A 490,151-nucleotide genomic window follows, 5' to 3' on the forward strand; every position below is an offset into this window, starting at 1 on the left:
CCCTCCGGCCGCCTTTGGGCACCCCGAGGGGCTCGGCGGGCGGAGGGGGGGCCCTGGTCCGGCTGCGGGAGCTTGGCCGAGCCCGCGCGGCGGACGGCCTGCCCGGGTGCTGCACTCGGGTTCCCGTGAGACCCTGCCCGCCGATGGCAGGAGTGTGAGCCTTGTCCCAGAGCCCAGCCTCTCTGGGGCGACCCTGGCCTGTAGCAAGGGTGCACAAACACTGCACGTTGCGTGGGGGAGGAAATGCGCGGGGGTAGTTGGGGCCCGAAGAAAAAGAGCGTTTGGGCCAGCTGTAAGCTGAACTGCCAGGGGATGCTAAGCCTCTCCTGTGTGGGTCAGCAGCTACAGTTTTGTGACTCACTGTAAGGATCTGCTCGGTCATGACACTGATTTTTCACCGTTTTTATCCAGTGATCCTTGAGCCAGAGGCACCCCTTGAAGGGACAGCCGTGCAGGAGCAGTCTTCGTCACCTTCTTTCTTTTGCTTGCATCTTTGTGTCTCCTGCTTCTCTCTCCACATCCTCTCTCTTTCTGCCTCCTTCCCCGTTTTCTGGACACACCTCGTCTCTCCTGGACTGCTCCTCAGACTACTTACCCTCTACACAGGTTTGCTGCCCAGCCTCCTGTGTGGCCGAGCTGTGCAGCGTGTTGGATTGGTACACAACGACCCCGTGGGAGTCACCATGACAAAGCAATTCCACTGCAGTGGAGTTCTTGGTCTTTGGGTGGGGTTTTGGGGGTTTTAATTTTGCTAACCCTCTTCTTTGGTCTTTATTACCTGTGGCAGCCTGTGTTAGGCCTCAGTGAACTGTTCTCCAAATACATCTTTCAGACAAAGCCAACCTGTCTAGTTTGACCCAGGGGAATGACACTTGGGAAGCTATGGTCATCTTTCCCTCCAGCAGCTGTGGAGACTTGGAATCTCTGCCAGAGAAAACAGCTTCCAAACCATACCTTTAATGAAAGCTGTCATTTAGGTAAAAATGGGTGATCTGATCATATCAAAAGCCCCTCACTGACAAAAGTGGAGGGGCAGAATTCATCTTATAGGTACCTAACAGCAACCGTGTCTGTATTCTCCAAACCAACTTCTGCAGAGTGGGTCAGGCAGTATAGTTCTATATGCCAGGTAACATGCAAATGGTGAGAGGACACAGAGCAAAGTGACCAGGCTTCACAGATGTCACTGCTGGTAGAACTTTGGGTGTGTTTATCTTTTTTTTTTTTCAAACAGAAAATACTCACTTTCACCACAAACCTCCAGCCCTTTCCTGTCATCACAGGAAACCCGTGCTGAAGCTAAATGAGATGATTGGTATTAATAATGAAAGCCTTCTATTTCTGTAATAAGGGGCAGGGAAAACGTTTCTAGATTGTTAGAGAATTACACACACACTTCTTCCTTATTTGTAACCTTGTCAGAGACTAACCTTTTCTGCAATCCTTGGTAACCCTGTTCCAAGTAACAATATGATAACCACCAGCCACAGTTATTACATTGAAGCCTACCCAAAAATGCATTTACTGAAAGCATCTACTAGTGCAAACACTTGAGCAGATGTTAGGGTGGCAGTTCCCTTTTTATTGACTCGCCTGCTAGGTCATGGCTAGGGCCAGGCAATGGCCTGTTCTTCTGTTCTAGCCATTATGTCCCCATAGCTCTGGAGAGAGAGGAAGCCAGGGAACTGGCTTCTATGCCCAGAAATGTTTGTGCAGTTTGCCTTAATCTCACCCATGATTGGTGAGATGGATTGCCCTATATAGACACCAAAGAACAGGAAAGGTGTAGAATATGATCATTTTTTCCAGCAAATAGCAGAACTGCCTCCTTTAATCCAATTTCTTCCCATCTTGGGATTTCTGACAAAACCTCACTGATTTGCTGCTATTTCTTTTCTCTAAAGTGTGAGCTGCTTCTTGCTCTCTCCTTTCCCCTTGTTTTCTTTCTTTTGGCCAAGTTGTGCAGAGGAAAACTGACCCAGGTTATTCATTTTCCCTATGCCTCGAGTTTTGTTTTTTTAACTGATGGCATTAGCTGAGTGTAGCAGCTGAATGGGACTAGTCACTTTTCCCTCTGGGTTGAGTTTGGAGGAGGCTGCAAAACTAGATGACTAGAATCCAGTTGCCTTTGATGCTCTGAGCTTAATTCACAACAGAAGCTAGCCTACTGAAATCGCTCTGAGCCTCCTGCTAAAGGAAGGTGACTGAGATTAGTTGCTTTGTACCATCTCAGCTCCGGTTACATTTTCAGCATTATTCCTGTCTGGTCTGTTGAGTCTGAGCCAAAGCCCCTTATATTTCCACCAGTTCCCTTGAGTTTTGAGTTAGGCCTTTTGTGGGGAGCAGAAAGTTATATCTGGCTTCCATCATATAATTTCTCTGGTAATGTCATGCTTGCAAGTGACAGCAGCACAACTAGAAACATGATGATATCTCACACAGATGACATGCCTTGTCCTTTTTGTGTGACCCTGTGATACAAGATGATGTAGCAAGGGAAAGCTACAACTTGTGGCACAACTGTTTGAATAAAGCTAGGCAGAAACCCTGGCCCAAGGAGGAGGGAACTGCATTCAGATGAGAAAAACTGTAGCACAGAAAAGACAAGTACCTCGTTTATGCGACATAAGGGTAGTGAATTTACCAACGCACCCTTTGCTTTCATGCTCTCAACTACCTTGCCATAAATTAAGGATACAGTCCAACTTCCCTTGCTGTAATTTTCTCACACAATACAGCTCTTAGTCCTTCGAGTTATATCTTTTTCAGTTCTTTACAAAAGAGTGAAAGGGTCCACAAGCAGAAAAAGACTTATTTTCTTTCCTTTTATTCCTGTGCCAAAGAGGACTTAGTTGCTGAAGGAAAAGTTCAGGTTTCATTGTCAGCCCCCTGCTATTTGCTGCTTGGTTTTGGTTTTGTTTGAGACTAGTCCAGAGAGCTCTCTGAAGGCATTGCAGAGAGAGTGTTGTGTGGGCAGAAAGACTTGAGACCTGTTACATGTTTTTGCCTTATTAAAGTCCTGGCTGACCTCCCACAGATATAACGAGTAGCTGGCAATTAATCCCAAAAGCGTAAGCAGAGAAGTACAGCTGCATATAACTATGCACATCTACCTGTACTGTGCTGCCTCTGTGCCTCTTCTGGTATGTAGTCTGCTCCACTTTGGTAGCTCAAGAAGTAAGTTGCTTAGATCAAGTCAGTTTCACAGCATCATAAGAAGTTTCTTGAGATATATTTCCTGGGGGTTCTGCCTTGCTCTCAGGCGATGACACTGAGCTTTAAAATTACTTTACATTGAACATATGATGTTTCACTGCTTTGTCAGTTTGCTCAATCTATAGCTAGAAGTTAGCAATCAGAGAGATGTTGAGATGCTGGAATGTGTCCAGAGAAAGGCAATGAAGCTGGTGAGGGGCCTGAAGCACAGCCCTGTGAGGAGAGGCTGAGGGAGCTGGGGGTGTGCAGCCTGCAGCAGAGGAGGCTCAGGGCAGAGCTCATTGCTGGCTACAGCTACCTGAAGGGAGGCTATAGCCAGGTGGGGTTGGGATCTGCTGCCAGGCAAGCAGCAACAGAACAAGGGGACACAGTCTCAAGCTGTGCCAGGGCAGGTCTAGGCTGGATGTTAGGAGGAAGTTGTTGTCAGAGAGAGTGATTGGCATTGGAATGGGCTGCCCAGGGAGGTGGTGGAGTCGCTGTGCCTGGAGGTGTTCCAGAAAAGTCTGTCTGGGGCACTTAGTGCCATGGTCTGGTTGCTTGGCTAGGGCTTGGTGCTAGGTTGGTCTGGCTGAGCTTGGAGGTCTCTTCCAGCCTGCTTGATTCTATGATTCTATAATTCTATGATCAAGACCCATGACTCAGGACTGAGAGAAACATGATGCTTCTCCTGTCTGTATCTCTAGCAGTGACTCTGGGACCCCATATTTCTGATCCTTGTTTTATTTTCTGTGAAAGAAAAGAGTGATGTTAATTGGGAGTTAGAATGAAAGTCTAAATAGAAGGGCACTTACATTCTTCATCCCCAAGCCACTCGTTAGACTTTTTTGTTGCTTCCTTTTTGTGCCTGATGGATCTGCTTTTCTGCAGAATGATGCCTTCTCAGTGGTGTGTTCTCTTTGGGCTTTGCAGTATCTGGCGTTGCTTTTCTTCTGTCTTTGCCACGCACAGGTTCCTTGGATTGCTGCATTCCAGGCTTCTTGACTTCTTGCCTCCTGGCACTGCATGGTCCCATAGTTCAGATGATTTTCCTGCTTCTATCTCTTTTTCAGTTTACAGAAAACTTAATCAGCCACCATCTCCATTTCTACACACTACTTCTCCTTAGTAGCAGTACCCAGGTCCTGAAGAATCTCAGAAAGAGGAGTGATTATACTAGATTAAGCAATAGATGGCCTACTACCAATCAGTCCTGCTCTAGGAAAGCCTCCAGGGCAACTGTGGTACTCTTGGCAAGAGCCCTGTGAGAGGTGGAAAGTACTGGCCAACATGACCCAGGCAAAAGGACTCCTGGAAGCAATAGATCAAACAGCAGCAAATGTGCTCTTTGGCACTCTCCTCCTGCTATAGAATCATAGAATAGAATCAACCAGGTTGGAAGAGACCTCCAAGATCATCCAGTCCAACCTATCTTGCAGGGAATTTCAATTCAGCGTTTAAACTTGTGTTTGGTTTTTAATTATCACCACCAAATGGCCACTGTTGGACCAAATCTGTAGTGCAAGCTTTTCACCACAGTAATAAATCATAGAATGGTTTAGGTTGGAAAGGACCTGAAGGACCATCCAGTTCCAACCCCCTGCCATAGGCAGGGACACCTCCCACTAGAACAGGTCACTCAAGGCCTCATCCAACCTGGCCTTGAACACCTCCAGGCAGGGAGCAGCCACAACCTCCCTGTGCCAGTGTCTCACCACCCTCACTGCAAACAACCCTTTCCTAACAGCCAGTTTCAATCTCCCCTCTGCCACTTTAAACGCATTACTCCTCATCCTGTCATTACAAAACCTTGCAAATAGTCCCTCCCCAGCCTTCCTGTAAGTCCGCTTCAGATACTGGAAGACCACTATGAGGTCTTCCCAAAGCCTTCTCTTTTCCAAGCTGCAGAGTCCCGACACTTGTAGCCTGTCCTCATAGCAGAGCTGCTGCAGCCCTCTGAGCATCTTTGTGGCCTCCTCTGGACTCTGTCTAAAGTTCCATGTCCTTCTTGTGTTAGGGGCTCCAGAACTGCACCCAGGACTGCAGGTGGGGTCTGAGGAGAGCAGAGTAAAGAGGCAGAATCCTCTCCCTTGCCCTGCTGCCCACACTGCTCTTGCTGCAGCCCAGGACATAGTTGGCTGTCTGGGCCAGCCAACCATGGTTAGGTTGTGACATTCCTATGCTGCATATTACCAGGTAGGTCCCAGGAAAAGCCAGTCTGCAAGACTGTTTTGCCAACACAATCTGCATGCCCTGGTGTTGTTTTGATTGTACAACTGTCTTGTCTGTTCAGCTATCCCAAGAGCTCTTTCTCTTGGCATGACCTTAACCCCTGAGTGCCTTTGTCTTGCAACAGAATAGTCAGAGAGGAGAGCCACTGAGCATGTCTTATGAGTGTATGCTCACAGTTTACGCTGCTGCCTTGTAGAGTTCTTTGATAAATCCATGTGAAGAGGACAGTATTTTCCATATGGTCCCCAGAATGTTACAAGCTGGCAGCAGAATCCAAAGGCTTGCCCTGGAAAAGCACTCATTTTGGAGATGCAGATCTGCATTAAGCTGTAGAATGTCAGTCAGCTGTACTGAATGGGCCATTTAAAAATTCATCACTAAATGGACAAAATAATCTTCCTACTATCCAAGACAAAAGGGTTCCTCACTGTATTGATGTTGCTTACACCAACAGTGCTTTCTCTCCACCCTTTCAAATATTTCTCCTTGCCACAACATGTGTCACTCTGGCTCAGATGGGCTAGCACAAGACAATTTGCTTTGCTTGCTCAGACACTGAATTGGTAATATTCTTATTCTAGTTAATTCTTTCTACTAAAAACATGAATGATTTCCTGTCTGCTCCAGTTCTGTGGATTTGTACATCCATGTGGGGAAAAAATCCACATGTCCTTACTTCTCAGAAAATGTATTTAGTGAGGATTTCAATTGAGGCTTTCAACCTCTGCATCCTCATCTAACAAAGGTTCTCCTCAGCAGAGAAGGATCAGGAGAGATGTTCAGGGCTCAGTAATTTAACTCTGTGGCTTGACTACAGTTGAAGACTTCAATAGCCTTCAACTGCATTTTTGCCCCCCTAGGCCTCCTTGTTATTAGAGCTCTTCAAAAGGAAGCAGTAGAAGCACTCAGACTTTACAGATCCCTGGTGCAGCATTCTTGAGAAATCAGGGCATAGCACTTTTTATTTCCTTTTCTGTCTGACCATCCCATGGAAGCAAAAAATAGAAGCTGCATCTGCTTGTTAACCATTGCTTATAATTATCAGTTTAATGATATAATTTTTGTATTTATTGAGGGATAAAGCTTTCTTAATTTTCCATGTCAAATCTGTAGTTAAAACAAACAAACAAAAAAGTGTGTACTATTAAAAACCCCAGCATTACAGTGTGCTAGTTGGAGCCTGGCTGGGCTATGCAGGTGAGAGGAATTAGATTCTAGGCTGTGGAAAGGAGACACTGGTGATGGCTGCTGCACTCATAGGATTGCTGAGATGGATAAGAACAAGAACACAAATATACATAAGGGAGTCTCTCTCTGGGCTTTTTGGGCTGCACTTCTCTCTCTAACCTGCCTGACTAATCTTTCTGCTTCCTAACTCCCCCTGGCTGACCCTCCAAACTACCTTGAGCATAAGACAAAGTCTGGAGTAAGGTAGAGAGGTGGGGAGAAGGTGGAAGGGTGGTTGGGAGCCCCTCCTGGGGACTCAGGTTTCTGGGAGGGCTGTTGTGTTTCTGCATTGCCTGAGCTGCACTTCTCTCCAGCCTCTCTGCCATCTCTCTGACTAATCCACTTTGCTTCCTACCCCCCTGCCCAAACCTCCATTCTTCCTTGGGACTGGGGTAAGGTTGAGAGGGGTGGGAGAAGGTGGAAGGGTGGTTGGGAGCCCCTTCTGGAGACTCAGGTTTCTGGGAGGGCTGCTGTGTTTCTGTATTACTTTTTAACTTGTATATTTCTGTATCTATTGTAACTGTCTGCTTTATATTGTGCTGAGCTGTAAATATAAAGCTTCATTCAATGTGCAAATCGACTGAGCCCAGTCTGGGTGATTTTCACAAGGGGGGGGGGGTGGGGGGGGGGGGGGTGGGTGGGGCAAGGAACACTCAAACCATCACACAGAACACTTCATTTCAAAACTTCTGAAACAACATGGTCTGGTTTTTAACTTCTGGTGTAGCCCGTGGGACCTCTCAGATTATGCCAAAGGTTGTAGAAGAAGTCTTCAGAGCATGGAATAAAATTTCATACACCTGCTCCTTATCCTTTCACACATTTGTGATCACCAAACTACTTCCATGTAACATCTGCAGCAATTGCTTAGGAATAAGTTTAGGAAACCTGAACATTTCTGAATACCTGTGAAAAAACTTTTGTTGTTGTTTGTGGTTGTGGGTGGATTTTGTTTGTTTGTCTGTTTGTTAAATGACCTTTGCTCTTTTCTTTTCCCCTACAGTCATAAAAGGTGCCTTTGACATGTGGCTTCTTGCTGAGCTAAGGAGTGACACATCTATGTCCTGGAGGACAGCTTGGTCCACAAAGGCACATTTCAGCCTTCACATCAGAACGATTACACAGATCCAGTTAAACATACAGAAACCTGGCCACGAATTCCTCACATGGCATAAAAATGATGTCTCCACTTCAACTCAAACTCCTTCCAGAGCAATCTAAGTCAACACTGGAAATAGACTCACTTCTGGAGTGTTGGCATGAGGAACTCTAGTGGTGTAATTATATAACATTTGATAATACAAAAAGCTCTTTTGTTGCACAGACATGCTCTGGGAAACTTTATCCATCGGGTAACAAAGTTGCTCTGCCAATCTTTTCATTTATGTTTCCGTGGAGTTAGAACTGAAGCACAGCCTTACTTTGATGCTGTGTTTATGGGCCTTTCTCAAAGAATTCATTGCACCTTTTCTCCTTCTTTGGCCTTTTCTTTTCTTCCCATAGCCTGAAGCACTGTCTGTCTCCATACTTGACTGGACATGGTTCTGTGCTTCTTTTTTACCACTTTTTCTTCTTTACACCCTTTCCTTGTTTCTGGCTCTTTTGAAGTCCCTGTAGATGACTCCCTGAATTTTGTCCAGTGTGTCCAGTCAGCCATTTTTTATCCCTTCCATTTTCTCCAAGCATGGAAAATGGAAAATTAGTTCCTTCATGCCCTTCCTTCCAGGTGTTATGGTCGTTACTCACCTAGAGGATGCTACTGTATTTGTTCCCTCTCTTTATTTCCTGTTGCTTCCAGCTGCTCTTGAAGTGCCTTGGAAATGGCCATGGAAGCAGCTTTCTTTCATTGGACCAGTAACATGGCAAATCATAGAATCATAGAATCAAGCAGGTTGGAAGAGACCTCCAGGCTCATCCAGTCCAACCTAGCACCCAGCCCAAGCCAACATTTGGACCATGGCACTAAGTGCCTCATCCAGTCTTGAACACCTGCTGCAGCCTTACTGGTGCACAATGTAGTTTGAGAGATGCTAACTATTGCATCGATTAGCATGATAAATACAGAATCATAGAATCAACCAGGTTGGAAGAGACCTCCAAGCTCATCCAGTCCAACCTAGCACCCAGCCCTAGCCAACCAACCAGACATGGCACTAAGTGCTTCATTCAGGCTTTTCTTAGGAGCCCTCTGGACATGAACTTTTCCTTCTCATAGCATAACTGGGCTTTAGGTATTACAACATCACGGACAGGACATATTAATAACTGCAGATGTTTAATTGCTGTTTCAAGAGGTGGGGTTTTTTTTTTTTTTTTAATACAATACCCCAAGTGAAAAATTATTTATATTGAGCCTGATTTAGTAAGATATTTACCAGACATGGGAGGCATGGCTGGAAAGAATCCAGTCGTGTGTATATATGCTTAAAGCCAATCAGAAAGACGTGCCTCCTATACAGAATATCATGTTCAAGGTGTGCTGGCTTGAGGCTAATTGGAATATTTTACTGAGAGAAGAAAGGGAAAAAAGACAACAGTAGCCTGTATCCCTCATTCTTCTGCTGAGAAACTCAACGAGTCAAAATAGAGATAAGACACTCACTGCTCACACACTGCTCAGCTCTCACTTCTGTTCCTTCTCTCTAGCGGTCTGTGTGGCTGTATCTGCTTTAACTCTTTAATCCGACCTAACACTTTTCCCCCCTCTCACCTCCTTGTTGTCCTTTTTGACATCTCACCTCAGATCTCTCCACATTTATCACATAAGATATACAGGGGTTGATCTGGTTATTTATGAAGGGAGGGAAAGAGGGGAAGAAGGGGAAAGGAGGTTTGGGTTGGGAGCCTCCTGGGGAGTGTGATTTCTGGGAGGGGTATTGTGTTTCTATATTACTTTTAACTTGTACATAACTGTAGATATTGTAAATATCTGGTTTTACATTGTGCTAAGCTGTAAATATAGCTTCATTCCTTAACTTCCAGCTGAGTCTAGTCTGGGTGATTTTCTTAAGTGTGGGAGGCAGATAACTCCCAAACCATCACACAAGGTATCAGTAAAACAGCTCTGTGGCACATTGGGTGACAATTGTACCACACCCTGGAAGGATGGTTTTCAACAGAGGTTGACACTGAACAACAGATGTGAAGAGTACTTCTTAGAATCGTAGAATCAACCAGGTTGGGAGAGACCTCCAAGCTCATCCAGTCCAACCTAGCACTCAGCTCTAGCCAATCAACTAGACCATGACACAAAGTGCCCCATCTAGGCTTTTCTTGGTTGTTATTATAATTGTTGTTATTATCATTATAATAATTATGATTATAGTTGTTATTATTTGAGTATGTAGAATAAGAATCTAAGATTTCTTCAACTCTTCCAGCCTCTATTTTCCCTCTCCTATGTGGAAATAAATGATGGAAGAGAAAACTGAAGCCTATCTGGAAAGAAAGAACAATTTAACCACATTATTATTATATAGAGTGTACTACCCTTCTGAGCAGCATGTAATAGAAGCTTTTTAATGACAGGTCATTCTCCAGATGACTCCCTCTTTGGTATTTTATGGTCAGCACTGAACACCTTCAATTTCCATTCTTAAATAAGTTCCTGTGTCAATGAAGGATGCTCACAGTCCTTGTATGCAGGCAGTTTAGGAGGGACATTGAGATGCTTGAGCGTGTCCAGAGAAGGGCGACGAGGCTGGGGAGAGGCCTTGAGCACAGCCCTACGAGGAGAGGCTGAGGGAGCTGGGATTGGTTAGCCTGGAGAAGAGGAGGCTCAGGGGTGACCTTATTGCTGTCTACAACTACCTGAGGGGTGGTTGTGGCCAGGAGGAGGTTGCTCTCTCCTCTCAGGTGGCCAGCACCAGAACGAGAGGACACAGCCTCAAGCTGTGCCAGGGGAGATTTAGGCTGGAGGTGAGGAGAAAGTTCTTCCCTGAGAGAGTCATTGGACACTGGAATGGGCTGCCCTGGGAGGTGGTGGAGTCGCCGTCCCTGGGGCTGTTCAAGGCAGGACTGGACGTGGCACTTGGTGCCATGGTCTGGCCTTGAGCTCTGTGGTAAAGGGTTGGACTTGATGGTCTGTGAGGTCTCTTCCAACCCTGATGGATGTGATGATACTGGGATACTGGTGATACAGTGCTTACCTTTAATTGCACGTGGTCTGGGTGAGCTTATAGGTGTAAAATGCATTGAAATTGTTTACAAGAGAGAAGTTCCACTAAGTTCTTCCACCAGGTACAGTCAGGAGAAAAATCTCCTCAACTGCTCTGTGAAGATTTGCACAAAACCTGCTGCATCCTCAAAAATTTGCATTTCAGATCTAAGAAATTATGTATTGAGACTACAAACTACAGTGGTGGACTGATATGAAAGACACATTCAAGTGGTTTTTTTTTAACTCAAAACAGAATATTGCCATTTTTTTCTCCTAGGGTTCTGTTGGCAAAGAAATCTGAGATGTTCCAAACAGCAGAGGCAGGACTAACACCTTTCCAATGCCCCTTCTAAATTCTGCCCTTGCTTTTGTTTTAAGCTTCTGCTAACCTCAAACGGTGCTCATTTAGTTTTTGTTGATGTCATAGGAAGATGTCACTCCCTTCTAGCATACAGTGCCACACAGGGCACCACAGTCACCTGCACTCCAGGAATCTGGGATCATTTATGGACACTTCTTCACCGCTTTATGTTTGAACCTGGGTTTGGGGTGAAATGCAATGAGGCTGATGTAAAAGTTATTAAATGATTTATGAATATATGCAGAGAAAACTTCCCCAGACTTATTTCCAGCTAAGCCACACAAATGCTATGATGTGTTTGGTAGGACTGTTTTTGCACAAGGTCTGTATACAACCAGATCATGCCATTTGGGAGAGGGTTTGGAAATGTTTCTAATTAGAGAATCTTACAGCACAAACTGCTGCTGCTAAGGTTAATCACAGTCTTTTAGCAACTTGAATAAAGAGAGTTCAGATCCTCACTGGTTGGAAGCCTTAATAGCTGCGTTCCAAGAGCATACGCAGGAATATATATGGCATCCTGGGCTGGCTCAGGAGCAGTGTGGCCAGCAGGACAAGGGAGGTTATTCTGCCCCTGTGCTCAGCACTGCTCAGGCCATTCCTTGAGTGCTGTGTCCAGTTCTGGGCTCCTCAATTCAAGAGAGATGTTGAGGTGCTGGAAGGTGTCCAGAGAAGGGCAGCAAGGCTGGGGATGGGCCTGGAGCAGAGCCCTGTGAGGAGAGGCTGAGGGAGCTGGGGGTGTGCAGCCTGCAGAAGAGGAGACTCAGGGCAGAGCTCATTGCTGTCTGCAGCTCCCTGAAGGGAGGCTGTAGCCAGGTGGGGTTGGTCTCTTCTGCCAGGCAAGCAGCAACAGAACAAGGGGACGCAGTCTCAAGTTGTGCCAGGGGAGGTCTAGGCTGGCTGTTAGGAAGAAGTTGTTGTCAGAGAGAGTGATTGGCATTGGAATGAGCTGTCCAGGGAGGTGGTGGAGTCACTGTCCCTGGAGCTGTTCAAGCAAAGCCTGGCTGAGGCACTTAGTGCCATGGTCTGGTTGACTGGCTAGGGCTGGGTGCTAGGTTGGACTGGATGAGCTTGGAGCTCTCTTCCAACCTGGTTGATTCTATGATTCTATGATATATATATCTATGGTGAGAGCCGTGTGGCTGGGGCTTTGCCTGTGTGGCTGCTGCCATGTGCCTTGCTGCCAGTTCAGTCCAGACTGGGGCACACCGTCTGAGGATGGCTCATGGACACCAGAGGGATCCTCCATGGCTCTCAGGAGGTCATCGGGTGGTCAGCAGCCGGCTGGGCAAAGCAGGGTCTGGGCTGGCAGGCTGGGCATGCTCCGGCGGGGTGCTGTGTCCAGGGGGTTGGGCAGCTCCGCGGCCGGCGCGGCAGCGGGGCAGGAACGCCTGGTTCCACCGTCCGCTGGGTCATTGCCGGTGTCCGGGACGGTTACGGTGCACAGTGCCATGGCACACAGGAGCACCCAAAGCGAGGGCAGCGGCAAGCAAGCAAAGGCAGCAGCAGGCAGCCAACGAGCAGGGAGAGGTGAGCAGCTTGTTTGCCTGCATCCTCCTCTTTATCAGCTGTGTGCCGAGAGGAATGGTCCTGGGGCCACCATAGCATCAATCAGCTTTGCAGTGGGTCCAAACACACCAAACCAGGCAGGGTCTGCAGGCCTGGCCCCCCAGAGCCGGGCAGAGCAGGGCCCTGTGCCCGGCAGGCCATACGCTGGGCGCCTGGGCTGACCCCACAGCCACACACACCCCGGCAGGCCAGGCCCCATGGCACCAGCCCTTTGTGTCCCTTCGTGTCGTTTTTTCCCTTCCGTCTGGTTTGGCAGGTAGGTGAACGTGTCCGGGCAAGGCAGAACGTCCACAAGCCTGCTCTGGGCCCGTGGGCCCTCTATGGCACCTTACCTTCTGTTTGAACCCATCAGGCCTCCTGTGCTGGCTGATGAAGTCAAGGAGATGCTTTTCATTACTTTCATCTGTTTCCAGCCAAGGCAACCAATTGGAGCAGGTTTGTGGAAGGAACTCATTAGTGGAGGAGCTGCTGCTTGCTGCTTTCCACAGCTCCAAGACTGCCACCAGGAGAATCCTTTTGCTGCCTTAATGCCTCCCCTGCAGCCATGTGCTGTACGGTGGCCGTGCTGCTACCCAGATATTGTGGGTTTAATTCAGCTGCCTTGATCCCCATTCAGCTGCTTTTTACCCCTGCTGTGAAATATGACCTATTTCCTCCTCTTCCAGTTTCTGTGCCATTGGCAGCCCCTCCTCTGATCAGAAAAGTGACTGATGGAATGATTCTGTTACAGGGCTGGGATATGCTGCCACTGGGAGACACTGAAGGGTTCACAGGAAGATACAATCAGAGAATGGTTTAGGTTGGAAGGGACCTCAAGGATCAGCCAGTTCCAACCCCTGCCATAGGCAGCGACACCTCCCACTAGAACAGGTCACTCAAGGACTCATCCAACCTGGCCTTGAACATCTCCGGGGAGGTTGTGGAGCACAGAATCACCCAATGTGACCAAAGATCACATTGGGTGATTCTGTGCTCCACAACCTCCCTGGGCAACCTGTGCCAGTGTCTCACCACACTCACTGGAAGGAACCCTTTCCTAACATCCAGTTTCAATCTCCCCTCTGCCACTTCAAACCCATTCCCCCTTCTTCTGTCATTACAAGACCTTGTCAATAGTCCCTCCCCAGCCTTCCTGCAGGTCCCCTTCAGATACTGGAAGGCCACTCCAAGGTCTCCTGGAAGCCTTCTCCTCTCCAGGCTGCAGAGTCCCAACTCTTGTAGCCTGTCCTCAGAGCAGAGCTGCTGCAGCCCTCTGAGCATCTTTGTGGCCTCCTCTGGACTGGCTCCAACAGTTCCATGTCCTTCTCACGTTGGAGGCTCCAGACCCCAGGACTGCAGGTGGGGTCTGAGGAGAGCAGAGGTAGCTTGGCCAATGGAGTTTGCATACACAGATGTTTTGTTGCAGCTGTGGGATTAGCTAGCACAGTTGAGGAGAACAAAGCAAAGAGGGTGATTTGTATTTTGCCTTGAACTCCACTGAGCTCAGCAGGCTTGCTCCAGAGTTGTACTGCAATAAAGGGAGTTCGAAGTCATGTCCAATGGCTCAGTTTACAGTGCTTTTGGAGGCATCAATTTGCTCAGTCCCTTGGAAAATCTTCCTCCCTTACTGCCAAAGTTCTGGGACAAGTAACAATTCTCATATAGTCAGGGGTCTGTCCTGTGGTGTGTAGATGTGTTTGCTGATAGAATTAGGAATCTGTAAAGTATACTTTGTGCAGCAAGTCCTGCCCTGTCTTGTGCATGAAGGCAGAGTAGAAAATAAGAGGCACAGGGGATTGCCTGTCCCTGACAGGACACAAAACTCGTGCATGCTGGCCTTTAACAGACCTGCATGCAGTCTTCCAGATAGTGATTGCTTACACAGCCTTCTGTGACTCTAGTTGGACATCTGAGTGCTCCCATTCATGGGAAAAAGGCTGCCAACAGCCTGCTGTGAGAAGTCCTGTCCTGACAGACAGTGTTTCTGACAGCAGAGCCCACGCTGGAGAGCACCTTTGCTCCCCTTCATTGCACAGACAGGATTCTAGTCCCACCACTAAAGGGTTTAATGTACTGCCCTTGTCCTGTGATGAGACAGGTTTAAACAAGCTTGTAGGTGTGGGGGAAAAGGCTGTTTTCTTTTGGTACCAGCCACAGTTACATCAAGTAAACCTACTGACCCTGACCACACACCAGCACTAGGATTTTTCTTTCAAGAAAAAAGATTCTGTGGAAAACAAACCCAGAGAAATGCTGCTGGTTTGGAGCGTTGGTGACAGATTAAAAACCCCCTCCTTCCCAAGGTGTGAGATCACCCTTGGCAAAAAGTACCTGAACACTGGAATGTGTCATTTAGTGCCCTAACCAGCCCTGTGAGGAGAGGCTGAGGGAGCTGGAGGTGTGCAGCCTGCAGAAGAGGAGGCTCAGGGGTGACCTCATTGCTGTCTACAACTCCCTGAAGGGAGGCTGTAGCCAGGTGGGGTTGGGCTCTTCTGCCAGGCAAGCAGCACCAGAAGAAGGGGACACAGCCTCAAGCTGTGCCAGGGGAGGTCTAGGCTGGATGTTGTTAGGAAGTTGTTGTCAGAGAGAGTGATTGGCATTGGAATGGGCTGCCCAGGGAGGTGGTGGAGTCGCTGTGCCTGGAGGTGTTCCAGAAAAGTCTGGCTGGGGCACTTAGTGCCATGGTCTGGTTGACTGGATAGGGCTGGGTGTTAGGCTGGGCTGGATGATCTTGGAGGTCTCTTCCAACCTTCTTGATTCTCTGATTCCATAATTCTATATCCAAATTTCTACCAATTGTGACACAAGATGCTGCAAGAACAACAACAAAAATCTGCTGGGTGGAACCTGAACTGGGTTCCTAACTTGCACCTGTGCACTGGCAGACAAGCAGCCATCCATACCAGAGCCCCATGCAACCTGAGTATGGTGCTATAGGCGGGGCTGAAAACATTTGTCTGAGTGCTGATGGCAGGATAAGATTGTGGGAGGGGATGGAAAGGTAAGAAAGATAAGTAAGAAAGAAAGGGTAATGCAATTGCAGGAAACAGGACTGGAGAGGATGCCAGGAGACTGGATTGATTATACTTGTGCAATTCCTGACAGATGTGATAACAAAAATATCTGTTTTAAATGCATTACAGCCACAGAGCCACAGACACAGTTTCTTAGAAACAAATCTGTGTCCAGTTCTGGGCTCCTCAATTCAAGGGAGATGCTGAGGTGCTGGAAGGTGTCCAGAGAAGGGCAATGAAGCTGGGGAGGGGCCTGGAGCAGAGCCCTGTGAGGAGAGGCTGAGGGAGCTGGGAGTGTGCAGCCTGCAGAAGAGGAGGCTCAGGGCAGAGCTCACTGCTGTCTTCAGCTACCTGAAGGGAGGCTGTAGCCAGGTGGGGTTGGGCTCTGCTGCCAGGCAAGCAGCACCAGAAGAAGGGGACACATTCTCAAGCTGTGCCAGAGGAGGTCTAGGCTGGATGTTAGGAGGAAGTTGTTGTCAGAGAGTGATTGGCATTGGAATGGGCTGCCCAGGGAGGTGGTGGAGTCGCTGTCCGTGGAGGTGTTGAAGCCAATCCTGGCTGAGGCACTTAGTGCCATGGTCTGGTTGATTGGCTAGGGCTGGGTTGGACTGGATGAGCTTGGAGGTCCATTCCAACCTGGCTGATTCTATGATTCTATAATTTTTCTACATCTGCTAGATCTTAAAATGCCATTCTGAAGTGGCAGGCAGCAGTTTGAACTGCAGAAGTTCCTATCTCTTATTTGAGTATGCATAAAATATCTGTCTAAAATATTTGTGTACAGAATGGGGGATTAGGTGTGTGTACCATAGAACAAGACTTGTGGAACACACTTGCAATTGGGTTCATAACCAGCTTGTACAGCTGTCAGTTTTCTGGGTGGGTATTGTTTGTAAGAAGTAGAAATAAATAAGAGAAGAAAAAAATATGAACTCCTCTGCATCTAAATCATCTCTAGATTGGCATCAAGGCCAGGTCTCCTCATTAGTTTCTTTCTTCATTAGCATTAGAAGAACAATGAACAGCATTCACTTTATGTTCTAAAGATTAATTGGAGGATGAAACACTGAAATTGAATTAGTAAATTAATAACCAATTTCTAAGCACTAAGAAATAATCTCTCGTGGAGTCCCTCCATCTAGAGATCTGTCTTAAGCATTTGGAAGGAATAAAGGGACACAGACTGGAAACAATCCATCAGGTCACCTGCTGGAACATTCATAATGAAGACCTGTGAACTTGGCAGATCTTCCAGATACCAATAACTGTGATTTACAAATTGTCCCAGAGTTGCTACTTACTCTAACGACCTGGTTTTTAACACACCTCCCCCCATGTGATTAGAAATGCTCCCATTGCAATCTCAGGAGTTGACAGCAAAAGCAACAGTTAAACCCCAAATCTGGCACCATGTTAGCTCAGGAACCCCTCCAACCTGCAGATACAACTCCATTCACTTAGGTGTTCAGGAGAGGAGTCTGCTGCCAAGGCAGCTCTGGCAAAGGCAGCGATGGGAGAAGTGGAGATTCTGGCTTCTTCCATTCCTAAGGCTGCCTGTGAACAACCAGGTTCTTTCTTCCCTTCCGAGTTAAACCTCACTTTGACAGCTGGAAGGTTTTCCCATCACTTATGTCTAAGATTAAAACTCCAGTTTACTTGTAGAAACTGTAATAAGTGACAAGAGTGTCCAACTGAAACCAGCAAACACCCTCGTGTAGCGTTCTGGCTAAAAGGAAGGGTCTGCTCTCACTATGAATACTTCTCAATGTCCTTGTGGCATAGAAGTGTTTTGAAGCAGCTCAAAGAGGTGAAGTTTGAATCTCTTGGTCCCTCCTGGCCCCCATATAAGGGATGTACTTGCAGCACATGTGAAAATACTGAAAGGGGGGGGGGGGGGGGGGGGGGGAAGTTGTATGTGGTACAGGAAGAGGAATAATAAACTGCAGCAGTACAGGCTAGGAGGTGACTGCTGGAGAGCAGCCCTGTGGAGAGGGACCTGGGGGTGCTGGTGGCTAACAAGTTCCCCATGGCACAGCAATGTGCCCTTGTGGCCAAGAAGGCCAATGGGATCCTGGGGTGTATTAGGAGGAGTGTGTCCAGCAGATCAAGGGAGGTTCTCCTGCCCCTCTACTCTGCCCTGCTGAGACCTCATCTTGAATACTGTTTTCAGTTTTGGGTTCCCCAGTTGAAGAGGGACAGGGATCTGCTGGAGCGGGTCCAGCAGAGGGCTACAAGGATGATGAGGGGACTGGAGGGCACTGCCTGATGAGGAGAGGCTGAGGGACCTGGGAACTTTCTAGTCTGGAAAAGAGAAGACTGAGAGGGGATTTGATAAATGTTTATAAGTATCTGAGGGCTGCCAGGAGGGGAGGGACAGGCTCTGCTCACTGCTCCCTTGGATAGGACAAGGAGCAAGGGGTGTGGGTTGCAGCACAGGAGGTTCTGTCTCAACACAAGGGGGAACTTCTTTAGTGTAAGGGTCTCAGAGCAGTGGAACAGGCTCCCCAGGGAGGTTGTGGAGTCTCCTTCTCTGGAGACTCTCAAGGCCTGTCTGGATGTGTTCCTCTGTGATCTGTGTTAGACTGTGTGGTCCTGCTCTGGCAGAGGGGTTGGACTCGATCATCTCCTTGGGTCCCTTCTAACTCCTAACATCCTGTGAGCCTGTGATACTCACAACCACTTCCACCCACAGCTGCCCATTGGAGGTCACGTCTGTTTCAAGCTGTGTCAGCTGGAGCCCTGGGAAGGGTTGAAGCCAGGTGTAAAGCTCTACCCCTTTCTGCCTATATGGTAGTCTCGTGGCTCATCTCATGGCTCCAGCCCACAGTATTTTACATTCAGACATACATACACAGTTTCTGTTCACAAGAACAAATGTGTTTTGTCCTACAGTCTAACTGTTCCATAGCCTATATGGCCTCAATAAAAAAATCCTTCCTTAGCTCTGATGGGTTTCAGAGATGGAATGGAGGAGGAGAGAAGCAGGATTTTGTTGAAAACTACCCCGCAGTATCCAAGCTGTGCCAGACTTCCTTGGCTGGGCTGCAAGCTGCAAACACACATTGCTCTCTCAGAGTTTTGCCTAGGCTTTGGTGAAAGCCCGCAAGTAAGGCACTAAATTCTTTACTCTCACCTCCAACTTCAAATGAGTAGCTCCCTGACTCATTGTACTCTATGCACAGCATTAAGAAATGACTTCATGTCCACGAGTGAGCCTTTCTCCTCAGCCTGTTTTCCCTGGTGTCAACAGCACAGCTTCCTCCCTACCCTAGCCCAATGACTTAGAACATCCTCCAAGCACTTCTAGGGCCTGCCAGCAGTAGGAAGCAGCAGGAGGACACAGGTGAAGTTGTTCTGTACCCAGGCTCTCTTTCACCCCTGAAAATGCTGCTCTTGTTCCATTTTAGCTAAAGCTCTCAGCTTACATACAAGTGGCCTGAATCCAATCTCTCCCTTCCCCTCCCTCCCCCCAGAGGAGTGTTGGCTCTGGTTTGTAAAAGCTACAGAGTTAGTTGCTCTAACTGCCTCTGAGAAACTGAGAGGAGGCTCCTGGATTGTTCTGCTCAGCATCCCTGTTTTATTGGGCTCCAAACCACATCAGACCCAAGGGCAGGCCTGCAGTGACTGCCTGTGTCGCCGTTTGAGTTTCCAGGGCTCAAACCCACGGGGCAGAATGTAGGTTGTCCCCTCTCTCCCCCCTCCCACCCACTCCCCTTGCAGGGGAAAGGCAGGCAGGGGAAGTAAAAGGGTAAACCAAAGACCTGAGCAGGGATTGTGAGCTAAGAAAGTCATTAAAAAAAAAAAAAAAAAAAGGTGTTCCAGGAAAAAGGAGGAGCAGAGATAGAAGTGAAGGGGATAAACGCAGAGCCAGCTTGCCGATGGCAGTGGACTCTTCGGATGTAGGTCTTGACACATGGAGGTCGGACAGGACCGTGTGGCAGGCCTGACTGCATGGCAGCAGCTCCCACGCATACAGGGAGGCACAGGGCAAGAGAGCAGACTGGAAATCCCTCCTCCTTCCATAGAGGGTAGGGAGGAAACGGGAGGGAATAATATCACCTGGGGACGCCTCCCCGTGGGGGTTCGGGTTTCCCATCCACCTAGGGGGTTTGGGTGCCCACCCTCCCACCTGGTAGCTCTCGAACAGCAGCAGCCTGTTGTCTGGCAGCACTGGCTGCTGATTTCTCAGCAGAGCTTTCACCTGGAAAACCTCATTCCTTAGAATGTTCTCAAGACGCTGTGTGTGGAGATGAACTTCGGCAGCACCGACAGCAAATGTGCGCCTGCCTCTCCCGTTGCCCGTGCCCGCTGCGTGCCGTGCAGGGCTCTGCCTGCCTTCTCGCTCGATAAGCATGTGCCGCACCCAGAGAGCACGAATGGGGAGAGCCTGGGCAAAACCGTGCTGACTGCAACGCCCCCTCTCAACGCTGCTCGCTGCTCGCTTTCCCTCTGCCCCAGGCGCAGGCTTACAGGCTCTCTTCTCTCCTTAGGTCCCAAGCCCTCTGAGTAAAACCGTTATAAAAGCAGGCTCAGAGATAGCAAAGAAACAAGGCGGGGGGTGGGGTAGTTATGTCTTGTGATTTTAGCATTTATTTCCTTCTTAATGATGCAGTCGTTTAAAATAAGTGATGTCCTGGCTAGCGTTACAGCAGGACAGACAACTGTGTCATCGCAGCCCGTGAGGGCTCTAGTGTCCAACATAAAGCGCTTTGCTTTCCAGCATGCCGGTTCCGCAGTGCCAGGCCCCGCTCGGCAGTGCCCTGTTCCTCGCCGGACTTTGCTTTGCTCAAAATTAGCATCCAGCACCCCCATGCCCTCCTGCAGGTACCGCTGCTGCCGAGCTGGAGCCCTGCGGCTCGGCTCGGCGCGGCTCGGCTCGGCTGGGCTGGGCTGGGCTCGGCTCGGCTGGGCTCGGTGCGGCTCAGCGCGGCTCGGTGCGGCTGGGCTGGGCTGGGCTCGGCTCAGCTCGGCTCGGCTGGGCTCGGCTCGGCTCGGCTCGGCTCGGCTGGGCTGGGCTCGGCTCGGCTGGGCTCGGTGCGGCTCGGCGCGGCTCGGCGCGGCTCGGCTCGGCTGGGCTCGGCGCTGCTCGGCGCGGCTCGGCTCGGTGCGGCGCGGCTGGGCTCGGCTCGGCTGGGCTCGGCGCTGCTCGGCGAGGCTCGGCTCGGTGCGGCGCGGCTGGGCTCGGCTCGGCTCGGCTCGGCTCGGCTCGGCTCGGCTGGGCTCGGCTGGGCTCGGCTGGGCTCGGCTGGGCTCGGCGAGGCTCGGCGAGGCTCGGTGCGGCTCGATGACAGGAGGGGGAGCTCGCGGCGCGCCGGTTTTAATCAAGGGCTTAATTTAGCGGCGCTGCAAAATCACCACTGCGGCAGAGGTGCCCACAAGGCTGCTGTCGACTCCCCTCCAAGGAGAAAAGGAGTTTTAGTTCGAGGTTGAATGCAAGGATGGAGAATTGATCTAAAGGGGAGCTGAGAGGTGATGCGGCTGCCGGGAAGCGATGGAGCAGGTGGATCTTAGTGTGTATGTCTGACTCTAGCAGCGATGAATAAGATGCTTCCAGTAATAAATAACACCTTTAGAGTGCCAGTCTGGGGTGGGCTCACTGCTGGTGTGAGCTTCTCCATTCAGCTGAAGTATAAAGGGCTTTACCTGCTGAGTTTAGCTGTATAGCTCCTGGGAGACCTGTGGAAGGGGCAGTGCCATACCAGAAGAAAAGTTTTTCTTTCCAAAAGTGAGACAGAAAAGCATCCACCATCAGCCTCATCATGAAATCACAAAAGCAAAGGTTTGGTGTCTCTCCAGCATAAATTAATGAGAAGAACATTCAAGTCTGTGCTGTTGCATGAAGCAACAGGGACAGAAGTCAGCCTCCATGTACAAGCTTTCTGCCCCAGCTTTGGGCCTGGTGAAAGGCTCAGGCTCAACGAAAGGCTCAAGCACCATGAAATGAGGACACTCTCCCAAAATGCTCCTCTTGAACTCAGAGGCACCACACTTTTTTTTTTTTTAAACTTTTTATTTTCTTTTGCTTTTTTGTCCTTTTCTCTAAGTCAGCTGAGGACAGAACCAGAGAAAAGTTGCCAACCTGTCAAAGCACCTTCCTGAAGTCGTCGCTCCCTAAAGATGCAGGGGAAATCACAGCTTTCACACTGCCTTCAGCAAGAGAAAACTAACATCAGCCTCTGTGCTGCTAAGCCACAAGGAAAACTGCTCTTGGTTTCACAGCAGCATAGAATCATAGAACCATAGAATGGTCTAGGTTGGAATGGACCTCAAGGATCATCCAGTTCCAACCCCCTGACAGAGGCAGGGACACCTCCCACTGGACCCTCATCCAACCTGGCCTTGAACACCTCCAGGGAGGTTGTGGAGCACAGAATCACCCAATGTGACCAAAGATCACATTGGGTGATTCTGTGCTCCACAACCTCCCTGGGCAACCTGTGCCAGTGTCTCATCACCCTCACTGCAAAGAACCCTTTCCTAACAGCTAGTTTCAGTCTCCCCTCTGCCAGATAAAACCCATTCCCCCTTGTCCTGTCATTAGTCCCTCCCCAGCCTTCCTGTAGCCCTCTTCAGATACTGGAAGGCCACTCTAAGGTCTCCTGGAAGCCTTCTCTTCTCCAGGCTGCAGAACCCCAACTCTTGTAGCCTGTCCTCAGAGCAGAGCTGCTGCAGCCCTCTGAGCATCTTTGTGGCCTCCTCTGGACTGGCTCCAACAGTTCCATGTCCCTCTTGTGTTAGGGGCTCCAGAACTGTACACAGGACTGCAGGTTGGAGATTTTGACGACAAAACTTGACCAAATCCTGTCTACCTCTGTGAGCAGCCTACTTGTGTGGTGCTGCAGCTGAGCTAGTCTTTAGAATAGGCACTATTTTTCTTAGTGTAGGCAGCCCTCTAGAAAGCTAATCTTTAAATGCATTTGAAAGAGATTTGTTCTACTATTCCTTAAGTGCTTGCATGATCCTCCTGTATAAATTCAATGAAAATTCCCAAGTCTGGAATCCAGCAATCTCTCGTGAGATATCTTTCTGAGGTGAAATATCCTTCTCCTTGTGTCTAAGCTCATGAGCATCATTATTAGTGCAAGCTGGGCCTATGATTAGAAAGAAAGAGCATTCCACTTGAGCTGTAGGAGAAAATATCTTGACTGGATTAAAAATATTCACTGCCAAATTAAAGAATTTGCTGAGGAGCTCTCCCAGAGAGGGTACTGTGTATCAGTGAGTTTGCAGATGACACCAAGCTAGGAGCAGGGGTGGATCTGCTGGAGGGAAGGAGAGACCTGCAGAGAGACCTGGCCAGGCTGGATGGGTGGGCAGAGGCCAATTGGATGAGACTGAACAAGGCCAAGTGCAGGGTTCTACACTTTGGCCACAACAACCCCAAGCAGCACTACAGGCTGGGGCCAGAGTGGCTGAGAGCAGCCAGGCAGAGAGGGAGCTGGGGGTGCTGGTAGAGAGGAGCTGAAGATGAGGCAGCAGTGCCCAGGTGGGCAGCAGAGCCAATGGCATCCTGGGCTGGCTCAGGAGCAGTGTAGGCAGCAGGACAAGGGAGGTTCTTGTGCCCCTGTGCTCAGCACTGCTCAGGCCACCCCTTGAGTGCTGTGTCCAGTTCTGGGCTCCTCCATTGCAGAGAGATGTTGAGGTGCTGGAAGGTGTTTGGAGAAGGGCAATAAAGCTGGTGAGGAGCCTGGAGCAGAGCCCTGTGAGGAGAGGCTGAGGGAGCTGGGGGTGTGCAGCCTGCAGCAGAGGAGGCTCAGGGCAGAGCTCATTGCTGTCTGCAACTACCTGAAGGGAGGTTGTAGCCAGGTGGGGTTGGGCTCTGCTGCCAGGCAAGCAGCAACAGAACAAGGGGACACAGCCTCAAGCTGTGCCAGGGGAGGTCTAGGTTGGATGTTAGGAGGAAGTTGTTGTCAGAGAGAGTGATTGGCATTGGAATGGGCTGCCCAGGGAGGTGGTGGAGTCACCGTGGGTGGAGGTGTTGAAGCTAAGCCTGGCTGGGGCACTTAGTGCCATGGTCTGGTTGATTGGCTTGGGCTGGGTGCTAGGTTGGACTGGATGATCTTGGAGCTCTCTTCTGGCCTGGTTGATTCTAGGATTCTATGTCTTCCCTTGCTATGGAATAGGAGCAGGCTGTGCAGGCACAGGTGGATTTCTACAGATGCAGCTCTGTGATACATTTAAACAAAATGAGCCTCATTCTTAAACCTGTCAGAAATGTTAGTGGAGTCATGAGCACTGACCTTACAATGAGAAATGATTTGCAACCTTTGTAGAGGTGTCTTTATCATAGTGCCATAACTTAAAGCATTGTATCCACTCAGCTACACAATTCACCATTCAGTTGCAGTTGTCATTTTCCCTACAAAGTCCTAACCTAATATTCCCCAAAGCAAAAGAAACCTACAGAGTGTTACAAGGGGGAAATTATTACATTATATAGCATATTATATAGAAAAGCTGTAAAGTTCAGAGGGAGCTGTGTGTGCACATCTGGGTCAAGGCAATCCCAAGCACCAATCCAGGCTGGGCAGTGAGTAGCTGGAGAGCAGCCCTGGGGAGAGGGACTTGGGGGTGCTGCTGTTGGACGAGAAGCTCAACAGGAGCCAGCAGTGTGCACTTGCAGCCCAGAAAGCCAAGCAGAGCTTGGGCTGCAGTAACAGAAGTGTGGCCAGCAGGGCCAGGGAGGGGATTCTCCCCCTCTGCTCCGCTCTGCTGAGACCCCACCTGGAGTACTGCCTCCAGCTCTGGAGCCTCTGGGACAAGAGAGATGTGGAGATGCTGGAGAGTGTCCAGAGCAGGGCCAGGAGGATGCTGAGAGGGCTGCAGCAGCTCTGCTGTGAGCACAGACTGAAAGAGTTGGGGCTGTGCAGTTTGGAGAAGAGGAGGCTCCCAGGTGACCTTCTTGTGGCCTTTCAGCATCTGAAGGGGGCCTACAAAAATGCTGGGGAGGGACTTTTCAGGATATCAGGGAGTGGCAGGAGTGGGAGGAATGGAGCAAAGCTGGAGGTGGGGAGTGGTGAGAGGCTGGCATGGGTTGCCCAGGGAGGTGGTTGAGGCCCCATGGCTGGAGGTGTTTAAGGCCAGGCTGGCTGAGGCTGTGTGCAACCTGATCCAGGGTAGGGTGTCCCTGGGCATGGAAGGGGGATTGGAAGTGGATGGTCTTTGTGGTCTCTTCCAACCCTGACTGATTCTATGAAATTATGCTTAATAGTTAAACACTGCCTTTTATTTTGCCTCCTGAATAAAAATATCCCTTTGGTTGTTTTTCTAATGATCTAAGTAACTTTGGGAAACTACTTAAGGCAAGTCACCAGTGTGTCTCTTTAGCTGCCTACATCAAGTGGCATGATTTTCAAGTATTGACTGCTGAAGCTATAGTAGATCCTTCCATTTCTCCCTGCATGGAGTCACTGCCCCTGGAGGTGTTGAAGCCAAGCCTGGCTGGAGCACTTAGTGCCATGGTCTGGTTGATTGGACAGGACTGGGTGCTAGGTTGGACTGGATGAGCTTGGAGCTCTCTTCCAACCTGGTTGATTGTATGATTCTATGACCATTTTTAAGTAGTCAGTACAAATTCTGAGCCCCAGGTGAGCAGCCTGTGTGATCTTTGTGGTCAAATTATTTTAAATGTAGATCCATAACTGATGGTAAGAAAATGAAGCCTGAGAAGCATTCTGCTGAATTTATTTCACCTCTCCCTTTTCCCAACCTTTCCCACTCAGCTGTAGGAAAAGATACTACAAGACTTACAATGTAAAGGTGTTTCTGTAGCTACAGGAAAATGCTGATATTACTTAGAATCATAGACTCAAGCAGGTTGGAAGAGACCTCCAAGCTCATCCAGCCCAACCTAGCACCCAGCCCTAGCCAAGCAACCAGACCATGGCACTAAGTGCCCCAGCCAGGATTGTCTTCAACACCTCCAGGCACAGTGACTCCACCACCTCCCTGGGCAGCCCATTTCAATGCCAATCACTCTCTCTGACAACAACTTCCTCCTAACAGTCAGCCTAGACCTGCCCTGGCACAGCTTGAGACTGTGTCCCCTTGTTCTGTTGCTGGTTGCCTGGCAGAAGAGTCCAACCCCACCTGGCTACAGCCTCCCTGCAGGGAGCTGTAGACAGCAATGAGCTCTGCCCTGAGCCTCCTCTTCTGCAGGCTGCACACCCCCAGCTCCCTCAGCCTCTCCTCACAGGGCTCTGCTCCAGGCCTCTGACCAGCTTCATCACCCACTTCTTGATTGCCAAAGGACCATGTGATGTGTAATTAATCTACACATGGATAAGAGCATCTGCCAAGTCTGGAAATGGAAAACTAATCAGGAGCATATATGACACACTAAAGCCAATACACGCGCTTCACTCAGTCTTTTTGGCTGCCTCACATCTGTCTGGCTTGGAGCACTGGCAGAGTTGCACGTGGCTGTATGTCCTCTTTCATGGGGATGAACACTGAACTGAAAGCTGGCTTTGCCTGCAAGGCTTCAGTTTCATGATCTTGGTGAATGTTTGAAGTGTGGTTTATCTTGCCTGGACTGGAGTTCTGAATTTATTAACTTGCTTTTAGCAAACTAGCACCATGCAGTAGGGATGTTTGAATCCTAAACCTTTGGTGTGAACTATCGACAGATGTACCACCGATGTAGTACAAAAATCTCTGCATGATTTGTGGTGCTTTTGGTTTTTATTCAGGGACATCTGCCACAGAAGTAAATTCCTACTGGCAAATGACTTGAAAGCTGTACCCTCTGAGTCGCTGTCCCTGAAGGTGTTCAAGCAAGGCCTGGATGAGGCACTTAGTGCCATAATCTTGTTGATTGTCTAGAGCTGGGTGCTAGGTTGGACTGGCTGAGCTTGGAGGTCTCTTCCAACCTGGTCAATTCTATGATTCTGTATTGATACCTATTTTGAAAGGCCAAACTGTCTGCTGATTATAGAATCAGTCAGGGTTGGAAGGGACCACAAAGATCGTCCACTTCCAACCCCCCTGCCATGGGCAGGGATACCCTACCCTAGAGCAGGCTGCACACAGCCTCAGCCATCCTGGTCACAAACACCTCCATCCATGGGACCTCAACCACCTCCCTGGGCAACCCAGTCCAGCCTCTCACCACTCTCATGCTCAATAACTTCCTCCTCACCTCCAGGCTGACTCTCCCCACCTCCAGCTCTGCTCCATTGCCCCCAGTCCTGTCACTCCCTGAGAGTCTAAAAAGTCCCTCCTCAACTTTTTTGTAGCCTCTTCAGATACTGAAAGACCACAATAAGATCACCACCTGGGAGCCTCCTCTTCTCCAGCCTGCGCAGCCCCAACTCTTTCAGTCTGTGCTCACAGCAGAGCTGCTGCAGCCCTCTGAGCATCCTCCTGCCCCTGCTCTGGATGTGCTCCAGCATCTCCACATCCCTCTTGTAATGGGGGCTCCAGAACTGGATGCAGATTTCCCTCTGATACAGAGGGAAAAGTCTCATTAAGTGTAATGGGACATCTGCCTCAGAAAGGACAGCGGGACCATGTTTTACATCACTGTGCTGGCCTCTGGAAGCAGCTGTGCTTTCCAGTCACATGGAGGTTACTGAGGTCTCAAACATGATGCTGAAGATTCCATAGTTAAGCACCTGCAGAAAGGCTCAGACTTGATCCACTGGGAACCTATTTCTTTCCTTCAACTGCAGATGGGTATGATGACTAATTCTTCAGGCACAGAGGCCATACATCATAAAAAGAGTTACAAAGCCATTTATATCTGGGGCTTTGGCTCTGCTGTTTGCTGCTTCTAAGAGAGATCAAGTTGTGTTTTTGTGTTCCTCCACTATAACATTTAATGATACATGCTGATGCTTCGAGCCACGACTATTTGCTGCAGTTTTGCACTCTAATCTGGTGTCCAACTTCAATGCTTACTATTATGAGACGCTGTTAGGAGGCAGTGGTCCTTGCCATATGATCTGACATAACACAGAGAACAGTGTGCTGCTTTGAGGCTAATTAGAATATTTTACTGAGAGAAATTAGATCCTTAGCTGTGAGAAGAAAGGGAAAAACTCAAGAGTAGCCTGTGTCCCTCATTCTCATGATGAGAAATACAACTAGGCAAAATAGAGATAAGGCACTCACTGCTTGCACACTGCTCAGCTCTCACTTCTCTTCTGTTCCCTCTTTGTCTGGTTGCCTCTGCCCTAACTCTTTAATCTGCCCTAACTCTTTTCCCCTCTAATCTCCTTGTTGTCCTTTTGACATCTCACCTTAGATCTCTCCAGATTTATCACGTGAGATATACAGGGATTGATCTGCTGTGATGGTTTGGGTGTTCCACACTTTGGAAATCACCCAGACTAGAGTCAGCCAGCTCTGGAATTTGAATGAAGCTTCTATTTACAGCTAGCACAATATACAAGCAGATATTTACAGTATATGCAGATAGAGATAGAAATAGACAAGGTAAAAGGTAATACAGAAACACAACAGCCTCCCAGAAACCTGAGTCCCCAGGAGGGGCTCCCAACCACCCTTCCACCTTCTCCCACCTCTCTCAACTTTACCCCAGTCCCAAGGAAGAATGGAGGTTTGGCCAGGGGGTTAGGAAGCAAAGTGGATTAATCAGAGAGACAGCAGAGAGGCTAGAGAGAAGTGCAGCTCAGAGCTCTCAGGCAGAAGTGCCTTATCTGTGTTCGGGTTCTTCTTCTTATAGCCTATGAGTGAAGTAGACATCACCACTGTTTTCCTTTCACAGCCTGCAGTCTAGTTCTCACCAAAACATTCTAGCTATCTCCAAACTAGCACCTCTGGTTATTTCTGAAGGGAGGGAAAGAGGGAGAGGGAGGAGGTTTGGGTTGGAGCCCTCCTGGCAGTCTGATTGTTCTAGGAGGGATGTTGTGTTTCTGTGTCACTTTTAACTTGTTTGTAGCTGTAAATATTGTGTATATATCTGCTTGCAGATCGTGCTAAGCTGTAAATATAGCTTCATTCCTTAACTTCCAGCCAGCTGACTGAGTCTAGTCTGGGTGATTTTCTTAAGTGTGGGGGGGCTGGGTAAGTCCCAAACCATCACAAACAGTTATGGTTTAGGAGACTAGGAAGGCCTGTGAGTGTTAGCAGCTGTCTCAGTTCTGGTTTAAATCTCCCAAAGACTCAAATATAGTTAATTGAACCAATAACAATTTATAGGATGCCTTTCCCTCTTCCCTCCCCTCTTTTTCAAATGAAGGCAATTAGATGTAGAGAGGAGAAGGTAAAACACACCCAAATAAAATAGTCTCACTCTGATTTGGAAGCTAAAAGAGAAAACTTCAACTATAAATATAAGGTATTTGAGGTAGGGGAGTTACAAAGAGGAATAGGGAAGGGAAAACAAGACACAAAATACATATAGACAACCAGATTGATGGCAATGGTTTGTCCACCTCGTGGACTGATGGCCACAGGGTAAAACAAAGAGCAGCAGGAACAGGAGGGTGATGCTGTCAAGCAGGGAGGCAGAGCAAGAGAGAGCAAAACACCCAGTTCCTCTGGTTTCATAGGGGGCTAGAGAGGAAGCGGGAGTGGGCTAAGCACTATTCCTGCAGCCAGCTTCAGACCCATCCCCTGGGGGGAGTCAAGAGGACCTGGGGTCAGGGTCAAGACCACTCCCCTAGATGGTTAACCATTTGCAGTAGTGAATTATGAAACTGCTGGGGGTTTGTGTCCTGAACCTGAAGAGCAGCCAACCAAAGCCCTGTGCCAAATGCATATAAACGATGCAGTTACAGAGACAAAATGAACCTCTCTAAGTATGCTCTGAATCAAATACCCTAAAAGAGACCTCAACAACATTGTTTCAAAAGCTGTGTGGCACAGGCGACTTGCTAGAGGGCAGGGATCCATCCAGAGGGACCCGGACAGGCTGCAGAGGTGGGACCAGGCCAACCTCATGACATTCAACAAGGCCAAGTGTAAGGTCCTGCACCTGGGTGGGTGCAATCCCAAGCACAGCTCCAGGCTGGGTGGGGAATGGCTGAGAGCAGCCCTGAGGAACAGGACCTGGGGGCCTGGGCTGATGAAAAGCTCCACAGGAGCCTGCAGTGTGAGTGCAGCCCAGACACAGCCCTGTGCTGGGCTGCAGCAAGAGCAGTGTGGGCAGCAGGGCAAGGGAGGGGATTCTGCCCCTTGGCTCTGCTCTCCTCAGACCCCACCTGCAGTCCTGGGTGCAGTTCTGGAGCCCCCAGCACAAGAACATGGAACTGTTGGAGCCAGTGCAGAGGAGGCCACCAAGATGCTGAGAGGGCTGCAGCAGCTCTGCTATGAGCACAGGCTGAGAGAGTTGTGGCTGTGCAGCCTGGAGAGGAGAAGGCTTTGAGCAGACCTTAGAGTGGCCTTCCAGTATCTGAAGGAGGCTGCAGGAAGGCTGGGGAGGGACTACTGACAAGGTCTGGTAATGACAGGACAAGGGGGAATGGGTTTCAGGTGGCAGAGGGGAGACTGAAACTGGCTGTTAGGAAAGGGTTCCTTGCAGTGAGGGTGGTGAGACACTGGCACAGGTTGCCCAGGGAGGTTGTCACAACCTCCCTGGAGGTGTTCAAGGCCAGGTTGGATGAGGCCTTGAGTGACCTGTTCTAGTGGGAGGTGTCCCTGCCCATGGCAGGAGGTTGGAACTGGATGATCCTTGAGGTCTCTTCCCACCTAGACCATTCTGTGATTCTATGAGTCTAAGTGCCCCACAAAGAAGTGGTCAGAAACATTTGGCCCTGCTTGCAAGGTGCCATGGGTTGGCTGCTCTGTAGTTCCTCAAGTGAAGTATCTCCCCATCAGCCATACCACATAACGGGTTGAGGGATGGACCCAGGCCCCCATTTCGTGGGTGGCTCTTTATGTGGCTCCCTAAGGCAGGCAGGAGTCTGAGCTCTGTTTTGGAAGGTTTTAATTCTTCCCATGGAAAGATGATGAGCAGAAAGCAGAGAGTCACAATGCTCATGCATGGTCCATGCAGAGGGTGTCATGCCAAGGAAACTAAGTCAGGGCAAACCCCTCAACACCAGCTTTCATGGCAGCTTTCTCTGGGAGAGCTGATCTCCAAGAGGGGTGTCTGGAGGCTGTGTCACACGATTCACTGGAGAGAAGTTATCACTGAAAGAGAGGCAAGGATTTTTTTTTTTTAAGTTCAATTTCCACTTCCCATTTTGTCATAGGCTGTCAGGAAGTGTTCCACAGTGCTCTTAAACATCTGTTGCCTTTTGCCTTAAAGGCACATGAAGTAGTGCTGGTAGAGAGAGCCCTGCTCTCAGCAGGTCCCTGAAGCACGATGGCAATTCCCCTAACGGCCAGCTCACAACAGTCTCAGTTGGCCTGGGTGATGTTACTGCCTGAGCTCAACACATCCCACTTCTGTTCTCTACACTGCTTCTGGGCTAGACCTGGCTGTGTTGTCACCAACTACTGCCACTTTGCATGGTGCCAGGTATGGGTGAGGAGGCAGCATAGAAACAGGAAAGAGAATAGTTGAATGTGCCCAGAAAAGGGCAAAAGGCTGGTGAGGGGCCTGGAGCAGAGCCCTGTGAGGAGAGGCTGAGGGAGCTGGGGGTGTGCAGCCTGCAGCAGAGGAGGCTCAGGGCAGAGCTCATTGCTGTCTGCAGCTCCCTGAAGGGAGGCTGTAGCCAGGTGGGGTTGGGCTCTGCTGCCAGGCAGCCAGCAACAGAACAAGGGGACACAGTCTCAAGCTGTGCCAGGGGAGGTCTAGGCTGGATGTTAGGAGGAAGTTGTTGTCAGAGAGAGTGATTGGCATTGGAATGGGCTGCCCAGGGAGGTGGTGGAGTCGCTGTGCCTGGAGGTGTTGAAGCCAAGCCTGGCTGGGGCACTCAGTGCCATGGTCTGGTGGTTTGGCTAGGGCTGGGTGCTAGGTTGGTCTGGATGAGCTTGGAGGTCTCTTCCAACCTGCTTGAGTCTATGATTCTATGATTCTGTGTTGAATTGTTGCTAGTCATGCCTTGAGTTGCCTCGGTCCAGTCATTCCTCTGTATACTGTTTTCATGCCTGCTGCACAGGCCAACTGTCATCAGCAATGAGGGGCAGGCGGTGAGAGTCCTGGATGTCCCAATTAACAGACAACATTAATTGGGAGAAATACCACCTCCCATTAATTAATCCCCTCTGTTACAGATAGCTACACTGAATTCCTCAGGGCTCACCCCTGTACAGGTGCCCAGCTCGCACTGTGAATCTTGTATACCTTAGGCACTGTCAGTGCTGTCATCCCACTGGAACGGGATTGCCTCCAGAGAATGGCCCTGCCCAGGCTGCCCTCCCTGCGCGTTGCTAAAGGACGTCTTTTGTTGTAAGGCATCACTAGATACATGTGGGGGGAGTGTCTCTTATAGAACATGTCTTTAGTGGTGGAAAACTGCTGTGAACAGATGAGTTCTTTAACAATGTCATTATCTTCTTGGTTCGTGCTCTGAGAGGACAATTTTATGCCTGCATGCAAATATTAGGCAATACTTCCCCAGAGTTTGTATTTGAATGTCTTACAGTCTTTAGTTCATATGGACTATCTGGAGCCCCCAGCACAAGCAGGACATGGACGTGTTGGAGCCAGTCCAGAGGAGGCCACCAAGATGAGGACAGGCTGAGAGAGTTGGGGTTCTGCAGCCTGGAGAAGAGAAGGCTTCCAGGAGGCCTTGGAGTGGCCTTCCAGTACCTGAAGTGGGCTCCAGGAAGGCTGGGGAGGGACTACTGACAAGAACTGGTAATTACAGGACAAAGGGTGGTGGGTTTAAAGTGGCAGAGGGGAGATTCAAAGTAGAGGTCAGGAAAGGGTTGTTTGCAGTGAGGGTGGTGAGACACTGGCACAGGTTGCCCAGGGAGGCTGTGGCTGCTCCCTGCCTGGAGGTGTTCAAGGCCAGGCTGGATGAGGCCTTGAGTGACCTGTTCTGGTGGGAGGTGTCCCTGCCTATGTTGGGGGGTTGGAACTGGATGATCCTTGAGGTCCCTTCCAACCTAAACCATTTGTAAAAGGTTAACCCTCCGAGGGTGTGGTCTTGAATCTGCCCCCAGGTCCTCCTGACTCCTCCCTGGGGTGGGTCTAGACCTGTCCCCAGGTGTAGTGCTTAGCCCACTCCCACTTCCTATCTGCCCCCTATAAAAACAGAGGAACTTCCTCCTTTGCTCTCTTGCCCTGCCTGCCTGCCAGCACCACCCTCCTGTTCCTGCTGCTCTTTGTTTTACTGCATGACCATCCTCCCATGAGGTGGGCACAGCGACTCCACCACCTCCCTGGGCAGCCCACTCCAATGCCAATCACTCTCTCTGACAACAACTTCCTCCTCACATCCAGCCTAGACCTGCCCTGGCACAGCTTGAGACTGTGTCCCCTTGTTCTGTTACAGTAGTCTTCTCCATGAGAGTGCTTCAAGACCCCCTCAAGCTTAACCCTCCTCCTTTGTGTGTGTCTGATTGATGATGCTTTATGTCAATGCTCACAGTTAATGATTTAACTAGGCTGCTACACTCTGTGTTCTCTATCCCTTTTCCCATCTCAGGGGAGGGGAGAAGACATCCTGTAACTGTATTGGTTCTGTTAGCTGTATATGTTTTCAGGTCTCTGGGAAGTTTAAACTAGAGCTGAGGTACCATGCTATGTTTCTGTATATTAATGTACCAGTTCTGCATTTGGTGCTTCTTTAATCATGTATGACCTCTGGCCCTGAACCAGAACGAAGCGAGCCCAGCAGTGGACTATGCAAGCTTAGCCTCCTAAGATGGAAGAGCCAGGCCCACTCACAGTCATTGAAGACAGCCTCTCTTTGCACAGTGTAAGGGACCAAAGGCCAGTGGGAAGGATCCTGCGTTTTCAGGCTTCTCAGAGCCTGTTTAGAAATGTCCTGGAGTCCTGTACCCCTAAATTCCTCTCCTGCCCGGACTTCGGGGGGGAAGGGGAAAAGCCGCCTGGTTTCCCCCCCCCTCGCCTGCCCTGCAGCCGAGAAGGGGGCGGGGACTGCCCCGTGAGTTCCCGCGCTGGAGCCGGGCTGGGATTGGCCGTGCGCTTTCGCGCCTAAAGTGTGGTAACTCTGCCCTTTGTCTAGCGAAGGGTATAAATATTGGGGGTCTTCCCGCCTTTGGGGTTCCCGCTTTTGGATTTTGCCTGTGCCTGGACGAGTTCGCTCACTCTCCTGTGCCTGCACTGCAGAGAGACCAAAGGACTTGCCTTGGTGTTAGGCACACCTTTGTCTGCCTAACGACCCTTAACGACCCTTAACGACTCCTGTAGCCGCTGGAGGAGGAAGACCGACCGCACGAGCCAGCCTGAGTGAGTTATTTGGCTTAGCTTAATTTAGTAAGAAACCGCTATTAATTAATAGCAGAGTCCTTTTCCAAAAACTGACTTCCAAATATATATAGTCAGATTATTAATGGTATCCTCGTAGAATTCTCATGCAACTTAACCTGTTTATTAAACGAAATTAATCTTTGTATATATAGTTGTGGGGGCGGGTTTTGTAAAAAATAAAAAATATCTATTTTTGATAAATTTTCTTCTCGGCCACGTATTTCTGCCCTCCGCAACATTATGGCGCAGTGTATGCAGGGTAGTTCAATCATAGAATTTCTACAAGAAAAGGGATGCCTAATCACAGGTCTTGATTTAATTTGGGCTCAGAAAAATTGTAAAAATCCGGAGAAAATCCTGGAGAAATTAGCTGAGCGCTCAGACCCTGTGATTACAGAGTCTCCAATGGAGCATTTCTCTGTTGTTCTGGGGTCAGTCGTGACCCAGACTCTGGCCGAATTTGAAAATTATGAAAAAAGAATTCAGGCCTTGGAAAAGGATTTATTAGCCGAAAAAGCTAAATGCCAAAGTATCTGGGAAAGCATGCTGGCGCAGACAAAGAGCCTGACCGCGGCACTGACTGCCCAGATGAAAGAAAGGCTTGTAACGCCTGCAGACACCACCTCTTCGGTCTCCGTGTCTGAATTTGAATGGAGTGATTCGCGGGAATCGGGGAGAAAGGCAGAGAATGCCCCGAGGGGCTCTTCGGGGGAGAGGAGTTCCCCGAAACCAGGCACAAAAGACTCTGCTAGAGACTCAGAGAATTCCTCTGCACATGCCTCTGCGCGGCAGAAAGCCTCAAAGCCACGCAGAAAGCGCAGGGCCCGACCGGACTCTCCCGTAGCTAGCGGCGAAGAGAGCTCCGGTGAGGAGGGCGCCATGGTGCAGAGGCACGTGTTGCCTGTGATCAGGACTGAGTCCGTGAAGGGCAGAAAAGGCGGTGCAGGGACCACCGTGATCAAAAAGCAGTTCACAGACGCACAGCTCAGTGACTTACAAGTCAAATATGCGAGAGATCCTGGGGACTCAGTCGCTGACTATGTGTATCGAGTGTCCCGAGCCGGTGGGGACCGGGTCCTTCTAGACTCGCAGGAAGCTGCTGGAGACTGGGGGGACGATGTGTTCCTGACACGTGAACCCGAGGGGACACACAGCCTCACCGCTCGGATAGCCTACTGGGCAAGCAGTGTCCGCCCAGCCTACCGGGGGGAGCCGACGGAACTAAAGGTCACCAGCTCCTCTGAGCTCATCACTGCTCTCCGCAGACTTGCCTGTGTCCAGGCTATCTATGATAAGGGACATTACGATTGCCCGTTTTATGCCCCTGTGGACCCGGAGAGACTGCACCCTATTATGAAGGGTTTGCCAGCAACTCTGCAAATCCAACTAATGAAGAACGTTGAGAAAATTGAACGTGTGCTTGGAGAAAATGCAGAGAACGATGGTGCTAAAGAGCACGTAATGACTTGGGCTGAACTGTTAACTGACTTGAATGCCCACGGGCTGCAGTTTGGGTTTGGGTCTCCTGAAGGAAAAGGGACTGGGGAGAGACAGTCTCGTGCTTCTCCCCCAGAAAATCCCAGGACTCTGCGCAGGCAGGTCCGGCCAGTGCAGGACTGCCCCCGCAGGGGGACCGGTCCTTCAGGCTTCTCCCCGAGGGGAAGGGGCAGAGACCAACAGAGTGACTGGAGACCCAGAGAAAAGAACAGCTGGTATAGACAAGCCCTGACTTTAGGGGTACCAAAAACTGTTTTAAGGCAGCTGGCAGACTGGCAACTGAAGGATCTAGTGCGGTGCCTTCAGCAATCGGCTGCAAAATCCAGAGGCAGCCGCCAGAAGCCTAGGGCCAGCAGCAGCGGCACACCCAGCGGTGGCTCCCAGAGCGGCTCGCCCAGAAGCGGCAGCCCCCCCGCTGGGAACTGCAGCTCGTCCCCAGACAGAAAGGTTAACCCTTTCTCGTCTCCCACACGGGAGACAAAACACTGAATTACCGTAATAGTGGCTCGGCAGCTTTTAATGGTCAGCAGTCACGGGGAGAGCTACAGAAGCCCCCAGAATAAAGACCTGCTGCCTAGGTGAGCCACGTGGTCACTGACCACCTGCCCCAGTACAAAAGGCCAACCTATAGGGGTAGTGCCAATGGCATGGGGTAAACCCAGAGGCTTATATGCCTGGGAAGCCCTAGATGCAAATGGAAAAGGCCACCGGATCAGTGCACGGTGGATCGTCCCCAATTATTAATTGTCAAGCCTGGCCTTTATAGGCCGAGGCAGATTTTGTCTCCTTACAGGTTAAGGTCGAGGCAGAGGACCAGTTCCTGACCACCTGACCAGCACCTGGGAAAGGGAGAACCAGCTACACAAGGGATGGAGTCATATCACCGGGGTGGCCAGTGGATGATGGCATCAGGACCCACGGACTGTGACCTCCAGCCATGGACTCAGAGCATCCAAGGCTCTGCCATGAACTTGGTTGCTCTACCAGGAACAGAGCAATCTTCAAATTGACTGTGTAGCTTTATTTAATACTGTTTGGGCTATTGTTAAGCCTTGTTAAGTATTGTTAAATATTGTTGGGGCGATTAATATATTACCTATTGTTAATGTTGGAAAAGGCTAAGCCATATATATATATTAATAGGTTCCTAAATTGAAGGGGGATCACCTCTCACTCAAGTTCTAGACAAAGATGCTCATTACCACCGGGGTGGGATGTCCTGGAGTCCTGTACCCCTAAATTCCTCTCCTGCCCGGACTTCGGGGGGGAAGGGGAAAAGCCGCCTGGTTTCCCCCCCCCTCGCCTGCCCTGCAGCCGAGAAGGGGGCGGGGACTGCCCCGTGAGTTCCCGCGCTGGAGCCGGGCTGGGATTGGCCGTGCGCTTTCGCGCCTAAAGTGTGGTAACTCTGCCCTTTGTCTAGCGAAGGGTATAAATATTGGGGGTCTTCCCGCCTTTGGGGTTCCCGCTTTTGGATTTTGCCTGTGCCTGGACGAGTTCGCTCACTCTCCTGTGCCTGCACTGCAGAGAGACCAAAGGACTTGCCTTGGTGTTAGGCACACCTTTGTCTGCCTAACGACCCTTAACGACCCTTAACGACTCCTGTAGCCGCTGGAGGAGGAAGACCGACCGCACGAGCCAGCCTGAGTGAGTTATTTGGCTTAGCTTAATTTAGTAAGAAACCGCTATTAATTAATAGCAGAGTCCTTTTCCAAAAACTGACTTCCAAATATATATAGTCAGATTATTAATGGTATCCTCGTAGAATTCTCATGCAACTTAACCTGTTTATTAAACGAAATTAATCTTTGTATATATAGTTGTGGGGGCGGGTTTTGTAAAAAATAAAAAATATCTATTTTTGATAAATTTTCTTCTCGGCCACGTATTTCTGCCCTCCGCAACAAGAAACAAAGCAGTGTAAAAGGAAAGGGGTCTAAAATGTCTTGACAGTGCCTTTTGAGTCATCACACGTTATTTTAGCCAGCTCTTTTGTTCATTTCTACTGAATGCTCTGTGCTAAAGGTCTCAAAGCTGCTGGCAATACTCAGTGGAGTAATTTTAGAGCAACCTTAATAGAATGAGCAGAATAAAGGATTGTTCAAATACATTGCAGCAAGATAGCTTTTTAATAGAACAAGTTATCCAGAGCACTGATGGCTAGGGCTTGTGAATGGAAAAATCTCCCCTGTGTTTCATCACCCCAGCCTGTCTCTTCTCCTTCCTACAGTTCTAAACACTGCTCATTTCTGTTGGACACAGTCCAGCGACATCGTTGTACTTGATCAATGGTACGTTGGGTTCACAGGCTGGCTGTCCAAAGAGGATGACTAGGGCCAACCATCCCATCTGACCTCCTGCATAATACAGGTTGTGGCATTCCACTCTGCAAGGCCTGTAGTGGAAGGAATTTCTCTTTGTTGCTATTCTGGAGCCAGAAAAGCATTTCTATTTAGAGCAGTACTTAAGCGCACACTTTAATAATGCAGTTAAGTATGGTCCATTAGCTGGGTCGTGCTGGAAAGGGTACTTTATGGCTTAGAGTCACAGTGAAATCTTAAGAGTTTGTTCATAAAGGTCATCTGGCTTGCTAATGTCTCTCCAGCCAGCAGGGGACCTCCAGAGAGGCTTGATTTGCCTGGGGATTTTCAGGCTTACAGGAGTCCAGTGGTATCCCCAGTGGCAGTACGTAGCTGCCGCAGGAAAGAAAAGTGATATCCCTTTCCATTTCACTTGTTGGAATGGATACATGGAACCAATGGCATTTCATTAATCCAGGAGCAACCTTTGCTAAACCTCTCAGAAGACCAAAAAAGAAAAGACTTCGCCTTAATTTCCAAGTTCTTTCTCACCTCCTTGGGGAAGGGAGGAAATCTCTGCTGCACTGTAATACTTTACCTAATTGAGCTCTTAGATTAATGTTTAAACTTCATTTGCAAGTCCATTACCAAATCTCATCAGTTACAAAGGTACCATTAAGGAAGGCAAGTGGTTTTTTTTCTTTGCAAATCAACTTTTAGTTCACATTTCCCTCCCAACAACTGTCCACAGCCCTGGCAGTGGCTCCAAGTAGTGCATATATATTGTACTTAGACCAGGAGGGAAAAAGCAACCACTTAGTATTTTCAGAGCATCTCATAAGGTATAAAATTACACAGGGGTCATATGCTGGTGTAAGCCAAAAAAGGAGTTGGTTAAACCTTGAATCTGAAACTGGAGCCTTGAAACTGAAGTTTTTAGTTATAAAAGGAAAATAATCCTGAAGTTTGGCCTCTGTTAAAGTGTTGGTGCCACCTTGGAGAAGATGCTAAATGGCTTTTAGAATCATAAAATGGTTTAGGTTAGAAGGGACCTCAAAGCTCATCCAGTTCCAACCTCCTGCCATAGGCAGGGACATCCTCCACTAGAACAGGTTGCTCAAGGCCTCATTCAACCTGGCCTTGAACACCACCAGGGAGGTTGTGGAGCACAGAATGGCCCAATGTGATCTGTGATCACATTGGGCCATTCTGTGCTCCACAACCTCCCTGGGCAACCTGTGCTTCATTACAGTGCAAGTAAAATGTTCCTTTTGAGCTACACATCAGAGTAACCCACCAGCTTCTCAGTACATGGGGGTGACAGATGCTTACAGACAGCTAACCCAACTATAGCTCAATGGATGACTTCAAGCCAAAGACTCTATCTCCCATTACCTAACCCCTGAGACATCCATAGAGTCAACCAGTTTGGCAGAGAGCTCCAAGCTCATCCAGTCCAACCTAGCACCCAGCCCTGGCCTATCAACCAGACCATGGCACTGAGTGCCCCAGACAGGCTTGGCTTCAACACCTCCAGGCACGGTGACTCCACCACCTCCCTGGGCAGCCCATTCCAATGCCAATCACTCTCTCTGACAACAACTTCCTCCTAACATCCAACCTGAATCTGCCCTGGCACAGCTTGAGACTGTGTCCCCTTGTTCTGTTGCTGGTTGCCTGAGAGAAGAGCCCAACCCCACCTGGCTACAGCCTCCCTTCAGGTAGCTGCAGACAGCAATGAGCTCTGCCCTGAGCCTCCTCTGCTGCAGGCTGCACACCCCCAGCTCCCTCAGCCTCTCCTCACAGGGCTGTGCTCCAGGCTCCTCACCAGCTTTATTGCCCTTCTCTGGACACCTTCCAGCACCTCAACATCTCTCTTGAATTGAGGAGCCCAGAAATGGACACAGCACTCAAGGGGTGGCCTGAGCAGTGCAGAGCACAGGGGCACAAGAACCTCCCTTGTCCTGCTGCCTACACTGCTCCTGATGCAGGCCAGGATGCCATTGGCTCTGCTGCCCACCTGGGCACTGCTGCCTCAGCTTCAGCTACTCTCTCCCATCACCCCCAGCTCCCTCTCTGCCTGGCTGCTCTCAGCCACTCTGTCCCCAGCCTGTAGTGCTGCTTGGGGTTGTTGTGGCCAAAGTTTTCTGTGGTTTAACAAATTGTGGGGCTAAAGTTCTTTGGCTTAACTGAATGTGAGTGGAAAGCTCTGCTTACTTGCCTCATGCTGTTTCTACTTGCTCTACTGCCCATATTACTGGGACTGTGCCTTGATGAAAGGAGTTAAAGTGCTCTGCTGTATAGCATGGTCTGTAACACTGTGCTAACAGTATGTTTAGGGCCATTACTTAAGTGATAATCTCACTGCTCCTTTGTTTTATGAGGCAATAATCTGGTTCCCATGTGCATAAAATAAGACCAAAGGGTATGTGCTTTATTTTAATGAGAGCACAACATTAAAGCTGATGAAAAGTAGAGGTCACTGTTGTTATTTCTGTGATGACACCAGTTCATTTAATAATGCCTGTGTTCCTAGCCCAGTGCCAGGGATCCCTGCTCTGGCTCCTCAAGGCAATCTCTCTCCTCTCATACAGGAAGGTATGATCCTGCTGTCTCTCAACTAAGCTGGTCCTCAGTGTGGTTCCTCATTGCAGTCAGATCTGAGAGACTCACAACATGGCTGCGTGGTGAAGAACTACTGGAGAGGGAGCAGAGACACTGAACTTCCTCTGAGTGACCTCAAGGTATTGGTGACAGGTTATGAAATCATCACAGTATCCCAGTATCACAGTGTCACAGTATCATCAGGGTTGGAAGAGACCTCACAGATCATCAAGTCCAACCCTTTACCACAGAGCTCAAGGCCAGACCATGGCACCAAGTGCCACGTCCAGTCCTGCCTTGAACAGCTCCAGGGATGGCGACTCCACCACCTCCCCGGGCAGCCCATTCCAGTGTCCAATGACTCTCTCAGGGAAGAACTTTCTGCTCACCTCCAGCCTAAATCTCCCCTGGCACAGCCTGAGGCTGTGTCCTCTTGTTCTGGTGCTGGCCACCTGAGAGAAGAGAGCAACCTCCTCCTGGCCACAACCACCCCTCAGGTAGCTGTAGACAGCAATAAGGTCACCCCTGAGCCTCCTCTTCTCCAGGCTAACCAATCCCAGCTCCCTCAGCCTCTCCTCGTAGGGCTGTGCTCAAGGCCTCTCCCCAGCCTCGTCGCCCTTCTCTGGACACGCTCAAGCATCTCAATGTCCCTCCTAAACTAGGGGGCCCAGAACTGAACACAGCACTCAAGGTGTGGTCTAACCAGAGCAGAGTACAGGGGCAGAATGACCTCCCTGCTCCTGCTGGCCACACCATTGCTGATGCAGGCCAGGATGCAGGTTATCTAATCAGTGAGGAGCTTCCAGCTTTGTGGCCCCTCCCTCCTCTCTGTTGTATCTTTCCTCCCCACTCTCACAGTACCTACTCTCCACTGATAGTTTGTCATTCCCAGCTGAGAAGATATTGCCAGTAAGCTCCTCAGGGATGCTTTTTCTGTGGGCCTGCCTTTGGTTTGGTGGTTTTCTGGGAGACAACAAAAGCTTCAGATGCTTTGCTTGGAGTGGATGTGAACATAGCAATGTTACATGGCTTTATTAATTGCAGAATGAAATCAGTGGTGCCAGGCTTAATGAAGGGGCAACATTTTCATATCTGTTACACACTCTGTGACATTCATAGAACCATGGAATTGGTCAGGGTTAGAAGGGACCACAAGGATCAGCCAGCTACAACCCCCCTGCCATGCCCAGGGACACCCTACCCTAGAGCAGGCTGCACACAGCCTCAGCCAGCCTGGCCTCAAACACCTCCATCCATGGGACCTCAACCACCTCCCTGGGCAACCCATTCCAGCCTCTCACCACTCTCCTGCTCAACAACTTCCTCCTCAGCTCCGGGCTGACTCTCCCCACCTCCAGCTTTGCTCCATTGCCCCCACTCCTGGCACTCTGATCTCCTCAAAAGTCCCTCCCCAGCTTTTTTGTAGCCCACTTCAGATGCTGGAAGGTCACAAGAAGGTCACCTGGGAGCCTCCTCTGCTCCAGCCTGCACAGCCCCAACTCTTTCACTCTGTGCTCACAGCAGAGATGCTGCAGCCTCTGAGCATCCTCCTGGCCCTGCTCTGGACACACTCCAGCATCTCCACAGCCCTCTTGTCTCATAGGAGCTCCAGAGCTGGATGCAGTACTCCAGGTACTTGCTCTCCTGAGACCTCACCTCGAGTACTGCATCCAGGTCTGGAGCTCTCAGTACAGAAAAGGCATGGACCTGATGGAGCAGGTCTGGAGGACCTCAAGGAGCAGGTCCTTGAGAACAAAGGGGTCCAGGATGGTTGGACCTACTTTAAACAGGAGCTCTTGAAGGCACAGGAGCTGGCAGTTCCCATGTGCCGACAGATGAGCCGCAGGGGGAGGCGACCAGCCTGGATGAGCAAAGAGCTCCTGAAGGAACTGGGGGAAAAAAAGAGGGTGTATCACCTCTGGAAGGAGGGGAAGGCTTCTCCTGATGTGTTTAAGGAGGTAGCCAGATTATGCAGGAGAAAAATGAGAGAGGCTAAGGCCCAGCTAGAACTTAGGCTGCCACCTCTGTGAAGGATAACAAAAAGCACTGTTATAAATGTATCAGTGCTAAAAAGAAGGGCAAGAAGAGCCTCCACTGCTTACTGTGCCAGGAGGGGAACACTATAACTGATGATGAAGAAAAGGCTGAGGCCCTGAATGCCTTCTTCACCTCAGTTTTCAACAGCAAGGAGGGAGGAGTTCAGGGCAAGTGGCCTCTTGAACTGGGGGATGGGGTCGGGGAGCAGTGTGTTCCCCTGGAAATTCATGAGGAATTAGTTCAGGACCTGCTGAGCCACCTGGACACCCACAAGTCCATGGGACCAGATGGGATCCATCCCAGGGTGCTGAGAGAGCTGGCAGCTGAGCTGGCCAAGCTGCTCTCCATCATTTTCCAGCAGTCCTGGCTCACCAGAGAGGTCCCAGGAGACTGGAAACTGCCAACGTGGTCCCCATCCACAAGAAGGGTGGGATGGAGGAACCTGGGAACTACAGACCTGTCAGCCTGACCTCAGTGCCAGGGAAACTGATGGAGCAGGTTAGCTTGGGGGTGATAAGAGCACACCTGAGGGATGGCAAAGAGCTCAGGTCCAGCCAGCATGGGTTTAGGAAGGGCAGATCCTGCCTCTCCAACCTGATCTCCTTCTATGATCAGGTGACTGCTTGGTGGATGTGGGGAGGCCTGTGGATGTGCTCTGTCTGGACTTCAGCAAGGCCTTGGACACTGTCCCCCACAGCAAACTGCTGGCTAAGCTGTCAGCCCATGGCTTGGATGGCAACACTCTGTGCTGGGTTAGGAACTGGCTGGAGGGCTGGACCCAGAGAGTGGTGGTGAATGGAGCCACATCCAGCTGGCAGCTGTCACTAGTGGTGTCCCTCAGGGATCTGTGCTGGGCCCCATCCTCTTTAACATCTTCATAGATGATCTGGATGAGGGCATGGAGTCAGTCATCAGCAAGTGTGCAGATGACACCAAGCTGGGGGCAGATGTGACTGGGATGTGAATACCAGAAAACTGTATAATGACTGAATGTCAGTGGAACTGATAAAACTTCCAGGGGAAAAACTCTGTGGTCTTTGATCTAGGATTTATATTAGCTATTTTTCACAAATGACAGAACCCCCAGATGATTTGCTTCATTTGAGTCCCCTGTACTCAGCACCTTGAGTGCTGTGTCCAGTTCTGGGCTCCTCAATTCAAGAGAGATGCTGATATGCTGGAATGTGTCTAGAGAAGGGCAATGAAGCTGGAGAGGAGCACTGTGAGGAGAGGGAGAAGGAGCTGGGGGTGTGCAGCCTGGAGACAGCCCATTGCTGTCTACAACTACCTGAAGGGAGGCTGTAGCCAGGTGGAATTGGGCTCTGCTGCCAGGTAGAAGAACAAGGGGACACAGTCTCAAGTTGTGTCTAGGCTGGATGTTAGTAGGAAGTTGTTGTCAGAGAGAGTGATTGGCATTGGAATGGGCTGCCCAGGGAGGTGGTGGAGTCGCTGTCCCTGGAGGTGTTGAAACAAATTCTGGCTGGGGCACTTAGTGCCATGGTCTGGTTGATTGGTCAGGGCTGGGTGCTAGGTTGGGCTGGCTGAGCTTGGAGGTCTCTTCCAGCCTGCTTGTTTCTAGGATTCTATGATTTGCTTTGCAAATGGAGCCATTCATTTGCTGAAATGGATGTACTGAGAGCTTACATTTAGAGGGAAGGAAATAAAGATTTCTTTTTTCTAAGCCTGCTGCTAGGAAAGAATTTACCAATGAGAATCCCAACAGAAGTATATTAATTTCTTGTACTCTAACAAAGAGGTTATAATTAAATAAAAAGCTTCTGATTGTTGGAAATATCCTCCACTCCTCTCTGAATTCCAAAAGCACAAGTTCATAGGATCACAGGATGTTAGGGGTTGGAAGAGACCCAAGGAGATGATCGAGTCCAACCTCCCTGCCAGAGCAGGACAATCCTATCTAACACAGGTAACAGAGGAACACAGCCAGACAGGCCTTGAAAGGCTCCAGAGAAGGAGACTCCACAACCTCTCTGGGCAGCCTGTGCCAGTGCTCTGGGACTCTTACACTAAAGAAGTTCTCCCTTGTGTTGAGACAGAACCTCCTGTGCTGCAACCCACATCCCTTGCTCCTTGTCCTATCCCAGGCAGCAGTGAGCAGAGCCTGTCCCCCCACTCCTGGCAGCCCTCAGATACTTACAAACATTTATCAAATCCCCTCTCAGTCTTCTCTTTTCCAGACTAGAAAGTACCCAGGTCCCTCAGCCTCTCCTCATCAGGCAGTGCCCTCCAGTCCCCTCATAATCCTCATAGCCCTCTGCTGGACCCACTCCAGCAGATCCCTGTCCCTCTTCAACTGGGGAGCCCAAAACTGAACACAGTATCCAAGATGAGGTCTCAGCAGGGCAGAGTAGAGGGGCAGGAGAACCTCCCTTGGTCTGCTGGACACAATCTTCCTAATACACTCCAGGACCCCATTGGCCTTCTTGGCCACAAGGGCACGTTGCTGTGCCATGGGGAACTTGTTCTTTCTTTCCCAGTTGGCAATATCTATAGTAACAGAATTAATTCCTTTGATTCATTGATGCACAGAGGTTAAGGTGAAAGGAGATCATCAGGTTGTCTGTTGTAGCCTCTCGCACATCTCAGGCCATTGAATTCCTTGCAGTGGTGTCTGTAATGAAGGCAGTAACGTGCATTTGGCTGTGGTACATCCTGATTTGAGGGTGCCATGAGATAGAGAAGGAGGCGTTCCTTTGGTCATGTGTTCTGGTGCTCTAGCACCCGCACTGTAAAAAAATCCCCAAACAAAAGAGAGCAAACAAAACCCCTCAGTTTTCTGATTTGAATCTGCCCTGCCTTAGTTCCCCTCCCTTAGTCCTTGCTATGTTTTCACAGAATGTTACACAGGATCACAGAAGGTTAGAGGTCAGGAGGGGCCTCAAAAGATCATCGAGGAACCTTCTATTTTCTGCCTACAACAAAGGGAGAGGCTGAGGGACCTGGGGCTGCCTAGTCTGGAGAGGAGAAGACTGAGAGGGGCTTTAATGAATGTCTGTAAATATCTAGGGGCTGCCTGTCAGGAGTGGGGGGACAGGCTCTGCTCACTTGTTCCCCGGGATAGGACAAGGAGCAGTGGGTGTAAGCTGCAGCACAGGAGGTTCCAGCTCAACACAAGGGGGAACTTCTTGACCATAAGGGTCCCAGAGCCCTGGCACAGGCTGCCCAGAGAGGCTGTGGAGTCTCTGTGGTGCACAGGGCAGCATGTTCGGCTGTTAACTGAAAGGTTTGGTGGTTCAAACCCACCCAGGGACAAGGTTAGCTTCCCCTCATTGTGGCAGTGGGGTTGGAGCTGGGTGGGCCTGGCCTTTTGTTTGTATCCCTTGCCAGATTGGATATGAAGGTTTTAAGTTCATCCTTCAGTTGTCCTGCTCTGTTTACTGAACCTCTACTATTTCCCAACCAGGTAGCTTGTGCTAAATGTTTGTCCCAGTCTCTCAGAGTTCCACACCCCATGGCTCTTAGGGTGGTTTTCAGCAAACCATTGTAGTGCTCCATCTTCCCTGCAGCTGGAGCACAGTAGGGTATGTGGCAGATCCACTCAATGCCCTGCTCTTTGGCCCAGTTTGACACAAGATTGTTCTTGAAATGAGTGCCATTGTCTGACTCGATTCTCTCTGGAGTTCCATGTCTCCACATGATCTGTCTCTGCAATCCTAAGCTGGCCGGTGAGATGCTGTACTATTGGTGCAAATGCCCTACAGGTAGGAGACAAGTCTGCAAAGCAGTCTGGAGTCCTACCAGGAGAGTTACCCAAGCGAGAGATGGCGAAGGAGAATCCAGTCAGTTCGCTGAGGTAAAAGCTGTTCAACTTGCTCTTGATGTGGCTGAACGTGAGAATTGGCCTATCCTTTACCTCTACACCGACTCGTGGATGGTAGCCAATGCTCTGTGGGGTTGGCTGAAGGACTGGAAGAAGCATGGTTGGCAGAGGAAAGGAAAGCCTATTTGGTGTGCTGATCTATGGCAGGACATTGATGCACGGCTGGAGAGAACTCCAGTGAAGGTGCGGCACGTAGACGCACACATGCCTAAGAGCAGAGCTACTGAGGAACATCAACATAACCAGCAGGCAGATCAAGCTGCTAAGATTGCTCAGGTTGATACCAACTCTGATCTTGACATTGACCTTGATTGGAAGCACCGAGGTGAGCTGTTCTTAGCTCGGTGGGCCCATGACTCATCTGGACATCAAGGCAGAGATGGAACATACCGATGGGCTCGTGATAGGTCAATTGACTTGTCCATGGACGCTATCACCCAAGTCATCTATGACTGTGACATTTGTGCTGCTATTAAGCAGGCTAAGCGAATCAAGCCCTTATGGTATGGTGATAGATGGTCAAAGTACAAGTATGGTGAAGCCTGGCAGATTGACTACATCACTTTACCTCGATCTCGTTCTGGCAAGCAGTATGTGCTAACGATGGTAGAGGCCAGCACTGGATGGCTGGAAACCTATCCAGTTCCACAAGTCTCCTGCTCTGGAGACTTTCAAGGCCTGTCTGGATGCATTCCTCTGCGACTGCCAGCGTTGCACCCTGGGATAAAGTGACTTTTGGTCCAGCAATATGGTTAGATAATTTTTCTCCAATTTATTTCCATCTTACAGTGACTTATATGCTTACTTGGAAGAGGTGTGCACACTTTAGTTTGAGATTGGTACATGTGGAAAGTACAGATTGGACCAGGGTTATGTGTGAGGTACAGATAGGTTAACATTACAATAACAACCTGTAGAGTCCGTCCCCTGCAGCTGGCAGGCTCTGCCATGCAGCTGCGTGTGGGGGGTGCCACTCACTGCCTGGTTCCCTGCCTCTGAGATGGACTCATGGACACTCTGCAGCACAGGTTTGCTCGTTCATATCAGTTCATGTCTGTTAGCAAGAAATCCTTCCACATGTGACCTCAGCTGGATTGTGTGGTCCTGCTCTGGCAGGGGGGTTGGACTCACAGAATCACAGAATTAACCAGGTTGGAAAAGACCTCTAAGGATCATTGAGTCCAGCCTATCACTTAACCCTTTTAATTAACTAACCCATGGCTCTAAGTGCCTCATCCAGCCTCCTTTTAAACCTCCTTTTAAACACCTCCAGGGATGGTGACTCCACCACCTCCCTGGGCAGCCCATTCCAATGCCAATCACTCTTCCCATAAAGAATCACTTCTTAATGTCCAGCCTAAACCTGCCCTGCAGCAGGACTGTGTCCTCTTGTTCTGTCACTGGTTGCCTGGGAGAAGAGGCCAACCCCACCTGGCCACAACCTCCTTTCAGGTGGGTGTAAAGAGCAAAAAGGTCTCTCCTGAGCCTCCTCTTCTCCAGGGTGAACAACCCCAGCTCCCTCAGACTCTCCTCACAGGGCTGTGCTCCAGCCCCTTCACCAGCCTCACTCGGTGATCTATTTGGGTCCCTTCCAACCCCTGACATCCTGTGATCTTGTAATTATATGAACACGTGGGGATTCAGCCAGGGCTGTGGCATACATGGTCTGGGATGCTTGCAGTGACACAGACCCATGTTGCAAGTGGGACAGACTCTTCTGTATTATATTAGGACCCTCTACAGCATCTGAAACAGGCAAGAGCAGCAGAGCATTCAGGTAGTTCTGTCTTCCTATAGCAAGAAGTCCTGTGCAGCTCCTTTCAGAACACCTCAGGCAGGTTTTTCTCTTCCTATAGACAAGAAGTCCTGTGCAGCTCCTTTCAGAACACCTCAGGCAGGTTTTTCTCTTCCTATAGACAAGAAGTCCTGTGCAGCTCCTTTCAGAACACCTCAGGCAGGTTTTTCTCTTCCTATAGACAAGAAGTCCTGTGCAGCTCCTTTCAGAACACCTCAGGCAGGTTTTGCTGCCTCTGTACTGCTTGACACAGAGATGCATTAAGTCTTTGTTTTCATGGTTATTACTCTGGCAGTTTTCACAAGGACTAATGTGATGTTCCCTCTCATTCCTTCATCCCAAAAATAAGTGACACAAAGAGTTAGCATTAAAAATGACAAGATGCCCAAAGATGTTAAAGCCTTTCTGTGCTAGTTGGAGCCTTGCTGGGATATTTTGGTGAGAAGAATTAGATTCTAGGCTGTGGAAAGGAGACACTGGTGATGGCTGCTGCACTCATAGTCTTGCTGAGATGGATAAGAACAAGAACATAAATATAGATAAGGGAGTCTCTCTCTGGGCTTTTTGGGCTGCACTTCTCTCTCTAACCTGCCTGACTAATCCTTCTGCTTCCTAACCCCCCATAGTCGACCCTCCAAACTACCTTGAGCATAAGGCAAAGTCTGAGATAAGGTAGAGGGGTGGGAGAAGGTGGAAGGGTGGTTGGGAGCCCCTCCTGGGGACTCAGGTTTCTGGGAGGCTGCTGTGTTTCTGTATCACTTTTTAACTTGTCTATTTCTGTATCTATTGTAACTCTCTCCTTGTATATTGTGCTGAGCTGTAAATATAAAGTTTCATTCAGTGTCCAGATTGACTGAGCTCAGTCTGGGTGATTTCCAAAGTGAGGGGGGGTGGGGAACACCCACACCATCACATTTTCCAAAGCCTTATAGGGACCACACAAGCACTATCACTGGCAGCTGGCATATTTTGCCTGGTCCTGTCTATGGGAGATTTTATTTCTGAGCCTTGAGTTCCCCACTTTCTGTGTTCCCAACTGTTCCAGAGCACTCCAAATTCCTTTCTTCTCCCCCCCCAGGTTTGAATGGGGAGAAGAAGGCATAAAAACTGCTTTCATCCCTGCAGGCTTGAGGGGGGAATGGCAGGAGGCCTTTCTGCACCTGTGTGGGAGTGCAGGCTGCAGTCGGGCTGGTGCTCTGCCTCAGGCCTCAATATCTTGGGTTTCAGAAGAAGGGATGGGGAGAAGCAAGCTTAGTGCAAGCCAGTCCAAATCCATCTATTGCATTCCAAACAGGTGTTTTCATACCTTGCATCAGAAGGCTACAAACTGCACTGAGCTGCAGTTGGCTACATGTGCCTGCGGTAGGAGTGCGTTAGGACTGCACACTGATTAGCGTAGCCATTCTTCATGCTCCCTCAGCAGCCTGTGCCCTGTGTCTGAGCACCCTGCCAGCAGAGACAGCCTTACCCTTGCTTACATTTGTTACACCATTCTCTGAGGCCATTCCAACCTTCCAGCACTTCTGAGCTCGTGCACTCTTGCCTCTCCATGGCTTGTGTTCCACTGCATGATATTCCAGTAGCTGTACCACTGCCAGACAGCTCTATAAAGTCATTGCATTTAACATGACTATACCAAACAGTGCCTGGCTGGGGTTTGTGCCCAGTACAAAAGGGCAAATGGACACTTGGTCTAGAAAAGCACAAATAGAGCAAGGGAGGAGGCTCCAGGGGGTTCCTGCCTTGAAAGAGTTCCAGACAGGACAGAGATCCCAACAAGACAGATTCCTGCAGTGACAGAATTCCCATTCTGGGCCATGCCTGCTTTTGGACAGCTCCTACCTTTTCACATGGCTCTCGGTTTTACACCACCCCTGCCTTTGGGCAGCTCTCCCCACTCTGCACCATTCTGTCCAGCTTGCAAGCCTGGCAAGCCCTGGGGTCCTTTTGAGAGAGCTGCCAGCAGCACCCAGACCTGGCTACCCTTGGACCACATCACAGCCAACTTCCTGACTGCCTTCCCGACTGGGGAGACCTCAGCAGTTTGGCTGTCCCCTGCCACTGCTGTGGCAGTGTCACTCCCATGAATCCCTGTCTTGTGGCAGCTGTGTCCAGAGACATTTCTGAGTCTGGCAGCTTTGCCAACACCTTGGGCTGCTGCTGTGTGGAGCCAGACTATTGGGTATTGCTTGCAGTGTCAGGAGGTAGCTGGGAGCAGAGGAATCCAGCAAGGGATCACTGCCAAATGTCTATCTCACCTCTGTGAGTAAAGCCTGCTGCTCCCTGAATTCCCTGCTCAGCCTTATTGCTAGTGGGGTAAAGCTGTGTTTGTAGCTTAGCCTTTCCCATTGCCTGACTTCCTAAATCTCTACATTTGCCCATAACATCCTTTGAATAATTCCTGATTGAATTAGAATCTGTAAATAAGCCTAAACTAGTTCTGTAGATAGTTTGGGTCAGAGATGTTCAGGAGAAGAAAATAATTCTGTTTTTATAATTCCTGACTCAGCCACATTCATTCATTCATTCATTCATTCATTCATTCATTCATTCATTCATTCATTCCCTGCCTCCACGACCCCAGTGAACACCCATTAGCATTTGAGCTATTTTAATTATTCACTTGAGAGCAAAAATGTAGTGAAAAAAAAATCCACACTAAGAAATAAACACTGATGTTATGTAGTGTATCCAGCAGAACCAGAACGCATCAGAGCCCATTCCAATATGGACAGCTGATGTACCAAGAATACATTGCAAGCCTCCTTGAGCTCAGTCAGGGCTTTCCTAGCTTAGCTGTAAAGAGCAAAGCCTCCCCTGTACTCAGCACTGCTCAGGCCACCCCTTGAGTGCTGTGTCCAGTTCTGGGCTCCTCAATTCAAGAGAGATGTTGAGGTGCTGGAAGGTGTCCAGTGAAAAGCAATGAAGCTGGTGAGGGGCCTGGAGCAGAGCCCTGTGAGGAGAGGCTGAGGGAGCTGGGGGTGTGCAGCCTGCAGCAGAGGAGGCTCAGGGCAGAGCTCATTGCTGTCTGCAACTCCCTGAAGGGAGGCTGTAGCCAGGTGGGGTTGGGCTCTGCTGCCAGGCAAGCAGCAACAGAACAAGGGGACACAGCCTCAAGCTGTGGATGGGGAGGTCTAGGCTGGATGTTAGGAAGAAGTTGTTGGCAGAGATAGTGATTGGCATTGGAATGGGCTGCCCAGGGAGGTGGTGGAGTCGCTGTGGCTGGAGGTGTTGAAGCCAATCCTGGCTGAGGCACTTAGTGCCATGGTCTGGTTGATTGGCCAGGGCTGGGTGCTAGGTTGATCTGGATGAGCTTGGAGCTCTCTTCCAACCTGCTTGATTCTGTGATTCTTTTTAATTTAATTTAACCTTTATTTCTATGAAGATCCAATTAAAATTGCTTGAATCAGGACTCTGGTATGTTTGAGGTGCCACTGATGGAGAATCGCTAACTTGCATGGTGGTAGGGACCAGCACACACCTCCTGGGAAGCTGTGTGGTAGCAGGAGTATAACAAAGTGCTGTATGTAGCTCCACAGATGGAGCAAAAGAAAGCTCAGTGGTTCAGGTCAAAGGGTTAGAAAACTGTGTGGCTGATGACAAAGAGATGTATTTTGCTGTCAATGCCATAGTGTGTGCTCCAGAAGACGACGAACACAACAAGAAGGCAAGAGGAGAGCTTTGTCTGAAAGCTGATATTCTACTCATTGACCTTGCTGCCCGAGGTGCTGTGAGGTTGTTTCTCCAGCCCCAGTCTCATTTGCAATAGGCCATAGAGCTTTTTGTACTGCCAAAGCAGATACAAGCAGCAATATGGTATCACCAGGTCAGCCGTAGCCGTGTGTGTTATCAGTGGTTATCTGGAACCCCCAGGGGACAAAAATCTCTCTCCTCACACCAGCTCTGCACTGCCTTCTTGCAGAGCAACAGCCTGCAGCTGAGGAGCTGAGCATGGCTTTAGATCTCTTCCCCTCTATGCAGCTCTTTAATGACTTCCACAGCCCCATGGCCTTGAAAAGCAGCTCCGAAGCTCGTTGGCTCCCGGGATGGCTTAGGAAGGCAGTGGGAGCAGATGTGCTGCTGCGGAAGCACATCCACGCTCCTCTGGCAGCCGTCAAGGGGAACACTGGAGCGAGAGCTGCACAGGGACAGAGAAAGGAGTGCTGGTGACCTTCCCAGATCCTCCATGGCTTCTTCAAGACCCACAGCAGGATGACAGTAGGACCAACTGCCAGGCAAGCTGTGGACCAGATCTATTTAGTGTTGGCCCAAGACTGTCTCCAAACAGCAGGAATGCTCTCTTACCTCAGTGTCCTTGCTTCAGCAGATTGACAACACCCAAAACTTCAGCAAGTGGCCAGCTCCAGAACGAGAGGACACAGCCTCAGGCTGCGCCAGGGGAAATTTCGTCTCGAGGTGAGGAGAAAGTTCTTCACTGAGAGAGTCATTGGGCACTGGAATGGGCTGCCTGGGGAGGTGGTGGAGTTGTCGTCCCTGGGGCAGTTCAAGGCAAGGTTGGATGTGGCACTTGGTGCCATGGTCTAGCCTTGGGCACTGTGGTAAAGGGTTGGACTTGATGATCTGTGAGGTCTCTTCCAACCTTGGTGATACTGTGATACTGTGATACTGTGAAGTGTGCATGAAGCCTCACATCTGTAGCAGCTCTGCTTCTGCTGACCCATGGCTGTCAGAGGATCACAGGCTCACAGGGTCAGAAGGGACCCAAGGAGATCATCCAGTCCAACCCCCTTGTCAGAGCAGGACCACACAATCTAACACAGATCACAGAGGAACACATCCAGACAGGCCTTGAAAGGCTCCAGAGAAGGAGACTCCACAACCTCTCTGGGCAGCCTGTGCCAGGGCTCTGGGACCCTTACAGTCAAGTTCTCCCTTGTCTTGAGCTGGAACCTCCTGTGCTGCAGCTTACACCCATTGCTGCTTGTCCTATCCCAGGGAGCAGTGAGCAAAGCCTGTCCCCCTGCTCCTGGCCAACCCTCAGATACTTATAAACATTTATCAAATCCCCTCTCAGTCTTCTCATTTCCAGACTAAGCAGCCCCAGGTCCCTCAGCCTCTCCTCATCAGGCAGTGCCCTCCAGTCCCCTAATAATCCTCACAGCTGGACCCTCTCCAGCAGATCCCTGTCCCTCTTCAACTGGGGAGCCCAAAGCTGAATGCAGTATTCCAGATGAGTTCTCAGCAGGGCAGAGTAGAGGGGCAGGAGAACCTCCCTTTGATCTGCTGGACACACTCCTCCTAATACACCCCAGGATCCCATTGGCCTTCTTGGCCACAAGGGCACATTGCTGTGCCATGGATGTTCTCCACCAGCACTCCCAGGTCCCTCTCCTTGGGGCTGCTCTCCAGCAGATCACCTCCCAGCCTGTCCTGGTGCAGTTTATTATTCCTCCCCAGGTTGAGCCTCATTTGTCTCCTCTGTGCTCAGCTCTCAGTCTGTCCAGGTCTCGCTGGGTATCTCGCTTGCTGTCCCTGAGGGTTAGGCAGGTGGCAGATGCTGGTGCTGCCAGTGTGGGCAGCCTGTGGTTTCTGTAGGGGTACAGTTTGTGCTGGGACTGCTGCAGTGAATTCGTGTCCTGGGAGGGACAGGCAAAGGTGTGTCTGTAGTGCAGTGGAAAGCACACCATTTACTGCTGTCACAGTTTCATCTCCTCACAAGTAAGATCTTTGTTTATAGGCTTGTCTTTGGAGTTCTGTGAGAACTGCAGAGTTCTGCTCTCAGAAAAGCATTAATGATTGACTATGAATAAGTGAACAGTGAAGAAGGACATGGAACTGTTGGAGCCAATCCAGAGGAGGGCCACAAAGATGCTCAGAGGGCTGCAGCAGGTCTGCTCTGAGGACAGGCTGAGAGAGTTGGGGCTCTGCAGCCTGGAGAAGAGAAGGCTTTGAGGAGACCTTAGAGTGGCCTTGCAGTATGTGAAGGGGGCTACAGGAAGGCTGGGGAGGGACTATTGACAAGGTCTGGTAATGACAGGACAAGGGGGAATGGGTTTAAAGTGGCAGAGGGGAGATTGAAACTGGATGTTAGGGAGAAGTTGTTTGCAGTGAGAGTGGTGAGACACTGGCACAGGTTGCCCAGGGAGGTTGTGGAGCACAGAATCACCCAATGTGATCTTTGATTCTGCCATCCACAGCCTCCCTGGAGGTGCTCAAGGCCAGGTTAGATGAGGGCTTGAGTGACCTGTTCTAGTGGGAGGTGTCCCTGCCTATGGCAGGAGGTTGGAAGTGGATGATCCTTGAGGTCCCTTCCAACCTAAACCATTGTATGAGACCTTTCTGGTGTCTGCTGAGAGGTAGCAGTACTTTGTGATAGCTGGTAGGAGTATGCCAAGCCTGTGGATGCCTGCACCAAACTTCCACTTACTCAGAAACAAGGTGCTCACCACACAGTTCATCTCCAGACTTGCCCAGAAAACTTCCTGCCTTCACAATATATAAACCTTGGATATTCTTCCCTCCAGCCTCCTCTGTCCACTGCATCAGAACAAGGGGTAAGACTCAGAGATTTGCCAGGTTCCAGTGAAAGTCTACAGTAAACTGTATCAAGGCACTAAGGAATTAGTACCTGCTCTTCTTCCTCCTTCCTCGCCCGCCAGCACCAGCTGCTGCAATGCCTATTGCCCTATAAAACACCTTCTGTTCACTCTGGTGCCCTCAGGTGCCCTGCTGCTCCCCCCTTTTCCCAGATGAACACCTGTGAGAGGCAGATGGTACAGATAATCCAGAATAGATTTCTTGAGTCCGTGTAGAAAGCTGCCAAGCTGCTGATTTTTTGGCAGCATGCCCCGTGGCACCCAGAGCTGGTGAGAGGCACAGATGCTGCCTGAAAATAGCTGAAGAGGAAGTTCTCCCAGTGTCTCTTGAGGTCCAGGGCAGGTGGCTGTTGCTGCATCCCACTGGCACCCCTGCAAGGAGTGCCTTGTAAGCACAGCTCACGTCTTAATCAGTCCTTCCTCTGTCTCCTTTTCAGTAGGCTTCATGGGCACTGCCTTACCTTTCTGTAGGGCTAGGAAGAGGCTGTTTTCAGGCAGACATGGCAAAGGGAGGAGATACGTCTGAGGGACCTGGGAGCTGTTGTTTCTGCCAGCAGGCTTCACCTCCATACATATTCAGAAGCTGCAGGAACAGACACCTCTGCTCACTGTTTTCATAAAGATAAGCACCAGCACATATTCCTATCTGCCTGCACCCTCTTAACTGCTGAGCTCTCTTCAGCTGGTTGCATGGGAAGGCTGTGGAGGTGTCTAGCCATGAAGGTGAGAGAGGACTCCCAGCACAAGCCTACACCAGCTGTATCCTCCAACAGCTAGTACCAGGAGCCCTCTGAAAGGCTGTGGAGGCATCCCTGGCACAAAGGACCTCCGTTAGCAGCTCAGCTATTCCCTGACAAGAAAGTGGTTTCTAACATGCGATCGTCCCTGCCAAGTAGCCTGGCTTAGGGGTGAAGAAATTAGCTTGGGGATAGGAGTCACAGACAGCCACAGCACTCCCCTTAGATTCAGATATTCCTCAGGGCCTATCCCAGCTGAAGGTAGGTTATTCCACAGCAGTCACCAGGAAGAGGAGCTGAGGCCAGCTTACAGCACATAAGACTAACACTATCAAATACTGAAGGGTTACCACACTGTGCTCCTCCTATTGTGTGGGGTTTCGAGGCAGTGTCAATCCTGGCACTGCTTGGCCAGTTTTGAGAGACACATTCTTGTTGCCCAGGGTCTGCCAAACACCTTTCAGGCATGGAGAGCACAGGGGCTAATGGCCAGTGGCAGGCTATCAGAGAGGAAAGGGAACAAGTAAGCTGAGCATGGGCAACTGTGTGGTTTGTCCTAGCATATTTTGAGAAGCTGGGGAAAAATGAGGTGTGGTGGTTCTGGAGTTTCCCCCTCCCTCACAATTCACCAGACTGACTCAGGCAGCTGGAGGTTAAGGAATGGAGCTATATTTGTGGCAAGGCAAAGTTAACAAGTATATATGCACAATATATACAGGTATTTACACCTCTGTGAGGCTGTATTACAGTTACAGGCTGCACCAAGCAGCGCTACAGGCTGGGGACAGAGTGGCTGAGAGCAGCCAGGCAGAAAGGGAGCTGGGGGTGCTGGTAGAGAGGAGCTGAAGATGAGCCAGCAGTGTGCCCATGTGGGCAGCAGAGCCAATGGCATCCTGGGCTGGCTCAGGAGCAGTGTGGGCAGCAGGACAAGGGCGGTTCTTCTGCCCCTGTACACAGCACTGCTCAGGCCACTCCTTGAGTGATGCATCCACTTTGGGTCTCCTCAACTCAAGAGGTGCTGGAAGGTGTTTGGAGAAGGGCATCAAGGCTGGGGAGGGGCCTGGAGCAGAGCCCTGTGAGGAGAGGCTGAGGGAGCTGGGGGTGTGCAGCCTGCAGCAGAGGAGGCTCAGGGCAGAGCTCATTGCTGTCTGCAGATGCCTGCAGGGAGGCTGTAGCCAGGTGGGGTTGGGCTGTGCTGCCAGGCACCCAGCAACAGAACAAGGGGACACAGTCTCAAGCTGTGCCAGGGGAGGTCTAGGCTGGATGTTAGGAGGAAGTTGTTGGCAGAGAGAGTGATTGGCATTGGAATGGGCTGCCCAGGGGGATGGTGGAGTCACCATCCCTGGAGGTGTTGAAGCCAAGCCTGGCTGGGGCACTTAGTGCCATGGTCTGGTTGATTGTCTAGGGCTGGGTGCTAGGTTGGGCTGGATGAGCTTGGAGCTCTCTTCCAACCTGGCTGATTCTATGATTCTGTGATTCTATGTACAAGTTGAAAGTAATACAGAACTACAAAACCCCTCCCAAACAGAAGAACCACCCAGGAGGGCTTTCAAAGTAACTCACCTCCTTCTTTCCACCCCCACCCTTATACCAGCAGTGTTACCTGCAGGGCTGAGATTGCCAGAGAAGGAATTAGAAGGAAGTGTTTAGATCAGGTCACACAGATTCAGGTAGAGAGAGTCAATACAGCAGCATTAACTCACACTGACTTTGTGTTTCTAGCTTTTATCTCTCTCAGCAGAACCAATGAATGATACAGACATCACTATTATTTTCTTTTCACAGCCAGCACTCTAATTTCTCTCATTAAAATATTCCAATTAGCCTCAAACCAGCATAAGAAGGAAACTTTAATTTTCTTTCTACTGTCTATTAGGTTGGGCAGGATGATCTTGAAGGTCTCTTCCAATCTGGTTGATTCTATGATTCTATTCTTTGTTGTTTCTAAAGCCATCAGATCTGTAATTCAGGATCTAACATCCTTCGTTCCCAGTATTCAGTCTTCTTATGCACATTTTGCAGCAAATATGCCTCTTGCTCCTTGCACCCTTTTCCTCCTACCCAAAACTAGGACACAATGCCCAGTGCCTTAAAAACATTGGGGTACCTAACTTCACTGGGGTCAAATTGGCTTAACTAGACTTAGGTGCCTAAATACCTTTCAGGATCTAGGCTTTAATCAGCTCATTTAATGAGATCCTGAAGTTAAAATGCACAAACAATATTTAGAAGCCAGCGTCTCTGAGACCCAGTGCAGAACAGGCTCTCCAAATGCAGGCACTGAAGTAAAGGATCAGTGAAGGTCCCAGGAAGTAGTGCTGAAGCTGAGGCAGGCATCATGCTCCTCAGGCAGCTACACTGTCTCTGCATCAGGTCGTGTAGCAGTGGTCCAAAAAAATCATGGAATCAGTCAGGATTGGAAGGGGCCACAAGGAGCAGCCAGTTCCAACCCCCCTGCCATGCCCAGGGACACCCTACCCTAGAGCAGGCTGTACACAGCCTCAGCCAGCCTGGCCTGAAACACCTCCAGGGATGGGGCCTCAACATGCAGTGTTTGTGCAGACCTGCTCTCTACACTCCCAGCAAGCAGTCCCTTCTGCTCCTGCTTTTGGAAGCAACCTGATTTCTCACAAGAACCACCTGTTCCTAAGATGCAGCCAAATCCTGCTGGATGACCTATGTCCTTGTTGTGGAGACAGGAATTAAAGTGTGGCTGAGTCGGGAATTTATACAAAAATAGTTATTTTATTTTCCCAAAAACCTGCCCCCAAAACGATATATACAAAGATTAATTTAGTTTAGTTAGCAGATTCAGTCGCATGAGAGTTACCTACAGGGATAGCATCAATAATCTGACTATTGTTGAAGTCAGAAGTTGGAAAAGGCTTTAGCTATGAAATTATAGCGTTTTCTTACTAACAAAGTTGAGCCAAAATAACTCATGGCCAGGCTGGCTTGCTCGGGTCTGTCTCTCTCTCGCTCCCTTTTCAGCGGCTGTAGGTGGACCATTAAGTCGTTAAGCTTGCAAAGGTGTCGATGGCTGCAGCAATCCTTTGAAGCTTTCTGTATTCAGCTTAGGCAACCAAGGAGGGAGAACTCTCAGGCAGGCACGAACATCCAGGCAGGGACAAACTCCAAGGTGGGAACCTCAAAGGCAGGAAGTCCCCCAGTTTATACCCTCTCTAGACAAAGGGCAGAGTTACCACCCCTTAGGCGCGAAAGCGCACAGCCAATCCCAGCCCGATCCCAGCGCGGGCACTGCACAGGCACCCCTGGTGCGGGCAGGACCCCTTTGCTCACCCCCTTCATGCCTGCAGGGCAGGCAAGGGGGGGGAACCAGGCTGCTTTCCCCCTCCCATTCAAGCCACAGAGAGAGAGGAATTTAGGGGTATACAGGACTTCCAGGACAGTCCTGCTTGCTGGGGAGGGTTTCTCTTGTTAGAATGGTCCCTGAAGAGCCACTGAGGCACTTCTGAAAATTCTGCATGGTGTTGATGCAGAAGCAAAGGTGAACTCCTGCAGAGGTGCTTTTGGAGTGGAGTTACTCTAAATACATGTCCTGTCTGCATTTTCAGGAGACTAAACACACTTCAGCATCTGCCTCTGTGGTTTCTTTATTGCTCTAGCAGTGCTCAAGGCATTGTTGGGGAAGGGAAATTAATTGATGTGAGATGATATTTGCCAAAATTACTGTTGTTTGTTGCTACTCAGAACTCCAATTTCCCAAAATTACTGTTGTTGCCACTCAGAACTCTCCTCACCCCCAACCACTCATTTTAATAATATTTTGGTTCTTACAGGGCCATGGAAACATTCTCTGGATAATATCTACAGCTAATGGAACCAGCAAAATACAGAAACAGCAACTGAACTGGCAGGGACTATTCCTGTGGGCAGTGCTGCTTGCCCAGTAGCTGGGCCCAAGCTCTTTCTGCTCTCTGGCAGCAGGCAGCAGAGAATTACAAAGAGGCATTGAGCATTTACTCACAGATTATTGTTATTACCCTCGTGGGGGCTGGCCACAGTCCAGACAGTGCCCAGATGCTGTCAGGGGAATCTGTCTGGTTGGATGTTGAGGCTTGAATCTTCCCAGCTTCTGGGGACAGGACACAGACAATCTCTGACCTTGTTCTCCTGGCTCCTTCTGGATGATCTGTGTATGTGTGCAGGGACTCTAGGCAGGACCTGCAGGTGCAGAGGCAGATGTGGTGCAGTCTCAGCACGATGTCAGCTGGCCACACAGGCTGATTGTGTGCAGGCATCCAGGGTCTGCTCCTGGTAACTGGTGGCAGTGGAGTTCAGCAGGCAGCACTAAGGCAGTGTGCAGTAGCAGCAGGGCTGGGCACAGCAGAGAGAGCAGGCACAGAGCAGGGGAGCAGAGCAGCAAAGCAAAAGCAGGTTGTTCACCTGCCTATCTCCTTTGATTCATGTGGGCTGAGATTCATTGCCCTTTGGACACAGAACAGGCACTCAGGATGGCAGTTAGCCAAACCTTACCCTATCAGGCAAAGCCACAGGCTCACTTTTCCCTAATTTGGGAACAGCACAGGCCTTGCACTAGGCAGGCACAGGCTAAGTGTGTGCACCTTACACCACAGGACCCTGGGCAGGCCAGGCTCAGTGGCTTCAGGTCCTTTTGTGTCCATTTCCTGCGCTTGCCTCTCTGGTGGAGCAGGAAAACATGCCTAGGCATGGCAGGACATGTGTAAGCCTATTCTGGGCCTATCAGGCCTACCACAGCAAGTGTTAGGCAAATGGCATAGTATTTTCAGTGAAAAAAGGCACTAGTGCAAATCATAATCCAGCCTGAGCATCCAAATCCTCCCTCCCGTTACCCTGACTCCAGCAGCATATCACTCCAGGCATGACCTGTCAAGATGGATTAGGGATTCCACTCAAGCTCTGCACAGCTGCCCTGTAATTGACAGGAGAGTCCCTGCGAGTGCCTTTGGTTAGCTTTCACTGTTACTAATTCCCTTTTATCCCATTTCAAGTGTGCCAGAGCAGCACCAGGTTCTCAGCTGGCACAAACCACAAGCACACCACTGATGTTAAGGGTGTGCCATTGTTTTGCAGCAGTTGAGGCCCTCAGCTGTTAGTTTTGTTTTGCTCCTCTCTCTTGAAGGGAACAATCTCTTTTGGAATTTGAGACTACATAAAAAAGTCAGCCCTTGTGCAGTGGGTTAGAGTGGATCCCTCCCTCAGGAGAGTAAATTCACTGCAACTCAGAAAAAAAAGGCAATTGTATTTTTTAACAGTATAAGGAGAGTGAACTACTGCAGAATATAATAACCTTAAAGAAGATGAGAATGGGGTCAAGCAGTGGCAAAGCAGCACCAGAAGAGCAGCAGGGGAAGAGAGCAGTGGGTGCAGCAGAAGCAGCAAGGGGAAGATTCAAGCTCTGCTTCCAGATGTAAAGCTTTTGATGCACCAATGAAAGGATATTAACTTATCCATTGCTGGAATTTTATGCCCTATCTCTGGAATGTTCACCTCTTCATTCAGAGACTCAAATACTCTTAGAATCATAGAATCAACCAGGTTGGAAGAAACCTCCAAGCTCATCCAGTCCAACCTAGCACCCAGCCCTAGCCAATCAACCAGACCATGGCACTAAGTGCCCCAGCCAGGCTTGGCTTCAACACCTCCAGGCACAGCCACTCCATCACCTCCCTGGGCAGCCCATTCCAATGCCAATCACTCTCTCTGACAACAACTTCCTCCTAACATCCAGCCTAGACCTGCCCTGGCACAGCTTGAGACTGTGTTCTTTGGGTGTTTTTACCCCTTTTACTCTCTGCATCTAATTCCTTTCTTTCCAAAGCAAGGGAGAGGGGTAGGCATCCTATTGTTGCATTATTGGTTCTTTTAACTGTACTTTGAGTCTCTGGGAAGATTAAACTAGAGCAAATACAACATCTCCCTGAGCTCATACCCCAGCTTTGGTTGAGTTATGCCTGGCAAAGCTGCAGCTTGCTTGCATGTGTCTTTAGGCTTCTCTTCACTGTGCCTCTGCTTGCTTTGTGGCACAGCTGAGAGCATTTGGAGTTTGTGCTGACTCATGTCACTCAGAGTGATTTTTAAAGCCTCCTTAACTTATCTGCCTTGTCATAGCCGTGACCAGCCTGGCACTAATCAAAGATGTTCAAGAAATATCAGCCACTTAGTTACACACAGTCCTCTGAAGCAGTGAGGAGCAGAAAGTTTTCTCATTTTAAGTAGTCTCTGTATGTCTTACAGAAACTATACCTGATGAGGTACCAGCATTGATCCACTATGAGGTACCAGCATTGACCCATTCGATGCATTTAAGGGCAAGTGTTTTAGAGCAACATATCAAGTTAATGTAGAAGAATTGGATTCTGACTTGCTGTTTCACTTCTCCATGAATGAGAACACCTTTGCCTTTTGTTGTGGAGGGGAGAAATTAATTGGTGCGAGATGACATTCTATAAAAACATATAATTCATTGATTTCAATATTCTGAACTCTCACCACCGCCAGCCACTCAATTTTAACATTAATATTTGTTCTTACATGGTTATGGAAGACATTCCAGGAATGACATCAAACAGTAACTTGTTAATAACTAGCAAACATTCAAACTGTAAAAGGAGAGAAGAATTTCCACACGGTCAATAGGCCACCTGGGGTCAATATGCTGTTTGCCCAGTAGCTGGGCCCAAGCTCTTTCTGCAATGGCAGGAGGCAATAGAAATTACAGAGGCATTAAAGCATTTACTCACAAATTCTGGTTAATTATCAGTCACCCTCTGGGGCTATGTCACAGCCTATACAAGTGTCCAATCTTCAGGGAATTCTGCCTGTGGACATTGAGGCTGAGGATCTCCTGGCTTCAGGGGACAGGATGCAGACACGCAGACAATCTCTGACCTTGTTCTCCTGGCTTCTTCTGGGTGATCTCTACATATGTCCAGGGATTCTTAGGCAGGACCTTCAGGTACAGAAGCAGGATGTGGTGCAGTCTCAGCACGATGTCAGCTGGCCACACAGGCTGATTGTGTGCAGGCATCCAGGGTCTGCTCCTGGTAACTTGCAGCAGTGGAGCTTACCAGGCAGTGATAAGGCAGCAATAAGGCAGGGGGCATGCAGTGGGGTGCACGGCTGCACGGGAGACTGAGCTCCATACATAAAGGCAGGCAATACAGGATCTAGTGCTGGTAACTCACCACAGTGGCGTGCAGGTGTGCACAGCTGGCTGGGAGGCTGAGCTCCCTAGGTAAAGGCAGGCAATACAGGATCTAGTGCTGGTAACTCACCACAGTGGCGTGCAGGTGTGCAGGGCTGCACGGGAGACTGAGCTCCCTAGGTAAAGGCAGGCAATACAGGATCTAGTGCTGGTAACTCACTGCAGTGGTGTGCAGGTGTGCGTGGCTGCATGGGAGACTGAGCTCCCTAAGTAAAGGCAGGCAATACAGGATCTAGTGCTGGTAACTCACCGCAGTGGCGTGCAGGTGTGCAGGGCTGCATGGGAGACTGAGCTCCCTAGGTAAAGGCAGGCAATACAGGATCTAGTGCTGGTAACTCACTGCAGTGGTGTGCAATGGGGAGCACAGCTGGCTGGGAGCCCATGGGAGACTCTGTCTCGGTAGAGAAAAGTAGATAGTACAGGCAAATAGCAGCAAAGCAAGAAGGCAGGCAGGCATTAGAGTGAGCACTGCGGGTGAGCAAGCAGGCAGGCAAGCAGGCAGGCAAGCAGGCAAGCAGGCAGGCAAGCAGGCAGGCAAGCAGGCAGGCAAGCAGGCAAGCAGGCAGGCATGAGCCCTTTGCTCACCTGTGTACCTCCTATTTATCAGATGTGGGCTGAGATTAATGGCCCCTTGGCCACCAGAGTGACCAGTCAGCTTGGCAGTTAACCAAAGCATGCCACAGTAGGCAAGGGCCACAGGCCTGCTTTTGCCTAATCTGGGAGAAGCAGAGGCCTTGCACTGGGCAGGCACAAGCCAAGTGTGTGTCTTACACAGCCTGGGCCCTGGGCAGGCCAGACTCCATGGCGCCAGGTCTGCTGTGTCCCTTTTGTGTTCGTTGATGTGCTTACCGCTGGTGTGGGCACAAAAACACGTCCAGGCAAAGCAGGTATAGCCTATTTTGGGCCCATGGCCCCCCCACGACACCTTGTACATTATTTGCTGTTCATTGCAGCAGAGTCACTATGAAAAAGCAAAGTGATCTGCAGAGCCCTGCCAGCTCTTTTTATATCTCCTTTGCTGACTCAGAAACCATTTGACACTCCAGCACTATAACTAAGTACTGTGCTGATTCTTCCCTCATTGAAAACACCTTTCTAGGAGAAAGGAACTCTTCTGCTTCTGCTAAAATTTGGTTCTTGTGCTGAAGCATTTGTAAAGTCTCCCCCCCCCTACAGTGTTACTCTGGCAGTTGAGAGAAGTCAGACATACAGAGTAACTTGGGAAGCTATCTGCAACCTTCTGCTGTGCAAATGTACTGTTGTGTATAGGTTAAAGAAGAACTATGGTTGCATAAACCAGACTTTTCATACAGTCATAGAATGGACCAGATTGGAAGAGACCTCCAAGCTCAACTAGCCCAACCTAGCACCCAGCCCTGGCCAAGCAACCAGACCATGGCACTAAGTGCCCCAGCCAGGCTTGGCTTCAGCACCTCCAGCCACAGCCACTCCACCACCTCCCTGGGCAGCCCATTCCAATGCCAATCACTCTCTCTGCCAACAACTTCCTCCTAACATCATGCCTAGACCTCCCCTGGCACAGCTTGAGGCTGTGTCCCCTTGTTCTGTTGCTGGTTGCCTGGCAGAAGAGCCCAACCCCACCTGGCTACAGCCTCCCTGCAGGTAGCTGTAGAGAGCAATGAGCTCTGCCCTGAGCCTCCTCTGCTGCAGGCTGCACACCCCCAGCTCCCTCAGCCTCTCCTCACAGGTTTGTGTTCCAGCCCCCCCCCCCCAAGCCTTGCTGCCCTTCTCTGGACACCTTCCAGCACCTCAACATCTCTCTAGAATAGAGGAGCCCAGAACTGGACACAGCACTCAAGGTGTGGCCTGAGCAGTGCTGAGCACAGGGGCACAAGAACCTCCCTTGTCCTGCTGCCCGCACTGCTCCTGAGCCAGCCCAGGATGCCATTGGCTCTGCTGCCCACCTGGGCACTGCTGCCTCATCTTCAGCTACTCTCTGCCAGCACCCCCAGCTCCCTCTCTGCCTGGCTGCTCTCAGCCACTCTGTCCCCAGTCTGGAGTGCTGCTTGGGGTTGTTGTGGCCAAAGTGCAGAACCCTGCACTTGGCCTTGTTCAGTCTCATCCCATTGGCCTCTGCCCACCCATCCAGCCTGGCCAGGTCCCTCTGCAGGGCTCTCCTACCCTCCAACAGATCAACACCTGCTCCTAGCTTGGTGTCATCTGCAAACTCACTGATGCTGGACTCAATCCCCTGTCCAGGTGAATAAAGTCATTGAACAGGACTGTGCCCAACACTGATCCCTGGGGCACACCACCAGTGCCAGCTGCCAACTGGATGTGACACCATTCACCACCACTGTGGGCCCAGCCCTGCAGCCAGTTCTTTCGTTAATGAGTAATTCCCTTACATTCTATTTTGAAATAAAACTTCATTTTGGAAAATGATATGAAGTAATTATTCCCTCCCAAAACCCTTGGGGGCTGATCCTGAGTTCAGACCCCTCCTGCCAAAGGCTAATTCTGTTTCTCTCAGTACAGTCACGTTTAAATAAAACAGAGCAGGACTGAAGCCAAAGGACTGGAGCAAAATACAGCAAGGGAAGATGCTCTGGTAGAAGATGGTAAGGACAGGGCATTTCACTACTCCACTGTCACCTGACAGAATCAAATTGCATAGATTCCCCTATGAAAAAGAAAGACAGCCTTCCAGTCTGGAGAGGACATCTTGCATCTGATCCTGACCTGCCCTTGGGTCCAGATCCATGAAGCGAAGAGACAGTAGGTGTGCTGCTTTGAGGCTGATTGGAATTGAATCATAGAATCAGTCAGGGTTAGAAGGGACCACAAGGAGCAGCCACTTCCAACCTCCGTGCCGAGCCCAGGGACACCCTACCCTAGAGCAGGCTGCACACAGCCTCATCCAGCCTGGCCTCAAACACCTCCAGCCATGGGGCCTCAACCACCTCCCTGGGCAACCCATTCCAGCCTCTCACCACTCTCAGGCTCAACAACTTCCTCCTCACCTCCAGGCTGCCTTTCCCCATCTCCAGCTTTGCTCCATTCCTCCCCAGCCCTGACACTCCCTGACAGCCTAAAAAGTCCCTCCCCAGCTTTTTTGTAGGCCCCTTCAGATCCTGGAAGGCCACAAGAAGGTCACCTGGGAGCCTCCTCTGCTCCAGCCTGCACAGCCCCAACTCTTTCAGTCTGTGCTCACAGCAGAGCTGCTGCAGCCTCTGAGCATCCTCCTGGCCCTGCTCTGGACACTCTCCAGCATCTCCACAGCCCTCTTGTCCCAGGGGCTCCAGAGCTGGATGCAGGACTCCAGGTGGGGTCTCAGCAGAGCAGAGCAGAGCAGAGGGGGAGAATCACCTCCCTGACCTGCTGGCCACACTTCTGCTGCTGCAGCCCAGGCTCTGATTTTACTGCAAGAAATTAAATCTTTAGCTGTGAGAAGAAAGGAAAAACCCAAGAGTAGCCAATATCCCCCATTGTTGTGCTGAGAAATGCAACTAGGCAGAGTATAGATAAGACACTCACTGCTCACACACTGCTCAGCTCTGCTCTGCTCCTTCTTTCTGCTGGCCTGGTCTCTGCGGTTGCCACTGCCTTAACTCTTTAATCCAACCTAACCCGTTTTGGTTTTAGCCTCCTCCTCATTGTCTTTTTGACATCTCACCTCAGATCTCTCCAGATTTGTCATGTGAGATATGTGGGGATTGGTCTGGTTATTTCTGAAGGGAGGGAAAGAAGGGGAAGTGGGGAGGGGGTTTGGGCTGGGAACCTCCTGGCAGTCTGATTGTTTTGGGAGGGAGTTTCTGTTTCTGTACTACTTTTATCTTGTATATAATTGTATATATTTGTGTATATACATGCTTAGAAATTGTGCTAAGCTGTAAATAGAGCTTCATTCCTTAACCTCCAGCTGGCTGAGTCTAGTCTGGGTGACTGGGTGTGCAGGGTGGGTAACTCTCAAATCATCACAATAGGAAAGCAACTTAATGCAACTCCACTATGGTGTTCTTGAACGCCAGCCAGGGGCAAGTCTTCCAGGTAAGCATACAACACAAAGCAGTTTATAAGCCCATAAATCATAGCAGCTGCAGATGGGAAAGGCCACTGGAGGACAAGTCAGTGCAGGCCTGTTTCCTGCAGAGAATTTCTCAGTTGACAGTTTTAAGAACTTTGAACAATAGCTCTGCTCTGGAAGAAACTCAAGGTCATTGGGTACCTGGTTGAACCTTTCAGTATGGCAGTGCACTTCACCAGACTGACCCAATGCAGATTCCTATCAGCTCTTGCTGCAACTCATTGCATTCATATCCCAGGTTTATTCTATAATGGAGAAAATCCATCATTGCCATTAGGGGTAATCACTCTGAGCTTGCCTACACTGTGGGTTTCCCCAGACTTCCTTCTAGGGCAAGCAACAAGAAGTGCAGTTTTGAAAAGCTCCCTGGGTGGACAATGTGGGTTTGGGTGACAAGGAAGAGGGAAAATGCATTAAAATAATGGCCCAAGGAAGCCTGTGTGCAGCACTGGTGTGGGAGAGCTGCAGTGTGTTACAGATACAGCCTAGCACACAGCAGAATGTCCTCTGCACAGTCAGGTCCCCAGGATGTGAGCCACTTCCACAAGTTCCTAGAAACTAGATTGAGTTTCAATAACAGATCAGGTCTTCAAATGGCTTTGTTGGTTTCATAGAATCACAGAATCAACAAGGCTGGAACAGAGCTCCAAGCTCACCCAGCCCAACCTAGCACCCAGCCCTGGCCAAGCAACCAGGCCACAGCACTAATGCCTCAGTCAGGCTTGGCTTCAACACCTCCAGGGACAGCAACTCCACCACCTCCCTGGGCAGCCCATTCCAATGCAAATCACTCTCTCTGGCAACAACTTCCTCCTAACAGTCAGCCTCAACCTGCCCTGCCACAGCTTCAGCCTGTGGCCCCTTCTGCTGCTGTTGGTTGCCTGGCAGAAGAGCCCAACCCCACCTGGCTACAGCCTCCCTTCAGGTAGGTGTAGAGAGCAATGAGGTCACTCCTGAGCCTCCTCTTCTCCAGGCTAAGGTTTGCATTGCTAAGGTTCTCCAGGCTAGGTTTGCATTAGGGAAGGTTGTGCATCAGCAGCTGCTTCATAACAATTTCCCAAAGAAGATCTAAAGACAGAATGGGCACACAGAAAGATCAAGGCAACTGCCTCTGCCCCTAACATCTGTGAGTAAGGCTGATGGAGCAAGAACAGAGACCTGATAAAATGCTAAAACACTTGGGGACATACTACAGGGAACTCTGAGTACATCCACAAAGCCATGCAAATGGACAGCATCAGTGCTAGAAGCACCACAAGGCTGTAACCTCTGTGCACTCTATTGGCACTCCATGGGACCAGATGGGATCCATCCCAGGGTGCTGAGAGAGCTGGCAGCTGAGCTGGCCAAGCTGCTCTCCATCATTTTCCAGCAGTCCTGGCTCACCAGAGAGGTCCCAGGAGACTGGAAACTGCCAACGTGGTCCCCATCCACAAGAAGGGTGGGATGGAGGAACCTGGGAACTACAGACCTGTCAGCCTGACCTCAGTGCCAGGGAAACTGATGGAGCAGGTTAGCTTGGGGGTGATAAGAGCGCACCTGAGGGATGGCAAAGAGCTCAGGTCCAGCCAGCATGGGTTTAGGAAGGGCAGATCCTGCCTTTCTAACCTGATCTCCTTCTATGATCAGGTGACTGCTTGGTGGCTGTGGGGAGGCCTGTGGATGTGGTCTGTCTGGACTTCAGCAAGGCCTTTGACACTGTCCCCCACAGCACACTGCTGGCTAAGCTGTCAGCCCATGGCTTGGATGGCAACACTCTGTGCTGGGTTAGGAACTGGCTGGAGGGCCGGACCCAGAGAGGGGTGGTGAATGGTGCCACATCCAGCTGGCAGCTGTCACTAGTGGTGTCCCTCAGGGATCAGTGCTGGGCCCCATCCTCTTTAACATCTTCATAGATGATCTGGATGAGGGCATGGACTCAGTCATCAGCAAGTGTGCAGATGACACTAAGCTGGGGGCAGATGTGGCTGGGTTGGAGGGCAGAAGGGCTCTGCAGCAGGACCTTGACCGCCTGGACAGATGGGCAGAGTCCAATGGGATGGGGTTCAATAGCTCCAAGTGCAGGGTGCTGCACTTTGGCTACAACAACCCCATGGAGAGATACAGGCTAGGGTCAGAGTGGCTGAGAGCAGCCAGACAGAGAGGGATCTGGGGGTGCTGACTGATACCTGCCTGAACATGAGCCAGCAGTGTGCCCAGGTGGCCAAGAGAGCCAGTGGCATCCTGGCCTGCATCAGGAATGGTGTGGTCAGCAGGAGCAGGGAGGTCATTCTGCCCCTGTACTCTGCACTGGTTAGACCACACCTTGAGTGCTGTGCTCAGTTCTGAGCCCCCCAGTTTAGGAGGGACATTGAGATGCTTGAGCGTGTCCAGAGAAGGGCGATGAGGCTGGGGAGAGGCCTTGAGCACAGCCCTACGAGGAGAGGCTGAGGGAGCTGGGGTTGTTTAGCCTGGAGAAGAGGAGGCTCAGGGGAGACCTTATTGCTGTCTACAACTGCCTGAGGGGTGGTTGTGGCCAGGAGGAGGTTGCTCTCTTCTCTCAGGTGGCCAGCACCAGAACAAGAGGACACAGCCTCAGGCTGTGCCAGGGGAGATTTAGGCTGGAGGTGAGGAGAAAGTTCTTCCCTGAGAGAGTCATTGGACACTGGAATGGGCTGCCCGGGGAGGTGGTGGAGTCGCCGTCCCTGGAGCTGTTCAAGGCAGGACTGGACGTGGCACTTGGTGCCATGGTCTGGCCTTGAGCTCTGTAGTAAAGGGTTGGATTTGATGATCTGTGAGGTCTCTTCCAACCCTGATGATACTGTGATACTGTGATACTATGGCCTAAGTAGAGGAGTAACAAATCTAAACAGCACCCAGCATTCAAAGACTGTGTGGCCATTGGATGGTGCCACTTTTCTACCCACTTTGCTAAGAGTGTTAAAGAGGTGGTTGGCCAAAATATGCAGGTTAGCATAGTGGAAGAAGTGAGGGAATAACATAACAGGTGCAGAGGAAAGAAAGGGTGGAGAGCAGGTGAGAGCAGTGGTGGTGGGGTGATGGGAGACCAACAGAAGGCTTCCACAGCAGCAATGTGCTTAATTATTTCCTCTTGCCCTGGGCTGGATACTTGGGTTTGGCATGTGAAAAGGGAAGACTGTGGTGTGCCAGATGAGAGTCAGGAAGGGAGGAGGCGCAGGGAGTGTGGTGTGTGTGTGATTAGCCACATCTGGCGGAAGAAATTTTGTTAGCCTGTGGCTTCTCTGAATCGATCACCACCCTTCACTGTCCCTTTCACATTGGTCTCACCACCATTTCCTTATTAAAATGCCAATAGAATGTAAAGAAGGACAAACACTTGATATTGAGGTGCCTTGCCCTGAGCTGGCAATCTGCACATCTGTGCACATGCAGTCTGCCCATTCCCTGCACCTTCTATCTTATAGAGATGCTCCTGGGGCTCAGCTACAGAGGCAACTCCCTGAGACTGTGGCTACTCGAGGGGAGAGAGGCAGTGTACTTTAGCTAAGGTACTAAGCAGTAAATACATCCTGTGGTGAAATGGAGGAAGAGAGGAGCCTAACTCCCAGCTTCCCCCCTCACTAGATAGTTAGATCTTCCTTACCAAATATCCCACCAGCACCAAAGTATTCAGCAGTCTTGACTAACTTGAGGGAATGATAATAAAACACCCATGACAATGCCTCTCCTCACCCACTGGAGTCTGGCAGGTAACACAAACCCTGCCAGAGTCTGGCTGCCTTCCTTGCAAAGCACTTTGGCTTCAAGCTCTTGATTGAAAGTTGCAAGGTGCCCTGACATGCTTCTGCTCTGACGATTCATTAGCTGTGGCTCTTTGTAATGATTGCCATATTGCAGTATTTCTTCAGGGCTTCCTGGCTCCCCCCAGGAGACAAGATGCAGGATCAGAGAGGGGGTGGAGCATCAAGCAGTGCAGTCGTGTCCACAGTGGAGCTTTGCTTCTGATTCCAGCAGTTTGCAAGTGGGAGCAAGCTGCTCTCGAGTGCAAGCCTGCACTGAAACACAGCTTGGCCATCTGGTGACCATGACTGCACGGGGGGAGAACGTGCAGGTACTGGCACCACGCAGGACACAGACCCAGTGGGAGGGCGGCTGGAGGCCTCTCTCGCTGTGTGCTCTTAGGAAGCAGAGCACAGATTGTCTCCAGTGTTAGTACCCACTGGAGATGGTGCTGTGTGGGTGCAAGAACGTAGCTGTGCCTGTTGGGAGTCCTGAGTGTACAGGCTCTGAGAGTAATAGCAGGTGTGGGAGTTGTGAGGCACGGGTTTGATTTCTGTGTGATTCCTGGGGCAAGGGTCCTTCCTCTTGGCCTCTCACCTTCCTTCCTGGCACTGGGAAGTGATGAGGCCTTTGGAGCAGGGGCTGTCTCTTCAAAGGGCTGTGGACATAGTAGGTGCAAGGTCTGGTTTGGGTACCTTCATCTGAATGCAAGTTCAAATAGTGAGGTCCTCCCTTGCTAATTGCTAACGGTGCCTAAACTCGCTGCCCAAGTACCTGTGTCACAGCTGCTGAGAAAGGTGTGGCAGCAAAGGGTTACTACGTTAAGAGTGCAGGGGAGAGTGCAGGCAGAAAGGAGGAGCAGGAGAGCATTTCTGGATTAACATGCAGCTGAATAGCCCTGGCTCATCTGTTACCTTCCTCAAAGCCAGTGGCAAATGGTGGAAAAGCGTGGCAATATCTATTAAAAGTTAGTGGAAGGGGTCTGCTCGGTGGGAGCTTTTCTCACACACAAGTGATGGTTTAGAAGAAAGAAAGACCCCCCCAGGGGGATTTTGTGAACCGCAGGATGCTAATTAACTCCATTGTTGCGTTTTGTTTTGAACAGAAGAGTCCCTCTGGGATTGCAGCACTCTTCCCTCCCGCGACAGGCTTCCATTTTGCACTGCTGCATGGAATCTCCTCCACATCTCAGCAGCAAAAGGGATTAACAATGTGCATAGTTTTGTGGGGTTCTAGGGAGGAATGTCTCTCCTTTTGCCTTCTAGATGTGTCCTCCCTAGGGGGCACTCTGCACCTCTTGCTTTCGCTGTTTCTTTTACCTTGAGTTAAAAATGAGTGCACATCGAGTGCTGGGCAGCACGTCCCTTCCATCCTCAGCACATCCAAACCACTTCTGAACACGCTGCCTTGGAGTTTGTTTTAGTGGTTGGGTTAAGAATGGAGAAAAAACCCCAAAACCTCCAAATCCAACTCCCAACAAAAGGCTGCCCACACCAGGAGTGGAAGCACTGGTGACAGCCTTGGTTAGCTCATTTACAGCTCATCCCAAATGGAAAGCAAGCTAATCTTTCACTCTGCTTTCATCTGTTTGAAGCAAAGTTAGGAAGAAACTTGACTGCCCCTGTGCTGGATCTGCTCTTCATTTTCCAGAGTTCTGGTGTTCCATGTTGGCTTTCCTAGGCAAAATCCTCTCTGCTCACTCCCTTTTTGTTCAGTAAAATGGATCCTGACTTGCCCTCAAGCTCTGGCTACTGCAATGCAGCATCACCTTCAGTAAAGTCAGACCAAGGACAAGAACAAGAAGTATCAAGTCTTTCAGGTGAATTAAATGGCTCCTTATTCCTTCAGCTGCAGTGTCTGACCTCCATCAACTCTGAGAAAGCCTAGATCTCCATAGAATGTCTTGGACAGCCTTGTCTGCAACCTTAAGATTCAGCTCTGCACAGGCCAGTGTTTGCAGAGTGTTGATGTCCACCCTCCTGGTTTAGACAATCTGGTTGTTTCATGGGAAGAAATAGAATCACAGAATGGTTTAGGTTGGAAGTGACCTCAAGGATCATCCAGTTCCAACATCCTGCCATAGGCAGGGACACCTCCCACTAGAACAGGTTGCTCAAAGCCTCATCCAGCCTGGCCTTGAACACCTCCAGGGTGGTTGCTTTCACAGTTGCTGAGCTTTCTTCCAGCCACTTTCTGAGCGTTTCAGCACCACATGAACGTTTCTGCCTGTCGGTAGAAGGGTAGCTGTTGGAGAAATTCTTGTTAGCAGAGCATGCAAGAATTGATAAACAATGAGCAACCCATGCTGGGAATGTCCTTGAATCCATCTTGGGAGTTTAGATAGCAGGCACAGGGTGGCTTCCCCCCACATGCAGCTGCAGGGGGTGGAGTGCAGACAGCAATGAGCTCTGCCCTGAGCCTCCTCTTCTGCAGGCTGCACCCCCCCAGCTTGCTCAGCCTCTCCTCATAGGGTTTGTGTTCCAGGCCCCTCCCCAGCTTCATTGCTCTTCACTGGACACCTTCCAGCACCTCAACATCTCTCTTGAATTGAGGAGCCCAGAACTGGACACAGCACTCAAGGAGTGGCCTGAGCAGTGCTGAGTACATCTCACAGAAAAGATGCCTGTGACTTCAGAGCTGCATGCAGCAGCAGACAGAGACATTTGCAGCATTTGGGGCAGCAGGAGGAAAATGTTGCAAGAATGAAAGGAATTCTTTGTCTGATGACTCACAAGTACATTCCATCCAGTTCTCATTGCAGTGCCCTACAACTGATCACATCAGGCTATAATGAGGGCTGGAATGGACAGGCAGGTGAGCAGAGCAGTCACAGGAGATCTCACCCCACAGCTCATTAGATGAAGCTCCTGCAGCATGTGATGTGTTGGCACCACTGGGATGCCTGGGCCTGGATTCACTCTTCACCCTCTCCTCCCCATGGCAGCTGCAGTCAGGCTATTGATCTCTCTCACTAATCAGGTTCATTTTGAAACATCCTGTTCGCTATCAATTCTTCCCCCTCCCCTCAGGTAGTTGTAGACAGAAATGAGGTCACAGGCTCACAGGATGTTAGGGGTTGGAAGGGACCCAAGGAGATCATCCAGTCCAACCCCCTGCCAGAGCAGGACCACACAATCTAACACAGATCACAGAGGAACACATCCAGACAGGCCTTGAAAGGCTCCAGAGAAGGAGACTCCACAACCTCTCTGGGGAGCCTGTGCCAGTGCTCTGGGACTCTTACAGTAAAGAAGTTCCCCCTTGTGTTGAGCTGGAACCTCCTGTGCTGCAGCTTACACCCATTGCTCCTTGTCCTATCCCAGGCAGCAGTGAGCAGAGCCTGTCCCCCCACTCCTGGCCAGCCCTCAGATACTTATAAACATTCATCAAATCCCCTCTCAGTCTTCTCTTCTCCAGACTAAACAGCTCCATGTCCCTCAGCCTCTCCTCATCAGCCATGCCCTCCAGTCCCCTCATCATCCTCGTAGCCCTCTCCTGGACCCTCTCCAGCAGATCCCTGTCCCTCTGAAACTGGGGAGCCCAAAACTGAGCACAGTATTCAAGATGAGGTCTCAGCAGGGCAGAGCAGAGGGGCAGGAGAACCTCCCTTGATCTGCTGGACACACTTCCTCCTAAAACACCCCAGGGTCCCATTGGCCTTCTTGGCTGCTTTTCTCCCCCAGGCTGGGGCAATGACCTGTGGCTCTTTGGCAAGAAAGCAACACATTTTAACATTTTTTCTGCAAACATTCAGAGTCAGTCCCAAACCCATGGGGGTTTGTTTATAATTGCTGCAAGGCTGATAAATCCTGTAGAAAAAGGCATCTATATAAAGAGAACTCTTCCCAGTAGCACAGGAGAAGTGTGCAATACCAAGCTATCATCACCTGCTGATAGACAAAACACTTCTAGTGCATTGGCAGTGGGACTCTGGCTGAAAAGCGTTTGCTCCAGCCAGAATGGACTGACCTTGTGCAGTAGGCACAGTTAAACACCCCTGAGCAAGCAGAACTTCTGCAGTAAATCCATCCCCCTTCTGATCAATGGAATCAAAAAGCACACAGCTTCCACCACCTCCCAGGAATGCCTGTGACCTCCATGGGGCCTTACTGATTGGCTCTATAGTTTGAGAACTAGATGCAGTGCCTGCACCCAGGGGCAGAACAAGAGGACACAGCCTCCAGCTGTGCCAGGGCTGTGCTGGTTTGAGGCTAATTGGAATAACTTAGTGAGAAAAATTAGATTCTAGCCCATGAAATGGAAACAGTGGTGATGGCTGCTGCACTCAGAGGCTTGCTGGGATGGATAAAAGCAGGAACACAAACACAGATAAGACAGTGTGTGTGTCTGTCTGTCTGTCTCTCAGCATCTGTGTTTCTCCCTGGGCTGCTTCTGTGTAATCCTTCTTCTTCTAATGCCCCTGGCTGATCCTCTAAACTCACCTTGCACATAAGGTAACCTCTGGGCGAAGGTAGAGGAGTGGAAAGAAGGTGCAAGAGTGGCTGGGAGCCCCTTCTGGGGACTCTGGTTTCTGGGAGGGCTGCTGTGTTTCTGTATTGCCTTCAACTTGTCTATTTGGGTTTATAGCTGTAACTATTGTAACTCTCTGCTTGTACACTGTGCTGAGCTGTGAACATAAAGCTTCATTCCTTAACTTCCAGCTGGCTGAGTCTAGTCTGGGTGACTTCATTGTAGCAGGGTGGGGAACTCCCAAACCCTCACAAGGGCAGGTTCAGGCTGGTCATTACGAAGAATGGAATGGGCTGCCCCAGAGAGGTGCTGGTCACCATCCCTGGAGGTGTTCAAGAGGAGGCTGGATGAGGCACTTAGTGCCAAGGTTTAGTTCATTAGCAGGGTTAGGTGATAGGTTGGACTTGATGATTCTAGAGGTCTTTTCCAACCTGGCTGATTCTGTGATTCTGTGACATCAGCCTTTTTTTCTCCTCTGGATCAGTGCTTAGCAATTTCAAATCACATTCCCTAACTGCAGCTTCAGAGAGAGAGTTTTAATTTCCTATCCTGCTGTCAGTGCCAAGTGGCTCTGTCGTGGAGGGGCATTCTGCTGCCTGCGCCAATTGTGGCAGAGGGGAGAAATTAATTGGTGTGAGATACTGTTCTATAAAAATGCACAGTTAATTAACTTCAGTATTCTGAGCTCTCACCACCCCCAAACACTCAATTTAAATATTCATATCTGATCTACACAGTTATGGATGACATTCTAGGAATAATATCAAACTGTAACTTGTTAATAACTAGCAGACATTCAAACTATAAACAGAGAGGACTTTCCCCACAGCTTAATGCTGCCTGGGGTCAATATGCTGCTTGCCCAGCAGGTGGGCTGAAGCTCTTCCTGCAATGGCAGGAGGCAATAGAAACTACAGAGGCATTAAAGCATTCACTCACAAATTCTGATTGATTATCAATCACCCTCCAGGGCTACGTCACAGCCTATATCAGTGTCCAAACTTCAGGGGAGCCTTTGCCCATGGACTTTGAGGCTGGAATCTTCCCAGCTTCAGGGGAAAGGAGAATCTTCCTGGCTTCTGGGGAAGGACAGGCTCTGACCCTGTTCTCCTGGCGAAGGATGCAATCTCTGCCCTTGTCTCCTGGCTTCTCCTGGATGCTCTGTGCAGGGATTCTTAGGCAGGACCTCAGGTGCAGAGGGAGTACGATGCCGTGCAGTGTCAGCACAGTGTGACGCTGGCCATGCAGGCCAATCGCATGCAGACAGTGCAGAGTCTGCTCCTGGTAGCTGGCGGCAGTGGCGCAGCAGGCGGTGATGCGGCAGCAGGCGTGCAAGGGGGCACATGGCTGCACGGGAGCCTGAGCTCTGCAAAGGCAGGCTCCAGCATAACACTGAGAGCGAGCGAGTGAGCCCTGCGGGGCAGCCTGAGCTGTGAACCTGTGTGCCTCTATTTATCAGATGTGGGCTGAGATTAATGGCCCTTTGGCCACTAGAATGGCCAATCAGGTTGGCAGTTAGCCAAACCTTACCATACTAGGCACAAGCCACAGGCCTGGAGCTCCCAAATATGGGGATGGCATGGGCCTAGCACCTGGTAAGCACGAGCTGGGCGCGTGGGCTTGCACAACCATGTTTACACAACCAGGGGTCCTGGGCAGCCCAGACTTCACAGCACCAGGCCTCTTGTGTCCCTTTGTGCTCGTTATGTGTTCACCTCTGGTTATGGGCACAAAAACATGTCCAGGCAGGGCAAGGCATAAATAAGCCTATTTCCAGGCCTTTGGGCTCTCCACACCAGGCTCCCTCAGGGGTCAGGCTGGCACCAGTGCTGTTTAACATCTTTGTCAGTGACACAGACAGAGGAATCAGTGCACCCTCAGCAGGTCTGCAGATGGCACCAAGCTGTGTGGCACAGTTGACTTGCCAGAGGGCAGGGATCCATCCAGAGGGACCTGGACAGGCTGCAGAGCTGTGCCCAGGCCAATCTCATGATGTTCAATAAGGCCAAGTGTAAGGTCCTGCACCTGGGCTGGTGCAATCCCAAGCACAACTCCAGGCTGGGTGGGGAATGGCTGAGAGCAGCCCTGAGGAACAGGCCCTGGGGGTCTGGGGTGATGCAAAGCTCAACAGGAGCCTGCAGTGTGAGTGCAGCCCAGACACAACCCTGTGCTGGGCTGCAGCCAGAGCAGTGTGGGCAGCAGGGCAAGGGAGGGGATTCTGCCCCTTGGCTCTGCTCTCCTCAGACCCCACCTGCAGCCCTGGGGGCAGTTCTGGAGCCCCCAGCACAAGCAGGACATGGATGGAAGTGTTGGAGCCAGTCCAGAGGAGGCCACCAAGATGCTGAGAGGGCTGCAGCAGCTCTGCTGTGAGCACAGGCTGAGAGAGTTGTGGCTGTGCAGCTACAGGAAGGCTGGGGAGGGACTATTGACAAGGTCTGGTAATGACAGGACAAGGAGGAATGGGTTTCAGGTGGCAGAGGGGAGACTGAAACTGGCTGTTAGGAAAGGGTTGTTTGCAGTGAGGGTGGTGAGACACTGGCACAGGTTGCCCAGGGAGGTTGTGGCTGCTCCCTGCCTGGAGGTGTTCAAGGCCAGGTTGGATGAGGCCTTGAGTGACCTGTTCTAGTGGAAAGTGTCTCTGCTTATGGCAGGGGTTGGAACTGGATGATCCTTGAGGTCCCTTCCAGCCTAAGCCATTCTGTGGTTCTATCCTAATTTGACCCATCAATATTACAGCAGCAAAAAGCTCAACAGCTTCCCCATAACCATCCCTGCTTTGTGCTCGGTGTTTAATGCCATGCTGCATGTTTTACAAACTCTGGGAATCTGGTTGCAACCATGTGGTCAGAAATGGTTTGCTGACCAGGAGTCAAAGGGCAGGCTGCTTACTTCTAACACCTTGAGACTCACTAGTTAATACAAATACAACCCAGAGAAGGCTCCAAACAAACCCAAACCGGGCACAATTCCTCTTAATTTTCTATGGTGTGCGTACACTTTATCACAGCATGGGCTGCACTGACTGGTCTGTCAGCATACCTAGGCTACTGCAGCACCAGGAGCAGCAGTCTGCTCAAGTCTCCTGCTCAGTTTGCATTAAAGGGGGACAATTATTTTTATGTCATAAAGATTCATTGAAAGGGAGAGGGGAAAGAAATTCATCAGCCTTGGGTGGTGGGCTTGAAACAAAAGCCCACATTTAAAACTAAAAGGTGCCTAAAACACAGCACACCTTCAGCTGTCAGCTCCAGGAGGTGAAAAATCAAAAGGAGATTTAAGTTTTTCAGGTTTAACTCCTATTTCAATTGATTCAAATAGGCAGGTGGGTTTCACAGACTCCTGAAAGCCTCTCAATGCTCACTGCATGAGGCTGCTCAGCATCTTCCTTAGACAAAGCCCCTTCCTGTGCTTCAGCCATTCCTCCACCTATGTGAGAGTGCTTTGCAAGACCACAGAATCATAGAATCAGCCAGGTTGGGAGAGACCTCCAAGCTCATCCACTCCAACCTAGCACCCAGCCCTAGCCAATCAACCAGATCATGGCTCTAAGTGCCTCATCCAGGCTTGGCTTCAACACCTCCTGGGGGGGGCCACTCCACCACCTCCCTGGGCAGCCCATTCCAATGCCAATCACTCTCTCTGCCAACAGCTTCCTCCTAACATCCAGCCTAGACCACTCTGAGCACAAAACAAATACAGCCTCTGGATCCAAGAAGGAAGTTCTTCCCAGTGCCTTTGATTCAGGCAGTGGAATCCTAAGTAGAAGGCAGGACTCTTTGTTTCACCTCTTTTATTTTGCTGGCAAAGTAGAAAATTCTCCACTCTCAGCATGCAGATTTGCTGCAGTTTGCTTAGACACCAAGCCCCCATCTGCTCTGTCAGGGTTGTATACCTTGCATCTGACTTCTGCTAGTCCTTTGCCTCCCTTGCCTTCTCTCTTTAGCTGAAGAGAAGGCATGACACGGAGACAAGAGCATTTCCTTGCTGCTCAGGAGGGCTGCAAAGCTATTTAAAGATTCTAAGGTTGGAGTGAAAGGAGAGGTATCAGTCCCCTAGACAGATGCACGTATTCTCATTGAAAAATGTGAACTCCAGAGATGACTTTAACAGTGTCACAGAATCATAGAATCATAGAATTAACCAGGCTGGAAGACACCTTTTAGTTTAAAAAAAGAAGAGTATAATTTTTTTTTGTCTTAACTTTTTTCTTTCTTAACTTTTTTTTTTTTCTCAAATGGTAGAAAACAAACTTCTCCAGTCCTCCAGAAATGCTTATTTTAATGCCTTCCTAACCCCTGCTCAAGTACTTGTGAGTGGAATAGCATATGTTGATATGTTGTCAGATACCCAGCAAAAGAAGTATATAGGATCATAGAATCAACCAGGTTGTAAGAGAACTCCAAGATCATCCAGTCCAACCTACCCAACCTATCCATCCAGCCCAACCTATCCAACCAAGATCACCCAGTCCAGCCAACCCAACCTATCCAATCGAGATCACCCAGTCCAACCTACCCAACCTATCTATCCAATCCAACCTACCCAACCTATCCATCTACTCCAGCCTATCCAACCAAGATCATCCAGTCCAACCTACCCAACCTCTCCATCCAGTCCAGCCTATCCAACCAAGATCATCCAGTCAAGCCCTATTCAATCAACCAGACCATGGCACTAAGAGCCCCAACCAGTCTTTTGTTGAACACCTCCAGGGATGGTGACTCCACCACCTTCCTGGGTAGCCCATTCCAATGCCAATCACTCTCTCAAGTTTCCCTGCTCCACTCCAGACAACTGACTCCATTTACTTGGAGTTTGATCAAATTACAGCAGAGCAAATCTCATGCAAAAGGCAGAGCCCTCCTCCCTCCCTTTTTACTGTCAGCTCAATGCTTCACAAAGCAAAACTCTAGAGGCTTTGTCAGTCACATGACACCACCAGATAAGAAGCAGTCATTGAATGGAGTCTTGTCAAGGAGGCAAGAAACAGGAAAATCTCAAAAGAAAGCTGTTTGTAAATAAAAGAAATAAGAGGGAGAATTGATAGGGAACAGGACGCTTCAAAATGGTCCTGATTAATGAGAGAGATCAATAGCCTGACTGCAGCTGCCATGGGGAGGAGAGGGTGAAGAGTGAATCCAGGCCCAGGCATCCCAGTGGTGCCAACACATCACATGCTGCAGGAGCTTCATCTAATGAGCTGTGGGGTGAGATCTCCTGTGACTGCTCTGCTCACCTGCCTGTCCATTCCAGTCCTCATTATAGCTTGATGTGATCAGTTGTAGGGCACTGCAATGAGAACTGGATGGAATGTACTTGTGAGTCATCAGACAAAGAATTCCTTTCATTCTTGCAACATTTTCCTCCTGCTGCCCCAAATGCTGCAAATGTCTCTGTCTGCTGCTGCATGCAGCTCTGAAGTCACAGGCATCTTTTCCATGAGATGTACTCAGCACTGCTCAGGCCATTCCTTGAGTGCTGTGTCCAGTTCTGGACTCCTCAATTCAAGAGAGATGTTGAGGTGCTGGAAGGTGTCCAGAGAAGGGCAGCAAGGCTGGGGAGGGGCCTGGAGCAGAGCCCTGTGAGGAGAGGCTGAGGGAGCTGGGGGTGTGCAGCCTGCAGCAGAGGAGGCTCAGGGCAGAGCTCATTGCTGTCTGCAGCTACCTGAAGGGAGTCTGTAGCCAGGTGGGGTTGGGCTCTGCTGCCAGGCAAGCAGCAACAGAACAAGGGGACACAGTCTCACGCTGTGGGAGGAGAGGTCTAGGCTGGATGTTAGGAGGAAGTTGCTGGCAGAGAGAGTGATTGGCATTGGAATGGGCTGCCCAGGGAGGTGGTGGAGTCACTGTGCCTGGAGGTGTTGAAGCCAAGCCTGGCTGGGACACTTAGTGCCATGGTCTGGTTGATTTGCCAGGGCTGGGTGCTAGGTTGGTCTGGGTGAGTTTGCAGGTCTCTTCCAACCTGGTTGATTCTATGATTCTATGCTTCCATATGGTAAATCCCAGGCTGGTTGCCTGATATTGAAAGCAACAAAAGATTCCCACTGACACTTTAAAAAATGTTGGTTCTAAACTACCCCTAAATGAAATCCTTCAGACACTGCTGCTTCCTTTATCAGTGTTTAGCTTGGGAACTTCATCATTATGCTTGGCAAATGATGGTTAACAGCTTTTGTGAGCCAGTGGATTTCTAGGCACAAGGACCTGGCAGGTCCCTGAAGCCATTCCCTCTGGTCCTGGAGCACTGTGCATGGAGAGAATGACTGTTATTTGGATGGAGACCCTGGATGCAATGAAAGAAGGTCTCCTGCTCCCATCCCCTCTGCCTTACCTCAGCGACTGGGAGAAAGTACTCAGTGCTGTTTCCCTAAGGTCTTTGGCTGTTCCTTAACAGCCCTGGTGGCAGATAGAGGCACAAAGGAAGCACTTTTCCCATCTGTGGCCATTCATTCATAGATCTACCACAAGATCAATCCACACTGCCATGAGAGATAAGACACTGGGCTTCAGAGATTACAGCAGCCAGGATGTGCTCCGAGGGCCAATGCACAACCATAGACAGGTGCTCTACTTTTGAGCATAGCCCAGAATAGCCTCTGCAGAGAGCTGATGGACATCAGCACTCAGATGTGATTCCTCCTTTTTACACCACCTGGGAATATAAAAAGCAACACACAGAGCAAAGCTATTGCCAAAAGCCATTACCAATCTGCATTTGTAAGAGAAAACTCTACTTCCACTGCCAGCTCTCCAGAGGACATGAGCTTCTCTCTGGCATTACCCTGCCCCACACAGAGTCAAAGAGCTTTTACCAGAGACCTCTTAGCAAAAAGCACCATTCCCACAGCCACAGCAGCTAATGGGGTCCAGCTAAAGAGATGCCTCCTTGGCTACAAATAAACACAACATTTAACAACAGTCCATGGGAGTAGCTGTGAAATCAAGAGAACCAGCTACATGATGAGCACAGTTAGCCTTACTGAGGAAACTGCACTCAGCACTGCTCAGGCCACACCTTGAGTGCTGTGTCCAGTTCTGGGCTCCTCAAATCAAGAGAGATGTTGAGATACTGGAAGGTGTCCAGAGAAGGGCAGCAAGGCTGGGGAGGGGCCTGGAGCAGAGCCCTGTGAGGAGAGGCTGAGGGAGCTGGGGGGGTGCAGCCTGCAGCAGAGGAGGCTCAGGGCAGAGCTCATTGCTGTCTACAACTGCCTGAAGGGAGGCTGTAGCCAGGTGGGGTTGGGCTCTTCTGCCATGCAACCAGCAACAGAACAAGGGGACACAGCCTCAAGCTGTGCTGGGGGAGGTCTGGGCTGGATGTTAGGAGGAAGTTGTTGTCAGAGAGAGTGGTTGGCATTGGAATGGGCTGCCCAGGGAGGTGGTGGAGTTGCTGTGCCTGGAGGTGTTGAAGCAAAGCCTGGCTGAGGCATTTAGTGCCATGGTCTGGTTGACTGGCTAGGGCTGGGTGCTAGGTTGGGCTGGATGAGCTTGGAGGTCTCTTCCAACCTGCCTGGTTCTATGATTCTATGAAAATGCTTTCATTTAGTAGAGCACTTAACTGTGTCCTTACACTTGAGCTTAAACTGCCCCTAACATTGGATGAGGCTGCAATTCCATGCCCCTTGCCACTCCTGGTTGCACATTTTCTGTCTCCTGTCAGCTCTGGTGCTCATCTAACCCTGCTCTGAGCCATTTGTAAATGCAAGCCAGGCACACACTGTCAAAACCCCAAACACCAGACTTTTTCTACTGATTTAGCGTGCCAGAGTCTAACCTCAGATGCCTACTAGAGCCAGTGTAAAGAAAGGGCTGGAATTGCTCATTTGAGGCAGGGTGGGACCATGAGGCTTAGACATGAGTTCAGAAATCTGGCAGCTCGTTGCTGTGGTCCTGTCACCCCCACGCTGTTTATTCCCACCCCGTGCCGAGTTCACAGGATCACAAGCTCATAGGATGTTAGGGGTTGGAAGGGACCCAAGGAGATGATCGAGTCCAACCCCCCTGCCAGAGCAGGACCACACAATCTAACACAGATCACAGAGGAACACATCCAGACAGGCCTTGAAAGGCTCCAGAGAAGGAGACTCCACAACCTCTCTGGGCAGCCTGTGCCAGTGCTCTGGGACACTTACAGGAAAGAAGTTCTCCCTTGTGTTGAGGTGGAACCTCCTGTGCTGCAGCTTACACCCACTGCTCCTTGTCCTATCCCAGGGAGCAATGATCAGAGCCTGTCCCCCTGCTCCTGGCAGCCTTCAGATACTCATAAACATTTATCAAATCCCCTCTCAGTCTTCTCTTCTCCAGACTAAGCAGCCCCAGGTCCCTCAGCCTCTTCTCATCAGGCAGTGCCCTCCAGTCCCCTCATCATCCTCGTAGCTCTCCACTGGACCCTCTCCAGCAGATCCCTGTCCTTCTTCAACTGGGGAGCCCAAAACTGAACACAGTATTCAAGATGAGGTCTCAGGTCTTTGGAGTTATCCAAACCTTAACCTGAGCCTCCCTCCACATAGACACACATACATACATACATTTGGCTTCTGCAAGGTCAGTGCATTGAATCAGCTCAGCAAGAGCCCTCACCAGCATGGAAATGCATGACTGGAGGTGAGAAGGGCTGCCCCTGTCAACACCAGGGAGCCATTAGATCAGAGAAGTGATGCTGTCAGGCTGCACCCTCAGGCTTCCGCAAGTGCTTGAGCCCCTGTTCCCTTAAGGCTCTGCAGAACTGGAGACAAAGCTTTGCAGTGAAGCAGGCAAGGCACTTGCTGCAGCAAGGAGCTGCTCAGTGGCCACGCTTCCCTGGGCAGGCTCCAGCAGCTTTGGCTGCTCCTTGCCTCAGCAGTCCTCGGTCATCCCAACAGCCCTGCTCTGAGGGGCTTGGTCATCCCAGTAGTCCTGTTTTGAGATAAGAATACCAAGGATTAGCTCAGGTATTTCAGGAAGGTCACTTTAAAGGAAATTCAAAGACACTGATGTAACCAGAACCTAACCAAAACACCTGGAAAAAGAGGATGGGAGGGGGTGTGGGGAGGAAGCAGCAGGAAGAGAGCTGAGATTCCTGGCAGGACACTCTTCCCTCAGTGCTGAGCTCCCAATGTCCCCTGGCACAGACTGGTAAAGAGCAGGGTGGGTGCTCGTCTCCAATGCAGTTTGCTGCAGACATTATGCAGCACTGTCTCTTCCACAGCTCCTACACAGCTCTCTCTGGCTGTACACAGACATGGTGCCTGGCTTGTGCTAGCCTCTGCTGCGTGGTGTGAGCGAGGGGAGCGCTGTGCTCCGCCTGGGCACACACACTTGCCTTGGCAAGCCAGCCTCGGGCGAGCCTGTGCTGTGAGACAGCCCAGAGCCAAAGCAAAACAGCAAGGGAATAGACAGTGAAACCCGAGGCTGTACTGAATGACAGGACAAAAGAACAAGGAACCTCGTGGAGAAGCTAAGATACCCAAAAAATTCCTTGTCTGCTTCCAAGTGAAGTATTGCACAAAGCAGCATGGCAAAAACAGGGGGAAGCAGAATAAACAGGCCAGAGCAGGTCTGCTGGGTCAGAAGGAAGACAACCAGGTTGGGAGAGACCTCCAAGCTCATCCAGCCCAACCTAGCACCCAGCCCTGGCCAATCAACCAGACCATGGCACTAAGTGCCCCAGCCAGGCTTGGCTTCAACACCTCCATATACGGTGACTCCAGCACCTCCCTGGGCAGCCCATTCCAGTGCCAATCACTCTCTCTGCCAACAACTTCCTCCTAACATCCAGCCTAGACCTGCCCTGGCACAGCTTGAGACTGTGTCCCCTTGTTCTGTTGCTGCTTGCCTGTCAGCAGAGCCCAATCCCACCTGGCTACAGCCTCCCTTCAGGTAGTTGTAGACAGCAATGAGGTCACCCTGAGCCGAGATCAAAGCCAGAATTGAGACCTGACTCTCTGCTAGAGATGGGAGGTAAGTGCTGGGGCTGCTCATCTCTTTCACCTTTGCCTCGTTGGGGGTTGCATTTGCCTTTTTTCCCCTTCAGAAATTCCTCTTCATGCTCACACATTTTATGAACTGATGAAATACCTTGGGGACTGTTCCCTGGGCCTGACCACTGTGCCTCGGGGGCTAACGAGCTGTGACTCACAAGACAGTTAAAGAGGATTAGATGTCATTCTAGCAGACAAAAGTGCTTCAGTTAAATGGCAAGACAGCTGTTGTAAGGCAGGATCCCATACCCCATAGACAGAACTAAGTCTTTTGATAGGAAAAAAAAAGTGCCATGCCCAAGGGGTGGGGAAATTCAGGTTCAACTCTTGGCTCTAACAGATTTCTCACCGAGGGCATTACTTTGGGCCAAAAGCTTGTTTTGCCTTGCCTTTTGGAAGACATGAAGAGTTGGAGCTCAGCCTCCCAGGAACTTCCTGGCTATATTTTTTACTACAGAGGGCCAAGGAGACTCCTCACTGCTTAGCATCAGAATCACTTCCTTTTTCTCTCCACAAAACTGTGTAAAACTTGAGAGATCAGTCATGGAAAGGCTGAGATGCAGCTGATCTAGCCAGATTTGCATTGCAAACAACAAGATTTATACTAATTAATTCTCACACTCACCTTGTTGAGGCTTAAACGAGCAGAAAAAGCTTGGTTTGACTTTGCCAAGAGTAAAATTAAAGCCTCCAAATTGGTTATTTTTAATCAACCTCAAGTCAACTCTCATCAGCTTTGATAGCAGTGTAGTTATGAGCAACACCTGATTCACAGAATCAGTCAGGGTTGGAAGGGACCACAAGGAGCAGCCACTTCCAACCCCCCTGCCATGCCCAGGGACACCCTACCCTAGAGCAGGCTGCACACAGCCTCAGCCAGCCTGCCCTGAAACACCTCAAGCCATGGGGCCTCAACCACCTCCCTGGGCAACCCATTCCAGCCTCTCACCACCCTCAGGATGAACAACTTCCTCCTCACCTGCAGTCTGACTCTCCCCACAACAAGGTCTATACCTCCGCAGTTGTAGTTAGCAGTAACGATGTCTATGCCTCTGCAGTTGTAGTCAGCAGTAACAATGTCTACACCTCCGCAGCTGTAGTCAGCAGTAACAATGTCTACACCTCTGCAGTTGTAGTCAGCAGTGACAATGTCTACACCTCCGCAGTTGTAGTCAGCAGTAACAATGTCTACACCTCTGCAGTTGTAGTCAGCAGTGACAATGTCTACACCTTTGCAGTTGTAGTCAGCAGTAACAATGTCTACACCTCCGCAGCTGTAGTCAGCAGTAACCATGTCTACACCTTTGCAGCTGTAGTCAGCAGTAACAATGTCTACACCTCCGCAGCTGTAGTCAGCAGTAACCATGTCTACACCTTTGCAGCTGTAGTCAGCAGTGACAATGTCTACACCTCTGCGGCTGTAGTCAGCAGTAACCATGTCTACACCTTTGCAGTTGTAGTCAGCAGTGACAATGTCTACACCTCTGCGGCTGTAGTCAGCAGTGACAATGTCTACACCTCCGCAGCTGTAGTCAGCAGTAACCATGTCTACACCTTTGCAGTTGTAGTCAGCAGTGACAGTGTCTACACCTCTGCGGCTGTAGTCAGCAGTAACAATGTCTACACCTTTGCAGTTGTAGTCAGCAGTAACAATGTCTACACCTCCGCAGCTGTAGTCAGCAGTGACAATGTCTACACCTTTGCAGTTGTAGTCAGCAGTAACCATGTCTACACCTCCGCAGTTGTAGTCAGCAGTAACAATGTCTACACCTCTGCGGCTGTAGTCAGCAGTAACAATGTCTACACCTTTGCAGCTGTAGTCAGCAGTGACAATGTCTACACCTCCGCAGTTGTAGTCAGCAGTAACCATGTCTACACCTTTGCAGTTGTAGTCAGCAGTGACAATGTCTACACCTCCGCAGCTGTAGTCAGCAGTAACCATGTCTACACCTTTGCAGTTGTAGTCAGCAGTAACAATGTCTACACCTCTGCAGTTGTAGTTAGCAGTGACAATGTCTACACCTCCGCAGTAGTAGTTAGCAGTGACAATGTCTACACCTCCGCAGTAGTAGTTAGCAGTGACAATGTCTACACCTCCGCAGTTGTAGTCAGCAGTAACAATGTCTACACCTCTGCAGTAGTATTCAGCAGTGACAATGTCTACACCTCTCAGTTGTAGTTAACAGTAACAACGTCTACACCTCTGCAGTTGTGACAGTATAATTTCTGAGGGTCAGAAGCATTGGTTACCACAGTAGGTTGCCTCCCAGACACCACAGGGAGAAGTCAAGTGTGAGGCAAACCTGGCTTCCCCACCTCTCCTTGTGAAGGTGTCCCTCAGCAGCTGGGTAACTGCAGCAGCTCCTGAATGGCAAAAGGTAAGTTTCCTTCAGCACATGCCTCTAAGATGGCCCAAGGCATGCAAATTGACAACCTCTGGTGACAGTCCTACAAATACACTACCAATAAAACAACCTCTCCCCCCCCCCTCCAAAAAAGGAGCTTCTTAAAGCTTACAGGCAAATTTCCTCATGCTGCTAGGCAGCTTTCCTTAACCACAACTAAAAGTCCTACCTACCCTGGCTCCAAGTGTGTGATGGATTACACAAATTAACAATCTGTGTTAATTCTGATATCCATGCCAAGATTGTTAATAACCATGAAAACTGTTTATTAACAGTTATTAATTCTCACCAGAAAAGTTATTCACAAGGTGCAAAATGCAGGGTTTGGAAATTTATATACACAGGGAACAGGCAGAACCAGAACACTTATTCCTTAAAGTGGCAAATACAAACATTATACTGGAAGAGAAGATTCTTGTGGTTCATTGTACTGCTTACCCACAAGAGTCCTTGCTGCTTGTGGCAGAAGGCAGTTAGTGAATTACAAGAGACTTTAAGTATTTACTCACAAAATAGTATTGGACAGTGCTCAAAGCATGTGGAGGGGCTGCTGTTGGTGGTCTCGAAGCCATTAGAGGCTTTAAAGTTTCCCAGGCTCTTTTCTCAGAAACTGGGAGTCTGTAGCATAGTCTCTGAGCTGCTTCCTCTTGATTCCCCATTCAGCAGAAGCCTTGCAGAGGGGCAGGCAGGATGCAATGCACTGTGCAGCCTTGGCACAATGTCACAGTGGCTGTGCAGGCTGATTGCATGCAGGCATTTAGAGCCTGGTCCTGGTAAACTCGAGGCAGTGCAGTTCCCAGGCAGTTCAGGATGCAATAAGGCAGCAGCAGCAGCATTGTGCTACCTGCTCATCCCTTTCTATCAATACAGCCCAAGACTAATGGGCCTTTGGACATAGATTAACCAATCAGAATGGCACTTTGCCAAGCTTGACCATATTAGATGAAGCCAGGGCTTTACTTTTCCTTTCCCATGGTTGCTTCCCCCAGCACAGAAGGAGGGGGAGCAGGGGAACAAGTCTGGATAAGCCAGGGTTCTCTTTCTCACACTTGTTTCTCCCCACAGCAGAAGGGGTGTGATGGTTTGGGGGTTACCCCGCCCCCCCACACTTTTGAATTTGCCCCAGCTAACTCAGACGGACCCTGGGAATATAGATGAAGCAATTTATTTACAGCTAGCAGAATTTACAAGCAGCTATTTACAATATATACACCTATATACAATTATATACAGAAATATACAAAGGATAAACAATACAAAAGCACAACTCCCCTCCCAGAAACCAAGGTCCCCAGGAGGGGCTCTCAAACCACCCCAACACCTCCCCCCGGCCCTCTCAACCTTACCCCAGTTCTCAGGAAGAAGAGAGGTGCAGCCAAGAGGTTAGGGAGCAAGGTTAGTAGGAGCAGGGTTAATGAGATGTGACCAGGTCTAAGGCAAAAGCAAGAGTGAGAAACAAAATGGAGAAAAAGTCTTTCTTCTTCCCAGAGTTCTCAGCGTGACTGTGAGAGAAGTAGACACAATTGTTTTTCATTTCACTGCCCGTTATCTAGTTCTTCTACCAAAACATTCCAGCTTGCTTCAAACTAGCACAATCCACCCCTGTCTACTTCGCTCAGAGTATCGCTGAGAATTATCCAATCTAATCTAAACCAATATTTACACTAAAACAATATATACAAGTTCAGTTCACACTTCAATCAGATGTAGGTGATTCAAAAGCTCAGAACAGGGACTCCCAGGTGACATTGGGTTCGTGCTCACATACTGTAGATTCTATCGTAGATTCTCTCAGTGTTGGGCGCCGATGTTACCTAGAACAGAAAACTCCTAACAGCTTGAATTTAAACTCTCTCAGCTAAGGTTAAATTTCTCTGTGGAATACACTGGATTTCACCATTCTCCTGCATTACCCAGTAGGTATGACCAGGACCTTCAGCAGAAACCACCCCTCGGACAGGTTTCCCTTCGCCTGAAGGAGAAAATACCCAAACAGTTTTCCCTAACAGATTCTTCTCACGTACAACAGGAACTTTATCACCGTCTACTGTTTGGACCAAGTCTGATTGTGCAGGTCCTGCTCTGTTTACTGAACCTCTACTATTTACCAACCAGGTAGCTTGTGCTAAATGTTTGTCCCAGTTTTTCAGAGTTCCACCCCCCATGGCTTTTAGGGTGGTTTTCAGCAAACCATTGTAGCGTTCAATCTTCCCTGAAGCTGGTGCATAGTAGGGTATGTGATAGATCCATTCAATACCATGCTCTTTGGCCCAGTTTTTCACAAGATTGTTCTTGAAATGAGTACCATTGTCTGACTCGATTCTCTCTGGAGTTCCATGTCTCCACAAGATTTGTCTCTCCAAACCAACAATGGTGTTACGTGCAGTAGCATGTGGAACTGGATAGGTTTCCAGCCATCCAGTGCTGGCTTCTACCATCGTCAGCACATACTGCTTACCAGAACGAGATCGAGGTAAAGTGATGTAGTCAATCTGCCAGGCTTCACCATACTTGTACTTTGACCATCTATCACCATACCATAAGGGCTTGATTCGCTTAGCCTGCTTAATAGCAGCACAAATGTCACAGTCATAGATGACTTGGGTGATAGCGTCCATGGACAAGTCAATTGACCTATCACGAGCCCATCGGTATGTTCCATCTCTGCCTTGATGTCCAGATGAGTCATGGGCCCACCGAGCTAAGAACAGCTCACCTCGGTGTTTCCAATCAAGGTCAATGTCAAGATCAGAGTTGGTATCAACTTGAGCAATCTTAGCAGCTTGGTCTGCCTTCTGGTTGTGTTGATGTTCCTCAGTGGCTCTGCTCTTAGGCATGTGTGCATCTACGTGCCGCACCTTCACTGGAGTTCTCTCCAGCCGTGCATCAATGTCCTGCCATAGATCAGCACACCAAATAGGCTTTCCTTTCCTCTGCCAACCATTCTTCTTCCAGTCCTTCAGCCAACCCCATAGAGCATTGGCTACCATCCACGAGTCGGTGTAGAGGTAAAGGATAGGCCAATTCTCACGTTCAGCCACATCAAGAGCAAGTTGGGCAGCTTTTACCTCAGCGAACTGACTGGATTCTCCTTCGCCATCTTTCGTTTCGGTAACTCTCCTGGTTGGACTCCAGACTGCTGACTTCCATATTCGCTTGCTCCCAACAAGACGACAGGAACCGTCTGTGAACAAAGCATAGTTCTTTTCCTGATCAGAGAGATCACCATAGGGAGGAGCTTCCTCAGCACGAGTTATTTTCTCCTCTGGAGGTTTGGAACAGTCTGTGCCTTCCGGCCAGTTGGTGATCACCTCCACCAGACCAGGTCGGTCAAGATTACCCATTCGTGCTCGTTGGGTTATCAAAGCCATCCATTTAGACCAGGTTGCATCTGTGGCATGATGTGGTGATGAACCTTTGCCTTTGAACATCCAATTAAGAACTGGCAGTCTAGGAGCTAAAAGCAATTGTGACTCAGTTCCAATCACTCCAGAAGCTGCTTTCACTCCTTCATAGGCTGCTAGAATCTCTTTCTCTGTTGCAGTGTAATTTGTCTCTGAACCTCTGTAACAACGTCCCCAGAAACCAAGAGGACGTCCACGTGTCTCATTTGGAGCTCTCTGCCAAAGACTCCAAGTTGGACCATTGTCACTGGCAGCCGTGTACAGAATGTTTTTAATGTCTGGACCAGATCTCACAGGTCCTAAGCCCACTGCATGGACTACTTCTCGTTTGATCTGATCAAAGGCTGCTTGTTGTTCAGGTCCCCACTCGAAATTGTTTCTCTTACGAGTCACATCATGCAGAGGTTTGACAATCTGACTGAAACCAGGAATGTGTAGTCTCCAAAATCCCACCACACCAAGGAAAGAAAGTGTGTCCTTCTTACTGGTGGGAACTGCCATGGTAGAGACTTTGTTGATCACATCCTGAGGAATGTAACGGCGACCATCCTGCCACCGCACTCCCAGAAACTGAATTTCTTTGGCAGGTCCTTTGACCTTGTCTCTCTTAATGGCAAAACCTGCTTGCAACAGAATGTCAATGATTTTGTTACCTTTCTCAAAGACTTCCTTAGCAGTTTGGCCCCACACAATGATGTCGTCGATGTACTGGATGTGCTCTGGAGCTTTACCTTTCTCCAGTGCATTGTGGATGACTGAGTGACAGATGGTTGAGCTGTGCTTCCACCCCTGAGGCAAACGGTTGAACTGGTACTGGATTCCTCTCCAGGTGAATGCAAACTGAGGCCTGCACTCCTTTGCTATGGGGATAGAGAAGAAAGCATTAGCAATGTCTATGGTTGCATACCATTTAGCCTCCTTCGATTCCAGCTCGTACTGGAGTTCCAGCATGTCCGGCACAGCTGCACTCATGGGTGGCGTCACCTCGTTGAGGGCACGAAAGTCAACTGTGAGTCTCCAGTCGCCCGTAGGTTTACGCACAGGCCAGATGGGACTGTTGAAAGGTGAATGAGCTTTCTCGATGACAGCCTGACTCTCCAATTGACGAATCAGCTGATGAATGGGCAACAAAGAGTCACGGTTAGTTCTGTACTGCCTATGATGAACAGTTTGAGTTGCAATTGGCACTTCCAGGTCCTCTATGTCATGATGTCCCACAACTGCAGATTCATCAGAAAGTTCTGGTCTAACAGACAATTTCAATTTATCATCCTCAATCTCTACAGATGCTATTCCAAAAGCCCATTTATGACCCTTAGGATCTTTGAAACAACCTTGTCTCAAAAAATCAATTCCCAGAATGCAAGGCGCATCAGGACCAGTTACAATAGTATGTGTCTTCCACTCTTTACCAGTTAAACTGATCTCAGCCTGTACCTTAGTTAACTCTTGAGATCCACCTGAGAGCAGAAAAACATGCCTGGGCAAACCAGGACATGGATAGCTCATTTTTGGCCTAGCAGGCCTACCAAGACAAACTGCTGATCCAGTACCCAACTTTTTTGGTAGACCCCTAAGCCTTATCTATTCTGCACACGTTTTCACCCCCTGCCTGCTGCCCTTCCAGCTCACTCTGCTCACTCTGCAGCTCGCTGCCCGTGGCAGAGCGCTGGTTTGAAGCTAACCGGAATATTTTAACGAGAGAAAGAAAACAATGTGGTATTGTATAGGGTTAACTCTCCAGGGGAAGTAACCCTGAACCTGGCTCTAGGGGTCTTGACCTCTCCCCAGGGGTGGGTCTGAACACCACCAGGTGATGGTTAGCTCACTCCCCCCCTTCCTGTCCCACAAAAGCAGGGGGACTGCCTGTTCTTCTCTCTCTCTGCTTGTTGCTCTGTACCTCTCTCCATCTCTCCGCATCACTCCGCTCCCTGTGTGCCACCACACCATGTGGCAGACACGAAGCAGACAAAGTCACCATCACACACTCGGGTTGTGTTTATGCCTTTTCTATTTTGTTTTTCCCTCCCCATACCTTTGTGACCTCCCTACCCCAGATACCTCTTTCTAAGTTATTGCTGAACTTTCCCTTTTCACTTCCAAATCGAGTGAGATCGATTTATTTGGGTGTGTTCACCTTTCCTCTCTGCTCCTAACTCCTTTCTTTTGGGAAGGGAGGGAGGAGGGGGGAGGGCACTCTACAGTTTGTTATTGGTTCTACCAAATGTATTAGAGTCTCTGGGAATTTAGATTAGAAGCGAGACAGGAATCTATTCCACTCATAGGTTTGCTTAGACCTATAAAAGCAAGGCCAGAAACACAGATAAGTCAGTTGGTGTCTCTCCCTGGCTTCTGCCATATTAACTGCTTCTGCCTGACCCTGCACACAGCCCAACTCATGATTTCCTTCTCACACTGCCTTGACAATTCTTCCAACACACTTTGCATGTAAGGCAGATTCTGGGATAAGGTAGAGGGGTGGAAAGAAGGTGGAAGGGTGGTTGGGAGCCCCTCCTGGGGACTCTGGTTTGTGGGAGGGCTGCTGTGTTTCTGTATTACTTTTAACTTGTCTGTTTGAGTCTATAGCTGTAACTGCTATAACTATCTGCTTGTATCTTGTGCTGAGCTGTGGATAGAAAGCTTCATTCCTTAACCTCCAGCCAGCTGAGTCTAGTCTGGGTGAATTAACTGTGTGTGGGGGCAGGTAGCTCCCAGAACCACTACAGGTGGCCATCAGCCTCTGAGTACAGGCTACTGAAATATCTCAGCAGCTCACTTCTTCGCTTCTAGGTTCCTCTCTTCTGGCAGAACAGAGCTGCTCAGAACACCAGGGTGAGGCTGAAACAACACGTGGTAAATCAAAACCTTTCTTTGCTTATGCTCCTAATGACAGCTCAGATTACTAGTACCTGGATTTACTTTTCAGTATGTTTATTACCTTTAGTTTTTCTATCTTCTGAGACAATAAAAATCAATTCCTGTAGGGCAATTCTATTTAGGTTTATGTGGTGGTTTATATCCAAATTTTCCCTGCTGCAACATTTGAGTGACTAATCCACAGAGGACTACTTTTAAAGTACTTCCATGAAATTAAAGCAGACCCCTACTGATGACAGGCATTGTAACAAGCAAAAGACACTAAAAACAAGTAAGTATGAAGCAAAAAAACCCAATATCCTGCAGAAAAGTTACTGAGTGACCTGAGGCAAATTCATCACAGAAATCTCACATACCTGCACTTACATGCAGAAAGACACAGAGGATCAGTGAGACAGAGAAGTGGTTCTTTAATTATTTTGCCTGTTGATTTTTACATTAGATTTGATACAAAATACTGCTAAAATCTTCCCCCCAGGCAAAACTACCTGCTGGATGAAAGGGCTTGATGGTGAAAAAAGGAGGCCTCGTCCAACCTGGTAGTTTCTATGATGCCATGAACTTCATGGATAAAGGGCAGTTGTATGTAACTCACAGTGCATGAATGTAACCATGGGACAGGTCAGCTGAGACTGCACAAGACTTGTTCAGGCACAGCAGAGCAGTGTGAGAACTGCAAAAGAGATTCTGCCTCAACACAAGGGGAACTTCTTGACTGTAAGGGTCCCAGAGCCCTGGCACAGGCTGCCCAGAGAGGTTGTGGAGTCTCCTTCTCTGGAGACTTTCAAGGCCTGTCTGGATGTGTTCCTGTGTGATCTGTGTTAGATTGTGTGGTCCTGCTCTGGCAGAGGGTTGGACTTGATGAGCTCCTTGGGTCCCTTCCAGCCCCTAACAACCTGTGATCCTGTGATTCCGTGATCTGGGAAGTAAGGGAAGGCATCTCAGACATGAGGTAGTATCTTAACTCTTCCCTTGTGACTTAGTTTAGTGATTGGCATTGGAATGGGCTGCCCAGGGAGGTGGTGGAGTTGCCATCCCTGGAGGTGTTGAAGCCAAGCCTGGCTGGGGCACTTAGTGCCATGGTCTGGTTGATTGGCCAGGGCTGGGTGCTAGGTTGGACTGGATGAGCTTGGAGCTCTCTTCCAACCTGCTTGATTCTATGATTCTATGATTCTACTTTTCTCATGTGATTTAATGAAGAGCTGGACATTCCCCTCCCCTGCCCCTGCCCCTTTTGGACTTCCTTGCTTTTGTTTTGCTGTAAGCAGGGTGCTGTGGCATGTATCCATGGCTGCAGGGAATGTGTAGCACCAGAGCTGTGCTTATTTCTGGCTTTTTTTTTTTTTTTTTTAATGTCTTAGTAAGTTTTGCCTGCACCACTTGTCCTGCCTCCAGAGCTTGGGTGCCACTCTTTGGAAATCAGACAGAATCACAGAATCATAGAACCAGTCAGGGTTGGAAGGGACCACAAGGAGCAGCCAGTTCCAACCCCCCTGCCATGCCCAGGGACACCCTACCCTAGAGCAGGCTGCACACAGCCTCAGCCAGCCTGGCCTTAAACACCTCCAGCCATGGGGCCTTAACCACCTCCCTGGGCAACTCATTCCAGCCTCTCACCACTCTCATCACCAACAACTTCCTCCTCTTCAGCCTCACTCTCCCCACCTCCAGCTTTGCTCCATTCCCCCCACTCCTGCCACTCTCTCACAGCCTCAAAAGTCCCTCCCCAGCATTTTTGTAGCCCCCTTCAGATCCTGGCAGGCCACAAGAAGGTCACCTGGGAGCCTCCTCTGCTCCAGCCTGCACAGCCCCAACTCTTTCAGTCTGTGCTCACAGCAGAGCTGCTGCAGCCTCTGAGCATCCTCCTGGCCCTGCTCTGGATACTCTCCAGCATCTCCACATCCCTCTTGTCCCAGGGGCTCCAGAGCTGGATGCAGTACTCCAGGTGAGGTCTCAGCAGAGTGCAGTAGAGGGGGAGAATCCCCTCCCTGGCCCTGCTGGCCACACTTCTCCAGGCTCTGCTTGGCTTTCTGGGCTGCAAGTGCACACTGCTGGCTCCTGTTGAGCTACTGGTCCAGCATCACCCCCAAGTCCCTCCCCTCAGGGCTGCTCTCCAGCCACTCACTGCCCAGCCTGGACTGGGGCTTGGGATAGCCTCAACCCAGATGCAGGACCTTGCACTTGGTCTTGCTGGAGCTCCTGAGGTTAGCTTGTGCCTGCCTGTCCAGATCCCAGCTCACTACCCCTGACAGATCCAGACAGCATCTTAGCTGGGCTCAAGTGACTGCTGCCATTTTTTTGCTGGCAGATGTTGTTCAATCTTTTATACAAAGTGAAAGAAAAAGTTACCTACGTTAAGGAGTGAACATGAACTAGGAATATTCATTTTGGTATGACTATTAATTTTTATTACTCATAGTAAAAAAATCAGGAGAATTCCCTAAGATTCTTTTGGATCCTTGGTTGACAGGAAGTAATTGCACAAAGGGTGTTTATTAATTCAGAATTAATCAGGTTAAACAATCAGAACTTGGAAAATAGGGAAGCAAACCAGGAAAAATCCAAAGCTACACTGCAGGCACACATACTCACAACCCGCTGGCTCCCTGGGGCTGTTTCCAGTATAAAGATGCTTCCAAAACTGTGCTTAAGATCCTGGGGGTAAAAAACAAAATATTCCAGGCAGAGAAAAGAAGAGAAGAACTGAATTGCTGCTAAGCTGCTGCTGCAAGCTGCAAACGTGCCTGCTGTGCTTCCCAGTTAAAATGAGCAGCGAATGAGGTGCTCCTCGGGTGGAGAGTCAGCACTGCAAGGCCTGGCTTCTACACCACATACAGCCCTGTGGCCAGGGGGGGTTGGGCTCTGCTGCCAGGCAAGCAGCAACAGAACAAGGGGACACAGCCTCAAGCTGTGGCAGGGCAGGTCTAGGCTGGATGTTAGGAGGAAGTTGTTGTCAGAGAGAGTGATTGGCATTGGAATGGGCTGCCCAGGGAGGTGGTGGAGTCAACACCATCCCTGGGAGTGTTGAAGCCAAGCCTGGCTGGGGCACTTAGTGCCATGGTCTGGTTGATTGGCTAGGGCTGGGTTGGACTGGATGAGCTTGGAGGTCCATTCCAACCTGGCTGATTCTATGATTCTATAATTCTTCTGCATGTGCTAGATCTTAAAATGCCATTCTGAAGTGGCAGGCAGCAGTTTGAACTGCAGAAGTTCCTATCTCTTATTTGAGTATGCATAAAATACCTGTCTAAAATATTTGTGTACAGAATGGGGGATTAGGTGTGTGTACCATAGAACAAGACTTGTGGAACACACTTGCAATTGGGTTCATAACCAGCTTGTACAGCTGTCAGTTTTCTGGGTGGGCATTGTTTGTAAGAAGTAGAAATAAATAAGAGAAGAAAAAAATATGAATGGGCTGCCCAGGGAGGTGGTGGAGTCACCATCCTTGGAGGTGTTGATGCTGAGCCTGGCTGGGGCACTTAGTGCCATGGTCTGGTTGGCTGGATAGGGCTGGGTGCTAGGTTGGATCTTGGAGGTCTCTTCCAACTTGGGCAATTCTATGATTCTATGCTCTTCCAAATGGAAGTGGCCAATAGGCACTAGCAGCAGTGTTCTGGCCAATGCATTCAGAGCTGCGTGCCTCGTGTGGCTACACAGGCATGCTGAGGGGCAGCACCACATGGCTCCAGGCACAGCTTTGCAGGGGCCAAAGCTCCATTTCTCTGCTCATCCACTTCACTTTGGGACCTGTGACGGTGACAGGAGGAGGAGAGCAAGGGCCAAAAGCAGCTCAGCAGGATTTGTGCCCTGCCAGGACAACAGGGTTACGGGTTTCTTTAGGACTATTCAGTCCACAAAGTACTAAGCTATGCAAGACACAGCCTTCTTTTTTTCTATAGGGAACTGTTAATTCAAGTTGTTGAAGTGTTTATTTTAGGTAGGCAAAATGGCAAATGTACACAACACTAGAGTATTGCATGCTGTATATTATGACATAAAGAATGAGATTATTTCTTTAAGCCTATCTGTCATTAAGTGGTTATCAGAATGTAAGTACATGACTAACTCAGTGAGCCTTTCTGATTAGATTACCTTGATATGACAGAGCATGGTTTGATTATTCTTTGATGCTTTGCAATACAGATTTAAATCCTAAGCAGATTTCAGGAAGATTCTCTTTCTAAAGTGCATCAAGTGATACATAATGAAGCAGAACAGGAAGCAGGAGAGACTTTCCAATTCACACACTTCTTTTCCTGTGTAAAAGATGATGAAATTCCCACTGCACACAGAATTTATTTTGAAATGTGAATTCTATTTATTAGCTATGTAACATTCAGGGCATTTAATATGAATCATTTTGCCACTACTTAACAATGCTACTGGAATGGTGAACTTGGAGAGCAGGAGATCTGCAGAGAGTCTTTGTGCCTTAGTGAGAGTGCTGGGAGTATTCTCACATAAGGGAGAATGAAGTGGGTTTTTGTTTCTCTTTACAAAGAGGGCAGCAATCTCAGCACTGGAGTGAGCTTTCTCTTCCTCAGAGAGATGTCACTGTGCTGTGGTGACACGATGAGGGGCTGCAAGGAGCCTGGACCAGGGGTGACTCTCATGTTTGGTGTCTCGGTGGGCTTAGCAAGGGGTTTGGGGTCCTGAAGTCTGATTGAAGAAGATTTAATACATGGGGAGCAGCAGAGAAGGAGCGGGGATGAAGGCTGCATGCAGTCCAAAATAAGTCCTTGGTGTTGAGGTGTGACTGCTTGTAACTGAGAGATGTCAGAGGAAAGTAAATGGGCAGAGTTTGAAGGGGGGGCAGGAGCAATGTTAGGCTTTGCTGCAAGCACAACGAAGGAGGTGTTTCAAAAGCAGGGTGGGCAAAAGCACTTCCTCTGCCCCATTTATGACAAGCAGAGAAAGAGGCAAGACTATTGAAATCTGTGTGGTGGGAGCTCCATTTATGTGAATTAACTGTTCGTGGATGAATTTCTTGCTAACAGAGGGCATGAACTGAAAAGCATGAGCAACCCGTGCTGCAGTGTCCTTGAGTCCATCCTGGAGGCAGGATCTAAGGCGGCAATAGCAGCCCCCCACCTGCAGCTGCAGGAGGCAGGGTCTGCTGGCCGCAGGAGGCTGACCCCCCAAGGTGTTTATATAGGTTTAACCTCTCTGTTCCTCACACATAGCCTTAAGCCTGTCTGTACCTTCCCCATGTAGCAGTCGTAACTAAGCTAGCTGTGCACACCTCTTCCAAGCTGGCATACAGGTGGCTGTGCCCCGGCAATGAGCCCATTGGAGAGCAATGATCTAACCATGCTGCTGGCACGATCTGTCGTCTGCGGCGCGACGCCGGCAGCCGCTCATGGCCTCACAAAGGTGGGAGTCAACTGCAAAGAAAGGAGGCATTTCACAGAGACCTTTGTTTTTCTTGACCCCAAGATCCTCAGCAACACGCAGGGGGACCCCAGCACTGATTCTGCAGCCACAAATGTAAGTGAGTGTGCAACAGTAGGGAATGACGCGAGGTGCTTGTTTCCAGCCCTTGTTTTGCCTAAGGGACTGCCAAGAAGGAGTCCTGCTTGTGGCCTGATAGAGGAGGAGGAGATGAGGCTGCTGGAAAGCCTTTCCCTAGAAATACTCTCCTGAAACACATGGTCCACATTTCCTACTGGGACCCCTGGACAGTGGGTGTTTGGATTCATTTCCTCAAAACATGAAGAAGTAAACAGAGCATTTACTTAGCCATTACACCAAGTGGGATTTTTCCAGTTTAGGACTGACAAGGGATTAAAATGGTTTAGTAGCTTTGTCTTTATATCAACCATCACCCTGTGACTACTTCCTTTCATGAAGCAGACATGAAAGGGATCTTTTGCTCTACTCTTTTCATTATCATGAAGTCTTGCAGGTCCCTATTAAAGTTCATAGTGGAATTAGACTGCAAAATGATGAATTTAAAGATATCATAACACTCTTCCTGCTAAAGAGTACTGCCAGATATATTCTAGTTGTGGCCAGAGAGAGGCTGCTGGAAGTGTCCCAAGAAGCCAAGCTTTGGTTCTGTGGATAGCTTGAGCTGAAGAAAGCATTTGCATATGGATGTCATGCTAAGGAGGTAGGCCAGACTGGATTTCATTACAGCTAATGATGTGTGTAGGAGAAACTATTTCATTCATAGCCAGTGCCAGGCGTGGCACAATGAGCAATTAGGTGATTCATACAGAGCACTTTCTTGTTTCTGAGACCTAAAAGTCAGGGGATTTAAAGCAGTTGTAGGAGGTCCAATGTTATGTGACATGGTCTTGTTAACATGGGGAAGGACAAAGCCATAACTGAGGTGAGGGAAGGGGGGAAAAGGAAGCTTCGAGCTTTAGTGTTGATACAGTGAATGATAGGAAGAAAAACTAAAGGGAATGAGAAGGAGAGGGGAGTCAGAAACTGAAGAGGGAAAACCAGTAGGCAGGGCTGGCTTTGCAAAGAGCGTGGCTGCCAAGGCTGGCTAGCTGGACTTTGGAGGTGCCAGAGGTTTGACTTGCTTTAATCTGTCCAAGTCAAAGTGTAGGCATGTGCACTGGGCCTGGGGCAAGACAGCCAGCTCCAGAGATAGAGAAGCTTCTGAGAAAAGGAGAAAAGGGACCCTAGGATAATGCTGGAGTGGAGTCACTGGGAGCTGCTGCACTGTCACATGGCAGCTTCATACTCCAGTGGAGCCATCTCGGCACTGCCTCAGGAAAGGGGGAGCACAGAGGGGTCTGCAGGCACATGCTGGCCACATCCTTCGAGCAGCAAGAAATTACTATGCTCAGGCAATTCAAGGAAGAGCCATTTCACCTGGGACTGGTATCATGGTGGCCTGTCATCTGGGAGGGGGGAATCAGTCAAGCAGATGAAAGCAGCCAGAGAGAAGCAAAGGGTGAATGAGCAGCAGTAAGTCAAGGGCATTAATGCTGGAGGTAAGAGGAGCCTGCTGTAACAGCACACTGGAAGAGCAGCCCAGAGCATGCATTACACCCAGAGCAGGCATCGGGCCAGAAATTAAAAGGGCTTTGAAGAGGGGCCCCTTTTTGGGGCTTATGGAGCCTGGCACTTCTGGTGTTTTATTCTTACATTGGTGCTGCCACACAGGGCAGCAGGGAAAAAGTCTCTGAGCTGCTGCCCATTGTTCAGACCTGGGATACGACTGTGTACCCAGCTGCAGCTCACGATACAAAACCTGAGGAAAGAGCTTTCAAAAGGAGTGATTTCTTCCTCATTCACAGCAGAGCAGCTGGTTTGAGTGGATTGTGTTTGGCTGCAATCACCCACAACACATGTAATCAAAATAAGATGTTACAGCTCCCCCCCGAGCAGTCTGGAAATGCTGTCTTTGGCAATACAGAGTGGTTTGGGGTACCTTAATTTAAGCTATCTTGTTCTGCAGTTTTCTGGAGAGGTCAGATGAACAGGGGGGTGTGAAAGCCACTTCAATAATTTGTGACCAGGTAAACACAGTTTGAAGAGCCTCTGATTTCTGCTTAATCTGAGTTTCACTCAAAGGGTATGGGAGAGTGATATACAGCTGGGGTTACTGGAAAGTAAATACTGCTTGCTCGACTTGCAATTGAATTCAAGACAGTTGCTAAGGTGTCTTTATAGAACAAAACCAAGTTCTAGCACCTGCGTGTCCCCCCCAAAAATGCAGAGGTCTGCTGAAGTGATGGCCTTCATAGGTTGTTTTAGGACAGATGGATGCTATTGAATGTTTGATCACGTGCAAGACACTTGAATGCATCCCAGAATCAGTTGTAGAAGGGCAGAATGTGGACTTCACCAGCCAGAAGCCAGAAAAGTGATTTGTCATAAAAAGGGAAGCAGGAAGCAGTGAGCTTTGCAGAGCATCTGATGAACAAGGGTGAGACAGAATAATGTGTTTCTAGATTTGGGAAAAAGGGGGCACAAAAAGCCCATTATTGTTCACTGGAGATCTGCTGGCAGACAGAACTCTGCTGGGGACAGCTCATTTCTTCCCAGTGACACCAGCAGGCTTCACATAACGCTGCGTATTCGCCACGTTCAGCAGCTGAAGAAAGAGATGACTTGGGAGGGAAACAGAGCAGAGTTGCTTTATGGCCAGGCTCGCAAACATTTGGCTCCTGCAGACGCCAGAAAACTCTGCCTCTGCTTTAATCAATGTGGCTTGGTCCTTTCTGATCCTTTCTTTGAGATGCCTGTGGTTCTTAAGGCAGGAGCTTTATATTATCTAGGACAAAGCAACTGTTGGGCTTCACACAGAGGGCAACCCACCTGTGCAGCTTTTGATGGGTACGAGAAGCAAGTGAGAGCTGATGAACTCAGAATAGACATCACTGAAGAATTCTCTGCTTCCCCCTCCGAGGTACCTCAGCTGGCTTTCAGTTACATCTTCATCTGAGAGTCCACAGGCCCTTCTGTTTATAATGTATTTGTGGTTTGGGGGAGTGAAGAGGGAAAAGTAGTAGGAATTAAATCATGTTTAAAATGTACCTGTGTCATGCTCAGCTGCATGTAAATACAGGCTGCAGAGAGGCAGGCACTTAAAGGAATTCATAAGAAACCTGAACTTGCCCATTAATAGCTGTCTGAGGGGACAGAGACCTTTTATGGCAGTGTGCAGGGTTAAGCCTCCTAGGGGAGTGATCTTCAACCTGACCCCAGGTGGTCTTGACCCCTCCCCAGGGGTGGGTCTGAACACTACCAGGGAACACAAACCCTATGAGGAGAGGCTGAGAGAGCTGAGAGAGCTGGGTTTGTTTAGCCTGGAGAAGAGGAGGCTGAGGGGGGACCTCATTGCTGTCTACAACTACCTGAAGGGAGGCTGTAGCCAGGTGGGGTTGGGCTCTGCTTCCAGGCAACCATCAATAGAACAAGGGGACACAGTCTCAAGCTGTGGCAGGGCAGGTCTAGGCTGGATGTTAGGAGAAAGTTGTTGGCAGAGAGAGTGATTGGCATTGGAATGGGCTGCCCAGGGAGGTGGTGGAGTCGCTGTGCCTGGAGGTCTTGAAGCAAAGCCTGGCTGGGGCACTTCGTGCCATGGTCTGGTTGGTTGGCCAGGGCTGGGTGCTAGGTTGGACTGGATGAGTTTGGAGATCTCTTCCAACCTGCTTGATTCTATGATGGTGGTTAGCCCACTCCTCCTTCCTGTCCAAGATCCATAAATCAGGGGGACTTCCTCTTTGTCTCTCCCTGCCTCTCCTGCTTGCCAGCAATCAACCACCATCCAGTTCCTGCTGCTCTTTGTTTCATGACACTGCCATCACCCACGAGGTGGACAAACCACTGCCATCAAATCTGGTTTTATATTTACATACTTTGTATCTTGTTTTCCCTTCCCTATATCTTTGTAGCTTCCCTACCTCATATACTTTTTATTTATCGTTAAACTTTTCTTCTTTTAAGTTCCAAAGTGCAGTGAGATTATTTATTTGGTTGTGCTTTACCTTTCCTCTCTCTCCATCCAATTCCTTTTCTTTTGGGAAAGAAGGGGGAAGAGGGAAGGGCATCCTATAAATTGTTATTGGTTCTATCAACTATACTTGAGTCTCTGGGAAATTTAGATTAGAACCTAGACAGTGAGTTATCTCTTCAGCAGACGAGACAAAAGAAGCAATGCAGTAACCACAGTGTGCAAGATACTGTTGTTGTTCTGTTAAATCAGCTTTTCAACTACCTCTTTGTTGTATTGTTACAGCAGAAAGATTCCCCTTCAGACGTGGAGGTACTTCATGGTAAGTTGCACTTCCAAGAGTCGCACACGTAACAGTTGTCCTGAGAACGTGTTCTGGCTCAGAGAAGCCTTGGGGTTGAGTTTAAGCTTTGAACTGTTAGTGTTCTTCCACGCCTATACTTAGGATCTGTTGGCCTCGAAACGTCGTGTGGCTGGGCTGGTAACAGTTAGCTCCTGCGGGCACCAGAAGACTCTCCATTCCCTTTCATCCAAACAGACTGGCTGTTCCTTTGGAATCCATGTGGTTGTTGGAGCTGTAGTTCTATAGCATAAAACAAACTCAATGTGCATGCCACACAGAGGACAACTTGCCAGCTGATCCAAGTGGTATGTCAAGTTATCAGCAAATGGCTGAGACAAAGTCCACGCTGAGCAGTGCAGCGGTCATAGAGATCCTGCGGTGTCACCTTGACTGCTTCAGTTTTCAGGACAGTTGACCTGGGTTGGAGGGTAATGGGATTGGGTCTCCCTTTATGCTTACACTGTCTCTATTGTAATGCATCTTCTTTAAGATAAGATCTTCTTTAAACATAAGAGGTGAGGAGAGAGGAGAGAGGTCAGGCAAGCAGTGTACACAGCATCTGTAACGTTTAATTCTGTAAGACAGGAATTTTCCACTATGCATTGTAACACAAAGAACATTTAGATATCAGCATCACAGCATATATTTTCTAAATCACAACACCCACACATTTCCTTAGCCAAGCAAAAGTTTTCCTTCTATGCCTGCACATCTAAAATTAGCCCGAAGGTCAAATCCCAGCAGAAACATCCTTGGGGTACGATGGGTGCAGCAGGCTCAATTTTCCCTGCAAAACCTTTAGTTGATTATTATTTTTTTAAAATAACAAATGGTTGCTTTTACAATGGAGGAGCTTGGAGAAAGGCAAAACGAGGCCTGCTGTACAAAACCATCATCCATATTCTGCTTTCACTGCAAGGCTATTTTTATAGCCGACTATTTTAAACCTAACGAGATGGGTATAGTGAAGCCACAGCATAAAAGACGCAGCAAGAGGCTTCCTAATAGCTGAGCCAAGCACTGTCCTGTGAAAGAAAAGCTTTAAAGTGTGGAAGATGTTTGTATATGAAAAAGAGACACAAAGGAGAACGCTAGGTTGAGAAATGCACTGTTGAGAAGAAACAAAGAGCTGAGAAGAAACTAAAAGTAGCTGCTTAACCTGCAGCTGCATGATGCGAGGACTACGCAGCCTGCGCTACAGAAGCACTGTCTGGCAAGATGTGCATTGATCAGCCACAGTGTTTTATTGAGTGCTTTAATAATACAAGTGTACATCAACTGCTCCACAGTCAGAAGTGGCAGGTCCCTTAGAAATTTACAAGCACTTTTTTTTTTTTTTTGTTTTGGTTTGTTTTTTTTTTAAAGTAAATCAAAATACATAATTCATTTGTTCAATGCAGTAGCCTTTTGCGTGGTAGACAGAAGGCCAGTGATAAACACAGTTTTAGTAATGCACAGTGATTCTTGATTTGAAGCTTTTATACAAAACTTGTTCCCAGTAGCATGCACCCACCATTAAAGACTTCAGTACAAAAAAATAACCCTAAACACTACATTTAAGTAGAAACGAGATAGAATTCTGAATTGGTTTGTTTTCCCCAGAAAACACATCAAAAGAAAAAGAAAACCAAACCCAAAACAACACACATTAATACAAAGCTTTGTGACAAAGCTCTATACTATTACAGATCCAACATTCTTTGCACTGGTAACCAAAATTCCCTGTCTACATTTGAGGGAAACAACTTTCAGGTTAACAGAACAAAAAAAAACAAAACAAAACCAAAAGCCCAACCCAAACCCCCAAACAAACAAATAAAACCCCCAAAGAAAGTAAGGGCAACCTTTTGTCACAAAATGGTTTAAAATTTAATAAAAAATAAGAATGAAGGGAAGGGTTATTGATGCACTTAGTGAATGTGCTTGCACAGGTCCAGCAAATCCTAGGGTAGGTTCCTATGTGGCATATCGCTTGGTCCACTGTCTGGCCATTCTGTCATGCTCTGCTCTGTTAGTCATATACTGAGTGGCAATGCTTCCAACCAGGGGGTCAGCTGCAAAGGAAACACAAACCATCAAATACTCATCAGCTTTGGAAGAAAACAGAAGCCCTCTTCTCAGGTTCACATCTGTTCAGTTCTCTTACATTACACAAAGAGGTTCAACTGCAAGAAGAAGGTGTCCAGATGTACCAGTCCTGCTTGGAAAGTGCACACAAACATAGAGGGAATGGGAAGATGGGGTGCAGTTGGCTGGCCATTAGCTCTCCAGCTCTGATAAACACAGAAATCAAATGATCTTCTGAAGTTCTGCCTTACAAGCAGGTGTGCCAGTAATTCTGTGAGTTGTTCCTTTCAGTTCACAGAATCAACCACGTTGGAAGAGAGCTCCAAGCTCATCCAGCCCAACCTAGCACCCAGCCCTGGCCAATCAACCAGACCATGGCACTAAGTGCCCCAGCCAGGCTTGGCTTCAGCACCTCCAGGCACAGTGACTCCACCACCTCCCTGGGCAGCCCATTCCAATGCCAATCACTCTCTCTGCCAACAACTTCCTCCTAACATCCAGCCTAGAGCTGCCCTGGCTGTGTCCCCTTGTTCTATTGCAGGTTGCCTGGCAGAAGAGCCCAACCCCACCTGGCTACAGCCTCCCTTCAGGTAGCTGTCCAATTCAGGCAGACTGTATGTCCTGCACTTTCAGGGAGAATCTCTGGTCTGAATCTTAAGGTAGCACTTCCTAAACTAGCAAGGCAAAGTGATCACTGTGTTTGGGGTGCACCAAGTCACCACAGCCTGAGTGTTGCAAATGCTTACTGGGCATGCTAACCTTTAATAGCCTAACATATCCAGAGGAGGTCACTGAGGCCTGAGTGCACGAGTGTTAAAGAAACATATCCGACCTAAGATCCATTTCAAAAGCTTCAGAGCAGAAAGTGCATCACCTTTAACTCCTCAGCCAAGGAAAAGAACTACAGAGGGGATTACCAGAAGGACTTGGTTCTGTGCAAACAGAAGGTCATGGCTATTTAAGGAGCTGGAATGAGGTTTGAGAAGCATTGCAGGACAAATGGGGAACTTGGGCAATGGGAAAGGGCAAAATTCCTCATGGCAAAACATTTAGGGAGTAGGAGACATTGTCACAGTGTAATGAAGCTCAGGGTGAGCCCAAAAGCATTGCTGAGAATTCCCACACTCTCCTTGGACGAAACACCACTGGGAGAACTTCCACGGACTCGTGGGCAAATGGAGACTAAGGACTGAACTTTTAAGGAGTCCCTGCAGAAAAATGTCACGAATGTGCTGGTTTTCTTGCTGTAGGGGAAGGTGTGACTTGGCCTCTGAGGTATCTGGCTGTGGTAGGTTGCGAGAATACCACGGTGCTATCGTCTAGAATGGGGCAAGTGGTCAATGAGTTTTAGCTGTATTTGAAGTGCTGCTGCCAAGACCTTTATAAAACCTTCTGTGAGTCAGTGAAAAGTGATGTGCTGTGGTAAAGGTTTAAGCAGTTCAAATCTGAAAGCCTTTTATGTGCAGGATAAACATCTCTGTCTTTCACATGGAGACCTGTGAGTCAATTTCCTTGACACACTGAAAGAGTCCTGAGGGTGGTACCATCATCTCCAACTCTGGAACACAGGTCACCACTGCTGCTTTCCTGGTTCTGAGCTTCCTTATATAGCTCCTTTTGGAAACAAACATGCATATTTGGAAGGAACAGGCTCTTTCTCTCACCTTCCCACATTGCAGGAGGTTGTTTAAGCCCAGTAGTGTAAAGAATTGTCCTCTTTGTTTATTTATATGCTCAAGCCTTTGGTTTTACAGTACTTGACAGCTGTGGAAAGAGTGGAGCTGTCAGGCTGCAGGATCACAGCTCACAGGATGTTAGGGGTTGGAAGGGACCCAAGGAGATCACTGAATCCAACCCCCCTGCCAGAGCAGGACAATCCTATCTAACACAGATCACAGAGGAACACAGCCAGACAGATGTCTGAGGTCTACACAGCACTTGTCATAGGTGTGTAAAATCCCACCAAGAGAGCAGTCTGGGAATTGACTATCATCTTGGGGTGCTGCCCTCCAGTCAGTGCTTTGCTCCATTGGCAAAACAGGACTGCTGAAGCAAGGAGAAGTCCTTGGCTGCCATAGCACGAGCAGGAGCAGCTGCATCCATAATGACACTGAACAAAAGAACAAATACACAGTTTGGCAAAGCCACTTGCTTGGTTGAGACTCCAAAGTGAAGAACCAGAAAAACAGTTATTTCCAGAGAGGCTCAGCTATTTCACACCCCTATCAGAAGGTCTGGAGGTGTGTTGGCACTGCACGGCATTACTTGTGGGGATTTTAACAAGGCTCCCTCAGCAGATGTTTGAAGAGGAAGCTTCTTTTAGCAGCTCCTGTGAAGCCAAACAACCACCAGGAGGCATAAGTGCTTTGTTTCGTTTGAGAAGTCATCACAGGTGGTGAGGAGGGAAATATTAACTTCAGATCAGAGCCATCCAACCAGTGGCACACTGGCAGGTCAATGCAGAACACTGCACTTGTGCTGGAAGACCTAAGGAGCACATCTAAACTCTGCAAATGCCATTGGCTCTGCTGCCCACCTGGGCATGCTGCTGCTTCACCTTCAGCTCCTCTCTCCCAGCACCCACAGCTCCCTCTCTGCCTGCCTGCTCTCAGCCACTCAGTCCCCAGCCTGTAGTGCTGCTTGGGGTTGTTGTGGCCAAAGTGCAGAACCCTGCACTTGGCCTTGTTCAGTCTCATCCCATTGGCCTCTGCTCACCCATCCAGCCTGGCCAGGTCCCTCTGCAGGGCTCTCCAACAGCTCCACAGCTGCTCCTAGCTTGGTGTCATCTGCAAACTTACTGATGCTGGACTCAATCTCCTGGTCCAGATCATCGATAAAGATCTAAAATGGAACAGTGCATCTCAAGACTCATCATGGTACTTTTCCTATGTTTCTATGGCTCCTTATTATAAACCCCTTTCTTATTGTCCATTTGTATGTATCTGTGTTCTTATTCTCAATGCCACAAGTTTGTTTCTGTAGCTAGTAGACTCCTCCAGCTTTTTCTTTGGTTTTTGTTTCAGACAGAGTGTGCCTCCTCAGTCCATCAGACATTCAATCCAAACGGGACTGCGTTCAAACGATCACCAGAGCCAGGTGAGTGCAACAGAGCTACCCAGAACTGTGCTAGCACAACAACCCAGTGAAAGCAATGAAAACAAACCCACCAGAAGTTAATAGCAACAGCAAAACGATGCAACTCCTGGCCTGGCAGGAGGAATCTACTTTGGACTTGATGATCTGTGAGGTCTCTTCCAACCCTGATGATGATACTATGACTGCTCAGCTCTCTAGAAGCATGGTGGGTGCCCTGTCAAGGTGCTAGCATCTGCAGAGGCTGGGACGAAGCAGAGCACTTCTGCCTGGTGCTCGGCAGCACTGAGGCCTGGGAACAGTGCTGTGGGTGCTGCTGGCTATGACAGCCATGCATGTGCACAGTGAGGAATTGTGCTCTGCTGCACACCATTGGCTCACCAGAGAAGCTGCTGCAGCTCTGAGAGCCTAGAAACCTCTAAGGTTTCATAATTAAAATAAGGTCCTGCACCTGGGCTGGTGCAATCCCAAGCACAGCTCCAGGCTGGGTGGGGAATGGCTGAGAGCAGCCCTGAGGAACAGGACCTTGGGGCCTGGGCTGGTGCAAAGCTCAACAGGAGCCTGCAGTGGGAGTGCAGCCCAGACACAACCCTGTGCTGGGCTGCAGCAAGAGCAGTGTGGGCTGCAGGGCAAGGGAGGGGATTCTGCCCCTTGGCTCTGCTCTCCTCAGACCCCACCTGCAGTCCTGGGGGCAGTTCTGGAGCCCCCAGCACAAGCAGGACATGGAAGTGTTGGAGCCAGTCTAGAGGAGGGGCACGAAGGTGCTCAGAGGGCTGCAGCAGCTCTGCTATGAGGACAGGCTGAGAGAGTTGGGTCTTTGCAGCCTGGAGAAGAAGAGATGTTAGAGTGGCCTTGCAGTGTCTGAAGGGGGCTACAGGAAGGCTGGGGAGGGACTATTTGCAAGGTCTTGTACAACAGGGACATGAGTTTCAAGTGGCAGAGGAGAGATTCAAACTAGCTATTAGGAAAGGGTTGTTTGCAGTGAGGGTGGTGAGACACTGGCACAGGTTGCCCAGGGAGGTGTTCAAAGCCAGGTTGGATGAGGCCTTGAGCTACCTGTCCAGTGGGAGGTGTCCCTGCCTATGGCAGGGGGCTGGAACTTGATGACCCTTGAGATCCCTTCCAACCTAAACCATTCTATGATTCTATGAAAATTTACTCTCCCTTCTAGTCCCTGAGTGCCACATCTAGAATCCCACCCTAGGATGCCTCTATAACATCCAGCATGTTTCAATAAGGAAATTTTAGGTAATCCTGTGAGCAGTTCCATGTACATCTGGTACATACTAGGATCTACAGCAAAAGGAGAGTGCTAATGAAAATATATAAAACCAAAGGCACTTAGTGCCATGGTCTGGTTGATTGGCCAGGGCTGGGTGCTAGGTTGGACTGGATGAGCTTGGAGCTCTCTTCCAGCCTGGTTGATTCTATGGCTGCTGGGGCTTTGGCAGAACTGAATAGTCTGAGAAAACAAGGAGAGTAAGCAGGATTGAGTAACTGAACTGATAAGGAGGCACAGCTGCCGATGGGTGGCCTTGGGAGGCTGGCAGAGGTGAGGGAGTCCAATGGGATGGGGTTCAATAGCTCCAAGTGCTGGGTGCTGCACTTTGGCCACAACAACCCCATGCAGAGATACAGGCTGGGGTCGGAGTGGCTGAGAGCAGCCAGACAGAGAGGGATCTGGGGGTGCTGATTGATACCCACCTGAACATGAGCCAGCAGTGTGCCCAGGTGGCCAAGAGAGCCAGTGGCATCCTGGCCTGCATCAGCAATGGTGTGGTCAGCAGGAGCAGGGAGGTCATTCTGCCCCTGTACTCTGCACTGGTTAGACCACACCTTGAGTACTGTGTTCAGTTCTGGGCCCCCCAGTTTAGGAGGAACATTGAGATGCTTGAGCGTGTCCAGAGAAGGGCGATGAGGCTGGGGAGAGGCCTTGAGCACAGCCCTAAGAGGAGAGGCTGAGGGAGCTGGGATTGGTTAGCCTGGAGAAGAGGAGGCTCAGGGGAGACCTTATTGCTGTCTACAACTACCTGAGGGGTGGTTGTGGCCAGGAGGAGGTTGCTCTCTTCTCTCAGGTGGCCAGCACCAGAACAAGGGGACACAGCCTCAGGCTGCACCAGGGGAGATTTAGGCTGGAGGTGAGGAGAAAGTTCTTCCCTGAGAGAGTCATTGGACACTGGAATGGGCTGCCCGGGGAGGTGGTGGAGTCGCCGTCCCTGGAGCTGTTCAAGGCAGGACTGGACGTGGCACTTGGTGCCATGGTCTGGCCTTGAGCTCTGTGGTAAAGGGTTGGACTTGATGATCTGTGAGGTCTCTTCCAACCCTGATGATACTGGGATACTGAATTCTGAGCTGTGTGAGAAGAGAGGCTGCTCAGCCCTGGGAACAAGCAATGTTATGGCGAAGTTTTTGCAAAGGGGGACTAAGTGGGGTAGTTGGTCAGGTCTGCCTCTGTGCCTGTGCACAGCCCATCTCTGCTCTGCAAGCCTCTCAGAGCACATGCCCCTCTGCTGAGCTCCGCTATATAGGCACAAGGCTTAGCTTCAATAAACAGATTGACCATTATGCATCACACTGGTGTAAGGCTGGTGTCTCATCCTCTCCTGCATGGCCTAGGAGAGAGGCCAACCCAGCCTGTGCCTCTAAGTTAAACAAGAATGAATAAGAGCTTAGGTGCAGGGATGTAACTTACACAGAAAATGTCAGTCAAGAGAACTAAAGGATGAAGAAAAGCATCTGGACTATTTATAGGAAGACTGCAGTTGCTAAATCCCCTCTCACCTTGCCATAGGTAATCCTCATGTTATGGCACAATTCATGCCAAATAACCTGTATTTAACTGTAGTTTGGGAAGCTGGCTGAGCTGCAGCTTGTCCCTAGCTTAAAAAGGTTGGATGAGCTGTCTTGTCATCTTTTGCAGCCACTTCATACGACTATATAAAGAAGAACGCTTGTGTCTCATGTCTGTCGTAAGGGTAATCAGATTCACAGCCCATTTCTAGGGAGTTAATGTTATTGGGGATTTGGATGAGCTGAGGTTTGGTCATGACAAAGTTTCAGCTGTGTTTAATGCTAGTTACACTGCTTTATCACTCAGAAGACAGACTATAATTCTTCTTTAAAACGATTTCCCCCCCAAAGAAATGCAAACATACTTCTGTATTCTTCTCTGCTTGTATTTTTACTGCCATTGCTATGTCAGCAAATGGCAATTTGAGAGCAGAATTCATCTCATGGGCTTTTCATTGCTCCTTTGAAAATACAGCAAACATACTCCAGTGAAATATGAAATGGTAATGGTGTGTTTAACAGCTTGCTTTCCATGTGCCTCCTCCATCAGCTGCATGATATGCACAGAAATTCCAACTGGTAGTGCCAACATGGTTAGAGAGCCACACATTTACACTTAAAATGTACACTAGGAGTGTTTGTATGCATTGTGAGGTTCTTAATAAGTACTTGTAAAGTAGGATTATATTTCTGCTGCAGTATGTTACCATTTTCATAGAATCACAGAATCAAGCAGGTTGGAAGAGACCTCCAAGATCATCCAGCACAACCTAGCACCCAGTCCTAGCCAATCTGCCAGACCATGGCACTAAGTGCCCCAGACAGGCTTGGCTTCAACACCTCCAGGTACAGCAAATTCCTTGGGAGGCTCATTCCAAAGCCAATCACTCTCTCTGCCAACAACTTCCTCCTAACATCCAGCCTAGACCTCCCCTGGCACAGCTTGAGACTGTGTCCCCTTCTTCTGTTGCTGCTTGCATGGCAGAAGAGCCCAACCCCACCTGGCTACAGCTTCCCTTCAGGTATTTTAGTAGTAGATAACAGCTGATGGAGCCAATTATTACACCATGACAAGTGGGTTCTCAGAAAGATATCTGGAGCATCCTAAAAACTGAAAAACAACTTGTCCTGGCAGGCTGACAGGCCTATTAGATGTCCAGGCTTGTCCCATCCTTCTGCTGATGGGGGAAGTAAGGGCAGGAGGGAAACAAAGGCTTGGGCCATTATGTCCCCTCCCAAAGTGTACCCACAGGTGTTTAGGTACTTGTTGGTGTCTTGCCCAAATGAGGGTGAGCAAGTCCTGGTTTCACTTAATATGGTCAGTTTGGCAAATGCCATCTGATTGGTGAATCTCTGTGGCCAAAGGAGCCTTTGCACTTGGGCAAGTAATAGAAATGGAGCTAAGTGGCAGGCAGTTGTGCTGCTTCTGCCTCACTGCTCTGCCTCAGTGTGTGCTGCTTCTGCCTCACAGAGCTGCCTCTGCCTCACTGCTCTTGGACATGTTCTGCTCTGTCTCGTGCTTCAGACCAGATTAGCCCTGATGTTTTAGGCTTGAACTACCTGGAAACTGAAGTGGCTCAAGTTTCCCAGGAGAAAGCATTTCAGTGCCTCATGACTTGGCAAGAAGTGTCACTGACACCATGCTCTCTGCATCTCTGCAAGAGATGCTGCCTGCACCTCTGCAAACTCTGTGCCAAGAGGTACCAGGATCAGGTCAGAGATCATCTTTCTCTTTCCCAGCACTCTGGGAAGGTCTGGAAGCCTCTCAATGGCAGAGCAGTTCCAACACTGCCACAGAGGAGCCAGGGACTACCTTGAACTTCCTACTCCCCCGCAGTGAGTAGCACAGACTTGCCCTAGGGCTCCAGGCTGCCTATTTGTAAGTGAGGCAAAGCCATTTTGTGGCCAAACCTTTTCCAGTTCTTCTGATTCTCCAAAAGGAATGAATTGTCCAAAAGCATCCTTGGGAAGAGTCTCCTGACCAAATTGGAGCCCAAATGTAACTCATTTGTATGGAGTTGTGAGTGAGGCTTTCCAGAAATGAAATTAACTACATATTTTATAATCCCTGCCTCCTTAATTGCCCAAACTAAATCACCACCCCACAGCCCTATACAAAAAGTCACACTTGATTCAGGCATTCATTTTTGTTGTCCAGCTTTAGATTTGGCTCTAGATGCAGGGGAATTTGGAAGAGGCAGCCTCCAGCTGACAAAGTGTAGCTAAGCTGGAAGAATTTCCCAAGGTTAGATGCGATTTGAGAGGTCTTATTCTGTCTCCTGAGCTTTAATCGACTCCTTTCTTGTTGCTGGTGAGAGGCATCCCATTGAGAGGCTCTGAGTAACTACTTGTACTGAAACATCAGCCACTAAAAATGAAATCTGCTTCTTTTTGTTTGGACAGACTGTGTCAAACGGAGAGGAAAACAAACAAGTACTATTTTGGTTACATGTATTTCAGTTACACATTTAGGAGAGTTTTTTGTTTATGGAATGCTATGTTTTTTTAGAGGGCCACCTCTCTTTCCAAATGTTCTGCTGTATTTCTTTTTCAAGTGAAAAATGGGAAGTGCTTGGGTTTTCTGAGCTTCTCATTGGGGAAGGCTACAGGTCTACTCCATGTCGTGTAAAGCTGCTTCGGAGTTGTCCCTACACAGCAGCACAAGCAGAACTGGTTACCCTGAAATTATTGCTCCTCAAGATAGAAGTTCATATTTTCACAGAATCATAGAATCAAGCAGGCTGGAAGAGAGCTCCAAGCTCACCCAGTCCAACCTAGCACCCAGCCCTGGCCAATCAACCAGACCATGGCACTAAGTGCCCCAGCCAGGTTTGGCTTCAACACCTCCAGGAATGACAACTCCACCACCTCCCTGGGCAGCCCATTCCAATGCCAATCACTCTCTCTGCCAACAACTTCCTCCTAACAGCCAGCCTAGATCTGCCCTGGCACAGCTTGAGACTGTGTCCCCTTCTTCTGTTGCTGCTTGCCTGTCAGCAGAGCCCAACCCCACCTGGCTACAGCCTCCCTTCAGGTAGCTGCAGACAGCAATGAGCTCTGCCCTGAGCCTCCTCTGCTGCAGGCTGCACACCCCCAGCTCCCTCAGCCTCTCCTCACAGGGCTGGTGATTTCAATGCCAATATGAGAGCAGGACAGAATACATCCCCTGGCTTGCAGTGAAATCCAAGTTTTCCAAATCCCATTTCTGCTCATTTTAATATCCTACCAATCATTTACAAAGAGGTTCCAAAAAGCAAACTTAAAAAAATAAATAAAAAAGATAAGATGGAGGAAGAATTAGAAATGAATACTCCACTGAACTACTGCTCTCTTAAAGCATATGCTGACAGTTTGATGCACACCAAAACACTCTTCAACGTAAAGAATTATTTCGTGCCTAATTATATATTCTCATGTTGTTTGCATCCAGGTTAGTGTCATAAGAAGAGAAGTCAGTGCAAACTGCAGACAAAAGCAGTATGTGAAAAGCTATTCCACATGTGTGAAAGAAATATTTACCACTCTGAAAGGAAGGCATTAGAAGAAAATGAATTGTTTACAAGAAATGTTATTGGTAGTGCCCCTTTGCCTCAGGCAGTTTCCATCGTTAGCCATGTGCCACCTGCTTTACACTTAATGAACTCCCAGAAAAGTACAGTCTTAAGTTGTGCCAGGGCAGGTCTAGGCTGGATGTCAGGAGGAAGTTGTTGTCAGAGAGAGTGATTGGCATTGGAATGGGCTGCCCAGGGAGGTGGTGGAGGCACCGTCCCTGGAGGTCTTCAAGCAAAGCCTGGATGAGGCACTTAGAATCAAAGAATCATAGAATCAACCAGGTTGGAAGAGACCTCCAAGATCATCCATTCCAACCTATCCCCTGGCCCTATCCAGTGAACTAGACCATGGCACTAAGTGCCTCATCCACTTAGTGCCATGGTCTGGTTGATTGGCCAGGGCTGGGTGCCAGGTTGGACTGGCTGAGCTTGGAGCTCTCTTCCAGCCTGCTTGACTCTATGACTCTGTATTTTTTAAAGCAGGAAGGTCTCTCTGCAGCCCAGTCTGAGCACAGAGCTTGCCAGTGTGCATGCTTAGCTGACAGTGAGTGAGTGTGACTCTGCAAAATCCCATCTAGGCCTGGGAATAAACATCTGATTTCTTATGCACATACTGAGTTACTTGGTGAGTGTGATTAGATATTGCCAGGGCACATTCATCTGCTCCTGTGCACTTAAACCTGTTGCTCTCTTTAGGTGCCAGCATGACACCAGGGAGATACACTGATTGCTCAAGTGAGGCTTCTTCCTCTTGACTTTGAGAAACTCCATAGCAGTCACTCCACAGTAGTTGTATTTGGTTCTGTGAGGGCCAGGATGAATGGAGCTCTTCCAACCTGGTTGATTCTATGACTGTGTCAAGAATATTGTGAGTCTTGATGTGATGCAGCATAGTATCCTCCAGCAATCTTACAGCAGCAGTGTTGCTCTCTTTTGCTCTCAGTAATAATCATAGAATCAGCCAGCTTGGAAGAGACCTCCAAGCTCATCCAGTCCAACCTAGCACCCAGCCCTGGCTAAGCAACCAGACCATGGCACTAAGTGCCCCAGCCAGGCTTGGCTTCAACACCTCCAGGGACGGCGACTCACAGCTCACAGGATGTTAGGGGTTGGGAGGGACCCATCGAGTCCAACCCCCCTGCCAGGGCAGCACCACACAATCAAGCATGGATCACAGAGGAACACATCCCGACAGGCCTTGAAAGTCTCCATAGAAGGAGACTCCACAACCTCTCTGGTGAGCCTGTGCCAGTGCTCTGGGACCCTTACAGTCAGGAAGTTCCCCCTTAGGCTGAGATTCCAGCACCTCCCTGGGCAGCCCATTCCAAAGACAAATCACTCTCTCTGTGAAGAACAATACTTGGAAGGGATGGAAAGGAAAAATTCATTCATGTGCTTTCTCTTAGCTTATATTTTTTCCTGCTGCCCCTCCAAATGTATTTGGAAGGGAATAGAGTTGTTGGTGGCAGGGCTGGCTCACTGTCATTTGCACTCCTCTCCTTCCAGTGTTCTCATACAAAGTCCATCCCTACCCAAACCAACCAATCAAAAACCCAGATCTCTACTATATCCAGCTTCTCCTTACAAACATCTCCATAGAGATGTAAAGTGAAAACACCGAGGAGTTTACAAGCAAGCAGAATCAGAGCTTGATTTTTGTACAGTGTGAGCAATCCTCCAGTACTGGGGAATGGCCGGTGGGGGAGCAGGACCAGATGCCATCTGTGCCTACACACAACACAGGTTCCAGCCCAGCACAAAGACAAGGCTGAAGTGAGTGGTTTTGTTACAGAGGAATTATTTGGAGGCAGACATATGTGAAGTGGCACACTGAATGACTCCACTGGCCTTTCAGCCTTGAAAAGAGTGCTCAGAATGAGGGAACAAGTGAAAATGAGTGCAGTGCAGCTCTAATCCCTGCTTGTGTGGCAACAGAACTGGCCTCGCAGTTGGAAGTCTGATCAACACATGCATATGAGCTGGAACAACAGAGTGATTCAAGTCAGAACAAAGGGTGGTAGCAGGGCTCTGAATTGCTTTACACACCCTACAAGCTGAGCTGCAATTTCTTTCTGACTTTCATAAAATCAAAGTTCCAGCTCCTCATATAGAATCCACACAATCCTCTGCGAGGTGCTTTGGATGGAAGCTGTACAGCAGAATGATAAAGTGATCAATAAACACTGTATTAAAAAAGAGAGAGAGAGAGCACACAAACAAAATGAATTGTTTCAGTGAAGAAAAAAAGGAAATCCTTAGAGGAGTAAGAGAGAAATTCTAGAAAGGTCCAATGTTTGCTAAGGGAAAGTCAGTGAAGGCAGGATTAAACTTTAGCTGTTGTAGTTTAGAGCAGAAATCACAGAGAGTCATAGAACGGTTTAGGTTGGAAGGGACCTCAAAGATCATCCAGTTCCAACCCCTTGACAGGGACACCTCCCACTAGAACAGGTTGCTCAAGGCCTCATCCAACCTGGCCTTGAACACCTCCCTGGGCAACCTGTGCCAGTGTCTCACCAACCTCATTGCAAAGAACATTTTCCTAACATCCAGTTTGAATCTCCCCTCTGTCACTTGAAACCCATTCCCCCTTGTCCTGTCATTACAAGACTCTATCAACAGTCCCTCCTCAGCCCTCCTTATAATGGGGGCTCCAGCACTGGATGCAGTACTCCAGGTGGGGTCTCAGCAGAGTGGAGCAGAGGAGGAGAATCCCCTCCCTGGCCCTGCTGGCCACACTTCTGCTGCCCAGAGTCTCCCAGCCAGCTGTGCACACCTGCACGCCACTGCGGTGAGTTATCAGGACCAGATCCTGTGTAGCCATGCATCCTATTGCACACCTGCTGCCTTATGATTGCCTGGTGTGTGCCATTGCCACAGGTTGCCAGGAGCAGACTCACTGTCTGCACACAACCAGCCTGAGTAGCCAGCGTTAGACCGTGCTGAGACAGCACGGCATCCTGCCTCTGCACCTGAGATCCTGCCTAAGAGTCCCTGGAGAGAGCAGCCAGAAGAATCCAGCAGCACAAGGTCAGAGACTATTCCCCCTGAAACCAGGAGGATTCCAGCCTCAAAGTCCATGGGCAAAGACTCCCCTGAAGTTTGGACATTAGTAATAGGCTGTGACGTAGCCCCAGAGGGTGATTGATGATTAATCAAAACTTGTGAGTAAATGCTTTAATGCCTCTGTAATATCTATTGCCTTTCCATAGAGCAGAAGGAGCTTTCAGCCCTCTCTGCTGGGCAAACAGTGCATAGACCCCAAGAAGCATTGAGTCCTGGGGAAAAATCCTCTCTCTGTTTGTAGTTTGAATGTTTGCTAGTAATGAACAAGTTATGGTTGGATATTAATCCTAGAATGTTTCCATGACCATGTAGAACCCTTCTAATATTAAATGCAGTGGTTGGGGGTGGTGAGAGTTCAGAATATTGAGTTTAATGAATATATATTTTTATAGAACATTATCTGGCACCAATTAATTTCTCCCCTCCACCAAAATCAGCGTAGGCAGCAGAATGCCCCTCCAGGACAAGAAAAAAGGGAGGGTGAGATAAAGTATGGAAGACCATCAAGGTACACTAATGGATGCAGTATGGGTAATAAACAAGAGGAGCTGGAAAGCTTGGTACAGCAGCAAAGTTATCACATAGTTGCCATCACAGAAACATGGTGGGATGAGTCACACAGCTGGAGCACTGCAATGGATGGCTACAAGCTCTTCAGGACAGACAGGCAAGGGAGAAGGGGTGGAGGGGTGGCCCTGTACGTTAGGAAGGCTCTTGACCTCATGGAACTTGATATTAAGAATGATTACATTGAGTGCCTGTGAGGAAGAGTCAGAGGCAAGGCCAACAAGACTAACATCCTGTTTGGAGTCTGTTATAGATCACCCCAAACCAGGATGAAGAACCATAGAATCAGTCAGGGTTGGAAGAGACCAGAAGGATCACCCAGCTACAATCCCCCTGCCATGCCCAGGGACACCCTACCCTAGAGCAGGCTGCACACAGCCTCAGCCAGCCTGGCCTCAAACACCTCCAGCCATGGGGCCTCAACCACCTCCCTAGGCAACCCATTCCAGCCTCTCACCACTCTCATCACCAACAACTTCCTCCTCACCTCCAATCTGACTCTCCCCACCTCCAGCTTTGCTCCATTCCCCCCACTCCTGCCACTCCCTCACCTAAAAAGTCCCTCCTCAGATTGTTTGTAGCCCCCTTCAGATCCTGCAAGGCCACAAGAAGGTCACCTGGGAGCCTTCTCTGCTCCAGAATGAGTGGCCTCATCTCCCTCAGTCTGTCCTCACAGCAGAGCTGCTGCAGCCCTCTCAACATCCTCCTGGCCCTGCTCTGGACACTCTCCAGCATCTCCACATCCCTCTTGTCAGTAGGGACTCCAGAACTGGATGCAGTACTCCAGGTGGGGTCTCAGCAGAGTGGAGCAGAGGGGGAGAATCACTTCCCTGGCCCTGCTGGCCACACTTCTCCTGCTGCAGCCCATGCTCTGGTTGTCTTTCTGGGCTGCAAGTGCACACTGCTGGCTCCTGTTGAGCTTCTGGTCCAGCAGCACCAAGAAGTAGAGTGTTACTCTATAACCACCTGGAGGATGTCTCAAGAGCATCAGTCTTTGCTCTTGTAGGTGACTTTAACCTGCCAGATATCTACTGGGAACTTAACACAGCAGAGAGAAGGCAGCCTAGAAGGTTCTTAGTATAGAGAATAGCTTCTTGACACAGCTGCTGTGCCAGCCTACCAGGGGTGAGGCTCTGCTCACCCTGCTGTTCACAAATAGAGAAGGGCTGGTGGGAGATGTGCTGGTTGGAGGCTGCCTGGGGTGCAGTGACCAGGAAATAATAGAGTTTTCAATATGTAGTGAAACAAGGGGGGACATCAACAAAACTTCCACACTGGACTGCTGGAGTGTGTACTTCAGCTTGTTCTAAGGGCTAAATTGGAGAGTACCTTGGCAAACAACCCTAAAGACCAAAGGAGTCCAGGAAGGACACCTCGTGAAGGTGCAGGAACAGGCTGTGCCGATGTGCCGGAAGAGCAGCCGATGGGGCAGCCAACCTGCCTGGCTGGGTGAGGGACTGGTGAAGGGACTGAGGGAAAGAAAGAGGGCAGAGCACCTTTGGAAAGAGGGGGAGGGAACTCAGGTAATGTTTAAAGATGTTGCCAGGTTGTGTAGGAAGAAAATCAGAGAGGCAAAAGCCCAGCTAGAACTGGGCACTGCTTGGAAGAATAATTAAAAGTACTCTAATAAATACATTAATGACAAAAAGAGGGGCAGGGATAACCTCCACTCTTTGTTGGACAAGGAGGGGAATGTAGTAACTAAAGATCAGGAAAAGGCAGAGGTACTCAACATCTGCTTTGCCTCAATTTTCAACAGCAAGACAGGTGGTCCTCGGGATAGCTGCCTCCTGAGCTGATAGGTGGGGTCAGGAAGCAGAGCAGCCACCCTGTAATCCAGAAGGAAGCAGTTAGAGACCTGCTGAGCCACTTGGATCCTCACAAGTCTATGGGACTGGATAGGATCCATCCTAGGGTGCTGAGAGAGCTGGCAGATGAGCTGACCAAGCTGCTCTCCATCATTTATCAACAGTCCTGGCTCATCGGAGAGGTCCCCAAAGACTGGAAGCTGCCAACGTGGTGCCCATCCATGAGAAGGGCTAGAAGGAGGACCTGGGAAATTCCAGACCTGAAGGGAGGCTGTAGCCAGGTGGGGTTGGTCTCTTCTGTCAGGCAAGCAGCAACAGAAGAAGGGGACACAGTCTCAAGTTGTGCCAGGGGAGGTTCAGGATGGATGTTAGGAAAAATTCTTCACAGCAAGAGTGATTGGCCCTGGAATGGGCTGCCCAGGGAGGTGGTGGAGTCACCATCCCCAGAGGTGTTTAAAAGGAGACTGGATGAGGCACTTAGTACCACGGTCTGGTTAATTAGTTTGTGTTGGGTAATAGGTTGGACTGGATGATCTGGAAAGTCTTTGATGATCTTGAAAGTCTTTTCCAAGCTGGTTAATTCTGTGATTCTCTGATTTGAATGCTACCTACCACAGATCTGTGTGAAATATGAGGCTGCCTGAGAAAGAGATGTTTCAGGACTAAGGAGTATTATCTGGCTCAGTTTTATTAACATGGCTTTCAAACCAAAGTGTTGGCAGTGACTCATCTCTGTACCTTGCCAAGGAAAATCATTCTTGGTTAAACTGTATGGGTTTTTTTCAGTCTTCAGTCTTTAGCAGCATCTCTATAAAGTTCCCTGGCTGACAGGGAATTAGCTGAGGCAGTCATGGATCAACAAGGCAGAGTGTACTGATCTTGAAGAGTTGTCTTTAATTAAGGAAGAGCATGCACCTATTAGAAGTGCCAGCATGCTGGAACAATTAAGGTTCTGAAGGAACATGCTTCACTTTGATGCTTGGATGCGCCTCAAAATTAAAAGCACAGATACATTAGCAGTGTATCTGTTCATAATAACGAGCTCAACTGGGAAACACTCCTGCTCTTAGGGAAAAAACATAAAGGGGTGTAAGGAGATAAGAAATTGACATGAAAGACACTACATGGCACATGGCTGGGTAATGCTAGCAGAAAATGATGCAGCAGTATCTGTTTATCCTGTGGAAGGATGTCCCTGAGTGGGTACTAACCAAACCACAGCACTCAGAGCTCACAGTGCTGGTCTGTGTCCATGGGGTCAGAGCTGCCTTTTCAGTGCAGGGTTTTTTTGGTCTGAACTTCTATAGGAAGTTCAGCACACTTAGAATCAGCCAGGTGGGAAGAGACCTCCAAGCTCATCCAGCCCAACCTAGCACCCAGCCCTAGACAATCAACCAGACCATGGCACTAAGTGCCTCAGCCAGGCTTGGCTTCAACACCTCCATATACTGTGACTCCAGCACCTCCCTGGCAGCCCATTCCAATGCCAATCACTCTCTCTGACAACAACTTCCTAATAACATCCAGCCTAGACCTCCCCTGGCACAGCTTGAGACTGTATCCCCCTCTTCTGCTGCTGGGTGCCTGGCAGCAGAGCTCAACCCCACCTGGCTACAGCCTCCCTGCAGGTAGCTGCAGACAGCAGTGAGCTCTGCCCTGAGCCTCCTCTGCTGCAGGCTGCACACCCCCAGCTCCCTCAGCCTCTCCTCACAGGGTTGTGCTCCAAGCCCCTCCCCAGCCTTGCTGCCCTTCTCTGGACACCTTCCAGCATCTCAACATCTCTCTGCAATGGAGGAGCCCAGAACTGGACACAGCACTCAAGGTGTGGCCAGAGCAGTGCTGAGCACGGGGGCAGAAGAACCTCCCTTGTCCTGCTGCCCACACTGCTCCTGAGCCACCTCTTCCATTTAAAGAAAATAGAATCATTTTTCTTCTGGATTTGTCTCTTTTCACTTCACATTAATCACCATCTCCAGGCAAAGGAGCAGACCTACAGGTCTTACACATCCCAAATTGCTTAATCTTATAGCAACTGAATGTAAAGGCATTCATTCTGACCATGCTTTGTGCACTGTTAGACATGTTATAATCACAGGTACTAAAAGTAGATGACTGCAAGAAAACCAGGAGGTTCAACAGGATCCACTTAACACGTGGATTCCCAGGAGACAGAATGGGAAGGAAGTGCAGCTTACACCCATTGCTCCTTGTCCTATCCCAGGCAGCAGTGAGCAGAGCCTGTCCCTCCCCTCCTGGCAGCCTTCAGATACTTATAAACATTTATCAAATCCTCTCTCAGTCTTCTCTTCTCCAGACTAAGCAGCCTCAGGTCCCTCAGCCTCTCCTCATCAGCCATGCCCTCCTGTCCCCTCATTCTCGTAGCTCTCCACTGGACCCTCTCCAGCAGATCCCTGTCCCTCTTCAACTGGGGAGCCCAAAACTGAACACAGTATTCAAGATGAGTTCTCAGCAGGGCAGAGTAGAGGGGGAGGAGAACCTCCTTTGATCTGCTGGACACACTCTTGCTAATACTTGGTCTGGTCTTTGGTGGCATTTAGACACTGAGAGGAAAACGAGTCCTAAACACCTAGATTTTTAGTAGAATAGTTTGGATGCAAATGGTTTGAATCTCTCCCTTTGCTCCTTTATTGAAAGGAATCCCTGGAGTGACCAGAAAAATCTCCATGTGCTACGAATGCTGCTTGCTTTGGTCAAATGTGATTTTCTCCTTATGCCCCTGTTACACCTCAGCATCAGTGTGATGCATCTACACCCAAGACTGGTACTAGCAATCCCATGCAAAACGTGAAAGCAATGCAAGTGGCTTTCGTGTACAAAAGGGCAGTGGTGAAGAAGGTCAACAGGACTCCTTGAAATCTCCACAAGTTGAGCATCCCCTGGAACAGGCAATGGCACACCTCACACTGCCACCCAGTCACAACTCAAACACCAAGCAGGCCTCCCCACCCCCTCTCTGCACTTCCCTTTCTCCCAGGGAACACACTGAAGGACGCTGCAGGCTGTGGCTGGCTCAGACGTGTCCGAGATTGTATCTACAGCAAGAGACATTGGCAAGAAAATGCCTGGAAAGGACCAGGTTTGGGATTTTTGTCAGCATAGCCCAGATGCTCTCTTTGGTGAGCTTTTCTGGATTGCAGGCATGGGTTATTTGAGCCTGACTGTGTGGTAGCACATTGGCACTGTGCCTCATGTTTCCATCTGCCTACGTGGTCCATGTGGTTCTTGAGCAGGCATCCCAAAATGTCACTGCACTGTAACAATTAGCAATAAATGCAAGTATCAGCAGAGCATGGCCCAGGGACTTCTGCAATCAGTCTCACTGCCACTAAGAGCACTTGACAGGCTTCTGACAGCTCGGAGTGATGAAGTCTGACCCCACCAGTGCTGCAGAATTTGCAGCAAGACTGCTCTGACAAAGGAGGCATCCAAGGGAGATGCTTGCACCAGCACACAGTAGCTTAAGAAAGCATGAAAACTGAAGTGTCATCTTGCCCTGATGACACTGGCACAGGTTGCCCAGGGAGGTTGTGGAGCACAGAATCACCCAATGTGATCGGGGATCGAAGATCACATTGGGTGATTCTGTGCTCCACAACCTCCGTGGACATGTTCAAGGCCAGGTTGGATGAAGCCTTGAGCAACCTGTTCTAGTGGGAGGTGGGAGGTGTCCCTGCCTATGGCAGGGGTTTAGAACTGGATGAGGTTTGAGGTGCCTTCCAACCTAACCCATTCTATGATTCTCTGATTCTGTAACAGATGAGAAAGAATAGAGTAAAAGCACATGTGATTGGTTATCTGGAGCTGATGACTGTTTTATGCCTTGGATACCACAAAATGAAGGCTGCCCTTTAATTTCTAATGGAGTAATCTCTACTGTTCACTTTGTAAATGACATAAGCCCACTAATTTTCTTACCTAAATAGCTCCTGATATTTCTCAGAGAAAAAAATGATTTAAAGACTGAAGACTTCAGAAACCATAAGAGATGGTTTAAAATTAAGTATTTGTAAGCAATCCTACTTCTCTAGTTGTGTTAATCATTTTTAATGATGTCATGTGAGCTTTGAATAGCCTAAATCTAAACACACAAAGAGCCTCTATGCTAATCAGCAACACTCATCTACCCATAAGGTGTTGTCAATGTGCAAGTGAAAAGAGCAAAGGTTTAGGCCAACAAAAATAGCAGTCCTGATCCAAACCTTCCTCCTCTACCTGAAGGGAGGCTGTAGCCAGGTGGGGTTGGGCTCTTCTGCCAGGCACCCAGCAACAGAACAAGGGGACACAGCCTCAAGCTGTGCCAGGGCAGGTCTAGGCTGGATGTTGTTAGGAAGTTGTTGTCAGAGAGAGTGATTGGCATTGGAATGGGCTGCCCAGGGAGGTGGTGGAGTCTGTGTGGCTGGAGGTGTTGAAGCAAAGCCTGGCTGGGGCACTTAGTGCCATGGTCTGGTTGATTGTGTAGGGCTGGGTGCTAGGTTAGACTGGATGAGCTTGGAGGTCTCTTCCAACCTGCTTGATTCTATGATTCTAAATCCCAAGCAAAGTACTGCAAACCCTGCTGGCTGTCTGCTGTCACCTTTAGGTGCCTAAATGCCTTTAATATATTGGTAATGTGCCTCCAGCTCAGGAACTGTAAGTGATTGCTGTAGAATAGCAGTGAATATTGCATATGTACAATAATATGGGCTTGAACTGGCAGAGGAGAAATTCAAACTAGCTGTTAGGAAAGGATGATGAGATACTAGTACAGGTGGAGGGTGGTGAGACACTGGCACAGGTTGCCCAGGGACGTTGTGGAGCACAGCATCACCTAATGTGATCAAAGATCACATTGGGTGGTTCTGTGTGCCACAACCTCCCTGGAAGTGTTCAAGGCCAGGCTGGATGAGGCCTTGAGTGACCTGCTCTAGTGGGAGGTGTCCCTGCCTATGGCAGGGGGTTGGAACTGGCTGATCCTTGAGGTCCCTCCTAACCTGAACCATTCTGTGATTCTATTCTATATAGACAGTGTAGTGCAAAATCTTGTACAAGGTATGGAAAGAGGAAGCACTGAAAAGACTATCAAGAATTTGTGAATATCAGTTCTAAAATATATGTTATGATCAGTCCAAATAGGTACATATTAGTTCAGTAAGCACAGAGTGGGTACTGCAGAACTGGCAGGGGAACACAGAGCACTGAAAGATGAATAGATGCTGCCTAGCAAAAAGAACTTGGTTTCAACTCATTGTTTTGTTCAGCTGAGTAAAGCTGATGGTTATGGGTTTATGGTCACAGGCTTTTCCTGAGGCAATCCCCTCTCTGATGTTGTTGTTCTGCACTCACTGATTTTATGCTGAATTTTCCTTCTGTGCACTTTTAGGACAAACTATGATGATCATAGAATCATAGAATCAAGCAGGTTGGAAGAGACCTCCAAGCTCATCCAGTCCAACCTAGCACCCAGCCCTGGCCAATCAACCAGACCATGGCACTAAGTGCCCCAGCCAGGATTGGCTTCAGCACCTCCAGCCACACAGACTCCACCACCTCCCTGGGCAGCCCATTCCAATGCCAATCACTCTCTCTGACAACAACTTCCTAACAACATCCAGCCTAGACCTGCCCTGGCACAGCTTGAGACTTGGTCCCCTTCTTCTGTTGCTGCTTGCCTGGCAGCAGAGCCCAACCCCACCTGGCTACAGCCTCCCTGCAGGTAGCTGCAGACAGCAATGAGCTCTGCCCTGAGCCTCCTCTGCTGCAGGCTGCACACCCCCAGCTCCCTCAGCCTCTCCTCACAGGGCTCTGCTCCAGGCCCCTCCCCAGCCTTGCTGCCCTTCTCTGGACACCTTCCAGCACCTCAACATCTCTCTGCAATGGAGGAGCCCAGAACTGGACACAGCATTCAAGGTGTGGCCTGATCAGTGCTGAGCACAGGGACAGAAGAACCTCCCTTGTCCTGCTGCCCACACTGCTCCTGAGTCAGCCCAGGATGCCACTGGCTCTGCTGCCCACCTGGGCACACTGCTTATTTTCAGCCATGATGACCTTTATTTAAAGCACCCTTTAAAGCACTCTGCTCCAAACCCAGCAGCCCCAGCGTAGCAGAGTAACCACACACTGCATTTTGTATTTGCTAAGCAAGCCTCCAAAATGAGCTCATTTCATTTGGAGTCGACCCAAGGCAGCAATCTAAAGAGACCAAATGGTTATGTGGGAACTTAGAACAACCCAAAACATGTTACTATACAAACTGATTTCTTGCTGCTCTGGCTTTTGTTTACTGTCTCTTCCTTGCTGCCATGCTGAGCGACTGGCATACTTTCCTGCTCCAGGTACAAAGAAAGCATTTTCCATTGTGCTGAGAGAGCCCAGAACCCTGCCCATTTCTGGAGGGAGCACAGTACACAAACTCTGAAGAAAATGGAAAAGCAGCTCCAAGCTAAAGGATATAAATAATCTCAGCAGAGCTGTTTCATTGCTTACATGATCCTCTGCTGCTTACAGCAAAGACACATAGCAAGACAAGATGATTTTGTTGTATGTCTGACAGTACAACACTGTGATGTTGTGCCTGGTAGCCTCTGGGTGTCCAGGAAGAATCAAAATAGCAAGGGTGAGCCAGCCTCATAAAACAAGGCCAATTAAATATTGCTCTGCCAACTTCCAAGTATTTCAGTGGTTTTCCAGAATACTCACCACCTTTAACAAATCTACTCAAATATTGACCTGGGGGTGCTGGTAGAGAGGAGCTGAAGAGGCAGCAGTGCCCAGGTGGGCAGCAGAGCCAATGGCATCCTGGGCTGGCTCAGGAGCAGTGTGGGCAGCAGGACAAGAGAGGTGCTTGTGGCCCTGTGCTCAGCACTGGGCAGGGCACACCTTGAGTGCTGTGTCCAGTTCTGGGCTCCTCTATTTAAGAGAGATGTTGAGATGCTGGAAGGTGTCCAGAGAAGGGCAGCAAGGCTGGGGAGGGGCCTGGAGCACAGCCCTGTGAGGAGAGGCTGAGGGAGCTGGGGGTGTGCAGCCTGCAGCAGAGGAAGCTCAGGGCAGAGCTCATTGCTGTCTGCAGCTACCTGCAGGGAGGCTGTAGCCAGGTGGGGTTGGGCTCTGCTGACAGGCAACCAGCAACAGAAGAAGGGGACAGAGTCTCAAGCTGTGCCAGGGGAGGTCTAGGCTGGATGTTGTTAGGAAGTTGTTGTCAGAGAGAGTGATTGGCATTGGAATGGGCTGCCCAGGGAGGTGGTGGAGTTGCCATCCCTGGAGGTGTTGAAGCCAATCCTGGCTGCCATGGTCTGGTTGATTGGCTGGGGCTGGGTGCTAGGTTGGGCTGGATGAGCTTGGAGGTCTCTTCCAACCTGGCTGATTCTGTGGTTCTGTGATTCTTCCAACTTAGTCTGGGATTCCTTTCTTTCTACAAAGCAGGACCCCAGTCCTGTAAATACCTTGACATGTCCATGAGTAACCCTACAAAAGCTGCTAGACACATTCCTCTGCAGGAAGCTGAGTAAGTGCTCACAGGCTCTGTGCCTCATCACTGAAAATACTTCCTTCCAGTGCTAGCTGCCAGGGCTTGCCTACGTGGGTAGTCAGTTCTTCCAGAGCAACTCCACGTGCAGACACTGCCCTCTTTGAAAGTATCTGAAGTCACTAAAAGCTGTTTTCCTTGGAGCAGAGGTCAGGTGTATCTTAAGCATTCAAGTGGAGCCCAGGAGTGTAAATTCCCACACAGCCCTAATCCAAAGGAAGGATGTTTTTACTTTTACTGTGTTTGAAGTGCAGAACCAAGTTATTTGCTTTTATATTTAGAGAGCTGGCAATGCTAATCTGGATTAAAATGCTTCCTGTTCTCAGCTGGTCACTGCCACCCCAACCCTGCCAAAGGTTCTTAAGCTCCAGGAAAATTCTCATCTGCAAACTCTTCTAAGAAACTAAATTTTCCAACCAGGTGAGACTGCACAGCAATGCTTTTCTTTGTGTGGCCTTCATATGTTCAAAGTCTGGAATTGGTTGGCCTGATTATCCCTGGTATCTGAACAGTCTACCATGTCAAACCATGTCTGCTTAGTAACACATGGCTAAGCCTTCATTACAACATCAAAATCAGCCTGCTATGTCTTCATCACACCACTCAATTCCCTTTTGGTGTCATCCTCTACCTCTAGCTCCTTACCATTTCTCCCACACTCAGCTGCCAGTCCATGGGGATTTTGTCCCTCTAATTGATGTTTCCAAGCCAAATGCTTCAGCACTGCTCCTTGTCCTCTTCACGGTGGCAGGCTGTGCCTGGCTACAGTCTCCATTGATGAGGCAGGCAGGCAGTGCAGGGAGTCCGCGGTGGCGCAGAGGGGTAAGGGGAGCAACCCGAGACAGGGAGCAGCCACAGCATTGCTTGCCCACGAACGTGCCTGCTGAGGCTTAGCCCTTGGCTGGCAGCTGTAACCAAAGTAGCTGCTGAGGGGCTTCACAGAGCCTCACTTGCTTTGCTCTTTGGAAACCTCATCCTGGTTTCTAGCCTGAACTGGCTCACAGAAGTTTTATACCCTCCTGGTTTTAAGCAACTGTTATCCTTTATCTTAAGTGACCAGTTTCCTGTTTTCCATTCCTGATGTATTAGTGAAGAACCATCCTCCTTCCTCCTGGTCTTCCTTTGCTGCACAGTGTGTCTGTTAGCCCCCTTCTGTAAGAGAGGATCCCCATTGCCCTGCTCATTCTTAAAGCCCTCTCATGTGCCCATCCTTCCTGAATGTGCCTGACTTTTGTGGAGGTCATCAAAGCACGAGGCACACTTAGACAGACTCATCATCTGGTGTTCCTATCTCATTGGCAGCCCTGCCAAAGGTTATTTCTTTCTTAGCCCTGTTGTTTTCACTGCTTACCAGTTTTCTATCCCAATTTATTGACATGATGTAGAAACAAAAAGGAAAGGGGAAAAGGGAAAGGAAAAGAGAAAAAATGAGTAAGAGAGAGCAAAAGGAAGAAGGAATTTTTGCTAGAAAAGGCCACTAGCCTTTGGCAAAGGAAATGCATAAGGAACTGCCAGCAGCACCCACTTCACCTGGGTCAGCACTAGCCAGGTTAGTTGGCCTGGTGATGCTCTCAGACACTCCAGTGGCATATTGTACTGGCAGTGTAAAGCTGTTTGTCTCTTGTTGTTCATCAAACCCACCAGAAAGTGGGCAACAGTTTGTTCAGAGCCTACTGTGTGTAGCTTACTGTGAATACCATTTGAGACTGAAGTGTACATGTCCTCAGAGTAAATGTGCTTGCAAGAGTCAGTGAGATGGGCAAATGCTACCACATTACTTTAATGTGAATGTCCATGGGAGTTGCAGAGGCTCAGCATGTCTGAAAAGCAGACTGCTTATGTTAAAAACCTTTGCAGCACATCCTGTGGCTTTCAAACACCATGTACCTCTGTTAGCAGTTATCTGCTAGTTGTTGCAAGCACTGCCTTGGATCATGAATTTACTACATGGTTCCATATTTGTTAACCTATATTAAGTAACATGGATGTGAATGTCCATGACTTACATTTATCTAAGCATAAACAAAGACAAACAAGATCCTAAGATCATGGGGATCTTGTCTCACTAAGTAAGGTGCATGAGACATGCTTTCAAGCTGGCCTTGTAGAATCATAGAATCAACCAGGCTCATCTAGTCCAACCTATCCAGAATTGGACACAGCACTCAAGGTGTGGCCTGAGCAGTGCTGAGCACAGGGGCAGAATAACCTCCCTTGTCCTGCTGGCCACACTGCTCCTGATCCAGGTCAGGATGCCACTGGATCTCCTGGCCACCTGGGCACATTGCTGGCTCATTTTCAGCACCCCCAGGTCCCTTTCTGCCTGGCTGCTCTCTGGCCACTCTGTCCCCAGCCTGTAGCACCACCTTGAAGAAAAACATGAACATGAGCCAGCAGTGTGCCCAGGTGGCCAAGAGGGCCAGTGGCATCCTGGCCTGCATCAGGAATGGTGTGGCCAGCAGGAGCAGGGAGGTCATTCTGCCCCTGTACTCTGCACTGGTTAGACCTCACCTTGAGTGCTGTGTTCAGTTCTGGGCCCCCCAGTTTAGGAGGGACATTGAGATGCTTGAGCATGTCCAGAGAAGGGCAACGAGGCTGGGGAGAGGCCTTGAGCACAGCCCTACGAGGAGAGGCTGAGGGAGCTGGGATTGGTTAGCCTGGAGAAGAGGAGGCTCAGGGATGACCTTATTGCTGTCTACAACTACCTGAAGGGTGGTTGTGGCCAGGAGGAGGTTGCTCTCCTCTCTCAGGTGGCCAGCACCAGAACAAGAGGACACAGCCTCAGGCTGCACCAGGGGAGATTTAGGCTGGAGGTGAGGAGAAAGTTCTTCCCTGAGAGAGTCATTGGACACTGGAATGGGCTGCCCGGGGAGGTGGTGGAGTCGCCGTCCCTGGAGCTGTTCAAGGCAGGACTGGACGTGGCACTTGGTGCCATGGTCTGGCCTTGAGCTCTGTGGTAAAGGGTTGGACTTGATGATCTGTGAGGTCTCTTCCAACCCTGATGATACTGTGACACTGTGACACATGAACTCCTGGATTGAACGCTACCGTACATTGCATCATGGCTCCCATCTTGCTGATACCATTCCTGCTGCCTTCCTCACCCCCAGACAGACTACAGTTGTTCACTGATACATAAACCTTAGAGCACCTTTTTGCCCCTGACAAAAGCCAGCCAGCTGTTACACAGCTCCCTCATCTCATTAACACACTTTGCTGGCTGATACTGCCAAGCAAAACAGAGACAATTAACAATAATTAAGACTGAGAGGTCTGAGACAGCTTAGGAGTAAAGGACTGAATTAGTTGTTTAAAAAGGACAAACTGGCTCCTGCCTGGAGTGGTAGGGAACAAAGGGCAGTGATGTGTAACCGGGGAGGGAAGAGACTTTCTCCACGGCTTTTGTAGGTCACTGTGTGAGTGACAGGAGCGGCAGGAGCATTTGCTCAGCCTGCTGGGGAAGAAGAGCAGCGCTCGCCAGAGAGGCTGCAGCTGTGCTCCAGCTCCATCTAATCACCGTGTGCGACTGAGGGTTAATTAGCTGCCATTTACTGCTAGGAAGATTTGCATATATGTAAGGGCAGGGGGGGACTGACACTTGATTCTTCCCTTCAGAGAGGCTAGGGGGGAAAACTCACCAATGCCAAGTGTTTGTGTTTGTGGGAGATTCTGGTCTGCTTCTGGCTGATGAATGGTGAACAAAGAGTTCAAAGCTGCTTATCAAACTGAGACCCCTCTTGGGATTCTGCCTTTAGAAAGGGTCAGACAAGTTAGATGAAGACAGGACTGGGGGATGAGAAAATGACCCCATTTGACAGACAGGAGAACACACATCCCTGCGAGCAGAGGGCTGCAGCAGCTCTGCTCTGAGCACAGGCTGAGAGAGTTGGGGCTCTGCAGCCTGGAGAGGAGAAGGCTTCCAGGAGACCTTGGAGTGGCCTTGCAGTATCTGAAGAGGGCTCCAGGAAGGCTGGGGAGGGACTATTGACAAGGTCTTGTAATGCCAGGACAAGGGGGAATGGGTTTAAGCAGGCAGAGGGGAGATTGAAACTGGCTGTTAGGAAAGGGTTGTTTGCAGTGAGGGTGGTGAGACACTGGCACAGGTTGCCCAGGGAGGTTGTGGCTGCTCCCTGCCTGGAGGTGTTCAAGGCCAGGTTGGATGAGGCCTTGAGTGACCTGTTCTAGTGGGAGGTGTCCCTGCCTATGGCAGGGGGTTGGAACTGGCTGAGCTTTGAGGTCCCTTCCAACCTGAACCATTCTATGATTCTATGATTTTCCTTCCTTCTGGTACATTTATGAGAGGGCTGCTATGCCATGTTGGTCTGTAGCAGAAGGATATCACATTAAAGAGAGAACAGCTGATTCCTATTTTACAGTGGAATTGAAAGAGAAGTGTCTATAAATAGTTGGAACTGGATGATCCTTGAGGCCCCTTCCAACCTGAACTATTCTATGACTCTATGTTTCTGTATTGCTACGTATACATATTTATATGTATGCTATATTTCAGTGTTAGGTCTCTCAGTGATATATATGAGGGATGTATCTAGCTCTTTATCTGTTCAATCTGGATGGCAAGGAACCAGAAATCCCCTCTACTCTGCCCTAGTGAGACCACACCTGGAATACTGTGTCCATTTTGAGCTCCCCAGTTCAAGAGAGACAGGGACCTGATGGACAGAGACCAGCAGAGAGGCATGAGGATGACTGAGGGACTTGAGCATCTCCCATACAAAGACAGACTGAGAAACCTGGGGCTGGTTAGTCTGGAGAAGAGGAGATGGAGAGGAAATCTTATCAATGTATCTTACACAATCATAAAATCATAGAATGGTTTAGGTTGGAAGGGACCTCAAGGATCATCCAGTTTCAACCCATGCCACAGGCAGGGACACCTCCCACTAGAACAGGTCACTCAAGGCCTCATCCAACCTGGCCTTGAACATCTCCAGGCAGGGAGCAGCCACAACCTCCCTGGGCAACCTGTGCCAGTGTCTCACCAAATATCTGAGGGGTGGCTGTCAAGTGGCTGGGCCAATCACTTTTTGGTGGTCAGCAGCAATAAGATAAGGGGCAATGGCTACAAACTTCATCACAGAAGGCTGTACCTCAACATGAGGAGAAACTTCTTTACAATGAGGGTGACAGAGCACTGGAACAGGCTATCCAGAGAGGTTGTGGAGTCTCCTTCTCTGGCAACTTCCAAACCCCTCCTGGATGCATTCCCGTGCAAACTACCCTAGAGGATCCTGCCTTGGCAGGGAGTTGGACCCCATGATCTCTGGGGGTCCCTTCCAACCTCTAAAGTTCTGTGATTCTGTGATTTTGTTAAGGATCAAAAGTTATAAAAAAGAATGGGCTAGGCAGCACAATCAAAAAAAGCTGTAGTACAGTAAGCAATATGCTGAACTGTAGGAGCCTCAAAGTTTTTGCAAGCCTTCTGTTGTACATCACTAGCATTAAAAGCTCACTTCTTAACAGAAAAAGTATCTGAAAATGAAATAGGCAATTTCAGTAGGTAATTCTGCCCCTGTGCACAGCACTGCTCAGGCCACACCTGGAGTGCTGTGTCCAGTTCTGGGCCCCTGAATTCAAGAGAGATGTTGAGGTACTGGAACATGTCCAGAGAAGAGCAGCAAAGCTGTGAGGGGTCTGGAGCAGAGCCCTGTGAGGAGAGGCTGAGGGAGCTGGGGGTGTGCAGCCTGCAGAAGAGGAGGCTCAGGGCAGAGCTCATTGCTGTCTGCAGCTGCCTGCAGGGAGGCTGTAGCCAGGTGGGGTTGGGCTCTGCTGCCAGGCAACCAGCAACAGAAGAAGGGGACACAGTCTCAAGCTGTGCCAGGGAAGGTCCAGGCTGGATGTTAGGAGGAAGTTGTTGTCAGAGAGAGTGATTGGCATTGGAATGGGCTGCCCAGGGAGGTGGTGGAGTCTGTGTGGCTGGAGGTGTTGAAGCCAAGCCTGGCTGGGCACTTAGTGCCATGGTCTGGTTGATTTGCTACAGTTGGGTGCTAGGTTGGACTGGATGAGCTTGGAGGTCTCTTCCAACCTGTTTGATTCCATGATTCCAAGGTAACAGTGACTCAGGGGTTCACAGCTACCTGCCATCAGTGCCTTGGGAGAGGAGAATTCACAATGCAAGTTAAGAAATTGCACTGATTCCTCAAAAATCCATCAGAACATTTTCAAAAGAAGCAGTAACAAAATCAAAAGAAAAGGTTTGGAAATGAGATGTCACAAAGCTCTGCTATTTACTGTGGCAATGGCAACGCTTACAGCTGCTAGCTGAAAGCAACTGCAGAGAAGCACAACCTCCATTTGCAGTGTGACCTGTTGCATGTGGTAATATTCTGTGAGTGACATTTTTCAGCATTCCTCTCACACACTTGGTCAGCTAAAACAGCTGTTTGACAGCACCTGCAGGAGCTTGGGGGATAAAATCTGAGTAGGCAGAAGTAGTAGGTTTGAAATTTCAAACTGCTTCTGGCAAGTGGCCAGCCTTCAGGCTTGCCATAGCACCCCGAGACAAGGGGACCACCCATGAGCACATAGTCAAGTGCACTTTCTCAATCCCAACACTACCTTGCAGTGTTTTTACCTTGGTACCTGGTCTCTAAGACACGTGAGCAAAGAGTCATTTGCTTTTCTTCACACTTCTGTCATCCATCTGCCTCACTTCCTGCAGATGTCTCACCAATCTGATCTCCTTTTATGATCAGGTTCCTGCCTGGTGAATGTGGGGCAGGCTGTGGATGTAGTCTACTTGGACTTCAGCAAAGCCTCTGACACTGTCTGCCACAAGCAGCTCCTAGCCAAGCTGGCAGCTCATGGTTTGGACAGATTCACTCTGTGCTGGATCAAGAACTGTCAGGATGGCAGAGCTCAGAGAGTGGTGGTGAATGGTGCCACATCCAGCTGGCAGCTGTCACTGGTGGTGTTCCCCAGGGATCAGTGCTGGGCACAGTCCTGTTCAATATCTTTATTGATGATCTGGATGAGGGGATTGAGTCCAGCATCAGTAAGTTTGCAGATGACACCAACCTAGGAGCAGATGTTGATCTGTTGGAGGGTAGGAGAGCCCTGCAGAGGGACCTGGCCTGGCTGGATGGGTGGGCAGAGGCCAATGGGATGAGATTGAACAAGGCCAAGTGCAGGGTTCTGCAGTTTGGCCACAACAACCCCAAGCAGCACTACAGGCTGGGGACAGAGTGGCTGAGAGCAGCCAGGAGGAAAGGGACCTGGGGGTACTGATAGATAGTAGCTGAAGATGAGCCAGCAGTGTGCCCAGGTGGCCAAGAGAGCCAATGGCATCCTGGCCTGCATCAGGAGCAGTGTGGCCAGTAGGACAAGGGAGGTTATTCTGCCCCTGTACTCAGCATGGCTCAGGCCACACCTTTAGTGCTGTGTCCAGTTCTGGGCCCCTCAATTCAAGAGAGATGTTGAGGTGCTGGAACATGTCCAGAGAAGGGCAACAAAGCTGGTGAGGGGCCTGGAACACAAATCCTATGAGGAGAGGTTGAGGGAGCTGGGCCTGTTCAGCCTGGAGAAGAGGAGGCTCAGAGGTGATCTTATTACTGTCTACAACTACCTGAAGGGGCATTGTAGCCAGGTGGGGGGTGGCCTCTTCTCCCAGGCAACCAGCAATAGAACAAGGGGACACAGTCTCAAGTTGTGCCAGGGTAGGTCTAGGCTGGATGTTGTTAGGAAGTTGTTGTCAGAGAGAGTGATTGGCATTGGAATGGGCTGCCCAGGGAGGTGGTGGAGTTGCTGTCCCTGGAGGTCTTCAAGAAAAGCCTGGATGAGGCACTTAGTGCCATGGTCTGGTTGATTGGCCAGGGCTGGGTGCTAGGTTGGGCTGGATGATCTTGGAGGTCTCTTCCAACCTGCTTGATTCTATGATTCTATTAAGCTGGCTGGGCTTGTTGAGAGGGCTTTAAACTAGAATGGAAGAGGGAGGGGGTTAAACATGACAGCACCAGAGACAAATCAAAGGGAATTGAGGATGGTAGGGTAGAGCTAGGGGTAAAAGCAGCAGCCCAGCTGAAGTGCATGTACACTAATGCACGCAGTATGGGTAACAAACAAGAGGAGCTGGAAGCTCTGGTGCTGGAGGAAAACTATGTCTCTGCCTGTTTTGAAGTGGAGCCTAACAGAAGTCAATCCTTCAGTGGCATGAACAGAAAGCATACAACACACCTGGAATAACTATGTCTGAAATGCTACCACATGGCTCCTCTGCTGCTCCAGCTCTTAACTGCCATGGATTTCAAGGCCCTATACATTAGCAAGCCTATACAAAAATAAAACCAGGCAATTGAACTTTTGTCTGCTTCTGTTATTTTCAGCTCTGAAATAATTCAGTCTCATTTACAGCTTTTGACCCAGCTCCAGATCACACAACAATATCACCTTCTGCCTTTTGCAAAGCAGTTTTTAGCCCTTTCTTTGGGGAAAAAAAATAAACCAGGAAACATAAAGATTCAAAAATTAGAATAATAGAATCATGTCAGCATTTCCTTCATTATCATAGTAGTATCATCAGGGTTGGAGAGACCTCACAGATCATCAAGTCCAAACCTTTACCACAGAGCTCTAGGCTAGACCATGGCACCAAGTGCCACGTCCAACCTTGCCTTGAAGTGCCCCATAGAATCACAGAATCAAGCAGGTTGGGAGAGAGCTCCAAGCTCATCCAGCCCAACCTAGCACCCAGCCCTAGACAATCAACCAGACCATGGCACTAAGTGCCCCAGCCAGGATTGGCTTCAACACCTCCAGGCACAGTGACTCCACCACCTCCCTGGGCAGCCCATTCCAATGCCAATCACTCTCTCTGACAACAACTTCCTCCTAACATCCAGCCTAGACCTCCCCTGCCACAGCTTGTGACTGTGTCCCCTTGTTCTGTTGCTGGTTGCCTGGCAGCAGAGCCCAACCCCACCTGGCTGCAGCCTCCCTGCAGGGAGTTGTAGACAGCAATGAGCTCTGCCCTGAGCCTCCTCTGCTGCAGGCTGCACACCCCCAGCTCCCTCAGCCTCTCCTCACAGGGCTGTGCTCCAGGCCTCTCCCCAGCCTTGCTGCCCTTCTCCAAACACCTTCCAGCACCTCAACATCTCTCTGCAATGGAGGAGTCCAGGTGGCAAATGAAAGAAAATAAACCCCCACAATAAACAACCCCCAGCAAGAACCCTCACAATCTGTATCTAGAGCACTTACTCTTTCTTTAACGAGTCATTAATTATTTCCTAAGCTGCAGTTTCTCTAAAGCTACACTCAGAATAATCCCTAAGTAAACAGGCTAAGAGCAAGTGGAAATTACAGACCTAATGGTCAGTTGCAGAAAACAAATCTAACAGAGCTGAGGGAAGAGGTTAAGTGCTATGCTAGTTAAGAAGAATGACAGCTTGCTTTGAGTACTTATAGAGGCTGTCCAGGATATTGAATAAACCTCATTTAAATTAATTTTCATCATTTGTAGAGTCTGTGTGAGACATCCATCACTACCAGTACTGTTAATAGTCTTTTCAGGGACCCTACTATCAGCATATTTAAATGAAAGCTTTCCTTTTCAATATTTAGTAACTCATTAATATTTCTTGGTATTAATATCCTGGCTGTAATATCCAAATCAGTGCCTAATGCAAGGTCTGATCATAGAACAGAATCAGTCAGGGTTGGAAGGGACCACAAGGATCATCTAGTTCCAACCCCCTTGCCCTGCCCAGGGACACCCTACACTAGAGCAGGCTTGCCACAGCTTCATCCAGCCTGGCCTTAAACACCTCCAGGGACGGGGCCTCAACCACTGTGAGAAGAACAATAACAATGGAGTGCTGGCCTTGATCTCCCACAGCTGCTGGCTACCTTATCAGAGTAAGGATAGGTAAGTGGACATCTCCTTAATGAGAACAACAAGGCAGGGTTTATGCAAAGGGCTGCATTATGCTAATGTGTGTGTGCTCCATGCTCAAAGACTATTCAGTGAGAGTCAGAACAATCAATGAAGAGTCTCTGGTATCATTCACATTGAATGGCCTGGAGTCCATGTGGCATTGCTCCTGACCACACTGACCTGTGAGGGCTCTGACCACGTTTCCACAGCAGCAACCAGATAGCTGCAACAAACCCACTCCCTGAGCAACCCACTCCGGGCTCTCATCACTCTCATGCTGAACAACTTCCTCCTCACATCCAGGCTGATGATATCTTTTGGATTAGGAGATTCTTACTCTGAAGTGCTAAAAATGTACTCGAGCTCCTGAAACTCTGCTTTCCTTCTATATGTTGTCCTAATTTAAATAAATGGCTTGAAAAAATGCATTTGTGTAGCTTCTTAAAAGCAAAACAGTGCACTGACCACATATGGCCCTGTTTGAGGCATGGCAGGGTCCATGTGAACCTGAGGAAGAACTTCTTCCCTGTGAGGGTGACAGAGCACTGGAACAGGCTGCCCAGGGAGGCTGTGGAATCTCACTCTCTGGAGATACTCAAGAACCATCTGGATGTGTTCCTGTGTGATCTGCTCTGGGTGACGCTGCTCTGGCAGGGGGGCTGGACCAGATGAGCTTTCCAGGTCCCTTCCAGCCCCTGACATCCTGTGATTCTATGATGCTGGCTGACCAAATATAAAGTGTGAATGAACACCAATGTGAATGTTCATGTGTCTTACCCGGGTTGCAGTCTGTGAGGAGGGAGCAGATGGAGAGGAGAACTTTAGAAATGGTTAATGCTGGACTCCAGTTGTCTTTTAAAATGTCCAGGCAGATGACACCTTGGCTGTTAATGTTACAGTGGTAGATTCTTGTCCGAAACGTTACCTAGAAAAGACAGCACAACTGAATACAAGAGTGGGCACTACTTACACCATTGCTAAGCCATGACAAGATCATACAAACTAACACTTTGCTTTCCTGCTTGCAACAACACTGCTCTGCTACTGCCACTTAAAGAATGGACAAAACAGGCAGATTCATGGGAAAATAAAGAAAAGAAGGTCTGCTTCTCCCACCTCTGAACTGCCATGGAACTGGTTTGGGCAATGTGATGCCAGGTCACATTTGCCAAGCTTCCTCTTGCCTTGAGCTCATCAATCCTGTTATTTTCAGGTGGGGCCAAAAATTGCTATTTCAGCCTCTTTCCTGGACAACGTTTGTAGCTCAGGCCCACAGGTACTTTGTAGTTTGAAGTGAGGCAGAAAGGCAACAGATTCTTCCACTGTTGTCTTCTGTTTATTGTTTGACCCAATAGAGTAAGTGGGGAATAAAATGAGGAGACATCCCACACTAACTCCTGGGAAATGCAAAGTGAAGTATCTCTGAGAAAGGCTGTTCAAATATAATGCTTTTATTCCCATAGGAGAAGGAGGAGGAGAAGAAAGAGAAGAACGTGAAGGTCAAGGCAAAGGCGAAGAAGAAGGTGAAGGAGAAGAAGAAGGAGATGGAGAAGAAGAATGTGAAGGTGAAGGCAAAGGAGATGGAGGAGAAGAATGTGAAGGTGAAGGTGAAGGAGATGGAGGAGAAGAATGTGAAGGTGAAGGCAAAGGAGATGGAGGAGAAAAACATGAAGGTGAAGGCGAAGGAGATGGAGGAGAAGAACATGAAGGTGAAGGCGAAGGAGATGGAGGAGAAGAACATGAAGGTGAAGGCGAAGGAGATGGAGGAGAACATGAAAGTGAAGGCAAAGCTGAAGGCGAAGGAGGTGGAGGAGAAATACATGAAGGTGAAGGTGAAGAAGGTGAAGGAGATGGAGACAAACATGAAGGAGAAGGCGAAGGGGAAGGTGAAGGAGGTGGAGAAGTACATGAAGGTAAAGGAGAAGGCGAAGGTGAAGGAGGTGAAGGAGAAGAACATGAAGGTGAAGGCAAAGGAGATGGAGGAGAAGAATGTGAATGTGAAGGTGAAGGTGAAGGAGATGGAGGAGAAGAATGTAAAGGCAAAGGCGAAGGCAAAGGCAAAGGAGAAGGAGGAGAAGAGGGTGAAGGTGAAAGAAGGAGAAGAGGGTGAAGGTGAAAGAAGGAGAAGGTGAAGGTGAAGGTGAAAGAAGGAGAAGGAATAGGAGTAAGGGGAGCAGGAGAAGTTATAGCTGAACCTGGAGAGCTGTTTATGAAGCCCTTTATTTTGAGCTGCTTTTGACACAAAGGATCTCTCTCTCCACCGAGCGATTCTGCCCTTTTGGATTAAATCCAGCAGCTTTGGCAAAACCAAGGCAAAGCAAGGGTAGGGCATCAGTGGTATCAAAACACTACATTCAATAGGAAATACTTTCCCTCATAACTACTTTCCCACCTAAATCTGGGCATGCTTGGAGCCCTCTGTCACACACCAGTCAGCTCTTCAACAAGAAAGTGAGTTTGTCAGGTTTCAAACACACTGTGGCTAAAGCTAGTGCCAATTAATAGGATCATTTGATAGTTTTCCACTCCATACCCTACCCATTCCCAGGGTCTTTCACTTCTTCCCTCCACAGTTGTGGTTTTTTTTTGTGTGTTCCTGCCTTAGTGCTTCACTTCTGGAACTTTTATGCCAAATTAAAATGCCTTTGGCACGATGAGCTCAATCCATCTAAAAACTATAGCCAGATGATCTATTTCCCCCACCCCTCATTAGGAAACCAAGCACATTCAGCATTTGGAAGGAAAGAAGTCACCTGTAAGATCAGGAGAACACTATTTAGTGATAAATACAAATGTCCATTACAAAGGGAAGTGATTTAGAATGAGTAAGGACACAAAAACACACAAGTGGTAAACTACCTTACACAAAATGCATATCAAAACAGTCCCTATTGGGAGCTGGTGTGGAGGAGCATCCTTGGAATCTTAACTCAGTGCTCATTAAGTCTCCAGCTAGAGTAACTCGCAGTATTCTTGGGCTTGACATGAAAGTGAATCATCTAACCCTCCTGAGCATGGTGTGACAGAATGGTTCAGGTTGGTAGGGATCTCAAGGATCAGCCAGTTCCAACCCCTGCCATAGGCACAGACAACTCCCACTAGAACAGGTTGCTCAAGGCCTCATCCAACCTGGCCTTGAACACCTTCAGGGAGGTTGTGAAGCACAGAATCACTCAATGTGATCTTTGATTCTGTGCTCCACAACCTCCCTGGGCAACCTGTGCCAGTGTCTCACCACCCTCACTGCAAAGAACCCTTTCCTAACAGTCAGTTTCAGTCTCCCCTCTGCCACTTTAAACCCATTCCCCCTTGTCCTCTCATTACAAGACCTTGTCAGTAGTCCCTCCCCAGCCTTCCTGTAGGTCCCCTTCAGATACTGGAAGGTCACTCCAAGGCCTCCTCCAAGCCTTCTCTTCTCCAGGCTGCAGAGCCACAACTCTCTCAGCCTGTGCTCACAGCAGAGCTGCTGCAGCCCTCTCAGCATCTTGGTGGCCTCCTCTGCACTGGCTCCAACACTTCCATGTCCCTCTTGTGCTGGGGGCTGCAGAAGTGCACCCAGGACTGCAGGTGGGGTGTGAGGAGAGCAGAGCCATGGGGCAGAATCCCCTCCCTTGCCCTGCTGCCCACACTGCTCTTGCTGCAGCCCAGCACAGGGTTGTGTCTGGGCTGCACTCACACTGCAGGCTCCTGTTGAGCTTTGCATCAGCCCAGACCCCCAGGTCCTGTTCCTCAGGGCTGCTCTCAGCCATTCCCCACCCAGCCTAGAGCTGTGCTTGGGATTGCACCAGCCCAGGTGCAGGACCTTACACTTGGCCTTGTTGAATGTCCTGAGGTTGACCTGGGCCCACCAAGTACTCCAGGCACTCATGACCCTATCAAACATTTTAGCATCTGCTTAATTTAAAGTGTTAAATGCTTGACACTCAGTACATGATTGGAACAAAGTATCTGCTTAATTCTTTTTTCCTGGACAGAAGTGCTCTGCTGTGCTTCCACAGTAACAAGGTTCAGGACTTTATTCAGTAGAAGCTGAGTTTGTCAAGTAGGTAAGACACACCTGGGCTCACCAACCCTGTGGCAAACACACTGAATGCATGGCAGAGATTAAATAGTGGTCTCTAAATTATTTGTAGACAGGTCAGAGATCATAACCTGCTTAACACAAGGCCATCGAATCCAGCCTTCTCAACCCTGGAACTGCTTTGCTGCCACCTAGTAGGACACATTGCCACATGCTACCTGTGTCTCAGCTGCTTCTGAAGCACTGAAGCAAAGACAGAGGGGATCTGGCAGGATTCAGAAAGCAGCCCAATGGAAGAGTAGCAGTCAGTCACTAATGGTGTGCCCCAGGGACCAGTGCTGGGCACAGCCCTGTTCAATGTCTTCACTGATGATCTGGAGCAGGGGATTGAGTCTAGCATCAGTAAGTTTGCAGACAACAAGCAGGTGTGGAGCTGTTGGAGAGCCCTGCAGAGGGACCTGGCCAGGCTGGATGGGTGGGCAGAGGCCAATGGAAGAGACTGAACAAGGCCAAGTGCAGGGTTCTGCACTTTGGCCACAACAACCCCAAGCAGTGCTACAGGCTGGGGACAGAGTGGCTGAGAGCAGCCAGGCAGAGAGGGAGCTGGGGGTGCTGGTAGAGAGGAGCTGAAGATGAGGCAGCAGTGTGCCCAGGTGGGCAGCAGAGCCAATGGCATCCTGGGCTGGCTCAGGAGCAGTGTGGGCAGCAGGACAAGGGAGGTTCTTGTGCCCCTGTGCACAGCACTGATCAGGCCACACCTGGAGTGCTGTGTCCAGTTCTGGGCTCCTCTATTCAAGAGAGATGTTGAGGTGCTGGAAGGTGTCCAGAGAAGGGCAGCAAGGCTGGGGAGGGGCCTGGAACACAAACCCTGTGAGGAGAGGCTGAGGGAGCTGGGGGTGTGCAGCCTGCAGCAGAGGAGGCTCAGGGCAGAGCTCATTGCTGTCTGCAGCTGCCTGCAGGGAGGCTGTAGCCAGGTGGGGTTGGGCTCTGCTGCCAGGCAAGCAGCAACAGAACAAGGGGACACAGTCTCAAGCTGTGGCAGGGGAGATCTAAGCTGGAAGTGAGGAGGAAGTTGTCAGAGAGAGTGATTGGCATTGGAATGGGCTGCCCAAGGAGGTGGTGGAGTCTGTGTGGCTGGGGGTGTTGAAGCCAAGCCTGGCTGGGGCACTTAGTGAAATGGTCTGGTTGGTTGGCCAGGGCTGGGTGCTAGGTTGGGCTGGATGAGTGTCCCAGGTTGAGACCATAGGGTTAAAAGTCTTCTGGGGACTAGAAGATTGTTATTTAATCCCATCATTCTGCTATCTCTTTATAGACTCACAACAATGTCAGTTCATTCTCCTTTCCTCCTCCTCCTGCCCTGTGTCTGTCGGGAGTCACTTTATGGGGAAGAAGATGCAAGCAGTAGGCCTGTTTTGGGGCCTCCAGAGGCTTCTTTAGGTCTCTTGGATGGTGGAGGCATTGGGGGAGGGGGAGGATTGGAGCACTGGGGAGTACAGATTTAGTTTTTGAGTTGGGGGAAAATTCAGGGGGGTTTGCCAGGGACGTGGTAACTGCTTCCTAATGTCTATCTCTCTATTTCTCTCCAAATATAACTCTGTGGGGTTTTTTCTCCAATTTCATTTGAGAGCTTAATTTCTGTTGGCTATCTTTAAAAACCATGACAGTGAGCTTGGAGGTCAACCTGGCCGGCTCTGTGATTGTAAGGTAACGTGGGAAATGCTGGCATGTAACTTTGCGGATGCTGCGCTTATCTCTCCCACACTGAACAGCTGTGCAGTGTCGCCCCTGTTAGGAAAGCAGAGAGAAGCTAAGTGACAATACCATGCCAGAGGAACTACATCTTCTTCATTAGTCACATTTCTACCTTTGATGGCTATTAAGTGGTTCCCAGAAATGGTCTACTGTAACTCTATTGATCCTCTAAGGAAAACACCTCAAGAATGCCATGCAGGGGTTCAAGGGGGTGTGTGGCTGTATAGGGGAAGCTGCCCTCTGATGACTGAGTGGTGGAGGAATAGTCTTTTATGGATGGTAAGCATCCTTTATGGGTTTTCTCTCTGATTCTGCAGTTTTAAGATGGTATCACATTTTCATTGAATAAAAGTGCAGGTCAGAGAGAGGAGAATGACAGGAAATAAGGAGAAATGAGGCTGTCTTCTGGGAGCTGTAAGAGCAACAGAAACAAGCTTTTGAAAGGCAATGATAAGGGATTTGTACTCAATGGGTCTTGGAATGAGACAATAATAAACCAATCTGTTTATTTTCTGCTGAATGTCAAATCCTTCCAAACACTGTAAAACAAAAGGACCCTTTATATGGTCTCTAAGAAGAAAAGAAGTTATCTCCTCAAAAGGGAGAGAAAAATGGTCTGCTAGTTTGAAGCTGGCTACAGTGTTTTGGTGAGAAGAACCAGATAACAGTTCTGATGTCTACCTCACTCATAGGCTTGCTGAGAGGTATAAGAACAAGAATCCAAACATAGATAAGGGAGTAGCACTTCTTCTGCTGGGGAGCTCAGAGATGCATTTTCCCCCTCTCTAGCCTCTCTGCCACCTCTCTGACTTTGCTTCCTAACCCCCTGGCCCAACCTCCATTCTTCCTTGGGCCTGGGGTAAGATTGAGAGGGGTGGGTGAAGGTGGAAGGGTGGTTGGGAGCCCCTCCTGGGGACTCAGGTTTCTGGGAGGGGAGTTGTGTTTCTGTATTACCTTTTACCTTGTCTATTGCTGTCTATAACTGTATATACTGTAACTATCTACCTGTATATTGTGCCAGCTGTAAATAGAAGCTTCATTCAATTTCCAGAGCTGGCTGAGTCTAGTCTGGGTGATTTCCAAAGTGTGGGGGGGTGAGGAACACCCAAACCATCACAAATGGTCAGGGAGAAAAGAAGTAAATGTATAAGCTCTGGCTGGCTCCTCACTGAGCTAGCTTTAAGGACTGAAAAAAGATAGATTTCAGCTGAGTGATTGCAGGCAACTGGCTGTAGGCAAGGTCACTCCTGGATCTCACTCTCTCTCTTTCACACTAAATGTTCCTATGTTAGGTGTAGTCCCAGGCAGGCACTGAGGTGTTGGCATCTGCGTGTGTGACTTGAAATGGTGAGTTCCACAAACACACCTCCAGCACATTCAGACCCCACAGAACTCAGCCACAGAACTCAGCCACAGAAATCTGCCTGGAGGAAGAAATGATTGTTCAGTTTTTCATACAGGGATGCAAGGAGATGCAGTGTGAACTGAGCAATTGCTCTCTTCAGACTGCTTGGGTTCAAACCCTTACCTCCTATTCCTCATTCCTTCCACTAAAGCCTGGTGACTATGCAGAGATGGAGGAAAGATTCCTGGGATCAGCAGGAGGATAACAGGAGGATTTAACAAGGCCAAGTGCAGGCTTCTACACAACCCCACCCCAAGCAGCACTACAGACTGGGGACAGAGTGGCTGAGAGCAACCAGGCAGAGAGGGATCTGGGGGTGCTAGTTTAGAGTAGTTGAACATGAGCCAGCAGTGTGCCCAGGTGGGCAGCAGAGCCAATGGCATCCTGGGCTGGCTCAGGAGCAGTGTGGGCAGCAGGACAAGGGAGGTTCTTCTGCCCCTGTGCTCAGCACTGCTCAGACCACACCTTGAGTGCTGTGTCTAGTTCTGGGCTCCTCAATTCAAAAGAGATGTTGAGGTACTGGAAGGTCTTTGGAGAAGGGCAGCAAGGCTGGGGAGGGGCCTGGAGCAGAGCCCTGTGAGGAGAGGCTGAGGGAGCTGGGGGTGTGCAGCCTGCAGCAGAGGAGGCTCAGGGCAGAGCTCATTGCTGTCTGCAGCTGCCTGCAGGGAGGTTGTAGCCAGGTGGGGTTGGGCTCTTCTCCCAGGCAAGCAGCAACAGAACAAGGGGACACAGCCTCAAGCTGTGCCAGGGCAGGTCTGGGCTGGATGTGAGGAGGAAGTTGTTGTCAGAGAGAGTGATTGGCACTGGAATGGGCTGCCCAGGGAGGTGGTGGAGTCGCTGTGCCTGGAGGTGTTGAAGCCAAGCCTGGCTGGGGCACTTAGTGCCATGGTCTGGTTGATTGTCTAGGGCTGGGTGCTAGGTTGGGCTGGATGAGCTTGGAGCTCTCTTCCAACCTGGTTGATTCTATGATTGTATGGCAAGCAAAACCAATTTGTTTTTGCTCAGCCAACAGTTGAAGCAGGGCACACTCAGGGCTCCATTTTTGGACAGCTCCTTTTGAGCTCCCCAACTTCCTCTCAGGGTGCCATTCTGTATGCCTGCCTGCAGCTGCTTGAGCTGATTTTCTGGCTCAGACATAGTGGAGAGGTGAACATTCCAGGGACAGGCCATATAATGGCAACAGTGGATAAGTTAACATCATTTCATTGGAGCATCAAGAGCTTTATGTCTAGAAGCACAGCTTGTTCTTCCCCTTGCTGGCTTCTGCTGCTTCAGCTGCACCTGCTGCTATCTTCCCCTCTGCTGTTTTGGCTGCTGCTGCTTTTGCTGCTTTGCTGCCACTTGACTCCTTCCCAATCTTCCTTAAGGTTATTACATTTCTCTCTAGTAGTTTATTTCTCCTTACACTGTTAAACTATAAGAAATACAATTTCATCTTTCCCTGCCTTTCCAAAAAACTCCACCTTGTGGTGAGTTTACTCTACTGGGGGAGGGATCCAGCCTAACCTGGGACACTGCCTGAGATGAAACTTCTATCTTGCTCAAGCTTTGCCCAGGAGCTCTGTTCTAATAAAACCTCAGCAGCACTACCTGAAGTGGCAGCAGCTGTACTGCAGACAGAAAAGGTTATACATATGTTAAAAAATATGATGCCATTTACGATGATGTTCACAGAGCTCAGGAGGGAATAAGTAGCTCCCATCTCAGTTTGCCAGACTTTATGAGCAATTGATTTGTCTGCTCAGATAGGGAGAATAATAAACCCCAAACTGTTCCTGCACTTTTTAGTTGTATTAGAGAAGCACTGTCAAACAAAAATGTCTGTGCTGCAGTGTGGCACAATGGTCACACAGTAGCCTATGGCTTCTTACAGAGTGCACTTCATTTCACCTGTACACAGCACCAAGGCTGTGGCCCACCTCTGGTACTGCATTGGGTTTGGGCTGAGCTGGAGTTGACTCAAAGCATCTCTCTAGTGCTGTGCTTTGTAGTGCTGTAGCTGTGTGTTGCTAACACAGCAGTGTTTTGGCTGCTGCTAAGCTGAGCGCCCAGGCTGTGCTTCTCCAACATTTCCCTGCCACAAGAGCCTGAGGGGACACAGCCAAGCCAGCTGACCCAAACTGGCCAAAGGGATATCCCATGCCATGTGATGTCAGCTCAGATACAAGAACCAAGTGGAAGAAGGAAGTCTGGGAGAGTTGCCCATGCTGTCTGTTCCCCAGGGGAACCATCACATGTAGAGAGCTCTGCTTCCTGAGACCAACCATCGTCCTGCTGGTGGGGAGCAGAGAGTCATAGAATGGTTTAGGTTGGGAGGGACCTCAAGGACCATCCAGTTCCAACATCCTGCCATAGGCAGGGACACCTCCCACTAGGACAGGTCACTCAAGGCCTCATCCAACCTAGCCTTGAACACCTCCAGGGAGGTTGTGGAGCACAGAATCAAAGATCAAAGATCACATTGGGTGATTCTGTGCTCCACAACCTCCCTGGGCAACCTGTGCCAGTGTCTCACCACCCTCACTGTAAAGAGCTTCTCCCTAAGATCTACTTTGAATCTCCCCTCTGCCAGTTTAAACCCATTACTCCTTGTCCTGTTGACCTTGTCAATAGTCCCTCCCCAGCCTTCCTGTAGGTCCCCTTCAGATACTGGAAGGCCACTAAAAGGTCTCCTCAAATCCTTCTCTTCTCCAGGCTGAAGAGCCCCAATTGCTGTAGCCTGTCCTCATAGCAGAGCTGCTGCAGCCCTCATGATTCTAATTCTCCCTACAGGAGGAGTTCCAGGCAGACTGACTTCAGGCCCATAGTTTTCTGTCCTAATCATAGAATCACAGAATCAGCCAGGTTGGAAGAGATCCCCAAGATCATCCAGCTCAACCTATCCCCCAGCCCTATCCAGTCAACCAGACCATGGCACTAAGTGCCTCATCCAGGCTTTTCTTGAACACCTCCAGGGACAGTGGCTCCACCACCTCCCTGGGCAGCCCATTCCAATGGCAAATCAATCAGCTCATCTCTTCTCATGTCATGGTAACAATGTCCATAGCATTATTTCCCTCACATCTGTGTATATATATCTGTGTAGGTGTGGAAGAGGACCAGAAAGAACACTGATCTATGCTGTATGTTTAGATCATGTGCACTTTATGCAGCATTAAAACATATGTGATATGGCAGAATTACAGCTTCTGAAACATCCAATACACACCAGAACAGCTGCTTTGATAATATATTTGACAGGCAGCAGGCAAACCACTGCTGTGAGACTACTCCCTATAAGATGCCCTTTTGAGAAGAATCAAGTACTGGATATTTACAGGAAACAGAAGAAATGAAGAACCACACGTTTTAGAGAGGGAAAACAGGAAGATATTAGTTGGATATGGACATTTTCATCAGTACCAGATAAATCAATACCATCAACTGATATAAATTCTACATTAAAAGCAGAGTGAAAAAGAAAGTTAATCACCAAGAGAAATAGCAATTCAGTTTGGTAGTTGCTAGAAGAATTATCAGGTAACTGAATTCAAAGGAAAACTCAGAGATTTACATGGTATTGTTCCTTTAAAAAATGACATTTGCATTTATTCATAATAAAATGTAGTTATTGATTCTCTCCTCAGCCTGACCTATAACTGCTTGCAGCTCTGCTGTCCACATTATGGCTTTCTGATTCACAGAATCACAGAATTAACCAGGTTGGGAAAGACCTTTGAGATCATCACATCCAAACTATTACCCAAATCTTGCCTGTTCCTTGCTTGGGAGAAGAGCCTGGAGCAGAGCCCTGTGAGGAGAGGCTGAGGGAGCTGGGGGTGTGCAGCCTGCAGAAGAGGAGGCTCAGGGCAGAGCTCATTGCTCTCTACAGCTGCCTGAAGGGAGGCTGTAGCCAGGTGGGGTTGGGCTCTTCTGCCAGGCAAGCAGCAACAGAAGAAGGGGACACAGTCTCAAGCTGTGCCAGGGGAGGTCTAGGCTGGATGTTGTTAGGAAGTTGTTGTCAGAGAGAGTGATTGGCATTGGAATGGGCTGCCCAGGGAAGTGGTGGAGTTGCCATCCCTGGAGGTGTTGAAGCCAATCCTGGCTGGGGCACTTAGTGCCATGGTCTGGTTGATTGTCTAGGGCTGGGTGCTAGGTTGGGCTGGCTGAGCTTGGAGCTCTCTTCCAACCTGCTTGATTTTGTGATTCCATGATTCCAGTTACCAAGGAAAAAGACTCTGTAGTCAAGTACAGAAGTTTAAACAGCTAAGCTCTCAAATACTGAGAAAGAAAAATGTCAGTCAACAGACATATGAGATTTAAAAGGAGGAAATGGAGGTTTTAACTTTGCTTTAGAGGTGATTTAGCATACTGCAGCTTTCAAGGCCTGTGAACCTTTCAGTCAGCTGAGATTAACCTCCCAATTAAGATTAACTGTAGAGTTGGGATTAAGAGATTTTATCAATCACTCATATTCAAACTAAAGGTAGCAGAGTACTAGGATAGTGATAGACATATCTATATTGTATCAGCACCAGCTGAATTGAATTGATGCTGTAATAGACTGAATGCAGTCAAATGTGAGAGTAGAAGTTATTAGTAAAGATTATTCTTGATGAAAATGCAGACATCACTGCAGTGACCATTCCTGGGGGTAGAGTTCTTTTTAGAGCATTCCTTTATCTGTAAACACCTGTGCTGGTTGGAGGCTAATCAGAGCATTCTAATGAGAGACATTAGATCATTGGTTGGAAAAAGAAATAATCATAGAATCACAGAATGTCAGGGGCTGGAAAGGACCTTGAAAGCTCATCTGGTCCAGCCTCCCCTGCCAGAGCAGGATCACCCAGAGCAGATCACACAGGAACACATCCAGATGTTTTTTGAGTATCTCCAGAGGGGGAAACTCCACAACCCCCCTGGGCAGCCTGTTCCAGTGCTCTGTCACCCTCACAGGGAAAAAAATCCTCCTCAGGTTCACATGGAGCCTCCTATGCCTCAACTTCCAACCAGTGCCTCTTGTCCTGTCCCTGGGCATCACCCAGCAGAGCCTGGCTCCAGCCTCCTGGCACTCACCCTGCACATCTTTATCAGCATGACTGAGGTCACCCCTTAGTTGTCTCCTCTCCAAGCCCCAGCTCCCTCAGGCTCTCCTCATAAGGAAGATGTTCAACTTCCTTAATCATTTTTGTGGCTCTGCACTGGACTCTCCCCTGTCCTTGAACTGGGGGCCCCAGAACTGGACGCAATACTCCAGATGAGGCCTCACCAGGGCAGAGGAGAGGGGCAGGAGAAGCTCTATTGACCTGCTAATCACAGCCCTTCTAATGCACCCCAGGATGGCATTGGCCTTCTGGCCACAAGAGCACACTGTTGGCTCATGTCCATCCTTCCATCCATCAGCACTCCCAAGTCTTTTCTTCGCTGCTCTCTAGCAGGTCAGTCCCCAACCTATACTGATCCCTGGGGTTGCTCTTCCCCAGGTGCACAACTCTACACTTGCCCTTGTTGACCTTCATTCAGTTTCTCCCAGCCCAGCTCTCAGCCTGTCCAAGTCTCTGAACAGCAGCACAACTCTGCTGTGGCAGCCACTCCACCCAGCTTGGAGCAAACTTGCTGACAGTGCACTCTGTGCCCTCATCCAGGTCATTAATGAACACACTGAATAACAGTGGTCCCAGTGCTGACCTCTGAGGGACTCCACTAAATCTCCTATTTAAATTTACAACAGTGATAAAGTCTCATTCACTCACTGGTTTGCCAGAAGGGGTAAAAAGCTAAAATGCAAGCAGCCTGTCCCCTGTGCTCTGGGACCCTTGCTCCTTCCACCTCTCCTTTGCTCTGCTCTAGTACCTTCCACTAACAGACACCAAGTCAGCTTTGCTGGGTTTGTTTTCTGTCCAGGAAAGAGAGGGAGAGAGACAGAGAGAGGCTTTTTGTCCCTTCTGGGCAGTTTCTTTGTCCAGGAGGGAGTCTGGATTTCTGTATCATTTCTAATTTGTATCTAACTGTAAATCTTTGTAAACATATTCTGTACACATGCTTGTAAATTTAGCTTTGCTGTAAAGAGAGATTCATCTTACTGCCAACCCATCTGAGCTGGTCAAACACTTCAGGGGAGTTCCTTAATCCACCACAACACCTCTATGACACAAACTGCTAGGGCTTCCTGGGTTGTGAAGGCTCCTGGCTCTGGAGGGAGAGCATGCAGGAGAGTGAAATCACTGCTTGCCTTCAGTAACTACACCGTGCACCGAGAGGAACTGCTCATTTGTAGTGACAGGCACTCTTTAAAGCATCTCAGAGCAGACATTTGCATGCTTGCACAAGAAATTCACTGACTTCTTACGTGCACTGAGGACAGAAACTGAGCTGAAGCTGAAGTTCTTTCTGCCAGACCAGGCTGTGCTACCTCTATTCACATGCACATCTATATGTGAGTGAGACCCTATCTGCTTGCAGGGTACTGACAGGGAGGTAATCCTGTGGACACTCAGGAATATGTTTTATGTCTTTCTCAGTAGAATCATAGAATCAAGCAGGTTGGAAGAGACCTCCAAGCTCATCCAGTCCAACCTAGTACCCAGCCCTGGCCAAGCAACCAGACCATGGCACTGAGTGCCCCAGCCAGGCTTGGCTTCAACATCTCCAGGACAGTGACTCCACCACCTCCCTGGGCAGCCCATTCCAATGCCAATCACTCTCTCTGCCAACAACTTCCTCCTAACATCCAGCCTACATCTATCCATGCATAGCTGCATCTCTAAGTCAACACCCCAAAGAAAGAGGCAGAGCATGAGAGAGCTTTTGGCTGTTAAAGCCCAGGGCTGACCTATCGGAATCCGTTATGGATGAAAGTAAGAGAGTTAGTAGGAAAATAAAATGGCAGAGGGATCTCTAAAAATGCTGAGGAGTCATTAAGGCACTAGGGGAGGCTAAGGCTACTTCCCTGGCAGGCCATCTAAGTATTTGTATTCATTTCTTTAAGTGGCTGCTCTGAACAGGGCACAGCTTTCTCTATTCTTCAGCCCACTGCACTACAAAGGAGATGCTGTATTTTGGGACTGAAGTGCAACCTCACCTTGTGACCAAGACTGAAGCTGCAGCAGCATCTGGCCTTTAGTAGAAGGTGAGATCACCTCTGCATTTATGCCTTGCATTGTCTGTTCCATTCATTCCTGCTGCCTGGCATCTCTTAAACCCAGGATGCAGCTGAAGAGAGAACTGCAGTTCTGCAGGCTGGCTGCTTTCTTGCTGACTCAGCCCACTGGGTGCTCAGCTCATTCCTTCACTGCTACAGAAGCTTCCTTACAGTGGAGGAGAGGAAATGTTTTTAGTTGATTAGAGCCTCCCAGAAAGTTGAAGCTAATTTGTCAGTTCTCAGATGAGCTGTTCTAAACGTTGTGCTGTCTGGTTGTAGAGATAAATTGGAGACAAACTGGGATGGCTGCTCAGGCTGCAGCACTCACGTCAAGTGCTCTGGGGAAGAACAGCTCCCTCTTTTGCACGACTGTGCTGCACTTGTGAGTGAAGCCAAGTGCCACAGATTTGAAGGGAAAGCAGAGCTGAAAGGGTCACTGACCTTTGGCTCAGGGAGTATGGAGGCCAATTTCAAGGCATGAGACTAAGCTGAAGGAATGAAACAGTCTGGTGTCAAAGGGGGACACAATGAATACCAATGACAGCAAACTGTACTCTGACTTACTCCATGGTGAACAAATACTTAAAAATGGTATTGTGCTGTGCCTCATCTTTAGAGAGATGCTGACAGGGAAGGACAGACGAAAAGGAAACTAGGGACATGAAGCAGGAACTCTGCTTGGTGTCAGCCTGGAAGGGAAACCTGAAGCTAGGCTACACAAAACTAGAAAAGTGATGTGGACCACACAGCAGAATAAGAACCATAGAATGGTTTAGGCTGGAAGTGATCTCAAAGCTCAGCCAGTTCCAACCCCCTGCCATAGGCAGGGACACCTCCCACTAGAACAGGTCACTCAAGGCCTCATCCAACCTGGTCTTGAACACCTCCAGGCAGGGAGCAGCCACAACCTCCCTGGGCAACCTGTGCCAGTGTCTCACCACCCTCACTGCAAGCAACCCTTTCCTAACAGCTAGTTTAAATCTCCCCTCTGCCACTTTAAACCCATTCCCCCTCATCCTGTCCTTAGAAGACCTTGTCAGTAGTCCCTTCCCAGTCTTTCTGTAGGTCCCCTTCAGATACTGGAAGGCCACTATAAGGTCTCCTCTTCTCTAGGCTGAAGAGCCACACTTCTCTCTGCCTGTCTTCATAGCAGAGATGTAAAGAATCATAGAATCAAGCAGGTTGGAAGAGACCTCCAAGATCATCCAGCCCAACCTAGCACCCAGCCCTGCCCAACCAACCAGACCATGGCACTAAGTGCCCCAGCCAGGCTTGGCTTCAACACCTCCAGGCACGGCAACTCCACCACCTCCCTGGGCAGCCCATTCCAATGCCAATCACTCTCTCTGACAACAACTTCATCCTAACATCCAGCCTAGACCTCCCCGGGCACAGCTTGAGGCTGTGTCCCCTTCTTCTGTTGCTGCTTGCCTGGCAGAAGAGCCCAACCCCACCTGGCTACAGCCTCCCTGCAGGCAGCTGCAGACAGCAATGAGGTCTGCCCTGAGCCTCCTCTTCTGCAGGCTGCACACCCCCAGCTCCCTCAGCCTCTTCTCACAGGGCTGTGCTCCAGGCCCCTCCCCAGCCTTGCTGCCCTGCTCTGCACATGTTCCAGTGTCTCAACATCTCTCTTGAATTGTGATAAAAGTTTAAAATCATAAGATGATGTAGCATTGGAGGCTACAGAGGTATAAAAAGTGAAGCAATAAATAGAAATGAAAGTTTTGGACAGATCTTTCTCTTTATCTCAATGTAACCTGCAAGAACAAATGGTTTTGTTTTATTTATACCATAAAGTCAAGGTGGGAAAATGGCAGAACTGTGGGAATGCAGAGTGAAGAAGGCTAATAACCGGCGGGTGCTGAGCTTGGCTCCCAGCAGCTGCTGGCTGCCTTATCTCAGAAGGGACAGATAACAGACACCTTGTTAATGAGGAAAACAAGGCATGGTTTATGCTGATGGAGTGGGTTCTCCTTGACTAACTATGCCCTGAGGGTATTTATTGAGAGCCAAAATGATCAATAAAGGTCTCTGGCATAATTCACGTTGATCTGTGAGGGCCTTGACCACGTTTCCCGTGGCAAGCTGATCAGGGGTGTTGCAACACCTGAGCTGGAATCAGGCTGCTCTGCAACAAAGAACCATTTAGAATAATAGAATCATAAAATGGTTTGTGTTGGAAGAGACCTGCAAAGGTCATGCAGTCCAACCTCTCCTGCCATGAGCAGGGACATCCTTCACTGGATCAGGTTGCCCAGAGCCTTGTGGAGCCTGATCTTGAATATCTCCAGGTACTTGGCCTCAACTACCCCTCTGGGCAGCCTGTTTGAGTGTTCCACCACCACCCTCATGAGAACGAGCTTGTTCCTAAGATCCCATCTAAATCTACTCTTGTCTAATTTCAATTCAAGAGAGATGTTGAGGTGCTGGAAGGTGTCCAGAGAAGGGCAACAAAGCTGGTGAGTGGCCTGGAACACAAACCCTATGAGGAGAGGCTGAGGGAGCTGGGGGTGTGCAGCCTGGAGAGGAGGAGGCTCAGAGGTGACCTCATTGATGTCTACAACTACCTGAAGGGAGGTTGTAGCCAGGTGGGGGGTGGCCTCTTCTCCCAGGCACCCAGCAACAGAACAAGGGGACACAGTCTCAAGTTGTGCCAGGGAAAGTATAGGCTGGAATTTAGGAGGAAGTTGTTGTCAGAGAGAGTGATTGGCATTGGAATGGGCTGCCCAGGGAGGTGGTGGAGTCACTGTCCCTGGAGGTGTTGAAGCAAAGCCTGGCTGGGGCACTTAGTGCCATGGTCTGGTTGAGTGGATAGGGCTGGGTGCTAGGTTGGACTGGATGAGCTTGGAGGTCTCTTCCAACCTGGTTGATTCTATGATTCTAACCCATTTCTGGCAGCGTTGCACCTGGGCTCAAAGGACTCCTGGCTCACCAGCATGGTCAGATGGCCATTCCCCGCTTTACTGCCGCCTTACAGTGAGGTTTATGCTCTCGGCAGCGGCGTGCACAGCTCGCTGAGTCTAGGATTGCTGCATCTGGATAGCTCACGGTTGGTCCAGGGCTACTGGCATGGCACACAGAGCTGACATCACCATAACAATCTATGGGGGCAGCCCTGGGCTGGCCAACCCTGCCCCCTGCAGCTGCATGTGGAATGCTATCACTTACCGCCTGGTATCTTATGCCCAAGATGGACTCAAGGACACTTCCCAGCATGGGTGCTCATATTTATCATTTCATGTCCTGTTAGCAAAAATCTCTCCACACATTTCCCCTTGTGCTATCACTGCAGGCCTTCATAAACAGTCCCTTTCCACCCTTCTTGTAGGCCCTCTTTGGGTGCTGGAAGGCTGCTGTTAGGTCACCCTGGAGCCTCCTCTTCTCCAGGATGAACAACTCCAGCTCCTTCAGCCTGTCCTCCTAGCAGAGGTGTTCCAGCCTCCTGATCGCTTTTGTGGCCCTCCTCTGGACCTGCTCCATTAGGTCCACATCCTTCCTATATTGAGGGCTCCGGACCTGGATGCAGTAGTCCAGGTGAGGTCCCACCAGAGCAGAACAAAGTGGCAGAACCACCTCTCTGGACATGCTGGCCACACTTCTTTTGATGCAGCCCAAGATGTGAATGGCCTTCTAGGCTGCAAGTGCACACTGTCCAGGCAGGGCATGAATCCTGCTGGACTAGTTTGGCCACTGCCTCTCCTCTTGCCCTTGTAGGTTCCAGGATTTGAGTTGAAGAGCAGACAAAACAATGGGGAGTTGGCTCCAGTAGGGCTGCCCTGGGGGGCAGGAGCCCAGCACCATGGTCAGGTGTGTGGCTCAAGTCCATTTTGGGAATGCATGTAGAGCTCACACCTGGCATGGCACTTGGAATTTATTGCCCCAGACTTCTGATGCCTGTGCCCATTGGCCAGTTTGATTCTGAAAACCTGTATTTAATAGGGAATGGTTTGAAAAGCTTGCCTTTCTCCAGCCTTTCTCCAGCCTTTCTTGGACTGGAATGTTAGGGTGATGCCCTCTGTGCCTCCCCCGGGACTTACCCCATGTGGGGCTCATTAACTGAATTCCTGCCTGCAGAAAAGCTATTCACAGCAGCTACCAGGCAGAGAGGCAGAGCAGCAGCAGCTTACAGAGACTCAGTTTTCCTCTCCTTCCCTCCACCTTGGAATATTTGGTATTTTTGCCTCAGGATTACAGCTGTGGTTTTTGGAAGCATCTTTCTGCAGCAAACACAGCCAGGAAAACAGCATGTCCTGAGTATGTGGGCTACCTTGGGCTCCTCACTGCACAAGTGTGTTTGCTCTGCCTTGTGACCATAGCTGCCAATGGCTGTTGCCTGGTTAGAATTGTCCTGTTTGCAGCGTTCCTATTTTCCAGGTTCTGAGTGTTTAAACTGCTAAATTCTGTGGTTAGAAATGCCCTTTGTGTAAATACTTGATGTCAACTCAGAACCCAAACAAATTTAGAATCATCAAATCAACCAGGTTGGAGGAGACTTCCAAGATCATCCAGCCCAACCTGGCACCAAGCTCTGTCCAGTCAACTAGACCATGTCACTAAGTGCCCCAGCCAGGCTTGGCTTCAACACCTCCAGGGATGGCAAATTCACCACCTCCCTGGGCAGCCCATTCCAATGCCAATCACTCTCTCTGACAACAACTTCCTCCTAACATCCAGCCTAGACCTCCTCTGGCACAACTCCAGACTGTGTCCCCTGTGATTCAGTGAAATTGTTAATATTAATACATCATAATTAATATTAATATGGGAAAATTAATATTCATCTCCTCTCATGATATTGATCATAACACATACTGTCTGCTCATAGAATCATAGAAGCAACCAGGTTGGAAGAGACCTCCAAGATCATCCAGTCTAACCTGGCACCCAGCCCTGTCCAGTCAACCAGACCATGGTACTAAGTGACTCATCCAGTCTTGAACTGTGTTCAGTTCTGGGCCCCCCAGTTTAGGAGGGACATTGAGATGCTTGAGCGTGTCCAGAGAAGGGCAATGAGGCTGGGGAGAGGACTTGAGCACAGCCCTACGAGGAGAGGCTGAGGGAGCTGGGATTGGTTAGCCTGGAGAAGAGGAGGCTCAGGGGAGACCTTATTGCTGTCTACAGCTACCTGAGGGGTGGTTGTGGCCAGGAGGAGGTTGCTCTCTTCTCTCAGGTGGCCAGCACCAGAACAAGCGGACACAGCCTCAGGCTGCACCAGGGGAGATTTAGGCTGGAGGTGAGGAGAAAGTTCTTCCCTGAGAGAGTCATTGGACACTGGAATGGGCTGCCCGGGGAGGTGGTGGAGTCGCCGTCCCTGGAGCTGTTCAAGGCAGGATTGGACGTGGCACTTGGTGCCATGGTCTGGCCTTGAGCTCTGTGGTAAAGGGTTGGACTTGATGATCTGTGAGGTCTCTTCCAACCTTGGTAATACTGTGATACTGTGATACCTCCAGGGATGGTGACTCCACCACCTCCCTGGGCAGTGCATTCCAATGCCAATCACTCTCTCTAGCAAGAACCTCAGTTTCTCATTCACCAAGTCCTTTTCTGCAGGACTGCTCTCAATCTCATCATCCCCCAGCCTGTACTGATATCTAGGATTGTCCCTTACACTTTGCCTTATTGAACCTCAGCCCACTCCTCCAGCCTCTCCAGGTCCCTCTGCATGGCATCTCCTCCTTCAGACTTATCAACCACACCACAGCTTGGCATCACCTGCAAGCTTGCTGAGGGTGCACACAATCTCACTGCCAATATCATTGACGAAGATATTGAACAGCCTTGGTCCAAATACAGACCCTTGAGGGACACCACTTGTCACCTATCTCCATCTGCCCATTGAACCACTGATCACCACGCTTCAGATGTGATCTTCTGACCAGTTCCTTATCCACTGGACAGTCCACCCATGAAATCTGTACCTCTCCATCTGAGAGAGAAGGGTGTTGTGGGGGACTATGTCAAAGAACAAGGGAAACGTCAAGAAGAACAAATGCAAACTACTTAAATGTGTTAAACTGCCTCACAAACAACTTTCCTTCAGGTGCAAATGTGCTCTTAGACATTAAATGATATTTTAATTCATGTCTTCCAATATGCAGTAGAGTGCCCAATGATCAGCACAGGCATCCAGAGTGTTTATGGAAGCAGCCTGCATCTTTGGAGAACACTGAGAGCTTTGTACAACCCAAACCAGAGAATGCTTAGACCACAAACATGTCGACTGCAACGACAAGAAGGCAACAGCAAGTATTCAGAAGCCACTTCCAATGCATTCCTTGTGCTTTAAATATTATTTCAGCCTTCCCAACATCCATGTGCAACACACACAGAGTGCATGAAAACATCTGGGGGAAAGGGACTGTGGAAATCTTTCTGCAGATTTGATTTTAAAATCAGTTTGGATTAGTGCTTTTGGCAGTAACTCTGTTATGTGCCAGGGGCATTTACCTTCCAAACCTCAGGCTGGGTCAGGTAATTGCATCTGGGAAACAGAGCTTCTGTTTCTTCCCAGGGCTCACACGGGCACAGTATTGGACAATCCATTTTGACAGTATTCATTTAAATGTTTTCTTACTTCAGAGTAAAAAAAGAGATGAAAATGGAGCAGAGAAATCTCAGGAGTGATGTATGAACTTGATCATGATAAAAAATGTGAATGAGACCCTTTCTGTTATGTACTTACAGAGAGGTAATATTGAGAACACTCAGGAATACATTTTATGTCTTTCTCAGTAGAACCATAGAATCAAACAGGTTGGAAGAGACCTCCAAGAGCATTCAGGCCAACCTAGCACCCAGCCCTAGACAATCACCAGACCATGGCACTAAGTGCCCCAGCCAGGATTGGCTTCAACACCTCCAGGGACAGCAACTCCACCACCTCCCTGGGCAGCCCATTCCAATGCCAATCACTCTCTCTGACGACAACTTCCTAGCAACATCCAGCCTAGACCTGCCCTGGCACAACTTGAGACTTGCTGGTTGCCTGGCAGCAGAGCCCAACCCCACCTGGCTACAGCCTCCCTTCAGGTAGTTGTAGACAGCAATGAGGTCTGCCCTGAGCCTCCTCTTCTCCCTGCTGCTCACCCCCAGCTCCCTCAGCCTCTCCTCATCTTCAGCTCCTCCCTCCCAGCACCCCCAGCTCCCTCTCTGCCTGGCTGCTCTCAGCCACTCTGTCCCCAGTCTGTAGTGCTGCTTGGGGTTGTTGTGGCCAAAGTGCAGAACCCTGCACTGGGCCTTGTTCAGTGTCATCCCATTGGCCTCTGCCCACCCATCCAGCCTGGCCAGGACCCTCTGCAGGGCTCTCCTATCCTCCAACAGATCAACACCTGCTCCTAGCTTGGTGTCATCTGCAAACTCACTGATGCTGGACTCAATCCCCTGTCCAGGTGAATAAAGTTATTGAACAGGACTGTGCCCAACACTGAACCCTGGGGCACACCACCAGTGCCAGCTGCCAGCTAGATGTGGCACCATTCACCACCACTCTCTGGGCCAGGCCATCCAGCCAGCTCCTGACCCATTTCAGAGTGAACCTGTCCAAGCCAGGAGCTGCCAGCTGTGCCAGGAGCTGCCTGTGGCAGATGGTGTCAAGCACATTCCACAGCCTCTCTAGATTTTTCCAGATGACAGAGCCATGAGGAGAGGGACTGTACTCAGAAAAAAAATCTCAGGTGATCTGTTCCAATAGCCCTAGGATCCATGCCTTTGAGAACAGCACCAAATATCACACGTCCTGTGATGACAGAAGCCAACATGCAGTGACACAAACAGCCAGCATCAGGCTGTGGTAAGCTCTGTGTACTCACTACCTTTCTTTTCACAGAATCACTCAACTTTAGGGGCTGTAGGGGACCTTGAACGATCATCTAGGCTGATCCCCCTGCCAGAGCATCACCTAGAGCAGATCACACAGGAACACATTCAGGAGAGTTTTGAATGTGTCCAGACTCCACAACCTCTCTGAGCAGCCTGTTCCAGTGTTTTGCCACCCTCACAGTGAAGAAGACTTTCCTTGCCTTTAGGCAGAAGCTCCTGTGCTCCAGCTTGCACCCCCTGCCTCTCATTCTATCCTTGGGCACCACTGAGAAGAGCCTGGCTCCATCCTCCTGGCACTCTTCATGTAGTTATGAACATTGAAGAGAGCACTCAGTCTCTCTCCAAGCTATGGAGCCCCAGCTCTAAGCCTTTCCTCATAAGGGAGATCATCTTTGTGCCTGTGCTGGACTCCTTCAAGCAGTAACCTGTCCTTCTTGAACTGAGGGGCCCAGAACTGGGCGCTACATTTCAGGTGCCCCACCAGGGCAGAGCAGAGTGGGAGGAGAATCTCTCTTGACCTAATAAGCACATCCCTTCTAATGCACCCCAGGGTACCATTGGCCTTCTTGGCCACAAGGACACATTGCTGGCTCATGGTCATCCTGTTGTCCACCAGGACTCCCAGATCCTTTTCCCCAGAGCTGCTCTCCAACCTGCACGGGTCCATGGAGTTCTTTCCCAGACACAAGACTCTACACTTGGCCTTGTTGTATTTTACTACATTTCTCCCTGCCCACCCCTCCAGCCTGTCTAGGTCGTGCTGAATGGCAGCACAGCAGCCACTGCACCCAGTTTGGTGCCAACAGCAAACTTGCTGACAGTGCACTCTGTGCCCTCAGCCAGGTCATCGATGAATATATTGAATAGTATTGGTCCCAGTACTGACCCCTGAGGGACTCCACTAGTCACAGGCCTCCAGTTAGACTCTGTCCCATTGACCACAACTATGTTGACTTCTTCCCTTCAACCATTCCACAATCCACCTCACTACTCAAAGATCCAGACCACAGTTCCTCAGCTGAGCTGCGAGAGACAGTGTCAAATGCTTTACTGAAGTCAAGCTAAGTCAGAGATTAGCACATGAACTGACTTAGCCATTAGTCCCCAGCAGTACTGATTGGCAGCATTTACCTTGTGACAAGCACTCACCTTCCCCCACTGCTTCGTTCGAGGGATTTCCCAAACTACTTTTAACCTATGAATCAGCTTCATAGGGCTTGGAAAATAGATGTAATGAAATAGCAGCAGTTTGAGAGATCCTACAGCAGGAGTGAAAATAGAGGTCATTTATAGAGGCTGAGTAGAATAAGAAACCACATGTACAAAATAGGCTCAGGACACAGCAGTTGTATCTGACACTGGTCCACTGTGCACATGTACTCATTATCTTCTCCTTCTCTTCACCCAAAGCACTGGCCTTTCAGTAACAAATATGGCATCATCATTTCTCTCATCCTCTACCAGGCAGCACCTTTCTGTGTGATTTGTACACACACATTTCTTACAATGACAACTGGCACCGAGGTAAATGCAGGCAGAAAACTCTGCTGCAAAGCAAGGCAAGAAGCATCTCTTCACTCGGTATCTCGGTAATAAGCAGTGCCTTATGTGTGTCTCAGAGTAAGAGTGGGCAAAGTGTGAACTGAAGAAGTCTTTCCTTCACGGTGAAACAGCAAACTGGACCTTCACCTTCTGTTTTAAAAGGATGACTACTGCAGATATTGCCTCAAGACTCCACAGACTCTGCAGCACCAAGGACAGAAGATACCATTCCAACCTGTATTTCAGGTCTAGTTCAGTACCAGTTTGGATCTCAGAGAGAACTTACAGCTCTATTTTACACTAAGTAAATCCATGTCATACTCTCATTAGCTGGGGGAGCTGAATGCAACCCTTGATTGCAGCTATTACAAACAGCTTAAGTGCAGCAAAGAAGTAAAGAAAAGAGATTGCTGAGACAGACCTTGCATGGGATATAAGAAGCCTGGACTGGCTTGGGCAGGAAAAACAGGACAGCAGTGCCCAAAGCTTTAACTAACTAGAGGAGAAACTTTACAGTTTCAAATTCTTTCTTTGCTATGTAACCAGAAAATGTGCAGGCAGCAATCTCTGTACAGCCTCACTGTGACCTGTCACTGACTGCAGAGCTTCCCTAAACTGGGATGCTAAGAGTGGGAAACAAAGTGAGACCATCTCCAACAGAATCACAGACTCATAGAATCAGTCAGGCTGGAAGGGACCACAAGGAGCAGCCAGTCCCAACCCCCCTGCCATGCCCAGGACACCCTACCCTAGAGCAGGCTGCCCACAGCCTCTGCCAGCCTGGCCTCAAACACCTCCAGCCATAGGGCCTCAACCACCTCCCTGGGCAACCCATTCCAGCCTCTCACCACTCTCCTGCTCAACAACTTCCTCCTCACATCTGGTCTCAATCTTCCCACCTCCAGCTTTGCTCCATTACCCCCAGTCCTGTCACAGCCCCAACTCTTTCAGTCTGTCCTCACAGCAGAGCTGCTGCAGCCTCTGAGCATCCTCCTGGCCCTGCTCTGGACACACTCCAGCATCTCCACAGCCCTCTTGTCCCAGGGACTCCAGACTGGATGCATTACTTCAGCTGGGGTCTCAGCAGAGCAGAGGGGCAGAATCACCTCCCTGGCCCTGCTGGCCACACTTCTGCTGCTGCAGCCCAGGCTCTGCTTGGCTTTCTGGGCTGCAAGTGCACACTGCTGGCTCCTGTTGAGCTTCTCATCCACCAGCACCCCCATGTCCCTCTGCTCAGGGCTGCTCTCCAGCCACTCACTGCCCAGCAAATACTGCTCTACTGACCCATCCTTACCTCGCTGCCTGGGAAAGCCCAATTTACAGATAAGAACTTTGAATTCAAATCTCCCTGATCAGTGTTAAGTACCAAAACCATTACTACTGTGGCATTAAAATATTATTTATAGACACTTCTCTTTCAATTCCACTGTAAAATAGGAATCAGCTGTTCTCTCTTTAATGTGATATCCTTCTGCTACAGACCAACATGGCATAGCAGCCCTCTCATAAATGTACCAGAAGGAAGGAAAATCATAGAATCATAGAATGGTTCAGGTTGGAAGGGACCTCAAAGCTCAGCCAGTTCCAACCCCCTGCCACAGGCAGGGACACCTCCCACTAGAACAGGTCACTCAAGGCCTCAGCCAACCTGGCCTTGAACACCTCCAGGCAGGGAGCAGCCACAGCCTCCCTGGGCAACCTGTGCCAGTGTCTCACCACCCTCACTGCAAACAACCCTTTCCTAACAGCCAGTTTCAATCTCCCCTCTGCCTGCTTAAACCCATTCCCCCTTGTCCTGGCATTACAAGACCTTGTCAGTAGTCCCTCCCCAGCCTTCCTGTAGGTCCCCTTCAGATACTGGAAGCCCACTCTAAGGCCTCCTCAAAGCCTTCTCCTCTCCAGGCTGCAGAGCCCCAACTCTTGTAGCCTGTCCTCAGAGCAGAGCTGCTGCAGACCTCTCAGCATCCTGGTGGCCTCCTCTGGACTGGCTCAAACAGTTCCATGTTCTTGTGCTGGGGGCTGCAGAACTGCCCCCAGGACTGCAGGTGGGGTCTGAGGAGAGCAGAGCCAAGGACTTGAGGGTACTGATGGACAAAAAGATCAACATGAGCCAGCAGTGTGCACTTGCAGCCCAGAGAGCCAACCAGATCCTGGGCTGCATCAGGAGAAGTGTGGCCAGCAGGTCAAGAGAGGTGATTCTCCTTGTCTACTCGGCTCTGCTGAGACCCCACCTGGAGTACTGCATCCAGTTCTGGAGCCCTCCTTACAAGGAGGATGTGGAGATGCTGGAGTGTGTCTAGAGAAGGGCCACAAGGATGCTCAGAGGGCTGCAGCAGCTCTGCTATGAGGAGACACTGAAAGAGTTGGGAATGTTCAGTCTGGAGAAGAGGAGGCTCCGAGCTGACCTTACTGTGGCCTTTCAGTCTCTGAAGGGGGCTGTGATGGTTTGGGCATTAACCTGCCCCCCTCCACTTTGAATTTGCCCCAGCTAACTCAGAAGGGCTCCTGGAATATAAATGAAGCTATTTATTTTACAGCAGCACAATATACAAGCAGCTATTTACAATATATACAGTTATATACAAAGAAAAAGTAATACAGAAACACAACTCCCCTCCCAGAAACCTGAGTCCCCAGGAGGGGCTCTCAGCCACCCCTGCACCTTCCCCCTGCCCCTCTCAACCTTACCCCAGTCCTGAGAAAGAATAGAGGTGCAGCCAAGAGGTTAAGAAGGAAGGTTAGTGGCAGTGAGGTTAGGGAGATGTGGCTCGGTCTGAAGACAAAGGCAGAGTGAGAACAAAATGGAGAATGTTATCTAATGTTTACCCTTCTTGTTGCCAGAGCTCTCAGCAAGACTGATGAGGGAAGGAGACACAACTGTTTTCCTTTTCACAGCCTATTATCTAGTTCTCTTCACCAAAACATTCCAGCCTGCTTCAAACTAGCACAGGGGCCTAGAAAAAAGCTGGGGTATCAGGGAGTGTGAGGACTAGAGGGAATGGAGCGCAGCTGAAGATGGGTAGGTTCAGGCTGGATGTGAGGAGGAAGTTTTTCAGTGTGAGAGTGGTGAGAGCCTGGAAAGGGTTACCCAGGGAGGTGTTTGAGGCCCCATCCTGGAGGTGTTTAAGGCCAGGCTGGATGAGTTTCGGTCCAGACTGATGTAGGGTAGGATGTCCCTGCCTGTGGCAGGGGGGTTGGAACTACATGATCTATAAGGTCTCTTCCAACCTTGGTGACACTGTGAAGGGGCAGAATCCCCTCCCTTGCCCTGCTGCCCACACTGCTCTTGCTGCAGCCCAGCACAGGGTTGTGTCTGGGCTGTACTCACACTGCAGGCTCCTGTTGAGCTTTGCATCAGCCCAGACCCCCCAGGGCCTGTTCCTCAGGGCTGCTCCCAGCCATTCCCCACCAGCCTGCAGTTGTGCTTGGGATTGTAAACACTTTTGCTACCATAGCAAATCCTTCCAGATCCTCACCCTGGCAAGGAGAAAAAAAAAACCACTATTTTATTCACTTTGCTCCATAAAAGACAGACCAGACAATTTATTTTCTGCTACTAACAGCTCTGCAGGTTAAATTTTCCCAGTTTCTGTTCCTGTTAGTGAAGATGTGTGTTAAGAATTGCACTCACTCTTCCTGATAAGGTGTTACAAGTGTCTTGTTTCTGACATTGGTAATTCCTTATCTCTACAGGCAATGCCAGAGGATACACCTTAGGAGTGTATTTGCCTTTTTTACAGATGCATTAGGTGGGTGGTTTGTAATAATTCCCATTTGGATATCCCCCTGCAGCACTGCTGGCTACTGATGGGACTCCATTCTGTCACATTTCATCCCACTGATGGTTTCTCAATCTCCACAATCACTAGATTTTTTCCTGTTTGACATTAGAATCACAGAATCAGTCAGGGCTGGAAGGGATCACAAGGAGCAGCCAGTTCCAGCCCCCATGCCATGGATGGGGACACCCTACCCTAGAGCAGGCTGCACACAGCCTCAGCCAGCCTGGCCTCAAACACCTCCAGCCATGGGGCCTCAACCACCTCCTGGGCAACCCATTCCAGCCTCTCACCACTCTCATGCTCAACAACTTCCTCCTCACATCTGGTCTCAATCTTCCCACCTCCAGCTTTGCTCCATTCCCCCCACTCCTGTCACTCCCTCACAGCCTCAAAAGTCCCTCCCCAGCTTTTTTGTAGCCCCCTTCAGATCCTGGAAGGCCACAAGAAGGTCACCTGGGAGCCTCCTCTGCTCCAGCCTGCACAGCCCCAACTCTTTCAGTCTGTGCTCACAGCAGAGCTGCTGCAGCCTCTGAGCATCCTCCTGGCCCTGCCCTGGACACACTCCAGCATCTCCACATCCCTTTTGTCCCAGGGGCTCCAGCGCTGGATGCAGGACTCCAGGTGGGGTCTCACCTATTCTGAACCAACTTGATCACAGTAATGATTTGCCACATTTGTATCATTGGTAGTTCTGTGTTTGTGACTGGTGTCATTATGGACATCATTAGATAGTGAATCCATATTAATTCTCTATGTCTCTGTCTTTCATGTCAGACTCTTGCCTTTGCTGTTGTATTTTCACACTCTTCCAGAATCATAGAATGGTTTAGGTTGGAAGGGACCTCAAGGATCATCCAGCTCCAGCCCCCTGCTATAGTCCAGGACACCTCCCACTAGAACAGGTCACTCAAGGCCTCATCCAACCTGGCCTTGAACACCTCCAGGGAGGCTGTGGAGCACAGAATCACCCAATGTGATCAAAGATTCTGTGCTCCACAACCTCCCTGGGCAACCTGTGCCAGTGTCTTACCCCCCACACTGCAAACAACCCTTTCCTAACAGCCAGTTTAAATCCATCCCTCTTGTCCTGTCATGACAAGACCTTGTCAGTAGTCCCTCCCCAGCCTTCCTTTAGGCCCCCTTCAGATACTGGAAGGCAGAAAACTGATGTAAAAGGAATTACTTGTAACTTCATGAACAGTCTTGCATCTGCAGAAGACATTTCTAGGGGCAATGCCAAAGCTCTATTTTTGTCAGACTGCCAGAGACCTCTGGTGAATATTATGGGTCAACAGGAAAGATCAAGTATCTTCAGATGCTTTCAAGAGGTTCTGTGCTGGTTTGAGGTTGATTGGAATGTTTTACTGAGAGAAACTGAATCCTGAACTGTGAGAAAAGAAAAAAGCCAACAGCAGCCTCTGTCCCTTGTTCTTCTGCTGAGAAATGCAACCAGGCAAAATAGAGAGAAGACACTCACTGCTCACACACTGCTCAGTTAGCTCTCACTTCTGCTCCTTCTCTCTCTGGTGGTCTGGTCTCTGCAGTTGCCTCTGCCTTAACTCCTTAATCCAACCTAACCCTTTTCCCTCTACCCTCCTCATTGTCTTTGTGACTTCTCACCTCTGATCTCCAGATTTAGCATGTGAGATATCCGAGGACTGATCTGGTTATTTCTGAAGAGAGGGAAAGAGGGTGGTGGGGGGGAGGAGGTTTGGGTTGGGAGTCCTTCTGGGGACTGATTTCTGGGAGGGGTGTTGTGCTTCTGTATTACTTTAACTTGTACATAACTGTAAATATTGTGTATATATCTGCTTGTTTATTGTGCTAAGCTGTAACTATAGCTTCGTTCCTTAACTTCCAGCTGGCTGATTTCACTGTGTGTGAGGTGGGTAACTCCCAAACCATCAGAGGTTCAAGTCAAATATAAATGCATTCATATTAGGAACAAATAATAGAATCATAGAATGGTTTAGGTTGGAAGGGACCTGTGCTAGTTTGAGGCTAATTGGAATATTTTAGCGAGAGCAATTAGATTCTAGGCTGTGAAAAGGTAACACTGGTGATGGCTGCTGCACTCGTAGGCTTGCTGGGATGTGTGAAAACAAGAACACAAACACAGATCACAGAATCATAGAATCAGTCAGGGTTGGAAGGGACCACAAGAATCACCTAGTTCTAATCCCCCTGCCATGGCCAGGGACACCCTGCCCTAGAGCAGGCTGCACACAGCCTCATCCAGCCTGGCCTTAAACACCTCCAGCCATGGGGCCTCAACCACCTCCCTGGGCAACCCATGCCAGGCTCTCACCACTCCCATGCTTAAGAACATAGACTCACAGATACCAGGGGGGGTTGCTGTCGCAGCTGGTGCCTGTACTTTCTCCCCTGACCTACTTTCTGTGTAACTAATCCTTCTGCTTCCTACCCCCCTGGCCAATCTTCAAAACTCACCTTGCACATAAGGCAAACACTGGGATAAGGTAGAGGGGTGGAAAGAAGGTGGAAGGGTGGTTGGGAGCCCCTCCTGGGGACTCTGGTTTCTGGCAGGGCTGTTGTGTTTCTGTATTACCTTTAACTTGTCTATGTCTGTCTATAGCTGTAACTATTGTAACTCAATGCTTGTATCTTGTGCTGAGCTGTGACTATAAAGCTTCATTCCTTAACTTCCAGCTGGCTGAGTCTAGTCTGGGTGATTTCATAAGAGTGAGGGGGTGGGTAACAGCCAAACCATGACAGGACCTCAAAGATCATCCAGCTCCAACCCCCCTGCCATAGGCAGGGACACCTGCCCCTGGAATCCAAATGAAACAAATAATTGCTAAATGAACCCATGCCCACCCAGCCATACTGATGACATGCAGCAAATTTTAGACAGTTATTGTTTTTTTCCCCAACAAAATAGTTTAAATATTCATTATTGCCTTGAAAATTTTATATTTCATCCTACAGTGATACACCTAAAAAAAAAATAAATTAGGAGAGGATTTCTGTCCTAATTTTAATGTTCTCCTACTCACCTTAGGTGGTTTAAAGGGGTAGTCTGGTGAAAAGGTAATGTCCAGGAAGAAAACACCACCTTCATAAACAGACCCTGGAGGCCCCAGTATAGTTGATCTCCATTCATAAATGTTGTCTCCTTTGGGTCCAGCACTAAAATGGGAAACAAAAGGACAATGTCATGAGCACGTAGCATGAAGAAGGTACTGCACCACTGATACTTCACCAGCAGCACTGTTCACTGCTGGCTTTGCAGTAACACTACAAGTTACAAACTGGTTATCACATTCAATCAGTTAGTCTTGGACTAAAGATGTAACAGGTGGCCTGAGCTCTGTCAGTGAAATGATACATTCAGCCAGAAGGAAGTATTAAAGTTGCATTATAAATTATTCAGATCAGCACAGAGAAATTCCCAACTGTCTCATTTCAAATACTGTAGTGGGCAGATGGGAGGCATTTACCATGCAGCAGCACAGGAAGTCTTGCCATGCTCTTGCCTCACCAGCCATCCCATAGAATCATAGAATAGAATCAAACAGGTTGGAAGAGACCTCCAAGCTCAGCCAGCCCAACCTAGCACCCAGCCCTATCCAGTCAACCAGACCATAGCACTAAGTGCCCCAGCCAAGCTTGGCTTCAACACCTCCAGGGACAGCGACTCCACCACCTCCCTGGGCAGCCCATTCCAATGCCAATCACTCTCTCTGACAACAACTTCCTAACATCCAGCCTAGACCTGCCCTGGCACAGCTTGAGACTGTGTCCCCTTGTTCTGTTGCTGGGTGCCTGGCAGCAGAGCCCAACCCCACCTGGCTACAGCCTCCCTGCAGGTAGCTGCAGACAGCAATGAGCTCTGCCCTGAGCCTCCTCTGCTGCAGGCTGCACACCCCCAGCTCCCTCAGCCTCTCCTCATAGGGTTTGTGTTCCAGGCCCCTCCCCAGCCTTGCTGCCCTTCTCTGGACATCTTCCAGCACCTCAACATCTCTCTTGAATTGAAGGGCCCTATTTTCATCTACCTCCTCATCCATCTACCTCACCAGGCAGAAGCAGTGTAATTACACACATTATTATACAGCACAGGCTGCATGAAAGATTAAGCAGGGGAAAAACAACCTTGCAGCTGCACTTTCCAAATTACTACCCTAAGGTCCCCAGTCACTAGTAGAGAAAGCTACTTTGCTCTGCAATTGTTACCCTGCCTTAAACATATTATAAACAGAAAGTGGCTTAAGTTGTTGGATTATGTTGATTCAAAGTCCTTGTTTAAAAACACAGTACTGAAACAGTATTAAAATGTACAAAACAGGGAAACAAGAAAAATCTCTCCCCCACATGGTGATTTCCTAAACAGAAGCTAATTAAAAACACATAAAAGTTCTTGTATGTGCCTCTGTCCTGGCAGGCTGAGAGGCCTCTTGGATGTCCTGCCTTGCCCCATCCTTCTGCTGATGGGGGAAGCAAGGGCAGGAGGGAACAAAGGCTTGGGCCATTATGTCTCCTCCCAAAGTGTACCCACAGGTGTTTAGGTACTTGTTGGTGTCTTGCCCAAATGAGGGTGAGCAAGTCCTGGTTTCACCTAATATGGTCAGTTTGGCAAATGCCATCTGATTGGTGAATCTCTGTGGCCAAAGGAGCCTTTGCACTCAGGCAAGTAATAGAAATGGAGCTAAGTGGCAGGCAGTTGTGCTGCTTCTCCCTGTTGCCTCTGCCTGACAGAGCTGCCCCTGCCTCACTGCACTGCCTCTGCCTCACTGCACTGCCTCTGCCTCACTGCTCTTGGACAATGTGTTCTGCTCTGCCTTGTGCTTCAGACCAGCTTAGCCCTGATGTTTTGGGCTTGACTTCCTAGAAACTGAAGTGGCTCAAGTTTCCCAGGAGAATGCATTTCAGTGCCTCACGACGTGGCAAGAAGTGCCACTGACATCATGCTCCCTGCACCTCTGCAAACTCTGTGCCAAGAGGAATCAAGATCAGGTCAGAGATCATCTGCCTCTGTCCCAGCACCCTGGGAAGGTCTGGAAGCCTCTCAATGGCAGAGCCATTTTGTGGCCAAACCTTTTCTATTTCTTTTCCTGATTCTCCAAAAGGAATGAATTGTCCAAAAGCATCCTTGGGAAGAGTCTCCTGACTGATTTGGAGCCCAAATGTGACTCATTTGTATGGAGTTGTGAGTGAGGTTTCCAGAAATGAAATTAACTACATATTTTATAATCCCTGCCTCCTTAATTGCCCAAACTAAATCAGCCTCCTCCAAAAGCCAACACAGCCTCCTTTCAAACAACATCATGTTTGTCCATAAAAATACATACTTTACTTAGGGTGGCCTCTTAAGGAATGTGAAGACTTTCCTTCCCCCCTCCCCAGTTCACAGCCTGCTGATAGCAGTCACTGATTTTAATCAGATCAGTTGGGATGGTGACTGCTAGACATCTGATTAATAGTTTTCAGGGGAAAGAAGTGTTGGCAGATATTTCAAACAAGTGATGTGGTATTGTCTTAAGGCATTTCTAGCAAAACAGTTCTTGTGCTGTTTGCAATAAAGGTTTCCACAGCATGCCAGGGTTTGTGAAGTAACTCTCTGTGTAGAAGAGATGAAAGCTTTTGGCTACGCTCCATGTCTCATCGTGTACCCACGGCACGCAATTATTGCACGACATCATGTCATGTTCACTGCTCACCTATTCATTTTGTTCACTGGGATTTAATAAAACCCTCCCTCACCTGAAATTCCTTTGGCTCCCTTCATTAAAACTTCTAACTGCACACTGTCACCCGGACAGATGGGCAGAGGCCAATGAGATGGTGTTCAATAGCTCCAAGTGCAGGGTGCTGCACTTTGGCCACAACAACCCCACGCAGAGATACAGGCTGGGGTCGGAGTGGTTGAGAGCAGCCAGACAGAGAGGGATCTGGGGGTGCTGATTGATACCACCTGAACATGAGCCAACAGTGTGCCCAGTTGGGCAGGAGAGCCAGTGGCATCCTGGCCTGGCTCAGGAGCAGTGTAGCTATGTGGGTTGGTCTCTTCTTGCAGGCAACCAGCAACAGAACAAGGGGATACTGTCTCAAGTTGTGCCAGGGCAGGTTCAGGATGGATGTTAGAAGGAAGTTCTTGCTAGAGAGTGTAATTGGCATTGGAATGGGCTGCCCAGGGATGTGGTGGAGTTGCCTGAGTGAGGCATTTAGTGCCATGGTCTGGTTGATTGTCTAGGGCTGGGGGCTAGGTTGGACTGGATGAGTTTGGAGGTCTCTTCCAGCCTGCTTGATTCTATGATTCTCTGATCAATAAGGGGTGACCTTATTGCTGTCTACAACTACCTGAGGGGTGGTTGTGGCCAGGAGGAGGTTGCTCTCTTCTCTCAGGTGGCCAGCACCAGAACGAGAGGACACAGCCTCAAGCTGTGCCAGGGGAAATTTAGGCTGGAGGTGAGGAGAAAGTTCTTCCCTGAGAGAGTCATTGGACACTGGAATGGGCTGCCCGGGGAGGTGGTGGAGTCACCGTCCCTGGAGCTGTTCAAGGCAGGACTGGATGTGGCACTTGGTGCCATGGTCTGGCCTTGAGCTCTGTGGTAAAGGGTTGGACTTGATGATCTGTGAGGTCTCTTCCAACCTTGGTGATACTGTGATACTGTGATACAGTGGGTTACAGACTCTATAGCACTCATTTTACATCAGCCATAGTACAAAATTAGCAGTTGTTTTAAAGATAAAATCTGGCTTTTGAAGCATCACAACAGCAGAAGTGTTGCCATCCATCTTTCACAGTCTCTATAATCATAGAATCATAGAATCAAGCAGGCTGGAAGAGATCTCCAAGCTCATTCAGTCCAACCTAGCCCCCAGCCCTAAACAATCAACCAGGCCACGGCACTAAATGCCTCATTCAGGCAACTCCACCACGTCCCTGGGCAGCCCATTCCAATGCCAATTACACTCTCTAGCAAGAACTTCCTTCTAACATCCATCCTGAACCTGCCCTGGCACAACTTGAGACAGTATCCCCTTGTTCTGTTGCTGGTTGCCTGCAAGAAGAGACCAACCCACATAGCTACACTGCTCCTGAGCCAGGCCAGGATGCCATTGGCTCTCCTGCCCAACTGAGCACCCTGCTGCTTCATCTTCAGTTACTCTCTACCAGCACTCCCAGGTCCTTCTCTGCCTGGCTGCTCTCCACTGCTTGAGGTTGTTACAACCAAAGTGTAGAACTCTGCACTTGGCCTTGCTCAATCTCATCCCATTGGCTTCTGCCCACCCACACAGCCTCGCAAGGTCCCTCTGCAGGGCTCTCCTATCCTCCACAGATCCACAGCTGCTCCTAGCTCTGTGTCATCTGCAAACTCATTGATGCTTGACTCAATCCCCTCGTCCAGGTGAATAAAGATATTGAACAGGACTGTGCCCAGCACTGATCCCTGGGGCACACCACTAGTTGCAGCTGCCAGCTGGATGTGGCACCATTCACCACCACTCTCTGTGCCCAGCCCTCCAGCCAGTTCCTGACCCATATCAGAGTGAATCTGTCCAAGCCAGGAGCTGCAGCTGTGCCAGGAGCTGCTTGTGGCAGACAGTGTCAAAGGCTTGGCTGAAGTCCAGGCAGACTCCATCCACAGCCTGCCCCACATTCACCAGGCAGGAACCTGATCATAAAAGGAGATCAGGTTGGTCACCTGTCCTTCCTAAACCCATGCTGGCTGGGCTGATCTTTTTGATCAGAGCTCTCTCTGACAGTGGCATTTTCATAATGTATATTATTTTTATTTGTTTTGCTTACATGTTTAATTGCTCTAACATTTGAAGTGAGCAGTCATTAATTAGTACAGTTGGAAAGTGCTCCATCTGCTAGCTGAACTGTTTCAGCATGTCCAGCTACGACCCAAGCCTGATCACATTCTGAGGATGCTGATTAACATTAATTGAAGGTTTTCTTTGCAAATGAGAGATGAAGCTTTATTAAGTGCTATTATTAATTTGCAGAATAGCTGGAATTCTATGAAGTGTGAGCAGAGTGCTGTTATGGATGCTGCCTGCTAGAGTGCTTGCTGGCAGCAAGGCTGCTAAGCCAATGTGGAATACTGATCCATGTGCACAGCTAACAGCTGGAATTAAGGGCAACAGCAGGCACAAGCAGAACATTTTTTTCACTTGCACATTAATAACACACAAAGTTTGACAAGTGTATGATCTTTGTCTTTCTTCTTTCCTAATTATCAGCCCTCTATTTATCCACACTACTGGCAACCGGAATGATGATTCATCAGTCTTCACCAGAGAAAATTCCCACATGCATGAGACCTCAGCCAGAAACTTTCTCTATAGGGTTTACAATGCAAGAGGATTTAATTGCCCTTCTCTCTAGATGGATATTTGCCCAGCACACTGAAACCCAAATATTTTGCATTTGGTTTGATTTATATTCCAGCTCTATTAATGTTACTGGCAACTTAAACCACAGCTCTCTAAGAAAGCAAACCAAACATCCCAGTGCCAGAATCAGAGAATCATAGAATCAAGCAGGCTGGAAGAGACCTCCAAGCTCATCCAGTCCAACCTAGCACCCAGCCCTGGCCAATCAACCAGACCATGGCACTAAGTGCCCCAGCCAGGCTTTAAGTTCTTCATCCAGAAGTTCTGTTACCTTTGCAGAGACAGATTCAGATATGCACCTGCTGGGTGGAGGGCAGACTGAATCTGTCCTGAACTCTACTGACCCAGGGCCAGAGCATATGCATGCTGCCTGCTACTAACCCACTGCCACACCAGTCAGCCTCAGGGCAGAAACAGTAGGGGCTGCAGCAGCTCCGGGTGAAAGTGGCTGGACACTAAGGATGTGGCGGTTAGCAGATGGGCAGGTTTCCTGCCAGGCCATCAGAACAGCCCCCCAGTTTGAGCTGTGATGCTGAAAGCCCAGTGAAGCTGCAGGACGAGGCAGAGCAGGGGCCCAGTGAGGAGCCATGCTGTGTGACTCTGGAGCTGCCACTCCCCACGCTTCCAGCGTTACTTCCCAGGTTGAGGTGGTGCAGCTGAGCACAAAGGCCCTGGACACCTGATGCTCCCAACAGCTTGTCAAGAGCTAGCTCTCTACTGCCATTATTCCACTATAGCTGATGAGCCAGAATATTGTCTGGTTTACCTGCTGGGGAGGCTTTGCCCACTGGAAGAGCTGCAGTGGGTGGGCAAAGAGCCAGCCTTCTTCCTCTTCCAGAGTGACATCAGTATAGGGGTATGAAATTCAGGACAAAGGGGTCAAGATATGTAAAATGGTCTCCTTTGTATTCCACTGTCCTTTCCCACTCCTTACATACCTTCATTCTGCTGCTGCTTCCCACATACACACTTGCAGGTCAAATGTATGCACATCAGTTACAGTTAGCAGCAAAAGACTTTAAAAGCGACTCTAAGTGACTCAACTCTGCCAAATTGCCACGAGTGTGCTCAATGCACTACTTCCTACTCTCCCAATGTGTCTCAAGCAGGCAGTCACTTCAAAGCAGTGCTGCTAAAACCTGCTTGTCCAGTACAGCCCATTCTGAACACTAAGCTTTCCCAGCATTCAGAACATCCTCAGACACTGACTGTAAAACCACGCAGCTGGAGAGCTGCATGGAGCCAACAGTGCACATGCCACATGCCAGATGAGAACCTACCTGCAGAGCTTAAGAAAGCACAGTCAAGGTTTAGTTTTATCAGAGCTGTAATTTGTACACAAATGTACTTAATTAACAGACAACTCCAAAAAGTTAAAACACAGAAATGGAAAGAAACAAGAAGGAATTGTATGGAGTAAGTTAGCCAAAACAACATGATTGTTTTCTAATCTAGCTGAGGGTAGATGATGCTCTCCCAGGGCCTATACATGGAATTAGCATAACCTTGTACTGTAGAAAACGAGGACTAAATTCACTGTATTCCCTTCCAGTCTTGGTCTTTGAATCCACCTTTAAAGTGGAACTGCACTCTTTAACACAAAGGAAAGGTGAGCTCACGGCACAAAACAAAGGAGTAGGAAAAGCAGCTGTAACAGAAATTGCCTTCTGGTTCCAACATGTTAACAGTGCACGTGGGAAAGTGATCAGGCCAAATAAAAGACCTGTCAGTCTGGCCTCAGTGCAGGCAAGGGCATGGAACAGGTCATCTTGGGTGCCATCACACAGCACCTACAGAATGGCCAAGGGATCAGGCCCAGCCAGCATGGGTTTGGGAAGGGCAGGTCCTGCCTCACCAACCTGATCTCCTTTTATGATCAGGTACTTCCCTGGTGAATGTGGGGAGGCTGTGGATGTAGTCTGCCTGGACTGCAGCAAAGCCTTTGACACTGTCTGCCAAAACAAGCAGGGCAGACCTCATTGCTGTCTGCAGCTACCTGAAGGGAGGCTGTAGCCAGGTGGGGTTGGGCTCTTCTGCCAGGCAAGCAGCAACAGAACAAGGGGACACAGTGTGAAGTTGTGCCAGGGGAGGTCTACGCTGGATGTTGTTAGGAAGTTGTTGTCAGAGAGAGTGATTGGCATTGGAATGGGCTGCCCAGGGAGGTGGTGGAGTTGCTGTGCCTGAAGGTGTTGAAGCCAAGCCTGGCTGGGGCACTTAGTGCCATGGTCTGGTTGATTGGCTAGGGCTGGGTGCTAGGTTGGGCTGGATGAGCTTGGAGGTCTGTTGCAGCCTGGTTGATTCTATGACTCTATGTCTGGAAGGCCATCTTCAGGACTCAGATTCTTCTGGATTGTGTGAGCTTAATTTCATTTTTATTCTCATCCTTTATAGCGAGTCAGAATAAATCATGACCAGGATATGTCCATGGCATTGTCTATGGCAATTAATGCTTATTACTGCATGATCCAGTATGAATTGCCTTAGCACACAGAAACACCCTTCACAACTGGGGTACTCCTGCACTGAATGCAGACCATGAAGGATGCAGACCTGTTGAGCTATCTTCAGTAGCATTTGACAGCAGAAAGAAGAGGGACACACTCCAGTCTCTTCCTTTGCTTCTATTACACAGAGTCTTGACTTTGCTATTGAAGAGGTTTCCCTCTGAGAAGTTCATTCCAAGATGACTCCATTTATAAGACATGTAACACTTTTTTCTTGCAATCCTGTTTCTTGCACATCTAACAGCTCTGCTGGAGCAGCTCCTGCCTCTAGCTGCTCTTTGTGAGTGCTTCTGGGAAGCCAGCTGTGCAAAGGGCAAAGTGCATAGAGAAGTATTGCAAGTTTGGCAAAGTGATTTAAGAGCACAGCTGGTGAGAGACGAGGATGGATGTGACAAAACAGTGAAATATGCCCCCTGAGAAGCAAATATGAAATCACATTAAGATGAACTTCTGTTTTGAACATGGTGACAGTACAAAAACTGGTCCTAAAGAGAAGTGTTACTTTGGCCTGTACCACAGACTTGAGCATGGGAACAGCCACAAGACCAGCATTAGGGCTGAGCTGGCAGAGGGGTTGCTCAACAATTTCAGTCAGGGAAGAAGAAAGTCAACAGGAGTTATGCTGATGCTAACATCAGCAGGTGGCTCAGACCTACCTGCACATCCAGCCCAACCTGCTCAACAAAATGCAAAAAGAGTGCCCCTGAGAAGCACTGGCACCACAGCTCCATGAGCAGCCAGAGTTCTTGGCCATGCTCTCCCACTGCTCTGTGTCTGGCTTTGGAATGGACACAGCACTCATCATCTCTTGAACTTCTGCTCTTCACCTAGTTCTCACTCATTTCCATTCTGGAAGCCTACCTGATCCATCACCTGCCGAACCTCCACCCTTCCTCTTCATAGAATCAAGCAGGTTGGAAGAGAGCTCCAAGCTCATCCAGTCCAACCTAGCACCCAGCCCTGGCCAATCAACCAGACCATGGCACTAAGTGCGCCAGCCAGGATTGGCTTCAACACCTCCAGGCACAGCGACTCCACCACCTCCCTGGGCAGCCCATTCCAATACCAATCACTCTCTCTGACAACAACTTCCTCCTAACATCCAGCCTAGACCTCCCCTCCCACAGCTTGAGACTGTGTCCCCTTGTTCTGTTGCTGGGTGCCTGGCAGAAGAGCCCAACCCCACCTGGCTAGAGCCTCCCTTCAGGTAGCTGTAGACAGCAATGAGCTCCTCTTCTGCAGGCTGCACACCCCCAGCTCCCTCAGCCCCTCCTCACAGGCCTGTGCTCCAGGCCCCTCCCCAGCCTTGCTGCCCTTCTCTCAACACCTTCCAGCACCTCAACATCTCTCTTGAATTGAGGGGCCCAGAACTGGACACAGCACTCAAGGTGTGGCCTGAGCAGTGCAGAGCACAGGGGCAGAAGAACCTCCCTTGTCCTGCTGCCCACACTGCTCCTTTGTCACTGATAATTCTTCTTCATAGAACCTGTATTTTCCATTTTCTGCTTGAGGGTGGCATCCTTCCCACCCACTCTTTGCATGGTGACAATTCATTGCTCCTTCATAGTGGGTCCCTCCTCCCTTCAGGTACATGTAGATCCCTGAACACCTCTTTCATCTTTCTCTCATCAACAGCCATCAATACCCCACAATTTTTTTATCTTTCTCCAGGAGGGAGGAGGGGGTGGAAAATGGTGCAGAGTAGTTTTGTTACAGCACAGCAGTTACTCTTTTTGTTTCTTTTCTTCCCTTCTTAGAAATGTAGGAAATGGAGAGCAAGCAGAGTGGGTGCTGCAGCATCGGCAGCCTGCCCAGCTGCGGCACCGAGATCAGCAGGTACTGTTATGAGCAGTGGCTACAGCAGCCAAGGGAACAGAGCTCTACAAAACAAACCCAAAGAGATAGCAGCAAGCACTGCGACTGCCTGTGGCAACAGGCACAGCTGTATGGTTAATGACACCTCTGCCAGGAATAAAATTAGCAGCCTGGCCTCTAAGAAGCAGAATCCAAGGCCAGTTAAAGAAATGAACCTCTTCAGAACTGCAGAGAAGTGCTTAGTCTGCCTACAATACTGATGACTTAAACTCTCATTAGTAACTGAACCCTTCCCAAATTTGTATGTGCATATATATTTTTTTTCTCTCCCCTCCCCTAAAAGTCTTCCATCTGGATGCCATCAAAAGCCCCATTATCAAACACTGCCAGATACTCATGGTTCTTACTTGTTATTACCTACAATAACATGTAGAAGATTTTCAGCATCAGATCTGAGGCCCAAGAAACCTACATTGTTCTAAGAGAACTACCAAAATGAACCAAAGGAGAGCTTTAGTTTGCTTTAGACACTGCAGGCAAGAAAAGGCTTGGCTTTCCATAACCATAGAATCATAGAATCATAGAATCAAGCAGGTTGGAAGAGACCTCCAAGATCAGCCAAGTCCAACCTAGCACCCAGCCCTGGCCAATCAACCAGACCATGGCACTAAGTGCCCCAGACAGGCTTTAAGACCTGCCCTGGTGCAGCCTCAGATTGTGTCCCCTTCTTCTGATGCTGCTTGCCTGGCAGAAGAGCCCAACCCCACCTGGCTGCAGCCTCCCTTCAGGGAGTTGCAGACAGCAATGAGCTCTGCCCTGAGCCTCCTCTGCTGCAGGCTGCACACCCCCAGCTCCCTCAGCCTCTCCTCACAGGGCTCTGCTCCAGGCCCCTCCCCAGCCTTGATGCCCTTCTCTGGACACCTTCCAGCACCTCAACATCTCTCTTCAATTGGGCAGCCCAGAAATGGACACAGCACTCAAGGTGTGGCCTGAGCAGTGCTGAGCACAGGGACAGAAGAACCTCCCCTGTCCTGCTGGCCACACTTCTCCTGATCCAGCCCAGGATGCCATTGGCTCTGCTGCCTCATGTTCATGTTTTTTCCTGTATTTAACTTCCTCTGCCCTCCTGTCAATGCAGCCATTAGAAATGAGTGACTGAAGCTGTTGAATCTGTGTTGTCTTTGTAATTAGTAAGGTTTAGCTGCAGTAAAACTAACAAGTTGAGACCACAGCAAGTGTCACATATTTGATTTTATTTGTTTCTAAATGATACCACTAAAAATGATTAAAATTATCCCAGCACTTTAGCAGTCTGGTGTTGTTCAAAGAGCACTTTGATGCTTTCATTCTCTACAGCCCTGCTTGGGAGCGTTCCTGAGATGATCAGGAAGAGAGCTGCTTCTTAATGCGGTAATAGTTATTTATATGATACTATCTGCAGCAATTTATGCCTTGCAAACACCATTAACAGTGCATGCTCACAGCATGCTGAGCAGGCACAATGAGACTTTAAAAATGGCAATTTTGCTAAGTGTCCTCTGCTTTGTTCAGCCACACACAACTGCACAAAGCCCTTCGCAGGAGGCTCTCCTCCTTCGGCACCAGAAGCAACTGTTGGCCTCCTCCTCCTCATCTCTGCCTTCGACTCTCTTTTGCCACATCTTTTGTTTCTGTTTCTTTTTCTTTTACAGTAATGCTGCTAACTGCAGTTCCACCTCTTTTATACCACCACAAATGAAATGCATAGTTTAAATAAGATAAAATATTCATCAGCTTCATTTGCATCTATTGTAAATTCCATCAAGCTTGATTTCATAGAATCACGAGGGCCACAAGGGTGATCTAGGGCCAGGAGGATGCTCAGAGGCTGCAGCAGCTCTGCTGTGAGCACAGACTGAAAGGGTTGGGGCTGTGCAGGCTGGAGCAGAGGAGGCTCCCAGGTGACCTTCTTGTGGCCTTCCAGGATCTGAAGGGGGCTATAAAAAAGCTGGGGAGGGACTTTTGAGGCTGCCAGGGAGTGCCAGGAGTTGGGGGGAATGGAGCAAAGCTGGAGGTGGGAAGATTCAGATTGGAGGTGAGGAGGAAGTTGTTGAGCATGAGAGTGGTGAGAGGCTGGAATGGGTTGCCCAGGGAGGTGGTTGAGGCCCCATGGCTGGAGGTGTTTAAGGCCAGGCTGGCTGAGGCTGTGTGCAGCCTGCTCCACGGTAGGTTATCCCTGGGCATGGCAGGGGGGTTGGGTTAGATGATCCTTGTGGTCCATTTCAACTCTGACTGATTCTATGTTTCTGATTCTATGAATCATAGAATCAAGCAGGTTGGAAGAGACCTCCAAGATCATCCAGACCAACCTAGCACCCAGCCTTGGCCAATCAACCAGACCATGGCACTAAGTGCCCCAGCCAGGATTGGCTTCAACACCTCCAGCCACACAGACTCCACCACCTCCCTGGGCAGCCCATTCCAATGCCAATCACTCTCTCTAGCAGGAATTTCCTCCTAACATCCAGCCTAGACTTGCCCTGGCACAGCTTGAGACTGTGTCCCCTTCTTCTGTTGCTGGCTGCCTGGCAGCAGAGCCCAACCCCACCTGGCTACAGCCTCCTTGCAGGTAGCTGCAGACAGCAATGAGGTCTGCCCTGAGCCTCCTCTGCTGCAGGCTGCACACCCCCAGCTCCCTCAGCCTCTCCTCACAGGGCTCTGCTCCAGGCCCCTCCCCAGCCTTGCTGCCCTTCTCTGGACATGTTCCAGTACCTCAACATCTCTCTTGAATAGAGGAGCCCAGAACTGGACACAGCACTCAAGGTGTGGCCTGACCAGTGCTGAGTACAGGGACAGAATTACCTCCCCTGTCCTGCTGGCCACACTGTTTCTTGTCTAATGAAGAATCAACATTTACAATGAGTAGGGAAGAACTCCATTCTAATCTGCAAGTCATAATCAGCTCTGTTATAGAAGAATTAAACTTCACCCAAATAAGACCTGTTTGTTTGTTTGCTATTTTTACACAGCCCCAGTGTCTGTTCCCAGATACAACAACAACAACAACAACAACAGTTGAAATTGCAATTATAATTTCCTTGGCAACAGCAACTTGGAATCCTTACTCCACACAAATGTTTTTTGCATGACAAAAATCATATCTGTGTGATTTGATTTCCCATTCTCCTTAGTTCGGCTGCTGGTGACAGTCTCTCATCACTGCTAATTCCCTCCTAACATGACTGGGAGCATGCATGAACTGACAAATGGCCAGGCTGAGTCAGAGCTCCAGAGCAGAACCCAGAGCACAAGGAAAAATGGCTCAACCTACACAGACCAGAGTCACCTTACTTCTCTTTATCATGTGTTGTTATTTATCTTCATTATTCTAAGCAGGCTTGGGTACGTTTTGTGTACTCAGAGAAGAGGTTGGAGCAAATGGCTATGAGCTACAGAAAGGTTCATCTTGTGGTCCCTGGTTCACTGCCAGCCTTGAAGGCTTCTGTTCAAATTGTTTGTACTTGGAGGTCCTTTGTGGTCTGCATCTAATGAATAGGAGTTTTTATGAATGCATTTCTTAGTGGACAAATGTCCCAAAACGTAAGATTATCATAGACTCATAGAATGGTTCAGGTTGGAAGGGACCTCAAAGCTCAGCCAGTTCCAACCCCCTGCCACAGGCAGGGACACCTCCCACTAGAACAGGTCACTCAAGGCCTCATCCAACCTGGTCTTGAACACCTCCAGGCAGGGAGCAGCCACAGCCTCCCTGGGCAACCTGTGCCAGTGTCTCACCACCCTCACTGCAAACAACCCTTTCCTAACAGCCAGTTTCAATCTCCCCTCTGCCAGTTCAAACCCATTACCTCTTGTCCTATCATTACAAGACCTTGTCAGTAGTCCCTCCCCAGCCTTCCTGTAGGTCCCCTTCAGACACTCTAAGGTCTCCTGGAAGCCTTCTCCTCTCCAGGCTGCACAGCCACAACTCTCTCAGCCTGTCCTCACAGCAGAGCTGCTGCAGCCCTCTCAGCATCTTGGTGGCCTCCTCTGCACTGGCTCCAACACTTCCATGTCCCTCTTGAGCTGGGGGCTCCAGAACTGCCCCCAGGACTGCAGGTGGGGTCTGAGGAGAGCAGAGCCAAGGGGCAGAATCCCCTCCCTTGCCCTGCTGCCCACACTGCTCTTGCTGCAGCCCAGCACAGGGTTGTGTCTGGGCTGCACTCACACTGCAGGCTCCTGTTGAGCTTTGCATCAGCCCAGGCCCCAAGGTCCTGTTCCTCAGGGCTGCTCTCAGCCATTCCCCACCCAGCCTGGAGTTGTGCAGGACCTTACACTTGGCCTTATTGAATGCCATGAGGTTGGCCTGGGCACAGCTCTGCAGCCTGTCCAGGTCCCTCTGGATGGATCCCTGCCCTCTAGAAAGTTAGCTGTGCCACACAGTTTGGTGCCATCTGCAGACTTGCTGGGGGTGCACTGATTCCTCTGTCCATGTCACTGACAAAGATGTTAAACAGCACTGGTGCCAGCCTGACCCCCAAGGGATGCCACTTGGTCTCCAGTCCCCTTGATCAGCACTCTCTGTGTGCCACCTTCCAGCCAATTCCTTACCCAGCAGTGCTCCACACATCAAGTCCATGTTTTTCCAGTTTGGTGACCAGGATGTCCTGTGGGACAGAGTTAAACACCTTACTCAGGTCCAGGTAGATATCACTGCTGAACTCAGTCCTGTTGGCAACTCTTACTGCACGGGGTGGGGGGGAAATCCTCTTAGGCTGCATGTGCAAGCTCTCAGCTGAGGCCTTCAGAATGCTGTGTGAGCACAAGCCTGGCATTTCTAAGGTAACAAGGTCCCAGTCCTCTCTAATGCAGACAGAGGCATATGCCATGTTTCAAGCCATATTAGTGCTTAATTGACTTGGCGGAGTGGTTTGGGTGTTACCTGCCCCCCTGCCCCTGGTTAGGGATTCACCCAGACGAAACTCAGCCAGCTGGAAGTGAAGGAACAAAGCAGTATTTATAGCTTTGCACAATTTACAAGGGGAATATATACACTATATAGAGATCTATCTACAAATATAGGCAGTAATGTGCAAGTAAAGAGTAACACAGAGATACAAAACCCCTACCAGCAGCAAACTGCCTGGGAGGGGCTACCAACCAACCCCACTCCTTCCTTCCACCCTTTCCACCCTCTCCCTTATCTCAGCATCTCCCTTATGTGCAGAGTGAGCTGGAAAGGGTCAGCAAGAGGGGTTAGAAACAGAGTGATTAGTTGAGAACATGCAGGTTCAGGGAGAAGAGTTAATACCATGACAGCCAGGCAGAGACTGACTTTATCTTTCATAGCATCAACCAGGTTGGAAGAGACCTCCAAGCTCATCCAGCCCAAACTAGCACCCAGCCCTGGCCAATCAACCAGACCATGGCGCTAAGTGCCCCAGCCAGGATTGGCTTCAACACCTCCAGGCACGGCAACTCCACCACCTCCCTGGGCAGCCCATTCCAATGCCAATCACTCTCTCTGACAACAACTTCCTAATAACATCCAGCCTAGACCTGCCCTGGCACAGCTTGAGACTGTGTCCCCTTGTTCTGTTGCTGGGTGCCTGGCAGCAGAGCCCAACCCCACCTGGCTACAGCCTCCCTGCAGGCAGCTGCAGACAGCAATGAGCTCTGCCCTGAGCCTCCTCTGCTGCAGGCTGCACACCCCCAGCTCCCTCAGCCTCTCCTCACAGGGCTCTGCTCCAGGCCCCTCCCCAGCCTTGCTGCCCTTCTCTCAACACCTTCCAGCACCTCAACCTCTCTCTTGAATTGGGGAGCCCAGAACTGGACACAGAACTCAAGGCTCTTTGTGTCCTTGTTTTCACATGTCCCAGCAGAGTGAATAGGCAATACAGACATCACTGTTATTTTCCTTTTGCAGCCAATAATCTAATTTCTCTCATTAAAATATTTCCATTAACCCCAAAGCAGCACACTTGGATATGATCAGAATGAGCAACGGCTCGCCCGTGCTGCTTGCCATCACTGAGGAGAAATCCAGTAACCCCAGGAGCATTTACATACAACACCTGATGTATTAAGAAGGAAAAGTGTCCCCCTGTCAGATCAGGCTGAGCCACGACAGTGTGCATGTGTACACCTGCCACAGTTCCTGCACTTGCACTGCTTTGGATGCCTGCAAAATCACCCTCTTACAGTGAATGCTCTCGCCCATTGTCTGTTCTGGAAGAGAGGGCAGCTGCCTCCCCACAGTGCTGCACACAGCCTTTGGAAGCAAGTGCTGCTTGCTAAGGGTAAGCTGTTTTCCACAGCTTTGCAATTCTTAGAGAATAGGGAAAATCACAATTTCCCTTTCACATTCTCTGCATACTGAAGAGACAGATGCACTTGAGAGGGACTGCTTCCACTGAGGGAAAGACTTAGGACTGCTGAACGTGACTTCATGAGTGAAAAATGAGTATCAGGTAAAGATGACATCTGGTACTCTAGCCAGGCAGAGAGGGACCTGGGGGTGCTGGTAGAGAGGAGCTGAAGAGGAGGCAGCAGTGTGCCCAGGTGGGCAGCAGAGCCAATGGCATCCTGGGCTGGCTCAGGAGCAGTGTGGGCAGCAGGACAAGGGAGGTTCTTGTGCCCCTGTGCTCAGCACTGCTCAGGCCACCCCTTGAGTGCTGTGTCCAGTTCTGGGCTCCTCTATTTAAGAGAGATGTTGAGGTGCTGGAAGGTGTTGAGAGAAGGGCAGCAAGGCTGGGGAGGGGCCTGGAGCAGAGCCCTGTGAGGAGAGGCTGAGGGAGCTGGGGGTGTGCAGCCTGCAGCAGAGGAGGCTCAGGGCAGAGCTCATTGCTGTCTGCAGCTGTCTGCAGGGAGGCTGTAGCCAGGTGGGGTTGGGCTCTTCTGCCAGGCAACCAGCAACAGAACAAGGGGACACAGCCTCAAGCTGTGCCAGGGGAGGTCTAGGCTGGATGTTAGGAGGAAGTTCCTGCTAGAGAGAGTGATTGGCATTGGAATGGGCTGCCCAGGGAGGTGGTGGAGTTGCTATGCCTGGAGGTGTTGAAGAAAAACCTGGCTGAGGCACTTAGTGCCATGGTCTGGTTGATTGGCCAGGGCTGGGTGCTAGGTTGGACTGGATGAGCTTGGAGGTCTCTTCCAACCTGGTTGAGTCTATGATTCCACTCAACTAAGATATTATTATGGTCACTGATTACTCTTCCTTGCCTGTTAGCAAAAGAATTTGGAATTAAATCTGTTTTTATTTATTTCACTTGTACCAAAAAAGCACTCTGAAAGTAACCAAAGTAACCACATAAGTAACAAAAACGGGACTTAGTCCTTGCTCTTAGTGCCTTTCTTGACAGAAGCTCATGAGTAACAATACATATTTTGACTTGACACACAGAACTAAGAGAAGAAGAGAAATGAAACCCCAGGCCTGCAGAAATGCTATTTTATAGCTACACAGAACGTAAACACCTCCAGGAACTTTGCTTAATAAGGCCAACTACTTTCCGCTATCACTCCCTGGCCCATGACAATCTCTGCAGGAAAGCATTTATTCCTCCCCCAGGCAACACTATCAAGTTAGCAGCTCCCCCAGAATACACAAATGCTGTATTTAAAGATGAATGTATGGCATATGGAGCACTGCAGCTGCAGAGCACCCCTCTCACCCACCCTGACAGGGAAAGTGCTGGAACACAGACTTCTCCTGCAGGTTTTAACTCATGTCAAAGAGATACTCGAGTAAGAAATACCACTGGGTCCACAACTGATCTTGAATTACCTGAAGACATGATGTACACAGTGAAGGAGTGAGCTCAGCAGCATTTAGTGTACAGCTACCATTTCCCTTATGGGATATGCAATCTCAAGCACCAATCCAGCCTGGGAAGTGAGTGGCTGGAGAACAGCCCTGAGGAGAGGGACTTGGGGATGCTGCTGGACAAGAGCTCAACGTGAGCCAGCAGTGTGCACTTGCAGCCCAGAGAGCCAAGCAGAGCCTGGGCTGCAGCAGCAGCAGAAGTGTGGCCAGCAGGGCCAGGGAGGTGATTCTCCTCCTCTGCTTTGCTCTGCTGAGACCTCACCTGGAGTATTGCATCCAGTGCTGGAGCCCCTGGGACAAGAGGGATGTGGAGATGCTGGGAGTCAGGGGTTGTGCTGACTCCCAGGGTCAGGAGGATGCTCAGAGGGCTGCAGCAGCTCTGCTGTGAGGACAGACTGAAAGAGTTGGGGCTGTGCAGGCTGGAGCAGAGGAGGCTCCCAGGTGACCTTCTTGTGGCCTGCCAGGATCTGAAGGGGACTACAAAAAAGCTGGGGAGGGACTTTTTAGGCTGTCAGGGAGTGACAGGAGTTGGGGGGAATGGAGAAAAGCTGGAGGTGGGGAGGAAGTTGTTGAGCCTGAGAGTGGTGAGAGGCTGGAATGGGTTGCCCAGGGAGGTGGTTGAGGCCCCATGGCTGGAGGTGTTTGAGGCCAGGCTGGCTGAGGCTGTGTGCAGCCTGCTCTAGGGTAGGGTGTCCCTGGGCATGGCAGGGCAGTTGGAACTGCCTGCTCCTTGTGGTCCCTTCCAACCCTGACTGGTTCTGTGGTTCTATGATTCTGTGATTCTATGTTATTGAGGTTTTCCTGAAGACAGCAAAGTTATTTACATGTTTCTTTACCATATGAGGTCTACTCAACCCTGGCACAGAGAAGTTGTAACAACCAACTTTGCTGGGAGTGAAGCCTCAATCCAGCGCACTCAGGAATGGACTCAGCGCTCGGCGATGCCCGCTGATACAGCTCCCACTGACTCCAGTACGCTGAAGTGCAGAGTACTTAAAAACCACTTGGGAGCACATAAAATGTGCATGAGGTTGTGCTTGCCATTTCAGAGTCTCCTGCTTGTAGGGAGCTTTTTGTCTTGCACATGCAGTGGCACAGTCAAACTTATGTTGACCTACTTTAAATCATGTTAGGAAACATATTCTAAAGCTGTATCCTCCCATGTGTGCTGGGCTGCAGCAAGAGCAGTGTGGCCAGCAGGGCAAGGGAGGGGATTCTGCCTATTTACTCCTGTGGTCAAAACTGACACTGCTGCCTTGTTTTGTTTCTCTTATTTTACACACAAAATAAACATATTTTACTTCACAAGTTGAGGAAAACCTGAAGGAAAAAAAAGCAACTTTTCTTTTTAAGTTTTCAAGCTTTAGGGAATCACTCTAAACCCCTCAGAAGCCAGACCTTGCTGTACAAATAATTTCAGATCTGAACTTCCATGTATTTCCAAAACACTCCAGGAGAGATTTGGTGCAGGCAGAGGCTGCTGCTGCAGATGCCATTTCCAGCTGGGGTTATCAGTGCAGGCAGATTGGGATTTCCCAGCAACGTTAATTACAAGGTTTCAGTATCACAGTGTCACAGTGTCACCAAGGTTGGAAGAGACCTCACAGATCATCAAGTCCAACCCTTTACCACAGAGCTCAAGGCCAGACCATGGCACCAAGTGCCACGTCCAGTCCTGCCTTGAACAGCTCCAGGGACGGCGACTCCACCACCTCCCCGGGCAGCCCATTCCAGTGGCCAATGACTCTCTCAGGGAAGAACTTTCTCCTCACCTCCAGCCTAAATCTCCCCTGGCACAGCCTGAGGCTGTGTCCTCTTGTTCTGGTGCTGGCCACCTGAGAGAAGAGAGCAACCTCCTCCTGGCCACAACCACCCCTCAGGTAGTTGCAGACAGCAATAAGGTCACCCCTGAGCCTCCTCTGCTCCAGGCTAACCAATCCCAGCTCCCTCAGCCTCTCCTCGTAGGGCTGTGCTCAAGGCCTCTCCCCAGCCTCGTTGCCCTTCTCTGGACACGCTCAAGCATCTCAGTGTCCCTCCTAAACTGGGGGGCCCAGAACTGAACACAGTACTCAAGGTGAGGTCTAACCAGTGCAGAGTACAGGGGCAGAATGACCTCCCTGCTCCTGCTGACCACACCATTGCTGATGCAGGCCAGGATGCCACTGGCTCTCTTGGCCACCTGGGCACACTGCTGGCTCATGTTCAGGCAGGTATCAATCAGCACCCCCAGATCCCAAACCCCCTGTTTGGCTGCTCTCCAGCCACTCTGACCCCAACCTGTAGCTCTGCATGGGGTTGCTGTGGCCAAAGTTTGCATTGATATCTCTTCTCCAAAAAATCAGATACTGCTCTCATCCCTTTTCAGCTGTTTCCCTGTAATAGCCACAAGTATTTCTCATCTGTGGGCTATAAAACATGGTAGTTATTCATTACATACAGCATTGGCATAGTTGATACAGCTACTCAGTGTACATTTCAATAGCAAAATACATTTCTCTGGTTAATACACTGCTAATAAATCAAATAAAGTTCAAATGGTTTGGGGCTTCTACTGACACTTTAACTCATTACTCCATAATCATATCATGAGCAGAAGTGGCCCTTATACCTCTCAGCCGTGGAAACTGCTGTGAAACTCACCACAATGTTCTTGCTCTGTGGTTTGGAATTTAGCATTTCAGGAAATGTATTTGCATGGCTGTCCCAGTAGGGCACAAACCCTGCCAGGCAGGTTTAACTCTTGCTCTCCTCCTCCTGTTGTGGGTCTGGGAGTGGAGAATGAGCAAACAATGAAGGGTTTGGCCCCAGCAAAGCCGTGAGGGCCAGGGGCTCAGCACCATGTGCCAGGTGCCCTGTGTTGCCCCCCAATGTGCCTGCATGCTCACACGAGGCACAAAGCTTTGAATTCCTTGCCAGAGCAATGCTGCCAGTGCCTTTGGCCAGTTTCACTTTCAAAATGGTGTATTTAATGGGGGATGATTTAGCAACTGCCTTTCTGCCTTCCTGCCCTGACCCTCCGCTGGCAGCAGCGCCTCATTCGCATCTTGTTACCTGGGAATCACGGTGGCCAAGGGTTTGCAGCTTGCACTAGGAGCTCAGCAGCAGCAGCAGCAGCAGCTCAGTCCTTCTCTCCTCCCCTCTGCCTGCACTATTTGGTATTTCAGCCCAGGATCATTATCATGAGTTTTGGAAGTGTCTTTGTACAGGAAACTTCCTCAGGGACCAAAGCGTCGTGAGTTCACCTGCTGGAATCACTGCTAAGGCTCCAGAAGCAGAGTTAGAGTTCTCCTGCTTTCACCTCCCTATTTTCCAAGTTCTGCTTGGTTAAACTGTTTAATTCTGTGTTTATAAGTACTCTTTGAGCAACTACTTCCTGTCGACCAAACATCCAAAGAACCTCAGGGGATTTTCCTGAATCTTTGAATATTAATAATAATAAAAAATATTCATATTACAGAATCCCAGACTCACAGAAGTGCTTAGACTGGCAAAGCCCTTCAAGATCATTGAGTCCAATCATTAGTTTCACACTGACAAGTCCTTGCCTAAACCAAATCCCTCGGCACATCTAATCACTGTGAGTCACTACGGTTGGAAAGGACCACCAGCATCATCCAGTCCAACCTTCAGCACCAGACCACAGCCTCAAGCACCTCATCTACTCTCCTTTTAAACACCTCCAGGGATGGTGACTCCACCACCTCCCTGGGCAGCCTGTGCCAGTGCCTGACCATCTGCTCAGGAAAGAACTTCCTCCAACATCCAACCTAAACCTCCCCTGACACAACTTGAGGCCATTTCCTCTTGTCCTGTCATAGTAACTGGGGAGAAGAGACCAGCTCCAGCCTCACTGCAGCCTCCTTTTAGGTAGTTGTAGAGGGCAATAAGGTCCCCTCTCAGCCTCCTCTTCTCCAGACTAAACAACCCCAGCTCCCTCAGCCGCTCCTTGAAATTAAGATTCATCATTCATAAGAGGTTCTCAGTTTCCACCACGATGCCCACTGATACTATTTTCTCAGGAGGAAAATGACAATGGATGTTGCAAAATAAACATCCAAGCCCACTCATATTCAAGTGCATAGCCAAAGTTGTTTGGTTTAGCAATTTAAAGGTTACAATATTTCATATCAGCTCTTCTCATCAGAGTCTGACTCAGAACCAGAAACTCTTGACTGGGGGAGTGGGAGTGTGAAGCTGTTCCCTTGCCAAATAGACCTTCAAACAGGCCTCCAAACTCTGTGATAACTGAATCTTAAGGCATTCTTCATCCATTCAATAACACAATGTCCACCTGCAGACCAGTGCCGAGTGGCATCCCTCAGGGGTCAGGCTGGCACCAGTGCTAACATCTTTGTCAGTGACATGGACAGAGGAATCAGTGCACCCTCAGCAAGTCTGCAAATGGCACCGAGCTATGTGGCACAGTAGACTTGCTAGAGGGCAGGGATCCATCCAGAGGGACCTGGACAGGCTGCAGAGCTGTGCCCAGGCCAACCTCATGGCATTCAACAAGGCCAAGTGTAAGGTCCTGCACAACTCCAGGCTGGGTGGGGAATGGCTGAGAGCAGCCCTGAGGAACAGGACCTGGGGGTCTGGGAGGATGAAAAGCTCAGCAGGAGCCTGCAGTGTGAGTGCAGCCCAGACACAACCCTGTGCTGGGCTCCAGCAAGAGCAGTGTGGGCAGCAGGGCAAGGGAGGGGATTCTGCCCCTTGGCTCTGGTCTCCTCAGACCCCACCTGCAGTCCTGGGGGCAGTTCTGGAGCCCCCAGCACAAGAAGGACATGGAAGTGTTGGAGCCAGTCCAGAGGAGGCCACCAAGATGCTGAGAGGGCTGCAGCAGCTCTGCTGTGAGGACAGGCTGAGAGAGTTGGGGCTCTGCAGCCTGGAGAGGAGAAGGCTTCCAGGAGACCTTGGAGTGGCCTTGCAGTATCTGAAAAGGGCTACAGGAAAGCTGGGGAGGGACTATTGACAAGGTCTTGTAATGACAGGACAAGGGGGAATGGGTTTAAAGAGGCAGAGGGGAGATTCAAAGCAGATGTTAGAAAGGGTTGTTTGCAGTGAGGGTGGTGAGACACTGGCACAGGTTGCCCAGGGAGGTTGTGGCTGCTCCCTGCCTGGAGGTGTTCAAGGCCAGGTTGGATGAGGCCCTGAGTGACCTGTTCTAGTGGGAGGTGTCCCTACCTATGGCAGGGGTTGGAACTGGATGAGCTTTGAGGTCCCTTCCAACCTAAACCATTCTATGAGTCTATGGTTATTTATGCAGGCATATGGAATAAAAGAAGCAAGGTTTGTAGCCATGCCCAGTCCCCTGCTGTGGGCTCACCAGCACCACCAAGACCTGGACTCTATCTGTCAGGCAGTGGTTTATGAAGCTCCTTCTGTACAATCACATGTAGGACATCTTGCACTGATTGAACAATGGTATTTAAAACACAGTACTGCAGCTACTTTCTGCTGGGTGGTGCCAGTGAAAATATTCCCACTAACAGGGACTTACTACCTTTGGGTCTCACAAAATATTAGAACCTGACATAATAAAATATATGTACAGATGTGAGCAACATTTTGTGTGCATGAAGGTACCTAAGCACAAAAGCTCCTCAGGACTCACTTCGCAGCAGCAGCTTGCTGGTTTTGACAGGAAAGTGAAGCAGCAGTCCTTGAGAACAAAGGGGTCCAGGATGGTTGGACCTACTTTAAACAGGAGCTCCTGAAGGCACAGGAGCTGGCAGTTCCCATGTGCCAAAAGATGAGCCGCAGGGGGAGGGTACCAGCCTGGATGAGCAAAGAGCTCCTGAAGGAAGTGGGGGAGAAAAAGAGGGTGTATCACCTCTGGAAGGAGGGGAAGGCTTCTCCTGACGTGTTTAAGGAGGTAGCCAGATTATGCAGGAGAAAAATGAGAGAGGCTAAGGCCCAGCTAGAACTTAGGCTGCCACCTCTGTGAAGGATAATAGAAAGCACTTTTATAAATGTATCAGTGCTAAAAGGAAGGGCAAGAAGAGCCTCCACTGCTTACTGCACCAGGAGGGGAACACTATAACTGATGATGAAGCAAAGGCAGAGGTCTTGAATGCCTTCTTTGCCTCAGTTTTCAACAGTAAGGAGGGAGGAGTTCAGGGCAAGTGGCCTCTTGAACTGGGGGATGGGGTCGGGGAGCAGTGTGTTCCCCTGGAAATCCATGAGGAATTAGTTCAGGACCTGCTGAGCCACCTGGACACCCACAAGTCCATGGGACCAGATGGGATCCATCCCAGGGTGCTGAGAGAGCTGGCAGCTGAGCTGGCCAAGCCACTCTCCATCATTTTCCAGCAGTCCTGGCTCACCGGAGAGGTCCCAGGAGACTGGAAACTGCCAACGTGGTCCCCATCCACAAGAAGGGTGGGATGGAGGAACCTGGGAACTACAGACCTGTCAGCCTGACCTCAGTGCCAGGGAAACTGATGGAGCAGGTTAGCTTGGGGGTGATAAGAGTGCACCTGAGGGATGGCAAAGGGCTCAGGTCCAGCCAGCATGGGTTTAGGAAGGGCAGATCCTGCCTCTCCAACCTGATCTCCTTCTATGATCAGGTGACTGCTTGGTGGCTGTGGGGAGGCCTGTGGATGTGGTCTGTCTGGACTTCAGCAAGGCCTTTGACACTGTCCCCCACAGCAAACTGCTGGCTAAGCTGTCAGCCCATGGCTTGGATGGCAACACTCTGTGCTGGGTTAGGAACTGGCTGGAGGGCCAGACCCAGAGAGTGGTGGTGAATGGTGCCACATCCAGCTGGCAGCTGTCACTAGTGGTGTCCCTCAGGGATCAGTGCTGGGCCCCATCCTCTTTAACATCTTCATAGATGATCTGGATGAGGGCATGGAGTCAGTCATCAGCAAGTGTGCAGATGACACTAAGCTGGGAGCAGATGTGTCTGAGTTGGAGGGCAGAAGGGCTCTGCAGCGGGACCTTGACTGCCTGCACAGATGGGCAGAGTCCAAGGGGATGGGGTTCAATAGCTCCAAGTGCTGGGTGCTGCACTTTGGCTACAACAACCCCATGCAGAGATACAGGCTGGGGTTGGAGTGGCTGGAGAGCAGCCAGACAGAGAGGGATCTGGGGGTGCTGATTGATACCTGCCTGAACATGAGCCAGCAGTGTGCCCAGGTGGCCAAGAGAGCCAGTGGCATCCTGGCCTGCATCAGCAATGGTGTGGTCAGCAGGAGCAGGGAGGTCATTCTGCCCCTGTACTCTGCACTGGTTAGACCACACCTTGAGTCTTGTGTCCAGTTCTGGGGCCCCCAGTTTAGAAGGGACATTGAGATGCTTGAGTGTGTCCAGAGAAGGGCGACGAGGCTGGGGAGAGGCCTTGAGCACAGCCCTACGAGGAGAGGCTGAGGGAGCTGGGGTTGGTTAGCCTGGAGAAGAGGAGGCTCAGGGGAGACCTTATTGCTGTCTACAACTACCTGAGGGGTGGTTGTGGCCAGGGGGAGGTTGCTCTCTTCTCTCAGGTGGCCAGCACCAGAATGAGAGGACACAGCCTCAGGCTGCGCCAGGGGAGATTTAGGCTGGAGGTGAGGAGAAAGTTCTTCCCTGAGAGAGTCATTGGACACTGGAATGGGCTGCCCGGGGAGGTGGTGGAGTCGCCGTCCCTGGAGCTGTTCAAGGCAGGACTGGACGTGGCACTTGGTGCCATGGTCTGGCCTTGAGCTCTGTGGTAAAGGGTTGGACTTGATGATCTGTGAGGTCTCTTTCAACCTTGGTGACACTGTGATACTGTGTCACTGTGATACTGTGATACTGTGCATTGCTGGAGCTCAAATGCATTACTTTTATAGTGCTGTTTTTCAGCCAGTACCTCACCAGGAAGTATTAATAAGCAAGGCCTACTTAGTTTTGCTGGGCAATACATAAACCAACTTATTGAAGCATGCAATATTTCAGACCAAGTCCTGCAAGTTTTGCAGTGGATCTCACATTTTCTTTGTGTTAGTGGTGCTGCTTTTTGCGGTTACAGAGCATGAGATGAGTACCCAGAGCAGGCACAGAGCACAAGGCTTGTTCCAGCTCAGGGGAATGTTATAATTGGGTTTTCATCTGTTCAGCATGAGTTCAAGTCCAGGATGTTCTGTGCTGGACATCTGCATCTGCTGAACCACAGGACAGTAGGAAACAGGTTCTAGAGCTTGAGATGAAGGGACTGAAACTCCTTGCTACAACAGTTTGGTCTGCTTGAGGCTGTCACAGTATCACTGAATACATCTGGTTGGCAGAGACCAGCCAGAGATCATTCAGCCCAACCTCTGACCCAGCACTGAAGGGTCAACACCAAACTATGTCCCTAAGCTTGAACATCTCCAGGGATGGTGACTCCACCACTGCCCCAGGCAGACCATTCCAATGTCTGATAACCCAGTCAGTGAAGAAGTATTTCCTAACATCCAGCCCAAACTTCCCCGGGTGCAGCTTGTAATCATTTCATAGATTCACAGAATCATAGGATCAAGCAGGTTGGAAGAGACCTCCAAGATCATCCAGCCCAACCTAGCACCCAGCCTTGTCCAATGAACCAGACCATGGCACAAGTGCCCCAGCCAGGCTTTGCTTCAACACCTCCAGGGACGGTGACTCTTTGCTCCAGGCAGTGCTTTGCTCTTGAAGCTGGCATGAAGCAGGATGGTATGGATAGCAGCAGACTAACACTCAACCTGTGGCAATATGAAAGACCAGCAACAGAACAAGGGGACACAGTCTCAAGTTGTGCCAGGGGAGGTCTAGGCTGGATATTAGGAAGAAGTTCTTCACAGAGAGAGTGATTGGCATTGGAATGGGCTGCCCAGGGAGGTGGTGGAGGCACTGTCCCTGGGGGTCTTCAAGAAAAGCCTGGATGAGGCACTTAGTGCCATGGTCTGGTTGACTGGATGGGGTTGGGTGCTAGGTTGGACTGGATGATCTTGGAGGTCTCTTCCAACCTGGTTGATTCTATGATTCTATGAAGAGCTTTTTTTTTACCAGGGCCTACAGCAGTTTTAAACTGAAAGAAGGTAGGTCAGTATGGTATGGAAGGAAGATTTTTTTAGCATGGTAGTGAACTCAAATAGGTTACCCATAGAAGCTGTGGATGCTCCACCTCTGTAAGCGTTTAAGGGCAGGTTGGATGGGGCTTTGAGCAATTGGATCTGGCAATGTCCCTCCTCATGTCCCTAGTCCAGGAGCTGCACTAGATGGTCTTTACAGAACCTACTCAGTCCAAATCATTCTTTTGTGATCCTTCACCTTGCTCTATATTAAAAACAAACCGCACAATCATAACACATCACTAGAGGACATACACACTTCCAAGGTTTCATTTTCACTGAATATCTCATATTTTCTGCTCACTGTAGAGTTTACCAGTACCAACTAGAGCTGCTTGTAACAAGGTGAAAAGAAACCTTGCTTCTAACACATGCATATGTAAAAAAGCTCTCATAAATTAAAGCAATAGGCCAAACATTGCCATGATACAATTCACTGACTTCAGGGGAGTGGCATTAGCTTACTTAAAGATTAAAGTCAGTAAGATCACTGGGAAAATAAAGGACTGCAGAATTACTTTCTTTAAAGATTGTGCAAGACCATAATAGAGTAAAAATGCAAAGAGCAGGTTAATGACTCAAGAGTCCATATAGGCACCCAAACCAATACTGCCAGAATGTGTTCTGATGCAAAGAAACACACACACACTCCCACAGAGCCATGGATAATGGTTCAATGCAAAAGACATTTTCCCCTTAGAGAAAACCTTATAAAAGGTTTCTCTTCAGAGAGGGCAGCAGAATGGAAGGGAATGAAAGGTGGCAGGCAAAACCTCTGCATCTCCAGAGATGATTCAAGGCTGGAAAATGAAAATGTTTCATTAGAAGCTGAGGAAAGAGACATGGCTGATCAAAATCAGCCAACTTGCTTATGCACACCTCAGCAAACAGCTCCTGCCTGCACCTGGGCAGTCTGAAGAAAAGATTTTTCTAACCCCATCAGCTGGCAAGAAATCATTTGTGTACAGACCTGTTCAGCACAGCAAGTACCGAGCACTGTTCATCCTGGCCCTCACAGAACCAAACACAACTACTGTGGAGTGACTGCTATGGAGTTTCTCAAAGTCAAGAGGAAAAAGCCTCACTTGAGCAATCAGTGTGTCTCCCTGGTGTCACGCTGGCACCTAAAGAGAACAGCAGGTTTAAGTGCACAGGAGCAGATGAATGTGCCCTGGCAATATCTAATCACACTCACCAAGTAACTCAGTATGTGCATAAGAAATCAGATGTTTATTCCCAGGCCTAAATGGGATTTTGCAGAGTCACACTCACTGTCAGCTAAGCATGCACACTGGCAAGCTCTGTGCTCAGACTGGGCTGCAGAGAGACCTTCCTGCTTTAAAAAATACAGAATCATAGAGTCAAGCAGGCTGGAAGAGAGCTCCAAGCTCATCCAGCCCAACCTAGCACCCAGCCCTGGCCAACCAACCAGACCATGGCACTAAGTGCCCCAGCCAGGTTTTTCTTCAGCACCTCCAGGGATGGTGACTCCACCACCTCCCTGGGCAGCCCATTCCAATGCCAATCACTCTCTCTGACAACAACTTCCTAACAACATCCAGCCTAGACCTCCCCCAGCACAACTTGAGGCTGTGTCCCCTTGTTCTGTTGCTGGTTGCCTGGCAGAAAAGCCCAACCCCACCTGGCTACAGCCTCCCTTCAGGTAGCTGCAGACAGCAATGAGCTCTGCCCTGAGCCTCCTCTGCTGCAGGCTGCACACCCCCAGCTCCCTCAGCCTCTCCTCACAGGGCTGTGCTTCAGGCTCCTCCCCAGCCTTGCTGCCCTTCTCTGGACACCTTCCAGCACCTCAACATCTCTCTTGAATTGAGGGGCCCAGAACTGGACACAGCACTCAAGCTGTGGCCTGTGCACTGTTGAGTCCAGGGGCAGAATAACCTCCCTTGTCCTGCTGCCCACACTGCTCCTGAGCCAGCCCAGGATGCCATTGGCTCTGCTGCCCACCTAAGCACACTGCTGGCTCATCTTCAGCTAGTATCCACCAGCATCCCCAGGTCCCTCTCTGCCTGGCTGCTCTCAGCCACTCTGGCCCCAGCCTGTAGTGCTGCTTGGGGTTGTTGTGGTCAAAGTGCAGAACCCTGCACTTGGCCTTGTTCAATCTCATCCCATTGGCCTCTGCCCACCCATGCAGCCTGTTCAGGTCCCTCTGCAGGGCTCTCCTACCCTCCAACAGCTCCACAGCTGCTCCTAGCTTGGTGTCATCTGCAAACATGGATTAAATACGCTGATTCTGTGATAAAGAGGTAGGAGGAACTGTGGCCAGTTTGCTGCAAAAAGGTTACATGGCAGTTTCTGGAAAAAGCTGGAGTTAATCTCTTCAAAGAAGGTATTCTGACCTCTGTGGTCCCTGGATGTATTAACACATTCCAGAACTGGACTGAAATCTGAGAGATCTGAGTTCAGTTTGTGCCTGTCATGGGCTCCTGGGTTTTCAAACAGGGCAGAAGAGTCAATTAACTCTGCTGTGTGTGATTTGCACTTGTAACATGAAGACATAAATCTGCTTTATGAGGTGAGAGAGAACAATCACAAATACATCTGAGTAACTGAAATCCTTCTGTAACACCAGGTTAATGCACTTGCAGGAAAAGGAAAATAAAAAGCTTTTGATTCATTAAAGGAAACAGAAGAAATCAGCACAGAGACATTTCCCAGAAAAAAACTGATGAATTGAAAAAATAGTTAGAAAAGGAATGACTGGAAAGTTTCCCCCAGTTCTGCTCACTGAGGATTCCCTACTGGCTGTAGGAAGTGGAAAAAATACACCTGTAGTCTTGACTTTGCTTCACTCTCAGGCTCCAGCTGTGTAACTTCACCTTATGTACTGAGTACAGAAATCCTGCCCTGCCCATTGGCCGTGGTGGAGTGCTCCAGTGCCCTTGTTTGTGCTGGCATCAGAGCTTGGGCAGCTGTGCAGCTGCACCGAACACTAATCTGACCAGCTGGAATAGCTCCCTGAGCTGGCAAGCCCTGTGCTGACACGGAGAAGGGCAGCAGGGAATGGCTGAAGGGCATAGCAGAGGGAGGGACAACCATTTTCAGTGACCCCGGGGTTTTAAACAGGCTTAAATTCATCATGAAACCACTTCCCAGCCTTATCCCCACTGGCCAGAGGATCTTTTTATACTTTGGTGAGGGAGAGCACCTCTGCACAGACAGAAGGCTGACAAGTTACCTCACACAGATGCTGTCGGGGCATATGGAGGAAGTGCAAAGCTCTTCAAGACAATCTGTCCTGGAATAAACCAGTGGTAAGTGACACTGCATTTACCATGGCACAGATTGCCATCACCACTGCACTGCATGTTCTTGCCTTAGGTCCCTTTTGGCAGCACACTTTTTTTTCCCTGAGTAAAAAATAGCTGGTATCAGGAGCAGTGTGGGCAGCAGGAAGAGGGAGCTTCTTCTGCCCCTCTGCTCAGCACTGCTCAGGCCACACCTTGAGTGCTGTGTCCAGTTCTGGGCTCCTCCATTCAAGAGAGATGTTGAGGTGCTGGAAGGTGTCCAGAGAAGGGCAGCAAGGCTGGGGAGGGGCCTGGAGCACAGCCCTGTGAGGAGAGGCTGAGGGAGCTGGGGGTGTGCAGCCTGCAGCAGAGGAGGCTCAGGGCAGAGCTCATTGCTGTCTGCAACTCCCTGCAGGGAGGCTGTAGCCAGGTGGGGTTGGGCTCTTCTCTCAGGCAAGCAGCAACAGAAGAAGGGGGACACAGTCTCAAGTTGTGGCAGGGCAGGTCTAGGCTGGATGTTAGGAGGACGTTGCTGTCAGAGAGAGTGATTGGCATTGGAATGAGCTGCCCAGGGAGGTGGTGGAGTCGCTGTGCCTGGAGGTGCTGAAGAAAAAGCTGGATGAGGCACTTAGTGCCATGGTCTGGTTGGTTGGCCAGGGCTGGGTGCTAGGTTGGGCTGGCTGAGCTTGGAAGTCTCTTCCAACCTGGCTGATTCTATGATTCTCTGATAATTTCACTGAAAGTCAGAACACAACCAGTAATGTCCTCAATGCCCAAATGCAGTGTTGTCAGTATCAGATCACAAAATCATAGAATCAACCAGGTTGGAAGCTCAGTCTTGTGTTGATTACATTTCTAACACTCTTTCATGAACAGATTAAAAAACAAGTGTAAGAACTTTCCTTGTGTGATTCAAAACCACCACCAAGTGAAATTAATGTGTGTAGCCATGCTTAAACCGATGCAGTATATTCAGATCTGAGAGAAGTTCTCCAATTATAGACTTCAATTATTACCCAGGCTTTAAAAAAATACAGGAAGAGAAAGAAAAAGGTCTTAGTTATCAGGTGTTTCATCTTCCTTATTGCTTCAAGTATGCAATGTTAAAAGGCATTGTATGTTAAAAGACACCAATAATGAGTTTTTCATTTATGCAAAGTGAGATAATTTTCTCATGATGAAAGCATGTCTCTGAGCAGTAACACTTACTTAGATGGAAATATTCACCCTCTTCCTCTCCAGCTAATTAAAAGCACTTGGTCTGATTAAACACAAACCTGAACTGTTTTCCATCCCTACCTCTCCCTATTCCATTGCACATCAGTGCTCTCGAGTGAGTTTCAGGTACTCTCCTATACTAATCTCATTTGTATTATTTCAAGAGGTCTTAAAAAAATGAGCTTAAGTGAAACATGAAAGTATGAAGTCTTTGCATGAAGGTCTAACAGATACTTACTTGCTAGTTTACTGTTTCTAACACTTCAGTGAAGGACCACTTCCATAAAAGCAGGGAATCACAGAATTAACCAGGTTGGAAAAGACCTCTAGTATCATTGAGTCCAACTTATCCCCTACCCCTGCTAATTAACTAACCCATGGCACTAATCGCCTCATCCAGCCTCCTCTTGAACACCTCCAGGGATGGTGACTCCACCACCTCCCTGGGCAGCCCATTCCAATACCAATCACTCTCTCCTACGAGGAGAGGCTGAGGGAGCTGGGATTGGTTAGCCTGGAGAAGAGGAGGCTCAGGGGTGACCTTATTGCTGTCTACAACTACCTGAGGGGTGGTTGTGGCCAGGAGGAGGTTGCTCTCTTCTCTCAGGTGGCCAGCACCAGAACAAGAGGACACAGCCTCAAGCTATGCCAGGGGAAATTTAGGCTGGAGGTGAGGAGAAAGTTCTTCCCTGAGAGAGTCATTGGACACTGGAATGGGCTGCCCAGGGAGGTGGTGGAGTCGCCGTCCCTGGAGCTGTTCAAGGCAGGACTGGACGTGGCACTTGGTGCCATGGTCTGGCCTTGAGCTCTGTGGTAAAGGGTTGGACTTGATGACCTGTGAGGTCTCTTCCAACCTTGGTGATACTGTGATACTGTGATACTGTGAAGTCCTCTCCTATACTGCCATGGTTCAAAACTATGCTTCTTAGTTACTGGCAGAATGTTCCAACGCCATTCTGCTGAGCAAAATGCAGAGGTGGGAGAGAACAAAGGATCACTGGCCCCTTTCTGCCTAAATTGTGCCAGTATTGCAATGACAGTGTTGTGGTAGGCCTCAAAGGCCCCAAATAGGCTTACACATGTCCTGCCTTGCCTAGGCATGTTCTTCTGCTCCACCAGAAAGGCAAGCACAGGAAACACACAAAAGGACCTGAAGCCACTGAGCCTGGCCTGCCCAGGGTCCTGTGGTGTAAGGTGCACACACTTAGCCTGTGTCTGCCTAGTGCAAGGCCTGTGCTGTTCCCAAATTAGGGAAAAGTGAGCCTGTGGCTTTGCCTGATAGGGTAAGGTTTGGCTAACTGCCATCCTGAGTGGCTGTTCTGTGTCCAAAGGGCAATGAATCTCAGCCCACACTGACCAAAGGAGATAGGCAGGTGAACAACCTGCTTCTGCTTCCCTGCTTTGCTCCCCTGCTCTGTGCCTGCTCTCTCTGCTGTGCCCAGCCCTGCTGCTACTGCACACTGCCTTAGTGCTGCCTGCTGAACTCCACTGCTGCCAGTTACCAGGAGCAGACCCTGGATGCCTGCACACAATCAGCCTGTGTGGCCAGCTGACATCGTGCTGAGACTGCACCACATCTGCCTCTGCACCTGCAGGTCCTGCCTAGAGTCCCTGCACACGTACACAGATCATCCAGAAGCAGCCAGGAGAACAAGGTCAGAGATTGTCTGTGTCCTGTCCCCAGAAGCTGGGAAGATTCAAACCTCAATGTCCAACCAGACAGAGTCCCCTGACAGCATTTGGGCACTGTCTGGACTGTGGCCAGCCCCCACGAGGGTGATAACAATAATCTGTGAGTAAATGCTCAATGCCTCTTTGTAATTCTCTGCTGCCTGCTGCCAGAGAGCAGAAAGAGCTTGGGCCCAGCTACTGGGCAAGCAGCATACTGACCACGAGCAGCACTGACCGTTGGAATAGTCTCTTCCAGTTCAATTAATGTTTATATATATATTGCTGGTTATTACTAGATCTGGATATTATCCATAGAATGTTTCCATGACTGTGTAGGAACCAAAATATTACTAAAATTAGTGGTCAGGGGTGGCAGAGTTCTGAATAGCAACAGTAATAAACAGTAGTAATTTGGGAAAATATCATCTCGCATCAATTCATTTCCCCTCCCCAACAGACAGCAATTTACTTGGCTAGGGCAAAAGTTAGATTACAGCAGTCTGCTGCTTTCTGGACAAGAGGCTGAAGCCTACTTTGGTTTATATTACCCATCAGTCCCATACTCTTACTCCCTCAGTATGTGGCATTCTCTTGGGACTCTACACACTGCTGTTTAAATCCAGGGACACAGTGCTTAGCAGTGACATTCAATTAATTCCCCACTTCATAAATAACTGCATATAATTGAATACCTTTTCTAAGTGTTAAAACCAGGATACATTCCTGGTTGAAAATTTAAATATCTAGTTACATGCTTAGAGCTTTGTTCACACTAAATTAAAGCCAAAGATTCAGAACACAATGCTTACATTTAGAAAGGGCTCATTTGCAATTTCAGCAAATAGGTAATTCACAAAGTTTAAAATAAACTGTGTGATTGCATTGTTCTAAGCACTGAGGGGCTGAACAAAAGGCTGCATGAATGAGTACCAGTAATAAGGAAGGTGACTGAATCACTACTAAGCTTTTTTTCTTGAGTCTCTACATTTTCACTTCATTAAAAATAACATTTTAATAAAAGATTAGATCCTAATTCCTCTAAAAGCTACAAATAAAAACCACAGAGCTTAGTCTGTGGTAATTACTAAGAAGAAGATACAGACAATCTCTCTATAGAATCAGAGAGAGAATTGTTTGGGTTGGAAGGAAGGGACCTTTACGATCATTTAGTTCCCAGCCACTGCCATGGGCAGGGATGGGTCCTGCTAGACTGGGTTGCTCAAAACCCCATCCAACCTTGCCCTAAACACTTTCAGGGCTGAAGACTCCACAACATCTCATAGAATCAACCAGGCTGGAAGAGACCTCCAAGCTCAGCCAGTCCAACCTAGCACCCAGCCCTAGCCAAGCGACCAGACCATGGCACTAAGTGCCCCAGCCAGGATTGGCTTCAACACCTCCAGGCACAGCCACTCCACCACCTCCCTGGGCAGCCCATTCCAATGCCAATCACTCTCTCTGACAACAACTTCCTAACAACATCCAGCCTAGACCTGCCCTGGCACGACTTGAGACTGTGTCCCCTTGTTCTGTTGCTGGTGGCCTGGCAGAAGAGATCAACCCCACCTGGCTACAGCCTCCCTGCAGGTAGCTGTAGAGAGCAATGAGCTCTGCCCTGAGCCTCCTCTTCTGCAGGTTGCACCCCCCCAGCTCCCTCAGCCTCTCCTCACAGGGCTCTGCTCCAGGCCCCTCATCCCTCCCTTTGTTGCCCTGCTTTGGACACATTCCAGTATCTCAACACCTCTCCTGAACTGAGGAGCCCAGAAAGAGAAGCTGACCTCCTGTTGGGACTGTGTTACAGGACAACTGCACAGCATCTGGTGGGAGTACAGAAATTGTGATAAGTGTGTCTGAGACATAACCAGGCTGGGCATTACAGCCTTTTAATGCAGGAGATGAGAGGAAGAGTGATCAGTTCTGTATTAATCATGGAGGCAGCAGCTAATATTTCTGTTGTTAGGAAGATGACTTGAAACGGTGACAGCAAAAAATAACTACCATATAAACACTACACATTTTAATACATTTCAAATGTGAGCCTTGATTTGGACCAGGAAAAAGATGAGATTAAAAGAAGCCTGCACTTGAAGCATATCATGATTGATCATGCAGAAAAAAATGCTTGCTGGTATGTACTGTGCTCCTTACATGCTCTTTGAAGGCAGATCAGATGAAACATGTGTTTAAATATGTCAAACACATCCAAGGAACACTTTATACAGCTATTGTACACCAAGATGTCTTAAGGAATGGGCTCATGGGACCACAGACTTGGGCCTTCATTTCAAAGTGGTTTATACTGAGAGGTTGCACAAACCACTCCACACATGTACACATGGGGTCCAGGGACTGCAGTGCAGCCATTCTGCTACATTTTCAAAGCACAAAGGTGTTCAGCACACAGAATGCAGCAAGAAGCAATGTGACACCATGTTTGATAAGCAGGTTTCTCTTCATGCTTGTGCAGTTAACTCTCTAATGATTATCTTTAGTGAGGTGTTCTTTAGGAGTGCTTCAACTGGTCAAGAAGAGCTCACTTTTCCTGCTCTCTGATGTCTGCTATTGATACACATAAACCATTAAACAAAATCTCATGAAGGGCAATTCAAAGGTTCAAGTGTAAACACCTGCAGGAGACACAGAGATTTATCAGGGTTTCCCTGGCTCAAACAAAGGTATCTTCAGACCACACCTTGAGTACTTCAGACCACACCTTGAGTGCTGTGTCCAGTTCTGGGCCCCTCAATTTCAAGAAGGATGTTGAGGTGCTGGAACATGTCCAGAGAAGGGCAACAAAGCTGGTGAGGGGCCTGGAGCACAAACCCTATGAGGAGAGGTTGAGGGAGCTGGGCCTGTTTAGCCTGGAGAAGAGGAGGCTCAGGGGTGATCTTATTACTGTCTACAACTACCTGAAGGGGCATCGTAGCCAGGTGGGGGGTGGCCTCTTCTCCCAGGCAACCAGCAAGAGAACAAGGGGACACAGTCTCAAGTTGTGCCAGGGTAAGTATAGGCTGGATGTTAGGAGGAAGTTCGTCACAGAGAGAGTGATTGGCATTGGAATGGGCTGCCCAGGGAGGTGGTGGAGGCACCGTCCCTGGGGGTCTTCAAGAAAAGCCTGGATGAGGCACTTAGTGCCATGGTCTGGTTGATTGGTTAGGGCTGGGTGCTAGGTTGGACTGGATGATTTGGAGGTCTCTTCCAACCTGGTTGATTCTATGAGTAGTTCATTGGAATAAATTTCATTGCAGTGGAAAGATTTGTGAGACAAAAAAATATTTGTTACTATTACAAGGAGTAGCTTTTTTATCACATAAAAATGACTGACAAAGTAAGTCAGGTTTCCTGCTTTACTCAAATGAGAGCAAAAAGTTGCATGATTACTTCCAAAACCAGTTTTGTATAAAGGCTCCAAATTTCTTTACCCCACACAAAAGGGTAAAGCAGCCAAGGTGAGCAGTCAGACTCATCCACTCCTGGAGGTGTTCAAGCAAAGCCTGGATGAGGTACTCAGTGCCATGGTCTGGTTGATGGGATAGGGCTGGGTGCTAGGTTGGACTGGATGAGCTTGGAGGTCTCTTCCAACCTGGTTGATTCTATAATCCTATGATCCAGGCCTGTCTGGAAACACCTCCAGGGTTGGCGACTCCACCACCTCCCTGGGCAGCCCATTCCAATGCCAATCACTCTCTCTGCCAAGAACTTGCTCCTAACATCCATCCTCCCCCTGGCACAACTTGAAACTGTGTCCCCTTGTTCTGTTGCTGGTTGCTGGCTACAACTTCCCTTCAGATAGTTGGAGACAGCAATGAGGTCTCCCCTGAGCCTACTGTTTTCCAGGCTAGACACCTCCAGTTCCTTCAGCTTCTCCTCGGTTCTGTTGTACACCCTAACATCGACACTGTGCCTGATGGTTGGAACAACTGCATAAATAAACACAGTGACAAGCAGTCAACTTTCAATATTCCAGTTTGCCTCAAACCAGCTCAATGTCGAACAGGTGTTTCTGAAATGCCCAGTTCAGATGTGAGATAGACTCCAGAGTTTTAAAATAGAACATTACTTTTTTGTTAAAGTTTTCCACAAGATACTTATTTTTCATAAAGTCATCATGAGATACTGGGACATGTCCAGAGAAGGGCAATGAAACTGGTGCTGTGCCTGGAGCAGAGCCCTGTGAGGAGAGGCTGAGGGAGCTGGGGGTGTGCAGCCTGCAGCAGAGGAGGCTCAGGGCAGACCTCATTGCTGTCTGCAGCTGCCTGAAGGGAGGTTGTAGCCAGGTGGGGTTGGGCTCTGCTGCCAGGCAACCAGCAACAGAACAAGGGGACACAGTCTCAGTTTGTGCCAGGTCTAGGCTGGATGTGAGGAGGAAGTTGTTGTCAGAGAGAGTGATTGGCATTGGAATGGGCTGCCCAGGGAGATGGTGGAGCCACTGTTCCTGGAGGTGTTGATTCAAAGCCTGGCTGGGGCACTTAGTGCCATGATCTGGTTGATTGTCTAGGGCTGGGTGCTAGGTTGGTCTGGCTGATCTTGGAGGTCTCTTCCAACCTGGTTGATTCTATGATTCCCAGGGAAATTGTTTGTTTCAGAAACTCAAATGATGGTATGCTGGCGTTGCACCCCAGAGTACCAACTGTAACACCAACGTGGTCAGACCATTGTTCCTCAGCTCCTCTTCATTGCCGTGATACAGCGACATATATGCTAACCTGGAAGAGGTGTGCACAGCTAGCTTAGTTAGGATTGGTACATGTGGAAGGTACAGATAGGCTTAAGGTCAGGTGTGAGGTACAGAGAGGTTAACTTATGTAAACAACTTGTAGGGCCAGCAGACCCTGCCTCCTCACAGCTGCATGTGGGGGGCTGTTATTCACCGCCTTAGTTCCTGCCTCCAGGATGGACTCAGGGACACTTTGCAGCACGGGTAGCTCATGCTTATCAACTCATGTCCTCTGTTAACAAGAAATTCATCCAAAATGGTTGTGGGATGTTAAAATATAATCTACTTTTTCTACACCCTTTTGCTGAGGTGGATTTACCCTAAGGGTTGGATGGACTGCCCTTGAACATCCAGAGGCAGTGGTGCAGGGTCATGCTCTCCAGAGTGCTGCTCCCATGTGTCTGGGCTCTCTGGTACTGAACATGACACAAGTGCTTCCTAAGCCTCCTAGTGTGTACCTGCTCTGACATCTGCCTGCCGAGCCATGCCTCCCCTTTGTCGTACCTTGCTTGTGCAACTTTATCTGGGCTTGTTCATTTGCACTGCAGCCTTTGTAGGCTGGGATCAATGGCTGCTATACAAGCAGGAAGGCTCTTTATGGAGGATACCTTTTCTGATACTGCTTCCCACTAGTTTGTCTGCACACAAAATTACAGCCAAGCTGTGTAATTCTGTATTTGTGAGCTACATGAAGAGCTTTTTCCAACTGTAAGGATCCACTCTTTCCTTGAACTTGTAAAAGTACCAGCTTTTTAAAACACATTTTTCACAACAGTTATTTAAGAAGGACTTTAGAAATTGCTGGCCAGCTTCAGCCCAGAGCACAAATACTTAACTACACAAAGGTACCTAAGGCTGAGAGCAGCCCTGAGGAACAGGCCCTGGGGGTCTGGGGTAATGAAAATCTCAACAGGAGCCTGCAGTGTGAGTGCAGCCCAGACACAACCCTGTGTTGGGCTGCAGCAAGAGCAGTGTGGGCAGCAGGGCAAGGGAGGGGATTCTGCCCCTTGGCTCTGCTCTCCTCAGACCCCACCTGCAGTCCTGGGTGCACTTCTGGAGCCCCCAGCACAAGCAGGACATGGAAGTGTTGGAGCCAGTCCAGAGGAGGCCACCAAGATGCTGAGAGGGCTGCAGCAGCTCTGCTCTGAGGACAGGCTACAAGAGTTGGGGCTCTGCAGCCAGGAGAAGAGAAGGCCTGGAGGAGACCTTAGAGTGGCCTTCCAGGATCTGAAGGGGACCTACAGGAAGGCTGGGGAGGGACTACTGACAAGGTCTTGTAATGACAGAACAAGGGGGAATGCGTTTAAAGTGGTAGAGGGGAGACTGAAACTGGCTGTTAGGAAAGGGTTGTTTGCAGTGAAGGTGGTGAGACACTGGCACAGGTTGCCCACGGAGGTTGTGATCAAAGATCACAACCTCCCTGGAGGTGTTCAAGGCCAGGTTGAATGAGGACTTGAGCGACCTGTTTTAGTGGGAGGTGTCCCTGCCTATGGCAGGGGTTGGAACTGGATGATCCTTGAGGTCACCTAAACCATTCTGTGATTCATTCTATGATTCTCTAAGGAAGAAAACACTTAAGTACACAAAGATATCTGAGCACAGCCATCTCTGTCAGAGGACTTGGATGGGGATGAGGCACAGGTGCCATGACTCTTAACCCTCTATATTGCCAAGCAGGTGGACCTGGTCCTTGTGAGCCCATGGAGGCACCATACCATGCCAGCGAGTCAGTGTAGGTCCATGTGCTTGCTATAGGCTCTCCTGCTTTCTTAGCAGTGTCAATGGTTTGTCCATGATGCTCAAGTTGGCACTACAACACAGATAGTCATGAAACTTTTAGCACGAATCCATGCACTTCAGTTCTTAGTTGGAGCATTCTTTCTTGTGTAAATGCAGTGCAAAATCTCTCTCGTTTGGATGCAATACATTTTAAAGAATAGCCTCTGCTAATGCTAAACACAACTGCACCTGTGCTAGTGTGAGGCTAGCTGGAATATTTTACTGAGAGAGATTTGGTTCTAGGCTGTGAGAAGGAAACACTGGTGATGGCTGCTGCACTCAGAGGCTTGCTGAGATGGATAAAAACAAGAACACAAATACAGATAAGACAGAGCAGGAGAATCAGTGTGGGTCTCGGTTGCAGCTGTGTCTGTGCTGTCTTCCTGGGCTGCTCCTGTGTAACTAATGCTTCTGCTTTTAACCCCCCATGCCGATCCCTGCAGTTCACCTTGCACGTAAGGCAAACTCTGGATAAGGTAGAGGGGTGGGAAGAAGGTGGAAGGGTGGTTGGGAGCCCCTAATTTGGACTCTGGTTTCTGGGAGGGCTGTTGTGTTTCTGTATCACTTTAAAGTTGTCTATTGCTGTCTGTAGATGTAAGTATTGTAAATATCTGCTTGTATATTGTGCTGAGCTGTGAATGTAAAGAAATATTTATATACTCTATTTATATATTTTAAATACTTTATATCTATACACTTTTAATGCTTTATATTTATATACTTGCATATTTCTGTGTATAGCTGTAAATATATTGTAAATATCTGCTCATATGTTGTGCTAAGCTGTAAATATAATATTTACATATCACTTTATACACTTTAAATACATTATATTTATATTCTTTAAATGTTTTATGTTTATATACTTGTATATTTCTTGTATATAGCTGTAAATATATTGCAAATATCTGCTTGTATATTGTGCTAAGCTGCAAATATAAAAGGAAATGTATATATTCCTTCATATACTTTAAATACTTTATATACTTTAAATACTTTATATTTATACACTTGTATATTTCTGTATATAACTGTAAATATATTGTCAATATCTGCTTGTATATTGAGCTGAGCTGTAAATATAAAGGGAAATGTATATATTCCCTTATATACTTTAAATACTTTATATTTATATAAAAATAATACTTACATATTCCTTTATATACTGTAAATGCTTTACATTTATATACTTTAAATACTTCATATTTATACACTTGTATATTTCTGTCTATAGCTGTAAATATATTGTATATATCTGCTTGTATATTGTACTAAGCTGCAAATCTAAAGGAATATTGATAATATTCCTTTACACACTTTAAATACTTTATATACTTGTATAGTTCTGTCTATAGCTGTACATATTGTAAATACCTGCTTGTATATTGTGCTGAGCTGTAAATCTAATGGGAAATGTATATATTCCTTTATATACTTTAAGTACTTTATCACAGTATCACAGATGTACTTAAAACTCTTCATATTTATACACTTGTGTATTTGTCTATAGCTGCAAATATACTGTCAATATCTGCTTGTATGTTGAGCTAAGCTGTAAATATAAAGGGAAATGTATATATTCCTTTATATACTTTAAATACTTTCTAATTATACACTTGTATATTTCTGTCTATAGCTGTAAGTATATTGTCAATATCTGCTTGTATATTGTGCTGAGCTGTAAATATAAAGAATATTTATATATTCCTTTACACACTTTAAATACTTTATATACTTGTATAGTTCTGTGTATAGCTGTACATACTGTAAATACCTGATCGTATATTGTGCTAAGCTGTAAATCTAAAGGGAAATGTATATATTCCTTTATATACTTTGAATACATCATATTTATATACTTTAAATACTTCATATTTATGCACTTGTGTATTTCTGTCTATGGCTGGATATATACATTGTCAATATCTGCTTGTATATTGTGCTAAGCTGTAAATGTAAAGGAATATTGATATATTCCTTTATATACTTTAAATACTTAATATTTATACACTTGTATATTTGTGTATATAACTGTAAATATATTGTAAATATCTGCTTGTATATTGAGCTAATTGTACATATAAAACAATATTTATATATTCCTTTATATACTTTAAATACATTATATTTATATAAAATAATACTTATATATTCCTTTATGTGCTTTAAACACTTTCTATTTATATGCTTTAAATGCTTTATATTTATATACTTTAAATACTTCGTATTTATACACTTGTGTATTTCTGTCTAAAGCTGCAAATATATTGTCAATATCTGCTTGTATATTGTGCTGAGCTGTAAATTTAAAGGGAAATGTATATATTCCTTTATATACTTTAAATACATTATGTTTATATAAAATAATACTTATATATTCCTTTATGTGCTTTAAACACTTTCTATTTATATGCTTTAAATGCTTTATATTTATATACTTCGTATTTATACACTTTTGTATTTCTGTCTAAAGCTGCAAATATATTGTCAAAGTCTGCTTGTATATTGTGCTGTGAATTTAAAGGGAAATGTATATATTCCTTTATATACTTTAAATACTTTATGTACTTCAAATACTTCATATTTATACACTTGCGTATTTCTGTCTATAGCTGTAAACATATTGTCAATATCTGCTTGTATATTGTGCTGAGCTGTAAATATAAAGGGAAATGTTTATATTCCTTTACATACTTTAAATACATTGGCTACTGGAATGGGCTGCCCGGGGAGGTGGTGGAGTCGCCATCCCTGGAGCTGTTCAAGGCAGGACTGGACGTGGCACTTGGTGCCATGGTCTAGCCTTGAGCTCTGTGGTAACAGGTTGGACTTGATGATCTGTGAGGTCTCTTCCAACCTTGGTGATTCTGTGATATTTATATACTTCAAATACTTCATATATATTGTCAATATCTGCTTGTATATTGTGCTGAGCTGTAAATATAAAGGAATATTGATATACTCCTTTATATACTTCTTTATGTACTTTAAATGCTTCATATTTATACACTTGTGTATTTCTGTCTATAGCTGTAAATATAATGTCAATATCTGCTTGTATATTGGCTAAGCTGTAAATATAAAAGGAAATGCACATATTCCTTTATATACTTTAAATACTTTATATACTTTATATGTGTACACATATATTTCTGTCTATAGCTGTAAATATATTGTCAATATCTGCTTGTATATTGTGCTGAGCTGTAAATGTAAAGAAATATTGATATATTCCTTTATATACTTTAAATACTTTATACACCTGTATATTTGTGTATATAACTGTAACTATATTGTCAACATCTGCTTGTATATTCTGCTAAGCTGAAGATATAAAGGAATAGATATATTCTTTTACACACTTTAAATACTTTATATGTATATAAAATAATATATATTCCTTTATGCTTTAAATGCTTTACATTTATATACTTTAAATGCTTCATATTTATACACTTGTGTATTTCTGTCTATAGCTGTAAATATATTGTCAATATCTGCTTGTATATTCTGCTAAGCTGAAGATATAAAGGAATAGATATATTCCTTTACACACTTTAAATACTTTATATACTTTAAATACTTCATATTTATACACTTGTGTATTTCTGTCTATAGCTGTAAATATATTATCAATATCTGCTTGTATATTCTGCTAAACTGAAGATATAAAGGAATAGATATATTCCTTTACACACTTTATATACTTTAAATACTTCACATTTATACACTTGTGTATTTCTGTCTATAGCTGTAAATATATTGCCAATATCTGCTTGTATATTCTGCTAAGCTGAAGATATAAAGGAATATTGATATATTCCTTTACACACTTTAAATACTTTAACTACTTCATACTTATACACTTGTGTTTTTCTGTCTATAGCTGCAAATATACTGTCAATGTCTGCTTGTATATTGAGCTAAGCTGTAAATATAAAGGGAAATGTATACATTCCTTTATACACTTCAAACACTTTATCTACTTTAAATACCTTATATTTGTACACTTGTATATTTCTGTCTATAGCTGTAAGTATACTATCAATATCTGCTTGTATATTGTGCTAAGCAGTAAGTCTAAAGGCACATTGATATGTTCCTTTATATTTAGGAATGTAATATATTCCTTATGATAGAAGGAAGTTAAGGAAGCTGAACTTGCAGCTGGCTGAGCCCAGTCTGGGTGATTTCACAGTATCACAGTATCCCAGTATCATCAGGGTTGGAAGAGACCTCACAGATCATCAAGTCCAACCCTTTACCACAGAGCTCAAGGCCAGACCATGGCACCAAGTGCCACGTCCAGTCCTGCCTTGAACAGCTCCAGGGATGGCGACTCCACCACCTCCCCGGGCAGCCCATTCCAGTGTCCAATGACTCTCTCAGTGAAGAACTTTCTCCTCACCTCCAGCCTAAATCTCCCCTGGCACAGCCTGAGGCTGTGTCCTCTTGTTCTGGTGCTGGCCACCTGAGAGAAGAGAGCAACCTCCTCCTGGCCACAACCACCCCTCAGGCAGTTGTAGACAGCAATAAGGTCACCCCTGAGCCTCCTCTTCTCCAGGCTAACCAATCCCAGCTCCCTCAGCCTCTCCTCGTAGGGCTGTGCTCAAGGCCTCTCCCCAGCCTCGTTGCCCTTCTCTGGACACGCTCAAGCATCTCAATGTCCCTCCTAAACTGGGGGGCCCAGAACTGAACACAGCACTCAAGGTGTGGTCTAACCAGTGCATAGGAGCGGAGGGCACCGCCACAGTCCCACACCTCCTCATCACCGCTTGCCACACCAAGATGTCACCTGGGTTGTGTTTTGCATCCATTCCTTTGCCCTAACTTTTTCACCGCTAGGCTCAGCAAGCACCGAAGCGCGGGCACGAGGTGGATTATTGTTACAGATGCTGCAGGGAAATTGCAGAGTGCTACAGCCTGCAGTCAAAACAAGCAGAACGCCCACTGTTGAGACACTGTAGTTAAGTGTATTAGCTGTTTGCAAAAGCATTAACTCCCACGCAAATAGCAATGCTGCTCTGTCCAATATGTTATTATCAGGCAGCAAAAATCAACTGGGGACTATCTAAAGCCTTTATGCCCATATGTGTTAAAAGAAAATGCTTTCAGAAAGCTAGGAAACCGTGTGGGGACAGCACTTAAGATTTTATTGGGTGTAAACAAATAATACTAATAAAAAATTATGAAATTACACACTAGTCATAGACTCTTCTCTTTCCTCCACCTGCTATTCAGAATCAGTGAAAAAAGCCATCCTTTTTGCCTCTGCTGTTTGCTTTTTATTGTATTTTCTGTCTCATTAGCCAGTAAAACACCAGAAATGTGGAGCACTTATACTTTGCCATTTCCAGTGTGGGAAAACAAACACTGGATACAAATGATACATAAGAAGCATCACTTGTTAATGATCCTAATGCAGCAGTGCAAGCTCTTCCTGAATTTACTGATGATTCTTTTGTTTCTACTTGCAGTTCATCTGTCTCAGCACTGACATCATGAAAATACTAATAATTTGCACCCAGATTCTTAAAGTGGTTTGCAAATATTAATTAACTGCAAAACTAATTAAGCCTTTGAGACAGATGTTATGGTCCTATTATGCTCTGGAGACCTACCATGCATCTCTCCTTAAAGCATGCTTTTTTTCCTTACAGGGCTCTTCAAACCCCTCTGTAGTTAAAAGGGGAAATTAAGGGGCGGAAGAAAGGGAGAGAGGAAAGTGGGGAGCAGAGGAGGGAGAGAGGGGAAGAGAATTCCTTTTATTTTACTAGGCACTGTACTGGGCTCCACCTGGCTGATAGAACAATACTGGTACCATGGCATTTTCTGTTAGCAGTAATGTCAGGATTTGGTCCTGAAGTGCCTCTATATGACTAAAAGCAAAACCACAACTAAAATGGTAAACCCCATCAACCTGACCATCACCTGGCACCAAGCAAAGCTCTGCTCCACACCTAGTGCGGGTTTGGCTTTGGGCTGAGCTGCAGGAGAGTGCCGCCACAGAGTCAGGGCACACTGTCACACAGCAGGTGTAAGCCCTGTCACATCTCCTTTCTGGTGACAAACTATCACAAGCTCAATTAACTTTTCAAATACAACAACTACACAGAAAGTCTTGAAATGCATTTTCTAGAGAAGGTACTGAGGATTGTCCCTCCTTTTGGGATGAGACATAACAAGGCCAAGGGCAGTGTTATACACTTTGGCCACAGCAACCCCAAGCACTGCTACAAGCTGGGGACAGAGTGGCTGAGAGCAGCCAGGAAAAAAAGGGACCTGGGGGTGCTGGGAGAGAGTAGCTGAAGATGAAGCAGCAGTGTGCCCAGGTGGGCAGCAGAGCCAAAGGCATCCTGGCTTGGCTCAGGAGCAGTGTGAGCAGCAGGACAAGGGAGGTTCTTGTGCCCCTGTGCTCAGCACTGATCAGGCCACACCTTGAGAGCTGTGTCCAGTTCTGGGCTCCTCAATTCAAGAGAGATGTTGAGGTGCTGGAAAGTGTCCAGAGAAGAGCAACAAAGCTGGAGAGGGGCCTGGAGCAGAGCCCTGTGAGGAGAGGCTGAGGGAGCTGGGGGTGTGCAGCCTACAGCAGAGAAGGCTCAGGGCAGAGCTCATTGCTGTCTGCAGCTGCCTGCAGGGAGGCTGTAGCCAGGTGGGGTTGGGCTCTGCTGCCAGGCAAGCAGCAACAGAACAAGGGGACACAGTCTCAAGCTGTGGCAGGGGAGCTTCAGGCTGGATATTAGGGGGAAGCTGTTGGCAGAGAGAGTGATTGGCATTGGAATAGGCTGCCCAGGGAGGTGATGGAGTGGCTGTGCCTGGAGGTGTTGAAGCCAAGCCTGGCTGGGGCACTTAGTGCCATGGTCTGGTTGCTTGGGCAGGGCTGGGTGCTAGGTTGGACTGGGTGAGCTTGCAGGTCTCTTCCAATTTTGTTGATTCTATGATTCTGTGAACTTGTACCCCTTGGAATAACTATTACAAGAAATATTTTGGTTTTGTTAATGTACTCCTCTTTTTCAGAAAATTCAACATCACTCCAAGGAATCAAACACAGAAAACACTTCAGGTTACCTTTAACATCACCTGTAATTCTGCCCTAGACAGCTGGTGCCAAAGTTCCACTTCCAACCCCCTGCCATAGGCAGGGACACCTCCCACTAGAACAGGTCACTCAAGGCCTCATCCAACCTGGCCTTGAACACCTCCAGGCAGGGAGCAGCCACAACCTCCCTGGGCAACCTGTGCCAGTGTCTCACCACCCTCACTGCAAACAACCCTTTCCTAACAGCCAGTTTCAATCTCCCCTCTGCCACTTTAAACCCATTCCCCCTTGTCCTGTCATTACAAGACCTTGTCAATAGTCCCTCCCCAGCCTTCCTGTAGGCCCCTTCAGACACTGCAAGGCCACTCCAAGGTTTCCTCAAAGCCTTCTCCTCTCCAGGCTGCAGAGCCACAACTCTCTCAGCCTGTCCTCACAGCAGAGCTGCTGCAGCCCTCTCAGCATCTTGGTGGCCTCCTCTGCACTGGCTCCAACACTTCCATGTCCTGCTTGTGCTGGGGGCTCCAGAAGTGCACCCAGGACTGCAGGTGGGGTGTGAGGAGAGCAGAGCCAAGGGGCAGAATCCCCTCCCTTGCCCTGCTGCCCACACTGCTCTTGCTGGAGCCCAGCACAGGGTTGTGTCTGGGCTGCACTCACACTGCAGGCTCCTGTTGAGCTTTTCATTACTCCAGACTTTCAGATCCTGTTCCTCAGGGCTGCTCTCAGCCATTCCCCACCCAGCCTGGAGCTGTGCTTGAGATTGCACCAGCTCAGGTGCAGGATCTTACAGTTGGCCTTGTGGGATGTCACGAGTTTGGCCTGGGCCAAGCAAAACAGCTTGTAGCTTTCCTACCTAATCATTCCATAAATATTTGAATCCATTTTTAAAGTAATAAACAACCTGCAGACTTACAAACCAGAACATAGTGCTTTATAAGCTGAAAGCATGGGATGTGAAGCTGCAATATGCTGGCAGCGATCTCTAGAGCAGCAGACAGCAAGAGTAACTCTCTCACATTTCTTCCTCTTATGTCATTTGCCTGTATTTATGTAGCACAAAGCAATATAAGCCAACACACACAACTATAGCTCTTCAGTGCATATCATCCCCTCATGTTTTTGCTGTTCTAGTGAGCCAGTTTTGTCCTCATTTCTCCTCCACGCATGACCTGCTTTATGCTTCTGCACCCCTGCAAAATGCACATACTGCAAACTGTCAAAGCTGTACTTTTCCCACCTGGCTGAGTAAACACAGCTGATTCCAGAAGAGGAGGGAAGACCTGGAGAAAGGGTCAAGGCATTTCAGGTCATGATAATTCAACAGGTGGCAACTTTCTGTCTCGGTAAGAATCTGTAGTGCCAGACAGTGCAAGAACACCCTCACTTGAGAGGGTTTCTTCTGGCTGATCACTGCAGAGACCAGCCAGGTGAGCATCAGATCAGCTCTCCATGCACCCTACACATCCTTACTCAACAGCTTGCTTCCTTTCTCCAAACATGAGCCTTTGTCCTTCCCATCTCCTCCAGCAGCACTCCTGCTCACCTCCACGGCAGCACTGCTGGCCCACAACGGGCTCAGTGCTGCCTGCCCCACTGCAAGGCATGGCAATGCCCCAGGCCTCCTGCCCAGCCACCCACTGCACCATGGCAGTGAGAAAACAGCTGGCAGGGGTGAACAGAGAAGTGGGCATGTCTCTCTGCTTTGGGTCAGATCTTTAAGATGTGTGTTTGAACACACAGTCATGCATTCAGCCAAACTCCACTGAGCCCAGCAGCCTGTCTCGGGCACCCTCGAGGCTGCTGCTATGGAGCTCAGGAACACCATCCTCTGTGGAGTTCTCCTTGGGCAGGCTTTTCATTTGTATCATGGGCTCTGTAAGAAAACTGTGACTGGCCTGTAAATCAGAGGTCAAATCTCTTCTGCTTCACTCTGACCTGATCTTCTTATTTCCCTCAGTGAGGTAAGGATAATCCTCACCATGCTGATGAAGTCTCCACCAATGTCAGTTACAGCCTGCAGTCAGCTGCACCAGACTGAAGGGCCTTGGCATTTGTCAGTGAATCTATGTTGTGGAAGGCTGCTAGGCCTAAAACATGTCCTGGTTTGCCCCATCCTTTTGCTGATGGGGGAAGCAAGGGCGGAGGAAAATGAAGGCTTGGGCCATTATGTCCCCTTCCAAAGTGATACAGGTGTTTATGCACTTGTTAGTGTCTTGCTCAAGTAAGGGTAAGCAAGCTCTGGTTACACCATGGTCAGCTTTGGCAGAGTGCCATTCTGATTGGGGAATCTCTGTGGCCAAAGGAGCCACACTTGGGCAAATAACCTAAATGGAGCTAAGTTGCAAGCAGTTGCTCTGCTCTGACTCACTGCTCTGCTTGGACAATGTACCCTGCTCTGCCTCTGTGTGTTTTGCTCTGCCTTGTGCTTCAGACCATCCTAGCTTTGATGTATAAGCTTTGGCTACCTGGAAACTTGCCATGTCTCCAGTTTCCCAGGAGAAGGCATTAAGTGCCTCACAACATGGTGAGAAGTGTCACTGGCATCGTGCTGCCTGCACATCTGCAAGACATCCTGCCTGCACCTCTGCCAACCTCTGCACCAAGTCTGCAGTTCAAGAGGGAGCAGGATCAGGTCTATCTCTTTCTCAGCACTCTGTTTAAGCCTGGGAAGACCTGGAAACCTCTCAGCAGCTATCAAGACACTGACAGAACTTCTTTCCAGTGTTTGAGTACTGTCTGGAAACTGTAGTTAGCCCCAGGAATCCAGAGATAATATTCTATGAGTAAATATTAATAAGCCTCTCTATAACTGAATTCCATTGTGCCTTCTGCCTTAGCAGAAAGAAGCCTCTCAGGTCTCCCTCGAGGGTGATTGGCATACTGGCTGCAAGATCCTCTTTCCAAAATAGTTTAATGTTTGTTATGTTTCTGCTAGTCTGAAGCTAGCTAGAATGTTTTGGTGAGAAGGATTAGATCACAGGCTGTGAAAGAGAAACAATGGTGATGTCTACTTCACTCATGGGCTTGCTGAGATGTATAAGAACAAGAATGCAAAGATAGATAGAAGAGTTGCTCTTTGGGCTGTGGGCTGCATTTTTCTCTCTAACCTCACCCTCCGTCTCTCTGATTAATTCTCCTGCTTCCTACCCACCCTGGCCAAACCTCCATTCTTCCTTGGGGTACAAGGCAATGTCTGGGGTAAGGCAGGGGAGTGGGAGAAGGTGGAAGGGTGGTTGGGAGCCCCTCCTGGGGACTCAGGTTTCTGGGAGGCTGCTGTGTTTCTGTATTACCTTTTACCTTGTGTATTTCTGTCTATAGCTGTATGTACTGTAACTATCTGCTTGTATATTGTGCCAGCTGTAAATGGAAGCTTCATTCAATTTCCAGAGTCTAGTCTGGGTGATTCCCAAAGTGTGTGTGGGGAATACCCAAGCCACCACATGTTATTGCTGGTTATTTCTTAAGTGTTCTAGATTTCCTCTTTTCCCCTCTGTGTAATACTTGCCATGACTGTGCAAAGACCCTATTCTTAAACAGCACAGTCTGTAGTGAGGTTTCTGAATATCAAAATTAATACATGATATTAATTTTGGAATAGATCCCACCCACACTGTTAGAATATAGGAAAACTGGAGACTGTTGGGCTGGGTGTAGGGAGAAGGCAGCAGGCTGTAAGAAATGCGGGAGGAAGACATCAGATATCCAGCCATCTGATTCTATTTAAACCAGGCAAAACATTGCTCTTCAGTGAGCTAAGAGTGCTCTGCAAAACTAACAGCTAGCAAACTGGGAATGGCTGGAGCCAGTGACTGCAGCTATGGAGATCTCCTCAGTTTGACTTCATCATGGATTTACCATCTGCATCAGCTGACAGGTGTCACTCACTGTACAAACTGTTCCTAATACCTTCAGGTCACTATCTTTGTCTTGATATCTTCCCAGACTGAAGATATTTTATTCCTTCATCTACAGTTACTCTGAAAGTATTTAGAGATGATAATTGGGTCCCTTCCTTCCATCCTACTGAGTTTTCTCCAGGCTCTGAGACTGTCTTATCACTTGTTGTATTATTCTGTCCTTCAATCACATTGATACTTAAAAAAAAGGCATTTTCAGCTCTAAAGGCAGTAAGAAACAGGTAGGATCCAATGTTGTCAAATACAGGTTTGTAAACTGCAGAAAATAAAGTCTAAAAAGAGACAGCAAAATAAAATGCTGTCCCTCCACACTGAAGGATTTTCTGGAAGGGGTCTGGGAATATTCATCATACAGGCTGAAATTTCTGTTAGCTTATGCCAATAAAATACATCAATGAAAAAATAGCACAGATTTTACTAGCACTCAGAAATAAACTCAAGAAAGCTTCTGCTACTTATTAAACCATTTGTGGGCTTTTTAGAAAATATTCCAGGTTACTTAAGCACACAGCTGAAATAGTGCATCAGGATGTCCTGCCAAGCAGAGAATCACAGAATCAACCAGGTTGCAAGAGACCTCCAAGCTCATCCAGCCCAACCTAGCAGCCAGCACTAGCCAGTCAAACAGACCATGGCACTAAGTGCCCCAGCCAGGCTTGGCTTCAACACCTCCAGGGATGGTGACTCCATCACCTCCCTGGGCAGCCCATTCCAATGCCAATCACTCTCTCTCCCAATAACTTCCTCCTAACATCCAGCCCAAACCTCCCCTCCCACAGCTTGAGACTGTGTCCCCTTGTTCTGTTGCTGGGTGCCTGGCAGCAGAGCCCAACCCCACCTGGCTACATCCTCCCTTCAGGTAGCTGTAGACAGCAATGAGGTCACTCCTGAGCCTCCTCTTCTGCAGGCTGCACACCCCCAGCTCCCTCAGCCTCTCCTCACAGGGCTGTGCTCCGAGCCCCTCACAAGCTTCATTTCCCTTCTCTGGACACCTTCCAGCACCTCAACATCTCTCTTGAACTGAGGAGCCCAGAACTGGACACAGCACTCCAGGTGTGGCTTGAGCAGTGCTGAGGACAGGGGCAGAAGAACCTCCCTTGCAAGTATATGTTTTACTAACTGTGCTATCAAGGCCCAAGCACTACAAGTCCTGTAAAATGTAGATGTCTCTTTAAAGAGGTGCTAACTCTTTAATCTCACTTCTATATTGCCAGGCATATTTTGACAAATTAGCATTTGCAAAGATCAAGTATTGATTTGGATAGGATGAAATCTGGCACTTGGGAGAAATGAACACAGTGATTATAGGAGAAATGAATACTGTGATTGTAATGTACAACCTCATGGTTGCTTTAAAAATTCATGGAAATCCTACATCAGTACAGGCTGCTGTTCACTCAGTGCATCCTTTAGCATCTCTGTGTCAGTGGGAAGGCAGCCAGAGTCACGATGCCATAGCAATGAGGTTAAAGTCGTGCTCCAGTTTATTGCAGTGATACAGTGTCTCTTATCCTAACTTGGACGAGGCATATTCAGCTCGCTTAGTTAAGCTTGGAACACAAACCCTTATGAGGAGAGGCTGAGGGAGCTGGAGTTGGTTAGCCTGGATAAGAGGAGGCTCAGGGGTGACCTCATTGCTGTCTACAACTACCTGAAGAGAGGTTGTAGCCAGGTGGGGGGTGGCCTCTTGTCCCAGGCAACCACCAACAGAACACAGTATCACAGTATCATCAGGGTTGGAAGAGACCTCACAGATCATCAAGTCCAACCCTTTAGCACAGAGCTCAAGGCCAGACCATGGCACCAAGTGCCACATCCAATCCTGCCTTGAACAGCTCCAGGGACGGCGACTCCACCACCTCCCCGGGCAGCCCATTCCAGTGTCCAATGACTCTCTCAGGGAAGAACTTTCTCCTCACCTCCAGCCTAAATTTCCCCTGGCGTAGTCTCAAGTTGTGCCAGGGCAGGTCTAGGCTGGATGTTAGGAGGAAGTTGTTGGCAGAGAGAGTGACTGGCATTGGAATGGGCTGCCCAGGGAGGTGGTGGAGTCACTGTCCCTGGAGGTGTTCAAGAAAAGACTGTCTGAGGCACTTAGTGCCATGGTGCAGTTGACTGGCTAGGGCTGGGTGCTAGGTTGGGCTGGATGATCTTGGAGGTCTCTTCCAACCTGGTTGATTCTATGATTCTAAGTTTGGTACATTTGGAAGACACAGATAGGCTTAAGGCCATGTGTAAGGCACAGAAAGGGTAAGGTTTATATAACCAATTTGAGGGTCAGCCTCCAGCAGCCAGCAGATCCTGCCCTGCTTGCAGCTGGACCTGGGGTTGTTTCATCGCCTTAGTTCCTGCCTCTGGGATGGGCTCAAGAACTGTCTTCACAGCATGGATTGCTCATGTTTAGCAAATCACATCCTCTGTCAGCAAGAAATCCTTCCACATCTATGTGTGCATGATCTTTGGGCAAGTTCTTGGCTACATTTCTATCAGACACAGTCAAAGAATTCAAAACATAAATAACAAAGTTGATTATTTAAACCACGAGGTATTATGCTAAACATATTCTAAGTGCTTTCATTTCCTTTGCTGTGGTAGGCCTCAAAGGCCCCAAATAGGCTTACACATGTCCTGCCTTGCCTAGGCATGTTTTCCTGCTCCACCAGAGAGACAAGCAAGGGAAATGGGCACAAAAGGACCTGGTACCACTGAGCCTGGCCTGCCCAGGGCCCTGTGGTGTAAGGTGCACACACTTAGCTTGTGCCTGCCTAGTGCAAGGCCTGTGCTGTTCCCAAATTAGGGAAAAGTGAGCCTGTGGCTTTGCCTAATAGGGTAAGGTTTGGCTAACTGCCATCCTGAGTGGCTGTTCTGTGTCCAAAGGGCAATGAATCTCAGCCCACATGGATCAAAGGAGATAGGCAGGTGAACAACCTGCTTTTGCTTCCCTGCTTTGCTCCCCTGCTCTGTGCCTGCTCTCTCTGCTGTGCCCAGCCCTGCTGCTACTGCACACTGCCTTAGTGCTGCCTGCTGAACTCCACTGCCGCCAGTTACCAGGAGCAGACCCTGGATGCCTGCACACAATCAGCCTGTGTGGCCAGCTGACATCGTGCTGAGACTGCACCACATCTGCCTCTGCACCTGCAGGTCCTGCCTAGAGTCCCTGCACACGTACACAGATCATCCAGAAGCAGCCAGGAGAACAAGGTCAGAGATTGTCTGCGTCCTGTCCCCAGAAGCTGGGAAGATTCAAGCCTCAATGTCCAACCAGACAGAGTCCCCTGACAGCATTTGGGCACTGTCTGGACTGTGGCCAGCCCCCACGAGGGTAATAACAATAATCTGTGAGTAAATGCTCAATGCCTCTTTGTAATTCTCTGCTGCCTGCTGCCAGAGAGCAGAAAGAGCTTGGGCCCAGCTACTGGGCAAGCAGCATTGACCACAGGAATAGTCTCTGCCAGCTCAGTTGCTGTTTCTGTATTTTGCTGGTTCCATTAGCTGCAAATATTATTCAGAGAATGTTCCCATGGCCCTGTAAGAACCAAAATATTATTAAAATGAGTGGTTGGGGGTGGGGAGAGTTCTGAGTGGCAACATTTAGGAACAATATTAATTTTGGAAAAATATCATCTCACATCAATTAATTTCCTCTCCACAACACCCTTGGAGATTGTAGAGTTGCAGGTGTTGGTCTCTTCACCCAAGTAACTAGCAAGAGGGTGAGAGGAAATGGGTTTCAGTTGTGCTGGGGGAGGTTTAGATTGGACTCTAAGAAAACAAAGTCTTTACTGAGAGAGTGGTGAGGCATTGAAACAGGCTGCCCAGGGAGGTCGTGGAGTCGCCATCCCTGGAGGTGTTCATGAAGCATGTAGACAGGACATGGTTTAGTGGTCATAGCAGCTGGGTTATGGTTGGACTTTATGATCTTAAAGGTCTTTTCCAACTGTAATGACTCATATGATTTGATTCCTAAATGGCAGGTATAGTCCTGAAAATAGTAAATAAAAAGATTGAAATATTGAAATAATATTAACTTCTATCTCGTTTGCACATAAGTGGGTAATAACTGGGCAATAATTTTGGAGATTAAATATCTTGGGAAATTGTCTTTAACCTTCTAGTGAGAAAATATTCAAGGCATTTTGGAACATTTCTGTAATATCCAACTGGTACAACTCAAATACTTAGGCTTGGATATTAGGAGGAAGTTGTTGCCAGAGAGAGTGATTGGCATTGGAATGGGCTGCCCAGGGAGGTGGTGGAGTTGCTGTGCCTGGAGGTGTTGAAGCAAAGCCTGGCTGGGGCACTTTATGCCATGGTCTGGTTGATTGGCCAGGGCTGGGTGCTAGGTTGGACTGGATGAGTTTGGAGCTCTCTTCCAATCTGGTTGATCTGATTGGCTAGGGCTGGGTGCTAGGTTGGACTGGATGAGCTTGGAGGTCTCTTCCAACCTGCTTGATTCTATGATTCTACTTCTAGCATGAGAAATCAAAAGAGTGGCCATTCAAAAGACTGAGTTCTAGGTTAGTTAGACACATTCAGTTCAATGTATCAGAAGCAGAGGGATGGGTATCAGTTTATTCCATTGCACAATCAGTTATTTCAGCCATTCTCTACATATGTCCTGCTTGCTCCTGTAAAGACATCATCTCCAGTTCCCTGATAATCACAAACTTCTTTACACAGCGATCCTCATGGGGAAGCTTAAACATCTGTGCTAAAGACCCTCCTGCAGAAAGGAGCCTTATGAAATGAAATTACTACAAGATTTGCCAGAAACATAAACTGTGTTTTGTGGACTATGGCTACTTTACATCCTACTGATCAAGCCAATAGCTTCCTAAAGCTTTTAATAGTAGTTGCAATTGAAGCAGCTCCTCCAGAGCTCTGTTTTCAGGCTACGAAGCCAACCAGCCATCTCTGGTCTGGATTTTGAAAGGCATTGATGGAAAAGGCAATTTTCAGTTTTCTAAGATGACAGATGTATCATCTTTATTGATGATCTGGATGAGGGCACTGAGTCCAGCATCAGTAAGTTTGCAGATGACACCAAGCTAGGAGCAGGTGTGGAGCTGTTGGAAGGTAGGAGAGCCCTGCAGAGGGACCTGGACAGGCTGCATGGGTGGGCAGAGGCCAATGGGATGAGACTGAACAAGGCCAAGTGCAGGCCACAACAACCCCAAGCAGCACTATAGGCTGGGGACTGAGTGGCTGAGAGCAGCCAGGAGGAAAGGGACCTGGGGGTACTGATAGACAGTAGCTGAAGATGAGCCAGCAGTGTGCCCAGGTGGCCAAGAGAGCCAATGGCATCCTGGGCTGGCTCAGGAACAGTGTGGCCAGCAGGACAAGGGAGGTTATTCTGCCCCTGTACTCAGCACTGCTCAGGCCACACCTTGAGTGCTGTGTCCAGTTCTGGGCCCCTCAATTCAAGAAAGATGTTGAGGTGCTGGAAGGTGTCCAGAGAAGGGCAACAAAGCTGGTGAGGGGCCTGGAGCACAAATCCTATGAGGAGAGGTTGAGGGAGCTGGGCCTGTTTAGCCTGGAGAAGAGGAGGCTCAGGGGTGATCTTATTACTGTCTACAGCTACCTGAAGGGGCATTGTAGCCAGGTGGGGGGTGGCCTCTTCTGCCAGGCAACCAGCAATAGAACAAGGGGACACAGTCTCAAGTTGTGCCAGGGGAGGTCTAGGCTGGATGTTAGGAAGAAGTTCTTCACAGAGAGAGTGATTGGCATTGGAATGGGCTGCCCAGGGAGGTGGTGGAGGCACCGTCCCTGGGGGTCTTCAAGAAAAGCCTGGCTGAGGCACTTAGTGCCATGGTCTGGTTGATTGGTTAGGGCTGGGTGCTAGGTTGGACTGGATGATCTTGGAGGTCTCTTCCAACCTGGCTGATTCTATGATTCTATGTAGAAATTGAAAAGCTGTAAATCACTGAAGACACAAGCCCAACCTCACCATATATGACAGTGTCTTCCCTGCTAAGACACTGCATGAAAAGGCATGGTTCAGAAAAAGCAGGACTAAATATGTTTTTAAACAAGGCAGCTTATTTCAGAGAAGGGATCACAGTGAATAACACAGATCTGAACACATGGCATGAGAAATTGCTTAGCCACAACAAACAACTACACAAAAGACAACTCCTGCATGTACAAATACTGAAGAAAAGAATGTATTTAAAAATGCCTACATGTGGAGCCTGTGCTGCCCTCTCCCCTTCACAACTTTTTTCCCTGCTTTTTTCCCCCCACTAATTTTTAACAAGCAAAGCTGTTAAGGAAGTTGTTGCTATGTGGTACTTATTCTACCTGCTCGCTGTAGGCAAACACACAAAGCTACAGAGATGGGCAACCTCTTCTAGGGGGAGGTGTCCCTGCCTATGGCAGGGGGTTGGAACTGGATGATCCCTGAGGTGCCTCCCAACCTAAACCATTCTGTGGTTCTGTGATAATCCAGGAGCTAAACTTGGCTGCATGGTGAATGCCAATTGCTTAGTTTAACCTGTTTTTTCTTTCTAGTCCCATTAGAACCTATTGAGGTTCCTTCCAACCTAAACCATTCTATGATTCAATGGGCAATGCCATCACATACCCAGAAGCTTAGCTCTCCATAGCTTCCAAAATCTGTGCTACTAGGAATGATTATTTTTTCTCTGAAGCATCCTCTTAGGTAGACTTGATTGATGTCATAGAATCATAGAATCATAGTATTAACTGGTTTGGAAGAGACCTCCAAGCTCATCCAGTCCAACCTAGCACCCAGCTCTAGCCAGTCAACCAGACCACGACATTAAGTGTCCATCCAGGCTTTGCTTGAACACCTCCAGGGATGGTGACTCCACCACCTCCCTGGGCAGCCCATTCCAATGTCAATCACTCTCTCTGACAACAAATTCCTAACAACATCCAGCCTGAACCTCCCCTGGCACAGCTTGAGACTGTGTCCCCTTGTTCTGTTCCAGGTTGCCTGGCAGCAGAGCCCAACTCCCACCTGGCTACAGCCTCCCTTCAGGTAGCTGCAGACAGCAATGAGGTCTGCCCTGAGCCTCCTCTGCTGCAGGCTGCACACCCCCAGCTCCCTCAGCCTCTCCTCACAGGGCTGTGCTCCAGGCCCCTCCCCAGCCTTGCTGCCCTTCTCTGGACACCTTCCAGCACCTCAACATCTCTCTTGAACTGCCGTCCTTGGAGGTGTTCAAGCAAAGCCTGGATGAGGCACTTAGTGCCATGGTCTAGCTCACTGGACAGGGCTGGGTGCTAGGTTGGACTGGATGAGCTTGGAGGTCTCTTCCAACCTGGTTCTTCTATGATTCTACGAGGAGCCCATCAGGCTTAATTTGCCACTTGAACTGAAACTGTCATTCTGATATAAGTGTTATTTCCTTTTTTCCAGTGCACAACTAAAATTCAAGACCATTGACACAGGTGCTTCTTTTTCCCAGACTTTAATGAAACTGGACTTTCTGGTTGCCCATGGTCACACTGCTGGAATCTCATTAGTCACAAACACAGGACTCATATTTTTATGAGTCTACTAAGCTATAAAAGTATTTCTCAGCCTGCTTAAGTCACACAGCTGTTCATCAGCAAAAAGAGGACAGCTGTTATGGCACAACTGTGGTTACAAAAAATGAGTAAGTAAAATCAGCAATGTTTTCTCTCAGCAGTTTTACTCTCTGAATGAGTTTGCAACCCATTGAGTCTTGCAGCAAATCCACAATCTTTATCCATTAATACCACATCAGAAGTACAGGCAGGAGAGGCAGGGATCAGTAACTATTACCACCTCACATTCTACCAAGTAGGTGGCAACCATCTCCCAATATGTCTTTGAGCTGCAAAACATGAAGGTGAGGGAAGTGCTTTAAAAGGATTACTGTTTTGTCTGCTACATCCCACTGAAACACTTAAGTGAGAATCTGCACAGGAGTGGTGCAGGAACTATAAGAATAGCCTTCTTTTTTTAACCAACTGACTATGCTACTCCCTAGGTAAGTAGAAGTTGACCATTCTGAATGTTTAAAATACTACTGTGCTAGCTTGAGCCTAGCTGGGATATTTTGGTGAGAAGAATTAGACTCTAGGCTGTGAAAAGGAAACAGTGGTGATGGCTGCTGCACTCATAGGCTTGCTGAGATGAGTAAGAGCAAGAACACAAAGAAAGATGACAGCACTGCTCTCTGGCTTTGGGGCTGCACTTCTCTCTCTAACCCAACTTGCTGTCTGACTAATCCCTTTGCTTCCTAAGAGCCCTGGCTGACCCTCCAAACTCACTGTGCATGTAAGGCAAAGTCTGGGGTAAGGTAGAGGGGTGGAAAGAAGGTGGAAGGGTGGTTGGGAGCCCTCCTGGGGCCTCTGGTTTCTGGGAGGGCTGCTGTGTTTCTGCAATTACCTTTAACTTGTCTATTTCTGTCTATAGCTGTATAGATTGTAACTCTCTGCTTGTCTATTGAGCTAAGCTGTGACTATAAAGCTTCATTCAATTTCCAGCTCAGCTGAATCTAGGCTGGGTGATTTTCTTAAGTGTGGGGGGGGGCAGGGAAGACCCAAACCATCACAACTGTTTTTCACATTTACAAGCACCACTGCAAGGCCATGACATACTCAGATGACACTGCAGTGGGCTTTTTTGGTGGTGTTCTTACACCATTAATAGCTGTTTTATGGAAAGACATTGGGCAGCTATTTTTGACAGCACTTTTCAAACTGTGGCACCTTTATTAAACTGACCATGAATAGCTCAGAGTAGACAATGCTAAGCTACTTCTGTTCATGATCATTTCCTAAAGATAACCTGAATGTCCTGGAGTACTATTCACCAGTTTTTCTCCTCTTTAGAATCCCAGCCTACTTTGCTAAAGCAGGTCAGCAATCTGCTTTAAAATGCTAACTACAACACACAGATGCCTTCCTTCTCCTGCCTTTCCAAACTTAATTAGGCTATCTTTAGTTGTCTTTCTCTCTGTCTTGGCCATTACTGAGATGGACAGGTAGTGTAACTGTGGCAGATGTTCAGGCTGCATGGGTAAGGTTTAGAGCTGACATTCCAAAATAACATGGGAACATTGAGTTTAATGAGAAATGACAGCAGAAAAAGGTAGATAAAAGACATTTATTTTTTACCTACTTACAGATCTCAGGCTTTCAGACATCAAGGAAATCTAATGCTTCACAGGCTTTAAAAAGTATACCCATGGAGAATCATAGAATCACAGAATCAGCCAGGTTGGAAGAGCTCATCCAGTCCAACCTAGCACCAAGCCCTAGCCAGTCAACCAGACCATGGCACTAAGTGCCTCATTCAGGCTTTGCTTCAACACCTCCAGGCACAGCAACTCCACCACCTCCCTGGGCAGCCCATTCCAATGCCAATCACTCTCTCTGACAACAACTTCCTCCTAACATCCAGCCTAGACCTCCCCTGCCACAGCTTGACTTGAGTCACAGTCACAGCTGTGACTTGAGACTGTGTCCCCTTGTTCTGTTGCTGCTTGCCTGGCAGAAGAGAAGAGCCCAACCCCACCTGGCTACAGCCTCCCTTCAGGCAGCTGCAGACAGCAATGAGCTCTGCCCTGAGCCTCCTCTTCTGCAGGCTGCACACCCCCAGCTCCCTCAGCCTCTCCTCACAGGGCTCTGCTCCAGGCCCCTCCCCAGCCTTGCTGCCCTTCTCCAAACACCTTCCAGTACCTCAACATCTCTCTGCAATGGAGGAGCCCAGAACTGGACACAGCACTCAAGCTGTGGCCTGAGCAGTGCTGAGCACAGGGGCAGAAGAACCTCCCTTGTCCTGCTGCCCACACTGCTCCTGATTGAGGCCAGAATGCCATTGGCTCTGCTGCCCACCTGGGCACACTGCTGCCTCATCTTCAGCCTACTTCATTTGTCAGGTAATGTTCTTGTACCTTTCTCCCTGTACCTCAGCAGCAGAGCCCTGGCTCCCCACCGTGGCTGCCCGTACGCTTTGGAGCCGCGGAGCAGCGTCAGACACTGAGCAGTGCTGGTAAGGATGTTAAATACTGCTGTGACACTGAGGAGCTCACCGACTTTAAGGATCTGAACTACTTTCACTCAGTTTTTTACTGTGTGATAATATCTGCAGATCGAGTGGGAAATCCACTGTGGCAGATGTTATGAGTGCAGAGATGATGAAGTGCTGCCTTTTCCTGGGAGTTTATGGTTGCAGTTTGAAATGAATGGATGCTGTTTATGGTCCTTATGAAAACAGAAGTAGCTCAAATGAAATAGGCATTAAAATTTCAACAGCTATGGAAATATTTGTCCATAACATTTATTGTCATTGCTCTGTTACTGAAATATTTTGTTTATTACTTGATTGGACATTAAAGGCTTTACCTTTTCTCCTTAGGGTTGAGAACTATAAACTATGCACATTTTCTCCCAACAGTTTGGGTACAAAACCTTCTGTTCTGCTAGTCCATATAAATACTACATAGCCACATGTGATTTTCTCCCTTTCATTTTTATTTCCCTCTATCCCTTGTGGCATGTAATAGTACAGACATTTGGATGGAAAGGTGGAAATCAGTAATAATTTTATTGAGTAGAGTAAGACATCCTTAACAAAATCAATCCAAATCACTCCCCACTATTTTCATAGAATCAACCAGGTTGGAAGAGACCTTTGGAGATCACCCAGTCCTGTCCAATCAACTAGACCATGGCATTGTTGCTATACCAGTGCAATTTGGACAATATACTTGAAGATCACAGTATCACAGTCTCACAGTATCACAGTGTCACAGTATCACCAAGTTTGGAAGAGACCTCACAGGTCATCAAGTCCAACCCTTTAGCACAGAGCTCAAGGCCAGACCATGGCACCAAGTGCCACGTCCAGTCCTGCCTTGAACAGCTCCAGGGACGGCGACTCCACCACCTCCCCGGGCAGCCCATTCCAGTGTCCAATGACTCTCTCAGGGAAGAACTTTCTCCTCACCTCCAGCCTAAATCTCCCCTGGCACAGCCTGAGGCTGTGTCCTCTTGTTCTGGTGCTGGCCACCTGAGAGAAGAGAGCAACCTCCTCCTGGCCACAACCTCCCCTCAGGTAGTTGTAGACAGCAATAAGGTCTCCCCTGAGCCTCCTCTTCTCCAGGCTAACCAATCCCAGCTCCCTCAGCCTCTCCTCGTAGGGCTGTGCTCAAGGCCTCTCCCCAGCCTCGTCGCCCTTCTCTGGACACGCTCAAGCATCTCAATGTCCCTCCTAAACTGGGGGGCCCAGAACTGAACACAGCACTCAAGGTGAGGTCTAACCAGTGCAGAGTACAGGGACAGAATGACCTCCCTGCTCCTGATGGCCACACCATTAATGATGCAGGCCAGGATGCCACTGTCTCTCTTGGCCACCTGGGCACACTGTTGGCTAAATCTGCCATTTAAAGCATCCCATAATACACTTGCTAGTCTATGAAATATTTAGACTACTAAGAAGATCCCAAAGCCATGGTTATTTAGTAAACAATCTATTTTAATATCTTGATTTGGGGAAATAAGGGGGAAAAAAAACTCCACTGATTGCCTGTGTTGGAAGGTGATTCTCCCCCTCTACTGTGCTCTGCTGAGACCCCAGCTGGAGTACTGCATTCAGCTCTGGAGCCCCTGGGACAAGAGGGATGTGGAGATGCTGGAGAGTGTCCAGAGCAGGGCCAGGAGGATGCTGAGAGGACTGCAGCAGCTCTGCTGTGAGGACAGACTGAGGGAGATGGGGCCACTCATTCTGGAGCAGAGGAGGCTCCCAGGTGACTTTCTTGTGGCCTTCCAGGATCTGAAGGGGACTACAAAAAAGCTGGGGAGGGACTTTTGAGGCTGTGAGGGAGTGACAGGACTGGGGGGAATGGAGCAAAGCTGGAGGTGGGGAGAGTGAGACTGGAGGTGAGGAGGAAGTTGTTGAGCAGGAGAGTGGTGAGAGGCTGGGAGGTGGTTGAGGCCCCATGGCTGGAGGTGTTTGAGGCCAGGCTGGCTGAGGCTGTGTGCAGCCTGCTCTAGGGTAGGGTGTCCCTGGGCATGGCAGGGGGGTTGGAACTGGCTGCTCCTTGTGGTCCCTTCCAACCCTGACCAATCCTGTGACTCTATGATTCTATTCTATCATTCTGTGTTGTGATACCAGAAGGTTCGTTAAAGCTCTCTAAAAACCAAATCCAGTGAATGGCATAAAAGTGCCAGGTGTAGAAGGCATATCTCAGGGGAGAACAAGCCATATTTTACTGCACATATAAGCTGTTTTTTTTCCCAATACCAGCAACAAAAACGTTTCAGTTAATCTGAAAAGGCACAGTGCTTGTAAAAGTTAAGCACAGCTCAAGTATTATCTAGGACAACCTTTTTTTCCAATGAACAAAAGTACAAAATCAACTGACTGCAGACTGTGGCTAGTGACACAGTGGAACAGCTGGTTTGAACAACCCAGGAGTTCACAGAATCACAGAATCAAGCAGGTTGGAAGAGACCTCCAAGCTCAGCCAGCCCAACCTAGCACCCAGCCCTGGCCAATCAACCAGACTAAGTGCTCCATCCAGGCTTTGCTTCAACACCTCCAGGCATGGAAACTCCACCACCTCCCTGGGCAGCCCATTCCAATGCCAATCACTCTCTCTGCCAACAACTTCCTCCTCACATCCAGCCTAGACTTGCCCTGGCACAGCTTGAGACTGTGTCCCCATCAGTTCTTCTAGGCAACCTTACACACTCAACAAAGCTGAAGGAGAAAAAGCAGAGGTGGAATCCCAGCCCTTTTAGCAGAAAGGCAACTTGGACACCCAGGGAAGAATGATGGTGAAAACTCAGAGTCTGTTAGCATAGGCAATAAGTCTAAGCAATCACTACCTGCCACAGCAGCACTCTATTGATTCTGCTACTTAACTTTGATAAATAGGTGTCACGTAGCAGAAACCATAAGGAAGAAGCTCATAATGCTGGCACTGAATCTTAATTGCAGGCATGTCAAAGCCAGTGTTTAACCCCCCCCAAGTGTTTGTGCTACTGCAGGCTTTCCTCACATGCCACACTCCTCTCCCCAGCATGGCAAAATGTCACAAGCGTTCACATTTCCTCCCAAACAGCTCCTCCTGCCAGAGAAGTTGCAACACACACCACAGGATTGTCTGCAATCCAGAAAACAAAATAATGCTGCTTCTGCTTCTGAATCTTCATATTATCTGCTGGCAGCAACAATACCCACATGCCAGCTGCCTGTCACATCTTCAGTTTACTTCTTCTTCTGTGATTCACTAGACAGAATTTACATGCTCAAAGCACTACACCACAAGGAAAACGTCCTGCCAGTAGTAGGAACTCATTGCAAATGTTTTCATCAGCAATCTGACTGACAGCCATAGAATCACAGAATCAGCCAGGTTGGAAGAGACCTCCAAGCTCATCCAGCCCAACCTAGCACCCAGCCCTGGCCAATCAACCAGACCATGGCACTAAGTGCCCCAGCCAGGCTTTTCTTGAAGACCCCCAGGGACGGTGCCTCCACCACCTCCCTGGGCAGCCCATTCCAGTGCCAATCACTCTCTCTAACAACAACTTCCTAACAACATCCAGCCTAGACCTGCCCTGGCACAGCTTGAGACTGTGTCCCCTTCTTCTGTTGCTGGTTGCCTGGCAGAAGAGCCCAACCCCACCTGGCTACAGCCTCCCTTCAGGTAGCTGTAGACAGCAATGAGCTCTGCCCTGAGCCTCCTCTGCTGCAGGCTGCACATCCCCAGCTCCCTCAGCCTCTCCTCATAGGGTTTGTGTTCCAGGCCTTTCACCATCTTTGTTGCCCTTCTCTGGACACCTTCCAGCACCTCAACATCTCTCTTGAACTGAGGAGCCCAGAACTGGACACAGCACTCAAGGTGTGGCCTGAGCAGTGCTGAGCACAGGGGCAGAAGAACCTCCCTTGTCCTGCTGCCCACACTGCTCCTGAGCCAGCCCAGGATGCCATTGGCTCTGCTGCCCACCTGGGCACACTGCTGCCTCATCTTCAGCTCCTCTCTCCCAGCACGCCCAGGTCCCTTTTTTTCCTGGCTGCTCTCAGCCACTCTGGCCCCAGCCTGTAGTGCTGCTTGGGGTTGTTGTGGCCAAAGTGCAGAACCCTGCACTTGGCCTTGTTCAATCTCATCCCATTGGCCTCTGCCCACCCATCCAGCCTGTCCAGGTTCCTCTGCAGGGCTCTCCTACCTTCCAACAGATCAACACCTGCTCCTAGCTTGGTGTCATCTGCAAACTTACTGATGCTGGACTCAATCCCCTCATCCAGGTCATCAATAAAGATATTGAAGAGGACTGGGCCCAGCACTGATCCTTGGGGAACACCACCAGTGACAGCTGCCAGCTGGATGTGGCACCATTCACCACCACTCTCTGGGCTCTGCCTTCCAGCCAGTTCTTGATCCAGCACAGAGTGAATCTGTCCAAGCCATGAGCTGCCAGCTTGGCTAGGAGCTTCTTGTCGCAGACAGTGTCAAAGGCTTTGCTGAAGTCCAGGTAGACTACATCCACAGCCTGCCCCACACTCACCAGGCAGGAACCTGATCATAAAAGGAGATCAGGTTGGTGAGGCAGGACCTGCCCTTCCTAAACCCATGCTGGCTGGGCCTGATCCCTTGGCCATCCTGTAGGTGCTGTGTGATGGCACCCAAGATGACCTGTTCCATGACCTTGCCTGGCACTGAGGTCAGGCTGACAGGTCTGTAGTTTTCTGGCTCCTCCTTATGACCCTTCTTGTGGATGGTATCACATTGGCAGCTTCCAGTCTTCAGGGACCTCTCCAGTGACCCAGGACTGCTGATAAATGATGGAGAGTGGCTTGGCCAGCTCAGCTGCCAGCTCTCTTAGCACCCTAGGGTGGATCCCATTTGGTCCCATGGACTTGTGAGGAAATCCCTTTCAAGTTTTCCAGTGGTGCTGCCACTGCTGTAGGCCACCTCACATGTGATCTACTGCAGAAATCATAGAATCAACCGAGTTGGAAGAGACCTCCAAGCTCATCCAGTCCAACCTAGCACCCAGCCCTATCCAATCATAGAATCAACCAGGTTGGAAGAGACCTCCAAGTTCATCCAGTCCAACCTAGCACCCAGCCCTGGCCAATCAACCAGACCATGGCACTAAGTACTCCAGCCAGGCTTGGCTTCAACACCAAGCATGAGATCAGTCCTTTACTTCAGTGGTGAAGTAAGTGGTGGAAAGGAGAGCCTGTGATAAACAGGAGGTGAAGCTGGCTCTTATTCTCTCCTCTGTCATGAATACTGTGAATGTCAAAGAGTGAAAAGCAGGTAACAGTAGCATAACATCTTCCTGTATCCTTTCATGTAGCAGTTATAGTTTCCAGTATTGATCCCACCCCTCCTCTGGAGAGAAATGGATCAATAGAACAGGCTCACAGAAAGAAACACTAAGTTTGACTCTAAAATTGGTACCTACATCTGAAAGTAACAAGCTGGCTTCTGTGTTTTGGCCAAGACCACATTCCACACTTGTAAAGCCTAACAAAACAAGAAGAGACATGGAACTTAGGGCTGCTATTTACAGGTGCCTTGAGGCAAACTCAAGGGATTTTGGGGCTCAGCAATGCAGTGAAATTATTCTACACAGAATTTAACTGCTAGACCAGAAAAAGGAACATGACTCTCAGACTGGTCACTGAGCCAGGGCATTATTTCACAGTGCTGCACAACACTGTGAGGGTTGCCTAAGAACTGGAAAACAAATAGCCAGAATGAGAGAGGGGAACAATGGACAGATGCAGCAGTGAGGTATTGCTTCATTGATAGCCAGAGGTCAACAGTTCCATGGAAAATCCGTAAGCAGTGTCACACAAGAGGTGAGAGAGGAAATGAGACATGATTAATAGTCCTGTTTCTGCACACTGTGTGAAAGGCCTGTCCATTTGCCAGCTCAGACAAAGCTGTGGAGGCTATGTGCTGGTCTGAGGCTCATTTGTACCGAGAGAAATTAGATCCTTAGCTGCGAGAAGAAAGAAACAAACCCACATGTGCCCTATATGCCTCATTCTTCTGCTGAGTGTGCTAGTTTGAAGCAGGCTGGAATGTTTTGGTGAGAAGAACTAGATTAGAGGCTGTGAAAGGAAAACAGTGGTGATGTCTACTTCACTCATAGGCTTGCTGAGATAAATAAAAACATAAGTCAAAACATAGATAACTCACTTGGCACCTCTCACTGGGGCTGCTGGCTGAGCTGCACCTCTCTAACCTCACCCTCCATTCTGGACTAATCCACTGTGCTTCCTAACCCCCTGGCTGAACCTCCATTCTTCCTTGGGACTGGGGTAGGGTTGAGAGGGGTAGGGGGAAGGTGGAAGGGTGGTTGAGAGCCCCTCCTGGGGACTCAGGTTTCTGGGAGGGGAGTTGTGTTTCTGTATTACCTTTTCCCTTGTACATTGCTGTCTATAACTGTATGTACTGTAACTGCACCAGAACAAGAGGACACAGCCTCAGGCTGTGCCAGGGGAGATTTAGGCTGGAGGTGAGGAGAAAGTTCTTCCCTGAGAGAGTCATTGGACACTGGAATGGGCTGCCCGGGGAGGTGGTGGAGTCGCCGTCCCTGGAGCTGTTCAAGGCAGGACTGGACGTGGCACTTGGTGCCATGGTCTGGCCTTGAGCTCTGTGGTAAAGGGTTGGACTTGATGAGCTGTGAGGTCTCTTCCAATCCTAATAATACTGTGATACTGTGATACCTGCTTGTATATTGTGCCAGCTGTTAATATAAGCTTCATTCATATTTCCAGAGCTGACTGAGTCTAGTCTGGGTGGTTTCTAAAGTGGAGGGGGGGAACACCCAAACCATCACACTGAGAAACGCAACTAGGCAAAATACAGCTCAGACAGGCACTTCACACACACTGCTCAGCTCTCACCTGGGGCTGGGCCCTCTTGCTGGCAGTCTGCTCTCTGGCTGACTCTGCCTTTAACTCTCTAATCCACCTAACCCCTTTTTCCTCCAACCTCCTCCCAGCCCCATTGCCACACACTTACTTTATTGCATGTAGCACAGAAGAGTTCATCTTGTTCTTCTCTGGTTTTGAAAAACCATGAAACAAACCAGTGCAGCTCTGCACTCATGACTTTGATTTGCACTGTGCCTCTTTATTATTGCTGCCCCTGTGCTGTTGGTGAGCTCCAGACTCTCAACAAGCTCTTGCAGTGGTGAATCGCTTTGACCTCATCGACCCAGAACTGAGAAACAGTTTGAGCACTGTAAGTGTGAAACCTTTTATGCTAGACAGGTCTCTTAGTCATATTTTTTTAAAGGGAAGGAAAAACAAACAACCAAACACAATCTGTAATTTAAGTGTTTTTTCTATTGTCATGCACAAATGTGAGCCTGGAATGGGTTGCTCAGGGAGGTGGTTGAGCCCCCATCCCTGCAGGTGTTTAAGGCCAGGCTGGATGGAGCTCTGGATCTAGGGTAGGGTGTCCCTGCCCATGGCAGGGGGTTGGAACTGGATGATCTTTGTGGTCCCTTCCAACCCTGACTGATTCTGTGATTCTATGATTCTATCTCCAGGTTTATCACGTGAGATATAAGTGAGTTGATCTGCTTATTTCTGAAGGGAGGGAAAGAGGGAAGGGGGAGGGGGTGTGAGCCGGGAGCCCTCCTGGGGACTTTGTTTCTGGGAGGGGCGTTGTGTTCTGTGTTACTTTTAACTAGTGTATAACTGTACATACTTGTGTATATGTGCTAGTTTGAACCAGGGTAGAATGTTTTGGTGAGAGGAACTAGACCATAGGCTGTGAAAGGAAAACAAAGGTGCTGTCTACTCCTCTCACAGTCTCGCTGAGACATATGGGAACAAGAAAGAAAAACATTAGATAACACTCTTGCCATTTTCTTCACTCTGCTTCTGGTTTCTGACTGAGCTGCAGCTCCCTAACCTCACTGCCACTCACCTTTGCTCCTTACCCTCTTGGCTGAACCTCCATTCTTCCTTAGGACTGGGGTGAGGTTGAGAGGGGCAGGGGGAAGGTGCAGGGGTGGTTGAGAGCCCCTCCTGGGGACTCAGGTTTCTGGGAGGGGAGTTGTGCTTCTGTATTACCTTTTACCTTGTCTATCTCTGTATATACTGTAACTATCTGCTTGTGTATTGTGCTAGCTGTAAATAAATAGCTTCATTTATATTCCCAGATCTGGCTGAGTCTAGTGGGGTACCTTCTAAAGTGTGTGTGGGGTGGGTAACACCCAAACCACCACAGTATATCTGCCTGTATATTGTGCTAAGCTGTAAATATAGCTTCATTCTTTAATTTCCAGGCAGCTGAGTCTACTCTGGGTGATTTTTCTTAAGTGTGTGTGGGCAGGTAACTCTCAAACCATCACATTATAGAAAGGTCCTTTTAGAGAATTACAGTTCTGATTCACACCTAATGACTACTGCTCCACGTGCCTATACTAACCACATGGCCACTAGAAAATGCAGTGACATTAATGAGTCTTGCAAACTCATCATCTCATGCAGGTAGTTTTCCCTCCATAGATTTTATGTCTGGTTTTCCATACAGATCAGCAGGACAGCCCTCACTCCAGAGCACTTTTCAGATGTGGAATGCCATTCTGACCTAGCCAGAGGAGGGTATTAAGGTGGTCCCCTCCCCGGGATGCCATAAGAAGGCCAGAGCAGTAGCTGGAACTCAAAGTTGTGCCTAAAGTAAAGTTCAATTTCTTCCCACAAGGATATAAAGCCTTACACTGAGCTCCTGGAAGAGCCACTATGCATGTATTCACAGTGAGATGAAGAGTGCATGGCCCTCACCATGATGGCAGGTGTATCAGAACACCAGAATATGCATATCAGAAACACCAATGTTCTCCTCACAGCATTTGATATGCAACTGAAACCAGCAGAACATCTTCTATGTGCCTCTAATTTGACTGAAAGTAGGATGGATTTCCATACTCATGTCAAGACTTCCAAAACCCAATTGTGGCTGTTTAACAACTCCCACCACCACCACCACCAGCAGGGTGGTTTGTGAAATCCTGGGGATTTCCTTCTCACTGGCACAACACTAAGTTCTTCCATTAAGCACTTTAGTAAAGGAAAAAAATTGATTGACTTCAAGAGATTTTTGTGTCAGCTCAGTATTTGTACCTCAAAGGACACTCGCTGCTTAGCTCCTGCACCCAGACATGGAAGGAGCACTAATGTCATCAGGAAATGTATCCCTGAAGTGCAGAGGAAGAGGACAAGCAAGCCCTGTGTTCTAGGAAGAAGTGACACTACAATGAGAGAGGCCTTTTCTGTAAGAGTCTCACTCCCAGCAGGAGTGAGAGACAACTCATGAAATCCTGAGAGGTAGGCATCTGCATCCTAAAACTGTCCTGAGCCCAGAATTAACCTCAGCATCTCAGGATTACTCCTTTGGATTACCTTTCTCCATTCGGTTGTATGTTTTTGTTCCTAAGCATTCTCAGAAGGCAAAGCATTGTTCAGTTGGTGTTTAGATGACTTTAGTGGCATTGCTCCACCTTCTCCACTGACAGACAGAGCACCACAGGCTCACAGAAGTGCTTAGATTGGCAAAGCCCTTCGAGCTCCTCCAGTCCAGTCATTAGTTTCACACTGACAAGTCCCTGACTAACCCAAATCCCTCAGCACAACATCTCATCACTATGAATTGCTATGCTTGGAAAGGACCATCAGGACCAAGCACCAAGACATTCTGGTCCATGCTGCAGCTGATGTTCTCCAGGATATTGAAAGGAAGCCCTGAAATGTTTCACCACAAGAGTGGTGAGAGCCTGGAATGGGTTGCCCAGGGAGGTGGTTGAGGCCCCATCCCTGGAGGTGCTTAAGGCCAGGCTGGCTGAGGCTGTGTGCAGCCTGCTCTAGGGTAGGGTGTCCCTGGGCATGGCAGGGGGGTTGGAACTGGATGATCCTCGTGGTCCCTTCCAACCTGACTGATTCTGTGATTCAATGATTACCTAATGCCAATGTTTTTCTCAGTAGTTTTCTGTGGAACAAAGCAGATCACATCCTCACAGGAATTCCTTTGCTTTCATTCCATAATACATCAGCAGTAGCTGTTAAAAATTATCTGTACTTGAGTGCAGCTTTTCTTTTTTTAAAGAGCTGATTTTCACTGGCAAATGGGAAAAGTGACTGAAATAGCACAGACTTACTCTCAGATTTGTGATGCTGGGGTTTTTGCTTGGAAGTATTATTATGTTCAAGGGAGCAATTAAAATTGTTCCACTGTGTAGTAAAAAAGAAATTGATGCTGAAGTCACAGTCCCAGCCAAAAAGGTTTCATAAACTAAGAGAACATTGAATTTCTGGATGCTACAGTATTCTCTGCAGATAATTAGTCTGAAAACAATACCTTCCACTGTAGTTTCAAAGTTTTGGCCAAAAAATCAGAAGAGAATTTAAGTAGTGTCCATAATAGTAGTGTGCCCAGGTGGGCAGCAGAGCCAATGGCATCCTGGCCCGGATGAGGAGCAGTGTGGGCAGCAGGACAAGGGAGGTTATTCTGCCCCATGTGCTCAGCACTGCTCAGGCCACACCTTGAGTGCTGTGTCCAGTTCTGGGCTCCTCAATTCAAGAGAGATGTTGAGGTGCTGGAAGGTGCCCAGAGAAGGGCAGCAAGGCTGGGGAAGGGCCTGGAGCAGAGCCCTGTGAGGAGAGGCTGAGGGAGCTGGGGGTGTGCAGCCTGCAGCAGAGGAGGCTCAGGGCAGAGCTCATTGCTGTCTACAGCTACCTGAAGGGAGGCTGTAGCCAGGTGGGGTTGGGCTCTTCTCCCAGGCAAGCAGCAACAGAACAAGGGGACACAGTTTCAAGTTGTGCTGGGGGAGGTTCAGGCTGGATGTTGTTAGGAAGTTGTTGTCAGAGAGAGTGATTGGCATTGGAATGGCCTGCCCAGGGAGGTGATGGAGTCGCTGTGCCTGGAGGTGTTCCTAGAAATCAGAGTTTGTAGGAGGGGCTCCCAACCACCCTTCCACCTTCTTTCCACCCCCTGTTCCTATCCCAGACTCTGCCTTACAAGCAAGGTGGGTTGGGAGGATTGGCAAGGGGAGGTTAGAAGCAGAATGATTAGTTGGGTTACACAGACTCAAGCAGAGCAAAAACCAAGGGAGAAAACACAGACACTGACTCCAACAGATAGAGACTTTGACTTATGTATGTTTGTGTTCTTGTTTTGTACATCTCAGTGTGGCCATTTGAGTGCAGAAGGCATCACCACTGTTTCCGTTTCACAGCCTATCATCTAACTTCTCTCATTAAAATATTCCAATTAGCTTCAAATGAGCACAGTAACTGTGTCTCAGAATGTGCAGCCTGGGCACAGAGCACACCCACTGGGAGCATGGATCATTTCACTTTACTTCAGCAAGGCACTCAGAAACAGAATCACAGAGTCAACTAGGTTGGAAGAGACCTCCAAGCTCATCCAGTCCAACCTAGCACCCAGCCCTGGCCAATCAACCAGACCATGGCACCAAGTGCCCCAGCCAGGCTTGGCTTCAACACCTCCAGGCACAGCCACTCCACCACCTCCCTGGGCAGCCCATTCCAATGCCAATCACTCTCTCTGCCAACAACTTCCTCCTAACATCCAGCCTAGACCTCCCACAGCAGAACTTGAGACTGTGTCCCCTTGTTCTGTTGCTGGGTGCCTGGCAGCAGAGACCAACCCCACCTGGCAACAGCCTCTCTTCAGTCCTCAATATTGTGCTTAACAGCTATAGGCTTAGCCTACATATCCAGCTCAACACTCCTCTGCCTGGGGCTAGCAGGTTGCTCCAAGTTCTAGACACCATGACAGAACCATACACACTTGTACTGCTCTCTCCTAGTTTGGAATGGGGGGAGAAAGGGGAGTAGCCTGAGGAACACCAGCAGCTACTCTGCTCTCTTTTCTTTGAATTTGTGAGCAGGAATCCCTGGCAGTGGGCGTGAGGATGGGCACCACAGTATGAGAGGGATTACACCATAAAGAGAAAACGTGAGGCTATTTTCTTTCTGGCATTTTGTTTTGAAATAATGGTCTCTAAATGAGAGCTTGGAAGAATCATTCCATGCAAATGAAAGGTAATACCCTGAAAAGACTCATTTCTATTAAATTACTTGTGAAAGTAAAAATTAGGGTATCAATTGAGGCTCTGAACACAGTGATGGTATGCCCCTACTAAGAATACACATAAACTACATAGGTACAGGACATTGCATTGTAGTTTGGCAGAGAGATCAGAATTCCTCAACTCTGGATCAAAAGGTGAGGATTTGAACATCTGGCTGATGGTGGGAGAGGAGACAGTTGAAGTTTCCACTCTCTTCAAGCCAATATGTCAAGCTGCATTTTCAGCACAGTAATTGATCTCTTGATTAAAACAAACTGCTCCAGATTTCAAGGGAAAAGAAAAAGGAGAAAAATAAAGGAGACAAAATCTCATATATAAAAAAAGGGATTAAGGAAGAAACATTTACAACTCCAAATGCACACATATTTTTGTGTCTAACCAAGCTCAACTGGAAAATTAAAATGAACCTGGGTCGAGGCAATGCCAAGCACCAATCCAGGCTGGGCAGTGTCTAGCTAGAGAACAGCCCTGAGCAGAGGGACTTGGGGGTGCTGCTGGACAAGAGCTCAATGTGAGCCAGCAGTGTGCACTTGCAGCCCAGAAAGCCAAGCAGAGCCTGGGCTGCAGCAGCAGAAGTGTGGCCAGCAGGGCCAGGGAGGGGATTCTCCCCCTATGCTGTGCTCTGCTGAGACCTCACCTGGAGTATTGCATCCAGTGCTGGAGCCCCTGGGACAAGAGAGATGTGGAGATGCTGGAGAGTGTCCAGAGCAGGGCCAGGAGGATGCTCAGAGGCTGCAGCAGCTCTGCTGTGAGCACAGACTGAAAGAGTTGGGGCTGTGCAGGCTGGAGCAGAGGAGGCTCCCAGGTGACCTTCTTGTGGCCTTGCAGGATCTGAAGTAGGCTATAAAAAAGCTGGGGAGGGACTTTTTAGCATATCAGGGAGTGACAGGACTGGGGGGAATGGAGCAGAGCTGGAGGTGAGGAGAGTCAGCCTGAAGGTGAGGAGGAAGTTGTTGAGCATGAGAGTGGTGAGAGGCTGGAATGGGTTGCCCAGGGAGGGGGATGAGGCCCCATGGCTGGAGGTGTTTGAGGCCAGGCTGGCTGAGGCTGTGTGCAGCCTGCTCTAGGGTAGGGTGTCCCTGGGCATGGCAGGGGGGCTGGAACTGGCTGCTCCTTGTGGTCCCTTCCAACCCTGACTGATTCTAAGATTCTATGAAGTTGACAGTGTAATTTTTATTTATATCTTTCAGGTGAATTTAATAAGTGTCCCTCAATTCAAAAAGTAGAAAGCATTGTTTAATGTTTCTACTATTTTGTTTATAAAAGACCTAAATCTGTGAGTCCAACAATCCTCTAACTCGGCCAGGTCCGGTGCTAACGCATGGACCTCAGCACCACGTCTTTTAAAACACACCTCCTGGGATGGGGACTCCACTGCCTCCCTGGGGAGCCTATTGCAGTGTTTGAGAACCCTTTCAGTCAAGAAGATTCTTCCAATATTGCCACAGAGAAAGCTCCAACTGAATGTATATTAGAGCCATTTCACACCACCTCGTTACCAGTTTCACGCTGGGTCAGATAACAGTGGGCGAGCAAGCAACACCTCCCACCGAAGAATGCAGTGGTAAAGAAGTGAGGCTTTCATCTCTTCCTTTATACTCTTCCTTTGTGATTTATGGCTGTATGAAAGAGGTGTCAGAATAGTTGCTGTGCAAACCAAAATAGTATCTAATTCTCCCTCAAACAAAACAAACAAGAGTTGCATGAAAAAGTACCCTATGCTGTGGGCAATGGCTAAAATGGGATAGGAAAACCCAAGCATTTAAAGATCCTAAGCTCTCAGTTGGCATACAAATAAAATCTGAGTGATAACTCATTACTAACAGCACAGGTGGAGCAGCACAAACAGAGATTTGGTTCTCTAACATCCTTCAGACAGCAATGAATTCCATGCTTTTTCAGTGGAGGATCCTAAGCATTTTGAGTGGTGCTTTACCACTATGCAGAGGGTAACCAAAGCAATAAGAGGTCCTCTGCCTTCTCCAAGGCCATGCAAGCAACTAGCTTAAGCAAATAAAACCTGTCATAGAATCACAGACTCATAGAATCACAGAATTGACCAGCTTCTAAGAGACCTCCAAGCTCATCCAGCCCAACCTAGCACCCAGCCATCGACAATCCACCAGACCATGGCACTAAATGCCCCAGCCAGGCTTGGCTTCAACACCTCCAGGAACAGCGACTCCACCACCTCCCTGGGCAGCCCATTCCAATGCCAATCACTCTCTCTGACAACAACTTCCTCCTAATACCCAGCTTAGACCTGCCCTGGTACAGCTTGAGACTGTGTCCCCTTGTTCTGTTGCTGGTTGCCTGGCAGCAGAGCCCAACCCCACCTGGCTACAGCCTCCCTTCAGGCAGCTGCAGACAGCAATGAGCTCTGCCCTGAGCCTCCTCTTCTGCAGGCTGCACACCCCCAGCTCCCTCAGCCTCTCCTCACAGGGCTCTGCTCCAGGCCCCTCCCCAGCCTTGCTGCCGTTCTCCAAACACCTTCCAGTACCTCAACATCTCTCTTGAATGGACAAGCCCAGAACTGGACACAGCACTCAAGGTGTGTCCCGAGCAGTGCTGAGTAGAGGGGCAGAAGAACCTCCCTTGTCCTGCTGCCCACACTGCTCCTGAGCCAGCCTAGGATGCCATTGGCTCTCTTGGCCACCTGGGCACACTGCTGGCTCATCTTCAGCTACTCTCTACCATCACCCTCAGCTCCCTCTCTGCCTGGCTGCTCTCAGCCACTCAGTCCCCAGCCTGTAGTGCTGCTTGGGGTTGTTGTGGCCAAAGTGTAGAACCCTGCACTTGGCCTTGTTCATTCTCATCCCATTGGCCTCTGCCCACCCATCCAGTCTGTCTAGGTCCCTCTGCAGGGTTCTCCTACTCTTCAACAGCTCCATAGCTGCTCCTAGCTTGGTGTCATCTGCAAACTTACTGATGCTGGACTCAATCCCCTGGTCCAGATCATCGATAAAGACATTGAACAGGACTGTGTCACAGCTCTCCTGGCCTCCTCCTGTGCTCTCTGGTTGTGTGCTACTCCACCCCACTTTTCAACACATATTACAGTTTGTTTAAACCAGTCTGTCAGAATGAACAGGATGAACTCTTGAGGCTGCCTCCAGAGAATGTAAGTTTCATAGCCACAAACACAGTTGAATGCTGCAGGTAAGACAGAAAAGCAAACAGAGCAAAACAAACCCTAAATAATGAGTTACATTAGGTTGTGCTGCTGGAAAGTTGAACCTGGTTAGGATCTGTCCTCCTGTCTGTTTCAGAGTCAGTGAAGCTCTACATCAGTCTGCTGTGTCCCACAGCATCCTTGTGGAGAAAATGGTTGTTCATGGCTTGGACAGGTAGATATTTTGCTGGGTAAAAAACATGACTAGGTGTCTGGGCCCAAAGAGTTGTGGTGAATGGAGTCAAACCCAGTTTTCAGCTGGTCACAGTGGTGCTCCCCAGCGCTCAGTATTGGGGCCAGTCCTCATCAGTAAGTGCATCATCAGTAAGTTTGCAGATGACACTAAGCAGGGAAGGAGTGGTGATCTGCCTGAGGCTAGGAAGGCTCTACAGAGGGACCTGGGCAGGCTGCATCAATGGGCCCAGACCATTTGTATGGCACACAACAAGGCCAAACACTGGGTCCTGCACTCGGGATACAACAACCTCACGCAACACTACAGGCTTGGGGCAGAACAGCTGGGAAGCTGTGCAGTAGAGAAGGACCTGGAGCTGGTGATCAACAGCTGGCTGAACACAAGCCACAAGTTTGTTCAGGTGTCCAAGCAGGTCAACAGCATCCTGAAAGTGTCAACAACAGGACCAAGGAAGAGATTGTCCTCCTGCACTCTGCCCTGGTGAGGCCACACCTTCAGTACTATGTTAAGGTTTGGGTCCTCATTACAAGAAAGACAATGAAGTACTGGAGCGGGTCCAGAAGGGCAATGATGCCACTGAAGGGTCCAAAGATGACATCTTGTGAGAAGCAGCTGAGGGAACTGGGGCTGTTTAGTCAGGAGAAAGGGAAGCTAAGGGGAGACCTACTTGCTCTCTACAAGTACCAGACTTGAGAGTTAGGTAACTGTCAGTGTGATGATCATAAAGGTCTCTTCCAACCAAAGCCATTCTATGATGAATGTCCCACACTTATCAAAGTCAGGAAAACAGTGATGAGAAGAAGCTTAGATTCTTATTAACACTGCAATATACAAAGGGCATAGCAAATGCTTCAAGAAAATGACTTCATCTGAGATGTGGCAAAACAAAGAGAAGAGGGCACCTGCTTGAAAAAAATGATCAGGGTGCTGGTTTAATTTTCATTTTGCTCTTTTAAGAAAATTAAGCCCTAATTAAAAAAGTATTTTTTGTTGCAGATAACTGTGATAAGAAGGATTTCCATTTCTTCAATACAACTGAGATCTCTGCTTTGCTTTATTCAGTTCCTTTATTCTAATCTTCAAGTGACTCCTACAGTCTTTGGTTTGTTTTGTTTACAGAGTCTGGATATAAGCAATGGAAAGATTTACAAATAAACTGTCAGTAGAGGAAACCAGAAATCCAGAACTCAGATTACTCAGACTGCAAAAGGCTTCCCTTTATACTTGGAGACTTCTTTGTGCAGCTACAAATTACAGGAGAATAAAATTCCAGGTGAAATATGAAAAATGGTAACAGAAAATAATTGCTTAATACATGCACACAAGTATGATCTGACTAGTAATGATGTCATTACATTTACAGCCTGGGTAAATGCTCGGCTTCTGTGGTGGTTTGGAAAGCACCTGCCCCTACTCTTATGAAATCACCCAGACTAGACTCAGCCAGCTGGAAATTAAGGGATGAAGCTTTATATTCACAATATAAAGCTTAGCATAATATAGAAGCAGACAGTTACAATAATCACAGCTATAGACAGAAATTGACAAGTTAAAGGTGATACAGAAACACAACAGCCCTCCCAGAAACCAGAGTCCCCAGGAGGGGCTCCCAACCACCCTTCCACCTTCTTTCCACCCCTCTACCTTATCCCAGAGTTTGCCTTGTGTGCAAGCTGAGTTTGGAGGACTGGCAGTGGGAGTTTGAAGCAGAACTAGTTGGGTTACTGAGCAAAGGCCCTGGGAGAAAGCACAGACAGCAACTCTGACAGATAGACTCTCTCTCTCACACACACTCTCTCTCTCTCACACACTCTCTCTCTCTCTTATCTATGTTTGTGTTCTTGTTTTTATACATCTCAGCATGCCTATGAGTAGCCACCACCACTGTTTTCTTTTCACAGCCTACATTCTAATTTTTCTCATTAAAATATTCCAACTAGCCTCAAACTAGCACAGCTTTAAGGTAAAGAGATTCTCTCCAAAGATATGCCCATAACTCCAAGTCGTTAGAAACAAGTGTTGTACAAGTCCTTAGAAAACATCACACACAACTAAGCTGCTTCTGCAGCTAACACAGAGCAGAGCCTTACAGGCCCCTGGCACAGACTGCACCAAAAATGTTTTTCTCTTCCTGAATTCCTTTAAAAATACGATACCTCTCTGGGAGTCATCCTCTTTCTTCCTCTCACATGCTGGAGAGAGGACAGGGTGGGTGGTAGCGGTGGCGGGAGGACAGCGGAGGCAGGATCGGGGTGCTGAGGAGCCAGCTCGGGCTGAGCTGCTGCATGTAGCACAGTACACTTTATTGAGGCTTATGTGCTACTTGGAAGAGCTGTGCACAACCACCTTGGTTTGAGATTGGTACATGTGGAAAGCACAGATTGGTCCAAGGTTATGTGTGTGCCACAGATAGGTCAATCTAGATCAACAACCTGTAAAGTCCATCCCCTGCAGCTGGCAGACTCAGCCTCCTTAGCCAGGTGGGGTTGGTCTCTTCTGCCAGGCACCCAGCAACAGAACAAGGGGACACAGTCTCAAGCTGTGCCAGGGCAGGTCTAGGCTGGATGCTAGGAGGAAGTTGTTGTCAGAGAGAGTGAGTGGCATTGGAATGGGCTGCCCAGGGAGGTGGTGGAGTGGCTGTGCCTGGAGACGTTGAAGCAAAGCCTGGATGAGGCACTTGGTGCCATGTTCTAGTTGACTGTCTAGGGCTGGGTGCCAGGTTGGACTGGGTGAGCTTGGAGGTTTCTCCCAGCCTGCTTGATTCTATTCTATGATTCTAGGGTGCCACTCACTGCCTGGCTTCCTGCTTCTGAGATGGACTCAAGGACACTTCGGAGCACGGGTTTGCTTACTGCTTACCAGCTCATGTCCTGTTTAGCAAGAAATCCTTCCACAGGTGATAGCTTTGGAGTACCTGAACACCAACTCGCCATAACTTTGGTAAAACAGCTGTAATAAACAACTGTGACTATGTGAAAAGAAATGCATCACTTTATGCTGCCTACACAAACACATCTTGGTAACTCATCTTTTACTTTGAACTGTAACACTTTGGTTACTTTCAGTTAATTCTGAGCAGGATGCTCTCAGGAGCCACAAACTCCATTTATAATGGCACCTACAGGTTCAAATTTATCTTCTTCCATATACAATACCTTACACTGACCATTAAACAAAAGTTACATCCAGAGATTTCTCACATGCTTCAACAGACCAGGGTGACCTCTGCATGGCAGTTTGTATATTGCCATCTTTACTGCAGCTTCTCTGGGTTGTTTCTTCCTTTAACAGTGTCCAGACAACTAAAAGATGTATGCCTGAGTCAGCTTAGATATCACAAAACAAACTGTGGGATATGCTCTGGGGTCTTTGGAAGGAAAGTGAGTAATGCCTGAGAAACATCAGGAAAGTTGCAATACTTGAAGCACTCTGGGGAATTTGGTAGCAAGCTGGTTGATTCTATGATTCTATGACTCATGCTAATTTCATTCCAAGCTTGGGAGTTGTAATTTGATTGATTTTGGATTAAAGTCAAAATCAGAAGGATCCTTGAACTCTGAAATACTACATGGGCAGAGCTTTCATAGAATCACAGAATCATAGAATCAACCAGGTTGGAAGAGACCTCCAAGATCATCCAGGCCAACCTAGCACCCAGCCCTATCCAGTCAACCAGACCATGGCACTAAGTGCCCCAGCCAGGATTGGCTTCAACACCTCCAGCCACACAGACTCCACCACCTCCCTGGGCAGCCCATTCCAATGCCAATCACTCTCTCTGAAAACAACTTCCTCCTAACATCCAGCCTAGACCTGCCCTGGCACAACTTGAGACTGTGTCCCCTTGTTCTGTTGCTGCTTGCCCGGCAGAAGAGCCCAACCCTACCTGGCTACAGCCTCCCTTCAGGTAGTTGTAGACAGCAATGAGCTCTGCCCTGAGCCTCCTCTGCTGCAGGCTGCACACTCCCAGCTCCCTCAGCCTCTCCTCATAGGGTTTGTGCTCCAGGCCCCTCACCAGCTTCACTGCCCTTCTCCAAACACCTTCCAGCACCTCAACGTCTCTCTTGAATGGACAAGCCCAGAACTGGACACAGCACTCAAGCTGTGGCCTGAGCAGTGCTGAGCACAGGGGCAGAAGAACCTCCCTTGTCCTGCTGCCCACACTGCTCCTGAGCCAGCCCAGGATGCCATTGGCTCTGCTGCCCACCTGGGCACACTGCTGCCTCATCTTCAGCTACTCTCTATCGGCATCTCCAGGTCCCTCTCTGCCTGGCTGCTCTCAGCCACTCTGTCCCCAGCCTGTAGCACTGCTTGGGGTTGTTGTGGCCAAAGTGCAGAACCCTGCACTTGGCCTTGTTCAATCTCATCCCATTGGCCTCTGTCCACCCATCCAGCCTGGCCAGGTCCCTCTGCAGGGCTCTCCTACCCTCCAACAGATCCACACCTGCTCCTAGCTTGGTGTCATCTGCAAACTCACTGATGCTGGACTCAATCCCCTCATCCAGATCATCAATAAAGATATTGAACAGGACTGGGCCCAACACTGATCCTTGGGGAACACCACCAGTGACAGCTGCCAACTGGATGTGGCACCATTCACCACCACTAATTTTGCTAAATTAGAACTCAAATCTTCATGAGTTGGACAGAAACATGTTGTACAACAGATATGTTTTACAACCAGAATGTTATTTTAAACACATGCAGCATAAAATACAGTTAATTATTTAAGTAAAACTTACATTTAACAACCACAAAGAATCAGAAAAAATCTGTAAAATACTCACAGGGGCATGGTTCAAATAACAGAAAAGAAGAAATTAAAGTGATTGAGCCTTGGAACTATCACAAAATTAGAACAGAATAGAATAGAATAGGATCAACCAGGTTGGAGTCCTCCTGTGGGAATGCAGAGTGAAGAAGAGCGGATGCTGAGCTTGGCTCCCACCAGCTGCTGGCTGCCTTATCTCAGAAGAGATAGATAACAGACACCTCGTTAATGAGGAAAACAAGGCATGGTTTATGCTGATGGAGTGGGTTGTCCTTGAGTAATTATGCTAATGTGTAGGTCTGTGCCTTGTGCCCTGAGGGCATTTATTGAGAGCCAAATGATCAATAAATGTCTTTGGCATAATTCACATTGAATCGTCTGGAGTCCATGTGGCATCACCTTTGATCTGTGAGGCCTCGACCACGTTTCCCATGGGCAAGCAAGCAAGCAAGCAGCTAATTCTGCAACATCCTCCAAGCTCATCCAGCCCAACCTAGCACCCAGCCCTGGCCAGTCAACCACACCATGGCACTGCCTCATCCAGGCTTTACTTCAACACCTCCAGGCATGGCAACTCCATCACCTCCCTGGGCAGCTCATTCCAATGTCAATCACTCTCTCTGACAACAGCTTCCTCCTAACATCCAGCCTAGACCTGCCCTGGCACAGCTTGAGACTGTGTCCCCTTGTTCTGTTGCTGGGTGCCTGGCAGAAGTGCCCAACTCCACCTGGCTACAGCCTCCCTTCAAATTGTTAAAACAACAGGAATTTCATGGAATTAAAAGGAGGTTCCAGTCCAGACTTTGAACTGGGGATATCTGTCACTAAGAAACAGGTCACTAACAGCATTTAAAACTAATCTTCGTGTGAACATGTTAATATTTGTAGCTCCACAACACTACATAAAAGCAACCAAGGGCAAATTGGATGTTTTCATTTATGAAACGCCAGCTGGAAATCCTGCTTTGCTTCTGCACCTGACCTTGCTATGTTCACAGCATCTCTTTGCTAAACTGCTGAATACTAATTTTTAAGCATGCTGTCCTTCAAGTGCTGTTTTATGCATCCCCTACTACAGCAACAGATGAAGCAAACTGTGGACGAGCTGCAGAGCGTGTAACACATGCAGTGTGGTTCACAAACAGCGCTCAGGAAAACCACAAAGGCCAACAAAGACTGACTGAGTCAAGTGAAATCAGTATTGTTACACTAGGAGCCTGTTTACATCTAACTTCTTCAGTTTTAGGCATTTCTAAGTATTCAAACAGATGTCTTGAAGAATTTCTTTCTCCTTGAAAATATGAGACAAAACTAAGGCTGACCTTGGTGAAAATTTGTAGTAGGGGAATAAAGCAGTGATTAACCCCTCAGACCTGCACTCTCGTTTTCTATCCTAAATCCTCTCATTGCTGACTCTGTTATTCCTTTAAGAGCATGAAGATTTTCTGAATTTCTAGTCCACCACCAACAGCTCTTAGACACTAAGAATCAGGCAGGAGAAATCATATTAAAATTAGGTTTTGTTAAGGAAGGACAACATAGAAAATGCTGCAAAGAACTGCACAGAAAGGAAGATAATCATAGAATCATAGAATCAACCAGGTTGGAAGAGACCTCCAAGCTCATCCAGTCCAACCTAGCACCCAGCCCAATCAACCAGACCATGGCACTAAGTGCCCCAGCCAGGCTTTGACTGAACACCTCCAGGGACAGCGACTCCACCACCTCCCTGGGCAGCCCATTCCAATGCCAATCACTCTCTCTGACAACAACTTCCTAACAACATCCAGCCTAGACCTCCCCCAGAACAACTTGAGACTGTGTCCCCTTCTTCTGTTGCTGCTTGCCTGGGAGAAGAGCCCAACCCCACCTGGCTACAGCCTCCCTTCAGGTAGCTGTAGACAGCAATGAGCTCTGTCCTGAGCCTCCTCTTCTCCAGGCTGCACACCAGAACTGGACAATCAGATCAAGTAATAATCTGAAGGTTTTTGAAGTATTCAAGGATGTTTCTGTAGGTTTTGGAGTGCTGTTGTTAAGCAGGACTACTTCCAGCAGAATTTCTACTTTGCCCTGAAGAGATAAAACACATTATTTATACAATAATCACAGAGCCATTCTCAATATCTGATCCTGGCATGATTTACCTGGACCTCTCTTTGTCCACTCAGTTTGGTTTAGGTGTGAAATCACAGATTCCCAACAACATTTCTACCTGTGTTAACTTTTGCATCAGTAATTCTGAGTGGTCACATTGCCTGCATATTAAAGTAGAGCACAAATGTCCTAAGCCTCATCCAAGGCTCACATCCCTGGAGTTCAAGTTTAAAATCTTGTTTTTCATTAAATGATCAAATATGCACATGCAGCCCAGACAGCATCGTGTGCTGTGCTGCAGCAAGAGCAGTGTGGGCAGCAGGGCAAGGGAGGGGATTCTGCCCCTTGGCTCTGCTCTCCTCACACCCCACCTGCAGTCCTGGGTGCAGTTCTGGAGCCCCCAACACAAGAGGGACATGGAACTGTTGGAGCCAGTCCAGAGGAGGCCACCAAGATGCTGAGAGGGCTGCAGCAGCTCTGCTGTGAAGACAGGCTGAGAGAGCGCAGCCTGGAGAAGACTTCCAGGAGACCTTGGAGTGGCCTTGCAGTATCTGAAGAGGGCTACAGGAAGGCTGGGGAGGGACTATTGACAAGGTCTGGTAATGACAGGACAAGGGGGAATGGGTTTAAAGTGGCAGAGGGGAGATTGAAACTGGCTGTTAGGAAAGGGTTGTTTGCAGTGAGGGCGGTGAGACACTGGCACAGGTTGCCCAGGGAGGCTGTGGCTGCTCCCTGCCTGGAGGTGTTCAAGGCCAGGCTGGATGAGGCCTTGAGTGACCTGTTCTAGTGGGAGGTGTCCCTGCCTAGGGGGGTCCCTTCCAACCTGAACAATTCCATGATTCTATTTCTTTCCCCACTCTCACAAAAGGGAGCTGCAGAGTGTTTGTAAATTGAAGCAAAGCCACAAAAAGTGCAGGTTGCAGCTTTGTGGATGCTAATTCCAAGCCCCCATTCCCTAGGGAATCTCGTTAGAGCATGAGCAAGCAGCTATATATGTGCCAGGAGATTAAGTACAAACTCCCCTGCTACCTATAGCTGGAGATACATTTCACCTGCTACATTAGCACTTAGAAGGTTTGCTTTGCATACATACCTGCTTAAGGAAGTCTGCCTTTTCCAAGGAGAGCAGCCTGGTGCTCTAGCAGATGCAAAGACAAAATCTCACAATCATACAACACTTCGGGTTGGAAGTGACCTCCAAAGGTTATCTAGTTCAAGCCCCCTGCAGTGAGCAGGGACATCCTCCACTAGATCCCCTTGCCACTGTCTCTGTCTTACACTGAGAGTCTCACAGCAGCTCTTGTGTGATTAAAACAACCATGAAGCAGAGGCTGGTCTTAAGACTGCCTGATTAGAATCACAGAATCAACCAGCTTGGAAGAGACCTCCAAGATCATCCAGCCCAACCTAGCACCCAGCCCTACACAGTCATCTAGACCATGGCACCAAGTGCCTCTTCCAGTCTTTTCTTGAACACCTCCAGGGATGGCAACTCCACCACCTCCCTGGGCAGCCCATTCCAATGGCAAATCATTAACCCTGAGTCCCTTCACTGCTTCTTCTGTCTTTATGACCCACAGATCTGACAAAGTACTTCCAACCTCCTTCCATACCTCCATAAGACTCTGTAAGACGGCCTCTGGTTGTGTCACTCTTGTCAAATCAATCTAAGTGCTTTTATAGGGGTATCTGTTGCTTGGTTTTGCGACGCCAATGATCACATTACCACACAAATGAGACTGCCAAAGCAAAGTGCAGTTTTGGAAGCCTCTGAAACATCTTTGTTTGGCATACAGACACAAAGCTACACAAGACAGAGGGTATCATCTTCCCCCTCCCCAGCTTCTGTTGCTCAAATAGGGAGAAGTTCATAGATCTCTCCCTGCTCTCTTTTTCAAAGCAGAAGAGAGCAAGATACAGTTTTTGTTCCTTGACCATACTTGAATGGAGAAAAATCATCAGCTGGATTCACATTGCTCAAACCCACTGCCTACAGCAAGAACATTGCTGTTTTTATCAACCTGAGACAACCACAACCTGGAAGATTAATAGCAAGATAACATTAAGCAGTGAAGCTACAGACCGAGGGGCACTTATCTACCTACTTATCCTCTGGCTCAATAAATACTGGAGGTTATACATCCCTGTCACAGAGCGATTTCTCCATGAGAAGATTCATGTTACTCATTTAGTCACACATTTCTTCAGCTTGCTAAATTCCAGGAGGCACTTACAGAGATGCATACAAATATGCCATTTATCTATCAAGAAAGGACTAAAGCAAACACAGAGTGGTTTTAAATGCTATAGTATGTACTGTATTATGCAACTGAAGAACACTGTATCAATCTCACTGTCCTCCTAGTTGAATATAAATGTAGTACTTGTATAACCCAACCATTCCTATGTCAGACAAATAATGTAACAGCTTACTGTGCCTATGCTGTTCTGCAGTATCTTATAGCAGGAGGACATCACTTACAACAAGGGGCACGATACAGGCAGTTATAAATGTCACCTTTGGAACGTGTACATACAGCATGGTTTGGGGAATCATTCTTAACAGAAACTGGGAGGCTCACCTTGCCAGCTCAGCCTAGGGGAAAGGAGCAGAAGACTCTAGATTATGAGATATGACATAGTCATCACCATTATGGCTGTGAAGAAAATGAGGAAGGACGAACTGTCAGTGGAGATGCCACAGAAGGTGCTCAGTAATAGGGTATCATGTGTAGGCAAAAGTGAATTAAAAGCAGCAGTGAGCGCTCAGTGAATCCTTGTGAAGTCAAGAAACTGAGCATTTGAAAGCTGACCAGTGTCAATGCATGGTTCATTTATGCCTGGATCTTCTACTCATTGTGCAGTGTACTCCTGTACCACAGAAAGATAACCTACCTGTCTCCCCACTTTACCTGAGGACTATCTCAAGTATGCCTCTGTTCACATGTTCAGGATATTGCTATCAGTTCCCTTGATTTTTTCCTGCATTTATTAACTGAGAGCAATGTCTTGATGATAATCTAAGGACTTTTAGATATGGACAGGAAAGAAAGGAATGCAAGAACTGCACAATCTCAGAAACATCTCACACTTTATGCTTTCTTTTTTCTCTCTCAAGTGGATTGGAACTGCAGTAAGGATTTAGTAAAGGCACACACTGTTCTAAGATGAATTGTTTTGCCTCACTCTCAAACCCAGTTAGCAACATGTTAGCTGGAGAGAACAGATAACAGGCATCTCATCTGCCAAATGCTGCATCCACAGAGACCCATCTATCTGACCTGTGTGGTGTTTGGGGAAAACCTGGACAGATTGTGATGCCCTTAGAGAAGACTGCCTTTGTATCAGACATGACCTTCATCTTCTGAACCACCGGGTTTAAGGTTCAAGCACCAAATATCTAGGTACAAAATACAGAGCTCTGACATAACATGGAAAGTGCACACTGTAATATGTAACAGTGATAACAAAAAAACCCAAAATTAGCTTGTCACTTGGAAACCATTACTACCATTATCTCATAAAAGTGATTAATGTCTTCAGAAAATCCTGGGAACTCTGCTGGTTTAACACAGCCTGCTTTCCCCCAACACAGAAGTGAGGGAAAGAAACACAACCCCCCCTTCAGGTTTAGATAAAGAGCTGAGACAAAAAGAGTTTACTATAAATGAGATAATACAATGCACAAATACCTTAGCCTACTTTGCAGGAACATGCAGCAAAAAGCAGAAGCTGCAGAAGAAGTGAATGATATCAGCAGTGTGCCCAGGTGGGCAGCAGAGCCAATGGCATCCTGGCCTGGCTCAGGAGCAGTGTGGCCAGCAGGACAAGGGAGGTTATTCTGCCCCTGTACTCAGCACTGCTCAGGCCACAGCTTGAGTGCTGTGTCCAGTTCTGGGCTTGTCCATTCAAGAGAGATGTTGAGGTGCTGGAAGGTGTCCAGAGAAGAGTGACAAAGCTGGTGAGGGGCCTGGAGCACAAACTCTATGAGGAGAGGCTGAGGGAGCTGGGGGTGTGCAGCCTGGAGAAGAGGAGGCTCAGGGGACCTCATTGCTGTCTGCAGCTACCTGAAGGGAGGCTGTAGCCAGGTGGGGTTGGGCTCTGCTGCCAGGCAAGCAGTAACAGAACAAGGGGACACAGTCTCAAGTTGTGCCAGGGCAGGTCTAGGCTGGATATTAGGAGGAAGTTGTTGTCAGCGAGAGTGATTGGCATTGGAATGGGCTGCCCAGGGAGGTGGTGGAGTTGCCGTGCCTGGAGGTGTTGAAGCCAAGCCTGGCTGGGGCACTTTATGCCATGGTCTGGTTGATTGGCCAGGGCTGGGTGCTAGGTTGAACTGGATGAGCTTGGAGGTCTCTTCCAACCTGGTTGATTCTACGATCTCACCCCTCTGTGACCTGCACCAGCCTGAGACCCCAAACCTAGAGATTAGAGGAAGCCTCTTAAATTACAATCTGAACTTAAATCATAGAACCATAGAATCAACCCCATAATACTTCACTCCAGCCAGCACTGTCATTTTAAAGCTGGCATGACAGCAGCATGGTATTGAATATCAGCAGCAGATTCAACTCAACCCAGGACATTCTCCATCCCTTCTTCTATACCATCTGTGTCATGCCGAGCAGCAATTAATACCATACATGATTCACTGTCCATTCTCACTCAAAATGAGACCACCTTGCAGTATCCCTAAGATTTCTCACTGCAGGTGCTCTGGAGACCCACCCTCTTCCAGTACAGTCTGGGTCAGTCCATGACCAGCCCAAGTGGTGGGGCTGTGCTTCCACCCCCTGAGGTGGTCCTTCCACCCTTCCAAGTGAAAGCAAACTGTGGCTTGCACTCCAGTGCTCTGCTTCAAACACATCCAGGTGTGGGGATCCCTGTCACACCAGAAACACAGGTGGGTTCCACCCCTTGTAGTCTGATGGCAGCACACTACCCTGGGCACCTGTATCCACTAAAGGCCTATACTCCTGTGTGTGCAGTTTGCCAAGCCATCGGTTCCAAGCAGTCCAATAAACCCAGTTGCTCCTCTCCTCCATCTGGTTGGGGGCAGAGCCCTCTAATTCCGACTGGAATCATTTGCATCTTGTGAAGATGCTTTGGGAGTCCCTCCACAAGGGTCAGAAGCAGTACTGGCTCCTAGGATTTTTGGGTGCCTTTCCACTGGAAAGTGGGGCAGTGTTCTTCAGGGGAGAATCTCCTTGCGCAGGTAGGGCTGAGGTGTCCTCCCTGTGGCCACAGAAGTAAAACCAGAGGGTATGATGTGGTGGGTACCTCCTCATGTTCTCCCTCAGACAGGGAAGGACCTGCTTCCCACGGCTGAAACGTGAGACCACACAGATGGGGACCAGAACATGTTCTGTTTGAGTTAATGGCCCTCCCAGGCCAGTTCCTTCAGAGCTGAACACAGACCTGCACAGATGAAGTGAGATCTCCCTTGCACTGCTGGGGCCTGCTGCTCATTTCATCCCCTCTTTGTCCTTGGCCATCTTCCAAACCCAGAGATAAAAACTGCACGAGCAGCCTTGGATCTTCCTCTGGTTCCCGTGATGGCCTTGACTCATCCTCTGCCAGAGGAGCTGCTTTCCCTGTGTGCTTCTTTTTCCAGACAGGGACAGCTGATAGCAGCACAGGCTGGTTCTCTGCTGCAGCTGCCATGCCTGCTGGTCTGTCTGTAGGCCCAGAGACCTTCTGCTGCCCCTGAGCACTCTGAACAGTGATGAGAAGGGTTCAGTGGGCACAGGCCAGTCCCCAGCACTTCACAGTCATTGCTGTTGCTGAGGAATTTCCAGGCTGACAACAGACTTTTCCCAAGTATTTTTACAAGTATTTCACCAGCTTGTCAGGACTTTGCACTTGTTCAGGGATGAAATCTCAGAGAAGTTTGCAGATGACACCCAGCTAGGAGCAGCTGTGGGTCTGCTGGAGGGCAGGAGAGCCCTGCAGAGGGACCTTGACAGGCTGGATGGGTGGGCAGAGGCCAATGGGATGAGACTGAACAAGGCCAAGGGCAGGGTTCTACACTTCGGCCACAGTCCCAGGCAGCACTACAGGCTGGGGACTGAGTGGCTGAGAGGCAAAGAGGGCCCTGGGGGTGCTGGTAGAGAGTAGCTGAAGCTGAGGCAGCAGTGCCCAGGTGGCCAGCAGAGCCAATGGTATCCTGGGCTGGCTCAGGAGCAGTGTGGCCAGCAGCACAAGGGAGGTTCGTCTGCCCCTGTGCTCAGCACTGCTCAGGCCACAGCTTGAGTGCTGTGTCCAGTTCTGGGCTCCTCTATTCTAGAGAGCTGTTGAGGTGCTGGAAGGTGTTTGGAGAAGGGCAGCAAGGCTGGGGAGGGGCCTGGAGCACAGCCCTGTGAGGAGAGGCTGAGGGAGCTGGGGGTGTGCAGCCTGCAGCAGAGGAGGCTCAGGGCAGAGCTCATTGCTGTCTGCAGCTCCCTGAAGGGAGGCTGTAGCCAGCTGGGGTTGGGCTCTGCTGCCAGGCAAGCAGCAGTAGAACAAGAGGACACAGTCTCAAGCTGTGCCAGGGCAGGTCTAGGCTGGATGTTAGGAGGAAGTTGTTTTCAGAGAGAGTGATTGGCATTGGAATGGGCTGCCCAGGGAGGTGGTGGAGTCATTTTCCCTGGAGATGTTCAAGCAAAGCCTGGATGAGGCACTTAGTGCCATGTTCAGTTGATTGTCTAGGGCTGGGTGCTAGGTTGGGCTGGATGACCTTCGAGGTCTCTTCCAACCTGGTTGATTCTATGATTCTATGCCAGAAACAGAACTGTGTTGAAAGTAACAGTCCAAGGGGCATATGAGACCAACAGCAGGAACTGCTGATATGCACTGGGAGCTCATTAGCTGCTAATAGCAGCCCATTTCAATGACTATGAGATACTTAACTGAATCTGACCATGGAAAGGGCAAAGCAAGAGATTCTAATAAAAAGAGAGCTTTCACACCACTGCATAGCCTCTACCATGACCTCAGTTGAAGTATTTTGTATAGCTTCACTTATACATGTTTAAAAAAACAAATGACTTAAAACTGGAAGAGGCTGCTGAACAGGATTATTAGAGAGATTAACTGCAAATGTCTTATGGCAGGAGAGCGAGGAGACTTGCTTTCTGAGGCTGGAAAAGACAGCAGGGTCAGAGGATTGCTTACAGGAAGGCACTGTGGGCAAAGGCAGGCTAAGCCTGTAAGAGAATGCTGGTACTAGAATAAATGCTAGAAACTGGTCAGGAATAAATTATGGATGGAAACTGGAATCATTTTGTAATCATTGTTACAGGAATCTGCACAACCTTCCAGAAAGAGAGACTGTGGAAGGAAAATCTATTAGGTGAGAAAGACTTTGTAACATTGCATGCCATGGCAGAGGACTGTATTTGGTGAGACCAGAAGTTCCTTAACACCCAGTGCTTCTATTGCCTTAGCTGAAAGCCCTCACCTTTCTAAAGATCATAGAATCCTAGAATCAAGCAGGTTGGAAGAGACCTCCAAGATCACCCAGCCCAACCTAGCACCCAGCCCTGGCCAAGCAACCAGACCATGGCACTAAGTGCCCCAGCCAGGCTTGGCTTCAACACCTCCAGGCACAGCAACTCCACCACCTCCCTGGGCAGCCCATTCCAATGCCAATCACTCTCTGCCAACAACTTCCTCCTAATATCCAGCCTTGACCTCCCTTGGCACAACTTGAGACTATGTTCCCTTGTTCACAGCACATACAGTGACTACATTTATTTTAAAGACCCTTTTAAATTCTCAACTCTATTTATACTTTAAAATAAGCATTGGTAAAACCTCAATGAGCCCAACTGCTCAGTCATACCTTCAGCACCCGTGGCAGAATTACAGTCATGTAGTTCAGGAGTGGATTCGATGTCACAAGCTATCTGTGTCTAAAGTGTACAAGTTGGAAGTGCTCTGCATCTAGTGGGTATGCTTGGCTTCTAAATCTGATACCTGGTTTAAAGCAGCCAGTCCATCCCACAGAAAACTGAGACCTTAAAAGCGAATGCATTCTAACCTCTAAATGGGAAGATGCCAATAGCTAGGACAATGAGTCATAGAATCAGTTGGGGTTGGAAGGGACCACAAGGAGCAGCCAGTTCCGACCACCCTGCAATGCTCAGGAACACCCTACCCTAGAGCAGGCTGCACACAGCCTCAGCCAGCCTGGCCTCAAACACCTCCAGCCATGGGGCCTCAACCACCTCCCTGGGCAACCCATTCCAGCCTCTCACCACTCTCATGCTCAACAACTTCTTCTTTACTTCCACTCTGACTCTCCCCACCTCCAGCTTTCCTCCATTCCCCCCACTCCTCTCGCTCTCTGATATCCTAAAATGTCCCTCTCCAGCTTTTTTGTAGCCTCCCTTCATAAACTGAAAGGCCACAAGAAGGTCACCTGGGAGCCTCCTCTGCTCCAGCCTGCACAGCCCCAACTCTTTCAGTCTGTGCTCACAGCAGAGCTGCTCCAGCCCTCTGAGCATCCCCGCGGCCCTTCTCATGACTTCCGTGTATCTATTCTCTATTTAACTGTTTACTAAACAAAGCCTCTAAATAAACCACAAGCGAGACAACCCCCAAATTCTGCCAGCATGATATATGCTAAACAATAATTGCAGAGTAAATCACTGCCATCAGTCTGCTCTTGCCTCCAGCAGGTGTGCTTCCAGGCTCGTGTCTTCCAAGCTGAGCATTCTATATATAACTAAAAATTGATGACTGCCAGTTTGAAGACTCTCTGCCTTTTTGTCTCACTAGCACAGCTTTCTGTGATTTTCTATTTCTGCTGCATGAAAGTTCTTCCAGATAAAACATGGGATCTCAAGACAGAAAGAGATTTGCAAAAGCATTAAATGGACTGATCTGCTCAGCTATGAGTTTAAATATAAGAGGGAGAAAGTAGCATCCTTACCTCCTGTAATACTAAGATTTTCAAATGAGCATTTCTATAATGTTGACTGAACCTTCTAAGTATTTAAAGATGTGAACAGTTCATGCTGCAATGTTTAAAAGGCATAAATTAGTCAGTGTTCAAATTCAGAGATGATTACTGAACTGCTTGCTCTTGTAGAAGAAGATTAATGGCAGCCTAAGTAATTTATCAGGATCCATGGCTTTACTAAAGAGTTGTTCAAACTGTCGTGCTGTCTGCACAAGACTTATATAAACACAACAGGAGAAGATAAGCACTCAATAATTCAGTTCAACAACAGTGTAATTCCTTCTAAACCAGCTTGTTTGACACATTCTGATTTCAACTCTATGGGAAGAGCTTGTCACTCCATTATTAAGCCCTGCCTGAATACAATAAACAACGAAGCATAGGGTAGAGTTCTTCATATTATACATGTAAATTTTCAGTAAAATTGTTATCTACTCAAAGAGCAATTCCCATTTTTTACATGAAGAAACCACATTTTTCATGCAGCACAAAACACTTTGATTTCTGTTCTAAGCACAAAGCCAGCTGGTGCCACCAAAACGTGAGGCCACATCAGACAGCTTCAGGACATGCTTGGTTCAAGAGAGATGTTGAGATACTGGAAGGTGTCCAGAGAAGGGCAGCAAGGCTGGGGAGGGGCATGGAGCACAGCCCTGTGAGAAGAGGCTGAGGGAGCTGGGGAGGGTGCAGCCTGCAGAAGAGGAGGCTCAGGGCAGAGCTCATTGCTGTCTACAACTACCTGCAGGGAGGCTGTAGCCAGGTGGGGTTGGGCTCTGCTGCCAGGCAACCAGCAACAGAACAAGGGGACACAGTCTCAAGTTGTGGCAGGGGAGGTCTAGGCTGGATGTTAGGAGGAAGTTGTTGTCAGAGAGAGTGATTGGCATTGGAATGGGCTGCCCAGGGAGGTGGTGGAGTCACTGTCCCTGGAGGTGTTGAAGCCAAGCCTAGCTGGGGCACTTAGTGCCATGGTCTGGTTGCTTGGGCAGGGCTGGGTGCTAGGTTGGCCTGGATGATCTTGGAGGTCTCTTCCGACCTGGTTAACTCTATGATTCTATGCTCTGAAGACACATTCAGAGCTTTACCCAAAACAGAACTGTGGATACACAGCCTGTCACTTTCTTGCTGGGGCAATCAATGTTTCAATTAATCAGAACACAGTAAAACATTTAAAAACAGTAAATTACTGAGCAAATACTAAAAGTACAGCAAAATCATATCTAATTTATTGCCTTTGAGGACTATAACTAATATCTAATTTCTTGCTAGATGAAGCCTTTGAGGACTTTCTGAACCAAGGACATGTGTCTGTTAGACAAGGAGGCAAATCACATCTGCTAATTGCTGTATGTACTCCAGTGCTCACCACGAATATTTTTAGGTGCCAAAAGATGTGCACATCTGGTGAAACTTCGTCATAGACACAGGAGTGTGGAGATGGCTGCGACTGCAATGAGCCAGGTGTACTTTTACATGAGACCAAACTGTTACACTGGGAAAGCTGCAGTTACATCTGTTAGATTTGACCAACTAAGGAAACTACAACATCGAGTCAGAGTTTGCAATTGTACAGACAACTGTGCTAGTTTGAAGCAGGCTAGAATGTTTTGGTGAGAAGAACTAGATCACAGGCTGTGAAAGGAAAACAATGGTGATGTCTACTTCCCTCAGAGTCTTGCTAAGGAGTATGGGAAGAAGAAATGAAAGCATTAGATAACACTCTTGCCACTTTCACTCTCGCTTGGCCTCTGGCTGAGCAACATCTTACTCTCTAACCTCACCTTCCATTTGGCCTAGCCCACTTAGCTGCTTAACCTCTGGCTGAGCCTCCATTCTTCCTTGGGACTGGGGTAATGTTGAGAGGGGCAGGGGGAAGGTGCAGGGGTGGTTGAGAGCCCCTCCTGGGGACACAGGTTTCTGGGAGGGGAGTTGTGTTTCTGTCTATTGCTGTCTATAACTGTAGATACTGTAACTATCTGCTTGTATATTGTGCCAGCTGTAAATAGAAGCTTCATTCATATTTCCAGAGCTGGCTGCGTCTAGTCTGGGTGATTTCTAAAGTGTGGGGGGGCAGGGAACACCCAAACCATTACAAGTAGGGTTTCTAGGAACGCTCTGCTGTGTTTATTTTGTTGTTTGTGGTCAAAATGACTTCATCCTTACAATGCAATTTGCATTTATTTCTTATCTCTGCTCATTTTTTCTTTTCATGCCTGAGGTTTTTTTCTCTGTTTTAATTTTAAGGCACAGCAGGGTTCCTGCTCTGCTCCTAATAGCTCTCACTGACAAAAGAACACTTGCCCACACTACAATGGCAAAAAATGATAAGCAGAAAGCAAGCAGACTAACCCCATACCCAAACACGCACACGTATCAGCTGGGGAATTCTTGCCAACTTCAGCTGCTTAAAACCTTTTCTTTCACAGCTTTCCATTTCCCTGAACAGCTCCAATGTCTTTAAAACCTAGCAGAGTACATGCAGCAGTAGTTCCACTTTCTGTGAGTTTTCAGTGGCTGATACCAAGGTTCTCCCATACAGACGTCTGGAAACCCTGCAGTAGCCCAAGGCATGACTTTCAATGCACTTAAGGGATTGGTCCTGCAATAAGTCACGTTCAAGTCCCTAAGACAATGGTGCCCAAAACAAAGAGGCAAAGAGATAAAACCTCCCTTACACCACAGGGCAGAAAAGTGACCAAAAGAGTTTCTATGTCAGCTGCCCTTCAGAAGAGAGGATTTGTCTGTAGAGGAAGATAATTCACTGACTCCTCCAGAAAGTTTAAGTCCCATTGTTGTGTTCATGCAGCACAAGGAAGCTACAGCAGACTGAGTAGTGCCACTTGTACATTCTGCCACTCAGTTACCATACATCTACAGTACACAAAGAGCTGGAAATGTTATACTGCAGTGGTGTACCCTGACAAACAAAAGAAAAATCACAGAATCATAGACTCAAGCAGGTTGGAAGACACCTCCAAGCTCATCCACTCCAACCTAGCACCCAGCCCTCGCCAATCAAAGGGACAATGGTGCTAAGTGCCTCATCCAGGCTTTGTTTGAACACCTTCACGGATGGCAACTCCACCACCTCCCTGGGCAGCCCATTCCAATGCCAATCACTCTCTCTGACAACAACTTCCTCCTAACAGCCAGCCTAGACCTCCCCCAGCACAACTTGAGGCTGTGTCCCCTTGTTCTGTTGCTGGTTGCCTGGCAGAAGAGACCAACCCCACCTGGCTACAACCTCCTTCAGGTAGTTGTAGACAGTCTTTTCTTGAACACCTAAAAATGTGTGTTTCCATGTGAGCTGCATCTATTCTGGTAACAAAATGTATGGTGCATGGTCTACATCAGCCATTTCTCAGTCAGTTGTCATAAAGGCACAGATTTTGATCAGCCTGAAACACCTGCACTTGAAATTCCATGTCAGCAGCAAGTTGATAACATAAGAGGAAGGGAATTTTTCATGTTGATAAACGCTGTAATGGAACTGATACAATGTGTGGCTATTGTCCTTACAAGTTGTTTTGAGAACACCTACATAAGTTAAATGCTTCTTTTTTCTTCATTATCTAATCTCTGAGGTTCTGCTGTGCTGTGTTGCATTAGTTCAGCAGCCTCATTCAAGCAGTAGCTATCTAACACCACACTTGCAATTACTACCTTATGCACACTCTTGCACTAAATTCCTCCTCTGGGGTTTAAAGAAAGCCCAGGGTCTCATCCAAGCCTCTCTTGCAATTCAGCTACATGCTACACTTTTACAGCTATGCAAATTAGCTTCAAAGAAAGCTCTGATGTACAGCAAAGGAAGAGATCTGACAATTAAAATCCTACAGGAGAGAAAATATTGAAAATTTCCTTCAAATTTTTTCTTTTGTTCAGCTAATCCCTAAAGGCATTAGGGCAGCATGTTTCATCTTGGAAGTCCCTCCAGAAGCATGTACTGTTGAGCATAACTACAAATGAGCAGGCAGATAATGGTTTTTAATTGGCTTATCATTGCAGCTCCAGCCCAAAAGCACAGAAATGAATTTAGAACCAATATTAACAGGTGATAATTAAATTATGGAGTCCACATGCTTAATACCTTGGAATAAGGCAGATGAGGCAACTAAGACCATTAACTTTAATAATGGAAATCAGTAGCCACCTTAAGTAGTATTTCACAGCACATCATGATTTAACACCAAGCAAGCACTGCTGAAGTAAATGTTGTTTTCTTAGCAAAGCTTCTTTTCACTTCTACTCTGCACTCATGCATAGACACTAAAGATGCCTCTTCAAACCATTGGGCAAATCAGAAACCACCACAAACAAACCAGGAAATTAACTGAGCACTTTGTAACACGAACAAGTTATTTAACACCACTTAATAGTGAAGCCTAACTAGACATAAGGAGCATTGCTTTAAAGCACACATTCTGCCTTGGAGAAGCAGAACTATCCGAGTGCACTCCTCCTAACGCTGTGAGAAGCGATGCGATGCACAGCTAATCCCTGGGCTTCCTTGACTCTGACGATGTCTCAGCAGCACTTGAACTCCACAAACCATAGTCCTATTTTATCCTTTATTCCCATGTTATCTTTTCCATGCCTTTACACCCAAGGAAAGCAGCAGGCTTCTTCAGCTGGGCACTTGGCTAGACATCTATTCCTTCACCTCTGTGCTCCATTCAATTTACCTTATCTAATGCAGCATCATTTCCTCCATCTCGCAAACCTCTGCATCATCACCTACTCTGGCTGCTGTCTCCAAATGAAAGCTTTCATGCTGCTTGCCCTTTTGCTCCTACCTATATTCTTTTGTCTTTTCTGCAGTCTATCCTGTCGACTCACTCTTTCTCTTTATGCCAGACTGCTAGGGTTCTTTTTACTGCTTCTGCCTCTTCAGCTTGAGCTCAGCTATCAACTTCCCCTGCTTCCACTTGTAGACTGTGAGCTAGCAAGTGCTATAGGAAACCCACTTTTGCTGAGACCTCTTCATATGGGAAGTCTCTCATTTCTCTTCCTTCTGCCCAAGCTTAATTTTGCTCAGCATTTTTACGTTCTTTGCTGTTGAGGAATTTTCACATTCAGCCTTCATCTGAAATAACCTTCAAAATTCAGCTGGTTTATTGATTATTTTCCCCTGTCTATTGAGTTTTTATATCCTTCATCTGAATGGACATACATGAAATCCCTTCTTCCTCCCCATAAAAACCAACATTAAAATGGTCTGTGAAACTACAGACTAAAGCAGCATCAGTAAGTTTGCAGAAGACACCAAGCTAGGAGCAGCTGTGGATCTGCTAGAGGGTAGAAAAACCCTGCAGAGGGACCTGAACAGGCTGGATGGGTGGGCAGAGGCCAACGGGATGAGACTGAGTAAGGCCAAGTGCAGAGTTCTGTGCTTTGGCCACAACAACCCCAAGCAGCACTACAGGCTAGGGATAGAGTGGCTGAGAGCAGGCAGGCAGAGAGGGCCCTGGAGGTGATGGTAGAGAGTAGCTGAAGATGAGCCAGCAGTGTGCCCAGGTGGGCAGCAGAGTCAATGGCATCCTGGGCTGGCTCAGGAGCAGTGTGGCCAGCAGGACAAGGGAGGTTCTTCTGCCCCTGTGCTCAGCACTGCTCAGGCCACACCTTGAGTGCTGTGTCCAGTTCTGGGCTCCTCTATTCTAGAGAGATGTTGAGGTGCTGGAAGGTGTCCAGAGAAGGGCAGCAAGGCTGGGGAGGGGCCTGGAGCAGAGCCCTGTGAGGAGAGGCTGAGGGAGCTGGGGGTGTGCAGCCTGCAAACGAGGGGGCTCAGGGCAGAGCTCACTGCTGTCTGCAGCTGCCTGAAGGGAGGATGTAGTCAGGTGGGGGTTGGGCTCTTCTGCCAGGCACCCAGCAACAGAACAAGGGGACACAGTCTCAAGCTGTGCCAGGGCAGGTTCAGGCTGGGTGTTAGGAGGAAGTTGTTGTCAGAGAGAGTGATTGGCATTGGAATGGGCTGCCCAGGGAGGTGGTGGAGTCGCCGTTCCTGGAGGTGTTGAAGCCAGGCCTGTCTGGGGCACTTAGTGCCATGGTCTGGTTGCTTGGGCAGGGCTGGGTGCTAGGTTGGGCTAGTTGAGCTTGGAGGTCTCTTCCAGCCTGCTTGATTCTAGGATTCTGTGAACTCCCCAGAAGTCAAACGCGATCTGCACAGGGTACTTTAACATCGTTGCTGCTCTGGAGTTAATGTCAAATTCCAAAGGAGTGGCATTAAGCAACTGAACAAAAACTGAGCAAAGATTAAACAACTGACCTAAGGGAACGAGTCTTCAAAAAACAATAACTCCTTTTGAACTGAAAGTCAAATTTCCTACCCAGACAAGATGAACTGGTTGTGACACCTACGATTTCACTGAGTGAAGTACAACAAAGGCTCAATACAATCGATGTAGATGTGGTGAAGGCTAAAAATAGAGCAGAACCTGAATGAGAAATGAAGTTTTTCAGTTATATAACAAAAGATAGGTATACAGATACAGAGGCTCCTGTAACACACCCTCATGGCCATACACTGCTAGTCACTGCCACAAATTGCACAGATGCAATTTTACCCTATATGAGCCCAGTGATATTGCAGTATATCATCCCAAGGCAGTGCTCCTACTAGCTTGGTTTTGCACCACTGTTTATCATATTTATAATGCACATGTTGCAGACAATCTACTTTAGATGTCTCAGAGGCATTTCCCTTTTTAGTGATAATATTTCTTAGATATCTACACGTAAGGCCACTGGGTTTTATTCTCATGAGGTCAACTTTATAGGCCTTAAAGAAAGAATAAAATTATAATGAGTACATTTCAATAACTATGAAAATTATTAAAATATATTCCCTGTAAGTCATGGCACTGCAGTTTTAACATCTAATGACACAGAATCCACCACGAAATTAATGTCCTCCAATACCAGAAAATAGAATTTTCAGCTCTATTGATTAAGCTTTTAATGGCTCATAAAATACTGACTCCTAGATCACCAAGTAAAGCAGAATCATAGAATCATAGAATCAAGCAGGTTGGCAGAGAGCTTCAAGCTCATCCAGTCCAACCTAACAACCCAGCCCTGGCCAATCAACCAGACCATGGCACTAAGTGCCCCAGCCAGCATTGGCTTCAACACCTCCAGGGACAGCGACTCCACCACCTCCCTGGGCAGCCCATTCCAATGCCAATCACTCTCTCTGACAACAACTTCCTAAAAACATCCAGCCTAGACCTCCCCCAGCACAACTTGAGACTGTGTCCCCTTGTTCTGTTGCTGGTTGCCTGGCAGAAGAGCCCAACCCCACCTGGCTACAGCCTCCCTGCAGGTAGTTGTAGACAGCAATGAGCTCTGCCCTGAGCCTCCTCTGCTGCAGGCTGCACACCCCCAGCTCCCTCAGCCTCTCCTCACAGGGCTCTGCTCCAGGCCCCTCCCCAGCCTTGCTGCCCTTCTCTGGACACCTTCCAGCACCTCAACATCTCTCTTGAATTAACAGAAGCTGTTTTTTGGTTTGTTTTTTTTTTTTTAAGTCACAGAATCAGAGAAACATTCATGTTGGAAAAGACCCTCAGGATCACCAAGTGCAACTGATAACCCTACTCTACAAGGTGCACTCTAAGCCATGTGCCCAAGCACCTCATCAAGATGATTTTTAAACACATCCAGGTTTGATGGCTCAACCACCTCCCTGAGCAGCCCATTCCAGTGCCTGAACACTCTTTCTGGGGAAACGTTTTTCCTAATATCTAGTCTGAACCTAATCAGTCACAGCTTGAGGCTGATCCCTCTTGCTCTATCGCTACTTACCTGTGAGAAGAGACCAGACAAGTCAACTATAGAGGTGGGGCCAACTTTATAAATGCTGAATGCAAGAGTCTAAGTTGCCAACTCTCTGCCTACACAGTTTTAGTTTTTTAAATAACCAGTGCTACAGAATGCAAAGCAATTATTTACACTGATTTGAGTTTATAACAAAACTGGTAGATAGTGTACCATTTTCTATTAATTTTGGACTATGAATCCAGCCTTAGTTAGATGAACCAAAGGATTATTGTTGTGTCACCTCAGTCCTGTTTGGAGTCGGTTTTAATTGAGTGATGATTTGCGGGTCAGGTTTTAGAGAATATGCTTCTCCAATTTAATTTAGATGCAATCAGGATTGGTAATACTCTCACCTACTAAATCACTTTCAAGAAAGTTTGAGATTGGCAGCATGTATATGGTGCAGGGAAAATAAATATTTCTATTTTACTCAGTGATACTTACACATAACAACAGGTATGAGTCAACATGAATAGCGATGAGGATGAAGGTGAGGCAGTTCAGCATGCACTGTAAACAAAATGGATCCACAATACATCACAAAACCTCCACTGTCAAACATACAGTGAAACACAGACCATGTCCAGAGTAGCTCTCATAACACCAGCAATACCCAGCACTGATGTAGTATTTACATCCAAGGTGTACAGATGCACACCAGAGAAAATTAATGCTAGGAAAGTATTTAGATGTCATAGACTCATAGAATGGTTTAGGTTGGAAAGGACCTCAAGGATCATCTAGTTCCAACCTAAACCCCCATAGGCAGGGACACCTCCCACTAGAATAGGTTGCTCAAGGCCTCATCCAACCTGGCCTTGGACACCTCCAGGGAGGTTGTGGAGAACAAAATCAGTGCTCTACAACCTCCCCGGGCAACCTGTGCCAGTGTCTCACCACCCTCACTGCAAACAACCCTTTCCTAACAGCCAGTTTCAGTCTCCCCTCTGCCACTTTAAACCCATTACTCCTCATCCTCTCATTACAAGTCCCTCCTCAGCATTCCTGTAGGTCCCCTTCAGACACTGCAAGGCCACTCCAAGGTCTCCTCAAAGCCTTCTCCTCTCCAGGCTGCAGAGCCACAACTCTCTCAGCCTGTCCTCAGAGCAGAGCTGCTGCAGCCCTCTCAGCATCCTCATGGCTCTCCTCTGGACTGGCTCCAACAGTTCCATGTTCTTCTTGTGCTGGGGGCTCCAGAACTGCACCCAGGACTGCAGGTGGGGTCTGAGGAGAGCAGAGCCAAGGGGCAGAATCCCCTCCCTTGCCCTGCTGCCCACACTGCTCTCGCTGCAGCCCAGCACAGGGTTGTGTCTGGGCTGCATTCACACTGCAGGCTCCTGTTGAGCTTTTCACCAGCCCAGACCCCCAGGGCCTGTTCCTCAGGGCTGCTCTCAGCCACTCCCCACCCAGCCTGGATCTGTGCTTGGGATTGCTCCCACCCAGGTGCAGGACCTTACACTTGGCCTCGTTGAATGCCATGAGGTTGGCCTGGGCCCTGTCCATGTCCCTTTGGATGGCATCCCTGCCCTCTATCTTTCAAAGTGGATCAGTAAAATCTTTGAACTTCCAGCAGCAGGATTTAAGGTTCCTGCAGTGGCTCTGTAGCCATTGTACCAACCATACACAGTTTCTTACATGCCACCATTTACGACCTGTTAAGGAGTAACAGCATTATGGGGCCAATAATACTTACGTGATGTGACAGCAACACAGAACTCACTGAATTCTTCTGGAGCTTTCAGCTATTTTGACAGCTCTGTCATCTATGCTACTGAGAGACACAAATATCTATTTGTTGCATGGGTTTTAAAGTTCTCTTCTATTTTCACTTTGTAGAAGTCCTAAGCACACAAACATTATTCAACACAGCATTACCAACTCCAAGGGCTCAACTAGAAATGATAATGAGTCATAGAATCATAGTCAGGGTTGGAAGGGACCACAAGAAGCAGCCAGTTCCAACCCCCTGCAATGGGCAGGGACACTCTACCCTAGAGCAGGCTGCCCACAGCCTCAGCCAGCCTGGCCTTAAACACCTCCAGCCATGGGGCCTCAACCACCTCCCTGGGCAACCCATTCCAGGAGCTCATAGAGATGTTTAAAGAGTTCAGGCAGACCTCTGTTTGCACAGAAGTACCCATGAGTGCAGGCAGGTTTTCATTCTTGAGACCAGCTTTCCAAGCTATACCTTGGGTGGCTCAGTAACTCTTGCAATCTTTCTGCTGCCTTGCTGCCTGCATTTCTTGTGGGGGATGCTATTAACCTTCAAAGTTTAGGAAAATGAACTGTGACGGTGTCCTGGTGTCCTGTACACCCAAAAATTCCTCTCCTTCTGTGGTCTGAATGGGGGAGGAAAAGGCACGAAAAGACCTGTTTCCCCCCCCTGCCCTGCAGGTGTGAAGGGGGCAGCAAGGGGCCCTTCTGGCATGAGTGGTGCCTGTGCAGTGCCCGCGCTGGGATCGGGCTGGGATTGGCTGTGGTCTTCACACCTAGGCAGTGGTAACTCTGCCCTTTGTCTAGGGAGGGTATAAATACTGGGGGGGTTCCCACCTTGGGGTTCTCCCCTGCCTGGATAGATTCTACAAGAAAGAGTCCACTGGTGCTCCAAAGGACAAGCTCCTGAGGGACAGAGCTGTCTCTGCTTTGGACTGCTTCCACCATTAGCACCCTTTATGCTGGCTCAGCAGCCCTTAACGATCCTTGGATGGCTTCTGAAAGAGAGGAGGGGACAAGCATCTGGACCGCCCTCCTTTCAGCCAGCCTGGCTCACCTGTGAGCAAACCCTTTGGCTCAGTGTGATTAATAGTGGGGGATGCTATATTTCAGAGCTTAGCCTTTTCCAACTGCTGACTTCCCAAACAGCCAAAATGACCTATGGTATCCTTGTAGATCTTCTCAATCAACTGAATCTGCTAAATTAATTTCTGTATCTAGTTTTGGGGGCGGGTTTCAGGAAAACAAAACAACTCTATTTTTCAATACATTCCTGACCCATCCCCCTTAATTCCCTGCCCCCACAACAGACACTCAGCCGCTGTGCGAGGCTGAGCCCAAGCGCTTGTATATGGCATTCAGATGGTAAAGTAGGATAAAATAATGTCTCTTCTGCCAGGCAACCAGCAACAGAACAAGGGGACACACCCTCAAGTTGTGCCAGGGCAGGTCTAGGCTGGATCTTAGAAGGAAGTTGTTGTCAGAGAGAGTGATTGGCATTGGAATGGGCTGCCCAGGGAGGTGGTGGAGGCACTGTCCCTGGAGGTGTTCAAACAAAGCCTGGATGAGGCACTCAGTGCCATGGTCTAGTTGGCTGGATAGGGCTGGGTGCTAGGCTGGACTGGATGAGCTTGGAGGTCTCTTCCAACCTGCTTGATTCTATGATTCTAAACATTTCATTGCAGATTCCTCTACAAAAGATCTTCCATGCAAAACTGTGAGGAACACAGATTGATCCCAAAGCTGCACAGCTCCTAGCAGGGACGAGTAAGCAGCTATAAGGAAATCAGAGTAGCAAACAGAAGAAGAGCTAAGGGATGCACTTAGAAAAACAGTTCACATATAAATTATCACAGGAGGAATTAAAACCTAGGTGTTTGTGCTAGTTTGAAGCAAGCTGGAATGTTTTGGTACAAGAACTAGATAACAGGCAGTGAAATGAAAACAATTGATGTCAACTTCTCTCACAGTCACGCTGAGAACTCTGGGAAGAAGAAGAAAACATTCTCCATTTTGTTTCTCACTCTTGCTTTTGCCTTAGACCTGGTCACATCTCATTAACCCTGCTCCTACTAACCTTGCTCCCTAACCTCTTGGCTGCACCTCTCTTCTTCCTGAGAACTGGGGTAAGGTTGAGAGGGCCGGGGGGAGGTGTTGGGGTGGTTTGAGAGCCCCTCCTGGGGACTCAGGTTTCTGGGAGGGGAGTTGTGCTTTCATATCGTTTATCCTTTGTATATTTCTGTATATAATTGTATATAACTGTATATATTGTAAATAGCTGCTTGTAAATTCTGCTAGCTGTAAATAAATTGCTTCATCTATATTCCCAGAGGCCGTCTGAGTTAGCTGGGGCAAATACAAAGTGTGGGAGGGGCGGGGTAACCCCCAAACCATCACATTTTTTAATTGGCGCCCAACGTGGGGCTAGTTATTTGAGTGACTGGAAAATTAGCTCTGGGAATTAAGATGAAGCTAATCAAGCAGCTATTGTACTTGGTGGGGATTGCTGTGTGGCCTGTTTTCTGGTTTTTTGTGTACAACTGGATCAAAGATCAAATTGGTTATTTCTTGCTTCATGTAGTTTTTAAGAAGGTCAAAGTTAAGCTTTCAAACATGTTCTGGAGCTGGGGTGATTTTATTCTTGGTTATGCTGGTTTTAGTGTCACTGAGAATATTACTAGTGATATTACAAGAGTTTTTGTCAATAATGTTACAATCAATCGAGAGTCTGCTTTATCTACTGCTCTCATGAGGGTCATCCAGCCCCAAACTGAAATGCCAAATCCATGCAAGGATTTCTACTCGAAACAGAGCATGGCAGGGATGCTGGGCATTATACTGGCTCTTGTAGTTTTAAATTTCATATTAATTTTGGCATTATTGGTGAAAAATTCAAAACCAGCTTCTGTAAGAGCTAGGAAAATTTCTGTGTCTCAGAAGCAGTCTCTTTCACAGCAAAACAAGGGAACACAGTTATCGGCTTCCCCCATGCCAGCCTCTCCACCCTCCTCTGTAGGTTCTGGGAACACAGCCAGCGTTCCCGCCACTAACGTAAACAATGATAAGGATAACCAAAACAAGCCGCAGAGTTTAGCAGGAGCCTCAGGAGGACAGGCAGGTACCCAAAATCAGAATGTTCCTAGTAAAAATGAAAACAAGTCAGGGTTGGCAGGCATCCCAGGAGGACAGGCAAACAATCCTACTAATGCTGGTAACGCTAGCCCAGTCAGTCCAAATCCTAATGACACCAGCTCAGCCAATTTGAAACCCCAGCCAGCAGACCAGAACCAAAATCCTCCTGTTAAAAGCAAGGCAGATTTGAACTCACAAGCTCCAGGTCAGACCCCTAAGGATTCAAATCCTCCAGCAGACACATCCAAGTCTGTTGCTGCTCAGGCTCTTCTGGCACCTGCTAAGGCAAAAGCTAAGACAAAGAGTGGTTCGCAGGAGGATGTAAGACAGGGGACCTCTGGTGATCAGCAGCAAGAGGAGGAAGAGGAGGCAGTTAGTCTGCGAGACCTTGTAGATGTGCTGAGACAACAATACTCAAGTGAGAGGAGTGCTGTGAGGTTAGCTGCCAGGAGAGAGGATGGTTCCAATGAGTTTAGGAATGCTATGAGGAAGATTGTGTTAGGCCCAGCACCACCAGAACAACAGGAAGAAGAGGAGGAAGATGACATCCAAGGCTCCAAGGATCCACTCAGAGAGGTCAGGGAAGTTAGGAAGGAATACACAAGGGAATCAGGTGAGCCAATCCTAAGCTGGCTAGTGAGATGCCGTGGCATTGGTGCTAATGCTCTGCAGGTAGGAGACAAGTCTGCCAAGCAGCTGGGACCACTCACTAAGGAGAGTGGAGTGGACAAACACCTAGCAAGTCCTCTTGGTAGGGTTAGCTTGTGGACACGCCTTCTGTTGGCTGTGGCTATGAGATATCCTTCCCGAGATGATTTGCCATGGGCTGCCAAGAAGTGGAACACTGTTGAGCAGGGAATTAAGCTTCTGAAGGAGTTTGCTGTGAAGGAAGTGCTTTATGGAGATCATGGCACTCATGAGCCTGACGATATTCCTTTGGGAACAGGTCTCATGAAGAAGCTGATTAAGCTTGCTCCTTCATCCTATGCTAACATCTTGGCCAGTAAGTTCCTAGCAAGGAGTGATAATGGAAGATCTTTCACTGTTGGTGAATTCACTGACCAGCTCAGGCAGATAGAGGATAGCTTGTCACATTCTGGTATAATCTGTGCCATAAAGACTATGACTACAGAGCTTAAAGATGGTTTTCAGGAGAGCATGAAAGAACTGAAGGAGGACCTTAAAACCTCAATTTCCAATCTGGCAAAGGATACCGTTCCTGCATCATCTGAATGGGTGCATGTTTCTGCAGTCAGGAACAGACGCCCACCTCCTGCAAGGCAATTCCAGCCTAGGAGGAGACAAATTCCACCCAGACATCAGCAATCACGTGCGTCACTGTGGATACTTCTGCGTGACACATATGGGGAGAACATGAACAAATGGGATGGTAAACCTACTTCAGCTCTTTCAAAGAGAGTCAGGGATCTGCAGAGTGGCAGAAACAGAGGCAGCAATGCCAGAAAAGTAGCTGTCACTTCTTCAGCTCCTGAGAGCAACTGCAATTGTTCCAACAGTTGCAATTTCTCTCGCAACAACACTAATCACTGTGTACACCCTACATGCCATGTTCAGCATTAGGGGTGCCCTGCCTCCAGCCAGGAGGAGGAAAGGGATAGTGGAGAGAACCGAATCTATTGGAATGTATTCATTAGGTGGCCTGGCAGTTCAAGAGTTCGGAAATACAGGGCTTTAGTTGACACAGGTGCTCAGTGTACTTTATTGCCATCTAATTGTAAAGGGACAGAGTCCATTTCTATTTTTGGAATCACTGGTGGATCTCAAGAGTTAACTAAGATACAGGCTGAGATCAGTTTAACTGGTAAAGAGTGGAAGACACATACTATTGTAACTGGTCCTGATGCGCCTTGCATTTTGGGAATTGACTTTTTGAGACAAGGTTGTTTCAAAGATCCTAAGGGTCACAAATGGGCTTTTGGAATAGCATCTGTAGAGATTGAGGATGATAAATTGAAATTGTCTGTTAGACCTGAACTTTCTGATGAATCTGCAGTTGTGGGACATCATGACATAGAGGACCTGGAAGTGCCAATTGCAACTCAAACTGTTCATTACAGGCAGTACAGAACTAACCGTGACTCTTTGTTGCCCATTCATCAGCTGATTCGTCAATTGGAGAGTCAGGCTGTCATGGAGAAAGCTCATTCACCTTTCAACAGTCCCATCTGGCCTGTGCGTAAACCTACGGGCGACTGGAGACTGACAGTTGACTTTCGTGCCCTCAACGAGGTGACTCCACCCATGAGTGCAGCTGTGCCGGACATGCTGGAACTCCAGTACGAGCTGGAATCGAAGGAGGCTAAATGGTATGCAACCATAGACATTGCTAATGCTTTCTTCTCTATTCCCATAGCAAAGGAGTGCAGGCCTCAGTTTGCATTCACCTGGAGAGGAATCCAGTACCAGTTCAACCGTTTGCCTCAGGGGTGGAAACACAGCTCAACCATCTGTCACTCAGTCATCCACAATGCACTGGAGAAAGGTAAAGCTCCAGAGCACATCCAGTACATCGACGACATCATTGTGTGGGGCCAAACTGCTGAGGAAGTCTTCGAGAAAGGTAACAAAATCATTGACATTCTGTTGCAAGCAGGTTTTGCCATTAAGAGAGACAAGGTCAAAGGACCTGCCAGAGAAATTCAGTTTCTGGGAGTGCGGCGGCAGGATGGTCGCCGTTACATTCCTCAGGATGTGATCAACAAAGTCTCTACCATGGCTGTTCCCACCAGTAAGAAGGACACACTTTCTTTTCTTGGTGTGGTGGGATTTTGGAGACTACACATTCCTGGTTTCAGTCAGATTGTCAAACCTCTGCACGATGTGACTCGTAAGAGAAACAATTTTGAGTGGGGACCTGAACAACAAGCAGCCTTTGATCAAATCAAACGAGAAGTAGTCCATGCAGTGGGCTTAGGACCTGTGAGATCTGGTCCAGACATTAAAAACATTCTGTACACGGCTGCCAGTGACAATGGTCCAACTTGGAGTCTTTGGCAGAGAGCTCCGAATGAGACACGTGGTCGTCCTCTTGGTTTCTGGGGACGTTGTTACAGAGGTTCAGAGACAAATTACACTGCAACTGAGAAAGAGATTCTAGCAGCCTATGAGGGAGTGAAAGCAGCTTCTGAAGTGATTGGAACTGAGTCACAATTGCTTTTAGCTCCTAGACTGCCAGTTCTTAACTGGATGTTCAAAGGTAAAGGTTCATCACCACATCATGCCACAGATGCAACCTGGTCTAAATGGATGGCTTTGATAACCCAACGAGCACGAATGGGTAATCTTGACCGACCTGGTCTGGTGGAGGTGATCACCAACTGGCCGGAAGGCACAGACTGTTCCAAACCTCCAGAGGAGAAAATAACTCGTGCTGAGGAAGCTCCTCCCTATGGTGATCTCTCTGATCAGGAAAAGAACTATGCTTTGTTCACAGATGGTTCCTGTCGTCTTGTTGGGAACAAGCGAATATGGAAGTCAGCAGTTTGGAGTCCAACCAGGAGAGTTACCGAAACGAAAGATGGAGAAGGAGAATCCAGTCAGTTCGCTGAGGTAAAAGCTGTTCAACTTGCTCTTGATGTGGCTGAACGTGAGAATTGGCCTATCCTTTACCTCTACACCGACTCGTGGATGGTAGCCAATGCTCTATGGGGTTGGCTGAAGGACTGGAAGAAGAATGGTTGGCAGAGGAAAGGAAAGCCTATTTGGTGTGCTGATCTATGGCAGGACATTGATGCACGGCTGGAGAAAACTCCAGTGAAGGTGCGGCACATAGATGCACACATGCCTAAGAGCAGAGCAACTGAGGAACATCAACATAATCAGAAGGCAGATCAAGCTGCTAAGATTGCTCAAGTTGATACCAACTCTGAACTTGACATTGACCTTGATTGGAAACACCAAGGTGAGCTGTTCTTAGCTCGGTGGGCCCATGACTCATCTGGACATCAAGGCAGAGATGGAACATACCGATGGGCTCGTGATAGGTCAATTGACTTGTCCATGGATGCTATCACCCAAGTCATCTATGACTGTGACATTTGTGCTGCTATTAAGCAGGCTAAGCGAATCAAGCCCTTATGGTATGGTGAGAGATGGTCAAAGTACAAGTATGGAGAAGCCTGGCAGATTGACTACATCACTTTACCTCGATCTCGTTCTGGCAAGCAGTATGTGCTAACGATGGTAGAAGCCAGCACTGGATGGTTGGAAACCTATCCAGTTCCACATGCAGCTGCACGTAACACCATTGTTGGTTTGGAGAGACAGATCTTGTGGAGACATGGAACTCCAGAGAGAATCGAGTCAGACAATGGTACTCATTTCAAGAACAATCTAGTGAAAAACTGGGCCAAAGAGCATGGTATTGAATGGATCTATCACATACCCTACTATGCACCAGCTTCAGGGAAGATTGAACGCTACAACGGTTTGCTGAAAACCACCCTAAAAGCCATGGGGGGTGGAACTCTGAAAAACTGGGACAAACATTTAGCACAAGCTACTTGGTTGGTAAATAGTAGAGGTTCAGTAAATAGAGCAGGACCTGCACAATCAGATTTGGTCCAAACAGTAGACGGTGATAAAGTTCCTGTTGTACATGAGAAGAATCTGTTAGGGAAAACTGTTTGGGTATTTTCTCCTTCGGGCGAAGGGAAACCTGTCCGAGGGGTGGTTTCTGCTGAAGGTCCTGGTCATACATACTGGGTAATGCAGGAGAATGGTGAAATCCAGTGTATTCCACAGAGAAATTTAACCTTAGCTGAGAGAGTTTAAATTCAGAGTGTCTAATATAAGCTGTTAGGAGTTTTCTGTTCTAGGTAACATCGGCGCCCAACACTGAGAGAATCTACGATAGAATCTACAGTACGTGAGCACGAACCAAATATCACCTGGGAGTCCCTGTTCTGAGCTTTTGAATCACCTACATCTGATTGAAGTGTGAACTGAACTTGTATATATTGTTTTAGTGTAAATATTGGTTTAGATTAGATTGGATAATTCTCAGCAATACTCTGAGCGAAGTAGACAGGGGTGGATTGTGCTAGTTTGAAGCAAGCTGGAATGTTTTGGTACAAGAACTAGATAACAGGCAGTGAAATGAAAACAATTGATGTCAACTTCTCTCACAGTCACGCTGAGAACTCTGGGAAGAAGAAGAAAACATTCTCCATTTTGTTTCTCACTCTTGCTTTTGCCTTAGACCTGGTCACATCTCATTAACCCTGCTCCTACTAACCTTGCTCCCTAACCTCTTGGCTGCACCTCTCTTCTTCCTGAGAACTGGGGTAAGGTTGAGAGGGCCGGGGGGAGGTGTTGGGGTGGTTTGAGAGCCCCTCCTGGGGACTCAGGTTTCTGGGAGGGGAGTTGTGCTTTCATATCGTTTATCCTTTGTATATTTCTGTATATAATTGTATATAACTGTATATATTGTAAATAGCTGCTTGTAAATTCTGCTAGCTGTAAATAAATTGCTTCATCTATATTCCCAGAGGCCGTCTGAGTTAGCTGGGGCAAATACAAAGTGTGGGAGGGGCGGGGTAACCCCCAAACCATCACAGTGTTGAATCAAGAGATCTTACTGTACACAGAGAATTATTTCCTCTGTGGAGCTTTGTACTTCAGATCCCAACAATCTGTGATTCATACTCCTATAACTACTTAATACTACTATTAATGATTTATATAGCACTGCCAGATGGAGTTTAACAGATGGAGCTGATCTCAAGAAAAGCTTTTATTAAAGTGAATTATAAAATAAAATCAAAGTTTTTCATTTTAAAATATTAAGCAAATAGAAAATGAAGAATTCCTGTATATGCAAAGCAGGAGGCTGCAGTTAATACACAAAAGCTTTGCAAGTCATTACACTCCTAACTTTAGAACTGGAGAATCCCTGGCAGCAAAATGTGTGAGGATAGAATGTTTATTTATTAGTGTTCATTTTAAAAGGATATTCCAAGTCAAACTTGGCAGCTTGTTTACAGCAGGGTCCTGCCCAAGGCTGGCCTAAAAGACATTAAACAGGCAAACAACCCAAGTACTGTACAAGATAGAAGTCTGCCTGTGGCTTGATTTTACTGTCACTGCTTTAGCAGTTTCTTACTCCTCAGGAACCACTAATCTGTTCTAGCTTCCCTCACCTCTGAAGAGAAAAAGAAATGAAAGAGTTGGGGCTGTGCAGGCTGGAGAAGAGGAGGCTCCCAGGGGACCTTCTTGTGGCATTCTGGTATCTGGAGGGGGCCTACAAAAAACCTGGGGAGGGACTTTTTAGGCTGTCAGGGAGTGACAGCAATGGGGGGAATGGAGCAAAGCTGGAGGTGGGGAGAGTCAGCTTGGATGTGAGAGTGGTGAGAGGCTGGAATGGGTTGCCCAGGAAGGTGGTTGAGGCCCCATGGCTGGAGGTGTTTAAGGCCAGGCTGGATGAGGCTGTGGGCAGTCTGCTCTAGAGTAGGGTGTCCCTGCCCATTGCAGGGAGTTGGAACTGGCTGCTCCTTGTGGTCCCTTCCAACCCTGACTGATTCTATGACTCTAAAGACAAAACTCTAAATGTATATAGCAGATCCATAAAGCATATCCCCCTAGAATCAATAGCATATGCACACATATTTGTGTTCTGTATGGCTGAACTAATGGGATGATCATAGCATCCCTGCCAAGTGCTGCTACTGTTTCTGGGTGCTGGCTTTCACAGAATCACAGAATGTCAGGGGCTGGAAGGGACCCCCAAAGCTCATCCAGTCCAGCCCCCCTGCCAGAGCAGGATCACCTAGACCAGACCACACAGGAATGCATCCAGGTGGGTTTTGAATATCTCCAGAGAAGGAGTCTCCACAGCTCCCCTGGGCAGCTGTTCCAGCCTGTTGCTTTACAGAACATTAACCTTTTCATATCTGTAATCATTCTATGGGAAAACACAGCTTTTGAAGACTTCTTGATTTGCAGTATAGGTCTTCATAGACGTTGATTTCATTACAGAATGGTCAATGTTTGACACCCACATAGGTTTGGAAAGCTTTGAGAAGGGGTGGATCTCCAGCAGGCAGGAATATCACCCAGGTTAGAATTCTTCTGGGAAGGCAGCAGCTGCCTCAGAGGGCAGGAACACCAAGTCAGAGACTGAGGGGGGGCTAATGGGAAACTACCAGGGCAAATCTGAGAGAGTAACCTTACTTCAGAAAAACTTGTCTTCAGGGAACACTTAAGTCATCCCCCCACCCCAATTTTACACAAATAAAAGGTTTGTCAGAGCGCTAACAGTCAGATTCTCACCAGGAAAAAGAAAACTGTCTCTAGAAGATACCTCCCTGACATCAAGATTTCTGATCTAAACTGACCTCAGCTTCAATCCTTTTTGAGCTGCAACTGCTGAGCCGTCGTTGGCTGAGCAGAGCTTAATTAATAGAGGCTGACTGCTAAACTCCCACAACCTCTTCCAAACCTGAGAACGTTTCATGCTGACATGCCACGTGATGCTAGCTGAACTCTCAGATAAGACACAGGCAAAGTCTTCTGGCACAGTGTTAGTCCTTTCCCATTTTTTGAGATGTGCTTATATAAAATTAAAGTTTAATTAATAGAGATGATATTATACATGACATGTGCCAGGTCATTCTTGTGTGCACACATGCATATAGCAGCAGCATGCAGAATGCAGCCGTGTACAGAAGGCAAAAGGTGGGAAGGAAATAGAAGAGACCTCCAAGCTCACCCAGCCCAACCCAGCACCCAGCCCTAGACAACCAGACCATGGCACTAAGTGCCCCAGCCAGGCTTGGCTTCAACACCTCCAGGCACAGCCACTCCACCACCTCCCTGGGCAGCCCATTCCAATGCCAATCACTCTCTCTGACAACAACTTCCTAACAACATCCAGCACAGACCTCCCCTGGCACAACTTGAGACTGTGTCCCCTTCTTCTGTTGCTGCTTGCCTGGCAGAAGAGCCCAACCCCACCTGGCTACAGCCTCCCTTCAGGTAGCTGTAGACAGCAATGAGCTCTGCCCTGAGCCTCCTCTTCTGCAGGCTGCACACCCCCAGCTCCCTTAGCCTGCCTGCACAGGGCTGTGCTCCTGGCCCCTCACCAGCTTTGACACCCTTCTCTGGACACATAGGAGTCTATGGAGGAGTTTCATAAAGGTTAGCTTCAGAATACAGAGGGAAATTTCCCTTTCCAATTTGTGGTTAAGGATTTCAAGAGAGCAATCATTTCAGACACATATTCTGTAACTGCATTTTGGATGTATCTGTCTTTTCACATGTTCAAGCGAAAGACCAAAGGATAAACCACCCAAGAAAGGCAACTCATTGTCCACCATCATGTCACCCTGTGCTGTGTTATGGAGCAAGTGCTGTCAGAAGGCTCAACAGCTCACCTAGCAATCACAGTCATAGAATCATAGAGTCAGTCAGGGTTGGAAGGGACCACAAGGAGCAGCCAGTTCCAACCCCCCTGCCATGCCCAGGGACATCCTACCCTAGAGCAGGCTGCCCACAGCCTCATCCAGCCTGGCCTCAAACACCTCCAGCCATGGGGCCTCAACCACCTCCCTGGGCAACCCATTCCAGCCTCTCACCACTCTCATGCTCAACAACTTCCTCCTCATGGCCACTCTGACTCTCCCCACCTCCAGCTTTGCTCCATTCCCCCCACTCCTGTCACTCCCTGACAGCCTAAAAAGTCCCTCCCCAGCTTTTTTGTAAGCCCCTTCAGATCCTGGAAGTCCACAAGAAGGTCACCTGGGAGCCTCCTCTTCTCCAGACTCAAAAACCCCAACTCCAGCCCTCTGAGCATCCTCCTGGCCCTGCTCTGGACACGCCTTTACATGTCCACATCCCTCTTACAATGGGGACTCCAGAACTGGATGCAGTACTCCAGGTGGAGTCTCAGCAGAGTGGAGCAGAGGAGGAGAATCACCTCCTTGCCCTTCTGGCCACACTTCTGCTGCTGCAGCCCAGGCTCTGCTTGGCTTTCTAGGCTACAAGTGCACACTGCTGGCTCCTGTTGAGCTTCTGGTCCAGCAGCACCCCCAAGTCCCTCTCCTCAGGGCTGCTCTCCAGCCAGTCACTGGCAAATAATCTTAGGGCCCAAAGTAACAGGAAAGGAATGACAGAGTCCTCACTCTTGAAAAAGGGAATGGCCTCTTCTCTGCAGGGCCAGCAATGTATGCTCTGTGAACTGCAGGACACCAGGCAAATCCACGCTGGTAGCTGTGCACTGAGCCAATCATGTAAACTGCAGTGCCCATACAGCCTGCCAGGAAATGTGCACATTCACAACCTCAGCTACTGTGCATGGGTCCCAAACTGCTGTCAGCAGCACAAGACAGGGAGCCCGAGCAAGGCAGATCACCTCTCCAAAACTGCCTGCTCCAGCAGCCAGAACAGCACAGCACTTCAGCGCTGTGCACCCAGGTCAAAGCTGCTGGGTTTAGTGTAGATATTATCTGCTCTGCCTGTGTTGGGTGTGTATGACAGACATGGATCTGAACACTGTGTTTTTCCTTTCATAAATCCATCCTCTCTGTAGTGTGCATTTTCTCAGTCTAAACCCATCACAGGCACTACCTCTCTGCTAGTGTCAAACACCAGAGACAAGACTCACCATGCCTTACTTTAATGCCACTCGTCAGAAACCTGCAGAGGTTAGAAACTGTAAGAAAACATTGATGGACATTTCCAAGTTTTCTGGAGTAGTTTGGGATTAAACACCAGTGGCTTGCTTCCTTTGGCAACTCTTTTACAGTTGGGCCCAGACAGATGACATAACACCAGGAGCAGTGAGATTCTGTTCAGTCGTTGGTTCGCACCTGATTCGTAAGATGTTCTTCACTCCTACCACACATCTGCTGCTGTGTCATTTGCAATGTACATTTTGCTTTTTATTGGTTGAAGTTCTGTGTCTCCTGAAACCCTTATTTTATTGCTTCCTGATCCCTTTCCTGAAACTTAAAGAGGATGAATTTGGGCATTGGATTATTTTACTGTGGATTTCTTTTAAGTACTTCAGTTCTCCCTCTCGGACACAGAAGACTTTTACACTACCAATAAAACTATAATATTGAAACTTAAAATGTAATACATTACTTCCCTAAGGACAAAATCTGACTCTACAAGTAGCCTGACTTTCAAAGCATGTGTGCCTTTCCTAATGGTACATGTGTATGGATCACGAGAACAGGGCATTTTCTTTTACCCATTTGCATCTCTTCTCCAGGGTACTTCTCTCTCTCCTTTGCCTCACACTGCAGTTGTTACATTTGTAACCCTTTGTGAAATAATTTGAATAGAAAAATTAAAGACTCTGTTCAGAAAAGAGCTGTTTCTTAAACCTGCTCTTATTCCATAGCTCCAAGTGACTTCAGAAATCATTCATGCCCAGTGTTTTCCTGAGGCTTTGCTGATTCCTCATTTAAGTCCAGCTATCTCTCTACGAGGTTTTTTGCTAGAAGCCCTTTCTTTAGCCAGGATGACAAGATGCTACTGTTCTTCTGCTAAAAAAGGGAGGTGGCTGCTTAAGACAGTGGAAGACTTTTCCTGATGTGCATTGGAGTATTTTTATAGCCCAAGACCTACTCTTAGCAGTACCTTGCCATACTTGCAGGACAAGCTCAGTGAGAAATGTGGTGGACACCAGAGAGGGCAGCAAGTGCAGTGAAGAGCTTCTCAGCCCAGGTGAAAGCAGCAGAATCCTTCAAGAGGTGTCACATCTCTAGTAAGCAAAAGGACTAAAGGTAATGCTGAATCTGAACCTGTGCATTTTCCTGCAGTGGAGCTCTCTGCACTCACAGAGCCTTGGTTTGGTCTTAGCTCTTACTCCTTCAATGAGACACAGATGACATTACTTTTGAAGGTCTTTGCCATGCTTTCTGCTGATACATTGGATGTAATATTATTCTGAACTGATAAATAAAGGTAGAAAGAAGAATGGAGAGAGTGCTAAATGGATATGAAATGGAATATTCAGAAAACATCCCCAGGCAATCAGAACAGGGCAAGGCTGAGTGAACAAAAGAACAAGGCTATCTACTCTCATATGTTAAAAATTCTCAGGGGGCTCTGTGTCAGCCTTTAAAAAATAAATCAGAACAATGCAGAAACAAGGGAGAAAAGAAGCTGTCTCCAGCTCCTTCTTGTCTGCAAATGTTACTTCATCTTCCAGTGCAGCAATGGAAGCCTTTACAAGAAGTATGGGTAGATTTTATACAAGTAAACAGTTACATAACTGGGTTTTAAACATGTTTTTCTAAAGGTGATTCAAGTTTCTTAATACATGGCACTTAACTGCAATAATACAGAGAACAATGCAGCTACAGCACAGTTTGAGGACCAAGACTCTTTTCACTTGAAGCTGGTAAGCAAAGTCATTCTGCAGAGCAGCCTACCTGAGTAGGAAAACAGGCAGCTCTCGCAGTGCAGAGGGGAAATGGGGGGAGAGAAGAACCCCAATGGTACAGGGAGCTAGGCCAGCTGTACTAGCCCAACCATGTCCTGCAGAAAACGCTTGCTGACACCAATAGAAGCTCCATATGTATAACTGAGAAGATGTTTTGGCATCATTTTGCAGCTGATGGAAAGTGTTTACGTCATTTTTGTCACACCTGATACATTCGTGGCAGATATGGCTTCCAAGGCACATATAAATCAAGACTAATGAGTGCTGGGTGTGACACTTCAAAGAAGGGGATTAATAAGTGGGATCAATGCACAACTAAATTTAAGTAGCTTGGCCTTTCTTTTTAATGAAGAGAGAAAATGCAAGGTTCAGCAAACAGCATTTTTATCCGACTAACATTAGCTTTAAATGGAATGTGTTGCTAGCAATGGCATTTAAGAAATGGGCAAAACCAGAGTTAGTGAGCCTTAAAACCAGCAAGGGAGTAGAATATGTTCCAGCAAGAAAGCATATGAATCACAGTGAACTGCTTTCTGTTACAGCAACAAGATCAATTAGATCTGCAACAGCTGAAAACCATTAACTGCTGCTGGCTGCTGTTAGCCTAATGGGTTTTATTCTGCTCACTATTCTGGTGTCAGTTTATCACTTTACTACCCAAACAGCTCTGCCTGGAGCCCTGGTAATCTTAAATATAGAATTGTTAGGAACAAAAGAAAATCTCCCAGCATACAAATTGCAGTATTAAATATTACTAACCTGTTTATAGATTAAACACAGCTTCAGCTGCCAGAAGTGTTCTGTACCGTGTCAGAGATGTCTTTGTTGATGTACTCTTTTTTACTTTGTGAGAGGCAGAGACAGTTGCCTAATGTTAGTCTGCTTCATTAATTTATGGCCAGATGATGTAGAAAGGGAAAAAGAAAACATTGGGGCAAGAAAAGCTTGCCTAGCCAGCAAATATACTTCCTCCCACTTCAAAATCAAGTTTGTGGGATTGCTGTTCTTACTGTCCCAGGCTCCTGCACTGTCCCCAAAGTTCTGTACCAACTGTGCTTAGTATTTTCCTCTTTCAGATTAGTGATACATAACCTTCTTTAAAACCATGGCATCTTTCTACATCGTATAGAATCATAGAATCAAGCAGGTTGGAAGAGACCTCCAAGATCATCCAGTCCAACCTAGCACCCAGCCCTGGCCAATCAACCAGACCATGGCACTAAGTGCCCCAGCCAGGCTTTGCTTCAACATCCCCAGGGATGGTGACTCCACCACCTCTCTGGGCAGCCCATTCCAATGCCAATCACTCTCTCTGACAACAACTTCCTCCTAATATCCACCCTGAACCTGCCCTGGTACAACTTGAGACTGTGTCCCTTTGTCTGCTGCTGGTTGCCTGGCAGAAGATCCCAACCCCACCTGGATACAGCCTCCCTTCAGGTAGTTGTAGCCAGCAATGAAGTCTGCCCTGGGCCTCCTCTTCTCCAGGCTAAACAACCTATCACCAGCACAATTTGTTTCTGAATTTCAGAAAAGAAGAAGTGCATGTCTTTTTCATGTTTTCATTTAAATATTAATAGAATAACATTCAAAATGAAAAGCAGTCATCTTCTAGATGAGGTTTGTTTTCTTTTGCTCCTAATGGCTCAGCCTCACAGAGCACTATTTCTGTAACTTGTCAACTCAGTTTTCTCTCAGTTTTCATTGCTACCCCTTTTTCTTCATCATCTTGGTGGCTGCTTTACAGGCTTTCAAATTGTTGGGTGGGAAATATCAGGAACACCACTGCTTACCTTGGGCTAAATTAATGCCTCCCATATAAGGAGCCACAAAAGCTCCTGGTACTGAGGGGTAAGGGAAATGAAATGTCAACACTAATTTAAGTTCACAGGGTTCAGTTGAGAAACTATGTGGATGAAGAACAACAGACTCCAACGTTGACTAAGAGGCAGCACAGCTAAGGTTAGTGTGGTGCCATGCAGAAATTAACAGGCTGTGTCTTTTGGACTCCTCAGTGTAGGTACCTACCCTGCCTGCACTTTGGAGTAGGTCACCAGCAGTTTGTACAGCCCTCTAGAACCCAGCACAGATGTGCTTGGGTGATAGTTGCCTATCTCTGTCTAGGACATGATTACATTATGACTCACACTTATTTGAGGGGCAATTAAAAGCTATTTCCTTTACAGTCATCATCAAAATTCTTTCCACTCTATTCTTGTGCCTCAGACAAAGCTTTCTGGTTAAGATGGGACTGAGAAATATAAACATCTGAGGTGTTCAAGCTCTTAAAATGTAAGTGTTTAAAGGAACATTCTGTAGCCTCTCCTCCACTACATCATTTGACTGCTTGGCATCATCAGACTATCTGAGTACTTGTAACTCAGCAGAAACTGTATGAACTCATAGGAAATCATATTCCCAAGCACCACTCATAAACACAAAGAGGAAATTGGTAGTGAAAGGCTCCACTGTACCCTTCTGTGCATTAATAATGTCAAATAATAAAGAAAGAATTGTGATATTTCATGGTAACTTATATAGCAGCTAACACTTTCTCTTGGCTCTCCTAACTTAGAGTCAAACTGAGAATGCTATGGTTTCACACCTCAATGCCAGCTAGCAGCTGCCTGTGTCTTAGAAGAGAAAACAGGGCTGAGGCAGTTGGGAGTCAGAATAAAGCAACTGCTCATCTGCAGACGAATTAGTGTCGAGTTGTGTTCACCTCTCACACGTGCACTCGTGGCACTTAACGGAGCATGCATTTTCTGTAGCCATCCAGAAGTGCCAACAGCTTTCAGTTTTTCCCTCTTCTGCATGGGTATGGATTTGTTGGTAAAAATAGGAGTCCTTTCAAAGCCACCAAAATGTAACTCCCAAAACTTGCCCTTAGTGCACAAGCCAGTCCTGGGGAAGGAACCTGTGCTTGCTCCAGTATCAGAAGCGCTAGGTGTGATAACATGAACTAGGGCTTTCTGCAAGCCACAAGATCCCCATTACCACAGCCTACAAGTCTGAACCTAGATGGATAAACACATTTAATACCCCCCTGTGCTAGTTTGAGCCTAGCTAGAATATTCTGGTGAGAAGAATTAGATTGTAGGCTGTGGAAAGGGAACACTGGTGATGGCTGCTGCTTGCTGAGATGTGTAAGAACAAGAACACAAACATAGATAGGGGAGTCTCTCTCTGGGCTTTTTGGGCTGCACTTCTCTCTCTAACCTGCCTGACTAATCCATCTGCTTCCTAATCCACCTGGCCGACCCTCCAAACTACCTTGAAGCATAAGGCAAAGTCTTGGGTAAGGTAGAGGGGTGGAAAGAAGGTGGAAGGGTGGTTGGGAGCACCTCCTGGGGACTCAGGTTTCTGGGAGGGCTGCTTTGTTTCTGTATTACTTTTTAACTCGTATGTTTCTGTACATATTGTAACTATCTGCTTGTCTATTGTGCTAAGATGTAAATATAAAGCTTCATCCTTCGACTTCCAGATCAACTGAGTCTAGTCTGGGTGACTTCCACAAGTGTGGGGGAGTGGGGAACACCCAAACCATCACATCTCCCGAAGCATCCTAACTTCAAAATGCAGTTTGGGAGCTTAATAAACATGCATCCCTAGAGCATTTGGAATTGTCCCAAATGGGTGATTTTCATCTTTTCTGGAGGGCACTGAAGAAAGGCTTCTGTAGATTTTCTGTGTCAGAGTCTTAAAGTAATGGTATGTGTACCTACAAGAATATCACAGACAGCCTCGCAGAATCTCAGGTATTCCAGTTCAGCTCATTTCAGAGAGCTCCTGCCACTAAATTCTGCAAAGAAAAGCAACAGTACTTGAGAGACAAAATACTGTTCTTTTTTTAAAAGAACTACTAATGGTACAAATTCCAAAGAAGCTAAGCAAGAGGCTGTAAAAGCCTTTTGGGGGGCTGGAGGGGCAAGTCACAATTTCCCACATGCACTCCCAACGCAGGAAAAGCTCTTTGGTTCAGCTGGTGTGAGCAGAGGCTTGAACCTGAGACCTTTTTTGGCAGTGATGTAACATAAAACACTACATTTTTTTTGCTCTAAAAATATTATTTATTGTTTAATATTGAAGGGTAAAAGTAAGGGGAAACAAAAAAAGTCCAAGAAGCAATCACAACCTTCACGTGCAGGTTTAAATAAACTGCGATTAAAACCAAACCCAACCCCCACCCTAACGCCAGTGTTACACAGACAGCTCAGTGACTTCTTCCCTCAATGGAATTCAGTCTATCCTAAATTAATTTTGAGGGGGGTTGGTGTTGTTGTGGGGGGGGGTTTAGATTTGAATCTGAAATCTAAGAGGCCCTCCTTAAAATTCTGATGATGGGCAGGGCTTTCAAGGCGATGAACTACTGTGAAAGGGCTGATAACTACATGCCTATAAATTCCCATGAAACAGCAATCCCTCTGCTAGCCAGTGCACACTGAGATGTTCCTTTACACTGCAGCTGTTAAGTAGATACTTGAATGGCAAGGCATAAAACCAGGGAAGATACTGTCCAGAGAAACTGGCTCATGATGGCCTGGTTTTAAATCAAAGATTAAATCTATAATGGCAGAACAGTCACAGGGAAAAATACAGACCCCTGCCTGGCACTCTAATGCAAAATGGAAATCATACTTTCACTTTTATTCTGATTAAGAAGAAAATAGCAGGTTACCTTAGGAAATGTGTGGTCAGGGTACAGAAGCATCCTCTCCTATAACAAACCTTGTGTTGAGGCAGAACCTCTTTTGCTGCAGCCTACACCCATAAGATCGAGAAGCAGACAGGCACATCCATAATTAGAGTTCTACTGAAGCACTACTAAGCCTTCTATTTTAAGAGACACATTCTTGTAACTCTTCTTTTTCCCAATGTAAAGGATTAACCCCCTTGGAAGGTGGTCTTGAACCTGACCCCAGGTCCCCCTGACTCCTCCCCAGGGGTGGATCTGAACCTGACCCCAGGTGTAGTGGTCAGCCCACTCCCACTTCCAGTCTAGTCCCCTACAAAACCAGAGGAACTTGCTGTTTGTGCCTCTGTTTTGCCTCCCTGCCTGCTAGCAACACCCTTTACTCTTGCTGCTCCCATGTCTACCACATGGCCATCCTTCCACGTGGCAAACAAATCCTGATTCTGCCTCCATCCATTGCCATCTATCTGGTTGTGTATATATATATATATTTTGTATCTTGTTCCTCTTCCCTATACCTCTTTGTAACTCCCCTCCCCCAAATACCTTTTATAAATTGTCAAAGGTTTTTTTCCTTTCAACTTCCAAATCAAGCAAGGCTTGTTTTATTTGGGTAAACTATTTCATTTGGGTGGGGTGTTTTACCCTCTTCCTTTCCACATCTAATTCCTTTCTTTCCAAAAGTTGGGACGTGGGGGGAGAGGGGAAGGCATCCTGTTATTGTATTGGTTCTGTTAGATATATTTTGAGTCTCTGGGAAATTTAAACTAGGACCAAGACACCCAAACACATAAGTACCATCTCATCAAAGCCCAAACTTTTTCTCTTTTTATTCTTAGTGTTACCAGGAACAGAATAAAACAAAGAATTCCATTTGGAAGAAGCTGTTTTAAGATTTGAGGGAGCTGGGGGTGTGCAGCCTGCAGAAGAGGAGGCTCAGGGTAGACCTCATTGATGTCTACAACTACCTGCAGGGAGGCTGTAGTCAGGTGGGGTTGGGCTCTCCTGCCAGGCAAGCAGCAACAGAACAAGGGGACACAGTCTCAAGCTGTGCCAGGGGAGGTTCGGGCTGGATGTTAGGAGGAAGTTGTTGTCAGAGAGAGTGATTGGCATTGGAATGGGCTGCCCAGGGAGGTGGTGGAGTCGCTGTGCCTGGAGGTGTTGAAGCAAAACCTGGATGAGGCACTTAGTGCCATGGTCTGGTTGATTGTCTAGGGCTGAGTGCTAGGTTGGACTGGGTGATCTTGGAGGTGTCTACCAACCTGGTTGAGTCTATGATTTGCATCATTGTTAGCAAGATACTTCTTAAGTCAAACAATTACATTTTTGAATGCCCCTTGCTCGTGAGGCAAAGTGTAAGTAAGAAATAAAGCAAGTGCAGACAAGCACATTTTCTCAGGGAAATGTTGCAATGTGAGTCTTGGCCTTTGCAGCCCTGGCAGCTCACAGGCTAATGCTGCCCAGGTCACAGAGTGCTGATGCCTCTGCTCTTGGTACAAAGAAAGAGACACTACAATATTTCCACAGACTCTTTACCCTCTTTGTCACCCCCAGTAATACCCACTGACTGACTGATCTGGTAAACTATGCACCTTGATCTGATACACATGATGTATATGATCAGAAGGTTAGATAAATATGACAACTGCTGTGGAACTTGCAGAGTTGGCATCCCTTCATGCACAGCGTTTCAACTCATGCTGCCAAGATAACAACAGTGTAGACTGAATAATATCAAAGTACTTTGGACATGAATTTAATCTTCAGTTCACAACTGAGGTTCAATGTAAGCTGCTGTTTGGGGAGAAATCCAAACTTCAGCCCACAGTAATGCTACCTTACCTCTATATAAAGGTTCATATTGCTGTACAGTTAGTTTACACTTTTGGCACAGGGGTTGATGATGCAGGGCACAGGTTATAAAAGAAAGAAATCACACCCATGTCTCTGTTCACAGCCACTGTGAGAAATTTGTGTGTGATGTCATTAAGAGAAAATTACCTTATCTTAGAATCATAGACTCATAGAATCAAGCAGGTTGGAAGAGACCTCCAAGCTCATCCAGTCCAGCCTAGCACCCAGCCCTAGCCAGTCAACCAGACCATGGCACTAAGTGCCCCAGCCAGGCTTTTCTGGAAGACCCCCAGGGATGGTGCCTCCACCACCTCCCTGGGCAGCCCATTCCAATGCCAATCACTCTCTCTGACAACAACTTCCTAACAACATCCAGCCTAGACCTCCCCTGGCACAACTTGAGGCTGTGTCCCCTTGTTCTGTTGCTGCTTGCCTGGGAAAAAATATGGAACGCTTCACAAATTTGCATGTCATCTTTGTCACTTTGAAATAGCTTCCTCTAAAGTAAACAGTTTGGGTGTCAAATTCTATATTCCCGTAGCAAAGAACATATTAAGAAGGCAGTGGAAACAACTGTGTAAACATAGTAACTTTCAAAGTAAGGAAAGGAGAATTAGTTCATTTGATGAAAGACAGCACACAGACATATAGAATCATAGAATCAACCAGGTTGGAAGAGACCTCGAAGATCACCCAGTTCAACCTAGCACCCAGCCCTATCCAATCAACCAGACCATGGCACCAAGTGCCCAATCCAGGCTTTGCTTCAACACCTCCAGGGGCAGCGACTCCACCACCTCCCTGGGCAGCCCATTCCAATGGCAAATCACTCTCTGTGAAGAGCTTCCTGAACTTACTGCCCTGTGCTAATGGCAGTAGGGGTCACAGAACACTGGAATAGGCTCCTCAGAGAGGTTGTGGAGTCTCCAAAACCCACCTGGATGCATCCCTGTGTGACTTGTGCTCAATTCTACAGCCCTGCTCTGGCAGCGAGTTTGGACTCGACCTCCAGAGGTCCCTTCCAAACCCTAATGTCCTGTGATCCTAACCTGGGACAGCAGAGCAAAGAACACAATTTTCAACTGCTCTCCTTGTACCCAAAAGATTCTAATACAAAAGGAAGAAGAGACAAGCTTGTTGAGGAAGGCAGAAATTGTAACCTAACAAAGAGACAACCCACGGCTGCCAGTCAGGAGCCAGACTGGGAAATATTCTGTTCTATTACTGTTTTCTGCAAGGTTTGTTTTTGGGAAAGTGAAGATAATCTCAATGCCTACAATGCTGGGTACAGACACCAGAAATAAGGCATTAAATGACAGTTAAAGTATAATAGCTGAAAAAAAAAACCCTGTGACAGTCACCTTGTCACATTCACCTCCTCACATTTTTCAAGTCTACACTCCAGATGTAAAAGCAAATGGATTAAGCACAGTGCCAAAGCCCTCTTAAGTGTATAGATTAAACCCACCCTAATCTTGGCTACCTCCCCCTTTATAAGATTTGAAAAGTCTCCTGCAATCACAGAAGATTCTCTAAGTCCCAGCCTGTGACAAGGGTAGGGAACACCTTTATTCTAAGCAATGCCATTGCCATTTAAGGACTTGATGATATTACTCTTTGCTTTTTTTACTGTCTGGCTTCATGAAGCACCTCTTGACAAAAATCCTTAGTGGGCTTCTCACACAATCACAGAAACATCCAGGTTGGAAAAGACCCTCAGGACTGCCAAGTCCAACCTATAACCCTTCTCTACAAGATTCTGTCTACTCACCCTCTGCCAAATCTACCCAGCTCTCTACTGCATCAGGTAAAGGGATTGAAATTCCCACTGCTTTCTGGATTCCGTAGGTACCAACAACATCACCTGGAGTCACTTGCTGTGTTAGCTCTTTATGGTTACTGGTTACTTTCTCCACCAAGTGCAGATCTCTGTTAGATGGACTCAGAAGGCAAATCACATTAGCATCATAGAATCATAGGATGTCAGGGGCTGGAAAGGACCTGGAAACATCATCTGGTCCAGCCCCCCTGCCAGAGCAGCATCACCCAGAGCAGATCACACAGGAACACATCCAGACGGCGTTTGAATAACTCCAGAGACTCCACAGCCTCCTTGGGCAGCTTGTTCCAGTGCTCTGTCATCCTCAAAGGGAAAATATTCCTCCTCAGGTTCACATGGAGCCTCCTATGCCTCAACTTCCACCAATTGTCCCTTCTCTTGTCACTGGGCATCACCAAAAATTAGACATTAGGTGGTGGTTTTGTACTGAGTTGTTCATTTTGAGCATCCTGGAGCTCTCTAAGAAGTTTTCTTGTTTCATCAAGTTTCCTCTGGAAGATTTCAGCCTCCTTGGTATTAAACTCTTCTGCAGGCATGCCAAAACATCACCTAGCATTTATCCCCTTCTAAAAAAACCAAACCAACCAACCAACCCTTGCCAAGAGTATTCTTACCAATTCCCTCTGCTGCCTGTTAAAAAGGCAGGCAACTTTCTTGCCCGTAAAGTTCTGCGGCAGGAGAGGCTGAGGGAGCTGGGGGTGTGCAGCCTGCAGAAGAGGAGGCTCAGGGCAGAGCTCATTGCTCTCTACAGCTTCCTGAAGGGAGGCTGTAGCCAGGTGGGGTTGGGATCTTCTGCCAAGCAACCAGCAACAGAACAAGGGGACACAGCCTCAAGTTGTGCCAGGGCAGGTCTAGGCTGGATGTTGTTAGGAAGTTGTTGTCAGAGAGAGTGATTGGCATTGGAATGGGCTGCCCAGGGAGGTGGTGGAGTCGCCATCCCTGGGGGTGTTCAAGAAAAGCCTGGCTGAGGCACTTAGTGCCATGGTCTGGTTGACTGGCTAGGGCTGGGGGATAGGTTGGACTGGATGATGTCAGAGGTCTCTTCCCACCTGGTTGATCCTATGACTCTGAAGAGTGTTGTTTTTGCAAAGCCCTTCCCAAGGGTGTTTATATTCTTGCTTCATGCAGTTACTCAGGAATGTTTATTTATGGAGACTGGTTGGTGGAAGTCTTAAGCTCCACTTCTCGCATGCTTTGTCTTGGGTATTGTCCCAGTTAAAAATCATCACTTGATTGTTTATCACCTTATTGAAGTTGTCACCTGAGATAAAGTACATCCACACTTGAGAGACTACAGCTTTAAGAGAGAAAGCTTTAAGGAGGAAAGGAAAGCTTTTGTTTTTCCTGGCTTTTACACCAATATCTTTGATGAGATACAGCACTTCATCAAAGACAGAGAGCTGCTTTTAAACGGCCTTAGCTCCATCTCAGCCAAGAGGCTTTTGCCTTTGGAGCTGTGCCTGGTGCTGGTTAACGATTTTCCACCTTATGAGTGAAATGATCACAATGGCAGAACTTAAAAGCATAAACCAGCCTGAGTCCCATGAATGAGATCAAAGTCACACCTTTTTTTTTCCTCTCCCTTTTTGTTTCTCGCTCAAGGGCTTTTTTCTAATAGTAACAGTCAGCAGAAAAGTAGAACACCCTGATGATTACTCTGTTTTTTAACAGATGACTCATCCTTTGATGAATCTTGAGGGAAAAGAGCAGTGGGTTTGCTTATGTCTTTCCTCCAGTAGCTTCAGGCCTTAGTGAGTCAAACCTCTTGTGCTTAAAAGCACAAGCCTACAGCCTTTAGCACGGTGTTAGTAACGAGCACGTTTTGCAGCAGCTAGAACACATTCCTTCTTGGGGCACATATTTAAACCATATTACTTCAGCAAACAGGAGATAATTTGTGGTTCTTAGTTCTAGTTCTATTTCTTACCTTTTCCTTTCCGTTTGAAAATGCTAGCAGAAATAAAAGCTGTTTCAGGACTTCAGAGTTGTTCCATCTTCCACTACTCCAGCAAAAATATCTGTTACAAACCCAGTTACAATGTTTTGCAAGTTCCTCCCTGGAGTACAAAAAAGTGAAGTAACCAAGCCAAAAAGCCATCAATGGAAATGCTACACTGATTTGCACCATGGAACTGGGTATTTACAGATGTTCTGAGCACTAAGAACATAAGATACAATTGGGCCAGGCAACAAGTAAGGTTTAATCCTACAGCTCACTGCCTTCAGCTCTCTAACATATGTGGGCACACAGCATACAATTGCATCACTGCTCTCTTGACAGTCTAGGCCAGCTCAGATTTGGTTATTAAGTACATATGGTTTGAGTAGGGAACATAGATTTTTACAGTGAGGAGTTGTTCCTTGTACTAATTAGGCTCTCACATGTTGAAGATGTTTTTGTGATTCAGTTACCTAACATGAAAGTTCCTTTTGTGTCCTACACAAAAGATGCCAGGGAGGTGGTGGAGTCACCATGCCTGGAGGTGTTCAAGAAAAGCCTGGATGAGGCACTTAGTGCCACGGTGTAATTGATTGGACAGGGCTGGGTGCTAGGTTGGAGTGGATGAGATTGAAGGTCTCTTCCAACCTGGCTGATTCTATTCTTTTCTGATAGTTCCATTCAGTATATTCATTAAAGACTGCCAGCAAATCCGGAGTAGTGACTTGAAACCAGAGGGTTGTGCTGCCGTGCAGTGAGACTTAAGACAGTCTGGAGAGTTGGGCAGGGAGAAATTTAATGCTGTACAATAATGCTAGGTGCAGAGTCTTGCATCTGTGGAATAACAGCCCCAAGTACCAGTATAGGTTGGAGACTGACTGAAGTTGTTGCCAGAGAGAGTGATTGGCATTGGAATGGGCTGCCCAGGGAGGTGGTGGACTTGCCATCCCTGGAGGTGTTGAAGCCAAGCCTGGCTGGGGCACTTAGTGCCATGGTCTGGTTGATTGGCCAGGGCTGGGTGCTAGGTTGGGCTGGATGAGCTTGGAGGTCTCTTCCAACCTGCTTGATTCTGTGATTCTATGATTCTATGAAAAGTGAAGAAATGCAGGGGAAAAGTTTCAGTCACTCTAAGTTTCTACTACTGTATTTGAATGTTAAAATTATTTCCCCCACTTTGGATTGTACCAATCTAACAAACCATTTTAATTGACACTTTATTCTATTGAGTGCATATTTCAGTTGTAGTGGAATTTTTTCTGCACATTTCCATGTACCAGTGAACACTAAAGTATACTGTTAGGTATTCCTGTAAAATCAGTTGCTGATTTGTTTGCTTCTTAAAGATGGCAAATAAAACCCTCTGGTTTATAGGTTTTAAAAAGCAGACAGCAAAGGATCTGAAGATATTTTTAATATTAAATATTACGTCCCACACCACATCCTGCTCTCCAAGCTGGTGACACAGGGGTTTGATGGGTGGACCTCAAGATGGCTAAAGAAGTGGCTTGAGGGCCACACCCAAAGGGTGGCTGTCAATGGCTCCATGGCCAAGTGGGGGCCAGGGACAAGCAGAGTCCCTCAGGGATCAGTCCTGGCACCAGTCTTGTTCAACATCTTTGTGGGTGCCATGAGCAGAGGCACTGAGTGCAGCCTCAGCAAGTTTGCTGCCCACACCAAGCTGTGTGGTGCAGCAGCCAGGCTGGAGGGCAGGGATCCATCCAGAGGGACCTGGACAGGCTGCAGATGTGGACACAAGCCAACCTCAGGAGGCTCAACAAGACCAAGTGCAAGGTCAAAGCACTCTCAAGCACAAATGCAGGCTGGGCAGTGACTGTCTGGAGAGCAGCCCTGAGGGTGCTGCTGGACCAGAAGCTCAACAGAAGCCAGCAGTGTGCACTTGCAGCCCAGAAAGCCAAGCAGAGCCTGGGCTGCAGCAGCAGAAGTGTGGCCAGCAGGGCCAAGGAGGTGATTCTCCTCCTCTGCTCTGCTGAGACCCCACCTGGAGTACTGCATCCAGTGCTGGAGTCCCCATTACAAGAAGGCTGTGGAGATGCTGGAGAGTGTCCAGAGCAGGGCCAGGAGGATGCTCAGAGGCTGCAGCAGCTCTACTGTGAGCACAGGCTGAAAGAGTTGGGGCTGTGCAGTCTGGAGCAGAGGAGGCTCCCAGGTGACCTTCTTGTGGCCTTCCAGGATCTGAAAAGGGAGGTCTCTTCCAACCTGATTGATTCTATGATTCTATGTACAGTTGAGTGAATACTGATTGGCAGATGTTAGCCCTCCCTCCTTTACTACTGTATCAATGCAGACCTGTATCAGCCTTTGCACTACTTCACCTAGCAGTGATGTCAAGGACAGGCTATAATCACACCAGTGTTTTTTGTTACATACTGCCAGCTGACAGAGCAAGACATCAACTTCCAGCTAACTTACAAAGGAGGGGTGATGGTAAGACCTAAGTAGCAGCTTGCTGGAGGCAAGAAGCTGACATTCAATAGCAGCTTCTGAATGTCAGCTTCTAATCACAAACTAGTTTCCCCATTTCTCCAGAAAATGAAGAAGTGCCTTAAACAAGGAATACAGAGCAAGATTTTGGTCACAGTCATTTCTGATGCTGCCAAAATGGTGCAGGGAATTGTCTGAAGAGGGAAGGAGGGATGAAAAAGGAGAAAGGCAAAGGGGGTGTGCTAGTTTGAAGCTAGCTAGAATGTTTGGATGAGAAGAGCTAGATCACAGGCTGTGAAAGGAAAACAAGGGCAATGTCTACTTCACTCATAGGCTTGCTGAGAGGTGGAAGAAGAAGAATCCAAACACAGATAAGGCACTTCTGCCTGAGAGCTCTGAGCTGCACTCCTCTCTAGCCTCTCTGTTGTCTCTCTGATTAATCCACTCTGCTTCCTAACCCACTCACCAAACCTCCATTCTTCCTTGGGACTGGGGTAAGGTTGAGAGGGGTGGGAGAAGGTGGAAGGGCAGTTGGGAGCCTCTCCTGGGGTCTCAGGTTTCTGGGAGGGCTGTTGTGTTTCTGTATTACCTTTTACCTTGTATATTGCTGTCTATAACTGTATATACTGTAACTATCTGCTTGTAGATTGAGCCAAGCTGTAAATATAAGGTTCATTCAATTTCCAGAGCTGGCTGAGTCTAGTCTGGGTGATTTCCAAAGTGTGGGGGTGGGGAACACCCAAACCACCACAGGGGGTAGAACTCAGGACATGGAAGAGAGGACCTAGAGACAGGTTCTTTAACAACTCTGTAGAACAATGTGCTGAGTTAAGCCCATCTAAGGTTGGGGAGTGGACTGGAAACTTGACCCCTCCTGGGGAGGGGAGGACTCCTAGGGTCAAAGTTTATTCCACTCCCATTTCCTGTGCATGATGCTATTTAAGAGGCAGCCAATAGTCTGCTCCCTCTCTTGCCTCTGCACCGTCTCCTTGCCGCTGCTGCTCCTGCTGATGGTGTGGCTGCCTAACCTCAGGGCCAGACCTGCTACCTTGTGTTGGAGCCTGCACCCGAGCAGAATCCATTTCCATCCAGACAATCCACTGCCATGGACCCTCGTGCTGTATGTATATCTGTATCTATTCCCTTCCCTCACCTCTCTGTACCCTTCCTGTCCCTTAAATACCTTGTATTCACTTCCAAATCAGTGCAAGGCTGGTTTTGGGTTGTTTTACCCCTTTTACTCTTCTTTTTTTTTTTTTTTTTTTCCCATAAGGGGAGAGGGGAAGCATCCTAAATTCTGCTCCATTAGGCCTGTGGGCTCTGGCAAAGCTTAAATGGCAACAAACAATAAGGTACCAGGTTGAAAAAGTGAAGACTGCCTTCAAATCAGCTGTGTGTGCAAAATACATTCTCTAGAAACTCTTCTACACAGAAAAAATGCACAGACCTACTTGTGCTAAACAGAAGAGAAACAAAACCCTGTGATGGTTTGGGCTGTTACCCACCCCCCCCACTTTTGAAATTGCCCCAGCTAACTCAGAAGGGCTCCGGGAATATAAATGAAGCTATTTATTTACAGCTAGCAGAATATACAAGCAGCTATTTACAATATATCACAGTGTCACAGTATCACCAGGGTTGGAAGAGACCTCACAGATCATCAAGTCCAACCCTTTAGCACAGAGCTCAAGGCCAGACCATGGCACCAAGTGCCACGTCCAGTCCTGCCTTGAACAGCTCCAGGGACGGCGACTCCACCACCTCCCCGGGCAGCCCATTCCAGTCTCTTCTCCAGGCTAACCAACCCCAGCTCCCTCAGCCTCTCCTCGTAGGGCTGTGCTCAAGGCCTCTCCCCAGCCTCGTCGCCCTTCTCTGGACACGCTCAAGCATCTCAGTGTCCCTCCTAAACTGGGGGGGCCCAGAACTGAACACAGCACTCAAGGTGTGGTCTAACCAGTGCAGAGTACAGGGGCAGAATGACCTCCCTGCTCCTGCTGGCCACACCATTCCTGATGCAGGCCAGGATGCCACTGGCTCTCTTGGCCACCTGGGCACACTGCTGGCTCATATACAGAAATATACAAAGGATAAACAATACAGAGGCACAGCTCCCCTCCCAGAAACCTGAGTCCCCAGGAGGGGCTCTCAAACCACCCCAACACCTCCCCCTACCCCTCTCAACCTTACCCCAATCCTGAGAAAGAATAGAGGTGCAGCCAAGGGGTTAAGAAGGAAGGTGAGTGGCAGTGAGGTTAAGGAGATGTGGCTTGGTGTGAAGCAAAAAGCAGAGTGACACAAAATGGAGAATGTTATCTAATGTTTACTTCTTGTGTCCAGCACTCTCAGCGGGACTATGAGAGAAGGAGACACAATTGTTTTCCTTTCATAGCCAATTATCTAGTTCTTTTCACCAAAACATTCCAGCCTGCTTCAAACTAGCACAAACCCTTACCAGGATCTAGCTACAAGAAACGTGAGCAGATTGTCCTCTTCTTTCAGCATCTTAGCACAGAGAAGAGGACATGCTAGATGTAAAGCTGTGTTTGGCTAGGCTTACACTGCCTGAATGAATCCAAGCCATCCGTTCAGTGCAATTCTACAGCAACTCAGAAGTACTGCTTTAACCTACCTATACTGAAAGGATCTCTTGGTTATTACAGCTATGCTCCAAAGGCAATGACTTTGCAGTCACCAAAGTCAGTGAGAAGAGAGAGGAACAGGTGCTGGAGGTGTCAGAGCAGAACCTTCCCTGCAGTCTATGATGAAGACCATAGTGAGGCAGGTCATCCCAGTGGAGGTTAATGGTGGAGCAGATATCCACCTGGACCCATACTGGAGCAAATGGATGCTTGAAGGATACTATGATCCCATGGGAAGCCCACACTGGAGAAGCCTCCTTTACAGGACCTGTGGACAGAGGAACCCATGCAGCAGATTTGCTGGCAGAACTTGTGACCTCGTGGGAGACCCACACCAGAGCAGTCTTCCCCTGAAGGACTTTGTTTTATCACTCCCTATCCTACACTGATATTATTGGTAATAATTGCTTTTGTTTTCCACTGTGTTTGCTTTGCCCATGATGGTTAAGGTGAGTGAATTCTTCCTCCCCTTATCTTGACCATGAGCCTCTCATTGTATTCTCTCTTGTCCAGCTGAGGAGGGGAGTGATAGTCTGACTTCAGTGGGCATGTGGCTTTCAGCCAAGGTCAACCCACAACAGACTGTTTATTTATTGCTGTCTGTAGTTTCCAATATATTATCACAGCATCTAACACACAGAAAAGTTATTTCTTTCATATATTTGAACTGCTGAAACATTGCAACATCCCAGGCTCACAGGATGTTAGGGGTTGGAAAGGACCCAAGGAGATCATCGAGTCCAACGCCCCTGCCAGAGCAGGACCACACAATTTAGCTCAGGTCACACAGGAATGCATCCAGACAGGCCTTGAAAGTCTCTCTGGGGAGCCTGTTCCAGTGCACTGTGACCCTCACACTAAAGAAGTTCCCCCTTGTGCTGAGGCAGAACCTCCTGTGCTGCAGCTTCCATCCATTGCTCCTTGTCCTATCCCAGGCAGCAGTGAGCAGAGCCTGTCCCCTGCCTTCCTGGCCAGACCTCAGATATTGATAAACATTTATGAAATTCCCTCTCAGTCTTCTCTTCTCCAGACTAAGCAGCCCCAGGTCCCTCAGCCTCTCCTCATCAGCCATGCCCTCCTGTCCCCTAATCATCCTTGTAGCCCTCTGCTGGACCCTCTCCAGCAGATCTCTGTCCCTCTGAAACTGGGGAGCCCAAAACTGAACACAGTATTCAAGATGAGGTCTCAGCAGTGCAGAGTCGAGGGGGAGGAGAACCTCCCTTGATCTGCTGGACACACTCCTCCTAATACACCCCAGGATCCCATTGACCCTCTTGGCCACAAGGGCACATTGCTGTGCCATGGATGTTATCCACCAGGACCCCCAGGTCCCTCTGCACAGGGCTGCTCTCCAGCAGACCACCTCTCAGCCTGTACTGGTGCAGTTTGTTAATCCTCCCCAGATGTAGGTCTCTGCACTTGTCCTTGTTGAGCCTTATTTGGTTCCTCTGTGCCCAGCTCTGTCTGCCCAGGTCTTTCTAGATGGCCACACAGCCTGCAGTTGGATCAGCCAAGCCTCTCAGCTTGGTGTCAACAGCAAACCTGCAGAGCAAGCTCTGTCTGTCTGTGCCCTCATCAGTGTAATTGATGAAGATGCTGAACAGGACTGGCCCCAGCACTGATCCCTGGGGGACACCACTGGTCACAGCTCTCCATCTGGACCTGGCACCACTGATCACCATAATATACACTATGTGAAGCAAGTTATTATTTAAGCACTAGAGACCATCAAACACTGGAAAATCATAATCTCACCACAAGGCAGATCATGATGTATCTCAGCTAATTAGCTGCAGAAAAGCAGTAATAAATTACTTGGCTTTCTTGTTCACTACATCACTTGTCAACATATTCTAAGCAGTACTAGGTATACAACTACTGCTTCTCTCTAATAAAGAGTTAAAATACTGATTCTTGGTTTTGCTTTAGGCTGTTCAGCCTTGGGAAGGTCTACAGAAAATAACAAAGTTGGTTTTCTGAGATGGGGGAGCAGTGGATGCTTTCAGAACATATGGTAATGGCATTTATCTAACACAGCTAAACTACATGCTGCTATCTAATGACTAAATACACTACAGAAACTAAGGACACAACAGAGAACATTTCCAAAGCATTTTGATCCCAAACTCAAGTGCAGGTCCCCAAAGCAGCTTTCATAGTATCATAGTATCATCAGGGTTGGAAGAGACCTCACAGATCATCAAGTCCAACCCTTTACCACAGAGCTCAAGGCCAGACCATGGCACCAAGTGCCACGTCCAGTCCTGCCTTGGACAGCTCCAGGGACGGCGACTCCACCACCTCCCTGGGCAGCCCATTCCAGTGTCCAATGACTCTCTCAGGGAAGAACTTTCTCCTCACCTCCAGCCTAAATCTCCCCTGGCGCAGCCTGGGGCTGTGTCCTCTTGTTCTGGCGCTGGCCACCTGAGAGAAGAGAGCAACCTCCTCCTGGCCACAACCACCCCTCAGGTAGTTGTAGACAGCAATAAGGTCTGCCCTGAGCCTCCTCTTCTCCAGGCTAACCAATCCCAGCTCCCTCAGCCTCTCCTCGTAGGGCTGTGCTCAAGGCCTCTCCCCAGCCTCGTCGCCCTTCTCTGGACATGCTCAAGCATCTCAATGTCCCTCCTAAACTGGGGAGCCCAGAACTGAACACAGTACTCAAGGTGTGGTCTAACCAGTGCAGAGTACAGGGGCACTCAAAGTTTAGCTGTAGGACAAGGCTGGTAGCTCTGCTGTTCCCAGAAGCACAGTGGTTTTCATACCCACCAAAATGGGTGCCATCAGATCAACTTCAGCTTAGCCCATGACTGGAGATTATACAGGGGGGCCACTTTCACCAGTTGCCCTGTGTAAGCATTTGTTTCACTGCATGGCTGCAGATTGGTGTGATGAGCTGATTACCTCCTCCTTACTCCATAGTGCTGCTTTGCAGACTTCCATTCTCATTTACTCCTCTTACGTGATGGCACAGAAAATGAACCAGAAGCCTCTCAAAAAACAGAGCAGAACTGCTGCCTTCTGTGATATTCACTCACCGAAGAGCTGCACTGCTACAGATGAAAGCACTAAGCAACATCTTTTGGTACATTAGGGAAAGGTGAATGAGTAACAGTTGATGCTGATCCTGATGCTGGGGGAAAAACGTGTCTGTGGATTTTTTTTAGGCTCTATATGGTAAATAAGTAGATCAGTATCTGAAGGGGCCTACAGGAAGGCTGGGGAGGGACTACTGGTAAGGTCTTGTAATGGCAGGACAAGGGGAAATGGGTTTAAACTGGCAGAGGGGAGATTGAAAGTAGATGTTAGGAAAGGGTTCTTTGCAGTGAGGATAGAGAGACACTGGCACAGGCTGCCCAGGGAGGTGTTGAAGGCCAGGTTGGATGAGGCCTTGAGCAACCTGTTCCAGTAGGAGGTGTCATTGCCTATGGCAGGGGGTTGGAACTGGATGACCCTTGAGGTGCCTCCCAACCTAAACCATTCTATGATCAGTGACACATGCCTTACACAGACAAAATATCATTTAGTTGAGGATGGCAATGTTCAGTGAGAGAAAACATTTTCACCCTGTACTACAGACCACTTCTTTCATTTTTAGCTTCACATACTTCTTCATAGGAGCAGCTGCTCCATAGGATGCACTCGTGAGAGAAACATCCCCAACCCAAGAAGATACCTGCATCAAGACAGAGACTGGTGAAAGGGAAGCAGAGATGATGACTGCCAACCTTCAGTAAAGCAAAGAGAAACACTTTGAGGTTGAGTCAGAGCACCAACACACTTTCCAATGCATGTATGCTGCCCTTCCCACTAGTCCCTTAGACAAACTCATCCACCTCAACAAGAATCAAACCCAGGAGGCTGCTCAGGTACCAATTCAAAGTTGCAGCTGCTTCCTGCAGTTAATTAAATTAGATTTGCCACCCTTCTGGTTGGTTGTTCTGGATTCCCATCCCTGTACCATAATCTTTCCTCAGTTTGCTTTTTAACTTACTTCTAAACTTTCCAGAGTGGGTTTATTCTAATGTTCTCTTAGCCAGAGAGCTGATACACCCTGGAAGATTTCATTTGCATCTGTAAACGATAAAGACTCTTCAAAGGGTTAGCAGCAGATGAGGAATGAATGGTGGCTTGGAAACTGAAGAAGTGAGCGGTGCTGAAAGCAAAGAAGAAATTGGAAGAGACAATTTGACAGCACAGGAGAAAATACTTAGTCTAGACTTTTAAGCTGTGCTGGAGAGGGTATGGTTGCCCCCTGCAAAGGAGTTCCCTGGGGAACAGCTCATTGTACTAGAGTGGGAAACATGAAGTCAGGGGAAGTATGAGCTCAGATGTGGAGACAATGAGCACAAGTCTCCTTCCAAAGTGACTCATCCAGCCTCTGGGACAGAGGAAACTGATCACTCCATAAATCAACATCTTTTGCTAACTATCCAAGTAGTGGCACTTGGCAGTGGGAAAAGCAGCTGTTCACAGCTCATGGGATGGTGCTGGGAAGTGTCAGTTAAATAGAGGCTATGGGGAGATGACATTTGGTGACAAGCCAAGAAGGAAAGAGTACAGTAAGATACTTAACTGATTAATTTGCCCTTGCCTAAACAATAGGTAACTGGATCAAAGTAATATTCCAGTAACAGTAAGGTTCTGCAAGTGCAAAGAGATTTTTTCACACTTGTGGGCCACAGAAGATTTTTCTTGCAGCCAAGAGTTCATGTTTACACCATTTGTGTCAGCAATGCAGCTTTCCCATAGTAAAGGCCAGTCTAATAGTTCATATAAAGGAGAAAGAGATTCTGGAAAGACATGATGTCTCACAGATACAATTTTAATACCTAGAATCTTATACACAAGCTAGTTGGGGAAAAGCCCTTGCATTTATTGCTCAGCTTTATTACTCATAGCATGGCAATGACCAGGATTCCACAGGGAGGAATCATTGTCTTCATGAGCATTGTTGTCAACTCCTGCTTTGCAAAGCTGAAGAGCTTTTACTCTTATGGAAGAGTAACATCACACCAGAAGGCTGAATTCAGTCATGCACCAAACATTACACTGGTTTTAGTACTAATTAACTAGGGGCAATGGTTTGAGGGGAAGATTTTTTCACTAGAAGTGGCTGCTTTCACAGCCTCCCTTCCAGCCTAGCAGTTGTGGATGTCTCTTCTGAACAGAGACTCCACAAGCATTGTGGGGAAAAAAGACTGTTTTGTTTTATACCAATGGGTTTTACTTATTCTCTCCTCAAAAAATATCCAGGACACAACCTAAAGTAGCATGACATCTTTCAATGATAGTAACACACCAAATCTGATAGAGATAACAGAGCCTGGAAAGCTTACTCTAGACTGTGAGAATCAGAATGTGTCATCCCACAATGGCAGTGTTCCCCAGGGATCAGTGCTGGGCACAGTCCTGTTCAGTATCTTTATTGATGACCTGGACCAGGGGACTGAGTCCAGCATCAGTGAGTTTGCAGATGACACCAAGCTAGGAGCAGTGTGGAGCTGTTGGAGGGTAGGAGAGCCCTGCAGAGGGACCTTGTCAGGCTGGATGGGTGGCAGAGGCCAATGGGGTGAGACTGAACAAGGCCAAATGCAGGGTTTTACACTTCGGCAAACAGTAACCCCAGGCTGGGGACAGAGTGGCTGAGAGCAGCCAGGCAGAGAGGGGTCTGGGGGTGTTGGGAGAGAGTACCTGAACATGACCTGACCATCTCCCTCTCCTCTCCTACCCTCCCCTCCTCTTCCCTCCCCTCCTTTCCTCTCCCCTCCCCTTCCCTCTCCTCTCTCATTTTTAACCAGAATGGAGAAAATCTATCAAACCTGCAGACTACTTGGTTAGAAGCATTAGCCTGTAGCTAATGAACCAAGCTGTTTTGATTGGAATTGCCATTATTTCCAAATAAATAACCAACTGCCCCCCAAGATCCCAACCCTGGAGCCAAGAGAAACATCCCTCATCTGAATACTGAAACAGCTCTTAACTTTTTTTCAGCAACACTTAAAAAGAGACTCTTGTTTGAGAAAGAGAATCCATAAAGTTAAGAAGTCTTTCTTGGGCTGGGAACACTGTTCTTCAGCTTTGAAACTCTGGGAAAACTCTATAGTCACTGGAGTAAACACCAGGTGAAAAATGAACAACCAACCCACACCTCTGAAGGAAAGAGTCTCACTTTTAGCCTTTCACACATTCTCAGTGCTTGTTTTTTTCCAACTTAGAGTAGAACAGCCTTGAGAGGATGAGCAGCAGTGTCTGAAACCATGGAAACTGTAGTTTTTCTGGTTTGCTTTAGAGTTGGGCAACCTGCCCAGGCTGAAATCTAGTTTCCACAAGGCTTTACAGTTAGAGAAATCAAGTATGAAGGCAGCAAGTTAGGGAACAAAAAATCAACAACATTTTATACTTTGTCCTGAGAGTTTCTGAACTCTTATTACAAAAGCTGCTTCAGAGTTGCCCTTTGAGACTGACTTATCTGATTTTCTGACCAAGAGTGCTTGCAATTTAAAGAAAAGCAGGATAAAGTTGTACCAATGTGACACAGGCACTTGGCATGACAACCTGGGGGTCTGGGGTGATGAAAAGCTCAACAGGAGCCTGCAGTGTGAATGCAGCCCAGACACAACCCTGTGCTGGGCTGCAGCAAGAGCAGTGTGGGCAGCAGGGCAAGGGAGGGGATTCTGCCCTTGGCTCTGCTCTCCTCACACCCCACCTGCAGTCCTGGGGGCAGTTCTGGAGCCCCCAGCACAAGAAGGACATGGAAGTGTTGGAGCCAGTGCAGAGGAGGCCACCAAGATGCTGAGAGGGCTGCAGCAGCTCTGCTATGAGGACAGGCTGAGAGAGTTGGGGCTCTGCAGCCTGGAGAGGAGAAGGCTTGGAGGAGACCTTGGAATGGGTTCCAGTGCCTGAAAGGGACCTAAAGGAAAGCTGGGGAGGGACTACTGACAAGGTCTTGCAATGAGAGGAAAAGGAGTAATGGGTTTAAAGTGGTAGAGGGGAGATTGAAACTGGCTGTTAGGAAAGGGTTGTTTGCAGTGAGGGTGGTGAGACACTGGCCCAGGTTGCCCAGGGAGGTTGTGGCTGCTCCCTGCCTGGAGGTGTTCAAGGCCAGGTTGGATGAGGCCTTGAGAAACCTGTTCTAGTGGGAGGTGTCCCTACCTATGGCAGGGGGTTGGAACTGGATGAGCTTTGAGGTCCCTTCCAACCTAAACCAGTCTACAATTCTATGATCCTTCTGCCTCTCTCTGTACCCTCTCACATGCAGCAGCTGGTAGAAGGTAAGTAAGATTCACCTACAGAAACCAGAGAAGGAGTTTTCAGTCTGTGACCACAGACCTGAAGTTCCTTCTTCAGAAGCATAGAGACTTCACTGTTATATGCAGCCAACTCACCAGTGCAAGTGCACTGAGACATTGCAGACTGAACAACATCTCTTTGCCTCTGTTTCTTCATACTTTGTTGGTTTTTAACACCAGCACAGTTCTTTATTTCTGATCGTACCTGGAACTTAGTTGTCCATCATGGACACAGTAATTGCGTCACTTTAATGAAAAAGGGTAGGAGAAAAGGATCACCTGGTCACTGTCTAATACCCTATGACTCATGTTTTTGTGGCTAGTCCTGCATCTTCTTTCCCTTTCAGGAACAGGAGACACACAGATGCGTAATTTGCTGACCCAGTAGATCCAACATGTACACTGGATACCCCAAAGTACAAGGCATCAGAGCAGTGTTACAGCCTTTCTCCCAATACCATGTGCAGTCAGCTCTTCTCCCATGGATGCCAGGCACATAGGAACATATCTGTTCCCATTAACTAGCCCTGAGACCAATGCATTTGCAATCCTACGGAAAGTCCTCTGTGGGTAACAGTCACTAACACAGCATTACACTTACAACAAACCAAACCGAAACAAAGGGACAGACCACACAAAAACCCCTATCTTTATGAACAAGCTAGGCTCATGGATATGAAGATATTGCTTCACTGAAGAGAATGATCATAGAGTCAAGCAGGTTGAAGAGACCTCCAAGATCCGACCTAGCACCCAGCCCTGGACAATCAACCAGGCCATGGCACTAAGTGCCCCAGCCAGGATTGGCTTCAACACCTCCAGGCACAGCGACTCCACCACCTCCCTGGGCAGCCCATTCCAATGCCAATCACTCTCTCTGACAACAACTTCCTCCTAACATCCAGCCTAGACCTGCCCTGGCACAGCTTGAGACTGTGTCCCCTTGTTTTGTTGCTGCTTGCCTGGCAGAAGAGCCCAACCCCACCTGGCTACAGTCTCCCTTCAGGTAGTTGCAGACAGCAATGAGCTCTGCCCTGAGCCTCCTCTGCTGCAGGCTGCACCCCCCCAGCTCCCTCAGCCTCTCCTCACAGGGCTCTGCTCCAGGCCCCTCATAGCTTCACTGCCCTTCTCTGGACACCTTCCAGCACCTCAACATCTCTCCTGAATGGAGGAGCCCAAAACTGGACACAGCACTCAAGGTGTGGCCTGAGAGTACAGGGCAAGAATAACAGAAGACCAAAGGTGGCATTTTGGTGAGGTACAAAGGAATTAACAAAGACTTTAAGAGGCTTTGAATGGATGGGATTGGAATCACTACAACTTTGATGGGTTACTGTGAATCATGGTGAAGTGCAACAGAAAGCAGATCTGCTGCAGAGGAAAAGGTGCACAAGCCAGGCACACATAATCACCATGCTTCTTCCTAAGATCAGCCAGTTCTGTGACACACTACAGCACTTGTGTCCATCTGTAAAAATACTCATGCGTAACTTAAAATGTATGCAAAAGGTACTACTGTAACTGGGCTGGAGGAAGGAACTCTTGGGTCGCCTAACTTATTAATTAGAGAGGTGAAGCTCGTCTTGGGCAGAGCAGGGGCAACAGCCATTAAATCTGAGCACAGACACTTTCCCTTGCCAGGCAGAAATACCTGAACAATACTCAGCTGCAGAGTAGGAAAACCAAGATTGAAACAATGTATGCAAAAGTTTCAGACCATAGTAAGTAGAAGTAGCAGAGAAAACACCACCTTCCCTCACTTACTGCCCCTTCACACAGACATGAACCCCACCAGCAGTACAGGCTGGGGACCCAGTGGTTGGAGAGCCCCACCTGGGGGTGCTGGTAGACAGTAGCTGAACATGAGCCAGCAGTGTGCCCAGGTGGGCAGGAGAGCCAATGGCATCCTGGCCTGGCTCAGGAACAGTGTGGCCAGCAGGACAAGTGGCTGAGGGAGCTGGGGGTGTGCAGCCTGCAGAAGAGGAGGCTCAGGGCAGAGCTCATTGCTGTCTAAAGCTACCTGAAGGGAGGCTGTAGCCAGGTGGGGTTGGGCTCTGCTGCCAGGCAACCAGCAACAGAAGAAGGGGACACATTCTCAAGCTGTGCCAGGGCAGATCTAGGCTGGATGTTAGGAGGAAGTTGTTGTCAGAGAGAGTGATTGGCACTGGAATGGGCTGCCCAGGGAGGTGGTGGAGTCACCGTCCCTGGCGGTGTTAAAGCCAAGCCTGGCTGGGGCACTTAGTGCCATGGTCTGGTTGATTGGGCAGGGCTGGGTGCTAGGTTGGACTGGATGAGCTTGGAGGTCTCTTCAAACCTTGCTGATTCCATGATTCTAAATTCAGAAGATGCCACAATGACAGAGGGTGTTCCCTTTCATGCATGTATCTTAGAGCTAGCTTAATAGACTTCTTTTGTCTGCTGGAATAAACAGGTTGCAGTTTGGTGAAGACATTAAGAGTCACAGTTCAGTTACATTTCTTAGCTGGCCAGACCTTAAATGCAGAACTTGGGAATTTTCACTTTTACCCTGTGGAAGCCTGACAGACAGGGTGAAGAACATGCTTAGTTCCTCTATTCTTTTAAATAAGTAACATCTTCAGGGGGAAAACTGCTCACAGGCTCAAAATATCAGCAAAGCTCCAGGAACAACAAGTGAGTTGCATTCAAATGCTGACCTACTTCTTACTACAGCTTTCCTCAGAGCTGAAGAACAGGTAGTGGTCCGTTAGCAGAACCGAAATGCTGTGCCATATGCTCCTGCAGACAAAGAAAATGCTGACAGGCAATGCAGTAAACTCAGCCTCTCCACTTTTTTGTTCTCCTCCTGTGAAAGCTCTTCAACATTGGTATTAATCACTGGATAATGACTGAACACTGTATAAATGGGATAAAGTCAACTATTCTACACGTTCACCACAGAAGAAAGAGAGTAAGAGCAATGTGGCTGCAATGTCTTTTATAAATACTTCCACAAAAAGACCCAAAACAAAGAAGAGAATTGAGTTTGTATCACAGAATCACAGATTCAACGAGGTTGGAAGAGACCTCCAAGAACATCGAGTCCAATCTATCACCCAGCCCTGTCCAATCAACCAGACCATGGCACTAAAAGCCCAACCCCAGCTGGCCACAGCCTCCCTTCAGGTAGTTGCAGACAGCAATGAGCTCTGCCCTGAGCCTCCTCTGCTGCAGGCTGCACACCCCCAGCTCCCTCAGCCTCTCCTCACAGAGCTCTGTTCCAGGCCCCTCCCCAGCCTTGCTGCCCTTCTCTGGACACCTTCCAGCACCTCAACATCTCTCTTCAATTGAGGGGCCCAGAACTGGACACAGCACTCCACTTGTTGCCTGAACACTGCTGAGTACCAGGGGCACAAGAACCTCCCTTGTCCTGCTGGCCACACTGCTCCTGAGCCAGGCCAGGATGCCATTGGCTCGGCTGCCCACCTGGGCACACTGCTGGCTCATCTTCTGCTCCTCTCTACCAGTACCCCCAGGTCTCTTTCTCCCTGGCTGCTCTCAGCCACTCTGTCCCCAGCCTGTAGTGCTGCTTGGGGTTGTTGTGGCCAAAGTGTAGAAGCCTGGACTAAGCCGTTTTCAATCTCATCCTGTTGGCCTCTGACCACCCATCCAGCCTGGCCAGGTCCCTCTGCAGAGCTCTCCTACCCTCCAACAGATCCACAGCTGCTCCTAGCTTGGTGTCATCTGCAAACTTACTGATGTTGGACTTAGTCCCGTGGTCCATATCATCACTAAAGATATTGGACAGGACTGGGCCCAGCACTGATCCTTGGGGAACACCTCTAGTAGTGTAGCTTCTTAACACTTTCCAGAGCTGTTAATGTATGTAACAGAACTCACAAAGGCTACTTATAGATGCAAACATCTACATGGCATTCATAGAAAATCATCCTATTACCCCTCATATCCTATGCTCACTGAAGCCCTGAAGATGTGTTACAATTAATTAGTGTGAAATTTGAATTTCAGCAATGTGTTTTATTAACCCAGACATAAAGTGCTAGTTGTAGAATCATAGAATGGTTTAGGTTGGAAAGGACTTTGTGATTAAGATTCTGATGGTTTGGGTGTTCCCCCACACACACTATGGAAATCACCCAGACTAGACTCAGCCAGCTCTGGAAATTGAATGAAGCTTATATTTACAGCTTTCACAATATACAAGCAGATAGTTACAATATATACAGTTATAGACAGAGATGTACAAGGGAAAAGGTAATACAGAAACACAACTCCCCTCCCAGAAACCTGAGTCCCCAGGAGAGGCTCCCAACCACCCTTCCACCTTCTCCCACCCCTCTCAACCTTACCCCAGTCCCAAGGAAGAATGGAGGTTTGGTGAGTGGGTTAGGAAGCAAAGTGGATTACTCAGAGAAATGGAAGGTGAGGTTATAGAGAGAGATGCAGCTCGGAGCTCCCCAGCAGGAGAAGTGCCTTATCTATGTCTGGATTCTTCTTGTATCTCTCAGCAAGCCTATGAGTGAAGTAGATATCACCCTTGTTTTCCTTTCACATCCTGTGATCTAGCTCTTCTCACCCAAACATTCTAGCCTGCTTCAAACTAGCACAAAGATGAAACACTAAGTGCATTTCATTAAAACCAAGAAAAGAGCAATAAAAGACACCAGTGCTAAATACCTCAGTGTTACATGCAACACATTTCCCAGTCACTGGGATGTGCAGCAGGCAACCTGCATAGCATGGCTGTGACTCACAAACAAGCACATTTAAACGATCAAGATTGATTTTGAATCAACATAGCACAAGCTTAATATTAAATACCTTTTTCTTCAGCAGCCTGGAATGAAGACAATTGCTAGCATTCATTGCCTCAATTTTCATTTGCAAGATAAGGCTGGGGTTGGAGTGGCTGGAGAGCAGCCAGACAGAGAGGGATCTGGGGGTACTGATTGATACCTGCCTGAACATGAGCCAGCAGTGTGCCCAGGTGGCCAAGAGAGCCAGTGGCATCCTGGCCTGCATCAGGAATGGTGTGGTCAGCAGGAGCAGGGAGGTCATTCTGCCCCTGTACTCTGCACTGGTTAGACCTCACCTTGAGTACTGTGTTCAGTTCTGGGCCCCCCAGTTTAGGAGGGACATTGAGATGCTTGAGCGTGTCCAGAGAAGGGCGACGAGGCTGGGGAGAGGCCTTGAGCACAGCCCTACGAGGAGAGGCTGAGGGAGCTGGGATTGGTTAGCCTGGAGAAGAGGAGGCTCAGGGGAGACCTTATTGCTGTCTACAACTACCTGAGGGGTGGTTGTGGCCAGGAGGAGGTTGCTCTCTTCTCTCAGGTGGCCAGCACCAGAACAAGAGGACACAGCCTCAGGCTGCACCAGGGGAGATTTAGGCTGGAGGTGAGGAGAAAGTTCTTCCCTGAGAGAGTCATTGGACACTGGAATGGGCTGCCCGGGGAGGTGGTGGAGTCGCCGTCCCTGGAGCTGTTCAAGGCAGGACTGGACGTGGCACTTGGTGCCATGGTCTGGCCTTGAGCTCTGTGGTAAAGGGTTGGACTTGATGATCTGTGAGGTCTCTTCCAACCCTGATGATACTGTGATAAGAAATTGTTTGGTTTTGGTATAGCAAAGTGTACCTCAGTTGTGATGCAACAAAGAATATAAACTCTGCAGAGATCCATTTGTCAATTTATCCTTATCTTTACAATAAAACAAGTTCATTGTTTTGCTGCCTACATACAACACATTAAACCTACTTAAAGTTCCAAGAATTAGGATTATCTGTAGATGGGGAAAAGCCTGAAAATGAAGTAATTATAGTATACACTACCAAATCTCTTTAATTAACTGAAATGTATTTTCACTAAGTATTAAGCTGTTCCAATGGATAACTTTTTAAAAGAGATTAATCAGTAAAATATATGCACAATGTTTAGAGAGCAACTGATTAAACTGATTAAAGAGATCTTGTTTCTTTACACAGATTCATTCCAGCATGATAACGTTAGAAAGAGCACAGTTAAATGGATGTAGTAAAAAGAAACATGCCAGAGGGAGGATTTTTGTGTTAGCCTTCTAAAAGTATTATGTGTTAAGTGTTTTTGCCACTTAAATGTCACTGGGAATGTTTTTAAGCTGGGGACAGAGTGGCTGAGAGCAGCCAGGCAGAGAGGGACCTGTAGGTGCTGGTAGATAGTAGCTGAAGATGAGGCAGCAGTGTGCCCAGGTGGGCAGCAGAGCCAATGGCATCCTGGGCTGGCTCAGGAGCAGTGTGGCCAGTAGGACAAGGGAGGTTATTCTGCCCCTGTGCTCAGCACTGCTCAGGCCACACCTTGAGTGCTGTGTCCAGTTCTGGGCTCCTCAATCCAAGAGAGATGTTGAGGTTCTGGAAGGTGTCCAGAGGATGACGAAGTTGGTGAGGGGCCTGGACCACAGCCCTGTGAGGAGAGGCTGAGGAGGAAGATCTTCATAGAGAGAGTGATTGGCATTGGAATGGGCTGCCCAGGGGCTGGTGGAGTTGCAGTCCCTGGAGGTGTTCAAGCAAAGCCTGGATGAGGCACTTACTGCCATAGTCTGGTTGATTGGCTAGGGCTGGGTGCTAGGCTGGGCTGGATGAGCTTGGAGGTGTCCTCCAACCTGGTTGATTCTGTGATTCCTTTCAATGCATTTTGTAAAAAGACAATATTGTACAGTACAAAACTGCCTAAATAGTATGGAAATTTTAGGATTTGTTGTGGAATATTTTGAAAGTTCCAAGAATCTTCAATAGTATTTTCCTCTGTACACTGCTAAAGCTGCACTTAGTCTTGTACATTAGACACCAAAAGGTTGCACTGAATTCCAATAAATGTCCCAATAATTAAATTAGAAGAATCAATGCATTTGAAAATAATTTGAGTAATATAAAATACTAAAAGATTATTTATGCAAAAAAATATTTAAGACATTTTTCAATTGCTGGAATGTGAATTATAGCCCAACAATTACTAAAAGACATTCTGAGCACAGCACATTTTCATTACTACAAACACTCCTCACTAATGGTGAGGCTATAAATAAGTTTCTATCACCAAGGTTATCAAAAGCTATTGGAATGGATTAGTGATACCTTCACTTTCCCATGTGGAAGCACAAGTAGAATTCAAATAGAAAAACCCATCACCAGAGCACATGAAATCCCACAGTGTATTAGTGATTCTGTGCCCTGAGACTAATAATTAAGTGAGAAACTGCAGAATCTAATGCTTCATCAGCACAGGTAATGAACTATAATTAGAGAAGAATACTTAAAAAGAATTGGTGACAATGACTAAGTAATTTGTAGTTATGTTCTTGGAGCTTAATTAACAATTTGAACTTCAAATCATAGAATCAAGCAGGTTGGAAGAGACCTCCAAGATCATCCAGTCCAACTCAGCACTCAGCCCAATCAACCAGACCATGGCACTAAGTGCCCCAGCCAGGCTTGGCTGCAACACCTCCAGGCACAGCCACTCCACCACCTCCCTGGGCAGCCCATTCCAATGCCAATCACTCTCTCTGCCAACAACTTCCTCCTAACAGCCAGCCTAGACCTGCCCTGGTACAACTTGAGGCTGTGTTCCCATCTTCTGTTGCTGGGTGCCTGGCAGAAGAGCCCAACCCCACCTGGCTACAGCCTCCCTGCAAGTAGTTGCAGACAGAAATGAGCTCTGCCCTGAGCCTCCTCTGCTGAAGGCTGCACACCCCCAGCTCCCTCAGCCTCTCCTCACAGGGCTCTGCTCCAGGCCTTTCATCAGCTTTGTCACCCTTCTCTGGACACCTTCCAGCACCTCAACATCTCTCTTGAACTGAGGAGCCCAGAACTGGACACAGCACTCAAGATGTGGCCTGAGCAGTGCTGAGTCCAGGGGCAGAAGAACCTCCCTTGTCCTGCTGCCCACACTGCTCCTGAGCCAGCCTAGGATGCCATTGGCTCTGCTGCCCACCTGGGCACACTGCTGGCTCATGTTCAGCTACCCTCTACCAGCACCCCCAGGTCCCTCTCTGCCTGGCTGCTCTCTCTATGTATAACAGAATCAGTCAGAAGCCAAAGTGGAGTAATTGCAATCCAAAGTGAGTAGGAAACCAAGCTGCTGGTGATGCAACTTCTGATGGCCAGAACCATGTCAAAGTGAATAGAAAGATATTCTCAGTTTCTGCTTTCCTTTTAAGCATGACAATATTATTGATTCCATTCTTAGAAGTGCCTAACTTGTAGTGGACTCTAGTCTGAAATGAGAAAATAAAAATAAACCAATCTGTATTATCCAGTTGCCTATCAAAGAGTGGACACTGCTGATATTACAACTACCACAGACAATGTCCTACTGATAATAAACCTGAGTGGAATAGTCTGACAATTATTATGATTCCAAAGGAACTCTAATAGCAGTAGCAGCCATGTAGAAAAGCACAGCTCCAGGAATAGAGTAAGAGAAATAATTGTTATTTGTTTACACTTGAGTTTTGATCTCATACCTATGGTTTGAAATGCTGCAGCTCTGTTAGCATATTCAACATCTTGTCTCCTGAAAGCATCTCTCTTCCTGAATTCTGATGGCAGGAGATCATGTAATCATTTCAGTTGGAAAAGACCTAAACGTAAGATCACCGAGTCCAACTACTGAGTGAACACCACCACAGCCATGAAGCCATGTTGTGAATGCCATGGCTACTCCTTTTTGTTAGTAGCTTCAGGGGTGGTGACACCACCAACCCCCTCAGCAACCTATTCCAGTGCCTGGTCATGCTTTCAGTAACGAAATGTCTCCTAATACCCAATCTCAAGCTCCTCTGGCATAGCCTGAAGCTCTTTCACAGAGTCACAGAACGAGCTGTAGAATGGTTTAGGTTGGAAGGGACCTCAAAGCTCAGCCAGTTCCAACCCCCTGCCATAGGCAGGGACACCTCCCACTAGAACAGGTTGCTCAAGGCCTCATCCAACCTGGTCTTCAACACCTCCAGGGAGGGAGAAGCCACAACCTCCCTGGGCAACCTGTGCCAGTGTACTGGATTTGAATTATCCTTTCGTTCTATCACCTATTACCAGGGAGATGAAACCAACACCCACTTCACTATAGCCCCCTTTTGGGTAGTTGTAGAGAATGATAAAGGTTCTCCTCAGCCTTCTCTTCTCCAAACTAAACAATCTCTGTTCTCTCAGCAGCTCCTCTGAAGACTTTCTCCAGGGCCTTCACTAGATTCACTGCTGTTCTCTGGACAGGCTCTAGGACCTCGATGCCCTTCTTGTAGCAAGAGCCTGAAAACTGAACTGAGGTTTGGGCTCACCCTGCCCATGTTGGGCATGTAAAGGGCATCTCCAAGCTGGTTTGGGGTTGCCCTGCCCATGTTGGGCATCTAAGGGGCATCTCCAAACTGGTTTGGGGTTGCCCTGCCCATGTTGGGCATTTTAAGGGCATCTCTAGGCAGGTTTGGGGTCGCATTCCCCATGCTGGGCAACTAAAGAGCACCTCTAGGCACATTTGGGCTCACCCTGCCCATGCTGGGCACCTGAAGGGCATCTCCAAGCTGGTTTGGGTTTACCTTCCTCATGTTGGGCATCTCCAGGCAGGCTGGGGCTCACCCTGCCCATGTTGGGCATCTACTCCAGGCATGTTTGGGCTCACCCTGCCCATGTTGATGAGACCAGTGTCTAACAAAATCCAACATCACACCAGCTAAGAACTCCACTTTGACAGCTCTTCACTGTTATGGAGAAGCAGTGAAAGCTTTGTAAACAGGCTTTAAATGTCAAGCACCAGCACCCAAAAATAAATGCTTATCTTTTCACAAACAAGCAAACCAAAACAAACAAAAAGAGCTTTAAACAGAAAAAAAACCATTTCAGAGTTTACTTTCAGTAGTTACTCTTAAAGTGATCAGCTTTGACATCAGAACATTCTTCTGTCATCATAAGGGAGTTTGGTTCTGAGGGACCAAGCTGCTTGTTTTACTTTGAGTTCCATAATTTTGCATTTGCAAACTTCACAACAGCCACCAGAGGATAACTGCTCAGCAGCAATTGATTTAAACACCTAAAGAACAATTAAAAAGGTACAAAAGGTCCCCCCCTGGGTAAACACATGACAGCAGGTAAATATCTGTTGGAAATAAATGCAATTGTAGTAGATTGGCTCTTTGAAAAGAACTTTCATACTCTATACACAAGCACTGCACACTGTTTCTGAAAGCAGCTGTTCTGAGAAGTAAATAAGACACTGGCAAGCAGTCTGCTGTGCCCTGATACTGTGCCTCAGGTAATAGTTGATGATTCACTTCTATACTTTCTGCTCTGACTCCATCAGCTCAAGCACTGCAGAGGGTGGACTCAAAGGTCACCCTCAGGGAGACATTGTACTCCAATAACTTGTTTCAATGCCGATAATATCCAAAGAGGAAATACTGATGGGCACCAGCGTGTGATGGCTTACAGCAGCCACGGGAGGGAAGTTTAATAAAGCAGGACATGCCATAAGGAAATCTCCCTTCAATTTCTGGCCCTAACACAGCTTTCTTAATGTGACAAATAATTTCATCTGCCTAAATTGCTTTTCACAGGATCCCAGGCTCACAGGATGTCAGGGGTTGGAAAGGGCCCAAGGAGATCAGCGAGTCCAACCCCCCTGCCAGAGCAGGACCACACAATCTAGCACAGATCACAGAGGAACACATCCAGACAGGCCCTAAAAGGCTCCAGAGAAGGAGACTCCACAACCTCTCTGGGCAGCCTGTGCCAGGGCTATGGGACTCTTACAGGAAAGAAATTTCTCCTTGTGTTGAGCTGGAACCTGCTGTGCTGCAGCTTCCAACCATTGCTCCTTGTCCTATCCCAGGGAGCAGTGAGAGAGTCTGACCCCCCTTCTCCTGACCCCCAGCCCTCAGGAGTTATAAACATTTATTAAATCCCCTCTTAGTCTTCTCTTCTTCAGTCTAGAAAGCCCCAGATCCCTCAGCCTCTCCTCATCAGGCAGTGCTCCAGTCCCCTCATCACCCTCATAGCTCTCCACTGGACCCTCTCCAGCAGATCCCTGTCCCTCTTCAACTGGGGAACCCAAAACTGAACACAGGATTCAAGATGAGGTCTCAGCAGGGCAGAGTAGAGGGGCAGGAGAACCTCCCTTGATCTGCTGGACACACTCCTCCTAATACACCCCAGGATCCTATTGGCCTTCTTGGCCACAAGGCCACATTGCTGTGCCATGGATGTTACCCACCAGGACCCCCAGGTCCCTCCCCACAGGGCTGCTCTCCAGCAGTCACCTCCCAGCCTGTACTGGTGCAGTTTGTTATTCCTCCCCAGGTGCAGGACTCTGCACTTGTCCTTGTTGAGCCTCATCTGGTTCCTCTGTGCCCAGCTCTGTCTGCCCAGGTCTCTCTGGATGGCCACACAGCCTGCAGCTGGATCAGCCAAGCCTCCCAGTTTAGTGGCAGCAGCAAACTTGCTGAGCAGACTCTCTCTGTTTGCATGTCTGTCCCCTATCAATGTCATTGCTGAATATTTTTTCCCCCCACAATTTAAGTGGAATAATATTTGCTTATTTTTCCAGATAATGGGAGAATTTATTCCTATTTGGGAAAGCCTTTCAAATAGGAGCCTCTACTGGCCTTTAGCATAAAGCTGACCTCTAGACTAGGAATCAATAGCAAGCAAGTCAGGCTTAGACAGATTTGAAACCCCTTTCATACAACTTCTGCCACAACTACTAACAGCAAGGTTTATTTCTGGCACACTGGCATTCATAGACTCACAGAATCATAGTCTCAACCAGGTTGGAAGAGAGCTCCAAGCTCATCCAGCCCAACCTAGCACCCAGCCCTGGCCAAGCAACCAGACCATGGCACTAAGTGCCCCAGCCAGGCTTGGCTTCAACACCTCCAGGCACAGCCACTCCACCACCTCCCTGGGCAGCCCATTCCAATGCCAATCACTCTCTCTGACAACAACTTCCTAACAACATCCAGCCTAGACCTGCCCCGGTACAGCTTGAGACTGTGTCCCCTTGTTCTGTTGCTGCTTGCCTGGCAGCAGAGCCCAACCCCACCTGGCTACAGCCTCCCTTCAGGTAGCTGCAGACAGCAATGAGCTCTGCCCTGAGCCTCCTCTGCAGCAGGCTGCACACCCCCAGCTCCCTCAGCCTCTCCTCACAGGGCTCTGCTCCAGGACCCTCACCAGCTTCATCGCTCTTCCCTGAACACCTTCCATCACCTCAACATCTCTCTTGAATTGAGGAGCCCAGAACTGGACACAGCACTCAAGCTGTGGCCTGAGCAGTGCTGAGCACAGGGGCAGAAGAACCTCCCTTGTCCTGCTGGCCACACTGCTCCTGAGCTACAGTCAGTCTTAACCCAAGAAGAGCAATCAAATTCATTGCATTGAACTAAAACAAATGTGTGCCACTCTCACTGGCACAAGTAGAATTGGACTTCAAGGCTCAGGTACCACTACCCCAGTATGTGGTACACTCCCAATCACACACCTGACCCTTTAGTGGTGTAAGTTGTAAAAATACACCTAACATTTTTAACTCTCCAGATCAATGCTTTAGAGATTAAGTAAAACATACAAAGATGTGTCTGTGGCACATTCAGGAAACAGAACCTCAGAGGTATCCTGAAGCACTGTCAGAAAAAATCCTCTCAGCAAATTCACTGGGGACTGAGTAGACCCCAAAGGTTCCCAACAAGCACATTCCATCAACCAAGAGGAAGACAGATTTCCTCATTAAACTGTACATTACTTACCAGTAACTGAGCTCTCAAGAAATGCAAATGAAAATGATGACCTCCCAAACTCTGAACATGCCTATTTTACAGCTGCTGAGCAGCAGAAAAAACTGTCAAGCAGGTGTGAATTGCTGAACCACTTCTCCTGCTACTGCTAAAAGAGACATTTTAATCCTAGACTCATTTTTTTCCAAATAATTGGAAGAAAGTTCTTGATAACAGCCTTGCACTCCTGGCAAGAGTCAAAATGGTCTCAGGTAAAGAATTTACCATTCACATGACACTTCCACTATGTATTTAGGGGAAAGCATGACTACTTTAACTGACTGAGACTGCATTCAGTATCAGCACTACGATGTTCTCTCACCTTAGACATGAAACTAATATAGGTTGGTATAATATCATAGACTCAATCTGGTTGGAAGAGACCTCCAAGCTCATCCAGCCCAACCTAGCACCCAGCCCTAGACAATCAACCAGACCACGGCACTAAGTGCCCCAGCCAGGCTTGGCTTCTTTCCTGTAAGAAGGAACCAGATGTGCTCCTTGGGTTTTTAGACCTCTTTACAATTGCAATCATTAAATAAAGCAGATTTAAAAAAAAAAAAATTAACTCCTGTCCCAACTGAAATTAAGAATTGGGGTTTGTTTTTTTTTGTCCCAAATCAAGTGCTTTTAGAAAACATGAGATAAATCATTTTATTCTTATTTCATTATCCTGCAAGAGTTGCTTTGGCCACTTGTCAGCACCGCATATGTGGGCAGATCAGCTTGTGTTCCCTGTCTTTTTATCTGCCTAAATGAGGACTAAGGAAAAGAAATCACTGGAGAGCAGTCAGGAAGAAAGACACCTGGGGGTGCTGCTAGGTAGTAGGCTGAAGATGAGCCAGCAGTGTGCCCAGGTGGGCAGCAGAGCCAATGGCATCCTGGGCTGGCTGAGGAGCAGTGTGGGCAGCAGGACAAGGGCAGCAAGGCTGGGGAGGGGCCTGGAGCAGAGCCCTGTGAGGAGAGGCTGAGGGAGCTGGGGGTGTGCAGCCTGCAGCAGAGGAGGCTCAGGGCAGACCTCATTGCTGCCTGCAGCTCCCTGAAGGGAGGCTGCAGCCAGGTGGGGTTGGGCTCTTCTGCCAGGCAAGCAGCAACAGAACAAGGGGACACAGTCTCAAGCTGTGCCAGGGCAGGTCTAGGCTGGATGTTGTTAGGAAGTTGTTGTCAGAGAGAGTGATTGGCATTGGAATGGGCTGCCCAGGGAGGTGGTGGAGTCGCTGTGCCTGGAGGTGTTGAAGCCAATCCTGGCTGGGGCACTTAGTGCCATGGTCTGGTTGATTGGCCAGGGCTGGGTGCTAGGTTGGGCTGGCTGAGCTTGGAGCTCTCTTCCAACCTGTTTTATTTATGAATGAGGTTTACTGATTTAACCATTATATATGAGTTCAAAACTGTTTCTGCTGTGCCACCATCTCCCTAAAAAAGTAAATGGCAATAAGTGTCAAAAGAGCAATGCACTCTCTGAAGGAAGGCCAGGTCCTGTGCAACCCCAACGCTGTTACATTGCAGAGTGGCAATAATGAGGTACAGATTGTCACCTGCTGCTCTTCTGTTTTCAAAACCTGCAAACAACTATTAAGTAGTTCTAAATTAGGAACAGATGTTCTAATACCCAATCAAAGGACAGACAAAGCAAAACCAGCACAAGATGGGATCCTACAGGCTGCTGCTGATCCAGGAAAACAATGGTGTGTCTTCAGAGGGATACAGCAGAGGTGTCCCAGAGTGTGCACTAACAGATGTCAGTGTAACTGCTGAGCAGGACTGAATGCCATCAAAATAACCAACCCTTCAGAAGAGAGGGATAGAGAATGCTCAGCAGGACAGTTTGCCTGAGAAGGTCTAGAGAGTTGATCCCCAGCAGAGACCATGACAGTGGAGGTATCTGTTTACTGTTTTCATCTACAGTGGAGAGCTATCAATGCAACACAGCAGTTTTGTGTTACACTAATGGGGATTTGCTTAGGGGGTTGAATTTTTTCCCTTAGTAGGGGCACTGTATCTGTGCACTATACACTGGTCAAAGTTTCCTGTGTAGCAGCTGGGGCACAAAGTCTTTTAGAATTAAGACAACCAATACAGCAGGCCTCTGTAGGATGTCCTGCACTGAAATATCACAAAAGAACTTGCTCCCACAAGGACAGAAGAATTCACATCTGAATACCCTCCAAATATTAACTTTCCAAATGTCTTGATATGATTGTCTTATTCAGCCTATCTTATCCAGCTAAGAGCACTACCATTCTGGAGAAAAGAAGAAATATTTGGCTGTGGATTTATTACATTTACAAAATGTGATGGGTCAATGTTTATCCACACAATGCTGTTGGACATCATTCATGGTGCAGTGAAGCAGCTGCAGCAGCCAAGCAGTTCACTCTGTACTTTGAATTTAACCTGAATACACTCATTTCATAGGGAAACACACCTAAGGGATCCATCCAAGAATAGAAGCAGGCTAGAGCCTCATCATAAGAACTGGGAGGGGGTTCAGTTTAAGGAGTACAATCTCATTCACTCTCTGTCCTTTCATAATAATGTCTTTCCATTATTGCTTTCTATGGCATTTCTCTACCATCAGTCCAAGTTATTGACAGAGAATAATGAGAATAACACAGGACAGAATCCTACAGCTGACTTTCTCCTGGGTTAGATCCTGAAGACAGCAAGAGATTTGCCTTTTAATTTAGAGAAGTAAACTTCAAGCACGTTAAGAGTTAGCTGACTACATCAAATGCTTCATCTGCACTCAACAGAAAAAGTCCAAAGCAAGGTGTTGGTGTTACAAATTAAATGAAGTCATCTAGAGAAAGCACTGAAAGCCTGCCAGAGCCTGGAGAGTGCTTTTAGGATGTGGCAATGCAATGTAGTAGGGATTAACCTGTGTCTTTTCTTCATTTCCCAAAGCAGGTGATACAATGATGTAATGTACAGAGCTCTGTCACCTATAACACCCCCCCTCAGCCCTTCACCCCCACCCCTGTAATCTCAAGAGAAACCCTAGATAATTTAGATAATTTCAATTCTTTCTACACATTTCCAGATCCTTAGCAACTACTTAATGGATGGAAGTTGCCCTTTGTTTTAAGGGCTGTGCATCTCCTCCATATGTTTTATAACACAGAAGAAAACCAAGATAAATGCACATCATTTTGTGTCTCTCTTTCTTTATAGGATATTCACCATCAAAAAAGACCACCCTGACAGATTTCCCCTTGCTCCTTAGTGTAAAATACTTCAGCTGTTTTCTCTGAAAAAAACACTAACACAGCAGCAGCCAAACTCTCATGCACAACCTAGAGACAACAAATCCTTCTATACAGACTCACAGAAGTTCTTAGGTTGGCAAAGCCCTTCAAGATCCTTGAGTCCAACCATTAGTTTCACACTGACAAGTCCTTGACTAAACCAAATCCCTCAGCACAACATCTCATCACTATGAATTGCTGTGCTTGGAAAGGACCACCAGGATCATCCAGTCCAGCCTTCATCCCAGCAGCCTTCATCACCAGACCATAGCCTCAAGCACCACAGCCACTCTCCTTTTAAACACCTCCAGGGATGGTGACTCCACCACCTCCCTGGGCAGCCTATTCCAATGCCTGACCACCTGCTCAGGAAAGAACTTCCTCTCAACATCCAACCTCAACCTCCCCTGATGCAACTTGAGGCCATTTCCCCTTGTCCTATCATTAGCAACTGGGGAGAAGAGACCAGCTCCAGCCTCACTACAGCCTCCTTTCAGGTAGTTGTAGAGGGCAATAAGGTCCCAATACGTAATAGAAGGAAAGAAAAATACACTTCAATATTCTATTGAAGTATGTTCAACCCTTGGGCTGCAAACTGTGAGCATCACTGTAGCATACGCTGCACTGACATGTGCCAACACTCTCCCTATGCATCACTTCTTACTTTAGCTGGGCAAGGGGAGAGGGAGAAGCTATAGAAATCAATTTGACAACCATTTCATATTCCTCCTATCTGCTGATTTCCCTGAAAATGTTAATGAAATACTCCACGATCCTGTTCTTTTTACACAAAATATATTCTCAAATACAACATTTTTTTCCTTCAGCTTTCTCATTTATTTTATGTACATGCACAATTCTATGCTTACATCATCCTGGTACCTCACCATCTTCTCTATCAGCCCAATTTATGGTGAAAAGCAAGGTTGTTGAGATAACAGCGATGGAGAAGATGACAAATGAGTATGAATCCTACATCCACACTTTCACACTTCCCTCCACACCCTCCTCCTAACCCCTACTCCCTCAATCTCCCTCTCCATCTTCTAATCTTTCTCTTAAAAAATAAATGTGCCCTATTTTTCATGAAGTAGATAGAAAGAAACTTACCTTTCCAGATGCACTTGTGGCTCAGAGCACTCTCCTCCACAAGGAAAAACTGACAGAAGACGAGTCTTACAAACAAGGAATTTTCCTGCCCCTCTCAGCAGTATAGATTTGCATTCTGCCTTTCTTCACCTCCAGCCTCCATGAGTGTCAAGAATGATTGATTGGCTATTAAAATATTAATACTTTCATCTCCTTTTCCAGTTTGGTCATTTGAACTGATGTAAAATGAGATACAACCCAATACTGTAGGTGACACAGTACATAAACTATCACATCTGATTTCCTACTTCTCTACTCAGTTCTTCAAGCACATTCAGAGGAAGATGGTCCCTGTGTGGACTCGAGAACTGACACCCTGCTTCAGGTAAAGAGGATGCTTTTGACAATCACAGAATCAGTCAGGGTTGGAAGGGACCACAAGGAGCAGCCACTTCCAACCCCCCTGCCATGAGCAGGGACACCCTACCCTAGAGCAGGCTGGCCACAGCCTCAGCCAGCCTGGCCTTACACACCTCCAGGGATGTGGCCTCAAACACCTCCCTGGACAATCCATTCCAGCCTCTCACCACTCTCATGGTGAAAGACTGTTTCTGGTGACAAGACTGTTTCTAAATAATTCCATCCACTCTCTGAGCCTTATCTCCATATCAAGTCAGCAGCAGACAAACACAGCTACCATTTCTCAAACCCCCTCAGACACCTGCCTTAATTTTAAACACACTGCATTCCCTTGAACAAATCAAATCACACCTCTGTCCCTCTGCACATCTGCCAGCTCACATGTGGCCAGCAGCCTTGTCTCCTCCCCTTACCTCTCAAATCCTAGCCTAAGACCAATTTTTTGTCATATGGGTCTCCTGGTTCTTTGCATTTGAATCACATCCAAACGCTTCCTTTGTTGCTGCCTCGTGACTTAGATCTTACCACTCTTCTCCAAGAGTATTCCCATTTGAGACCTGATTGTGTCAGATTTCTTTATTGCACCTTCTACTTCTCTGGCCTTTTTCTCATTTGTTCAGCAAATAGAGGCTACCAGACTCACAGCTGCTCAAAGGCAAAGATCAGCTTCCTAAGCTCTTTGAATCACCATGTAACCCTCTTTATAAGTTCTTCTCACTAACACCTGCTCCTCCATCTATTAAACACAAACTATCTGTCTTCAATTCATACCTTGCTTTCATTTGATCATTTCTGCTTTTCATCAGTTCTTATCTTATAACATTTCCCTCCATCACTGCCTTGCAGAAGTCCTGAGTACTGCTGTCCAAGGTACTGCTCCTTGCTTATGCTTATCTACTAGTGTGGCAAAATTAATGTCGTTAGTTCTATGAGAGCTGCCACGCAGATATCCTACAACAGATCTCAGCCTCTCCCAAAAAAAGTTCAACTGACTGTTCATGACCATCTCCTGGCAAGTATGTCCTATCCTGGGCTGGCTCAGGAGCAGTGTGGCCATCAGGACAAGGGAGGTTCTTCTGTCCCTGTGCTCAGCACTGCTCAGGCCACAACTTGAGTGCTGTGTCCAGTTCTGGGCTCCTCAATTCAAGAGAGATGTTGAGCTGCTGGAAGGTGTTTGGAGAAGGGCAACAAGGCTGGGGAGGGGCCTGGAGCACAGCCCTGTGAGGAGAGGCTGAGGGAGCTGGGGGTGTGCAGCCTGCAGAAGAGGAGGCTCAGGGTAGACCTCATTGCTGTCTACAACTACCTGAAGGGAGGCTGTAGCCAGGTGGGGTTGGTCTCTTCTCCCAGGCAAGCAGCAACAGAACAAGGGGACACAGTCTCAAGTTGTGCCAGGACAGGTTCAGGTTGGATGTTAGGAGGAAGTTGTTATCAGAGAGAGTGATTGGCATTGGAATGGGCTGCCCAGGGAGGTGGTGGAGTTGCTGTCCCTGGAGGTGTGGAAGCCAAGCCTGGCTGGGGCACTTAGTGCCATGGTCTGGTTGATTGGCTAGGGCTGGGTGCTAGGTTGGACTGGATGAGCTTGGAGGTCTCTTCCAACCTGGTTGATTTGTGATTCTGTGAAATATGGCATTCCAGCCACTGCTGGCAATCATCACTCATCACTTAAAGCTTCCTGTTTTCTTTTGCACCACAGAGTGGTATATACTGCATTCGATTAGGTGAGAGCCTGTGCTTACCTGAGAAGGGGTTCATTAAATCTTACTCACTCACCCACCTCCACACTGGCTGCTTTTATTATGAAGCTTTTTCAGCTGACACAAACCCAAGCTATTTTCACTTAAGAATTTGATAGTCACATTTTAAATGACAGTAAATATCTTAAACCACTTTTAAATCTTGTACATAGGAGCCTCTAACTTTCTAGAGCATTATGGTTACAATAAATTATCATCATAGCTGGAGTCAACTACTTTGAAATATTTTAAAACATTTTCATTGCACATTCTCCTGCACTGCCTGTAGTAATAGCTCAAAATCCCTTCTTCTTTCCCATCTTAATTTTCCTTATGCATTGTAATCTCCACCCAAACTTACATCTTTTCATAAGGAAACGGTTGCAATTTGTTGCCTCCAGCCTGAACTGTTGCAACTCACACAGACAAAGGCAGCGAGAAGCCTGCATGGATGAACAAGTAGCTCCCGGCAACAAACACAAAAAGGGAGTCTACAAAAGGTGGAAGCTGGATCAGTGTGAACCAGGAGAAATACAGGGAGACTCTAAGCTTGCAGGGACGGCGTTAGAAAAGCCAAAGCACCCGAGAGCCGGGTCAGATGAAGTTACATGGAAGGTGAAAAGAGCTTCCACATAAGCAGCAAAATGAGAGCAAGGGAAAACGTGATCCTGCTGTTGAATGAACATCAGCCCTGGTCACAAAGCATATGGAAAAGGCTGAGGTACTCAGTATTTTGCCTTGGTAAAGAAGTTAAGATCTGCCTTCAGGAATCTGAAGCTCCAGGGGTAAAGTGTAGAGCAAGGAAGACTTTCTCTCAGCAGAGGCTGATCACAACTAAGGAACAAAACTAGATGAACACCAGTCCACAGGTTGCAGCAGAGTGCTGAGGGAGCTGGCTGGTACTGTGGCAAAGTCCCTCTCAAAACTGTCTTAGAGTTGTGGCAATTGAGAGAGGTTCCTGAAGACTGGAAGAAAGCAAATTTCACTCTTCAAGAAGGGCAGGAAAGAGGATGTAAGGAACCAAAAGCAGGTCAGTGTCACCTCGATTCTGTCTGGACACAAGAAAATACTTTTTTTTTCTACCATGAGGGTGGTCAGACACTGCAATAGGTTGCACAGAGACATTGTAGAGTGCCCATCTTTGGAGATACTCTTAGCTGGACACAGTCCAGATCAATCTGTTCTACCTGATGCTGCTTTGAGAAGTTAAACTACACCATCTCCAGAGGTGCCTTCCTGTCCTGGGTTGCTCTCACATGTCTTATCCTATGTGCTGCACTGCTCCCCCTCAAGCCTAGACTGGGAGTGAAAAGTAACACCAAAAAACTCTGGATTGAGATAAATAGTATGATGTACAATTACCTTAGCCTGGTTTACAGAAAAGCACAGCAAAAGCAGAAGCATCAGCAGAAGGCAGTCATAAAATGACACCATCACCCCAAGCCTGCAGCCAGCCCAGCAGAAAAGACCAACCCCTCAAAATCCAAAACCAGAAGCATCAACCAGAAACAGGAAGTCTCTCAGGATACAAAATCCAGACTAGAAGTCCCATCCTAGATCCTCTGCTCCAGCCAGCACTTTCATTTTGAAGCTAGCACAGCATCAGCATGGTATTGAATACTCATTCACAGATTCAACTGGCTAAACCCATGACACTTCCAAAGCCAGGCAGACTGCTTTTGTCCTGCTGCCCACACTGCTCCTGAGCCAGCCCAGGATGCCACTGGCTCTCTTGGCCACCTGGGCACTGCTGCCTCATCTTCAGCTACTCTCTCCCAGCACCCCCAGGTCCCTCTCTGCCTGGCTGCTCTTAGCCACTCTGTCCCCAGCCTGTAACACTGCCTGGGGCTGTTGTGGCCAAAGTGCAGAACCCTGTGCTTGGCCTTGTTCAATCTCATCCCATTGGCCTCTGCCCACCCATCCAGCCAGTCAAGGTCCTTCTGCAGCACTCTCTTACCCTCCAACAGCTCCACACCTGCTCCTAGCTTGGTGTCATCTGCAAACTTACTGATGCTGGACTCAATCCCCTGGTCCAGATCATCAACAAAGATATTGAGCAGGACTGTGCCCAGCACTGATCCTTGGGGCACTCCACCAGTGCCAGCTGCCAACTGGATGTGGCACCATTCACCACCACTCTCTGGGGCTGGCTCTCCAGGCAGTTCAGTAACAGTGACATACTAGCAAAGCAAAACTGAAGTGCAGAGTAAATGAACTGTGATCATACAAGCAGGCCTAGCCAAAGTAGCTCTAATTTTGGGAATATTTATGAAGTGTATATGTAATTCTTCATGGTAAAATATCATCCTTGACTCAAGGTATAGCAATAAAACATTTTCTGACATGTACACAAACCAGGTAGATAAGTAATTCTAATCAAACAAGCAAACTTGGACTAGAAAACAGACAAACTTCATGATAGGTTGGACTGGATGATCTTGGAGGTGTCTTCCAACGTGGTTGATTCTATGACTCTACAAACAATGCTTTTGTCTCAATTTCTGACTTCACACCTCCTTACTAGGAATTAATTACCACTGAGGAACTACACACATTGTACCCAGACTCATTAGAAATATCTCATAGAATAACCCTTCAGGTGTCTTGGCAGGCATGGCAAAATTAGTATCTAATAGTTCACCATTGTAATAATTAGGATGAACATAAACCATGAAATATTGGATTTGTAAAAATATTTTCTTAAGAAATTACATATAATTACAGTCTTTTCCACCTATTTCTGCTTTTATTACAGTATTTTATCTCTCTCCTCTTCAATGAAAAAGGTGAAATAATATCAGGACATATAAAGCTTTAATTGTATCAGTGAGCTGAAGGAAACTAATCTGTATTTAAATCAATCTTAACTTTATATTTGCCATTATGAACAAGTTGTACTTTGCTAGAGATTGTGTGAATGTTTTCTATACAGTTTTGTTTTAGTTTCCCCATGTCAGTAATTTCAAGCTTCACCAAATAATTTTGTGTCTGTTAGAATCAATTTAACTTGATCTCTTTTAAACTCTCTTTTCCTGACTTACATAGAATCACAGAATCAGGCAGGTTGGAAGAGACCTCCAAGATCATTCAGACCAACCTAGCACCTAGCCCTAGAAAATCAACCAGACCATGGCATCGAGTGCCTCATCCAGGCTTTTCTTGAACACCTCCAGGCACAGTGACTCCACCACCTCCCTGGGCAGCCCATTCCAATGCCAATCACTCTCTCTGACAACAACTTCCTCCTAACATCCAGCCTAGACCTGCTCTGGCACAGCTTGAGACTGTGTCCCCTTGTTCTGTTGCTGGTTGCCTGGCAGCAGAGCCCAACCCCACCTGGCTACAGCCTCCCTACAGGTAGCTGCAGACAGCAATGAGCTCTGCCTGAGCCTCCTCTGCTGCAGGCTGCACACCCCCAGCTCCCTCAGCCTCTCCTCACAGGGCTCTGCTCCAGACTCCTCCCCAGCCTTTCTGCCCTTCTCTGGACACCTTCCAGCACCTCAACATCTCTCTGCAATGGAGGAGCCCAGAACTGGACACAGCACTCAAGGTGTGGCCTGATCAGTGCTGAGCACAGGGGCAGAATAACCTCCCTTGTCCTGCTGACCAAACTGTTCCTGATGGAGGTCAGGCTGCCATTGGCTCTCCTGTCCCCCTGGGCACACTGCTGGCTCATGTTCAGCCTACTACCTACCAGCACCCCCAGGTCACACTGTACACAATATAATCACATTGCCTAACTAGAGTGCTATTATATTTTTTTGTTAATAAAACCATTTCTCTGCTGAAGGCAGTGACAGGCATTTAGGCATTCCTTCTGCAACACAAGAGAATGGCCAACCCAGCAATAAAAACCCACCACAGCCCTGTGCTGTCTTTGATTTTTCTAGTCTTTTTGTCCATCTGACAAACTACCTGCCAGCAGAGCTTTGCAGTGGAGTACTTACAACCCCCTTGACTATTATAGACAAGCAACCATTTTTCTCCTATATGCATGCTACAATTTCAATGATGACTATACAAGTCCTTAAAAAAAAGCAATTATTGAGAGCAAGGTCCACTTAAGAGAGACAATTTTCCTTGGAAAACAGGGTTCTGCTTTACTAACAATATGACACACATCATGGAATAAGCATCTGCTAGTTATAAGTGCCAGTGAAGAGAAAATTAAGGTACCCATGAACAGAATATAGACCAAATGTGGAAGTGTGCTGATTTGAGGCTAACTGGAATATCTTACTGAGAGAAATCCTTAGCTGTGAGGAGAAAGAAGAAAGCCCAACAGCAGCCTCTGTCCCTCATTTTTCTGCTGAGAAACACAACCAGGCAAAATAGAGATAAGACACTCACTGCTCACACACTGCTCAGCTCTCACTTCTGGCTGCGCCTTCCTTCGGTCTGGTCTGTGTGGCTGTCTCTGCCTTAACTCTAATCCAACCTAACCCTTTTCCCTCTAACCTCCTCGTTGTCTTTTTGACATCTCACCAGGTTTATCACATGAGATATACATGGGTTGGTCTGGTTATTTCTGAAGGGAGGGAAAGATGGAAGGGGGAGGAGGTTTTGGGTCGGGAGCCCTCCTGGGGACCCTGATTGTTTCTGGGAGGGGTACTGTGTTTCTGTGTTACTTTTAATTTGTATGTAACTGTATATAGTTATGTATGTCTGCCTGTATTTTGTGCTAACCTGTAAATACAGCTTCATTTCTTCACTTCCAGCCAGCTGAGTCTAGTCTGGGTGATTTTCTCAAGTGTGGTGTTCAAGCAAAGCCTGGATGAGGCACTTAGTGCCATGGTCTGGTTGACTGGATAGGGCTGGAGGATAGGTTGGACTGGATGAGCTTGGAGGTCTCTTCCAACCTGGTTGATTCTATGATTCTATGGAGGGGTGGGTAACACCCAAACCAGCACGGGAAGAAAGCACAATTTTTTCTGGTCCAGTACTGAGACTGTTTAAATTGATAGCTTCAGCTGTCCCTGCCTCAGTGTCTGCCTTTCAGTGCCTTAAGCGGACATGCAAAGGAGGCCTTCCACATTCACAAGAGGCATGAGCTGAGGCAGCTTGGCTGAAATAAGAGCTGAAACCCTCAAAACACAAGTCCAGGCCAAAGCAACTCATTTAACAACAAGATGGAATGAGAGAGACTGTGGCTATCATTATTTGCTGACATCCGGTTCCAACGTTTTCCTAACACGACACAAAGCAGCTTACAATGATGTTACTGGGGCAAATCCACGGCTGAGCCACTCAGTTATCTTGTTTGCTCCTTCAGAAAAGCAAGACATTATATGGGATAGAATCATAGAATCATAGAATCAACCAGGTTGGAAGAGACCTCCAAGATCATCCAGTCCAACCTAGCACCCAGCCCTAACCAATCAACCAGACCACGGCACTAAGTGCCTCATCCAGGCTTTGCTTGAGCACCTCCAGGGACGGTGCCTCCACCACCTCCCTGGGCAGCCCATTCCAATGCCAATCACTCTCTCTGTGAAGAACTTCCTCCTAACATCCAGCCTAGACCTACCCTGGCACAACTTGAGACTGTGTCCCCTTGTTCTATTGCTGGGTGCCTGGGAGAAGAGGCCACCCCCCACCTGGCTACAATGCCCCTTCAGGTAGTTGTAGACAGTAATAAGATCACCCCTGAGCCTCCTCTTCTCCAGGCTAAACAGGCCCAGCTCCCTCAGCCTCTCCTCATAGGATTTGTGCTCCAGGCCCCTCACCAGCTTTGTTGCCCTTCTCTGGACATGTTCCAGCACCTCAACATCTTTCTTGAATTGAGGGGCCCAGAACTGGACACAGTACTCAAGGATATATCACTTCAGACAGCAGCTCCTTCTCTTCATGCAAATGTTTGGTGGCTTTTCTCTAACAAAACCATACCACCTCCACCCACAGAAATATTTTTCTCTGACTGAAAATACATTACCAGAAGGGAGATTTAATTGAGAAGACACACTGCTACAGCAGAATATGGTTGTGAACTCTTAGTGCTCTTTAAATATAAAACTACACATAAAGCAAATGTAAAGTGGCAAGTGGAAAGATACTTCATGTGTAAAAGAAATGTTGAGAGCAGAGGAGGAGGTAAAAACCTACTGTGTATGTAGAAAGTGATGTTCTGGTTCTAATGGAGTTTAAAGTAATTGAAAGGGAGAAAGTAGGAGGAAAGAAGAGAATCACACAGGCTCACAGGATGTTAGGGGTTGGAAGGGACCCAAGGAGCTCATCCAGTCCAACCCCCCTGCCAGAGCAGGACCACACAATCTAGCTCAGGTCACAGAGGAACACATCCAGACAGGCCCTAAAAGGCTCCAGAGAAGGAGACTCCACAACCTCTCTGGGCAGCCTGTGCCAGTGCTCTGGGACCCTTACAGTGAAGAAGTTCCCCCTTGTGTTGAGCTGGAACCTCCTGTGCTGCAGCTTACACCCATTGCTCCTTGTCCCAGGGAGCAGTGAGCAGAGCCTGTCCCCCCCGTCCTGACCCCCAGCCCTCAGATTACTAAACATTTATTAAATCCCCTCTAAATCTTCTCTTCTCCAGTCTAGAAAGCCCCAGATCCCTCAGCCTCTCCTCATCAGCCATGCCCTCCAATCCCCTCATCATCCTCATAGCACTCCACTGGACCCTCTCCAGCAGATCCCTGTCCCTCTTTGACTGGGGAGCCCAAAACTGAACACGGGATTCAAGATGAGGTCTCAGCAGGGCAGAGTAGAGGGGCAGGAGAACCTCCCTTGATCTGCTGGACACACTCCTCCTAATACACCCCAGGATCCCATTGGCCTTCTTGGCCACAAGGGCACATTGCTGTGCCATGGATGTTCTCCACCAGCACTCCCAGGTCCCTCTCCACAGGGCTGCTCTCCAGCAGATCATCTCCCAGCCTGTACTGGTGCACTTTATTATTTCTGCCCAGATGCAGGACTCTGCACTTGTCCTTGCTGAACCACATCTGGCTCCTCTGTGCCCAGCTCTGTCTGTCCAGGTCTCTCTGGATGGCCACACAGCCTGCAGCTGGATCAGCCAAGCCTCCCAGCTCGGTGTCATCAGCAAACTTGCAGAGCAGACTCTGTCTGTCTGTGCCCTCATCAGTGTCATTGATGAAGATGTTGAACAGGACTGGAATCTGAAAACTCCGACAAAAAATTCTCTTCCAATTAGTGCTGCCTGTTCTCATTTCAGTGAAGCTTCTGTTTGAGAAGGTGGAAGTAGGGAGAGAAAGGAAAGCAAAGAGAAAGACAAGCAGCACAGAAAAAAAAATAACTTTCAAACCCAGCAGAATTATTTACTTTTAATTTTTGTAACAGATTCTGTAAACATAGCTAAATCCTGTGCTTGCTTAAAACCAGAACAAGTCAAAATAGATAGCAGAAACCAGGCAAGCTACCACGAAAGTGAAGCCAAACAATGAATTAATACAGAGTCATGGATATGCTCTGTGAACAATAACACTGTGCAATGGCTCAGGATGAGTTATCATTAAAATGAAATTTGTCTCCCTAGAATGCATTAAATAACAGTGATTGCTGCTATAGAGGCAGAGGTATTGAACTTCCTCAGTGGTTATTTTTTGTGGTTAAAGGCAAACATTTGCATACACTACCAGTGGCTCATGCAGGTTATCAAGTACCTCACTGCATTCTGATATTTCATGACAGCAGATTTGTAAACTAATCCTCATGAGTGTACTTGATGTTAAATTTCAGCACTGCTATTAACCTGACATTAACATTGCCACTAGGCTTTCTGAGATGTTGCAGACTATGCTTTGTGCTGCTAAGCCAAGGTGTTACATTAAAACTTTCAAACTTTGATGGCAAGAATTTATAACAGAACAGAAATTTAAAGCATCAAATTGAGCATAAGCTATGAGCTGCTTTCTCTGTTTTACTTTGCCTCTCTTTTGCCAGTTTTTCCAGGCTTTCTTGCAAATCTTTCTTTCTTTTGGCAGTTAAATGGAGATCATTCCTCAAAAATAATGGAAATCAAAACTAGAAAGTTTTCATACAGCTGTCTGGAGGCTACACAGTTCTAGGTAATTCCATTTGGGTCATAGAATCATAGAATCAATCAGGTTGGAAGAGACCTCCAAGATCATCCAGTCCAACCTAGCACCCAGCTCTGGCCAATCAGCCAGACCATGGCACTGAGTGCCTCAGCCAGGATTGGCTTTAACACTTCCAGGTACAGCAACCCCACCACCTCCCTGGGCAGCTCATTCCAATGCCAATCACCCTCTCCATGAAGAACAAATCACTTTGCTTCACATGGGTCATGACCTCTAATGCTGATCAGTTAAAAAGGAGTAGCAGTTCCAAAGATTTTTTTTTTCATGCATGCTACAACCCAGGGAAAAAAAACTTCTCTCTTGAAAACATTTCAAACCCCACAGTAAGCAAGATGCATTTCTCAGTTCGATGGATGTGAAAAACAAGAAAAGCTTTCAATTTGGAGATTGACATAAAAGGAAGACTACATAGGTTTAAGATTGATACAGGCAGCAGCTGGCAGGTGAATAGCCTTGTGAAAATACACCCAAACTGTGAGCAATTGCATAATGGCTTCACTATCTACCTTACTCATTTATTCCCTTTGCACTGAAAGTGAGGATGTTGTCTGATTATTAAAGCAAGGAAACAAGCAGCACACAACAGCAGTTTGTATTTTATATGTTCAGCTGTGTTCCTTACAGAAATATGAATTGCTTAATTGGATAGTTCAGCAGACCTTAATATTCCATGGCTGCAAAGGTGGTCAACAGCAAGCTGCTCAGCAACTACACGACAGTAAAACAGAACAGGATGCAGATGAAGCATTAGTAATTTTATCCTTTCATCCTGTCTGGATTGGGGAGAAACCACCAGGAAGATAAAAATAATGTTCTGAACTTGTTTTAATAATACAATTTATAGTCCATAATGTCACGCTCTTATTCTAACTTCAGGAACTAGGCTTTGAAATGTTCATGCAGTCTCTTTTGCACAAGAGCCAACCTCTGAGGTTTCAAATACTGAAGGATGCAAAGGAGTGTATAGGATATGTAAAAATATGAGCAAGATTATCTTAGGGATCAACATAATCAATTGGGGATTAAGTTTTAAAGAAAAACTAATGGGGTTTGATCACCACTAGAGTGGTGATCAATGGTGCCAGGTCCAGCTGGAGAGCTGTAACCAGTGCAGTCCCCCAGGGATCAGTGCTGGGTCCTGTCCTATTCAACATCTTCATCAGTAACAGTGATGGGGGAACAGACAGAGGCTGCTCAGCAAGTTTGCTGATGACACCAAACTGGGAGGCTTGGCTGATCCAGCTGCAGGCTGTGTGGCCATCCAGAGAGACCTGGACAGACAGAGCTGGGCACAGAGGAGCCAGATGAGGTTCAACAAGGACAAGTGCAGAGTCCTGCATCTGGGCAGATACAATAAACTGCACCTGGACTGGAATAATGATCTGCTGGAGAGCAGCCCTGTGGAGAGGGACCTGGGGGTCCTGGTGGGTAACATCCATGGCACAGCAATGTGCCCTTGTGGCCAAGAAGGCCAATGGGATCCTGGGATGTATTGGGAAGATTGTGTCCAGCAGATCAAGGGAGGTTCTCCTGCCCCTCTACTCTGCCCTGCTGAGACCTCATCTTGAATCCCGTGTTCAGTTTTGGGCTCTCAAGTCAAAGAGGGACAGGGATCTGCTGGAGAGGGTCCAGTGGAGTGCTATGAGGATGATGAGGGGATTGGAGGGCATGGCTGATGAGGAGAGGCTGAGGGATCTGGGGCTTTCTAGACTGGAGAAGAGAAGATTTAGAGGGGATTTAATAAATGTTCAGCAATCTAAGGGCTGGGGGTCAGGACGGGGGGGACAGGCTCTGCTCACTGCTCCCTGGGACAAGGAGCAATGAGTGTAAGCTACAGCACAGGAGGTTCCAGCTCAACACAAGGGGGAACTTCTTTCTTGTAAGGGTCGCAGAGCCCTGGCACAGGCTGCCCAGAGAGGTTGTGGAGTCTCCTTCTCTGGAGCCTTTCAAGGCCTGTCTGGATGTGTTCTTCTGTGACCTGAGCTAGATTGTGTGGTCCTGCTCTGGCAGGGGGGGTGGACTCAATCTCCTTGGGTCCCTTCCAACTCCTAACATCCTATGAGCCTGTAGTAATATTTCATGACAGCAAGAAAACAAGACTGAATATAGAGAAATCACACACTTTGCCACTGGGGCCAAATGAGAAAGCCACTTGTCCATAAATCAGTAACACACTCTCTGAACCATACTGGCCTTGCATTAGTACTTCTCCTAATTTGCTTGCTGGCTTACAATTACAGATGAAGGAAGAAAGCTATTTTGCAGCCAACCAGAAGTAGTGAACTTGAGGGAAAAGTGTGCCTGAAGGCACATCACTGTCACAGTATGACAGCCAAATTTTCAGAGGAAATGAAACTGCTGGACCCATGCAATCTCACCACTTCTTATTTCGTAGTTTAATTAACAACCTCTGCCATGTTTATGGAGAACCAGAACACTCCCATGATCTCTGAGGGATACAGATATTCTCTTCACTTGAGTGTGTTTTCTGTCCTTGGAAAAAGGCTCTATTTCAGCAAAGCTACAAAGGTTTCTGAACTCATACTTTTCTGCAAACACAGACTTTAAACTTTGGACTAATGATACAAAATGGCTAAATGCCAAAAATTAGATAGAATCATAGAGTGGTCTGGATGGGAAGGGACCTCAAGGATCATCTGGCTCCAACCCCCCCACTAGAGCAGGTTGCTCAAGGCCTCATCCAACCTGGCCTTCAACACCTCCAGGGAGGAAGCAGCCACAACCTCCCTGGGCAGCCTGTGCCAGTGTCTCACCACCCTCATTGTAAAGAACTTCCTCCTAACAGCCAGTTTCAATCTTCCCTCTGCCACTTTAAACCCATTCCCCCTTGTCCTGCCATTATAAGACCTTCTCAATAGTCCTTCACCAGCCTTCCTGTAGGTCCCCTTCAGATACTGAAAGGCCACTCTAAGGTCTCCTTGAATCCTTCTCTTCTCCAGGCTGCAGAACCCAAATTCTTGCAGCCTGTCCTCATAGGAGAGCTGCTGCAGCCCTCTGAGCATCTTTGTGGCCCATAGGTCAATTAGTGTGAATAAGTGTATAGGGTTAACACTCCTGGGGGAGTGACCCTGAACCTGACCCTAGGGGTCTTGGCCCCTCCTCAGGGGGTGGGCCACACTCCAGGTGATGGTTAGCCCACTCCCCCCACTTCCTGTGGTATAAAAGACAGGAGTTCTCCTGTCTCTTCCTCTTTTCGCCCTCTTGCTCCCTACCTGCGTTCATGACCGCACACACACACTGATACTGCATACCAGCCACGAGGCAGAGACACCATCACACTACTCGGGTTGTATCCATCCCTGTTTTGTATTTTGCTGTTTTCCCTTCCTTATCCTTTGTAAACTCCCCCACCTCCAATCCCTTTTTCTAAGTTATTGTTAAACTTTTCCTTTTTAACTTCCAAATCGAGTGAGATTGATTTATTGGGGTGTCCCTACCTTTTATCTCTCTCCCTGTCTTTTGGGGAAAGGAGGGGGAGGAGGGGAGGGCACTCTATAAACTCTATAAATTCTATAAATTGTCATTGGGTCTACCAAATTTATAAGAGTCTCTGGGAACTTGCATTTGAACCCAAGACAATTTATTTGGCGACTCTGGTGGGACTAGGTAGAAAGAATTCTTTCAGAGAAGATTTGGAAGTTAAAAAATGGATATTCTGAAAGTCTTAATCATTAACGCTTTTGCATGGCTGTTGTGGGGCTGGCTGTTAAAGTTTATAAGTTACCATGTCTTCTGGATTGTCATTGATATGCTCTGGGAATATTCTAAGCATTTGCCTGCCCGAGTCTATGCCTATTTCCTGAATTCTGTTAGTAATATCACTGTGTTTAGAAATGTTTCTGGAACATGGAATCAATCTGAGTATATGCATTGGAGCACAGAAGCTCCAGATATTTTGGGGGAAAAATGGTACTGGATAGCTGTTATTTCACTGTGTGTAAATGTGGGTTTGGGAATTAATAAGATAGCGGTGAACTGGGACACGTGGAAATATCGGGTGGGCGCCGCCATTAGGGTGCTTAGGGGGAGGGGTAGTCCTCACTGCCCGAGCTGCAGTTGCGGGGGTTGGGCGACAGGTCAGGCCGTTCCGGCCGCCCCCAGCGCAGGCACCGCCCCTAGCGCGGCTCCGCCCCGAACTCCGCCTCCGGTCCCGCCCAGGGCAGCCCCCCGGACCCTGCCCCCTCAGCCCAGCCCCCTTCACCTGGCGCCAATTACGACGCGGCCAGCAAGATCAAACGCAAATCCTCCCGCAGATACCGATCCAGGGCAAGGGACCTCTTCGGGAACCAGCACCCCCCAGCAACAGCAACCAGCTGGAAATGGACCTGATAATGGAGTGATCCTTATCAGCTCCACGCCCAGAAAGGAAATCAGGCACATAAGGCAGGAGTATGCAAGGGCAAACGGACAGTCCCTTTTAGCCTGGCTTTTGAAATGCTGGGATGCAGGAGCAGAAACAGTGGACCTAGATCACAGGGAGGCGAAACAGCTGGGATCCTTGTCGAGGGATGGAGGTGTGGATAAGGAACTGGGAAGGCTCGATGGTACCCACTCACTTTGGGCCAGGCTTCTGATAGCTGTGAGGTACAGGTACCCGACTAAGGATGACATGATTTTCCATCCCCTTAGATGGACAGATATGGAACAGGGTATCTCATACCTGAGGCAAATGGCGGTTCAAGAGATAATTTATGGAGCCGACCAGAGGCCCTCGGACCCTGATGATGTCCGCATGAAGCCAGCCCTCTTAAAGAAACTGACTCAGTGTGCCCCTTCCACATATGCCCCCACATTGGGAGCACTGCTGCTGGGCAGAGACCCCAACAACCTTCCCACAATCAGGGAGTTTGTGAATGACCTAAGACAGTTTGAAGACAGTTTGTCGAGGAAAACCTTAATTGCCACTGTAGAGACCCTCACCCAAGAAATGAACGAGCTAAAAGCCTCTTTCTCTGAAATGCAGAAGGCAGAGGATGACTGCTCTTCACCTTCAGAATGGGTGCAAGTCTCAGCTATAAGGAACACACGCCGCCGTGCTCCTCCTCCTCCCCGCAGGAGACCAGCCCAGAGCAGACAGGGTACACACAGGGGGTCACTCTGGAGAACACTGTGTGACCATGGGGAAAACATGGATAGATGGCATGGCCAGCCCACCTCAGCTCTATGGGCCAGGGTAAGGGAACTGCAGGGGACAAACACAGGGAATAACTCCTCCAGAAGAGGGGTTGCCCCAGTGTCCCGCAGGCAGCGCTCTCGCTCAAGGGGTGGTGAAGCCAGTAACTCAGGTCCATGTGCCTCATGCAGTCACACTGCTCAGAATTAGAGGTGCCCTGTCTCCAGCCAGGCGGAGGCCAGGGATAACAGAGTATATTGGGACGTGTTTGTGAAATGGCCTGGCACTTCTGAAGCCGAGAAGTACAGAGCGTTGGTAGACACCGGTGCCCAATGCACTCTGATCCCCTCCAGCCACAGGGGGACAGATACTGTTACAATTGCAGGAGTCACAGGGGGGTCTCGGGAGTTGACTGTGCTGCAGGCTGAGATAAGCCTCACCGGGAATGTGTGGGAGAAGCACTCCATAGTAACTGGCCCTGATGCACCTTGCATCCTGGGGATCGACTTTCTCCGGGAAGGGTACTTTAAAGATCCAAAGGGGAACAAGTGGGCTTTTGGCATAGCAGCTGTAGAGACTGCAGACAAAGAGCAGCTGTCTATCATGCCTGGCTTGTCAGATGACCCTTCCGTGGTTGGTACCCACAAGGTGGAAGATGTCAAGTTACCTATTGCTTCTCGTGTAGTTCATCGCAGGCAATACCGCACCAACAGAGACTCCCTGCTACCCATACAGCAGCTGATTCGCCGCCTGGAGCAGCAGCTTGTCATCAGCAAGAGCCACTCGCCCTTCAACAGCCCGATATGGCCAGTGCGAAAGGAGACGGGGGAGTGGAGACTCACGGTGGATTTCCGAGGCCTGAATGAAGTGACTCCTCCAATCAGCGCAGCCGTGCCTGACATGTTGGAGCTGCAGTATGAACTGGAAACAAAGGAGGCCAAATGGTATGCCACAATTGACATTGCTAATGCTTTCTTCTCCATCCCCATTGCAGAAGAATGTAGGCCGCAGTTTGCCTTCACCTGGAGAGGAGTCCAGTACCACTGGAACAGACTGCCTCAAGGGTGGAAGCACAGCCCTACAATCTGCCACAGCATCATCCAGACTGCACTGGAGAAGGGTGGAGCTCCGGAACATCTGCAGTACATCGATGACATCATTGTATGGGGTGAGACAGCAGAGGAGGTCTTCCAGAAGGGTGAGAAGATCATTAATATCCTGTTGGATGCAGGTTTTGCCATTAAGAGAAGCAAAGTGAAAGGGCCTGCCAGAGAGATCCAGTTCCTGGGAGTTCGATGGCAGGATGGCCGACGCCACATCCCTATGGATGTGGTGAATAAAGTGGCCACTATGGTGGAACCCACTAACCGGAAGGAGACACAATCCTTCCTGGGGTTTGTGGGCTTTTGGAAGATGCACATTCCCGGGTACAGTCAAATTGTGAAACCCCTTTTTGACGTTACAAGAAAGAGGAATAACTTTGAGTGGGGACCTGAGCAGCAGGTGGCATTTGACCAGATCAAACGAGAGGTGGTCCATGCCATGGCCTTGGGACCAGTTCGAACCGGCCCAGAGATTAAGAACATTCTCTATACAGCAGCCGGTGAGAATGGTCCTAGCTGGAGCCTATGGCAGAAAGCTCCTGATGAGACAAGAGGCCGCCCACTCGGGTTCTGGAGCAAGGCGTACAAAGGCTCAGAGAGCAACTATACCCCCACAGAGAAAGAAATCCTAGCTGCCTATGAGGGAGTCAGAGCTGCCTCTGAGGTGATTGGGACGGAGTCACCACTCCTTTTAGCTCCAAGGCTTCCAGTCCTGACTTGGATGTTTAAAGGGAAGGGTTCGACTCCGCACCATGCCACAGATGCCACTTGGAGTAAGTGGATGGCTCTGATAACTCAGAGGGCTAGGATGGGGACTCTCGAACGTCCAGGCATTGTAGAGGTCATCACCAACTGGCCAGAGGGTACTGACTTTGGAAAGCCAGCAGAAGAGAAGGCAGTGACCCGTGCCGAGGAAGCCCCCCCATACAGTGACCTTCCTGAGGAGGAAAAGGCATATGCTCTCTTCACAGATGGATCCTGCCGCCTGGTAGGCAGCAAGCGAAGATGGAAGGCTGCCGTCTGGAACCCCACACGCAGGGTTGCAGAGGCAAGAGATGGAGAAGGCGAATCCAGCCAGTATGCTGAGGTGAAAGCCATCCAGCTGGCCCTGGACATTGCAGAACGAGAGCAGTGGCCAATGCTATACATCTACACCGACTCATGGATGGTAGCAAATGCCTTATGGGGGTGGCTGAAGGAGTGGAAGAGAAATGATTGGCAGAGAAAAGGGAAGCCTATTTGGGCTGCTGATCTCTGGCAAGACATTTCTGCACGCCTGGACAAACTGCCAGTTAAAATCCGCCACATCAGTGCTCACATCCCAAAGAGCAGAGCCACTGAAGAGCAGCAGCATAACCACCAAGCTGACCAGGCTGCCCACATCTGCCAGATTGACCTGGACTGGAAGCACAAAGGTGAACTGTTCTTAGCTCGGTGGGCACATGACTCTTCTGGTCACCAAGGAAGAGATGCCACATACCAATGGGCCCGAGACAGGTCCGTGGACATATCCATGGAGGCCATAACTCAGGTTATCCATGAATGTGACATCTGTGCCACCATAAAGCAAGCCAAGCGCATGAAGCCTTTGTGGTATGGGGGAAGGTGGTCAAAGTACAGGTATGGGGAGGCCTGGCAGATTGATTACATCACTCTGCCTCGGTCTCGTAGTGGCAAGCAGTATGTGTTAACCATGGTGGAGGGAAGCACGGGGTGGCTGGAAACGTACCCAGTACCTCATGCTACTGCCCGTAACACCATTCTGGGTCTGCAGAGCCACATCCTGTGGAGACATGGTACCCCAGAGAGAATTGAGTCAGACAATGGGACCCATTTCAAGAACCACCTTGTAAGCAACTGGGCAAAAGAGCATGGGATAGAATGGGTTTATCACATCCCATACTACCCACAAGCTGCAGGAAAGATTGAGAGACACAATGGTCTGCTGAAAACCACCCTGAAGGCTATGGGAGGTGGAACTCTCAGAAACTGGGAGAAGCACCTTGCAGAAGCCACTTGGCTGGTGAACAGCAGGGGATCAGTTAACAGAGCTGGTCCTGCTCAGTCTGCCCTACTGCCCATAGTTGAGGGAGATGGAGTTCCTGTAGTCTGTGAAAGGAATCTACTGGGAAAGACTGTGTGGGTTGCTCCTGCCTCTGGTGGGGGAAAACCTATCAAAGGGGTGGTATCTGCAGAGGGTCCTGGTCACACATACTGGGTGATGATGGAAACTGGTGTTATCGAGTGTGTCCCTCAGAGAAACCTCTCTTTAGCTGAAAAGGTTTTGAAATCTCAGAGTTGATTCCATGTGTTCCAGATACTTTCAGGTTATCTTGTATTATAGTTGTATCATAGTTGTGCAATACTTGTATCATAGTTGTGCAAGACTTGTATTATAGTTCATAAGGGGTTACAAGTTGTTTTTGTAGTTATACCCTCACCACTACACGGCGTCCAACAGAACCTACATCACAGCAGCAGCTATCCAGAGTCCTACAACATCGCATCACACCACGGCGTCCAACCAGAACCCTGCATCTGATTCGTCACTGATGCCCTGCAGTGAGAGACTGTTCCTGACTTCCCTCCAGAGGATGTCTACAGCCATCTCATCTACACCTGTTCCCCTGATGCCAGACACCAAGAGAGACTGTTCCTGATGTTTTTTCTTCACAGAGGAAAAAGACTTTCCTGAGTTCCAACAAGAACTGTTCCTGTTTCACTGACTTTTCTTCCGTTCCTGCCCTGCTCACAGCTCAGCAACCTGCACCGGACCAGAGGAACACATCGCCTTGGGATACAGCCGGGGACCAAGAAGGACTTCACGAACTCTTAACCCATGGACACTTTTCCCATCTTTGGAGAAGAAGACTGTTCTTAGGAAGGTGGAAGTGGTCTAACCAAGGGGTGGAATGTATAGGGTTAACACTCCTGGGGGAGTGACCCTGAACCTGACCCTAGGGGTCTTGGCCCCTCCTCAGGGGGTGGGCCACACTCCAGGTGATGGTTAGCCCACTCCCCCCCACTTCCTGTGGTATAAAAGACAGGAGTTCTCCTGTCTCTTCCTCTTTTCGCCCTCTTGCTCCCTACCTGCGTTCATGACCGCACACACACACTGATACTGCATACCAGCCACGAGGCAGAGACACCATCACACTACTCGGGTTGTATCCATCCCTGTTTTGTATTTTGCTGTTTTCCCTTCCTTATCCTTTGTAAACTCCCCCACCTCCAATCCCTTTTTCTAAGTTATTGTTAAACTTTTCCTTTTTAACTTCCAAATCGAGTGAGATTGATTTATTGGGGTGTCCCTACCTTTTATCTCTCTCCCTGTCTTTTGGGGAAAGGAGGGGGAGGAGGGGAGGGCACTCTATAAACTCTATAAATTCTATAAATTGTCATTGGGTCTACCAAATTTATAAGAGTCTCTGGGAACTTGCATTTGAACCCAAGACAATAAGTGCTCTCAAGTGAGTGCCCACTTCTAACAGGAGGCCAGAGGCAAACTCCCAGACAAAATCTAATTGCTTATCTGTTAACAAATGACCTCGGATCTGTTCACTAAAAAGAGCTTGAGACAAACTCATCCACAGGTCTCTGGCCACCTATCACCACCACAGGAGCACAGGGCATGTGTCTACATAACAACTCCTATGTTTTACAGCATGGTACCACGGTGAAAAGTCATTTTTCACAAAGGAGAGCTCTCTCCCAGGTGGAGTGAGCACCAGCAGGGAGATCAGAAGCATGTGGGGATAGCAACACCTTCAGGTGTTGCACTATAATCTGCCAGAACTCATGTCAGGGTGCAAAGGTAGTGGGAAGCTGCCAGTGTCTCTGCAGATGAGGATCAGGCAAGGTATGTACCTTGGCTTGAGGGATGCAGTGTCCTTTTCAAGGCTGTTTTCCTCCCTCCTGGCTTTCAATGTCAGGTGCAACTAAATCTGAAAGTTACAGATTAAATCTCAGTAAAAGGGTTTCTCAACCAGATTCCTACCTCCACCCCTAACACAGGAAGGAAAATCTCATCAGAGCTATTGGTCACTCCACTCTTCCAGCAGTGCAATTTTAGCTCATTTTCATGAAGCAGAGCTGGTTTTAGAGCACCATCTGGGAGCACTGTGAGGCCCAGAAGCCAGGCACCTCCTGCCATGGCTGCCCTGCACTCCAGAGCAGTGAAGGAAGGAGCCCTGCAGCCGGTTGGGCAGGCAGCCTCACAGGAGCAGAGAGGGAGGGGACCAGCCAGGACCCACCAACCACCACCTGCTAACAGTCTGCTTCACCAAAACCTCCAACAGACAGCACTGGCCCCAAGCACAGGTTTATGAAAAACAGCATGCAAAAGTGAGGACATTTAGGAGGAGCCAAAGTCAGATATCTCCAAAAATAGTCTCCTCCTTTTGAAGAGCTGTTTGTAACTATTTAATCTTGGCCCCTGTTTTCTTTGAGAAAAGCAGGGCAATCCCAGCAGATCTATTGTTAGATGCCCACTTCAGATTCACAGTGACTGTCTACCACTTTAATAACACAATTTATAGTCCATAATGTCATGTTCTTATTCTAACTCTAGAAACTAGGCTTTGAAATGTTCATGCAGTCTCTTTTTGCACAAGAGCCAACCTCTGAGGTTCCACATACTGAAGGATGCAAAGGAGTGTATAAGATATGTAAAAATATTAGCAAGATTATCTTATGGATCAAAATAATCAATTGGGGATTAAGTTTTAAAGAAAAACTAATGGGGTTTGATCACCACTAGAGTGGTAATCAATGGTGCCAAGTCCAGCTGGAGAGCTGTAAGCAGTGCAGTCTCTGCTCAGCAAGTTTGCTGATGCCACCAAACTGTGAGGCTTGGCTGATACAGCCAAAGACCGTGCAGCCATCCAGTCTTCATCCACTGTCTACCATGCTGCTGCAGAAACACAACAGATCTGCTTTCTCATCTAAATAGAACAGCAAGTTAACATTAAATGCAAACTTTATAAAATCCACTTTAAATTGCAAGGAGCATTAAGAAGTTCTGTTCTGAACTTAAGACTAACATAAGTAAAGGGAAATACAGCACTTCCATGATAGCTGTCTTCTTTTGAAACTATTTGCCCTGACAATCCAAACCCTTAAATCACTTGATTTGGGGCTCTGCAGCCTGGAGAAGGCTTTGAGGAGACCTTACAGTGGCCTTCCAGTATCTGAGGGGGACCTACAGGAAGGCTGGGGAGGGACTATCGACAAGGTCTTGTAACGACAGGGCAAGGGGGAATGGGTTTGAACTGGCAGAGGGGAGATTGAAATTGGATGTTCAGAAGTTCTTTACAATGAGGGTGGTGAAACACTGGCACAGGTTGCCCAGGGAGGTTGTGGAGCACAGAACCTGTGCTCCACAACTTCCCTAGAGGTGTTCAAGGCCAGGTTGTATGAGGCCTTGAGTGACCTGCTCTAGTGGGAGGTGTCCCTGCCTATGGCAGGGGGTTGGAACTGGATGATACTTGAGATCCCTTCCAACCTCAACCATTCTATTATTGTCTGATTTTAGACATCAGAGATTCAAACACTAGGTGTTTGTCTGTCCCACTAGCACTACTGGATATACACATAGAGGTCCCCCAGTTTCTTCACCTTAATGCCTTCAAGATGAACAGAAGGAAGAGACTGACTGATCACAGGTCTGGCAAAACCACACCACAGCTAAATTGCACCACTTGACATCTTTGTATTACTATCTGTCAAAGGGCACTTACTGCACAAACAGCAGCTTCAAAGACGACTGTGCTGTGAAAGTGACTGAACAAATACTTGACATCTGATAAGAAATTAGGTTGTTTGATTTAACAAAGGTCCTGACTACAGCCTTGTAAGACAGAACCAAACAAAATAAACCTGAATCTTGCAACAGAGTGAATGAATGCAGAGGGGAATTAGCAAAGCAGGTTTTGTAATGAACTACAGCTAATAACTAGGGTTAACTGAGACACTGACTGCAGCTAATGCATTTATCACCTATGTGCAATAAATAGATCAGCAAATGAACTGCTGAGGTACACAGGTACATGTATACACACACATATATGTGCACACAATTGACATCAAGAAGGACCACCCAAAGGGAGCTTACCATTCCTGGATCCCTATTCCAATGAACATCTTTAGCACCACCCAGGAGTGACAGCACCCACCAGTGTACAGGCTGTCTAATGCACCTCTTCAGAGTTGCAGAGTGGTAGCACCTAGACTGGAACCTCACTCCATCCCAAAGAATTCCTGGAAACTATTCTGACATACAACAGATGACAAGACCCTGTCCTTTTCCTCCCCCTCTTCCCCTCTATTTCTGGTTTGTTGGTTTTTTTTGGTGACAACAGGCAGCTAAAATCAGGAGATCAAAAACTTTATAACAGGTACATTTTCACCACAGGCACCACGGGTGTGGGGGATCTTGAAGTCCAGCTGTCAACCTCGCACCACTGTGCCCATTCAGTTGTGACCTGATGTGCCATGCCTACACGTTCTTTTGCACATCTCCAGGGATGATGAGCCCCTCACCTTCCTGGACAGCCTGTGTCAATGCTTGACTGCTCTTTCAGCAAATTAATGTCTCATGTTTATCCAATCTAAAGCTTTCCTGGCACAACGTGAGGCTGTTTCCTCTTGTTCTGCCACTTGGTACTGGGAAGAAAAGAGCAACACCCACCTTGCCAGAAACCCTTTTTAGATAGCTGTAGAGAGGGATAAGGTCTCCTCTCAAGTCCCCTCTTCCCCAAACCAAAAACATACCAGTTCCCTCAGACACTTCACACTCAGACTTAGAATCACAGAATCAACCAGGTTGGAAGAGACCTCCAAGCTCATCCAGTCCAACCTAGCACCCAGCCCTAGCCAGTCAACCAGACCATGGCACTAAGTGCCCCAGCCAGGCTTGGCTTCAACACCTCCAGGGACAGCCACTCCACCACCTCCCTGGGCAGCCCATTCCAATGCCAATCACTCTCTCTGACAACAACTTCCTAACAACATCCAGCCTAGACCTGCCCTGGCACGGCTTGAGACTGTGTCCCCTTGTTCTGTTGCTGGGTGCCTGGCAGCAGAGCCCAACCCCACCTGGCTACAGCCTCCCTTCAGGTAGTTGTAGACAGCAATGAGCTCTGCCCTGAGCCTCTTCTTCTGCAGGCTGCACACCCCCAGCTCCCTCAGCCTCTCCTCACAGGGTTTATGTTCCAGGCCCCTCCCCAGCTTTGTCACCCTTCTCTGGACACATTCTGCAATGCTTGAATGCTGCTAATGTGCTCCCTCTCAGGTATTGGGCAAGTCCACAGTCAGTATAAAGGGACAATACTCCCTGGGATAACAGGTGATATTAGAGACCCATGTGTTTGCCCATGAGTCACAAAATTCAGGTGGGAATGACAATTCCTGTTTCCTCTCACAGGACAAAGTTCTTTGAGGAGAATAATCATGCAGCCTGAAAGTAAGCAGTGTTAAAAACTTTATTATTAATTCACACTACCTGTGTTCACTTCTCAGCTTTTATTTACAGAAGAGGAATAAAAGGCCCAGAAAACACTTGCTTGGGTTGATGAAAGTTGTTTTATTGGGCCAGTTAACCACAGCCACCCTAGTTTGTTTGCTCTAGACATCCACTTTATTTACACAATAATAAAGCTTTATTTAAACTCTTGGAAGATGTTAAGTCATTTTGTTACAAAAACTCTTTAGAGGGAAATTGCAGGAGTCAGCTTTAAAAGCAGGGTATTTCTTTTCTATGTTACTCTCCTTGAGATAGAAAGCAAGAGAGATTCACACCAGTACATAAGACACTCTGTGTTTTAATCACAGTACCAAACCCCAGTACATTTGTTACTTAAAAAACACACATGCTTTTGTAACCCAGCCTGAAGCAAGAGGCAGACCTGCAATTCAGTGAGAACACACAGGCTGGATCTGTTGGAGGGCAGGAGAGCCCTGCACAGGGACCTGGCCAGGCTGGATGGGTGGGCAGAGACCAATGGGAAGAGACTGAACAAGGCCAAGAGCAGGGTTCTACACTTGGGCTACAACAACCCCAAGCAGCACTACAGGCTGGGGACAGAGTGGCTGAGAGCAGCCAGGAAGAAAGGGACCTGGGGGTGCTTGTAGAGAGGAGCTGAGGATGAGGCAGCAGTGTGCCCAGGTGGGCAGCAGAGCCAATGGCATCCTGGGCTGGCTCAGGAGCAGTGTGGGCAGCAGGACAAGGGAGGTTCTTGTGCCCCTGTGCTCAGCACTGCTCAGGCCACACCTTGAGTGCTGTGTCCAGTTCTGGGCTCCTCAATTCAAGAGAGATGTTGAGGTGCTGGAAGGTGTCCAGAGAAGGGCAGCAAGGCTGGGGAGGGGCCTGGAGCACAGCCCTGTGAGGAGAGGCTGAGGGAGCTGGGGGGGTGCAGCCTGCAGCAGAGGAGGCTCAGGGCAGAGCTCATTGCTCTCCACAACTACCTGAATTTCCAGCTGAATCATCATCAGGTATCATTTTCACAAAGATTCACAAGATTTTTTTGAAACAGCTGATTATAGTGTGCTTAACAAATGCAAGAGATTAAAGCAATAAAGAGGAATTGCTTCTACCTGAAGACACTAGTGGATCACAGGACATACTACTTCGTGGCCTTCAAGTTGTTGTAGGTTTAGGAATCACAGAGTTATAAAAAAATCTTCTAGAGACTGGAGGAGTTCAGGGAGTGGACCCAGGAAATTTGATCCCAAAATTCTATCTCTTTATTAAGATGGCAGCAAGGCCAACTCATCCTTCTTTTCTTTCCCTGCTGGTTGCTCCTGCTACTTATCTAAATGTAGGCAGCAGGCCTGGTTATGGTCTGAGAGCAGCAGAGGAACTGGAGGGGAAGAAGCACTGGGGATTGCCGTTTAGTAGGGCTGGGGGAAGGCTTAAGGGGGCTGCCATGTGTCCTGCATATGCTGGTCATTTTTTACTGTAGCTGTCTTTTCAAATGTAATTGTGACCCTTTACTCTTACCATACAATCATGGAGTCAACCAGCTTGGAAGAGACCTCCAAGCTCAGCCAGCCCAACCTAGCACCCAGCCCTAGCCAAGCAACCAGACCATGGCACTAAATGCCCCAGCCAGGATTGGCTTCAACACCTCCAGGGATGGGGACTCCACCACCTGCCTGGGCAGCCCATTCCAGTGCCAATCACTCTCTCTGACAACAACTTCCTCCTCACATCCAGCCCAGACCTGCCCTGGCACAGCTTGAGGCTGTGTCCCCTTGTTCTGTTGCTGGGTGCCTGGCAGAAGAGCCCAACCCCACCTGGCTACAGCCTCCCTTCAGGCAGTTGCAGACAGCAATGAGCTCTGCCCTGAGCCTCCTCTTCTGCAGGCTGCACACCCCCAGCTCCCTCAGCCTCTCCTCACAGGGCTGTGCTCCAGGGTCCTCATGAGCTTCACTGCCCTTCTCTGGACACTTTCCAGTACCTCAACAGAGAACAGTTTGAACCACTGGCTGAAGCACAACCCATACCAAGCTGACTAGAGGTGGAGCTGCAGGGCTTTTGCTGGAGGTTGAACACTACCTTCCAGGTTTGGGCATGGTCTGACATTCCTCTGGTACTGTGGTGATTGGCAGATTTAAAAAATAGAAAGTTGGGGTTCTAAGGATATTGTGAGGAAAACATGCAGAGTGTGCTTCCACCGTCCTGTAAAGCCTCCCTGCCTGCAGCTAGGACTGCGAGGTCTCTCTTGCTGTATTGATCCATCCTCTCTGGCATACTTCCTGAAAATCCCTCCAGAAAAGATGATGTCAGGTACTGGCTCACAGATACCACTGCAGTCTAAGCACACTGTCCCAAAGCTTCATCCTTGCAGACACTGCATTTACAGCCCATCTCTCAAAGACACACACACACACACTAAAAAGCTATGCAAACAGGCATTTTGGGCACTATATGGAACCCTACAGAAATCTTTCTGCCTGTAATGCCAGGATTTTCACAGCTCCAGACAAAGCACTGAAACACTCACTCTGTCACTTCCCCCCTGCTTTCACTATTTCCTTGACAAATGTTAAGGGTCAGAAAAGGAGATCAATAGTCTGCTGTGATGGTTTGGGAGTTACCCACCCCCCTTCTCTTACAAAATAGAATCAGGGTTGGAATGGACCACAAGGATCAGCCAGTTCCAGCCCCCTGCCATGCCCAGGGACACCCTACCCTAGAGCAGGCTGCACACAGCCTCAGCCAGCCTGGCCTTAAACACCTCCAGCCATGGGGCCTCAACCACCTCCCTGGGCAACCCATTCCAGCCTCTCACCACTCTCATGCCGAACAACTTCCTCCTCACCTCCAGGCTCAATCTCCCCACCTCCAGCTCTGCTCCATTCCCCCTAATCCTGTCACTCCCTGAAATCACCCAGACTAGACTCAGCCGAGCTGGAATTTAAGGAATAAAGCTTTGTATTCACAGCCTAGCACAATGTACAAGCAGACAGTAACAATATATATAGACAGAAACAGACAATGTAAAGGTGATACAGAAACACAACAGACCTGCCAGAAACCACAGTCCCCAGGAGAGGCTCCCAACCACCCTTCCACCTTCTTTCCACCCCTCTACCTTATCGCAATTTGCCTTATTTGCAAGGTGAGCTGCAAGGAGCAGCAAGGGGGGTTAGAAAGCACAATTGGTTGGGTTACACAGGGAGAAGCAGCACAGGCACCCACTGCAACAGAGCCACACACACACACTCTGTCTTATCCATGTTTGTGTTCTTGTTCTTATCCATCTCAGCAAGCCTATGAGTGCAGCAGCCATCACCACTGTTTTCTCTTCACAACCTAGAATCTATTTTTTCTCATTAAGATATTCCAATTAGCCTCAAACCAGCAGATCTACACACATTTGTTTTCTCTCCACTTCTCTTCATGGCTGTCAATTTGTTATGTAATTACCAGTACTCATCTGCCAAGAAAACATCCCTGCTCCTTTCTTTTGTCCAAGCTTTTTCTGCCTCCTATTTGTTCAAAGTCCTATTTTTATAGCTGAGTCTCCTGACTAGCCTAAATGAACAATCAATACTTGCTTACACCTCCCGAAGGATGAAACTTGGAAAGTTGATTGGTACAAGATAATTAACGTTCCTTTGCCCACTGATACTCTGCCTGAAACAGGATCAAAGTTTAAAAAAACAAACTAAAGCAACTCTCCCCTGCTTTGAAGCACGGTGATAGTGTCCATCACAAAAATTCATCCTGACAGCTTTTATCTGAACAGAAAGCCAAAAGTGGCAGGGGATGCAACCTGCACTCGCAAGGAATCCGTTAGTGAAATCTGCATGCTGACCCCAGAGACTGGGCAAGACTGGGACTGAGAAGAATAACAATTGCTGGGATTACACCAGCCAAGAGAGTGTGCAGGGTTAACCCTCCTGGGGGAGTGATCCTCAACCTGAGCCCAGGTGGTCTTGAGCCCTCCCCAGGGGTGGGTCTGAACACTACCAGGTGATGGTGGTTAGCCCACTCGCCCTTCCTGTCTAAGACCCACAAATCAGGGGGACTTGCCGTTTGCTCTCTCTCTCCCTGCCTCTCCTGTTCACCAGCCACCACCATCCAGTTCCTGCTGCTCTTTGTTTCGTGACACTGCCATCACCCACGAGATGGGCAAACCACTGCCATCAAATCTGGTTGTACATTTACACACTTTGTGTCTTGTTCTCCCTTCCCTATACCTTTGTAACTTCCCTACCTCAAATAGCTTTTATTTATTGTTAAACTTTTCTTCTTTTAACTTCCAAAGTGCAGTGAGATTATTTATTTGGGTGTGCTTTACCTTTCCTCTCTCTCCATCCAATTCCTTTTCTTTCGGGAAAGAAGGGGGAAGAGGGAAGGGCATCCTATAAATTGTTATTGGTTCTATCAACTATACTTGAGTCTCTGGGCTGAGCCTCTGGAACTGAGACAGAGAGTCACAATAATCAGAGAGAAACTTGTAATTACTGAAAATGTTTTCCTGGTTGAGGTGTAAATAAAGTGGTGTCAGAGAAATATGATTGCTTACCAAAAGTCATCCTGGCAACCTGAGATACAGCCAGTGGTTGAGTAAAAACAGTATTGATGGGATTGATAAAGTCTCTTACTATGCAATGCCTCAACACATAATTGGTACTTAGAGTGTTGAATTGGAAAAAGTACTTGAGGGCAGCTAAAATGTATTTTTAGAAGCTGCAGCTATTGGAAGTATGGTTTAAATTAGTGAGACCTGCAGGTGCTACTTCTTGGGTTTACAAGGTATGAGAAAGAACTTAATATTCTCATCTGATTATTTAAATCCTTGTTTCTTCAGTATTTAAAATAACAGCATATAAAAGCTGAGCACTGTAGTTTTTCAAGCTAAATAAAGAGCTTCAATTTGAAATTCCATAATGACTACATTGCATATAGCAAGCTCCTTAGAACTGTCCACAACTGGATATGCTCATGTAAGATAAATGGCTGATTAGAACACCCCTCTGACCAAGAATTCTAGAACCTTGATCTGGAACTTCAAAGTGCTGTGAGGAATCCAGGTGAGATCTGAATTAAAAAGGGATACACAAAAATCCCAGAATCAACCAGGTTGAAAGAGACCTCCAAGCTCAGCCAGGCCAACCTAGCACCCAGCCCTGGCCAATCAACTAGAGCATGGCACTAAGTGCCCCAGCCAGGATTGGCTTCAACACCTCCAGGCACAGCGACTCCACCACCTCCCTGGGCAGCCCATTCCAATGCCAATCACTCTCTCTGACAACAACTTCCTCCTAACAGCCAGCCTAGACCTGCCCTGGCACAGCTTGAGGCTGTGTCCCCTTGTTCTGGTGCTGCTTGCCTGGCAGCAGAACCCAACCCCACGTGGCTACAGCCTCCCTTCAGGTAGTTGCAGACAGCAATGAGGTCTGTCCTGAGCCTCCTCTTCTGCAGGCTGCACACCCCCAGCTCCCTCAGCCTCTCCTCACAGGGCTCTGCTCCAGGCCCCTCCCCAGCCTTGCTGCCCTGCTCTCAACACCTTCCAGTACCTCAGCATCTCTCTTGAATTGAGGAGCCCAGAACTGGAAACAGCACTCAAGGTGTGGCCTGAGCAGTGCTGAGTACAGGGGCAGAAGAACCTCCCTTGTCCTGCTGCCCACACTGCTCCTGAGCCAGCCCAGGATGCCATTGGCTCTGCTGCCCACCTGGGCACGCTGCTGGCTCAATAGCTATATTTAAAATGCACTACCATTACCTACCCAAAGAGAACCATCATCATTTGGAACTGATGACAAGAGAAAAGTTGAGAAAGCACAATCCAAAAGAGATGTGAGGTTGTGTGAGCAGTGTGCAGGACTCAGTACTAGAAATAACGGGAAGTCTTATGGTATGTTTTTGAGTTGCATGTCTCATACAGCTTATGAAAGGAGTTCAGTATTGCTCCCTGATGGATTACTATTCTGCTGGTGTACAGCTGCCAACAGTAGTTAAATCTGATTAAAGCCCCCTGCCGAGTTAATCAGTCTGATAATGTCAGCCATTATTAAGGAAGCACACATGATAGGGTCACACTCTCTACTGTCAGGGGCAGGCACAGCAGCGCTTTTGCTTTCACAGAGCACTGAAGCTACTTAAAGTAGGTAAACAGAAAATGGGTAAAAAAGGCATTAGAAACTAAACTGCAATCTACTGGTGAAAACGAGAAACAAGGCAGAGAGTGCTAGAGAGCAACAGCTCAGTAGGGGTTTGTGCCCCAGGGCTGGGCTCCCAGGTGGACTCTCTAATGTCTAATATGGCTCATATTTGCATATCAATACTCCTGCAAGGCAAAAGCTCTTCTCCATCAGCCATCTGATTTTTAGCAACTTCATGCAAATTTAACCCATCGGAAACTTCCTTCTCTGTCAGCTGCGACTGAAATTTGAGCAGTGGCTGGGGGCAGCATTAAGAAGAGTGAAGTAGCCAACAGGATTGACAGGGATGTGTAAGTAAACTAAGAGCATAAATTGCCTTACACAGGAACACTTACCCAAAATAAGTTTTTTCCCCCTTTTTTCATGGGAGGGGATTCTGCCCCTTTCCTCTGCTCTCCTCAGACCCCACCTGCAGTCCTGGGTGCTGTTCAGGAGCCCCCAGCACAACAAGGACATGGAACTGTTAGAGTGAGTCCAGAGCAGGGCCACAAAGGTGATCAGAGGGCTGCAGCAGCTCTGCTATGAGGACAGGCTACAAGAGCTGGAGCTCTGCAGCCTGGAGAAGGCTTTGTGGAGACCTCATAGTGGCTTTCCAAGATCTGAAGGGAGCCTATAAAAAAAAGCTGGGGAGGGACTTTTTAGGCTCTCAGGGAGTGACAGGTCTGGGGGGAATGGAGCAAAGCTGGAGGTGGAGAGATCGAGATGACTTGAGGAGGAAGTTGCTGAGCATGAGAGTTGTGAGAGCCTGGAATGGGTTGCCCAGGGTTGAGGCCCCATCCCTGGAGGTGTTTAAGGCCAGGCTGGCTGAGGCTGTGTGCAGCCTGCTCTAGGGTAGGGTGTCCCTGGGCATGGCAGGGGGGTTGGAAGTGGCTGATCCTTGTGATCCCTTCCAACCCTGACTGATTCTATGACTTAGTGGTTCTAGTGGGAAATGTATCTGCCTATGGCAAGGGGTTGGAACTGGATGATCCCTGAGGTCCCTTCCAACCTAAACCATTCCATGATTCCATGAAAACCACGTAATTTAAACAGTACATTCAAAATTCACAACTCTATACAAGTAGGGAAAGAAAACCAGAACTGATGACTTATTTAACACCAGTAAAACAGTTCCATTTACCAGAGGTAATTACAAAGCATATTCTGAAATTCCCATTTCCCCAGTAATTATAAACACTTTGCTGGCTCTTCCCCCTTCTCCACAATGCACCAACAACTACAACATAATACAGTTTCTCTATTGATTCTCTGCTCTACCCTTAAGTGTGGTCTATACTGAAGTGATACAGCTAGACAACTTGGAAGGTGAATATTCATTCATTCATTCCACACACCTGCAGCTAAATTAGTAACAAATGTGAGTTTGCACATATGCTGAAATACAGACTGAATACTCCAGCAAATCCAGTCCAGTTTTTGGGGAACAACGGAAATTATGAGAGAGGAGACTTTAACCTCACTGGCTACAGCATACCAGACAGTGTATCACTTATTTGTCAATCCAGAAATACACTGCAAAGTCCAACCTAGCACCCAGCCCTAGCCAGTCAACCAGGCCATGGCACTAAGTGCCCCAGCCAGGCTTTGCTTCAACACCTCCAGGCACAGAGACTCCACCACCTCCCTGGGCAGCCCATTCCAATGCCAATCACTCTCTCTGACAACAACTTCCTCCTAACAGTCAGCCTAGACCTCCCCTCCCACAACTTCACACTGTGTCCCCTCGTTCTGTTGCTGCTTGCCTGGCAGAAGAGCCCAACCCCACCTGGCTACAGCCTCCCTTCAGGTAGCTGTAGACAGCAGTGAGCTCTGCCCTGAGCCTCCTCTTCTGCAGGCTGCACACCCCCAGCTCCCTCAGCCTCTCCTCACAGGGCTGTGCTCCAGGCCCCTCCCCAGCCTTGCTGCCCTTCTCTGGAAACCCTCCAGTACCTGACTTATTGTCTGTATAATAACTGCACTATCATACCACTGAAGGATGAAATTCCAAGTACTTTTTAACACCATAAGAATTCCAGTCAGCTCAGTGTCCTCTCACAATACCTGGTATTTGGTACCCTGAGGCAGAGAGAAAGAGAGAAGGTACCAGGCAAATTGTCTTCCCTAGCTCACCCCAAAGCAGCAGATCCCTCTTATTATGTGTGGTGAGCATAGATGGAGGGGCAAGTTTCCTCTTAATATTAAACACATCCCTAAACAGGAACTTTTGCCTAAAGTGCATTGCCCAGGGAGGTGCTTGGGCCTCATTCAGGAGCTAAGCCAGTTTAAGCCACAGAGTATCTTCCATTATCCTTTCAGAGAATAGCAGGGAGTATGTATGACAAAAACATAATCTTATTTGCTATTTAGCTGTTTCTAGAAACCAAATATTATGCTAGGATGTCTGCAAATACAAATGTTCTGTGAATGGAACAATACATCAATATATATTCAAAGTGAGGCTGAAGAGGGCTCTGGGTGGCCTGGCCTAGTTGAGGATGCCCCTGCTTCCTGCAAAGGGGCTGGACCAGATGACCTTCAGGGGTTACTTGCAACCCAAACCATTCTATGACTTCAACCCTTTGTGTCAATGCTGAGCTTATTTCACTAGAGAAGCTGCTGGAAGACAACAGCTCTTTCTGAACAATCTGTTGACTATGTGATGAGAGGAAACATGTTGCCCCCTGGCCACTGGCACACAAAAGAAATAGCTGCAAAGATTACACGTGGGCTCTGGGCCATATGGTCTGTAGGCTTATTGTAGGAACTTACCATTCTTTAGACTCCTACTTTCCTGTCAAATTGGTTGAAATGAGCCACTAAGCTTCCCCTCTAAAAACTCTGGAACCAACACTGGGATTGTGTAGCCTTTTGCCATCAAAAAAACCCCCAGATTAAATTGTAAACAAAAGTAACATAAACCCTGCATTTCTGTTCTTCAGGAAGGCAGGAGGAAGATGATAGAGGAGATATCCCTGTTCATGGAGACATTCACTGCAACCCAGAGCTTTAATAAATGTAAGTTAAGCATTGCAGAAGTGAGTATCTATTACAGCATACAAGCTTACTTCTATGAAGGTTTAAAAGAGTTCAGGAGCTAAGCCAGTTTAAGCCACAGAGTATCTTCCATTATCCTTTCAGAGAATAGCAGGGAGTATATATGACAAAAACATAATCTTATTTGCTATTTAGCTGTTTCTAGAAACCAAATATTATGCTAGGATGTCTGCAAATACAAATGTTCTGTGAATGGAACAATACATCAAGCAAAATACCACAGCACTGAGGTCTACAGCTGCTGAAATGCTTCTAGCCTTCATAGAGTGGATAGAAATTAATGTAGTTTAAATGTATTTCTGCTACATTTATTCAAGATAGTTATGTTTTATTGATACTGAGAGAATACCAACTGTAAATATGGACTGTGGACGAGGTTGAATGAGGCTAGACATGTGCAGGGGAAGGTTGGTTGGTTGGTTTAAACAAGACACAGTTCCTTACCCACTGATGCAAACAGCACATACTTGGCTTTTCATTTTAGTTCAGAAAGCTTCATCACATAGCAATCAGCACCATCTAAATGTTCTGATTTATTTTAATGCACCTCCAATTGTCTAACAAAATATGACAGAAGCCAAAAACAACCAATCAACCAAAAACACATATGAAAAAAACCCAACAGCAAGCCACAAACCAAGCCCAAAAACAAACACTGAAAGAGTGAGAAATACACAAACCAGAGGGCTACAGGGACAGTACAGAGCAACTGACATCCAGGGTACTGCTTCCAATTGCTGAGGCTCAGGAGATAAAAAGTCCTGAAGTGGGAAGTAAAGGGGACAGGGGCCTAATTACCAAACACAGGGACATTTAATGATGCCAGGGCAGCCTTCTAAACAGGAAAGTAGCAGACCTAACTTGATGTTCGTGTAGTATCTCAAAGAATCTTTTGGGGGGAACTACTTCCCACAAATTCTAAGAGGAAGAGCTAAGAGAGACTAGAAGCAAGGTTTAGAAGTTAGGCTGAAGCTTGAGATGCAAACTGTAGAGCTGTATGCTTTGGCATGTTTCTAGCACTCTTTCTGGAGCTCTTGACAGCACAGTGGAATAACTGGTGCAGGTAAGAATTCACATTTTGAGAGGGGGAGCTTTTGGACTGAATAGAGTTGATGCAGGAAGAAGAGTTCTGGGGAGCAGGGAGGAAATCACTGTGTGTGCAATCTTCCAGAATGCTGAAGAAGCCAAGCTTCTCTTTTCTTTTAAGGGAAAATACCTAAAAGGATGTTAAGCTTCTCCTATACTCCCTGATCAGATCAGTTTCCAAAAGTATTAATCATAGATTCTCTCTCAAAGGAGAAAAAGGTTGTTCAACTTGCAATTACATGATATCATTATTGATCAATCTACGTTAGATGAGGGGAAAGGCTGATAGGGCAAAGATAAGATTTACCATTTCCAACAATATTCAGGACTCAGTCAAGCCCAAAAGCAAAGTGATAAAGATAACTCCCCCCCAAAAAAAAGAAAAGAAAAAAACAAACAGACAAAAGACCCACAAAAACCCAAACCAAACTACCAAAAAAGAACCAAGTCCAAGGAAAGGCAAACAAGAAATACAGTAGATAGAAATGATCTCTGACTCTCCCTGCACGCACACAAAGAAACATCCAACTATATTTTGACTGCTGGACACCACTACACACAAAGATACATCTAACAATCAAGCACAGTCAATCTTATTAAGACAGAAGATAGAGTGGATGAGACTCCAAGCAGATGAATCATAAACTACAACTGAGGCAAAACCAGAGAGCGAGGAAGGGGGGAGGATGTAGTAAGGCAGAATCAGCCCAGTTTTGCCAAAGGTAATTATCCTTATGTCAAACAAAGACACGAAGAAGAAATGCTCCCATAGTATCTTAAGTTACTATGTCATTGTATTACAAAGTATTCAGGGTAATTATCAGAGTCAAATAAGCTCTTTTTCAACACATAAAATTAATAAATACATTCTGACTTCAAAACAGTAAACTACAGTGAAACTGGGGAAACTAAATTCAATGACATTCAGAACTAAAGGGGTGAGTTTTGCACTCTCCATGTAATAAATAAAGAAATAAAAGCTGCAAAGCCACCACTGGAACTATGCAAAGAGGACTGGTGATTTCAGGGACACAAAGTTTAATAATCACCTTCTGAACAGGTTTTTTTTGTCCACACAAATATGCTGTGGGATGGTCAATGACTCGAGTTCAGAGTTTTCAGGTGGTAAAAAGCTACAAGACTGATAGCAGTATGCCATCCATTCTCATCTGTCACACTTCGTTCTCAGGTCTCTATTATCCACAAATCTTGCAACACAATCAAAGAGAAAGAACTCCTGAATTATTTAATAGAACTGACACCATCAATTATGCTCCCATGCCAAAGTCACTGAGCAGCCAAAGGACTACAATACACACTCTAGCAACTTTTGACCAGGTTATCACCTGCCCTCCTTCGGGAGACGATGGAAATACTTCTCGGTCATTTTACACCAGGGAAGTTAAATTGAAAATCACAGAATCACAGAATGCCAGGGACTGGAAGGGACCTGGAAAGATCATCTAGAACAATCCCAAACAGCATGATTTGCTGCCACTGCAAAGTGAAGCCTTGTATCAGAACAGTGTGGCCAGCAGGACAAGGGAGGTTATTCTGCCCCTGTACTCAACAGTGCTCAGGCCACCCCTTGAGTGCTGTGTCCAGTTCTGGGCTCCTCAATTCAAGAGAGATGTTGAGGTGCTGGAAGGTGTCCAGAGAAGGGCAACAAAGCTGGGGAGGGGCCTGGAACACAAACCCTGTGAAGAGAGGCTGAGGGAGCTGGGGGTGTGCAGCCTGCAGAAGAGGAGGCTCAGGGCAGACCTCATTGCTGGCTACAACTACCTGCAGGGAGGCTGTAGCCAGGTGGGGTTGGGCGCTGCTGCCAGGCACCCAGCAACAGAACAAGGGAACACAGTCTTGTTGTGTTGTGCTAGGGGAGGTCTAGGCTGGATGTTAGGAGGAAGTTGTTGGCAGAGAGAGTGGCATTGGAATGGGCTGCCCAGGGAGGTGGTGGAGTTGCTGTCCCTGGAGGTGTTGAAGCCAAGCCTGGCTGAGGCACTTAGTGCCATAGTCTGGTTGATTGGCCAGGGCTGGGTGCTAGGTTCGGCTGGATGATCTTGGAGGTCTCTTCCAACCTGGTTGATTCTGATTCTGTTATTTCTGGCCAGCAAAAGCTTAAAGTGTAAGAAATCTACAGAGGTATTCCTAAAGTGACAGCATGGGAACAGCCCTTCCACATTGTGCGGCCAGAAACCTCAACCATCAATGCCAGCACACCCAAATATTGAAATGCAGTATGGGTGATACATTTCTTTGCAGCCAGCTGGATTTATGCACCAAACTTTTGATCTCTCAGTACAAGCCAGGCACACAGTTGTCTTGTTCCCTTTTGGCACAGAGGCTCTTTTTAATTCACACATGACTTTCATTAAATTTCTATTACCTTTTAACATCAGTGTTATTAAGTTCATGTTTTAGGAGACATGAATAACTGTGCTCTTGCTGCAAAGCAATACCAAAACACTACCACAATATTGCATTCAGAAAGTGGGTTACATTCCCAAAACATCCTGTCTAGACAATTATGCAAAACCACAGCCCACCGAAGTATTTCCCAGCATCACTTCAAGGCCTTCACTGAGTAAATATAGCCCAATCACAGCTAGGAATGTAACTCTTTCAACAACACCCAGCACTAAGAGGGAAACTTGGAAGTAAGCTAATACACAAATTATGTATAGCCCCTTACATATGCCCTCAATGTGGAAATATACCCAGGCTTGGCCAGTTTGTTTGTGGTCGTGTAAGAGACAAAGCTCTGTGCCTATAAACAGCAAAGGGAACACGCCAGGACTGTCTGCTGGCACTAAGGCCAGCTGGCACAGAACAGCCTGCATCCATACTCACTTCTCCTCCAGAGCATGCGACTGCTAGGAGGGAATGTCCTTCAGCCTAGCCATGCTCAGGGTTTGTTCACAGTAATACTGCTTGGTGCTGTTCAGAGCCTTGCCAGATTGCTCTAATAACTCAGTAATAATGACACCTGAACTACACAGGCCAAAACTGCACTCTGGCATCGTTGATATTACCAGTACAGACCTAAGTGACAAGTCTGGGGGCTCACTTTCCCTTCGTAATAAGAAACAGGAGAACAGAAGTAACTAAAGAAAAGAGGTAACTGAAGCAGTTGGGATAAACCATGAAACACCACAAGGGATGGATATCTTGCTAGCAGAACTGCTACACAACTAGTTTTCTAAGCATTTAGGCAGAAAGAAGTGAAGCTATCAGAGTAAGAAAGATGACCCCAGCTTCAGGAACTCAAGGCATTTTTTGTTGCAGATATTTACGGTACAAACAGTTATAGACAGAAATGTACAAGGGAAAAGGCAATACAGAAACACAACAGCCTCCCAGAAACCTGCCCCCAGGAGGGGCTCCCAGCTGCCCCTTCACCTTCCCCCTACCGCTCTCAACCTTACCCCAGTCCCAAGGAAGAGTGGAGGTTCGGCCCGGGGGGTAGGAAGCAAAGTGAATTAGTCAGAGAAACTGAGTGTGAGCTTAGAGAGAGAGATGCAGCTCGGAGCTCCCCAGCAGGAGAAGTTGTGCCTTATCTCTGTTTTGATTCTTGTTCTTACACATCTCAGCAAGCCTATGAGTGAAGTAGACATCACCACTGTTTTCCTTTCACAGCCTGTAATCTAGTTCTTCTCACCAAAACATTCTAGCTAGCTTCAAACACAAGGCTCAGGAGAGGCTGAGGGAGCTGGGGGTGTGCAGCCTGCAGAAGAGGAGGCTCAGGGCAGAGCTCATTGCTGTCTACAACTACCTGAAGGGAGGCTGCAGCCAGGTGGGGGTTGGGCTCTTCTGCCAGGCAACCACCAATAGAACAAGGGGACACAGTCTCAAGTTGTGTTGATGGAAGTATAGGCTGGATGTCAGGAGGAAGTTGTTGTCAGAGAGAGTGATTGATATTGGAATGGGCTGCCCAGGGAGGCGGTGGAGTTGCTGTCCCTGGAGGTGTTGAAGCCAAGCCTGGCTGGGGCACTTAGTGCCATGGTCTGGTTGATTGGCCAGGGCTGGGTACTAGGTTGGACTGAATGAACTTGGAGGTCTCTTCCAACCTGGTTGATTCTATGATTATGACTCTATGACTATGAAACTAGCACAGGTGGTACAAAAAAGCCACTACTATATCACATGCTCCACTACTGGCATTTTTAAGGATGAGCAGGTTCACTAACCACCAGATCTAAACAGATGACTGTTTAGAATATGAATGTTCATAAAAGAACAAAATGGCAGCAAAGGTATTCTTGTTAAGTTTGTCCTCTAGATTGGCCATTTCAAAATGGAGAGTAATTTAAAGGCTATTTTCAAAAGCTTTTTCAGGAAACTACTTCTCACATGAGGAATTATGTGGGACTTTTAAGACAGACTTTTAACTCAGGAAAATATGTATTTTAAGCAGTACTTGGACAGTCAGCAACAGCACATCCCTCTCCCAATGTTATCACTAAAGACACATCATTTAAGACAATTTTTAGCTAAATGAGTCAGCTGCAGGAACAAAGTTTTCATTGATTCAAATTAAAAATCAATAGAATTAATAGATAATAACAATATATAATACATATATTGTTCTTTAGCTTGTCTTATTTAGTCTATATTATAATATATTATATATACATTATATATATTGCAAGGGGATGAAAGAACAGTATCTGAAGGGGGCCTACAGGAAGGCTTGTGAAGGAGTATTGAGAAGGTCTTGTAAGGACAGGACAAGGGGGAATGGGTTTAAACTGTCAGAGGGGAGATTCAAAGTAGATGTTAGGAAAGGATTCTTTGCAGTGAGGGTGGTGAGACACTGGCACAGGTTGCCCAGGGAGGTTGTGGCTGCTCCTTCCATGGAGGTGTTTATGGCCAGGTTGGATGAGACCTTGAGCAACCTGTTCTAGTGGGAGATGTCCCTGCCTATGGCAGGGGGTTGGAGCTGGATGATCCTTGAGGTCCCTTCCAACCTATACCATTCTATGATTCATAACTCACAGCAGAAGCTGGAAGAAAACAGCACAAGACTTGCAAGCCAATTGTTTCGCTAAAGAGTGAGTGAAATAGTGAGCAAAATTAACCTGTAAACTCCATGGAAATTTTAGGTCTGAATAGAATTTGCACTTGAAAAACAGGCACTAATATATTTTCTCCCCACAGAAAAGCAGCAATTTCACCTTCTCCTATTCACTGTACATGCATTCTGTAATTGACACTGAATTCTCAATACAATGACCATTTTCTAGGACTGAGATAAAGATGTAACAGTTTATGAATTAAGTACTTTCAGATATTTGTGTAAATCAGTAATAGTTTTGAGTTGTTGGTTTTTTCTTCCTTGTTGTGTTTTAGGTTTGTTGTTGTTATGGGTTTTTGTTTTGCTTTAAAGCTTGCTTGTAAAAACTTCATCAAACGACTGAAAGTCACTAACAACTATTATGCAATTAAGTCCTCCTCTCTGCACTTCTCATCACACTTCACTGCCCTCTGTGACTCCATTTCTTCATTTAAATCAATAAACAATCAGAAAGAAGGCTCATTTTGCAAACTACAATTGCAAGAAGGTAAATCCTGAAGTTAGCTACCAATATCTTTGACAAGCATCTGATAAAAAGTTTGTTTAAAAGTAACTGTCTTCCTGCCAGGTATTTTTCACCTTTTCCTATCTGCATAAATAAGCTTTAACCAGTTTGGTTGTTTGTACAGCTACTCTTCTACAACACATCTATTAACCCAAGCAAAAAAATCCTTTCATTTATTTCTTCTTAGTAACTCAATGTAAATTGCTACCAAAATTAGGCTTTATCAGGGTATCTTATGATATCATAAGAAAAATGAAAGCATGTACTGAAGAATTCACATGAATAACCCAGTCAGACTGCCGCTGTTCTCAGACAATCATTCACATCTCTGTGGTTCTTACTAATCATCTTGGCGTGTTTTCTCTTTGCAACGTTCTTCTACTGCTGAGCTATCACAAACAAACTGTACAGGACTGATTATGCTACTGCATTAACAACTGCAAGTTGGCCCTTTTCCATTCTGTTTGTTAAAATCTTCATTAGTCATGTGGAAAGCTACTAAGCCATATACAAAACCAAAAATGTTTCACAACCATATGGAAGTGTTTAGGAGTGAAAACAACCCACTTAAGAATTTGCATTTCTAAGCCAGAGGAATAGATTGCATTTTAAGTAACAGAATTAAATTAACAATAAATAGTGAATTGTCTTCCTATAATAGCATGCAACCATCTTACTCAGAAATTTATGGATGCTTATTGCAAAAGTCATTACTTTGCATCAACCACTACAGTAAGTTAATTTCATCTTCATTTCATAGAATCATAGAATCAAGCAGGTTGGAAGAGACCTCCAAGATCATCCACTCCAACCTAGCACCCAGCCCTAGCCAGTCAACTAGACCATGGCACTAAGTGCCTCATTCAGTCTTTGTTTGAACACCTCCAGGGATGGCAACTCCACCTCCTCCCTGGGCAGCCCATTCCAATGCCAATCACTCTCTCTGTGAAGAACTTCCTCCTAACATCCAGCCTATACTTCCCCCAGCACAACTTGAGACTGTGTCCCCTTGTTCTATTGCTGGTTGTCTGGGAGAAGAGGCCAACCCCCACCTGGCTACAGGCTCCCTTCAGGTAGCTGTAGACAGCAATGATGTCACCCCTGAGTCTCCTCTTCTTCAGGCTAAAGAATCCCAGCTCCCTCAGCCTCTCTTGAGGCTTCTTCTTGAAGCCTTGAAAGTAACTATTCTAGCATTTTACTGTGCATCGTGCAAATTCTTGGCATGTTTGCTACACAGTCTGCAGAGTTACATCAGTTATTTAGTCCAAAAATGGCATTAAATTACAGTGATTTGCCATTGGAATGAGTTGTCGTCCCTGGAGGTGCTCAAGAAAAGACTGGATGGGTCACTTAGTGCCATGGTCTACTTGACAGGACATGGCTGGGTGCTAGGTTGGGCTGGCTGAGCTTGGAGGTCTCTTCCAACTTGGTTGATTCTATGATTCTAAATAATAAAATACTCCACACAAACAGAACCGACTTCACTGGACTCTTAGCAACAAACAAATCACTAAACATAAACCAAAAGTTTTAATGTCAATAAGCATGAAGTCATTTGGCAGTGCAAAAAAGGACAGCAGGACAAGTATCAAGATACAGCTACTGACACCCCAATATAAATTATCTCAAGGCTAAGAAATGCAGCTAATAATCTTTAAAAAGCAGTGGGCAAAACAAACAGCCTGGGTCAGGGGGGAGAGGAAGGAGGTAAGAGGTGGAGCAAGGTGCACACATTCTATTTAAGTGAAAACTTTCTAAAGGCAGGGAAAAGAAAGTTTACCAAAAAAGAAGGGGAAAAAAAAGGACAGATTATGGGACAGTCTTGTGACTCTGGGAATACCAAAAAACCCCAATCTGCTAATTTATAGCAACATTTGCATGTTCCTGAATTGTTTTTCTTCCCACTGGACTGCTTACAATTTCCCAAATCTAGATGGGGAAAACTGAAAGTTATCTTTGAACAAATGTGAGCACGCAGTAGTCCTAAAAACTGCAACACATAGTACAGATTCTACATCTCTCAGGTGCATCAATAAGGTCAGGACACAGTGCATAGGGAGACACACAAAGGTTATCAGTGCAACTGCTGAAAGCAACCACAGACATAGAAGAACTGGATTTGTTGACATGAGGAACTGAAGCTTGAAGGCCACATGGGGGAAAACCAACCCACTTCTTCTAAGTCCTGCAAATACTCTGCATATTTTTACTACAGTGTCCATTAGTGATATTTATACACAGTGATGACCTCATTCTCTAGCAGAGTAAATTAATGCAAGGAAAAAAAAACCCTTTGGTTGTGTATTTATCAGCATTTGGACTCATTTAAATACTGCTTAAACAACAATTATCTTTCTCAGCTGAGCAGAGCACCGAGTTGGCAGACTGTGCCTCACTTCTTCTCAAAGCGACAATTAACCTTGATACCAGAATGCGAAGTGCTCTGTACTGACAGCAGAATAAATTCATCATTATCATACAAATCAAAGCTTCTAGCAAGACTGAGATAGCTGTCATCCCTCAGCTAGTTGTGCTCAGTGAGGAGCAAAGCCAGTTGTGGAACATTTTAGAAATGCACTCATTATGTAGCCACACTGTGGGCCTTGGAAACTTTTTTTGTGGCTACCTGAAAATGTATGCCAAAATACAGTTAATATAGATGCTTAATTAATATCTCTTGGGGAAGTCTGCCACACGTGAAGCCATTGTATTTGAATTATCAAGTTAAGCCTGATTTACACCACAGTAATTCCAAACTCAAATGAGGTTTCTGAGTTGATTATGTGATGCTAGATCATTTCCCATCCCAATGATATTTGTGCTCACTGAATCTTATTGCTTAAAGATCATGGTTCACAAATAAAAAAACAATTGAAAGCAACAATCAAAACCCCTAAAGCATAAATCAGTTAATGCTGGATCAAAATTCAAACTAGTCCTCTTGCACTGATGCTTAATTGCTATGTTGACAGAATGTTGAGAAACATACTTGGACAGGCAGCATTACAGTAGTTGTGCCCACAACAGCCCATTGAAATGCCATATTAAGTGTATACTTCTTCCCTTTTGGCAGCTCAGACAGGCAGGGAAGGAAGAAAATTGAGTCATCTTCTCTGAAAATTTCCCACCTTCCAACGTGCAATGACAAGTGACTGTGAAAATGTTTATAGCCAATTTTGATCTGACACTTCAATCCTGTAATGTACACAGTGTGTGTCAAAGTGTTTTACTGTTCTTGTGAACACCAACAGGACACTGCTGTGAATAAGACATGGCAGTGAAGCAGGCCCTCTTTCAGAAGTGCTTTTATAGACTGACAGGCCTTGTTTTATTCGTACAAGAACATTAATAAGCAAACATATAATTATGGAAGGGGCATGTTGGGGGTTAGGTTTTTGACCCTACAAGATACAGCTATTTTCTTTGAGCCAAACTATGGCAAATCTTACGCAAGTACCTCAGGAAAGAAGACAGACAAAGAATCTGCTCTCGGTACCCTAGGCACAAAGTGACTCCAGAGGACTGCTCTGGCTGGCAACACAGCAAACTGCATGGAGGAGATACAAGCAGCTGAAATTGTGCTTCTGACCTAGGCAGCAAAACTGGTCCTTCAGCATGGGAGAGGTCCGATGGCAGAAGCAGTTTGAACGAGCAAGACTCAGTATCTCCTGCGATGCTTGCTGCAGAGAAGTCAACTGACTCCAACCAAGCATGCACTAAGGCCAACACTTATACAGTAATCAAAAGACAGGCACTCTTCCACAATAAATCCAGTCAAGAAAGCCCTTCATTTCAGGCTAGCCACCAAAATCTGCAATAACAGGAATGACCCACTTTCACTCATGACACTTAGTCCAAATTCCTGTGCAACAGTCAAGCCCAGTTAACTTCAGTCCATAGATTAACCCAGAAGACTTAACAGATCCCTTCCACAGCTACTTTATGTAATTGCAAAAGCCAGTGCTGGATTTATTATACTGGTTCTGAAACAAGCTTTCCTTTGAACCTGCCCCAGCTGCAAGCTCCAAATTTGAAACCTTTATCTCTGGTTTGCAACTCAAAATGCCACAGCTATGAGCTTGGTATTTAATTATCTATATTAACTAATGTGAAATTGCATGCTCAGCAGATAGCTAATTTTTCTAATCACAAACTTCTCTGAAAATTAAAAGTGTCATCTTCTCTCTTCTGAAGGGGTGGAAGAGGCCTGATTTGATAGGTAATTCATACTACCCAAGTAGTGAGAGTGCAGAGCATTTCTTAATTCTCTGCACCACATCTATGCTAAAGTGATCTTAGAGCTGACACAATATTGTTATTCTAAGAATACTGTCATTATCTAGAATTTAAAAACAAGCAAACAAAACCATGCCAGACTCACTTAACTCAGCAGTATAAAGTTCTCAATACTGCCTAAGGATAATAATCTCTATTACGTTTATGATGTATATTTTCACTGGTGATTACTGTCAATATCTCCCAAACAAAAGTTTGTATAAAGCAAGTATCAGCTAAGCTTACAGAAATAAAAAGCCCTGCTCCCTCAGAAAACAACCTGTACTAAAAATGAGACAATCATTTTGAAAGAATGGAATCATCCACTGCTTCTCCACTGAACAGTGTTTTCTAATAAAGAAATGTGATGATTATCACAGATTGTTATACAAAAAGACTGTCTACATTCAGACAATCAAACCCAAACATCTTTAAAAGCTCCAAATGTCATAAACAAATACAAAGAATAAAAACCAAACACAAACCCCTCAAACAAACCAACAACCTCCAAACCAGCAGAAACCACGGGTAATTTAAGCTCTGTCATCTGTGTTAAGCGTGACTCAGAGAGCAACTGCTGTATGACTGTGCACTGCTAATTCTTCACATTCATTGTCATGAATTATATTGCAGGTTTTGCCACAGAATTGCCATCTGCCCACCACAATATTTACACCATTAAAAGGCTGCAAGTCTCAAGAAAGCATATTATCACTCCCCTATAGCCTTCTCTAGGCGCAGTATGCATCTCAAGCTAGTAAGGGCCACATAGATACGGCTTTTGTGCAGAGCAGACAGTAAATTATGTATTTAACTACAGATTTCTCCCTAAAAACCAGAAACAGTTGGCTCTCTGATATCTTTGTTAACATTAATAAGAGGAAACTTCAGATCCTGGCATAAATTTGACTATCATATAAAAGGTAATATTTAAAACACATAATGCCTTAGCACACAAACACGAGCTACCATATGGGAGGCACTGCTAAGCATGGCTTCTATTACGCTGATACTCAGTAACTGGCTTCTTTCCAAGCAACATGGAAGTGTTTAAAAAACCCTGTTTAATCCAATTCCACAGCTTTGAAACAAAAATAAAAGTGCTGTAAGAACTGTTAAAGTGAAAAATTAAAGGCATGTAAATAAGGGGGGGGGGGGGGAGGGGGAATGTTACAGTGAATGGAAACAAAGATTATTTTGAGAAGATATCTTAATTGTAATTAGCAACATGATTCAGAGCTGCAGCCAATTAGCCCAAAAAGCTTGTAACAAACCTGCAAATATGTAACCACCACGTAAATAAGCTTTACTGTACACTGAGATAACAGCAGCCAGATCAACAGAGCTTGCTGTGAAATCATAGAATCAGTCAGGGTTGGAAGGGACCACAAGGACCATCCAGTTCCAACCCCCCTGCCATAAGCAGGGGCACCCTACCCTAGATCAGCCTGCCCACAGCCTCATCCAGCCTCCCTTAAACACCTCCAGGGATGGGGCCTCAACCACCTCCCTGGGCAACCCATTGCTCTAGTACCATGTCATAACTTCTAAGCCTTAAAGTGCAGCATTTCTGACAGAATATTTTGGAAGACAATTTCATCAAATTCAAGCTATGAATTGTAAACCTGTACATACTCCCTGTACACCAAGAATAAAAGTTAGACTGTTGTCCTTATGCAAAAAAAAAAAACCAAAACACCCAAGCAAAACCAGCAACAACAAAAAGCCAAAACAAAAACCAAGAAGCCAAAAGAAAAAAAAAAATCAGGTGCCTCAGTTAAGAGCTGCAGAATCCTGGTATTGGAACGGAGAAAATTTGATTTTTTAATGTAGATGTCAAAGGAGAGAGGAAAACATTTTTCCTTTGGAAGGAGTAAGTAGCACACAATGACATTCAGGAAATAACATGGATTTGTCAGATGTTTCTTTAAAGTTTTCTCCAAAGGGAAATAGTTTTTAAGTATTACATAGAAGATCAGAGTTTAAATTCTTATCAAACATAGGTGCACTGAAGACAACATTTGGCTCTTCTGAGATGGTGGCATTTATTTGAGGAAACACACACTTCATTTTCAGCAAAGCTGTCAGTCTCAGCCGACAGAGTACCTTCCATTTCCCTCTATTTATTCAATAATGAGGAATTTACTGAAGGATAATGAGTTTCTAATAAAAGCATGTTTCTTACATGATTATCATGAAATAGCAGTGACTGACTATTCAGTGCAATAGTACCTACTACAGTCAGAAATAAATGCTCTATCAAATTTCTGTAAAGAAACTGATCCTTACATAGAATCAACCAGGTTGGAAGAGACCTTCAAGCTCATCCAGCCCAAACTAGCACCCAGCCCTGGCCAATCAACCAGACCATGGCACCAAGTGCCTCATCCAGGCTTTGCTTCAACACCTCCAGGCACAGCGACTACACCACCTCCCTGGGCAGCCCATTCACAGTATCATCAGGGTTGGAAGAGACCTCACAGATCATCAAGTCCAACCCTTTACCACAGAGCTCAAGGCCAGACCATGGCACCAAGTGCCACGTCCAAACTTGCCTTGAACTGCCCCAGGGACGGCGACTCCACCACCTCCCCAGGCAGCCCATTCCAGTGTCCAATGACTCTCTCAGGGAAGAACTTTCTCCTCACCTCCAGCCTAAATCTCCCCTGGCGCAGCCTGAGGCTGTGTCCTCTTGTTCTGGCGCTGGCCACCTGAGAGAAGAGAGCAACCTCCTCCTGGCCACAACCACCCCTCAGGTAGTTGTAGACAGCAATAAGGTCTCCCCTGAGCCTCCTCTTCTCCAGGCTAAACAATCACAGCTCCCTCAGCCTCTCCTCATAGGGCTTGTGCTTGAGGGCTCTCACCAGCCTCTTCTCTCTCTGACAACAACTTCCTCCTAACATCCAGCCTAGACCTCCCCTAGCACAACTTGAGGCTGTGTCCCCTTGTTCTGTTGCTGGTTGCCTGGCAGCAGAGCCCAACCCCACCTGGCTGCAGCCTCCCTGCAGGTAGTTGCAGACAGCAATGAGCTCTGCCCTGAGCCTCCTCTTCTGCAGGCTGCACACCCCCAGCTCCCTCAGCCTCTCCTCACAGGGCTGTGCTCCAGGCCCCTCACCAGCTTTGTTGCCCTTTTCTGGACACCTTCCAGCACCTCAACATCTCTCTTGACTTGACGAGCCCAGAACTGGACACAGCACTCAAGGTGTGGCCTTTGTATTTACACAAGTGTTCATTTTTTTATTTATGTAATATGTCTATCCATAAATTATATATTTATTATGTATATTTCAATATATTTTATAGATTTTTATATTGTATTTATATACAAGTATTTATACAAGACATTAGTCTACATTTAGAGGGGGAAAAAAAAAAGATTAATCCCCCTCAGAGCAACTAACTAAAGTAAAAACATGCACACTTAAGCTATTTCTCTGCAGTCTCCTAACTCTCAGTTAATGTGGTTTTGTTTCCCTTGTTGGCAGGCCATAACTATGTAACACACTTGTTTCAGGGTTTGGTGGGGAGGGGTTTTTTGTATTTCATGAAGGCTGCAGTGAAAACACAAAGTCCATGCATATGCAATCTTAGTCTTATGTTAGAAACCAAATTCATGTTCAGAGGTGGGGGGAAGGAAACAGGACATGGCAAGAACAAACAAATTCGCTTAACAATGCAGGAGAGAGCAAAAGTAATGTCTTCAGAATCAGTCTGAATTATCCTGAGGTTGAAAGCATTTGAGATGACCTTGCTCTACCTAAAAGACTGACTTGCATAGGTCAGCTGCAACTGGATATAAAACCACTGGAAGAAAACCTGTTCAGAATTCACCACACTGAAAACAAAGTATTTCTCTTTACCTGGCTACAGTCCTCTCTTCCAACTTGCCCACACCTGCGATTTAAACTAGAGCTTTACTCATCTTGTTCACTGAGCACGCTGCAAAAATCAAAGACCCCTTCCATGTCCACCACAGGCTACTGTGGCCACTTTTCTGCCCTTTCCTGCTTCAAGGATCATCATGACCTCTCCTTATGCCTCAGTCTCCAGTCATTCCCCTGCTTCAGCTGTCCCATGGGATACACACTGCTGTCTCCCTGTCCTTCCAAATCTACACTCACCAAGTGCTCTCCCAAGTATGCTTATTCTTCTCTAATGTCATTCTCTCTTTTCTTCTCCCAGGAGAGAAGTTGCCATGATTTGAACACTGGGAGAAATGGGAGAAATCACGTGGAGCTATTGTTATGCTGGGAGGTATTAACGAGTTTTTCAGCCAGTTCCTTACTTCACCATCAGTGAGCGAAATTGCCAGTTCTGGCAAGCAGCCAGCAGCAGGCTCCCTTTAGTGCCTTTTTATTCCCTCACTCCTCTCTTCCTGAAAGTTGCTAAGGTTTCGAGCCACCAATGGCCACAATACATCCTGAAGCTTTTGAGTGCTGTATCTAATCAACCCTACAATCACCATCGAACCACAAGCCAAAATGGAAACAAATATATGTTGGAAATTCAGTTTAGTATATGAAAGAGAAATAAGCTCAGTGCTGTCTAATGCATTTTCGTATCAAACATACATTTTCAAAGCCATTAGAACACTAAAGGAACATCAATTACATTTTAGATGGCTTTCCAAGCACATAGCATCTTGACACAGGGAAGGCCCATGAAAAAAAACATCTGTGTGTTCTCTTCTCAAAACCAGATGCCTTGTGAACAGCATAATATTGAAAGGTCACTTTTACAGGCAAAACAAACAGTGTAAAAAATGTTTTAGTGTAGTTACATGGAAATGTGTCTCCTGAACATCTTGCATTTCCTTAGCCCCTAGCACAATAATCTAGGGCATACTGTCTGCATGTTTCTTGTTAGGTAAGGAGGGCTACCATTTGAAAGACAGTTTTTAGGTCAATTTCCAAAAAGAACAAAGAAAATCATAGAATCAGGCAGGTTGGAAGAGACCTCCAAGCTCATCCAGGCCAACCTAGCACTCAGCCCTAGACAATCAACCAGACCATGGCACTAAGTGCCCCAGCCAGGCTTGGCTTCAACACCTCCAGTGATGGCGCCTCCATGGGTAGCCCACTCCAATGCCAATCACTCTCTCTGACAACAACTTCCTACTAACAGCCAGCCTACACCTGCCCTGGCACAGTATGAGACTGTGTCCCCTTGTTCTGTTGCTGGTTGCCTGGCAGAAAAGACCAATCCCACCTGGCTACAGCCTCCCTTCAGGTACTTGTAGACAGCAATGAGCTCTGCCCTGAGCCTCCTCTTCTGCAGGCTGCACACCCCCAGCTCCCTCAGCCTCTCCTCATAGGGTTTGTGTTCCAGGCCTCTTGCCAGCTTCATTGTCCTTCTCTAGACACATTCCAGTACCTCATAATCAGGTCTGTAAAAGACAAGTGTGTAGATTGTACTTCGGGTAAGAAATCACTGCTTGACTTTCAGAGCTTCTCTTTGGAGGTTCCAGCAGAGAAAGTCCAAAGGAGGCCAGAGAGGTGATCAGAGGGCTGGAACACCTGTTCTCTATGGGGACAGGCTGTGAGAGTTTGGGCTGTTCAGCCTGGAGAAGAAAAGGCTCAAGTGTAACCTTAGGGCAGCCTTCTAGTCCCTGCAGGGGACCTACAAGAAAGCTAGGGAGGGGCTTTTACAAGTATGAGGTGCAATGGATTGAAGATGGAAGAGGGGAGATTTGGACTGGGTATCAGGAAGAAATTCTTTGCAGTGAGGGTGGTGAGACACTGGAAGAGGTTGCCCAGGGAGATTGTGGATGACCTGTAAAAGGACAGGATGGTTAAGGCCTTGAGCAACCTGGTCTAGTGGAAGGTGTCCCTGCCCAAAGCAGGGGTGGGGTGGGTTGGAACTAGATGATCTTTAAGGTCCCTTCCAACCCAAAACATTCTATGGTTCAGACTGCAATGCCAAGTGGCACTGTCCTTCACTGTCTTAAAAGAAAACAGCTGTGGGAATTAAAAGATTATATATTCAAAAGTAACCTGACACTTTTTATCCAAGGTACTTCAAGGCACTGAGGTAATAAATTTAAAAATCCCCAGTTATAAAAAGCAGGTAAACTAAATCAAGTGATGAAATACAGCATAGTTGCAATTACAAATACAATCCCAGGGCAATCGTTAGCTTGCATGGTTTGGGGATGTGTTTCTGGCTGCTTTTGAAGCAGGAAGGGAATCAAAGTTAAAAATAAAGCAGTAGCAATAAGCATTCAAATACATTTTACATTCATTATTATCCACAAGTGACTGTTGATATCTCCATGAACAGGATTCTGCACATTAGTAGCAACTGCTTCTGTGCATGTATCTTTTTGATTAAGTTTTGCTGTTTGCTGTGAAGTCTTACAAGGCCTAGAGAGACAAAGCTATACACACTTTTCTGTGGGCCATTTTCTCTAGAAGATGATAGAAAAACAGCAGTAGATAAAAGCAAACCTGTACAGGCAGAGGGTAAACTCCACGGGAGTAACGGGAAAGGAGCTCAGATTGGTACCAAGGGGGCTGGTAGTGTTTTCTGAGGTGGTGCTCTGCACAAACATTCCTTACGCCAGTTCTCATCCCGCTTGCACACGAGCATCACACTCCTGCGACTATGGCGATAGATTGATGCATCTCTAACTCAATCAAAATCATTGATGACAGGGGGCTCTAAAAACACAAAGCTTGGGCACTGTTCTTCACCTGAGGTTTGTGCCTCAGTCCTCTTCCCTTATCAGAAGAAACAGAGCAAAGGCTCTTTAGCTAGAGTAACCACCATACTCCCATACTGCTTTGAAGTGACACGACAACCCTGAGTGTGATGCCAATCACCCGTTACACTTCCCATGTTTTATGAAGGAATCAGCAAATAAAGACATGCTGCTCTGTGCCTGTGCTGCCTTAAAGTTTCTTCCTTGGCTACAGACCTCACTGAAGTAGCCTCTGCATTCTGTACCAGAGTAAAAATAACTTCTTGTGAACTCAAATGCAGTGAAATACGTAGTGGACATTAAGTAGATGCAGTGCAACGAACGAGTCAAACACTTAATGCTACCCAAATATTATGTGCAAGCTAAAGGGGACTAAAAGAGAAGTAAATTAGATTGAGCAAATTGTCTTAAAAATGGAGCTGGCACTCCAGAGGAATTGTTTCTGCATTTGGAGAAGGCTTTTCTCAGTTTTCTTCAAATTGTTTCATATTTATTCAAATATTTAAGGGAAAATAAACCAAACATGCTGCAGGCATATGATCTAAAAACAAAGAAAAAGGGCACCTCTTTGCTCACGTTGGAAAGCTGTGTGAGAGTCCATGTGCTTTTGCACATGTGCACATGCAAGGAAGAGGGAAAAAGGTGCTTAACAAGTTCCTCAAGTGAGGGGGAAGGATGGAGATCAAATAGGCCAGGGCAGCATGACAGACACTTGCTGTACCTGCTGCTCTAGGTCCATAGACTTCTATTTATCTGCTCTATCTTGTACAGCAAGGCTGGCAATCATCTCCCTCTTAGTCTTGTTGTGAAGTAGAGTTAAATTTGTTTCCTGCTCCTTACAGCTGTGCCATCTCCTCAGCTTTAAAATAGCAGAGTTTAAACAGATGGCCCTGAGAACAATAACTTAAATTGATGGAATTCATATAGTCCATTTGAGTTGTGAAGATCTCAGCCTCACCACTTCTGCAAAAAACAGAGTCAGAGTAATACTGAGCAGGAATGTTGGATTCCACACAGACATCCATGAGGCATATTGACCTCTCCCCCTAAGCCAAGTTGAGCAAGTTGCCATTCCACTTGGCTCTTCTCTACATCATACTGAAAAGAAGTGGTTAAAGCCTTTTTAGTGTGATTAGTTTTCACAAGCAAAATACTAGGATCAGATATGTTTATTATTAGTTTTGCAGACAGTGTAAGAAGCAAAGAATTAATGTGATTATTCCAAGTTAATAGAAGAGATAAGACTACATGCAGAGTTTTAAATTGATTGTTTTGCAATAAGAACCAGCCCACTAAGCTGTGCAGCCCTTTCAAGTACATCTCTGAGCCTCATGCATGCCTCACCCACACTGTCACAGGGATAAAGGAGTAAAAAATCTGTAACACATAGAAGGAATTTCAGCAGATATGCAGGAAAGAGAAAAATGGTGACAAATACACTAGGGAACAACTAAAGAGAATACAGAGAAGAAGATAGGAAACAACAGGGATTTAACAGGAATATTTCAAGCAGTTGCTCCAAGTGATGTCCATAGAGAGCTGCTATTTGTTTCATGCTGGCTTTGCTTGTTTCCATCTACTATGTTCACTTTCAATGAAGTTAAAATCAAATTAAATATTTCCCAAGTATCATTTCCTGATGTAAGCAATTGGTATTAGTTGTCACAGAGATGCTGTTCTCTTGGCAGTGAGAAGGGAAATACTGTACAATGCTGACAATAGAAGTTGTATTCTATGACACTAAGCTGTGTGGCACAGGCAACTTACTAGAGGGCAAGGATTCATTCAGAGGGACATGGAAAGGCTGCAGAGCTGTGCCCAGGCCAACCTCAGGACATTCAACAAGGCCAAGTGTAAGCTCCTGCACCTGGGTGGGAGCAATCCCAAGCACAGCTCCAGGCTGGGTGGGGAATGGCTGAAAGCAGCCCTGAGGAACAGGCCCTGGGGGTCTGGGCTGATGAAAAGCTCAACAGGAGCCTGCAGTGTGAATGCAGCCCAGACACAACCCTGTGCTGGGCTGCAGCAAGAGCAGTGTGGGCAGCAGGGCAAGGGAAGGGATTCTGCCCCTTGGCTCTGCTCTCCTCAGACCCCACCAGCAGTCCTGGGGGCAGTTCTGGAGCCCCCAAGAAGGACATGGAACTGTTGGAGCCAGACCAGAGGAGGGCCATGAGAATGATTAGAGGGCTGCAGCAGCTCTGCTATGAGGACAGGCTACAAGAGTTGGGGCTCTTCAACTCAGGAGGAGAATGTTTTGAGAAGACCTTATAGTGGCCTTCCAGTATCTGAAGGGGATCTACAGGAAGGCTGGGGAGGAACTACTGACAAGGTCTTGTAATGACAGGATGAGGAGTAATGGCTTTAAAGTGGCAGAGGGGAGATTGAAACTGGATGTTAGGAAAGGGGTCTTTGCAGTGAGGGTGGTGAGACACTGGCACAGGTTGCCCAGGGAAGCTGTGGCTGCTCCTTCCCTGGAAGTTTTCGAGGCCAGGTTGGATGAGGCCTTGAGTGACCTGTTCTAGTGGGAGGTGTCCCTGCCTATGGCAGGGGGTTGGAACTGGATGATCCTTGAGGTCCCTTCCAGCCTAAACCATTCTGTGATTCTAAATCTATTGTCTTGGACAAGCTGCTGTCCAAAACATGGGAAAGTCTGAAAAGGCATTCTTTTTGCTACAAGAATTTTCAACAATTACTTTCTTCCAGCAAGGTAACATATAAAAATGGTACTTAAAGATGAGGTTTTTCTTGCCCATGAGGAAAAGATACACTCTGCAGCACTCAAAGGTACACAATGCAACGTTTCTAGTAATCACGCTTTGTACTTCAATGAGGAGGAAAGGAAAAAACAACAACAGAGGCAAACACCTACAACTGAGATACACTGTATGATGACAAATTAAAATTCCACTGTGCTGCAGACTTAAAATAGAAGTGTACCTTCTTAGTGTTCAGGACTCCTTGGCAGTAAATTCAGCTCCAAACACAAGCAAAGAGGAGGGAGGGGGGCAGAATGGACAATGCCATAACATGATAAAAAGCATCCTGTTCCCTCTGTTCAGTTTGAAGTATAACAAACAGGCTTTTTTGCTTTTCTTTTTTTTCCCCCACCCCACATGTCTTCCTCCAAAAATAGCAATGATTACACTGCTCACTCCCACACACACCTCCAGCCAGACTTTCTGACACTCAGAACATTGCACTCGCGGTCCTGGGGAACGATCCAAAGCCTGTGAAGCCAAGAGGACTCCTTCCACTGTCCAGAACCCAAAGTAGAGAATACAGACTCCTAGAGAGGTAGGCAACTCCCCATTCCTCATAAAATGAAATCCTCTTCTAAAGCTAAGTGTGGCAGATTTTTTAGGAACTACAAAATCCACAGCTTCCCAGAGTTTTGGAAAGATGCTGCAAGCTGCAGCAACTGCCAACTACAAGTCAGATGTGTGAGCAAGGCTCATTTTTGTGTGTGTCTTTCAGACAAACGAGAAGATTATGCAGCCTGTTCTCTTCATGAGGATGAGGCAGGTGAAGTGCTAAGATTGCAGCTGCTGCAGGAGTGGAAGCTGAGTAGCCTAGCAGGCTATTAAGGGATGCTGCTGTACAGACACTGTTTCATCTGGGGCTTTTTTTCCTGAACAGATTGGAAGGTTTGGCCTGCTGTAGTTAATGGAAGGTCCTGCAACACATCTTGCAATACTCCACCCAAGTTCAGCTTCAGCTCACTATCCTGTCTATCAGAAGTTCTTAACTGCTTAGTGCTTTTTAATAACACAGATTTCTTTCACATCTTCTGTGACTTTCAGTTTTGAGATTTAATCACATTCATATTGCCCAACCATGACTTAAAAAAGAGGATAGAGTTCTTTCATAGGACTTAACTCTTCTCCACAACTCATCCACTTGCACTGCCTAAATTGCAGTTTTTCTGAAGAACACTCTAACCAGGGCATTTTTCTGCTGCAAACAGAATAATGGCCATAATTTTTTTGTTTGTTTTGGCTTTGTTTCTGTTTGTTGGGCTCTTTTAAGATTTTGCTTCACATGCTAGTTTTGAATTCCTATAGGGAAGAATGAATTGCTGTGAGATAAATGCAGCAGAAAAATCTCCAAGGTCCTACGAGCATCCCACTTCCTTCCCACTATGAAATCACAACCTGGAAAAGGTAAGCTGAAAATCACAGCCACTTCAAGTAGTCTACATCTGTAAGGAATTTATCTTTATGAAATAAGGTTTTTTTTTTTAAAGGAGAAAATCTAACACCTGTTTTAACAATGATCTAAGTTCCACTTAAACCAAGGAAGGATGTATCAGCACTTTAGGGTAAGACATAGTATACTATAGCTTGGCTTGCTTTGTTATGCTGAAGAATCAGCTCTGGCTGATGTATTTGTTTTGTAATGTTTAACTATAATAGAAAAATAGATGAGCTTCAAATGAAAGCACTATTTAGGCTATATCAACAGAGCATAAAACCGAATGAAGTGATTCTGCATTGACCACAAAACCCATATTTGCTAATAGTAAAGTTACTAATGGTTATCTATCAAGATCACAACATGAAATGAGTTTACATCTTAAAAACTGTGTTAAAGCAGCAAACACATGAAGTTTGACATCAATTCTCTATTTTGCAAAACAGCATCATGCAGTGCACTTCATTGCTATTTTATGTGCGTACAGAATTCAAAACAAAACTAGAAGACAAAAAACCACTCAGGAAACCATCAGATCACCTTTTTTTCTTAAAATTACAGGTCACCAAAGAGCTTCCCACTAAGCCAGGCAGTGCTCACTTCACACTTCCTAGCCAAAGAAAAAAAAACAAACCTCAAACAACATTATCTTGTGTACCGAAACAATTGCTTTGTTCCAAAGGGAAGGATTCAGAGAACTAGAACAAATGACACTGCTGTATAAACTGTAAGCCTTCTAGGCTCAGTTCAAAGACTTACGCATTCTCCTACAACAGAATGGAGTTTAATATTCATCTCAGCAAATCAATCCACTAATAGGCATCAGTCATCAACACCTAAGTAAGGATCTGCCATATGAAACAGCTTTGATGTGATTGAATACTTGCACACAGTTGTAAGTATGACAAAACAGCTTAGCTATTAAAATGCTTTATCTGGCAGAGAACTGTTCATCCTAATTGACTGAAATACACTTTGAACACTATTACTGCAAGTCTACTAGGCAGTGCTTTAACACGTAGCTGCTTGACTTACATCTTAAGATCCAGCACAACCACATCCAATCTTGTTAGAATATTTCCTCACATCTACTTCTGTCAAGAGACCAAACCAATAAAGCTGACTATCATTTTTACTACAGGTTGCTTGGTTAATTTGACACTGAAATGTATGGGGATTCATTACAAAAGCTGCGTGCAATCAGCTCTTTCTATCAATCTTTCTTTTTACTGCACTAATAGAAAGAATCCTGCTAACCACATCAGCTGAAATGGGTTGGCAAGACTGGATGGAAGCTATTCTTCTGCACTGAGCCAAATACCTCACTGCATGGTGTAACAGCATGGGCTCCTTTAAGCAGTGCTGCACAGCCCTGGCCCAGGTCCAGCACTGACCAGATGTCAAAGCTGACAGGTAAGAAGCCATATGAAAACAACTGTACACTGCCTTGGCCACCAGGTACCAAGGGTTTCTAGGATTTTCTCACTAATCATTTCAAAGCCAATTTTAAACATACCAAAAGTAAATGTATCTGATCAAAAGCCAAAACTACCCACAAACAAACTCAGAGTCACTATCAGAAAACCTGTGTGATGAATTTCCACTCAATATTCTAACTGACCACCAGAAACACAGACAGAAGATTAACAACAGCTTGTGTATATAACATTTTTCCTTCTCCTTTATACTCACAAGTTAACAATTTGCAAGGCTAAAGAAACCAAAACAAACACACAAAATGTACCAGCAACTGCCACCAAGATTACATTTCACAGAATCAAACAAAATGCCATCATGATTTGATTTTCATCCCATTTCTATTAACATATCATTGGGCTCATCATTTTTCCCCATTACTTCTGTTACCAGGAAGTATGTCATATCCTTGCATGCAGACAAAAGTTATATCTCAGCTTTTACTAGAAAAATACTAAATAACAGCACAAAGAAATAGCTAACATTTACTCCAGTCCTCCATGCAATTTCCATAATTCCATATATTCCATATCCACATTCCAAATTAATAAAATCTAGATGGACTTACCTACAGTTTGGAGGAGGGTCTAATGTAATTTCTGCAAGCTCTTTCTGAATTCTTAAGGGAAAGAGAAAAAAAACTTATGATCAGGTCTATTTTGTAATACACTTCAACTTTATGAACATTTCTACAGCAATCAATAATAACAAAACATAATCCTTATAATATCTGATGAAACTGAACAAGAAAATGTGGAACTAAACCTGAAATCTTTCCTGGAAAATCTGGGACAAGTTCCACCATGAGCAGCCACCTTGAAAATCCCACTTTTCTACAGGTTGGGGTTCTCAGGCCCTTTGCTCACATCAATGAGAATTCCATGTCTCTTACGTCCTCCCTTTCTTATCTCCTCTCTGCCTGTATGTCTCACAGGTCTTGGTCTCCAGAATATTGATTGTCTTAATATACCTCTACTGGCAACAAAACCAACTTCACAGGCTAGCTGCCTCTCATCCTCCCTGAAAGAGCCCATCCTGGTCTTTTCCATAACATCCCCTTAGGTATCATGGGACTTCCACCAGGTTTCCCCAAAGCCTATCCTCAAAGGGAAGGGCTCCAGCTTTCCATAGCACTCATGTTCATCATGCTATCAGAGCATCCTTCTCATCAGAGCAGTTACTCAGCCTGCATCATTACAAGGGGTTGGTCCTTCCATATGCATGATGTCTTTATTGAACTTCATTAGTTGCCTTGTCAACCTTCCTGCAGCCTGCTCAGGTCTCTCTGAGCAGCACTCCTGCTCCTGAATGTTCCAGTTGCTCCCCTTCAGCTTGCTGTTATCTGTAAACTCAAAGCCACATCTGCCAGATGACTGATAAAGACACAAAGCTGAGCAGGTCCAGTCCAGATCCTGGTAGTACTGCACTCATTATGGGCATCCTCCTCCAGGCAGAGCAACATCACTGTTAAGGATTTCTGAATATTCCCAGTCTGCTGCTCCCATGCCAAATCCTTCACTTCCTGATCATTTCCATATCTAGCAATATGGGCTCTCTCCCATTACACCAACATGAGAGCCTGCATCTCCCCCTCCAAGAAATAGCATAGCAGGAATTCAGAGAGTTCCCGAAGGAACCTGCGTGAGCTCACAGTTCCCAAACACTTGCTGGAGTGCGACGCCGTAAGTGGGACCTAGGCTAGTTTGAAGCTAGCTAGGATGTTTGGGTGAGAAGAACTGGATTACAGGCTGTGAAAAGGAAACAGTGGTGATGTCTGCTGCACTCACAGGCTTGCTGAGATGGATAAGAAGAGGAACACAAACATATATAAGGGAGTTGCTGTCTGGGCTTTGGGCTGAAGTTCTCTCTCTAACCTAACCTGCTGTCTGACTAATCCATCTGCTTCCTAACTCCCCTGGCTGACCCTCCAAACTACCCTAAATGTAAGGCAAGATCTTGGGTAAGGTAGAGGGGTAGTGGGAAAGCAGAAGGGTGGTTGGGAGTCCCTCCTGGGGACCCAGGTTTCTGGGAGGGCTGCTGTGTTTATGTATTACTTTTTAACTGGTATATTTCTGTATCTATTGTAACTATCTCCTTGTACATTGTGCTGAGCTGTAAATATAAAGCTTCATTCAATTTCCAGAGCCACTGAGTCTAGTCTGGGTGATTTTCCAAAGTGTGGGAGGGCAGAGAACTCCCAAACCATCACAGGACTTCAACGTCATCTTCCCTGTAAGCTACGACCATGGCTTTTTTATAGGCTGCTTCAGTGCAAAACTATGAACATTTAGGGGGAAGGAAAAGCAAAAAAAAACCCCTATGGGTTCTCTTCTTTCCTACTCACTTGCAAATTTTCATAGACAGGAACAGATTGCTATTTCTGTTATTCCCTACACTAAGAAAGAAAGCTTGTGTGAAATACTGCTCAAATTCTTGAGAGACATGCTCGAGCCACAACCCCAAAGTTCAGCCCTCACCTGAACTACACACACATTTTGTTAAAAATGACTGTTGTCCATTTTGCACATACATCCATGTGATGCTTTGGGTGTTACCTGCCCCTCCACATTTGAGAAAAGTCACCCAGACTAGACTCAGGCAAGTTGGAAATTAAAGAATGAAGCTTTACACTTACAGCTTAGCACAATATACAAGCAGGGATTTACAATATTTACAGCTATAGACAGAAATAGACAAGTTAAAAAGGTAATATAGAAACACAACAGCCCTCCCAGAAACCAGAGTCCCCAGGAGTGGCTCCCAACCACTCTTCCACCTCCTTTCCACCCCTCTATCTTATCCCAGACTTTGCCTTACGTTCCAGGTGAGTTTGGAGAATTGGCCAAGGGGGTTAGGAAGCAGAGGGATTAGTTACACAGAGAGCAGGTCAGGGAGAGAAGGGAGGCAGCCAGAGCCAGCGAGAGCAACTCTGTTGTTATCTGTATTTGTGTTCTTGTTTTTATACATCTCATCAAGCCTATGAGTGCAGTAGACCATCACTGTCTCCCTTTCACAGCCTATAATCTAATTCTTCTCACCAAAACATTCAAAGTAACACAATACAGACCAAAAAAAAAAAAAGGTGTATCAAAATAAGTGCTCAGATCCATCAGCATATATAACAAAAATGATCAGGTTAATTCTCTATATAATGTTAAAATCCAAATACCACCATGTATGCTAAGGAGTCTCACAGTCACTATCAAAATTCCCTTTACACCACTAAGAGTTGATTTTATGGCTATAAGGAATAAAATGAACCAAAAGGCAATAAAGGAAGTGGCCTGAACCAGAAACTACAAATCTTCATCATATTCTGAAATAATTAGGGCATATGTGGGTAGGATTTGTAGGTAGAGGTAATCATCATTTATTAGCCTGGCAGATACACTTGAAAATGTAAAAACACCATTAGCTTTTCCTCCAACCTCTTTGCACCCCAACCCTACATACTCACACTCTAGTTGCTTCTGTAGAGGGGAAGAAATCCAATGCTTATTTGCTTTTTCTACCCACTGAAATATTTACGTTTCCAGTACACAGAATTTACCAATAAAAAATGTGATTCCTTTCTTGCAAAAACATAGGCACAAGCTGCTTAATCAATACTTGCAGCAAGCCACTGCACTAACACAGAAAATCCTTATTTATTAACATGGAAAATCTGATTTATGAAGCCTCAGCACGACAAAGACATTGCTTTCGAAAGGCTACTCTGTTGAATCAGTCCCAACAGTTTACAGCTTTTAGAAGGGAGATCTTACACGTGTGGGAAATGCTTAAAGTATTTCTTCTGCATATGTCAAACTTCTTCTGTGTTTTTGAAATTGATTCTATCACAAATTCAGAACACAGAAAACCCAGGTATTGTGGAACCACCTTCAGTTTCATGCTTCAGGGCTTGCTTTGCTCTGGCTGTCTTTTTGGAAGTTATAGAATGATGGCATTTAAGAGAAGGAATCTTTTTCACTGTGAGGGTGACAGAACACTGGAACTTGTGGCCCAGGGGGGTGATGGAGTCTCCCTCTCTGGAGACATTCAAAACCTGCCTGGATGCCTTCCTGTGTGATCTGGTATAGGTGATTCTGCTCTGGTAGTGGGGGTGGACTTTAGGCATCTCCTCAAGCCCCTGACATTCTGTGAAGTTGCATAAAGCCAGGGATTATTCCTTTGCTTCACATGTAGTAGTAAAAGCAGTTAATACTTCATTGCACTAGCATGAATCAGAGACATTAAGAACTCCATTCTTCCTCCTAAATCCTAATCCTTCCATTCTGAAACTACTGTGCACAGAGCACACTCTTCTCTGTTTCGGTTCAACTCAAATTTCCTAGCCTCTAACACCAACAGCACTAGACTGATCATTTAGCAAGCTTTGCCTGTGATTGAGTGAGCAAGAACAACAAAACTTTTATTCTTCAAGCAGTAATTGATTGGATGGTACTTTTTATCTATGTTCAAAAACTCTATTTTCCTATGCAAGCATTTATGATAAAGAGATGCTTCACTCTTGATTGTTCTTATCCAAACAAGATGCAACTTATTAATGATACTGTCCATCAGTTGCTACTCAGCAAGTTGTTCATACTTACTCTCTTACTCTGTGGCATCCCAAATGATAATTTATCTCTACACCTTACACCTCTTTTGCTACAACTTTGATTTACCTTGCATGCACATTGAGAGAATACTTAGAAACTCTTTTTGTAGAGCGGCTGATGTGCAACACTTTGTTCACATGTGACAGCATTCAGAGTTACAATTAAATCAGCAGACAACATCTCAGAGAGCCTCGCACTGACTGAGGCCTTCAATGTGCAAGCTGGCTGCTGCTTGCATGAGTTACTGCTCTGCCACTTGTTTCACAGCTCCAGTGAGCTGCCCTCAGAATCTGGTACATAAGAGATTAAGCCACGTTTCCTTCACTAACCACAGAGGGTTCACCACAAGAATAAGTGGACTCTAGCAAGAAAACATTTTTTTGCAGCTCTTTCCTGACATTTTTCTGGCTGTAACTAGGTGGGGTTGTCCTCTTCTCCCAGGCAATCAGCAACAGAACAAGGGAACACAAGCACAGCCCTGTGAGGACAGGCTGAGAGAGCTGAGGGTGTGCAGTCTGGAGAAGAAGAGGCTCAGGGCAGAGCTCATTGCTCTCTACAACTACCTGAAGGGAGGCTGCAGTCAGATGGGGTTGGGCCCTTCTGCCAGGCAACCAGCAACAGAATAAGGGGACACAGCCTTAGGTTGTGTCAGGGCAGGTTCAGGCTGGATGTTGTTAGGAAGTTGTTGTCAGAGAGAGTGATTGGCATTGGAATGGGCTGCCCAGGGAGGTGGTGGAGTCACCATCCCTAGAGGTGTTCATGAAAAGCCTGAATGAGGCACTTAGTGCCAGGGTCTACTTGCCTGGATAGGGCTGGGTGATAGTTGGACTGGATGAGCTTAGAGGTCTCTTCCAACCTGGTTGATTCTGTGATTCACTTTGGATTTTCTGCCTCACCACAATTATGTTTAGCTATGTCAGAGAGGAGGACAGACTCCAACTAAAAATCATTGTATATATGCAGTTCAATGAACCAGTATGCCTCTGGGTTACACACACATACCAGTGACTGGGAGAAGGGACATACGAACCAGTATGCCACTGGGTTACACACACATACCAGTGACTGGGAGAAGGGACACATGAACCAGTATGCCACTGGGTTACACACACATACCAGTGACTGGGAGAAGGGACACATGAACCAGTATGCCACTGGGTTACACACACATACCAGTGACTGGGAGAAGGGACACATGAACCAGTATGCCACTGGGTTACACACACATACCAGTGACTGGGAGAAGGGACATACGAACCAGTATGCCACTGGGTTACACACACATACCAGTGACTGGGAGAAGGGACACATGAACCAGTATGCCTCTGGGTTACACACACATACCAGTGACTGGGAGAAGGGACATACGAACCAGTATGCCACTGGGTTACACACACATACCAGTGACTGGGAGAAGGGACACATGAACCAGTATGCCACTGGGTGACACACACATACCAGTGACTGGGAGAAGGGACACATGAACCAGTATGCCACTGGGTTACACACACATACCAGTGACTGGGAGAAGGGACACATGAACCAGTATGCCACTGGGTTACACACACATACCAGTGACTGGGAGAAGGGACATACGAACCAGTATGCCACTGGGTTACACACACATACCAGTGACTGGGAGAAGGGACACATGAACCAGTATGCCACTGGGTTACACACACATACCAGTGACTGGGAGAAGGGACACATGAACCAGTATGCCACTGGGTTACACACACATACCAGTGACTGGGAGAAGGGACACGTGAACCAGTATGCCACTGGGTTACACACACATACCAGTGACTGGGAGAAGGGACACGTGAACCAGTATGCCACTGGGTTACACACACATACCAGTGACTGGGAGAAGGGACACGTGAACCAGTATGCCACTGGGTTACACACACATACCAGTGACTGGGAGAAGGGACACGTGAACCAGTATGCCACTGGGTTACACACACATACCAGTGACTGGGAGAAGGGACACATGAACCAGTATGCCACTGGGTTACACACACATACAAGTGACTAGGAGAAGGGACATGTGGCACTTGTTTTAAAAAGGGCAGAAAGGAGAACCCTGGGAACTCCTGACCTGCCAGCCTCACCTCTGTGCCTGGGAAGATCATGGAGCAGACTCCTAGACACTCTGACAAGGCACAGGGAGGTGACCAAAGGCAGCCAGCAAGGCTTCACTCTGGACAAGTCCTGTCTAACAAACCTAGTGGCTTTCCACAGTGGACTGACTGCCTCAGTGGCCAAGGGACAACCTATGGACGTCATCTATCTGGACTTCTGCAAGGCCTTTGACACAGTCCCCCACAACACCCTACTTGCCAAGTTGCAGAGGTATGGATTTGACAGGTGGACTGCTCAGTGAATAAGGAATTGGCTTGATGGTCACATCCAGAGGATACTGGTCAGATGGAGATCAGTGACAAGTAGTGGCCCCCAGGGGTCCTTACTGGGGCCAGTACTGTTTAATATTTTTATCACTGATACAGACAGGGGGATCAAGTGCACCACTGGCAAGTTTGCAGATGGCACCAAGCTGAGTGGTGCTGTCCATATGCCAGAGGGATGGAATGCCATTCAGAAGGACCTGGACAAGCTGCAGAGGTGGGCCCAGATGAACCTCATGAGGTTCAACAAAAGCAAGTGCAAGGTCCTGCACCTGGGCTGGAACAACCCTCACTATCAACAGAGGCTGGGAGATGAGGTGATAGAAAACAGCCCTGCAAAAAAGGACTTGGGAGTTCCGGTGGACAAGAAGCTGGACATGAGCCAACAGTGCATGCTTGCAGCCGAGAAGGAAAATCACACCCTGGCCTGCCATCAAAGGAAGCATGGCCAGCAGATCAAGAGAGGTTCTGTCACTTGGCTCTGCTGAGACCTCACCTGGCATACTGCATGCAGCTGTAGTGCCCTCATCACAAAAAGGACATGAACCAAATGAGGTGTGTCTAGAGGAGTGCCACAAAAATGATCGGGGAGCTGGAACACCTCCTCTGTGAGAAGCTAGGATTCTTCAGCCTGGAGCAGAGAAGGCTCTGGGCAGATCTAATAGCAGCCTCCCAGTACCTGAAGGGGGCCTACAAGAAGGATGGAGAGGGACTGTTTACAAAGGCCTGTGCTGATGGGACAAGGGACAATGCTTCAATGTTAGAAAAAAGCCAATTTAGGTTGGACATTAGAGGAAATTCTTTACCATGACGGCAGTGGAGCACTGGAATGGGCTGCCCAGGGAGATAGTTGAGGCCCCATCCTTGTTGATATTCAAGGTCAGACTTGACGTAGCTGTTGGCAACCTGATCTAATGGAGGATATCTCTGCTCACTGCAGAGATGTTGCACGAGATGACCTTTGGAGGTCCCTTCCAGCCCAAACCATGCTATGCTTACAGAGCGGGGTGATGGCAGGGGGAGAAGCTCTTGCTAGTAATCAAAGCCCTGAGCAGTACACATAGGACATTTAATTTGCAATGTCAGATCTGATACTCTCTTTGGTTTTAAAAATGTCATTTGACCCCTCTCTCAGATATACACTCACATATGAAACCATTTTCCCTCCATTTTACTCACAGAAAAGAACAAACACAGTTGCCTTCCAGTAATGGTGCAAAGGTTAATCTACCCCTAAATTCAGAAATGTGCAAGTACATTGTGGATTTCAAATATTAATTCTTATAGACATATTTACTACTGTTCCAAGCCTAAAGGGCCTGAGAATTGTTTCCTTTCTGCAACAGTTAGGTCTCCAAAACCAACAGAGAACTGAACATGCCAGCGGATTTCCCAATGATTAATTGGAAATAAGCAAAATAACAGACTACATGACAACGACCTACATTCACCACATCTGCTTTGCTAAAATACATGCCTCTTCACCCCTAAAACCAGGACACCCAACACTTCATACTGAAGGATATGTCAGCCCTGTTCAATATCTTTATGGACCAAGGCATTGAGTCCAGCTTAAGTAAGTTTGCAGATGACACCAAGCTAGCAGCAGGTGTGGAGCTGTTGGAGGGAAGGAGAGTGCTGCAGAGGGACCTGGCCAGGCTGGATGGGTGGGCAGAGGCCAATGAGATGAGACTGAATAAGGACACGTGCAGTGTTCTGCACTTTGGCCACAACAGCCCCAAACAGTGCTACAGGCTAGGGACGGAGTGGCTGAGAGCAGCCAGGCAGAGAAGGACTTGGGGGTGCTGGTAGAGAGTAGCTGAAGATGAGGCAGCAGTGTGCCCAGAAGGACAGGAGAGCCAATGGCATCCTGGGCTGGCTCAGGAACAGTGTGGTCAGCAGGACAAGGGAGGTTCTTCTGCCCCTGTACTCAGCACTGGGCAGGACACACGTTGAGTGCTGTGACCAGTTCTGGGCTCCTCAAGTCAAGAGAAATGTTGAGGTGCTGGAAGGTGTCCAGAGAAGGGTGACACAGCTGGGGAGAGGCCTGGAGCACAGCCCTGTGAGGAGAGGCTGAGGGAGCTGGGGGTGTGCAGCCTGCAGAAGACGAGGCTCAGGGCAGAACTCATTGCTGTCTGCAACTACCTGAAGGGAGGCTGTAGACAGGTGGGGTTGGGCTCTTCTGCCAGGCAACCAGCAACAGAACAAGGGGACACAGTCTCAAGTTGTGCCAGGGGAGGTCTAGGCTGGATGTTAGGAGGAAGTTGTTGTCAGAGAGAGTGATTGGCATTGGAATGGGCTGCCCAGGGAGGTGGTGGAGTCGCCGTCCCTGGAGATGTTGAAGTAAAGCCTGGCTGGGGCACTTAGTGCCATGGTCTGGTTGATTGTCTAGGGCTGGGTGCTAGTTTGGGCTGGATGAGCCTGGAGCTCTCTTCCAACCTGGTTGATTCTATGATTTATTCTATGTGTTTCAGTTTTATATAAACTGTGACCAAGCAGAAAATTGATGTAAAGATAGTTAGATTCATGTTGGGGGAAAAGAAATATTTTCCCCTCCATATTGCGACATACCACACCACACAGAAAATGAGAAAGGCATTTCTTATAAAGGCAAAGCACTCTTTAATTTGCTGTCATATTCAACAAGCTAAATATCATTATTAGATTCCTTGAAAATAGTGCTGTGATGAACTTGCCTAAGAAATGGGGGAGAAGCAGAAAAAAAAAGGCTCACTTTTCTTTTGCTGAATTTCAAGCAAATTTAATCTATTACCTATTTGCTACCCTTTAAGGTTGTAACTTCTTTCAATAAAGACTACAACTGAAGTTTTAAAGTTCACAGTTCACATCTGGCACAAATATTTTAATAAATAAATAAAGGACTGGATAAAAAGGTTGACAAATTTTCAACCATCAACTTCAGGAGCCAAGCAACACAACACATTTATTTGTTGAGCTACTCTGCCAGCCAAGAATGGTTACATTTCTCTCAATCCAAGGGTCATGCTAAGATTCACTACTTAAGAGGTAACAAGATGCACTGCTGTTTTGAAGGACATCAATTCCACCTCTGGACTGTGATAGGCAGAAAGTTTCTCAATCATCAGACGTTAGGCAAGAAAGGTTGCTATTTAAGGTAATGCCCTCTGGGTGAGGAAAACTGAAGGACCAGTACACTGCATGACATATGCTAGAAGCTATTACACCTGTATAGCAGCTAGTTCTAGAAGTATTAACAAAGCAGCATAGAGTGTGATGGCATTCTGCCTTCCTGAGGCCATCTACCATTAGGCTAACAGAAGAAACTCTGTATCTTAAAACCAAAAATCTTACTCAAATACTAATTCAAGTGGTTTCATAGAGGCTCCATAGTCAGACCATTACAGAAAGCAGTTAGCTGCAGGTGCAGTATATCCATACCTAAAACATAGCAGCAATTTGCTTTGACACATGCACAAGTCAGCACATTGCTAAACCTTGATTTACATAAAACCTAATGCTACTGAAAATTCTTTTGACTACATAAAACATACAACTAAAAGGCATAACAGAAGCATTCAAAATACAGATGCAAATTTTCATTCTAATCCAAGATACACACGAGGTATAATGCAATCAAAAATTACTGTGACTACAATTCTATATGCATGAAAAAGCTTTCCAGGTGAGAAAACATAACTTTCAAACTCAGGTCAGAATCAAGTCTGCAGTCTGTAACTTTAGCTCCAATGCTACATTAACTTGGTAGTGCTCTCTGCTCTAAATGCAGATCTAAGTGATCTTGACCAAAGCCACAGCTGCAGTGTACACTCTTTTCTTTAGGAGGTTTTACTGATTTTAGCAGAGCTGACTCCTTTAACTATAATGGAGCAATTGGAGGAAACTGCATAGCAAAACACTTAAGTGAAGAGCAATGTCATACAAATCCACAGAATTCAAAATCTAGAAGAGGAAAAAGTTTCTAAGCATATATTTAATCTTTTTGAACTCAGACAGGTGGATTACTTCAATTTATTTCAATTTTTTAACCTGGTCAAGAAAAACATTTCCATTGAATGAACATAGGTTTATTCCTAGACTATTTTCCATTTCTAATTAGGAAATCCAATAATGTTACTATGAAGATAAAGCCCTGTTACTATAAAAAACATGCTGCTGTGGCCTTCCAAAGTGCTATGACAGCTAACACTCCTAAAATTTGTCAATTATTTATTGTACACATCTGAAGAACCAGCAGTGTGCCCAGGTGGCCAAGAGAGCCAGTGGCATCCTGGCCTGCATCAGGAATGGTGTGGCCAGCAGGAGCAGGGAGGTCATTCTGCCCCTGTACTCTGCACTGGTTAGACCACACCTTGAGTACTGTGTTCAGTTCTGGGCCCCCCACTTTAGGAGGGACATTGAGATGCTTGAGCGTGTCCAGAGAAGGGCAACGAGGCTGGGGAGAGGCCTTGAGCACAGCCCTACGAGGAGAGGCTGAAGAAGAGGAGGCCTTAAGCACAGCCCTACGAGGAGAGCCTGGAGAAGAGGAGGCTCAGGGGAGACCTTATTGCTGTCTACAACTACCTGAGGGGTGGTTGTGGCCAGGAGGAGGTTGCTCTCTTCTCTCAGGTGGCCAGCACCAGAACAAGAGGACACAGCCTCAGGCTGCACCAGGGGAGATTTAGGCTAGAGGTGAGGAGAAAGTTCTTCCCTGAGAGAGTCATTGGACACTGGAATGGGCTGCCCGGGGAGGTGGTGGAGTCGCCGTCCCTGGAGCTATTCAAGGCAAGTTTGGACGTGGCACTTGGTGCCATGGTCTGGCCTTGAGCTCTGTGGTAAAGGGTTGGACTTGATGATCTGTGAGGTCTCTTCCAACCCTGATGATACTGTGATAACTCTTTAAAATCATCTCAGCTTTTAAAATGCATAGAGGCATTCCTTCAATATTACCATACTGATGTCGAGTCTAACGGTACTGATGTCCCCAACTGGCATAATTACTTTTAGCAGAACCATAAGCAGATATGATTAAACTTTAAAAGGTTCAAGTAATTTTATCACTGTGAAATGCATGTTGATAAAAGCACTAAGCTCTGAAGATGCAAAGCTAAGATTAACAGACCAATTTCTAATACATCATTATTAATTTTTTAATAGGAATGTCCACAGGACCTTATCAGAATTGTGGCATTGTTACATTACAAGGTCCAGAATACACAGATGATGTTAAAAAGTAAGTTTTGAGACCTAAAAAGTCAGGATTAGTCCAATACTCCTAATATTTAAAAATAACAACAGCAGGAAGAAAGGAAGGAGAAAGGCAGAAATCACAGGGGCTGTGAGAATTAACTGTGTGAATAACTGTGATTGTTTGGGAGTTCCCCACCCCCACACACACTTAAGAAAATCACCCAGAGTAGACTCCGCCAGCTGGAAGTTAAAGAATGAAGCTATAGTCAATTAGCCTCAAAGCAGCACAATAACATGACCGTCTGAAGTGATAGCTGGTGGTTTTGCTTTTTCCTTTTAGTCATAAAAGGAAACATGGGCAAGATTTGTGAGCCATCCTGTAAAAGATCTGACTACAAAATCTCCCAACAGTGTCATAGTAGGAATGGATCTTCAGGAAGTAGATCGCATGGGGAGACAACATAAGAAGAAATGTTAGCTCTAGGGTAGATGTGTACAGCAGAAGAAAATCGTGACAGTACCTCACTGAAAAGACAAAAGGGACTTCAGAAAAGTAGCCATTTGGTAAGAGACAGATTAAGCAAAGACAAAGACTTGAATGTTGAAGAGATGTACACACACATTTATATACTCATATTTACAGACTCCAACTGCATGCATGTGTTAGACATTATGGCAATAGAGCCTTACATTTCTCCTTTACCACAGCATCATAGTGGCACAACTCCAATGTTTTTTCTCGTAGTTTAAATGCCCTTGAATTAGCAAAGAAACAGCATCTGGAAATTCTGTCAGGCCAGTCTGCAGAACTGGTCTCTTGTCAGATTCCTTTTACAAGTATTTTCTAGCTTCAATACTATAATCCCATTTTAATTCTACCACACAGACTAACACCCCTATGTGTACTAGTGATGCAACACCCAGCTATAAATTTCTTCTGCCTGATCCAAGCAAGACAATTATTATTTAAAGATTGACATGATAGTACAGAATAATTTAAATAGCTATTCTACAACTCCACCTTTCCTCTAAAAAAGGAGAAGGAAAATAAATTAGTACTAAAATAGACCACAGCTTAAAGTAATGAAATCAACATGCATTCGTTGTTCATTCAAGTAGTTCTGACTCAACCATCTGGGAAAAGGAAGCAAAGTACTTTACAGCAATAGGTATTACAGTGGTCCTAACATGCTGAGTTACTGAACTGTCTGAAATGTTTATGGTTAATTAACTGTAAGTTACACTGACAAGTTTCAGCATCAGTCATACGTACACATACAGAGATATATTTTATAAGGCTACAAAACTGTCTGAGATTTACTAGCAATAAAAAAATGTCAGCTTTTATCATGCAAGTTACTATTAAAACCATGTGAAAGAGACAATTTGTCAAAGAAAGGAAAAACTATACAGGTCTCATCATTGTGCCCAGTCTCAAAAAGCTATTACAACGACTTAGTAATTTTATAATAAAACAGTAAGAAAACTAATATATTGAATCAATATATACAGCTGATGGTCTGCTGAAAAGCAGGAAGGAAAACAAACAGCCAGAAAGAACATCATACCTTTTAGCACTAGTTGACAGTTTAGCAGCTGTTTTGCTTGATATTTTGCCCTCTTTTTTCTTTGGTTGAACTTGCTCCCTTTCTTGTTCCTGCTGAACACCTTCACGCTGATCTCCATCAGAGCTGCCTCCGCTAGTGCTTGGACTATCATCAACTCTCTGCCCTTCTGTAGACATGGCAGATGCTGCACTGAATAAAACACAAAGAAAAGTTAGCTTTTTCAGAAGAAACTGTGCCTTAATTAAATAGCCTATGAGATTTATGTCTTAATACTTAATGCTTGTGTTACAGTACTTAAGTAATCTTAGTACTGAAGAGTTTTCCATAAGCATCTTAACAATAATTCCAGAACTGGCCATTTTAAACCTCAGATCAAATAAATAATAAATGCTGGTATATTTATTTACCTATTACTTGTTGTTAAAATGTGAGAGCTGTTATTGTCTTAAGACTCTCTGTTAACCCTTTGAAATACATCTGTGGACTCACTGCCTAAAGAGGTTGTAGACTTTTCTTCTTCAGAGATTGAAAAGCTGCCTGGATGCACTCCTGTGAGACCTACTCTAGGCGATTCTGCTTTGGCAGGTGGGTTGGACTAGACAATCTTTCACGGCCCCTTCCAATCCCTAACATTCTGCAATTCCACGTCTGTAGCATGGGCTTCCACAATACAAAACCTCCATCTTAGCATGCTCAATGGAAACATTCACAGAACCAGAAGGCACTCACCCAGGACTGTTTGTTTTTACCAAACCAGTGTCCTTCTAAAGCAGTTAAGTGTGCTGGCAGAGGATGTAAAGATTTTTTTTCCTGACAAGTTTTGCTCAGGCAACAGAGTGTCAGAGATCTCAACCAACAAGCAGTCTCAGTATTACTTCAGAAGTCAAGTCAATACGTTATGTGTACACTTCTGATGGCTACTTTCATTTCTTCTGTCATGTAAAGTAATGTAAGAATACGCTGACAGATGAGGAATTACAAGCCCACTGCTACAGCTGTCATGACTTCTCTAACTGTTCTAAGGAAGGGCAGATGTCCGTAACTCAGTAATTACTGAGTTAGCCTTTGTGGTGGCAACTATTGTCAGAAAATGTCACCAAAACCAAATAACCAAACAGAAAAACCCAACCCCCAAGGGTCTTTAACACCAAACCTGTAGTTTATATACATAGCTTATTAAAATCTCTAAAAGAGAATATACAAAAGAATCAAGTTTAAGGCACAAACCACTACTTGGTCACACCCAAGCAATCCCCATGTACCTGGGTGATTTTCTGATCAAATCTGTCCAAATCAAAACTTTGTTCTTTCATACACCAAGAGTTTTAAACTGCTGTGAACTTCAACTTGCTTCTCCTCTTACCCATACACAGACACCATCACAATTAAGAACAAAATCATTCACCTTCACTATTGTATGTTGGAATGCTCTCTCAAGGGAAAGTAATGGCATTGCAGGTTCAGATTCAAACACACTCTTTCAGGGGATTAAACAAAGTTCATCTCCCTACACATTTATGCAAAGAAACAGTAAAGTAAAATAAAGTAATATCAATGCCAACCAGGTGATGTTGAAAAGGATGATTTTTAGAAAGGTCATAAATGTTCTAGCTATAGCTGCATGTAAGAAAATAAATGTACTCCTTTTCTGCAAAAGCCTTACCAAGTTCTATCAGATAGCACGCACGGTGGAGTGGAAAAATGTTTCAGGCATTATTGACACAACCCAGCTAACTCCAAGAGGAACTGGATCTCTTTTTGTCTAATGTATGAAACTATACAGAAAGGGAAATCCCTTCCAAATATTTAAATGCTAAAAGAAATAGCAAGCAGCAGCAAGTGATGGATATGGGACTGGGTTTCCCCTAATCAGCTTAAGCTACATTTGAGATTTTATTAAGGTAAAGAATATTTCACTCACGGCTGGCCTGCTTATTCAAGTAACTGAAATAATGCACAGTTTGTGTCCTACAACTAGAATACAAGAACTGCTCTTTCTTAAAGAACAATTTTCCTATGGCACAGCTATAACTTCATGTTTAACAGAATTCAGATAATTAAGGATGTTAATGTTTAGATATTTACATCCTGGTTGTCAGACTTTGAGACAAAGGTAACAGAAGATTCAGAAGTAATGAAACACAGAAGCGTCACATTCCAACAAGTCTAAACACACATTTAGTAACTATAATGTAATTTTGATAGTAGGTACCTGTTTTCTTTGCTTCTATACATAGCTAAAATACAATCTTACCTTTTTAGCTAAGATATATTTTAATACTTCTGATGGTTTTTACTTATTCCAGATTTTAGTTCAAAACTTTGGTTAACATATCTAATTTTAAAGATAAAAAACTCTCTTCACAATGTACACAGTCTTTAGCACTGCAGGCCTGAATGTTAAAAGCATATTCAATAAAGCCCATACGCACAGGACACCTGCTGTGAATAACCTTGGTTATAAATACTATTATTGCCCCAAAACAACTGTATTCACTTCATAAGTCCAGGTTACTGTCCAGCAGACAAACACTGTTACAGTAGCTCAAAGCATGTAATTGTTGTAACATGTGATGCCAGCATTTACAACAGGAAGATGCTTAAATCTGTCATCTGATGTCTGGTGAGTTCCTTGGGTTTTTTTTCCCTTTCTGTTCCTTTTTCTGACATCCAGGCAGCTCCTTCTATGCCCGTTCCTCACAATATCTGCAATTCTAGGAGATTTTCATAGTTCAAGGGATGCTCAATACTCAACACAAAATGTGTTTTTAAAGGGGCTGAAGTCAGACGCTTCAAACGTGGTCAAACTTAAAAGACAAACACACACACGAACATACAAGAGAACGGAAAAAAAGTAGTAAGGTCAACTGAAGGGATGACACTGTTAGGAAAACATTTGACTGCCAGGAACACAGAGAAGTATAAAATACGCCTTGAATGTGTTTGCAACTGCCATACGGAGTGACAGGAAAGATACACAAGGTCCAGGTTGCTGCCTACCAGGCTATTCTGCATTCAGAAAAGGGTTACTAACCTTCCTGCTGTTCTTCTGAGAAAAATGAACAGAGGGGGCAGAGGAAGGAGTGACAGGGGACTTCGCCTCCCTCCCCCTCTTCCACAAAGAAAAACAAACCACCGCCCCCCCAGGAAACCCAACAAAAAACTCACAAGAAAAACAACCATCACCATCACTTCCCCCTCCCCAAAAAAAGTATCCAGCAGCTGGGGACAGAGATCCTGGAGATGTGCAGCTTGGGTCCCTAGGGTGGCAGAGATAGTGATGATGTCTTTCTAAAGCGGTCCTAATTTCCCATAAGCCAAGATAAATGGAGTATTTCTGCAGGGTCTACGAAGAGCAGCCACAGCAGCAGCAGGCTTACTTATCTTCATTAGAAACCGTAAAGGGCAAAAGGACCGAAACATCACAGTAGAGGACGCCGAAGGAGCCCGATTTCTGGCCGGGCAGGGTTTTCCTCGGAGAGAAACACCCAAGGGAACAGGATGGCAACACCAGGCTTCCACAGCTCCACCGCCAGGCGTGGGTACACACGCAACTCCCCCCAGCCCGTGGGGTAGCCCCAGAGTGCGGCATCAGGCCGTACCAGGGCGGGGGGAGATCATGGGCACCCCCAAGCGCCACACTCATCCCGCATTCCCCAGGCAGGCGGCGGCCAGGCCAGGGTGAGAAGTAGAAGACAGCCTGGGGGGAGGAGGAGGAGACTGCAAGAGGAAGATGTCGGGGGCACGCGAGGGAAGGGAGGGGGCTGGGCTGCGGGGCTCCTCGGGGCGTTCAGGGTTAGAGAGCAGAGAGCTAACACCCCTCCCGGCAGGCTCCAGCTCCGGGCACCCACCTCACACAGGGGACTTGGTCATGGAGGGGGGGGGGGAGGGGAAGGGGGTCCGGCGCGACCCAAGGGCGCAGCCAGTACCGCGGGGACCAAGCGACGGGCACGGAGCTGGGCCGGGGTCGCGGGGGAGAGAGTCAGAGCGGAGGTGGACGCTGCTCCCGCCCGCAGTGGGGCAAGCAGCACAGACGGACACGGAAGAGTTGTTGAAGGGGTGTGAAGGTGCAGAGGAGTAGTAGAGGCCGTAACGATGATCTAAGGATGGATGAAGCCGTGGCGGGGGGGAGGGAGGGAGCGGGGAGCAGTGGTAGAGATGCCGAGGTGGCAGGGGCGGCGGACAGGACTGTTGCTAAGAAAGGACACGGCCAGGGATGGCAAGGGGCATAAAGGGGTACCATGGGAGAGGTGAGGAGAAGGGAGGGGAGATGAAAGATAAAGGTAGAGACTGAGGGTCATAGTTTAAACAGGGGATTGGCAAGGGACGCGAGGGAGAGATGGAGAGGGACGGGGGACAGGGGACGGGGCGGGGGGGAGAAGGAGGAGGGAGAGGGGGCGGGGAGGAGGAGGAGGGGTAAGGGCCTGGCGAGGGGGAGGGGAGGCAGCCAGAGACCTAACCCGGGGCAGAGGTGTACCTCGGGAGGGAGAAGACGGGTAAGGAGGGGTGCAGCTACCTGTAGGAGAGCGCAGGTTTCTCTTCTCGCTAGTGCCGGGCACAGGCTGCGGGACAATTCAGTGCGGTCGCCCCGACTCCGGCCGGGTGTGGGGCTATAAAGGGGCGGCTACTGCTCACTGAGTCATGAGCCCGCTCCCCGACGCTTCTCGCCCTCCTCTTTCTTTCCCTGCTCGCCCGAGCGGCGGCAGCGGCCGCTGCTGCTCCTTCTCCCAGCGCCGCCGCCGCTCCTGCCCCCACTGCCCGAGGAGAAGTGAAGCGGCTGCTGCGCGCGCGCCCTCGCTGCCGCCTCCGCGCGCGCACCCCCCCCGCCGGCCAACGCCGCGCGCGCGCCCGCCTGCCAATGAGCCCTGCGCTCGCGGCCGCCGGGGAGGGGCGGGGCGCTCGCGTGCGCGCGCCTCCAGCGAGGGGGCGGGGGGGGGAGGGGGAAAGTGACAGGCCTGGGGCGGGGGCAGGGAGCGCGCGCCCGCCAGGGCCAGGCCGGGCGGGAGGAGGGGAAGGGCCCGCAGGGAGCGCGCTTGGGGCGGGCCAGAGGCGCTGAGGGGAAGGAGGTGCGGGAGGATGCGGAGCCCCGGCCGGCGGAGCGTGGAGCAGCTATCCCGCGTCTCTTCCAGTGCTTCGGTCATCCCCGCGGAAGCGCCGGGCGTGAGCGGCCTAGCAAGCCGGGCCGCAGCAGGGAGGTGACAGTAGCAGCAGTGTTCGGGAGCTCGTACCAACTTTCTTGGCTCTCTCCGTTTTTCCTGCTGCTTTGTTCCTGCCGCCGGCCGCCCGCTCCTCCGCCCCTCTGGTCCTGCCGGCCCGCTGCCCGCACCTCCCTGCGGCCTTTGTCGCCGCGAAGCCACCGCGGCACACTCGGCCTGATGGAGCAGCTGGAGCCACGCCGGGTTGCTCCCGCGGGAGCGGAGGCTCCCATCTGCTGCCAGGGACGGCCGGGTGGAGGGGTGTGTTACCTTGCGAGGGGCGGTGTGAGGCCGCACCGTGCCTTCTCCGGCGCGCAAAAGGGGCCGAGGCCGGTGCTTAAGGTCATGGTTTTGTGTTCGTCGTGGTACTTTCGACCACAAGGTCGCTGCATCGCATTAGCACAGCTTGATGCTACCCGGGGCCACTAACAACATTGGGTGACGTACAGCATCCCAACTGGAGATAAGTGCTGTAGTGTGACTGTAGTCAGGTAAGTGAATCTCACCTCCCACACAGGCATTACCTCCGCAATAAGGAATGAGAGAGGCCAAGAGAGAGTCTCACTTAAATGCTACATGTGTCGTATGAATAATATTAACCTGGAACAAAACAAACCTCTAACAGAACTGGCTGTCAGGTAACTGTCAGATAGCTGGCTGTGTCTGCCTGAGGTACTTCTGTGCTGACCCTGCTGTTTTAATCTCTATATAATCTACACTTCATGCTTAACTACATTAAGTAAGCTCTTAACCACCTCAAACCTTTCCTCATCTAATAGGGAAAGGCTGTAGCCAGGTGGGGTTGGGCTCTTCTGCCAGGCACCCAGCAACAGAATAAGGGGGGACAGTCTCAAGCTGTGCCAGGGCAGGTTCAGGCTGGCTGTTAGGAGGAAGTTGTTGGCAGAGAGAGTGATTGGCATTGGAATGGGCTGTCCAGGGAGGTGGTGGAGTCGCCATTCCTGGAGATGTTCAAGCAAAGCCTGGCTGGGGCATTTAGTTCCATGGTCTGGTTGCTTGGCTAGGGCTGGGTGCTAGGTTGGAATGGATGATCTTGAACTGGATCTCTCCCAACCTGGTTGATTCTATAATCAGCCAAGGGTAAAGGAGTAATGGTTAGTCAAAATGTTTTTCCCTTTTTAACAACTGAAGTGAGTTAGAAAATATGTCTTCTTGTCATTCCACCTGTAGCAGGAGAAGTTCTTCCCTGCTTAAGCTGTTAAGTAGCATACTTTTTCTGACTCGTGGCTCTGGTGTAGGTGCAGTCTGTGGTACTGAACATACAGAAATGGAGAATTGGAGCATTGCTGGGATACTTAAGGATTGGAAACACTGTTGGCACCTATTCACATGTCATATCCAGGCAACAAATTATTTTTACAGTTTCCCTGTAAATGAATTATTCTTTTTATTTCTTAGTTGTTTTCAAATAATTTGCTTCCATTGTCTCTTCCTATTCATTAAATAATCCCAGTGACAATTTCATCTAAGCTTAAAAGTGCTGCAGTCAGCTGCTTCTTCATATTTTGCGTGTGTTTACAAGATACTTTCCTGTTTCTGGTGAACTCATGGAGAAAAGCTCCTAATGTCAACCAGGTGTGTTTCTGCTTACTACCATGCATGACTTCTCACAAGTACTAATAAGTAATTAACAGAATGTGATGCATACAAATCTTTTAAAGAAGGCAAATCTCCTGCAAGTAATACTTACCAGACTAAAAGGCTGCTGGCTGCATTGCATGTTCCCTGCGTCAGTGTACCCTTTTCTAACAATTACTGAAATCATTGCTTTTCCTTTCAGTCATTCCAAACCAGACCTCCTGAACACCAGCCAGGAAATGATGAAATTCACTTCTAAATGAGTCTTGTACTGTATTTCCTTCATCTTGCTCTGATTGCTTAAAGGTGCCTCTTAAAGGAGGCATAACTTTTTCTGTCCAATACCCTGTCTATTGAAAGTCCTTGTCCTATGTCAAGACTTCACTTCAGTGACAGTTTGGTCTGCTTCATTATAGTTCTTCTGCTAAGATTTACAGGAAGTGCAGGGACAGAAGCTCAAAGACTAGTCTAGTTCAGACAAGGGTAGGATGGGGCCATACAGTGCTTCAGAATCTGGGTCATAAGCTTCTGGTGCCAAAAAAAACCCAAGGTAGCATTAAAGTGTTCTGTCACCAGGTGAAAAGTTTGAGTAATTGAGACTCAGGCCCTGATTTTTCTTTTGGTGTGTAACCTCTGGCCCAAAGCCCTAAATGGCAACGCTTAAATCAAGGACAACTAAACTAGGGAGATGGTTTGTACTGCCATATGAATAGAACAAACACTCTGAGGTGTGCCCTGTCATTTTAAAAGTGGAGGATATGAATGACCCTTGCCAATGCAGCGTAAACTTTTAGGGCAGGGTAACCAACTGTTCCCAGTTTTAGCCTTTTGACCTTTCAGAATAAAGTGCCTGGCCCTCATGTTAAATGTTGCATAATACTGTATTATCCAAAATCCTGTAAAGGACTTGCAAGCCTGGGTGAAGTGTAGGGTGAAGTCCTGGCCCTTTTGAAGTGTGTCCATACTCCAGTGGTAGCTTTTACCCATGCTGGAGTGCTGAGGCACACGCATGCTTGGGTTTGGGTTGGTTTGCTTTTGTTTTTTTTCATTCCCTTGCTTCATTTTATGAAGTTTCTAAGAGCTGACACTATTTACAAAGCCAGATGCATCCAAAACAGCCTGGGTTCTTTACTCTTGCAGAAGCTTGCAGCTTTCAGAGAGATGCACAGAGTTCAGCTCACTTGGCACAGTCAGGCTTCAGAAGTGTTAGAGTTAAGGACACTTCTGTTAAGGCCTCTTGATAGAGAATGTCTGTTATGAGGACAGATATGTCAATCAAAATGCATGAAGTTGGATAAAATTGAGCTGAGTTTCCCTTTAAGTATTATATTTAAAGAAGTATTGGATAAATTCAGAATTTTAAACTGACTTCTTCACCATGGTGAGAGTGGTGAGAGCCTAGAATGGGTTGCCCAGGCAGATGTTTGAGGCCCCATTCCTGGAGGTGTTTAAGGCCAGGCTGGATGAGACTGGCCAACCTGGTCTAGGGTAGGGCATCCCTGCCCATGGCAGGGGGATTGGAACTAACTGATCCTTGTGGTCCCTTCCAACCCTGACTGATTCTGTGTGATACAGAGGTGCCATTTATGGCAAATGTTATCAGTTTCTTTTCAGTTAGAAAACAGAGAAATTGCAAATTATTGTTACACATCAAAATAAGAAATAGGAAAATGCAACTGTAAGGTTGAATAATTGTTCATTCCTACTCAAAAGGACACGTTTTAATATTGCTAGTTAAGTTTTTATAAGTTGACAATATTCATTTAACAAAAGAGGTTGATTTTCTGAGGTGAAGAGGAGCAATTAACTGTGATACAGCTCCCAAGCATAATGGTATCTTTCTTCTGATAGCACATCTTGCTTTCAAAACTAATATTTCATAATAAAAAGTAACACAGAAGTATTTAGTTGTCAGTGCTGTGCTCTGTTGTTCTATTAATCTCAACCAAATTCTAATAAATAATTTCATCTGCCTGAACTATTATCAGAAGAGGATTGGAGGAGTGGGGACAAAGGACTGTTTCTTTATCTGATTCCACTTTTCAGCTGTTCAGGAGTTATCCCAGTCTGTGTCATTCCCAGAATTTCTTCCTTGCTGAGTCTTGGGCCCCATGGGGCTGGTCAGAGAACAGATAGCAGGCAGCTCTCAGCAGCAGGCCTTCTCTTCACAGTCTTGTCCTCCGCCCTGTACTCAGGGCAGGGACAAAGAATGGCACAAGTCTATGCAGTGACTTTGTATTGTTTCAAGTTTCCTTTCCCACAGCTGGCATTACTTACAGTACTATGAAGGCAAAAAGCCACAAGGATAGTCCAGAGGATCCGCTCTGTTCTCTGGTTTTTTCCCCTTTCTGATCAATCTCCTTCTTCCATTTGTAGGTAGCTTACTCTCATGCTGCATCTATTTTAAAATCTTATTTTCTACAGCATTTCTTTGCTTTTGTTGTCACTTGGTTGAATCCCACTCTCTGTATGGGCAAATGTAAATTGAAATTCATGGGTACCCTGATCTTCAAAGCACCAGCTCTGTTGGAGTGAGACTCTTCATTTTGTTTTCATGCTATCAGCATGTCGAATGAAGTATCGAGGCAGATATCTGCAGTAGAAATTTGGTTACAGTTTTAAGCTAATTGCATGTGTGCTCAGCCCTTGGAAAGTTACATCTTATATCAAGGAAAAGATGATTGAATCCTGGACATGAGGTAAACCTATTACTCGAACAGTGCCTCAACAGAAATCTGTTTGAAGTATTTTTGTGGCATTCTGGAATAAAACGATTGTGTGGGCACAGCAACAAGTTGTTACTGACTAACACTTCTTTATTTGCTCTACAATAATATCAACTCCCAAATCATTAGAATTTCTTCACCCTAATCTTTTCAAGGCATTAAATATAAGAAGTTGTCTTTTGTGAGGCAAACAGCTTTTAAGTTCCCTTTCACTCTAGCCTAAAAAACTAGGAAGTTACACCTTTTTATCCTCCTCCTTTTTGCACAGAAGCAGAGTAACTGCCACTGTCATTCAGCTGGAAACAGAAGAAACAACTGGGACAACGATCAGAGATCTTGATGGCTCTCAGCCTCTTTGCTGTCCAGGATTGTAAAGGGTAAAGATAAAGCATATTAAGGATGGGTGGGAGAGAGGCAATAACTTGCTTCTGTGTCCTTACTGAAAACCTGGCTCTATTTTTGTTACTTTGTTTGTTTTGAGATCGGGAATAAATCACAACTCAGTGTCTGGAAAAGAGATGTGTTTCTGTGTTCTAGCTGAGTGCCCAATTTCAGATAATTGCACAGGATAATTCTCTAATAGTTTCTAGACAACAATCTTTGACCCCTAGTCACTGTTCTAAAGATCTCATCTTGTGTGTACCAAAGGGAAAAAAAAAAGAAATCTTTATTTCCAGAGCTATTGTAATGCAGTGACCTGTAAAAGAGAGAATTCCCTGCATTTGACTGTCTTAATTCATCACCATACATGGGAGAGCATGTTGAAAAGTGAAGATGGGTTAGAAAACTGGGGCTGGGTGGGCTGGGGAAGTGGTGCTAGGTGTTACTTCCACACACTCTTCAGCACTTCTGCATTTGTTTTGTTTTCTGTTGGTTTCATAACATCTTTGTAGGGTCAAAGCTTGGTTTGCTGGTGAAAGGTGGGTAAAAGTCTGGGATCTCTTGTGCTTCTGTAGGGAAAATTACATCTTTACCCAAAAAGAGAATCCATGGGCACTCATGTTTCCTTAAGGTTCCAGGAGAATGTGAGGTGATGTCCTCCATGTGTGGTGAATACATGCTCAAGGAGTAGCCTAGTGTATCCACCACAGCAAGCCTAAACCCCATACACCAGGCTTTGTCACTCCTTTGAATACAAATGACCAAATATATTGTAGTGAGACAAATTTGAACATATTAATGAGAAAAAATAGATTCTAGGCTGTGAAAAGGAAACACTGGGAATGTCTGTTGCACTCACAGACTTGCTGGGATGTATAAAAACAAGAACACAAAACATAGGCAACACACAGTGTCTCTGTCTCCCTGGGCTGCTTCTGTGTAACTAATCCTTCTGCTTTCTAACTCCCCTTGCCAGCTCACCTTGCATGTAGGGCAAAGTCTGGGATAAAGTAGAGGAATGGAAAGAGGGTGGAAGTGTGATTGGGAGCCTCTTCTGGGGACTCTAGTTTCTGGGAGGAGTATTGTGTTGCTTTGACTTGTACATTTCTGCATATATTTGTGATGTATTGTACCTATCTGCTTGTATATTGTGCTAAGCTGTAAATATAAAGCTTCATTCCTTGACTTCCAGCTGGTTGAGTCTAGTCTGGGTGATTTCATAAGAAGGGGGGGGGGTGCGGGTGGGTAACTCCCAAACCACCACATTTAGGGACCCAAGGGACCACCACTCAGTTGAAAGCAGATCACCAGCCTTCTGCAGAGTGGAAGTTACCCACATGTTCTTTGGAGGGGATTCCCCCAATGAAATGCAAGTCCCCTGCAGCAGTGTTAGACTAGTTGTGGTTTATACTTCTTTCCTGAAGATCCTGGCCAAAGGCTCTGATTTTGGCTGTACTTAGAAGGGAGAAAGGGAAATGTTTGCTGTTTGATAAACATAAATTATCCCTTCTGTTTATGGAACCTTATACCCAACTAGTGCTAATGCAGCAGCTGCCACTATCTAAGTCCAAGAACAAACCAAGGAAGAAAAAAACCAAACAATTTCTTTTCTCATCGGTGGTGGCAACTGCTGCAGTAAAAGGCATCTTTTTTCTGTTAGATCTAGGCACTGCCTGACAAACTCCTGTGTACTGTTCTCTAAGTTCCTTCTGTAGAACCTCAGGGAGCAGGAAACAGTAAAGCTAATGTGTATCTTTCTCACCTACCTGAAACCAAGCAGAAAAACAAGAGAGACAGTCACTACAGGGAATGGCCACACTCTCTTAATCACATTGAAGCTGTTGCTGAAACTGCAAAGTCGTGGGGAGATGGAGATGAGAGCACAGGTGAGGGATACATTTCATTTACAAATGCTGCAAGACACAGCATGAGCACAAGTGGACTGTTGGACATCTTGATCTTACAATCTTTTAAGGAATTTTGCTTAACCTTGTAAGTTCAGAGTCCACTTAGCTGTATTTGTGACTCTGACTTAATCCAACCAGACCCTTGTTTTGACCAGCTCTGCATCTTAAATAGCTTCTGCAAAGTGGATGCCTCCTGCATTTTGCAGTTGATTTGGAAAAGCAGAAAGCACACAGTTTCTCTTAAAAAATATCTTTTGTTTTGATTTCCTGTGTTCAGAAGAGTTCTTTAAACTGAAACCTGTGACATAGCTGAGGACTAGGACCACAAAGGCAATGATTTTCAGTTTATGATGCTGTATTGTCTAGTGGGGCTCTCAATTCTCAGGGGAGGCCGAATGTTTAAAGTGAAATACTTGATATTTACACAGTGGAGATCCACAAACGTTTGAGTGAGTAGTGTGTCACTTAACCTAGTCCTTTAGAAGTGGCAAGGAGGGGGACGACACAGACTGTGTCTTCCATAAGTATCTCTGGTGCTTCTGACAAGAGGTTCCTGGATCTAGCAGAAGATCATTGCCTGTTTCATCTTCTGGTGATGGAAGTATCACTGATAATGTGGGGAATAGAAATTTATCTGCTGACTGAAAGGACAAAAATACAGCTTCTAACTCCCAAAAGTGTGTCCTGATCACTGTAGCATTTTGTTGTTTGGCTTATTTGTTCTCTCTTCTCTTTGAAAAATACCCACAACTACTATAGATTGGAACTGCAAACGTGTGAGGTCTAAGAAACAGCCTAACAATCATTCTCTGTCTCTTAATTTTTCACTTTTTAAATGTTTTATGATGCCATTCAAAATCAAACAGCATTAGCAAGAAAAATGAAGAAGTCCCCTGTCCCCTTCTCACATCATTGCCTGTTTTCAAGGCAGCAAGCCAAAATAACATGTTCCTTCAGGAAAACAGGCAACTAGCGCCCATGTCTCAGACCTCCCCCATGAAAGGTCTAACTGCTTCACGTCTTGTGAAGAGCTTCTGGTAAAAATGGGGGTGCTTGCTCTGCAAGGTCAGCATCTGTCAGCAAGACAGCAGGGTCCTTAGTCTGTGTATCATTGCTGTCAGGATCACAAATGGTGTTAAATTGTTTGGTGGCATCACGACTCTGGGTTTCTACTTGCAAGATCAAAGATGTGATTCACTTAAAAACAGAAACCACAACCCACTATTAACTGGAAATGTACATTCAAGTAACAAAAGGGGTGTTACTGATCCCAACGTGCTGGGCAGCTCTGTGCTGATGTGGTAGCAAGGTGTTCTTGCATCCAGTTCAGACCTGCTGTGGAAGGTCAACTTCAATGAAGGCACCTTTGGTCAGAAATTCTTGCTGTGAAATACGCTGCCCTAGGCGTAGGGCATCACACAGACTGTCAGAGTCCAAGGAGCAACACTTTGAGTTAGATGGTTTAGTTTCAGATAGTCCCATGAAGAGTAGGGAGATGGACTTATTGATCAATATGAGTCCTTTCCAACTCGAGGTATTCTGTGGTCTCTCTGGAGATGAGGACAGGCTAAAGCCATGGCCCTGTTGATGGCCTTGGCTCAGCAGATCTGTGAGGATCTGCAGACTGTCCATGCTCTGTAGCATGGCTGGGCCAGAGGCTGACAGTCCTGAGGGACTGGCACAGAGCCTTGGGCAGAGCAGGACAATCTCCAGGGGGGCCCAGACAAGGACAGTCAGGCTGGTGAATTCCCTCAGGACCCTGTATTCAATGGAAACCACTTGCAGCAGCCATATATTTTTGCTGAAGAGCACTTTATTTTGGCTAAGAACATACAAAAAGTATAATTCTGAATATAACCATTTCTAAATTTCTTAACTTTAGTTTTCATGTAGTTATGTATAAAGAAATCCAATTTTTCACATAAGGACTTTTATCTTGAGTAGGGGGAAGAAAAAGCTGTTTGGGAAAAGCAGAAATCAGCCACTCCCAGGAATGCCCACTAATTCAGCTAGATGATTATATACTCTACAATCAGCCAGCCAGGGTTTATTATTCCTCTGAGACAATGGAAGATATAATTTGATTTTGGAAGAATTTCAACAATAGCTTTTCACTCCTGCCTGCCAGCAGCTTGGATTGCACTGTGCTACCAGACCAGAGTTTCCAGTTGCGGGGGATGCCAGCTAAATGGTTTGCTGTACTGTGCCTCCCATGAGGTGAAATGCCACAGAAACTGAGAACTGCACAGCTGCCTCAGCATCTGCTCATGGAGCCCACAGAGCTGAAACACAGAACCAGAAATTGACTACAAGTTTAAATAGAACAATCTGAGCAGACCATAGAGTCATAGAATCAACCAGATTGGAAGAGACCTCCAAGATCATCCAGTCCAACCTAGCACCCAGCCCTAGCCAATCAACCAGACCATGGCACTAAGTGCCTCAGCCAGGCTTTATTTCAACACCTCCAGGCACAGCGACTCCACCACCTCCCTGGGCAGCCCATTCCAATGCCAATCACTCTCTCTGCCAACAACTTCCTCCTAACATCCAGCCTAGACCTGCCCTGGCACAGCTGAGGCCGTGTCCCCTTGTTCTGTTGCTGGTTGCCTGGCAGAAGAGACCAATCCCTTCAGGTAGTTGTAGACAGCAATGAGCTCTGCCCTGAGCCTCTTCTTCTGCAGGCTGCACACCCCCAGCTCCCTCAGTCTCTCCTCACAGGCCTCTGCTCCAGGCCCATCCCCAGCCTTGCTGCCCTTCTCTGGACACCTTCCAGCACCTCAACATCTCTCTTGAGGAGCCCTGAACTGGACACAGTACTCAAGGTGTGGCCTGAGCACTGTTGAGTAAAGAGGAAGAATAACCTCCCTTGTCCTGCTGGCCACACTGCTCCTGAGCCAGCCCAGGATGCCATTGACTCTGCTGCCCACCTGGGCACACTGCTGGCTCATGTTCATCTACACTCTGCCAGCACCCCCAGGTCCCTCTCTGCCTGGCTGCTCTCAGCCACTCTGGCCCCAGCCTGTAGTGCTGCTTGGAGTCATTGTGGCCAAAGTGCAGAACCCTGCACTTGGCCTTGTTCAGTCTCATCCCATTGGCTTCTGCCCACCCATCCAGCCTGGCCAGGTCCCTCTGCAGGGCTCTCCTACCCTCCACAGATCCACAGCTGCTCCTAGCTTGGTGTCATCTGCAAACTTACTGATGATGGTCTCACTGCCCCGATCCAGATCATCAATATGGATTTTGAACAGGACTGGCTCCAGGATCTCTAGGCAAGGTTGCTCCAATAAGTATCTAGATTAATTCAGAAGTTCATGAATGTCATCGTAAGGTTATTTCTAAAAACAAGCTTTTAACCTTAAAATGAACTTGCAAATCAGCCTATATTCTCATGATTTCAGATTTTGGTATGATAGTCTTGGAGGAAGAATGGTCTTTTGTGTTAAACCTTAGGCTATAAAGGGAGGAAATGTAAAATGACTTGTGTAATTCTACAAACTGTGTCAGTTTTCCTCTTTCCCTTTTGTAAACATACATAATGCCAATGCTGATGTCAAAAAGCTCAGACCCCATGATATTTGTGAGCCCTTCATATTGAGATTCAAAATGTTAACATAACTCTTGAAAGCATCTGTGGATACCATGAGAGGTTTCATTTTCCACAGTGTAGCTGTAAAGGTGAATTGTGATACCCTTTTTCACTCCAAGAGTAGAAGGAAACATACATTGGAGGTCTGAGGCTGCAGCTGTATTCTTGGCAGCAGCAATACCATGCAGCTTTAAAAAGGGCGTGGGAAGACAGGGGTCCTAAGCAAGCTACAAATTATTATTAGCACAGCTTCAGACTAAGCTGCAACTTTCTGTTTATTGGCACACAGCTAATGGCAGCCTTTAAAACTCAGTGGCTGAGGCAATTAGTGCCCTCAACCTTGCTGTCTTAGAGGATGACACAGGATCACAGGATATTATCTGTCCTGTGGTAGGGATGGCTGAATTGCTCATGAATCAGCTCCTGAGCCTTACAGTTTAGCATATGCCAAAATCAATGTTGGTTTACCTTAATAGCCAAGTTATAAGCTGCAGTGGTTTAGAGATGATTCATAACCTGTTTGGCTACCCTGTATTAGGAGGTGGCAACCTCTGTAAAGCTTACTGGGAGAAGAGCAGCCAACAAATTGCATCAAGTTGGAGGGGACCCTCCAATGTCATCTTGTCCAACACTCCTGCAGTGAGTGGGAGCACCCCCAGCTTGATCAGGCTGCCCCTTCAGCTTAGTTCTCCACTATTTACTACAAGTTGTAGATCTTCACTTGTTATGTTCTTTTAGGTCCTCATCTTAATGCACCTCTGTTTCCTGTAGTTCATGGCAAAGGGTTATGAGTGCATGCCTCCATGTGTTATGCCAAGGGGTCTCAGTTTTGATCAGCATCTAGCTTGAAATCTGAGGGACAAAGATAGTATTATTCAACCAATTTTATTATTTACTGATGGAAAAAAATACAATAGAAAAGATGTATTTCTAAACAGTAATCAGTTAACAGGAATGTTTCACTTGCCAGATACTGCCCTTCTGCATGAGTGCCTGGCAGGTCTCATGCACAGCTCTGACACTTTTGACCGTAGTGGAAACCTCTGTGTTTCATCTTTTCTTATCATAGGATCAAGCAGGTTGGAAGAGAGCTCCAAGCTCATCCAGTCCAACCTAGCACCCAGCCCTAGACAATCAACCAGACCATGGCACTAAGTGCCTCAGCCAGGCTTTTCTTGAACACCTCCAGGGACGGTGAATTCCTTGGGCAGCCCATTCCAATGCCAATCACTCTCTCTGACAACAACTTCCTCCTAACAACCAACCTGAACCTGCCCTGGCACAGCTTGACACTGTGTCCCCTTGTTCTGTTGCTGCTTGCCTGGCAGCAGAGCCCAACCCCACCTATCTACAGCCTCCCTTCAGGTAGCTGTAGACAGCAATGAGCTCTGCCCTGAGCCTCGTCTTCTGCAGGCTGCACACCCCCAGCTCCCTCAGCCTCTCCTCACAGGGCTGTGCTCCAGGCCCTTCCCCAGCCTTACTGCCCTTCTCTGGACACCTTCCAGCACCTCAACATCTCTCTTGAGTTGAGGAGCCCAGAACTGGACACAGTACTCAAGGTGTGGCCTGAGCACTGTTGAGTACAGGGGCAGAATAACCTCCCTCATCCTACTGGTCACACTCTTCCTGAGCCAGGCCAGGATGCCATTTGCTGTGCTGTCCACCTGGGCACACTGCTGGCTCACGTTCAGCTACTCTCTACCAGCACCCCCCAGGTCCTTTCTGCCTGGCTGCTCTCAGCCACTCTGTCACCAGCTTTACTAGGGCAGAATAGAGGAGCAGAACTCCACTTGGCCTCCTGGGCACACTCTTCCCAATACACCCCAGGAGACCTCTAGCCTCCTTGGCCACAAGAGCACATTGCTGGCTCACAGTGAACCTGTTTTCCAGCAGGACATATGATATTCAAAAGGGAAAAAAAAGAAGTTCAAGAGAGACCTGAACATTATCTTTGATATCATCCAATAGTTTTTGAACCTCTGTGTCCAAACCTCAGTTCTGCCACAGTTTCTGTTCTCAAGTCGCCTACTATTGTGGAGCCTCATGGTGCCACGAGCACCCTGGGAGGGCACATGCCTCAGCAAAACATGCATCTCCTTTAGCTCAGTCTCTCATACATTTTCCAGGCACATGAAGCAACAGGTAGCATGCTGTCTGCTTTGGAGAACTTTCACATAGTCACTCCAGTAGCAAACCCACATCCCCATCTCACTCCCTGTGTTTTCTTTCAATGCTTCACACTTCATCGTTTGAAGGCAGGGTTTGCATTTGAGCTGGCCTTTCGTGGCCAGTGTCACTCTTACTGCAACTCTGCATAATGCCCACTTTCCATCTGATGTCACTTTACAAAGGTTGTGAGTCAATGAACAATCTGTCCTTGCAAGAATAAACTATTTTATCCCTCAGTGAACAGATGAGAATGTATGATAAAATTGACTTGTCTGTCAGCTTATGGCCTCATTCACTTATTTATTTAGTAGCAAGCAGATTCTGGCATTTGGGATGAAGTTGTCTTTCATTAGCTATCTGAGGAAAATGATGGAGCTGAGTGTTTTAAGCTGTAAACCTCCACAAAACTGGAGTTTAAAAGAGGTGTCTGGACTAAGAGGAGAAGAGTTGTACTAGGAAGAAAGAACTATGGTAATAAGAGCACCTCACAGTCAAATTCTGTTTGGGTAAGCCTTCCATTGTCTCTTCATATGTTCCTGTACCTTTGCTTTCATTCCTACTTTTTCATCACTTAGTTACACCTTCTACTTTCCCCCTGGTTTTCTGTGAGTAAGGGGTTTGTACCTTCTGCTCTGTCTCTCTGCACACATTCTTTTTCTTGACTTTGTCCCTAGATGATCTTCCCTCCCCCAGCCCCATCTGCTGTTTTTTTCCCTTCCAGCTGTGTAAGTGCATGCCTTTGTCCCTCACAGTAACTCACAGACTGTTGGCTGATGATCAGTTGGGAGGCTGTTTGTCAGACAGAGCTCTTCCCTTCCAGAAGGAGTTTGGCTGAGCTGGAGTTAATTCTCCCCAGAGCACAATTTTGCTGTGCTTTGCAGTGCTGTAGCTGGGTGTTGATAACACAGCAGTGTTTTGGCTACTGCCAGGCCAAGCACTCAGGCTGTACTTTTCCAGCGTTCCCCTTCCCCAAGAGTTCAGTGAGGGGTGGGCAAGATCTTGGGAGGGCACACAGCCAGGCCAGCTGGCCCAAACTGTTCAAAGGGGTATTCCAAGCCATATAACATCAGGTCAGATAGATAAGCTAAGTGAAAGAAGGAAGTGTGGGGACGTTCACGGGTGTCTGTCCTCCTGCACAACTGCTATGTGTATTGAAGCCCTGCTTCCTGCGAGGGACTGAACATCATCTGGCTTGATGGGAAGTAGAGGATGTCTTTGCTTGCTTTTGCTTCCATGCATGGCCTTTGCTTTTGCTTTGCCTTGTTAAAATTGCTTCTATCTTATTATGGGCCTTTTGCTATGTTTTCCCCTCCCACTTGTCCGTCTACGAAGGGGAGTGATAGAGCAGCTTGGTGGGCATTTGGCCCCCAGGCAGGGCCAAACCAGCTCAAGTATCTAAAGTACCTTCCAAGACAAAGCATGTCAGATAGCTGTCTAGTATTATTTACTGCACAACTGCAGATGGTGTGGTAACAGCCACAGTGGTACAGGTCTATGCAGTTGTGAGTAGCAGCAGATATTTACTCTCCCTGCATGAATTCTCCTAAGGTGCAGTCCATGCTAAAAGAATCGTTAAAAACCTGGGACAGCAGCTGAAATTGCAGTCTTCTCTGCACTGGGACATGTAATTATGCAATGCTACAGTGTCCTTCTGACCTCCCAAGATATGGCATTTATGACTAGGTGGTCTTCCTTTTTAGTTTGAAGATGTCATGGTGATAGATCCTTTGAACACCTGGAAGCCTGCAGGTGGTATTCGAACATGCAGCAGCAGCCTTCTCATGAATGAATGATTTCAGAAATGGACAACATTTCTAGAGGAGCAGCAACTCCCAGAGATAGCATAACTACTTTAAGGAGGACAGATTGAGTAAAACAAGAATAATACTGCCAGAAGAGGATCTATTGTAACTAATTATAGTACTATGGGGTTATGTGGGTAGTGGGCCTGACATAAACTACTAGGTCTGAGGTGTGTCAATCTGAATGGCCAAGGTAAATTTAACTGGTTTAGCTTTTCATTACTTTTTTGGACACTTGTGGTGGAAGGTCCAAATTATACCTAAAATACATATCCAAGACATATCCTAAACACCTGTCTGAATACCCACCTTGCCCCCACCCCTTCCCAGGTGGAAGAAGCAGGAAAGCAGACAAAAGCCTTGGCACCTCTCAGTCTATTACAAAGACACCATATTTGGCCTTGTTCTGCAGCCTGCTGTCTTTGGCAAACCCAGGTCAGGGGTGCTAGGCATGTGCATCTCCCTTTTTGGGTAAAATAACTTAGGACTGCTTCTAGAGGTGTTTTTATCTGTTGCTATTGGTCAAAGATACTTGTCAAAATGTGTTAAGAACCTAGCAGACTTGATTGTTTGCTGCTGCTGCCTTTGTTTTGTCTGCTACCTGTTTGCCTTGCATGGCTTGCACTGCACATAGCTGGGGACTTGCCTCCCCCACGAAAGGACGACCTGACCTTACCTGTCTTCCACACTGAGCCAAGGGGCTGAAATGCCTTGCCCCATGCTGAGAAATAGTTGTCCACTTGAGCTCAACCAAACCCAAGTCCATTTAACTCTGGCCAAGCCTAGGCAATAACCTAGCAATGAGTCACGACCCCAGGACCTTCTGGCCGCTGCTGCAGCCCAAGGGCTGACTCCTTTGCTGTACACAGCAGCAGATTGGACTGCTCCAGTCCACAAACCTGCATCCTGCCTTGCCCAGGTGGCTGAGCACTCCAATGACCTCCTGAGAGCCACGGAGGATTTGCCTCACATCTGTGGAGCTTCTCAGACAACCTGCTCAGTCTGAGCTACACAAGCAGCAAAGCTCCACTGCACCATCGCCGTGTGGAAGGCCACCATGTGCCCGGGACTATAATCTTCCTTGTTTATGCTTCTACATATACTTTTGGATTGCAAATATTGAGACCCTGACCAGTGAGTAAACTGCCTCTCTTTTCTGAAATTTGTGAAACACAGGCTGGGTGGGTGGGCAGAGGCCAATGGGATGAGACTGAACAAGGCCAAGGGCAGGGTTCTGCACTTTGGCCACAATGACTCCAAGCAGCACTACAGGCTGGGGCCAGAGTGGCTGAGAGCAGCCAGGAAGAAAGGGACCTGGGGGTGCTGGCAGAGTGTAGATGAACATGAGCCAGCAGTGTGCCCAGGTGGGCAGCAGAGCCAATGGCATCCTGGCCTGGCTCAGGAGCAGTGTGGCCAGCAGGACAAGGGAGGTTCTTCTGCCCCTGTACTCAGCACTGCTCAGGCCACACCTTGAGTGCTGTGTCCAGTTCTGGGCTCCTCAATTCAAGAGAGATGTTGAGGTACTGGAAGGTGTCCAGAGAAGGGTGACACAGCTGGGGAGGGGCCTGGAGCACAAACCCTATGAGGAGAGGCTGAGGGAGCTGGGGGTGTGCAGCCTGCAGAAGAGGAGGCTCAGGGCAGAGCTCATTGCTATCTACAACTCCCTGAAGGGAGGCTGTAGCCAGGTGGGGTTGGGCTCTGCTGCCAGGCAGCCAAGCAACAGAATAAGGGGACACAGTCTCAAGTTGTGCCAGGGGAAGTCTAGGCTGGATGTTAGGAGGAAGTTGTTGTCAGAGAGAGTGATTGGCATTGGAATGGGCTGCCCAGGGAGGTGGTGGAGTTGCTGTGCCTGGAGGTGTTGAAATAAAGCCTGGATGAGGCACTTAGTGCCATGGTCTAGATGACTGGATAGGACTGGGTGATAGTTGGACTGGATGATCTTGGAGGTCTCTTCCAACCTGCTTGATTCTATGACTCTATGAAAGTGTGTGTTTCACCTTTAAGTGGCAGTTTGTGCTGCAAGACTCTCTTGTGGTTTACATTTTCTAAAGCCTTTCCTAAAATTTGATCTGACTCTATAGACACATTCTGCAAAAAATAGTTTTACCAGCTGCATAACAGAATCTGTGTTACTTGTAAATAACTTTGGGGGAGTTTTCTTTATATATTTAATAAATACTTAATAATTTTCTATTTGCCTCATTACAATTCACTTCTAACCCAGATTCAACCCCTCCTTAACAACACTGCCAAGAAAAGAGGAGCCTCAACTCTCAGGAGACTTTCTGCTCCTTTCAGCATGCTGGTCAGCAGTATTAGAGCAGTGAAAACAACAGAGACACTTCTTAGTTCTTTCCTCTGCTGCTCTCTGAGAAATAGCTGTGTATTCTGCCATGACCCAGGCTGTAATTTTACAGTTTAGCACAAATGCTTTGGTCTAAGACACTGTATCAGAGCTGAACTGAAATGTTTTGATACTCATCTTACTAAGGAGGGAGATATCGTGAAGTACTGAGAAAGAGTTTCCTTGGAATTGGAGCTGTAACTAAGTGATATCTTAAAGTCAATTTACATACAGAGCAAACCCAGTCTGTTTGATTAACTACAAAACCCAAGCCATATTGCTAGAATCAGTGTGGTGGAATATTCTTTAAAACTCAGTGAGACTCACAGAGTAAGCACAGCTCAGGAGGAGAACTGCTTGAACAAGGTAGTGCTAAGTATCTTACTGCTAATTTATTCATCACATCCCCCTCAACACACTTTCAGGAGAGGATTCTTTCTGTTCTGTAGAAGAAATATCCTTAAGTTTAGAAAAGAGACACAGAAACAAAGGACACTCAACTCATTTCAAGCTGAAATAGACCAGGTTTGAAAATGTGGGGTTATGGCAAGCCTTGAGTGATCCTGTGACTCAGCTGGGTAGTGTGCCATTCCGTGGGGAGTACTTCAAAGAACGACACAGAACCACAGCAGCTGGAAGATGCAGACAAGTCACACAGCATGCTTCACACCCTGGGCTCGGATCAGCAGAGGAGCCTCAATCTTTCATGGTCAATACTCTGCAGCTACAAATCCAGTAAACTCAGAAGTGATTGACATTGCCTTCAGTGGGATGAGCACTCTTCTACATCCACTTGCTAACAGAAATTTTCAGGATCATTTGGGGACAGTTCATACCTCTAATTAGTGGTAGCACAAAGTGGATACAAGGACACATTCTTAAACACTGTTGATGGAGGGATTTGAGCCTAGGAAAGAAACATGCATCTCAGCATTAGTAAGGCCAGGAGAATATAACCTTCTATTACAACAGCATAAATCCAGATTAGTTTGTCTGACTCCACGAGATACAGGTCATTGTAGCTGACACCAGGATGGTGCAGAAAATAGCAGAGTAATTTTGATATCTTCTCTCCTACAGTAGAGCATTCAGCTTCACTTCCAGTGGATGTCAGTTACACATATTTATTCCTTCAGGTAGGTTAAGCCTTAGCTTTTCATAGAATCAAGCAGGTTGGAAGAGAGCTCCAAGCTCATCCAGCCCAACCTAGCACCCAGCCCTAGACAATCAACCAGACCATGGCACTAAGTGCCCCAGCCAGGCTTTGCTTCAACACCTCCAGGCACAGCGACTCCACCACCTCCCTGGGCAGCCCATTCCAATGCCAATCACTCTCTCTGACAACAACTTCCTCCTAACATCCAGCCTAGACCTGACCTGGCACAACTTGAGACTATGTCCCCTTGTTCTGTTGCTGGGTACCTGGCAGAAGAGCCCAACCCCACCTGGCTACAGCCTCCCTGCAGGCAGCTGCAGGCAGCAATGAGCTCTGCCCTGAGCCTCCTCTTCTGCAGGCTGCACACCCCCAGCTCCCTCAGCTTTTCCTCACAGGGCTCTGCTCCAGGCCCCTCACCAGTTTCATTGCCCTTCTCTTGACACATCCCAGCACCTCATCTCTCTTGAGTTGAGGAGGGTGTCTTGTGATCAAGTCTTCTTAATGTGAGAGCATATTAAGACAGCAGAAATAGCTGCAAACTAATGCATAGTCTGACTATTTTGTGAAGTCAGTTATTGAAGTGGTCAGAATAGAAAGGATGTGAAAAATAAGAAGTTAGTATTTCTTGTTTTCTATCCCTTGAAGGAAAAAATTCAACAACATTTTACTCTTGTCTGCTACCTAGTTTAACTTGGGTTTTATCCTCTATATTACTGTGCAATGTGATTCCAGATTATTTTCCACTCTGGTGAAAATGAGTTTGTCCACATCTTATAGTGGGTAATGCTTGCCTGGTATGAGTGAACCCATCAATTCAGAGACTGCCTCTGAGGTTGTGATGGTTTGGGAGTTACCTGTCCCCCCCATTCTTATGAAATCACCCAGACTAGACTCAGCCAGCTGGAAGGTAAGGAATGAAGCTTTGTATTCACAGCTCAGCACAATACACAAGCAGAGAGTTACAATAGTTACAGCTATAGACAGAAATAGACAAGTTAAAGACAATACAGAAGCACAGCAGCCCTTCCAGAAACCAGAGTCCCCAGGAGGGGCTCCCAACCACCCTTCCACCTCCTTCCCACCCCTCTACCTTATCCCAGAGTCTGCCTTATGTGCAAGGTGAGGTTGGAGGATTGGCAAGGGGGGTTAGAAGCAGAAGGATTAGTTACACAGAAGCAGCCCAGGGGGGAAAGCACAGACACCACCTCTAGTGACATTCTATCTTATCCGTGTTTGTGTTCTTACTGTTATCCATCTCAGCAAGCCTAAGAGTGCAGCAGACATCACCATTATTTCCTTTTCATAGCCTAGAAACTAATTTTTCTCATTAAAATATTCCAATTAGCCTCAAACCAGCACAGAGCTAAATCACTCCTTGGCAGATGTCATCATTCACAGTACCATGATAATACAAATCTTTTCCTCCCAGCTGTGGAACCAGTGTGGCTTCCTCTGCCTCAAACAGCTTTACACCTCCCTCTACTGTGTCTTTATGTCCACAGAGAGATCTGTGAAGCACAACAGTTCCTGACAAAGGAATGCACATGTTAAACAGACTGTTAATTAAAACAAAATTTAATTTTCAGAGAATAGTATTGCTAAAGCAGCAGGTGGTTGGGCTTGATCACAACAGAATTCCTCCAGCACTTTATGGTCCTTCTAGAATGCCTCTCCATCCTATATCCTGTCACTGAAAAATAATGTTACAGCAAACCCACATTTTCTTTAGTAACTTGCAACTGTTTTATAAACCAATTCAAATTAAAATTCCATTTTAATGATTTTTTTTCCACAGCAAAGAAAAAAATACATATGGAACCATGTAACTCCTGTCCATGACAGCAGCCACCGCTGCAGCCAGGCAATGCTGGGGCAGTTTTGAGAGGCAGAGAAATGGTAACAAAGCTTCTGCTTGCATTGTTCTTCTCAACTTGTAACGTCTGAGCACACAGCCCATACCTGTGCATTGTTTTGTAAGGATTTAACATTGCATGTGAGGCTCTGTGGTGGAAGACCCAAACTGTGCCTAAAATACGTATCCAAGATATCACAGGCTCACAGGTTGGAAGGGACCCAAGGAGCTCGTCGAGTCCAACCCCCCTGCCAGAGTAGGACCACACAATCTAGCACAGATCACAGAGGAACACATCCAGACAGGCCTTAAAAGGCTCCAGAGAAGGAGACTCCACAACCTGTCAGGGGAGCCTGTGCCAGGGCTCTGGGACCCTTACAGTAAAGAAGTTCCCCCTTGTGTTGAGGTGGAACCTCCTGTGCTGCAGCTTACACTCACTGCTCCTTGTCCTTTATCCCAGGGAGCAGTGAGCAGAGCCTGTCCCCTCGTCCTGACCCCCACCCCTCAGGTGTTTATAAACATTGATTAAATCCCCTCTCAGTCTTCTCTTCTCCAGACTAAGCAGCCCCAGGTCCCTCAGCCTCTCCTCATCAGGCAGTGCCCTCCAGTCTCTCCTCATCATCCTTGTAGCCCTCTGCCTGTCCCTCTTAAACTGGGGAGCCCAAGGCATGTCTCTACATGTCCTAAACATGTACCTACATAGCCACCTTGCCCCCTTACCCTCTCCTTCCTGGGCTGGAAGAAGCATGAAGAGCAGACAAAAGCCTTGGTGCCTCTCGGTCTGCCACAGAAACGCTGTTTGTGGTCTTGTTTTGCACCCTGCTTTGTGGCAAGCACAGGTCAGGGATGCTGAAAATGTGCATCTCCCTTTTTTGGGAAAATGGCCTAGCTTGGCCTCAGAAGTGGTTTTATTTGTTGCTATTGGTCAAACACACCAAAATGCTTACACCTCAGCCAAGTCGTTTGTTTGCTGCTGCTGCTGCTCCTGTTTGCTTGCTACCTGTGCTGCCTCTCCCACCGACGGCAGACGCTGACTCTGCCTGTCTCCTGAGCTCAGCCGAGGGCTGAAACTGCCTGCCCCGCTCCGGGGTGCAGCTGCCCACCTGAGCTCAGCTGAGCCCGAGTTGGTTTGACTCTGGTCGAGCTTAGCAAGGCCAGCACCATTGGCTGCTGCCGCTCCCACCGAGGGCAGACCCCCTTGCTGTACAGCAGCCCATCAGACTGCTCCAGCCTGCCAGCCTGGATCCTGCCTTGCCCAGGTGCTTGGCTACTGCCATAGCTTCCTGAGAGCCACTGTTTGTTACAGCAGCGTTGAGCAGTGAGCAGCCAGTCTGGGCAACAGCAACAGAGCCGAAAGAGGAACGCTCTGCCCTGCCTGCATCAGCGCTGGTGGTGTCAGCAAATCATCTCCTTAGGACAAACAGCCAGCACAGAGAGCAGATTTTGTTCTTTCATTTTTGCCTCTCTTCTGGCACATTAGCTTTAGCAGACAGATTTAAATGTTAACAAAACAGTAATGTTTGCATGTGTTTTCCACTTCATCTTCAGAACTAAACAATGACTGAGAGTCCCTTGCTGCCTTGGCTTGTGTGCCGGGGTATGTACAGGCTGGACGTTAGGAGGGAGTTGTTGGCAGAGAGAGTGATTGGCATTGGAATGGGCTGCCCAGGGAGGTGGTGGAGTGGCTGTGCCTGGAGGTGTTCAAGAAAGGACTAGATGAGGCACTTAGTGCTATGGTCTGGTTGATTGGCCAGGGCTGGGTGCTAGGTTGTACTGGATGATCTTGGAGGTCTCTTCCAACCTGCTTGATTCTATGATTCTATATGATTCTGACTGTGAAGCTGTATCACAAGTGATGACAGATAAAAATTACCTGCAGGTGCTGTGCAGCAGGAGAAGGGGCTGTAATGTGTGACAATAATTCCTTGTACCTGAGACTCACAGACAGGGGAGAAGGGTTCTGTGGTCAGTGCAGAAATAGAAGAAGCCAAAGTCAATATAATGCTCCTGCAAATCTGCCCAGCTCTCCGTGGGGAAGCACATGGAGCAGTCGTCTTCTAAGTTGTTATAATTCACATCTAGCAGCCTGTGCACCTAGACATCTCTCAGGGCCAGAAGAGCAGTGGCTGAATACCAGCATGTAACTCCTGGGGCTGCTATGAGAGTGCAGGCACCATGTAAGTGCAGATGCCACATGACTGAAGAGACTGATATGCTTTGCTTTCGTTCCTTTATTTTGGAGAGCACTGAAGTACCATTTTTGAAGGCAGACATCTGGCTTCTGGAGGAGCCCAGTGTGATTGCAGGATCACAGAATCATAGAATGTCATGTGCTGGAAGGGACCTTGAAAGCTCATCTGGTCCAGCCCCCTGCCAGAGCAGCATCACCCAGAGCAGATCACACTGGAACACATCCAGACAGTTCTTGAATATCTCCAGAGAGGGAGACTCCACAACCTCCCTGGGCAGCCTGTTCCAGTGCTCTGTCACCATCACAGGGAAAGAATTCCTCCTCAGGTTCACTTGGAACCTCCTATGCCTCAACTTCCACCCATTGGCCCTTGCATCACCCAGCAGAGCCTGGCTCCAGCCTCCTGGCACTCACCCTGCACATCTTTATAAACATGAATGAGGTCACCCCTTAGTCTTCTCTCCAAGCTCCAAGCCCCAGCTCCCTCAGGCTCTCCTCATAAGCAAGATGTTCAACTTCCTGAGTCATTTTTGTGTCTCTGTGCTGGACTCTCTCAAGCAGCTCCCTGTCCTCGAACTAGGGGGCACAGAATGTGGCATAATCTTCCAGATGAGGCCTTACCAGGATACAGTTGATCATCAAGTCCTAGCAAAACCATGGCTTCAGCTTCTGCTGAACTGCTGCAGACAGCACAGAGCAAGCCTGGTTTGGCAGCCACCATGTGCCTGCAGAACTCGGTTGCTATTGAAGCACCACTCCTTGCCCTCTTCTGAAACTCAAGCAGAACCTGTATGGCATTCAGCCATGGTTCTCTACTTGTGTCTTAACAGAATTGATCCCAAAGTCTTCATAAAGTCAGACACCTCCTGTCCTGTTCAAGTCAGGTTACCTTGGCTGTAGTTTGGAGGCCTGTGAATTTCTTTGCTGTTGGTATTGGATACAGAAATTTCTAGCCCAGGCTAAGGACATGTAATTTGGAAGATTTATTTCAGCACCTGCTACACCATCTCAGGTTTGCAGCTCCCTGCTGTAGAGTCCTGTTTTCCCCTTTGGCCTTGTGCTATATAACTTTGACTGGGCAGATTACTAAGTCTGTGTTTACTATCAAAACCACAGCAGCAGCTCTGACTGTGTGGTCAGAGTTTTTGTGTTTGGTGGTAGAAGGAAAGCTGCTGGTGGCCTTTGCACCACTGCTGTCAGCTGCAGAAGTTCAAACTGCTTGGGGGGTTGAACTTTAAATTTCCCTCCCTTCTTATTTTTTTGTTAAATACTGTGGGAAATGCACATTTTTTTCCTCAGTGTTTGGAGATGACAAATCTTCTGTCTCACAAACTACCTCCATAAAGAATTCTGAACACCTCAATTGTCTGATTTTGTTCCTTAATACCTCACATTGTTGCATGTGGATTAAATAGTTTCTACAGTTACATTTCCATAATGTAAGGTTCTCATTTGGCATCATTCATATATTTGTATGAATGCAGTCTTGCTATGTGGCTTTATGTACCTTTATATTTCAAAGCTTTTAGATGAAATGGGAAGAAAAGGTGTTATTTGCTCTTTTTATTAGTATTTGTCATGGTTTGGGAGTTACCTGCCCCCCTACTCTTGTGAAATCACCCAGACTAGACTCAGCCAGCTGGAAGGTAAGGAATGGAGCTTTGTATTCGCAGCTCAGCACAATAGACAAGCAGATAGTTACAGTAGTTGTAGCTATAGACAGCAATAGACAAGTTAAAGGTGATACAGAAACACAACAGCCCTCCCAGAAACCAGAGTCCCCAGGAGGGGCTCCCAACCACCCTTCCACCTTCTTCTCACCCCTCTACCTTATCCCAGAGTCTTACATGCAAGGTGAGTTACACAGGAGAAGCCCAGGGAGAAAAGCACAGACACCAGCTGCAATAGACACACACACTCTGTCTTACCTATGTTTTGTGTTCTTGTTCTTATCCATCTCAGCAAGCCTATGAGTGCAGCAGCCATCACCATTGTTTGCTTTTCACAGCCTAGAATCTATTTTTTCCCATTAAAATATTCCAGTTAGCCTCAAACTGGCACAGTATTGTAATCAGATCTTCATACATTTCCACAATAGCAGGAGAAGATTGGAAAGTAATTAAGAGATTCTCCAACACAGCAGGATTGTTTTTGTTAAAGGAGAAAACTAATTCAAACTGTACTCTGCAGATACAAGAAGAGTTAGGGCTTGAGTCCAAAAGACTTCTAATCTTCCAGAAAAGTAGCTGCTCTGAAAGTCGTGGAGAGGAGAGTTCATTCTGATGTCTTTGTTTTCCTTGCAAAAAGCCCAAAGTATGAGAAGCTTATCTAACAATTAAGACATCTGGGTCACAAAAGAGAGCACCTGTCAGCTTGCATTGCCTTGGGTGGGTTTGGAAGTGTAACAAGTAGCACATTTGTGTTTGTAGGAAACACAGTTGATTTCCAGTGATTAACAACAGACATGCAGATATAGATGGTAAAGGATGGCAATAATTCACTCCTTTGTAAATCTTTGCTAGCTCCTTCTGTCTCATACATCCCACATTACTACTTTCCCTATCTCCTCTGCCCTTTACCATGGCTAGCTGTTACCTCTGCTACTGCTTTGGTTCTGCTGTGCAGATAGAGATTTCATTAATACTTTTCAGCAGCTGTGCTTGGCTTTAAGCTTTTATTTTCTAACAAAAAGGAATTGTGGAAACTACTTTGACAGAAACAAAAATAAATTGCTGCAGTCTTTTGTGCTAAACAAGGTACTGAATTAATTCTGAATGTGGTTTCTTTTCTTTAAACGTTAATGATTACCTTTTAAAATGTGCACATGGCTAAATCTTATTGTGTATGATAATGGAGACGTTTTATATGATTCACTTATGAGTGATGATAAGGATGTGCATGGTAGATTATTGCTCTACCATCCTGCCTTTGAAGAGAGCTCTCTTAGGGCAGTAAAATAATAATAAGGCTGACTGCATTGTCTTCAAACCCTCCAGAAAGCACCACTCTGAGTTATTTTAGAGCATAACACAGAAATTTCCTTATTGCTCTTAGGAGGTGTTGTGGAGGCAGGGAATTAATGTGGCCAAGTCAGGAAATATGCAGGGGCAGCCTGTGACGTTATCGGCGATGTCCAATAGAGATCCACACTGAGTCTGAGATGAGTCATAAAGCACCAAACTCAGAAGTGTCTCCAGCACTTCTTCCTGAGTGGGATGGTCATGGGATGAGGCTGCTGTCTGGCAGGCAGTCAGCAATTAGGGACTAAGTAGGGTCTGAGAGAGAGGGCAGTCCAGGTGCTGCTGGCTCGCTCTCTCAGAAGAATCCAAGGCTCGTTAAAGCCTTGTGCGACAGTGGGGGAGCCATCTAGAGCAGGGACAGTCCAGTCACGGATGGAGCTTGTCCTTCACAGTGCCATGGGACTCTCTCTGCAGGAACTATCAAGGCAGGAAGCACCCCAAGGCAGGAAGAACCTCCTATATTTATACCTTCCTAGACAAAGTGTGGATTTACCATTTCCTAGGTGCAAAGACACAGCCAATCACCAGCTTGATTTCAGTGTGGGCATCTGCACGGTTCATCCCCCATGATGGAAGGACCCTTTGCTCCCCCCCCTTCAAGCCTACAGGGCTGGAGAAGAAACAGGTTTTTCATGCTTTTCCTCTCTCATTCAAACCACAGAGTGAGAGGAATTTGGGTACCCAGGACACCAGGACAGGTGGTAAGAAGACTCACCTGCACTGTAGAAGGCACTGTACTCCGCAGTTTGTCTAGGTCTCAGAGTCTGCACCAGAAGCACCTTGCCCAAAAGTTGTCTGGGTTTTTCCTTTCTCATGACTCTCTAGGACTGCTAGAAGTTGGCAGCTAGCTGGTGGACCTTTGCTAATTTAGATCTCAGCTGCAGGAAGGTGGCTGTGGAGGAAAGGAGAAACATGCAGAAAGCTAAAATACAATGCAGGCATGCTAGTTTGAAGCAAGCTAGAATGTTTTGGTGAGAAAAAGTAGATAATTGGCTATGAAAAGAAAACAATGGTGATGTCTCCTTCCCTCAGAGTCTCGCTGAAGAAGAATGTAAACATTAGATAACACTTTCGCCATACGTTTCTTCACTTTGCTTCTGGTTTCGGACTGAGCTGCATCTCCCTAACCTCACTGCCACTAACCTTGCTTCTTAATCTCTTGGCTGAACCTCTGTTCTTTCCTTAGGACTGGGGTAAGGTTGAGAGGGGCAGGGGGAAGGTGCAGGGGTGGTTGAGAGCCCCTCCTGGGGACTCAGGTCTCTGGGAGGGGAGTTGTGTTTCTGTACTACCTTTTACCTTGTCTATTTCTGTCTATAACTGTATATACTGTAAATATCTGCTTGTACATTGTGCTAGCTGTAAATAAATAGCTTCATTTATATTCCCAGAGTCCGACTGAGTTAGCTGGGTGTGTCTAAAAGTGTGGGGGGATGGGATAACAGCCAAACCATCACATATTTTATTTGCCTTTCCCCAACGTGGGGCAAATTCATTTGAGTGACTGTTAATTAACTCTGGGAATGAGAATGAAGCTAAGAAAGCAGCTGTTGTACTTGGTTGGAGCTCTGATGTGGTCGGGCTTCTGTTTTCTGGCATTCAATTGGATAAAAGCTCAAATTGTTGCTTGCTTTCTTAATCTAACTTATACAAAGGCTAAAGCTAAAGTTACAAACATTTTCTGGTCCTGGGGTGATCTCATTCTTGGGTATGCTGGTTTTAATGTCACTGAAAATGTTACCAGTAACATTACAGGGGTATTTGTCAATAATATTACAAGCAACCAAAATACTGCTTTAACTAAAGCCCTCATGAGGGTAATTTACCCCCAAATTGAGATGCTGGACCCTTGCAAAGATTTTTACACAAAGCAAACCGTGGCAGGTCTGGTGTGTGTTATCCTGGCTCTTATAGTCTTAATTTTTATATTAATTCTGGCATTATGTGTGAAAAATTTGAATGCAGTGCCTGTAAGAACTAGGAAAGACTCTGTTTCAAAATGTGATGGTTTGGGGGTTACCCCACCCCCCCACACTTTTGAATCTGCCCCAGCTAACTCAGACGGCCCCTGGGAATATAGATGAAGCAATTTATTTACAGCTAGCAGAATTTACAAGCAGCTATTTACAATATATACAGTTATATACAATTATATACAGAAATATACAAAGGATAAACAATACAAAAGCACAACTCCCCTCCCAGAAACCTGAGTCCCCAGGAGGGGCTCTCAAACCACCCCAACACCTCCCCCGGCCCCTCTCAACCTTACCCCAGTTCTCAGGAAGAAGAGAGGTGCAGCCAAGAGGTTAGGGAGCAAGGTTAGTAGGAGCAGGGTTAATGAGATGTGACCAGGTCTAAGGCAAAAGCAAGAGTGAGAGACAAAATGGAGAATGTTTTCTTCTTCTTCCCAGAGTTCTCAGCGTGACTGTGAGAGAAGTAGACACAATTGTTTTTCATTTCACTGCCTGTTATCTAGTTCTTTTACCAAAACATTCCAGCTTGCTTCAAACTAGCACAATCCACCCCTTGTCTACTTTGCTCAAAGTATCGCTGAGAATTATCCAATCTAATCTAAACCAATTATTTACACTAAAACAATATATACAAGTTCAGTTCACACTTCAATCAGATGTAGGTGATTCAAAAGCTCAGAACAGGGACTCCCAGATGATGTTGGGTTCGTGCTCACGTACTGTAGATTCTATCGTAGATTCTCTCAGTGTTGGGCGCCGATGTTACCTAGAACAGAAAACTCCTAACAACTTGAATTTAAACTCTCTCAGCTAAGGTTAAATTTCTCTGTGGAATACACTGGATTTCACCATTCTCCTGCATTACCCAGTATGTATGACCAGGACCTTCAGCAGAAACCACCCCTCGGACAGGTTTCCCTTCACCCGAAGGAGAAAATACCCAAACAGTTTTCCCTAACAGATTCTTCTCACGTACAACAGGAACTTTATCACCGTCTACTGTTTGGACTAAATCTGATTGTGCAGGTCCTGCTCTGTTTACTGAACCTCTACTATTTACCAACCAGGTAGCTTGTGCTAAATGTTTGTCCCAGTTTTTCAGAGTTCCACCCCCCATGGCTTTTAGGGTGGTTTTCAGCAAACCGTTGTAGCGTTCAATCTTCCCTGAAGCTGGTGCATAGTAGGGTATGTGATAGATCCATTCAATACCATGCTCTTTGGCCCAATTTTTCACAAGATTGTTCTTGAAATGAGTACCATTGTCTGACTCGATCCTCTCTGGAGTTCCATGTCTCCACAAGATTTGTCTCTCCAAACCAACAATGGTGTTACGTGCAGTAGCATGTGGAACTGGATAGGTTTCCAACCATCCAGTGCTGGCTTCTACCATCGTTAGCACATACTGCTTACCAGAACGAGATCGAGGTAAAGTGATGTAGTCAATCTGCCAGGCTTCACCATACTTGTACTTTGACCATCTCTCACCATACCATAAGGGCTTGATTCGCTTAGCCTGCTTAATAGCAGCACAAATGTCACAGTCATAGATGACTTGGGTGATAGCATCCATGGACAAGTCAATTGACCTATCACGAGCCCATCGGTATGTTCCATCTCTGCCTTGATGTCCAGATGAGTCATGGGCCCACCGAGCTAAGAACAGTTCACCTCGGTGTTTCCAATCAAGGTCAATGTCAAGTTCAGAGTTGGTATCAACTTGAGCAATCTTAGCAGCTTGATCTGCCTTCTGGTTGTGTTGATGTTCCTCAGTGGCTCTGCTCTTAGGCATGTGTGCGTCTACGTGCCGCACCTTCACTGGAGTTCTCTCCAGCCGTGCATCAATGTCCTGCCATAGATCAGCACACCAAATAGGCTTTCCTTTCCTCTGCCAACCATTCTTCTTCCAGTCCTCTAGCCAACCCCATAGGGCATTGGCTACCATCCACGAGTCGGTGTAGAGGTAAAGGATAGGCCAATTCTCACGTTCAGCCACATCAAGAGCAAGTTGAACAGCTTTTACCTCAGCAAACTGACTGGATTCTCCTTCGCCATCTTTCGTTTCGGTAACTCTCCTGGTTGGACTCCAAACCGCTGACTTCCATATTCGCTTGTTCCCAACAAGACGACAGGAACCGTCTGTGAACAAAGCATAGTTCTTTTCCTGGTCAGAGAGATCACCATAGGGAGGAGCTTCCTCAGCACGAGTTTTTTTCTCCTCTGGAGGTTTGGGACAGTCTGTGCCTTCTGGCCAGTTGGTGATCACCTCCACTAGACCAGGTCGGTCAAGATTACCCATTCGTGCTCGTTGGGTTATCAAAGCCATCCATTTAGACCAGGTTGCATCTGTGGCATGATGCGGTGATGAACCCTTGCCCTTGAACATCCAGTTAAGAACTGGCAGTCTAGGAGCTAAAAGCAATTGTGACTCAGTTCCAATCACTTCAGAAGCTGCTTTCACTCCCTCATAGGCTGCTAGAATCTCTTTCTCTGTTGCAGTGTAATTAGTCTCTGAACCTCTGTAACAACGTCCCCAGAAACCAAGAGGACGACCACGTGTCTCATTTGGAGCTCTCTGCCAGAGACTCCAAGTTGGACCATTGTCACTGGCAGCCGTGTACAGAATGTTCTTAATGTCCGGACCAGATCTCACAGGACCCAAGCCCACTGCATGGACTACTTCTCGTTTGATCTGATCAAAGGCTGCTTGTTGTTCAGGTCCCCACTCGAAATTATTTCTCTTACGAGTCACATCATGCAGAGGTTTGACAATCTGACTGAAACCAGGAATGTGTAGTCTCCAAAATCCCACCACACCAAGGAAAGAAAGTGTGTCCTTCTTACTGGTGGGAACTGCCATGGTAGAGACTTTGTTGATCACATCCTGAGGAATGTAACGGCGACCATCCTGCCACCGCACTCCCAGAAACTGAATTTCTCTGGCAGGTCCTTTGACCTTGTCTCTCTTAATGGCAAAACCTGCTTGCAACAGAATGTCAATGATTTTGTTACCTTTCTCGAAGACTTCCTCAGCAGTTTGGCCCCACACAATGATGTCGTCGATGTACTGGATGTGCTCTGGAGCTTTACCTTTCTCCAGTGCATTATGGATGACTGAGTGACAGATGGTTGAGCTGTGTTTCCACCCCTGAGGCAAACGATTGAACTGGTACTGGATTCCTCTCCAGGTGAATGCAAACTGAGGCCTGCACTCCTTTGCTATGGGAATAGAGAAGAAAGCATTAGCAATGTCTATGGTTGCATACCATTTAGCCTCCTTCGATTCCAGCTCGTACTGGAGTTCCAGCATGTCCGGCACAGCTGCACTCATGGGTGGCGTCACCTCATTGAGGGCACGAAAGTCAACTGTCAGTCTCCAGTCGCCTGTAGGTTTGCGCACAGGCCAGATGGGACTGTTGAAAGGTGAATGAGCTTTCTCGATGACAGCCTGACTCTCCAGTTGACGAATCAGCTGATGAATGGGCAACAAAGAGTCGCGGTTAGTTCTGTACTGCCTATGATGAACGGTTTGAGTTGCAATTGGCACTTCCAGGTCCTCTATGTCATGATGTCCCACAACTGCAGATTCATCAGAAAGTTCAGGTCTAACAGACAATTTCAATTTATCATCCTCAATCTCTACAGATGCTATTCCAAAAGCCCATTTGTGACCCTTAGGATCTTTGAAACAACCTTGTCTCAAAAAGTCAATTCCCAGAATGCAAGGCGCATCAGGACCAGTTACAATAGTATGTGTCTTCCACTCTTTACCAGTTAAACTGATCTCAGCCTGTACCTTAGTTAACTCTTGAGATCCACCAGTGATTCCAAAAATAGATATGGACTCTGTCCCTTTGCAATTAGATGGCAATAAAGTACACTGAGCACCTGTGTCAACTAAAGCCCTGTATTTCCGAACTCTTGAACTGCCAGGCCACCTAATGAATACATTCCAATAGATTCGGTTCTCTCCACTATCCCTTTCCTCCTCCTGGCTGGAGGCAGGGCACCCCTAATGCTGAACATGGCATGTAGGGTGTACACAGTGATTGGTGTTGTTGCGAGAGGAACTGCAACTGTTGGAACAATTGCAGTTGCTCTCAGGAGCTGAAGAAGTGACAGCTACTTTTCGGGCATTACTGCCTCTGTTTCTGCCACTCTGCAGATCCCTGACCCTCTTTGAAAGAGCTGAAGTAGGTTTACCATCCCATTTGTTCATGTTCTCACCGTATGTGTCACGCAGAAGTATCCACAGTGACGCACGTGATTGCTGCTGTCTGGGTGGAATTTGTCTCCTCCTGGGCTGGAATTGCCTTGTAGGAGGTGGGCGTCTGTTCCTGACTGCAGAAACATTCACCCATCCAGATGATGCAGGAACGGTATCCTTTACCAGATTAGTAATGTTTTTGAGATCCTCCTTCAGTTCTTTCATGGTATCTTTAATCTCTGTGGTCATAGTTTGTATGGCAGAGACTAAACCAGAATGTGACAAGCTGTCCTCAATCTGCCTGAGCTGGTCAGTGAATTCACCAACAGTGAAAGATCTTCCATTATCACTCCTTGCTAGAAACTTACTGGCCAAGATGTTAGCATAGGATGAAGGAGCAAGCTTAATAAGCTTCTTCATGAGACCTGTTCCCAAAGGAATGTCGTCAGGCTCATGAGTGCCATGATCTCCATAAAGCACTTCCTTCACAGCAAACTCCTTCAGAAGCTTAATTCCCTGCTCAACGGTGTTCCACTTCTTGGCAGCCCATGGCAAATCATCTCGGGAAGGATATCTCATAGCCACAGCCAACAGAAGGCGTGTCCACAAGCTAACCCTACCAAGAGGACTTGCTAGGTGTTTGTCCACTCCACTCTCCTTAGTGAGTGGTCCCAGCTGCTTGGCAGACTTGTCTCCTACCTGCAGAGCATTAGCACCAATGCCACGGCATCTCACTAGCCAGCTTAGGATTGGCTCACCTGATTCCCTTGTGTATTCCTTCCTAACTTCCCTGACCTCTCTGAGTGGATCCTTGGAGCCTTGGATGTCATCTTCCTCCTCCTCTTCCTGTTGTTCTGGTGGTGCCGGGCCTAACACAATCTTCCTCATAGCATTCCTAAACTCATGGGAACCATCCTCTCTCTTAGCAGCTAACCTCACAGCACTCCTCTCACTTGAGTATTGTTGTCTCAGCACATCTACAAGGTCTCGCAGACTAACTGCCTCCTCTTCCTCCTCTCCTTGCTGATCACCAGAGGTCCCATCTCTTACATCCTCCTGCGAACCACTCTTTGTCTTAGCTTTTGCCTTAGCAGGTGCCAGAAGGGCCTGAGCAGCAACAGACTTGGATGTGTCTGCTGGAGGATTTGAATCCTTAGGAGTCTGACTTGGTGGGTTTGAATCCTTAGGGGTCTGACTTGGAGCATTTGAATCCTTGGAGGTCTGACTTGGAACTTGTGAGTTCAAATCTGCCTTACTTTTAACAGGAGGATTTTGGTTCTGGTCTGCTGGCTGGGGGTTTGAATTGGCTGAGCTGGTGTCATTAGGATTTGGACTGACTGGGCTAGTGTTACCAGCACTAGTAGTATTATTAACATTAGTGGGATTATTTGCCTGTCCTCCTGGGATGCCTGCCAACCCTGACTTGTTTTCATTTTTGCTAGGAACATTCTGATTTTGGGTACCTGCCTGTGCTCCTGAGGCTCCTGCTAAACTCTGCGGCTTGTTTTGGTTATCCTTATCATTGTTTACGTTAGTGGCGGGAACACTGGCTGTGTTCCCAGCACTCAGAGAAGGAGGGGCAGAGGCTGGCAAGGGGGAAGCCGATAACTGTGTTCCCTTGTTTTGCTGTGAAAGAGACTGCTTCTGAGACACAGAATTTTTCCTAGCTCTTACAGAAACTGGTTTTGAATTTTTCACCAATAATGCCAAAATTAATATGAATATTAAAATCATGAGGCAAATATTAAAAATTGTGAGAAGAAAAACAGTTTTACACGAGCATGTACCTAGGCAAACAGTTGGAATCCCTGTCTTAGGCTGAATAACTCTCATTAGAGCCATATTTAAAGCAGAATTTCCATTGATTGTCACATTATTGACCAGAGCTCCTGTAATATCACTAGTAATATTCTCAGTGACACTAAAACCAGCATAACCAAGAATGAAATCACCCCAGCTCCAGAACATGTTTGAAAGCTTAACTTTAGCCTTCTTAAAAACTACATGAAGCAAGAAATAACCAATTTGATCTTTGATCCAGTTGTACACAAAAAACCAGAAAACAGGCCACACAGCAATCCCCACCAAGTACAATAGCTGCTTGATTAGCTTCATCTTAATTCCCAGAGCTAATTTCCACTCACTGAAATATCTAGCCCCACGTTGGGAAAGCCAATTAAAAATGTGATGGTTTGGGGGTTACCCCACCCCCCCACACTTTTGAATCTGCCCCAGCTAACTCAGACGGCCCCTGGGAATATAGATGAAGCAATTTATTTACAGCTAGCAGAATTTACAAGCAGCTATTTACAATATATACAGTTATATACAATTATATACAGAAATATACAAAGGATAAACAATACAAAAGCACAACTCCCCTCCCAGAAACCTGAGTCCCCAGGAGGGGCTCTCAAACCACCCCAACACCTCCCCCGGCCCCTCTCAACCTTACCCCAGTTCTCAGGAAGAAGAGAGGTGCAGCCAAGAGGTTAGGGAGCAAGGTTAGTAGGAGCAGGGTTAATGAGATGTGACCAGGTCTAAGGCAAAAGCAAGAGTGAGAGACAAAATGGAGAATGTTTTCTTCTTCTTCCCAGAGTTCTCAGCGTGACTGTGAGAGAAGTAGACACAATTGTTTTTCATTTCACTGCCTGTTATCTAGTTCTTTTACCAAAACATTCCAGCTTGCTTCAAACTAGCACACAAAACCAAACCAAAACTAGGGGACACAGTCTCATATCAACAAAGTACTAGTGGAAATCAAAATAATTCAGGAACACCACCTCTCTCCCAGTCAGGGGCACAGCCAGGGATAGTCCCTGTACCTACTTCTTCAGATTCTGGGAAGACTGCCAATGTTCCTGGCGGGAATGACAACAAAGCTGGATTGGCAGGCATCCCAGGAGTACAGGCTCAAAATCAGAATGTTCCTAACAACACTGATAACACCAGCTCAGACAGTTCAAATCCCCAGCCAGCAGACCAGAACCTTGTTAGCTCTAAGGCAGATTTGAACTCACAGACCTCAGGCCAGACCCCCAGTGATTCAAACTCTCCAGCAGATACATCCAAGTCTGTTGCTGTGCAGGCCTTTTTGGCACCTGCTAAGGCAAAGGCCAAGACACAGATTTTGACAAAGTGTGACTCAAAGGAGGATGTAAGAGAAGGGACTTCTGGTGAGCAAGAGGAGGAAGAGGAGGCATTTAGTCTGCAAGACCTAGCGAACATGCTGAGATCGCAGTACTCGAATGAGAAGAGTGCTGTGAGGTTGGCTGCCAGGAGAGAGGATGGTTCCAATGAGTTTAAGAGTGCTATGAAGAAGGTTCTGTTTCTAGGCCAGGGACAACCAGATCAACAGGAGGAAGAGGAGGACGATGACATCCAGGACTCCAATGATCCACTCAGAGAGGTCAGGGAAGTTAGGAAGGAATACACAAGGGAATCAGGTGAGCCAATCCTAAGCTGGCTAGTGAGATGCCGTGGCACTGGTGCTAATGCCCTGCAGGTAGGAGACAAATCTGCCAAGCAGCTGGGACCACTCACTAAGGAGAGTGGAGTGGACAAATACCTGGCAAGTCCTCTTGGTAGGGTTAGCTTGTGGACATGACTTTTGTTGGCTGTGGCTATGAGATATCCTTCCCGAGATGATCTGCCATGGGCTGCCAAGAAGTGGAACACCATTGAGCAGGGAATTAAGCTTCTGAAGGAGTTTGCTGTGAAGGAAGTGCTTTATGGAGATCATGGCACACATGAGCCTGATGATATTCCTTTGGGAACAGGTCTCATGAAGAAGCTGATTAAGCTTGCTCCTTCATCCTATGCTAACATCTTGGCCAGTAAGTTTCTATCAAGGAGTGATAATGGAAGGTCTTTCACTGTTGGTGAATTCACTGATCAGCTCAGGCAGATAGAGGGCAGCTTGTCACACTCTGGCCTAGTCTCTGCCATAAAAACTCTAGGTACAGAGATAAAGGATAGCATCAAAGATAGCATTGAGAATGGCATTAGGAATGGCATGAAGGGACTGAAGGAGGATCTCAGAAACATTACCAATCTGGTAAAGGATACCGTTCCTGCATCATCTGAATGGGTGCATGTTTCTGCAGTCAGGAACAGACGCCCACCTCCTGCAAGGCAATTCCAGCCCAGGAGGAGACAAATTCCACCCAGACAGCAGCAATCACGTGCGTCACTGTGGATACTTCTGCGTGATACATATGGAGAGAACATGAACAAATGGGATGGTAAACCTACTTCAGCTCTTTCAAAGAGGGTCAGGGAACTGCAGAGTGGCAGAAACAGAGGCAGTAATGCCAGGAAAGTAGCTGTCACTTCTTCAGCTCCTGAGAGCAACTGCAATTGTTCCAACAATTGCAATTCCTCTCACAACAACACCAATCACTGTGTACACCCTACATGCCATGTTCAGCATTAGGGGTGCCCTGCCTCCAGCCAGGAGGAGGAAAGGGATAGTGGAGAGAACCGAATCTATTGGAATGTATTCATTAGGTGGCCTGGCAGTTCAAGAGTTCGGAAATACAGGGCTTTAGTTGACACAGGTGCTCAGTGTACTTTATTGCCATCAAATTGCAAAGGGACAGAGTCCATTTCTATCTTTGGAATCACTGGTGGATCTCAAGAGTTAACTAAGATACAGGCTGAGATCAGTTTAACTGGTAAAGAGTGGAAGACACATACTATTGTAACTGGTCCTGATGCACCTTGCATTCTGGGAATTGACTTTTTGAGACAAGGTTGTTTCAAAGATCCTAAAGGTCACAAATGGGCTTTTGGAATAGCATCTGTAGAGATTGAGGATGATAAATTGAAATTGTCTATTAGACCTGAACTTTCTGATGAATCTGCAGTTGTGGGACATCATGACATAGAGGATCTGGAAGTGCCAATTGCAACTCAAACTGTTCATCATAGGCAGTACAGAACTAACCGTGACTCTTTGTTGCCCATTCATCAGCTGATTCGTCAACTGGAGAGTCAGGCTGTCATGGAGAAAGCTCATTCACCTTTCAACAGTCCCATCTGGCCTGTGCATAAACTCAACGGCGATTGGAGACTCCTTTGTCCGCTTAATGTGTTTTCCCCTGGTTTAGGCAGAAAAACACGTTTGGGTGGGAAAACATGTCCAGGCAAGCATAGGCCTATGTATAAGCCTATTTGGGCCTATGTGGCCCTCCACCACATACTCAGAACAAATCAGCAGCCAACTTCATGGCTGCTATTTTGAGCTGGGAAGACGCTGATAGTTCAGCTCTCCCCTGCCACTGCTGAGGCAGCATCGTTCCATGATCATCCCACTCGTGGAAGAAGTGCTTGAGACATTTCCGAGTTTGGTGTCTTTGCCATTCACCTTGAACTTCTCTGCATGGACATACGCCACTGGGTACTGCCTGCAGCATCAGAAGGCTGCTTCCACAGAGGAATCCAGCAAGGGATCACTGCCGAATGCCTACCTCACCTCTGTGAGTCAAGCCTGCTGCTCCCTGAATTCACTGCTCAGCCTGATTGCTAGTGGAGTAAAGCTGTGTTTATAGCTTAGCCTTTCCCATTGCCTGACTTACTAAATCCATAAATTGTCCATAGCATCCTTTGAAGAATTCCTGATTGAAATGAATCAGTAAATAAACCCAAACTACTTTTTTAGATAGTCTGGGGGCAGGGCTTCAGGAAAAGAAAATAATTCTGTTTCTGTAATTCCTGACTCGGCCACATTCATTCCCTGCCTCCACAACACTGATTCAGAAGTTTCTGCCTTCACTGCCTTTGGGTGTGTACTCCACCTTCTAGGAAGACCTAGAAGTTTTGTAATAATGCTCTGATTTTCTTGGAAACTACATTATCATGTGGAGGGATTTGGCCACAACAACCCCAAGCAGTGCTACAGGCTGGGGACAGAGTGGCTGAAAGCAGTCAGGAGGAAGGAGACCTGGGGGTGCTGGTAGGTAGTAGCTGAAGATGAGCCAGCAGTGTGCCCAGGTGAGCAGGAGAGCCAATGGCATCCTGGGCTGGCTGAGGAGCACTGTGGCCAGCAGGACAAGGGAGGTTCTTCTGCCCCTGTGCTCAGCACTGCTCAGGCCACACTTTGAGTGCTGTGTCCAGTTCTGGGTTCCTCAGTTCAAGAGAGATGTTGAGGTGCTGGAAGGTGTTGAGAAAAGGGCAGCAAGGCTGGGGAGGGTCCTGGAGCAGAGTCCTGTGAGGAGAGGCTGAGGAAGCTGGGGTTGTGCAGCCTGCAGAAGAGGAAGCTCAGGGCAGAGCTCATTGCTGTCTACAACTACCTGAAGGGAGGCTGTAGCCAGGTGGGGTTGGGCTCTTCTGCCAGGCACCCAGCAATAGAACAAGGGGACACAGACCCAAGCTGTGGCAGGGCAGGTCTAGGCTGGATGTTGTTAGGAAGTTGTTGTCAGAGAGAGTGATTGGCATTGGAATGGGCTGCCCAGGGAGGTGGTGGAGTCGCTGTCCCTGGAGGTGATGAAGCCAAGCCTGGCTGGGGCACTTAGTGCCATGGTCTGGTTGATTGTCCAGGGCTGGGTGCTAGGTTGGGCTGGATGATCTTGGAGGTCTCTTCCAACCTGGTTGATTCTATGATTCTATGATATGCTTTATTCCAATTATTTTAGAAGTACCTATATCTCTTAAATGAATAAGGTAGAGTCATGCAAAGGTCTGAATTTATTTGGTTTTATTTGCTTTCTATACATTCATTGCATATCTCAGAGCTGACATTGAGTCAAGAGCTGGGAACACAGTTATAAAAACTATGAGAAGGACCAGCCAGGGCATAGTCCTATGCTGCTAGTACTGCTGGAACAAAACTGTGTTGTGCAGAGATAATTACCACACATAAGGGAGATGAGTCTTGGGGCAAAGCTGTCTGTATGTCTGCATCTTACAGTGATGGCTTGTGGAAACAGCACAGTGGTCCTTGAGCTATCCTGTCAATTTGTCATGCACTCTGGCATGGACAGAACACTGGGTGCATAGTGAAATTGTATTGGAATTGAAATTGGCCATTCCAATTCCTATTCTCCACTGTTTGTTCTGTTTGTCCTGTAACTGATTTCTGCAGCATGGCTATCATCTGCTGTTCTGTCCTTCATTCTCCAGGGCCATGCCTGTGGTGTGTATATGAGGAGCAGGAGATGTGGAACTGCATTGTGTATATTTTCTTCTTGCTAATGACAAGGGTAAAAGGCACTTCATGAAAACTTCTGTTGCTAACAGCTGGATGGTAACTCAGGGAAAATGCATGTACCTGTATCTTCATTTTCAATGTTTTTACATAAAAGGTTTTTTTAATATATATGAAAGTTCCATTTATGCTAATCCTTCAGTGTTTGTGTTGACACAGTCATTTAAAGTCAACTCCACACAGAGCTACATTCAGTGAATCATATTTTAAACTCTATCTATTCAGCTTTCCACTGGACCTGAGTTATATTTGGTGTAGTAGTCCTCAAAATCATTAGAAAAATTAGGTAACTGAATGGCAGTGGTCAGATTAGTTGAGAAATCAGATTTCCTCCTATTGCTTCAACAGATTAATATTGAACCTTATCCTATTCATAACAGCATGACATATATTAAACAAATAGGTTCATGCTGGATCAAATAATTTGCATAATTGTTAGTAGGGATCTTTGCTAGTTGCATAACCTTTCAGAACACAACAAGGCCAAGTGCAGGGTTCTACACTTTGGCCACAATGACCCTAAGCAGCGCTACAGGCTGGGGACACAGTGGTTGAGAGCAGCCAGGCAGAGAGGGAGCTGGGGGTGCTGGTAGAGAGTAGCCAAATATGAGGCAGCAGTGCCCAGGTGGGCAGCAGAGCCAATGGCATCCTGGCCTGCATCAGGAGCAGTGTGGACAGCAGGACGAGGGAGGTTCTTCTGCCCCTGTGCTCAGCAGTGCTCAAGCCACACCTTGAGTGCTGTGTCCAGTTCTGGGCTCCCCAGTTCAAGAGAGATGTTGAGATACTGGAATGTGTCCAGAGAAGGGCAATGAAACTAGTGAGGGGCCTGGAGCACAGCCCTGTGAGGAGAGGCTGAGGGAGCTGGGAGTGTGCAGCCTGCAGCAGAGGAGGCTCAGGGCAGAGCTCATTGCTGTCTGCAACTACCTGAAAGGAGGCTGTAGCCAGGTGGGGTTGGGCTCTGCTGCCAGGCAAGCAGCAACAGAACAAGGGGACACAGTCTCAAGCTGTGCCAGGGGAAGTCTAGGCTGGATGTTGTTAGGAAGTTGTTGTCAGAGAGAGTGATTGGCATTGGAATGGGCTGCCCAGGGAGGTGGTGGAGTTGTAGGTGTCCAAGCAAAGCCTGACTGGGGCACTTAGTGCCACGGTCTAGTTGACTGGCTCGGTTGGACTGGATGATCTTAGTTGGATAGGTTGGATCGGTTGCACTGGGTGATCTGGGAGGTCTCTTCCAAGCGATTATACGATTCTATGTTTCACTGAGCACTGAAGAATGATGTGGACACTGGTTTCTTACTAACTCTACAACCCAGGCATAACCAGATGGTATTTTGTCCCCCTCTCACATTTATTTGGGATGTGATATTGTTGCATTACCTTCTGGTCGAGTTTCTATTAGCTCCCTGATGTAATTCATCATATAGCTACACAAAGCAGGGCATTGACACCAGAGAGACATTTCTCAGGGAAGAAGAAGCAGGAATTACCTAAGCTGGTACAGTGGCCAAAAGAAATGGGCTTCAGTTACAAGATAACACATTGGACTGGGCCAGTGGCAAGAGGGTCTGTCTGTGGGGCAGGAATGCCAAGAGGCTCCTTTCTCGGCTGATGGCAGGGCACTTTGCTGTAGCAGTAGCCTTTTCCCTGGAGAAATGCACCTGGAAAGAAAAAGTTGTACGTAAGCCTCCCTGTCCTTATCCCCTTCAGGGCGACTGGCTCCGACCTGCCGAGCTGTGGTCGCGTAGGCGCTGCGCCGGAGGGGCTGTTGAGAGGATCCTGAGAGCACTTCGTTACCACACTGTCGGGATTCACGGAGCGCTTCCCATTGCTCCAAGCTAATGATGCAGACTGTCTGCAGACGCAGGCAGCCGTCAGTGCAGCTGAGAGCTAGCGCTGGTGAGCTGCCTGCAGAACCTCCTGTCCTAGCTAAAGTGGCTGAATCCACGCAGGTTTTATGGCACTGGACTGGGTTTGTTGGATAAGTTTCAGGAAAGAGGTTTCCACTTAATGAGTGCTTGACTCCAGGCCAAGTTGGTGAGTCTGTAAGGCTGAACTGAGCAAATGGTTTTGAGCACATGATTTGTTTAGTGAAGATAGCTGCTTTCCCTCCCTTGTACGTAGTTCAGGGACAGGCTGTGAAACTCACTTGTAAGTCAAAGTTATTCACACTTTCCCTCACATCATAATTCTTGGTCTAAAGCTATTTATGAAGAGATTATCGGTGCCTGCTATGAAGAGACATGAGGGAATGGAAATTATGTCTGGCTCAGAATCAGCTTGGGGATTTAGGTGGATGTGCTGGAAGGCGAAAGAGCGTTTTACTGTTCAGTGAGTGTGGGTGTTTTGCCTCAAATCATTTTTTGACACACCGGTTTTTCTGCTGCTTGACCAGCTCCATCATTCACCCAGAACTCCCCTCCCCCCTGCCCATCCTTCTCCCGGCTCTGCTGAAAGCCTTGCAGCCAGACAGCTGCTGCGAGCAAAGTGTGCTTATGGGCTCTGTGCCCAGTAAACAGGTACACTGGTGCTGAAGCCACAAGTATTACCTTATAGGTAATAGGTTTGGGCTAAGAAAAGTACTACAAGCAGTAATTCCCTCCCCTAAATCAGGGAGGTGGTGTCCTCATTAGCCTGGGCTGGAAAGCTCCAGTGTTCAGCCTGAAAAGTGCCCATGGTCTTGCCTGGGGATGCCATCTGGTTGTCCCTTTCAGCCACAGGCTGACTGGGCCTGCAGATGTGGCCAGGAGTGAATTCTGGACTGATTCCTGCATGCCTAATTGGGTAACTAAAACTTGTTACCCTAAAGTCATTTCATGTCACCCACAGCCATGTTGTTCTTTCTCATACCATTGTACAGTAGTATTCCTGTATTTGGAAGGTACTCTACCCTTCTGCAAGGAAAAGGACAGACCTATTGTCTTTAGATAAAGGAAAGCTTCCTTTAGGATGCAGCTTTCCCTCTCTTCAATTCCTGAGCTAAGAAGCTCCACAGTTACAACAAAATATTTGCACCTCCTTTTGTTAATCCTGTCCAATTCCTGCTGCAGTTTCCCCTTTTCATTGCTTTATGATCCCTGCAGACTTTGATCAGTGCTGCTGGATTTTTTTCATGCTCTGCCCAGAGCTCCCCAAACACTTTGTGAAGAGAAGAAAAGGACATGGACCCTTGCCTGCTCACTAAAATTGGCCCCTCTGATATGAACTGCACTTAGATGATGTTAGTAGAGCAGCACAAACTTTCTGGTGTGAAGGGCAACACCCATACCTTTTGTGCTGCCAGAACAAAGCTAGTACCTTCTAGCGCCCCTTAACTAAGTGCTCACAAATAGAAAGGTGGGTAGGGAGACCTAGTTTTCATCCCTAATTCTGTCCTGCATCTGGCAGGGTGTCTTTTTGGGTGCTGCTCACCGAATCCTTCAACTCTCCTGCAGAGATGCTGGCACTGCCTGGAATTTCCTCCTGATGTCCCAGCCCAGGATATTTATGTAAACCTTCAATTCTCTTTCCTGGGTGCTAACACAATCCCTTTAGTTAACCCCAAATCCTTTCAGCTCCATTGTCTTTAATGCCTCCTCTCTCCATTGTGCTCCTGCTGCAGCCCTCACCTTGCTCTTTTACATGCTTCATATTCTTGCTTCTTGCTTTTTTTGGATTCATATAATTTCTGTTCAGATTTAGCTACTCTGGGGAGGAGGTTGCCTATCCTGGCACCAGGCAGTGCTCTTTCTGGCTCTTTTATTCTACTCTCCCATTCTTGCTCTTTACTTTATGCTACAACAGAAACACCAGCTAATATTGACAATCACTGAAAAGAGAGCTCCCGCCCCAAGAACTCAGAATGTAGGTGAATTAATTTGATTGATGAAATGAAGCAATCCTTTTATGTGCATAAAAACAGTAATTAAAAGTATTAATCTAATATGGTTCCATCAGGATTATGAGTACTAATGTAAATACTTATTTAGGCAATGAGCCATTTTAAAGATTCTTTCTTGCCTGCAGGTTATTTTTGTTCTGGCTCTGTAGGACTTTTTAACCTATCTTCAGTGTTGCAGAGCAACAATAAAATCAGTTATCTTGGATCTCATCTTTACTTTAAACCACTTTATACTTACTTAATTCTGCTTTCTTGTTTCTGGTAGCCCTCTAAAATAGAATAAATGTTTTCATTCACCTCTGTAGGTGGTGAAAGCCATAAAACATTAGAGCAGGTCCTTTAAAACAGCTGTAAACGAAAATGGTGCTTGTAAATTGAAATGCTGCAGTTTTGTTCACCCTGAATTTTAAAAAGAGTTTCATGAGGTAATTGAGCCTTAAAGGATCTGGATTTTTTTAACTCTATTATGTTATTATGCAGTTGCCACAGGGGAAACACATGCTGGCTGCCAAAAATCTAAAACTGGATTCTTGGATGTTAAACAGATAAGATTAAGTCATAGATTTCAGCTCCACTCAAAGCAGGCACAGCATTCATCTGAAGCATGTGACAGCTATGGCCTGGCAAACTGTTTCTAGACAGACATTCTTGGCTGTACACATAGACTAAAATAGGCAGTTTGGATTCGTTCAATCTACTGAATTTTAGACACCTCTCTAGAAGGTATTTAAAAATATTCAGCTGAATATTGTCCAATTTCCTTGAAGTGTGGCACTGCTTCTTCAGGAAGACTTCTTCAGTGAAGATCCTCACAGTCTTTTAAGGATTTCTGCTATTCTTATTGGTCAGTGAACACTGTGACAGCTGCATTTTAAGATTCACTTTTGCTTTGAATCATAGAATCAAGCAGGTTGGAAAAGATCTTCAAGCTCATCCAGTCCAACCTAGCACCCAGCCCTAGACAATCAACCAGACCATGGCACTAAGTGCCTCAGCCAGGCTTTGCTTGAACACCTCCAGGCACAGCAACTCCACCACCTCCCTGGGCAGCCCATTCCAATGCCAATCACTCTCTCTGCTGGCAATTTCCTCCTCACATCCAGCCTAGACCTGCCCCAGCACAACTTGAGACTGTGTCCCCTTGTTCTGTTGCTGGTTGCTTGGCAGAAGACCCCAATCCCACCTGGCTACAGCCTCCCTGCAGGCAGCTGCAGACAGCAAAGAGCTCTGCCCTGAGCCTCCTCTGCTGCAGGCTGCACACCCCCAGCTCCCTCAGCCTCTCCTCACAGGGCTGTGCTCCAGGCCCCTCCCCAGCCTTGCTGCCCTTCTCTGGACACCTTCCAGCACCTCAACATCTCTCTTAATTGTATTAATGGGTTTGAGTCTGCATTGGCTTACAGGTTTCAGCTTGTGCACATTTTATATTACATTTTCATGCCTTAAAACAAGACAGGAACTACACTGCACAAAAAGAAAGACACAATCACTTCCCTGAAAAATTTACCACCTAACTTTACATTAAAAAGAGACTAATAAACAGCAGGAGGATATGAAGTGAGGAACTACCTTACCTGTCAGAGCTGTAAGATCAGGCTGTTAATCTGGTTGGCTTGTAAATGCCTCAATTGCTTAACTAAATGTTTTATTTAAAATCATTATGATCAGCAAGCCAATGATTGTAGGCAGTGCCAAAATGAACTTAAAAGAAGGGGTTTGAGTGCAAAGTTCAGGTTCAGTGAACCAGAATCATAATTGCTCCTCATGGTCTGGGCAGAATGATGCAGAAAAGCTTGCTGGAGAGGTAAGTGGGACATTAAGGCTGTTGTCAACAGTAAGTGGAGAGCAAACCTGTATGTACAGAAAGCATGTGGTTATGTGGGGCACTGAAGGTGAGACTAAAAGATGGAAATCTAATTTGGTGGATAGAGGAGAGCTAGTGAAGAGATTTAAAATGGAAGTGTTTCAGCTGACTTAGTGAGGTTGGTGCCGGTGTGTTCAAGAGAGCACTGTCCCATTGCCAGGTGTGCTAGAGTGGCAGGGGGCATGTAGCTTTCAGTGATAAAGCCTGGCGTTAAGTGTTTAACCACTGAAGCAGAATAAAAGGCTGGAAGAAGATTGCTCCATAAGCACTGCAGGAGGTTTCTTACCCAGTCACAAATCATCTGTCTCTCATCAGTACAGTAGCCCATCTCTCGTCTTCTAATGGCTTGATATTAATGTCCTCTCTGAGTTTCCTTCCTACAGTGTCTATCCTGGAATATCTCTCAGAGTGGTGTCCAGCTGCTGTCTTCTAGCTTATGTATGGTTTGATGGCATTAGGTCAGTTCTACTAAATACACGAGCATTACAAGTGCCATGTTTATGTTTGCTTAACAGTTTGGCCAGAGACTGCCTGAAAAGATGGCTTTAAACGCCCTGACTTCTGGAGTCTTTGTTTCACATAAAGAAGTCCCAGTGACAGAACTGGAAATCTTTGCCATTGCTGTCCACAGCCTGTTATGACAGTGATATGAAAAATCAAGCAACAGTAACATGCAAACTGGCAGTGGCCCCTTCTGAAATACAGCTAAAACCCCTTTGCTTAACTGTTGTTAAAAGAAACTTGGATATCCCAGATGATCCAGGTTTTGTGCTATTGCAAAGCCCCAGACCTCTCTCTTTGATGGTCTCAGATGGCCAGCATCTAGATTTTATTATGCTGCTGAGTCTTGTGTGTTGTCAGGCAGCACCACATCAATTAAACTGTGTTCAAGAGAAAGTTAACCACTGAGCTGTAAGTATTCTTGGCAGGTCATTCTTGCTTCAGCCTGGTGGCTTGTGTATAAAGATGAAAACTCTTGTCACAGACGGTAAAGAATGAAGTAGATGCTAAACAATGGAGCATCAATAACTCACACAAAGCAGTTAAGGGAAGTGGCAGAATTTGAATGAGATATTTCATACATTAAATAAAATAAACCTATAGTGATGCTGAAGATAGAGTACTGCAAAATAATGCCAGTATTCAATGCAAGTAGTAATTGACAGTGATTGTTCATTCAGGTGATGAATGAGTCTAAAAAGTTTATTGTTATTCAGTGCTCTACCAAACTGTTGTGCTAGGCCTGATTGGCCCAAGATAGGCTTATGCATGTCCTGCCTTGCCTGGGCATGTTGTTTTGCTCCACCAGAGAGGCAAGCACATTAAAAGAAGGCAAAAGGACACAAAAGAACCTGTAGCCACTGAGTCTGGCCTGCCCAGGGTCCTGTGGTAAACAAGGTACACACACTTAGCCTGTGCCTGCCTTGTGCACTTCCCAAATCAGGGAAAAGTGAGCCTGTGGCTTTGCCTAATAGGGTAAGGTTTGGCTAACTGCCGTCCCGAGTGGCTGTTCTGTGTCCAAAGGGCAATGAATCTCAGCCCACATGGATCAAAGGAGATAGGCAGGTGAACAACCTGCTTTTGCTTCCCTGCTTTGCTCCCCTGCTTTTCTGCTGTGCTCTGCCACTGCCTGCTGCCATTGCACGCTGCCTTATTGCTGCCTGCTGAACTCCACTGCCGCCAGTTACCAGGAGCAGACCCTGGATGCCTGCACACAATCAGCCTGTGTGGCCAGCTGACATCGTGCTGAGACTGCACCACATCTGCCTCTGCACCTGCAGGTCCTGCTCAGAAGAGCCAGGAGACAAGGTCAGAGATTGTCTGCATCCTTTCCCCAGAAGCCGGGAAGATTAAGTCTCAACATCTGACAAGACAGAGTCCCCTGACAGCATTTGGGCACTGTCTGGACTGTGGCCAGCCCCTGCGAGTGGGTAACAATAATTTGTGAGTAAATGCTTCAGTGCCTCTTTGTAATTCTCTGCTGCCTGCTGCCTTAGAGCAGAAAGAGCTTGAGCCCAGCTGCTGGGCAAGCAGCATATTGACCGCAAGTGACATTTGCCTGCAGGAATCTTCTCTTCCAGTTCAATCATTGTACATATATTTGTTGGTTAATACTAGACTGGATATTATCCATAGAATGTTTCATGGCCATGTAAGAACCTAAATAGTATTAAAATTAATGGTCAGGGGTGGAGAGAGTTCTGAACATCAACATCAATGAACAATATTAATTTTGGGAAAAAATACCTTCTCTCATCAATTAATTTCCCCTCTGCAACACAAACCTATCAAAACAACTCTTTTGAATTTTGCATCCTTTGCTTTCCTGAATATTGCATATTAAAGTAGATTAGAAATCAAGTGGTTATCGTTCTCTGCACTGCTGGTTCTGCTTTTGCTCTGCTCCCTTAGAAGAAAGCAACCCTGAAATGGACAAATGCAGCATTGATGTGTAGTAGATTGTTGAGTAGCAGCTACTTTATCCCTTTATCCTGGCTACCTGTGTAGGAGTTTTGCCTTGGGAAAAAAAAAAGGAAAAAAATAGAGTGTGATTGAAATACCTTTGATGCCTTTGCCATGGGGTTTATTTCAACCTACTGGCCTGCTATTGGCAGCTGGTGTAAATTATAGCACCATTCTCAATCAATGGGGAGGCCAACATTGCAAAGTTATGACTTGTTCAGAGGCCCAACCTGGTAGCAAAGTAACCCTGGGTAAAGAGTAGAAACAGACCAATGTTTTTTACCTACCTGCTGTCTCTCTAGATTTATGTGTGTGGCTGTTTGAGCTGATTTTCTGGCTCAGACATAGTGGAGAGGTGAACATTCCAGGGATAGGCCCTAGAATGGCAACGGATAAGTTAATATCATTTCATTGGAGCATCAAGAGCTTTATATCTAGAAACACAGCTTGTTCTTCCCCTTGCTGGCTTCTGCTGCTTCAGCTGCACCTGCTGCTATCTTCCCCTCTGCTGTTTTGGCTGCTTCTGTTTTTGCTGCTTTGCTGCTGCTTGATCCCTCCTCCATCATTCCTTAAGGTTATTGTGTTTTTATTTATCTAGTAGTTTATTTCCCTGTATACTGTTACACTTACACTATAACAAATAAAATTTCATCTGACTTTCAAAAAAAAATCCATGTTGTGGTGAGTTTATTCTACCAGGGGAGGGATCCACCCTAACCCGGGGCATTAATTTTGGCGCCCAATGTGGGGCATGATCCCACAACCCTGAGATTGAGAGGCTCATGTTCTACCAACTGAGCTAGCAACCTTAAACAGGGTAGCCATTTGAGATCTGCATTTTTTCCTGTTTCTAGTTCTTATGGTTCTGAACTCTCTCTCTCTCAAAAAAAAAAAAAAAAAAAAAGAATGGGAGCCTTGAAACACAGTCCAGGCTGATGATCCTTGCTGGCAAATAAATGGCAGTACTTTAATCTAATTTAGCAATGTTATCCTATTCTATAACAGATATACAGAAGGCAAAGAACACAATATTTCATTGACAGACCTTGAAGTTATGCTAGTTTGAGCCTAGCTGGGATATTTTAGTGAGAGGAATTAGATTCTAGCCTGTGAAAAGGAAATAGTGGTGATGGCTGCTGCACTCATAGGCCTGCTGAGATGGATAAAAACAAGAACATAAATATAGATAAGGGAGTGTCTCTGGGCTTGTATTAGAACAAGATGCAAACATAGATAATAGAGTTAATCTCTGCTTTTTTGGCTGCCTCCCTACTCTCTCTAACTTGCTGTCTGTGAAACTAATCCCTGTGCTTCCTAACCCCTCTGGCTTATTCTCCAAACTCACCTTGAACCTAAGGCAAAGGCTGGGATAAGGTAGAGGGGTGGAAAGAAGGTGGAAGGGTGGTTGGGAGCCCCTCCTGGATACTCAGGTTTCTGGGAAGGCTGTTGTGTTTCTGTATTACCTTTTTAACTTGTCTATTTCTGTCTATAGCCGTAAATATTGTAACTATCTGCTTGTATATGTTGTGGAGGGAAAAATTAATTGGTGTGAGATGATATTCTATAAAATATCTAATTTATTAATGTTAATAGTCTGCACTCTCACCACCCCCAACCACTCAATTTTAACATATTTGTTCATTAACATGGTTATGGAAGATACCCTAGGAATAACACCAAACAGAACTATTATTATCTAGCAAATATTCAAACAATAAACAGAGAGAGAACTCCCATGGTCAATATGCTGCCTGGGGTCAATATGCCACTTGCCCACTAAATGGGCTAAAATTCTTTCTGCCCTATGGCAGCAGGCAGCAGAGAATTGCAAAGAGGCATTGAGCATTTAATCACAGATTATTATTATTACCCTCATGGGGGCTGGCCACAGTCCAGACAGTGCCCAAATGCTTTCAGGGGACTCTGTCTTGTAGGACATTGAGGCTTGAATCTTCCCAGCTTCTGAGGACAGGACACAGACAATCTCTGACCTTGTTCTCCTGGCTTCTTCTGGATGATCTGTGTACGTGTGCAGGGATTCTAGGCAGGACCTGCAGGTGCAGAGGCAGATGTGGTGCAGTCTCAGCATGATGTCACACTGACCACACAGGCCGATCACATGCAGACAATCACAATCCAGGGTCTGCTCCTGGTAACTGGTGGCAGTGGAGTTTAGCAGGCAGTGATAAGGCAGAGGGCGTGCAATAGGGTGCACGGCTGCACAGGAGGCTGAGCTCCATAGAGACAGGCAGGCAGTACAGGCAAATAGCAGCAAGCAGTGAGTCAAAAGCAAAAGGAAGCAAGCAAAAGTGAGCAAGCAGGCACTTTGCTTACCTGTGTACCTCCTATTGTGGGCTGAGATTGGTGGCCCCCTTGGCCACCAGAATGACCAATCAGCTTGGCAGTTAACCAAAGCATACCATAATAGGCAAGGGCCACAGGTCTGGCCCCCCAGATATGGGGAGAGCATGGGCCTTGTACCTGGTGGGCCATAAGCTAGGCGCCTGGGCTTACACAACCGTGCTACACACCCTGGGCCCTGGGCAGGCTTTATGGTGCCAGGTCTGTTGTGTCCCTTTTGACAGGCAGACAGGTATAACCTATTTGGGCCTATGGGCCCTCCACGACAGTATATTGCACTAAGCTGGGAATATAAAGCTCCATTCTAATTTGCAGGCTGAGTCTATTCTGGGTGATTTCACTGCGGGGGGTGGGGGGCAGGGACCACCCAAACGGTCACATAAGTTCATGTTTTCAGATGCTGGATTTGACTCAGGTGCTAAGAGGAGCACTGACACCCACAAGTGACTTGACACGGGGACTTCTGGAGGTAACGTTCAGTCCATAGACACCTTTGGCGTTACGAAATCCCAGGAGAGCTATGGAAGCTGCCTTAGCAAGCCTCCTGTCTGTAGATTTCCATTTACTACAGAGAGCTGTACACCTCCACAGGGAAAAACAAATGTGGAGGCATAAAATTGAAGATCATTGGCTTATGCTTTCTTGGATCAACTTTATTTGAAAGGCAGGGTCATCACCTAGGATATGTGGAAGAATTCTTACAAATACAAAGACAGAAACATTATTTCTGTGACTGAATAATATAAAAGGCTTCTGTATCTTCCCTGAGGGTTTGCTATCCAAACAGCAACTCAACCTGGCCACTGATTGCCCTGCAAGAGACAGTGAGTTCATGACCTGCAGCTGTAAGGAGCCTACAAAAATGAAGATTGCTGTATTTCATTATCATTATTTAATACACTGTTAATATACAGTATTTACAATCAATCACAGCATGCTAGGGGTTGGAAGAGACCTTCAGAGATGATCAAGTCCAATCCTCCTGCAAAGCAGAATGATTTAATACTGCATCCAGTTCTGGAGTCCCCATTACAAGAAGGATGTGGAGATGCTGGATGACCACGAGGATGCTCAGAGGGCTGCAGCAGCTCTGCTATGAGGACAGGCTGAAAGAGTTGGGGTTGTTCAGGCTGGAGCAGAGGAGGCTCCCAGGTGACCTTCTTGTGGCCTTCCAGGATCTGAAGGGGGCTACAAAAAAGCTGGGGAGGGACTGGTGAGGCTCTCAGAGAGTGCCAGGAGTGGGGGGAAAGGAGCAAAGCTGGAGGTGGGAAGATTCATCCTGGAGGTGAAGAGGAAGTTGTTGAGCATGAGAGTGGTGAGAGGCTGGACTGGGTTGCCCAGGGAGGTGGTTGAGGCCCCATGGCTGGAGGTGTTTTAGACCAGGCTGGCTGAGGCTGTGTGCAGCCTGCTCTAGGGTAGGGTGTCCCTGGGCATGGCAGTGGGGTTGGAACTGGCTGCTCCTCGTGGTCCCTTCCGAGCCTGAGTGATTCTATGATGACCTGTTATTTAATTGCTGCAGGCTGTCGGTGCTCACAAGCCTGCTTTTTCTGTTCTTCTTAAATTGTCAAAGGATTTGAGTCACTTAACCCAAAACTTTGGATAGAACAAAGTGTACTGCAGGAGACTTACCACTAAATGGGCCACTCCTCAGGCAGATTCATGTAGTCTACACAACAACTAATTTCCATAAGTGTGAACAACTTGCAGAGCAGGCTCGAACCGATGAAGGTTTACACTGCTGAAGAGCAGTTAGGTTGTGTTGTGAAATGGAGTTTAGGGGAATTTATGGGGAAAAACCTGCGAGGCTGATTTATGAAGAAGATTAAATGATTTATTACTAAAATACGAGGAGTCTCCTTCCCAAACTTGTCTATAACTACCCCACCTGAGTTCTTGATTCGCGGTCGCAGTTTAAAACAGAAACTGGCTAAAATGAAGAGAGTCTGTGATTGTAAGAGAGTTCATTTCAGTCTTGAGAGGCTACTCAGTCTTTAGATAAAAGGTTCAGCAGTTACTCACTGTCCACAAGCAGTTCAGCAGGGTTTTGGAGTACTATGAAGTTCAGGGCATTGTCCGAGCCTCCTGCAGGTTCGGACTGAGCTGGGCCCTGGCCCCGAGGCTCACGGTGATGGGGCACTGCCGAGTGCGTGCCGAGTGCGTGCCGAGTGCGTGCCGAGTGCGTGCCGAGCTGGCCGTGGCTTTTAATGCTGCCGGGCGATGTGTGTGCAGGCAGGGTGTCATTCAGAAGGAGAGCAGGGTCGAGAGCGAGAGGGTCTCGAGGTGCAGAGGTGCAAGGGTTGCAGAGGAAGAGGTGCTCAATCGAGGCAAATGCAGCATTTTATAGTGTTCACAAGAGATGTGTTCAGCCAGTTCAGGTGATTTTAGGTTAATTTTACAGACTGGTACAAAGTTATAATCAATTCATACAATTGGACAATTCTTACCATAAACAACCTGCAGGACCACCCAGGGGTCAGCCCCCAACAGGTGTCCAGTGAGTTCTGGGCCCCTCAATTCAAGAAAGATGTTGAGGTGCTGGAACATGTCCAGAGAAGGGCGATGAGGCTGGTGAGGGGCCTGGAGCACAAACCCTATGAGGAGAGGTTGAGGGAGCTGGGCCTGTTTAGCCTGGAGAAGAGGAGGCTCAGGGGTGATCTTATTACTGTCTACAACTACCTGAAGGGGCATTGTAGCCAGGTGGGGGTGGCCTCTTCTCCCAGGCAACCAGCAATAGAACAAGGGGACACAGTCTCAAGTTGTGCCAGGTCAGGTCTAGGCTGGATGTTAGGAAGAAGTTCTTCACAGAGAGAGTGATTGGCATTGGAATGGGCTACCCAGGGAGGTGGTGGAGGCACCATCCCTGGGGGTCTTCAAGAAAAGTCTGGATGAGGCACTTAGTGCCATGGTCTGGTTGATTGGCTAGGGCTGGGTGCTAGGTTGGACTGGATGATCTTGGAGGTCTCTTCCAACCTGGTTGATTCTATGATTCTATGGGAACCAAGGTCTTTGGCTCAAAACAGAGCTAGTGTTTACCTTTTGCCCCTCTGAAGGAGGAATCCTCTCAGGGTCCTGTAGCCCATGCAGGCAGACAGGAGCATTGGGTTTGGTTTTTTGCAATGGTTTGGTTTCATGTGAGCCACGACCCTGTGCAGAAATGGGGCCTGCTAAAGGGCTCTGCTAGCTTCCATGACAGGTTGCTGCTTCATGGGATAGGTTCTGGAACCTTTTGGTGTAGTCAGTATTTTTGGAGGAGAGAATGAGTTTTAAACTGTGTCTAGTCTAAAGCTTAGAGCAGTGGAGAATGCCATCTAGTCCTAGGTGGTCCTGGCTTTTGGTTGCTGTAGGCAGGACTGCGGTTTCAGTTTGTGGATAATGCTGGAATACAGCATGTAAAGACTTACCAAGTGCCTCGGTCTCTCTAGGTTTGCAAGCCAGGGAAGAGATGAGAAACACTCCAGGCTCTTCAGGAGCATTTGCAAACCCTCTGTTGGAAGATGTTTGATTTTTGTCTCACTCTTAGCAGGAGAGTACACAGACCCATCCTAGTGCTTCATCTGCTGTGCAGATGCTTTTTCATTGCTGCTAACTCTCCCTGGTCCTCACTCTGACGTTTACAGCTGCAGCAACAGTTCTCTAAGCAGCACAATCAGTAAATGTGACCAAAAGAGCAGACTTTGCTGCTGCTGCATCTGGGGCTGAGCAGAATCAATCACAGAATCAGCCAGGTAGGAAGAGATCTCCAAGCTCATCCAGTACAACCTAGCACCCAGCCCTAGACAATCAACCAGACCATGGCACTAAGTGCCTCATTCAGGTTTTCTTGAACACCTCCAGGGATGGTGACTCCACCACCTCCCTGGGCAGCTCATTCCAATGCCAATCACTCTCTCTGCCAACAACTTCCTCCTAGTATCCAGCCTAGACCTGCCCTGGCACAGCTTGAGACTGTGTCCCCTTCTTCTGTTGCTGGTTGCCTGGCAGAAGAGCCCAACCCCACCTGGCTACAGCCTCCCTTCAGGTCATTGTACACAGTAATGAGGTTTGCCCTGAGCCTCCTCTTCTGCAGGCTGCACACCCCCAGCTCCTTCAGCCTCTCCTCACAGGGCTGTGTTCCAGGCCCCTCACCAACTTCCTTGCTCTTCTCTGGACACCTTCCAGCACCTCAACATCTCTCTTCAATTGAGGAGCCCAGAACTGGACACAGCACTCAAGCTGTGGCCTGAGCAGTGCTGAATACAGGGACAGAATAACCTCCCTTGTCCTGCTGGCCACACTCCTCCTGATCCAGACCAGGATGCCTGGGCAAGAAGCTGCTGCTGCCTGCTCTTTCTTGGGCTACAGTGGGTCCCTAATCCCTGCTGCCAGCCTGGCAAGGAGGCAAGGCAATATTGCCTGTCCCAGCTGTGCAATGGGGACAACTTGTGTGCTAGATGTGACCCAGTGGGACCAAACACAGCTTGCTCAGTCTAAGTAATGCTGGTTTGAGTTGCTAATTAAAACAAAGTGAGGTTAATAAACTTATGAGGCTGCAGGGTGGAATCAAAGCTTCCTATGAGCCTTTTAGGTAAGTGGTAAAATTTTTCTTTTGTCCAGAATTTTAGAAGGTGTTTGTTAGCTGAAGATAGCTAATATGATCTAGGATTATGACTTAAAACCCCCATCTGGGGAAATCCTTGGCAAATGTTAAGGTCAGGAAAGACTTTTGTAACTGAAAAGGTGGATCAGGTTCTTATTTCAAAGAAAAGCCTTTAAGTCAGGAAACCAGTGCAGCTGGGTGGAGGCACTGGCAAGCACCAATCCAGGCTGGGCAGTGAGTGGCTGGAGAGCAGCCCTGAGGAGAGGGACCTGGGGGTGCTGCTGGACCAGAAGCTCAACAGGAGCCAGCAGTGTGCACTTGCAGCCCAGAAAGCCAAGCAGAGCCTGGGCTGCAGCAGCAGGAGTGTGGCCAGCAGGGCCAGGGAGGTGATTCTCCTCCTCTACTCCACTCTAGAGAGACTCCAACTGGAGTACTGCATCCAGTTCTGGAGTCCGCATTACAAGAGGGCTGTGGAGATGCTGGAGTGTGTCCAGAGCAGGGCCAGGAGGATGCTCAGAGGGCTGCAGCAGCTCTGCTATGAGGACAGGCTGAAAGAGTTGGGGCTGTGCAGGCTGGAGCAGAGGAGGCTCCCAGGTGACCTTCTTGTGGCCTTCCAGGATCTGAAGGGGCCTACAAAAATGCTGGGGAGGGACTTTTTAGGGAGTCAGGGATTGACAGGACTGGGGGGAATGGAGCAAAGCTGGAGGTGGGGAGAGTGAGGCTGGAGGTGAGGAGGAAGTTGTTGAGCAGGAGAGTGGTGAGAGGCTGGCAGGGGTTGCCCAGGAGGTGGTTGAGGCCCCATGGCTGGAGGTGTTTGAGGCCAGGCTGGGTGAGGCTGTGTGCAGCCTGCTCTAGGGTAGGGTGTCCCTGGGCATGGCAGTGGGGTTGGAACTGGCTGATCCTTGTGGTCCCTTCCAACCCTGAGTGATTCTATGATTCAATGAATTGTGTGCCCCTTAAAGAAAGAAATGGGTAGTTTTGACATTTGATTTGGGGATGGTTCTCTGGGACAGGCAGATCTGACCTGAACGTGGCTGGGCAGGACTTGCAAACACAGCTGAGCCTCGTGTGTTGGGTGTTTGCGTTGTGCTGGCGAACAAAGACACCAAAGCCGTCACACACGTAGCTATTCCTGCTCCTCTCTGACTGCTGCTTGTGCAGCCAGTATTCTAGCAAGTGACAGTAGCAGAGCTGGCTGCACAAGTTTGAGCAGCTGCTAGAAAAAAGTGGGCCAACAGTGTGTTCTGTTTCTTTTCTGCATTGATAGGCAAACAAATTACAGCTGGTAATGAGAGCTAATGAACACAGTTGCTTCACAATGTGCCAGGTAAATCCAGTTTTGGGGGGGGAAAGTCTGATGGCATATTGGATTGCTTTATAGGAATAAAGTACCTGCTTTGTACTCTCATTTTCACACTGATAATTAGCATAAACCCTCTGTTTTGGAGAGTGGCTGGATTCTGCTGCAGCTCTTTTGGAAGCAAATTGAAAGGTCTCTGTGCTCCTGAGTGCCGACTTCTTTATTCCATTCTTTATGTAGAACTGTTGAGGGCTTTCTGCTTCGTTCTGGATGTGATTCAGGTACTGCCCCTATTTCCTTACCCTGGAACAGTAATTGCTTTCAGTGGGCCTTGATTACTGTCATCTACTGTCATGCCCTACTGCGTCTGACCAGTTAGAGCTGCACAGTAAAGCAGCAGTTTGTGTGATTTTTATCTGCCTCTACAACTTTTATGTTGCAGTTGTATAATGCTCTGATTGTATCTCTGATATTTTAGAGCTCACTCCCTTAAGTGGCTCTTGAAAAGATCCATTGAAGTCCTGTTCCTTCGTACATTAACTGGAATGGAAAACCAAGGAGAGGACACTTACAGACACTCTTTTGTTTCCCTGCTTAGCCTAAATTAACTTCTTCTCTCGGCCAGCTGTCTGAGAGGTAATTATCCAGAACGGTAACTATCAGACCCAGGTGAAGCTTTTATGTGCAGATCAAATGCTTTCTATTTGGTAGAAAGGCTGACGCTGAAGCACAGAGAGCGCAGTGAGAAGCTTTGAGTTACCATCTCTGCTCCCTTGCAGCTGAGGTACGGATCTCCCAGCTGCAGAGGGCCCTCCTGGGGCTGTGCCTTCAAACGACATTGTTATTATGGTTACCAGCCACCAAGCAGCACTACCTCTGCCCCCACCTGAGCCACAACTTCAAACTGCCTTATCTCTGTTCATGTGTTACCCTTCTCTTCCCTTCCCTTCACTTACCAGACTCTTCTATCTCCACTAGGACAAGTTTGGCTCCTGCACACGCTATGATTTTCTCCTCCTCTTCTTGACCTGCAGACACCTGTCCCTGCTTCCTCCATCCTCTCTAAGCCAGTGCCCACCATGCAGTCTCCCTCTTTCTTTTCTGGCCTCGATAGAGCCTAAAGGTTCTAAAAAGTTTGCAGTTTTCCACCCAGTCCTCACATCTCTCACACTCCAGCTCCCTGGTCCCTTTTAATATGACATGTATCTGTAGACAAATAGATAGAGAGATAGACAGACAGATAGACAGACATCACAAACTCACAGAACTGTCAGGGCTGGAAGGGATCTCAAAGAACATCCAGTTCAAATTCCCCAGCCTTGGGCAGGAGCACCTCACGCTACAGCATGTTGCTCAGAGCCTCATTCAGACTGGCCTTGGAAACTTCCAGGGATGAGGCTTCCACCACCTCCCTGGGCAACCTGTTCTGATGTCTTACCACCCTCATGGAGCAGAACTTTTTCCTAACATCCAATCTCAATCTTCCCACTTCTAGAATGAACCAGGTTGGAAGAGACCTCCAAGCTCATCCAGTACAACCTGGCACCCAGCTCTACACAATCAACCAGACCATGGCACTAAGTGCCCCAGCCAGGATTGGCTTCAACACCTCCCAGGGACAGTGACTCCACCACCTCCCTGGGCAGCCCATTCCAATGCCAATCACTCTCTCTGACAACAACTTCCTCCTCACTTCCAGCTTAGATCTCCCCTGCCACAGCTTGAGACTGTGTCCCCTTGTTCTATTGTTGGTTGCCTGGCAGCAGAGCCCAACCCCACCTGGCTACAGCCTCCCTGCAGGTAGTTTCAGACAGCAATGAGCTCTGCCCTGAGCCTCCTCTTCTGCAGGCTGCACCCCCCCAGCTCCCTCAGCCTCTCCTCACAGGGCTCTGCTCCAGGCCCCTCCCCAGCCTTGCTGCTCTGCTCTGGACACATTCCAGTACCTCAACATCTCTCTTGAATTGAGGAGCCCAGAACTGGAAACAGCACTCAAGGTGTGGCCTGAGCAGTGCTGAGCACAGGGGCAGAAGAACCTCCCTTGTCCTGCTGGCCACACTGCTCCTGAGCCAGCCCAGGATGCCACTGGCTTTGCTGCCCACCTGGGCACACTGCTGCCTCCTCTGCAGCTCCTCTCTACCAGCGATCCAGGTCCCTCTCTGCCTGGCTGCTCTCAGCCACTCTGTCCCCAGCCTGTAGTGCTGCTTGGGGTTGTTGTGGCCAAAGTGTAGAACCCTCCACTTGGCCTTGTTCATTTTCATCCCATTGGCCTCTGCCCACCCATGCAGCCTGGCAAGGTCCCTCTGCAGGGCTCATGTCATGACATGGGTTTCCTCCTTGATGTTTCACCTCCTCTTTTTTTTGACTTCTATTTGTTTGTTTCCTCAAATTTAAAAACCCCATGTCATTGGGAAGTGGCAACTACCTCCCCTTGCAAATGTGTCTATTAATAAGCCTCAAACGCTGATTGAATCTCGAACTGAATGGAGATCTAGCATTAGTTGCTTGCAGGAAGTCTTACCTTATAAACACTAGGGAAGAAATGAATTACCACATCTCAAGATGGTAAAGGTCTAGAATACATAAATAATTGTTTAATGATGTGACATCTACATTCCCTGTATTAAAGTACACTAGCTGAGTCATTAGTGGAATAATTAGCTGAACCAATACATATGGTAACATGCTGTTGCTCTGGAGAGGCCAGGACAGATCAGGCAACAAGAGAAAAAACATTAATTGCTTTGGTTTCCCCTGCTAGATCTTAAAAGCTCTGAAAAGAACAGATGCAGAATCACAGAATCACAGAATGCTAGGGGCTCCAGGGGACCTTGAAAGCTCATCCAGTCCAACCCCCCTGCTAGAGCAGGGTCACACAGGAGCACATCCAAGAAGGTTTTGAACATCTCCAGAGAGGGAGACTCCACAACCCCCCTGAACAGCCTGTTCCAGGGCTCTGTCACCCTCACAGGCTAAAAATTCCTCCTCATGTTTAAATGAAACTTCCTCTGCCTCAGCTTCCACCATTACCCCTTGTCCTGGCACTGGGCATCACCCAGCAGAGCCTGGCTCCAGCCTCCTGGCACTCACCCTGCACATATTGATAACCATTGCTGAGGTCACCTCTCAGTCTCCTCCTCTCCCAGCAGCACAGCCCCAGCTGCCTCAGGCTCTCCTCCTAACAGAGATGTTCCATTCCCTCCAGCATCTTTGTGGCTCTACAGACTGCTTCCAAGGATGTCCTCTGTAGCAGCACCCTGGACTTGGGAAAAAGCTTTGTGAAGAGCTAATCCTCACAATTTTTGCTACTCTGTCACAGGTTCTACCCACATCTGAAAACTCACATCAGAAAACAGGCCTTGCTGTCTTCTTGAGTGGACAACTTTGCTTCTCCCTTCTGGATCCTTAGATTAAAATGTACCACTGTGCCCATGATCTCTCTGCTTCATAGAGTATGGATTAAGTATTCCTTAGCTAGACCTTGTATATTCATTAAAGTTGGCAAGCATACAACAGGCTGACATATTTGAACTCTCTGAGCTTCAGGTCATGCTAAGAACAGCAAGCCAAGAGACAAAACACATTCAGTTGCCATGTATTTTATTCCTGAGAAGTCTGATGCTCCAATGGCTGAAAGAATAAACCCCACTCCTCCAAACAAACCAGCCACTGCCCCCTACAACAAACTTCTCATTGATGTAGGTCATAGTGTGTGGGGGGGAAGGCTTTCTCATGGTCTGATACTGTTCCAGAAGCTCCTCACAGGCTCTAACTGAAGTCTGATCTTCTGGCTATATTTGGGGTAACCTTGCACTTAAAGCTTCATTGCCTGGTCCTTGAACTAAAAGAGTCTGAATGCAAGCAAAGGCATTAGAAAATCCTTTGTTGGGCATTCTCAGTATTACTGGCAGCTCTACTCCAACAGCATTTGCTTTTAAACAGCTCTGAATCCTGCCAAAGGGGGCAGTAGGTAATTTCTTCACAGGAAGAGTGATTTGCCAGTGAAATGGGCTGCCCTCAGAGGTGCTGGAGTCACCATCCCTGGAAGTGTTCCAAAAGAGGCTGGATGAGGCACTTAGTGCCATGGTTCAGTTAATTAGAAGGTGTTAGGTGATGGGTTGGACTGGGTGATCTTGAAGGTGTTTTCCAACCTGATTAACCCTGTGATTCTGTGTCTTTCTAGGTTTGGCTTCAGCCTAGATAAAAGACTCTGTGCTGAGCCACTTAACCTGGAAAGAAAAACATCAGCTCCTCCACCTCTTCAGATGAGGCTGCAGAAGAAGCTAGACACCAAACACTCATCAAAGCACCCATCTTGCTCAGCAGGTTTCAAGTCTGCTATGAGTCCATAGCTGGATTTGGAAACAATCCCAGGCAGGTCCAGGAAGAGCTTTTGCAAACATATTTCTGGAATGAATACAACAAATATTTGCATCAGTCATTCTCAAAGCCTCTGAACTCTCCTGATTCTTGGCTGGAGAAGTACAGCCACCAGGTTCACCACCAAGTACTTTTTAGAGCTGCTACTTATCCTTGAGGGCCTCACTCTTCCAAGCCAATAAACCTCTCCTCTTCACAGTCTGACAAGTCTGAAGAGATGGTGGAGTTTTAGGTTGTCATTATGGACAGTGGTTAAGACAGATCATCTGGTTATTCTTCAGGATGGGGGCAGAAGAGAAACTGTGAGCTAGAATCAGCAGGCAGAGCATATTGGCTGCCTGTGGAGCCTGCAGCCAGGAAGAGAGCTCTTCTGCTCCCTTTTGTCTGTGGTTCTGCAACAGTAGAAGAAGGGGGAAAAGGGAGTTACCATGAAACACTGGTTCTGAGTCAGCAGGCTGTGCTTGCTTGGCATCATTCCTGGCTCTGAGTCAGCTGATATCTGGGTAAAATTAGGTCAGCTGCCAACATGCTCTTGAGTCAACGTGTTCTTGGCTTCTAACACAATAAAACATTACCTTAAGTAAATAGATTAGTGAGAGTAAACTGTCTCTGAGAACTGAATGCTTGATGGAAGGAGTCAAGGGTGCCTTAATTTAGTTTTCTGCCAGTAATAATGGTCCTGGGGAAGTCCTGGCTCTGATCATAGTTGCACACTTAGTACTTCTGCTGCGGGAGAGGCCCCCACAAAATTGATGCAGACTGGAAGCTGCCACCTCAGGAACCGAGTGGGCAAATATGTTGCCTCCACAGGTAAGACTGGCAGGGCTGGGATGTCCTGTGCAATGTTGGTCTGACCACATCATGGGGTGTTCTGAGAGAAGTGAGGTTCTCCTCCTCCCATGGCTCCTTGAGCCCTTCCCAGTAGCCAGAGAGGGAGGGTGCTCATGGTGGCAGGTGAGTACTCCGAGCTGTGGGGACAGCTATTTCTGAGGAAAAAAAGAGGTGAGACTTCAAATAAGAAGTGTCATTTTAATTCAGAACAAGTGCAGAAGACCACAGTGTGCTGGGCTCAGTACAGCTCTGAGGCTTGGCTGTCTTGTTTTTAATTGTATCCTAATGTAATAGCATGCCACACTATTCATCTTCTTAATAATGGCTTGTGTTGTTTAAGGAGATGTAAGCAGAGGGACCCTGGGGATATAAAAAAGCTCAGGCATCTAAAGTCTACTCAGACTCAACTACTGAAAATGTGTGTTTCTTTTAAAGCAGTATGTCTTTATCTGCAGTACACTCAGTACCTTATGGTCTCAGCCAAGAGCGATTTCAGTGGGAATGCATGAAGGTGGAACAGGGTTCATAGCTTAGAATCACAAACACAGCACTGATGTGCTCAGGGTAGGCTGCTACAAGGTGCTCTGCAAAATGTTTCGGGATCATCATTAAGTGGGAAACTTAACTTCAGTGTTACTCCCTATGAATAAAAATAGTTTACCCTGGCAGGTTTGCTGTGAGTACAAATCAGCCAAGGGACTGACAGTTGGCATTCATTTGTGTGTGAGAAATATGTCTGAGTCTAGACACAGACTCACTGTTCTAGACAGCGAGTCTAGAACACAGTGAGTCTAGAACACAGCAAGTCTATATCACAGAGAGTCTAGAACACAACGAGTCTAGAACACAGTGAGTCTAGAACACAGTGAGTCTAGAACACAGTGAGTCTATATCACAGCGAGTCTAGAACACAACGAGTCTAGAACACAGTACTTTTAATGACATTTGTTGCTATGATTAATATAAAATTATTAATTATGAATAATACTTTTCTAGTAGAGTATGTTGTGGGACACTCCAAATCATTTCTTTCCCCCCCACCTCCTTCTCCAGAGCTTTGAAAGGAAGAAGAAGGCATGAAACTGCTTTTCCCCTCCCCACACCCTTTGTGGGCTTGAAGGGGTGCCAGAGTTTCCTAGATCATGCAGGGACCAGAACGACAGGGAACATCAATATGATGCAGAAGTCTGTTCTGGAGTCCTGTATACCCCAAAATCTCTCTCCCTTTGTGGTTTGAATGGCAGAGGAAAAGGCGTGAAAAGATCTGTTCCCCCCCACCCCAGCCCTGCAGGCATGAAGGGGGTGAGCAAGGGGCCCTTCCAGCATGAGGGGTGCCCTGTGCAGTGCCCAGGCTGGAGTAGGGCTGGGGATTGGCTGTGCTCTTCGTGCCTAGGCAGTGGTAACTCTGCTCTGTGTCTAGGAAGGGTATAAATATTGGGGGACTTCCTGCCTTGGGGTTTCCGCCTTGGAGTTCGTTCCTGCCTTAGAGTTCTCCCCCGCCTGGATAGATTCTGCAGCAGGAGCCCCTGGTGCTCTGCTCTGAAGGAGGCTTCCCACCTTAAGCTCCCTTTATGCAGGCTCAATAGGCCTTACTGACCCTCGGACAGCCTCTGAGAGAGAGCGAGGGCACAAGCAGCTGGACTGCCCTCCTTTCAGCCAGCCTGGCTCACCTGTGGGTAACTGTGGCTCAGCTTTACCATCAGTGGAGAATGCTATCATTTAGTAGCTCAGCCTTTTCCAACTTCTGACTTCCAGAATAGTCAAATTACCTATGGTATCCTTGTAGATCTTCCCAACCTCACTGAATCTGCTAATTAAAACTAGGTTAATTTCTGTCTGTAGTTTTGGGGGCAGGTGTTCAGGAAAACAAAATAGCTCTGTTTTTCTATAAATTCCTGATTTGGCCACATTAGTTCCCTGCCTCCACCACAAAGTCAAACCTTTGTTGCAGGCTACAAGCGGTACTTGTATGGAGCTCCAATCGTTCTGCATACAATGTGTGTAATTCTGAGAGGTTGCATAGGTTTAGTAGGTGCTGTTCACATGCCCTAGGAGCGAACGTGATTGGCCACCCCTCTTAGTCCTCTCGCACAGCTAACTTTGCACCTTCTCTGCCAGCTTCCTCAAGGTTGTTTTCCTCGATGCTACACTCCCTTACCTCACATCCTTCTCTATGTCCTGATGTTACCCCTCATGTTTTGTACTTCAGATCACTCAGAGCTGCCCAAACCTCAACAAAGGGGAAACAGCAAAAGCCTTTTCCACCTGTGTACTGACTTGTGGAAAGCCTGTGCTGGAGTCAGCTGGTGACTGGCTGGAGTCTTCCTGCCCAGTATATATGTGGCAACAGGCACAGTGTCTAGAAAAAGCTTATAAATAGAGTGAAGACAAAGGTGTGCGGTTCCCTCTCCCGCACCACTCTGTGCAGTTCTGCTCCCGTCCTGCTCTTGCACAGTTCATGCTGCTTCCCCACGAGTCTGCAAGTCCAGCAAGTCCCTAAGTCCATTCGACAGAGAGCTGCCAGCAGCACCCAGACCTGGCTTCTCTTGGATCGCTGTACCCTGACTTCCTGCTCGATCCCCAAGCTGGGCAGCACACCAGCAGTTCACATTTTTTCCTGCACTGCTAAAACAGTGCCTCTCTGTGCTAGTTTGAGCCCAGCTGGGGTATTTCCGTGAGAGGAATTAGGCTCTAGGCTGTGAAAAGTTAACAAACTCACAGGCTTGCTGAAAGGCATGAAAACATGAACATCAGCATAGATAAGAGAGTGCTCTCTGGCTTTGGCTGCCTCCCTTCTCTCTCTAACCTGCTTTCTAAGTAATCTGTCTGCTTCCTAATCCCCCATGTTAATCCTCCAAACTCACCTTGAATGTAAGGCAAAGTCTGGGATAAGGCAGGGAGGTGGAATGGATGTGGAAGGGTGGTTGGGAGCGCCTCCTGGGGACTCTGGTTTCTGGGAGGGCTGCTGTGTTTCTGTATTACTTTTTAACTTGTCTATTTCTGTCTACAGCTGTAACTCTTGTGAATATCTGCTTGTATCTTGTGCTGAGCCAGAAACATAGCTTCATTCTTTTAATTTCCAGCCACTGACTCTAGTCTGAGTGATTTTCTTAAGTGTGGGGGGGTAACACCCAAACCATCACACTCTCCATGATCTTTGCCTCATGGAAGCTGTGTCTACAGCCACTTTGGACTTTGGTGGCTTTAATTTACATTAGACTTAATGCTGCATAGATCCACGATTTGGTACAGCTTGCAGTTTTAGGGCCTGCTCCAGAGAAATTCATCAGGGATCATTGCTCTGTCAGTAAAATCTGCTGTTCCCTAAGTTCTCTACTCAGCCTGATTTATAAGTGGGGCAAGGCTGTGTTGTAGCTTAGCCTTTTCCATTTTCTGACTTTCCTAAATTACTAAACTTGCCCATGAGCATCCTCATGAAGATTTCCTGACCAAATTAGAACCTGTAAATAAAACTTAATTACTTCTGTATATAGTTTAGGGGCAGGGCTTTCGGGGAAAATAAATATAGAATCATTTTTATAGTTCCTGCTTAGGCCAAGTAATTTCCAACCAAACCAGAATATTAATTATTGTTTGTTAATATTCCATTTTTCACTGCATCATGTGGAATTTGTTTGGATTCTCGGGCGACAGCAAGTAGCTACACAAAGGGTATTTATGAGCAGCCTTTCAAACCCTGGAAAAATAGGAACACAGAGACAGGTAAATTCCAGCTATGCATGAGGCACCACCAGTCACAAGGTGGACAAACATGCTTGCTCAGTGAGTCTAAAAACTAGTTCAAGTTTTATAGCTTATGGAGCCTTGATAATAACTATAGCCCAAATACTCACAACTGTGCTAGTTTGAGGCTAGCTGGAATATTTTGGTGAGAAGAATTAGGTTTTAGACTGTGAAAAGGAAACGATGGTGATATCTACTTCACTCATAGGCTTGCTGAGATGTGTAACAACATGAACACAAAACATAGATAACAGAGTGGCTCTCTGTTGCAGTTGGTGTGGATATTTTATTCCCTAACCTGCTTTCTGTGTAACTAATTCTTCTGCTTTCTAACCTGATATGGGAAAAAGGATAGAGAACACAGAGTGTAGCAACCTAGTTAAATCATTAACTGTGTGAGCAGTGATATAAAGCATCATCAATTGGAGAAACACAAAGGAGCTGGGTTAAGCTTGAGAGAGTCTTGAAACATTCTCATGGACAATAAGGATGCTGTATTCAAAGATGAGAGCATTGGAGACTCCAGTCAAGAATGTGTTGCAATACCTCAACATCTCTCTTGAATAGAGGAGCCCAGAACTGTTAGTGTGGACAGCCAAGACGTGATAGGAAAATAACACATTTTCCTACTCCCCTGTTCTGCCTGAGCTCTTTTTAGTGTCTGTCTCCAGAAGCCTTAGTCTGCTAAGATAAGCAAAGTCCAGGGCCAATATTGCACTCATGGCTAGGGCCAAATCCTCTTTGCCCTTCCTTTCCTGAATAATTCCATTAAGTAGTACTTGGCTGCAATATGTTATTTAATTTTAAGGTTGGCTGATTCTTTTTGAACAAGGACACTGAACAGCAAAGAAAGGAGTGAGCGAATCTCAGTAGAAGTTAGAAAATATCCAACATCTTGAGCCCCTGTGGTACGGTTCAAGTTTTAGACTCACCTTAAATGATAACTCTATGCTTGCATGGGGTAATTTCCAGTGATACCTGATTCTTCATTCAGCTTGGAAGAAAGCACTACAGGCTGGGGACAGTGTGGCTGGAGAGCAGCCAGGAAGAAGAGACCTGAGGGTACTGGTAGATAATAGCTGAACATGAGCCAGCAGAGTGCCCAGGTGGCCAAGAGACCCAACGGCATCCTGACCTGGATCAGGAAGAGTGTGGCCAGTAGGACAAGGGAGGTTATTCTACCCCTGTACTCAGCACTGGTCAGGCCACACCTTGAGTACTGTGTCCAGATCTGGGCTCTTCAATTCAAGAGAGGCTGAGGTACTGCAACATGTCCAAAGAAGAGTAATGAAGCTGGTGAGGGGCCTGGAGCAGAGCCCTGTGAGGAGAGGCTGAGGGAGCTGGGGGTGTGCAGTCTGCAGCAGAGGAGCTCAGGGCAGACCTCATTGCTATCTACAACTCCTTGAAGGGAGGCTGTAGCCAGGTGGGGTTGGGCTCTGCTGCCAGGCAAGCAGCAACAGAAGAGGGAGACCCAGTCTCAAGTTGTGCTGGGGGAGGTCTAGGCTGGATGTTGTTAGGAAGTTGTTGTCAGAGAGAGTGATTGGCATTGGAATGGGCTGCCCAGGGAGGTGGTGGAGTCACAGTATATGGAGGTGTTGAAGCCAAGCCTGGCTGGGGCACTTAGTGCCATGGTCTGGTTGATTGGCTAGGGCTGGGTGCTAGGTTGGACTGGCTGAGTTTGGAGGTCTCTTCCAACCTGGTTGATTCTCTGATTCTAAAGCATTCTCTGTCTGCTTAACAATGGCAGCAGCAGGCTGGAATTACACTGTGTGTAGTCTCAATCTAACTTTTTTTACCAGAAGTGTCATTATGGTTGGCATCTCAGCATCTCTGTAGGATCTGGTTTCCTGGGAAATCACAAGCATTGACTCTAGTGAAAGCACAGAGTTGAGTATGATGATTATTATCGTTCAGAGAGCAGTATTAAAATAGCTACATTACACCAAAACTTGTATCCAGCAGCAGTTCAGCATTTATTCTCAAGTCTGTTAATTTGGCTATCCAGAAAGAGGGCTCACAAAATACCCCTACAGCTCATACCAGTAATCTGTAATTAATTTTCCCTTTTAATTTAGACACTGAAGTATCTGATTGTACCTATAAAGGACTCACATCTGCAATGACCTAATTCTGTGGAGCAGACTTGCTTCTACCTTTTCTTGCATAAAGAATGAATGTAAAAATGGGCCTGGGTTAAAGTTTTGCCTGAAATAGTGTACAAGTTATTTTGTTTGCTGTAATGGAAAAAGTTACAATGCCACAGTAGTTACCTGCCACAGTGATCACCTGAAGAACCTGAAAGTGTTCAGGTCCATGGGACCCGACAGGATACACCCATGGGTGCTGAGAGAACTGGTGGATGAGGTTGCTAAACCCCTCTCTATCCTATTCCAAAAGCCCTGGCAGTCTGAGGCAGTCCTCAGTGACTGGAAAAGGGAAACATAACTCCCATTGTCAAAAAGAGTAGGAATGAGGAGCCAGGGAACTCCAGGCCAGTCAGTCTCACCTCTGTGCCCAGTAAGATCATGGAGCAGATCCTCCTGGAGGCACTACTGAGGGTAGTGAGGAGGTGACTGGGTACAATCAGCATGGCTGCACCAAGGGCAAATCCTGCCTGACAAACCTGGTGGCCTTCTATGAACAGATCACAACATCAATAGATGAGGGGTGAGAAACTGATGTCGTTTACCTGGACCTGAGCAAGGCCTTTGCCAGTGTCCCACACCACATTCTGGTCTCCAAGCTGGTGCCACATGGGTTTGATGGGTGGAGCACTGGATGGGTACAGAACTGGCTTGATGGCTGCACCCAAAGAGTGGCTGTCAGTGGCTCCATGGCCAAGTGCAGGCCAGTGACAAGTGGAGTCCCTCAGGGATTTGTCCTGGCACCAGTCTTGTTCAGCATCTCTGTGGGTGCCATGGACAGAGGCACTGAGTGCAGCCTCAGCAAGTTTGCTGCCCACACCAAGCTGTGTGGTGCAGCAGCCAGGCTGGAGGGCAGGGATCCATCCAGAGGGACCTGGACAGGTTGCAGAGGTGGGCACAAGCCAAGCTCAGGAGGTAAAATAAGACCAAGTGCGAGGTTCTGCAGCTGGGTCAAGGTAATCTCAAGCACAAACCCAGGCTGGGCAGTGAGTGGCTGGAGAGCAGCCCTGAGGAGAGGGACCTGGGAGCGCTGCCGGACCAGAAGCTCAACAGGAGCCTGCAGAGCCTGGGCTGCAGCAGCAGAAGTGTGGCCAGCAGGGCCAGGGAGGGGATTCTCCCCCTCTACTGTGCTCTGCTGAGACCCCACCTGGAGTCCTGCATCCAGTTCTGGAGCCCCTGAGACAAGAGGGCTGTGGAGATGCTGGAGAGTGTCCAGAGAAGGGCCAGGAGGATGCTGAGAGGGCTGCAGCAGCTCTGCTGTGAGCACAGACTGAAAGAGTTGGGGCTGTGCAGGCTGGAGCAGAGGAGGCTCCCAGGGGACCTTCTTGTGGCCTTCCAGGATCTGAAGGGGGCTAGAAAAAAGCTGGGGAGGGACTTTCTAGGCTGTCTCTTCCAACCTGCTTGACTCTATGATACGTTTTGCAATACAGGAGGTTCTGCTCCTCTGGCATAACTTTTTGGAGGGTGTTTCCAGCTTATTGTGCAGACACTGGATATTTCCTCCTTAGCTTTTAAGGAAATGGGACTGGTTCTTTGGGGATGCACTTTCTGGAGGCCCCTGTGATTAAAGTGGAGTGAGGAGCTCTAAACATTTTGTTTTGGTTTTCCTTTTTTTTTTTTTTTTTTTTTAAATTTATTTGTTTGTTCTGATTTGGTCTAAGAAAGCCTCTGTGATTGTTAGAGGAGGAGTTGCAGAAATGAAAATGCATGCAGGCTAAAGAGGAACCGAAGGGAAAACCACCTTTGATTCAGGTCTAGTTGTTATTGCAAAACACCAGACATTTATATTATGTGACAGATAGAATCGTAGAATCAACCAGGTTGGAAGAGACCTCCAAGCTCATCCAGTCCAACCTAGCACCCAGCCCTAGCCAGTCAACCAGACCATGGCACTAAGTGCCCCAGCCAGGCTTTATTTCAACACCTCCAGGCACAGCCACTCCACCACCTCCCTGGGCAGCCCATTCCAATGCCAATCACTCTCTCTGACAACAACTTCCTCCTAACATCCAGCCTAGACCTCCCCTGGCACAGCTTGAGACTGTGTCCCCTTGTTCTGTTGCTGGTTGCCTGGCAGCAGAGCCCAACCCCACCTGGCTACAGCCTCCGTTCAGGTAGTTGCAGACAGCAATGAGCTCTGCCCTGAGCCTCCTCTTCTCCAGGGTATACACTCCTAGCTCCCTCAGCCTCTCCTCATAGGGTTTGTGTTCCAGGCCCCTCCCCAGCCTTGCTGCCCTTCTCTGGACACCTTCCAGCACTTCAACATCTCTCTTGAATTGAGGGGCCCAGAACTGGTGTTGCGGAGAGCAGATTAATTCATGGCCGAGTCGAGAATTTATCAAAAATAGATATTTTTTATTTTTACAAAACCCGCCCCCACAACTATATATACAAAGATTAATTTCGTTTGATAAACAGGTTCAGTTGCATGAGAATTCTACAAGGATACCATTAATAATCTGACTATATATATTTGGAAGTCAGAGGTTGGAAAAGGACTCAGCTATTAATTAATAGCGGTTTCTTACTAAATTAAGCTAAGCCAAATAACTCACTCAGGCTGGCTCGTGCGCTCTGTCTTCCTCCTCCAGCGGCTGCAGGAGTTGTTAAGGGTCGTTAAGGGTCGTTAGGCAGACAAAGGTGTGCCTGACAGGAAAGTGAATCCTTTATCTCTCTGCAGTCCAGGCACAGGGGAGTGAGCGAACTCAGGCTGAGACATACGTCCAGGCACAGGCAAACTCCAAAGCGGGAACCCCAAAGGCGGGAAGACCCCCAATAGTTATAACCTTCGCTAGACAAAGGGCAGAGTTACCACACCTTAGGCGCGAAAGCGCACGGCCAATCCCAGCCTGGCTCCAGCGCGGGAACTCACGGGGCAGTCCCCGCCCCCTTCACGGCTGCAGGGCAGGCGAGGGGGGGGGAAACCAGGCGGCTTTTCCCCTTTCCCCCCGAAGTCCGGGCAGGAGAGGAATTTAGGGGTACAGGACTCCAGGACAACTGGACACAGCACTCAAGCTCTGTGGTACTTGAGTAAATAGCATTGCATATGAGGACAGGGAACGCTCTCTGTCTGAGAAGTTTTCAGCCCTAACTGAATAACTAATGAAATCAGAGTTTGGGTATTTAGTTATGTGTAAAAAGGGTAATATGCCATCTTGTGCCTTGGGATAATGGAGGCAGAGCAGTCCTAACAGTCATGCAAAGGGATCTCATTTCTCAGATGTTTAACCCCAGCTGCTTTGTGCCGTCGCTCACACAGCATTGGATTTCAATACGACATCACACAACAGAAACATTGACTTCTTAGAAGGTACACCATGTATGATATGTTTTTCACTCATGAGTGCCAAAATGGCTTGTTGTAGAGTTTGGCTGTCATGATCAATTTGTAGAATGTGGTAAGTATCTACTTTATTTCTTGTAGAACAAAACCAGCAGTGAAACCTATTTATCGCCATAGGGACTATATTTAAAACTCTGGAAGCTGCTCAGCTGATTCATTTAATCTGGGAACTTTATAGATCTCTTGCATAGGAAATATCATCTCAGCTACAAAAACAATATAACTTTGATAAGGAAATGTGATATAGAAACCTCCAGCAAATCAGGTTTCTGAGAGATGATCAAAATCACATTAGATAGAAGCTGAATTAAATGAAGACCTTGGACTGAAAATAACAGAACTGTCTGTAACTCCTGCCTGTGACTGCTCACTGAGCTGAGGACCCTGAGCACACAATTACAGCTGTTTGTCCAGATGACTCTTCTGTGCAGCATTTGAAAGAGAATCTACTCACCCATTTTTACAGCACATTCCTGGGCTCAGTGTAGGCCTCAGAAGCAAGGGGTGACACACGTAGCCAAGGGAAGGACCACAGTCTTTGCCTGTTTTGTCCCAGCAATCAGTTTTTCTTCAGGTAAATTGTGATCTGGATTTGTTTAACTTCCAGTTCAGAGAATCACATAGAATCGTAAAATCAAACGGGCTGGAAAATACCTCCAAGCTCATCCAGTCCCACCTAGCAAGCTGAGGAAGTGTGGGATGAAAGAGTGGACAGTGAGGTGGGTTAGGAGCTGGTTGCAAGATAGAGTTCAGAGGGTTGTGATCAGTGGTGCCAGGCCCACCTGGAGAGCTGTGACCTGTGATGTTCCCCAGGGATCAGTGCTGGGGCCAGTCCTGTTCAGCATCTTCATCAATGCCATTGATGAGGGCACAGAGAGAGAGACAGAGTCTGCTCAGCAAGTTTGCTGATGACACCAAAATGGAAGGCTTGGCTGAGCCAGCTGCAGGCTGTGTGGCCATACAGAGACCCCTGGACAGACAGAGCTGGGCACAGAGGAACCAGATGAGGTTCAACAAGGACAAGTGCAGAGTCCTGCATCTGGGGAGGAATAATAAACTCCACCAGTACAGGCTGGGAGGTGACTGCTGGAGAGCAGTGCTGTGGAGAGGGACCTGGGGGTCCTGGTAGATAACATCCATGGCACAGCAATGTGCCCTTGTGGCCAAGAAGGCCAATGGGATCCTGGGGTGTATTAGGAGGAGTGTGTCCAGCAGATCAAGGGAGGTTCTCCTGCCCCTCTACTCTGCCCTGCTGAGACCTCATCTTGAACACTGTGTTCAGTTTTGTGCTCCCCAGTTGAAGAGGGACAGGGATCTGCTGGAGAGGGTCCAGCAGAGGGCTACGAAGATGATGAGGGGACAGGAGGGCATGGCTGATGAGGAGAGGCTGAGGGACCTGGGGCTGCTTAGTCTGGAGAAAAGAAGACTTAGAGGGGATTTGATAAATGTTTATAAGTATCTGCAGGCTGCCAGGAGAGGGGGGACAGGCTCTGCTCACTGCTCCCTGGGATAGGACAAGGAGCAATGGGTGTAAGTTGCAGCAAAAGAGGTTCCACCTCAACACAAGGGGGAACTTCTTTACTGTAAGGGTCCCAGAGCACTGGCACAGGCTGCCCAGAGAGGTTGTGGAGTCTCCTTCTCTGGAGCCTTTCAAGGCCTGTCTGGATGTGTTCCTCTGCGATCTGTGTTAGATTGTGTGGTCCTGCTCTGACAAGGGGGTTGGACTCAATGATCTCCTTTGGTCCTTTCCAACCCCTAACATCCTGTGATCCTATGATCACCCAGCCCTGTCCAATCAACTAGACTGTGGCACTAGGTGCCTCATCCAGGCTTTTTTTGAACACCTCCACGCAAGTCGACCAGCATATTAAAAATAACTAATTTAATGTATTTCCAACTTAGCATAAAGGAATTGGTCTAAACTTTAAAATATCTTTTCTAATGAAAGAGCTAAATCAGGGACTATTTCCTCACAGTGAAACTGCAAAGTAGGCATTCCCTGCTTTCAATTATTGTGCTGGTTTGAGGCTAATTGGAATATTTTACTGAGAGAAATTAAATCCTTAGCTGTGAGAAGAAACAAAAAAACCCAACAGCAGCCTCTGTCCCACATTCTTCTGCTGAGAAACACAACCAGGCAGAATAGAGATAAGGCACTCACTGCTCACACACTGCTCAGTTAGGTCTCACTTTGTCTCTCTGGCAGTCTGTGTGGTTGCCTTCACCTTAAGTCTTTAATCTGACCTAACCCTTTTTTTTCCTCTAGCCTTTTTGTCATCTTTTTGATATCTCACCTCAGATCTCTCCAGATTGATCACATGAGATATATGGGGGCTGATCTGGTTATTTCTCAAGGGAGAGAAAGAGGGGGAAGGAGGAGGTTTGGTTCGGGAGCCTCCTGGCAGTCTGACTGTTTTGGGAGGGATTTTGTGTTTCTGTATTAGTTTTAACTTGTATATAACTGTAAGTGTTTGTGTATGTTGTGTATATATCTGCTTGTAAATGAAGCTTCATTCCTTAACTTCCAAATGACTGAGTCAAGTCTGGTGAATTCATGGTGAGGGGACAGGTAACTCCCAAACCATCACAATTATGTTAGTTAAGGCAGCTGGCTGAAGCCTCCAGTGAAGTAGGGGAAGAGAGTAGAACAAATTCCTGATGGTTAGCAACTCAGCAAAATGATGGAAGAGGCCAACAGCAGTATATGTAGGAACTATAGCCCTTGTTGAAAGTGGTTTTATAAAGCATCAGAGCTCAGCCTTCTACAGCTGAACGTATTCAGCTTTTCTTGCTTCTCTTACTTCCCATTGGGCAAGTCATGTATCCCAGATTCTTTCATTTGTAAGGCTCTTGCCTTTTACTTTATGCCTCAGTAAGACAGGAAAGACAGGAAGGAGATCCTAACCTACCCTCCTCTTCCAAAGATCTACTGCAGCTTGGTGGGTGGACCTTGGCTGGATGCTATCACTCCTCTTCCTCCTGAACAGGACAAGGAGGAAAAAAAACAAGAAGAAAGGCTCATGAATTGAGGTAAGGACAGGGAGATCATGGACAAAACAGACTTGAGTTGGGGAAATTGATTTCATTTATTACAAATCAGATCAGAGTAGGATAATAAGAAATAAAGCTGAATCTTAAAACATGCTCCACCAACTCCTCCCTTCTTCCTTGTCCTCACTCCCGGTAATGCTCTACCTCCTCTCCCCTCAGCTTCACAGGAGAATAAGGAATGGAGATTGTAGCCAGTTCATCACTGACAGAGGATTCTTTACGCTCTTCCTTTGCTCCAGCTTGAAGTCCTTCCCACAGGAAACAGTCCTCCATGAATTTCTCCAAGGTGGAATCTTCCCATGGGCCATAGTTCTTCAAGAACTGCTCCACCCTTCCATGGTGTGTAGTCCTTCAGGAAAAAACTGCTTCAGTGTGGGTCCTCAGGGGGTCACCTGCTCCATAACAGTCTCTGCTTTCTCCACAGGTACACAAGGTCTTGCTGGAAGCCTGCTTCAGCAAGGGCTCCCCTTGGGATCACAGCCCCCTCTGAGCTCCTTTCCTTTCTCCAGCTGTATGCTGCCAGCAGAAAAGGAATTATTTTCAGCATTCTTGCAGAAAATGAGGGCCTGCAGCCACCCACAGACACTGCAGTTAGAGCTCTGTACACTGGAGCAGCTAATGGCTCTTATGGACTGGCATGGCACCAAGCACAGGTGCAACAGAGATAACTGACCAATTGGAATCATAGAACCATAGAATTAATCAGATTGGAAAAGAACTCCATGATCATCCAGTCCAACCTAGCAATCAGACCTAGCCAATCAACTAGACCATGGCAATAAGTGCCTCAGCCAATCTTTGCTTGAACACCTCCAGGCATGGTGACTCCACCACCTCCCTGGGCAGCCCATTCCAATGCCAACCACTCTCTCTGCCAACAACTTCCTCCCAAGTATCAATCCAGTTGGATCTTTTGTTGCAACTGGCTTTACATTCTCAGGAACAGAAATGATACTCAAAACAGAACCAAGTGTTGAAGCACTTTATTTAACAAGCATCAGGTGTAGCTACCACCACAGTGGTCCAGTCTGGGGGGAGCACTGCACTGCCACAGCACAAGCAGGAGTAGTGCAAGCAGGAAGAAGTAGCAACACTCTCTAATATGATTTGATACCATGGCATAAAGATGTGAATAGTGTGTAAATGTTAGGAATTTTTTCTTCATATCAGAAGAAAATGCATCACTTTCTCTTTTACATTGAGTCTACCTTTTATCATTCCTGTGGGTGCCCAAATAATTGTCACATCTTGCAAAGTGAAGATATGTTGATAGAGTAAATGCTCTTAAAAAGAACCTTTAGTGTACTGATAAGACGTTCCAGATGATAAGCACAAAGAGTTTTCTTGAGGCATCTTGATTGTTTTCCAGGATTTTGTTTCTGTTATGATTAATATGAAAAATTCACCAGACCATGTGAAATTGGTTTGGATTCTCAGCTGACAGGAAGCATTTACACAAAGGGTGTCTGCAAACACAGAAGTAACAGTCTAAGCAGGCAGAGCTTGGAAAACAGGGATGCAGAAAGTAGGAAAGTTCTGCGTATGCAACAACAAAGCAGTACTAGCTATGGCCACAAGGTGGACTGAACACACTTGCTTAGTGAGTCTAAAAACTAATTGAGTCTTAATTAGTGGTGGTTCATAAGATCTAGGCCAAATATTGCTCATGAGACCTGATGATTTCCAGGGAAAGTTTTCCTCTACAAAGACACTTCCAAAAGCCGTGATTATAATCCCAAGGATAAAACACAATGTATTCCAAGGCAGAGAGAAAAGTGAGCTGCCTTAGGACTGCTAGCTGCTGCAAACACCTGGCCCCTGTGAAAACAAAAGCTATCAAGGCTGTGAATAGCACTGCTGCAGGCAGGAACCCAGCTGATAAGCAGCTAATGCAGGAGAAGCCCCCGAGTGTTTAAAACGCTAAGGGAGTCACAAATGCTAACATTGCAGACTGAAGGGCTGAAGAAAGGCAGCCTTTTTCAAACCAGTACCCTGTTAAACACATGCTCTGAAAATCAGACTGGCCAATAGACACAAGCATCAGAAGTTTGGGGCAACCAATTCCAAGTGCCATGCCTCGTGTGAGCTATTGTGCTAGTTAGAAGCAGACTAGAATGTTTTGGTGAGAAGAACTAGATTACAGGCTGTGGAAAGAACACAATGGTGATGTCTACTTCACTCCTAGGCTTGCTGAGATGTATAAGGACAAGAATCAAAACATTAGATAGCCACTCTCGCTGGGGCTGCTGGCTGAGCTGCATCCTACTCTCTAACCTCACCCTCCATTTTGAACTAATCCACTTTGCTTCCTAACCCCCTGGCCAAACCTCCATTCTTCCTTGGGACTGGGGTAGGGGGTAGGGGGAAGGTGAAGAGGTGGTTGAGAGCCCCTCCTGGGGACTCAGGTCTCTGGGAGGGGAGTTGTGTTTCTGTATTACCTTTTCCCTTGTCTATTTCTGTCTATAACTGTATATATTGTAACTATCTGCCTGTATATTGTGCCAGCTGTAAATAGAAGCTTCATTCAATTTCCAGAGCTGGCTGAGTCTAGTCTGGGTGATTTCCAATGTGGTGGTGGGGGCAGGGAACACCCAAACCATCACAGCTGTACATACATTCCCAAGATAAGAGTAAGGCACATTTGGGGCTCTACAAGACACCCAAAACCATGCTGCTGAATTTTTACCCCTTGAGGCAGATTTGCACCATCATTTGTTTTGTCTCCACCTCAACTCAACTCCTAGACACTACAACAAGATGAGGAAGAGCAGTGGCCAAACTAGGCAAGCAGAATTCATGCCATGCCAGGACAATTTCTCTGTATTAATAGGACTTAATGCACATACAATGGTGGTGGAAAGGGTCTAGGTTAAAGTGATAAATCTGTCAGATGCCCATGTGTGCTACATGCATGGACGCTGGGTGAATTAACCTGTCATCCAGACTATTATGTGTCATAGAATCATAGAATCAACCAGGTTGGAAGAGACCTCCAAGCTCATCCAGTACAACCTAGCACCCAGCCCTACACAATCAACCAGACCATGGCACTCAGTGCCCCAGCCAGGCTTGGCTTCAACACCTCCAGGGACAGTGACTCCACCACCTCCCTGGGCAGCCCATTCCAATGCCAATCACTCTCTCTGACAACAACTTCCTCCTAACATCCAGCCTAGACCTCCCCCAGCACAACTTGAGACTGTGTCTCCCTCTTCTTCTGCAGCTTGTCTGGGAGAAGAGACTGACCCCCACCTGGCCACAACCTCCCTTCAGGTAGTTGTAGAGAGCAATGTGGTCACTCCTGAACCTCCTCTTCTGCAGGCTGCACCCCCCCAGCTCCCTCAGCCTCTCCTCATAGGGCTATGTCCCAGGCCCCTCACCAGCCTTGCTGCCCTTCTCTGGACACCTTCCAATACCTCAACATCTCTCTTGAATTGAGGAGCCCAGAACTGGGCACAGTACTCAAGGTGTGACCTGTCTTGGTTGCAATAGAACAATTAATCACTGCTATCATATTGGTTTTCATGAAAGTTTTGAACACTCAGGAACAAGTTTAAAACCAAAAGGATGTTATGCATAGTTAGGTCAATTACCCAGCCACAGCCTACAGCAAATTTCAATAGGTCTAATGTGGGTTGAAGTTGGAGGCACTTAGTGCCATGGTCTGGTTGACTGGATTGGGCTGGGTGCTAGGTTGGACTGGATGAGCTTGGAGGTCTCTCCCAACCTGGTTGATTCTATGATTCTATAATTCCATGTCATTACTTATCATTACTGCACTCTGAGCTATTTGGCCTTTCCTTCAGTTAGTAAAATTTCTGAAGGCCTCAATTAAGAGGTGGATTTTTTTGTGAGTAGGCTCATTATGACTATTTTTTTTTCTTCTAAGCAAGCAAACACATTAATTTGGTTTGCTTTTTTTTCCCAGAGGATTTGTTATATTCTGGACTGTGAACAAACTTCAGCAAACGGAGCAGAAAAATGAAGCCTAAAAAATTAATCACAAAGTACTGTTTATTGTAGTGATAGAGTTATTTTTCATGATATTCATATGAAAGGGTTATCAAATTCTAGATAATTACAATAAAATGGACTGAAAATTATTTACTGGAAATATACAGCAAACCTGCAATTGAGATGAATCAATCATACAGTCATGGAATCATAGAACTGAGCAGGTTGGAAGAGACTTCCAAGCTCATCCAGCCCAAACTAGCACCCAGCCCTAGACAATCAACCAGACCATGGCACTAAGTGCCCCAGCCAGGCTTGGCTTCAACACCTCCAGGGACAGCGACTCCACCACCTCCCTGGGCAGCCCATTCCAATGCCAATCACTCTCTCTGACAACAACTTCCTAACAACATCCAGCCCAGACCTCTCCTGGCACAGCTTGAGACTGTGTCCCCTTGTTCTGTTGCTGGTTCCCTGGCAGAAGAGACTGACCCCCACCTGGCCACAACTTCCCTTCAGGGAGTTGTAGACAGCAATGAGCTCTGCCCTGAGCCTCCTCTGCTGCAGGCTGCACACCCCCAGCTCCCTCAGCCTCTCCTCACAGGGCTCTGCTCCAGGCCCCTCCCCAGCTTTGCTGCCCTTCTCTGGACACCCTCCAGCACCTCAACATCTCTCTTGACTTGAGGAGCCCAGAGATGGACATAGAACTCAAGGTGTGGCCTGACCACTGTTGGGTACAGGGGCAGAATAACCTCCCTTGTCCCACTGGCCACACTGTTCCTGATGCAGGCCAGGATGCCATTGGCTCTCCTGCCCACCTGGGCACACTGCTGCCTCATGTTCAGCTACTACCTGCCAGCATCCCCAGGTCCCTTTTTTTCCTGAGTGCTCTCAGCCACTCTGTGCCCAGCCTGTAGCACTGCTTGGGGTTGTTGTGGCCAAAGTGTAAGGACTGGCTAGTGAGCTATTTATTAGAAGGTAAGAAAATAATCTCTATATGGTGCATTATGTAATGGAACCATCCTACAAGAATTATTTCAATCAGCTCCTCATTGTTCTCAGTCCAGCTTCTTGCCTGGGGCTACCTGCATTTCTGAGGAGAAGTTATTTTTTTCTTTTCTTTCTTATGAGGTAAGGAAGGATCTGGCTTCAATAAATAAAATTACAGAAAATTGCAGAGTTGAAACCATCTCTGTTGACAAATCTGTGAAACTTAACCATGTCTTTTGAAAAGAGACTGCTGCAGTGTCTAGGGCAGATTGCCTGGTAGTAAATATGGAAATATCTTTTTTACATATATGAAATTTGTAGTAATCAAAACTGAGCAAGAACTTCCCCCTCCTTTTTTATTCTGAAAACCAAAGTACTACGCACAACAAACAGCTTTTAAAGGTTGAGCTCCTGGCTTGGGATCAGCCATACCCTTAAATGCTTACAGTCCATTTACCAAGAGGAAATAACAGAGTGAAAATAAACTCATGACCCTGAAAACATTGGTGGCTGCTGAAAGACTTTTAGCCCTTTAAATTACAGGTTGCAGAAACATTACACTGAATCATTTGATCGTTAAATTGCTTTCTAAATTCTAGATGCTTGGCGTCTAACTTACTTCCAGTGACTAAAGAGCTCTCGCAAGTGTGCTAGCCAGTGGCTTACAACTGGTATGAAATCATAGAGAAGCTTGCCTTTGTCAGCACAGAAAGAAAACCTGACTGCAAGAAAACCTTTGTGAAGCACTTATCTTGTATTTTAGCCTTCTCTACTTAATCATAGACTCATAGAATCATAGAATCATAGAATCATAGAATCAACCAGGTTGGAAGAGACCTCCAAGATCATCCAGTCCAACCTAGCACCCAGCCCTATCCAGTCAAGTAGACCATGGCACTAAGTGCCTCATCCAGGCTTTTCTTGAAGACCCCCAGGGACGGTGCCTCCACCACCTCCCTGGGCAGCCCATTCCAATGCCAATCACTCTCTCTGTGAAGAACTTCTTCCTAATATCCAGCCTATACCTACCCTGGCACAACTTGAGACTGTGTCCCCTTGTTCTATTGCTGGTTGCCTGGGAGAAGAGGCCACCCCCCACCTGGCTACAATGCCCCTTCAGGTAGTTGTAGACAGTAATAAGATCACCCCTGAGCCTCCTCTTCTCCAGGCTAATGACCTGTTTTTGCTGACATCTGGCTTGGTCCTGCCAGATCTAGCATGCACACCTAGCTAAGAGCATGTTTCATAAATATAAATTCTCTTCATCAAGAGGATTTTTCTGGAGCCTCACTTACCCCATAATACACACTCAGCTTCACAATGCATGAAATCCAGTGGTTTTAGTAGCCAACTGTGCCCTGGTGTGGCGGAGGGGAGAAATTGATTGGTGTGAGATAATATTCTATAAAAATATATATTTTTTAACTTCAATATTCTGAACTTTCACCACTCCCAACCACTGTATTTTAATATTAAAAGGATCTACAGGGTCATGAAAGACATTCTAGGATTAATACCACACCATAACTTATTAATAACTAGCAAACAATGTAAACTATAAACAGAGAGAGGAGTTTCCCCGTGGCAAATACCACTTGGGGTCGATATGGTGCTTGGCCAGCAGGGTGGGCTGAAGCTCTTTCTGTTCTATGGCAGGAGGCAATAGAAACTGCAGAGGCATTAAAGCATTTACTCACAAATTCTGGCTAACCAGTAGTCACCCTCCAGGGCTATGTCACAGCCTATGCCAGTGTCCAAACTTCAGGGGACTCTTTGCCCATGGACTTTGAGGCTGGAATCTTCCTGGCTTCTGGGGAAAATGATGGTCTCTGACCTTGTTCTCCTGGCAAAAGATGCAATCTCTGCCTTTGTCTCCTGGCTTCTCCTGGACACTCTGTCCAGGGCCACAGGTGCAGGAGTAATCTGAGCATGGTCTCACGCTGGCTAGCAGGCTGATGGCGTGCAGACAAGTGGAGTCTGCTCCTGGTTAACTCCGCGGCAGTAGCACTTACCAGGTAACAATAAGGCAGTGGGCATACATTAGGGTGCCCAAGCTGCACAGGAGACTGAGCTCCGTAGGTAAAGGCAGGCAGTACAGGATCTGGTCCTGGTAACTCACCGCAGTGGTGTGCAGGTGTGCACAGCTGGCTGGGAGACTATGGGTGATACTGTCTCCATAATAACAGCAAAGCAAGTAGGCGTGCAGGCATAAGTAAGAAGCAGTGCTGGTGAGTCTAAGCCTAACAATGAGATTGAGTGAGCAAGGGAGCCTGAGCAAGCAAGTGAGCATGAGCAGGGGGGCCTGAGCACACTGTTTACCTGTGTGCCTCTATTTATCAAACGTGGGCTGAGATTAATGGCCCCTTGGCCACTAGAATGCCCAATCAGGTTGGCAGTCAGCCAAACAATACCATAATAGGCAAAAGCCGCAAGCCTGTGATTACATCTGGTTTGGGCAGAAAAAACATGTCCAGGCAGGGCAAGGCATAAATAAGCCTATTTTTGGGCCTACAGGCCCTCCGTGACACCTGGGTAGACCAGATTATTATTTTGGATGAAGAAAACTCCTTTTTCATGTTCAGTTAGAAACACTAGAACAGCTTAGGAGCCAGGGATATGTCATGTAAATGAACTCAGACAGCTCTGCTACCTGTTATGCTCACAGTTTCCTTCTATTCTGAGGGCCTTCACTGAGCATAGGAATTACTACAGCCCTAGGGCTTCTCTATTTCATTAACCAGAACCTGGGTTTGTTAAACTCCCAGACGTGATGCAGAGTCCTTTTTCCTTCCTGGAAGCATTTGAGTAATGATTTGAAGGTGAAAGGGTTGGAGGCTAAATTTCTAACCCTTCTCTCCTCCAAAACCCTTCTCTTCAAGAAGAGAACAAAACAAATCACTTAAGCATTTGGTTCTAAAATTAGATTTCTCTACTAAGTTTTGTGTTGATCTTAAGACTTCAGCTGTGGGAACTGGTATTCAATTATTCAGCTTTAAATGAAAACCCAGTTTTGTAGTCCTTGTGGTTCTGGACTACAGTTTGAAAATGAGTTTAATGCAAAAAAAAAGAAGAAAATACTGTCCTATGACTTTGGAATGTAGCACTCAAGTCAAGGTTCTTGGATACCTGCATTGGGCAACGTTCCTAACTGAAGGCATGGGATTACATCCAGTACAATTACTGGCACTTGACATCTGTTTAATAAACTTTACTGAGTTGAGGCCTGAGAATGACTTACAGGCAATTTTGCCAAAATATGACATACTGCTTACGGGAAAGTTGTCTAATTGGAAAAATCAGCTGCATTTTGGTATTCTGACCAGGGTCTCTTAAACTCTGTTCTGCTATTGGCAGGCTGTGATGATTTGGAGATTTTACTACGGAGATAATCACATTTCTGATTTCTTCCATGAAAATACTGTGCAACAGAGTGTCCTGTGGTAAGTGGTGGTCACAGAGACTGTGGTACATGTTGTTTGACCCTGAAGTTGAGGATCTGCAAAAACATTACATAGCTACCTATCTGGAGAAAGAAACCCTTGTGCAATCACAGAATCATAGAATCAAACAGGTTGGAAGAGACCTCCAAGCTCATCCAGTCTGACCTAGCACCCAGCCCTACACAATCAACCAGACCATGGCACTAAGTGCCCCAGCCAGGCTTGACGTCAACACATCCAGGCACAGTGACTCCACCACCTCCCTCCCGTTCCAATGCCAATCACTCTGCCAACAACTTCCTCCTAACATCCAGCCTAGACCCCCCTGGCACAACTTGAGACTGTGTCCCCTTGTTCTGTTGCTAAGTGCCTGGCAGCAAAGCCCAACCCCACTGGCTACAGCCTCCCTTCAGGTAGTTGTAGAGAGCAATGAGCTCTGCCCTGAGCCTCCTCTGCCGCAGGCTGCACACCCCCAGCTCCCTCAGCCTCTCCTCACAGGGCTCTGCGCCAGGACCCTCATGAGCTTCATTGTCCTTCTCTGGACACGTTCCAGTATTTCAACATCTCTCTTGAATTGAGGAGCCCAGAACTGGACACAGCACTCAAGGTGTGGCCTGAGCAGTGCTGAGCACAGGGGCAGAATAACTTCTCTTGTCCTTCTGGCCACACTACTCCTGAGCCAGCCCAGGATGCCATTGGCTCTGCTGCCCACCTGGGCACACTGCTGGCTCATCTTCAGCTCCTCTCTACCAGCACCCCCAGCTCCCTTTCTGCCTGGCTGCTCTCAGCCACTCTGTCCCCAGCCTGTAGTGCTGCTTGGGGTTGTTATGGCCAAAGTGTAGAACCCTGCTCTTGGCCTTGTTCAGTCTCATCCCATTGGCCTCTGCCCACCCATCCAGCCAGTCAAGGTCCCTCTGCAGGGCTCTCTTACCCTCCAACAGCTCCACAGCTGCTCCTAGCTTGGTGTCATCTGCAAACTTACTGATGCTGGACTCCAGACCATCAATAAAGATATTGAACAGTACCATGCCCAGCACATGCCTGTGAGGAGGAGGTAGGGAATTGAGCTTAATGGGCTATTGGATGAGTGGACTATTTTGTATGTGGCAGAGTTTATGTCTGGAGTTGTATTTTGCCTTTCTGCAGCATACCACCTAGGGAAGATGCCTGTATGTAGAGTGTTCAGGTATCTAAGCTATCAGAAACACACGTGTCATCAAAATGGAGGCTTGCAGCAGATTCCTGAAGGTCTTTACAGATGACCCAGTTCTCCCTCTCATGCCTTCATCTTAAGCACTGAATTAATCATTTCAAGCATTCACCCTAAAGGAGTGAGTTACAAGCATGTATGAAACATCAGGAAAGAGCTAAACTACTGCAGAGGTAGGGTTATGGGGTTTTTGTTTGGGTTTGTTCGGATTTTTTCTCTTTTCTGCCAGCTAATGAGGTACACTACAGCCACAAAACATAGAAGATTGATTATATATTTCCAGAAGATGCCAAAGACATTAAGGACATAGATGTCAAAATGTTCATCAAGAGAGAAATCAAAATCTCCTGAATCAAAGATCAAGAACTGGCTTAGATATATAAGCTGAAAGAATTTGGTGTGAAATCTCCTAGGCAGCAAAGAGGATCCTGGGCTCATCTTGAGTTATCGCTGTCAGTCTGAGACACTGATGAGCTAACACATTCTGTGGCCTAAATTGGAGGTCACAGGCAGGCTTTGAGAAAGTACATGACTTGAGTTACATAGCAGTGAGGGCTTCTGGCAGCAGTGCCTGGCACACACAAACTAGGCTACTTCGAGGTCCACTTCACTTCAGCAGGAAGAAAAACAAGCAATGTACGCAACAGGATTACCTTTGGGAAGAGTGGGGATTTGCTACACTCTGTACTTGTTTCCCTGCAGAAGTTCCTATTGTCAGCTTGACTGTTCCTTGGAGGGAAACGCTGCAAGAGATGAGCAGCACAGAGAGCAATTTGTTCTAAGCTTTCAGGAAGACTGGCAACACTCAGACCACATCAGCATTCAAAACTGCAAAGCTGGGGGTGACCTCTGTCTAAGAAAAGAGTTCACAGCTGAGACAGTCTAAATCTGGCCACTTTCACCTAGCTGATACAGTGAACTTTGTGGAAGGATTGCTTATCTGTGTGCCAGCCTTCACTGTCCCCCACCAGGTATTAAATGAGACAGCAGATTCTTACTCTAGGCCATGGCCTGGCAGAAGGGCTTACATTACCTTGTTTTCATTTAGCCCTGTGCTGGGAGCTGCTGTCTTATTGAAGTGCAGTGTGAGCTTCAGCTTGCAGTTCCTTTTGAGATTTGGTTGTGACTTTCTCATGATATTTTGCAAGCCTTCCATCAGCTGCTTGAATACAAAAACCTTAGCTGCTCTACTCACACACAAAGCAGACCATTTCACATAACTTTTACACCAGTGAGCTCAATTCTGCTAACAAGGTGAGTTTTCCTTCCTGACCTTGTGTTGTGGCTCTGATTGTGACATGCCTTTCTCTCATGGTAGGCCTGATAGGCCAAAAATAGGCTTGTCTATGTCCTGGCTTGCCCAGGCATGTTTTTTTGCTCTCCCCCCTTCTGCTATGGGGAGAAGCAACCGTGGGAAAGAGGACAAAGAACCTGGAGCCACTGAGGCTAAGGACTCTGGCTTGTTCCCATGCTCCCCCTCCTTCTGTGCTGGGGGAAGCAACCACAGGAAAGGAAAAGGAAAGCCCTGGCTTCATCTAATATGGTCAAGCCTGGCAAAGTGCCATTCTGATTGGCTAATCTATGTCCAAAGGCCATTTAGTCTCAGGCTGTACTGATAAAAAGGGATGAGCAGGTAGCACAGTGCTGCTGCTGCCTTATTGCATCCTGAACTGCCTGGAAACTGCACTGCCTCAAGTTTACCAGGACCAGGCTCTAAATGCCTGCATGCAATCAGCCTGCACAGCCACTGTGATGTTGTGCCAAGACTGCACAGTGCATTGCATCCTGCCTGCCCCTCTGCAAGGCTTCTGCTGAATTGGGGAATCAAGAGGAACCAGCTCAGAGACTGTGCTACAGACCCCCAGCTTCTGAGAAAAGAGCCTGGGAAACTCCAAAGCCTCTAATGGCCTTGAGACAACTGACAGTGACCCCTCCAGATGCTTTGAGTACTGTCTGATACTATTTTGTGAGGAAATACTTCAAGCCTCTTGTAATTCACTAACTGCCTGTCCTGGAGTCCTGTGTACCCCTAAGTTCCTCTCCTGCCGTGACTTTGGGGGGAGAGGGAAAGCCACCTGATTCCCCCCCCCCCACACCTGCCCCGCAGCAGTGAAGGGGGTGAGCAAAGGGGTCCTGCCCGCACGAGGAGTGCCTGTGCAGTGCCCGCGCTGGGATCGGGCTGGGATTGGCTGTGCGCTTTCGCGCCTAAGGGGTGGTAACTCTGCCCTTTGTCTAGAGAGGGTATAAACTGGGGGGCTTCCCACCTTTGGGGGTTCCCACCTTGGAGTTGGTTACTGCCTGGAGGTTCCTGCCTGCCTGAGACTTCTCCCCCCCCTTGCCTGGTGCTCTGCTTCAGAAGGATTGCTTCCCCAGTGACACCTTTGTAAGAGCTGAATACCTCTTAATGACTCTTCGACAGCTTCTGAAAAGAGAAGGAGAGAGACAAACCTCACCAGCAAGCCAGCCTGGCCGTGAGTTATTTTGGCTCAACTTTATTAGTAAGAAAACACTATAATTTCATAGCTAAAGCCTTTTCCAACTTCTGACTTCAACAATAGTCAGATTATTGATGCTATCCCTGTAGATAATTCTCATGCAACTCAATCTGCTAATTAAACTAAATTAATCTTTGTATATATAGTTTTGGGGGTGGGTTTTTGGGAAAATAAAATAACTATTTTTGTATAAATTCCCAACTCGGCCACACATTAATTACTGCCTCCACACATTGCCTTCTGCTAGAAGCAGAAAGGGGCTTCCTGTGTCCGTGTAGCAGATAAGCAGTATAATCAACCGCAAGCAGTATAGTAAACCAGAAGAATCTTCTCTTCCAGTACAACGTTTGTGTTTGCCACTTTAAGAAATAAATGCTCTGTTTTCTCCTGTTCCCTGTGTGTTTCAACTGTGTGTTTCTAAACTGTGCATTTCAAACCTTGTGAATAAGTTTTCTGGTGTTAATAAACAGTTTTCATAGTTACTAACAACCTTCACCTGGATATCAAAATTAATACTGATTATTAATTTTGCGTAATCCATAACACTTTCTCCTTGTTCATTCCAGGAACATGTTCCAGTGCAACACGAAGCCCAAGACAGATTGCCTTGGGAACAACTCACAGCATTTTGACTCATAAATGTCTCCTTTGATTTTTTTAGTAATGCAGTATACTAGCTACAAGCATAACCATCTTTCCTACCTTTTGGAGGCTGTTAAAAATTTGATCACATTTGTGTCGTGGAGGGGGATTCCCAGTACCTACACCTGTTTGGCAGAGGGGAGAAATTAATTAATGCAAGAGGATATTTATATAAATATATATATTTATTAAACTCCAATATTTCAATTCTCGCCACCCCCAACCCCTGAACTTTAATGTTAAATGGTTCTTTACAGGATTATGAAGACATTATGGGAATATATATCTACAGAAACTTATTAATAACCAGCAAACATTTCAAACTATACACAGAGAAAGAGTTTCCCCCGCAGCTTAATGCCATCTGGGGACTTATACTATTTGCCCAGCAAAGCTGAGCTGAAAGCTGCTCTCTGCTTTAGGGCAGAGGTAATAGAAATTACAGAGGCATCTACTCACAATTGTTATCAATCACCCTCCGGGGCTGCGTCAGCCTGTGCCTAGTGTCCAATTCTTCAGGGTCTTTACCTGTGTACTTTGAGATTGGAATCCTCTGGTTTCAGGGGAAATGGCAGTCTCTGACCTTGTGCTGCTGGATTCCGCTGGCTGCTCTCTCCAGGGGTACGCTGGCAGGCAAGCAAGCAATGTGGCAGAGCTGCCAGCAATGTGGCAGAGCCACAAGCAATGCGGGGCAGGCTGCATGTGAGCCTGTGCACCCCTATTTATCAACTGTGGGCCGAGAGTTAATGGTCTCATTGGCCACTCAAATGACCAATCAGGTTGGCAGTCAGCCAAACCTTACCACACTGGGTAAAACCCACAGGCCTGGACTCCAAATATGGGCATCACATGGGCCCAGCACCAGGCAGGCACGAGCTGGGTGTGTGGGGACTTACACACAGGTGTCCTGGGCAACTGACTTTATGGCCCCGGTCCATTGTGCCCCTTTGTGCTCGTTTACCCCTGGTGCAGGCAGAGAGACATGTCCAGGCAGAGCAGGCATAAGTAAGCCTGCTTTTGGGCCTCCAGGCCCTCCACAACAATTTGGAAAGCATTTTGACTTTTTTTTTTCAGAAAGACACCATAAAGAAGCAGTATCCATATTATTGCTTTGTAAAGAAGCCCTTTAAACCAACGAAATGCTAATGATTGACTGGTACATTGACTCTTTCTGGTGTAGGAAGAGCATAAAGTCATTTCATATAAATTGCAGGCCATTATTATAAGTAGTTTGGCATGGGTTTCCTTTGAGGTGGAACTTACAGCCAAATATACAGCAGCAGCTATGGTGGCACTATCCAAGAACTATTGCAGGCTCTGTACAGAAGGAGATGGTGATATAGGATAACAGCACAATGGTGTATGTTTAGAGTCTATAATCATAGAATGGTTTAGGTTGGAAGTGACCTCAAAGATCATCCAGTTCTAATCCCCTGCCATAGGCAGGGACACCTCCCACTAGAACAGGCTGCCCTGGCCTTGAACACCTCCAGGGAAAGAGCATCCACAACCTTCTGGGCAGCCTGTTCCACCTGTCTCACTATAAAGAACCCTTTCCTGACATCTAGTTTGAATCTCTCCTCTTCAAGTTTAAACCCATTACCCCTTGCCCTGTCATTACAAGACCTTGTCAATAGTCCCTCCCCAGCATCATAGAGTACCACTTCTGATTAATACTGAAGGTCTGAAAAATACCTGTGTGTCTAAACTGAGCAATAAGAATATTCTCCCCTCTTATCATTTGCCAGTGATGTTGTACCTGACTATGTAACTGCATTCACTGCATTTTAGATTTTAATGATCGAGAAGTCTCTCTGAATGACATTTTCTTATTTTTATAATAAATACATACATAATCTTTTTTTTTTTTTCCTTAAAGAGTTACAAATGTATACACTTTGTCTCCTACATGTGCCAAACTGGAAGCAATATCAGATATTGCCTGACCAATTTGGTGTCCAAGTTGATCACTGTAGTGGTGCTGGGGGAGATTTTCTTTTTAAAAAATAATATAGTTTATTAGTGTTGATGTTCAGGACTCTTGCCACCCATCCAGTAATTTTAAATAATAATTGGTTCATTGCATGGTCATAAAAACATTACACTAAAGGAATCAACAGGATCTAGGACACATAAGAAATAACTCAGCCTGACCTCAGTGCCAGGGAAACTGATGGAGCAGGTTAGCTTGGGGGTGATAAGAGCGCACCTGAGGGATGGCAAAGGGCTCAGGTCCAGCCAGCATGGGTTTAGGAAGGGCAGATCCTGCCTCTCCAACCTGATCTCCTTCTATGATCAGGTGACTGCTTGGTGGCTGTCGGGAGGCCTGTGGATGTGGTCTGTCTGGACTTCAGCAAGGCTTTGACACTGTCCCCCACAGCAAACTGCTGGCTAAGCTGTCAGCCCATGGCTTGGATGGCAACACTCTGTGCTGGGTTAGGAACTGGCTGGAGGGCTGAGCCCAGAGAGTGGTGGTGAATGGTGCCACATCCAGTTTGCAGCTGTCACTAGTGGTGTCCCTCAGGGATCAGTGCTGGGCCCCATCCTCTTTAACATCTTCACAGATGATCTGGATGAGGGCATGGAGTCAGTCATCAGCAAGTTTGCAGATGACACTAAGCTGGGGGCAGATGTGGCTGGGTTGGAGGGCAGAAGGGCTCTGCAGCGGGACCTTGACCACCTGGACAGATGGGCAGAGTCCAAGGGGATGGCTTCAATAGCTCCAAGTGCAGGGTGCTGCACTTTGGCCACAACAACCCCATGCAGAGATACAGGCTGGGGTCGGAGTGGCTGAGAGCAGCCAGACAGAGAGGGATCTGGGGGTGCTGATTGATACCTGCCTGAACATGAGCCAGCAGTGTGCCCAGGTGGCCAAGAGAGCCAGTGGCATCCTGGCCTGCATCAGGAATGGTGTGGCCAGCAGGAGCAGGGAGGTCATTCTGCCCCTGTACTCTGCACTGCTCAGACCACACCTTGAGTCCTGTGTTCAGTTCTGGGCCCCCCAGTTTAGGAGGGACATTGAGATGCTTGAGAGTGTCCAGAGAAGGGCAACGAGGCTGGGGAGAGGCCTTGAGCACAGCCCTATGAGGAGAGGCTGAGGGAGCTGGGATTGGTTAGCCTGGAGAAGAGGAGGCTCAGGGGTGACCTTATTGCTGTCTACAACTACCTGAGGGGAGGTTGTGGCCAGGAGGAGGTTGCTCTCTTCTCTCAGGTGGCCAGCACCAGAACGAGAGGACACAGCCTCAGGCTGCGCCAGGGGAGATTTAGGCTGGAGGTGAGGAGAAAGTTCTTCCCTGAGAGAGTCATTGGACACTGGAATGGGCTGCCCGGGGAGGTGGTGGAGTCGCCGTCCCTGGAGCTGTTCAAGGCAGGACTGGACGTGGCACTTGGTGCCATGGTCTGGCCTTGAGCTCTGTGGTAAAGGGTTGGACTTGATGATCTGTGAGGTCTCTTCCAACCCTGATGATACTGTGAGACTGTGATACTGTGATAACTAGCAAATATACAACAAGCATTACACTGTCAAAACTGGGAAGAGGTTCTTGCAGTCCATTATACCACCTGCCCACTAGATGGACTCGAGAAGCTCCTTTCTGCTTAAGGCAGAGACACTTGGATTCAATTACAGAGTTTTGCTAAAGAGGGTCTTGAGTATTTACTCACAAAAATTGTGTTTCTGGATTCCCAGGCTAATTACAGTTTCCAGACAGTATGCAAACATGTGCAGGGTGTTCTGCTGGTGTCTTCTTAGCCATTGAGGCTTCTAATTCTTCCCAGGCTCTTAACAGGCTACTGGGAGAGAAGCAGATGATCTCTGACCAGATCATGGTTCCTCTTGGCTCCAGAATCAGCATGGAGGCTTGCAGAGGTGCAGGCAGAAGTCTTGCAGATGTGCAGTCTTGATGCAATGCCTCACTGGCTAAGCAAGCATATCGTGTGAAGGCATTTAAGGCCTGTTCCTGGTAACCTTAAGACAAGGCAGATCTCCAGGTAGACAAATGCAAAGCATTAGGGCTTGTTATTATGCAGCAGGGTTAGCCTATAGCTTAGCAGACATAATGCTGCAGAATGTGGCAGGATGGAATGGCAGTGAGGCAGAGCACAGCAGAGCATTGCCAGAAGCAGAGTGCAATTACAGAAGCACATTGTCTTTACCTGCTCATCTCGTTTTATCAATGTAGCCTGAGACTGATGATTCCTTTGACCACAGATCAGCCAATGAGAATGGCACTTTTACAAGCTTAACCATATGAGGTGAAACCAGGGCTTGCTTTTACCTTTTAGGTCCAAGCACAGACAAGTGTATAAACGTGTGCGAGTACCCTGCAAACAAGTTTGGGCAGACATGGAGGATCTGTTGTGGAATGTAGTTTAGGGAAATTTATGGGGCTGTTAAAAGATTAAAGGATTTACTACTAATATATGAGAAGTCCCCTTCCCAAACTTATCTGTAACTATCCCACGTAGGTCCTTGGTTCGCGTTGCAGATGAAAATGCAGAATGGTCAAAATAAAGAGCGTCTGTGGTTTTAAGAGAGTTCTTTGAGTCTTAACAAGTTATTCATTCTTTAAGTAAAACGTTCACCAGCTACTCACTGTCCATAAGTGGTCCAGCAGGGTAATGAAGTGCTATGAAGTTCAGGGCGTTGTTCCCGTTGTCCGAACCTTCTGCAAGTAGAGGCCAGGCAGGACCCTGGCCTCTGAGGCTCTGGCGTTGCCGAGTCCGTGCCGAACAGGCTGTGATTCGTAATGCTGCGACACGAGGGAGGCATTCAGCAGGGTCGAGAGCAAAAGGGTCTCGAGAGTGCAAGCTTGTAGAAGAAGAGGGAGAGGAGAGGCAGAGGGTAGAGGTGCTCAGCTAAAGCGAATCCACCTTTTATAACATATTGCCTAGGCGTGCCCAGCCAGTTCAGGCGATGTACGTTAAATGTACAGACTGGTACCAAATTACAATCAATTCATACAATTGGACAATTCTTGCCATAAACAACCTGTAAGACCACCCAGGGGTCAGCCCTTAACAGGTGTCCAGTGGGCATGGGAATCAAGGCCTTTTGGCTGAAAACAAAGCCAATGTTTACCTTCTACCCTTCCTAGAGCAGTGCCAAAGCATGTATCATGAATTGAATCATAGAGTCACAGAAACATGGAATCAACCAGGTTGGAAGAGACCTCCAAGCTCATCCAGTCCAGCCTAGCACCCAGCCCTGTCCAATCCACTAGACCATGGCACTAAGTGCCCCAGCCAGGCTTGGCTTCAACACCTCCAGGGTGCTCTAGCAGAAAGTTCATCTTGGACTTGAAATGAAATGGAGTTGTGTTAGTTTGAGTCTAACTGGAATATTTTAATGAGAAAAAATGGATTCTAGGCTGTGAAAAGGAAACACTGGTGATGGCTGCTGCACTCACAGCCTTGCTGAGATATGTAAGAACAAGAACACAAAACATAGATAAGACAGTTGGGGGCTGGTGTCTGTGCTTTTCTCCCTGGGCTTTTGCTGTGTAATCTAATCCTGCTTTCTGACCCCCCTTTGCCCATCCTCAAAACTCACCTTGTATGTAAGGTATACTCTGGGATAGGGTAGAGGAGTGGAAGAGAGGTGGAAGGGTGGTTGGGAGCCCCTCCTGGGGACTCTGGTTTCTGGGAGGGCTGTTGTGTTTCTGTATTACCTTTAACTTGTCTATTTGCGTATAGAGCTGTAGATATTTGTGATATATTGTGTTGGAGTTTAATCCGGTGGAGCGCTATGGGAAGATGACTCTTTGTTCACCACTGTGGTCAGATGGTCAAATCCACTTTATTTCCATGATACAGAGACTTACATGCATTCTAGTCAGAGGCATGCTCCACCAAGATTGGTTACAGTCAGAGGGTCCAGGGTTACTTGTAAGGCATCAATAGGTCAGCATACCATAACAATCTGAGGGTCAGCCTCTGGGGCTGGCTAAACTCTGCCCACCTGCAGCTGCATGTGGGGGGAAGCCACCCTGTGCCTGCTATCTAAGCTCCCAGGATGGATTCAAGATCTTCCCAGCACGGGTTGCTCATGTTTATCAATGTTGTGTGCTTCTGCTAACAAGAATGTCTCCAACAATATTGTAAACATCTGCTTGTATATTGTGCTAAGCTGTAAACACAAAGCTTCATTCCTTAAGTTCCAGCTGGCTGAGTCTGATCTGGGTGATTTCATAAGGTGGGGGGGGCAGGTAACTCCCAAACCATCACAGGAGTGATTAGGTGGGAGCTGGTTCTGGGGGTGTGAGTGCCCATGACTGGTAAGCATGCTGGGCCTTGTGCCTGGGTACTGTGTAGACTGGCCCTGGGTGCCATGTGGGATGGCCTTCAGTTGCAGTAGCATGCCTCAGGCCTGTGGCCTCCCATACCACCAAGTGTGGGACAGAAAGGGTGGATGGGAGATTAGGGTCAAAAATGATTACTTAGCACTGAGTGGACTGCACTGAGTCCTGTGCTGTTGAGGCTTTGCTAAGGAGATAATTAGCTTGTACCTGCCACAAGCTGTGGTGTGGACAGTGCAAGTCTTCGCCCTGTATCTGGCTCCTCCTTGTAGAATGGTCCCTACTATCTCACAGGTCTGTTTGGAAAGCTACCTGCTGTTACCCATTGAAAATAGCTCTCTGCCTCTGTCCTCACTGCTGTTCTGTGCCTCAAGCTTGTATCCAAAAGTT

The 490,151-nt window shown here is 47.5% G+C and overlaps 1 protein-coding gene across 2 annotated transcripts; it reads right to left on the reverse strand.

Moving 5' to 3' along the window:
• Positions 1 to 104,486: 104,486 nt before the first annotated feature.
• On the reverse strand, positions 104,487 to 398,304 carry LOC135187953 (ubiquitin-conjugating enzyme E2 E2). 2 transcript variants are annotated; one of them, XM_064167037.1, is made up of 6 exons: positions 398,014 to 398,304; positions 393,498 to 393,681; positions 380,320 to 380,370; positions 168,066 to 168,198; positions 138,386 to 138,533; positions 104,487 to 105,315 (listed from the first exon to the last, which is right to left on the reverse strand). In XM_064167037.1, exons 2-6 carry the CDS (start codon positions 393,671 to 393,673, stop codon positions 105,218 to 105,220), a joined length of 606 nt encoding a protein of 201 aa, XP_064023107.1. In that variant the 5' UTR covers positions 393,674 to 393,681; positions 398,014 to 398,304; the 3' UTR covers positions 104,487 to 105,217. The 2 variants fall into 2 exon arrangements, with proteins under 2 accessions (XP_064023107.1, XP_064023106.1); XM_064167036.1 differs by having other exon boundaries at positions 393,498 to 393,686; positions 398,014 to 398,303.
• Between the last annotated feature and the right edge of the window lie 91,847 nt (positions 398,305 to 490,151).

This window comes from Pogoniulus pusillus, chromosome 28, assembly GCF_015220805.1.
Source record: "Pogoniulus pusillus isolate bPogPus1 chromosome 28, bPogPus1.pri, whole genome shotgun sequence".
Taxonomy (NCBI): domain Eukaryota; kingdom Metazoa; phylum Chordata; class Aves; order Piciformes; family Lybiidae; genus Pogoniulus; species Pogoniulus pusillus.

Bases quoted from the DNA above. Each gene is read 5' to 3' on its own strand.
- LOC135187953 (XM_064167037.1), bottom strand. From the start codon at position 393,673: ATGTCTACAGAAGGGCAGAGAGTTGATGATAGTCCAAGCACTAGCGGA. The intron at 380,371-393,497 runs GTATGATGTTCT...CTTTCCCTTAAG, and splicing joins CTGTCAACTAGTGCTAAAAG to AATTCAGAAAGAGCTTGCAG. The intron at 138,534-168,065 runs GTGAGTAGGAGA...TGTCTTTTCTAG, and splicing joins ACCCCTTTAAACCACCTAAG to GTAACGTTTCGGACAAGAAT.